The following is a 576,716-nucleotide window of genomic DNA, read 5'->3' on the forward strand; positions in this document are numbered from 1 at the left end:
TGAACAGGTGATTAAAATATCTGTGATGGAGGAGGTTCAGGGTGCTGCTGGGTCAAGAGAAAGTTACCTGGTCCACAGATGTGGCTCTGGAAGAATTCCCGAATGAGGAAATGTTTAAGCTAAGATCTGAAAGATGAGTCCAACAAGAGAATTTGGGATTGGGGCCGGAAGAGTGAGGTAGACAAAGGAAACAGCCTGTGCAAAGACAGAAAAGCACCTTTGAGGATCAGTACTAACAACTAACATTTACTGGGAACTCTCTGTGTGCCAGGTACCCTGCGTCAGCGCACTTAACGCCAACAGCCACCTTATCGGGCAAGCCCCTTTATTATCCCCCATGTTACAGATGGGAGTCCCTGGGTGGTGCAAACGGCTAACACACTCATCTGCTAACCGAAAGGTTGGAGGTTCGAGTTCACCCCGATGTGCCTCAGTAGAAAGGCCTGAAGATCTACTTCCAAAAAAATCAGCCATTGAAAACTCTATAGAGCACAGTTCTACTCTGATGCACATGGAGTCACCACGAGTCAGAATCAACTCAATGGCAACTGGATATTGCAGGTGTGGCTACGGTGGCACAGAGAGGTCAAGCAACTTGTCCAAGGTCACACAGCTGAGAAGTGGCTCCCAGAATCCATAATCTTGACCACCACCATGCTACATGCAGATCATAGTTCTCTATAGCACAAGCATGGAGGAAAGGAGTTGTTGGGGGTAGGGGAAGATGAGGCCAGAGAGGCAGGCTGGCAGGCAAGCTGTACATGCCCTTACAAGCTACCCCAATTGCTTAGGCATTTCTGAAAAGCAGTGGGGAGTCATTGACGGGTTTTAGCCAGAGAAGGGATATCTTTAGATAGCCAAGCAATAGCATAGATCAAGGAAGAGCCCAGTGTCAATGAATCAAAGTAGAGAAGCCTGTGAAATTCATGATCCCAGAGGAGACGCTGGTTCCCTTTGTAACCCAGGGAAAGGTGTGCACTCTGGGCATACGCTAGGAAATCTTACCAGACACCCTCTGATCTCTTCCCACCTGGGTCAATGGGTCACCCCAGAGCCTGTGATAAATATAGTACAAAATAGGAAAAAAGGGGCTTGGATACTGCATTTCAGAGGCATGTTCCCCACGGCCAGCCCCTGAGTATCACTTAGCTCACGCACTAACTAGAAGCTTTAAAATCACAGAATTGTTTAGTAGGAGAAAAATACAGTTATTAGCTGTGATTACAGGGGATTCCGATGGAGCAGTTACTGTGATCTGCCTGTCTTCTTCTAACTGGTAATTTTGAGCTGCCTCTTTTCCCCAAATTTCAGGAAAGGAGGAGCCTAAACCTTCCAAGTGGCTCCACATTGTGTGCTTGTTATTTCTAAACAAATCAAATGGAAATTGATCTGCCTTCTTGGGAACACAGTTGCTGCCAAATGGCCTGGCTGTCCTACAGGTTCTTGTGGCAAACACCATCCGTTAGCCATGATCACTTCAATTGTGAGTAATCAGGGAACTAATGACGGGGCTCACAGCATCACCCTTCCCAGCAGGTAACATAATTCACTACTAAATGGGGCAAAATGAACATCCCGTACAATGGAGGTAGCAGCCATTTACCTGTAGCATTATGACGCCTGTCCCCTCCGGAGAGAAAAGCTGGGAGCTGGCGAGCTCCAGCTTCAAGGACAGACCTGGTCACCTACCCACCTGTCCATCCCTTCTCAACAAATATCTGTTGAGAACCTATGTTTCAGACATGAGGCAGTGGTGGTTTTAGCGGCAGGATACTTGCCTTCCATGCGAGAGTCCTGAGTTCAACTCCTGACCAATGCGCCTCACGCACGGCCTGTCAGTGGAGGCTTGCATGTTGATAAGATGCTCAACGGGTTTCAGTGGAGCTTCCAGACTAAGAAAGACTAGGAAGAAAGGACTGGCAATCTTAATCCAAAAATCACCCTATGGATTGTAACAGTCTGATCTGCAATGGATCATGGGGATAGCACAATGTTTTGTTCCATTGTGCATGGGGTCACCAGGAGTAGGGGGCTGACTTGACCGCAGCTAACAACAACATCTTAGATGCTGTCTAATGGATAGTAAGTAAGAAACTAAAGAAGATTATCTTCAAATAGCGATAAGAGTTGTGAAGAAAAGCACACCTCATGTCACTTTGGAAGGGGTCCAGCCAGGCTTCTCTGAGGAGGCAGACAGAGACACAGCTCTGCAAAGACCTAGGGGCAGAAGATAACCAGTTGCCATTGAGTCGATTCCAACTCACGGTGACCCCATGTGTGTTGGAGTAAAACTGTGTCCCATGGGGTTTACGATGGTCAATTTTTTGGATGTAGAACACCAGGCCTTTCTTCTGAGGTACCTCTGGGTGGATTTGAACCTCCAAACTTTCAGTTAGCGGCTGTGCACATTGATTATTTCCACTACTCAGGGACTCCCTAGGAGCAGACAATTCTGCCAGATGCAAAGGTCTGAGGAAGGAGCAAGCTCAGCGTGTTCAAGGGCAGGAGCTCATGTGGCTAGAGTGGAGAGAGGGAGCAGTAGAGGGTAGAAGACAAAGATAGCTCCTGTAGGCTCTGCAGCTGTAACCATGAGCTTTACTTTATTCTTCCTTTAACAAAGCGGGGAACCTTGGTGGTAAAGTGGTTAAGAGCTTGGCTGCTAACCAAAAGGTCAGCAGTTTGAATCCACCAGTTACTTCTTGGAAACCCTATGGGACAGTTCTAATCTGTCCTATAGGGTTGCTATGAGTTGGAATCTACAGCAACGGTTCTTCTTTTTCTTTTTTTTAACAAAGCAGAGACACAACTGGATATCATTTTGGCCACTAGGAGACCAAGGAAGAGAAGGGACCAAAAGTGCAAACAGGGAGACAGTTAGGCCACTTCTTTGCAGACCACACTTGGCTGTTGGTGGCTTGCACCCAGGTGCTGACAGCAGAGATGGGGGAAGTGGAGGGGCCCCGGGTGTATTCTGGAGCCAGAACCCATGGCACTGGGTGACAGTGTTTGGATGATGAATGTCCCAGGGCTCTGGGCACATCAGTGCCTTTCCTCCTCAGACCCATGGACAAGTCCCTCTCTACAAAGCATCCTCTCCCCCATCCAGTGTGTCTTAAGCACGTGCTTATGCCTGGCTCAGAGCTGTCCATTGTGATACTCAAAGGCAATCAACTTCTCTCCACATAAGTAAGAAGTGATGCTCGGTTCCCAGGACCTCAGGGATCCTCATGAGAAGTGACATTGGCTAACTCCTGGAGAAATGCATGTGCTGATAAAACTGTTCATAAGTATATCCCCTACAGACCATGAACAGACCATAAGCCCCGGTAAAAGTCCCTCCTATCAAGTGGCTGTAGCCATGACCGAGAGGTGCACTGTGACTCTGCACTCGCCCCCTTGACCTGTCAGCTTTTTAAATAATATCCCTTCCTCAACTTTTTAAATAACGTCCCGTCCTCAGCATGGATGCCGCTAGCATGCCCCATCACCAAAAGCCCTTGTCTGTCACAAACAACAGAGCGAGGGAGGTGCTCCCAAGGTTGTACGTTAGCCTGTTCATCTTCAAGTGGAGGTAAAACCACCACTGTGGGACCATCTGAGGCTGTGGGGGGAAAGAGTGAGAAGTCAGTGAGGGAGTCAGACACCCTCTCACCCTCCGAAGGATAGTTCAGTGGTTACAACGAGGTGTGGGGAGCCAAGTGGCCTGGGTTCAAGACCCAGCTCTGCACTCACGAACTGTGCAAGGTTGGATTGTTGTTGTTGTTGTTGTCGTCAGGTGTCATCAGGTCCATTCCAACTCACAGCGACCCTATGTACAACATAAAGAAACGCTGCATGGTCCTGCACCATCCTCACAATTGTTTGAGCCCATTGTTGTAGCCAATGTGTCAGTCCATCTCGTTGAGGCTTTTCCTCTTTTTTGATGACCCTGTACTTTACCATGATGTCCTTCTCCCTCCTGATAACCTGTTCAAAGTAAGCTGGACAAAGTCTCACCACCCTTGCTCCCAAGGAGCATTCTGTCTGTATTTCTTCCAAGACAGATTTGTTTTTCTGGTAATACCAGGTTGGGTAAGATAGCATATTCCTCAGGTTTGGTGTGTTCATCTCTAAAATGGGAAGGATAGTTGCACTTTCCTCACATGTTTTGGGGGAGGGTTAATAAGACTGTGTATGTAGTACTGGGTACCCCATTTGTTGCGATAGTGGTTATAAGCTGAGCGGCTTTGGGCAAGTCATGATACTCCTGAGCCTGACTTACCAAGAGCCTTGCCCTACCTGGCTTGGATAATCAAATGAGAGAATGTATATGAAAACATATTTGTTGTTGTTAGCTACCATCCAAGGAGCCCTGATGGTACAAAAATTAAGCACTGGCTGTTAATCGAAAGGCTGACAGTTCGAACCCACCCAGCAGCTCAGTGGGAGAAAGATCTGGCAATTGACTTCTGTAAAGATAAAGTCTAGAAAACCCTACTGGGCAGTACTACTCTGTCACATGGGGTTGCTATCTGTCAAAAATTAACCCAACAGCACTGAACAATAACAACAGTCGCCATCAACTTGGCACTGACCTTATGTATAACAGAATGAAATATCACCCAGTTCTGTGCCATCTTCACAATTATTGGTAATGTGTGAGTCCATCATTGCAGCCACTGTATATTCTGAGTGCCTTCCAACCTAGCGGGCTCATCTTCCAGCACTATATCAGGTAATATTCTGTTGTGGTCCATGAGGTTTTCATTGGCTGATTTTTGGAAGTAGATCACCAACCCTTTCTTCCCAGTCTGTCTTAGTCTGGAAGTTCCACTGAAACCTGTCCACCATGGGTGACCCTGCTGGTATGTGAAATATTGGTGGCGTAGTTTCCAACATCATAGCACATCTAAGCCACTAGGGTATGACAGACTGACAGATGGATGGTGGTTTATAACCATAACAGGCACAGAAAGTATTTTTGCTCTAAGTGTTAGTCAAGGTGTACTTCTGAAACTCCCCTGCCCAGAAAAGGAAGGTTCTATGATTTAAAACTAACTAAAATTTCCTTTTTTTCTGTTGGAACATCCTTTGAAATAATTGGTGACCTCTTAAACTGGGGTTGGAAATTTTTCCCCTGTACCCATCAAGCAGGTTGAATAAAACCATTGTTGGATTCAGCAGAATGGCTGAGGAATAACCTGCTTGTAATTGGTTGCTTTTTGGGTTCCAAAATGTGGTCAAATCTGGGTTAACTGGAACTATGTTGTCGTTGTGAGCTGCTGTCAAGTCGGCCCCCGACTCATGGCGACCCCATGTGCAATGGAACAAAACTCTGCTCAGTCCTGCACTGTCCCCACAATGGTTTGCTGATTGAACTGTTGTGATCCATAGGGTTTTCATTGACTGATTTTCCAAAGTAGATCACCAGGCCTTTCTTCCTAGTCTGTCTTAGTCTGGAAGCTCCAGTGAAACCTGTTGAGCATCACACTAACAGACAAGCTCCACTGACAGATGGGTGGTGGCTGGGCATGAGGTGTACAGGCCAGGAATCCAACCCAGGTCTCCCTCATGGAAGGTAAGAATTCTACCACTGAGATACCGTTGCCTCTTACCTGGAACTATACAGGGGGAAATTCTGGCTCTTTACATTTCTGGTCATGTGAGATATCCCTTTTTGTATCTAAAAGTGTTTTCGAAGAACCAGAGTTCCTTGTCCTTCTCCATCAGTAGGAACTAGTGGACATGGACGCTTTGATGATTTTAGGTCATGCTCAGGTTCACGGTCGTCAGGCTGACAGCCAGCTGCCGTTGCACAGGACTAGACAAGGACAAGGAGCAGGTTGTGTGTTCAGGATGAAAGGGTTGATCCTGGACATCTGTAAGTCCATAAAATGGGATATTTTGTAGCCATTAAAAACTATATTGTAAAACAATATTTAATGGCAGGAGAAGATGTTCCAGCTATATCGCCAAGTGAAAAAAAAGCAACTAATAAAGCAGTGTGTAAACTATGGTCCCATTTATATAAAATCGTTATTAAACAAACAAGAAAACCCAAGCCCGCTGTCATCGAGTCAATTCCAACTCATAGCGACCCTATAGGACAGAACTGCCCCATAGGGTTTCCAAGGAGCGGTGGATTCCAACTGCCAATCTTTTGGTTAGCAGCCAAACTCTTAACCACTATGCCATCAGGGTTTCCAAAATCATTATTATGTAATTTTAAATGACGGGAAAGATAGACCCTAAAATACTAACAGAGTTATCACCAAGGCACAGAACCCCAGGCTTCAAGTTTTGTTCATTTTTCGTGTCCATGTTTTCATGTCCAAATGTTTTCTAAATTTTCAACACAAATAGATTATTAGTGATGAGGGAAAAAAAGAATTTTTTTTTTTACAAGAGAGATAATCGTCCCTGGAAATAGGTCCCTGATGCATACACTTTACCCCAACAAACAGCACATTGATTTTGCTTCCTATGGTCTCAGCCTTAAAACGTTCCCTCTCTAGCCTGAATGTGCTCAGGCTGTGGCTCTATACTCAGAGAGGAACAAAGGAGGGGGGAATCATACCCTCTCTCTTTTACAATCAGTGGCTCCCCAGTTCCCTCAGGGTGTAATCCATTTAAGGTCTGTCATAACCTAGCCTCTGCTAACATCTCCTGCACATAGCCACCCCCACCAACACTCATCAGCTTGTATTCATTCCTCGAGACCTTGCTGCTCAACACACAACATTTGTAGGAGTTAGGTGCCATCAAGTGGGTTCCAACTCATAGCAACCCCATGTACAACAGAACGAAATACTGCCCAGTCCTGTGTCATCCTCACAATTGTTATGCTCGAGCCCATTGTTGCAGCCACTGTCAATTCATCTTGTTGATCATCTTCCTCTTTTACAATGACTCTCTACCAAGCATGATGTCCTTCTCCAGGGGTTGGTCCCTCCTAATAACACATCCAAAGTATGTGAGACAAAGTCTTACCATCCTTGCTTCTAAGAAGCACTCTAGCTATACTTCTGCCAAGACAGATTTGTTCATTATTCTGGCAGTTCATGATATATTCAGTACTCTTCGCCAAGACCACAATCACCTACAGATACCTACATGTTAATATTTTGCCTAATTTCTAAGGGAATCTCATATGGCTTCCCACATAAAACTACTTTTTGTGTCATGCTGGGTTGTTTTTTGTTTTTTGCCAGGAATGTCTTTCCCAGCAATGTCCTAGTCATCCTTACACCCTCATCCTAAACACCAATTCCTCCAAGAAGCTCTCCTTGATGCCTCTGCCAACACTGGGCTTTATCAGCCCTGCCCACCTGCCCCGTGCAGTCGCAGCCTCTGTGCGTCCTGCTGTCCTGTCCCTAGTCACAGCTGTTGGTCTCCTTCTCTGCCTCTCTCACTGCAGCGTCAGCCACAGGAGGACAGGAAACACTCCATGTCCATCTCTGTACCCAGAGTGCCTGGGCCTGGCACATAGTAGCTGCTTGGTAGGTGCTTGCTGAACTGCAGGAAGCCCAGGGAACTGAAGGCAATGCGGTTGTTAGCCCCCGTTACTTAGAAAGTTTGCCCCCTCTAGTCCATCATCTACACATCAAAGTAATCATTTTAACTTAAATAAGATTAGGTCATCCTCAGCCTAAAACCCTTACAAAGATCCCCATTACTCTAAGAATAAGACTCAAGTTCCTTGTTGTGGCCTTTAAGGCCCTGCAAGATCTGCATCTTGATACTCCCGGACCTCATCTTATGTAGTAAATGCGCTATAAGTATCTGTTGAGTGATGAAATGGGTGGATGGGTGCGTGGGTGGGTCGGTGGGTGGATGGGTGGATGGGTGGATGGGTGGGTGGACGGATGGATGGATGGATGGATGGATGGATGGATGGATGGGTGGGTGGATGAGTGGGTAGATGAGTGGGTGGATGGATGATGTATAGGAAGGAAGGAAAGGAGAAAGGAAGGAAGGAAGGAAGGAAGGCACAGACAGATAATGGACAGATGGATGGGCAGAAGGAAGGAAGGAAGGATGGACGGATGGACTGACGGATGGATGGATGGATGGACGGACGGATGAGTGGATGGATGGGCGGGTGGGCAGATGGACAGACATATGGATAAATGGATGTCATCTCTTCCTTTTATGTGAATGTAAATTTACAGGGAGTGCAACTTGGTTATTTGCTTCTCTTCAAAGAAACCCTCTGAAAACATTCCATAGCAGGAGAAAATTGAAAAAGGCCTTGATTTTTGTTTTGTCTCCTATCTTTGGGCCTTTTTGTAATTGTTTTTCTTCTCTGGAACTCAGTGTCCTCATCTCTTGACACAGGCTTTAAGTCGGATGATTCAACAATGTTCACCAGAGATTATTCACCGGCCTGTGATCTTTAGGCAGCCAGATTGCATCACCTCACTGACACCTCTCTCTTCTTCTCTTCTTCTCTCTCATCTCTTCTCTGTCTCCTCCAGCCTTACACTAGGGGAAATTTCCAGAACATTAAACCCTGTTTTCCATTTACTTAGCTTTCACTGACTGATGGCTTCAGGGTCTCTCTTTTCTTCCCAGCTGTCCATCAGTTGTCTTCTTAAATAAAGACAGTTTTGACCCCAAGAGGGGTTCTCAAGCCAGCTGGTCAGTTGATGGAAATTGCTCCACTCTACAAAAACATGCTCGATAGCCACTAAGCAGAGACCTTCCCATCCCCAGGACTCAAATCCTCCCACCACCTTAACTTCAAAGCCAGGCCCAAGCTGCCTTTGTACCATTTTCCCTAAGGGCCAGAATTTCACGTGAACTTTCCAGTTAAGTTGGGAGATTTCCTAAACAATCTTGAAGCATCTACATTTCTCCACTTCTACTTCAGCTAATCAGCCATTGTCACCTCCTCCCGGGACAATGGTAGCAGGGTCTGAGCTGGTCCCCCTGCCTCCTCCAGCCCTGTCCGGCCTTCTCCACACAGCAGCCAATGGGTTCTTTATTAAAAATGTAAATCAAGTTGGAGGATAAGGCAATTGACACCAATATAGTTGAAGAAAAATCAGATAAAATAATTTAAAAAAATGAAGAAACCCTAAGAATCATGTGGGACTCTATCAAGAAGAATAACTTGCGTGTGATTGCAGTTCCAGAACAGGAAGGGATAACAGAAAATACAGAGAGAATAGTTGAAGATCTGTTAGCAGAAAACTTCCCTGACATCATGAAAGACAAAAGGGTATCTATCCAAGATGCTCACTGAACCCCATATAAGATTGATCCAAAAAGAAAATCACCAAGACATTATCATCAAACTTGCCAAAACCAAAGATAAAGAGAAAATTTTAAAAGCAGCCAGGGATAAAAGAAAGGTCTCCTACAAAGGAGAATCAATAAGTTCGGACTACCCAGCAGAAACCATGCAGTCAAGAAGGCAATGGGATGACATATATAGAGCACTGAAGGAGAAAAATTGCCAGCCAAGGATCATATACCCAGCAAAACTCTCTCTCAAATTTGAAGGTGAAATTAAAACATTTACAGATAAACACAAGCTTAGAGAATTTGCAAAAACCTAACCAAAGTTACAAGAAATACTAAAGAAAATTGGTCAGAAAATCAATAATATCAGATACCAACACAACACAAGGTCACAGAACAGAACATCCTGATATCATCTCAAATAGGGAAATCACAAAAACAAATTAAGATTAATTTTAAAAAGAAAAAAATGCTCAAAACAGGGAATCATTGAAGTCATCATGCAAAAGATCACAATAGTCAAAAAGAGGGACTGAATATAGGAGGCATAGAACTGCCATATGGAGAGGAAAACAAGGCAATATAGGATGATACAAGTTAGGTTTTTACTTAGAAAAATAGGGGTAAATATTAAGGTAACCATAAAGAGGTCTAACAATTCCATAACTCAAAATAAAAACCAAGAAAAACAGAACAACTCAGCAAACATAAATCCAATTACTATCAAAATGAGGAACACACAATTTTCAAAGAAAAAGTCTCAGCAAAAAAAAAGTAAGAGGAAAAATGAAATTGTCAACAACAAACACAAAAGACATCAAAAGGACAACACTAAACACATACTTATCTATAATTACGCTGAATTTAATGGACTAAATGCACCAATAAAGAGACAGAGAGTCTCAGACTGGACAAAGAAACATGATCCATCTGTATGCTGCCTACAAGAGACACACCTTAGACTTAGAGACACAAACTAAAACTCAAAGGATGAAAAAAAATATATCAAGCAAACAAGCAAAAAAGAGTAGGAGTAGCAATATTAACTTCTGACAAAATAGACTTTAAAGCTAAATCCACCACAAAGGATAAAGAAGGACACTACATAATGATTAAAGGGACAATTGGCCAGGAAGATATAACCATATTAAATATTTATGCACCCAATGACAGGGCTGCAAGATACATAAAACAAACTTTAACAGAACTGAAAAGTGAGATAGACACCTCCACAATTATGGTAGGAGACTTCAACACACCGCTTTTGCAGAAGGATAGGACTTCCAGTAAGAAGCTCAATACAGACACAGAAGACCTAATTGCTACAATCAACCAACTTGACCTCATAGACTTATACAGAACACTCCACCCAACAGCTGCAAAATATACTTTTTTTTCTAGAGCACATGGAACATTCTCTAGAATAGATCACATATTAGGTCATAAAACAAACCTTTGCAGAATCCAAAACATCGAAATATTACAAAGCATCTTCTCAGACCACAAGGCCATAAAAGTGGAAATCAATAACATAAAAATCAGGGAAAAGAAATCAAATACTTGGAAATTGAACAATGCCCTGCTCAGAAAAGACTGGGTTATACAAGACATTACGGAGGGAATAAAGAAATTCATAGCATGCAACGAGAATGAAAACACTTCCTATCAAAACCTCTGCGACACAGCAAAAGCAGTGCTCGGAGAGGCCAATTTTTATTGATAAATGCACACATACGCAAAGAAGAAAGCGCCAAAAGCAGAGAACTGCCCCTAGAACTTGACCAAATAAAAACCAAGCAACAAAAGAATCCATCAGGCACCAGAAGAAAACAAATAATAAAAATTAGAGCTGAACTAAATGAATTAGAGAACAGAAAAACAACTGAAAGAATTAACAAAGCCAAAAGCTGGTTCTTTGAAAAAATTAACAAAATTGATAAACCATTGGCCAGGCTGACTAAAGAAATACAGGAAAGGAAACAAATAACCCAAATAAGAAACGAGATGGCCCATATCACAACAGACCCAACTGAAATTAAAAGAATCATATCAGATTATTATGAAAAATTGTACTCTAACAAATTTGCAAACTTAGAAGAAATGGATGAATTCCTAGAAAAACACTACCTACCTAAACTAACACAATCAGAAGTAGAACAACTAAATAGACCCATAACACAAAAAAAGATTGAAAAGGTAATCAAAAAACTCCCCCCCCAAAAAAAGCCCTTGCCCAGACGGTTTCACTGCAGAGTTCTACCAAACTTTCAGAGAAGAGTTAACACCACTACTGCTAAAGGTATTTCAAAGCATAGAAAATGATAGAATACTACCTAACTCATTCTATGAAGCCACCATATCCCTGATATCAAAACCAGGTAAAGACACCACAAAAAAAGAAAATTACAGACCTATATCCCTCATGAACATAGATGCAAAAATCCTCAACAAAATTCTAGCCAATAGAATTCAACAACATATCAAAAATATAATCCACCCAGACCAAGTGGGATTTATACCAGGTATGCAAGGCTGGTTTAATATTAGAAAAACCATTAATGTAAACCACCATATAAATAAAACAAAAGACAAAAACCACATGATCTTATCAATTGACGCAGAAAAGGCATTTGACAAAGTCTAACACCCATTCATGATAAAAACTCTCAGCAAAATAGGAATTGAAGGAATATTCCTCAACATAATAAAGGGCATCTATACAAAGCCAACAGCCAACATGATTCTAAATGGAGAGAGCCTGAAAGCATTTCCCTTGAGAACGGGAACCAGACAAGGATGCCCTTTATCACCACTCTTATTCAACATTGTGCTAGAGGTCCTGGCCAAAGCAATTAGGCTAGACAAAGAAATAAAGGGCATTTGGATTGGCAAGGAAGAAGTAAAATTATCTCTATTTGCAGATGACATGATCTTATACACAGAAAACCCTAAGGAACCCTCCAGAAAACTACTGAAACTGATAGAAGAGTTTGACAGAGTCTCAGGTTACAAGATAAACACACAAAAATCACTTGGATTCCTCTACATCAACAAAAAGAACATCGAAGAGGAAATGACCAAATCAATACCATTCACAGTAGCCCCCAAGAAGATAAAATACTTAGGAATAAATCTTACCAAAGATGTAAAAGACCTATACTACAAAGTACTAGTGCAAGAAACTAAAAAGGACCTACATAAGTGGAAAAACATACCTTGCTCATGGATAGGAAGACTTAACATAGTAAAAATGTCTATTCTACCAAAAGCCATCTATACATACAATGCACTTCCGATCCAAATTCCAATGACATTTTTTAATGTGTTGGAGAAACCCAAATCCCGAACTTCATATGGAAGGGGAAGAAGCCCCGGATCAGTAAAACATTACTGAAAAAGAAGAAAGTGGGAGGCCTCACTCTACCTGATTTTAGAACATATTATACAGCCACAGTAGTCAAAACAGCCTGGTACTGGTACAACAACAGGCACGTAGACCAATGGAACAGAATTGAGAACCCAGATATAAATCCATCCACATATGAGCAGCTGATATTTGACAAAGCCCCAGTGTCAGTTAATTGGGGAAAAGATAGTCTTTTTAACAAATGGTGCTGGCATAACTGGATATCCATTTGCAAAAAAATGAAACAGGACCCATACCTCACACCATGCACAAAAACTAACTCCAAGTGGATCAAAGACCTAAACATAAAGACTAAAACGATAAAGATCATGGCAGAAAAAATAGGGACAACCTTAGGAGCCCTAATACAAGGCATAAACAGAATACAAAACATTACTGAAAATGACGAAGAGAAACCAGATAACTGGGAGCTGCTAAAAATCAAACACCTATGCTCATCGAAAGACTTCACCAAAAGAGTAAAAAGACCACCTACAGATTGGGAAAAAAGCTATGACATCTCCGACCAGTGCCTGATCTCTAAAATCTATATGATTCTGTTAAAACTCAACCACAAAAAGACAAACAACCCAATCAAAAAGTGGGCAAAGGATATGAACACACACTTCACTAAAGAAGATATTCAGGCAGCTAACAGATACATGAGAAAATGCTCTCAATCATTAGCCATCAGAGAAATGCAAATTAAAACTACGATGAGATTCCATCTCACTCCAACAAGGCTGGCATTAATCCAAAAAACAGAAAATAATAAATGTTGGAGAGGCTGCGGAGAGATTGGAACTCTTATACACTGCTGGTGGGAATGTAAAATGGTACGACCACTTTGGAAATCTATCTGGCGTTTTCTTAAAAAGTTAGAAATAGAACTACCATACAACCCAGAAATCCCACTCCTCGGAATATACCCTAGAGAAATAAGAGCCTTTACACGAACAGATATATGCACACCCATGTTTATCGCAGCACTGTTTACAATAGCAAAAAGCTGGATGCAACCAAGGTGTCCATCAATGTATGAATGGTTAAATAAATTATGGTATATTCACACAACGGAATACTCCTCATTGATAAAGAACAGTGACGAATCTGTGAAACATTTCATAACATGGAGGAACCTGGAAGGCATTATGCTGAGTGAAATTACCCATTGCCATCGAGTCGATTACTCAGATGCAAAACGACAAATATTGTATAAGACCTCTATTATAAGATTTTGAGAAATAGTATAAACGGAGAACACATTCTTTTGTGGTTATGAGGAGGGGAGGGAGGGAGGGTGGAAGAGGGTTATTTACTGATTAGTTAGTAGGTAAGAACTACTTCAGGTGAAGGGAAGGACAATACTCAATACAGGGAAGGTCAGCTCAACTGGACTGGACCAAAAGCAAAGAAGTTTCCGGGATAAACTGAATGCTTTGAAGGTCAGCGGAGCAAGGGCAGGGGTTTGGGGACTACGGCTTAAGGGGACTTCTAAGTCAATTGGCAAAATAAATTCTATTAAGAAAACATTCTGCATCCCACTTTGAAGTGTGGCGTCTGGGGTCTTAAATGCTAACAAGCGGCCATCTAAGATGCATCAATCGGTCTCAACCCACCTGGATCAAAGGAGAATGAAGAACACCAAGGTCACACAATAACTATGAGCCCAAGAAACAGAAAGGGCCCCATGAACCAGAGACTTACGTCATCCTGAGACCAGAAGAACTAGATGGTGCCCGGCCACAACTGATGACTTCCCTGACAGGGAGCACAACAGAGAACCCCTGAGGGAGCAGGAGAACAGTAGGATGCAGATCCCAAATTCCCATAAAAAGACCAGACTTAATAGCCTGACTGAGACTAGAAGAATCCCGGTGGTCATGGTCCCCAAACCTTCTGTTGGCCCAGGACAGGAAACATTCCCAAAGACAACTCATCAGACATGGAAGGGACTGGACAATGGGTTGGAGAGAGATACCGATGAAGAGTGAGCTACTTGTATCAGGTGGACACTTGAGACTGTGTTGGCATCTCCTGTCTGGAGGGGAGATGGGAGGGTAGAGAGGGTTAGAAACTGGCAAAACAGTCACGGAAGGAGAGACTGGAAAGAGGGAGCGGGCTGACTCATTAGTGGGAGAGTAGATGGGAGTATGGAGTAAGGTGTATATAAGCTTATATGTGACAGACTGACTTGATTTGTAAACGTTCACTTAAAGCACAATAAAAATTATTTTAAAAAAATGTAAATCAATCCATGTCACCCACTTGTTGTTGTTGCTGTCAGGTGCTGTTGAGTAGGTCCCAACTCATAGCGACCCCATGTACAACAGAACAAAACGCTGCTGGGCCCTGTGCCATCCTCACAGTCCTCACTATGCTTGAATCCATTGTTGCAGCCACTGTGTCAATCCATCTTGTTGAGGGTGTTTCTCATTTTCACTGTCCCTCTACTTTACCAAGCATGATATCCTTCTCCAGGGACTGATCCCTCCTGATAATATGTTGAAAGTATGTGAGACGTGGTCTCACCATCCTTGCTTCTACGGAGCATTCTGGCTGTGCTTCTTTCAAGACACATTTGTTCATTGTTTTGGCAGTCCATGGCACATTCGATATTCTTTGCCAACACCACAATTCAAAGACATCAATGCTTTGGTGGTTGAAGAATTGTGGTTACCTGCTTACAACCTTCCAATGGCTTACGATGAGAATCTGAGTCAAACATTAGCTGCTTACCTGTCCGATGGAAGTTTCCAGGACCTAGCTCCTTCCTACCTCTCACCCTCAACCCTAGCCGCGCCACCTGTACCCACCACCTCCAGCCACACAGAGGTCCCTTGGGGTGGCACAAACTGTTTGCACTAGTCTACTAACTTAAAGGTTGGCAGCTGAAGCCTAACCAATGGCACCGTGGAAGAAAGGCCTGGCGATCTGCTTCTGTAAAGATTACAGCCAAGAAAACCCTACAGAGCAGTTCTACTCCGTAACACATGGGGTCACATGAGTCGGAATCAACTCCATGGCGGTGGGTTCCAGTCACACCAGCATCCTTTCTCGTGCTCAGATAGGCCTGGCTTGCTCCTGCCTCAGCATTTCCGTGCTGGCTGTTCTCCTGCCTGTAAAGTTCGTCCACCATCTTTGCAAAGTTTTCTCCCCCTACTCAGCCAGAGGTCCCTCCAGATGTCACCTCTGCATGGAGGCCTCTTTGACCACCTCCCCTAACATTGCCTTACATTTCATCCCTGCTGGCTCTTCACCCCATTACCCTGCCTTATTCTCCGCTCAGCTCTTCTCATTGTATGAAATGATTTTATTAACCTGCATGTCTTTGTGGAGGTGAAATTCACCTTAGAGAAAATTAACCATTTTAAAGTGTACAATTCAGTGGCATTTGATACATTGGCAATGTTGGGCAACCACCATCTCTACTTAGTTCCAAAGCATTTTCATCACACCCCCAAAAAACCCATACCAATTGGCAGTCACTCGCCATCCGCCCTTGCCCCAGCCCTGGCAACCACCAATCTGTTTCTGTCTCTATGGACTGGCCTATTCTGGACATCTCATATAAATAGATTCATACAATATGTGACCTGTTGTGTCTGGTTTCTTTCACTCAACACAATGTTTCCAAGGTTCATTCATGTGGCATATCTCAATACTTCATTCCTTTTTATGGCTGAATAATATTCCATTGTATGGATAACCAATTCTGACTCACAGTGACCCCATAGGGTTTCTAAGCCTGTAAATCTCTACAGAAGCAGACTGCCACATCTTTCTCCTACAGAGCCTCTGGTGGTTTTGAACCACTGACCTTTCTGTTAGCAGTCGATCACTTTACCCACTGTGCCACTAGGTTTATCTATTCATCTATTGAAGGACAGGCCGTTTCTACCTTCGGGGCTATTGTGAATTATGCTGCTATGAACATTCATTTATTGATTTTTTTTTTTGAGTACATGTTTTCCATTCTTTTCAGTGTATACCTAGGAGTGGAATTGCTGGGGGCCATTGACTGCCAAACGAATAATCCGCTTGGCTGCTAACTGAAGGTTTGGAGGTTTGAGTCCACTCAAAGCCACCTCAGAAGAAAGGCTGGCGATCTACTTCTGAAAAACTCGCCACTGAAAACCCTGTGGAACACAGTTTTACCCTGACATACTTGGGGTCACCATGAGTTGGAATAGACTTGATGATAACTGTTTTTTTTTTTTTTCCTTTGGTTTTGGAATTTCTGGGTTATATGGTAACTCTATGTTGAACTTTTTGAGCAACTACCAAACCGTTTTCCACAGCAGTTTTTATGTTTAACTGCGTTTTTAATATCTCACCCTCTAGAATCCAAGCTTTGTTCACTGTTGTAATCTCAGCACCCAGAGGATTGACCAGCACGTAGTAGGTCCTCAGTACAAACTTCTTAAATGAGTAAAAATAGTAGACCAGGGGCTCCCAGACTTATATACCAAAAAGCCTGTTGTCATCGAGTTGGTTCCAACTCATAGCAAGCCAGTAAGGGAGAGTAGAAATGCCCATAGGGTTTCCAAGGCTGCAATCTTTACAGAAGCAGACTGCCCCATCTTTCTTCCGCAGAGCAGCTGGTAGATTCGAACTGCTGACCTTTCCATTAGTAGCCAAGTGCTTAACCACTGAACCAACAGGGCTTAGGTACCAAAAGTAGCCATACCCAACGCCATCGAGCCGATTCAGACTCATAGCGACCTTATAGGACAGAGTAGAATGGATACTCATAGGGTTCCCAAAGAGCAGCTGGTGGCTTCGAACTGCTGACCTTTTGGTTAGTAGCCAAGCTCTTAACCACTGCACCACGAGGACTCCAAGGCTCATATAAAAACAAAACAAAAAAAAGCCAAACCCATTGCCATCAAGCCGATTCCAACTCAGTGACCCTATAGGTCAGGCTACGAATTGCCCCATAGAGTTTCCAAGGAGCGCCTGGTGGATTTGAACTGCTGACCTTTTGGTTAGCAGCCATAGCACTTAACCACTATGCCACCAGGGTAGCTAGGTAAAAACGGCAGTCTTTAGTTCAAAGCAACAACCCTTCACCTGCATCAACATCTGCCCTGCTCTGCTCCAGTTTAGGCAAAGTTCACTCGTAGGACTTTAAAAACAATTCACTTCTCTGTAGCAAGTCAGGTTTATAGGAAGGTGTTTTGAGAAAACTGCACGTCACAAAAAGACTCAGGAGATAAGCTTGGCAGAATGTAGCTCTATCCCACGATAAACGGGCCGTGATGACCCCTGCCCAGCTCCACTGAGCCCCACCCCACTGTGTCCCCACTTAACCCTGATTTAGGGTTAAAGCCTTGGCCATCATATCCACTCCTGGGAACCTAATCTCCTGGTGGATGAGAACAGACTTGACGACTCCAGAACCAGAATTACAGCCGGAGATAATAAGTGCTTTGTGACTCTGGTAAGAGAACAGACCACTTAGTCCATTCTGCTAAAATATGTAGTTAAATTGTATCCGTTGGTAATAGATCCAGCATGTCAACTTGAACAAAAGGGAAGAGACAGACAGAGGTTTTACAACTGGATGTTTATTCTGTCTCCCTCTCTGTCTATGCTGTCCCTACTTCTCTGCCTGCACACCCATACTTATCTGTGTGTATACACACACACACACACACACACACACCCCTTACTTAACTGGAGCCCCAAGATGGTTTATTCTTCAGGGACACAGTAGAAAGAATATCGATTTTTTTTTTTTTTAAGTCAAGCAGAGCTGTGTCAGCATCCCAGCTCTGCTATTTATTAGCTGCGTGACCCCATGCAGGTGAAAAACAGTTTTTAATTCTGGAATCCAGATTTCTGGGATCCACGGAGTCGGGATGACCTCTCCAGGCCATTTGCCTTTAGATGCCCTTTTGAACCTTGAGCCTTGGAGAAACTGGTTCCTGGGGGGTCACCTTTGAGTCAAACAATGGTCTAGATAAAATAGTAAGACCATATTGACTGGGCATTGTGCTCTTTAGAAGAATTTGGTCAGTTTTGGGAAACAGGCTCCAAAGGTCAGAGCTATGTTTTAGGGTAAATCAGTAATTATTTTAATTGTTCTTCTAGACAAGGCTGTGTGAAATCCTTCCTGACCACAAACTGTTTATCAGTTCTGTTCCGGCCCTTTTTCCATGGCAGCGCCCCTAAGATTTAGTATAACATTGTCTCGAGGTTCTTGCATCTTCATAACATTTTTGGTGAGGTGGTGAAGAGCTTCACTGCTAACGAAAAGGTCTGCAGTTCAAATCGCCCAGCTGCTCTTTGCAAACCCTATGGGTCAGCTCTACTCTGTCTTACAGGGTTGCGATGAGTCAGAATCGACTTGACCGCCATGAGTTTTTTTTTTTTTTTTTTTTTGGTTTAGTCAAAATGTTACCACAATTTGCAAATCGTATATTAAATAAACCTTAATCAATTTCGATTATTAGCTTACTGTAATTTTTGTCTTCACACAGGTTACCTTACCTTTCTGAGCCTCCGTTTCTTTACCTATATAATGGGAATCTCAATCATTTTTATGCCAGTCCCCAAGATAGACGTAACACAGACTGAGGGCCCACCTACAGTGTCTGGAGTAAGTGAGCCTCCTTTTTCACCCCAAAGGGCCTAGATGTGAGTGAGGGGAGAGGCCCAAAAGGGTAGCACGCTTGAACATTTTTAGAGAGATGTGGCAGCTATGCCCTGGGAGAATTATCTCAAAAATAGGGCCAATCGGATATGTTTGGCAATAATTAAAAATCACAGGGAAAGACATGTAACACAGTAGTCTTTGAAATACCCATTAGCACAGTCCGTCAAAGGAAAAAGCAAAGAAAGCCATAGCATAATTCAGCACTCGATTTCAGGCTGACACACTTTAATCTAGCTTTTAAATTTTTAATTATGTCCATCTAATTTTAGACATTAATGAGATTGTGGCACACAGTATTTTATTTCTGTTTCAAGTCGTTTTCTTTCCTTCTCAGTCACCCTCTTGCCCACAGAGTGCTGGGCACTGAAGCCAGTCGGCTCCTGGGGATCAAGGGGAATTGCTTGCCAAGGTGTATCTATCTGCCTGGCTACTCAGAGTGTGGTCCATGGATCAGCAGCATCGTCATCCCTGGGAGCTTGCTAAAAATGCAGAATCTCAGGCCTCACCCTAGACCTGCTGAATCAGAATCTCCATCCTAATGAGATCCCCAAGAGACCCTTGAGCACATTAAATTGTGTGCGGCACTGGGTTTGAGGACCGTCAAGGCCCCAAATGATGGCTCTGTGAACGTAGCGCGCCCATGTTTCTATGGGCGCCATGAGCTGCAAACCTAGGCAAACCCAACCAGGCATCCTTGTTTCAACTTGGCTTGGCAGCATGAGGGAACACACCGTCCTGAAAAATCCAAAACTCAGAGGGGAACATCAGCCCTTTGACATCAGTCCTTTTCACTTTTATCAGCAGCATCAGCTGAAGGAGCACAGTTCACATTTATTCAGTGTTTACAGCGTGCCATCCTCGTGATTGGTTGCGGATTAGAACACTGTGATCCATAGGGTTTTCACTGGCTGATTTTTAGAGGCAGATCACCGTATTCTTTTTTCCTGGCCTGTCTTAGTCTGGAAGTTCTGCTAAAACTTGTTTGGCATGAAAACAAGCTTCCACTGCCAGAGGGGTGGTGGCTGTGCGTGAGGTATCTTGGCTGGGGATTACACCTGGATCTCCCGCGTGGAAGGTGAGAATTCTACCACCAACCACCAATGCCTCATTTGCATACAATAACTCATCTGATCCTTATACCAGCCCTGTGAACTGGGTGCCACTATCATACCCCTTTTACAGATGCGGAAACTAAGACTAGCAAATGTAAGTGACTTTCCCAAGATCACACAGCTAGTGAGGCTTGGAACCCAGTGGTATGACCTTGGAGAGTAAGCTCATCCCTGTGGGATATCGATCCAAGTGAGACCCTGATTCCTTCATTCAACAGATATTTACTGAACATGTACAAAGTGCCAGGCATGTGTGAACACTGGGGAGAGGATGGTAAATGGAGACAGACTTGGGCCTCACCCTCAGGGAGCCTTCCCATCTAGTGGAAAGAGGGACATTAACCCAGCCGTCATACACATGCACATGTGTGTCCTTAAAAATGGGGTGAGTGCTAAGGAGTAAAGACACACAGTGCTCTGATAGAAACCAGCGGGGGGATCTGGCCTGGTAGGGGTGTCAGAGAAGGCTTCCTAGGGGAAGACCTTTGACTGAGGGCTCACAGATAGACCACTAGCTAAGAATGGTGCATGAACATTCCAGAAATGAAGAACAGCATGTGACAATGTCCTGAGGAGGGGAAAAATAGGATGTGTTAGAGGATTTGAAAGGCAGTCCAAGGGCAAGGTTACAGGATGAGAGGAAAATGGTATCCAATGAGAAGAAAGATAGGCAAGGCCAGACCAGGAGGGCCCTGGGTGACATGGTAACAGTGTCTTTATGCTCGGTCCCCTTGTCATCACTCAGTACCTCTCAGGGCCCGAGGATACTTCCCCCCTTCCCTCTTGCCATGCCTTTCCCCCCTTTCCTTCTGCTCAGAGCTTTGTCATACCCCTCTGTCCCATATTTCAGGCCCTATCCCTGCTCAGTGGCAGCAGAGGTTTACAGGATGGTGTTGGTTGCATATGACAGCAGCCAGCTCAAACGGTCTTAAACATAAACTGTCTAGCTTCAGACCCAATGGATCCAAGTGCTCTACAATGTCATTGGGAATTTCCTCTCTCCATATGTTATGGATTAAATTGTGCTCCCAGCCCAATACATGTGTTGGAATCCTAACCCCTATACCTGTAGGTGTGATCTTGTTTGGAAAAGGGTGTTCTTTGTTATTTATGGAAACCTTGGTGGCGTAGTGGTTAAGTGGTATGGCTGCTAACCAAAAGGTCGGCAGTTCGAATCCACCAGGTGCTCCTTGGAATCTCTATGGGGGCAGTTCTACTCTGTCCTATAGGGTTGCTATAAGTCAGAATCGACCCAACAGCAATGGGTTATGGATTGTTATGCTCTAATATCTAATCTAAGAAGCCCTGATGGCACAGTGGTTAAGCACTCGGCTGCTAACCGAAAGGTTGGTGGTTCAAACCCACCAATTCTCCAAGGGAGAAAGATGTAGCAGTCTGCTTTTGTAAAGACTATAGCCTTGGAAACCTTATGGGCAGCTCTACTCTGTCCTGTAGGGTCTCTATGAGTTGGAATCAACTCAACAGCAATGAGTAATACCTAATCTAAATCACTCATTCTAAATCTAATAACTTCTGAGTTATAAAAAAAGCAGATTAGACATAGGAATATGTACGCGTGGGTAAGACAGATGCCATGTGAGGATCACCAAGGAGCCAAGGAACATCCAGGGCTACCGAAAAGGAAGGAATTGACCTGGCCAAGACCCTGATTTAGAGTTATAGCCTCCAGACCTCTGAGAAAACAAAGTTCTGTTCTTAAATAGTCATTTGTAGTATTTCAGTTACAGCAGCACTGGGAAACTAAGACACCATTTCTGGGCTTTGCTTTCCTGTCTTGGTTTCATCTTGGATGGGTTCTTTCTGCACAAAGGCAAAGAAGCCCCCTTTCAGCTCTGGACTTACAACCTTATTATCAGCCAAGAGAGCCTCTTCCCTAATGGTTCTGGTGACTTTCCCAAGGTAGATTCTCAGTGGCCCAGCTCGGATGGTATGCCTGTCCCTGGACCAATCACTGCAGCCCCCTTTGCCATCAAGTAGATTCTGACTCATAGCAACCCTATAGAACTGCAGCCAGGGGGAGCTAATACTTTGGTTGGCCAAGCCTTGGGACCAACCCAGGAGCCAAGGTTTCTTAGGGGTTGTAATGGATTGAATTGCGTCACCAAAAAAACACGTGTCCACTTGGCCAGGCCATGATTCCCAGTTTGGAGTGGCTGTCCTCCACTTTGTGATCTGATGTAATTTTCCTATGTGTTGTAAATCCTAACCTCTGTGATGTTAGGAGCCCTGGTGGCACAGTGGTTAAAGCAATTGGCTGCTAACCAAAAGGTCAGTGGTTCAAAACCACCAGCAGCTCTGTGGGAGAAAGATGTGACAGTCTGCTTCCATAGAGATTTACAGCCTTGGAAGCCCTATGGGGTCACTATAAGTCGGAATCAACTTTACAGCAATGGGGTTTTTGGGGGGTTATGATATTAATGAGGCAGGATTAAGGGCAGTTATATATTAATGAGGCAGGACACAATATACAGGATTAGGTTTTATCTTGAGCCAATCTCTTTGGAGGTATAAAAGAGAGAAGCAAGCAGAGAGGAAAAAAAAAAAAAAAAAGCAGAGAGGAGAGGAACCTAATTGCCACCAAGCAAGAACAGCCAAGAGCAGAGCATTTCCTTTGGACCTGGGGTCCCTACGCTGAGAAGCTGCTAGACCAGGGGCAGATTGATGACAAGGACCTTCCCCAGAGCCAACAGAGAAACCCTTCCCCTGGAGCTGGTGCCCTGAATTTGGACTTCTAGCCTCCTAAACCGTGAGAGAATAATTTGGCAAAGTCAACCACTTGTGGTATTTCTGTTGTAGTAGCACTAGATGACTAAGACAGGGCTCCTAAGGAAGAGTGTGAATGGTGCATATTTCAGGAATGAAGCGCTTGGGGACAGGGGCTCAGACGTAAGAGAAGTATTGATGGCTTACTGGTGTCTTAAACTTTTTAAAAAATTTTTTATTGTGCTTTGGGTGAAATTTTACAGACCAAATTAGTTTCCCACTCAGTAGTTTCCACATAAAGTGTTCCATGACATTAGTTGCATTCTCCATAATGTGTAAACACTCTTTGCATTTCTCCCCTGGGTTCCCTGTTTCTTTTCGTTTAGATCTACTCCTTCCTGCCTTCTCATCTTTGCTTTTGGGCAAATGTTGCCCTTTTGATCTCATATAATTGATTGTTCTAAGAAGCACATTCCTCTCAGGTGTTATTATTTATATTATGAGATTGTCTACTGTTTGGCTAAAAGGTGGTCTCCAGGAATGGCTTCAGCTCCAGGTCAGAAGAGTGTCTTAGAGCCATAGTCTTGGGGCAGGGGAGGGGGTACCTTAAACTTTTGTAGTAGCCTTTATGCTGTTCCTAATAGTAGGTGCAACGAAATCAACCTCAGTTACAGGAACTTTCTCCTGTTATAAAATGGCACTTGTTGTTTTTAAAATACTGTATTGAATGTGATATAAACTGGCTTTAGAATTTTTTTTTTTTTTTTTGAATTGTCAAAATGGCAAGAGAGGTATTTTAGAATCAACGAGATGGTACTGAGTGCTTTGCCGGGCCTAAGTGATGAATTCTCAGCTCATCAGTTTACCATGAGATGTGTGTCTTCTGACACCAACTCCACATGTCATCTCTAATGCCAGCTGCAAATACAGTTCTTTTCCTGACCCTGACCACCTGGAGTTAGGTCAGATATCATGTATTAAGGGGCACGGTCCTCCAGCCTGCCAAGTCTGCCTGAGACTTCAGATACCACCTACAAGTTTGGGGGGCCCCAGGACAACAACCAGCTAAAAATTTGGGGGTCCCCACTACCCCTCAGGACACAAGCTACAAGCTCAGGGGTCCCTAGGAGATCCTCACTTCTCACCTGCTGGCTACAAATTTGAGAGTTCCCACTACCCCCTCCGGTTTGATACTTCACTAGAATGACTCATAGAACTCAGGAGAGCTCTACACAGTCATGAGCCACAGAATGTCCGTTCAGCAACATTCAACCGTATGTATGTCCGTGGTCTCATAAGGTTATGATAGGGTTCAGAAATCCCATTCCCTGTAATATTATGTTAAAGATGTCTTAGTGTATCTGAAAGTGTTTCTTTAATGTTTTTTATGCATAGAAAGGTGCACTATATACTATATACCATATACTAATAACGTTTTGATGTGTGTCGCAAAGTAGTGCCCATTTGTTACTACAAACCACTGTATGTACTCCAAATTTTTAATATAATAGGCTTTCCAGGGGTCGGTTCATAACCATGGGTTGTACTTAAGTTGAACTAGAAACATTTGACTAACTGACATTAGGTAAGAACCGTAGCTACCTGTTCCGGCTTACATACAAATTCAACTTAAAGACAGACTTAGGAACGGAACTTGTTCGCAATCTGGGGACTGCCTGTATATAATATGGTGTTTATACAACGTCCAAATCATGCAATGTTTTATTTCATAGAATGTATCATGGATGTGTAGCATGACTGTACTTAAGATTGCAATTTGGTTATATAGAATACCAATGAGGACCAGCATAAAGAAGAGATGCGTAGGGCGGGGTCAGGAGAGTCCCCAACATGGAGCTTCAGTGTCCTCAGGGACATGTTACACTTCTAGCACATCAATGTCTGTTACCAACCAGGAAGCTCACCTAAGCTTCAATGTCCAGAGTTTTTATTGGGGTTTTATTATGCAGGCATGATTGATTAAATCACTACCCGTGGGGTTCACCTTAATCTCTAGCCTCCTTCCCCTCCTAGGAGGTCAAGCTGGTACTACATGATAGGTCTTTCTGGCCTGCCCAGTGCCCACCCAGCATGAGTCAATCATTAGCATAAACTGTCAGGTGTGTTCTGGAACCCTCTCATCACTCTGGAAATTCCAGGGGTTTAGAGGTTGCCTTGCAGAAACCAAGGACAAAGGCCAAATTCTTTGGGTAAAGTAATTCTTTAAACCCCATGGTTGATATGTTCCACTCCCTCAACCCTAACAATGTTAATAAGAATATTAATCATCAGCCCAGTGCAGCGGTTAAGTGCTCAACTGCTAAACAGAAACTCACCAGTTCAAAGCCACCATCTGCTCCATGGGAGAAAGATGTGGCAGTCAGCTTCCATAAAGATTTACAGCCTTTGAAACCCTATGGGGCACTTCCACTCTGTCGTATACAGTCACTACAGGTTGGGATCGACTTGATGGCAATGAGACAAGTTTGTCGGCCTTTTTTTTTTTTGGAGGAGGGTTTTTCTTGCTCTATTTCTGTCTCTGTCTTTTTTCTTCTTCTTTCTCCACCCCAAGATACAGAATTCCATCATCTGTAAGTAATCAATAAACCTGTTGCCATTGAGTCGATTCCAAGGCTGTAATCTTCCGCGGAGTGCCTGGTGAGCTCAAACTGCCGATCTTTCAATTAGCAGCCGAGTCCTTAACCACTGTACTACCAGAGCTTCTTGCTTACAAACTAGTTTCGGGAAATGCCCCAGACACAAATATAAAATTAATCAAGATTTCACTCCTAACTGGATACACAATGAATCATCTGATTGGATTTAGTTCTTGGGACAAAGGACAGGAAACCTTTTGACCTAGACTCTTTTTAGGAACCATGGGCCATGCTTCCTGGTAGGGGAGAGAAGGAAACCGGATTATGAGTGGGGAAAGGTCTCCTCCCGTCAGAGACTGCAGACTGGCAGTGTCGGCCTCTGGAGGAATCTTCAGGACCCATGCACTGGCATCTGCAACCAACTCACACCCGCTCACCCCCTGTTGCTATTGCTGATAAGACGTTTACAAATTCAGTGAGAGAAAAATGTGGTCATTTATACTGCTGCGTTGTAAAGCTTGACATTAGTAGAGCTATTGGAGCCCATGAATCACAGAAGGAGGTAAAAATCCAAATGGATATAAATGTCCATTAATAGTGGAAAAGTTAAATAAATTACACTTTATCCACATCACAGAATAATATGCAGCCATTATAAAAATGAGATAGACCGCTACGGAGCATCACAGAAAGATCTCCAAGAAATGCAAAGTGAAATAAAAAAAGCAAATTACAGAACAATACATGTAGTATGATTCCATTTATTTCCACTAGAAAAAATGTATCTGTGCGTGTAAATGTGCAGATAAAGAATCTGTGCCAAACAATGCCAGTGATTATCTCCTGGGAAGAATTGCAGGGAGCAGAATTGAGCTTTCCATATTTGCTTGACGTATTTATATTCTTTGTATATTTTCCACCGTTGGACTCTTTTTCAATGAAAACACACACACGCACACACACATAAATGCATGTGAGAAATAACAATGAAAGTTAGTGATTTTGGGGAACAGAACAAACTTACTTAATTCACTTTCAGTCTCATTACTCACGACCCCACCAACAGCAGCAGCACTGACACCTAACCTGGCCACCCTTGCCTCTGTATGGCTCTCCTGCCTCCCGGCCTTTGCCCAGGTTGTAATACTCTCCTTCCCATCAATCTCCACCATCCTGCTCCAACTAGAATTGTTTTCATGAGCATGCCTTTTGTTTAAAAATACGCAGAGAGGCGGGGACAAGATGGCTGACTAGGTAGAAGCTACCTCGGATCCCTCTTGCAACAAAGATTGGGAAAAACAAGTGAGTTGATCACCTACATGACAATCTACGAACCCTGACCATCAAACACAGATCTAAAGAGTTGACCTGAGTGACAGAGACTGAGAACGAGCAACCACGGGGAAGCAACAACTGCTTTCAGAGCCTGGAGCCAGCCTCCCAGTCAGAAAACCTTGGCGCTGGGCTTTGGACTGGGTGCAGGGGAGCTGAGCACGGCATCCTGAGACGGTGCAAACATGGGACGCAGCCCTAGCCCCCAGAAGTGACCTTGGGGGAAGCCCAGCCAATGCACGCAGGCAGCGCCAGCGACACGGCTGACAGGAGAGGTCACCAGGAGGCAGCAACTGGTTTTGGAGCCTGGAGTGCGGCGTCCCAGCCGGAGAACCTTGGCACTGGGCTTTGGACTGGGAGTGGAGGAACTAACCACAGCTTCTGAGACAGCACAAGCACAGGACGCAGGCCTGACCCTCGGGGGCAATCTTGACCCAGCCAGCACACACAGGCTACACACCCCTCAGGAATCTCAGATAAAGCTGTCATCTCCAAGCAAGATAAGTAACTTTATCTATATCCTGGGGTGCTACTCTCTCCTATCTATCTGACCCCTCCGCTCCCCTTCCCAGGCAGCTTCATTAACATTGGAATTTCCTGAGCCAGACAGTGAAGTGCTCTGCGGTTTTTTGTTTTTTTTTTTTTTTTGGTCTTTTCCTAACCCATTCTCCAGGCCAGAGAGAAGCAGCTACAAAAAACCCAGGGACCAAAAATCCTTCCCTGACTTCCCGAAATTGGACTGAAAATACAGAACCAGCTCCAGCCAAGCATATGAGATCCACAGTCTTGGGCTTTCATCCCTACAGGGAACAAGGTGGCTATTATAATGCAAAGGCAATTCTGATAGGGACCTGACTGTAATTGTTTTAGCGGATTACTGGAAAGACAAGTTTCCCAGGTCTGATATCTCTGCATATTAAACAGAGACTTCGCTGACCCACAACGGGGAACTGAGGGCTGAAGCTCCCCCCAGACCACCTAGCCTCCTGCCTTAGGGGTCTGAGGATGGTGACACCTACCAATCTGTAGAGGTGCATGCATTGGGTGCCTAAGGTACAGCTCCAGAGCCCACCCACCAAAGTGCTTTAGGAATAGGGACACACCTACCTTACTGGCACTTGGGGGAACCCTGTCAGCATCCTGCCCCCCTGAAGCGTGACCCCCTGCTGCTACCAGAATCTGGTGCACACAACTATCACCACTACTCCTCTAGGTGGATAAGTGACAGTCTGCACCACACACTTGATGACCCAAAATCAGATTCTATTCAAGAATAGTGAAAGGACTCTTAGGCTTATATATCTGGTAACAGCCCAAACCAGCTGGTAATAGGACATAAGTGATTCAAGGGCTACAATAATCAAGACAGCGCAATCTAGTAGCCCATCTATGTATATTGAAAGAAAACAAAATAAGATAAGACTCAGTGAGAAAATATAAAATAAATCATTACAATATCTTATAGATGGCTTGGGGACAGCAGTCGATATCAAACCACATAAAGAAGCAGACCAGGATTGCTTCTACAACTCCCCAAATTAAAGAATCAAAATCTTTCCCAAATGAAGATACAGTCCTGGAATTGCTAGATGCAGAATATAAAAAACTAATTTACAGAATGCTTCAAGACATCAGGGATGACCTCATAAATGAAATAAGACAATCTACAGAAAGAGCCAAGGAACACACTGATAAAGCAGTTGAAGAAATCAAAAAGATTATTCAAGAACATAGTGGAAAAATTAATAAGCTGCAAGAATCCATAGAGAGACAGCATTTAGAAATCCAAAAGATTAACAGTAAAATTACAGAATTAGACAACAGGAAGTCAGAGGAGCAGAATCGAGCAATTGGAATGCAGAGTGGGGAACCTGGAGAATAAAGGAATTGACACCAATAACAAAAAATATACCTGAAAAAAAATCAGACAAAAGAATTAAAAAAAAAAATGAAGAAACCCTAAGAATCATGTGGGACTCTATCAAGAAGAATAACTTAGGTGTGATTGGAGTTCCAGAACAGGGAGGGATAACAGAAAATACACAGAGAATAGGTGAAGATCTGTTGGCAGAAAACTTCCCTGACATCATGAAAGACGAAAGGATATCTATCCAAGATGTTCACTGAACCCCATATAAGATTGATCCAAAAAGAAAATCACTAAGACATATTATCATCAAACTTGCCAAAACCAAAGATAAAGAGAAAATTTTAAAAGCAGCCAGGGATAAAAGAAAGGTCTCTTACAAAGGAGAATCAATAAAAATAAGTTTGGACTACTCAGTAGAAGCCATGCAGTCAAGAAGGCAATAGGATGACATATATAGAGCACTGAAGGAGAAAAACTGCCAGCCAAGGATCATATATCCAGCAAAACTCTCTCTCAAATATGAAGGTGAAATTAAAACATTTACAGATAAACACAAGCTTAGAGAATTTGCAAAAACCAAACCAAAGCTACAAAAAATACTAAAGGAAATTGTTTGGTTAGAAAATCAATAATATCAGATACCTACACAACACAAGGTCAGAGAACAGAACATCCTGATATCAACTTAAATAGGGAAATCACAAAAACAAATTAAGATTAATTTTAAAAAGAAAAAAAATGCTCAAAACAGGGAATCATTGAAGTCATTATGTAAAAGATCACAATTATCAGAAAGAGGGACTGAACAGAGGAGGCATAGAACTGCAATATGGAGAGGAAAACAAGGCAACATAGGACGATACAAGTTAGGATTTTACTTACAAAAATAGGGGTAAATATTAAGGTAACCACAAAGAGGTCTAAAAATTCCATAAATCAAAATAAAAACCAAGAAAAACAGAACAACTCAGCAAACATAAATTCGACTACTATGAAAATGAGGAACACACAATTTACAAAGAAAAACGTCTCAGCACAAAAAAGTAAGTGAAAAAATGAAACGGTTAACAACACACATAAAAAGGCATCAAAATGACAGCACTAAACACATACTTATCTGTAATTACTCTGAACGTAAATATACTAAATGCACCAATAAAGAGAAAGAGTCTCGGACTGGATAAAGAAACACGATCTGTCTATATGCTGCCTACAAGAGACACATCTTAGACTTAGAGACACAAACAAACTAAAACTCAAAGGATGGAAAAAAAAATATCAAGCAAACAACAAGCAAAAAAGAGCAGGAGTAGCAATATTAATTTCTGAAAAAATAGACTTTAAAGTTAAATCCACCACAAAGGATAAAGAAGGACACTACATAATGATTAAAGGGACAATTGGCCAGGAAGATATAACCATATTAAATATTTATGCACCCAATGACAGGGCTGCAAGATACATAAAACAAACTTTAACGGAACTGAAAAGTGAGATAGACACCTCCACAATTATGGTAGGAGACTTCAACACACCGCTTTTGGAGAAGGATAGGACTTCCAGTAAGAAGCTCAATAGAGACACGGAAGACCTAATTGCTACAATCAACCAACTTGACCTCATAGACTTATACAGAACACTCCACCCAACAGCTGCAAAATATACTTTTTCTTCTAGAGCACATGGAACATTCTCTAGAATAGATCACATATTAGGTCATAAAACAAACCTTTGCGGAATCCAAAACATCAAATATTACAAAGCATCTTCTCAGACCACAAGGCCATAAAAGTGGAAATCAATAACAGAAAAATCAGGGAAAAGAAACCAAATACTTAGAAACTGAACAATAACCTGCTCAAAAAAGACTGGGTTATACAAGACATTACGGAGGGAACAAAGAAATTCATAGCATGCAATGAGAATGAAAACACTTCCTATCAAAACCTCTGGGACACAGCAAAAGCAGTGCTCAGAGGTCAATTTATATCGTAAATGCACACATACAAAAAGAAGAAAGCGCCAAAAGCAGAGAACTGCCCCTAGAACTTGACCAAATAAAAAGCAAGCAACAAAAGAATCCATCAGGCACCAGAAGAAAACAAATAATAAAAATTAGAGCTGAACTAAATGAATTAGAGAACAGAAAAACAGTAGAAAGAATTAACAAAGCCAAAAGCTGGTTCTTTGAAAAAATTAACAAAATCGATAAACCATTGGCCAGGCTGACTAAAGAAATACAGGAGCGGAAACAACCCGAATAAGAAACGAGATGGGCCACATCACAACAGACCCAACTGAAACTAAAAGAATCATATCAGATTATTATGAAAAATTGTACTCTAACACATTTGCAAACCTAGAAGAAATGGATGAATTCCTAGAAAAACACTACCTACCTAAACTAACACAATCAGAAGTAGAAAAACTAAATAGACTCATAACAAAAAAAGAGATTGAAAAGGCGATCAAAAAACTGCCAACACAAAAAAGCCCTGGCCCGGACGGCTTTACTGCAGAGTTCTACCAAACTTTCAGAGAAGAGTTAACACCACTACTAATAAAGGTATTTCAAAGCATAGAAAATGATGGAATACTACCTAACTCATTCTATGAAGCCACCATATTCCTGATATGATATGATCAAAACCAGGTAAAATAAATAAATAAAGACACCACAAAAAAAGAAAATTACAGACCTATATCCCTCATGAACATAGATGCAAAAATCCTCAACAAAATTCTAGCCAATAGAATTCAACAACATATCAAAAATATAATCCACCCAGACCAAGTGGGATTTATACCAGGTATGCAAGGCTGGTTTAATATTAGAAAAACCATTAATGTAATCCACCATATAAATAAAACAAAAGACAAAAACCACATGATCTTATCAATTGACGCAGAAAAGGCATTTGACAAAGTCCAACACCCATTCATGATAAAAACTCTCAGCAAAATAGGAATTGAAGGAAAATTCCTCAACATAATAAAGGGCATCACAAAGCCAACAGCCAACATCACTCTAAATGGAGAGAGCCTGAAAGCATTTCCCTTGAGAACGGGAACCAGACAAGGATGCCCTTTATCACCGCTCTTATTCAACATTGTGCTAGAAGTCCTAGCCAGAGCAATTAGGCTACACAAAGAAATAAAGGACATCTAGATTAGCAAGGAAGAAGTAAAATTATCTCTATTTGCAGATGACATGATCTTATACACAGAAAACCCTAAGGAACCCTCCAGAAAACTACTGAAACTAATAGAAGAGTTTGGCAGAGTCTCAGGTTATAAGATAAACACACAAAAACCACTTGGATTCCTCTACATCAACAAAAAGAACATCGAAGAGGAAATGACCAAATCAATACCATTCACAGTAGCCCCCAAGAAGATAAAATACTTAGGAATAAATCTTACCAAAGATGTAAAAGACCTATACAAAGAAAACTACAAGGCACTAGTGCAAGAAACTAAAAAGGACCTACATAAGTGGAAAAACATACCTTGCTCATAGATAGGAAGACTTAACATAGTAAAAATGTCTATTCTACCAAAAGCCATCTATACATACAATGCACTTCCGATCCAAATTCCAATGACATTTTTTAATGTGATGGAGAAACAAATCACCAACTTCATGTGGAAGGGGAAGAAGCCCCGGATCAGTAAAACATTACTGAAAAAGAAGAAAGTGGGAGGCCTCACTCTACCTGATTTTAGAACATATTATACAGCCACAGTAGTCAAAACAGCCTGGTACTGGTACAACAACAGGCACATAGACCAGTGGAACAGAATTGAGAACCCAGATATAAATCCATCCACATATGAGCAGCTGATATTTGACAAAGACCCAGTGTCAGTTAATTGGGGAAAAGAGTCTTTTTAACAAATGGTACTGGCATAACTGGGTATCCATTTGCAAAAAAATGAAACAGGACCCATACCTCACACCATGCACAAAAACTAACTCCAAGTGGATCAAAGACCTAAACATAAAGACTAAAACGATAAAGATCATGGAAGAAAAAATAGTGACAACCTTAGGAGCCCTAATACAAGGCATAAACAGAATACAAAACATTACCGAAAATGACGAAGAGAAACCAGATAACCGGGAGCTCCTAAAAATCAAACACCTGTGCTCGTCTAAAGACTTCACCAAAAGAGTAAAAAGACCACCTACAGATTGGGAAAAAATTTTCTGCTATGACATCTCCGACCAGCGCCTGATCTCTAAAATCTATATGATTCTGTTAAAACTCAATCGCAAAAAGACAAACAACCCAATCAAAAAGTGGGCAAAGGATATGAACACACACTTCACTAAAGAAAATATTCAAACAGCTAACAGATACATGAGAAAATGCTCTCGATCATTAGCCATTAAAGAAATGCAAATTAAAACTACGATAAGATTCCATCTCACTCCAACAAGGCTGGCATTAATCCAAAAAACACAAAATAATAAATGTTGGAGAGGCTGCGGAGAGATTGGAACTCTTATACACTGCTGGTGGGAATGTAATATGGTACAACCACTTTGGAAATCTGTCTGGCGTTTTCTTAAGAAGTTAGAAATAGAACTACCATAAACAACGCAGAAATCCCACTCCTCAGAATATACCCTAGAGAAATAAGAGCCTTTACACGGACAGATATATGCACACCCATGTTTATTGCAGCACTGTTTACAATTGCAAAAAGCTGGAAGCAACCAAAGTGTCCGTCAATGCATGAATGGGTAAATAAATTATGGTATATTCACACAATGGAATACTACTCATCGATAAAGAACAGTGATGAATCTGTGAAACATTTCATAACATGGAGGAACCTGGAAGGCATTATGCTGAGTGAAATTAGTCAGATGCAAAAGGATAAATATTGTATAAGACCGCTATTATAAGATCTTGAGAAATAGTATAAACTGAGAAGAACACAAACTTTTGTGGTTAAGAGGCGGGGAGGGAGGGAGGGTGGGAGAGGGTTATTTACTGATTAGTTAGTAGATAAGAACTACTTCAGGTGAAGGGAAGGACAATACTCAATACAGGGAAGGTCAGCTCAACTAGCCTGGACCAAAAGCAAAGAAGTTTCCGGGATAAACTGAATGCTTTGAAGGTCAGCGGAGCAAGGGCAGGGGTTTGGGGACTACGGCTTAAGGGAACTTCTAAGTCAATTGGCAAAATAATTCTATTATGAAAACATTCTGCATCCCACTTTGAAGTGTGGCGTCTGGGGTCTTAAATGTTAACCAGCGGCTATCTAAGGTGCATCAATTGGTCTCAACCCACCTGGATCAAAGGAGAATGAAGAACACCAAGGTCACACGATAACTATGACCCCAAGAGACAGAAAGGGCCCCATGAACCAGAGACTTACATCATCCTGAGACCAGAGGAACTAGATGGTGCCTGGCCACAACTGATGACTGCCCTGACAGGGAGCACAACAGAGAACCCCTGAGGGAGCAGGAGAACAGTAGGATGCAGATCCCAAATTCTCATAAAAAGACCAGACTTAATGGTCTGACTGAGACTAGAAGAATCCCGGTGGTCATGGTCCCCAAACCTTCTGTTGGCCCAGGACAGGAACCATTCCCGAAGACAACTCATCAGACATGGAAGGGACTGAACAATGGGTTGGAGAGAGATGCTGATGAAGAGCGAGCTACTTGTATCAGGTGGATACTTGAGACTGTGTTGGCATCTCCTGTCTGGAGGGGAGATGGGAGGGTAGAGAGGGTTAGAAACTGGCAAAACGGTCACGGAAGGAGAGACTGGAAGGAGGGAGCGGGCTGACTTATTAGGGGGAGAGTAAGTGGGAGTATGGAGTAAGGTGTATATAAGCTTATATGTGACAGACTGACTTGACTTGTAAACTTTCACTTAAAGCACAATAAAAATTATTTAAAAAAAATATGCAGCATCCAGAGATGATACTTTCAAGGTGTGGAATCACTTTACCAAAAGCAATTTGGCCTTTTGTTCTCAGTTCTTTTAAGCTAAACCAACACCTGAGACTATTAAGCAGGGACTGACCAGACCAAGAAAGACCATCTGGGGGCCCGATGCTGACTAAGCCTCACGAGGCATGGTGTAATCTATCATGGCCACATGGGGGCGATAATGAGAACCCTGAACCAAGCCTCCAGACTGGTGACTCTGCAGGGGACAGGATGGTGCATCCCTCCCCAGTACATGGAAATTCCATGCTGTGACCCCTCCCAGGCCTCACCCTTTGTGTCTTTTCATTTGTATCCTTTTTAGTTATGATAAATCTGTATCTATAAGGATGGTGGACTCTGCAAATTCTGTGAGTTGTTCCAGCAAATTAATGAACCCACGGGGCAATGACAGCCAGCAGGGACTGGCACTTTCCTATGTGGCAGTCTGAGAAAGGGGTCCTTCTAACGTGTGAGCTCCGACTCAGCTCCAGGTGGCTACGGTCAAAGAGAGAGTGTGCCACATGGGCAGCTGATGATGAGGATGGAGATGTGGGAAGGTGAGGACCGGATCCATTTCCACACTCTGGGAATTACATTCATGCTGATCCTTACCATAGTTAGCAATGAAGGTGGGATGTACCCACTTTGCCCCTTGACTTAGTGCAATGCTGTTACCACAATCACATAACGAGTGCATCGGTCAGGATAAGCATGCATATGGTGCAGTAACAAATGACCCACAAATCACAGTGCCTCCAAACAACAGATGCTTATTTCTTCCTCACACTCTGTGTCCATCACCAGTCATCTACAGCTCTTCTTCAGATTTTCTTCATCTCTGGAATCGAATCCTGGGTGACTTTCTGGAACAGCCTCTGTCTGGGATGTTGCTGGTATGTCAAAAGCAAAGAGAGTTCAAAATGAACCACACAATGGCTCAGAAAGCATCTTCCTGGAAGAGAAGGGGTCCACATCCGTTTTGCTCATATGTCACTGACGAAAGCAAGTCACATGGCCAAGCCGGATGCCAATGGGCCAGGGAAGAAAGATCCTTTTCTGGGGAGTGAACAGTAATACAGTCCTTTATGCATGCGTTTCAAAGGCTTGAACCACGACAAGTGTTTCTAGAGTGCTTACTCTGTGCTAGGTACTGCCCCCATGTAGTAGAGATAGGAAGACAGCTAATAATAACAATAGCTACCATTTTGGGCCTTATTACACCAGATATCCCCCACGTTTCTGTCAGTTTGTCATACTGTGGGGGCTCTTATGTTGCTGTGATGCTGGAAGCTATGCCACCGGTATTCAGATACCGAGCAGGGTCACCCATGGAGGACAGGTTTCAGCTGAGCTTCCAGACTAAGACAGACTAGGAAGAAGGACCTGGCAGTCTACTTCTGAAAAGCATTAGCCAGTGAAAAACTTATGAATAAAAGTGGAACATTGTCTGATATAGTGCTGGAAGATGAGCCCCCCAGCTTGGAAGGCACTCAAAAGATGACTGGGGAAGAGCTGCCTCCTCAAAGTAGAGTCGACCTTAATGACGTGGATGGAGTGAAGCTTTCAGGACCTTCATTTGCTGATGTGGCACGATTCAAAATGAGAAGAAACAGCTGCAAACATCCAGTAATAATCGTAACCTGGAATGTACGAAGTATAAACCTAGGAAAATTGGAAATCATCAAAAATGGAATGGAATGCATAAACATCGATATCCTAGGCATTAGTGAGCGGAAATGGACTGGTATTGGCCATTTTGAATTGGACAATCATACAGTCTACTCTGCTGGGAATGACAACTCAAAGAGGAATGGTGTTGCATTCGTCGTCAAAAAGAACATTTCAAGATCTATCCTGAAGTACAATGCTGTCAGTGATAGGATAATATCCATACGCCTACAAGGAAGACCAGTCAATATGACTATTATTCAAATTTACGCACCAACCACTAGGGCCCAAGATGAAGAAATAGAAGATTTTTATCAGCTGCTACAGTCTGAAATTGATCCAACATGCGATCAAGATGCATTGATAATTACTGGCGATTGGAATGCAAAAGTTCGAAACAAAGGAGGATCAGTAGTTGGAAAATATGGCCTCAGTGATAGAAACCATGCCAGAGATCGAATGATAGAATTTTGCAAGACCAACAAATTCTTCATTGCAAATGCCTTCTTTCACCAACATAAACGGCGACTATACACATGGATCTCACCAGATGGAACACGCAGAAATCAAATTGACTACATCTGTGGGGAAAAAAAAAAAATTTTTTTTTTTTTTTTAATGGAAAGAAACAATGGAAAAGCTCAATATCATCAGTCAGAACAAGGTCAGGGGCTGACTGTGGAACAGACCATCAATTGCTCATATGCAAGTTCAAGCTGAAACTGAAGAAAATCAGAGCAAGTCCACAAGAGCCAAAATATGACCTTGAGTATATCCCACCTGAATTTAGAGACCATCTCAAGGATAGATTTGACGCATTGAACACTAGTGACCGAAGACTAGATGAGTTGTGGAATGACATCAAGGATATCATCCATGAAGAAAGCAAGAGGTCACTAAAAAAGACAGGAAAGAAAGAAAAGACCAAGATGCATGCAGAGGAGACTCTGAAAGTTGCTCTTGAGCGTCCAGCAGCTAAAGCAAAAGGAAGAATTGATGAAGTAAAAGAACTGAACGGAAGATTTCAAAGGGCCTCTCGAGAAGACAAAAAAAAGTATAATAATGACATGTGCAAAGAGCTGGTGATGGAAAACCAAAAGGGAAGAACACGCTCGGCATTTCTCAAGCTGAAAGAACTGAAGAAAACATTCAAGCCTCGAGTTGCAATAGTGAAGGATTCCATGGGGAAAATATTAAACGATGCAGGAAGCACCAAAAGAAGATGGAAGGAATACACAGGGTCATTATACCAAAAAGAATTAGTCGATATTCAACCATTTCAAGAGGTGGCATACGATCAGGAACCGATGGTATTGAAGGAAGAAGTCCAAGCTGCTCTGAAGGCATTGGCGAAAAACAAGGCTCCAGGAATTGATGGAATATCAATTGAGATGTTTCAACAAACAGATGCAATGCTGGAGGTGCTCACTCCTCTATGCCAAGAAATATGGAAGACAGCTTCCTGGCCAACTGACTGGAAGAGATCCATATTTATGCCTATCCCCAAGAAAGTGATCCAACCGAATGTGGAAATTATAGAACAATATCATTAATATCACACACAAGCAAAATTCTGCTAAAGATCATTGAAAAACGGCTGCGGCAGTATATTGACAGGGGACTGCCAGAAATTCAGGCCTGTTTCAGAAGAGGACATGGAACCAGGGATATCATTGCTGATGTCAGATGGATCCTGGCTGAAAGCAGAGAATACCAGAAGGATGTTTACCTGTGTTTTATTGACTATGCAAAGGCATTTGACTGTGTGAATTATAACAAACTATGGATAACACTGCGAAGAATGGGAATTCCAGAACAACTAATTGTGCTCATGAGGAACCTTTACATACATCAAGAGGCAGTTGTTCGGACAGAACAAGGGGATACTGATTGGTTTAAAGTCAGGAAAGGTGTGCGTCAGGGTTGTATTCTTTCACCATACCTGTTTAATCTGTGTGCTGAACAAATAATACGAGAAGATGGACTGTATGAAGAAGAATGGGGCATCAAGATTGAAGGAAGACTCATTAACAACCTGTGTTATGCAGATGACACAACCTTGCTTGCTGAAAGTGAAGAGGACTTGAAGCACTTACTAATGAAGATCAAAGACCACAGCCTTCAGTATGGATTGCACCTCAACATAAAGAAAACAAAAATCCTCACAACTGGACCAATGAGCAACATCATGATAAACAGAGAAAAGATTGAAGTTGTCAAGGATTTCATTTGATTTGGATCCACAATCAACAGCCATGGAAGGAGCAGTCAAGAAATCAAAAGACGCATTGCATTGGGCAAATCTGCTGCAAAGGACCTCTTCAAAGTGTTGAAGAGCAAAGATGTCACCCTGAAGACTAAGGTGTACCTGACCCAAGCCATGGTATTTTCAATTGCATCATATGCATGTGAAAACTGGACAATGAATAAGGAAGACCAAAGAAGAGTTGATGCCTTTGAATTGTGGTGTTGGCGAAGAACATTGAATATACCATGGACTGCCAAAAGAACGAACAAATGTGTCTTAGAAGAAGTACAACCAGAATGCTCCTTAGAAGCAAGGATGGCAAGACTACATCTTACATACTTTGGACATGTTGTCAGGAGGGATCAGTCCCTGGAGAAGGACATCATGCTTGGCAGAGTACAGGGTCAGCGGAAAGAGGAAGACCCTCAACGAGGTGGATTGACCCAGTGGCTGCAACGATGAGCTCAAGCATAACAATGATTGTAAGGATGGCGCAGGACCGGGCAGTGTTTCATTCTGTTTTGCATAGGGTTGCTATGAGTTGGAACCGACTCGACGGCGCCTAACAAGAACAACAACACACCAGATATTATGCGAAGCATGGTACGTGCATCAACTCATACAATGATTATTAGAAATGAGTAATCTAGAGCTCAGAAAGTTAAAGTCACTTGTCCAGGTTCACCGTCCTCCAAGAGTTTAGAGTTTGCAGGAATCTTAGGATGTGTCCTAGACTTTAACTGTGATGATTGCTCAAGACTTGATGCTTTTCAAGAGTTTATTTATCAGTCTATCAATCACCCACTGCATGCAAGAACTGGTCTGGGTTCATTCTTAAACCCAGCTTTAAGGGATAGACAATAAGGCAGTGCTTAAGGGCACCACCATGCCTGGGTTCAAGTTCTTCCTCTACTCCCTCTTAACTATGTGACCCAGGGAATTTCCCTAACCTCTCTGAGTCTCAAGATCCTCATCTAAAAGTGAGGATGGCTTTTTAAAGCCTATCCTTTCGACTGTTTATTCATCAGAATTAAGTGAGCGCCTTCTCTGTGCCAGACACTGTTCCAGGCAGAGCATTTCACCAAAGGATGAATCACCTTCTGCTGTTATGTTCTATCAGGAGACGAAAGATAGGAAACCAATGTCTAATTATATAATATACTGCTAATTACTGCTATGGAAGAAAATCTACTCTCTGTCTGTTTATCATACTTTGGTGGCTTGTATATTGCTGCGATGCTGCAAGCTATGGCACCAGTATTTAAAATACCAGCAGGGTCACCTATGGTGGACAGGTTTCAGCAGAGCTTCCAGACTAAGACAGACTAGGAAGAAAAGCCTGGCAATCTACTTCCAAAAATTAACCAGTGAAAACCCTGTGGATCGCAACAGAATATTATCCAATATAGTGCTGGAAGATGAGCCCCTAGGTTGGAAGACACTCAAAATACACAGCAGCGGCAACAATGGGCTCAAGCATACCAATGATCATGAAAATGGAACAGGACTGGGCAACGTTTTGTTGTGCACGGGTCGCCATGAGCCAGAGCTGACTTGACAGCAACTAACCACAACTATTCTGTGCTAGGCATTGTCCTGGGTGCTTGGACATCATGATCAAGCCCAGCACACAAAGATCCCTGTCCTCGTAGGTTAATACGAGCCTGAGCGCAAGACAATCAAATAAACACAGAAAATAAATACATAAATTATAGAGCATGGTGGAAAGTGATAAGTACTATGGAGAACAGACTGGAAAGGGGGGTCAGGAGTGGGGCAAGGGGGCATGGTATGTGGCCCTGCTAAATAAGGTGATTAGGTCTCACTGAGAACTAAGGCTTGAAGGAGGGGAGGTGTTTGGGGAAGCAGGCTTCTACAGGGAAAGCCTCGCAGGCAGAGGGAACTGGTAGGGCAAAGGCACGGAAGTGGGGGTGACTGGTGTGTTTGATGAGCATCCAGGACACCAGGGAGCTGAGCGGAGGTGGTGTGGGGGGCAAGAGCAGGGGATGAGGTCAGAGGGGGATGGGCCTCGCAGGCCACTCTAGGGACTTGGACTTTTACTCTGAGTGCCATGGTTGATGCTGGAGGGTTCTGAGCAGAGAAGGGACATGACCCGAGTTGGGTTTTACCAGGGTCACTCTAAAGACTGGGTTGAGACGATCCTGGAGCGAGGGGCATAGATGGAAGCAGGAGACCCATTCCCAGGCCACTACAGTAATCCAGGTGAGCGTGGGGAGGCTGGAACCAGGTGATAGAGATGGAGGTATGAGAAGGGGTAGGATTCTGGGTATATTTGGAGGTAGATTCCCCTTCCCCAGCCCCCTGCCCATTTCTTCTACCCCCAACCTTTGAGTTATTCCTGCTACAAACAATCTGGGGAAGGGGGAGCTCCAGCACCCCCCCAGGCCTGAGCTGGGATGTTTCCCGTGACTCTGCCCACTGCGTTCTTGGACAGTTCCCTGTTTATGGATGCCAGCCTCTCCCACCTCCGGTGGCAGGAAAGCAGCTCTGTTAAGCTCAGCTTGACAACCAGAGGCTGGGACTAGAAGAGTACAGGGCAGAGACCCCCGCAGCAGCAGCAGCAGCAAAAAGGGGCTATTAAGAGAGCAGACTCTTCTCTCAGTCCTCTCCTGGTTCTATTTTTGGAAGGGCTCCCCATCTCTCAACCCACACGCACCCTCAAAGTCCTGAAAGAGATCTCTTACTCGGCTCGCTATTATCACACAGACGTGCATCTTGTGTCTTTCTTTGGAAGAGGAATTAATGCACTTTTATTTTCACATGTTCATTCATTTATTCAATTAACTATTTTCTGAGCGCCAGGCATTCGGAGAGGTGATGAAGACACACAGGGGCACAATCAATACAGTCCCTGGCTCCACAGGGCCTGTCATCCAGCGAGGAGACAGACATCAAAGAAGTCATCAAACCCATGAACAGCGGGACAGCTTGGTCCACAGGCAGCGGGGGCTAAGTGTGCAGGCTTTGGAGCTAGACTCCTTGCTGGGTGAACCTGAGCAAATTACCCAACCTTCTCTGCATCGGCTTCTTCATTTGTGAAAGGGGAGGCGGGGAGTTATAAGACTGCCTACTTCATAGATTCATTGGCGGGTTAAATAAGCTCATATGTACAAGGCTCTTGTGACATTATCAGGCACACAGAAAACAGCTACTATTATTGTAATCATTTAATTCAGATTATATAAAAGGAACATATTGGGTGTGTATAAAGGTGAGGTGCAGATGGCCAAACACTTGACTACTAGCCAACAGGTTAGTGGTTCAAACCCACCCCAAGGTGCCTTGGAAGACTGGCCTGGCAATCTGCTTCTGAAAGGCCACAGCCTTGAAAACCCTATGGAGCAATTCTACTCTGTACACGTGGTGTCGCCACGAATTGGAATCGAGTCAACGGCAACCGACAACAAAAGCACCAACATAAAGGTGAGGAAGGTTACAAATAGAGGGTGTGGAGGCGACCTTTGAGGGGAAACCTGAGAGATGTTGAGGAACTAGCCTTGCAAAAGTGAGAGGGATGCAGGGATGCAGGGCACAGTGTTTAAGGCAGAGGGAAGGGCATGGCAAAGACTTAGACATAGGGAAAGAGGTTGGCCTTCTGGAGGAACCCAGAGAAGACATAGTGAGCCACCAAAGTTGCCTGGTCCTTTCCTGGTCTTTCACACCAGGTCCCTGAAGACTGTTTACTGAACTGAACTAGCCAATAACACACTTAATTCCCTGGAAGATTCTGACCTGGATCCATGTGAACTGGTGCTTCCAAAGCCTAAGTCATTGTCAGTCACTGCACGTAACTGGCCTTTCTTTTAGGGGTCTCTGTGGTTTGATACCTACCCCACTGCCACAGGGTCAGTCCTTGTGACCTTAACCTCACCTTGGGCACAAGTGATTGGACTAGAGATGCACAAAGTGAGCCAGTCAGATTCTCCCCTGGGAATTTCAAGTTGACTGTGGGTGCTCTTGCCAGTTAATTGTGAACACTTGAACAGAGAGGATATGAAGAGAAATGGAGTGACCACACTTGGGCCAGAGAGAGAGAGAGAGAAGGCTGCTCAGCAGAGGAAGGAACAGATTAACTGGGAGCAGCAGGGAGGAGTGAACATGCAGCCCCTGAATGAGGAGAGAGAACAGAGTTCTCTTAAGCCCTGATGTGTCCAGTGTTTGGTTCTATATTCTCTGAGTCCAGGTGTGCTTCCTGCCCCGGTGTTCTAGGTTGTTGTTGTTAGCTGCCATCAAGTTGGCTCTGATTTGTGGTGACCTCATGCATAACAAAAGGCAACGTTGTCCATCCGGCACCATCTTCATGATCTTTGGTATATCTGAGTCCATTGGTGCAGCCACTGTGTATTTTGAGTGCATTCCAACCTAGGGGGCTCACTTTTCAGCATTATATTGGACAATATTCTGTTGTGATCCATAAAGTTTTCATTGGCTAATTTTTGGAAGTAGATCACCAGGCCTTTGTTCTAGTCTGTCTTAGTCTAGAAGCTCCATTGAAACCTGTCTACCATGGGTGACCTTGCTGATGTTCGAAATATTGGTAGCATAGCGTCCAGGGTCATAGCAACACACAAGCCACTACAGAATGACAAACTGACAGACGGGTGGTGGTGTGTTCTAGGAGTTATTCTTACCTACTTCCCATAAAGCCCTTATTTGTGCTTAGATTGATGTGAGTGAGTTTCTTTGGCTCTGGCAACCTCTTCCACCTCCTTCGCCTTTCCATGCAATGCCAAGCAGGCACCATTAGATCCTAAGTCTGAGTAGTGGGATGATATGAGTTCATGGACTGTCTTCAGGAGCTTATGCCTCCACGAGCCCTTTGAAGTAGAAAATTCTCAGCAACTAACAAGTGTGGATTCCAAGAATTAACACTCAGCTCAGCATGTAAGCCCTTTGTACATGGGTTTCTACAAATAGCAGTAGGTTTAGCTGATTTATCCTTGGATATCTGTGTGCCTGGCGTCTAGATGAAAAAAAAAAATTTTTTTTTTTTTTTTTTTGGTGTCTAGATGAACTGTGACTAAACTCTTAGAAAGGGCATCCATTGCTTCGACACTGTAGAGGCAGATGTCTCCACAAAGTAGCGCTCTGGGTTTCCTGTTTAAAAGTTTTATCTTGATTAATTAGTTGCAAAACTAATAATAATAGTTAATATTTGCTGAAGAATTCCTACGTGCCAGATGCAGCTTTGAGAGCTTGACATGAATTCACTTCTGTCATTCTCACGACGACCCTATGAAATAGGTATTGTCATCCCAAATACAGTTGAAGAAACTGAGGCACAGAGACATTAAGGAGCCTGCCCAAGGGCATCTGCTAGTAAGTACCAAAACTCGAGTTAAAACTCAGCGAATGAGCACTAGATCTCAGGCTTTTAACAATTATACTACATCTGCTCTTATGTGTAAAATTTCACAATCCATATAGCTGATCCTATAGCTGATTTTTATAGTATGGCCATTTTTCAGACACATACTATTTTATGCCTCTGGGATGTTGGAAGGGTGACTCTTCCCCCCTTCCCATCTTCACTGCCACCTCCTCACACATTCTCTTTGCAAGTAGGACCATAGAACCATTACAGAAATAAGTCACCTAAGGAAATAAAAATGATAGCATTTATTTAGTGCTTAATGTATGCCAGGCTATGGCATACATTATTTCATTTAATCCCTAAATATAAGATGGCTGTGGACCACAGTGCCACTCCAAAATCCCCTTCAAACCATAGGGTATCAAATATTGCTAAGCCCAGTAATGACCGTTGGTGGACTAGTGTCTCCAGAAATTTCACAAAAACAAACTTTTTGGGTTGACCCCCTCTTTTACGGTAGCCTGCACTTCTTAGCATTCACATATGAGTCCCTAGGGCCAGGATAGAGGAAAATATAAATTTATGAGGAAGATATCATTTTCTCCCCATTTTGCAGATGATAAAACTGAGACTTAAAGAGATTGTGAGATTTAGTTGAGGCCACAGAACTAGGATATGATGGAGCCAACATTTAAAACCCTACTGCATGATCCCCATCAGCTTGGCTTCTAGCCACCATGATGTTAGGGACCAGCACTAGAAGGCCAAGACAATGTAGAACCCAGTATGGGTCTTGTAATTCAAATCAGCCTTTACCTTGGCCCTAGGGACTCATGCATGAATGCTAAGAAGCATAGGCTATGGCAAAAGAGGAGGGTCAAAACCCAAAGGGTTATTTCATTGAAATTTCTGGGGACATTGAGTCCACCAGTGGTCACCAGTGGGCTCAGCAATATTCGTTGCCCTATGTTTTAATCGACTCGACAGCACTGGGTTCTGGGTATGTTTTGACAGAGACTTTGGGGTAGTATTGTGGTCCCACAGCCATCTCATCACCCTTAGCACTAATGGTGTTCTCATCCATAGAGGAAAGTGCAGAGAGGAAAGAAAATGGCAGGTCCACATGATGGCCAAGTCAACTGGGCTTTCAGGAACAGGTGGGACATTCCCCCAGGCATTCTATAGGCATGACTGGGAAGCTGGTATTGGTGAGCTTTAGGTAGAGGCTGGAATTGCTGCCATCGTAGGTAGGAAGAAGTCAGAGAAATACTGTTTCATGTCTATGATGATCAATCTGGTTTTGTCCCCATATGTTCCATTAAACACAGATTACATATTCATCAAGACAATGTAGCATCATTCCCCCAAAATTCACAGAGCACCTATCATGTGCCAGACACTATGGGATACATGACACACAACAGAAGAGGCAATACAGCAATGCATTCCACAGACAATGGAATTCAAGATGAAGCCATTACAATGACCAGACCAAACCTGTTGCCATCAAGTTGATTCTGACTCACAGCAACCCTATAGGACAGAGAAGAACTGCCCCACAGGGTTTCCAAGGCTGTAGTCTCTACAGAAGCAGACTGCCACAGCTTTCTTCCACAGAGCAGCTGGGGGGTTGAATGGATTCCAACTCACAGTGACCCTATAGGACAGTGTAGAACTGCCCCACAGGGCTTCCAAGGCTGTAGTCTCTACAGAAGCAGACAGCCACAGCTTTCTTCCACAGAGCAGCTGGGGGGTTGAATGGATTCCAACTCATAGTGACCCTATAGGACAGTGTAGAACTGCCCTATAGGGTTTCCAAGGAGCAGCTGGTGAATTCGAACTGACGACCTTTTGGTTAGCAGCAAAGCACTTAACCACTGTGCTACCAGGGCTGGGTTAGCAGTGCTTCAACCACTGTGCCACCAGGGCCCCTTATTACAATGATGGGGTGACAATAGAGGCAAAGGAATTTAAGATGTCTTTTTTCATACGTGCCAACATGGAGCTAAAAACTTTATACCAAAAAAAAGAAAACCAGACCCACTGCCGTCGAGTCGATTTCGACTCATAAAAAAATAGCGACCCTATATTCAATCTATTTAATTCTAAAACACACACACACACACACACACAAGATAGGAATTACTATCTTTCTGGAATAAGAAACCAGAGGCTCAGAAATATGAATAATGTCCTTAAGGTCATCCAGCCAGTAAACAGGGGGCCAGGTTTGTACCCAAGTCTCTGTGACCCCTGAGCCCAAGTTTGCAAAATGGGCTCCAAGTATTAATGGAAAGTTTCCCTTGGGGAGACTCTACTGTCAGCTGAAGAGCTGGTGAGCCTCCGAGCTTGTAAGAAGACAGAGCCCAAGTACACAGAAAGGTTAGGAGACTCTGCTGTCTCTCCCAGCAGTACTCTGGGGCTTGTTCTGTAGGTTTCTGCGGGTGAGTTTGATCTTGTTATTTTTTTAACAAAGCCATAAATAGTTGATGTGGTCAGGCTGACCACCTAGCCAGCGTTCTTACTTATACTCTCTGTGGTGGGGGTCTGCATCCCAACCTCTTAGGGCCTGGAGACCTGTTTTAGCCTAAAAGAAAATGTCTCAACCACAGAGCTGCTGACAGGAGGGTTTTGTTCCTCTGCACAAAGGCAGGAGTCAAGGTGAGCACATGGGAAGGTAGGTTGTTGCTCGTGCCTGCTGAACCCCACAGTCTCAGGCTTGGGACCCCAAATGGGGCTGCATTCCAGGCACCTTGTCATATCTGAAGACACAGATTAGAGGTACAGATAGGGTGGTATCTTAGTCATCTAGTGCTGCTATAACAGAAATACTACAAGTGGATGGCTTTAACAAAAAAAAATTCATTTCTTCACAGTAAGGTAGGCTAAAATCCAAATTCAGGGCGTCAGCTCCAGAGTAACCCTTTCTCTCTCTGTCAGCTCTGGAGGAAGGTCCTTATCCTCAATCTTCCCCTGGTCAAGGAACGTCTCAGGCGCAGGGAACCTGGGTCCAAAGGACACGCTCTGCTCCTGGTGCTACTTTCTTGGTAGTATGAGGTCCCCCCTCTCTCCCAGCTTCCCTTTCCTTTTCTCTCTTGAGAGGTAAAAGGTGGTGCAGGCCAAACCCCAGGGAAACTCGCTTTACATTGGATCAGGGAGGTGACCTGGTAAGGGTGCTACAATCCCAACCTAATCCTCTTTAACATAATTACAACCACAAAATAGAGGACAACCACAGAATACTGAGAATCATGGCCTAACTAAGTTGATACACACATTTTTGGGGGGACATAATTCAATCCATGACAGGCACTGTCTATGTCAGGTTTCTGGTTTATGAACAACAGGGTCCAATTCAGGCCGCTATAAGCTGAAAAACCAAACCACATCAAACTCGTTGACATCGAGTTGACTCTGACTCATGGCGACCCCATGCTTTACAGAGCAGAACTGCTCCATAGGGTTTTCTTGGCTGGGGTCTTTATGGAAGAAGATCACCAGGTTTTTCTTCTGCAGAGCAACGGAGTGTGTTTGAATTTCCAACCTTTAGGTTAGTTGTTGTTGTTGTTGGTTGTTATTGAGTTGATTACAGAGTAGAACTGCTCCATAGGGTTTTCTTAACTATAATCTAAATGGAAGCAGTTTGCCAGGCCTTTTCTTCTGCGATACCATTGGATGGATTAAATTGCCAACCTTTGGGTTAAGATGATGGACTCCTGTTATTTAGTTGATACTGACAACATTTATTTTCAAACATAATACAGTGTATGTCAGTCTCTAAAATCTGGAGGCTTTTTTTCCAACAGTGGTTTTGAAACATTGTTATTTTTAGCAGGAGAGTTCCCTTTTCCACCAAATGAGAACTCATGCTGAACCGCAATTTCTAAAACTGATAAACAGGGATGGCGCTGGCTGAGGCTCCAGGTCCTTGTCCACGTGGCCTCCCCTGTGAGCATCACGGCTGGAGAGCCAGATATCTCTAGCAGCTTTGAGAACACCTGCATTGGTTAAAATAACGAGCGTCCATGTCTTCTTAAGATTACACACAGATACCCCTTAGTCTTCTTTCCTGCTTCTGTTTCCAGTGATGACTCTACTAGGGCTGTATCTGGGACCTGGACAACTTTGTGGGAGCTCGCAAGCCCAGGCAGAAAAGTGTGAGTAGAACAATCAAGACCTCCTAGACAGAAATTGCTGTCCTCATCATCTAATTCCATGTATTTCCTCTTGGCTCAGTCTTAGGCCATATGGAAAGGGTCTTCATTTTTTAAAAAATGTACATTAACTGGGTACTATGCACTGTTAGGACATCATGTGCCTTCCCATGTTTACACTGGGTGATAGGGAGTATTATCATCACACCCATTTCACAGACGCAAAAACTGAGGTGCTCCTATCTATCTAGGGGGACAAGGAGACAGAGACCTAGAAACCAGGTGTGATTTTCAACCTCTATTTTTTTTATCTACAGCGAAAGGGAGGAGGAGGGATGCCTTCTTTTAAAATCCATTGGTGTCTTTCGCGGCTTGCTTTTCAGAGCTCCGAGATCAACGGCTGCAGGCCTGTCAGCATGGCTGGGGTCCCAGGTGGATTCTGGCAGGTCCCTGGGAAATGGCGCCCCGGCTTCCTGATTTATTGAGATTGCAGCCTGGCTGATGGCTGGCCAGTGTGAGCTGCATGCTGAAAAGGAGGCGCTCGCTGCCTGCTGTGTGGGCCCAGAGTGGGGGGGCGCTCTGCCCGGGAGGCAGCTTTTCCTTCATTTCTCAATGATGGACAGTGCCGGGGCTTAGCCAGTCGTTCAGCCAATCCGCACTCTCTGGGGGCTGCTCTGTGCCAGGCTCATGGCATCTAGGGTCCAGCAGGCCACCAAAGGGAGGGCTGGGGTTCACTCCCCACCCACCCTTGACTAGATGCCTCTGTGCTGTGCACATTCTGGTCGTATGCTCAGCCTAGCTGTTACCGAGGGCCCCTACCTCGGTTGAACCCAACTGGATTTGCGCCGCCCGATAAGACTATTGAGGCAGCCTGGAGTCACACAGGCAAATTAATTTTGCCAGCAGCTAGCAAAAGGAGACAGTAAGGGCTACAACCTTTAGAGAGACTGTCTCTCTCATTTGCTGAAGAGCCAAGAATTTAAGGGTTTCAGCAAAGAGGGCTCTTGATGTTTATTCATGAGGTTCTCGGGGAAGGGTGGAGATTTCTGAGAAGGGGTTGGGTTATGCAAATCCAGGTGCACACGCAGGATTTCTTCAAGATCGAAGTCCTCTGCTTCCTTTTGATGTAACTCCTTATGGGATGTGACGCAGGCGCACTGGTTCCCTTTGTCTCATCGCCCTCTTCCTTGGGCAGGGGAAGGTCAAACAGTGGTCGCTCTTCTTTTGCGCAAGCTCTGCACCTGTGGCATCCTGCAAGCTCTACCTCAACAGTTTACTTGCAACATCTTAGGATATTTCAGTTCGTTTCACCCCACAGCCAGAACATTTTGCCCGGTAGGGCCTGTGTGTTCTGTTCTAATCTCCAGGAGGTGAGTTATGGTTGCATCGGTGCCAACAAACAGGTCAGGTTGTTTATTCCACTCTCTGTCCTGTTTGACTTCATTCCAGCATATGTGCGGGGTTGGGGTGGGGGTCTCCACCAGCCCTGCTCCAGCCTAATCCTGTCTCACAGCCCCTACCCTCATGGAGCTGGGGATTGAAAAGTGGAGTACTGATTAAATGGTTTGAGCACCTGGCTTCTGCCATCTCCGATGCTCATACCTGGATTCTTGAATTCATGTGAGATTTTACATCTCCATTTTGTGCGTGTGCGTGGATAGGTTTTTCTTTTGGTCTCTTGCAATCAAAAGGGCTGTAAATAAAACTGATTCCTAGTCATGGAGAGGGATGTACCAGTCGTTACACGATGTACTGTGGACGATGTTAAATGGAAGAAAGTTCAGTCTCACCCATGACCTCCCCAGTGACTAACCCACGGCCTGTGGGCCACGTGTGACCTGCCTAAACTTTGGGATACAGTCTATGATCTAATTTTGGACTGAATGATTTCCAAGCCAACTCTGTGGGGCTACTTCCCAAATAGGCTCAAATATTTGCATGGTAGTGGCCAAAAAGCAATGCCAAGTCTTTTTCAATAACCTTCTATTCAAACAAGTTAGTAACCTCATTTCTTACAATGTTCTTCCTCTCCCCACAAGGATTCAATAACACTATTGTCACTTTGAATGAACCAAAAGAATGTGACCAATAACCATGTTATTTTTCCCAAAGCAGCCCTTGGATATAAAAGGCTGCTGAACATTGTTCTTGATAGATGATATTCCCCAAGGGTCCTTCCGGCTTTAAAACTTGGTGATTGGGAAAAAAGATTGATAGTTCCTCAACAAGTGAAACAGAGACTTACCATAAACCAAAAACCAAACCAAACCTGTTGCCATATATGACCCAGCAATTCCACTCCTAGGTATATACCCAAAAGAATTGAAAACAGGTCGTCAGACAAAATCTTGTTCACAAATATTCATAGCAGCACTATTCACAATAGCCACGAGGTGCAAACAACCCAAATGGCCACCAATGGATACATGAATGAACCCTGTATGCCTTATAACATACCAAAAACCAAAACCAAACCCACTGCCATTGAGTCGATTCCAACTTATAGCGACCCTATAGGACAGAGTAGAACTGCCCGATAGAGTTTCCAAGGAATGCCCTGGCGGATTCGAACTGCCAACCTCTTGGTTAGCAGCTATAGCGCTTAACCACTACGCCACCAGGGTTTCCTTATAACATACAATGGACTATTATTCAGCCGTAAAAAGGAATATGATGCTGGTATATGCTACAATGTGGATGAACCTTGAAAACATTGTGTTCAGTGAAAACCAGATGCAAAAGCCAAGATAATAAGATAGTATATGATCCCATTCATATACCATATCTAAAAATGGCCAACCTACAGTGACAGAAAGGAGCCCTGGTGGTGCAGTGGTAAGTGCTCAGCAGCTAACTGAAATTTTGGCGGTTCAAAGCCACCCAGCAGTGGCTCCACGGGAGAAAAGACCTGGTGATCTGCTCCAACGTAGGTTACACCCTAGAAAACCCGATGGGGCAGTTCTACTCTGTCCTCTAGGGTTGATACTGAGAAAATGGTGAATGGCTGCTAAACAGGAAGGGTTTCTGTTTGGGGTGATGAAAAAGTTCTGGAACTGTACACTGGTGATGGTTGTACAGCACTAGGAAATTGTACACTTTGAAATGGCTACAGTGGTAAATTTTATATTACGTGTATTTTGTATTTTGTTTGAAGCCCTGGTGGCGCAGTGTTTAAGAGCTATGGCTGCTAACCAAAAGGTCAGCAGTTTGAATCCACCAGCTAGCTGTTCCTTGGAAACCCTATGGGGCAGTTCTACTCTGTCCTATAGGGTCGCTATGAGTTGGAATTGACTAGACCGCAAAAGGTTTGGAGTTTTTTGTTGATGTTGTTGTTATATTATTGTTAGGTGTGACCCTATGTACAACAAAACGAAATACCAGTCCTGCGCCATCCTCACAGTCGTTGCTGTGTTTGAGCCCATTGTTGCAGCCACTGTGTGAAGCCATCTTGTTGAGGGTTTTCCTCTTTTTCACTCACCTTCTACCTTACTAAGCATGATGTCCTTCTCCAGGTACTGATCCGTCCTGGTAACATGATCAAAGTACATGAGACAAAGCCTCACCATCCTCGTTTTCATGGGGCATTCTGGCTGCATTTCTTCCAAGACAGACTTGTTCATTCTTCTGACAGTCCATGGTATCTTCAGTATTCTTTGCCAACGTCATAGTTCAAAGGCATCAATTCTTCTTCAGTCTTCCTTTTTCACTGTCCAATTTCACATGCATATGCGGTGATTGAAAATACCATGGCTTGGGTCAGGTGCACACTAGTCCTCGAAGTGACATTTTTGCTTTCAACACTTTAAAGAGGTCTTTTGCAGCAAATTTGCCTAATTGTAGTTTGATTTCTTGACTGCTGCTTCCATTGTGGATTAAAGTAAAATGAAACCCTTGACAACTTCAATATTTTCTTTGTTTATCATAATGTTGCTTATTGGTCCAATTGTGAGGATTTTTGTTTTCTTTTTGTTAAAGCGTAATCCATACCGAAGGCTGTGATCTTTGATCTTTATCAGCAAGTCCTCAAGTCTCCTTCACTTTCAGCAAGCAAGTAAAAACAAACTCTGTGACTGCAAGAAGATCAGTGAGAAACTTCTCTTTGAATCACATAATATCCCCCGAGCTCAGCACAGTGCCTGGTACAGAGGAGGTCCTCCCTAAATATTTGGTGAATAATTAGTGATTAATTTTAGCTTATCTGTAGGAACACCCCAGTAGAGAATGGCCTTATGAGGAAATTAGATTCTAAAGTCAGCACATAAAGAAACCCTTACATAGAGTCAATATTTCCCTGGGAAGTCGCCGTAAGTCACCCACACTGTGAATGAAGAACTGAACAGTTTCCCAGCATGTCCGTACAGTCCCTTTGCCGCCATCTTGGAACAGACCATGGAGTCTTGGGTTGAGCATGCAATATAGTTGACTTGCATGTAAGGGATCATGCTGAATAAACACAGCAACCTGGCGCTTAGCATGAGTTGATGCTCAGGTTGTGAGAGTCCAAAGGGCAAACGGAGGAGTCTGAAGAATTTTTCATCTCTGCTCTTTCAGTGAGTAGGATGGAGGCTGAAATAATCTATACAATTAAAAAGTTTCTCCCTCTCCTTCCCCTACTCCTTCCTCATTCCCTTCTCTCTTCGCTCTCTCCCTCTCTCTCCCTCCTGTTTATTTAGATAAATAAAATAAGGTTCTGATGCAATGTCATTGTATTCCTAACTCTTCGTGGGCTAATGAATGCCCCTCCTTAAAAGGCACGGAAAGGGGACTTCCCACCATCTCTGAGGCCCATCCCAACACAAAATGGCTTGATTGATAGTTAGTATTCATCACATCCTGCCTAGCTTCCTTCTCCATCTTCAGATGATCTTGAAAGACTAGAAAGATCTGAAGCAAATGCTTCAAGCAAGCTCCACATTAGATTCTAAAACCACTATGATTCATTCTTTTTCCATCCAAATAAAATCCTTGTCTTTACAGTAAAAGTGATGAATGGAAATGGCATCCTCTGAGATTTATGTACACCTTTCAGGCTTTTCTCACTCTCTTTCTCTCTCTCTTCTTCTTCTCCACCTTCTTTTCATTTTTGCAGTGCAACGAAGTTTCACAAGGAAGGATTTTATAGAAAATCTGTGTCTGGGGATTTATCCAGGCCTTTTGTCATAAATTATGGCAACATAGAGCCACTCTTTTGCTATACAATTCCGAGTATTTCAACAAGGTGATTACAATAAAGTGGACGGCTCTCTTCAGCTGGAGGAGGCCTTGTATGCTCGCAGCTGCTCTCCCAGATACGAGTGAGACAAGCCTGGGGACAAAGGCTTCCTTTGATGAGAAGCTGAAGCTGAGTTTTGGAAGGGAAGGCGGTCCTTTTCCCCCAAAGAATACTATGTTGAAATAGAATTGTCTTTTTAAAACCCAGATCAGCATCTACGCAGCGTGGAAATGACAGAGCATAAGACCTAAGAGTTTCCACTGAATGAAAAATGACCTCATCCCTCAATTTATCTTTGCAGTTAATATAATGACCTTTAAAATTGAGTTGCTGTGAATTGGACAAAGTTAAAAAAAAAAAAAAATCAAGCAAGAAAGCCCTGAAAAGATGATAAGGGATTGTTTAAACACCTACTAATCGAGCGCCGTGGCATTTGATGACCCACAACATAAACCAAGGGACTAGACAAGCCACTTCCTCGCCATTTCTGGATAAAGATCTCATGTGAGAATTAAGACTCACTTAGATTATGAGGCTGTTATGGGCCTAATCTCTATGGCCCATCCAATCCTAGAATCAGTCTCTGGGGGCCACCAAGTGATGTTTAGTGGCCTAACTAGGATGTCCTCCTTATGATGGCCTTAGAAAGGCACATTGGTCCAAACATCTTTCTTTCATCTTAACAACCTGCCACACAGCTGATGACTCTGCTGCCTTTGGCTGAATGTGGTTTCATGCCCCTTTCTTTCAGTAATAAAGCCTCCATTTTTCTCTCTGAGAAAAGACCCCTCTGAAGTTGAATGTAGGAACGCTGATGGCACAGTGGTTGAACACTTGGCTGCTAACTGAAAGGTCAGCAGTTTGAACCCACCAGCCGCCCTGTGGGAGAAAGATGTGGCAGTCTGCTACCGTAAACATTTACAGCCTTGGAAACCCTATGAACCCATTGCCTTCAGGTCGATTCTGATTCACACTGATCCCATAGGACAGAATAGAACTGCCTAGTAGGGTTTCTAAGGAGCGGCTGGTAAATTCGAACTGCCGATCTTTTGATTAGCAGCCAACCTCTCTATGGGGCAGTTCTAGTCTGTCCTATAGGGTCACTGTGAGTCAGAATCGACCCACAGGCAAGACTTTTTTTGGTTTTTACACTGAATGTGGGAGTCCCTGGGTAGTGCAAATGGTTTACGGGCTCAGCTGCAAACCAAAAGGTTGATGGTTCAAGTCTACCCAGAGGCATCTCGGAAGAAAGTCCTGGCTATATACTTCTGAAAAATCATCCATTAAAAACCCTATGGAGCACAGTTCGGTTCTGACACACATAGGGTCACCGTGAGTCGGAATCAACTGGAGGGCAACTGTTTACTGGTACATTAAATGTAGGCTTGGTAGGAGTGTCAATCAAGATGGTCCACCAGAGCCAATCAGATAGTCTGCCCAAGAACGTGAATCTGGAATGGAGTGACTTGAGAGCACAGCATAATTGGAGCTGATGTCTCATGACAGTGGGGCCCCCAGCCAGGGACCCCACTCTCTGTGTCCCGAGTGCTGTGAATTTCCATTCTTTCTGGAGCCTGGTTCTGTAGCTCTTCCTTGGACTTTGGGTGCTTCCTCTTGTCCTTCTAATACATTCCTTTTTAGACTTTAGTGAGCTGGTGTTGGTTTCTGTTGTTTGCAGGCACAGCACCATCTGACACAAGGAGCGTAATGCCTGGCTACTCTCGAACTGTGATCTGAGGTCTGGGTGGCACTCGGGAGCTCGTTAGAAATGCAGGATCTTGGCTCTTGCCCATGCTTACTGAATTAGAATCTGGATTTTAACAGGGTTCTCAAGTGATTCATGGTCACAGTTAAGTATGAGAAGCACTGGTTTGAAGGAGATTCCCTTGAAATCTGAATTGGGAAAATATGCAACTTTATCCTAGCTAGGACCCTTAATGAGCCATGTGACCTTGGAGAAATCTCATCCTCTCTCTGGGTCCTAGTTTCTCTCACTAGGAGTTATTTCTGCTCTTTTAATTTATTTATTCATTCACTCACTCATCAAATATTCATTGGCCCAAAGACATTATGCTAATTACTGGGGATATAGAAATAGAATGTGGGCCCTGCCCTCAAAGAGGTCACAGCCCAGTAGAAAAGATGTAAACAAATATTTGCAATACTGGGTACCCTGGTTTTCTCATCTATAGCATGGCAGATAACAAAGCGGTCTTATAAGAAATACAACCAGAATGCGCCACAGAAGTGAGGGTGATGGGGCTTTGGCTCACTTACTTTGGACATGTCATCAGGAAAGACCGATTGCTAGAAAAGCACATTTTGTTTGGTAAAGTCAGTGAAAACAAGAGAAACCCTCAATGAGATACATTGACACAATAGCCTCAACAATGAACTCAAACATACCAACAATCATAAAGATGATGGAAAACCAGGCATTGTTTTGTTCTGTTATATAAGGTCACCATGAGTTGGAACCATTCGACGGCAACTCACAACAACAACAACAACAGTATCTTTTCATTGGGTTCTTATAAGGATTGTTGTTGTTAGGTGCTGTCAAGTCAGTTCCAACTCATAGTGACCCTATGTACAACGGAACAAAACACTGCCCAGTCCTGTGCCATCCTCACGATCGTTGCCATGCTTAAGCCCATTGTTGCAGCCACTGTGTCAGTCCATCTTGTCAAGGGTCTTCCTCTTAAAAGGATTACATTTTTACAAATGCATGTTTAAGGCACAGTGCCTGTATATAATACCTGATCAATAAGTGGTAGATGTTATTGCTAATTATTTCAAACACTGCCACGGAGGTGATTAATTCTACTGGCTAACGTTTATCATATGCTTGTGATTGGCTAGTCCTGGGTCTAAGTTCTTGATACGTACTACTTGATTTAACTCTCAGACCAACCTTGTGAAGTGAGTGCTATCATCATGCTCATTTGACAGATGGAGAAACAGAGGCACATAGAGGTGCGGGCCACAGTGTACGCAGAGAGGTGAGAGCGATAGACTCTCTTTGGGGTTGGTGTACAGAAAAGGGGAGTATGAAAGATGAAAAGCACACCAGGCAAGCAGAGTATGGGTAGAAAGGCACAACAGGGAGGGAATAGCAGGGGCAAAGGATGGAGGCATGAGGACTGTTCACGGGCGAGATATGGGTGGATAAAAGACGTCAAATACTCAGATGCCTTGTGTCTGAATTCCCAGGTACCAGCTCCTGGGGTCTGTTGAGTATCCTCAGCACAGCCTGAGAACCTGAGTCCTTAGCAACACCACTGACTCCCAGCGGGTAACTCATATAAGACGTTTTTGCCCCATACCTGGAAAAGGGAGAAATTTTGAGAACACAGAGAAAATACTCAATGCTCCATCCTCTGCCCTCTAGGGGCACACGGATGTAAGTGATCTCATCCAGGCAGAGAGGTCTGAACTCTAGGCTCTAGGCTCTGCCCTGGCTTCACTAGGCTGTGAGCTCTCCAAGCTCTAGGACTGTTCCATACTCCCCTCTGCTTCCGCAGCCACACTCAGTGCCTGGCACACAGTAGGTACTCCAAACATGTTTGAACAAGTCACCTCCATCCGTTAGATGATGCTGTCAGTTAAATTCAACTTGGAGTGGGAGTTCGTGGGTCCTTTTGAATCCAACAAATAAAGATTTATCTGCATAAGCCTGGGTCCTCTTTGTCCTTCAAGCCTCAGTGTGACTGGCCCCTCCTCCAAGGTTCATCCCTGACCACTTGATCAAAAGTTATCTTCCCATACCCCAGCCTCCCACTACCATCCCCCATTCTATTTTCTTCATGCCAGTTTTAATTAGTATAGTGGCTAAGTGGTTAAGAGCTACAGCTGCTAACCAAAAGGTCAGCAGTTCGAATCCACCAGGCACTCCTTGGAAACGGTATGGGGCAGTTCTACTCTGTCCTATAGGATTGCTATGACTTGGAATCGACTCAATGACAATGGGTTCAGTTTTCGGTTTCTTTCTCATTAATGTGTTTATTTGCTTCTATATTGTCTATCTCCTCCCATAGAGCCTAAGCTCTGAGAATCCTTGTCTGTCTTGTTCACTGATGTATTCACAGTACCTACAACAGTGCCTGAGACATTGTAATTATGCAAAAAGAAATTGTGAATAAAGAAATGGCCGCCCATTCTAACAATAATTTTTATACACATACACACCCCTCATTTTGAGCAAGCCAAAAAAATGAAAATCCAGAATTATATTCTTAAATGATCTAGCAGGTCCTTCCACTTGAAATTCCACAGGAGAATCCCACAGTCATCTCCATGAGGGCATGAAGGGACAACTTAGCCCCCGCTCTTTCAGGAGAAGGGAACAGATACAACAGAAGCACATGCCAACTTGGGAAACACAGTCAAGGCACCTACGGCAAGTTGGGTCCTCCAGAAGCAGTTCCTGAGTTGGAGTTTGGGGTTGTGGTTGTTGTTAGTTGCCGCCAAGTTGATTCCAACTCATGGTGATCCATGTGTGTAGAGCAGAATTGCTCCGTAGGGTTTTCAAAGCTATGACCTTCCGGAAGCAGATTATCAGGCCTGTCTTCCAAGGTGACTCTGGGGGGGGTTTAAACCATCAAACTTTCAGCTAGTAGTCAAACATTTAACCGTTTCTGCCACCCAGGGACTCCCAAGTTTGGAGTATGAGGTGTTTATTAGGGATCAACACCTGTGAAAGGAAGGGTGAGGGGAGCAGGCTTGAGGTAGGAGAGGGAACTGCGATGCGTCAGCGAAGTCTTGGATAACCGAGTAGGGAGCTCTGGAGTGGGCCTTGTGAGTCAGAGCGGGACACTCGTTTATACCCCTGCTTCACTAACTCACGGATCATGGGCTGCCCCAGGAAGGGTGTGGCGTTGGGCCAGGTTGCTTTCGGAAACTGAGGCCAACCCTGAAGGAACCAACAGCCTGAAGGAGACCGTCAGCTGACCAGTCTCCTGAGCTGGGCAGCAAGTCCTTTCTACAAGGGGCACCTGAGTGGCACATCCACTTGGCGCCTCAGCTTTGCACACTGCAAGCTCCACCCAGGCCTCTCAGAAGTCTGGCTACCTGGTGTCCACTAGTTGCTAGTGTCTTCTAAGATGAGCCACAAATAGTCCAGGTCCTAAATTAGAAGTCACATCCTGTAAGTGCTTGCTGACTTGGCAGCAGCAACGCTGACATAATTTCACAAATAATGATGTTATCTGAGGCAAAAGTTGCATTAGATCAATTACCACTCTATTTCAGTGCCATCTGAGTAGCGCTCCGTGTTTATTTCAGTTCCCCTATTTTTAAACCCAAGCTCTCAGGCTTCTGAACCACAACCATGAGCACTTCTTCCTTTTGCAGCCCTTGATATCATCTGCCTCACGTTTGAGACTGAAAAGAATGATCTGATTTCCCCCCTCCCCCCTACCATTTCCTTTCTCAAGTCTTTGTGTCCTTTAACTGGGGGAGGGGTGATTGTTTCATCACCAAGAATGTCAAAAACTTAAGGCTCAAAAAAAAAAAAGAAAAGGAGAGCATGTTGTTATTTTAGGAAAACAACGGAAGGAGATGAACTTAAATTGAGATGGGAGGAGGTTTGGGTGAGAGTGGGGAGTATTTTCCTATTGGAGAACCATGTGGATCCTGGAGTTGGACTGTAAGACAAACTGTTGAGCACCTGGCTGGGTTCCTTCAGGAGAAAACTAGGTGGTCCCTGTGAACCGCCCTTGCTCCAGGGGTGAGGATGAACTGACTCTCAGAAAACATAGATATTTGGAGGATATAGTCCTTGGAAACCCTGTGGGAATTGATTCCACCACAGTGGGTATTGCCCTGCTGGAAGGAATTTTTACCGAGGAAGTAAGAAAAATGCCTCCCTCTCTGTTTCCCTTTCTTGCTAACGTTTCCTCAACTTTCTATCCCCCACTTTCTGATCTCTCACAGAGACCATTACACAGAAGACATACTGGCTGTGAAGTGGGGCAAAGCCCATACAATCCCTAAGATTCAGTGTTCTTTTACATAAAAAATGAGTGTAATCAAATCATCGAAGCACTTACCAAAGAAGGTCAAAGACTATAGCCTTCGGTATGGATTACACCTGAAGGTGAAGAAAATGAAAATCCCCACAACTGGACCATTAAACAAAATCTTGATAAATGAAGAAGAAATTGAAGTTGTCAAAGATTTCATTCTACTTGGATCAACAACCAACACCCATGGAAGCAGCAGTCAAAAACTCATATGACATACTGAATTGAGCAAATCTGCTACAAAAAAAGCCCTTTAAAGTGCTAAAAAGCAAAGATATTACTTTGAGGACTAAGAAGCACCTAACCCAAAGCCATGGTATTTTCAGTCACCTCATATGCGTGAAAAAGCTGGACAATGAAAAACAAAAACTGAAGAAGAATTGATGCTTTGGGATTACGGGGCTGGTGAGGAATATTGGATGTACCATGGACTGCCAAAAGAACAAACGAATCAGCCTTAGAAGAAATACCACCAAAATACTCTTAAAGTGAGGATGGCAGGACTTTGCCTCGCTCACCTTGGACAAGTCATCAAGAAAAATCAACCGCTAGAAAAGGACACTGTGTTTCGTAAAGTAGAGGGTCAGCGAAAATGAGGGAAGCTTTCAATGAGAGGGATTGACACAACAGCCACAGCATGGACACAAACATACCAGCGACCATGAAGACGGGACTGGACTGGGCAACCTTTTGTTCTGTCATACATAAGGCTGCCATGTATTAGGGCCAACTTGGCAGCAACTAATAACAACAATCAAAAAATTGCTGTTGAAGGGTTTTTGACAGGAACCTGTGGGATGGTGCATGGAACACTGGCCTACAGCGACTGCTCAGTAAACAGGAGCCATAAGCATCATTACTCTGGTAAGGAAGAACTTTACATTGTAATTAATCCTTATAATCAATCACTATCATTATTACAAATTATAATTTACAGTGAGTAATTATTATTATTGGCAAATGAAAGTTCTCTTCTAATCTCTCTGTCAGTTCTGAGATGTACAGTGCGTCACACAAACCTGGGTTGAAGGCCCAGCTCTAGAATGTACGAGCATCCATGGGGCCTTGGGTAGGAGGCTAAGGGAGATGGCTAGGTAAGGAGGGCCAGAAAGACACTGAAGTCTTGGAGGCAGAGGACCAGGCCTGGTGACAAGAGGAGTTAAGTGGGGGAAAGAGGGTGCGGAAGGCAGGAACTCTGTGGTTTTAAAACGTCCTGGTAACTTTGGGGGAGAGGCAAGAGGAGTGATTATTTTGTTTCCTACCCCTCCCCACCAGTTGGTTAGTATCGATAATGGAGCCCTTAGTCTCTAGCCTAGAAGCCCTGGTGGTGCCGTGGTTAAAGCACGTGGCTGTTAACCAAAAGTTCAGTGGTTTGAGCCCCCTAGCCACTCCTCCGGAGAAAGATGTGGCAATTTGCTTCTGGAAAGATTACAGCCTTGGAAACCTTATAGGGGCAATTCTACTCTGTCCCTATATGGTCGCTGTGTGTCAGAATGGATTTGATGGCGATGGGCTTAGTCCTTAGCACCAAGCTCTTTACTCTCTGATTATGTTGTTGGAGAGAAAGATAACAAACATCTTCAAATCCGCCAGGGACCAGGAGGCATTTCAATTATTGGGATAATAATAGTATTTTTTGAGCTGCACTCTAAACCACCTTGGATGTATTATCTTGTTCTGTAATAATTACAATTCCATAAGGTAGACTGTATTGGGACCCCATCTAAAAAAATCTAGGCTTCCAGAGGTAGAGGAACTTGCTCAGGGTCTCACTGCTAGCAAGTGACAAAGCCAAGATTTCAATCAGGCAGAGGATACTTGGCGCCCGTTTTCCTGGGACACTAATTGTCCTTGATAGTAATTTAAAGCGTTACCTTTATATTAAAACAAATGTGGACATATTACAGAGTAGAATCCCAAACTTAAACCTCCGAGGGGTTTTCATGTCTGAAAACCACTTGGCAGGTACACATTTACATTTCTCTGCCTCAGGCGGAGCCAGTGATAGCCACCGTTTATTGAGTGCTTACTATGTGCCAGGAACTTCATTTTTATTATTTTTGTGTGTGTGTTTCTCATTATCCAGGCTACCTTCTATGACTCCTTCGGGGGTGCTTTGCTGTACAGCTCCTCCTAACCCAACATAGGAAAATATTTGTGCCTGGTGGTAGATTCCTAGTTATCGATTCAATATGTAAATTCCAACGACCCTCTGCCCTACCCTCTACTCCCTCTAGGGCAATGAGGTGATCAACCACTAAGTGGGACCTCTAGTGTGATTGGGTCACAAATAATCTCCACTGCTCAATACCTCTTCTGACAACACTTTTTCTCTGCCAAGAGCTTTATGATCAAACATTTCCATTTTGATCCTCACGGCTGTCTATTGTTAGTGCCATTTTGCAGATAAGGACACTGAGGCCCAGGAGGTCAGATAACCTGCTCAAGGACCCATTGCCAAATGATGAAGCTATCTTCTCAATATTTAAGACAACATTTGCCAATTCAACATTTTTCAAGTATACAATTTAGTGATATCAATTACATCAATCATAGAAATAGAATATATTTCTAATGCCGGACTTCGAGACACCTCTTCAGGCAGTAAGAAAGAGACTTGGGGGCTGCTAATCCTCATTGATGACCTCACAGGAAGTATCCACTTTTCCTACTAAGGCTGGTGCAGGATGTGAGCAGGCCAGAGGTCCCTGCCCACGTAGCCATTCCACACCATAGGCGCAAGCTGCTGACCACAGGCTGAACGGACTTGGCAGGTGCATTTTATTTACCCGAACAATTTTTTAAAAAATTGAGCTGGCTTTTTAAAATCTAGGATTTTGCACACAAAAATTGACACTGATCTCTTCCTTGCCTTGAAACACTGGCGAATTTGGGAACCATGGGCCCTCACTGCCACACGATGGCCACTGGCTAGAACTGGGCACCTGCGGTCTCCAGGTCACTGCGGTTTCCACCATGCCCCCTTGTCTACACCTGACCCCTCTCACTCACTTTTGTTACCTGCCTGGCCCCTGTATTTGTGTTTGCAAATCCTACGCTACATATTTGTTGGAAACACCCGCAGGGGAGGGAAGTGGGTTTTTCTAAAGAGCAGAATCTGCAAATGAGGCATTCTTTCCTAAGATTTCTTTAAAATCTTTCTTACTAAAATAGGGTTCCTGCCGATTCTGGAAGCCCTTGGGTAGAGCAAACGGTTAACATACTCAGTTGCTAACTCTAAGGTTGGAGGTTCGAGTCTACTCAGAGCCACCTCAGAGAAAGACCTGGCAATCTAGTTCTGAAAACCCAGCCATTGAAAATCCTGTGGAGCACGGTTCTGCTCTAACACACACAGGGTTGCCACGGGTCAGAATCGACTAGATGGCAGCTGGTAACTGGTATAGATTGTGAAGTCACGGTAAAGTGCGAATAAAGCAGTACCTTGCTTTATATTTCGGGAAACCAAGATTTAGAGAAACTAATTGTCTCATTCAGAGGACTAGAATCCAAGTTCTTCAACTCCTGGTCTGTGTGCGTGTGTGTGTGTATGTGTGTATGGAGAGGGTGGCAGGTGGAGAGAGATTAGAGAAAAAATTATATTGACAGACACTTTTGTTGGGGGGCCCTGATGGTGCACTGGTTAAGATTGTGGCTGCTAACCAAAAAGTTGGCAGTTCAAATCCACCAGCTGCTCCTTGGAAACCCTGTGGGGCAGTTCTACTCTGTCCAATCGGGTCACTATGAGTCAGAATTGACTCAACACCAACAGGTTTTAGTTTGTTTTTTTGTTAGTCCAAAAACTAGAAATTTCCACCTCCCTGTGAATAATTAGAAATGATGCTTCTATTCTTCCCTTTTCTGAGTCCTCTTCCTCCCCAAGAACGGAAAAAAAAAATGCATCTGACTGGCAAGGTTGCCATTTGAGATTTGAGGGTGGTTTATCTCAGCCCTCTGGGCTTTCTTTAGGGGCACTGACCTTTTCCCTGATGGACGGCATCTTACACAGAACCAGCATGCCTGGGTCAGGGCCTGGGGTGGGGAGGCCTAGTGGACACAGGAGGGGTGGCGCACTTCTCTATGTCTCCCTTCTCGGGGCCCAGCACAGTTCCCCTTGCAGCTGTTCTTGCCTGCTGCTCCTCTTTAGTGGACCCAGGCTCCTGGGCAGATCTCAGGCAGCCACTTTGTGCTCACAGGTCTAAGAGTTCCCTTCCAGCCCAGCATTACCAACAACAAAGCTGAGATTTTGGACAGCTATTTTTTCCTGTGCCTATCTCCCAACTTAGTCATAATACGAAGGAGGAAAGGGGTGTTTCTAAAGGGCACATGGCTAGGATTCTAAGAGGGACAACAATGAACCTTCTACTCTGTGGGTTGGTCCAGAAGTCAAACAGCGGGAAGAGCCTGGGAGATATCAACCTTCAGCAGAAAGGCCAGAGTCTGCTTTGGGTGAGGCGGTGTGGACCATATCCCACACCCTTACCCATTTGTGTTTATCAGACAGTTAGTCACAGGATACTCAGGCACCTGTGAGTGAGGAATTGTTACCACTTTACCCAGCAGACACAGGGTATGTTTAGGAGGCTTCAGGCCCTGAGCTGGCAGCTCTGTGTGTGGATGTTTGTATGCAGGTGAGCGTGGGTGCACATCCTGTGGTTGACCAGTTGGCCAGTTGTTCTGATCTTGTTCTCCATCACTGTTTCCAAAGGAAAGAGGTTTCTTCCATTTTACTAATTTCTCCAAAGACAAGGTGAAAACTAGGAAGGCATTGGCAGGCCAGATAAAAACACAAAATCTCTCTGTAGGGCTATCCTTTCCAAAGACTCACCTGCTAGGCAACATAGAGTGGGAGTTGTCTTCAGCTCCCAAGGCCATCAGAAACCATTTGACCTGTTTAACAGCACACAGATCCCTGAATCAGTTCCATTTGTTTCAATGCTGAGGTTAATGGGGCAATGGGCTTCAGGGTCCCTTAACCAAAGGCTTGCTCCCTGCCAGTCCTTTGTGTCGAAAAGATAACTTTAAAATAGAAGGACACATAGCAGGGCCACAATAGATCGACCCACAATAGAATCGGAGAAAAACGTAGAGCGAAACTGAGTTAAGAAAAAAAAAAAATCCAGATTACTGGACCAGTTGAGACTAGAGGACTCCCTGAGACTATTGTCCTGATATACTCTTTAAATCTTGAACCGAAACTATCCCCTGGGGTCACCTTTGAGTCAAACAACAGATTGGTACACAAAATAAAGGATATTATCCATGTACATGGTGCTCCATTAAGAAACCATCTACATGAGTTTTGCTGTGTATATAATAACAACAATAGAATACAAAAATAATAATAATAATAAAACAAAAAATTCCATCTATATAATACCAAAAGGTCAACAATTACTCTAAAGCAAAGGTGAGAAGATGAGGAGGCAGGGAAACTCAACCAAAAAACTAGAGCACTGGAAATGGAACAACCAGAATGCTATTAAAGACAACGTTGATGCATTGTGGAAAATGTAATTAATATCACCGAACAATTTGTAGAGAAATTGTCAGATGGGAACCTAATTTGCTGTGTAAATTTTCACCGAAAACACAATAAAATATTATTTTAAAAGATAAATGGACACAAAGCTCATATGAGCAAATGTACTCTGGGGAAGATGGAACTTCTGGCTAAGTGTGGGGGTCTATTAACTTACCAATTGTCCTGCATCCTTTCATGGCTTCATTTAGAATATCACCATTCCCATCCAGAGCAGTTACTTGCTAAGCACAAGCCCATCTTTTTTTTTATTTCCTTTCTGCAACATGAGCTGTTCAAAGTGGGACTCTTTCACGTACACAGAAGACTACATGTTGTATGATCCCAGTTACATGAAATGTCCAGAACAAAGCAAATCTATAGAGACAGAAAGTAGATGAGTGGTTGCCTGAGGCCAGGGATGGGAATGGGGGTTACGTGTAAATGGACATGGGAGATCTAACTGGGGCAAAAATATTTTTTAAAAATGAGTATGGTGATGGTCACACAACTCAGTAAATTTACTAAAAATCATGGAATTACACTTTTAAGATGAGTGAATTTTATGGTATGTAATTTGTACCTCCAATAAAGTTGTTTCTTAAAAAAAACAAAAAAGGAAGAAAGTGAAGGCAGACACTATGACAGTTTTTTTTTTTCAGTTTTTGTTGTGCTTTAATTGAAACTTTGCAAATCAAGTCAGCCTCTCATTCAAAAATTTATATACACCTTGCTATATACTGCTAGTTGCTCTCCGCCTAATGAGACAGCACACTCCTTCCCTCCATTCTCTCTTTTTGTGTCCATTCGGCCAGCTTCTGACCCCATCTGCCCTTTCATCTCTCCTCCAGACAGGAGCTGCCCACATAGTGTCATGTATCTACTTGATCCAAGAAGCTCACTCCTCACCAGTATCATCTTCTATCCCATAGTCCAGTCCAATCCCTGTCTGAAGCGTTGGCTTGGGGAATGGTTCCTGTCTTGGGCTAACAGAAGGTCTGGGGACCATGACCTCTGGGGTCCCTTTAGTCTCAGTTGGACCATTAAGTCTAGTCTTTGTACAAGAATTTGGGGTCTGCATCCCACTGCTCTCCTGCTCCCTCCGGGATTCTCTGTTGGTTCCCTGTCAGGACAGTCATCTGTTGTAACCAGGCACTGTCTAGTTCTTCTGGTCTCAGGCTGATGTAGTCTATGGTTTATGTGGCCCTTTCTGTCCCTGGGCTCATACTTACCTTGTGTCTTTGGTGTTCTTCATTCTCCTTTGCTCCAGGTGGGTTGAGACCAGTTTATGCATCTTAAATGGCCACTTACTAACGTTTAAGATCTTAGATGTGTGGCAGTTGTTTTTGATGCTCTACCCATATTCCCACCTCCCCCCCCAACACCCTTACCATTTCTTTACACACTGACCTGGTTTCTACCTGCCAGTCCTAGATGTCTTTTCCTAAGGGCTATCTCTGGCCATCAGAGCCCACTCGGCACACATGTATGGCAAACTGGAAGTGTCAGGCAATTAATGTCCCTTGTGAACAACCCTGGGTCAATAACTGCTTGGAATTGGTATATATATATACCCATATTCCCTTGTGTTTTGAGTGCGTTGAACACAGTGTTTCCAAGGATTCTCCAAGAAAGATTGAATTCTAGTTTTCTGTGGTGGTAACTTGCTTCATGAAATACACTTTATAGACTTCCTTTCCTTCCCTGTCTCACTCTATCCCTCCTCTTCTGGTGTTTTCTAGGATCCCCTCCCAAGTGTACTGCACTCAAATCTGTGTCTCAGAATCTACTTTGCGGATAACCCACTAGTGAAGAGACATTGGAAACTGATAAGAACTAAAAGTTGGTTAAATCTACAGTTTACATAAACATTATTGTAGTTGTGGGTACCTGTGAGTCAGTTTCAACTCATAGCGACCCTATGTACAACAGAAAGAAACTGTCCTGTGTTGTGCCATCCTCACAATTGCTGTGTTTCAGCCCATTGTTGCAGCCACTGGGTCAATCCATCTCCTTCAGGGTTTTCCTCTTTTTCGATGACCTTCTAGTTTACCAAACATGATGTCCTCCTCCAGGGACGGGTACCTCCTGACAACATGTCCAAAGTACGTGAGACAAAGTCTCGCCATCCTCACTTCTAAGAAGCATTCTGGCTGTACTTGTTCCAAGGCAGATTTGTTCATTCTTTTGGTAGTCCATGGTGTAGTCAATATTCTTCATCAACACCATAATTCAAAGGCATCAATTCTTCTTCTGTCTTCCTTACTCATTTTCCAGCTTTCACATGCATATGAGTCAATTGAAAATACTATGGCTTGGTGGAAAGGAGTGTGCTGTCTCATTGGGGGAGAGCAACTAGGAGTGCATAGCAAAATGTATATAAATTTTTGTATGAGAAGACTGACTTTCACTTAAAACACACTTTAAAAAAAAGAAAATACCTTGGCTTGGGTCAGGCGCACCTTAGTCCTCAAAGTAACATCTTTCCTTTTAACACTTTAAAGAGGTATTTTGGAGCAGATTTGCCCAACACCATATGTCATTTGATTTCTTGACTGGTGCTTCCATTGGCGTAGATTGTGGATCTAAGTAAAAGGAAATCCTTGACGACTTCAATCTTTTCTCTGTTTATGATGATGTTGCTTATTGGTCCAGTTGTGAGGATTTTTGCTTTCTTTATGTTGAAGTGTAATCCATACTGAAGGCTGTGGTCTTGATCTTCATTAGTAAGTGCTTCAAGTCTCTTCACTTTCAGCAAGCAAGGTTGTGTCATCTGTATATAGCAGGTTGTTAATGAGTCTTCCTCCGATCCTGATGCCCCGTTCTTCTTCATATAGTCTAGCTTCTCGTATTATTTGCTCAGCATACAGATTGAATAAGTATGGTGAAAGAATACAGCCCTGATGCATACCCTTCGTGTTTTTAAACCACACAGTATCCCCTTGTTTGGTTCAAATGACTGCCTCTATGTACACGTTCCAAATGAGCACAATTAAATGTTCTGGAATTCCCATTCTTTGCAATGTTATCCATAATTTGTTATGATCCACACAGTCAAATGTTTTTGCATAGTCATTGAAACACAGATAAACATTTTTCTGGTATTCTCTGCTTTTAGCCAGGAACCATGGGCATCAGCAATATCTCTCATTCCATGTCCTCTTCTGAATCCAGCTTGAATTTCTAGCTGCTCCCCGACGATGTTCTGCTGCAACCATTTTTGAAATATATTCAGCGAAATTTTACTTGTGTGGGATATTAATGGTATTGTTCAATAACTTCCACATTCTGTTGTATCACCTTTCTTTGGATTGGGCACAAATATGGATCTCTTCCAACTGTTTGGTCAGGTAGCTGTATTCCAAATTTCTTGGTGTAGATAAGTGAGCACTTCCGGCATTGCATCCATTTGTTGAAACATCTCAATTGGTATTCCGTCAATTCCTGGAGCCTTGTATTTTTTGCCAATGCCTTCAGTGCAGCTTGAACTTCTTCCTTCAGTACCATTGGTTCTTGATCATATGCTACCTCCTGAAATGGTTGAATGTCTAGCAATTCTTTTTGGTATAGTGACTCTGTGTATTCCTTCCATTTTCTTCTTTTTTTTTTTTTAATTTTTATTGTTTTAAGTGAAAGTTTACAAACCAAGTCAGTCTCTCATACAAAGACTTACATACCCAAAAACTCAGTGCCGTCAAGCTGATTCCAACTCATAGTGACCCAACGGGACAGAATAGAACTGCCCCATAGAGTTTCCAAGGACCGCCTGGCAGATTCGAACTGCTGACCCATTGGTTAGCAGCTGTAGCACTTAACCACTACGTCACCAGGGTTTCCAAAGACTTATATACACCTTGCTATATATTCCTAGTTGCTTTCCCTCTAATGAGACAGCACATTCCTTCCCTCCACTCTCTATTTTCATGTCCATTCGACCAGCTTCTGACCTCCTCTGCCTTCTCATCTCTTCTCCAGACAGGAGCTGTCCACATAGTATCATGTGTCTTCTTGATCCAAGGAGCTCACTCTTCACCAGTAGCATTTTCTATCATATAGTTCAGTCCAATCCCTGTCTGAAGAGTTGATTTTGGGAATGATTCCAGTCTTGGACTAACAGAAGGTCTGGGGACCATGACCTCTGGGGTCCTTCTAGTCTCAGTCAGACCATTAAGTCTGGTGTTTTTGCAAGAATTTGGGGTCTGCATCCCACTGAGCTCCTGCTCCTTCAGGGGTTCTCTGTTGTGTTCCCTGTCAGGGTAGTCATTGGTTGTAGCTGGGCACCATCTAGTTCTTCTGGTCTCAGGCCGATGTAGTCTCTGGTTTATGTGGCCCTTTCTGTCTCTTGGGCTCATAATTACCTTGTGTCTTTGGTGTTCTTCATTCTCCTTTGCTGCAGGTGGGTTGAGACCAATTGATGCGTCTTAGATGGCTGCTTGCTAGCATTTAAGACCACAGATGCCACTCTCCAAAGTGGGATGCAGAATGTTTTCTTAATAGATTTTATCCTTTCATCTTCTTTTGATGCTTCTAATGTTGTTCAATACTTTGCCTCTAGAATCCTTCAGTATTGCAACTCAAGGCTTGAGTTCTTCATCTCTTTCAGCTTGAGACATGCCTAGTGTGTTCTTCCCTTTAGTTTTCCAACTCTGGTATTTGCACATTTCATTATAATACTTTACTTTGATCTCTTGAGCCACCCTTCAAAATATTCTGTTCAGCTCTTTTATTTCATCATTTCTTCCATTTGTGGTCAGCTACCCTACGTTCAAGAGCAAGTTTCAGGGTCTCTTCTGACACCCATTTTAATCTTTTGTTTCTTTCTTGTCTGTTTAGTGACCTTTTGCTTTCTTCATGTATGATGCCCTTGATGTGCATCCCACAACTCATCTGGTTTTCAGATATTAGTGCTCAATATGTCAAATCTATTCTTGAGATCCCTCTAAATTCAGGTGGGATATACTCAAGACCATACTTTGGCTCTCATGGACTTATTTTAATTTTCTTCAGTTTAAACTTGAACTTCCATATGGCCAATTGATGGTCTGTTCCACAGTGAGCCCCTGGCCCTGTTCTGACTGATGACATTGAGCTTCTCCACTGTCTCTTTCCACATAAAAGTTAAGCCGTAGATTTTGCAGTCAGATAGCACGGGTTGGAAGCTCAGCTCTACCTTACTAGCTATGTGACTTTGGCTAAGTTACTTGATGTTAGAATCTCATATTTTTCATTTGTCTAATTGGGATAACTATGTTGTTGTTGTTGTGTGCTGTTGAGTCAATTCCGACTCCTAGCAACCCTGTAGGACAGAGTAGAACTGCCCCATGGGGTTTTCAAGGCTGTAAATCTTTACGAAAACAGACTGTCACATCTTTCTCCAGCGGAATGGCTGCTGGGTTCAAACTGCCAAAATACAAGTTAGCGGCAGAGTTCTTCACCCCTGCGCCACCAGGTCTCCTTGGGATAGCCGTAGTACCTATGTTATAAGGATCATTTGAAAATGCAGTGCCATAGTGCAGCTGGAGCCCTCAGCGCAGGAACTGGCACACAGTAAATATTTAAGCAATTGTAATTACGTGCAATTGTATAGGGTGCTGACTGGTCCACCAAATAATCACAGACGTTTGGGCCAGACAGGAAAGAGGACCAGTTGGATTGGCTGGGGCTCATCCATACAGTGTATATTTGTAGTCAGAGTCACAAAGCTCTGGGCTTGTTGTGTGGGTGACATGAGTACCACCCTCACCAAATGATACCATCCACTCTGTCTTCATGGGAGTAGACAAAACGTGGAACAGTGTATGCCTCATGAACAAACTGGATCAAATACTTCTCCGAAGAGATTTATTTAACCAAAGAAATTCTCAAAAATTAGTAGACTTCATTTTATGGCTGCTAACCAAAAGGCTGGTGGTTCGAGTTCATCCAGAGGTACCTGGCAAGAGAGGCCTGGCAATCTACTTCTGAAAAGTCAGCCATTGAAAACCCTATGCAGCAGAGTTCTACTCTGAGACACATATGGTTTTCAATGAGTTGGAATTGACTTGACTGGCAACTGGTTTTTGCTCACTGGAAGGAAAGATAATTCTGTTGTGACTGTGTAACTTTGAAAAATGATTTCACATCTCTTAGCCTAGGTTCTCATCTGTAAAAAGGAGATAATAATGCTCTTTTCAAAGGGTTATCCTAAGGATTACATGATTCAATATATGTAAGGAGAACCGTCCAAGTCTAGGATGCAGCCAGTGACCAACAAACATTTACACTCTTTTAATGACCTTCTGTTAATGCTTCTCCAGTGATGTCAACTTGGATAGAAAATTTAGTTTCTTCAAGCTGTAGGAGGCAGAGCATATGCCAAGGCTTAAGGGACCATCATGACGCTGGCAGGAGTAAAGCGGCTGGTATGGTACCTGCATGGCACATAAACCATCACGCCTCTGTTCATAATGATAGCAGACGTTACTAATCGATCCTTGCTCTTTTTATTTGAGTTCGGATACAGTACCAGAATCTTTTCCAGCAGGGCACTCTAGGCTACCCCTACCAACTGATCAAATTTGGCAAGCAAGATAAAAGTTACTTGCTAACCCCCAGTCTAAGCTTAAAAATAATGGCATTTAACACAAGGTCTGGTACTTAATAAATATTTTATTAATAAATATTTTATTAAGTGGATCACTAAAGGATAAAGGCAATGAAGTTATTTCATGCTACCATAATATGTCTTTACTAAACCATCTTGTCCAAAGACTGAGCCCAAATTTTGTCAAGCTCCTCCTTCCAAAATGTGGTTGAAGGTTTTGGAGGATACCTGCAATGCTCATAACTTAGATACAATGGAGCCTCCTCTGAAAATATGTGCCTTGATATAAGCTTATCTTGGGAGATCCAACATCCTTTAGTTTCTTAGCGCCGCTATTCGAGAAATACCACAAGTGGGTGGTTTTAAAGAACAAAAATTGTCTCCTTATAGTTCAGGAGGCTAGAAGTCTGAATTGATGGCACCAGCTTTAGGGAAAAGCTTTCTCTTTCTGTTTGCTCTGGAGGATGGTCCTTGTCTCAGCTTCTCTAGCATTCTTCTCGGTCCCTTGGTGACTTCCACTTCGCATCTATCTTTCCTCCATTTGTGCTTGCTTACTTATGCGCCTAATCTGCTCTTTTTAGATCTGAAATGTGATTGGGTTTAAGAGACACTGTACATTGATATGGCCTCACGAACATAACAAAGAAAACTCCGCCCCAAGTGGGAGTGCATTCACAGGTACAGGGGGTAGGATTTCCAGCACATATGTTTGAGGGACACAGTTGAATCTATTACATTTAGTTAGAGCATTTTTATCCAGAGCTAGCTGCACAGAAACTTCCAGGAAGAACAAATTATTTGAAGAGCTTATGCTGGCAGTGAATGGGAAATCCTTAATTGGTAGAACATAGCCGACTATTTTCTGACCAGGAGGCATATCTCAAAACTGTATGTCAGGAGGCTGCAACTGAGCTGTAATGCCAAGGCTGATGGTGAGCTCCCTAGGAAATTGGTTTTAGCTGTAGGAATGACTGCCCTTTGAAAGCAGAAAGACCAGAAGCTAGCATCATCAAGTTTGCAATTCCAAACATCCATGCTATTAATCACTGCAAGATTGATTCCCAGCCCAATGTTTGCTTTCTGCTGTTTTAAATTTAAAAGTATTAATTGTTTTCATGCAATTATGAAAGTTATACATATTTATTAAAAGAGGCTTGGAAAATGCAGAAAATTTGTAAGAAGAAAAACAAAATCCTTCATAGATTCATTACCCCCCCCCCAAAAAAAACCCCAAGACAGTATTAAAGTCCGGACTCTTTTCCTCGATGCACATTTTAGCACGGTCGTGTTTGCACGTTATATGTAAAGATCTTACCTCCTGACTTTTTCATTTATAAACATGTTTGCAAACTCTCCATAAACATTTTACTTGTTATGTAAAAATTCCATCAAGTGGATAGGCAGTAAATTACTGGAAACTCTGTTGGCCTAGTGGTTAAGCACTACTACAGCTGCTAACCAAAAAGTCAGCAGTTTGAATCCACCAAGCACTCCTTGGAAACCCTGTGGGGCAGTTCTACTCTGTCCTATAAGGTCGCTATGAGTAGGAATCGACTCGACGGCAACAGTTTTTCTTTTTTCTTAATTAGACAATATTGTTCAAAGTTAGATTATTTCTGATGTTTTGCAACTGTAAAGATTTTCTAACGGCTATAAAATTTTTTTTTTTTTTTTATCTTTGCATATATGGGAGCCCTGGTAATGCAGTGATTAAGCATTTGGCTGCTAACCAAAAAGTCAGCAGTTCAAATCCACCAGCCACTGCTCCTCGGAAACCCTACAGGGCAGTTCTACTGTGTCCTATAGGGTCACTCTATGAGCTGGAATCAACTCAACAGCAACAGGTTTTGGTTTGGATCTTGGCATATAAGGAGCCTTGGTGGAGCAGTCGTTAAGTGCTGCTAAAAGAAAGGTCAGCGCGCCAGCTGTGGCAGTCTGCTTCCGTAAAGTTTACAGACTTCCGTAAAGATTACAGCCCTGTGGGGCAATTCTACTCTGTCCTACCCTGTCGCTATCAGTTGGAGTCGACATGATAGCAAGGGGGTTTTTATCTTTGCATATAAACTGGGATTTGTGTGTGTGTGTGTGTGTGTGTGTGTGTGTGTGTGTGTGGTAGCAGTGGTGTTTTTGGTATATAGAGGTGTTTCCTTACGTTAGACTCCCTTCTCTCTCTCATAGAGGTATAAAATGCAGTGTGTGAAGTCCACACATCTTAAGTGTAGTGCTCAATTAATTTTTACACATGTATACGCTGGTGCACCACCGCCCTGATCAAGACAGAGTACGTTCCCGGCAGTTTGAAGATGCCTGACCGCCCACCCGCCCCTTATTTGGCATGGTTTTTAAACAGAAATTCTGCAGCCTACAAAGAAACACTTGTCTTTCTTTGCCCCACAAAATCAGCGATTTCCTTTCTGGCCCATAACACTATCACTGTGTTAGATCATAGCAGTATCTTCCCTGAATACCACCAGAGCACCTCAGCATATGGGAGGTCTTTCCCAAGGCCGGCTTCTCAGAGGTGTTTCCTTTGTCTTTGCAAGGAACTCAGGGAGTGTTGTTCAAACCCTACAGAGGGCATTTAGTCTTCTTCCATCCATCCTTGGTGCACTGGTTGGAAAGTTCAACAATACTACACATTTTCTCACCAGTTTAATAAATTACTTTTGGAGGAATTAGCAATAGTTTCTCAGCAATTGTGGAACTTTACATGATTTATTTGTCAAGTGGTAACTCACCATGGATAACAGTGTGAATTTTAAAATAAAATGTCTATATTTAGATATACCAATATAGGCATATAAATAAAAGACCTAATGAGCGTAATAAATAAAAATAAATCTCTGTCTTAAGACTCAGTTCTGATTCTGCTATCACCTACTTGTCATTGCCACCACCATCATCATCACCATCGCATTTATTGAGGGCCTACTACGTGCCAGGGGTTACCTAATTTATTAGGTGAGACAACAGCTCATTTAATTCCCACAAAGACCCTCTTCCCATTTTACAGATAAGGACACTGAAGTCAGGTGCCACATAGAGATTAGCTCTGGGGAGCAGGATTTGAACCCAGCGTGGTCTGCCTCCAGTGCTGGCACGTTTAATCAAGATGTAAAGGTAGCCACAGGCACATGTGATGGGTGGTGGCAGTTTACTGATCTCCCTTTTAGATGAGTGACTGATTTGAAACTGCGTGCGCCAATACCAGAACAAAGAAGCCTTCACTTGACATCCTTGGTGGACTAGGACACCCTGTTTTTAATTATGCTGTACAGTAAATAAAGAAATGTTGTGGGTTTAGTGGCATTAGTATTTTTAACAGCTTTATTGAGAAATACTTTGTGTATCGTAAGGAGCCCTTGTGGCACAGAGGTAAAAGCCCTCCGCTGCGAACCAAAAGACCTATGGTTCAAACCCACCAGATGCTTCGGTGGAGAAAGATGTGGCAATCTGCTTCTGTTAAAAGATTTACAGCCTTGGAAACCCTATGGGGCAGTTCCACTCTGCCCTATAGGGTCCCTATGAGTCAGAATCCGCCCCATGGCAAGGAATTTAATCTTAATGGAAGCAATTCCACAAGCCTTTCTTCCACAGCGCCACTGGATGGATTCGAACTGCCAACCTTTAGATTCACAAAAGACAAACTGACCACAAACTCCCTGGCAACCACCAATCTACCTCTTCTCTCTGTGGACTTGCCTGTTCTGGACTGTTCATATCAATGAAATCATAGTGTATGTAGCCTTTATCTGGCTTCTTTTCCTTAGCTTGATGTTTTTGAGGTTCGTTCACATGGTAACATGTATCAGCACTTCATTTCCTTATGTGATCAAATACTAGTCCAGCGCGCCATTAATATTTCACCGTGTGAGAGACCTTCTCACTCTTTCTGGGTTTATAGCACTCAATTTGTTCAAAATCATCTCCTTTCTCCAGCCTCCTCTTTCACATCCTTCTGTGGTGGTTTATTCTTAAGAAGCTGCTTTCTCCTTTATATTTTCTTTTGTCTCTTCTAAAATTTTCATTGTTTTGTTGTGTTTTATTTTATTCACATTTCAGACTTTAATGCATTTGGAATTTTTATGTACGTGATATAAGATAGGAGCCCGATCATTATTTTCTATCAATGGAAAATCAATCAGTCCAGCAACATGCTTTAAAGAAACCGTGTTTCCCTTTTGGGTTCAAATTTGTTATACTTTGGGTTCTCTTACAGTGGCTTGTTTTATTTCCATTACTAAACCAACACCGTGTTTATTTGTTTGTATTTGGCTTTATGGTATATTCTGACTAAATAAAAGCAAGCATATTGCTGCCTTTAATTCTTCCTCCCCCAACCCCCTTGGCTATTCCAGGACATCTCTTCTTCCATTTTTTAAAATCTAATCTCCTTCCTCTCCCACTGCGAAGGAAACTTTTGGTATTCTAATTGATTTTGAATTTTAAAGTTAATTTCATTCATTTTTATAAAATTGGCATTTTATGTCACTCTTCCCACTCAAGAAAATAGTATTTGTTTCCATTTATTTAGATCTTGTTTTCTGAAAGTTAGCAAGATTGTGAAGTTTATTTTATTTTGTTTGTGATAAATATATAGGTAACAAAACATTTGCCATTTCTGCGATCTTCACACGTACGGTTCAGTGATATTTATTACATTCATCCTGTTGTTCAGCCATCCCCATTAACAGTTCTGAAATTTTCCCATCACCCATAACAGAAGCTTAGCATTACTTTTAAAACAGTTTTCTTCATACAACTTCTGAGCCTTTCTTAAGTGGTTTCCTACCTTATTTTATAGTTGGTGGTCTTGTGACTGGAATATTTTCTCCATCTAATTTTTCTGCATCTCCACTGGGATGGTTAAGATTGTGTGTCAACTTGGCTGGGCCGTGATTCTCAGTGTTTTGGCAGTCACGTGATGTTATGGTCACTTTCCTGTTGAGATCTGATATGTGATCACCCTCACGATGGGATCTGCTATGAGTAGCCAATTTTGGTTGAAGGGGAGTTTCCTTGGACGTGTGGCCTGCACGGAGTGTGGGCAAATGTTCTGGCAGGGCTTGGGGGCTTTTGCTTGTTCTGGATCCTGCAGCTGGCTCCTGTTCGTCTAACCTCTGGTTCTTGGGACTTGAGCTAGCAGTTTACCTGCGGTCTTGCCTGTAATCTTGGGGTTCACCGATCTTCATACCCTGTGAGCAAGAGCCCCTGTTCCTGGATCTGCTGATCTTGGGTTTGCCAGCCCTTTTGGCTACATGAATTAGGAGAAGCCTCTATCCTGACCCTGGACATGGGATGTTACAGCCTCTACAACCTCGTGAGCCATTTCCTTGATATAAACCTCTCTCTATATATATATTTATACACTTTACTCGTTTTGCTTCTCTAGAGAACTCAGCCTAAGACATCCATTTCAAGGTTGTTGCTGCTAATACAGAGAAAAACTATCAACATTTGTATATTTTTATTGTTTCCAGTTACCTTGTAAGTACTCTTACTGATTCTAGTAGGGTTATTTTACTTTTTTTACTAGTGTCTATTAGGTTTTCTTAGTCTATAATCAAACCACCAGTAAAAGAGAGTTTCAGTGTTTCATTTTTAATGCTTAGACTGATTATTCTACTTTATTGTTTTAATGCATTTGTAAGAACTTCTATGGAAGTACTGAAATGTAATGATTTGAACGGTTTTAATTTTTGCTGTTTTGAATAATTTTTTTGCCCAGTAGCTTTCATTATAATTAGGTGATTTCCTTCTTTTAATGTCTACTTGGTGATTTATTAGGAATGACTACCAAATTTAATCAAAGTCTTTCTCAGCTTCTCCTTTAATATACTGATGTCATTAATGGATTATGTCGATACTGTCCCTAATTCAAACTAGCCTTGCATTCCTGGAATAAACTCTACTTGGTCATAACACATTATTGCTTTCAAATGATTATGTGTTTTATACACTAATCATTTTGTTTAAAAGATAATTTCTTTGTTCGTAAGTAAACTTTATTTACATTTTTCTCTTTTGGTGCTATCGTGATGAGAATTGGGTTATAAAGTTATTGGGAAGCTCCCTGTGACTTTCTGTGGCATCGATTATCAACCCTGGGTGCACATTATAAGCACCTGGAGTGCTTTCTCAGGATACTGATACCTGAAGCCCCCCAGATCAAGTGTACCAAAATTTCTGAGTTAGTATAAAAAGCTCACCAGGTGATCTATCATGCAGTCAAGAGTGGGAGCCACTGTTTATGATTTGGAATAGTTTAAATAGCATTGGAGTAATCTGTTTTTTACAAAAATGTTAGATAGAACTCAGCTTTCAACTATGTAATCTGGGGGCTCTTTTTAATGGTAAATCTTTAATTTCTTTTGGTAATTGGTTTCTTCAAGTCATTTTTCTTGGGTCATTTTATATTCTTTTCGAGAAATTAGCCATTTCATACAGGTTATCAAATATATTGCCATAGAATTGCATGTGATATTCCCTTCCATTTTTCTTTTTCTTCTTTAATTGTGGTTGTCTTCTTTTTTGCGTAACTATATTTTCTTTTCCCTTAATCAGACTTGTAGGGGGTTTAATCTGGTATATTAAAAAATGAGATTTTGAATTTATTTTTCCTTTCTGCTGCTGTCTGTACTTTCTATTCCATTATATCCAGCATTACCATTATTACTTTTCTATTCAGAAATATATTGCTCTTATTCTAACATCCTGGAGTTCATAATAAGTCCTCTTATTGCTTTATTAGTCATTCTTTATAATGAAGGCATAAACCCACTCACTGCTGTCGAGCCGTTTCCGACTCATAGCAATCCTATAGGACAGAGTAGAACTTCGTCGTAGGGTTTCCAAGGCTGTAAGCATTACGGAAGCGGACTGCCACAACCTTCTCCTGCGAAGCAGCTGGCGGAATCGAACTGCCAACATTTCCATTAGCAGCTGAACACTTTAGCCACCACACCAATCTTCCTCTGGCTACATCTTTTGTTGGATTCCATAAATTCTGGTATAAAGTGTTCTTATTTCTTTCTTTCTAAAAAGAGACAGAATTCTATTTTGTATTTTATTTTTCCAACCAAGATGCTTCTAGGATTGTGTTTCTCATTTTTTAAGTTGTTCAAAAAGTATTTCTAGTATTATTGGATTATGATCAGAGAGAATGTAGCTTGAGAGAAAGATCTTTTCTTTTGTTTGTTGATGCTTTCTTTATGTCCAAGTATGATAGATTTCATGGATATAAGAAAATGGATATTTATTTTCTGTTAAAGTAAGTACACTTCTCTACATATCTATTACATTGAGTTTGTGGATTGCACTATGCAATTTCTCCATGTCCTTATTTATTTGTATTTCTATTTTTTTGTCTAATATGGGAAAAAGGTATATTGATATTTTCAAATACATGTACATTTATTTTTATCAAGTTCTTTTTGTTTTTCTAATAGATTTTGTTTTGTATGCTTTGTGCTTGGCACTGCTTTTTGACATTAACTCATTTATTTAAGCCTCATAGAAATTCTATAGGAGTCTCTGAGTGATGCAAACAATTAACATGCTCAGATGCTAACCAAAAGGCTGACAGTTCAAATCCATCTAGAAGTGCCTTGGAAGTAAGGCATGGCAATCAATTTCTGAAAACTCAGCCATTGAAAACTCTGTGGAGCACGGTCCTACTCTGACACACATTGGGTCACCATAAGGAGGGTACAATTCTTCTCCTAGTTTTGCAGATGGAGAATAAGCAGGGTGCAGAAGAATGTTAAACAATTTACCCCAGGTCCCAGAGTTAGTAAGGTCCCAGGTGGTTTGGATCCAGAGTCTTGCTCTTAACCACTGGCCTCTTCCTCTTGCAAATGGCCCCCATCATTCACATCACTATCCTGGGCTCTCTGTCTTTTTACATAAGCCTTCTGTAACTACAGTTGAAGGGTCCTGGGTAGGCACCAGATTCGAGCCAGGATAATAAATACTCTTCACTGAGAAGCTTTTGGTCTGTGACTGAGAAAGAGATTCATCAATTAATCAAGTAAGATTAATTGAACATCTACCATGTGCCAAGCACTTACTGCTATGAGTAGAGCAGTGAACAAAACAGACAAAACCCTGCCTCATGGAGCTTATAATCTAGGGGGAAGGCACACATAAAACAATAAATAATGTATACAGGTTGTCGCTGATTTACGACGGGGTTCCGTTCTGACAACTCTGTCATAAGTCAGTTCTCTGACACAAGTCAAATACCTCTTTTTTTTTTTAGTTTTCATTATTATTGCCTTTTATTATCAATATCCCTATAAATCCAATCTTTATTTTACTTTGCAAGTTGGAAACATTACATATAAACTTACAAATATATTTTAATATATACATACATAAAAAAATACACAAATCATAAAAATTTACTCTGGCAACAAAGAAGAGTTGGACAACTTTGGCATTTTGTCAGTTGTGGAAGGTTCTGGATCGTCAGGATTCTTTGGGAATGGGGATGGTGTTTCTAACCAGAAAATTAGTGAGGGTTGTCTGTATGGTCTTTTTCTATTTTTCTTCATGTATTTCACAGTAACATCTCACTGCTTCCTGTATCTGCCTATAGACTTCAGCAAGGTGGTCAGCATTTGGGTCCATGTTCTCAAGCAACTGAAGCCCCTGGTTTACTTTAGAAAAAGCTTCAGCTAATCCTTTCATTGTAAAATTTTTTGACATACATCTGCAAGTGGACATCTGAGAATAATAACATCAGCAAATTACGCACTGCGACATTGTATGTAGTACATATTATTAACGATAAGATGTACAAAAACAAAAAAACAGATGATCATAAGGGTGGTTCGTAGTAAGCTGGGAACTACCTATATATATAAAAGCTGGTAAGTGCTACGGAAAGCAACTGGACAAAGTAAAGGTGGTTGGGAGTATTGGCTGGGGACACTGCCCTTTGAGTGAGATAATCAGGAAATGCTTAAACGAAAGGTGACAGTTGTGTAAAAGCTTAAATGAGGTGAAGGAGGGAACCAGGCACGTATCTGGGTGGAGAACATTCCAGGCAGAGGGAACAACCAGTGAAAATGCCTTTAAGAGGGCATCTTCCGGGCGAGTTCATGAGACATCAAGAAAGAAAGTCACAAGATATCACGAGACTGACATCAGAGTGAGTGAAGGGGAGGGGCGTAGCCTGGAGAGAGAGAGAGATAATGGGGGCCAGGTGATGTGGGGCCTTTACAGGCTCTTAGATGGACGTTGGCTTTATTTCTGAGAGAAATGGGGACTCCTTTAAGGATTTTGAGTAGAGAAATGACAGAATCTCATGTAGGTTATAACGTGTTCTCTCTGGCTGCTGTGTAGAAAATAGAGCAAGGTTAGAAGCAGGGAGACCAGTTAGGAGGGTACTGCAGACATCAGGGGAGAGATGATAGGGGCTGGGACCTAGGGGATTGCAGTGGGGTGGTGGGAGGGGTGGGGAGTCATGGCCAGATTCTGGAAATGTTTTGAAAGTAGAGTCCACAGGATTTGCCAATGTACTAGATGCGAGCTACGAGAGAGAAAAAAAGAGAGGAGTTGTGATAACTCAAGAAACTGTGGGTGGAGCAAGTTTAGGGAGGAAGATCAAAAATCTGGTTTTGGACAAGTTAAGTTTGATATTGTTAGGGGACAGTCCTCCATGGGTCTCTCATGTTTCTGCCTTCCGGCTTTCTTGCCTGGACTACCTTTTCATGAAAGAGCGAGTCTCCCACCAGGGAAGCAGGCAGGTCTGTTTGCTGTCCAGGATAATAATATCTCCCTCTGGGGCAAAGGGTGGGCAGGTTTGCTTGCAGCCTGTGATGAAATATTGGGGTTTTCTAGCTTAGGGTTTTTTAGCCGTGTGCACGGCACCCACCTTGATCTCCTCTGTGTTCCCCCCTGGGGCCTGGGGGGCAAGGGGAACTGGTGCAAACATGAAGTGGATGCTGCCTGCTATGCCGTGAGTAATAAAGTCCTTTGTCTCAACTCAGGAGTCTCGTGTCTTCTGCCAACTTCATGGAACTGAGTGTCTTAGTTTCTTAGTGCTGCTGTAACATAACTACCACAAGTGGGTAGTTTTAAAGAACAGAAATATATTTTCTCAAAGTTCTGGAAGCTAAAAGTTGAAATTAGGGTCTCAACCTTGTTGATCCTTTCCTGTTTGGTAGACTCTGGCATTCCTTGTCTCCTTGGCGTTCCTTAGCTTGTAGATGATCTTCATGTGGTGTCTGCCTTCTCCTGTGTGTGTCTCTGTGTCTATTACAGTCTTTTTACAACTCAGAGGTAATTAGGTTTAGGATCCACCCTACACTGGTATGACCTCATTAACATACCAAAAGAAAAATCTCTTTCCAAGCACGACCACATCCACAGGTTCAAGGGCCAGGAATTCAACAAGTGTATTTGGGGGACACAATTTAATCCATAAAACTGTGGAAGGCTAACTCATTAGCTTGTACAACAACACGTAGGATAAAATCTCCGGTCCCTTCACAGTTTTGACAGAGATGTCTGTTAGACATCCAAGTGGAGAAGTTGAGTAAACAATAGGATGTATGAGTTTGGAGCTCAGGGGAGCAGTACAGGCTGAAGATATAAATGTGAGCTTTCAGCATTTTTTATTGTTGTTAGTTGCTGTTGAGTCAATTCCAACTCTCGGTAACCATGTGTGTGCAGAGCACTGCTCCTTAGTGTTTTCAAGGCTGTGACTTTTCAGCAGATCGCCAGACATGTCTTCCAAGATGCCTCTGAGTGGATTTGAACTGCCAGCCTTTAGGCTAGCCGTCAAATGCTTAACCATTTGTGCCACTGAGGGTTCCTTTTCAGCAGATAGATGATTTAAAAAAAAAATTTTTTTTTTATTTTTATTAAGTGAAAGTTTATAAACCAAGTCAGTCTCTCATACAAAAACTTGCTATATACTCCTAGTTGCTCTTCCTCTAATGAGACAGCACACTCCTTCCCTCCATTCTCTATTTTCGTGTCCACTCGACCAGCTTCTGACCCCCTCTGCTCTCTCATCTCCTCTCCAGACAAGAGCTGCCCAGATAGTCTCATGTGTCTACTTGATCCAAGAAGCTCACTCCTCACCAGTATCATATTCTATCCCACAGTCCAGTCCAATCCCTACCTGAAGAGTTGGCTTTGGGAATGGTTCCTGTCTTGGGCTAACAGAAGGTCTGGGGACCTTGACCTCTGGGGTCCCTCTAGTCTCAGTCAGACCATTAAGTCTGGTCTTTATATAAGAACTTGGGGTCTGCATCTTACTGCTTTCCTGCTCCCTCAGGGGTTCTCTGTTGTGTTCGCTGTCAGAGCAGTCATTGGTTGTAGCCGGGCACCATCTAGTTCTTCTGGTCTCAGGCTGGTTTATGTGGCCCTTTCTATCTCCTGGGCTCATAATTACCTTGTGTTTTTGGTGTTCTTTATTCTCCTTTGCTCCAGGTGGGTTGAGACCAATCGATGCACCTTAGATGGCCACTTGCTAGCATTTAAGACCCCAAACACCACTCACCAAAGTGGGATGCAGAATGTTTTCTTAACACATTTTGTTACGCCAATTGACTTAGATGTTCCCTGAAGCCATGGTCTCCAAGCCCCCGCCCCTGCTACGCTGGCCTTCAAAGCATTCAGTTTATTCAGGAAACTGCTTTTGGTTTAGTCCAGTTGTGCTGACCTCTCCCGTATTGTGTGTTGTTTTCCCTTCACCTAAAATAGTTCTACTGTCTAATTATTGAAAACCCCTCTCCCTCCCTTTCTCCCTCCCTGTCCATTCTCGTAACCATCAAAGAATATTTTCCTCTCTGTTTAATCTATTTCTCAAGTTCTTATAACAGTGGTCTCACACAATATTTGTCCTTTTGCAACTGACTAATTTCACTCAGCATAATGCCTTCCAGGTTCCTCCATGTTACGAAATGTTTCATGATTCCTCATTGTTCTTCATTGATGCATGGTATTCCATTGTGTGAATATACCATAATTTATTTATCCATTCATCCATCGATGGGCACCTTGGTTGCTTCCATCTTTTGGCTATTGTAAACAGTGCTGCAATGAACATGGGTGTGCATATATCTGTTCATGTAAAGGCTCTTATTTCTCTAGGATATATTCCAAGGAGTGGGATTCCTAGATCGTATGGTAGTTCTATTTCTAGCTTTTTAAGGAGACGCCAAATTGATTTCCAAAGTGGTTGTACCATTTTACATCTCCACCAGCAGTGTATAAATGTTCCAGTCTCTCCACAACCTCAACATTTATTTATTTATTTGTTTTGTTCTGTTTTGGGGATTAATGCCAGCCTTGTTGGAGTGAGATGGGATCTCACTGTAGTTTTGATTTGCATTTCAGATACATGATTTTTAAAGCCATGCATCTGGATGGATCAGTCAGTGAGTGAGTAGTCAACAGAGAAGAGAAGTCATAGGAATGAGCCTTGGACAACGTCACCATTGAAAATTAGGGAGAGATGGGAGAAAAGGCAGGGGGAAGAGGAGGAATTCACCCAAGAAGTTGAGAAGGAATGGCTGAGAGGGAAGAGGGAACCCAAGAGGGTGGTATCCTGGAAGCCAAGGAAAGAAAGTATGTCCAGGAGAAAGGAGTGAGCCACTGTGTCAAATGCTGCAGTCAGTCAAGTCACTATTGGATTTGGCAATGAGGAGGCCACTGATGATCTTAGGAGTAGTTTTGGAGTATGTATGGAGGGTGTCAAAAGCCTGACTTAAGAGAAAATGGGAAGGGACGAATTGGAGACAGTGAGTTAGACAACTCTTTTGAGGACTTCTGCTGTGAAGGGAACAGAAACATGGGGTAGAAGCTGAAGAGGGAAGTGGTGCCAAGAGAGGACTTTTTATACAAATCAGAGAAATAGCAGTAAGATTGAATATTGGTGGGAATGATGCTTTAGAGAAGAAAAATGATGACAAAGGAAAGCGAGGAGGGAAGTGTGGGAGTGATGTCTGCAAGAAGGTGAGAGAGGATGGGATCTAGTGGACAAATATAGGCGGAGCTCAAGGAAACGCTCTTCTGCTTGTGTAACCTTCCACAGTGACCTAGGAAGCAACTTCGGAAGGTGAGAGCGAGGAAAGGGAAGAATGTCAGGGGCTGGAGGAGATGAGGACTGGTACCCAAGGGCATGGGAGAGTGACTGGACTGGCAAATGCAGCACAATGGGCAGGCAGCATCCTTACGGACACTCAAGATCTGTGGCTGCCATGTTTCTTACCATGTGGAGGGCTTTGTTCTGCCATGAGATAGAATTAATCCAGCATGCAGAGAAAAGCAGAGGCAAGGGATGGAGAGACTGACTTGTGCGCTTAGGTCCCTGGTTCCAACTTTTCCCAAGGCCTAACTTCATCCCTGACCTTCTTCTGGTTAGGTATTAAATTCAATTGACATCTCAGTGTACCAGCTAGAGAGACAGAAATCCAGCTTGAATGGCTCGAACTAATGTAGGGTTCATCCTCAGGTTTTAAGTACAAAGTCCAGAGTTGGCATTATATACCCAGAAATCAAACCAAACCCATTGCCATCGATTCACAGTGACCTTATAGCCTTATATAGCAGGTCACAAAGGTGTCAGGGACCTAGGATGCTTCTATCGTTCTGGTGTGTCATCTCTTAACACTGGCTTTTATTCTCATGGGTGCAAGGTGGTTGCTGGAGTTCCAGCTATCCTTTCCACATTCCAGGCAGAAAGAATGGGGATTACAAGGGGCAAACGGGCACTCTTCCCAAATTACTTAGGCTCCACCCCAAGGAATTTGTTGGAGGTTCCACCAATGATACCCTGTATCCTGCCTTTGGCTATCCTTAGCTTCAAGGAGGAAACCCTGGTGGTGTAGTGGTTAAAAGCTCTGGCTGCTAACCAAGAGGTCAGCAGTTCGAATCCACTAGGTGTTCCTTGGAAACTCTATGGGGCAGTTCTACTCTACTTTTCAAGGAAGGAGTCCCTGGATGGCACAAACAGTTAATCACTGGACTACTAAACAAAATGTTGGCAGTTCAAACCCAAGTTGGGAACCACTGCTTTCTGCTTGGGCATATCATTGTCCCAGCTAAAATCAGGGTTCTTTACCAAGCAAGAAGGAGGAAGAATGGGTATTTGGTGGGTAGCTAGCAGACTGTCACACCCAATAGCCTTCCAATAAACTTCTCTTTTCCTTAAGCCTTTTTTTGGGATGGGTTTCTGGGTTGTGCAAGCAAAAGACACTTGTTAATATCGACACTGAGGGGATCAGCCGTAGGTGTGTGATGGGCTGAGACAGGGGCAAAGAGGCCACAAACAAGATGGGGGAAGGTGAGCTTTCAGGTATTGGGCTGAGCCTGCCAACTGAAAGATACAGGAGCTAGAGAGAAGCATCTGTAACATAGACAACTTTTCCGAGGGGTGAGAGTGAAGTTAATGAAATGAAAGGTGATTTGGACAAAAACTATTTCAGATTTAATACATCAGTGGCTCGCACCCGTTTTCTCATAAGACAGAATTCTTTCATATTTTTTTCTTTTTTTGGTGAACTTTTTCCTAACCCACTCCCTCCCAAGTTGTTATTTTTATTAAACATTGTTTAAATAAATCCAAAATGACAAAAGAACTACCACGCATTAAGCATCCATTTTCATTTCTCCATCACAACAGCACAACAGCTTAAAAAATAGGTCCACAGTTATTTGTTGAGCTGACAGATGATGCTTGATGTATGAAAAGGTTCAGACTCCTTCAACAGTTTTATTTCGTGAGGCAGTTCATGGGACATGCCAATATCATTGCCTCAGTGAGCTCTCCCCAACCCGCCTGTTTAAGCCTACCCTATGCTACTCACTCTAGCAGACGGATCCCTCTTGACCTTCTTCACAGCACTCACTACTCGCCAATGTTATTGATTCACATCCTTATTTACTTGTCTTGGCCCATCTGCCCGGCTAGAATGCAAACTCCTTGAATTCCCCTGCAATGAGCACCATCCTGGGCATAAAGTTTTTGCCGTTGTTGTCGTTACTTGCCATCGAGTCGGCCCCTGACTCACGGCAAGCTATTCAAAACCAAATGAAGTACTGCCCGGTCCTATGTCATTCCCATGATTGGTTGCAAACTGGACCATTTTGATCCATAGGATTTTCTTTGGCTGATTTTTGGAAGCAGATTGCCAGGCCTTTCTTCCTGGTCTGCCTTAGTCTGGAAGCTCCACTGGAAACTCTTCAGCATCATAGCAACACACAAGTCCCCACTGACAGACAGGTGATGGCTGCGTATCAGGTGCATTGGCCAGGAATCAAACCTGAGTCTCCAACACAGATGGCAAGAATTCTACCACTGAACCACCAATGCCCCCGGGCATACAGTAGGTTCTCAATAAATATTTGATGAATATTATTTGTTTAAGTTCTCAGTACAGTGCTTGGCACATAGTAAGCACTCAATAAATGTTAGCTATCACCGTCATTGAAGCCCTGGTGGTTAAGAGCTTGACTGCTAACCAGAAGGCCGGCAGTTTGAATCCACTAGGTGCTCCCTGGAAACCCTATGGGGCAGTTCTACTCTGTCCTGTACGGTCACTGTGAGTCGGAATCAACTTAACAGCAACAGAAATTTTTTTTTTTAATCACTGTCATCATCACCACTGCACCATCACCGTCATTGTCATCAGCATATAGTCATAAGTCTACATAAAGCCCCAGGGTCCAGATTGGGCACCACTCACACACACACACACACACACACACACACACACACACACACACAATTTCATCTTGAGGAAAAAGATGCCTACTGATACAGTTGGACCTTAAGTGTGTCTCCTGTCCAGACATCAGAGGGTCGGTCGCAAGTTTTGTAAAGGGTGTGAGAACAGTGGGGTCAGCATGCTGATACATAACAGGGCCGGATTAACCAATAAGCAAAGTACTCACAGGCTTCCTTGTGCATATCCACTAATCTGTAGTGAACAAATTTCACCTGTTTTTCACCACATCAGCGATGTGAAATCCATGTAAAATGGTTCACTACAGATTAGTAAGTAAACACAAGTAAGCCCCTGCGTATCATGCTTACTGGTTAATCCGCCCCTGAATGACAAAGTCAGATAATCCCTTCAACAATGTGAATGGTTTCTGAGTTTCACGTCTTTTATTTATTTGGTGTCTCCCCTTCACTTCTCCACCCCCCCCATCCTCCGGGCCTCCGCCATCTGTCCCCCAAACACCCTACCTTTGCAAACTGCTGAGGTTTCCTTCTGTGTGCGATGGGCGCCAGTTCCACATAAAAAACCCCTGCTTTTCCTTGCTATCTCCCGATGTTTTCCACAAGAAAGTGTGAGGTTAGAGGGAAGTTATTTGCTACCTAGAGCTCCCTCTGCTGATAGACCACGTGGAGGATTTACTGGAAAACCCCAGGGTTTCAGAAGCACAGCTGGCGCCCAGGCCCGTGGCCTCATCAGAGGATGTTTCTTCCTGTTGGGTGGGGTGGGATGGGGGTGGGGGTGGCACAGGTGTGCCTTTCTGTGGCCCCCTCTGATTGGGGGGCTTGGGGCATGCGGTCTCCTGTCTTCTCCGACCCTCACAGGCCCAGGAATCCTGGGGCTTGCAGGGACTTGTTGGAAAGTCAGAGATTCCTAGGGGTGGGATTCTGTCCTGTGCACGACCCACCCACTGCCACTCAGAAACAGGTGGCCTACCTCTGTGACTTCTGCTTTGACAGAGAGTGAAACCTAGGCTGACTTTTTTTTTTAAGAGCAATTCTGCTGCTGTCGAGTCAATTCTGACTCACAGCAACCCTATAGCACAGAGTAGAGCTGCCCCATAGGGTTTCCAAGGCTGTAAATCTTTAACAAAGCAGAACGGCTGATGGGTTCAAACTGCCGACCTTTCAGTTAGCACCCTGGTATACACAATATCCAATTCCCCTGCCCCTCAACAGTCTTAGGGCAGGGGCATCATTTTTCTCCAGTGTTTGCAGGTGAGAACAGTGAGGATCAGTGATAGTAAACAACAACTTGCATGAAATCATGCAAGTAAGAAAGGAGCCGAGGTGTGGCTTGAACCCAGGTCTGAGAACGTGTAAGCACCAGGCTCCAATCCACCAGGTGTTTCACTGCCAGAGAAATACCCCAGGCTCATTCCTGCCTGCCTGTTCATGATCAAGGAAAGATTGTTCAAGAGACCACCAGAGAAGTGTACTCTGTGTCTTGCACTGGGCAAGATGCCCTGAAGTAGAGAGAACAATGAGACTAGGTCTGGCCCTGGGGACTGCTTGTGGTTGTCTATCAAAAACGAGAACTAGCTTTAGTGTCACTTTCTCCAGGCAGCCTTCCGTGACTACCATTTTTCCGCTCTCAAATCTTTGGACACTCATAATTGACAGTTGTTGTTAGGTGCCATCCAGTTGATTCCCACTCATAGTGACCCCATGTGACAGAGTAGAACTGCCCCCTAGGGTTTTCAAGGCCATGATCTTTACAGGAGCAGATTACCCAATCTTTCTCCTGTGGAACTGCTGGGTGGGTTCAAACCGCCAACCTTTCAGTTAGCATAATGGACACTACTGTTATTAATAAAAGTATTAATACCTAACATTTACTGAGCACTTAGTACGTATCACTCACTATGAAAAAAATCTTTACAGGGGTTATCTCATCACAAAAAAACCTGTGAGAAAGGTCCTCTAATTATCTCCAGTTTACAGATGAGAAAACCGAGGCACAGAGATGGTAAGCTATTGGCTCGAGAAGTCTCAGCTAAAAACTGGCAGAACTGGGACTCAAGCCTGGGCAGTCTGGCTCTTAACCACTCTACACACTGCCGCTGCTGTTGCTGTCTATGTACCTGTTTCATCCACCTGGCCGGTTTATAGTTCCTTGAAGACTCCTCTTTCCCTGATAACCCCTACCTCAGTGACAGGCACCCCCGGGAGCTCAAAACTACTTGTCGACTGGTTAACTTCCTTGGGGAATCTTAGGTTGTTGCCATTGTTGTTGCTACTGTTAATTGCCTTCAAGTGGATTCTGACCCATGGTGACCCTATGTGTGCAGAGTAGAGCTGCTCCACAGGGTTTTCAAGGCTGTGACCTTTCGGAAGCAGTTCACCAGACTTGTCTTTTCAGGAGCCTCCTGGAGGGTTCGAACTGCCAACCTTCTGGCCAGTAGTCGAGGCTTAACCATGTGTGCCACTTGTCAGCCGCCATCAAGTCAGCCCGGACTCATGACGGCCCCATGCACAAAAAACTACACGCTGCTCCTTCCCGCACCATCCCCATGATCGGTTTCGGGTTCGACCACGGTGGTCCAGGGTTTTCATTGGATGATTTTCGGAAGCAATTCTCTAGTCCTTTCTTCCTAGTACTTCTTAGTATGGACGATTCACTGAAACCTGTCCAGCATCATAGCAACATGCAAGCCACCACTGATGGACATGGCTATCCACGAGGTGCATTGGCCGGGAACTGAGCCTAGATCTCCCACGTGGAAGGCGAGAATTCTACCACTGAACCAGCAATGCCTTGCGGGAATCTTATACATACCTGCGTTTCCCTTGCCCAGCATGATGCCTGGTATATAATAGGGTCTAATACATCTTTGTTGAATGAGCTTTAAACGTTCTGAGGAGACTTGCTGAAGTCACTAGGGCTGTGCCAAGTCTAAGGCAGTACCTTCGGCTTGGTCTTATGCTTCAGGCTTTGTCCCCTTTTGTACCACAAACAAAAGCTAATACAAACTGGCTGCTCTTGCTTGGTTTGGTTTGGAGGACTTCCAATGCCCTCTCCCTACCCACAGAGGTCCTGGTACTGCCTAGACCATGGCCCCTTCTACTGAGGTGGGCATTTCAAATACTCTGAAATTCAGCCCCTCCCCCTGCCCCAATAATCACTCTTCCGTCTCCTGGTGTCCCTGCTTCACCTTTGTCTCACTTCCTCACTGACAGATGCTGGAGGTGCTGTCTGCCTTGGGCAGGAAGGTGGTCCTGGTGATCCTAGGAGCTTGCCTTCCCTGCTCTTCTATCTCAGGCGATTTTTCATCCTAAAAACATCACATAAGCTGTTTACGACGTCTATAACCTGCCTGGAGCTTTTAAACCTCTTTCTTACGTGGCTTTTTATGAGTCAAGACAAACAGCTCTCTCTCTCCAGGGACTCAGGGGCCTGGATCCTTAACCTCACTCCTTGAGCCTGTGGCCCGAGGGAGCTGAGCTAGAGCAAGGGCCCCAAAGGACTGTGGCTAAATGTGTCACGTGAAGGAAGCAGATCACATCGTTGTTGCTTGGGGAAAACTACAGCAGAGACCTTGAAGCAAAGATGGGTCAAAGGGCAGGGGGTGCCAGGGGCCCCCTGGGCATCCTCTGATATGATTAGGAAACTCCATGGAGGGAGAGTTCTGGGGACATGACAACCCCACATTTGGCACTAAGGAAACTGAGGTTCTGTGAGAGGAGGGGGCTTGCCCAAGATCACGTAGCCTCATGTGGCTGCATGGAGTAGATGATGGGGCCTGCTTCCTCTGCACCCATCCCTCCTTCCCAGCATAGCCCGATTCCCTATAAAGATCCAGGTGGTTGCAGAGAAGCCGGCTTGACTCCAGTCCAAAGGTGAAGTATGGGACCTTGGCCCAGCCAATTGGCACATTCTATCTTCCTGGCCACAGGGATTGGTTTAGGGATGGCCTATGACCTAAAGCAAGCCCAATCAGAGGGAATTTCTGCACCTTTGAGGAGAATGCTGAGAAATGCCTCCCCACCCCCATCTCAGAACAAGATCAAAAGCAATCCCAGCAGCTGATGCCAGGCATCTCGTGACCATGAAGAGGGAGCCTCAGGATGAAGGAGACCCCATGAAAGTCAGAAAGGAGTGATAGAAAGAAAAGGAATCCTACATGATAGTTCTGAGCTGCTAGATCAAACCTTACCTGACGTCTTCACTCAGAAATGTTAAGTTACATGATCCAGTAAACTTAGTTTTTAAGACAAAATGGATGTTTTCTGTAACAAAATATTCCTAACTGATAAACAGATGCCCCCATTGCTGTCAGTTCTCACCCATAGCGACCCTATAGGACAGAGTAGAACTGCCCCATAGGATTTCCAAAGCTGTAAATCTTCACAGGAGCAGACTGCTACATCTTTCTCCTGTGGAGCGGCTGGTGGCTTTTAACCACCGACCTTTTGCTTAGCAGCCAAGCACTTAACCACTGCACTACCAGGGCTCCTGATAAAGAGATGACAAAAGCCTAACTCCTGCTTAGTTTTGCTGGTTTGTGGATTGTGAATACTTTTAAGTCTGACTTTGGTCTGGAGTATAGATTCCCTGCCAGCTGGCATGTTACATCCCCAGCTCAGGGAAGCGGATTCTCTTATTAAATGGGTTCCTTTTTGGTGGTCTTTTATTTTTAGCTTTATTAAAAGCCTTTTCTCAGTGGTCACTTCCAGCCCACCCTCATGAGCCCATAGTGCTTTATGCACATCTTCATAGTGGCCCATAGCCTACCCCACTGTATTTTAATGACTGCCCCCATCTACTTCTCAACCTCAGTGCAGGTGAGCCCACACCACATTGACCTTTAGATCCCTGTACTTGGCTTATTGTCTGACACAAGGCTGGGGCTCAGGGACGCTTGTTGAGTGGATGAAACAATGCTCCCACTCCCTGCCGTCTTCTCTGATGGATCTTCTTATCCCCCACTTTCTTCCCTTTGGAGCCCTGGTTGCTCAGTGGTTAGTGCTCGGCTGCTAACCAAAGGTTGGCAGTTGGATCCCACCAGAGAAAGATGTAGCAGTTTTGCTTCTGTAAATATTACAGCCTTGGAAACCCTTCCGGGCAGTTCTACTCTGTCCTATAGTGTCACTATGAGACTTCGCAGCAATGGGTTTGGGTTTTTTTCATTTCCTTTAAAAACTGGGATGAGATGCAAAGCTTTCAGTCCCGAATCCTCAATTCACTAGCTGAGGATGTGATCTGTTGTTGTAGCACACAGGACCAACTCCTGCACGGGACACCTACCCCATCCATTGCTCACCATTTGTTCAGTGCTGCGGTGTAGAAAGCCCTGGTGAGATGACAGGGAGGGAAACATTGAGTCAGAGAGGGCTGAGGATGAAACTTGAGTCTGTTGGGATCACTGAGTCCAAACTCTGGTTGATGGAGCAGAAAGCTCAGGCCCGGGGAGGAGTCCTGGAGGGCTCAGGGTTACCAGGACAGTCCAAAGGAGATGGAAGAAACCCCACTTTACAATGATGGGGAGAAGGACTGGCAGAAGGCTCAGGGGCCAGAAATTTGGAGCTTGCAGACTGAGATTGTAGAGAAACTCCACTGGCCTCCCTTTCGCCATTAAAGCACTTGCTTGCCAACCGGGTTTTCAGTCTCTTGGTTTGTGAGTCCTTAGGGACCAGAGAAGTGACTCAGTGGAACACACTTAGTACATCGTTGGCACTTGTGGGGTTGTGATTCAGGAGTCACTCATAGTGTATGTGCTCATTAACTCTAAACAGACCACAGACTCATTAGAGGCCTCCTCCCACCTCTTCCAGCCAGGGATCCGGAATGGAGCTGGGGGAGCTGGGACCCTTCCGTGGCCTAAAACGTTCCTCAAGTCCTCACATGCCAGGCGGTATCTGTGCCAACTGATCCTTGGGCCGCGAAATCCGGGTCGGGAGCCTCCTTAATTCGGCCGCCTTGTGCTCTTTTCCCACATGGAGGACAGGGTCTCCGGACCCTCTGTCTTCTTGACCTCCCCTTGACTGTGAGCAGTCCTCCTTTCCGAAAGCTTCCAGCTTCTCTGCCGGGTCTCGTTTTGCGCTGCCGCGGGAACTGTCCCCTTCCCCCCACTCCACTCCTACTCTTCTCCTGGAGGTGTCTGTCCTTTCTGATCGTCCCCACCCCCTTCCTTTCCCTCCTCCTCTTTCCTCCCTGGGCTCCGCCCTCAGGCCCCGCCCCTCTGCCCCCAGCCCCTGGCCCCTCGGCCCCTTCCCCATCACCTAACCCCCTCCGCCCGGGAGAGGGTGGGGGAGCGGGGAGTGGGCCCGGGCCCCCACCGCTCCCCGCGCGCCTCTTCCCCGAGCTCGCCCAGCGCCCCCTCCGCGGCCTCCCCGCTCCCCGCCTCTCCGCCTTCCCCTCCTCCTGGTGACGTCCGGGTCCCTGCCCGTCTGAAAACTCCGCGCCGCGGCGGTGGAGGCGGCGGCAGCGGCGGCGGCGGCGGCGGCGGAGGAGGAGCAGCGGCGAGCCGAGGCGGCGGCGGCGGCCGAGCGGAGTCCGAGCGGCAGCGGCGGCCGCGGGAGCCGCGGGAGCGCGGGGGCGGCCCGGAGCGCGCCGGGGTCCCCGCGCCCCGCTTGCCTGCCGCGCTCCGAAGATGGTGGCGGCGCCGTGCGCCCGGAGGCTGGCCAGGCGCTCGCACTCGGCGCTGCTCGCGGCGCTCACCGTGCTGCTGCTGCAGACGCTGGTCGTGTGGAATTTCAGCAGCCTTGACTCCGGGGCGGGCGAGCGCCGTGGGGGCGCAGCGGCCGGCGGCGCAGAGCAGCCGCCCCCAGCCCCGGCCCCGCGCCGCGAGCGCCGGGACCTGCCCGCCCAGCCGGCTGCAGCCGGAGGAGGAGGCGGCGGCGGCGGAGGACGGGGGCCACCGGCACGGGCGCGGGCAGGCGGCCCCGGAGAACCGCCGGCGCAGCCGCGGGCCAGCCGGGGCGCACAAGCCACCCGGGCGCTGGTAAGATACCGTTTCGACTCGCGCCCTAGCGGGAGGGAAGGAGGCAGCCCCAGCCCTACACCCCCCAGGGCTTGAACCTCGGTCCTCTAGACCGGGACTCCCTACACCTACTGGCTTTAAGTCTCCTGTTTCCCCTGGAAGCCGGGGATGGAGGTGTCTGCCAAGCCTCAGGGGCTGTGGGCTGGCTGCCCCATCCGAAGTCTGAGGAGTGCCCCCTTGGGGTCTGGGGAAGTTATCTCCGGAGGAGGCACTTTGGGGTTACCGGAGCCTGGCCGGGTTCCTGTCCCCCGCCACTCTTGCAGGGTGCCCTGACTTGCTCTGCACGTGTGGGTGCTGGTGCCTCGCTCCCGCCTAAGTGCGTGGATCGCGCCCGGGATCCGCAGCCGCTGCTCAGGGATGGTTCTCTCAGCACCTTTGTCGAGCTGGGTGTAGACAACTCAGCCTTGTCTCCCTGTTTCCTCGTCACCTTGTCGTCTTTGCTGTACCTCAAAGGGGTTCTGGGGGCGGTATCCCAAGTCCCCAGACATGTCCGTTAGTAAGACTCACTCGTGGGTGCTCTGTCGTGCTTTGGGTCTCTGGGCTGCTCCCGTCTCTGGGTGTCTCTAACCTTGCGGTCTAGCGTCCCCCCTCAGACTTCACGGAGCCCTGCCCTCTAATCTCAGAGCGCGGACCTTTTTCGGATCTGGTTGTCTGTGTCTCTGTCTGTGTGTGGCCAGTTCTGGTCATTAGCCGTGTGTCTGACCACACTGCCAGGGCTTCTCTGTGGGTTTTCTATGCTCTTCTGCGTTGTGAACAATCAAGGCTCTGAAACTGTTCCTTCTGCACATCTTGGGCTATCTGGGTGACTTGGTGGGAACTGACATGGCTTTATTCCTGGCCCCCAACGTCAAGGATGCATTCTACCGCTGCTTCTCCAGGCTGCTTTGCTAGGGAGGTGAGAGCCCTGCTCTGGGCCAGGGTCTCAGCTCCCCATGGGTGTGAGGGTCTGTCTTCAGCCATAGTGCTGTGTTTGTGTCTGCGACTTCCTCATGCTGCTTGCCTGCAGAGATTTGGCTAGTCCTGGGGGAGAGTAGACACTAGGGGGTCGTTTCAGAATCTTTGTGGACTGGATGCATGTTGCTATTATTGGTCACTTTGGGAGCCGTCACTGCAGACTGCCTTCGAGCTTTCTGATCTGCTAAACTTCTTCGGCATCACCCGCGGTCCTCTTCGTACCTGTGGGCTTAGGCAGCCCCGAGACGTGACGTGATGGCGTTTCACGCTGCTTCCTGCTCTGTGTGGGTAGCAGGGAGAAGCCTTTCCCTCCTTGTGGAGACGAGGGTGGAGTGAGAGTCCTCATGGAGAACCAGAACATGCCCAGCGTCCTTCTTTACAGCCAAGGGCTCTCTGAGATGCTGCCTCTGAACTCCTGGAGTTGCTAGTGATGTATTCTGGCAGAAATGCGATTCAGAGTTCTTTCTGAATTTGGAGCCGACTGGGAGGTGGGGTGGAAGGGCTTTGGGAGTGTGTACTGCTGGTCCAGGGTGGGAACATGCAGGGTAGGTGAAGAGAGGGTGGGGTTTACTGTATTCTTTGCATCTGGGGTTCACATGGGTGGCACAAGATGCCTTTGGGTGAAAATCCCACCTGTTGAAAGAAGAGGAGAGAAAGAAGGTGGCTGGGCTGCCTGATTTCTTCATAGGGCCATGTGCTCTCTGTCCACACGCCCTCTTTGTGGGCTCACTTCAGCATCCTTTCCTCTCACCTCACAGCTCAACCAAAGAGGCTTGCAGTTGGGAAGTGGGTGGGGAGCAGGGGATTTTCCTTTCTGGTGCCTTTTGGAATTCTGGTTTCAGCAGCAAAGTTGCTTTGCTTTTCAGAAACTCTCTTTCTTCTCCAGGTTCAGTTACCAGCCCCCCACTCACATAATGTTTCAATTTCTTTACCTTCTGATAGAGACATGTACATAAAAAATATATATACATAATTTTTCCTCATTGTCTCATAGTTGTCGACCGTGCGGTTCCTGCTGTCTCTCCTGGATCTATATTTTATTTTATTTGCTGACCTCTGCTTTCTTTCTCCTCCACCTGCTGCTTTATATCTTCCCACCCCCCTGCCCTCCCTAACAGCTACCCCTATAGATACTGAAATCACAGCGCAGACATGCTGGGTGGAGCTGGGCTCTACACTTGCTGTGCCCACCAGCCTCTGCCCTTCTATGGAGCTCAAGGAGACCAGAAGGGGGCAGGCTGTTCCCAAAGTCTGGTAGACCTGGAGCTTGGGTTGCAGACAAGGAAAGGACCGGATAGTTTCGCAAGCCACAGAGGCCCTTTAACGTATGGTTTGTTTTCTAGACACAGAGCTGCTAGCGTGAAGCTTTGGAAGCAGATTTGGGAGTGGGACGTTAAAAAAAATCCCGTGATTTTCCAGATGGCTCTTGTAGAGAGCTGGGGAGACAGGCACACGCTTGGGAGTGATGCTTCATCTCCCGGCTCGGTTGCCAGTGGCGGTGGTGGTGGGGGTCGTTGTACTTGCATACGGAGGGCATCCACACCAGCCTGCTGGTGGGTGTGCCTCAGAGTGTCAGACAGAACTCAGAAACCGAAACACAGTCCACACACAGACATTGTTATAAAGCATTTTCAAAATGCTTCCTTCTATAAGCCCAGTTGCCCAGAGCTTCTGTACACCCCGTTTTATGTTTGGGGAGCTGCATCTTTAGTAGATGGACCTGATTATATTTATGGTGCATTTAAGAAGCCAAGAAGAAGTGCCCAGCTTCCCAAGCAGACCAAGTCTGGGAGGGTGGTGGCAAGATGGGCATATCCGTCAAAGATGCGCAAAGTCCCCTCTGCCTCTTTCCTGAGCAGCTTGCAAGCTGTTAAATATGAGCACTGTTGGGTGGATTGCAGCTGAATTTGATGGACATGACGCTGATTCCTCCACTGGGTCTGCAATAAGCTGTGGGTTTTCCTGCCGTCTCAATTTAAGAAACAGACGGGCTCACTTATAAAGGCAGGGAAAGCCTTTGGGGGTGGCAGTGAAAAAGATCACACTGTGGGCCTGAGTGGTTTCTAGAGAAAGAATGAACGGGAGCAGTGTGAGTTAATGTAAAGAATGTTTATTTTCTTACCCTTTATCTTGCTCTTGAAGTTGTTGGATTTAATGCTTGTGCCCTTTGATTAATTGTTCCTCAGTAAGTTTCATTTAAGAAACTTAATTTTTTATTGCATTTCATCCCCCTCCCCCTTAAAGTAGAATGGGGTTTCTGTATTGTCTGACCCCTTTGAAATGTTGATTTTCCGGCAGAAATTCCTCATACTTCACATTACTCAGATAACTCAGGACTTTCCCAGACATTGGCAGTAACTGAGAAATCAGCTCACTGCATCCAGATTGACTCTGGTTCTAACAGCCTCGGAGGCGTAGCTTTTCTTTCTACCCAAATGTTTTGAGACCAGAGAGAACAGAGGGTATTTTATTGATGGTTCATTTTTTTTTTTTCCTCACTCTCAGTGGAGTTTTATTTTGTTTGAGCAATACATTGCACTTTGTATATGGAAATATGCATCATTGAACAATATTTATCTTAACACAAATGTTGCCATCTGGTTAATCCTATACGGGAAAATGCTAAATAAAATAAATAAATGTAGAAGATACAGAGATATATATGTATATACAAATATAAATATAAGCATAATTATATGTATACGTATACATATATATGGAGCCTTGGTGGCACAGTGGTTAAGTGCTCGGCTGCTAACCAAAAGGTTGGCAGTTCAAATCCACCAGCTGCTCTTTGGAAACCTGATGGGGCAGTTTTACTCTGTCCTATAGGGTAGCTATGAGTCAGAATCGACTTGGCTACCATAGGTTTGGTTCTGTTTTTGTATATATATATAGGTATATATGTATAAAAACGAAAACCAAACCCACTGCCATTGAGTCGATTCTGACTCATAGCGACCCTATAGGACAGAGTAGAACTGCACCATAGAGTTTCCAAGGAGCACCTGGCGGATTCGAACTGCCGACCTCCTGGTTAGCAGCCGTAGCACTTAACCACCATGCCACCAGGGTTTCCAGGTATATATGTATATGTGAGTATAAATACAAGCATAATTACATATATAGATAGGGAGATATAGATAGAGACAGATAATTACTTTCCTTCCGGTCTCATCACACTTTGTACATTAACTCTAGTATATCAGTTTTCCTTTTTTTATTTACTTTAAGTGAAAGTTTACAAATCAAGTCAGCCTCTCATACAAAAAGTTATACACACTTTGCTATGTACTCCTAGTTGTTCTCCCCCTAATGTGACAGCATACTCCTTCTCTCCATCCTGTATTCCCCCTGGCCATTCAGCCAGCTTCTGTCCCCCTCTGCCTTCTCATCTCCCCTCCAGACAGAAGCTGGCCGCATACGCTCATGTGTCTACTTGAGCCAAGAGGCTAACTCCTTACCAGTATCATTTTCTATCTTACAGTCCAGTCCAATCCCTGTCTGAAGAGTTGGCTTTGGGAATGGTTCCAGTCTTGGGCTGACTGAAGGTCTGGGGACCATGACCTCTGGGGTCCTTCTAGTCTCAGTCAGACCATTAAGTCTGGTCTTTTTATGAGAATTTGAGGTCTGCATCCCACTGCTCTCCTGCTCCTTCAGGGCAGTCATCAGTTGTAGCTGGGCACCATCTAGTTCTTCTGGTCTCAGGCTGATGTAGTCCCTGATTTATATGGCCCTTTCTGTCTCTTGTGTCTTTCGTGTTCTTCATTCTCTTTTGCTCCAGGTGGGTTGAGGCCAATTGATGCATCTTAGATGGCTGCTTGCTAGCATTTAAGACCCTAGATGCCACTCACCAAAGTGGGATGCAGAATGTTTTCTTAATACATTTTGTTATGCCAATTGTTGGTTCTCCTTTTTATCTTCCAGACGCTTGGGTGGCAAAATGCTACTATTTTGCACATAGGAAGCTAAAGCCAAAGTTATTGATCCCTGGTTTTAATTGAAGAGGAAATTCGGTGTCTTGGGCTAGAGCAGACGTGACATCTCTGTGTGTGTGTGTGTATGTGTGTATTCCCAGAAAACAAAAGTGTCCTTAAGGGCATCTCTGTAGTAAGGGCCCACCCACTTACCCAGAGCTACTTATGATCAATGGGGATGTAAATGAACATACAGAAAGACTGAAATACACAGCTGTTGGACTGCAAGGGGTGAGGGCTGAATGGGGCTGTGTCTTGTGCTTAATGTTACCCTAAGAGTTGCCATTTCTGTTCTGTCTTCTTTCCCTTTGCAGCTCTGCATTTATATCGACCGAAGTCCGTGTCTCCCAGAAACAAAGAGAAAATTCTTTGGGGAAGATAAAAACCCAGCTCAAAGGAGGGGGTGTGGGAATAGGAGAAAAAGTCACAGGAAATGTAGGCCAGACCCCGGCACAAAAAGGGACCTCCCTTAAGTATTCTTGGGTCTGATGTACCTGGGTTCGAATCCAGCTTTGCTCCTGACTGTCTCCATAATCTTGGGCAGGTCCCTTTAACTTTCTGCATTTGTAAATTGGGCCACCTTACAGTGTTGTGTGAGCGTGAAATGTGATAATACATGTGAACCGATTTTGGGTCTGGCATATAATAAGCTCTCAAATGTGAGCTTTTGTTCCTAAAAAGAAGTTCTTGGTCTGTTTGAAAATAACCAATTTTTCGCAATTATTCATTTTCCCACACAAAGTAGGGTTTGAGTGCAATCCAAGGCAGTCCAACGCATCCAGCTCCTTCTGTGTGCGCCTTAGAGCCGGATGGAATGTGGTAGAGGGAGAAGCATCCACATGTATTGAGCACCAGCTGTATGCCAAGCATCATTTAGGTGTCTTATATGCATTATATATGCTAACTGGAAAAAAAAAAATCCAGGAAGGAGATGACGTTACCTAGCTCATACGAAATTGAAACTAAGGGCCCCCAGCAAGAAATTGGGGATGTTATGGGTGCGGGTTATGTGTCAAGAATAATAGCGGCTTTGCAGACCTTCCTTCTCTTTGTCATTCAATCCTGCCAACTCTGTGGGTTAGGATTGTGGCTGTCCCCATTTCACAGATGAGGAAACTGAGGCTCGGGGTGGTGAAGCCACTTGCTAATTATGATCATGAAGCTGGGAAATAGCAGAACTTGGATTCAAACCCAGGTCTGCCCCATTTCCAATGAAGTACAAATTTCTGAACTCCATGTCCATGTGGTCCTTTGAAAAACCTGAAATGCAGCCATATGACTCTTGAAAAATCTTTGTGCCACTTTTCTTATTTCTTATTGCAGATTCCTAGAAATCTGTCAACCCCAGAGAAAAAGCAGATACGCAGTTTCTGTTGAATCAGACCTCTAAATAATGAGACTGATAGATGGGTACTACTGCTGTCCCAAAAAACCTGTTGCTGTTGAGTCAGTTCCGATTCATAGCCACCCTATAGGACACAGTGGAACTAGCCCATTGGGTTTCCAAGGAGTGGCTCATGGATTTGAACAGCCAGCCTTTTGGTTAGCAGAAATAAGCTCTGAATCACCGCACCACTGGGTATCCCAACTGTTGCTACTAATGTCTACATGGCAGTAAATGAGTGCCAGGCACTGTTTAAAACCCCTTGCATGTATCAACTCATTTGACCCTCCAAGGTAAGTACTGTTATAATTGAAACAGCTAACGCTGATGGTGCTTAATATAACCGGACTCCTTTCTAGGTGTCTCACTACTGTTAATTCATTTAACCCTTGTGTTACAGTAAGGAAAACTGAGGCATAGGGAGCTTAAGCAACTTTTCCAAGGTCCAGCCAGTTACAAATGGCAGAGCTGGGATTTGAACCCACACAGCCTGTACTCTTAAACATTTACTCTACCACCACCTCAGCCACTTGCCATTGAGTCAATTCTGACCCATGGCAACCCCACGTGTTTCAGAGTAGAACTGCCCTGTAGTGTTTTCAATAGCTGTGATCTTTCAGAAGTAGATGGCCAGGCATTTCTTCCGAGACACCTCTGGGTGGATTTGAACTGCCAACCTTTTGTTCAATATTGAGCGCTTAACCATTTGTGCCACCCTGGGACTCCTACTCTGCAACCCTCCTGTGATAAGGGTCTTGTGAAGGTCCCAAATCTGGAATCACAGAATTCTCTTAAGGAGACTTACAGGTAGTTGAATGAAAATGCCCAGCACCAAGCACGGGATTGAACAGTCATGGGAAAAGAAAGTAGTGCACTGAAGTGAAATGTGCAGTGAGCATAAGCAGGAATAATTGAACATGAACTGTGGAGGTGGCAGGAGAAGGAGTTTTGAATTCAGCTCTCCTGCCAGGGCAGGAGGGGAAGAGGGTGCTGTGCTGGGAAGGGCCTTTCATTTGTTCTTATCGGGTTTCCTGCCCTTCCACTCATTCAGTTAAACTGCTCTGCAAGAGCTGGGGTGACGTGGGCCGTTGTAGGAGCTATCTACCCAAACATGCAGACCAGATTGTCTTGTGGGCACTTCCTTCCTTCTGCAGCAGAAACTACCCATTGGCCCACGGATACTCTTCGGGTTGTCCCCGGATCCTTGTGGTTAAGGCTGCCCCCCTTCCTGCATCGGAAGCCAGAGATGCTGCAAAGAAGGTGGCACGGGAGTCATCTTAGTCCCTCAGACACTGCAAGGAGCAGGGGCGGAGGGAGTCCCTGTTAGCGTCCAGGACTGGGAGCCCAGACACCAGGCCACATGGGGGCAGACTTGGACCCAAGGGTATTCTTGGATCTTTTTTCAGAGGATCTCCCCCTTCAGAGCACTCTGAATGCAAGAAAATGAATTTCTTCTGTCTTAGACCTGGCTTGTCCCAGCCAGGTGACTGCTGGCTTATCTGGACATCTAATCCCAGCTAATGTGGCAGTGAGTGCTAATGAGGTAATCAGGTAACAGGAGTCTCTGCTGCCAGGGAATCCTTTGCTGTAATCTTCGGCCAGGAGGTTCATTGCTTAAGGCCAGAGGACTTGAGTTTATGGGGCAGAGAGATTGATGCAAAGTCCCCGTATTCTAAAGGTACAAATGTGGTAACTATAATGATGATGATCGTGGTGGTGATGATGATAATTTCTGTTTATTAAATGTTTCCCTTTTGCTAGGTACTATGACAAGTACTGTAAAGACATGATCTTATGAATCCTTACAACATCCTGTAAGTTAAAGGCTATTCTTTTCATCTGTTTTACGGATTAAAACAGTAAAAACTAAGACAATAAGTTGGATGCAAGTCAAACAGCTGAGAAGTGACCAAGCTAGGAATTGAACCTGGAGGGTGACTCTAAAGGCTAGGTTCTTGGTCTCTACCCAGTTTGGAGTCAGGGAGTCCCTTGTCTCTCACCCCTCCTGTGTTCTCTACTTGCTACTCTTCCTCTCTCTTTCTCTCATTATGTCTATCCATCCGTCTGTCCGTCCATCCATCCATGCATCCATCCATGTTTTCGTGCATGCATATATGCATCCATCCTTCCATCCTTATGCATCCATCCTTCCATCCATCCTTCCATCCGTGCATCCATCCTTCTGTCCATGCATCCATCCTTCCATCCATGCATCCATCCTTCTTCCATCCATCCATGTTTACATACATACGTGCCTCTGTTCATCCATCGTTCCAACCATCTATCCATCCATCTTTTCATCCATCCGTCCAACCAACCATCCATCCATCTATCCATGAAATATGCATGTGTGCATCTATTCATCCATTTATTATTCCATTCTTCCTTCCTTCCATTCATCTATCCTTTCCCTCCATCATTCCATCCTTCCATCCATTCTTCCGTCCATCTTGCCAACCATCCACTAATCCAGTAGTTAGAGTGTGCCAGGAGCTGTGTCTAGCACTGGGATACCTTGGTGAACAGGACCACTGTGCTTCAGCCCCCTTGGAGGAGCCAATCTAGAGGCTGAGTGTTACGGCCCCTGCTGATAAATGACGTATCAACAGAGATGCTCCTCTCACTCCCTAGCTCGGCTCCCTGCTGTTGCCCTGTCCCTGTGGTGGCCTCTTGGACACAGGGGTTTGTCCTCGCTTCCCTTCCTGCCCATAATTGTTGTACATCAGAGCTAGACCACTGCACTCATGTAGTCCAAGTTCTTCATATTAGAGCTGAAGGAGGAGCCCAGAGATGAGCATTGAGCTGCTAGGGGTATGCAAGGGAAGCAAGTGGTTGGATGCTGTGGGGCCGGGAGGCGTGTGTGTCATGTTTAGGTTGCTCTGACATCAGGCCACCTGGGTTCACAGCCTGGCTCTGTCACTTATATCTGCGTGACCTGGGCCCCTTACGTCACCTCCCAGAGGCTCAGTTTGCCCTCTGACACATGGGCATGAAGGGCTGGATGAGGAGGCAGAGCTCTGGCCCATGGTCAGCGTTCCTCCCTTCCTTCCTGATGCAGCCATACCACGGGAGACGTTTCCGCGAGAGGCTGTCAAGTCCATGGTCCATGGGTGGGTTTGGGTGACCCACACAGTGTGTTAAAAAGGGATCAAAATTCAAAGATAAGGCTATGTCACAAGACAGTGTGAATTTTTGCAATTCCTGTTAAAAACCACAAGATCTGGCAACAAGCATTGGGCCCACATTCCTGGTTGAGCTGAGGAGCGGCTGCCCTTCCCCCCAAACGGGTCACGAGGGTTCCCAAGAGCCCGCCAGGGTCGTTCCCTCCTCCCGTGATACCTGGCGATACCGGCCCCTTCAGGCTGTTGTGCTTGCACCCCTGTTTAGAAGATCCCTGTGCTCGCTGTGAAAAGCTACAAATAGATTTCCGTGGTCACCTTTCAGTTAGTCCCATGGGGCTTATTCACAGCACTTATTTATTTACCTGGACTACCTTTGGCTTCCCCTGGGCCTGATGGAGGTTCCCTTCCCTCCCTTGCTGTTGGTTCGTACCCCAAACCATGCAAATTCTTACAAAGATTAGGCCTTCCTTTGCAAAGGAGTAGGTCCTCAGCAAAAATGGAATCATGCCGTCTACAACTTGACAGACTGGTTTCCTCTTGGGTGGGGTGGTTATACATGAATTTTGGATAATCTGCTGTTTCTTCCCCCCCCGCCCCGCCTTGCCCCATGACCTTGTACATCAATAACATGAGTTGGGAAGTTGGGAGCTGTCAGAGATGGCAGACAAGGGGAAGACTGGAAAATTCCGGAGCACCTGGGCTCAGGTCCTGACGTGGTCACGGTTGGACATCTCTGTGAATCCTTGGTGCTTTTGTCAGGCGATGCGTAATAGTAAGTCCACCACCCTCCCTGGGTTGTGAAGATCAAACATGGTAAACATATGAGAAAGCACTTTGAAAATCAGAAGGTCCCAAATGAACATCAGACAACCTTCCTGTCTTAGAGCAGATGAATGTGGGAGTGTTCCAGCCAGTCACTGCACCCCTTTTCACGTCAGCTCCGTCATCCTTGGGGAACAAGGAGTAAAATCCGCTAAGGGTTCCCATGGGTTCGTGTATCTGCATATTGGTTCAACAGATATTGATTGTCGGCCTGTGTGGGCCGGACACTTTACAAAGTACTGGGGAAAGAGGGCCCAGTAAGACAGATACGTTCCTGGCCTCATGGAGTTTATGGCTGGGACAGGACAATTGCTAAGCAATAGCAAACTATGAAATTGGAAAAAAAAAAGTCATTGCTACAAGGGCGGTGAAGGAAGTAATGGGGGATGGAGAGAAAATAAAAGGCCACGGGTGAGGATTTATTTTGGATGGGGGGGTCCCTATGCGCCATCTGCCAGGGTAGCTTCAACTCCAGGATTTCTTTTCTTTTTAAAAAAATTTATCTTGTTGAGACTGTACATAGCAAAAACATTACACCAATTCAACAGTTTCTCCATGTACAATTCAGTGACATGGGTTACATTCTTCGAGTTGTGCAACCATTCTTACTTTCCTTTTCTGAGTTGTTCCTCCCCTATTAACGTAAACTCACTGCCCCCCAAGCTTCCTGTCTGATCTTTCGAGTTGCTGTTGTCAATTTGATCCCATATAGATAGTTCTTCAAAGGGCATAATGCCCAAGGCAGACATTTCCTAAGTGTGGCACACATACCAATCGTGATCCAGCTATTGGAGGTGCTACATGGGTGAGCAGTCTTCACTGTGACAGATTTTTAAAGAGTTTCTATGCACATCTGTACAAACATCTTAAATTCTGCATATTTTCCTTTAACTACTGGGGTTTTTTTTTACACCAAAGCGTTCTGTGCACTTTTCCATTGAGTTAACTCTGACTCATGACGACCCCATGTGTGTCAGAATAGAGCTACGCTCCATAGGGTTTTCAATGGCTGATTTTTCAAAGTAGATTGCCAGGCCTTTCTTCTGAGGCACCAGTGGGTGGACTCGAACCTAGCCTTTCGGTTAGCATGTTAACCATTTGCACCACCCAGGGACTCTATTATACATAGAAAAGTACCTTATCCTAAATGTGCGGCATGATGAATTTTCACAAACTGAACACATCCGTGTAACCCACACCAAGATCAAGAAATGGCATCACTAACACCCTAGACCTCCACCCAACCCTGCTCCTTGAGTGAACTTTTTTTATTGTGATAGCTATTTCTTTAAATGTATATTTATATACATTTTTAATATATAAACATATATAAGTATATAAAGTGTATAAATATATGAGTATAACCAGCCAATCAAAATGATGACTTCAAGGCTCTTACTGCTTAAACCAGTGGCTGTCGAGTTGATTCTGACTCATGGCAACCCCGTGTGTATCAGAGTAGAACTGTGCTCCGTAGAGTTTTCAAGGCTGTGATCTTTCAGAAATAGATCAGCAGGCCTTTCTTCCAAGGTACCTGTTGGCTGGACTTGAACCTCCAACCTTCCGGTTTTCAGCAGACCACGTTAATTGTTTGTACCACATGCGGGTAGAGTGGCATCTAAATAAATAGAAGTTAGTTAACGTGATGAAAACACGTAAATAATAGTGTCAAACCCTAATCCTAATCCTGACCCTGATTTGGGTGACAAATATGACCATCAGGAAGATGCTGGAATGACCAAGGTTTGGTAGATGCTGGTATAACCAGTTTGAAGATCCCTTACCCCTGAGTGAATAGCTGTGCTGTTTGTTCTGAAGTTAAAGTGGAAAGGATTTATATTAGACATCAGGAGGAGCTGGCATCGAATGCCCCCAGTACTGTGCTCTGTGTCCATTTAAGTCAGAGTTCCTATTGTAGGCCCTTTCTGTTGTTGGGGTGTTTTTACAGCTATGGAAAGTCCCCCAGAGGACTTTCCGAGCCAGCCTTCTCTGCTTTGGGTCTGGGCCCTTCATGTCTGGATTCAGACTGTAAGTTCTGCTCACGCCGAGTGTGTAGTCTTGTCCCCCCACGTGTTGGACATGAAATTAGCCACGATGAATGTGTCCCCAAATGGGCCCATAATGACTCCATTAACTTAACCCTGAACCAAGACTCTCCTCTTCAGAACCAGGATAACAGAGCCACGCCACGGCTTTCCCAGCAATTCAGGAGGGCAATGGAGACCACTAATCATTTTATAATGAGCAAGGGGAGAAGCAATAAAAACAGGGTCCAAGGACGGCATGCTAATTTCGCAAAGTCTTAGCACTCCAGCAGACTCACGTTAATAAAATAAACAAATGTTTTTGGTAATGGAGAGCTAAAGTATACATTACTTAAGGATAGTATTAAAACCAGATTAGATGGATCAGATAATATAGGGTTTCCCTCATTAAGCATCCTTACTTTGGGGACCAGGGAAACTTGTTCTTTTTCTATCTCCTTTCCTTGTGAAATGGAGCTTTATTAATTAGAGATGGAATGGGAAATCTTTTTTTTTTTTTTTTTGTAGTTATTGTTCTCCAGGCTAGTGGCTGTTTTCTGTTGATTTTTTAATGTAGGACCATGCTTTGCAGATGTTCTCTTTGAAATAAAAGCCTCTTCATTGTCTCTTTTTCTGTCTCTCCTTTATCCCAAGCTTGGAGGGGGCAGCTGTTATAAAAGACACAGAGAATCCCATTTGCTTATCATCAAGCAGATAATTCCATTTCCAGGGTAAAAGGCCCTCATTACCTGCTTTGCCTTGTCATCCTGTCGAGGGATAGTTTTTGCATTGTGACATCTGACTCCTGCTTGTTTTGAAGGTGAGGGGATGACAAAGAGAACAGGGTGGAAATAACCTAATGGAGAGCTTTCGGAAAAAAAAAAAAAAACTGGGTGGTTTGCAAGTGGGCATGAGTTTGATTAGTACCTCGTGAGGTGGAGAGGCTGACGGCTGTTTTGACTTTCCTTTGGGGTAAAAAAAAAAAAAGGTTGGGGGCGGAGGAACCAACACTGTACTGACGTGAAAAGTGGGTATGACCTCCCACAAAAGCGGCCTCTGGGATGTACTGGAGGGAATATGTAAGCCTGGCTTTCGTGAGCTAGGTCTGGGCACACCAACCAGTCGGCGTTGAGTCAGTTCCGACTCATGGTAACCCGGTCTGTTTCAGAGTAGAACTGCCCTCCGTAGAGTTTTCAAGGCTGTAACCTTTCAGAAGTAGATTGCCAGGCCTTTCTTCCAAGGCACCTCTGGGTGGATTCAAACCACCAATTTTTTGGTTAGTAGCCGAGTGCATAATCATTTGTGCTACCCAAGGACTCTTGGTCTGGGCTGCAGGTGGAATAATGGCCAGCGCGGAGTTTCCCTTTTGCTTTCTTCTTTTTTATTTTAATCGGTGGCCAGAGTTTTAAAATCACTGATTTAAAATAAAGAGTTAATTTGGTATTAAAATAGTTGAAATCTTGGCTTTTATTCCCGAAGAGTAACAATGGGCTACCCCTCTACCTAGGATTTCTGATCTCCAGTTTGCCCTTTGTGTTACCTGAAAGACCACTGTTGGAATTTGAGTTGACAACTATCAAGATAGTAATCATAATAACCATCAGTATTTGCCGTTGTGTTGACTCCCACTCATGGTGACCCCTTGAGTGTCAGAGTAGAGCCATGCTCTATGGGGCTTTCAGTGGCTGATTTTTCGGAAGTCGATCACCAGGGCTTTGTTTCAAGGCACCTCTGGGTGGATTCAAACCTCCAGCCTTTCACTTAGCAGCGGAGCACATTAACTGTTTGTAACACCCAGGGACATGCATCATCATAATAGCTGGTGTTTATTGAATGCTTATTCTATTGCAGGTGTTGTGCTAAGCCACTTTTTATGGATTATCTAATTTAATCATTACAACAACTGTATAAGGTGGCTACTGGATATCATTCCCTTTTTACAAATGAGGACATTGAGGCAAAGCGAGAGTAAGGAATTGCCCAAAGTCAGATTCGTAATTTGGACTCCAGTGGTGGAACTCTGGAGCCTGTGTGTGGAATACCATGCTGCACAGAATGTTACCACAGGGTGATCCTGGTTTGGCCTTCCTCACAATGGCTTATCCAGAAAGTTGGCACTGTGTGCCCATTACATGGATGGAGTGACTTGCCCAAGGTCAAGCAATGATTTATAATGCAGAACAGGCTTGTCTCGAAAGAGAGGATGGGCATGACAGTTACTGGGAACTGTGGGACATGATAAGGAGCCCTGGTGACGCAGTGGTTAAGTACTCAGCTGTTAACGAAAAGGTGAGCAGTTGAAACCCACCAAGTTGCTGCACAGGAGAAAGACGTGGCAGTCTGTTTCCATAAAAGTTACAGCCTTGGAAACCCCATAGGGCAGTTCTGCTCTTTCCTGTAGGGTCGCTGTGAGTCAGAATGGACTCAGTGGGAGTGGGTTTTTGGGTTTTGGCCCATGGTGAAGTTAGCAATCTGGCTGTGGTGGAAATATCCTCACTGAGGATTCCACCATTAGCAACGCAGAGCAGAGGAGGGCGGCCTGCACTCTCCATCCATATAGTCTTGTAGCCCAGGTAGCATCTAGAGGGTAATATTTTGATAAGTTGCTGATTTGTATTAAAATAATAATTACAGTGATAATTACAAGCACAGATTTCCGTGAGACTCAGCTGCTGACTGTGAGAAAAAATAATTAACTGGGTATTCTCTCAAAATCAGATGGAAGGCTGGCCTGCCCTTCTTCCTTTGTGTGGGTCTAGCACAGGTTTCTCTGCAGGTTGAAGGCCACATGTTTTGCCAGCTGCTGTTTATCTGAACAGTATTGATGGCAGATTTCCATGTGAGGAGGAGCTGGTGATCAGGTGAACGTCATGTTTTCCCATAGACACCGAGGAAAATAGCATGACCAGAATCTAACGGTAGCACCATCCCTTATCCCATGAAATGCACCTTGCCATAGAAACAAAAGTCAATAACTGCGCAAGTAAAAGCAATTTCAGTCTGCCTTTATTAGGTCTGCGTAAATGCTCTAACATCAGCTAATACCTGGCAATACTGAAGGAGTCCTAGCTACTTTAATTTGATGGCTGTGATTATTGTTACGCTGCTACTTTTGAAGCTGATCCAGTGGCCCTACCTTGACTGTGACAACTTGCTAAGGGAACTTGCAGTAGAACATTGTCTTAGTGTTAGTAGTGCTGCTATAACAACAACAAGAACAACAACAAAAATCCCACAGTGAGTGTCTTTAAGGAACAGATACGCATTTTCTGGAGGCTAAATGTCCAAATCAAGATCTTGGCCATGTTGATTTTTATGGGCCTCTCCCTTGTAGTTTCTGGTGTCTACCAGCAATCTTTGGTGTTCCTTTGCTTCTAGAGGGGTCCTCACGTGGCATCAGTCTTCCCCCGTGTGTGTCTGTGTGTCTTTCCTGCTCTTTTTATAAGACACAACTTAGAAGTGATTAGATTTAGGATCCACCCTACTCTGGCATGGCCTCGTTGACATAACAAAAGAAATAACCCTTTTTCCAAACAGGACCATATTTACAGGTACAGTGGCTAGAACTTCACATATTATCGGGGGACACACTTCGGTTCATCACAATCATACGTATAGAACTGTAGAACATGCACAAATCAAAATCAAAAGTGTACAGAGAGTTTGCCAGAGTGACCACACCCATGTAGCTGGCACCCAGCTCTAGAACACAGAGATTACTGGTCCCGGGAGCCCCTCTCATGCCACTTCCAGGCCCCTGCTTCCCAAGATAACTGCTATCATGACTTCTGACCCCATACATTACTTTTGCTTGGTTTCAGAAATGGAATCATGTGGTATGTATTCTTCTGTGCCTGGTTTGTTTTGATTAACATTGTGGAATTCATCTATACCAGGGGTTGGCAAACTGTGTGGTTTAAAGTCAGGAAAGATGTTCGTCAGGGTTGTATTCATCATACCTATTCAATCTGTATGCTGAGCAAATAATCTGAGAAGCTGGACTGTATGAAGAAAAGTGGGGCATCAGGATTGGAGGAAGACTCATTAACAGCTCATGTTGTGCAGATAACACAACCTTCCTTACTGAAAGTGAAGAGGACTTGAAGCGCTTACTAATGAAGATCAAAGACCACAGCCTTCAGTATGGATTACACCTGAACATAAAGCAAAAATCCCCACAACTGGACCAATAAGCAACATCATGATAAATGGAGAAAAGATTGAAGTTGTCAAGGATTTCATTTTACTTGGCTCTACAATCTACAGCCATGGAAGCAACAGTCCAGAAAACAAAAGACGCATTGCATTGGGCAGATCTGCTGCAAAGGACCTCTTTCAAGTCACCTTGAAGACTAAGGCGTGCCTGACCCAAGCCATGGTATTTTCGGTCACATCATATGCATGTGAAAGCTGGACAATGAGTAACGAAGACTGAAGAAGAATTGCCGCCTTTGAATTGTGGTGTTGGCAAAGAATACTGAATACACCATGGACTGCCAAAAGAATGAACAAATCTGTCTTGGAAGAAGTACAACCAGAATGCTCCTTAGAAGCAAGGGTGGCGAGACTGCATCTTACATAATTTGGACATGTTGTCAGGAGGGATCCATCTCTGGAGAAGGGCATCATGCTTGGCAGAGTACAGGGTCAGCAAAAAGAGGAAGACCCTCAAGGAGATGGATTGACACAGTGGCTGCAACAGTGGGCTTAAGCATAACAATTAAGCATGGTGCAGGACTGGGCAGTGTTTCATTCTGTGGTGTATAGGGTTGATATGAGTGGGAACTGACTTGACAGCATCTAACAACAACAACAAGGGGTTGGGAAACTATGGCCCACGGGTCAAATTCCATCTAATTCCTTATTTTCGTACAAAGAGTCCCTGGGTAGCACAAATGGTTAATGTGCTTGAATACTAACTGAAAGGTTGGAGGTTCAAGACCATCCAGGGGTACCTCGGAAGAAAGGCCTGGCAATCTACTTCCAAAAAATCAACCATTGAAAACCTTATGGAGCACAGTTCTACTCTGACACACATGGAGTTGCCATGAGTTGGAATCAACTTGTCGACAACTGTCTTATGAGCTAAGAATTTTTTTTTTTACATTTTTAAATAGTATTATTTTGTGAAGTGAAAATTATATGAAATTCAAATATAGGTGTCCATAAATAAAGTGTTATTGGAACACAGCCATGCCATCATTTACATATTGTCTACAACTGCTTTTGTGCTACAGCAGCTGAGTTGAGTAGTTGTGACAAAGACCATATGGCCCGCGGAGTCTAAAATATTTACTATCTGGTCCTTTGCAGAAAAAGTTTACTGACCTTGTATTTATATTGTAGCATGTATTTGTAGTTGTTCATTCCCATTGCTGTGTTGTAATTCATTCTGAACTATACAACAATTTGTATATCTGTTCTGTTGATGGGCTTTTGGGGAGTTCCCAGTTTTTAGCCATTACAAATAGTGCTGCAGTGAACTTTCATGGGTGTGTCTTTTAACGAATGTAACACATTTCTGTTGGTTATATGCTCGAAGGGGAGGGTATTGATTTAACTACTTTGATCTTTTTTTTTTTAAATGGTTTTGATTTGACAAATATATTTGAACTTTAGAAAGCTTACCTTTCAGACTAGGGAATTAAAACTTGATGGTTCCTTAATATGTTGAAACTCGAGGATAAGGCTTTCAGAAAAGTAATGCATCTTGCACGGAGGTGGGCCAGTGGGACCACAGTCCATTAATGGACTACTGTCCTCCCTCTTGGTACCTTCAAGAATGTTGGGAGCATGCTGACATTAACTGCTTTAGTTGCTTTTGGGGATGGTGCCATCATTTAACTTATTATGCTGAAGCCATATTGTCCGAAGAACTCTTGTCTTTACGCAGCACAGCAGGTCTGGCAGAATTAGGCATGTTTGCCATGTCACTTTCTGCTTTGATTGACTTCTGTTTTTCTTGCTGGGAAGCAGATGAATACAGCTGTCCATCCCCAATAAGATTGCTAGCCTACAGTAGCCTACGTCATTTTGCATTGAAACCCTGCACTGAAATGTCCCCTCGGGGACTGCCTACACATGGCTGCAGCATCTGAGCGTGGAGACGTCCCCCTTCTGGAGCTGTCTTCTTGTGCACTGTCAGTATTTTTTAGCAGCTCTGGCTCATGCGTCAGTTCCTGCACGCTGGTCCTTTTCCCCTTGCTGTCCCACTTTTGCAGGCAGAGGCACAGACGGGGTTGGGAGAAGAACGTCAGGATTCCCTAGGATCCGCCCGTCTTTCAGGTTTGCTTGGTACTGGTAGAAAAATGACTTAATATTCTTTCTGGGATTTGTTGAAGAGTTGTGTCAGCTTCTTTTTCTGTCCAGACCACATTATCCGCAGTAAAGTCCTGGTTGTTTCAGAACTTGTCTTCTGGTGCTGCCTTGTGACATTACAGACTTAAGGAACGCTATCAAAGTAGACTTCTAGCCGCTGTTTTTAGTGTTTTATTTTTGGGAGGAAGGAAGAAAGTGGGACTTAGTCTTGAAGGGTTAGTGGAGTTGAAACGTGGTCTCAGCTAAAACCTAAGGTATTTCTGACTTAATCTCTGGCAGCCTCAGTTTTAATCTTTAAAATGGGGCTGCAGAGCTACAAATGCCATTGTGGTTATAATTCCTGGGTGTAGAATTCCTAGATCCGAGAAATTTAACTCTTCAATTCTAGTTTTGTTGCTCCATTTTCTCTTAGCTTAATTTTTTTTTTTTTTTTTTACTTTGGATGTTAGCTTTTGAAAAACTAACACTTTAGGATTCTAAATACTGATCGGAACGTTTTACAAAGATGTTTGTGTGTGTGTTTATTCTAAAGGACACCCCCCTTTTTTAAAGAATGTTTTCTAAATGTTCTGAGATGCCTTAATTAAACTTGATAATTAACTTTCTGTCAAAAGAAACCTAATAGATTTCAAAAGAAGAAAGCTTCCAGGCCTGCTTGGAAAAAAAAAAAAAAAAATTAGCCTAGAAAAGGCAAGCACTTAGAAATTGAACAAACAAGCAAACTTCCATAGATGACTTAGATCAAGGAAGAAATCAAATTTGGAATTTTAGGTAATATATCAATAATGAAAAGGAAAATACCTCATATCAAAACCTATAGGATGAAGCTAAACTCATGCCCAGAGGAAAATTAATAGCCCATTTAAAAAGCACCTTAGCTTTTAACATTAAACATGAATGATTAAAATGAGTCAACTTTTTTGTTCAGGAGAAGAAACCAAAAGAAAATAGGAAAGGGGCATTAATAGAAATAAAGCAGAAATCATGCAACCCGGAACACATGAACGCAGTTGACCCAGCAGTACGAAATGTTAATATAGTGCCTCTGAGGGCTAGAATCTGTGAATAGTCTGCACGTTTCCTAACTCCCAATGGTTGCCCAGTGCTTCTGTGACAGGTAATGAGAACAGGAACCATTGGGTAGCAGGAGTCACTAAAGTCTCATATCATTTGAACAGGATGAGTTAAGGGAAGTTATCACTTAGCTTGCCCACATCAAGGCAGAGCAAACCGGATGCACTTATTTTTTTGTACTGACCCACTTCCTCTTGCCTCCAAGAATAATATGGGTTGCTGGGCATCTTGTTGTTTTGTAGACTATGATGGCTACCCTACAGGTTCCCAGTGAACTTTTCCCCCATGTTTGGTACCATCCTGGGTCTTGTAAAGACAAGATTCTCCTTGTCATTGGATGACTGTTGGGGTTAGGTTGGGGCTGGTGAGAGGGTCCCTGGGATGATGTTGCTAAGCACAGGGCTACCCTTTGGCAGAATCCAGACACTGACCATGTTGCTTTGGGATTCACTTTAATGTACCCCGGGCAGCATCGATGAATCATCTACCGTGTCTGTTCATAGGTTTCTAGCCTGCATGGTGTGTTTATGTGAGGTACTTTTACATGAATATATTGCTTTACAGATTTCCCAAGGACATGCACAGGTATTCATTCATTCATTCATTCAGCAGATATTTCCAAGGGCCTACTATGTGCCAGACATTGAGCTAGCAGCTGGGGATGGACAGTGAACAGAATGGGGGCTCTGACCTCCTGTAGCTTATGTTCTGGGGAGGGAACAGTGAGTAAGGGAGGAGACAGCGGTCATCAGGGCAGATACCATTTGGTGGCACATTAAGTGCTAGGCAGCTAGTGGAAATGCTGGTGGTTTGAACCTACCAGCTGCTCTGTGGGAGAAAGATCTAGCATTCAGCTTCCATAAAGATTACAGCCTTGGACACCCTATGGAGCAGTTCAACTTTGTCCTATAGGGTTGCTATGAGTCGAAATCGACTCTTAAGGCAATGGGTTTGGTTTTGGTTTTTGGTGATGGGCCAAGCATTTTGCATTGAATCCTTCTGGCACTGTGTGGTGTGAGCATTGTTGAAGTCACCGTTTTATGGATAGAAGTACTGAGGCACAGAGAGGGCAAGTTACTTCCCCAAAGTTGCACAGCTGGTAAAGAACACCTCTGCCTTCTAACCTAGGCAGGTAGCATAGGCCATTCTCTTAACCACCATGTTACCTGATGCGAAGATCTCTTGATGTGATTGAGGACTGGCTGGACCAAGGTGACCAGGGAGGGCCCCTCACCCAGCTCTGGGCCTGCTTCTTCCCTTCTGCATGTGGGGAGGCCTCTCCAGTGTGGGCCTGGCTGTGTCTAGGCTGCTTCTGGCCTCTTCAGTGTCTCCCACTCTCCTTGCCTACAGAGTAGCAGTTACTAAGCTTCCATGCATGGGGCAGTGAGAGGCTGGGCACTGTGGTCTGAAGCCTTTGCACAGCATGGAGCTGCCGACTTGGGCTCACCGTCTACTTGGCGAGCTCAGTCAGAGCTCGATGCTGCCAGCCTCACCCCAGGGAGGAGAGGCTATGCTCCCCGGGTTCATGGGAGCTGTTCCTGGAGGGGTGTGTGTGTGTGTGTGTGTGTGTGTGTGTGCGCGTGCGCATGTGCACGCGGGGCATGGTGTAACGTTTTCACGCCCCTCCCAGATGTCCTTGCTTGTCCCAGTTGGGGGGTATAGTGCAATGTAATTGTTAAACTGGTGAACTCTCGTGCTGGAGTGCCTGCCTGAGTTCAAATCCTGACTCTGTCTGTCACAGCTGTGGGGCCTTAGGCAAGTTACATAAGATCTCTGTTCCTGGGTTTCTTCCTCTGTAAAAAGGGGAAGATAATGGTGGAGTTGTTGGGAGAAAAAAATGAGTTAAGATATGTAGAACATGTAGCCCAGTTCTTGGCACGTATTAAACACCATGAAGTGCCTATTATTTCTGTCACTGTTGATTGTTGGAGGAGGAAGAGGAGTGATGTAGAAACTAGATCCTATTCCCAGCTCAACTGTTGACTGGGTCTGTGGCCTTCAGCTAGTCATGTGACCTCTTTGTAACTGTTTTCTCATCTAAAAATAATATGCCCCACAGAGTTTCCAAGGAGCGGCCGGTGGATTCGAACTGCCAACCTTCTGGTTAGCAGCCATAGTGTTTAACCACTGGTCCACCAGGGCTCCAAAAATGATATAGTAATTACAATAACGATAATAATAGTAACAATAATAATGGTTGACTTCCTTTAAAAATGCACTTTTTTTTTGTATTTTAATACTTCTGAAATTTGGGATGAATTTCCCAGTTGACGTGTACGTTTCCTTAATGTTTCCTAACATACCCTTTCACCCCAAAGCTGTTATTAAACCAGTGATGGCAGCCTACCTGGGGGACCCTCACAAGTCGTGCTTTTGAGAACATACTGTTTTCCCAGCCTAAAACATTTGATAAAAGAACGCGGGATTTGTCCCAGGGCCTGGCAGAGGGTCTGGAACGCTTGAGCCCTATTTTCCAGTTGGATTACACTGAGGTCAGACGTTCTGCCCTGGGGCTGGGGTGAGTCACGCAGGCTGGAGGCAGCGCCTGGCTGTCAGGCCTCTCCGGGCACCCAGGGCATCCCCGCCCACCTCTCTCCTCATGTCAACGTGGATGATCACAGGCGGGCTCTCTGGGGTCTTTGGGGAAGGGCGGGCATGAACGGCGGGCTGCCTGTCAGCTTTGAGCAGGGCTGTTGGGCAGAGTCCAGAAATTGTCTTGCTAACAGTGACAGTCTGTGAGTTTATGGGGAAGCGAGGTTGTGAATAATTGATTTCTGCTAACTGAGTCGTGAAAACCATTTTTGGAGATTCCAATCTGCAGATCCTGGAGGGAGGGAGGGGAGCTGGAGGTTGGACGGGTGGACAGGGATAAGGATGCCCCATCATCCTGGAGCCCAGGGACCCTCAGGCTTATCCTTGTCTAGTCCGGCGAGCTTGGTCCTGACCCCTGGATTGGAGATGGCTCTGGATGCTCTTAGTCCCCTGAAGGCTTTAAGGGTGGGTGGGGAGGGGTGGGGAGGGATGGGCAGCTGTGCTTGGGTTGGGCTGTTCCCCCGCTAAGGCCAGTTGAGTCTCTGTGCTGAGTGCGAGTGCCTGAGTGCAGTATAGGATGGAGGGCCTTCCCCTGCCTACCTCCTGCCTGACCAGGTGCAGGACTGAGGGGAGGCATGGACATTTCTGAAAATAGGCCTGACCCTCCAAATGAGAGGAGGGCTGAGTTTTCTGAGCAGGACACTGTGGGACTTTTTTTAGCCACTTGGTTTCTGGGAGAAGCGTTAGGAACAGAGGGCCTGGACTCAAATCCTAGATCCACCCCTTACTAATTGTATGGGTTTGAGCCAGTTACATAACCTGTCTTTGCCTCAATAATTTGTCTGTTAAATGGAATGATAATGGTTCCTGCTTCAAAAGGTGATTGTCTGGAGTCCCTGGGTGGCACAAACAGTTAAATGCTCAACTGCTAGCTGGAATATTGGCGGTTTAATGCCATCTAGGGGTGCCTGGGAAGAAAAGCCTGGCTATCTACTTCCAAAAGTTCACAGCCTTGAAAACCCCATAGTGCAGTTCTACTCTGAACCAAAAAAAAGAAAGATCATTGTCAGGATTAAATAACTTCATGTTTAAGAGTAAAAAAATAAATAAATCCATAAATAAATGAAGTGAACCATTCTCTCATTTGGTCCTCTTAACAGCCCTGTGAGGAAGGTAAGGTGGGACAGGTGGACAGAGGAGACAGCCAAGGCACACAGCTAGTGTGAAGAGGGGGAAGAATGCAGTACAACATGAGTTCAAATCCTGATACCACTGTAGACCAACTGGGAAACCCTGAGGCACACTGCTGGGCCCTGTGGAGACTGACTTCCTCACGTCCGAAAAATGGGAATAATGATAACACCTCCCACGTCAGAAAGCGTGAAGCAGTGACGGTCATTTATTCGTGCACTCAGTAAATATTTGCAGAGTGCCTAGTGCCTGCTGGGTACTGTTCTAAGAGCTTGAAATATATCCATGAACAAAACAGAGGCCTCTGCCCTTGTGGAGCTGACATTCTGAGGGAAGGGGGGAGTTGGCAAGGCAGATGATAAATAATAAACACTTTAAATAGGTATGTAAATAAATACTAGACCAGAGGTCAGCAAACTTTCTCTGTAAAGGGCTAAATAGTAAATATTTGAGGCTTCGCAGGCCGTATGGTCTCTGTTGCAACTATTCAACTTTGCTGCTGTAGCGAGAAAGCACCATAGACAATTCATAACTGAATGAGTGTGTCTGTGTTCCAATAAAACTTTATTTACAAAAGCAGGCAGTGGTCCACATTCAGCCCCTGGGTCATAGTTTGCTGACCCTTGATCTATATTAGAGTCTTAGAAGGTGTTTAAGTGCCCTAAAAAAGAAAGAAATACGGCCAAAGGATGACTTAGATGTGCACTTCTACAGGATGATGTACAAAGAGGGTGTGCAGGCTGCAGGCACTGGAATAGGCTGTAGCTGACTGTCATATCTTAGTAAGGGCACAGGCAGCCTGTGTCCATTCCTCGATGCAAAGCACTCTTCACGAGCAGAGAACTGGGTAGAATTTGCCAATGCAGTCTGGACAGCGCTGTGTCTCTGGGCCCATCTAGTCCGGTTTTTGCCTTTACCTTTGAGCTCTTGCCGGACGCAGAGGGAGACTGATGGGAAGTGAGGTCCCTGACCTTGTCGTCAGCATCCAGACACAGATGCTTCTGGAATGGTGCCTGCTTGTCCTGCAGGACGCATGATGGGATTGAAGGTCCCCTCACCAGAACCTTCAGGGCACTGTGTCCTCTCTCTGGAGCAGAGAGATGTTTTTCTTGGACCTTCAGAGGCCAGAGGGGAAGGCCACTTTCTGGGGTGTGTTTGAGCTCGGGGCTGAGAGCTGATGTTGGGCCAGAACTTCTCTGTCTCCTGTGTCTTCTTAAACCTCCTTTCTTCTTTCTCCTCTTGATTTATCCCAACCTGCCCCATGGCCCTTGGTGTCCCTGACCCCACATTTCTTAGCAGAATGTAGACTTCTTCCCCATGTTCTATCCCTGAGGAGATCAGCAGCCCATACCCCACAGTCAGATACCCAAAGACCCAGCAGAAGTTTTCTGGAACAATCGCTTCCGTCTCAGACTTGTGGTAGGGCCTTGATTGACTCTACAGTGAAGCTAAACCTTGTGGGGAAACTCGAGTAGGTGGCGAGGTTGTGCTCTTTAGTATTCCTGTGAGCAAGGTGATGGTGGGTGAACCTGATGAGGACAGAAGAGGGAGAAGGACAGAAGTGGGAAGACTAGGAGCAGCCCTGTGTGGGGACAATAGTGAGGCCTCCCTTCTTGTGGCTTTTCAGCCTGGGCTGGTGGAGCTTGTCTGCTTCTAGCCTACATGATGCCTTTATGTGAGTTACAGAAAGATGCCCACTATGGGTGAGGGCATGCCTTGGTCAGCAAACAATGCTTGTGCAGAAAAAAAGGCACCCTTTCCTCCGAATAGTGCAGCCCTGGACTGTGGAGCATGGCTTGGTGAGCAGATCACTGGCTGGATTTTTCCTCGGCTGGGCACTTTTATGCAGTGCCCAACCTGCACAACTGTGCATGGCGGCTCTGTATAGGACGTCACCTGTAGTTAATGGCAGGTGCTCTCTTCCCCCTGAGTACCTTGCTCTCTTACTTCTGTGGGTGCTCACCTGAGCCCTCTGTTTGGCTGGCACTGTGGCCCAAGCCCATTTTCCAGCTGGGTGTTGGAATAGACTCTTACTCATTCCTTGAAAGGCTGACATTGTGCAAGACATTGCCACGAGGCCTTGCACCTCCCAGAGCACCATCTTCCTGCAAGTGTCCAAACTCTGTAAGAGTCCCCCCTCTTTATCCTGTTAAAAATAAACACCGTTTTCTCTGCTCCCTTCAGCTGCTGAATTGTGCCCTTGAGAACAAGCGTTTGTGTTTCCACGCAAAGGCTCCAAAGGGAGATAGATAAACAAACTGTAAACAGCTGTTTCTCCACTGGTGACAGGATGCAGACAATAGACCCTCCGAAGGTATTAATCAGCTGCCTGTTCTGAGGCAACTTTGCCTCACTGGCCGCTGAGGAGCCCCCATGCTGGGGTGGCGGTTGCTGGGACTTCCGGAAGAAGCAGCAGGAGCTGCTCACTGAGCCTGGTGCAGCCCTGGTGGCAGCCGCCTCAGCACAGCCTGAGTGAGTGTGGTGCTCTTTCCACACAGATGTCCAGGCAGCTGTCAGGAAGGGGCTCCCAGCTTCCTCACTGGCAGCTTCCTTAGCGACAGCCTTGGTTAGAACAGTGGCCTCCAGGCCACACACTTTTTGTGGTTACCTCTTTCACTGAAGATGGATGGCATTCACACAAATGCTATTCATCCAAAAAAACCAAACTCATTGCCGTCGAGCCGATTCCGACTCATAGTGACTCTTCAGGACAGAGTAGAACTGCCCCACAGAGTTTCCAAGGAGTGCCTGATGGATTCGAAATGCCAACCTTTTGGTTAGCAGCTTAACCACTATGCCACCAGAGTTTCCTCTATTCATCTGGGCAGTACTTATTGAGCACCCACTGTGTGCCAGGCACTGTGCTAGGATCTTGGGACACATCAGCGAACATTTCCTGAGGGGAGACTTTATCTTAATTTAGATTTCCTGACCCCAAGGGTCTGTTATAATCCTGATCTCAGAGCCACAAGTAAAAAAGCCTTCCCGTCCCAGGGATTCCCAGACAAAATACTAAGAACAGATGTCTATTGAATATCTGCTGCATGTTGGGTGTTTCTGTAAGTGATTGATACTGACTAGTTTGATCATTATCACAATCTTATCCAGGAAGTACTAGTACTATATCCATTTTACATAAGAGGAAACTGAGGCACAAAGAGCCTGAGGAACTTACTCAAGGTCACCCAGCTAGGAAGTGGCAGAGCTGGTATTCAAACAAAGCAGCCTAGCTGGGCATCTGCTGTCTTCACAACCACACAGTACTGTGCAGCTTCACCACCTGGTTTTCTGAAAGGTTGAGTCTCGAGATTGCAAACCGTACGCCCTTTGTCATATGTCACTTAATAGACCCAGCTGTGGGAGTGGGAGATTGCCCCTCAAGTGATGAAATGGGAGAAGCTGTATGTTCACTGCTGGAGAAGAAGGGAATTGTATCAAGAAGCTTGCTTTTTTGGATAACATTGGAAGATGAGTAGTGGCTGACCTTCCCTTCCACGAGTGATTTGGGCGCAGTTCTGTGACTTTTGCTTCTTTGTTTTGAAGAAAGCAAACAGCAGGGTATCTGAAAGACCCAGGACTCCCCTACCTGTCAGGGATACTGAGAAGGGCTTGGAGCCTCATGTGTGTCTCCTTAGGAGGCTTTTCCTGACCAAACTATGAAAATTAGTCCCCCCATCCAGTGGCCAGTGTCCCTCTTATTTACCCCCGATTCGTTCCATTTGTGACACTTATCACCATCACCTTTTGTAATGACTTGGTGTGTGTGTGTTTATGTAATGCCTTTCTCTCTACAAGACAGGGTAAGACCCATGAGGACGTGGAGTTAATTTTGTTTATTAAAATAACTACAAAATTATTACATAATTTGAAACCACACAGTATCCCTTGTTCTGGTCGAAAGACTGCCTCTTGATCCATGTACAGGTTTTTCATGAGCACAATTTTAAGTTTTCTGGAATTCCCATTCTTCGTGATGTTATCCATAGTTTGTTATTTATGATCCATACAGTCGAATACCTTCGCATAGTTAATAAAATGCAAGTAAATGTCTTTTAAATATCCTCAGTGAGATGGATTGATACCATAGCCACCCCAGTGGACTCCTGTGAAGGTGGTGGGGGACCAGGCAGTGTTCTGTTTTGTTATACGCGAGGTTGCCATGAGTCAGAGCTGACTGGACGGCCACCAACGACAACAGCATTTCTAGTGCCTGGCATGTAGCAGGAACTGAATAAATAGTATAAAACAACAATAACAACAGCAACACTAATAGCAGCAGCAAGCACTTATTGAGCATTTGCTATTTGTCAGGCCTCATTTGAATTAACTATTTTAATCCTTGCGATGCTATTTTCACACCCATTTTACACCCTACCCTCCCATGCTTAAACACTGAGCTACGCTGCCTCCCGGTAGAATGAATCCACATGAATTGATAACTTGTATTTTCTTTTCTAATTAAGGTAACACATGTTCACTGAGAAAAATTTATAAAACAAAGACAAACGTGTGAAGAAGAAAATTCAGATCCATCATATGCCACTCTCAGTTACTTCAGGGAAAGACTTAACCCATGAAGTCTCTAATTTTAGTAGGAATGAGATAGTATCATTGCTTTCTTCTCTCTCTGAGAGATGGAGAATGCAGAGAGCTGGGCTCCCCTGGAGAAGGGGAAAAGCTGGAAGAGAGCAGCAAAGGGTTATGGGAGAATGTTCTGCAGTCCTTCCCAGCATTCCCTGGAATGGCCTCTGCTTCTCCACTGAGGGCTGGAGAATCCACCAAGCTTACAGAGAGTCCAAGCTAAGGGTTCCCCAGGATCTAAAAGTGACCCTCCAGTCAGCCTGTAGCAGCTGATGAACCTCCAGGTATTTGGGCCGCTTCAGTTTAAAGGGCGATTCACAGGAAGAGATGACACAATACGTGGTTCTACGATTCCAATCTGCTGTCATTTTACGATGTACCCCATCAATTAGATAACAGCTTTTGTGTTTCGGGCAAAGGACAAAATAACGTTAAAACTTTCATTCTTAAAGCTTCTGGCAGCTCATTTTTGGGTCACGTGTGGAGAGCTAGTGCAGAGAGCTGGATCTTTATCTTCCTCTTGATCTGACCCTATTTTTATCATCAGCCATTATCTGGCACTTACTGTTGCTTTGGATTTCCTGAGGGGAGACTTAATCTTACTTGTTATCTGTTCTTGCCATTGCTGTTTAGACTTCTTGATATGAAAAACAAAACAAAACACTGGGTCCAAGAATTTCAAGTGGAGGCAGGTCTTTAAAGAATTAAAGCAAGGGTCAGAAACCTAAATGTCTTTGAGGCCAGGCAAGTAGGTAAGTATGGGCATCGGGACAGGGGTAGGGCAATAGGGAGTGGTGAGGACTGTGGTGAACCAAAGAGCAAATACTCTGCCTGAAATGGGCAGTGGCATGTCTGCTTCAGCTGCCTGCGGCCACCAGAGAACCAGCTTCTGTTTATGACATGCGCTAACTGATTTCACATTTAGGGCAGTCATGATATTTCCATTTTTAAAAAGTCTGTGCAAGTAAATGTTTGGTTAGCAGTTGAGCGCTTTAATTGCCATGCCACCAGGGCTCCCTGAGTAAACAGTAGAATAAGAGATACATGGGTATTCCAAAAAATACAAAGGTGTTGGAGGAATGACTGTAATTTAGAAAACACTATTTCTCTGGAACAACTGGTTTTGTCTGGCATCTGATGAGGTTCTAAATCCAAACCAGACCTGTTGCTGTCGGGTCGATTCCAAGTCATAGCAGACCAAAAAAAAGCTTTCTTCCATCCATCTGCCAACTCTGATTGATTATGGTTGACTTCTTGAAACTCTGTGTTGAGAATTCTGAGGCTACATCTGGATTTGAAGGCAAGTTCTGAAATCTGTTAATGATGTCTGCCATGAATGTAGGAGTAAGAAAGGGTGCTATGTACGCTGTGTACTTGGCCAGACCTGATCTATTCAGTGCTCAGTATGTACCAGATACTTGCTAAACAAGATATGTACTGCACTTCATTTAACCTTACCACAACTCTTTGAGCTAGGCCCAGTTATAATCTACATTTTGTAAATGAGAGAACAGGAATTTAGAGGTTTAGCCATTCAAGGTCCCTTAGCATATGAGCGACTGAACTGGATATGAACCCAAGAAGTCTGATTCCAGAGCCCACACTATCAGTGTCTGTGTTATGGAAATAGTTGTTACTTGCAACAGTCTCTGATGTCTACTTAGAAACAAACAAACAAAAACCCAAAACCAAACCTGTTGATGTTGGGTCTTTTCCAACTCATAGCAATCCCGTATGTTACAGAGTAGAACTGCCCTATGGTATTTTCTTGGCTAGACCTTTCTTCCACAGCGTTACTGGGCGGGTTCGAACTGCCAACCTTTTGATTCGTAGCCAAATGCATACTGTTTTCGCCACCTAGGGACTTCTGGGACACATCTGTTTAGCTTGTGTTTAATCTGGTCTCCATTTTGCAGTTACTTTGGTCATAGCTGTTCTTAACAACCTGTGCAACAAGAGTATCAGTGTCCTGGAGGGCATAAATTGGTGAAATAAAGGATTAAGTGGTCATTCTAGCTGTCTGTTATCATTCTTACCATATTGATGTGATAAAAGTATGAAAATACTTTGTTACATGTCAACCACCAAACCAGTGTTAGATAGTAGCACTATCTAACATCATTGTCTCAGCCCTCTTGTCCTTCTGTTATCAGATTCCTCTTAGAGCCATCTGATCTCATCTCTGGGGAAAGCCTAGAAAAGCAGACCTGTTTAAATATTTGACCTCACTGACCGTTGTTGTTAACACCATCAAATCGGCCCCTGATTCATGGCGACCACGTGCGCGATGGAACGGAATGCCGCTTGGTCCTGTGCCATCCCTAGGTTTTTTTGTTTAAGTTTAACCTACGTTCTTTTTTATTTTTAAATAATGTTTTGTTGTGTTTTTGATAAAGGTTCACACAACAGTTTAGGTTCTCATTCAACAATTTCTACACAGGTTGTTCAGTGACATTGGTTACATTCTCCACAATGCACGACCATTCTCAGCATTTTTGTTCTGGTTGTTCTGTTGCCATTAATCTAGCCTACCTGCCCTCTTACATTCTCATCTTTGTTTTAAAGTAGTTGTTGACTGTTCGGCATCCCTAGGGTTTTACTGGCTGATTTTCAGAAATAGATCACCAGGCCTTTCTTCCCAGTCTGTCTTAGTCTGGAAGCTCCTCTGAAACGTGTTTGGCATCATAGCAGCACTCAGGCCTTCACTGATGGACGGGTGGTGGTTGCTCATGAGGTGCACTGGCTGGGAATTGAACCTGGGTCTCCTGTATGGAAGGCGAGAACTCTACCACTGAGCCACCACTGCTACCTCTTTGAGCATTGTTGTTGTTAGGTGCCTTCCAGTCGATTCTGACTCATGGTGACCCCATGTGACAAAGTAGAGCTGCCTCATAGGATTTTGTTGGCTATACTCTTTATGGAAGCAGACTGCCAGGCCTTTTTTCTGAGGAGCTGATGGATGGGTTCGAACTGCCAGCCTTTTGGTTAGCAATTGAGCACTTAACCATTGCCTAGCCAGAGCTCCTTCTTGGACCATTAGGGGCCCCAAATCATTTTAAAAAGCTGCTTAGTTCCCTTTCTTCCTACTCAGTGGAAAGGTTCTCCATCGTTTCCATTTGTTTAATCCCTTCTCTCCTCCTAACTGTTCCATTGGTATGTGGCGTCAGAGTTTTTTCTCCTCCGCCAATTTGTGATTTTGGTTCCTCTGCAAACCTTGAGGATTCTGTTGTTAAGTGGGTAGGGTCACAGTCCAAATGGCTGGCTGCACGGAGAAGCACCCAGTATTCAGCCCCTTTGCTGTGAATATGTGGCCTTCAGGAAACTATGGTTGGAGTCCGTGAAGGAGAATTTCACTGTAGTTTTAAAACCATCCAGATTTCTATTCCTGCATGCTTCTGGAAGGTCCCTCTCCCTGCCCCAAGCACAGTTTTCTCTAACTGGAGCATGGAGAGAGAGTGTGGAAGGGCGATCTGATTTCTTTAGCTAAGTGCTCCATGAGAAGAAGGTTGTTAGTCTTGTTGGACCTGGCGAGATTGGTCCAGGGAGACGCTCCAAGGCAGATATAATTCCGAGTGTTGCAATATGGACAGTCAGTACCTGCCAGGCAGATGTGTAGGTGACATCGTACACACGGACTTAACGTGGGACCTTTTCCCGGAGGGGCTCCAACAGACATTTGGTACAGATAAAGATTGCTTGTCCCCAAATGCCTCCTTGGTTTCCGTGGAGCCAAATAGGATCAGAGGCAGAAGATACAGGGTTTGGAAAGTTTGTCCTGTGGCCACGTGTGGGAGTCTAGCCCAGAGGAATGTCATTAAAGTGGGAAGCCAGCAGCTTGTACCTCACAAGGGCCCAGATGGCGCCGGACTTCTTGCCTTCAAGCCTGAGATGTCACGATTTTAACAAGCATTTTTTTTTTTTTTCCTTGACATAATCTTCAGTGTTCTTTGCACCAAAGTGTTATACATGTGACCTAAGGACTGAAAGTTCTCAGTCAAGATGGCCTGAATTCAGAGCCGGGCCTCACCAATCCAGGAAGCTGGCCTCCCCTCTCTGAGCCTCCATTTTTCTGTCTGTAAAATGGAACCCATAATATTTGCCTACCACAAAAGTTGGTTGTGAGGATTAAATGAGATCATGCAGGTCAACCATTTAGCCCAAGTCTGCCTCCCAGGAAGCACACAAGATGGTTAGCTATTATTATTGCGGTTATCATTATCAGCCATTTCATGTGGGGCCTTCTGGGCTGTTCTCTCTGGGAAGCACATAGCTTACAAAGTAATGGAATAAATCTTCATTTCTCTCTCCCCTGTGTGACCCAAGCATTTATCTAAAACCCTGCTCTTCTGTATTGTGAGCTTACCAGAAACACTAATTTTACAAAAAGGAAAGTGGCCAATGGAGATTGCAGTCGTTTGTCTGAGAGCTGTTTATGTAATTCCGCAGTGCATCTCATTTAATCATAATTTATTAAGGCCTCATCTTAGCTCCATGGTCATACGAAGTAGGTTCTTTTCTAGGCACCTCCTCCTAACTCCAGGAAATGCCTAAGGGTGCATTTCTGTTTTCCATTTTTATGGAATGACCTCGTTCCCAACCCAAAGCTTAAAAGCTGGGTATTCTTGCACTCGCTTTAAATAAGATGGTCCAATTCAATTTAGCAAACATTGGCTGAGTCCCTCTTATGTGCCAGCCTTAGAGACTGGTGTACCAGAGCCACAGAAACTTCCCTGAAGGGCATGGCAACATAGTGGTTACAGGCAGGGACTCCGGATCCAAGATAGCCTTGGTTCCAATCCCAGCTCCACCTCTTCCTGTCCGTGTGACCTTGGACAAGTCAGTTTGCCTCTCTGAGCCTCAGTTTTCTCATCTGTATGGTGGGGACGTTAATACTAGCCATGTTTAGTTGGAAGGCTAAATGAAGTCATGCTTGTTTCACGCCTCGTGGTACATCAAAATCATTCAGTAACTGCGTACAACCTCCATCTCCAGCGGTTCGCAGCACATGGGATGGGAAGAAGATAAAGTAGATGAGAGATTCTTTAGAAGAATAAGCCCTAGGAAGCAGTTGCTGAGTTTTTAGTAAACTGGATTCCCTTTGGCCCCAGTCACATTCCTCTGGAATGGTTGGTTTAGCTTAGACTGGAACAAAATCACTTACTGGTCTTGTCTGGAGGGGCCGCGACTGTCTTGATTGATGTCAGAGGATCACCATGGCACTGGGGCACCCTCCCTGCCCCCAGACCTGGCCCCCTTTTGCTTTTTGTGTATCCATCGGCAGACTGTAACCTCCCTGAGGGCAGGGCCTGGCTTGCATTGCTCACTTTTATATCCTCAGCAACTAGCATAGTACCTGCCACATTCAAATCCACAAACCCGTTGCCAGCCCTGACAGGGAACACAACAGAGTCCCTGACGGAGCAGGAGAAAAGTACAGAGCAGAACTCAAATTCACATAAAAAGACCAGACTTAATGGTCTGGCAGAGACTGGAGGAACCCCCAAAACTGTGGCCCCTGGACACTCTGTTAACCCAGAACTAAAACCATTTCCGAGGCCCACTCTTCAGACAAATATTAGACAAGACAATGAGGAATGTGTTTCTTACGTCAATCAGATACACGAGACCAAATGGGCAGCTCCTGTCTGGAGGCAGGATGAGAAGGCAGGAGGGGACAGGAACTGGCTGAATGGACCCAGGAAACCTGGGGTGGAAAAGGGGAGTGTGCTGTCACGTTGTGAGGATTGCATTTAATGTCACAAAACTATATGTGTTTAATTTTTGTATGAGAAATTGAGCCATAAACTTTCACCGGAAGCACATTTAAAAAAAAAAAAAAACAGCTGACATTGAGTTGACTCTAACTCATGGCGACCCCGTGTGTGTCAAGAGTAGAACTGTGCTTCGTAGGGTTTTCAGTGGCTGGTTTTTCAGAAGTAGATTGGCAGGCCTTTCTTCTTAGGAGCCTCTGGGTAGACTTGAGCCTCCAAACTTTCTGTTAATAGCCCAGGGTGTTAACCATTTGCACCACCCAGGGGCTCCCACCCGGCATATTTAAAACTCATTGCCCTTGATCGATTCCGAATCATATCGACCCTATAAGGACAGAGTAGAACTCTCCCAGAGGGTTTCCAAGGCAGTAAATCTTTACAGAAGCAGACTGCCACATCTTTCTCCCGTGGAGCAGCTGGTGGGTTCGAACTGCCGACCTTTTGGTTAGCAGCTGAGTGCTTTAACCACCGTGCCACCAGGGCTCCTTCCTGGTTTGTTAGGAACTTGTGAATCTTGATTGGATAAATCATTGAGAACACTATGAGGTATTTTTCTCAAGAAGTGTTTACTTCCACAAGCTTTGAGGCAAAACTTAGATGTAACCAAACCCACAGTCGCCTTCAGACTGTGACGGAGCCTGAAATAGCCCACAGGGCCCCTAGTCACGAACACTTCTTCATTTGCAGCAGCTGCTATTGCCTGTTTTTAAAACTGCTTCTGTGGTAGAAGAAAATGAGTAGACACTGGATGGCCAGGTTCTGGGGACTCGCCCTTGGAAAGAGAGGGTTTCAGAAGGCACAGTGGCACTCCTTTAACCTTACCTGGGTCTCCAGGGTTGACCCCTGCCAACCACTTTGTTTGCATTTCTCTGACAAGGCAGTGATTGAAGAGCTCTGGGTGTATTTCTAGGACAGATGCCGGGAGGATGGACCCTGTGGGTAATCTGCTGACACTTCAGTTTGCTGTGACCGCAGCCTCGAGGTGTGAGGTACGCCTCACTGGCCTGGGGGCATCCAGGACCTCTGAGCTGCTTGCTCAGAAGGCATCTTAGAGGTACCCGTGCCTTGTATCTCTAAAGTAAATGACTTGCCTAGAATGTACTCAGCTCTGCCACGAGAGCAAGAATAACAGGTATGCACAGTGAATGACAGGGCCAAGCGGCATTGAGCGCCTACTGTATGCTCGGCATGTCCCTTCATTTCATGGTCGTTACCACATTTCAGTGACCACAGTTGGCGCATTCCACTGTTTTTCCCAGCAGTCAGCCTGAGGGTTAAAGAGAAGGGGTGACTTAGGGTCGCTAATCCAGATCTTTGATTTCATCAGTTTTTTCCTATAGCTAACCTTTTTATTCCCCAATATTTTTAGTATTTATTGTTTTTTTTTTTTTTTACCTTTAGGTCTTTATCTATTTATTTATATTGTACTTTAGATGAAGGTTTACAGAACAAACTAGTTTCTCATCAAACAGTACACACATTGTTCTATAACATTGGTTAACAACCCCATGACGTGTCAACACTCTCCCTTCTCAACCCTGGGTTCCCTGTTACCAGCTTTCCTGTTCCCTCCTGCCTTCCAGTCCCTGCCTCAGGGCTAGTGTGCCCCTTTAGTCTTGTTTTGTTCCATGGGCATGTTTGTTCTTTGGCTGAAGGGTGAACCTCAGGAGTGACCTCATTACTGAGCTGAAAGGGTGTCCGGGGGCCATACTCTCAGGGTTTCTCCAGTCTCTGTCAGGCCAGCAATCCTGGTCTTTCTTTTTGAGTTAGAATTTTGTTCTACATTTTTCTTCAGCTCTGTCTGGGACCCTCTATTGTGATCACTGTCAGAGCAGTCAGTGGTGGAAGCCAGGCACCACCTAGTTGTACTGGGTAAAGTCTGGTGGAGGCTGTGGCAGAGGTGGTCCATTAGTCCTTTGGACTAATCTTTCCCTTGTATCTTTAGTTTTCTCCATTCTTCCTTGCTCCCAAGAGGGTGAGACTATATAGCTAACTTTAAAAAAAAGAAAAATTTGTTTTCAGAAATTACAAATCATATACCTTTATTGGAAACCCTGGTGGCGTAGTGGTTAAGTGCTATGGCTGCTAACCAAAGGGTCGGCAGTTCGAATCCGCCAGGCGCTCCTTGGAAACTCAATGGGGCAGTTCTACTCTGTCCTATAGGGTCGGAATCGACTCGAGGGCACTGGGTTTTTTTTTTTTTTTTTTTTTAATATACCTTTATTGGAAACCGTGGTGGCATAGTGGTTAAGTGCTACAGCTGCTACCCAAGAGGTCGGCAGTTCGAATCCGCCAGGCACTCCTTGGAAACTCAATGGGGCGGTTTTACTCTGTCCTGTAGGGTCGCTGTGAGTCGGAAACGACTTGACAGCAGTGGGTTTGGTTGGGTTATACCATAAAGGAAAGGGCATGGCGTGGAGTGAGGTGGCCTCTGGAACGAAATCACTTAGCTCCCAGGAGTGTGATGACGTGCTGTCAGCGTCCCTGGCTCTGGGGTGTGCCTGGTTCAGGCTTTACACAGAAGAACTTTCCCTCAAACATCGTTTGACATTGACGATAATGGAGACAATCTACACAGGTTGGTTCCATGGGGAGAGGAGGGCGTTTTTGAGCCAGAGAGGGTCATTCTGGGGCTGTCCACTTAGATAAAGCTCTGGCTTAGAAAACCCCAAGCACGCTAAAGTGGATACCATAATGGGATTTATGCAATACTCTGTTAAGGGCAAACCCAGCCCCGTAAATACACGTCCAAACTTCAATCTGCCCAATGAAATGTTAAAGGCGCCAAATGGATTTCTTAAAAGGATCAGAGCTAAGATGTAGTTTGCCTGCACTTGATAAGCTTATCCAGCCTTGCCACTAGGAAAAAAAAGAAAAAAAATGGTGTAAAGGGTTTTACAGTATTCTCCAGTATCTGAGATTTTTTTTTTTTTTTTAATGAAAAGAAAGAAAGAGATTATCAGACCTCTGGCTGTGAAGCTGGTGTTCTTGATCCAAATACCTTCTGGGCTACAAAGGGGATGCTATCAAGTAACTAGCTGGAGCCCCAGTTCCATCCTCTCGGCCCCGAAGCCTCCTCGTAGGGTTCTGTCTGTACCTGATCAACTCAGCTACCTGGGCCTGACCCCCAGGTGACAAAGATCGTGGGCTCGTCTTGCGTGGCACCAGTTCAATTCCCAATTCCCAGCCCCAAGTTCCGCCCTCGGACTCTAAGCTGACTGCCTCAGTCAAGGTGGTTGTGTGTGATGAAGTGGGTTAGGGGGACAAGAACGGCCGTAAACAATGTGGATCGTTCTAGGCAACCCCTCCCCCACCCCACCTTCTTACTTTTTATAATTTTCCATCAACTGGAAGTATATCATCTCCTGTGAGTGATTTAGATTTTCCTGTTTTTCCAAAGGAGGGATGTTGTAATAGCTCAGAAATTCTTCAGATTTTCTTGTACCATCTGGAGGTGAGGTGAAGCCATAGCTCCAGTTAGATCTTCCATTTTCTTCCAAGTCACATGGGAGTTGCTTCTGGCACTGGAGTGTGCCCCTCAAAGAGTCATTTTCAGGGTGATAGCATGCTTCAAAGAAGACGTCTTGGGTAGGTCTGTGACTGTGTGTGTGTGTCTTTGGGGAAAGGGGGAATTTGGCTTTCAATATGGATGCTGTATGGTTTAAAGTCAGGCAAGGTTTGTGTCAGGGTTGCATCCTTTCACCTTATTTAGTTTGTATGCTGAGCAGATACTCCAAGAAGCCGAACTGTATGGAAAAAAACATGGCGTCAGGACTGGAGGAAGACTCATTAATAACCTTCAGTATGTAGATGATACAACCTTGGCTTGCTAAAAGTGAAGAAGACTTGAAGCACTTACTGGTGAAGATCAAAGACTACAGCGTTCGGTATGGATTACACCTCAACATAAAGCAAAAATCCTCACAACTGGACCAATGAGAAACATAATCTCAAATGGAGAAAATATTGAGATTGTCAAGGATTTCATTTTACCTGGATCCACAGTCAACGCCAATGGAAGCAGCAGTGAAGAAATCAAATGACGTATTGTATTGGGCAAATCTGTTGCAAAAGACTTCTTTAAAGTGTTTAAAAGCAGAAATGCCCCTTTGAGAACTAAGGTGTGCCTGACCTAAACTATGGCATTTTCAGTTGCCTCGTATGCATGTGAAAGGTGGACAGTGAATAAGGAAGACCAAAGAAGAATTGATGCCTTTGAATTATGCTGTTGCTGAAGAAACCGAGTATACCATGAACTGCCAGAAGAATGAACAAATGAGTCTTGGAAGAAGTACAGCCAGAGTGCTCCTTAGAAGCGAGGATGGCAAGACTTCGTCTCACTTACTTTGGACATGTTATCAGGAGGGACCAGACCCTGGAGAAGGACATCATGCTTGGTAAAGTAGAGGGTCAGTGAAAAAGAGGAAGACCCTCAATGAAATGAATTGACACAGTGGCTGCAACAATGGGCTCCAACATAGCGCAGGACCAGGCAGTGTTTCATTTTCTTGTACCTGGTGTTGCTATGAATTGGAACCAACTTGATGCCACCTAACAACAACATGGCAAGCTTTGTTTTTGTTTTCTTCAGTGCAGCTGATGGAATGCACCTTTGCCATAATTCCCCTTAGGGCTGAGTCCTTTGCAAGCTGAGTTGGGTTGGAGAGGTCACAGCTGTTGAATCTTGAAGGCATCTTCATGGGCATTGCCTGGCTCTGCCCACAGATGAAGCTGGGCTTTCTGTGAAAATTGAGCACTGAGTCTCTGCAGGTTTTCTTCCTTTGGCAAGACGTTAGCGTGCTGTCTCCAGAGCATTTGCCTAGGCCAGAGGCCTTGCATTAGGCTCACCTAGAATAAACAACTTGTCTTTGGGTCTGTTGCAGTTTTTAGGATTCCTAGGTGGGTTTTTGGGTTAGGGTATTTAAGAACTGTAGAGGTGAAACAGGAAAAGACATATGGGGACCTTTAATATTTTTAAACAACTTTATTGAGGTATGATTTACATACCATAAAATTTGTATATTGTAACCAAATTTATTGAGTTGTGCAAACATCCCCATAATCTAGATTGAGAACATTGCATCACCCCAGATTCCTCATGCCCGTTTGTAGTCACTCCCTAGGCAACCACTAATCTACTTTCTGTCTCTATAGATTTGCCTTGTCTAGACATTTCATATAAATGGATGCATACATTTTATGGTCTTTCACGTCTGGCTTCTTTCACCAAGCATAATGTTTTTGAGGCTCACCTGTGTTGTATCATTTGTCAGTTCTTCATTCCTTTTTATTGCTGAATAGTATTCCATTGTCTGAATATATCACATCTTTACCCATTTCATTGGTCAGTGAACTTTTGGGTTGTTTCCACTGATTAATGCTGCTGTAAACCCTCATGTACACGTCTTTGTGTGAACAAATGTTTTCATTCCTCTTGGGTAGATTCCTAGGAGTGGAATTGCTGGGTCATATGGTAAATTTATATTTAACATTTTGAGATATTGCCAACCTATTTTCCCAAGTCGCTGCACCATTGTACAGTCCCACCAGCAGTGTGTGAGTGGAACCGCTGGTTTTTGATGTTACTATGAATTAGATGGTGATGATGTTTATTAGAGACCCTGCAAGTGAAATTTGGGAACTGCCACGTGCCTGTGGAGACAGACCTTCACTAGTGACAACACGCTGTAAGACCTTCATCCCCGGTTTCCATGTAAGCATCCTTAGTGTCTGTGGGTGCTTCCAGACCCCAAAGGGTTCCATGGCTCCTACAGCTACTTCCCTTCCCCTCAGCCCTGCTGGCCACGCTCCCCTGCAGCCCATCTCATTCCAAAAAGGATTTGCTTTTATAAAAAATGTTCTGCGTTGCACTGTTGCTAATTTAGTGGCTTTATTGGAAAATGTGATTTACCATCCGTGGCCTGCCTTCGAATGGATTCATTTACCTGCATTGATTGGTATATGTCACTGTTAACTGCTGTCAGAAAATGCACAGTGGTGCTTAAAAACTGGGTAGCATTTTGCTTTCTGGTAATGATAGTTAGCTCCATCCTTGATCACCAATGATATGGAAGATGGACTTAAATTGCGTAACTCTGATCTTTGGTGATGAGAAAATAAATTACTTTTCTATCCCATGTTCTGCTAAGCACTGCTTATATTTGGATTCTTTGGTAGGTTTTCCTCCTTCTTTTCTTTTTTGGGCAGACTCTTCTTGTGACTCAAAGCATGGTCCTAAGACCAGCAGCATGGGCATCATTTGGGAGCTTGTTAGAAACGCAGAATCTCAGAACCCCTCCCCCTCGCTCCCAGGATCTAAAGAATCAGAATCTGCGCCTTTAACCAGATCCCCAGGTGATGTATTTGCACATTAACGTTTGAGAAGCACTGCTCTAGATGAGGAGTTCGTAGGTGGTGCAAAAGGCTAACGTTTTCTGCTGTTAACTGGAAGGTTGGAGGTTTGAGTCCACCCAGAGGCACCTCAGAAGAAAGGCCTGGTGATGTACTTCCTAAAAATCAGCCGTAGAAAACCCAGCGGAGCACAGTTCTACTCTGACACACATGAGATCACCATGGGTTGGAACTGACCTGATGACAGCTGGGTTTTTTACTGCTGGCTCTAAGTCAGAGGTCAGCAAAATGAGGTCTCCTGGCTAAATCTCATCAACTGCCAATTTTTATAAATAAAATTTTATTGAAACTCAGCCACATCCTTTTGTTTTTGTATTATCTGTGGCTACTTGGGAAACCCTTGGTGGCATAGTGGCAAAGAGCTACCTATGGCTGCTAACCAAAAGGTTGGCAGTTCGAATCCACCACGTGCTTCTTGGAAACCCTGTGCGGTAGTTCTGCTCTGTCCTTTAAGGTCGCTATGAGTCGGAATCAACTCGACAGCAGTGGGGTTGGTGGCTACTTGGCACACGATCTGCAGAGTTGAGTAGCTGGGACAGAAACAGACCTTATGACCTGCAAAGCCGAAACTGCTTACTTCCTGGACCTTTATAAAAAGTTTGCCTCAGTTCTGGAGATGAGTGTTTTGTTTGTTTAACCTGCTAGCTTTTTCTTTTCTTATTTTAGTTTCCCATTTTATATCCATTGTAAACATTGGGTCATCCCACTTTTTTCTTTTCTTTTTTTTCTTAGCTAACTAACAGTCAGCTCCTGGGTTTTCTTTGGATCTATGTTTATGTCTAGACTTAAGTGACAGAAATTATATAAATCTTAGGGTGTCAGGTTCTTTATCCACAAAATGAAAAGCTTCGAAATCCCCAGGTTGCTGAGATTCTGTCCTGCTTTGCGTAAGCATGTTCTGGTGGGTTCTTTTTCCTCTCTCCCACCTTGTCCGTCTTTTCTGTTGTGATACGTGTGTGTGCGTGCGTGCACGGACGAACATGCATAACAAAACATTTACTATTTCAACATTTTTTCACAGGTACAGTTCAGACATTAATCATATTCATCTTGTTGATAACCATCGCCACTATTCATTTCCAGATTTTCCATCACCCTTAAGAGAAGCTCAGTGTTCCCTAAGTGATAACTTCCCCTTTCTTCTTCCTCTCTCCTGCTCCTGGTAACACTAATAAACTTCAGTTGCTGCACATTTGCCTCTTCTAGCTATTTCATATATGTAGATTATACCATATGTACTATTTGGGGACTGACTGACTTCATTCAGCACTTTGTTTTCCAGATTCACCCATGTTGTAGCAGGTATCAGGACTTCATTTCTCTTTATGGCTGAGTAATATTCCATTGTGTGTCGGTACCACATTTTGTTTATCCTTTATCTGTTGATGGATATTTAGCCTGTTTCCAGTTTTTGGCTATTATGATAGTACTGCAGTGAACATTGGTGTACAATTATCTGTTTGTGCTCCAGCTTTCAATTCTTTTGGGAATATACCTAGGAGTGGAATTGCTGGGACATGTGGTAATTCTGGAAACCCTGGTAGCGTAGTGGTTAAGTGCTACAGCTGCTAACCAAAAGCTCAGCAGTTCGAATCCTCCAGGTGCACCTTGGAAACTCTACGGAGCTGTTCTACTCTGTCCTTTAGAGTCTCTGTGAGTTGGAATTGACTCGACAGCAGTGGGTTAGTGGGTGGGTGGTAATTCTATGTTTAACTTTTTAAGGAACCACCAAACTGTTTTCCACAGCCACAATCTACCATTTTACAGTCCTACCAGCCATGGGTGAGGGTTCCAATTTCTTCACATCCTAACCAACACCTATTGTATTTTGTTTTTTAGTCATAGCCATCTTAGTGGGTGTTGATTTGCATTTCCTTTTTTTTTTTTTTTGTAATGATGAATGGGAGCCCTGGTGGCACAGTGGTTAAGAGCTCGGCTGCTAACCAAAAGGGAGGCAGTTGGAATCCACCAGCCACTCCTTGGAAACTGTATGGGGCAGTTCTACTCTGTGCTATTGGGCCACTATGAGTCTGAATCAATTAATGGCAATTGCTTTGGTTTTTTGGTTTTTAATGTTGGTCGACCTTGAGCAATTTTTCATGTGTTTGCTGGCCATTTGTATTTTTTCTTTGGTGAAATATCTATTGAAATCCTTCTTCCATTTTTTTTTTTTTTTAAATTTTTATTAAGCTTCAATTCTTCCATTTTTTGATTGGTGGGTGAGTTCTGTTTTTGTGTCATTTTATTCTTTGTAAGGAGCCCTCGTGGTGCAGTGGTTAGATGCTTGGCTGTTAACTGAAAGGTCAACAGTTCAAGTCTACCAGTGGCTCCTCGGGAGAAAGATGTGGCAATGTGCTTCCATAAAGATGACAGTCCTGGAACCCTATGGGGCAGTTCTGCTCTGTCCTGTAGGGTTGCTGTGAGTCTGAATTGACTCCACGGCAGTGGGTTTGATTTTAGTCTTTTTAAGAAAGGAGATTCATTAATTGTGAAGCTAAAAGGCAACACTGTATTTGTTATTGCTTTGTAAGGCTTTAAATATATACACAAACAAATTAGGGGGAAAAAGAAGGAATTCCTTTGTTAGAGCCGCAGTCTCTGATTAGTTTTGGAAAATCTAGTGAAAGGAATTATTGATGGCGACCCAAAAAGGGGATCAGGTGTGGCGTCATTCATGGGTGTGTGGTCTGTGTGTTCTGGCTTTCAGTACTTTTGGCAACCTGTGCGTTCTGGCTTTCAGTTGTTTTGCGCCTATACCCAGGGGCGGAATTGCTAGATCATAGGGTAATTCTGTGTTGAACTTTCTGAGGGACTACCCAGCTGCCCTGCACAGTGGCTGCACCATTTTACAACTCTACCAGCAACGAATGAGGGTTCTAATTCTTCCACATCGTGCTCAGAAGGGCCTCATGCCCAGTTTAATGCTCTGCGGTCGCCATTTTGGAATTCTTCATCTTTTAACAAGGTGCCCCACATTTTCATTTTGCACTGAGCCCTGCAACTTATGTAGCCTGTTCTGAAAGATGGTGATAGGAACAGAAGACCCAGCCAATGCCCCACTTCCTTAAAGAGGGGAGACAAGTGCAAGCCATCGGGTTAGCCAGCAGCCCAGTTATCCTCAGCCAGTGATTTATCACTGCCGGACTTCTTATTGCCAGCCTAACGTGTTTCCTCACTGCCTTTCTCTCACCTGGCTTTGTTGGTACAGAGGAAAGACGGACAACTGTTAGTGATTTTTCCAGTTTAGCAGTTAGAGACATAAGTCTGCTCATGCAAAGAGGGTTTCAAAGTGAATTTGGATGATCTGCAGTTAAGGATGGTGTTTGATGTTCCCAACTTGAATGTAATTGTTTTCAGAGCATGTATGTTACATTTCACGCTCACCTCCACAAGTCATAGTAAGGGATATATTTTCTAGAAGAGGGGGACTCCTCAAAGACACTGTGCTTCCAGCCTGGTTAAGTTTAAGGTCCCCAGGACTTCCAAGAGGTTGGGATTTTTAGGCCACAGGTCACTCATGGAAGCTTTACAATGGTGCTGCTTCCTCCTGATACCTGTGGGGAGTACTTCCATCCAGTGACCCTGCGGGTAGCTGATTGAGTCTGAAATAGCAGCCTCCAAACCCAGCAGGGACCAGAGTAAGGAACATTTGCTGTAATTTCTTTCCTCCTCCCCTCGGAAAGATGGTTAATCAGGAGCCTTTTGGAAACAAAAAAATAAAAAGAAAGGAAAAGGAGACCTAGTTTGACTAAGCCAATGGAAAAGTACCTCGCTACCAAGAGGCTCCAAAGCCCTTGGGTGGGGAGGGGGTGTAGGTTGGTGAGTCAACCAGGGCCTGTGGATGTCTCAGGGACATTGGTAACAAGAAGTACTTTTAGCACCTTTTTGAGACACCAAAGAACATTTTGGGATTATAGTTATAACCATAAATAAGTACGCATTTGTAACTCTGTTGTTGTTAGTTGGTGTCCAGTTGGCATTACGACCCCATGTACAACAGAATGAAACATTGCCCAGTCCTATACCATCTTCGTGATCATTGGAAAGACAAGTCCACTGTTGTAGCCACTGTGTATTTCTGAGCACCTTCTAACCTAGGGGCGCTCATCTTTTGGCACTTTATCAGAGTATTCTGTTGTGATCCGTAGGGTTTTCATTGGCAAACTTTCAGAAGTAGATCACCAGGCCTTTGTTCCTACTCTGTCTTAGTCTGGAAGTACCGTTGAAACCTGTCCACCATGGATGACTTTGCTGCTGGTGTTTGAAATACTGGTGGCCTAGCTTCCAACATCATAGCAATGTGCAAGCCACCGTAGTGCAACCAACTGACAGACGGGTGGTGGATTTGTAGTCATGGTTGTGGCTTTTTCTTGAGCATCTAGCATACGTCAGATCCTGGGCTAGGTCATGTGCAGTCTCTTTAATTCTCACCACAACTCTGCAACCTGGCTTCATTTTCCAGATGAGGAGACAGAGACTCTGAGGGCTTACCTTGGCCAAGATCACACAGCTAGCAAGGGACAGGGTCAGGTGTGAACCAGCCCTTCACTCACCCCCATTGACGCTGCAGCATCCTCCTCCTCGGTATTATAATGCTGCCAGGGCTTGGCTGTGGATTGATATTAATGAAGCTCCAACAGACTTACACCCTCAGAAGTTGTTTCCCAAAGTGTAAAAAAGATAGTGGACAAGCAACATTAAAAAAATATTCATTGTATTTAAAGGCAATATATTTCCTTATCAAACTAGTGTATTAAACCTGTGACTTCAGAGTGAGCTAAAGTTTCTTTTCAAGCCAGGAATGTAAGAAAAAGAAACCAAGAGTCTATTAAATAAAAATAATAGTGTGGGTGTGATACACCCATGGGCCACTGGTTGAGCTGTTCTGGAAGCATCTTGCCCGAGCCATTGGAACAGTCTGAATGCCGTGTTTAGGGTGGGATGTGCCTTTGAAAAGCAGAACTCAGTACCATGACAAGGAGAATTTCTTGTTGGTGGTTAAGAAGTCTTGAGCAAAGTGTCACATTTTAGACTTAGTCATTCGTGTTGGTGGTGCCATTATCCCCTTCCCATCTGCAGAGATGATCTCACTACTCATTGCCATAAAGCCCAGACACCGTCACTGACTTTCAGAATTACTCACAAGTATTAGCAAGAAACCTTCACTGTGGTCTGCAAGACTCATCACCCGCACTCGGCCTACCGTGGCGCCTTGTCTTAGTCTCCATTCTCCACAGTTTGGTCCCAGCCACATGACTTCTCTGCCTCTAGAGTATGTGAAGCTTAATCTTACCCCAGGGCCTTTGCACTTGCTGTTCCTTCTGCCTGGGACCACTTTTATCCAGATATTTGCATGGCTGACACTGTCTTATCATTCTGATCTTCACTCAAATGTCACCTTCTCAGGGAAGATGGCCCTCCCTGTTCACCCTACTTAAAAGTCCCCCACCCACCCCCTCCAGGCACTCTGTATGCCAGAAGTCTGTAAGCTTTTTCTGCAAAGGGCCGGATAGTAAATGTTTAGGCTTATGGGGCACAAGGTCTCTGTCATTACTACTCAGCTCTGCCATTGTTATGCAAAAGCTGCCATGAACAGCATGTTACTGAATGGATGTGACTGTGTTCTAGTAAAACTTTATTTTTAAAGACAAGTGGTGGGCCGGGTTTGAACCAGGGACCATTGTTTTGCCACCCCCTGCTTTATGCAGTCACCTGGTTTCATGGCCATTATAACATTTATCATTATCTGAAATCACCTGATTTATTCTCATATAACTTCATTGTTATCTCCTTCTATCTAGAATGTATACCCCATAAGGGCAGTGAGTTGTCCTTCCTTATTGTTCAGTGTGGTATCCTTAGTGTCTAGCATATATAGTCTGTGCTTGATCAATATGCGTTAAGTCAGTGAATACTATTCGTTCGTTCATTTTCTAGACACGTATTGCTCACCTAGGTTTTTTGTGGCCTCTCCTTGAACTTTGGAAACAGAGCTCACGGCCAAATACACATAGAGACAAGGAAACAGGTTATGCCCAACAAGATTCAGAAGTAGCACAGAATACAAAAAAAAAGAAAAGAAAACCCCAGTTGCCAAGGAATCAGTTCTAACTCCTGGCAACTCCATGTGTTGCAGAATAGAACTGCCCTCCGGGGTGGGGGGTTTATGGCTGTGATCTTTTGGACGTAGATCCTCAGGACTTTGTTCCAAGGTGCCTCTGAGTGAATTCCAGCTGCTAGCCTTTCGTTAGTAGCCCACCACTCACCCATTTGCACCACCCAGGGTCTCCCTCATGTAATTATTAGCACACACACACAAAAAAGCACAGTATAGCAGGGGGCTAATTCTTAAGAAGTCAGATGGCTGCTTAGAGGGAGGCAGCGACATTGGAGGTGGGTTTGAAGATTGTGTCTCAGAGGTTGGGGTGGGAAGGGCATTTGAGACACACGAAACAGCCTGAGCAAGGGCCTGGAGGTGTGAACCAGTCCTGGTGTGTGTTGGGGGAAGGAAAAGCAGTCCAGGGTGGATGAAGTAAATATAGTCCAGGTGTAGGGACAGGTTGAATGACCAGCAGCAGGTGAAAGTTGGGTCCCCGTGGATTAGTTTCCCATGAACAGTTAATAAAGGGCCTTGTCTAAAATATGGGCTTGGGTGGTACACATTTATATGTGGGCTTTGGTTTCTGGGAACTGAAATGTTACATGCCCACCTAAGAGCTTAAGAATTCTTTGTCCATGGACTGACTAAAGCGAATACTCCTTCTCAGTTGATTTAGCCTCAACTCTCCAGAGTTTTTGGCAGGCATTTGGAGGGGAGCTAGCCAGCATCCTATATAATTGGTAGGTCTAAGGAAAAGAGTTTCCTGACTCTTAAAATATATTGACTACGCTAATGAGAGCCTTCTATGGCTACCACCCTGCCCTTACCCATGCATCTAAATCTCATCACCTGTCAGCGGGGAGTTAAACTCACAGAGAAAAGGCAACATATGGCTGTGGAACTGTGGGGAATTGCAAGACCTGAGTAAAACTTTATTGAAGTGGGCCAGCCCTGCTGCCTGCGAGGCGCTTAAAGGGAAGTCATGACTTGCAAGCCTGGAAACTTCTTCCTCATCACCTGGGCGAGGGGAAGAATCCCTGAGACTGTGGGTCGTCAGTCTCCTACTTCTACCCTTGGCCAGACCCTGGTGAGGCAGGAGCCAAGCTCAAGGGTGGGGCCTGCTGCCATCACATGACTGGGGGCTGCTCCCACAGGAAAACCCCAGGAGAGGGAAATGGGCATTTATCTAGCACTTGCTACGCAGGGGTGGGAGGGAGGTGTCACATCTTATTTTCTCCCTGAGTTTCTGGAGCATCCGTCCGCGTAACACTTTTCCACAGCAATTGTTGTCGTTGTTGATGGTTGCCGTTGAGTTGATTCAATTCAGTGCGACCCCACATGTGTAGAGTAGGACTGCTCCGTAGGGTTTTCATGGCTGTGACCTTTCAGAAGGAGATCACCACGCCTGTCTTCTGAGGTGTCTCTGGTTGGGTTCGAACTGCCAGCCTTTTGGCTAGTAGTTCAAACACTTCAGCAATAGCTACTTAGTATTTTTCTTTAAATCAACTTGCTTTTTACTTAGTCTCAAGCTATAATATCCAAAAAATCCTGGTTTTAATGCAGCCTGATGTTTTCCCCCAATACATATCAGCATGAATATATAACTATTGAAATTAAAAAAAAAAAAAGTATATTCATGAACCACATAGAATAGCTTGTGTGCAGCCAGTGATAGCACTTTCGATCTTATTTTCTTCAGTCCCCACAGGTTTGCTAGGAAGTGTTATTACGCCCATTGTATAGGTGAGGAAGCAGAGACCCAGAGAAGCTGAGCAACTTGCTCAAAGTCACACAGCTAGGAAGTGGCAAAGCCTGATTTTGAACCCAGATCTTTCTGGCTCTAAAGTCCAAGTTACATGCACCAGCTTCTCAAAGAAAGAAAAGGAAGAAGAGTATCCCAGAGCACCCCTGGGTTGGATGGACAGGTTTGAAGCTCATTAGGACAGGCACAGATGGTAAGACTGAGGCCCAGCAGAGCTCTTTTGCCTTCTTGGGGGGACAGTAACACCTTCAGCCACCCGTGGTCTAGGTTCCCATGGATTTTGCATAGAAGAGTGGCTTACATTGTAAGAATTGTTCCTGGGTCACCTCGGCCATGGCACAGTGAACCGTTAGTCATCCCGTAAAATAACAGTAATCAATATTGGCTCCTGCACAAAAGCCCAGGAGAGCAAGGTGGGGGTGGGACAGCACACGGGATTGTCCCCACAGTGCCGTTGCCCCGTGCTGAGGGACGGCAGGAGGCCCCCTTCTTTGTACTGGAGGCTTATTAGTATTCAGCCCTCTCAGACGCTCCTTGGAGGAAAAACATCATCGTAATGGGTTCTGAAGGAGTCCAACTGCCAGCCATTGTTGGGAGGTGACAGGGAGCAGATCCAGCTGCCCTTGAGGTATGGCAGTGACTGCCAGCGCCGAGCCGGATCCTGGGTTGGGCTGTCTCATGTGGCATCAATCAACAGGCACCGCTGTCTGAGGAGGCCTGCTGAGATGTGCAGCCCTGCTGGACAGGGAGAGCACCAGCCCCCATTTGGGGTTGCAACTTGGGGACAAGGAGGAGGGACAGAGCAAGTTTGCAAGCCCAGCTAGGTCACTAGTTGAGCAACAGGGAAGAATATCTGCAGTTGGCCATGGTAATCACATTTTCCCTGAAATTTGTAGGTTCCCAGAATGAAGGCTCCAAATCCAGACTACTGAGCTTGGGGCCAATGGTGCTGTATATGGTGTCTTTATGGGGATAGGAAAAGGCTCCCCCTTAGCAGAGCACTAGAAAAAGGGCCCTACTGGGTGAGTGCAGTCTCAAGGACGCATGAGCATGAGGTGGTGAGTAGAGCCCTGGCTGGATCTCAGCTCTCTCTAGCCATGTTGCAGTACACATGTTGCTACTTAACTGTGGCCTTGAATGAGACTACCTTACCTTGCAGTCAACAAATATGTGTATCAGTTCTCTGTTATTGTGTAACAAACTATCTGAAAACCTGTTGTCATTGTCATTGTTAGGTGCCATCAAATCTGTTCTATCTCATAGCGACTCTGTGTACAACAGAATGAAACACTGCCCAGTCCTGTGCCATCTTCACAGTCATTGTTATACTTGAGTCCATTGTAGCCACTGCATCAATCCATCTCATTGAGGGTCTTCCTCTTTTTTGCTGAATGGATGTTTACAGATGTTTCTTCTCATTTTGAGTCATGCCACATCAGTAAATGAAGGTCCCAAAAGCTTGACTCCATCCACATCACTAAGGTCAACTCTACTTTGAGGAGGCAGCTCTTCCCCAGTGGTATTTTGAGTGCCTTCCAATCTGAGGGGCTCATCTTCTGGCACTATATCAGACAGTGTTCCACTGCTTTCGCAAGGTTTTCACTGGCTAGTATTTTCAGAAGTAGACTGCTAGGCCCTTCTTCCTAGTCTGTCTTGGTCTGGAAGCTCAGCTGAAACCTGTCCACCATGGGTGACCCTTCTGGTATTTGAAATACCGGTGGCATAGCTTCCAGCATCACAGCAACACACAAGCCACCGCAGTATGACCAACTGAAAGACACGTGGGATCTGAAAACCTAGATACATTTAATGGCTTAAAACAAACATTTTGTTTAGTTCTTGATTTTGTGGGTCAGGAATTTGGGAAGAGCTCTGCTGGGCGGTTTGTGTCTGACCCACGTGTGGTGTCAGCAAGGGTGGGTGGGGCTGGAGGATCCATTTCTAAGATGGCTTCTTCATTCATATGCCTGGTGACTTGTTCCTCCTTGACCTCTCCTCCTCCTCCCTGTGTGGCATCTTATCTTCCAGGGCCTCTTCCCTTCACCATTACTTGAGGTTCTCCCAGCATGGTGGTCTCAGTGTAGTGATACTTTGTGTGTGGTATGACAGCTGGCTTCCAAGGGGCAGGAAGAGGAATCTTCCAGAAAGTCAAGGGTGATGCTCAGAACTGGCAGAGCATCACTTCTGCCATCTTCTATTGCACAAAGCAGTCACACGTCCACCCCAATTCTAGGGGGTGGAAACATAGATCCCACCTCTACATGGGAGGGCAGTGGCAACTTCACATTGCAGAAAAACATGAGATGGGAGATATTATTGGGTCATCTTTAGAAAATATAGTCCCAGCCACTCCTTAATTGGCAGAGATTCTTTTAGGAGTCTCACAGTGTTTCTCCCATCTTGGACACCTCTTAGCCTCTCTTAACAAGAATAATGAGAGACAAAACGCAGGCATATTCTCTTCGTATCAAAGTAGGCACCTACTTCTTGATTGTCCGTGGATTCTCCATGAAAGGTCACTCCAATAAGGTATATCAACGTGTGAAGTGAAAATAATCCCAGTGTGAGTCACAGCTGGGTGGGGAGGGAAGATGTGTGCATATCTGCTGTGGTCCAGCAGCGTTTTAGCAAGAGCAGCTGACTGGTGTTTGGTGTGGACACAAAGACGGGGCTGTCTAGCTTGGACCCGCTCACCTCCCACCCCCATATTAAAATCTGAAGTGTGTTCTATTGAATCAATCAAGAAAGATTGTGGTTATGGAAATGGAGGTAAATTTAGACCGTGAATTGATGTGTTTTGGTTGAAATTTGCTTCTAAGCCAAGTCCTTGGGTCATTATTGGACATTAGCCTCCTCTTAAAAGTGTTGTGCAACAAATAACATGTACATTCTTCAGTTGAACATTTGGACTCTTAGCTAAGCAAATGAATACTTAGCCAAGCTTTTTGGGGGGGCGGGGTCGAGGGGGGGAATGTGCTGAACTTTGCAGAGAACAGTAGAAAGAGATGTTGCATATTAATTATATCTGGAGATGAGTTACCCTGTTTCCTTCAAGTGTTCCGGATGCAAGTGATCTGGATGGAGCTGGGAGGCCTGCTTCGCAGTGTAGTCTCTGCTTCTTATTAGCTGTGACTCTGGGCAGGTCACTGGGACCCACTGTTAGCGTCACGTTCTTCACCTGTCAAATGGAAGCTACTACATTATTATGGCGCCTTGGTGGTGTAATGGTTAAGAGCTCTTCTGCTAACCAAAAGGTCAGCAGTTTGAATCCACCTGCCGCTCCTTGGAAACCCTGTGGGGCAGTTCTCTGTCCTATAGGGTTGCTATTGACTCCACGGCAATGGGCTTGATTTTGGTTTTTATATCTGTTTTACCTGATCCTGAGATTGTCCTGAGACTAAAATTATACAATACTGTCTTTTTAAATTGCTCTGTTGAGTTCACAAATTCTTTGTGTATTGAGACATTACTGCTAATAGTAATTAACATAGCAGTTTCCTATTGCTTAAGAGTTAACCTTTAGGTCCCCTTGTGGTGTGGACAGTTAATGCACTGAACTGCTGACCCAAAGGTTAGAGGTTTGAGTCCACCTAGAGGCACTGTGGAAGAAAAGCCTGGTGATCTACTTCTCAAAAATCAGCCATTGAAAACCTTATAGAGTTCAGTTCTACTCTGACACACATGGGGTCGCCAGGAGTTGGAATCGACTCTACGGCAGCTGGTTTGGTTTAAAAATTAACAACAGCCAAACTTTCCTGGCTAATTTAAAAATTAAGTGTACAGAGTGTATAATTACTACAAAATGAAATAAAAAAGTAGCTGTCTAACCCTGACATTAGCTAGATTTGGGGTACAAGCTGTATTTATGAACTTAACGTCTTACATGCACATGAGTTCAGCTATTTTGCTGAGTTTGACTTATCCACTTTAGAAAATTAAGGACTAAATCCTACAAAGACAAAAGAGTAAGCTATTAGACGATATTTCACAGCTTTGAATAAACTTCAACCAGTAATTGGGCTCTCTTGTTAAATAGGCTAATAGTCACGAGTGGATTACTGTCATTCTGATTGACAATAAATTCGGTTATTTATCAACAAATACTTTGGTGAGGGTCTGTGAGGGGAAATTCTCTTTGCTATGAGCCACCTCAGTGGTTTCCAAACTCTGCGCCTAGGGAACGTTGCTCTCACAAGTCGGCCAAGGATATTGCATACTCACATCAAAGGGAGTAGGCACCCCCTCCCCGCAATTCACGCAAAACAAAAGGTAAATGGATTGGATTTTTTTCCTATATTCAGATTTTCTTATTGTAACTCTTTCTTACATCTTTGGCACCTGGACCCAAGTAACCATGCTGTAACCATGCTGTGACAGCGAAAGATGCTGTCTGCGCTGTAACGTGAAGTACTGAGGGTCATTTCAGCATTTCCTGTTTCACTGGGTCCACAAACAGCATGATCACTCTTAAATTTAAGGACCGCTCTACTATGCTCTGGAGTCCCTGAGTGATGCAAATGGTTCAGCACTCTGCTTCTAACTGAAAGGTTGGTGGTTCGAATCTACCTAGAGGCGCCTCAGAAGAAGGGTCTGGTGATGTACTTTGAAAGATCACAACCATTGAAAATCCTGTGGAACACAGTTCTGCCCTGATGCTCGTGGAGTCACCAGGAGTTGAAATAGAGTCTGTGGCAACTGGCTACTGTGCTGTGTACCAGGGATGGGCAAACCACGGCTCTTGGGCCATTGGGCACACTTACTGTTTTTGCAAATAAAGGTTTATTAGAACGCAGCCATGGTGATTGATTTATATATTGTCTGTGGCAGCTTTTCTGCTACAACGGCAGAGTTGAGTAGTTGTGACCAAGACCACGTAGCCTGCAAAGTCAAAAATAATTGATTTTATGGCCGGTTACAGAAAAGTTTGCTGGCTTCTGCTCTGTGCCATGGTGAAAGCTTAACACAAGAGCAAGCTGGCTGTTAAAGTCTGAACTTCCTGGCATCAAAAGAAGCTGAGGCTACCATTCTATTGTGACAAGGCTCAGTTTGAGCATTTCATTTTTCTTACCAAACTTGTAGCAAATATGGACAGGCAGAAAATAAAGTTATCTTCTTTTTTAAGGGAGCATTGTTGTTATTGGTTGCTGTCGACTCAGTTCTCATTCATAGTGACCCCATGCGACAGAGCAGAACTGCCCCATAGCGTTTTCTAGGCTGTGATCTTTATGGAAGCAGATTGCCAGGTCTTTCACCCACAGAACCACTGGGTGGGCTCAGATAGCTAACCTTTCGATCAGTAGCTGAGCGCTTAACCATTGCACCAAGGGGACATTGAAAAAACTCAAACCCATTGCTGTCAAGTCGATTCTGACTCATAGCGACCCTGTAGGACCGCGTAGAACTGCCCCATAGGGTTTCCAAGGCTGTGATCTTTATGGGAGCAGACTGCCACATCTTTCTCCCATGGAGCAGCTAGTGGGTTTGAACCACCAGCCTTTTGGTTAGCAGCTGAGCACTTAATCACTGCACCACCAGGGCTCCTTCAGAGTTGTATAACCTGGTTCAAATATAGTCTCTACTGTTAAGTAACTAATCCACACATTCCATTCTTCATTTAAACAACAATTTATTAAGAAGCTGGTCGTAGCCACTCCTCAGGTGTGTACAAGCTGAAGAACTGCCTGTTATCCTGGATTCTCAGGGTTCTGATTATCTGGTGCTGTGTAACAAATCGCTCCAAAGCTCAGTGGCTTAAACAGCTATTATTACCGCTCAAGGTTTTGTGGGTTGAGTGGGCTTAGTTGGATGGTTCTCCCTTGGTTTTTGCATGCGATTACAGTCACATATTGGCTGGGACTGCGGCCATCTGAAGGTTCGACTGGGCTGGATATTTATGTGGCTCACTGACGTGGCTGGCCATGGGCACTGGCCGTTTGCTGGGAGCTCAGCTGGACTGTTGACCAGCACATACATGATTCTCACGGTATGGTGGCTGGGTTCCAAGAAGGAGCTTCCCAAGAATGAATGTTCAAAGAGACCCAGGTAGGAGCTGCAAGGCCTCTGTGACATGGACTCAGAACTCCCAAAAAGTCACTTCTACCACACTCAGGTGGCCAGTCAAGTCACTAAGGCCAGCCCAGTTTCAAGGGGAATGGAATAAGACCCACCTCTTGCCAAGGGGCATATCAAAGAATTTGTGGCCATCTTTAATTCAAAATAAATCTGTCCATCCATCTGTCCGTCCGTCCATCCGTCCATCCATCCATCCAACCATCTATCCATCATTCGCATATGATAATAAGGCAGCATGCACTTAGCTTGTATATTCAGTTGCAACTTAAGGAGACTCTGGGTGATGCACATGGTTAAGGATTTGGCTACTAAACCAAAGTTTGGCAGTTCAAATCCATACAGAGGTGACTTGGAAGAAAGACCTAGTGATCTACTTCCGAAAGATCACAGCCATTGAAAACCCCATGGAGTGAGTTCTACTCTGAAACACATGGGGTTGCCATGAGTCAGAATCAACTTGATGACAACTGGTTTAGTTTTTTTTTTTTTTTTTGGTTTTATGAAGAAGCCAAAATACTAAACCAAAAAATAAAAAACAAAACCAAACTCGTTTCTGTCGAGTTTATTCAGAGTCATAGTGACTCTATAAGATAGAGTAGAACTTGCCCATAGGGTTTCCAAGGGGCTGCTGGTGAATCCTAACTGCCTACCTTTTTGGTTAGTAGCCGTAGCTTTTAATTACTGTGCCACCAGGGCTTCACCAAGATACTAGGAGATCTTTTAATAGAGTGGTTTGGACTGGTCAGAAAGACCAGAGAAGGCTTCCCAAAAGATGAAAAGCTGAGATGCTAAGGTTGAGTTAACCAGCTAAAAAGGGAGGGCGGAGTAACTCAGGCACAGGAAACAGCTTGTGCAAATGTCCTGAGGCAGGACTGTGAGAATGCTGGTGTAGCTAGAGCTGAGGGAGTGAGGAGCATGTAGTAGGAGTTACAGCTTATTAGCTGGGTGATGAAAGTCAAATTTCCTAATCTCCCGAAACTTCACTTTTCTCACTTATAAAATAGGATAATAAAATTTATCACATGGGACTGTTGTGAAGTTAAATAAAGAGAAAGTCAGTGAAGCTTCGCCCAGTGATGTTTTTGTTTTTCTTGGAAATGGCTATTAGCTAATGAAAGAAGCATACTCTCAGCCCCTCATGGATAGATAGCACCTTCTCATTCGTTACTTCCTGGGTCAAAACTCCAACTCATGGCTTTACAGCTGCAAGCTCTCCAGGAAGTCTTACCTAAACTGTTAAGTACAGCCCTGGGGATTGTGAAAGACCCAAAACAGACCTCAACCATTGCCTGGTTATTTATTTATTTAATTTTTAAAGGAGAAATAGTCCACCCCCCACCACCTCAGTAACAAATACTGGCAATGCACAAGGTTGAGATTTCTTTGCTTGCCATCAATGCTAATTTGCATGGCTCTCTACGTGCACCTCCCCCAGACCAAACACCTTCCTTGGCTGCGCTTAACACAAATCTCCGCTCCCACTCTGTGTTGAAGAGGCGTTTCACGACCGTGCAGATGTGTGCTACGTGACTCCACCGCTGGCAGATACTGTAGTTGAGAGCTCTGTGAATCTGCCCTGCTCTCCTGCACAAGCTCAATCCCAGGAGGTGAGGGCTTTTGACCTGTCAGCAGGGACTGCAGCCCCTACAGGGCTGAATATTCCCAAGGCCATCATTCGCTGATCTGTATCAGGCCTTCAGCTGCGGAAGCTGCCGGTGACAGTCTTTCTCCAAGCACCCCTGGAAGCCTTCTGTGCTTCTGTGTCTCAGGCCCTGTACCAGGCACCAGGGAAGTGCTGGGGAAATGCTGCAGGGACGCGTCACCCCCTCTCAGGGAGCTCACCGTCTGCCAGGATTTGCTTTCTCCCAAACTGACGATTGAATCCTCTCCGCTAACCAGGCTGTGAACAAGCCAGTTCTGCACACACGAGCATGGGTAGAAACCCTGGCTTCTGTTTGCCCAGAAATATCATAGTAATGGAGAACTCCATTCTCTACCCCAGCAGCTCTCAGTGGGGAGGCATTGACATGACACTGCCTGGCAACACTTTGGTTGTCACAACTGGGGAGGGACTGCTACTGACATTTAGCAAGTAGAGGCCAGGGATGCTGCTAAACATCCCATGATGTACAGGACAGCCCCCACAGTACAGAATGATCAGGCCCACAATGCCAAAGGTGCCAAAGTTGAGAAGCCACACCCAACTCTCATTCTGTACCCTTTTCCTCTTGACATGAAGGCCCCAGCACTCCCATATACCAAATCTTGTCCTGGTCCAAGGCCTTCACCCAGGGATGGATTACCCAGTAAGCAAGGGAAGCTTGGGCTTATTGGTGCTTGCTTACTAATCTGTAGTGAACAATTTCACATGGGTTCCCCCCTCATGTGAAATTGTTCACTACAGATTAGTAAATAAACACAAGTAAGCCTGGGTTTACCTTGGTTACTGGGTAATCTGTCCCTGTCAGAGACTGTAAATTTGAAAAGAGGCTTTGATTCTGTAGGAAGGTGCTGTGGAGTTGGGAGAGAGACAGGTGCCAGCCATACCTAGAAAGAAAGTCTTTGATTCGGTGAAAAATGTGAAATTGTTCACTACACATGATCTGGTAAGCATGGTAAGCACCGTGCTTACCTTGCCTATTGGATTATCAGCCCCTGCCTTCACCCCTGCCTGGAAGGCTTTTCCCTGTTTGATGTGACTGAATCATAATCATCCTTTAAGTCTGAGCTGAGAATGTTACTTCCTTGAAGGTGTCTTCCTTGCTCCCCAGGTTTAAATCAGGCCTCACAGTTCTCCGTCCCCCGTATTCTCTTTCACTGTACCACCTATACTTTTCCGTCATAGTTCTTAACCCAGGATACAGCTTCCTATTTACTTCTGAGACTGTCCCTCAATGACTGTCTCTCCCACTAGCCTGTAGGGTTCATGAAGACTCAGACCAGAGCTCTTGGACCATAATTGTGTTGCTTACTGGTGTACCCCAACCATTAGTCCCATGCCTGGAATGCAGTACATGCTCAGTATATATTTGTTGAAGCAGAGAGGGGGCTGGGAAATGGGGGAGGATGGTAGAGGGACAGGAGAGGAGAGTTTATGAATTAGAAATCCTGGCTGCACACGCCAATTCCTAGCTTTGTGATTTGCATAAACTTAACCTCTCTGAGCCTCAGTTTCCTCATCTGTAAAATGGGGATCACTGTGCAAGGACAGTCTTTGATGTTTACCGTATACAAGGTGGTATGTGTGTGGTAAGGCACATAGCGAGTGCTGGACAGGAGCCCCGGTGACGCAGTGGTTAAGCACTCAGCTGCTAACCAAAGGGTCAGCAGTTCAAACTCACCAGCCGCTCCTCAGGAGAAAGACCTGGCAGTCAGCTTCCGTAGAGATTTACAGCCTTGGAAACCCTATGGGGCAGTTCTGCTCTGTCTGATAGGGTTGCTGTGAGTCGGGATCAACTGGAGGGCAACAGGTTTGGTTTTTTGGTTTGGCATCGGGATAATTCTCCTCCTCAGGGGTCGGTAGTGGGTCCCTTGTGCACCTGATTTGTACTGGAGAAAGTGGTGTAAGGAATGGTAATAGTTAACACCCATACAGCCCTTAGTATGTACTGGGCACATTAACACACTGACAGGTCTTAATCCTCACTCGGCCTTATGCATGTGTGAACAGTTGTCATGATCCCCATTCTGCAGGGCCGTTCAGGGAGGTGACCCAGCTTGGACTAGGGCTCACGGTGAGGAAGGGGCACAGCTGGGATTCAAACCCAGGCCATCTGGTTCAAAAATCTTAATGGGGACACTAAACTACCTCTCCAAGATCTGGCTTTCATCCCACTTTGCAGAAATTTTCCTTTCTCTTTACCTGTTCTTGAGACTTGCTGTGAATGCAGTGGATACAAGCCGATTAGTCAAGTGGAGTATGTCAGGGTGGGGAAGACAGGCGCTTATAAGGAGACCCACCCACATGTCTGTTTGCTTCTTTGTTCACAGTGTGCACTGGGCGTAAGTGCCAAGGAGTTCTGGAAAGCTGTGGAACTGGCCCGGGACCCCCACAGCTCGGTGCAGAGGTGGACGGGTTGGTGGTGCACGTATCTCAGCAGAAATACCCCTCAGAAATGGTGTTGCTGTTTGTATTCCCTCCAGCCACACTTGGGCCCTCCCAATCCCTGGTCTGCCACTGAACAGACAGGAACACAGTGAGCATCAGTGTTGGGTCTGACCAGGTATAACCTGCTCCCTCCCCACTTCCCCACACAAAGTAGGGGCACCAGGAAAACATCTTGAACTACGTTGTACTGCATTGTGGTTATTGATATACTGCTGGTGAGGTATTCGTTACCTGGGAGAGAAAAATCCACCAGGCCTTCCTTGGGACTCCACTCAATTGGGCTACCTTCCAAAATGGTGGGTGGTGAATCACTGGGAGAACCAGAGTCTGAGTCCACGCTATTGCTACCAGACTCAGACAGGAACTTTGTTGTCTTAGAATCTTGAGAGCCTCACAGCAGCCTCCCTTCCCCCCACCCATGCTAATCTGTAAGAGAGACTTCTCCCCCTAATCCTTGGTGTTTGGTTGGAATTTGGTTGCCATGGTGTTTAATCTGTTTACGTAGGTTTTATTCTGATCTCTAACTACCGAATGGGGAATGTAGTAGAGTCTAGGGGTTGAGCGTCGGGTTCTGGAATCCTTTTTGTGTGTGTGTTGGGGGGGGTGGTGTCCCAGGACAACCACACATGGACAAGAGTTTGTGCCTTGCATGCCTCCGGGGTGCTAGTCCCTTAGTTTCTGATGTTGTTATGGATTGAATTGTGTCCCCTCAAAATATGTACTGAAATCCTGGCCCTATGCTGTTATGATTCAGTCATGAGATCACCTCACTTGACTGTGGGTAGAGCAGGTTACCTTCCATAATGCAATTCTAGTATAATGTAATTAGTCAGTTGATGTCATAACAGTGTAGAGTGGATCCTAAACCTAATTACTTTTGAGTTATAAAAAGAGCTGAACAAACACAAATGTACAAGGTGGGGAAGACAAACACCACGTGAGGATCATTTATAAAGCCAAGGAACCCAGGAATGCCTGGGGCTCCCGGCAAGGAAGGAATCAACACAGTGGAGACCCTGAACTGTAAGGAAATGAATTTTCTGTTCTTGAAGGCCACCCACTTGTGGTATTTCTGTTACAGCAGCACTAGGGAACTAAGACAAATGTGAATGATGACTTCGGACTTGGGCTACATGGCGGCCTTGGAGAATGCAAACTTCATTAACAACAACTGGCAATGACCCCTCAACTCCAGGAGGAGGGCATTTGGGGACTCAGAGATGCAGTCTGGGATGTACTTCTCACACAGACCCTTGAAGCCAGATTGGCTTGTGAGATAAGCAGACGCCAGTTAAAAATGTGATCTATCTAGATGGGGTCAAATGGATAACAGCAACTTGAAAGTTTGGATAGGAGCCTTAGGGGGCAGTGAGTTTATGTTAATGGGGGAGGAACAACTCAGAAAAGGAGGGTGAGAATGGTTGCACAACTCCAAGAATATAATCCATGACACTGATGGTACGCGTAGAAACTGTTGAATTGGTATATGTTTTGCTATGTATATTCTCAACAACAACAACAAAAGTAAAAACAAAAAACAAAAACGTGACTGTTGTGATGGGGGAGATGTTGATCGTCCTCCATGTCTCCACCCCGCACCCCAGAAGTTTGAACAGGCTTTCTAAAAATAACGTGCCAGTGGAAAGAAAACATGCTTTTCACCTCTGGCCTCCTCGCCAGCTGTGACTGAGAACAGCAGAGAGTTTTGTGTACGACAGCTGAATTAACTGTGTCCATCAAAATAAGCAAGATGGGCTCCTGCTCCTGGAAGGGAGGCCTCCAAGGCACTTGGGTTTTCTTGGACGGATTTGCGAGTCCCTGATGAAGTTTGAAAGCCAGGCAGGCATTTGGACATTCTCTCAGGATGAAGCTGAAGCAGATCAGACCACATGGCCCTCACTGGTCCAGAGCTGCTAGAGAGCAGAGGTCTTGGGAAATTGCTCCCCTCAGCAGAGATCCCCAAACCCAGAACCAGCCAAGGGGGTGTTTTCATCTGCTGTTCTGAAATGATTTTCTTCACTTCGGTGTCATGAGGCCTCATGGCCAGAAGACTTTTTCATAAAATAATAAGCTTCACTTTCATCACGAGTGAAATGACAGGGACGCCTTTTGAGCAGTTTTTTGGTGGCTGAGCATTTTAGCAGCTCAAGGTGATAATGCCACATTCCCTGGAAAGTGGGACAATATGATTTGATTTGATACAATATAATTAATTAATTCGGGAGAAGGTTGGGTTTAAGAAGTAGCTCTTGGCTTTAATGGTTTCCTATCAAGAGACTAAGGAACCCTGGTGGCACAATGATTAAGCTCTCAGCTGTTAAACGAAAGGTCAGTGATTTGAACCCACCAGCTGCTGCATAGGAGAAAAGATCTAGTGATCTTCTCCTGTAAAGATTTAAAAAAACAAAACAAAACCTGTTGCCATTGAGTGGATTCTGACTCGTAGCAACCCTATAGGACAGAGTAGAACTTCCCCCATATGGTTTCCAAGGAGCAGCTGGTAGACTCAAACTGCTGACCTTTTGATTAGCAGCCAAGCTCTTCCCAACTGTGCCACCAGGGCTCCCAATAAAGATTACAGCCCAGGAAACCCTATGGGGCAGTTCTCCATTGTTGTATGGGGTCAGTATGAGCTGGAATCGACTCAACAGCGCACAACCACAGCATTGAGAAAATAGCGCTGCGAAGATGGGTATAATACATTATGTTAATTTTCATTATCAACATCAACAATAGCAACTACAACTAATATTTTTGCACAAATTTATGGTACAATTAACTGTGGTAAGTGCTTGGCTTAAATGATCTTGTCTAGGTAATTAGACTGTGATATACTTTTATTATTCACATTCTAGAGATAGGAGTTGAGCGAATTGCCCAAGGTCTTCCACTGAGTTAGGACTAGATGGCAGGATTCAGACCTAGGCAGTTAGATTCCAGGGCCCAGGTTCTTACTCTGAGCAAACAACACACTCTATTAGAACATTTACAGCAATCAGTAAGAATACATAAGAAGCCTTGCGCCAGTGACAGTGATGGTCAAGACAAGCAATGGAGAACCAACAGCACCAAGTGGCTAGTTATGCTCAGGACTGTGTACCTTTTCTCCCCGTGCACTTAAGGCTCTAATACACCTTTCATATTAGCGTTTCAGGATTTCATGAAGTGTGTGGAAGCACCTGGTACAGAATCTCACCAGAATGACAAGAGGGGCGGTGGTAGAGGGATTGGCTTTGGAGCAGCTGGCAGCAGTCAAGGTTCTGGTCTCTGGGCAGTGTGGAGTCAGCATAGTTGTAGCAGCATCAGTATCAGGGTCTCTGCTGGCCAGTCTTATTGTGGTTAGGTCAGTGACCTCTACTGTAGAACTTCCAAACTTGACTTTGGTCATCCCAGAGATCCTGTGAGTTCTGCTGTCTGTCGGTACGTTCTTCCTGTGCTTCAACTGGGAAGAGTGGAGCCTGTTGTTTGCAACTAAAGCCCTGACTTATACCAGCCCTGTAATACTTCAAAGCAATTGAGCCATTTTGATCAAAGAGTCTATAGAAGAAACCTGATCAAAAGGGGGAAAATGCAGAACAGAATTTCACATTCTCATGGACTCCAGACTTTCTGGAGCCACAGAGGCTTGATGAACCCCCAAAACTATTGCCCTGAGATAATCTTTAACCCGTAAACCTTAAATCAAAAATATCCCCTGAAGTCTTCTTAAAACCAGACAATAGTTTAACTAGGAAAAAATATCTGCCTTGAGCATTTTGCTCTTTTAAGAGCTGTCTATACGGGATCAAATGGATAACAGCAACTTGAAAGATTAGACAGGAACCTTAGGAGGCAGTGAGTTTATGTTAACGGGGGAGGAGAACTCAGAAAAGGAGGGTGAGAGCGGTTGCACAGCTTGAAGAGTGTAATCAATGTTACTGAGTTGTACATGTAGAAACTGTAGAATTGGTGTACATTTTGGTGTGTATATTCTCAACAACAACAAAATAAATAAAATCTTAAAAAAAAAAAAAGCAATTAAGCAATTTTAGTGAAGGATTCTTTCTCAAATATGTGGCCCCCATCTGTGTCCTTAAAGAAGGAGCTAGGAGGATAACTGCAGTTCAAGGTCATTATCACCCACATTGCTGCTAGCTCTCTTATGCGTGATAGGGCCTTACTGTGGAGATATGTCAGACCCAAGCTGCTAGGTGTTAATTCTTTTTTCTAATGTGTATATTTCCATTTCCTCCTTGTCAAGAAACTGCTGTCTGTGTGCTGGCCTCTCTCAAATCTCGTTCTTATTTTCTGCTTTCCAGTAAACTTCAAAATAGAATTAAATTGCAAGTTGGAAGTTGACCTGTTACTCCTTCTAGCTCCCAGGAAGGAGATTTTGGCACACATTGGCGGCTTCCGGCTCTTTCTGTTCACTTTTAGAAGGTGGCTCTGAAGAAGGTCTTTGTAATTTGCATCTTTTTTTCTCCTGACTAAGGCTTTCTCCAGTTGTGATATTGTCATTATGGGCAGTCTTTGGCACCGTTTCTAGAGCCCAATTTGGGTTCTTGGTGCTGACTAAATCTGGTGTCTGAACTCAGAACAGGGCTTGGCATGTCACATGAAGGCCTCCCGATGCCCCGTAACATCTGACGTTTTGTATTCTTCTAAAACCCACTGCCATCGAGTCAATTCTGACTCATAGCGACCCTATAGGACAGAGTAGAACTGCCCCATAGAGTTTCCAAGGAGCGCCTGGTGGATTCGAACTGCTGACTTCTTGTTTAGCAGCCGTAGCACTTAACCACTACGCCACCAGGGTTTCTAGCAGCCAAAAATACATCAACCGCGGATATCCCAGTCCCATCCAATGAGTCTTGCTTATAAACTAGAGGAATATTTTAATTTGATACTGGAAATTGGGTAACCCGTTGGGAAATTTAAGCGTAAGGGGTACTGTGAGCACCCAAGTACGAAACTCAGGCATGTATCTTAACAGTGAGGAAGCTGAGGTTGGCTCTGGAGAAGCTGTGCTGTGACGTCCATGAGGCTTTGGTTGCTGGGGCCTTCGCGAGAGCCTGTAATGTATTTCTGTTTACCATTTAGTGAGTTGTTCCTTGTGCACTGTACAAAGCAAGTAATCTCATTTATCTCTTAAAAAGAAATTGGTGTTACTTCCATTTTACAGGCAGGTAACTGAGGCTTGGAGTCCCTGGGTGGTGCAAACAGTTAACGTGCTCTGCCACTAACTGAAAGACTGGAGGTTTGAGTTTACCCAGAGGTGCCTCAGAAGAAAGGCCTGGCAATCTGCTTCTAAAAAATCAGCCATTGAAAACCCTATGGAGCACATTTCTACTGTAACACACGTGGGGTCGCCATGACTCAAAATCGACTCAGCAGCACCTGGCTTTTAACTGAGGTGCAGAGAGACTAATTACTTGCGCAGGGTCATGCAGTGTGAAGGATTGAATTGTGTCCCCCCAAAATAATTGTCAACTTGGTTAGGCCATGATTCCCAGTATTGTGTGATTGTCCACCATTTTGTCATCTGGTATGATTTTCCTATGTGTTATAAATCCTACCTCTGTGATGTTAATGAGGCGGGATTAAAGGCAGTTATGTTAACGAGGTAGGACTCAATCTACAAGATTTGGTTTTGTTTTAAGTCAGCCTCTTTTGAGATATAAAAGAGAAGAGAGCAGAGAGACAGGGGGACCTCATATCACCAAGAAAGCAGCACTGGGAGCAGAGCACATCCTTGGACCTGGGGTTCCTGTGCGGACAAGCTCCTAGACCAGGGGAAGACTGATGACAAGGACCTTCCCCCAGTGCCCACAGAGAGAGAAAGCCTTTCCCTGGAGCTGGCACCCTGAGTTCGGACTTCTAGCCTCCCAGACCGTGAGAAAATAATTTTCTCTTTGTTAAAACCATTCACCTGTGATACTTCTGTTACAGCAGCAGTAAATGACTAAGACACATAGCCAGAGCTGCCCGATTCCCACATCAGTACTCCTTACCGACCCTCACAAGGTTTTAATTTCAGCAGGAGTCCCACAGGTCATAGGCAAAGGAAAAAAATAGTGGCAAAGGAGTGAAAAAAAAAAAAAAAAGCGATGACTTTTGAGAGACTGAAAGACCATTGAGGGAAGAGACATGTCTGTCTTCTTTTGTTTCTTTTCCCGTTGCACCCCCGACACCCAGCCCAGTGCCCAGTTTATTCTAATCACACAAAATTATTTTTTGAACCAATAAAGAGAAGAAATGGCCATTTCTTCTCTTCCTCTTTTAAATGAACCCCTTAGCTGTTCACCATCTTCCTCCCTGTCCTAACCGAGCTTGTGGTCCCTTTTGACCCCCAGCTTCGAAGACCTGGTTGGAGAAAGTTGGTGTGAGTACAGGATGTTTTCCTCAGGGCCCCTTTCCTCCAAGTGCCTCCCCATCTGCTTTCCAGATGAGTGCACGACTCGTCAGCTCCCAGCAGTCTTCTCAAACTTGCTTTTTGTCTTTCCTACTCTCCTAGGCAGAATTCTGTTCTGCAAGTGATGGAAATCCAACTTAATCTAGTTTAGATCCCAAGGGGGAGTTCGATGGCTCTGAGAATCCAGGGACAGGTTGTTACGTTTATAAACCTTGTCTCCTTTGACCTTCACAGGAACTCTCAGAGAGATCTCGTCAGTATTCCCATTTCACAGATCAGGAAACTGAGGCACAGAGCAGGGAGGTGGTGGGTCATGCGACTGTTAATTGTGGGGAGGGCTGGAGAGAGCTTGAGAATTTGGAGAATAAGTGGCATGAGTGTGGAGACTGTTTGTCATACTGTCGTGGTTTGTGTGTTGCTGGGATACTGGAAGCTATACCACCAGTATTTCAAATACCAGCAGGGTCGCCCATGGTGGACAGGTTTCAGTGGAGCTTCTAGACAAAGACAAACTAGGAAGAAAGGCCTGGCAATCTACTTCCAAATATTAGCCAATGAAAACACTGTGGATCACAACAGAACACTGTCCAATATAATGCTGGAAGATGAGCCGCGTAGGTTGGAAAGCTCTCAAAATACAAAGTGGCTGTGACAATAGACTTGAGCATACGATTGTGAGGATGGCGCAGGACCGGGCAGCATTTCATTCTGTTGTACTTGGGGTCACCGTGAGTTGGAGCTGGCTCCATAGCAACTAACGACGAAGTCTCAGTGCCTTAAACAGCACTTGGCACATAGTAGATGCTCAATAAATAGCGGTTGAAAGAGTGAATGGACGAATGAATGCATGAATAGGTAAGGTCTTAAAGTCTTCATCCCTCTGTCCCCAGGGAGAGAGCAGTTTCCATCGCTTCCCTGCCAACCTTGTCATTCTCATCGCCCTTCAGGAGCCCCATGCCTTGGTCTCCTGGTTAAGGTCTCTCTCCCCTCAGTCTGTCTCAGCCACTGCAGGTGACAGGACGGCTGCCTTGTTTAGTTTCCACCCGGCCATCTCCCTGCTCCTGACGGCCCCACAGAGAACGGGCGTCATTCATTCCCTGCATCAGGCTGGCTCGACTGCCCACAGCAAGCCGCGGCCCCCAGGGAAGATGCCAGAAGTGAGGATTTGTGCCAAGGACGCTCCAATGTCATCCCTGTGAATTCCAACTCCCCGGGGCTCCCAGCAGGCACAGAACAAGGGTGGACTGTGGCAGGGCTCCCCATCTTTGGGCGGAGTGTGTGGTGGATGGAAAGTTGGCCGCTCGGGCCTCGTGGCTTGGCTTCGACGAGCAGGAGCGCTTTATAAAGTGACCTCAAGGCCTCTCCCTCCAGTGAGCCTTGGCAGCCACACCAACTCTCCAGAACTGAGCGGGCCTTGTGTCTGTTGAGAAGACAGACATGAAAATGAGGGCTAGAGCGGACGCAGGGCTCTGATTCCAGGAGAAACAGAGCATCATGTTGTGCTGCTGCCTGGGCAGAGCTGACAAGTGTCACATTCACTCCGCAGCGGGAGCTGGCTCTGTGATCTCCAGCCCTTCTGCACAGCCCTGGAGATAATGGGTAATGGCAGCTGTCTAGAAAGGTGGCTCGGGGTAGTGAGGCCATTTGTTTAGCCAGGGGGCTCTAAATACCATTGTTCCAATCCGAGTTATCTCACCAGAATGCTGTGTGCATGTGTATATGGTATTCTGTGTGAACAGAACCCCCCGGAGTTGTACAAAGGGGCCGCCCCTGAATGGAGAGAGATGGGGCACAAATGGACATTCTTGCAGCTCTCAGTGTATGTGTTTACGCCTGTCCTTATGCCTCTGTCGTGTTGGTGTGTCTGTGTGTGTGCAGGTCTGCCTTTTGTGTGTTTATGTTACAATGGGCACAGTGTACGCCTAAGTGTATTCCCACGAGTATGTAAAAAGAGTCCCTGGGTGGCACAAATAGTTAAGTGCTGGACTTCTAGCTGAAAGGTTGGCAGTTCAACCCCCCCCAAAGGTGCCTTGGAAGATAGGCCTGGCGATCTGTTTCTGAAAGGTCAGAGCCTTGAGAACCGTATGGAGCAGTTCTGCTCTGCACACACGGATGGCCACAAGTCAGAACTGACTTCGCAGCAACTTACGACAACAACATGCGTAGGTAGGAGGACAGACTGCCAAACATAAGGTGTATGAGAGAGACAGGCTGTCTTGCTACCTATTCACCTTGTAACCATAGCAGAGCAACTTAACGCAAGTAAGCCTCGATTTTCTAACCTGTACAGTGGGGATAATAACCATCCTCACTGCACAGGGTAGTTGTTAGTAGCCGCCGAGTGGATTCCGAGTCCTGGTGAAGGTTAAATGAGGCAACACCCAGGCCCAGGCAGGTGGTGGCTAAATGCCAGCTCCTGTTGCTGTCACTGTTTGACTGTGCCCGGGTGCATCTGTGCGTGAGCTTCTCCGTGCCCCACGTCACATCTTCAGCTTTGACAGGAACCTGCCGGCTTTTCCTCTTGCTTTCCAGCAAAAAGTCCACCATTTTGATTTTGGAGGTAGAAATGTGGCCATGTCAGAGACTCTTTAGGTTTCTTCAGGGGCTGCCCAGCTGCTCTCCCCCACCTGTGAGGGGGGAGGCAGGCTGTCCCTTCCTGCACCCTGTGTTCCCCTCACCTGGCTCACACATGCCTGCCACCCTCTCCCTGTTCTCTCCTCCACACTAGGATCTTTCTGACATCACTGCGGTGTCCTGTGTGGGCCTTAAATAATTCTCCAAGGCTGTGGTCTGAGCTGCATAGAGAGAACCTCTTTGTTCCTCACCTGACTAGTGGACAGCTCCTCAGCGGCCAGCCTTGGCCTCCTGAAGGCATGTCTGGTGTTTCAGGCTGCCCCATGGGGTGTGACGTCTGGGAGGCTGCTCTCAATAGAGAGCTTGTGTCTAAAATAAAGACAAGGGCGATCTATTCCCGGGTGGGCATCTGGACAACGGGCCTTTCACCTCCTCCTGCTGTGAGCAGCTTTCACGGCCTCCCATCAGAGGTGGAGTGGTAAGAGTACAGGCTCTGGAGGAGCATTCTCAGGTTCAGATCCTGGGCCTGCCACTTACTGGGTGTGTAGCCTTGGGCAAGTCACTCACCCTTTCTGAGCATCAGTTTCATCATCTGTCAAATAGTTGTAGCTGCCTCAGTGGTTGGATGTGAGGATGAAGGGGGGTTATCCATATAAAAAGAGTCCCTGGGGAGTACAAATGGTTAATGCACTCAGTTGTTAACTGAAAGTTTGGAGTTTTGAGTCTACCTGGAGGCACCTCGGAAGAAAGGCCTGGTGATCTTCGTCTGAAAAGTCAGCCATTGAAAACCAAGTGGAGCACAGTTTACTCTGACACATACGGGGTCGCCATGAGTTGGAATCGACTTGATGGCAACTGGTAATCCATATGAAGCCTTAAGAACAATGTCTGGCACATAGGAAGCATTAATAAATGTGAGCTGTTGTTGTTCTGCTATTATCATCATTCACTTGTTCATCTTTGTGTATTTTGTTCTTTATTGGTGACTCTTGGGGCTGTGGTCATGGCCATTCCGCACAAATCTGTCACGTAGAAGGTACTCAATAACGATTTCGTGATTTATTCAATTATGCAGTCATTAGAAAATAAGAGACAGTGAAAAAGACACCCAGGTACCTACAGTGAGACCAGCCCAATATCGAGAGAGTATTATGATGGGCAGGTTACCTCCCACGCAGGTGTTTGCCGTCCCAGGCACGAGACAGCTTCTGTTTCTTGGCCTCTTTACAGAGCAATTGCATGTTTCAGGTCCCCCAAATAAGGCTCAATGAGCTTGAATCACATTCCTTCCACAGACAATTTAATTTGACTTTCCATGTGTTAAACCATCCTTTAAAAACTGTACCCATGACCCGTTCCAGCGCAACTACTATGTTCATGATTTTTATAGTCTCTTCCCTTCTTTACCTACACCCATTGCCTTTACAGAATGTATACTTTATCTTTCTCATATTCACTTAATACCATTTTGTAAACACTTTTAAAGCACTTCTGTAGTCCCCTTATTAGATGCTGTAACGAGTGCATAACTTTCCATTGAATTGATGTACCTTAGTTAATGCCGCCCTTCCTCTATTGAACATTTAGATGATGTTGTTGATTCTAAATAGTGTTGTAAATATCTTTGAACATATAGCATTTATTTTATTTTTCTTTTCAGTTACTTCCATAATAAATTTTCAAGTATGAGATAACTAGCCAATAATCAAAAACCAGACCCATTGCCGTGGAGTGGATTCCGACTCATAGTGACCCAGTAAGACAGAGTAGAACTGCCTCGTACGGCTTCTAAGGCTGTAATCTCTGTGAAAGCAGATTGCCACATCTTTCTTCCACAGATCGGCTGATGGGTTCGAACTGCTGCCCTTTTAGTTAGCAGCCGAGTGCTTAACCACTGTGCCACCAGGGCTTCTAAACATCCAATGAATGCCCAGTGTTCCTTATGTTATGGAGGTGGGTGCAATAATAAGGCCACAGCCACTAACCCCTCATTGAACAGTTACGAAGCATTATGTGAGTGGATTCTCTTACTCCTCTGTCTCCTTGAGATGGGGTATCATTACCCCTATTTTGCAGATTTGAGCATTGAGGCAAAGAGAGGTTAAATTACGTGCCCAGGAACATTGAGAAGAATGTTGAAAGAAGACAGTGGTTGTTGTTAGCTGCAGTCAAGTCAGCCCCTGACTCATGGTGATCCAATGCACAACAGAATGCAACCGGTTGCAAATCAGACCATAGTGATCCACAGGGTTTTCATTGGCTGATTTTTGGAATTAGATCACCAGATCTTTCTTGCAGTCCTCCTTAGTCTGGAAACCTGTTCAGCATCACAGTACTCAGCAAGCCTCCACTGATAGGTGGTGGCAGCACATGAGGTGCATTGGCCAAGAGTGGAACTGGAGTCTCCCTCATGGAAGGCGAGAATTCTGTTACTGAGCCACCAGTGATGAGAGGAGTCAGCCCCCCCTTGGGACTCAGTTGTGGAGCCTTGCAAGTAGTTACATCACTAAACTCAGAGTCATCCTGGCAAGGTTCTTGGAAAATCATAACTTTTCCCACCACTTATGCTTAAAAATGCTAAATATGTACCCATAAGTATATCTGCCTGTAGAAATTTAGGCAGTAATTGAACTTGCAGGAAGTTCCTCCCGAGTTTTCGTGCAGACTGCGCCTCCCTATAAGGTACCCTGGTTGTGCAGTGGTTAAAGCACACAGCTGCTAACCGAAAGGTTGGCAGTTCAAACCTACCAGCTGCTCTGGGAGAGAAAGATGTGGCAGTCTGCTTCCATAAAGATTACAGCCTTGGAAGCCCTACGGGGGTAGTTCTGCCTTTTCCTATAGGGTTGCTCTGAGTTGGAATCTACTCAGTGGCCGTGGGTGGCTCCTCTCCATGTTGCATGGTTCCGGAAGCCTCAAGGCAAATGGTGGGAGTTTGGGAAGTTGCTCCGAAGCCCCTGCCCTTGCTTCCTCTTGCCTTTCCCTCTGCAGCATCCCCCCCACTCCCAAAGGCCAGTGTCCTAATGCATGGTCTCCCTCACAGCTTTTCCAGCCACCAGCTAGAAGGACTCATGCACACTGAGGTGGAGTTGAATATGAATTCCATTCCATCGCGAGTTGCATGTAGTTAAGGAGGCATTGGTGGTTCAGTGGTAGGATTCTCACCTTCCACGCAGGAGACCAGAGTTCAATTCCTGGCCACTGCACCTCATGTGTAGCCACCACCCATCGTCAGTGAAGGCTTACGTGTTGCTGAACAGGTTTCGGTGGAGCGTCCAGACTAAGACTAGAAAGAAAGGCCTGGCAATCTACTTCTGAAAATCATCCAGTGAAAACCCTATCAATCACAACAGTCCGATCCACAGCCCACCATGGGGATGGCATGGGACTGGGCAGTGTTTCGTTCTGTTGTGCACGGGGTCGCCATAGTCAGGGGCCAACTTGACGGCAACTAATTACAACAAAGGGCTGTGGTGGTGCAGTGGTTAAGCATTTGGCTGCTAACCAAAAGGTCGGCAGTTCGAATCCACCAGCTGTTCCTTGGAAACCCTGTGGGGCAGTTCTGCTCTGTCCTGTAGAGTTGCCATGAGTCAGAATCAACTCAACGGCAGTGGGTTAATTATAACAGCAACGACATTGTCAAATCAACTCTGAAGAATGCATTTTAGATGAGAACACGCGTGTGTGCAGGTGAGAGAGAGAGAACTGGATTATAGCATTCCCCTGATTGAAATTTTGCAGCGGCTTCTCACTGCATTCACGATAAAATCCCAACTCCTGACCTGGCACCTTCCTCCTTGCCCCATATTTCACCTTCATCTACTCCTCCTCCTTACTGTCTCTGGTCAAGCCAGACTAGTTTTCTTTCTGTTCTGCAGACAGAGTTCTATCTCTGGGCACAAGAGGGCTATTATCTCTACTTGACCCCTCTTCTTTCTTCTTCTACAGGGGGCTCCTTCTCATCCTTCAAGCCTCAGGTCAAGTGTCACCTCCTCGGTCCCCTCTTTCTCTAACTCTGCACTTTTTTTCTTTCATTGGTAGCTGGCTGGCTTGCTTGCTTGTGTGTCTTCCCTGCTAGACTGTAACCTCTGCGAAAGGGGTAGGCACTGTATCTGTTATTCGCCGTAGTACCTAGCTCAGTGCTGGGCACGCAGTAAGCTGCACCTACTGCTGATTGATGGTGGCTCCCAGGATTCCTTTTGCCTGCTGGCTCTTGTCCTTACCGCCAAGATGGCACTAGACTGCAAAGGCTGTGGGTGCCAAGAAAGAGTTTGAGGCTGTGCTTCGTCTGCTGCCTCAATAAATGCAAACCCCAGTGAGGACCAGTTAACTCCGATGGCCGCCATTAGGGAAGTTTCTTGGCTCTTGTCCCTAGCCCTTGTTTAAACTCAGTGGTTCTGCTTCTTCCTTCCCCGGGGAAATATTTGCTTTATCTCTGGCAATGTGTATTTTATTTGAACAGAGCAGGAGGATGTTGACCTGAGATGTGAAAACATAGTTTCCAAAGAGTCTCTGTCAATGGCTTAAAATTAATAAAGGCACAGTCGTGGGTGGCGGGGTGGTGGGGGAGAGGGATGGGGACCTGGTGATCAAGCTGCTGCCCTTTGCTGTGGGGACGATGCTGTTTTTCTTTTAGGGGTAGGTTAAGGGGATGGAAATGTGAATTGGCGTATCTATAAACAAGTTATTACTTCAGCTATGAAATAATTTGTGGAGAAAATGCCATTATTTTGCCAATATAGATCCCTGGGAGTATGTGGTCGGGGAGCGATGTGGCTGCCGCTCTTGCATGTAGATGCTGGGGAGTATGGACTTGAGGTTAAAGCCTGTTTGTTCTTAAATAAACTGAGTGTTCTGTTTTCCACAGTGTAATGAAAAGGAGATGGGCTTCTCTTCCTTGTTTCAGTCTTGGGTGTCTGCAGTTGTCCGTGTTCCTCCTTCCACCCTCAACAGTCTGTTTAGCAGAATCAGAACTTTCTGGGGGTTCTTGTTGTACTCATAAAGGCCAGGGAGAACCCAGGCACTTGTTCTTGCCCCGGCCTGGCCTCATCGGGTAGAGACTCAAGAGGGCCTTGAGATCTCAGCTCCCTGTTGCCTTGAGTAAATTATCCAAGGGCCTCTGTTGACCCACCGTCCCACCTGAAAGAAATGGCTCATATCCACTCACATCCATCCACATATCCACCAGTGCCCTGAGTGGGCCCTCAGATCAACCACTTGCCCCGCCAAGATTTCAGCCTTGGCTGCCCTTCAGTCTTGCCAGAAACACAAATGACCTGTGCTGTTGTGCAGGTAACGCCCTCCCGGTGAGATCATGAGTCCTGGAAGGGGAACGAGGCTTCCTTCTGTGTCCTGCCTCCAGCGCCAAGCACACCGGTAAACCAGTTGTCATTGCGTCGACCCCGACTCATGGCGACCCCATGTGTGTCAGAGTAGAACTGTGCTCCACCAGGTTTTCAATGGCTGACTTTTCAGAAGTAGATTGCCAGGCCTTTCTTCCAAGTCACATCTGGGGACTCAAACTCTCAACTTTTCAGTTAGTAGGTAAGCACATTAACCGTTTGCACAACTTAAGGACCAAGTACACACAGTAGGTGCCTAATCAGTACTTGTTGGATCCAAAAGATTTATCAGCTCTGACCTCTGAGACCTACTCCTTATTTTCCAAAATCTTCATGTCTTGCCTCATTAATTCTTTGGTGACCCTAGGCTCCTTAATATTTACTCAGTGTGTGTGGTTCCAAGATCTTCTGCGTTCTCCAGTGATGTCTTCTGCATTCTCTGGCAACCCTCTAATACACCTATAGGTGCTGTAGTTGAAAGAACTCTGCAAACTGTGATATGCTCCAGAAAAATCATAGCAACTGCTAATTCTTTTGTCTGTTTATATGTAAGAAGGCCTGGCTCCTGTCCAGCTTCATCATTTCTTAGCTGGGTACCTTTATGGAAGTCACTTGACTTCTCTGAACCTCGATTTTCCCATGTGTAAAGTGGTGATAAGGAGCCCTGGTGGCACAGTGGTTAAGCGGCTCGAATCCACCAGCTGTTCCGCAGCAGAAGGATGTGTGTCTATAAAGATTACAGCCTTGAAAACCCTGGGAGGCAGTTCTCCTCTGTCCTGTAGGGTCGCTGTGATTTGGAGTCGACTCCACAGCGATGGGCTTTATGCGTTTCAAGTGGTGATAATCACCCTTGCCTTGCCTACCTCATGGGTTGGTAGGGGGCCAAAGAAAATGTGTGAAAAACCCTTAAAAGCGATGGAGCGAAGGCTGTGGACGCAGAGCCGTACAGAGACCAGGCAGGCGATGCCAGTGAACAAAGCAGGTCTGGTGTGGATCCTGGTGAACTGAGAGCAGGAGTCCCGTCAAAAAGGCAGCCACGACCCAGCCAATTGTCACTCGGTAGGAAGTGTTGCCAGATCTTCAGAATTTTTAATAGAAGCCAGAAAGGCAGATTGCCATGAGCTGTGTCCCAGTCGTTCACTGTTGGCTCGAGTGTTTTTAAACACCAGGAGAGCCATACAGAACAGGTTTGTGGACTATTTTTGACCCTGTGAACCACCGATTTGTGGCTTCTGCTGTAGAATTTGATACAGATGTTGGTGGCATCGCTTGCTTCCTTTCTGTTACTCAGACCTGCTAATCTAAGCATCCACCTTGAGAACTCGATGAAAAGCAGGAATTAATATTGACCAAGAAAAATTTAGATTGTCATTTCCTTCAGGAAGCCTTCCCTGATCTCATCCCCACAAATTTGAACTAGATCTGGGGCTAGCAAGCTTTTTCTTAAAGGGCCAGATAATAAATATTTTAGGCATTCCGGGATATTCCGTCTCTTCAGAAACTACTCAGCTCTGCCGTTGCAGTGTGAAAGCTGCCAGAGAGAGTATGTAAATGAATGGATACAGCTGTGTTCCAATAAAACTTTATTTACAAAAACAGAACACTACCAGCTGGATTTGAGTTAGACCTCTGAGTTAGATGCCTCTCATGTGTTACCCTAACACCCTGACTTAGCCCCTTACTAGCAGTCTGCTACTGCAACTGAGAGTCAAAACATTCATTGAGCACTTTAGCATGTACAGAAAGCCATTATTCACTCAGTTCTCACAACCAGCCTATGTGGAAGGTACTGCTACTATCCCCATTTCACAGATAAGGAGATTGAGGCCCAGAGAGATTAAGCAGCTTGCCCACGGTCACCCTGATACAGCTCATCACGGGCAGAGCTGAACTTGTATTAAAGCAAACTATTTGCTTATGTGGCATTCACAGCAGGCTGCTTCTCTCCTTCTCCTGTCTCCTTGGTGCCCATCCCGGGAACTGGCTTACAGGATGTGCTCAGCAGTCCATGAGTGAATGACAAGGCTTTGTTTCTGGTTTGCAAACCTTTACGGGGTGGATATGTAAGGAGTTTTGGTGGCTCAATGGTTAAGTGCTTGGCTGCTAACTGAAAAACTGGCGGTTTGAACCTACCCAGTGACTGTGAGGGAGAAGGACCTGGTGATCTGCTTCCGTAAATATTACAGCCAAGAAAACCCCACATGGGATGGGTGTAAGAAGCATCATTTCCAAACCAACCGTGATAGCCGGCCTGCAGCAGGGATATGCCAGCCGACTTCTCTGGGCAAATCGTTTGTCTCCCTGCACCCACAGTTTGGCAGGCGACGCCTGGAGGTGGGAAGCTTTGATCTGGGCTTGCAGTGGGTTGGTTTTGAACATCTGGTTCTCATGGTGGTCCTAAAATCTGGCAGACCCATCACAACTTTGATCTCTCTGCTGTGGCTCCCTGTGAGTCGTCACAGCCTCTGAGGCCGACAGGAACAACTCGTGAGAGGAGTCTCTGCAGATGAGAATGACAAAGAGGACATACTCAGTCTGGGTCCTTCCCTAAGCATCCCTGAAGAATTCCATGTTAGTATGGTGGTAAATTGATTCCTATTTTAAAAGCCTTTCCTGGGATTTATCTATATTTGAAGGAGCTCTGATGGGAAGCCTCTGTAATGTAAATGATCTTCCAGTAATTCCTCTACCTTAGAAGTTAGGCCTCTGTTTAACTGGGGCACCTGGTGCTGTCCTGCACCTTGTCAGCAGAGCTCAAAGTGAATTACAGAGTACTATTATGATTGTGATAATTTATTCAGACCTTGCTGTGTGCCAGGCGCTGTGCCAAATGTGCTCTCCATGCTGCTTCATCTCACCCTTTCAGTCCCTCTACAGGTGAGCCTTTTACCTGTGGGAAACTGAGGCACAGGGCGGTTATGTACCCAAGGGCAGACAGCTAGTGAGTGGCACTGCTGGGATTCGAACCCAGGCAGTCTGGCTCCGGGGCTAGAGCTCTTTACCACCATGCCACGCTGGCCTCATGCAGGGCCTCAGTTCCTTCCAGAAATGGCCGTCCTCCTTGGGGGAGGGCGGGCGTGGAGGCTCGAGAGCGTCATGCATGTTGTCCAGGAGTTATTGGGGAGAGTAGTGAGAGATGAGCTTGAGAGATGAGGAGAGCAGAGTCCTGTAGGGCTTTGCAATCCAGAGTGAGAAGTAATAGTTTTTTTTTCCCCCAGTGAGATATGACGCCCCTGGATGGTATATTTGATTTACGATTTGTTATTGTGCGTATTAGGTGGTGCAGATGGTTTGCACTTGACTACTAATTGAAAGGTTGTTGTTTCAAAGCTGCAAAAGAATAGCCTGGCAACCTTCTTCTGTAAAGATTGTTGTTGTTGTTAGTTGCCTTGGATTCCGACTCACGATGACCCCATGTGTGTCAGAGTAGAACAGTGCTTCATAAGGTTTTCAATGGCTATGACCTTTCGGAAGCAGGTCGCCGGGCTCGTCTTTCAAGGTGCCTCTGGGTGTGTTTGAACCACCAACCTTTCGGCTTGTTGTCAAGTGCCTAAATGTTTGTGCCACCCAGAGATCTCCTCCGTAAAGATGATAGCCAAGAAAACCCGGTGGGGCAGTTCTACTCCATAACATCTGGGGTCGCCATGAGTCAGAATCCACTTGATAGCAATGGGTTTATTCTGTTTTGTTTTGCTTTGTTTTATTTGTGTATATTATGTGGTTTTAGGAGCCCTGGTGGCGCAGTGGTTAAGTAGTTCATACCTACCAGTTGCTCCATAGGAGAAAGATGGGGCAGTCTGCTTCTGTAAAGATTGCAGCCTGGGAGACCCGAATGAGGCAGTTCTATTCTGTCATATGGGGTCAGTAGGAGTCGGAATTGACTTGGCGGCAATGGGTTTGGTTTGGTTTTGGATTATGTAGTTTATGATTTTATAAAGATCCCTCCAGCTGCTGGGCGAAGGCACATGGGGAGTGAACCGGTGTTGCGGTCTGAGATGACCATGGCTTGGACTAGCTTACTAGCGGTCAAGATCAGAAATGGACAGATTCTGGATGTGACTTAATGGTAGACCTGTTGGACTTGCCAGTGGGTTGGAGATGGATTAGAGATGGATTGGCTCTTGGGGTGTGAAAGAAGGAGCGGAATGCTAGGTGACACGTGAAGTTTTGGCTTGAGTACTAGGGTGGGTGGTTAGTCCACTGACTTGAGTACCCTCTAGTTGCTTTGAGCCCGGCAGTGTTAATTCCCTTCCTCCTTTGTCTCCCTCGCTCTTTCTGGCAGCTTAGACATGCATGTTACCACAGCCTTACTGGATACGTCTGTTTTGAATGGGAAAGCAGAACTTCTTTTTTCGTTTGGTTCAAGGGCCTATTTTTCCGGCAACCTCCTCCCCTACCAAGTCCTTTCCTGCTGGTGGAAATGGTGTTCGGATTAAGAACAGATCTCTTAAATCTAGAGTTGACTTCCCTGGTGTTTTTGGCTCTGTGGGGAGAAGCTAAAGATGCTGAAGGAGTGTGAGGTGAAGTGATTATTTAATTGTGTGCAAATGAGAGGGAGTGAGCCCACAGACAAAGGGCACGACTGGATCCTATAAGAGCGGCACCTGATGTGCCTCCGTTTCCTGACTTAAGGTTCTAAATGAATTTCTGCTCGACTAAAAATACCTTGAGTGCTGGGTGGCAGCTTAAAAAGCTGTCAGTAAATTTAAAACAGGGTTGCGTGCCACTGATTATAGCAGAGGATAAAAAGTTAGTGGGGAATTTTAAGCAGCACACTTTATTTAACTCCTGTCTCCCCATCTTGTGTTGTAGTCCATCCCCTTTGATTTTTGGTGGGAGCTGAGTAGGAAGGTAAGTGGTTCTTTCATAGACTTTGGTACCTTCACGTTTCTTTGAGCCTGGCAGGTTGTGTGTTTCACTTTTTTAAAAAAAAAAACTTAAAGGCCAGAGAATGGGTTGAATGTTTGGCTTTTAGGCTTAAGACCCCAGTTGCTTAAGAGAAGTTGATGTGAAAATGTCCTGGGGAGAGTAGACACCAAGTTCAGTGAGTCGGTGGAATCTTGTGCCTGAGCTGGCTAAGTGTAAACCCACAACCAAGCTACTATTTGTCTGCAAGATGGCTCCAGAATGTCTCTAGCCCATTCTTTACCTCATTTTCTACCTTCTGGTTCTAATAGTTATCCTTCTGTATTACACTGAAAGTGAATGGTAATTAACCAAAAATAAAAGGAGCTAGTGTTTATTACCACCACTGTCTGTCCTACTGCAGTGGCTTGCATGTTGCTGTAATGCTAGAAGCTATGCCACCAGTATTTCAGATACACCCACTCCTCACTTATGGACACGCTTAGGTTCCAAAGACCAGGCTGTTATGTGAAAATCGGTGTTATGTGAAAATGGAGGATGACCACATCAGATCACAAAATGGAAGATGACTACATCATTACATAACTGCCAAATTACATCGTTACGTAACTGCCAAGCCACTGAGAATCATAGCCCATCCAAGTTGACATATAACTTTAACCATCACAGGCAGTGTTTTTCTTGCCTCACACCTTGGCATTTGTTACTGCCAGACATGTGTCATTAATGTGCAAAATAGCCGGATAGTAGATTTTTTGCTGTTGTCATAAATGCGAAATGTTGAGTAATGAGGTAGCCGATAAGTGAGGAGTAGGTGTATCAACAGTGTCATCCATGGTAGACGGGTTTCACCAGAGCTTCCAGACTAAGACAGACTAGGAAGAAAGGCTTGATGATCTGCTGCTGAAAATTAGCCAGTAAAAACCCCGTGGATCACAACAGAATATTGTCTGATATAGTGCTGGAAGATGAGCCCTAGGTTGGAAGGCACTCAGAATACACAGTGGCTGCAGCAATGGACTGGAGCATACCAGTGATCGTGGAGATGGCCCAGGACTGGGTAATGTTTTGTTCTGTTGTATGTGGTGTTGCCATGAGTTGGAGCCGACTTGAAGGCAACGAACAAGAGCAGTGTTTATTGAGTTTTTCTACTTCCTGTGCATCATCCCATTGAATCTGCACTGCGACCCTCTTGGTATGTATTATAATGAATATAATGCTCCATGTTCTGCAGAGAGGGAGTCGAGACTCAGGGACATGGTAAGAGGCAGAATGGAGACTGGGGTTCAGGTCTGTCCAGCCCAGCATCCGTGCTTGTGTTGTTGGAGTTCCGGATGTTATCTGACCTCCATCTGCTCCTCGACATGCTTATTGTCTGGTTGGAAATGTAAGGTATCGAATCATGGACTGTGTGTTTGAGTTGGAAGCCAGTGGAGAGTTTACATAGCATCTTCCTTTCATACCCTGAGAAAAGAGACAATGATGAAGACCACTGCTGTGCGTGCTCCCACATATCATACTAATAGAAACTTCATGGGGAGAAAAATAAAGGGGTCAGCAATGGAAACTGTCACAGTGGGGGTTCAGCTTCCAGCTTGGATGTTGGGGAAGGTGTTTGGATCAGGCAGGACTGGGAGCTGCTCCCTCAGAATGGGTCAGATGGGGAAGGAAGGGAGGGCTCGCTGCATGGGGCATTGTCTGGTATAGATGTGTAGAGATGAGAAAGGGAGAGGGCGGAAGGGCAGCCCCGTGGCCTTGGCTGCCAGGGTGCTAACTGATCGGCCATCTCTGGGCAGTGGGGAGCCACTGCAGGTCTTTAAGCAAGAGTGTATCGTGATGAAAACAGTAGTGATGATCGCCCTGATAATAGCCTGCCTCTCCATGTTCTTATAGCTCTTCTCCCAAGGTGCCCTTTTCCAGAAAGCAGGGAGTGCCTCACAGATGTTATCTAATTAATCACCAGTGCCTCCCTGCCGAGGAAGGTGGGGGGTAGCTAATATCCCCATTTTTCAAGAAAGGGAAATGAGGCAGTGTGGAGCGCTCAGGTAGCCTGGTAAGTCAGCGTCAGCGCTGGGAGACCCCACCACAGAGTTCGTCTTTGTCTCGTCACCTGCAGGCCCGCAGCTCACCTTTTGGAGGTGGAGTCCCCGAGGACAGACTGGTTTGTGTTCAGGAGGGAAATTATGATCAGTGTCTCCCATGGGAGTACTGCCTAGCACTAAGTTTGAAGGAGAGGCATCTGGGCATTGGATGTTTAGAGAAGCTTGTGTGTGGGCTAACGTCGGGGGTTCACGCGAGGTTACACCTGGGTTTGGGCATTCCTGGACCCTAGGTACCCTCTTCCTCTACTCCCACGAGCCTCTCTTGCAGTATCTATCATCCTTCCTTATATCTGCTGACCTCCCCGGCTGATCTTCTGTGTCCTCCTTGAGACACGGACCCTGCCTTTTAGAATCTAATCTCAGGGCTTGGTTCATGAAGAGTCCCTGGGTGGTGCAAACAGTTCAACTGTCAATGACTAACTGAAAGATTGGGGGTTCCAGCCCACCCAGGGGTGCCTCAGAAGAAAGGCCTGGTGATCTGCTTCTGAAAGGTCACAGCCTTGAAAAACCCTATGGAGCACAGGTCTACTTTGACACACGTGGGGTTGCCAGGAGTTGGAATTGACTCCCGGGTACTTTGACTTGAATGATAACTCCACCATCTACTTGCTGTGAGTGAATCGTGTCACCTCTCAGCCTCAGTTTCCTCATCTATAAGGTGATGGTAACAATTATACTCGCCTCATTGGGTTGCTGTGAGGATTAGATATAACATGCTTAACAGTGCCTGGTCCATTACGACTACTTAATTTAATAAATTATCGGTGTTTTTATACCAGTACCAGTTGCCATCGAGTTGACTCAAACACATGGTGACCCTATGTGTATCAGAGCAGAACTGTGCTCCATAGGGTTTTCAATGGCTGATTTTTGGGTAAGTAGATTGCCAGGTCCTTCTTCCAAGGTCCCTCTGGGTGAACTTGAACCTTCAGCCTTTCAGTTAACAGCCAAATGTTTAACTGTTTGTACCACCCACCCAGGAACAAAGTTGTCCTAAAAACAAAAAATCCATTGCCGTCGAATCGATTCCCTTTAGGACAGACTGGAACGTAGAGTTTCCAGGGAGCGCCTGGTGGATTCAAACTGCCAACCTTTTAGTTAGCAGCCATAGCGCTTAACCAGTATGCCACCAGGCTTTCCAGCATTTTCATAGTAGGGGCTTAAATACGTATATATATACATGTGTGCTCATGGCCGCTCTGTACTGGCTCATAGGTCCAGGTGCACCTTCTTTAATGCGATTTGCGGAGGAATTGGGCCCTTTGAAAGGGAATTGTTTGTCCTGTTGATAGCTGTTGTAATTCAGTAGAAAACATACATACCTTTTCATTTCTGCTTGGGCCTAAGCTTGCTTTTGCTCCAAGTGCCTGGGCCCCTCAGCCTCTCCATCAAGTATTTAGTAATCCATAAACAAGGCTTAAGCTACTATTTAAAGTAACTCTGCTGTTAATCCCGTTGTAAAAACAAACCCTTTCAGAATGTGAGTAACCCCCCTACCTCACCCCACCCAGCTCCTCCCTTTTGCTCCCCAATAGTGTAAATTTGGGCTTTCCCATTTTATTTCTTTTAAGAGGTAGGGTCATCAATGAATTGAAAATCAGAGGATCAGAGCCGGAAGATGGATGGCATCTCAGGATGTCCAGCCCGGCATCCTCATTTGAAAGCTGAGGAAACGGGGGCCTGGGCCAGAGGCTCTTTTCACATCTGGTTTGTAGCAAAGCAGGGACTCAGCCTGTGTCTCCAACAATGTTTTTTACTTGTTGCGTAAATGAAATTCTTGTTTAATGTTTATTATGGTAAGTGATACTATTTTTTCATAAATAAGACAAACACTAATATGAATAGTAATCATATTAAAATTACACTGTGCCAAGCACTTGCCATGAATTAGCTTTACATGTTTTAACTCAATTTACCCTTAATGACATCTGTTTGTGTTTGGTGTTATTATGAGTCCTGTTTTGCAGATGAGGAAACTGAGGCTCAAAGAAGTCAACCACCTTGTCCAGGGTCACACTGCTGATACGTGATGGTCAGCTCCAAAGCTTGTCTCATACAGGTGTTTCTCCACTGCACAAGTGTACTGCTGTGAAGCTTTGTTTTTGAATAGACGTAGTTCAATAAAAAAAAAAAGGAGAGTTGGTTGAAGAAAATAGTAAGTCGCTGCAAGGTGATAGAGAAATATGGCAACAATCAGGAAAATAGTGTGTAAGCTTTAGAAGATTGGAAATGTTACAGGACACTGTGTCTGCTGTCAAAGATGGATTTGGTAAATTTTCAGCCAGGGCCTGTTTGGTGCCAAATGCTGGGTGAGCCATCGAGCTTCAAAGCTGAACAAATCAGACAAGGCCCCGGTGTTCCTGGAGCTTCTTTTCTAGTTGAAGAGAGACAGTGCCCAAGAGAAGAAATAAATGAGATGGTGCAGCTTGTGAGAGGAAAGCGGACAGTGGCGTCTGTGTATGTGTGTGTGTATATGTGTATGTGTGTGTAGGCCTGTGTACACGTGTGTACATATGTGTATGCGTGCATGTGTGTATGTATATGTGTGTATGTGTGTATGAGTATGCATGTATATGTCGACGAGCGTATGTGTGTACGTGTGTATATGTTTGTGTGTGTGATATGTGTGCATGTATATGCATTGTGCATACTCATGCACATGTGTGTCTTTGTGTGTTACTAGGACAGGGATGGGGCATGGGGGCTTCCTTTTAATAGGTCAATGTCAACGTCACCTCTATGAAAAGATGATGCTTCAGATGAGACGCGAAGGTGACATGAACAGGCTTGTCATCTCATCTGGCTGTATCTCTCTGCCCCACCCTGTCCTCTTTGGGCGGTAGGCGGTGAATGAATTCAGAGAACTTTCAGGCCAGATATCCTGGCAGCTCCTGCTTCCCACAAGGACACCGCGTTAACCTGACATCAGGAATTCTTCCTGGCCTAATGCTAGGAAAACGCCAGCACCACCTGACATGCCTCTGTCAGGCGAGGATTGATCTGCTCTGCCACGAGTGATTTATTTTTAGCCTTCTCCGTGAGAGAGGCAGCAGAGACACGGTTAGTTTATTATTATACAGGGTGCGTTATTCATCCATGCCTTTACATATTGGTGATGTCAGAGGCAAGTCAGGTGGGTCTGGAGTACAGGTTCTTACTAAGACTCAGCTGCTTCCTGCCTCTAGCTGACCACTTGGCTAAATGAAACAGCGGGAGGGTGCACATTTCTGGCCAAATGCCTTCCTTTTCTGGGGGTAGGAGTTGTGGAGTTGGATGTTTTCAGTGGGCAGGGCAGGCAGTGAGAAAGAGTGGGTGGGTGTGCAGGCCGCGTGGGGACTGGGGCACCCACACTCCCTCTAAAGTGGGCAGTTGCTTCTCAGCTCTGGAAATGTGGACCCAACGTGGCCAGGTCTTCTGATTTCTCAAGGAAAGTTGGACACACAGGATTTGAACAGGTCATCTCCTGAGGTTTAAATGTTGGTGACTAATTGAAAAATTTAAAAATGCTTTGCAGGCCCATACGAAATATATCTGAGAGCCAGATGCAGCTAGCCAGTTGTCTTAAAAAAATAAAAATATTATTTATTTACTTATTTATTTTAAATTACAGCCCCCTAAGATACGGCCTGGCTAGCTGAGGAACAGGAGGGCCCAGGGTCTTTTAGAACACGGTAGAAAGTAAAGGGGGAAAGATGGACAAGTTCACCTGTTTATCTGAGGTTTATTGTACAATCCTGCTTCCTTCACTTAGGTCAACTTTGTTTTGAAAAGAAGGTCCCTGGGTGACAAACAGTTTGTGCTTGTCTACTAACTGAAAGGTTGGTGGCTTAAATCCATCTAGCGGTACTGCAGAAGAAAGGCCTGGTGATCTAGCTCTGTAAGATTACAGCCATTGAAAACCCGATATAGCACAGTTCTACTCTGAAACACACGGGGTCACCACGAGTCAGAATCGTCTGCACACAAAGGGTATTTTGATACATTGGGCCCAGAGCTGACCAGTCTCCGACGAGCTCTGATGTGTGCACTGACCATCCTTCTAGGTGGCTTGCTGGTGATCATGAATGTTTCCGAAATACTATCTCTGAGCCGGGCTCCATGCCAAGTGCTTTACGTATGTGATTTGCTCATGTGATCTTCACAACAACCCCCTGAGGTGGTTCTAGTATCGTTATCCCCCTTAAGGATGAGAGTGTTAGGGTTCAAAGAGGTGAAGACCCTTGCTTAAGGTCACACAGCTAGAAAGTTGCTGAGTTGGAAAACATACCCTGGCCTGTCTCCAGAGCCTGTGATGTTAAAAGATTCTCACTACTACTTGACAGAAGCCACTTCTTAATTCAACTCTTAGCATTTAAATGCTCTTTTTGTTTAAACTATTCATCTTATGATCATTACCATTCAAAGTCAACATTTGCAGTGCGTGGACCATATGTTAGGGCCCCTCTCTGGCAGAGGGAGAACAAGATGGGCAAGATACAGCCCCTGCCATTATGAACTCGAAGGGGAGTGAGAAAGATCAGAGATAAGAAAGACCTAATTGTCAGTCTGTCTCACTGGGGAGCCTTGCATGTTGCTGTGATGCTAGAAGCTATGCCGCTAGGATTTTAAATACCAACAGGTTCACCAATGGTGGACAGATTTCAGTGGCACTTCCAGAGTAAGACTGGGAAGAAAGGCCTGGTAATCATCTTCCAAAATGAGCCAAGGAAATTCCTGTGGGTCATCGCAGAATGTTGTCCAATATAGAGCTGGAAGATGAGCCCCCTAGATTGGAAGGCATTCAAGATACACAGTGGCCGCAACAATGGACTCAAGCATACCAACGATTATGAAGATGGTGTAGGACTGGGCAATGTTTTGTTCTGTTGTATGTGGAGTCACCATGAGTTGGAGCCGACTGTATGGCAGCTAACAACTGCAAGATATAGTGGTGGTGGTAGTGGTGACAGCAGGGAACAGAGGAGGAGGGAGTGGTCCCTCATAACTTTGAGAGGTCAGTATAGGGTTCTAGGAGAAGGTATGAGCTGAGTTGAGAAGGATAAATTAGCATTGTCCAGGTGGGCAAGGAGAAGGTGTTCTGGGAAGGAGGAATGGCCTGTGCAAAAAGCAAGGCAGTCTGAGAAGCTGGAGGCTTTTGGAGCCCCGCCCAGCTGCACTGCATGTCCTCTGTGCTTCTCCTGGTAACTGTGAGAGAAGGAACTCTTCGTCTGCTTTAGATCTGCCTGTGTCTTTCTCAACACCTCACATGGTAAACCTGGTTCTTCCCCTTCAACCAAGGATAGACACCTCTGACCCCAGCTTGTTAGAATGAGCAAATGGATATCAAGTCAGACAGGAAGGCAGGCCTTTGTGTTGTGAGACAGGATTGCATAGTGTTTTAGAACTTGTCCTCTGGAATTAGTCTGCTAGGTCCAAATCCTGGCTCTGCCATTTACTGTGGCCTGGTCCCTGTATGGTACAAATGGTTTGCACTTGGCTACTAATAAAAGGTTGGCAGTTAGAATCCACCCAGTGGTGCCATGGAAGAAAGGGCTGGCAATCTAATTCTGTGAGATTATAGCCATTGAAAATCCTTCGGAGCACTGTTCAACTCTGATGCACATGGGACGGCCATGAATCAGAATGGACTCCACAGCAATGGGTTTTAGTGAGTAAGTTGCTTCACCCCTCTGAGCCTCAGTTTCCTTACCTGGAAAATGGTGATGAGTTATAGCCCCTTGGAGTCTCTGGAAGGATTAAGTGAGGGAATGCACTAAAGCCTCACACAGGGCCTCACGTATAGTATGTGCCCAGAGTGGGGGCTGTTATTATGGGGGGCACATGCGTGGGTATCCACATGCCCCTCAATACCTGAAGTGCGTGAGAGATTGTGAGATCCCTCAGACCCATGCTATCCAGTAAGGTAGTAACTAAAACTAAATAGAAGAAAAATGCAGTCCCTCAGTCGTACTAGCCACATTTCAAGAGCTCAGTAGCTCAGTGTGGCTACTGGCTGCCATATTGGACAGTGAAGGTATAGAACATTTCTATCATTTCAGGAACTTCTATCGGGGTAGCACTGCCTTAGATAATACCCAGGTCCTTAAAATACCTCTTGGCTGAAATCAGCCCTTGGAGGTGCTCTCTGTGTGCCTGCCCACCCAGAGAGATGAAAACATTCCAAGACTAACGTTGGTACTTGTCCCTTCTTGTAGCTTTTGGGTTCAAAGTGGCTTCTGTCATTATGAATCCGGCCTTAGAGAAGTGTCTTGGTGCACAGGAGACGCTCAGTAATAATTGATGAAGGAGCATGACACGGTGGGTAAGAGCATGGATCCTGGAACCACTTGGCCATGGTTCTATATAGATTAGTTTCCATTTTCTGAAGTTTCATGTGAATGAAATTACACGGTGTGGACCCTTTCATCTAGCTTCTTTTACTCAACATACTTATCTCGAGGTTCATCCAGAGCGAAGCTTGCCTCAGTGGTTCCTTCTTTTTTATTTTTGAGTAGTAAACCCTGGTGGTGTAGTGGTTATGAGCTACAGCTGCTAACCAAAAGGTCGGCAGTTCAAATCCACCAGGCGCTCCTTGGAAACTCTGTGGGGCAGTTCTACTCTGTCCTATAAGGTCGCTATGAGTCGGAATCGACTCGACGGCAACGGGTATGTATTTGTATGTAGTATTCCACCACACGAGTATACCGCAATTTATCTTCTTTCATATTTGGAAATTTGACCTGTTAATTATGCAGAAAGTTTATGAAAGAAAAGAACTGCCCTATTCCTCTTGCCTCAATAAGCCTAATGCATTTGCTTTTTTGTTTGTTTGTTTGTTTTGTCATCAGGTAAAACCTTTACATGGTTTTAAAGTCAAATCCACAAAACAAGATGCATTCAGAGAATTCTCCCTTCTGCTCCTGTCGCCTCCATCCTGTTCCCTCCCTTTATCCCCACGTACTCATTTTTATTGGTTCCTGGCTTAACTTTCCGTTTTTAAGTGGCCCTTGCTTTTTCGATAAAAGTTGTACGTGCACATGACAGGAAACCTTACATTTCAGAGAAAGATATAAAATAAGTAGAATTCTCTCTCCCACTTCTTCTAATCTCATAAAAGGAATCATTGCCAAAAATTTCCTGTATACCCTTCCAGCGGGGAGAATACCAACATTTTCAAGTGTGTCTTGAGAATGGGTATCCGAATGTGTGTGTGTGTGTGTGTGTGTGTAACTGAGTCACTTCCCTCATTTCACAGGTGGGGAAACCGAGAACCTGCAGTCTGGTTACCTACCACTCCCCAGAATGCTGTTAAGCCTCAGACCCCAGAGTTCAGGGATCATCACGACCCTGGTGTGCACAGGTGCCCTGCTGTCTGCCACCCAGCCCCCCACCCACTGCACCGCACCCTGTCTGCTTCCTCGGCAGCGCACTCCCTGGGACCAGCTCGCCTGCAGTAACCTTTTGCTGGAGAGCCCTGGGCATTGCTGCTTAGACAGCCTGTGCTGAGTTAAAGCTGCCTGTCAGATTGCACAGATTACATTAAAAATTAGCCGTTTGGGGCTATGTTTTGAAGAAGTTGCTGCCAGATGGGAACTCTGGAGTATTTTCTTCTATATATAGTCTTTATGGTGAGCCAACTGAAGTTAGCACAATTTATTTTCAGAGGTGACTCCTTAGAGCAAGGCCTGGTGGGTTGGGCTGCTTGCCCGGGGAGCATTTGAAGGATTGTTGAAGCTGACATCCCAGAAGAAGATCTGCTGGCCTCTGACATTTCTGGGAGAAGAAAGTGCACTTCTGCCTGTACGCTGCTTTGCTTTTGGCAGCAATCCTGAGAGGTAGTTGGGAGTTATTCCCATTTAGTAGATGAAGCAATTGAGCCTAGTAACCTTGCGATGTGCCTAAGATACAGCTGATAAAGCTGAGGTGAGGTTTTCTGGTTCCCGATTTTGCATCCCTTGTGTCAAAAATTAAGTTCCTTGGAGCGTTCTGTGCATGAAAACAACAGTGACAAGAATGTGGGCATTGGGCTTTAATCTGAGAGACAACAGGTTGTTGTGTAAGGAACTTGAACTTTTTCTCTTTTGCTCTTTCAATAGGTTACAGTAGGTTGAACACGTCTACTCAAATGTGAGGCTTTCCCTCCCCTAGGCCTGGCATAGAGCTGGTGCTCGTTAACTCTCTAGTGAATGAGTGAACATTAGCAAATCTTTAGGAGGCAACTTTGGAGAGGACTCCAGGGTGGGTGGGAGTTACAAATCTCAGCTCAGCTTCTTACTAGTTATGTGACACTGGACCAGTCATTTTAGCCTCAGTTTTCTCAGCTGCAAACTGGGAATATCTGCTTTACTAACATCGTCATGAGGGTGAAAAAGAGAAGTAAAAAGTGTTAATGCCAATAAAGTACCTGGCACCTAATAGATGGTTAATAAATGGCAGCTTTATTTGCAAGAAAGAAAGCCTTTAGCAATATCTTCTAGACATAACGTCAATTAGGAGACAATTGCTAGAATACTAGCTAGGATTTTAGGTTAAATAATGAAGGTGTGTATTGAAAGGGCCACCTTTTGGAAAATGGCCGTTTACTGGTGACCTGGACCTCGAGCATGTTTCCGTAGCCTCTTTGAGCAAATCCAGTAGACATGAGATTATGCACTAGCTTAGCTCCCTAGTGTTGCTGTAACACAGATAGCACAAGTTTGTGGCTTTAAGGAACAGAAACTTATTTTCTCACAGTTCTAGAGGCTAAGAATCCAAATCGGGGTCTCAGCTCTGTCGATTGCTTCCTTTTGGGTAGCCTAGGAGTTCTTTGGTCCTTCTCAATCCTCATGTGGCATCTGTCTTCTCCTGTGGGTGTGTGTCCATGTCTCTGTGTATGCACTGCCCTTTATGAAACTCTGAATAGGTTTAGGATCTATTCTACACTGGTATGACTTCAGCTGATTAATGGATCACATTAGATTGCATTATGGAAGATGATTGCATTACATTCATTGCATTAGATCACAGCCACAGGTATAGGGGTTAGGGTTTCTGCACCTATTTTGGGGGGGACACAATCCAATTCATAGCATGTATTATATTGCTTAGGTTAAAATATGGTTATATTAAACTAATTCTTTTTTTAGTAGAACAAGCATCTTGGAATACGTGCAAACCTGTTTGGTATGGAAACCACAAACTCTCTCTCCCACCCTGTTTTGCCTCCTCCAGTGGTGTTGCCTTTGGTTGTTTTTAATTTTAGAGGAGGTGGATTTCTCTCCAAAGTTGCCTCCTAAAGACTTGCCAATGTTCACTCGTTCACTAGACAGTTATTGAGCGCCAACTCTGTGGCAGGCCCAGGGGAAAGAAAGCCTAACATTTGAGAAGACATGTTTAACCTTTTCTAACTCAACTCTGTGGAAAGAGCAAAAGAGGAACAATGCAAATAGCCTGCCTGTCATCTTTGTTCCCTGTCTGTTAAATACGTACAGCTGCATTTGATGGGCTCTAAGTTCTTTGTAATCCACCAGCTGCTCCTTGGAAACCCTGTGGGGCAGTTCTACTCTGTCCCATAGGGTAGCTATGAGTTGGAATCAACTCGATGGCAATGGGTTTGGTTTGGTTTAAGTTCTTTGTGGAGTCCCTGAGTGGTGCAAATGGTTAACGTGCTCAGCTGCTAATCGGAAGGTTGAAGGTTGGGGTTCACCCAGAGGTACCTCAGACGATCTGCTTCCAAAACATCAGCCATGGAAAACCCTATGGAACACAGTTCTGCTGTGATACACATGGGGTCACCATGAGTTAGAATCAACTCCACAGCAACTGGCTTACGTTCATTGTAGATCTTCAATTCTAGATCTCTGTGGAGGTAAAGAATTCCATTTCCTTGTCCTGAACCCCAGCAGGCTAACTTAGAACTGTGTGTTCAGCCTCGCCCTTCTAGATGAGATGGTTCCAGCATGAATTAGAATAATGAAATGGTCAAAACTCTCAGGCATCGCTTGGTTGAAGCCAGAGCCAGGAAATAAGCCATGTCTGGGTTTGGGGGATGCCCTGAGCATTCTGGCTATCTTTGAAACAGAGCTTCTTGCCGAGGGTGGGTTGATGGTATGGGGTCACAGATTCCATTCCACCAAGGCAAGCCAGTCAGCCTTGACGATGGGGATGCGTGTGTGTGTTGGGGGGTACAAGTGTTGAATGAGGGCTGATGAGCCAACCAAGTGGTTCTTGAAGTGCTGCCTGGACTTCTTATATTCTCCTGTGATGGAAGATTTTACGGTCTTTCACAGTCAATGGGAATACTATTATTATGTCCAGCTGACGACAGCTGGCTTCACGAGGTCCCAACAGTCAGGGATTCCCTCATCGGCATTCTCACTGAAGGCTGCAGGAACCCCCTCTCCCCACAGTTAAACCTGAGCGCAGTGCAATTAAAATACTCATTCTTTCCTGGGAATCAGAAGACAAAAAGATGCGTACCTTTCCCCTCATCTCCCACTGTACCCTCTAGGTATTTCCATTATAGCAATTATTTTAGATGGTTCAAATAGAAGTAATTAGGAGGCAGTTGGAGGGAAGGAAGAGGATACCATTTATTTGGCACTTACTGTGTACTCAAGCCCTGGTGGTGCAGTGGTTAAAGTGCTCAACTGCTAACTGGAAGGTCGGCAGTTCGAAACCACCAGCGGCTCCTTGGGAGAAAGACGTGATAGTCTGCTTCTGTAGGGATTTACAGCCTTGGAAACTCTGTGGGGTTGCTATGAGTCGGGACCTACTGGATGGCAGTGGGTTTTTTTGGACTGTGTTCTTGACACCCATTGTCCCACTAATTCCTTGTGGTGACTACACCATGTACGTGCTATTATTGTATTAGTATCCTTTTTTATAAATGAGGAAGCTGGATTACAGAGATTAAATAACTTGCCTGAGAGCCCACAGGTAGTAGTTGCCAAAGCTCTGGCTCTTTAATCCCTAATTAAACTCCTTCAGTGGTAACTATTCCCATGTCAGACCCCGGCAAGCTGTGAACTCCCTAGGTAAGGCTCTTCCTCGTTCGTTATTTTATCCCTGTTGTTTAAAAGAAAAATAAGTAAATAAAAAGGCACCAAGTCCCTCTTTTAGGCCCTGGGATGCAGCCGTGAGCAAGAAGGGGATAGTCCCTGCCCTCTTGAATACTCATCACCAGTATGGGTGGCCTGGCATCTGGGAAGGGATCTGGGAGGTGAGTGGGCTGACTGTATGTATATGGCTGCAAGCTTGGCAGCAGTGATTGGCACCTTTTTCCTGATTATGACCCCTAGGCCAGGGTTTCTCAGCCTTGGCACTTTGGCATTAGACACCTGATAATCCTCTGTTGTGGGGTCCTGCCCTATGCATTGTAGGATGTTTAGCAGCATCCTTGACCTCCACCCACTAGATGCTGGTAGCACGCCCCACCCCAGTTGTGACAACCAAACATGTCTCCAGACACTGTCAAATATCGCCTGAGAGGTGATATTGCCCCTGGTTGAGAACCACCGCCCTAGATTGGAAAGAGCAGCAGCATGGGGCCTTCCAGTTCCAGGCCAGTGCTGACAAGAGTCCTGAGCCTCCGTTCCACCCTCTATAAATGGGTTTGTTTTCCAGGTCGGGGTTTTGGGTAGAGGGTGGCACAGAAGAATGCTGAAGGTAAAGGTGGCCATGCAGCAGTGACCCAGTCAGCCTCAAGGTTGCCAATCCCCCACCCCTTCATCATGGGGACACGTGTGGCCCCAGCTATTCATATCTGGGCCTTCAGGTGTGACCGACTGCCCCAGAGAGTCACATCTGCAAGGTGAGGTTCACGAAGGCTTCTTTTTCCACAAAGCTGTGCCAGCGGCAGCCACGTCCAGCGGGCAGTGGTGATGAATTGATGGATGTGAGACCCTAAGAGCATGTTCCAGGCCACTCCAGAGCCTGGGCTGGCATTGAACACTGAGCTCGACCAGCCTCAGCAGATCTCACTGTCTTTCCGGTATTGTAATTGGCTGAAGTGTCTGGTAAATCAGCAACCACTAGCAAAATTGTTGGCCGTGAGACTCAGAACAATTTGTTTTTGCAGAGCTCTAGTATAATCTCTCCTCTGTTTCACGGGGAAGAAATGTTACCTTGAGCAAGCAAACAGCAAGAATAAAAAAATGTTAAAATCCCCTGCATGGTGGAGGCATATTTTCCTGTGGTTTGGTGGGCTGAGTAAGATCAGGTTCACGGCACAGCCACTATGGCCAGACCTCCCACTTCCTGGCTGGGCTGAGCCTTTAGCTAATCTGAGCCTCAGATTTCCCATCTGAAAAACAGGACTGAAAATAGTACCCACTGCATAGAGACACTGTGAGAATGTAATGAGTTAATGATTATAATAGCTTAGAAGAGTATCAAGGACATAGTAAGCACTCAAGAAATGTTAGCTATTATTAGAAAAGGATTTGAAGTCATACAGATCAGGACTTGAACCTTGGTCCCCACACATTACTTGCTGTGTGACATTAGCAAGTGTCTTTCCCTCTCTGAGCCCATGTCTTCCTGATGGTAATACCTATGGTTGTTGTAGGTAGCGTGACAACTTGTCCTAGTGTGCCTGGGACTTCCCTGGGGTTAGCATGGAAAGTCCTGTGTCCTTAGTCCCAGGTGAATCGAGTTGGTTGGTCACGCTATTTATGGGGTTGAAATAAACCAGAGCACTTTACCACATAGTAACCAAAAACCAAACCCATTGCCATTAAATCAGTTTCGACTTGGGTTCAAACATGGGTGTGAACTGCCAACCTTTAGGCTTGTAGTTGACTGCGAACCGTTTGTACCACCCAGGGATCTTCAACACATACAACCTGTTGCTGTCGAGTCGATTCCAACTCATAGCGACCCTATAGGACAGAGTAGAACTGCCCCATAGGGTTCCCAAGGAGCGGCTGGTGGATTGGAAGTGCTGAGCTTTTGGTTAGCAGCTAAGCTCCTAACCACTGTGCCACCAGGGCTCTAGCACACAGTAGGTGTCAGTAAATAGTGTGCAAGAAGTAGTCTGTTCTGTACAGTTTGTGTGTCTATCTGTGTCTGTGGGTGTTTTAGCTATTTATCTTACAAATGCTCATGGCATTTTCCTAAACCACAGAACTTTAGAGTTGCAAATTGGTGTTTGCCTAACCTAGATCAATGTTGTAAAAAAAAAGTCTGTTTTAGTCAGAAGAAAGGTATTTTACCAGACTTTAATGTGCTACAACATACCTGTTCTTGATTTTCTTGCTGTCTATAACAATAACAAGGACTGAATGATTTGTAAAGCCTGGTAGGTAGTAGCAACCTTATGGCTTAGACATGTGGGCTGTGGTATGATCCCTAATAATGGAAAATAGAAAGTACTTGAAACTCATATTGAAAATCTTCAGTGTGCCATTTCACAGAATTGGATTTCTGGGGTATCTTTTGGCTCCGATTATGTGAAACCATGCAAATATAACCTAGGTGGTAGTACTGAAAGCTAGCTTCTAACAGAGATTCACACTACTCCCCTCATTAACCTTGTCAGTGATTCCTTGTTGCTTTTGGGATAAAATCCAAACTCTTTTTTTGAACCGATAGGGGCTCCCTGACCCAAATTCTACATCAAATTCTCCCACCTCCTCTCATTCCCTCAGCCCCCTCAACATTCTGGGTTTAGGCTTCTCATCTTTGCTTCTTAAAAATCATATGTGCCTTCCCGCCTTGGAGCCTTCGTCAGTGCTGTTCCCTCTGTCTAAAATGCTTGTCCTTGCCCCAACCTTGGACGAGTTAATTCTGGGTCTTTCTTTGAAGCCCAGTTTAGTTCTTACTTCCTGAAATAATCTTTCTGATCCCTCATTCTCCTTGAAGTTCCTGTTTTCTGCCCTCCCTACAGCCTCTTCTTGGTGGCATGTATCACGAATGTACCTAAGTGACTAATTGTTTAATCAGGTGTTTAATATGTGGTGATCGAATCAGCCAGTCAGTCAATGCCTGTTTTGTCTCTCCAGTTCCACTTAATGTGGTCACCGAAAAGATGACAATTCTATAGTTTTATAGACATTACTAGAGGCTTTAGAGCAGGGTGTTCAAGAAAACTGGATCCAGTAGCCAGATTTCTTGGATTTAGTCAAATCCTGGCTCCAGCACTTTGTGGCTGTGTGACCTCGGGCAAATTGCGGAACCTCTCTGATCCCAGTTCCCTCATGTGTAAAATGGGTACAATAATAGTTTCTCTAACTTATAGTGAATGCTTATATAAAATGCTCCTTAGAAGCAATGATGGTGAGACTTTGCCTCTTTTACTTTGGACACATTATCAGAAGGGGCCAGTCCCTGGAGGACATCATGGTTGGTAAAGTAGAAAACAAACAAACAAAAAAAAAACCAAACCCAGTGCCTTCAAGTCGATTCCGACTCATAGTCCCTATAGGACAGAGCAGAACTGCCCCATAGAGTTTCCAAGGAGCGCCTGGCAGATTCGAACTGCTGACCCTTTGGTTAGCAGCCGTGGCACTTAACCACTATGCCACCAGGGTTTCCTGGTAAAGTAGAGGGTTAGCAAAAAAAAGGAACACCCACAATGAGAAGGATTGACGCAGTGGTTGCAGCAATGGGCTCAAATATAGCAATGATTCTGAGGATGGTGCAGGACCGGGCAGTGTTTCGTTCTGTTGTACGTAGGGTTGCTATGAGTCAGAACCAACTCAGTGGCACCTAACAATAACAAAACAACTTACAGGGAGGTTATAGGGTTAAATGAGTTAATGCGTGTCAGTGGCTTAGAATAGTGCCTGGCACATGGTGTATGTTGGTGGTGGTTGTTACTACCGTTAGTTCTATACTAGTACTAGTATTCCTATTACTAGTAGTAGCAATTCTCTTGAGAAATATAGTCAGCTGGCTTAAAAAAAAATGTTGTAGAAGAGAATGGCGGTGGTTTATGCCACATTGTGACTTTGCTTTGTTAGCAAGCTGTGTGATGATAGAAAAGTTGTTTAAAGCCTCGGTTTCCTCATCTGAAAATTGGGTCAGCATTACCTAGCCCATGGGTTGAGTGTGAAAGTTCAAGAAGATGGGGGTCCAGACTGTTGGGAATAGGTTGAGGCAAGCAGTGGATGTTGGGTAAAAAATAGTGGCCCAGCACTGTGGCAGACTCCTCAGATGTCAAAACTTGGGATACCAGAGCTTTGCTTAGGCTGTAAGAAGCTGACCTCTAAATCCCGGCTCCCAAAACAGCCTGTCAGGGAGCAGCCTGCTTTTCTGTGATTTAAAACAAAAAATAATAACGGACGATCCAAGTTGCTGGTTTATATGGCAGCTAACGAGATAGCAGGACAAATAATTGGAGAATGTATTGCGGTAGCTGCGGTGGGTTCTGCTAACAGACACAATAAATGGAGCTATGATTGTATATTAGCAGTTCTCAAATGAGTCATAATACAGGGAGTGTGTGTGAGGTCAAGAACGTGCTAGAAAACAGGTGTTGTTTAGATGAGTTTCAGGTCTGCCGTTGTGTGTCCTTTTAGCCCACACTTTTTTAAAACAGATATTTAATGATTATTATGAACCTGACACTATTTAATTCAATCAATCCTGATAATAGACCTGGGGGTTAGATACCTGTTACCCTTTGTTGTCAGATCGATTCTGACTCAGAGCAACCCTGTAGGACAGAGTAGAACTGCCCCATAGGATTTCCAAAGAGCGGATGGTGGATTTGAACTGCTGACCTTTTGGTTAGCCACCGTGGCTCTCAACCACTGCACCACCAGGCTCCGGGAGGTGGTTAGGCGTTATTATTATCCCTGTTTCACATATAAGGAAACTGAGGTGCCAAGGTGCCAAGGTCAAACGGAGTCATTGGTCAAGCCAGCAGTTGAACTCAGATACTCTGGTGCAAGGGTTCATGCTCTCAACTGTTACTCTATGTTGAAGTCATGTGGCATATAGAATAAATGGCAGTGGATAACTGAATACAAAATACCCACTTTCTCCTTGGAGTGACCACACCTGCTGTCCTTGGTCCTGAATTCTATGGGTCTCTTCTTTGTAATGACTGTGTAGACTACCTCCACTAATGGAACTTGTCTACTGGATTCTAGAATACTGATATTGGGAGGGTTTTAAAGGCCCTCAAATGATGGATGCTGTGTAATCTCTTTGCTATATACCTTTGACACTGTGCCCCCCTTCACACTCTCCCCAAACTGATTTTTTTTAACCTCTCTTAAAATGTGCAAGTAGTTTACCATACCTGCTGAAAGCCGGGTCTTAATTAGCCTTAATTTTTAAAGTCTGCAGCTGTAAACTGTGTTGAAAAGATTGAAAAGATTAGTGCACTAGTAATAAGATAATTGTCCCTGAGAAATGCTGTTAGCATGTAAACACAGTTAGCGTGTGAAATCAGAACAACTGTAATATTTCCCCCTTTTGGTGTTTAAAGATGCTCTTGCATGAATAATTATAACTAAATGCAAAGTGCAGTAATGGAATACTGCATGCTTTTCCTTTTTTTCTTTCTCCTATCACAGCTCAGAAATAATAGTCTGCTCAGTGGCATCTTTTCTGAAGCTGGTCTCCACTTCCCCAGCAGCCATTTGCAATTAGTACCAGGAGTGGGATGACTCACGGGGAATTCCCCAAAATTAGAAATGCAAGGCAAACAAAATCTACAGATTCCACTGCAGCCTTTTAGGATGGCTTTGGATTAGAGGAAAGTCTCTGGGTGGCACAAACAATTTGCACTGAGCTAATAACCGAAAAGTTGGTGGTTTGAACCCATTCAGTGGTGCCATGGAAGAAAGACCTGACGATCTGCTTCCATAAAGATTACAGCTATGAAAACCCTGTGGAGCCCAGTTCTTACTCTGAAAGCCGACGGGGTTGCCATGAGAGGGAATCGACTTGATGGCCATGTTTGGATTAGATGAGAGAAATGACACATACAAATTGCACAAGCATGATAATTCTCAAAAATGTGTGTGTGTGTGCATGCACATACACACACACACACTCATTACAGAGCTGAAGAAAAATGGCCATGGCTACATAGAGCAGAGGCAGATGCAGTAAATCTGAGTTTACCTTCTTAGACCTAGAAAAACTGCACTAAAATATGCTGAACCTTCCACCACCCTGTGGGGCTGGCCTCGCTTCTGTTGAGCTGTTGTATCCTTTGATAAATTTGGAACTTACTCTAATTTTATGTCTGTACTATCTTCTCAGTAGACCATAGCTCATCGGATATGCAACATATCCTATAAAGGCTAAACTCTTTACTTCTTCATCTCAAATATCTACCAATCAGTAGGTTGAGCTAAGTCAAAAGGAGCCCCGGTGGTGCAGTGGTTAAGCGCTTGACTGCGAACCAAAAGGTGGTGGTTTGAACCCATCAGTTGCTCCTTGGGAGAAAGATGTGGCAGTCTGCCTCTGTAAAGATTACAGCCCTGGGAACCCTATGGGGCAGTTCTGTTCTGTCCTATAGGGTCACTATGACTCAGAATCAATTCAAAGGCAATAGGTTTGGTTTTGGTTTTTTTGGGTTGAGCTAGTCTATGGTTTTAGTCTATGGTCTCTTAGTCTTTTATTCCCAGGGCTGGTCTGCACAGTGAGGGCTTTGCTCTTAACTTTCAGTCAGGAAGGAACCCCACAGCTCATGCATTGGCTGGGTTCTGAGCACTCTTCTGTTAGATTCCAGCCTACCAGGACTTGTCATATAGGGTCCAAGGTTCAGTGGATTTTGATTCAGTGTGAATTTACCAAGTGTTTTCTCTATGGCAGTCACAGAGATAGTCCCTGGCCTTGAGAAAGTGGGGTAAGCTGTCCAAACAGCATCTAGCAGGGAGTGATGACAGCATGGAACTCGTCCCCTACCAGTGGGGGTAGACTCTACCTCTGACCCGGTATTCCTGGGTGTGTTCATATATTCTTCTTGAGTCAAATCAGCCATGAACTTGTTACCAAGCTTGTTTTACAGTGTATGGTCCAGATCCCATGCTTCTTTGTGACTCTAGGGCCTCCGGGCAAGAGTGTTGGACCTCAGCTGGGATCCCATAAACCAGACATTGCAAATGCTATTGCCCATAGCAGCCACATACCATCCATCTTGTCATTTTGTGGTAGCTTGCATGTTGCTGTGATGCTGGAAGCTATGCTACTGGTATTTCAAATACCAACAGGGTCATCTATGGTGGATAGGTTTCAATGGTGCTTCCAGAGTAAGACAGACTAGGGAGAAAGACCTGTCAGTCTACTTCCAAAAGTTAGCTAATGAAAAACCCTATGGATCACAACAGAATATTGGCTTCCTTTCTTACTTTGGACACATCATCAGGAGGGATCAGTCACTGGAGGAGGACATCATGTATGGTGTAGTAGAGGGCCAGCGAGGGCGTGAGAGGCCCTTGGTGAGATGAATTGGCACAATGGAAGTAACAGTAGACTTGAACATGCTGATGACTGTGAGGATGACTCAAGACCAGGCAATGTTTTGTTCTGTTCTACATAAGGTCGCCATGAGTTGGAGTTGATGTGATGGCAGCTAACAACACAGCAGCCATAGCCTTAGTGAGGGAAGCATTTCTAGGCAACTGTCAGGAGCCAGAGGGTGCCTGCCCCTTCTCAAAGTGACAGCTGCTCCTCAGCTCCAGGTGCCTGTTGCTTTATGAAAGTGATGAATTCGTGTTGCCAGCTCCCCTGATTTTCCAAGAAATGTCAGAACTTTGCGGTTTTATGTGAAATCTCCCAAATTTTAAAATGTTGGCAACATATTTAGCTTTTCTTTTCTTTTTTTAAGCATCACAGAGGCTGAACAAAATTTGTCTGCACTAAATACTGCCCTAGGCCCCTGGTTTGCTACCTCGGCAATAAACCCTTAAAGATAATGTTCTGAAAGTGCCTGCTAAACAGAGGCTATTGCTGTGTCAGCCCAGATTCCCAACGCATCGTGGCTTTGTTCAATTCTAGGCTGCAAACTTGAACTAGCATCTTGTTCCCCCGGCTCTTTCTCCTCTTTCCCTGCCCTTTTCCCCACAGATGTCTCAATGAAGAGCCTGGGAAGGGAGCACTTCCTGTGCTGAATAGACCCACAGTTAGGCAGAGCGTGTCACAGGTGAGGGCGAGGGTCTCCCCACTCCCACCCGGATGCAGAAAAGCTCAGCAATACAGAGAGGCTCATTGTAGGCTTTGGGTCGGCCGACAGCACTGAGAAAGAACAGTGGTTGTCTCCTGGGTGTTGATTATCGGCTTGCTTAGGGATCTCAGGCTCCTGCCTGACCTTGGCACAGGAGCTGGCAAATGTGCCTTTCTGGGTGTAGAATTGGTTGTTTCAGAACCCAAGCCATTGAGACCGAGTAAGGCTGTCTCTATTCACTAATGAAAGGCGCTCATTGTCCAGAGTCCCTGTGCCAGACCCCTTTTTCTTGCCTCCTCCTCTCCCCTTCCCCCAGCTGGGGCTTTGTGAGTCCTCGACCGCAGGATGCACTCTTGGGGCTGCGCTTTCTTCCCATCTTCCTGTCTCACAGCCTTGGGGCCGCCTCCAGACAGAAGGCAAGCTGGGCTGGGAGCGCGCGCACACGTTTCTGGGCTCTGTGAGCCAACTCTGTTGTCGTGGGTGATGAGAGAACTTCCTTCCGTGAAGGCTAGGTACAGGCAGCCAACCTGTTCTGAGGCAGCTGTGCTGGTCGGCCCTCCCTGCAGGAAGCAAGAACACGGTGGGCCCTGAGCACCTCTTCCTGTTCTGCTCTCTGTACCCACCCCGCCCCCCTCCCCCATCCTGCAGCCCCGAAAGGTCAAGGCTGTTGAACTTGAGGTAGAGGCTCACACATCCACATACTGCACTGCTGAGCTTACTCGGAATTAGTAGGGCTTATCTGAAACTTTTCTTTCTTGGGGCTGGGAGTGAGGGTGGGGCCAGCTTCAAGAAGCTGTGAAGTGGATAAAGTGGTGTCTTCCTTTAGGGGGGTGATTGAGAAGGGTGGTGTCCCAAACTCAGATCCCTTTAGGCCCGTCCTAAGCGGGCCAGCCTAGATGCCGCTGTGAAGGAGGTACAGCCAGGCCGCCACGCATGCGCAGTTGGCCAGATCTTCGGATGTATTAAGTGATAAATTGAGATATTTTAAAATCACTGAATTTTTAAATATTGGTCCCTAGTTTTATTTATATATGTATGTATGTGTATATATATATATATCAAACCAAACCCATAGCTGTCACATCGATTCCCATTCTGACTCATATATATGTGGAGTATATATATATTCCCTCTGCATCAAGTTGATTCTGACTCATGGCGACCCCATGTGTTATAGAGTAGAACTTCTCCATAAGGTTTTCTTGGCTGTAACAACCTAGGAAACCCTACGGGGCAGTTCTGCCCTGTCATATAGGGTCACTTTGAGTCACTATGAGTCAGAATCAACTCGATGGCACACAATAACAACCGTCACAGAAACAGTTCACAGGCCTTTCTTCTCTGGAGCTGCTAAGTGGGTTTGAAATACCAACCTTTAGTTTAGCAGCCCTTTGCAAACCACTTGTGCCACCCAGGCTTCGTGTGTGTGTGTGTGTGTGTGTGCGTGTGTGTGTGTGTAAACTGCATACGACATAGATCCACCCAAACAACATCCAAGAGTTTTGGCTACTTCTCTTTGTTACTTCAGTGAAGATATTAGGGTTAAACAGCTCTGTGACTTTTGGGTGAGTCTTATAAACCCTCTGATCTGCTTAGTTTCCTGCTGTGTCAGTTAAGAATGATAATGCAGAGTACCCATAGTATGGAAGCATAGACAAATGCATAATGCCATCAAGGGCATCTTCTACAGGTGGATAACCCCAGTGCCGTCGAGTCGATTCCGACTCATAGCGACCCTATAGGACAGAGTAGAACTGCCCCATAGAGTTTCCAAGGAGTGCCTGGCGGATTCGAACTGCCAGCCCTTCAGTTAGCAGCCATAGCACTTAACCACTACGCCACCAGGGTTTCCCCAAAGGTAGATAGATAATGTCAAATCATCCATGGCTGTAGACTTTATGGACATCCTGTTGTAGCCACCCCATAAGGATGGAATGAGGATTAATTGAAATAATGCACCTAAAGTGCTAATGACAGTGCCGTGTAAGGACGCAATAAGTGACAGCTGTGATCATGGCCATCGTCATCGATGGTGCCATCATCATCATCAAGAAATACAGGAGAAGCCACTAATTTTGTGAATGTATTTAAATCTTTATGAATCTGTCATGATTGACTATTTAAACCTCACACTGTTAGCACCTGTATGTTCTGAATATTTATAACATTTGTTTTATTATAAGCAGTTATTATAATAAGAGAGAAAATGTACAAAAAGATTTAAAAAGAAATACAGAAGAAGACTGGGGAGTCAGGGAGAAGACACTGAATCTCTCTCCCCCTCCTGACTTGTACCGTGACTCTAATGGTCTGGCCCCTATCCGTCTGTCCCCTGCAGCCCTCTTGTACACCAGCTGGACTCAGCCTCGCTTTTCTAGCCCAGGAAGGAGGCTCTCCATTCCAAGGCACAGCCTGCAGCCTGGGCATGTGCTGTCTAGCCTCATCCCAGTATCCCGGGATTGTTCTTTTTCCATCCCCGCCCCCCCCCCCGCCCCCCCCAGGGCTTGAGTCAGCAGTTCTGTGTGTGGCCTCTTGGAAACCGTCCAGGCATGAAGCACTGCTGAATACAGTTTTCCCAGAGCTGGGATACGGCACATCTCTGCACAAACGATGCCCTGGTTAGAGGCTATTGTGAGGGAGCTGAAGGGGAGGAAATGAAGAAAAAAGGGGGGAGGGACGTGCCTAGAAATTTATTTTGGCAAAAAGGGATGGACCCAGGACTTGGTATACAGAAACTTGGATTTTAGACTGAATTTTGATACAGAATGTGTATGGCTCTTAGGAAATTCACTTCCCATGTTTGGACTTCATGTGCCTCACCAGGGAATGATGGGTTTGGTCTTGGACAAGGATGGAAATAAGTTTCATCTCACAGGGAGACTGGAATCTGTCGGCAGTGTCTGCTCATAAGGCTGTGTTGAGGATTCGAGGCCAAGCAATTGTTTAGTAATGTCTGCCTTGGACACCAGATGAGGAGGCAGCTACACTCCTAGCCTAGGTCTCTGTGAGTTCCTTTCTTGTACTCATAAGCTTGGATTCCGGGGCTCAAATCTGACATATTTCCCTGTAGGATGGAAAACCGGCTCCGCAGTGCCAGGTGCCATAGAGCAGAACCTTGTGTCTTGAGAACTCTGGCACTGTCTGCAGGACAGTCGGCAGCATTGGATCCAGCTGGGATGCCTGCCATCTTGGCAACCACAGCCAGTGGGTGCAAAATTGATAGGTGCCGTGGCCTGTGCCTGGAAAAGCTAATTGTTGAGCTTAGCTGTGGATGTGGCTTTGTCTCCAGTGCCTGGTCCAAACTGAGCCTGGGTGGCCGCATTCAGAAGGACCTGGGACCCTGGCAAGACCTAGCCAGCACCTCTCGTCTGGCACTGTTGGGTGGAAGCTGCATTTCTCAGTTCTTTCTCGGCACATGGCATGTCTTATTTATGGTCTGAAACTGCCTTTGAGCTGTGAAAAGTAGAACATCGTAAAGTGATAGTGCTTGTCCTGTACAAGGAACTAGCCTTCGTGACTCACCCATTCTGCGCCAAGACCAACCAAGGCTCTGATACATTCTCTCAGCCGGTCCTCACAATGACCATGTGAGATAGTTGTTATTAGTAGCATTATTATCAATAACTTTAAAAGCTAAGTGATTAACCTGAGGACCCACAGCAAAGGAATGGGGTGATCTGGACTTAGGAGCCTCTGATCCTATTCCCTGTTCCTTGTGGCTTCCTAGTGCCAGCTGCTCATAGAACCATGAACTGATTCTGATTCAAGTAGCTGATACCATTAGGAAGCAGAGGTGATCCAAAGAAGAAGTCCAAAAGTGCAGTCACAGGAGATGGGCTGCTCTGAGCCAATCCTGCCTCTGCCACTTACTGGTGAATGACTTTGAGCAAATTATTTCTCCTCTGAGGCTCAGTTGCCCAATCTGTACAAAGGGACCATTAATGCCTACCTCCTAGAGTTGTTGTGATGTTTAACTGAGATAATGCTTACCAAGCATTTATAATAATGCCTCGCATATGGTATGAGTTCAATGTTAGCTAGTATTTTGATAATTGACGGTACTGACAAGGCGTATGATCTTGGTTATGTTGTCTTCATGCGGAGGAGACCAATTCAGTTGCCTGCAATGGCCAAGGCAGGAGCTTTGTTATCTTGTAGGAATGCATGTCCAGTGTTGGCAAATCTTCTATTGTTAAAAGAGAAGTGAGAAATCTAATCTTTAAAATAGATGTATTGAAAGCATCTCTTTCCAAGAATTATAATTATGGGTGCCTTTAAAACAATTAAAAAACCTCTTATGGCAGAACAAAGCGTGATATACGTGATGTACATTTTCGGCATACACCCCAAGCTGGGGGATCATTAAAATAATTCCTGAGATTCCGTGTGTCTGTGGCTTCTCGTGCCTTCCAAGACTGTGGGTTGTTAACTACCAACTCCAAGGGCCAGAGCTTCTGGGGCCTGGGCTGAAAATGTGGAAGGAATAGCAAAGAGACCTGTAAACTTCTGAAACTTTTAACATAAAAAAGAGAAATCGAAAGAGCGAGAAAGACAGAGAGAGACAAAGAGAGAGAGAAATCCACCCAGTTTTAAGGGCGCAAGCCTAACTGCCACCATCTTTCTAAGGCAGTGATAGCCCCCTGCCCTCTCTGTGAGTTTCTGTTTTCTCCCCTGAGCCCTATTTGAAGGTGACCTAGCATTTTCCAACAAGGTGAGTGCTGTGTGGTGCTAGCCTGCGTCTGCATTCCAAACACTGCCTTTCTTGGAGAACAAGGAGAGAACTGTGTGGTGGTCACCCCCCCCTCGCCCAGTGCTGCCTGCCCGCACGTGCCCTGCCCACCCCTCAGGAGCCACTGGCATGTGAGAGAAGCTCCCTCTACAAACCTGCAGGGACGTCCGAAGAGAAAGGCCCGTTACGTGAACTTCTCACTTGCTCCATTAGACTTCAGGAAGGAGCCACATCACTGGGGAGGAGGAAGGTGATGGCAAGGTTTCTGGGGCAGGAGGGACCCCTTTATCATGTAAGTAGGGATAAGGGAAGGGGCAGCAAACACCTTGCACCTATCATGGACATTCCCTGAGGATGCAGAGCGTGAACACTTGGGTTTTGAGTGTTTGCTTGTGCATCAGACATAAGGTAGCTGCTGGGTACCAGAAGTAGGGTCCTGTTCTTGGTTTCTCACAGGCAGGCTTTGTCATCTGGATGCTTTTCAGTCTTGGATTACCCGCGATGTTGTGCAGGGGTTCTCATGCTTCAATATATATAAGAACCCCCCAAGGATGTTTAATAAAAATGCAGATTTTTTGGATCCTTGCCCAGAGGTCCTGAGTCAGTAAGTTCATACTCTAAGAAACACTGGCATAGTGGTTAAGGGACTAGTTTCTGACCACTTACACACCTGAACACAGTCCTGCCTCTAGCCTTTATTAGTCCTGTGTTTTTTAAGCAAATTGTGCTCCCCGAGTATCAGTTACCTGATCTGTAAAATGGGGAGAATGACTCTTCCCCTGACAGGGTTGCCAGTGTTTCATGTGCTTAGCACAGAGTATTCATTCAAAACAAGTTAGCCAAGTTTACCCATTTCGCTGCTGTGCTGTGAGATAGGTTTAGTTAGTGGCCAGGATGACTTACAGTGCAGAAATATCGCGATACAGGAAACTTGGTGGTGGACTGATATGTCTTAGCCTTTATGAATGTGGAAGAAGAAAACAAGGGGAAGATTATTTTTAAGCTTCTAACAATGTAGCAAGGAGCCTTGGTAGCACAGTGGTTAAGTGCTTGGCCGCTAACCAAAAGGTCAGCAGTTCGAGCCCACCAGCTGTTCCTTGGGAGAAAGATGTGGCAATCTGTTTCTGTAAAGATCACAGCCTTGGAAATCCTATGGAGCAGCTCTGCTCTGGCCTGTAGGGTCACTGTGAGTCAGAATCTACTTGACAGCAGTAGGTTTGAAGCCACGTACTTGGCGTTTTCATTACCTGGTCTCATTTAATGTTCGTGGCAACCCTTCATGTCTGTGGATTCCCATTTTTAAGATGAGGAGGTGACCGTATGTTTGGGTTTTCCTGGGACAATCCAGGTTTACACCTGTTGTCATTGTTAGGTGCCATGGAGTCAGTCCCCAACTCTAGTGATCCCCATGCACAATAGAATGAAACGCTGCCTCGTCCTGCGCCATCCCGATGATTGGCTGCAGATCAGACCATTGCGATCCGTAGTGTTTCCATTGGCTGATTTTTGGAAGTAGACCACCAGGCGTTTCTTCCTAGTCTGTCAGTCTGAAAGCTCTGCTGAAACCTGTCTAGCATCGTAGCAACATGCAAGCCTCGGCTGACCTGTGGGTGGTGGCTGCACACGAGGTGCACTGGCTGGGAATCAAACCCAGGTCTCCCACATGGAAGGCAAGAAGTCTACTGCTGAATCCTGGTGTAATTATTAATAGCACCCGTTTTTACTTCCAAAAAGATCTCAGACAGTAAATTCTATGGCCATCCTATAAATGTGACAACAGAAGCTAAGGACTCTGCTCAAGGTCACAGATCTCCTCAGAGGTCATGCATGACTTGAATCCGTGTTCAAACCCCAAAGCCTGCGCTCTTTTCCACTGACCATTCTGCTTTGCCCCATGCCAGGCGCTTCGTACAAAGGAAGGAGTCCATTGAGGTCTGTGGCTTGGCATTCAAACTCTGGTCTCTGTGAGCTCAGCTTTCCAGGAGTGTGCTGGGGGGTTTTTGTTTCTTTCAATCTGCAGTTCCACAAAGAGCGCATTTCGTTTCCTGAAGTGCCTGGTGTTTGCTGGTGACTAAGAGTTAGATCCAGTCTACTGATGGTGGGAGCTTCCTAGTTCCGTCACCCATCAGAGGCTTGCACACAGGGAGAGGGCCAAGCCAGCCTTCTGAAGTGTCTCTCTGAGTGTCTCTGGCGAGAGGCTGTATTATAGGGGCACATTGTTTGTCCTGCTGATTTGACGGGCTTCATGGGGAAATCTGGTTCTGAAGTCTTGTGTCCTAGTATTGTCACTCGCACACCAAAGCCACTGCTTCACACCCAAGAGCAAACACCGTCTTATGATGTCTTCACAGCAAAGGAAGAGAATCCTTCCTGCCTACAGCCAAGGCTCACGCTGGGCAGCTCAGCCCCAACAGGAGAGCCAGAAATGGTGGAGGCAGTCATGGACTCCTAATGAACACATTCCTCCTCCTCTCTCTACTGTCTTTATTGGAGCTTGATCGCTTGTTAAAACGAGGCCTTTGGCCTTGGTGAGGAAGGATTGTTACTTGAGAATATCAGAGCCTGGCTTCCTGGTCTCAGAAGCAAGACTTGTGAGATGTAAACACGTTTGATTTCTCTCAGGCGTGTAATCAGGCTCCTGCCTCTTATTTAAACAGTTCACTTTGGGAATAGAAGTGTACCCGGAGTCACTTTAAACTCACTCCGGGCTCCCTTACGGTGCTCGCCAGGCATAGTGCTAGCTCCTGAGTGGGAACTCAGTAAACACCGTGGCTTGATTTGGCTGAGTCCACATGGTGCCCTGCCGGTGGAGGGGCTGCATTTTGTTTCTGGTCATGGCACACGTGCTCATTTCTATCAACCGTGTCCACTTCAGGTGCTAAAAACAAATTCCGGCATTTAGTAAAGTGTTACTGTTTATCTGCTATAAGTGTTGTTCTCTTTGATAGAGAGTATCCACACTGCAAGATTCCTTTGTCTGAGGTGAGGCTGTTTTCTCCGGTAGGGAAACAAACAGTTTGCCGTTGAGTCAATTCTGATTCATGGTGACCCCATGTGTATCGGAGTAGAACTGTGCAACCAACATAGGGTTTTCAACGGCTGAATTTTTTTGTGAGTAGATTGCCAGGCCTTTTTTCCAAGGTATATCTGGATGGACTTGAACCTCTAACCTTTCAGTTAGCAGCCAAATGTGTTAACTCTTTGTACCACCGAGGGACTCTAAACCAGGTGCCATCAAGTTGATTCCAATTCATGGTGACCCCATGTGTAGTTGTTAGGTGCCGTCGAGTCAGTTCTGATTCATAGTGACCCTGTGTACAACAGAACACCATGAGTAACTACTGTAAAATAGTGGAACATAAGTTTTTCAAGTGCAAGGCTCTGAGTTCGAATCCAAACTTTAACACTTCCTGTCTGAGTGACCAAGGACAGGTTACTAATGTTTCTGATATCAGTTTCCCCATCTCTATAATGGGAGTAAAGGTGGGTATTGGTGGTTTAGTGGTGGAATTCTCACCTTGCATGTGGGTGACCTGGGTTTGATTCCTGGCCAGTGCACCTCCCACACAGCCACCACCCATCTGTCAGTGGAGACTTGCGTGTTGTTATGGTGCTGAACAGATTTCACTGGAGCTTCCAGACTAAGAGAGACGAGAAAGAAAGGCCTGTCTGCTTCAGAAGATCAGCCAGTGCAAGCTCTCTGGGTCACAACACCCCGATCTATAATGGATTGTGGGGATGGCACAGAACCAGGCAGCATTTTTTTCCACTGTACAGGGGTCACCATGAGTGGGGGCTGATGCAACAGCAGCTAACAACATAATGGAAATAATGATAGTATCTGCCTCATATGGCTGTTGTAAGGGGTAAATGAAATTACATATGCAGAGAGGTTCTCCCAGTCCCTGGAGCCTAGTAAGTACTCAACAAATGTCAGTTATGACTAGTATTCATGACCGTTCTAAACCTCGGTCAAGTACTGTGCCCGTGGGATAAAGTTTAGAATAAACCAGAAGAATGAAAACTGTATCTCAGGGCAAGAGGATCCTGAGTGATCATTTCCTTTAATGTTGTTTTAACGACCTGAAATAATAAATTTTATAAGAAAGAGGAAGAACAAAGCTCCGATGCTTTAGCTTGACAACTTAGCTTGTCTTTGGGCCACTGTCATTATGAAGGGACCTCATTTTTGTTCACACAGGTAAGTAGGGTGGCTGTGATACTTTGTGAGCAGAAGGCATTTGGAAGAACTGGTGCAAGGTCCTACTGGTGGTATGTTTTCCCTCTTGGTGTAATGCGACAGCTACTGCAGAACCTGGTACAGAGTAGGCCCTCAATAAAGGATAGCTGTTAGTTGTATTTTCAGGTTCATGGAATGTATTCATAGACTTAGGGAAAAGAGTCTGGTATCATTTAGGTTCCAAGTCTATGAGTGTTCGTGCCAAATGCTTTTTAAGTCTATCAAGATCAGTGTTTGGAAAGTATATGTTAATTATTGCCATAATAATGCTGTATAACAAACCATCCCAAAACTCAATGGCTTGAAACAAAGTATTTGAGATATATACAAACATGTATATATATATACATATATATACACACACACATATATTTATAGATGTACACACACACACACATATATATATATGACAAAAACAACCCAAACCAGTTGCTACTGAGTCAGTTTCCTGCTTATGTTGACCCCATGTGTGTTAGAGTAGAACTGTGCTCTTTAGGGCTTTCAGTGGATTTGATCTTCAGAAGTAGATTGCCAGGCCTGTCTTCCGAGGTGCTTCTGGGTAGACCAGAACTGCCAACCTTTAGGTTAGTAGCTGAGCACTGAACTATTTGTGCCATCCAGGGCATATATATATGTCTGAGGGTCGGCTATGGGTAGGCTAATCTAGGCCATACTTGGCTCTGAGCTGCAGGCTGGGTCCACGTCTGCTCCATGTGTCCCTCATCCTCCTTGGACCTCCAGGCTATCTGGGGGTGTGTTCTCATGGCGATGGCAAAAGCACGAGAGGTTATGCTCAATCATGCAAGCATACTGCAAGCCTCTGCTTAGGTCACCTCTGCTACCCTCCCATTGGACAAAGCAAGTCATATGGTCAAGGTCAAGGGATGGGGAAGTACACTTTGCCGCTAATAGGAAGAACTGCAAAGTCACATGACCAGAGGGCGTGGATCTAGGGAGTGGTGAAGAATGAAGGCCACAAATTCAGTCAACCTCGTTCCCCATTTGACTTCCCCAATTTGGTCATTGCCATAGACGACATGAAAGGCTGGGCTGTGGTTCCTGGTATCCACATTACGATTCTAAAAGCACTCCACTGTAGCATCCTAGCACGTTACGAATTCGCCTTTGGTCTCCGGGAGACTTTCCTCTGACAGACAAGAATTTACTCTACTGTATTTTTTTTTTAAACCGAAGAGTCCCAATTTAGACAGACACGATGGATTAAGCAGACAGCATCATTGACCCGGTTCCACTTCGTTAGCCGTTCCAATTAAGGAGGATGTTGCTGAGAGTGAGACCTCACCGATAGGCAGCCATACCTTGAATCCACTGGACTGGGCCTCTGTGTGGAGAGGCTTGCATTTGGAATGTGCACGGAGGGAAAGCAGAACACAATTTTGTTGGCGAGTGAATCCCAAGTGTTAATGATGTGGCCACTTGAGAGTACTTTATCCTCTTCCTGGCCAGTTAATTAACATGCTAAGTAGATCTCTTGTGCTTTTGCCTTCCAGAAGCCTTTTAATGAATCTTGGACCCCTGACCATGTGCTGATATGGGTTTCAATTTTTGAACACCAGATAAAGATGCAGTGCTTCCCCAGTGTCCAGAGATCAGCCTCTTGGTTTTGTTGGCACGGTTGACAGGGGTTTCCAGTGGCTTCCCAAGAAAGGTTTTATCCAGTGAAGTTGTTCTGAGGGGTTCAGGATGGCACTCTCCTCCTGTACCCCCTCTGGATTCTGGGAAATGAAGACTAAGCCCCAAACAATAGCCCAATGGGCTGTGAAGTATGGCTTAATTAATCTGGGTGGGCACCCAAGAGCCCAGCACAAGGCTTGGCGAGGAAGTGGCCTTGAGAATGAGACTAATGTTTGAGGCTAAAAAGCGGCTTCTTATCTTCCAGTCAGAATCAAGATGGTGGATCTGCATGAAGAAGACAGACAGATAGCCACTGACCGGCTCTGACCTAAGAGCAGGCTTTGCTTGCTCTCACTCCTAGGTGGCATGTACAAGGTCTGACTCATATACCAGGTCATAGACTGGGGCGGGGCGGGGCGGGGGTGATCAGGCTTCTAGAAGACAAAAACGGGCCCTGCCTAATGTGCTTACTGGGCACGTGGCAGCAGCAGGTATGGAGTCCACTCTTCCTGGGGCAAATGGTAGATTTGCTGGCTGGAGGGACTCCATGAAAGATGGCTACAGCAGTGTCTCTGCTCGCTGGGAAAAAGTGGCGTGGTGAACGTCGGGTTCTCAGGAGTTACAGCCACGTCTCCATCCTTGGGAAGGAGCTAGTAAGGGCTTGAAGAGGGAAGCCGGAAGTATTTTCTTCCAGATGTTCCCATGTTCCTTTACGGGTCAAACATGAAATGTGGGGAGAGGGAGAGAAACATTCCCTCCATATTTTCCTGGGAGAATGTGGAAATTAGACGGAGACCGTCTTGGCAACTTAACTGTGAGCTGCCCCATTGGGGAAGTGCTGGGAATGGGATTCATAACTGGAATTGGGGAAAATGAGTCAGTCACTTATCTGGAGAGGAAGATCAGCACTGACCAGAGCCCAAAACGGTCCTGAGATCGTGCCTCTTATGTTCGTAAGCAATAGGCATTATTATGAAGATCACAGGACAGTGATCAAAAAGGGGAATGACAATTCACCTAGGGTGGTGGTTGGTGTTGCCGTTGGATCCACTCCAACTCATGGTCACCTCACGTATAACAGAATAAAACATTACCTGGTCTTTTGCCATCTTCATGATCATTGGTGTGTTTAAGTTCATTGTCGCAGCTATTGTGTCAATCCATCTCATTGAGGGTTTCCTTCGTTTTCACTGACCAAACATGATGTCCTTTTCTCGGATTGGTCTTTCCTGATCATGCGTCCAATGTGAGTGAGTTGAAGTCTTGCCATCCTTGCTTAAAAGGAACATTCTGGTTGTATTTCTTCAAAGACTGATTTGTTCCTTCTTCTGGCAGTCCACAGTATATTCAGTATTCTTTGCCAGAACTACAGTTCAGATGCATCAGTTCTGTCTTTCTTTTATATTGTTCAACTTTCTCATGCATACGAGGCGATTAAGGGTTTAGAATATTCCAGTTTCCTTACACTTACTTTTGGTTCCCAGTATAGGCCACCAGCAGACTGGTGCTAATTTGCATGGCTTCCTAGAAGATCGTGTATGAATATCTGCTAGGATAAACCAAAGTGACAAGCTGGGTGGGTACTTCAGGGCCCTAAAATCAGACCCATTTTCTGTCAGAGGCAGCTTAAGGTTCTTTTCCCAGAGTCATGAGTCTAAGATGGTTAACGTTCAGAGTGGACATGGTGCAGACAAAAATAGTCTTTACATACTAAGTTTCCTGTTTTCCTTGGAAACCACTTGCTGAAAACCACTACCCCCCTCCCCATCAGTTTCTTCCCTTTCTGTACCCATCCTGCTCTCCCCGCAACCCCCACAAAGAGTTCATGTTTAATGACCCGAAACCTTACCACCAAGCATTTCTAGTCAATTGGCTTTTGTAGAGAGTGAATGAATAGGACGTTACTCTCACCTTCTCTATCCTGAAAAGAATCTTCCCCAGCCCATTGGAATGTGCTACTGAAAACAGGAATTGAGCCCCTCTGTTCCTCTGTCTCAGTCTCATTCCTTCCCTCATTTTTTCCAAGGTCAGACACAAATTGATGGCCTAGCTCCCCTGCCAAAACACACACACACACACAGAAAGCATTGCCATCAAGTTGATTTGAACTCAGGGCAACCCATGTGTTACAGAGTAAAACTGCTGCATAGGGTTTTAAAAAAATATATTACATTTCAGGTGGAAGTTTACATAGCAAATTAGGTTCCCATTTAACAGTTTTTATACAAATTGTTCCATGACATTGGTTACAGTTTTCACAATCTGTCAGCATTCTCGTTATTTCCATTCTGTTCTGTTTCCATTGATCTAGCTTCTAGTCCCCTCCTTGCCTTCTCATCTTTGGTTTTGGGTAAATGTTGACCATTCTATCTCATAGAGTAGATTGTCCATAGGGTTGTCTTGGTATTACTCTTTACGGGAACAGGTTGCCAGGCCTTTACGGGAACAGGTTGCCAGGCCTTTCTTCTGTGGCACCGAGTAGGTTTGAACGGCCAACCTTTAGGTTAGCGGTCCAGCACAAACCATTTGCACTACTCAGGGACCTTTCATCCCTCATAAGGGCTTTATATTCTTTCTATCCTCTGTGGGTCCAGTCTCTCTTCCATATAGGAACGTGTTTTGAGATATTTGGCTGGGGTGCTTTGTTTCTTATACCTTTCTACCTCATCATTTTGCATGATCTTCATGCTGGTGCCCTTTAATGAAAACCTTGAGTCCCCCTAATCGTTTGGGTATGGGAGGAAGTTGGGGGCAGCAGATTGGGCCAAGCTGTTCTAATGTTTCCACGGAATGGAGGAGAAATAGTTGGGCTGCCCTCCCCGTGGGTTGCCTGAGCACTGAAGATAACGAACTTTGTTTTTGCATGATGCTGGAGCAGTACATTAATTTTTTCCCACCACCAATATGTGTGTTTTCTCCTTCTCCCCCACAGGACCCACACCCGAGTCCACTCATCACCCTGGAGACCCAGGTCAGTACCTTCCTGTGGCCTTTGTCACTTGTCTTTGCATTTGTGTTCCTGGACCTCTTCTCCAGGGAGTGTTTGTGTATCCTCTTGGCCCCATGGCTCTGCAAGGCTAGGCAGCCACGTCAGGCTGTCCTCCTGTCATTTTTGGATGTGTATGTCCATGCATATGTGTATAGTACCCCCACCAGCTGGGGGTGTATGTGTGTGTGATCATTTGTGCGTGTGCACATCCAGGCATACCTTCTCCTCCTGGCAGGAGCCATGGCCATTTCTTTTGAGTTCTCCTCTGCCCTTTGCTCCTGCTCAGCAATGATGAGGAAGCGAATGCAAAGGGAGAGACGAAACAGAGGGGAGCCACCGAGGGGGAAGGTGTTGTCCTTCCGTGTCTTTGGTTTTGGGGCCCAGCTGCCAAAGGAGGAAGTTGGTCTGTCCGTCTCTGCCTGCACCTGGGCCATATTGGGGAATCTGGGTTGCAGTGGTGTCTCTGTGTGGGGCAGGTGACCAGTGGGCCTGGCAGGGGAGGGCATGGCCCTTAGTGTCCACTTTCTGCTCTCTTGAGAGGGCAGCAGAGCAGCGATGAGTGTGCATTCTGACAGACTCAGTTGGGATTGCAGCTCTGTGTCTTCTAACCCCGTGATGTAGGTGGGGTCACTTCACCTCCCTAAGCTTCTGTTTTCTCAACTGGAATGTTCCCCCAATCATAGTGCCCACCTTGCAGGGGTTTTGTGAGAATGACAAGAAACGGTGTATATGAAGTCTTGGCACACAATGACTGCTTATGAGTCCTAGTTTTTTGAACCACTGAAACTATTGTTACTTTTCCTACTGAATTCGCGGGGGTGGATCTTGAGATTAATCAGTTCCTTAGCTCTGTAGGTGGGTTAGAGAGGAGAAAGAGAGGATGGATCCTATTCAAAGCCCACAAAAAAAACCAAACCAAACCCAGTGCCGTGGAGTCGGTTCCGACTCCTAGCGACCCTATAGGAGAACTGCCCCATAGTTTCCAAGGAGCACCTGGCAGATTCAAACTGCTGACCCTTTGGTTAGCAGCCGTAGCACTTAACCGCTATGCCACCAGGGTTTCCTTCAAAGCCCATAGCTAACATTTTTTAAGAGTTAGTGACAGTCAAACCTACTTGACCATAGAAAGACTGAGTAACAGTCAGCTCCTCAGTGATTCCTGGATCTAACTGGCAAGGATCAGCTGTCCTGTCCCACCTTCTCCTGGCATCCTTGCTCTCTCTCTGGCATCTCTGCCTGGGTCTTTCCAAGGGGGATGATAAGAGGGCTGAGCCCACCATGTTTCTCCTTCCTTGGTCAGGAAGGCCAGAGTGGTAGGGGAAGTGGGCCCTTGGGGTTTCTCTGTGCCCTTCTATCCTCTCACTTCCCTGGGTGCTCATTAAGTTATATCTGCCTCAGGGAAGACCAGGCAACAGGGCTGGCAGGCGAGAGGCGTGGGTGTGACTTTGAAAGAGATGTTGTTGTCTATGTTATTTGTTGCCCTTGAGTCGGCTCTGACTCATGGCACCATTATGTATAACAGAACAGAACGTTTCCCAGCTCTGTGCCCTCTTATTCTGAGTGCCTTCCAAGCTGGGACAATGTTCTGTAGTGATCCATAGGATTTCTACTGCCTGGTTTTCAGAAGTAGATCACCAGGCCTTTCCTTCTAGTCTCTCTAAGTTTAGATAAGAATCCAATTTTTTCTTTCTGTTTGGCCATCTTCCAATGGGTTTTTTCCCCCAAACTTCCACTATTCACATATTACCCTAACCATGTTTGCCACATGTGAATCGCACTTGTACTGTTGAGTCACCTAAATATACATTTTTAACTTTTATTAACTCACTTTTCTTTTGGAAGTAGACTTATTCTAACCTAATGGTTCTCAGTTAAAGGTGATTTTAACCTCCCCACCCCCACCCCGCCCCACTGAGGGGCTTTTGGCTGTTAACCAAAAGGTCAATAGTTTGAATCCACTAGCTGCTCCTTGGAAACCCTATGGGGCAATTCTACTCTGTCCTGTAGGGTCGCTATGAGTCAGAATCAACTCTATGGCAGTGGGTTTAACGGGAGACATCTTTGGTTGTCACAACTGGGTGGAGTGTTCCTGGCATCTCATAGGTATCAGGAAGCCAGAGTTGCTGCTAAACATCCGACAATGCACAAGACAGTCCCCCACCACAAAGAACAATTGGCCTCAAATGTCAGTAGTGCCAAGGTTGAGAAACCCACCCTGCCTCAGTCAGTAGTGTGGTGAAATCTCAAGTCTGATGTTCAAGTGATATTTTTCCAAAATATTAAAGTAAACATAAAACTGCTGAATTAAATCAAAATGTCCCTTTGGATGCCCTCTAAAACCATGCAGATATACTCTTGGAGGTGCACAAGCCACTTTGGGAAACATGTCATCTTCACTCAATCCAACCAGTATGAGAGAACTTCCAGAGTGTGGTTTTAACAGGATTCCTCTTCTCTTTTACCATTTCTTCCCCAGAAGGAAAACTTAGTAGAGTCAGGAAAACCCTTGGGCAAATAGCCTGTGTCCAGAACTTTGGAAGCAAAGCCTTTATGTTCTGGGGGTGGAGCATCTGCGTTCTAGATGGTTCTATTCTTGGCCCTCCCATATCCTTCACTGCGGACATCACCCAGTCAGTCCTTCAAGGCCTCCATGGGAAAGAGAAGTCATGTGCTCTGTGGCTTTGGCCAGCATATTGTGTGGGGGTGACAGCTCACCCTGGGCAGTGACCGTTCTCAGGATCATGCCCGTTGGCCCCAAGAAGCTGAGTCCCCAGGCACAGCCAGCCACGGCATGGGACCAACTTTGTGCGTCTGTGGACACCATTGGGGAAGTGACTCAATTTGTCTCCAAACAACACTTATCAGTCTCATATGGTTCTAGGTCCTTGGGGAGCCATGGGATCTTTTTGTCTTTCTCTGTGTTCTGATCTCCCGTGTTAAAGAGTCATTGAAACCAAACCAAAGTGCAAATGTTTTTCTGTAACTGTTGGCAAAAGCCTGCAGCCAGATCTTACTCCGTGCTGGGCTTCAACCCCACACGGGACTCAGGACAGGATCCTGTACAGCTGCCTGCAGGCAGGTCAGACAGGAGGGGCAAGGAAGCAGTTTTGGCAGAAAATGGTGCCCCAAATGGTACCCAGATGCCACGAGCAAGAAAACAGATGTTGCAGAGCTTGGAAGAGCCAGCCATGCAGAGGTAACGTGGCAGATGTGCTTGGAGCTCTAGGTCAGTTCCCACTTCTTCCTCCTGGTGCTGTGTATTCCTAGAGAAGGGATTGCCCATTCTGTCTTAGGGCACAGGTACCACAGGTGGGCCCGCCTCTTAGCTTTCACTGCTAGGCTTGCCCAGGCGCAGCCTGCATTGGAACATTAGGCTACCCAGAAGCCCTTTCCTCCATGCGTCCCCCTTTCCCCAGTATTAATTGCATCAGTCCTCACCCATTGCTTGGCTAATCTGTCCCAGGGCAGTTGTTGTGAGTTGGGGGAGATGGATTGATGGGCTGCAAGGGCTCCTCTAATGCTCTCTGCCGTTAGCACAGCAGAGCTTTGCATCTGGCAGCATCAGCAGGACTCTTCTGCTTAACAGCCGGATTAATACAACAAGGAAGCCCAGTATGGTTGAAATCCCTGGTGTCAGCTTTCCCCTCAGCAGGCTGCCCCTGGGGTTGTATCAAGGAAGCCCTGACTGTCGGTAGTGAATGCTTCCCTGGTCTCCAGATGGTGGTTACCCAGGAGCCAGGTGACCTAGAAATGAAAAAAACGGGAAAAAATTTGAATGTCGTTAGCATCTTGGTGGAATTATCATTATCCCCACCCTCACTAACATTTACCATTTGCCAGGAACTGGCATCTCCCATTGAATTCTTAAATACCACTGTCCCATAGGTGTTCTTATTATACTCAATTTCCAAAGATATCTAATGGTCAGAGAAGTTAAGGAAGTTGCCCAAGGTCACACAAGAAGTGCATTGCACAGGTGGGTGTGAGACTCAAGGCTGTATGACATCAGACTCAATCCCTCAATCTCAATTGTATTTTTCCAGAAAATAAAGTTGCCTCAACTGGTAAAAAAAAAAAAAAAAAAAAAAGCTTTCCTAATGCTCAGGCAAAGCTAGAGGAATGGGCTTGAATTATGCAACCCAAGATCGATAGACAGACAGATAGGTAGATAGATAGAAAATGCTTTACACAAGTATTTGCAGATGTACTTAGATAAATACACAGAGTGATGGATGGATGGGTGAGTGAGTAGATGGATGGTTGGATGGATGGATGGACGGATGGACGGATGAACGGACGGGATGGACGGGATGGATGGGATGGACGGGATGGATGGATAGATAGAATGCTTTGCACAGTGAATAATTCCTTGACAGATTGGCACAAGGCTTGTGGGTAAGATGGTGTAGGCAAAGGACCCAATAGAAAATTTATTTTGGAACAACAAAAACAAAATGTCTTCCTGTACATCAGTAGTATTTTGATAAATTCAAATGCTCATTATTTGATTCTCTCTTTCTCATTGATCCACCAAGATGGTTTATCATTTCTGAATCCACTCCAATTGGCAAAGCCTCTTGTCATTTAATTTTAGCTTCTCTACATGCCTGCCCCCAAACAGCTTCTCTGTCAATTAGTTAATGGCCTCTCCTCAAACACTGAGGTGCCAGGGGAGTTGAAGTAAAGGCGCTCTTTTGTAAAGATTTGTCAGTCTGGGTATTTGTGAAGTTGGCTCTGCTAAGAGGGGAGCAGGCCTTGATTTACATTGAGATCTCTCAGGACCTGAAGATCAAAAATATCAGGAGGGAAATGCCTGACTGTTCAGTTTTCAAAAACCAACCAGGTATTTGAATTTCTTTGATCAACTAACTGGGAGTATCAGGGTAGGGAATTACATTCACATTATTTAAAGATGATGCTGGGGCCCTGAAGATTGTGGAGAAGGCTCATGAATAAAATGAGGAGTGGATATGAAGGGAAATGAATACTTTAAAAGTCGTACCTATGCAAATTCACTCATCCATTTGCTTATTCAATAAATAGTTAATGGGCCACAGGGAATGCCAAAATTTGTGCTAAGGAAACAGTGATGAACAAGACAGAAGGTTCCTGGCCTGTGGAGCATCCATTCTGGTGGAAGGGGTCAGACAGTAAACAGACTGATAATTTCAAGTAGTAATATGCGAATGGGGAAAAAAGACAAGCGCGTTTATAAGCAAGAGCGGCTGGTTGGGAGGGGAGAGAGGTTGTTCAGGGAAGTCTCTTACAGGAGATGGGGTATGAGCTGAGGAGGTGAGATTTGAACTCAGAAGGTGAGTTTTGAGCTCAGGAAGTGAAATTTGAGCTAAGAGCTTCCAAATGAGAAATCGTTAACCGTGCAAAGGGGCCACAGTAGTAGTGTTCTGAAATTTTTGCATATTATGTCTGGGTTCCTATCAGAAAGATGCCAGTTTTCCTTAGAATCAATTAAAGCATTAGCTCCTTCAAGCTAGAGGCTGCCTTTGTGTCATTATAATGTCAAGATGAATAAGGAATTACCTTATCAGGCAGGATGAAGGTAAAAGGTTGAGTAGGCGCAGGGAAGAAAAGAGGCTTAAGTTCAGGGCCATCCAGACAAACTAACGTCTAGCGTGAGCACGTGGACCTGGCCAAGGGAATGTCAGTCCCTAGCAGTGCTGGCCTGATTTGGCAGCTAATGCCAGAAGTCTGGTTAAGAGTTGTCATTAGCCAATTAACTGGCTCCAGTGTAAACCAGTAGTTCTCACCAGGGGTGATTTTGACCCCCAGGAGATGCTTGGCAATGTCTGGAGACATTTTTGTCACAACTGGGGTGAGGGGTATGCTACTGGCATCTAGTGGGTAGAGGCCAGGGATGCTTCTAAACACCCTTTAATGCACAGGGCAACACCCTTTGCCCCCAACAAAGAATTATTTGACTAATTCTTCAGATAATGTTGAGGTCGAGAAACCCTGGTTTAAGCCCGCTGTCTGCATGGACAGCTTACTCTATGAGACAGTCCCAACCATGCAGCTGTGTGGTGTAGAAATGTGCAGTGAGTCTCCTTCTTCGTGTCCTCTTATGTCCAAATGTCACAGAGAGACCGGTGTCAGATTTGAGCCAGCCTTAGGCCGGAGCCACGACACATTGACCACCCTGCGCTCTGGGTCGGGATTGAAAGTGACTGACTCACAGCACGGAGAGTAGTGACCCACAGCATATATGGGCATGTGCACCGCGTATGTAAAACGCGGGTCTTATGGGAACTTTATGGGGAAAAACCTCATCAGAGATGGTTTCCGGAGAGGCATATGGCCCAAGAGTACAGCAAATGTGCAGTGTTTCCAAGGCAAAAACAAAGCCCCAGCTACTTGGCTGGGTTCTGGACGGGGACTGGCCTAAGGCTCTGGCTTCTGCACTGATGGAGCGAATAACTCGATTTTTAGGCCTGGGTGCAACCTGCTTCCTCTTTCAGAGACAGGCCCTAGCCTCCTTTGTGCAAGCTTCTTTCTCCTGGAGCGCCTCCCCTGCTCTCGGATTAAAGCAATTGCTGTCTCCTCGCTTCTCTTCCAGCTCTGGGCTTCGATTAACCTTTTCCTCCATAGGGAGTGGTTTGGGGAGTAATCAGGGAGCTTCTGAATGGCTCTTACCTGAGTCTCCAGCCCATTAATTCTTATGGTGCCCAGCATCTGCTGAGAGGACGCTGGGACCAAATTGCTTCCAGCCCATCTGCTTTCCTTCCTGCCACCTCTTTGGGTGAGGGGAGCCTCGGTGGAGCAGCCAAGGCTGGCTTTGCAATAGCCAAATCTCTTTGCCATGATTCCATCCTCTGGCTGGAATTTGGCTGGGTCTTTCATTACCCCTTGCTGGCAGGCAAAGACCAGGGCTGGGAGGCTGGGCTTGGGCAGTGGAAACTTTCACAGGGCCGGTTTGCGGTCCCATGGCCACGGGCTCCTTTCTGATCCGTATGACTCAGGGTGAGCAATGTGACGCGATGTTCCAAAAATAGCCAGCGAGTTCCCCAAAGCACAGCCACATGCATCATTTTGAAAAAGAGACGGCGTTGAGATCACTATTCCTCTATTCTTAATGGGTGCCGACTTCATCTGAGAAGCTGAGGGTTCGAATTTAGCCCTTGGCTCAGAACACCGCGGTTGTAAGTAATCACAAGCATGCATTGGACACGTATGGCGAGCCTGGGACTGTACGTTTGATGTGTGTTAGTAGATTTAGTGTCTTTAGCTGACACTCATTGAGCACTTTTTGCCAGGCACTCCTCTAAGCTCTTTACAGGGACTCACTCATTCAAATTCCACAAGGATGCCATAGTGCCATCCCATTTTACAGATGACAAGCTGAAGTGTGAAGAAGTTACTTGCTCAACAGTTAACCATTGGAACAGCCAGGGTTTGAATGCTGGCAGTCTACCTTTCATTTATCAGGGTATATAACCCCATGAAGCAGGTATTAATTTTAGGCCCATTTTACAGATGAGCCAGCTGTGGCCCAGTGGGATCAAGTTTTTTTTTTTTTAAAGTTACACAGTCAGTAAGTGGTAGAGCCTAGATGAGAGCCAGGTTACATGTGAAACACTCTTCACAGCTATGTTGCTAAGATACATGTGTATATTTTATATCTGGTTAAGATACCTTATAATTTATCTATATAGAGAGATGTGTATATCTCTCTTGTAACTAAATTCTATATCACGTATATCTTATATCATATCCCGTATGTTATATAGATCTTACATCATATATATATTATATGTCTTAAACCGTATATGTCATATTATTTTTATATGTAATACAGACTATACATAGATACGTATGTACATATGTGCACACATGTTGTAGTGAGCTGCTGTTGAGTTAGCCCCAGACTCATGGCAACCCCATGCACAACAGGATTCAACCATTGTGGTCCATAGAGTGTTCATTGGTTGGCTTATTTTTTTAAAGTAAATTGCCAGGCCTTTCTTCCTAGTCTGTCTTAATCTGGAAGCTGAGCTGAAACCCGTTCAGCATTACAGCAACACACAAGCCTGTACTGACAGATGGGTCATGGCTGTGCTTGAGGTGCACTGGATGGTGGGAATTCTACCACTGAACCACCACATATAAAACCAAAGCAAACCCACTGCTGTCAAGTCGCTCCTGACTCATAGTGACCCTGTAGGACAGAGTAGAGCTGCCCCATAGGGTTTCCAAGGCTGTGATCTTTATGGGAGCAGACTGCCATATCTCTCTCCTGGAGCGATTGGTAGGTTCAAACCACTGACCTTCCGGTTAGCAGCCAAGTGCTTAACCACTGTGCCACCAGGGCTCCTTATCCACAGGTATAGGAGTTAGGATTTACAGTGCTTTTTTTTTTTTTTTTTTTTGAGGGGCATAATTCAATCCGTAACAGATGGTGTATTCTGGGGCTTTGTGATCACTCACACCCGCCCGTCTGTCAAGGTTCCCAAAGGCAGTGAATTCCTGAGCGGCAAGGGCTTCTCCAGGGAACTGAGGTCCGGGGTGGCAAGGGGGCAGGCCTCCAGCTCCTCCCTGGCAGCCCCAGAGCAGACAGCGACCTTTTCTCCTCTTCTGCTCTCTGCCACACCTCTAGGAAATGTCACCATACTGGCAGTTGAATCTGGCCTGAGCGTTGATCAGCAGAGTTCACAGAAGTACCAGCGCCTCCTCTCAAGCCCCTGGGAGCCAGCAGGGAAGGCCAGCTCACCACTGTTTCCCCAGCCCAGGGCGTCCTGGTGGGGGACTCAGGATGCCCTCCCCGTGAAGGACAGCGAGGTGGGGCTGGACCGCTGGGCCAATCTCAGTGAACCCTCCCTGCTGGATTTAATTGCTTTTCTGAAAAGGAACATCTTCTTAATAATAGTAACCCCTTCTTGTTTTCTTCTGGAAACTGTGGTACTTATTTTTCCACTGAAAGAAAGAGAGCTAGATGGAAAACTGAAGTTAGCTCTGGTGTAGGGTGCCAGATGGGTGGGGTTGAGGACAGAAATGCGATTTTATTGTCCTGAGAAGAAAAATCCCAGCCAACTCGATGCTAGAAGAAAGAACTGCCATCTATAAAGGGGGGTTAAGGAGACTTTTGTGTGCTGGATGACCAGCCTCCATTATCACTGCCCCAATAGTAACTGGTCACCAGTTATGGGGGTCAGGAGGTCGCTTCATCATTATATGGCCCTAGACACAAAGTGGTACATGGGCCTCCTGGTGGCCATTTCTGACCTGCACGTGGATTCTATTTGGCCTAAACTTGTTGGTGTCAAGTTGATTCCAACTCATGGCAACCCCATGTGTCACAGAGCAGAACTGCTCCACAGGGGTTGGTGACGCAGTGGTCAAGAGCTGGGCTGCTAACCAAAGCTCAGCAGTTCGAATCCATCAGTCGCTCCTTGGAAACCATATGGGGCAGTTCTACTCTGTCCTGTAGGGTTGCTATGAGTCGGAATTGAGTTGACGGCAACAGATTTGGTTTTTTGGTTTAATTTTTATGGAGGAGCCCTGGCGGTTCAAAGGTTAACTGCTTGGCTGCTAACCTACAGGTTGGCAGCTTGAACCCACCCAGCGGCTCCATGGGAGAAAGGCCTGGCAGTTTACTTCTCTCCTGATTACAGCCTAGGGAACCCCGTGGGGCAGTTCTACTCTGTCATATGGGGTCCCTGTGAGTCGAAATCTACGTGAGGGCAGATAACAACAACAACAGTCTTTACAGAAACAGGTCACCGGGGTTTCTTCTGCAGCGTCACTGGTTGGGTTTGAACTGCGAACCTTTAGGTTAGTATTTGAGTACAAACCATTGGCACCATCCAAGGACCTTCCTGTTTGAGAGAAGTTTTGTTTTTTATTTATTTTATTTTTTAGCAGGAAGGATTCTTGAAAAATTAAAAGGTAACATCAAACAGGGTCTCTACTAGGCATTAGTCAGCTAGCGGCCATACCAGCAACCCTTTTTGAGTGGGGCCAAGGCTCACTTATTCATAAAAATCCCGCGCTGGCTTACATTCACTCGTTTTCCTTACCTTTCAGGCCCTGGGGAAACCCTGGTGGCGTACTGGTTAAGAGCTATGGCTGCTGACCAAAGGTCTGCAGTTTGAATCCACCAGGCATTCCTTGGAAACTCTAAGGGGCAGTTCTACTCTGAACTATAGGGTCGCTACAAGTCAGAATCTACACTGCGGCACTGGGTTTGGTTTTGGTTTTTGGTCAGGCCCTAGGGCATGTGTCTGTAGCACCCCCTGGAGAGACAAGAGTGAACCCTCCTCAGCTGTCATCTATGAAGTAGAAAATAGGCTGATACCTGGTGAGTCGGAATCTACTCCATGGCAATGGGTTTTTTCATTTGTTTGGCTGCCCACACAGCCTCTGGGAGGGGCTCAGAGGAGCCCCACCGAGGCAGATCTGGGACTCTGAAGCCAGACAGCTTGGCTAGCCACTTCCTGGCTGCGAGGATTTCTGCAATCCGTGGATCTCTCTGTGCCTCCATCTCTTTAAAGAAAGATGGGCATAATAGCTGTGGCTACCACAGAGGACTGTTGGGATGATGGAGTGGGCTAATATGCATTAAACAATAGAACAGTGCTTGGTACACTGTACACCTTTATTATTATTTTTATGGTCCTGGGTTCGAATCCTGGCTGATTCACTTCCTGAATATGTCGCCTTTGAGGAGGCATTCACCTCCCGAGCCTCAGTTCCCCACTAGTGAAAGCAGCCCTGCCAGCACCTTCTTCCTTAGGGCTGTTTTGAGGATGTGATGGAGATACCCGGCTGTCACTTGTTAGCATTGGTCCCCTCTCTCTCTCGGGTGAGGAGCAGGCTTGGGAGAACGTAGCCTCTCTTGGCTCCCTGCACTGTCTCTGCAGCCTTGAGCCACGAGAGGGTGAAGACTGTTGGTCCTCCCTTCCTGCAGCGTCTCGCTCTGTGCTCTATCTGGAACATTCTTCTTCCTCTGTTTGGGTGGCTGGCTCCCTTTTTGCAGAGAGGGCAGAAGCATTCTTTAAAAATAGCCAAGCCCAGAGGGTGCTTGCGTCTTGTCAGTGGGTTGTGCCATTCTGTCTGCATGCAGGGATGGGGGTGGTCTGTGTTGTCATCACATGAAGAAAGCCAAGGCCTGTCTGGACCCCAGAGTGGTCAGCAGAGCAGCAGAAACAGGATGGTTCATCTAAGCAGAAAATACTTCAGCAGCTGGTCCCTCCCACATCACCTCTCCATGTGCTGAAGCAGCTTCTTTCTGGCCTGAGGTGTACTTGGAGATGGCTGGGCAGCAGAACTGGCCGTGATTCAAAGTCCCCAAACAGCTTTCTTAGACAGCTGGGGGCCAAGACCCATCTCAGGAGCCCCAAGTTGGAGGGGGGCATGGTCTCATCATTCCTGTCCTTTAGCTTCCAGCTTCAGTTCTTCACTTAATGCCCTCCCCTCTCCAGGGCACCACATTCATTCCGTTGATTTAACTAACCCAGGGTGTCTCAACCTCAGCACAACTAGTGTCTGAGGCCTGATAATTCTGTGTTGTGAGGGGCTTGTCTTGTACATTACAGGGTGTTTAGCAGCATTCCTGGCCTCTACCTACCAGATGCCAATGCCAGTAGCATACCACTGTCAGTGGTCACACCCAAAGTGAAAGTGTCCCCAGGCATTGTCAAGTGGCCCCTGGGGGCAAAAGCACCAGAATGAAGAACCGTTGTCTTAACCAAATATAGTTTGCAGAGACTGCAAAAGTCAAGGCCAGCCGACTGTAATAAAATGATGTTGGTGAGGTTTAGGTGAAGCTCATTGATTGGACAAAAAAAAAAAAAAAAAACCCAAACCAAGCCCGTTGCTGTCAAGTGGTTCTAACTCATAGCGACCCTATAGGACAGAGTAGAACTGCCCCATACAGTTTCCAAGAAGCAGCTGGTAGATTTGAACTGCCAACCTTTTGGTCAGCAGCCTGTCTCTTAACCACTGCGCTACCAGGGCTCCCACCTCCCTCTAAATGTCTTTGAGTTTTAAGTGACCTCATATTGGGTGGGGTTGTAAGTAAATTAGCACGTGTTTCAGTGACAGGTGAGATGAGATGAGACACAAAGAAAGCTCTAATTTCAGAAGGCAGTAAACCCTCAGCCACAGCGAAGGGGCTCCTGTGTCACCCAGCTCACTCCTGGAGGGATCCAGACCCCAGGCTGGGGCGCTGAGTCACAGCTGAGTCACAGCTGCAGCTCTGAGCACCCTGTGGTGGGCGTGGCTGAGCACAAGGTGTGGTCTCCAAGCCCACGTCCTCTGGAAGACTTCAAGGATGGGTGTTCACATCTGTGGCTGCTGGGCTGTCTCTGGAGGGTGTGGCCTTGCTTGACACCCGGAACTAGTCTGTGGCTTTTGGGCTGGGCGTCATGCTGTAACATGTTCAAACCAGACTGGCATTTACTTCCTGGGCTTGGACTCACTGCACTGCAGTCAGACGCCCTGGACCCTGTGAAAGAGCCTCAGAGGCTTGTGTGCTGAGTGTCTGCTTAGTGCAGCAGCCAGCAGTGCACCCACCCCGGTCTCTGAGCTTGGCTGTGACTGAAAACAGTGTTTTTTTTTTTCGTTTGCGACTTGAAGTCCTTTTCTGGATTTGTTTTTAATTGCTGCTATTATCAATAGAAAAGGTCCTTAGCTGGTACAAACGGTTTGCTCTTGGCTACTAACCTAAATGTTGCAGTTCGAATCCACCCAGGAATACTGTGAAAGAAAGATCTGGCAGGCTGCTTCTGTACAGATTACAGCCAAGAAAACCCTATGGAGGAGTTCTACTCTGTAACACACAGGATCGCCAAGAGTTGGAGTCGCCTCAACAGCAATGGTTTTTAAAAAATTTTTATCAATTGTATGTCATATGATCGTGCTGTTATTACAGGAAGCCTGTGAGAGCCGGAACTCAGAGGGACTACCTTGTTTTTCTGGGTGTGGAAAGTTTTCTGCCTTTGACAGGGTGCAGTTACCACTTTTCTGTCTCTCTCTATCTATAGGGTCGCTATGAGTTGGAATCGACTGGACAGCAACGGGTTTTTATTTAGTGGAAGATATTTGAGTTTCCTTTGTCCGACAGGTTTCCGCCTTACACATGTTCTGGCTTTTGCAGGTATTGCTGTATATTGTTGATTGATTCATTTACTGGCTAGTTATTGAGTGCCTCCTATGGTCAGGGGCTATTTTAGGGACTGGAGATGAACATGAGCCCCTGCCCACCTAAGCCCACATTCTAAAGAAAGAGGCAGAGGGTAAATGAGAAAATGTGTTTTTACTTATTCCATCAGATGGTGACAGGTGCTAAGGAGAAGTCAGTTGGGGACGGGGTCAACCAGGTCAGTCAGGGAGGGCCACGTGGAAATGAGGCAGCATTTGCGCAGAGCAGGTGAGCCGCGTGGAGATCTGAGGACAGAGCGTCGCAGGCACAGAAGGCAGCCAGTGCAAAGGCCCTGCAGTGGGATGGGCTTGGCAAGTCTGTTGGACAGTCATAAAGTCAGTGTGACCTAGAGCGTAGTGAGCAAGGGAGAGAGGGGCATGGGACTAGATCATTAGGGCCTTGTCGACCCTACAAAGGACATTGCTTTCACTCCGCCATGGGAAGTCTTTGGAAGATTCCAAGCAAAGGAGTGACATGGCTGCTGTGCTGAAAATGCACTGTAGGTCAAGGGCAGGAACAGGGAGACGGGCAAGGGAGGACGCTATTGCAATATTCAGGGGGAAGCAGCAGTGGTTTGGACAGTGGGGCCAAGAGAAGTGGTTTGAATCTGGGTACTTGCTGAGGGCCAAGCCGAGTGGACTAACTGTGCACAGGCATCGTTTAGTAAGGGTAATAAGCAATTCAGACTCACGGAAAAAAAAAAATTCAAGCAATCCAAAAGATTATCAGATGAAAAGTAAAACCCTTCATACCCCCTTTTCTAGTCTTCAGAGGTATTAACGGTTTTCTTATTTCTCCTGCCAGGGTTTTCCTTTGCATATTAACATACATGTATGCATGTATGGAAACCCTGGTGGCATAGTGGTTAAGTTCTATGGCTGCTAACCAAAAGGTGGCAGTTTGAATCCATCAGGCACTCCTTGGAAATCCTATGGGGCAGTTCTACTCTGTCCTATAGGGTCTCTACGAGTTGGAATTGACAACAGTGGGTTTGGGTTTGGTTTGGGCGCATATTTAAGGAGTCCTTGGGTAGCACAGATGGTTAAGTGCTTGCCTGCTAACCGAAAGGTTGGCGGTTTAAACCCACCCATTTGCACTTTGGCAATACTTCCGAAAGATCACAGCCTTTGAAAACCCTATGGAGCATAGTTGCACTCTGACACACAGTTTTACTCTATTCCTGGCACCTAGCATGGTGTCTGGTATGTAGTAACTGTTTAATAAATATGAATTGAACGAGTTAAATTTTCCCTCATCTATTTAACTTATTTTCTATTGGTGGACATTTAGATTTTTTTCCCTCTATTTAAATCAACGCTGCTCTTAACCATCGCTATACATACATATAGCTTTTCACAGCTAAGCATGTATATCTGTGGGGTTAATGACTAGGTTTGGGATTGCTGGCTCAAAGGGCATGTCAGCAGAGGTGTAACTAGGATATGGCAGGTAAGGCAGGTATTGTACAGGCCCTGGGCTTGTGGAGCTACTGAGCAGTTTTAATTAACCCCATATTGCCAGCGGCTTTTTTTTTTTTTTTTTTAATCTGTAGAAAGTGGCACCTATGGCAAGCACTGAAATGGCGCCCCTGTGCAAACACCTGACACCCCTCTTTTAGATAACTTTACTGTAGTATCAGCTCAAAAATACAAGTCAAGCTCGTTAATCTTTTAATTAACACATTACCACTTAAGGAAGGACACTGGGCTGTACTGGGTTAATAGAAACTGCTCAGTGGCGCCACGCACCTGGGGCCTGTGCAGTACCCTCGATATACTGGAGATTATTTTACATTTTACATTTTGATAGGTATAGCTGAACTGTCCTATTTGGGGTTGCCCCAGATTATCACCCATCAAACTATATTTGATTTCCAGTTTCCCATCTCAGAAGCACTGGCAATTATCAATTGTTATCATTTTTTGGCATACTGGTGGGTGAAAATAGTATCTCACCGTTATGATTTGCATTTTAGGTATGAGCGGGTTGGAAATGTTTAACAAGTGGTCTCTGTTGAATCAGTCCTTGGGTTCATTTTCCAGGGTGCTGGGTAGCAGGGCTCTGTGTCTCTGCCCACTTGGAGGAAAGCCTTATTTAGCACAGACACTGTGCTCTGTATTTCATGTGTGTGAGGCAGGTTTGGTGATTATCCTCATTTTCAGGTAATGAAATTGAAGCATGGACCTGAAACCTGTGACCATCTAGTCGATTCAAACTCTTGGCAACCCCTGTGTGTTACAGAGTAGAACCACTCCATAGGGTTTTCCTGACTGTAATCTTAATGGAAGCAGATCACCAGGCCTGTCTTCGGCAGTATTGCTGGGTGGGTTCAAACTGGCAACCTTAAGGTTAGTAAGCAAACTGTTTGCCCCACCCAGGGTCCTGAGGCACAGGGAGGAGGGAGTTTAATGTCACCCAAGGTCATGTAGGTGGTAAGTGAAGGTATTTGAACCTGGGCAGTCCTCTCAACCACTGTGCACTTCAGACGGGTGGGTCTGAGTAATACTACAACTCTTTTTTAAGGCTCCACCACTCTGTGTTATTTTGGAAACCATAAGGAAAACATCCCTAGGCTTTGGGGTGTAAACAGTCTGGACACAAGCAAGTGGCTGTTTCTGGGACTGGGATCCCCGCCTGCGGTGTGAGAGCTGGAGACGGAGCTCTGGGCAGGGTGCCTGGGAGACACTGCCATCAGTGTCTCGGGTGAATTCAGACGCCTGGTTCAATACCCTTATTTTGGAGATCAAACAGCCTAGCCCCAGATGTGTTTGGTGACACACCCAGGACTGCACAGGAGAACAATGTCACCTCTTTTCACACTGAATAATTCACTTTTCCTTCTGACCAAGTCCCCAGTTGAGCTGCAGGGCTAGACCTGGGGGCATTGACCACAGAGGTGTCCATAGGTAGAACTGTAACTTGGATCGAGTGGGTGGATGGATGGACAAATGGACAGACAGATGGATGGAAGGAAGGAAAGAAAGGGCTGAAGGATAGATTCATAGGTAGATACAATATCTCAGTTCATTAACAGAAATTCCTACCAGACACTGGCCACTGCTTCAGGTGCTGGGATTGGAAGATGAACAGCCCGGTGCCTGGCCCTCAGTGAGCCGGCCATCTAGAACAGGGCCATTTAACCTTGACTGTGTCAGGGAGTAATCATATTTTTAAATGCAAAAAATAAATGCTTAGGATTACAAAGGAAACCAGTTATTTCAAAGTTCAGTTGTCAGAATGTATCTAAAAATAATGGATTTGTGAAATGATAATACATTTGTTTCTTTATTAATATGTTCAATAACTAGCTCTAGGTGGCAGGTCTGATAACACCATCCTTTTGAAGTAGTGACAAGGGTAAATAATGTTTTTGCGACATCTGCAACCAAAGCAATGTGCCGTGAAAATATCTGTAATTTGTGTCAGTGTCAAAACCTCAGGTATCGCCGATACCGCTACCATCTCTCGCCAACGCATCTGATGGAAGGCCATGCTAGATTTCAGTCGAAATCAGTGGAAATAATTAAGGAAGTAAATAAGTACAAGTTCACGGACTCCTGGAATTCTGTCCATGAACCCCCAGGTCCGTGAACCCCAGGACAAGGACCCCTAGGCTAGAGCTCAGAACAGACCATGCCAGGCTATTGGTGACAGGGCATATGTTCACTGGATGAGATGGTGAGCGGGGTTACCCACATTATTTAAGTGACTTGTCTCACTGTCTCTCTCTGTGCCTTTCTTTTTCTCTTGACCATGTATAGTTGAATTATTATAAGAGAAATGGACTTTTAATATTTCTCGCCTGTAGAATTTATCAATTCTACAGTAACATGTAGGAGCACAAGGGAAGAGCTCCTTCCTTGAACAACCCAGAACAGTCCAGGAAGCCTTCCTGGAGGAGCTGTTGCCCACACTGCATCTTAAAGGGCAAGTGAGAAGGGCTGGGAGAAGCAGTGATGAGGGGAACGGGCAGGGCCATTCCCAAAAGAGAGAGCAGAGATGAAATCATGGATGTTCAGAAAATCACAAGAAATATGGCATTAATGAAGCACCGTGAGAGGAACAGAGAGTAGCAGTGACTGATGAGGTAGGCACCGGCCCAGGTAATGTAGACTACACCAGGGAGCTTGAGTTTTATCCTATAGGCAATGGGGAGCCACTGAACATGCTTGAGCCAGAGAGCGGCATGGTCCAAGATCACTTTGAGAAAATGACTCTGGCTGCTGCATGGGGAATGGATTACAGAGTTGAGCCTGGAGGCAGGGGGACGAAAAAAGGGATATCTAATCCTGAAGAGTTATGGCGAAGGCCTGGACAGGGGTTGGGCAGTGACGCTGGGAAAAAAGAAAAGAGGATAGATTTGAGGGTTATTAGGTGTAGAAGGCAGTCCCTGGGTGGTGTAAATGGTTAACATACTTAGCTGCTATCCAAAAGTTTAGCACTTTGAGTCCACCCAGAGGCACCTTGGAAGAAAGGTCTGGCGATCTACGTCTGAATAAGTCCCTTGAAAACCCTATGGGGCACAGTTCTATCCTGACACTTGTGAGGTCTCCATGAATCAAAGTCAACTGGACCATAGCTAGTTACTGGCTTGGTAAGATGTGAAACTGGATGGGGCGGAATTTTGGCAGGAACACGGAGAGGTTGCAGGCAACAGTAATAAAGGGAATGTGCTGAGCTTGTGCCCACAGTGTCCTGGGAGGTTGTCAAGGAGGCAGGTGCATCAGGAGGGATCTTGCAGAGACCCAGCCTGAGGGGGGCTTCCCTGGACTTAGCAGTATGGACTCTTGTACCCTGGAGCTTGGGCCGACTTGCTGTGCTGTGAGTTCAGTTAAAGGCCCTCAGGAAAATCAACATTATGGGGACACTTGCAGGCCACTGTCTTCAGGAATGAGCCGCGGCAAAAGACAGTAAGACTTAAACCACTTTTTAAAAGAAAAACCTGTACTTTGCAGCAATTTATACGCCTTTCTGAGGCTGAATAATAAATTCCTTTACAGCTACAGCTGGTGTTATATATGATCTTATAAAATGCCATGATAGCATCTAACGAATATCGTATTGTGGAATATATGACTTTCTTTTCCAAGGGGTTTTAAAATCATCTCTGGCTTGTGCAGGCAGGAAAACCTCACCACACCTCTCAGAGGAAGCAGGGAGCATCTTCCCGGACTGCTTGTCACTGTAAAAGTCTCCGGGCTTTGGGGAGGCAGCCATGGGTGAGAGGGCGGCAGATCTGACACCCAGGGAAATCTCTGAATTTGGGAATATCAGCTCAGCTGGGGCAAAGTTCATATTGGCCCTCTCCGGTGACATTCTCCTGGCTAAGCTTGTCCTGACCAATTTAGAAGCTGACCTTTTATGAGGTATACATGTCTCTTTGATGGCCTGGGGTGGCCCTGGGAGGAATTCTCATCCTCATTCCCAAATGAGAGATGAGGTCCCAACCCCCTGATTGGTTATTGACTGCCCACCTCTTTTTTCTTCTTTCCCCAGCATTAAGAATTCACCATCATCCAGCAGATGGGATTTTATCCTGCCGCAAAGTGGAATCAGAGGGCACTATTGGGAAGCACTGGGGAGTGGCAGGGTCCCTGGGTGTCGTAAACGGTTTGTGCTCAGATACAAACCCAAAGGTTGGCAGTTCCAGCCCACTCAGTGGTACTGTGGAAGAAAGGCCTGGTGATTGGCTTCCACAAAGATTACAGCCAAGAAAACCTGATGGAGCTCAGTTCTACTCTGAGGTCATCATGAATCAGAATTGACTCAGAGGCGATGGGTTTGGCTTGGTTTTTTCTGGGGAGTCGCAGTGGGGTTTGGGTTCATTGCTTCCTGGTTAACAGGGAGTCACAAGAATATTGTTTCAGTCCTTACTTTAAAAATATTTTGGAAGTATGTTAGTCCGTATCCTTGGCATGTTTAATCCAGTACACGTAGCTGAATCTGTCTGGGCATTTTGATCAGGCAGGCGTGCTCTGTGCTCAGTCTTCCTCTGCCCCTCTCTCCATTCTGTGCTCCCACTGGGTGCCTCCCCTCCTTCTCCTCCTAGGCAAATTCTCCCAAGCCTTCCAGGCAAAGGTCAAGTCTCACCTTCTCCCTGCAGCTTTTTCCAGAGTATGGAATGCGTCCCACCGGTGGTTTACAAGATGATTTTGAGTAATGCATGAGCAAACGTTAAAAGAAATCACTGTTGTTGTTGTTAGCTGCCATCAGGTTGGACCCCGTGCACAACAGAACAAAATGCTGCCTAGTCCTGAGCCATCCACATGATGGGTTATGAGTCGACCCTTGTGATCCATGAGATTTTCATCGACTGATTTTTTTGTAGATTGCCAGGCCTTTCTTCCTAGTCTGTCTTAGTCTGTGAGCTTCACTGAAACCTATTCAGCATCACAACATGCAAGACCCCACTGACAGGTCGTGGCTGCACATGAGGTGCGTTGGCTGGGAACCAAACCTGGTTCTGCTGCGTGGAGGCTGAGAATTCTGCCACTGCCGCAATAAAGAAATCAATGGCTGTTTATTTCTCTAGTTACATTCTAAAAAAAAAATGCATGGCAAATTTTACTATACCCCAGCCCGCACAATTTATGGGTAATGCTTCCTTTTTAAATTAATTCGTTGAAGTAAAAAATAGATGAGCTGATTTAAAGAGCACTGGTAAATAAATAAAAATACAGACGTTACACGGCTAGGGCAAAAATGGAAAAGTTAGAAGAAGAATGATGAAAATTGGGGAAAGGTGACTTTGTTCCTCTCCTCCTCCTGGAATGCCTGCCATAACAGATGGGCAATTTATTCCCCTTTCTAATCTGTTTTCTTGTCAATAAAATGGGCTTGATGGTGTCTGGCTGTGTGTTGGTTAGTCCTACCCAGGCAGCCAGTGGCCCATTTTATTGGGCCCATAATGGTCTTGATTCTTTTGAGGTGTGCTGATCACCTCCCCTGCTAGGCCCCAAGCTCTATTGGAGGAAGGTCTGTGTAGACACCATGAAACCCTGAAACCCTACATTCTCCTAAGCTTGTTAGGCAGTTAGTAGAAAAAAGGCCTTTTTAGAGAAGTTTTTTTTTTTTACTTTTTTTGTTCTGCAGTGTGAAGTGTGAGTTCCCTTGAGTGAAGGATGAGGCGAATCCTCTCAGACTGCGAGCTAGGTGAGGTGCCAGGAAAGGCTCGGCTAGAGAGAGAGGCCAGAAGGAGCCCTGGTGACACAACGGTGAAGCACTCAGCAGCTAACCAAAAGATTGGCAGTTTGAACCCACCCAGCAGCTCCATGGGAGAAAGACCTGGAGATCTGCTTCCATAAAGATTCCAGGCTTGAAAACCCTATGGAGCAGTTCTACTCTGCACACTTGAGGTCACCATGAGTAGGAATGGCCTTGAAGGCAACTAACAACAAGAACAACCAGAAAATTTACTGTGACACACCTAGCTTGCATCATGATGAGGGAAATTAGGCTGGATCAGAGCTGAACCCAAGAAAAGCCCAGAAAAACACTTTTTCTTTCTAACTTATGCTTTCCTGAATTCCTGATCTCAGAATCTCCTGAGAGGAAACAAAAAGAGATTTCAGTTGATTGGTAGTTCTGGTTAGTTGAGCCCAGTTACTCAGGGTTTTGCCTCTAATTGTCTTGCTGTCACCGCTCGCCAGGTGCAGGAAGATCTGCTTTTGTCTCTAACTGTTCATGTTCTCTCCAGGACTCCCGTCCAGCTGCATGCAGAAAGGCGGAGGGTCCCAGTTTCACAGTGCCGGCCCCCACAACGGTTTGCGCTCAACTTCTAGTAGAAAGTTTGGGCGTTGGAATCCACCCAGCAGTGCTGTGAAAGAAAGGCCTGGCAATCTACTTCTAGAAGTTTACAGCCATTGAAAACCCCATGGGGTGCCATTCTACTCTGAAACACACGGGGTCGCTGTGAGTCGGAATTGATTCCATGGCAACTGGTTTGGGTTTTGGCTCACAGATGACAATGGAATGATGAGAGAAGAGTGGTTACTGGGCAGCTGTGAGTGGCCATTCTGAGAATGTGGTTGAGGTTCAGTGAAGTGTTTCACCTAATGGCAGGTGCTTTGTGAGATGACCTCTTGAGGGGGACTTTGCCATAATACATTCTCTGGGTGTCTTAATAGTCATGACTTTCTCATAGGCAGTGTGGTGTGGTAGGGGAAAGTAGACATTGGGATCATCATATCTAGGTCTGAATCTCAGCTGTGTTGCTTATGAGCAGTTCACTTCTTGGATCCTTAGTTTGCCCTTTAACATCTAACATAAGGTCCCTGGTGGTGTACTCAACTACCAGTGGTGGGACGATGGTTAAACGCTTGGCTGCTAACCAAAAAGTTGGCGGTTCAAACCTACCCAGTAGCTCTTCGGGAGAAAGACCTGGAGATCTGCTTCCATGAAGATTACAGCCTAGAAACCCTTGTGGGGTAGTTCTACTCTGTAACACAGTGGGTCACTCTGAGTCAAAAATCAACTTGACAACACCCAACGACAACAACAACTACCCTAAAGGTCGGTGGTTCAAACCCACCCAGCAGCACCATTCAAGAAAGGCCTGGCCGTCTGCTTCTGTAAAAGGTTACAGCCTGCAAAACTCCATGGAGCACATGGAATCGCTATGTGTCAGAATTGACTCAATGGCAACAGGTTTTAACTTGTAACATTTTGCGTGTGTGTGTGCGTGCACATCTGTCCATCTATTCATTCATCTCCACACGCACAAATACACAGACTCGCATATATATATATAAAATCACTTTAAGAACAAAAGTGAGCCTGACCCAAGCCATGGTGTTTTCAATCGGCTGACATGCATGTGAAAGCTGGGCAATGAATAAGGGAGTTCAAAGAAGAATTGACGCCTTTGAATTAGGGTGTTGGCAAAGAATATTGAGTGTACCACGGACTGCCTGAAGAACAAACATCTGTCTTGAAAGAAGTACAGCCAGAGGGCTCCTTCATCTCACATACTTTGAACATGTTGTCAGGGGGACTAGTCCCTGGAGAATGTCATCATGCTTGGTAAAGTGGAGGGCCAGTGAAAAAGAAGAAGACCCTCAACGAAATGGATTGACACAGTGGCTGCAAGAGTGGCTCAAACATAGCAACTATTGTGAGGATGGCGCAAGACCAGGCAACATTTTATTCTGTTGTACGTAGGGTCGCTATGAGTTGGAACTGACTTGACGGCACCTAAAAACAACAACGTATTTATAGATATAGTTCCCCTTTCCAGAAAGGTGGTTCAGATCCCCTCCCCACTTTTAAAACAACAAAAACCACAACCAAATCAAAAACAGCATTTAATGGAAAACAGATGTGGCAGTTGAGCGAACCATGTACTTCAAGCCAAGGGCTACATCTGGCCCTCCTTGTACTATTTCCACTAAATAAGGACTTGGTTTTGCATGGCCCGAGGCAGACATTGGCTCATTGTGTTTCTGGGCCAAGGAGCCAGGCTGTTAGTTTATGTAATGCTAAGGGGACACAGCCTCCACCCCTGTTCAGACACTGGTGTTCAAATTCCAAGGACTTTACCTTGCATAATGAGGGTGATTGCCTGGAAGCCTGGAGCGGCAGGGGGCACGACAGCCTTGGAGGGCCATTGTCTGCTGCAGCTAGAATACGTTGCCTCTCCCTTTGGCTTCAGACTCAGCCTCGCCTGCACATGGGGCCAAGAGACTGATGGGACACAGAGGGGATCTCAGGAAGGGCTCCAGAGCACAGCTGCCGCCTGCTTCGTCCAGGGGCTGGCGTGACATAGCGCCCCTTCTGTGCAGGGCAGTGGAGCTCAGCTGGCTCTCTCCTTCCAGATGAGTGCACCATCTCTGTTCAGAGGCAGGACTTCAGCCTAGAAGTCCAAAGGAAATCGTGCTTGAGGCTCCTCGGGTGATCCCAAGCCACCTGATAAGTGTGTTGGGGATTTCACTGCTCCTTGCCCTTCCGCACTTTGGTAGGGATGTTCTCCGTGGAAACCCCTGCCTTGGTCACCGTGCGGAATTCTGGGGTTACAGCTGGGCTTAACAGCCAGGAGAGTGAGCTGGTGTGGTGCTTTGAGCGGTGTGGGGTAGTGTTGTTTTGGAATCTGGCAAACAGCCAGCAAAATTTCATAATCCCAGCCTGGGTCAGCCCATTCCTTAGCTCCTCAGGGATCGGATGAGAGTGGAAGTGGACGGAGAACTAACTGCGAGGACCCTGGGTGGCCCGGCCCAGCTATCAGCTGTTTGCAAGTATCTGTTGATGTGTGTGTTTATAAGGTTTGCAAATGAGCAAACAGCTCTTTGATGATACGGCATCCCTGCATGCGTGTAGCTCCCAGTTGTGTTTGTGTATAAGAGTGTCTGCATATTTGTGTGTGTAGATGTGTCACTAACAGAGCCATGACCGTTTATTGAGCACCTAATGCATGTCAGGCATGGGGGCCAAGACTATTGTCCTCATTTAAAACTTACTGTCCTCACAACCACATTGGCCCATTCAACAGATGTTGGTGGAACACCTACTGTGCACTAGGCACTAGTCTACATGCTCAACATTTCGAGGCAGAACATACTAGAACCTATCCAAGTATTATTCCATTTTACAAATGAGGAAACTGAGTCTGAGGGGTCAAGTGCCTTACCTGGGGTAACACAGCCAGTAAGTCACCAAGCTGGGACCATGAGCCTGTAGTCCTAATCACAAAGGCCAACTGTCTTTTGCATATCTATGGGTTAATTTCTAAGTGAGCGCAGTATACAAACACATGTGTGTTCCCGTTTGTACAAGCAACAGAGCCAAAGCCAGGTTGCTGGGTTTGAGGGAGGACATTCCACCTCTGACTACGCTATAGATCTCCATGATACTTTGTTTCCTTATAGGTAAAGTTCAGTTAACAGCGTATGTCTACCAGCCTTGCCGGTAGGAGAAGGCAGAGGGAGTGGGGCAAGGAGATAATGTTCCAGCAAGGGCATTGTCGACTGAAGAGAGTAATTCTCAGGGGAAGGAGGTTAGCTTGTAATGTGTTTTTCATTTTTAATGCTCACAATAACCCAGCACTCAGAAAACCCAAAACCAAAACAATTGCTGTCAAGTTGATTCTGACTCATAGTGCCCCTATAGGACTAAATAGAAATGCCCAATAGGGTTTCCAAGGAGTGGCTGGTGGATTTGAACTGCCGACGTTTTGGTTAGCAGCCATAGCTCTTAACCACTGCACCACTATTATTATACCCCATCTTATAAAAGAGGGAAATTGAGTCTAGAGTGACAAAGTGAGGGACTTGTGATTTGAATTCAGGCGTGGCCCTGTCCAGAGTCTGTATTCTTTGTTTTAGACTGTTGTTGAGTGCCGTGAGTCGATTCCGACTCATAGCTACCATGGTGGGCACACTTTGTAGCCAAGCCCATGGGCCAAGTCCAGCCCGCTGCCTGTTTTTTTGTAAATAGAGTTTTATTGGAACACAGCCGCGCCCATTCGTTTACATGTTGCCTGGCTGCTTTGAGCAACAAGGGCAGAGTTGAGTAGTGACAGAGACCATATGGCCTGCAGAGCTGAAAAGCTTTAACAGCTGGCCTTTCACCAAAAAAGTTTGCCAACCCTGATCTAGACTATAACATAAGACCTGTAATGAAGATGATTTTTTAAAATAGGTAAGTAGAAACGCTACAAATCATGAGCACGCACGTATGCATACCCAGAGCAAAGTATCAGCCATCTGGAACCCTCGGGAGCTAAGACAATTCTAATTTTCTAGAGTTAAGCTTTTACCCCTAAGGAATCTTCCTAAATTATATTACCCTTTTCCTTGCCTTCTTAAACAGAGTGTGCTGGGCATGTGTGAAACTGTCCTTAAAGAACCTAGCCATCATTTCCAGCACGATCTTTTGGATTCTGCTGAAAGCGCTGATGAGCCTTCACGGCGTCAAGAATACCTAGCTCTGCCCGCAAAGGCCCAGAGTCGGGATTTTTTTTTTCTTTTGTCTGCTTTTTTAATGATTTTTCCTGCTCCTTCGTTTCTCGTCTACTGTTTTTTCTTACCACTTGCAGTGTGGCTGATGGTGGCTATCAGCTGGTCCTGCTTCTCAGCTCCGGAAATAATCAAACTCATTAGAAATGCATATAGAGTAAGTAGGCTCTGATAGGGAACCTGACACTCTCTCTCTCTGTCTCCCTCTCTCTCTCTGTACGTAGGTAGGTGGGTTGTCATTGTGTGCCATCAAGTCAATTCCGATTCACCGCGACCCTATAGGACAGAGTAGAACTGCCCCATAGGGTATCCTAGGCTATAATCTTTATGGAGAAACCCTAGTGGCGTGGTTAAGTGTTACCACTGCTAGACAAAAGGTCAACAGTTCAAATCCACCAAGCGCTCCTTGGAAACTCTATGAGGTGGTTCTACTCTGTCCTATAGGGTTGCTATAAGTTGTCATCGACTCGAAGGCAACGGGTTTGGGTTTTTTTTTTTGTCTGTTTGTTTTGTTTTTTGAATCTTCATGCGAGCGGATCACCAGGTCTTCTCCCCCACATTTTGGGGTCGAACCGCCCACCTTTCAGTTAGCAGTCAAGTGCTTTAACCACTGTACTACCAGGGCTCCTTGCTCCTTCTCTACTATAAATCTACGTCTCTATATTGATTCTGTACTATTTATATACTGTGCAATATCTACCTACTTATATGTCAATTCTCTGCTATGTATGTATAGTGAATGTGGACGTATATTTCGGGTGCTTGGCTTTTTTTTATGCTTCCTTCTCCTTCCTTGGCTGTTCTGTGTTGGTGAGCCCTTGTAAGCCAGGATTTTTATATGTGCCTGTTTGCGCCTGCGATGGAAAGACAGGAAGGTGGACCTTGTCTTCCTCTCCAGGATGTCCCCATTGTCCCAGTTTCAGATTCACGATAGCCGTGGAAACAGCAAGTCCTTGAAGTAGATGAGTGTGGCTGGATCCTCCCACTTTGTGAATACCAGATCTTACCCTCTGGTTTATGCTTCGGTAGCCAAAGCTGAGTCTCAGTGCCTTTAATCTTGATCACAGATGTTAGCACAGAAAAGGTTGGCTGAGTTCGGCTCACCGCGGTGGAATTCAAGACTTAATTGTGGAATCTAAACCCGATTTCGTATTCAGAGATGTATTTTTAAAATAGAAACTGATTGTAATCAGGTATTAACAGGCAGTGGTTACTCGTTTTTAATCACTCAACCTGGGTATAGTTAATTATTTTGGTTGACAGGTGTTTTATCTACTTAGTGAGTAAATCTTATTTAAATTTATGCACACAGTCTGCCAAAGAGCTTTTTTTTCTTTTAATGATATTTTATTGTATTTTTGGTGAGTGTATGTGCAGCAAACGAGGTTCCCATTCAACAATTTCTACACATAACGTTCAGTGACACTGGTTATATTCTTTAGTTTGTGTCAACGTTCTCATTATTTCTGCTTCACCCCCACTAATTTGGTCTCGCACCCCCCAAAACTTCTCATCTGTACTTTAGCATAACTTGTCAGTTAGGCCTCGTATGGATAATTTTTAAAAGAGCACAGTTCTCAAAGGTAAAATTCTTTGCTTTTTGAGCTAACCGGTGATTTTGTTTAAAAAAAGTGCTTTCAGGGAATAGTTTCACTTTAGGGTTTAAAGAGTATCTCAGGGCAATAGCCTCGGGGATTCCTTCAGTTTCAGTGGGTCCAGTATGTCTGAATTCTTTAAGAATTTGAAGCTCTTTTTCACTTTTTTCTCGCTTTCTTTGAGGATTCATCTATTGTGTCCCGGATCAGAACATTCAGTAGTGGTAGCTGGACACCATCTAGCTCTTCTGGTCTCAAGGTAGAGGAGGAGGCCGTGGTTCATGGAGATAATTAGTTCTGTATTCTGGTTCCTTCTCTGATTTTTGGATTTTTTTCCATTCTCTTTTTCTCCAGACAAATAAAGCCCAGTAGTTTTATCTTAGTGCCAAAGGGCTTTTAAATCCACTTCTTGTTTTGGTGGTTGCAGTATTTTACCTTCTACCACCAGCAGGGTCAGCTTCACAGGTGGGTGACCTGTGCATTCACAGGGGTCTCCTTGCTCCTACACTTGGCTTAATGCTCTGCTGTCTGAATTCTTTATATTTTTTAATAAGAGCGTCTCCTTTTTCATTTCGTACTGGACCCCACCATTTAGGTAGCCGGTCCTGGGCATCATAGAATTAGGATCACAGAATACTAAAGTTGGAAGGAGCTTTGAGGACACTTTTTCAAACCCTTTCATTTAAGGTGGAGGAACTGAAGCAAAACAAAAAAAATGGAAGTGACTTGCCCAAGGTCACATGACAGTAAATGGCAGATTCAAACAAGTGAGCCACTTGGACCTTCACGTCCCTTCTGATCACTGGCTCTTTTTCCTACCTAGATATACTGCTTCCTGCTCAGCTCATGCTCAGGGGTGATGAGTGAATTTCATAATAACTTAAGCAGTTAATACTTAATGAATTTACTTTTGCCATGTGTCCACCTTTCCTCCCCCACATACACACAGAGTAAGTAACCAGTTTTATCTAAAATAGTCGAGAGTGACTATTTCCTATAAAGAAGTCCCCAGGTGATGCAAATAGTTAAGCACTCAGCTGCTAACTGAAAGGTTGGAGGTTTGAGTCCCCTGAGAGGTGGCCTTGTGATCTGCCTCAAAAATTCAGCTGTTGAGAACCCTATGGGCGCAGTTCTACTCAGACACACATGGGGTCGCCGTGAGTCAGAATCAACTGGATGGCAACAGATTTTTTTTTATTTACTATAATAGAATTTTCCTTATTAATGGTTTTAAAGATAAGAGAATTCTTTCAAAAATATTCAATTTCCTTGAATTAAAAATTTGGGTGGCATTTTTTCCTGCTTACAAAAGCGCTACATTCTCCTGGTTGGAAATTTGGAAAAGGACCAAGAAGGGGGAAAAAAAATCACCACGGTACAGTGTCTTACATCTTCCCATCTTCTTTTCCATACATTTGCATTTTTTACATAGTTGATCTCAAACTCTATTTATGTGAACCCTTTACGTTCCATTTAACGTTATATTGGAGTAAGCCATATGAAATAGCTTGTTTTCATTGGTCACAAGAGGTCAACTCTTGGCAATTTCAGCCAAACTGCAAAAGCGTTTCATGACATCATTGGGTTGTCTTTGTAAACATGTCTCCTGGCTGTATAAAAGCCCATCATGTGGCTGCATGCAGTTATATAACTTTTGTTAAACCACATGATTGTTGTTGTTAGACACCCTTGAGCTGGCCCCCGACTCATGGGGAACCCATGCACAACAGAACGAAAACCTGTCTGGCCTTGTGCCATTACCATGATCAGTTGCAAATCAGACAGTATTCCATTGTGATCCATAGGGTTTTCATTGATTTTTGGAAGTGGATTGCTGGGCCTTTCTTCCTAGAACCATATGATAAGCCCATTGCTGTTGAGTTGACTCTGATTCATAGCAACCCTATAGGACAAAGCAGAACTACCCCATAAGGTTTCCAAGGCTGTCATCTTTACAAAAGCAGACTGCCACGTCTTTCTCCTGAGGGATGGCTGGTGAGTTCGAACCGCCCACCTTTCAGTTAGCAGCTGAGCACTTAACCACTGCACTGCCAGGGGTCCTTGAACTACGTGATAGACAACTATAAATAAATAATTGTAATATATAAGTATATATGAATAATTATAGTGATATGATAGAGCATTATTTCTTTGCCTTTATGAGATGGAATATTCTTTTAAAAAAATAACTTGCATTGTTTTTTATGTTAAAAGTTAGTGTTTTATTAAAAAAAAAAAGTTTGAAAAAATAGAAGAAAGGGTGAAATAGAAGTGAAGAGATAAGTAAAACCGTCATCCTAAAATACAATCCTTGATATATTTCTTTCTGGTCTTTGTTTTCGACATTTATATGCATTTGAATGCTGACTCCCCCCACCACCACCGAACAACATGTGGTGAACATTAAATAGAATATTATGAATCTGACTAAGTTTATTCCCAAATGACTATGCGGCATCCTTTAGAAAATGGCTACTCAAAGCATGCCCCACAGGCCAGTGCCAGTTACAAAGTGTTTGTCACTCTCTGTGCTGAGATGGACTCCAGGGCAAGGTTTTAGAAGCTTTCATAGTAACTTGATATTGCATGGCACCCAAGCATGTCAACCTTGTTGTTTTCCTTTGATATTTCATTTTTGTTTTATTTTATAGAAGCATCAATCTGCAGTGAGGGCGATGGTGGTTTAGTGGTAGAATTTTTGCCTTTCATGTGGGAGACCTGGGTTCAATTCCTGGCTAGTGCACTTCGTGGGCAGCCATCACTGGTCTGTTAGTGGAGGCTTGTGTTTAGCTGTGATGCTGAACAGGTGTCAATACAGCTTCCAGACTAAGATGGACTAAGAGAGAGGCCTGATGATCTACTTCTGAAAATCAGCTAGTAAAGAAACCGTTTGGATCATAGTGCTTTGATCTGTAGGTGATCACGGGGATGGCGGAGAACCAGGCAGCATTTAGTTCCGTTGTGCATGGGGTCGCCATGAGTTGGGGACCAACTGGACGCAGATAACAACAATCACAAACATTCTTTGGAACTTCCTTTATCCCTGCCATCTACCCCAGATGTACAGTCCAGAGCTGACTCTAGGTAAACCTGGGCATTTTGGGGGACATGGGCAGTACCTGCTCTTTTTGTCATTCAGATGAAAAGCCCAGAGAAAGCCGCTGTGTGTTGGTGACGTTCTGTAGCTGGTGAGCACAAGCCTGTGGCGTCAGTGTTTGGAATGTCTCTTTGGCTCCATCAGCCTGATATCCCCTGGGCTATATGCACAAGTCAGTGCTGGGAATAAAGCGAACAGTGATGACGAAATAACTGGCTTCAGTTAAATAATTTGCTGTTTACGGCTTCTCTGTTTATGAATCAGTGCAAAGCCCTTTTAAGTGAAATTGGATAGACTACAAAGTGTTGGTTTTGTGTGTTTTATTTGCAGTTTAATCAGCGTGATCCAGCTGCCGGAGTGGGGAGCGCCGAGCTGGGGTTTTAATTATCCCTTCTTTGCCCGAGTTAGGAATTCCCAGTGGTGCCGTCTGCGCGAAGATGCCAAAAACCGCATTGTTCTTTAATTAGCTGTTGTAATTGTTTTAGTCTAATCTCCGTGATTAGCAGCAGCATTAAATACAGCAGGAAGAAAAGGCCTGTCCTCTATGCGCTGCCCCAGTAAACAGAGCCCTTCTCCCTTCTGGAGAGGGGTATCAGAGAAAATCAATTAGAACTCAACCAGTGTTGATTGGAAAATGATAAAGACCAGCCATCATGAAGCAGAGATGGCTTCTGGGAGTTGGTTGATGGCCCCACTGCTGGCTCGCCTGGTGACCTCTGCAGCCCTGACCTGTCACAGAGGCCATTTGGATGGGACCTGTCAGGACAGCTCTATTCCTCTCTGGGGATGGTGAAATGGACCGGATTGGCACCAGCTGTTGTTTTAATTCCAGGTCCTCTGCTTCATGCATTCAGCCACAAGCTTTTATTGAGCATCTCCTTTGTGCCAGGCATCATGCTAGGTGCATGGGGATACAGTGCAAACAAGGCAGACATGGGCTCTGTCCACACAGAGTTTACAGTCTAGAGGAGGAGATCGATGGTAATGGAATAACTGACCAAGCGAAGAAAAAAAAAGGAGTTACTTGTAAAATGCTATGAAAGGGAATGAGGAGAGAGTTTAACACCGGTTACATACCTGGTCTGGGCAGGGCGTGGGGAAGACAGGAAGGGTGTCCCAGAGAAGGGAGGTATAAGGTGATGGATGAATGAAAAAGAGTTAGCAAGATTAAGAGTCCAGAGGAAGGATGGTTGAGTCAAAGGGAATAGCGTGTGCAAAGGTCCTGAGGCAGGGAGAAAATTGATCTTTCCTGCCCTTCATTCGTGGAGTCCATGGGGGATGCACATGGTTAACGTACTCAGCTGCTGACTGAAAGACTGGAAGTTCAAGTCCACTCAGGTGTCTCAGAAGAAAGCTCCTGGCAATCTGCTTCCAAAAAATCAACCATTGAAAACCTTATGGAGCACAGTTCTACTCTGACACACACGGGGACGCCATGATACAGAATTGACTCAATGGCAAGTGATTGGTTGATTGATTGCTCATCATTCCAGTCTGTTCTGTTAGAGGCAATATAGCGTGGTAAGAATGAGCCAAACGCTAGATGTAAGTCCCCTGGGTTCCAACCCCATCTCTGCTGTAATTTGCTGTGTGAAATTTTTCAAGTGACTTCAGTCCACTCTGCCTCAGTGTTCTCATGCTGTAAAATATGGATGATGATGATAATACCAGTGGGATCTCATTCATACGGTTGTTGTGAAGATTAACTTTACACATGTTAAGCATTCAGAACATTGCCTGATACGTAGTGAGGCTCAGGAAGTATAAGCTGGCATCATTACCCTCTTGGGGCATCCTTGACTTAGGAGTCAAATACAATGAACTAAAATCTAGATCTGCTGTGTTCAAGCTTTGTGACTTTGACTTGGTTGCCTAACCTTGCTGTGCCTGCTTCCTTATGCACAAACTAGGGGCCATTGAGTTGACTCTGAAATGTTTCCCAGTCCTTCCTCATGTTCACCATCTCCAGCATGTTGAAGTCCATCGTTGAGGCTGTTGTGCCAGTCCATCTCACCGAGGGCCTCTATCAACCTTGCTGGCCCTGTACTTCACCAAACATGATGTCCTTCTCTAGTGATTGATCCCTTCTGATGACATGTCCAAAGCAAGCAAAGCAGACAGTTGTGATCTATAAGGTTTTGACCAACTTATTTCGGGGAGTAGGTTGCCAGACCTTTCTTCCGTGCCTTTAACATAGCAGGCATTTAACAAATGCTTCGCGACCACTGTAGTAGATAATGTTTTGTCTGTTTCTTGACTTGGCCCTTATGGTAGGTGTGCGGTCATTGTCTCCATTTATCCTTTGTGGAAACCGAGGCCTAGGAAGTGGTGACAACTTATTCAAGTCCACGCAGCAAGGAATAGGCAGTGCTCAGACTGCAATCTTAGGATGCCCAACTCCAACGCCCATGGTTTTTTTCACTCCGCTTTTCTGGTTTGTCACTGCATCTCCCGAGGTGCCCGACAGTTCATTATATATATTTGTAGAATCACTTAATGAATTCATTGAGCCAGGCTTCAAATTACAATAGTAGCTCTTTGGACCTACCTCATTGACATCAGCCAATTCAAATATGTGTGAGCGCACGTGAAGGCATTGCGGGACATTGCCTTTGTGGAGACACACATTTGATCTTAGCCTGCAGGAAAGAAACCTTTATCTGGTTGGAGAATCAAGCCAGGGACACCCCCACCTGCGCCCGCCATGACCACATCTCAGGGAAGCGTTGGTGTAGGAGCCATGGTCATTCTTAGGACGTGATTCAAAAAACAAAATAAAATCTTGGCCTTGGCGCTAATGGAAACCCTGCTGGCGTAGTGGTTAAGAGCTCGGCTGCTAACCAAAAGGTCAGCAGTTTGAATCCATCAGGTGGAATCGATTCAATGGCAGTAGGTTTGGCTTTTTTGGTTTTGACGCTGATATTTACCCCTCCTCCTTAAAGCCATGTGCTGGAGTCCCTGGGTGGCACAAACAGTTAAGCACTCGTCTACTAGCCAAAAGATTGGCAGTTCAAACCCATCCAGAGGTACCTTGGAAGAAAGACCTGGTGATCAGCTTTCAAAAGGTCACAGCCATTGAAAGCCGAATCGAGCACGGTTCTTCTCTGACACACATGGGGTCTCCAGGAGTCACAGTCAACTGGATGGCAACTAACAGCAGCAACCCTAAAGCCAGGTACTAATGTTGACTTTGGAACTCCAGCTGTTCCAGCAAGGACCTGCCGCTCAGGAAAAAAAAAAAAAAAAGACTATAAACACATAAGCAAAATATAAATAAGAAAACTTCAAGGGAGTGAAAAGGTGCTATGAAAAAGATTAAACAGGGGATGAGCTGGATAATGGCTGGTGTGGGATAGGTGATAGTTGAGCCCAGTTTTGAACGAGGAGAATAAACCGGACAGGCCTTCAAGGACACAAGGGAAAGTGCTCTAGGCAGAAGAAGCAGCATGTGCAAATGTACTGGGGCAGGAATGAGCTGGGTGTGTGTGCTGACCAGGAAGGAAGCCTGTGTGGTTGAAATGTAGTGATGAGGAGAGAAGATCTTATAGATGTGGGCAGTAGCTAGATCCTATAGGGTGTCATAGCTCATAATTAGTCCATTCTAATAGCAAAAGGGCATGTGATATTAATGAGATACTCACTGTCATACATACAGTGCCTGGCGCATGTAATGTGTGCCATCAGTACTCGCTGCTGACATCATTATTGTGGTGGCTTTTTATTGGGCCACTCACCAGCCCTGGTGACACAATGGTTAAGAGCTTGGCAGCTAACCAAAAGGTTGGCAGTTCGAATCCACCACCCTCTCCTTGGAAACCCTATGGGGCAGTTCTGTTACCGATCGCCAATCTGACACAAAGGGTCCTTGTCTTTTCCCGAGTAAGAATACACGTGAAAGACAAACTTTATCTTCAGCAAGCTTTATTTTGCTTAAGTCAAGCAAAAGGAGTCAGCAGGGGACTAAGCCTCTCCAAAAGGCTGACTTGAAAAGGGAAGCAAGGCTAGAGCTTATATGGGTTCCCTGGAGACAATAGAGTAATGAATGTTTAGTGGGCTTCTTTGAGGGCCGGGTACTTCTCAGAATGACGGTGCATGTTAATTAGGTTGTGGGCACATCTGGAATCCAAGATGGAATCCTCAGATATTCAAGATGGGGTCCTCTCGGCAGCCCTTAGGATCACTCATTATGGGACATAGCGCAAGAGCACCATCTTCAGAGGGCTAAGGAAGGTTAACCAGCAGTCACACTGTTCTACTGTGATTGCAGGAGCCTGTAAAAGGGGAAGGGACTAGAAAAACACTAAGGAGATAGTAATTCAGGAGTCCTTTCAGCCTTATCTCATGTTGACAGGGTGTGGTTCCTGTTACCCAATTTCTAGATGGTAATCTTTTAACAGCTTTTTTGTTCCACCAGTACAGTTAACCCTATCTGTCTCAGTTCTACTCTGATCTTAGGGTCACTATGAGTTGGAATCAACTCACTGGCACCGGGTTTGGTTTTTTGGTTTCACCAGGTCTCTAGTGGGTCTGTCGTGAATCTCCAAGTTTGCTTCTCCTCTGTTGTCGTAAATGACCCAAGGAGAAGTTACAGCTCAAAGGACCGTGAAGAAATGGCACAAAGCAGACACCAAGAAATGGAATCATATCCCAGTTCATCGCTGCCAACAATGACAGCCCATTAAGTCTGACTTGGGTTTAAAAGTCAGTTCTTCCAGGTAACAGTTTCTCTGTAAAATTAGCTTTACCTGAAATCTTTCTGCTACCCAAACCAGCCAAGCAGAAGCAAAACAGCCTTGGGAGGAAAGACCCTGACTCTGGTGTCCTCTCCCTAACTCGGAAATCGGAATGGAGAGGCTGGCTCTCTGCCCCCTTACTGTCAGGTAGGCTCAGCCCCTGCCTCGCTGAAGCTTGTAAACACGTACTGCTGATAACCGACACTCCCTGGGGCCCAGGATGACGTGTGTAAATCTCTCTTCTCCATGTGGTATCAAAAGATTGAGTCAATAAGCTTAATTTCCTGTGGATTCCACTGTTGGATTGCCACAGCCCAGGAAAATTGATCAGATAAAGGGTGTGTACTGGGCAGGAGAGCTTGTGCTGCGAGCGGTGGAAAATGGCTGCAGTATGGCAGGTTGGGGGGTGTCTTGCTCAATCCCCTTTGCTCACCCACTCTGCTGGAGCCTGACCCAGCTTCAGCTGAGATTCCTAACCCTCTTTTGGTGTCTTCTATGAACTTTGCAGATGATCACCACATTATCTTTGGCCTCCTGTCAAGGCACAAGGCCTTGGTTTAATCCAGTGGTGGGAACCTCCTCCATGGAACCTGCAGAGGCAGGATCAGACCAAAATCTTCTGATCTGAGTCCAGAGAAGTTGGGTATAAAGGTCAAGGGCCCCAGCCTTGAAGTCAGACCTAGGACCCACCACTGGTGACTTTAGGCAAGTTGCCTAGCCTCACTGAGCTTCAGTTTTCTAACTTGGGGATAATTCTGTGTCTACCACTCAATGGCAGTGAGTAGTGGGTGGACCTCATGTTGTGAGTTCTGTTGAATCAGCTCTGGCTCATGGCGACCTTATGAATGAAATATTGCCCTGTCCTGTGCTATCTTCGTGATCTTTGATATGTTCAACCCCATTGTTGTGGCTATGGTGTCCATCCACCTCATGGAGGGTTTCCCTTGTTTTCACTGACCCTCTACATTACCAGCCATGATATCCTTTTCTAGGGATTAGTCTTTCCTGATGACATGTCCAAAGTAAGAGAGCAATAAGTAAGTCTTAGCCATCCTCGCTTCTGAGGAGCGTTCCGGTTGTATTTCTTCTGAGACTTGTTTGTTTGCTCTTCTGCCAGTCTGGTATATTCTGGTATATTCAGTATTCTTCTGTCTCCCATTTTGGTTATCCAGCTTTCACATGCATATGAGAAGATTGAAAAGACCATGGCTTGGATCAGGAACACCTTAGTCATCAAAGTACCAACCTCATAGAGTTAATTTACTCACCAGAATTTACTAAGCACCTGTTAGGTGGCAGACCCTATGCTTTGGTGCTGGAGATAAATGGAGAATAGGCATATCTTTGACCTCATAGAATAATAGACTTCCTGGAGGAGAGACAGGCCCAAACCACCCAACCAACCAATAAACAAACAAGTTAACCAACTCTTAAAATAACGATCCATTCTGATTAGTGCTAATAAGCATGTGATATTAATGATATTGTTTGATAATTTCCACATTCAGTTGGATCACCTTTCTTGGGAATAGGCATAAATATGGATCTTTTCCAGTCGGTTGGCCAGGTAGCTGTCTTCCATATTTCTTGGCATGGACGAGTGAGCACTTCCAGTGCTGCATCCATTTGTTGAAACATCTCAATTGGCATTCTGTCAGTTATTGAACAATATCATTAGTATGACACGCAAGTAAAATTTTGCTAAAGATCATTCAAAAGCAGCTGCGACAGTATATCAACAGGCAACTGCCAGAAATTCAAGCCAGATTCAGAAGAGGACCTGGAACGAGGGATATCATTGCTGATGTCAGATGGATCTTGGCTGAAAGCAGAGAATATCGGAAAGGTATTTACGTGTGTTTTACTGACTATGCGAAGACATTCTATTGTGTGGATCCTAACAAATTATGGATAACATTGTGGAGATTGGAAATTCCAGAACACTTACTTGTGCTCACGAGGGCCCTGTACATAGATCAAGAGACAGTCATTTGAACAGAACAAGGGGATACTGAGTGGTTTAAAGTCAGGAAAGGTGTGTGTCAGGGTTGTATCCTTTCATCATATCTATTCAGTCTATATGCTGAGCAAATAATCTGAGAAGCTGGACTGTATGAAGAAGAAGGGGCATCAGGATTGGTGCAAGACCATTAACAACCTGCGATATGCAGATGACACAACCTTGCTTCCTGAAAGCGAAGAGGACTTGAAGCACTTACTGATGAAGATCAAAGATCACAGCCTTCAGTATGGATTATACCTCAACATAAAGAAACACCCTCGGAACTGGACGAATAAGCAATATCATGATAAACGGAGAAAAGATCAAAGTTGTTGTGAATTTCATTTTACTTGTATCCACAATCAACACTCATGGAAGCAGCAGTTAAGAAATCAAAAGACGCATTGCGTTGGGCAAATCTACAAAAGACCTCTTTAAAGCGTTGAAAAGCAAAGATGTCACCTTGAAGACCAAGGTGCGCCTGACCCAAGACATGGTGTTTTCAGTCATCTCACATGCATGTGAAAGCTGGACGTTGAATAAGGTAGACCAAAGAAAAATTGACTGAATTGTGGTGTTCGTAAAGAGTATTGAGTATACCGTGGACCTCCAAAGAACAGACAAATCTGTCTTGGAAGAAGTACGGCCAGAAGCAAGGATGGTGAGACTACTTTTCACATACTCTGGCTGTGTTACCAGGAGGGATCAGTCTCTGGAGAAGGATATTATGCTTGGTAAAGTAGAAGGTCAGTGAGATGGATTGATGCAGTGGCTGCAAATTGGGCTCAAGCATAAGAACAATTGTGAGCATGGCGCAGGACCATGCAGAGTTTCGTTCTGTTGTACACAGGGTCTCTATGAGTCAGAACCAACTCGAGGCAACTAACAACAATAACGAAGCAGAAGAGCCTGGGGTAGAGGAGGTCCTACTTATGATGGGGGCAGAGAAGGACTCTTGGGGGAGGGTGACATTTAAGCTGAGATGCAAGGGATGCGGGTGGGAGGAAGAGCATGCCAAGAAGAGGGAACAGCATGTGGGAATGCCCCAGGTGAGGAAGAGCTTGCTGGGGAGGAAATGGAAGAGATAAGGTAGCTAGCTGGAGGGAGGGGATGGAGGGAAAGCTGCCTGAGTTGGCAGTGAATGGGGAAGCAGGTCAGAGCATACCCAGCCTAGTGGGTCCAGTCCTGGAAAGTAGACTAGGCCATGTCCTAAGGGTTCATACCCTCTCTTGTCTGGATTTTTGCCGTTGCTTTTGAGTCTGCTTCCCTCCTTCTGCCTTTGCCCCCAGCAGGCTATCCTCAGAGCTACTAGAGCTGTACTTCTAAATCACGAGGAAATGGTGCCACGTATCTACACAAAGCTCATCACTGATTCCTCATGACACTCAGAGTTTAAACCAAAGGCCCAACCTTGGCCCAGCAGTCCCTGCGTGACACCTCTTTGACCTCATCACCTGCTACTCTCTTCTTCACTTGCTCAGCTCCAGCCGTCCCATGTTCTCCACACCTGCCAGGCACACCCACATCGGGGATGAGCTTCAGTTGTCAAATCATATATGACAATGCATCCCTTTTTGCTTTGGCCACCAGGAAGCTCAGAGGCTCATTGAATGCTCCATCATAACCGTTCCATTAACTTCAGTTTGCAGTGTTTCCCCTCACTCACCGTGGTTTTTGATCTCTAGTGTTGTGGTTCTCTGGCTTCTGTGCCTGTCATTGAACGCCGTCCTTCCTTGTATGAAAGGGGAGGGCATAAACGGCCATTTAGTTTCACGTGCTGCTCTCTGTGGGTTTTAAGTCCATTTTCTCCCTAGAGTGGGTTCTTTTGGACAGCAGAGGTATTGGGGGCCTAGAATCTAGTAATTTTTAGAGGGCTCTGGAAGTGACTTTGACTCAGCAACTTGCAGCTGGGATTGGCTGATGAAGCACTTTCCCTCCTCTACATCACCCAAGAGTGTGCTCTGTGTGGCTGATGGATGGGCCTGGGGAAGCTCCTGGAGTCAGAGCCCCCGCAGGTGCTTTGCCAGAGAGTCAGGAGCTGTGGCAACACCCATGGAGCACAAGTCATGACCTCAGGGCCTGGCGCTTTGGGACTTTCCCCAGGCTGTCCTGATCTGAAGATTTCAGAGCTTCTGAAATGATTTCTGGTCACTGGTTTACTTCAGACGTCAAAATTGGTAACTAGGGAGTCGACACGTTTGGTTCAACCTATGCAGTGTTTTCATGCTTTTACGACTGGGCAAGCCCTGTCCCATGCTCCCAACCCTACCAGAGCCATTTGGCTTATAATTGATGACCTTAGCATGCTGATGCAACCTGTCTGAAGGCAGCTGTGCTTTGAATCGCTGAACAGGCTAGAAAGTAAAGAACAAAAACAAAAAACCCAACCCATTGCCATTGAGTGGATTCTGACTCAGAGTGACCCCATGTGTGTCAGAGTAGAACTGCACTCTATAGGATTTTCAACGCTGTGATTTTTCAGAAACAGGTTGCCAGACCTTTCTTCCAAGGCACCTCTGGGTGGACTCAAACCTCCAGCCTTCTGGTTAGTAACCAAGTGCTTAACCATTTGTACTACCCAGGGAGTCCTCTAGAAAGTAAAAGACACCCTTAACTCTGCCCCCCCAGTCTAATCCCCCACTGGTCCCCATACATAGCCTTGTGGGTTAACAGTTGGGGATAGATCCTTCCAGCCTAACCCACATTTTTCAGCTGAGAAAATGGAGGCTTGGAGAGGCTAAAGGATGAGATCATTTATCAGCCTTAACAACAGTTGCTACATGTCTAGGCAAGGCATTCTCAATGCCTTACTGGATTTTTTGAACTTTCTTAAAAAAAATGGTTTTAACTTTTTCCTCCCTCATGAAAGGAAAGAAGGTTCCTGGGTAGTGCAACTTAAAAGTTGGTGGTTCAAACCCATGCAGTGGCACCACAGAAGGAAGGCCTGGCCACCTGCTTCTGTAAAGATTACAGTCAGGAAAACCCTGTGGAGCAGTTGTACTCTGTAACACATGGGGTCACCATGAGTCGGAATCAACCCAAGAGCAACTTTTTAAAAATTTTTTTAATAAAAAGAAACCTTTTCTGCCTAAATCGCACAAACAGCATTACCTGAAAAAACCTGTTATAGCAACATTAATGGAATTCCACTTTAAAGAAAGAAACAATTCACCCTCAGGCCCGCTGGTCCAGCCCCAAATCCAGCTGTTTGTATATGTCTGAGCAGTCCCTGTCCACACACATAGATCATCTTTACATATTTGTAAGCACAGGAAAGTTCTCTTCCGAGGAGCCAGCATGCCATAAAAGTCGGCAGCAAGGAGAACCTTGTCTGGCCAGTGGCTGGCCGCTCAGACTTCTCAGGTTCCTGGATTCATGAGGGAGGCCTTGTTTGGTGTGTCCCTGGACTCGCTACTCTTCCCCAGCCCCTACAGCCTGGGGCCCAGAGAGGTCAGCTGAGGGCCTAGAAGCCAAGCTCCTGCTCCCTGGCCTCACAAGCATATCTCTGTGGGGTTGCCAGGGCACCAGGGTAGGAGGTGGGGCGCAGAACAGCCGATTTTTGTCTGGTCCTGATGCTGGCAGGCGGCCCAGGCCAGCCGTGCGAACATCCCGGGCTGGGTACCTGGGGTAGACTGGGCAGACAGGCATGCCTTTGAGCTGGCAGTGAGACTGCCTGGGAGCCACTGGGACTGAGCCATCTGTGGTCCCAGCCCTGGGGGAGTGTGCTGACTCCCCAAACTTCCTTGTCCGCTCAGTCCCTGCCAGAGGAGGCTTTTTCCCAGAGGACCTCCAGTTGGCATCCAGCAGCCCATCTGAACTGGGCACCCTCAGAAACGTTCCGGCAGTTTGCACAAAACACCACTACTCGCCAGAGAAGCAATATTGCCTTTGAGCCAGACTTCCTGAATTCGATTGCTGCCTCCCCTCTTACTAGTCATGTGGCCTTTGGATAAATCACTCCATTCTCTCTGTGTCTCAGTTTCCTCATTTGCAAAATGGGAATAATACTGGGGTTGTTTTGAGGATTAAATATTAAATACACATGTACACATCAAAATGAGTGCTTAGAAAAACTGCTGAAAACCAAACAAAGTCTGTTACTTTGGGGGAGCCTGGATGAAAGGACACAGGACTCTGTGCTATCTTTGCAACTTCCTGGGAGCCTATTAAAAAAAAACCCCTTTGCCATTGAATCGATTCTGACTCAGACTCATAGCGGAGCACCTAGAGGATTGGAACTGCTGACCTTTTGGTTAGCAGACGTGGCTCTTAAGCACTATGGCACGAGTGTTTCCTAGGCGTCTATAGTTATTTGAAAAACAAAGTTATTTTAGAAACAAAGAAAAATATGTCAACCTGTGTAAGGCCTTAGGATAGGGGCTGACACATGTGTGAGCTGTGATGAGGAGGACGAGGAGGATGTCTTATTTGGTCATTTACAGTGCTGTGGAAGGAGGCCTCTTGAAGGTCAAGAGAAAACAGGACTTCTGTGACCTCCAGTCTCCCTCCCCTCCCTTCGCTCCTTCTGGGCACAGACAGGGAATCCACTGTGCACACCTTGCTTCATGCTGACTTAGTTGCTCCTGCAGTGCCTTTGTCTAGTATGCCCCTTTTCTCCTTGTCTGTCTGGCAACCTCCTATCCATCCTTCCAGCTCAGACCTCATCTCCTCCAGGAAGCTTTCCAGGGCCTCTCCAACCTCCGCCTGGATTCCCTCAAGACTGTAGCATGGTGATTCTCAAAGCTGGGTCTCCAGACCAGCAGCAGCAGCATGACATGAGAACTTGAGAGAAAGGCAAATTCTCCCGATATATCCCAGACCTCCTGAGTCAGAAACTGGGGTGGGGATGGGTCCAGCAATCTAAAGTTTGATAAACCCACCAGGGGATTCTGATGAATACTCAAGCTTGAAACCACCTGCTCTAGCCCAGCGCTTTTCAAACTTCAATGAGCACACAAGCCAGGGGAGGATCTTGTTGAAAAGCAGATTCTGACCCAGTGGATCAGGAGTGGGCCTGAGCTGTGCATTTCCAGCAAGTTCTCAGGTGATGCTGATGCTGCTAGGCGCCTTGCAGCCAGGGTCTGTGTCTCCTACGTTGTAACCTCTCCCTCTGCCTGGGTGGTGGTTATTGTTGGTTGCTGTCAAGAACGATTCCAACTCAGGGCAACCCCCTGTGTACAGAGTAGAACTGCTCCATAGGGCTTATAAGGCTGTGACTTTTTAAAAGCAGATCGCCAGGCCTATCTTCTGAGGTGCCTCTGAGTGGCTTTGAACCGCCATCCTTTCAGTTAGTTGTTCAGCACTTAATCATTTGTGCCACCTGGGGCAGTAGGAGCTCCGTAATTCGTTGTTGTTGCTAAAACAGTGGCTGGAGTCCTTTCTTCATCTCTCTCGGGATTGGAAAAGGGAAGCATGGAAGACGGAGAGAGAGAGAAGGCAGGGCACCCAGCCAGCCCTTCCAGGCGGGCAGACACCATCTCTGCTCAGCTCTCAGCTTCCCTTTTTATTCTAATGGTGTCTGGGAGTGGAGCCATAGTTCACGACCCCTGAAAGGGACACTCTTTGTCTACACTCGGAAGAAAACCTCTCTCTTAGTCTCCCCATTCATGCATTCACTTATTCTGCAAATGTTTACTGAACCCAAGGAGGAGCCAAGATACATTGTGGGCAGAACAGTCAGGGTCAGCGGCCCTCAGGCAGCGTGTCGTCTGGGGGAGACAGGTGTTGTCACTGAGAGGGACTGCCTGCCAGTTGGCGATGGATGAAATGCACAGAAGTCCAATGTTCTGAGGCTGTTTGCTCTAGGGCCGGATCTCAGAGTCAGTCCGGAGAGTTTCCCTGGGGAAGTGACACTTAAACTGAGACGAAGATGTGCAAACTAGGTAAACTGACTGTAGGAGGCAGAGCCGGCATGTGCAAAGGCCCTGGTCTGAGTGGACAGGTAATGACTAGGGAGAAAGAAGCAAGAGGAAGAGAGGAGAAGGCGGAGTGGAGAGGTGGGCAGGGGCCAGGCCTTGCAAGGCTGTCTTAGTTATCTAGTGCTGCTATAACAGAAATACCACAAGTGGATGGCTTTAACAAAGAGAAATTTATTTCCTCACGGTAAGGTAGGCTAGAAGTCCAAATTCAGGGCATTGGCTTCAGGGGAAGCCTTTCTCTCTCTCTCTCTCTCTTTCTCTGTTGGCTCTGGAGAAAGGTCCTTGTCCTCAGTCTTCCCCTGGTCAAGGAGCTTCTCAGGCCCAGGGACCCCAGGTGCTCCTGGTGCTGCCTTCTTGGTGGTATGAGGTCCCCTTATCTCTCTGCTCACTACTCTTTTATATCTCAAGAGATTGCCTTAAGACACAATCCAATCTTGTAGATTGAGTCCTGCCTCACTAACACAACTGCTGCCCCCTTCCCTCACTAACATCATAGAGGCAGGATTTACAACATACAGAAAAATCACACAATACCAGGAATCATGGCCCAGCCCAATTGATACACACATTTGGGGGCGGGGGGGGCATAATTCAATCCATGACAAGGGCCTTGCAGGCAGCAAAAGAACTTGGTCTTTGCCCTGAGAGAAATAGTAAGAAATGGAGGGATTTTAAGCCAAGGAAGTAGCATCCGACTTGCCATTTCAAAGGATCACCCTGGCTGCTGGGTGGAAAAGGGTCGGGCCGGGGCAAAGGAGACACAGAGGACCAGTTAGGACACTATGCACTGATCCAGGTGTCATGTGACGGTGGAGCTGGGAGAAGGGGGTAGACCCCGGGAGACTTGGGGGAAGAATTGGAACTGGGACGTGAGGAAGAGGAAGCTGTCAAGGAAGTCTCTAGTAATCCAGTTCAGTTGCAGCTCATTCCTGAAGGCAGGTTCTAGAAGTTTGAGACTTCATCTTCACAGGAGGGATGTGGTCCTACCCTTGGCCTGCAAGCCCAGCTGCCTTTGAACTCATGTGGCCCTGATACCCCTCTTTCCGTGGTCCCCTCCACCTGGTTGAAGAACTATGATGTATGTAATTTTATTTTCCCCCTACAAAGCCTTCCTTAGCATTTGCCAAATGCTGTGTTCGGATGCTCGAAAGAGACATAGGTTTCTACCTCTAAGCTCAGAACCCCAAACACACGTCTCAACCCATGCCTCTTATTCTCCTTGACTGCCGTGGCTCGTCCACAAAGTAGGAACATTAAGCCATTTGGGACGAGAAGTCCTTCCATAGAATCCCTTTGAAGGGAGAAAAATGAGAGGCAGGCTGAGTGGTGTGGAGGTTTACTGCAGTATCCACATGAAGTCTTCAGGGCTGGAGAAGGAGGTTCTCAGAAAATCTCCCCTCTTAACAAGGCACGACACAAACAGTACACTCTGTTAACCGCCTTCTGTTTCTGAGAAACTGAGCGGGTGTTCACTGGGGAGGGCCTCCCTTGCTCAGTATGAGCCAGCGCCTGGTAGAAGCAGCCAAGGCAAGCCACAGGGAATTGGCAGGCCTGTGCCCCTCGGCATGGGTTCCTGGCTCGCTCTTCTCATTCCGCCTTCCTCCAACAAGTGTTTGTGAGGGCCCACTGTATGTCAGCCACCATTTTAGACCAGGGGTTCTCAACCAGAGCAGTTGTGCCCTGGTGGCACAGTGGTTAAAGTGATGGACTGCTAACTGAAAGGTAGGTGGTTCAAAACCACCAGCAGCTCTGGGGAAGAAAGATGTGGCAGTCTGCTTCTATAGAAATTTGCAGCCTTGGAAACCCTATAGGATCGCTATGAGTCAGAATCTGCTCAACAGCAGTGGGTTGGGTTTTAGGGGACATTTTGCAACATCGGGAGACATTTTTGGTTGTCACGTCACTATGAGGGGCAAAGGGAGGGCACTACTGGCATCTAGTGGGTAGGGGCGAGGGGTACTGCTAAAGATCCTGAGACACACAGGACTGTCCCCACCCCCACCCCCACCAGAGAATTAGCTGGCCCAGAATGTCAATAGTGCTGAGGTTAGAAAACCTTGTAGACTGTTAGGAACTGAATTGTTTCCTGAAAGAAGGATACACTGAAGACCTAAGCCCCAATATCTGTGGACATGACCTTGTTTGGAAATGTTATTGTTAGTTGCATCACATCGGCTGTGACTCATGGTGACTTTATGTACAACAGAATGAAATGTTGCCCAGTCCTGCACCATCTTCCCCATTGTTGGTGTACTCAAGCCCATTGTTGCAACCACTGTGTATTTTGAGCACCCTCCAGCCTCGGGGGCTCATCTTCCAGCACTATATCGGATGGTATTCTGTTGTGTTCCATACTCAGGGTTGGCACTAGTGAATTTTTGGAAGTAGATCACCACGCCCTTCTTAGTAATCCTTTTCAATCTGGAAATAAACCAAACCAAACTCTTTGCTGTTGAGTTGATTCCGACTCATAGCGACCCTATAGGACAAAGTAGAATTGCCCCATAGGGTTTCCAAGGAGTGGCTGGCAGATTCGAACTGCCGACCTTTTGGTCAACAGCCAAACTCTTAACCACTGTGCCACCGGGGCTCTGGTCTGGAAATGGGGTCTTTGAAAATGTTATCAGTTAAATTAGCATGATGTCGTACTGGAATAGGGTGGACCCTAATCCACATTGGTGTCCTTCTAAAAAAGAGGAAAAGAGATACAGAGACAGAGGGGAGACACATGAAGGTGGAGGCAGAGATTGGGGTGATGCCTCCAGAAGCCAAGAAACGCCAAGTGTTGCCAAGAACCACCAGAAGGTAGGAAGAGACAAGGAAGTATCTTCCGCGAGAGCCCTCAGTGAGCACACAGCTCTGCTGACACCTTGATTTCAGGTTTCTGGCCTCTAGAACTGTGAGAGAATACATTTCTGTTGTTTTAATCCATTCAGTTTGTGGTACTTTGGTACAGCAGCCCTCAGCTCATGAATAAACACTTGCGCTTTTCTCAACCTCCTTCTCTCCTACTCTCCGTTCGATAGTTATCTTCTGAGCTCTCCTTGTATGCTGAGCTCCATGCTAGATACTGCTAGAACCTTCATTTCTTTCATTCATATTTGCATTCATCTGGTAATCTTTTGCCTCGTTCAGTCAAGATCAACTGAGTATCTGATAAATACTAGACATGGCGCTCGACACTCTTCCTATGTCACTTCTGATCCTCGCAATAGAAGAGGCAGACATTATTTTTCCCATAGAAAATACCAAATCTCATTTATTGAGCATCTACTATGTGCCGGGTCCCTGGGCAGCACAGATGGTTTATATTTGGCTACTAACGAAAGGTTGGCAGTTTGAAGCCACCCAGCAGTGCCCCAGAAGAAAGGCCTGGTAACTTGATTACATAAAGATGATAGCCAAGAAAACCCTATGGAGCTCCGTTCTACTCTGAAAAACACAGGGGATCACCATGAGTCGGAATCGACTCAACAGCAGCTAACAACAGCAGCAAGTGCCAAGTACTGGGAAAAATACTGATTTCTAGCCGTCATGGCGACTCTGACTCAAGTTAGGTTTTATTTCCATGTCAAAACTGGGATGTGGAGAAGAGAAGGGCCTTGCCCAGGTCCACATGGCTAGGGAGAAGAAGCTAGGGATCGAGATGATATTCAGGTGGGTGAGCAGGAGTGTGGATGGGTGTATTAGGACTGAAACCAACTGCAGGGAGGCACATAGAGTTTCATTTTTCTCTGCAGCCAAACCACCTTTGAGGAGAGAAGTGAGAAGTGGTTGTTCTAGGTAGAACCTTACCCTCACCCTATAAGGGCGTGGGTGGAGAGTGGAACGGTTAGGAGGAAGACTTCCGCAGAGGAGAAGGAAAGAAACTGATTTCACTCTGGGCCGGCCATGTGCCGGGCTCTGGCCTGTGCTCACATATTCATAGTCTCAGGTACTTCTCAAAACAACGTTTACAGCACAGTCCTCAGCCTTGGCACTGTTGACGTCATGGGCTGACCATTCTTTGTTAAGGGGGTGGGCGTGGACGGCTCTCCTGTGCGTGGTAGGATATTCAGCAGCATCCTTAGTCTGTACCTACTAGAGCACAGTAACACCCCTTATCTGGTTGTAACAACCAAAAATAACAGCAATCCTTGCCCGTGGCACAATCCCCCTCCCCGTCACTGAGAAGCACTGTTCTAAGGAATACGGCTTCACCCCGTTTTATAGAAGAGGAAAGCGAAGCCCAGAGGGTGAAGTCAGTTGCCCAGAAGCTGATAGCTAGCAAGCAGCAGAGTCTAACACTTGGCTCAGGCCTCCTAGTCACCAGCAGACACACACTGAACTTCAGCCGCTGTTTTGGGAGACTGGGGTTGTGGGATGTGTCTGGAGGAATGGACTCTTCTTTTCACCTCCCCGTATGGCTTTTCCCTGCTATGGAGACTTTGAGCTGTCCTACTGTACCTGCCCATCGTAGTTCTTAAGAAGCGTCGACTGACTGGCTGATGGACCAGCTGAAGCTGTAGTACACCAGCCGTGCCCTGCACATCACGAAGAGGGGGCTTCCATATGCATTTCCAGGAACACCCAGTGTTAAGTCCTCCCTGTGACTTCTTTTGAGTCTCTTTATTTTAGGGACTTCCAGGCATCAGTCCCTCTGCAGACCCCAGCAGAGGAAGACTGGGCATGTTTAACCTTTCCCTTCCCCCTCTTCAGAGACCACACTTGCCCTTACTGGGCTCTTTCTCCGTGAGCAATTGCCCAGTTGAATTCTGTTTGTAGACTCTGCCTCCTGGAGTGCAGGAAGGGCCCTGGGTATGGAAGCTTTCCAAGCCCTGATCAATCCCTCCTTTTATTAAGGGCAAAGTTACAAATGGGCCACAGTCATTGGAAAGATTTTCCACCTCACTGTGCAGAGAAACCCTTATGAAAGATGTATTGATGGATCCTCTTGTACCGGGATGTTACAGGCCTTGGAAAGGCAGGAAATAAGTATCTGTTGGCTCTCTTTCTGCTACAAAAACCCTTTTTTAGGTCAATTTTCCTCTACGCCCAAGCACATTTAAATCATTTCGCTGCAAAATATAAATAAAATAGAGATGACTCCTGTAATGAAAAAGAGAAACACCCTGGTGATTTAGTTCTGACTTCCAGAAAATAGGGCATTAAAACCACAGGCTCATATAACCACCGGATTCCCAGGCACCAGGTACTGGCCCACTTACTTCAGGCGACATAAGAGAGCAACTGCCACAACACATGCCCACGAGACAAGATGCCCAGTTTCAAGGCTCGGTTCTGACTCACTCCCACTGGGTGACCTTGGGTGAGCCATTTTGCCTCTCTGGGCCTCAAGATCCTTCCTCTGTATAACGAAGGGACTAGAGTAGATGCCTCCAATGTCCTTCTGGAGTCCCTGGGTTAAGCACGGGGCTACTAAACAAAAGATTGGCAGTTTGAACCCACCCAGAAGTGCCTCAGAAGAAAGGCCTCGTGATCTACTACCAAAAGGTCACAACCATGAAGACCCTGTGGAGCAGCTCTACTCGAACACACGTGTGGTCTCCATGAGTTGGAGTTGAGTCAACGGCAACTGGTCAACTGGTTTAATGCCCTTCTAGCTTCGTGAACATAAGAACATTGAAGACCTGGAAACTCAAACTTATAAAGAATACATTTATAGGGGTTGGGACCTATGTTCCATCTTACCAAAGGGCTCTTGTCCTTGTGAATGGATTTGGAGACAGGCACCTTCCAGTTGTGAGCTTTCAGTGACATATATAGGAAGGATTTTTTAAAAATCCAGTTAGTGACCAGTTTTTTAGAAGTTTGTCTGCTGCGTAAAGTGAAACACAGGTGTACAGAGAAATTGCATCTTACTTAAGTCAGCATGTAGAGCAAAGATCATGGGTAGCCCAAATTTTTGCTTTCTCTTATATATTATTCCTCTCGCATTGTTTCTCTAATTCCGTCACTCTCTTTTTCCCTCCTCAAGCGCTTATACTTGAATATACTTAATTCGAATACACATATGATGGTCCCTGGGTGGAGCAGACTCTGCTATCAGCCTGTAAGGTGGATGATTTGAACCCATCCAGTGGCACCTGGGAAGAAAGCTCGACGGATCTGCTTCGTAAAGATTACAGTCAAGAAAGTCCTATGGAGCAGTTTTACTCTGTAACACATGGGGTCCCCATGAGTTGGAATCAGCTACCCTTCACCCTCAGCGCATCTCAGCGGTTGACTTTTTAGCCATTTCCCCAGGTCAGGTATACTCTCCTCTACGTGCATCGGGGAAGGAACTCAATACAACAGTCTTCCTCCCCTTGAGAGGGCATCCCATCCTTCAAGGCTAGTTTTGCCCCAGACCCGAGAAGGGTTGGGTGAATCACAGCCAGGATAGAAGTGAATAAACACACCCACCCGGGTTGCCTGTGGCTGCCACAGTGTCTGGGTGACGGGGAGCTGGAACACAGGGCTGACTGTTTCTGACCTGTGTGGGTGGAAGACCTGGGTCTTTTCATCTGGAAATAAAAATTCTTCCGGAAGCCAAAGTCTGAATACTTAGCAGAGTAACACTTCATCTCTTCAGCACTGTTAAGAAAAAAGGCATTCTTTTTAAAAAGCAAATTTTCCAGAAAGCTAAAGCTCACCCCTGTAAGTGCTACACATGCACAAGCGCACACACACATGCACACACTCAATGCACACCCACACACATGTACATGCACGCACACACATGCACACATGCACAAGCGCACACACACATGCACACACTCAATGCACACGCACACACACGTACATGCACGCACACACATGCACACATGCACAAGCGCACACACACACGCACGTATTTTTCGTTAGATTGTTTTCATGGAAATCTTTCTCAATTGCGTCCCACCTTCCTTGCCTTGTAAAACGGGGTCTGAAGAACAAAATGCAAAATGTTTTCATGGGCCCCATCATTATTATTATCATCGAGTATTGCATTGTGCTGCACTTTCGTGATACCTGAGGAGGATGGGAAGGTGGGATAGAGCTGTTTGCCCCAGCTTTACTCTTTACTGACTGCTGCCTCCTCCCTGTCTGTCGGCATCCTTCTCTGTACATCTGTTCTAAAAAGCCTTATTAATCCGCCGCCTTCCCTCTCCCACCCGCTCTACCCTGCTGTCTGCTATAATCCCGGACACCTTGGGGGAAATCCGTAAGGGAAGGTTGTCAGATCAGTAACCATACATTTATACCCACCTTAAACCAAAAACCAAGCCCATCGCCGTCGAATCGATTCCGACTCATGGCGACCCCTGTGTGTTACAGAGTGGAACTGAGCTCCATAGGGTTTTCTCGGCTGTCATCTTTATGGAAGCAGATTGCCAGGGCTTTCTTCCATGGCGTTGCTGGGTAGGTTTGAACCACCAACCTTTCAGTTAATATCTGAGCACAAACTGCCATCCGGGGACGTAGACTCATACTGGATATATGAACTTGAATTTAAGTCGGAGAATGACTCTTCTCCTGCCCCAGGGAGTCATAGAGGAACTGCGGTGAGCTTTGGAGTTAGTGCCTCTCTGAGCCTGGGCCCACTCCTTTCCACAGTGGGGTCTATGTGCAGTGGAGGGTATAGCGATATAAGGAGAAATTCATGCAGCAAAGTGTGGCTGCTGGCCTGCCTTAAAAAACAAAAAGAAACAAAGAAAAACTTATTGCTGTGGAGTCGATTCTGACTCGTAACGACTGTATAAGACAGAGTAGAACTATCCCATAGGGTTTCCAAGGCTGTAATCTTTAGGGAAACAGGCAGTGGAGTGGCCGGTGGGTTCCAATGGCAGACCTTTTAGTTAGCAGCCGAGTGCTTTAACACTGCGCCACGAGGGCTCCTTTGGCCTGCGTAAGCCACTCAGAATTGGGCGTGAGTATAGCTATAAACGGGCCTGGCCTTTAGGATCGGCCTCTTCCTTGCCATCCAGAGGCTGCTGCCTCTGGTTTCAGGGTATGTGGCTGTGTTCTTGGTGACCGAGTTTGCCACTAAGCTTAGCGGGATAATGTCAGAGGGTAGAATGTGAATTTTGTAGCCAAACCCAGGGCCGCATCACCTGGTAGGCTCCTCTGTCTGTGCAAAGTTGGGGGAAATATAAACAATTAAGCAATCTATCAATGTATTTTTGGATCTTAAATCCTTTAAGAACGTTTCGTGAAAACATACACTTCCATTTAGCTCTGTTCTCAAGTGCAAAGAAGTAACTGGTACTGGCTTAACTCGTCGAACAACTTCAATTACAGCATACCATTTGGTTCCCATGATTTTTTGGGCCAAAAAAAAAAAAAAAATTAGACCTTTGGATTTAGTGAGTTGTTGACAGGTGAAGCTTTGGACAGAGGCTTACGAAAGGTTGAGGTCCAAGAACACATGTCAGGTCTTTCAAAGGAGCCGAGCTTGAGGTTCAGGCTGAAATGAAACGTGTTACTATGGCTTTGCCTCTCTCCCCTTCCCAGTCCAAATCCCGACACCGTTTTTTCTCACTACGGGCACACCATACTGTTACAGATTGTATTGTGTCTCCTAAAAATAAGAATACGTGTTGTAAATCCTAACCCTTACTTCTGTAGATAAAAGGATCCCTGGTGGCATGGTGGTTAAAGTGCTCGACTGCCGACTGAAAGATCAGCAACTGAAACCCACCAGTTGCTCCTCAGAAGAATGGCGTGACAGCCTCCTTCCATAAAGATTACAACTTTGGAAATCCTATGGGGCAGTTTTACTGTGTCCTATAGGGTTGCTGTGAGTTGAAATTGCAATGACCGCAACAGGTTTCGGTAATTCTATTTCGGAATAGGGTTTTTGTTATGTTAATGAGGCCATGTCAGTGTAGGGTATGTCTTAAACCTAACCACTATAGGGTTGCTATGAGTGGGAATCGACTTGAAGGCAGTGGGTTTGGTTTTTTTTGGAACCACTTTGGAGATATAAAAAGAGCAGATTAGGCACAGAAACAAGGAAGCACCAATGGGGGGGAGATAGAAGCCACATGGAGATGGCCGGGGGAACGGAGAAGAACACTAGAGAAGCTGAGACAAGGATTTTTCTCCCAGAGTCAAACAGAGAGAGCCTTGCCCTAGAGCCGGTGCGCTGGATGTGGACTTCTAGCCTCCTAAACTGAGAGGAAATAAATGTCTGTCTGTTAAAACCACCCATTTGTGGTATTTTTGGTTACAGCAGCACTAGCAAACTAAGACATATACAAATATGGCATTTCTAGGATTTGAGGACAGCATCACGTTAGTAACAGCTTTGTGGGGAAGAAACTAAAAGACACACTGACAAAGAGCTGCACCTTTGCACCTGATCGTGCACCTTTGCACCTGATCGCGCACCTTTGCCTGGAGCCTCCGCTTGTGTGGCCCTGCTTGCTGGTGCCCTCCCCTGCCATAGGTCTTTGTTCCAGGGTCATCTTCTGGAAGGACCTCCCAACCACCCTTAACATTACAAACCCCCACCATCTTCTAAGTATCTGCTCTGTTTTTCTTCAGAGTCATTATTACCAGCTGACAGACTATATTCCATTAACTGTCTGCCTCCCCCTGTTTCAGGGTAAGCGCCAAGAAAGTGGAACTTGAAGTCTTCTGGACAATATATATTTATTGTTCATGTTAATATTTTGTTCATATCTCCAAGTGCTTGGCCCCATTTGGTTCTCAAAAATATTTATTGTACTTAGGAACTAAATGTACATATTGATTGTAAGATAAGCCTCAATTTAAAAAATTTTAAAACTATAAAAAAAAATGGGGGGAAAAAAACCCTATCCATCTTAAAATCAAGAGAATACAGTAAAATGGCCTTTAAAATACCTGGATTGTTTAGATCAAAGTACCATTGATCAACTTAGACCGATTCCTAGAAACAAAGTAAAAAAACGCACTGTGCTTTAAAGATGTGTTGGGGTGAAGTTGGGGTAAAATTATTCCTCCCCTAGCCAGGCAGTGTGTCATTCTGTTGTACATAGGTGCCATGAGCCACAACCAACTTGACGGCACCTAACTACAACACAACCCTAAACTCATTGCTGTTGAACCAACTCCGACTCATAGCGACTCTATAGGACTGAGTAGAACTAGCCCATAGAGTTTGCAAGGCTGTAATCCTTGTGGAAGCAGACTGCCACATCTTTCTCCAGAGGAGCGGCTAGTGGGTTCGAACTGCCGACCTTTCGGTTTGTATCTGAGTGCTTTAACCACTGCACCACCAGGGCTCCTTCCTCTAATTCTGGCCAGTGTAATATCCATAATAAGAGGAATAAAAAAAGTATGAAGAGTATCCTTGTTCTAGACTTGTCCCTGGCCCAGTGGTTAAGCACTCAACTGCTAATCAAAAGGTTGGCGGTTTGAGTTCACCCAGAGGTGCCTTGGAATAAAGTCCCAGCCATCTACTTCCAAAAAATCAGCCATGGAAAACCCCATGGAGCACAGTTCTACTCTGATACACGTAGGGTCACCATGAGTCAGAATCAATTCAACAGCAAATGGTTTGGTTTTGCTTATGTTCTAGGCTTATCTCTAAGCATTTTCTCGTTTAGTCCTCACAGTACCACTGTTATGTCAATATTATGGATGGGAAAACTGAGGCCTCAAGGCAGCATCAAAATTTTTTTTTTTTAATTTTATCATATGCAGCGGCAACAATGATACCAACTAAAGCAAGGGTCTGCAAACACTGTAAAGGGCCAAATAGTAAACATTTTGGGCTTTGCAGGCTATATGGTTTCTGTTGCAACTACTGAACTCTGCCTTTGTAGCAAGAAAATGAGTTAAGTGGACTGTGTGCCGGTAAAACTTTATTCACAAAAAGACGCAGCTGACCAGATTTGGCTCACGGGCTGTAGTTTATTTACTCTTTAAATATGGTTTCCATGAGGGTAGGGACCATGTCATTTTTTTGGTTGTTCATTGTATCCCATCCAGGGAGCACTGTGCTTTGTATGTGGTAGGTCCAGAATGAATGAATGAATGAACCAAGGAATCAGTTGGGGACCTGCGTTTTGAGACCACCATGCTTATGGACTGTCCCTTCCCCAGTCATCCTTTGTCACAGCCATCACCCACCCCCATTACTCACTTACTTCCCTCCTTACTTCTCCTTATTCTCCCAGCCACCTTTCCAGGCCAAAGGGCCAGCTTCCCTCCTCCCCAGCCTTCCTCAAAAAGCTCTGGGGAATGGGGCAATGTGGCCCAACCAGTTCTTCTAGCGTTGGCTTTCTTGGAACCTCATGGAGTGCTGTGTGTTTGTCGGTTGATTTATCTCATTACACCTCTCCCTAGTCTAGGAAGGGTTTATGACATCTACAAGGGTATACAAAACAAAACAAGACTGCATAAATTAAGAGTGAGGCCCAGGAAGGAATCAGAAGGGTGGGTCTGTAAGTTGGAGCAGGATTGATGCTAAGCACCCCATGAAGACCTAAGTTTTGGGGGGTGGAGATTTGGCTCAGCGCTTTCTGGCAGTCAGTGGAAAACCAAACTTGTTCCCTCCCACCTGCCTGTGTCCAAATAATTGACAGAGACCATCGCTCATGGCAGGCAAACAGCTCTTAGTGCTCAGGTCCGATGGAAGGTTATCTAGAGGCCTCACAGGAGGCCACACTGAGGGTGAAGGACCAGCAGGCTCTGCAGCTTCCTCGCTGTAGACACGATAACGAGGTCATGGCTGTCAGCCACAGCATTCCTCGGGCCATGTCGGCCATTTTGTACTGGTGCTCGGTAGGGTGAGGGCATGTCCAAGGGTCCAGACCTGGGGTGACCTGGCATGATTAGAGTGAATTTCAGCAGCTTCATGAATAACTGGGCTGTGTGGGCTTCCAGCGCCATTAAGAGGATAAGGCCGAAGCTCTTCAGTCAGGCAGAAAACCAGTAAAACCTGTTGCTGTTGAGTTGACTCTGACTCATGGCACCCCTGTGTATCTCAGAGTAGAGCTGTGCTCCCCAGGGTTTCATCGGCTGCTTTTTCTGAAGTAGATCCCCAGGCCTTTCCAAGGCACCTCTGAGTAGACTCAAACCTCCAGCCTTTTGATTAACAACCACGAAGCTCTTAACCATTTACACCACCCAGAGACTCCTTCAGCCAGGCAGACCAGGTAGAAATTCTGGCTCTACTCCTGACTTTTGGCCGAGTCCCCCCACTTCTCTAGACCTCAGGCTCCACAGCTGAAACATGGGGGTTGGTATTACTGCTGTGTGTTGGGGGGGACACTAAAGGAAGGAGATGGAGAGGGTACAGCATTGTAGCCCTCACATCTAGCATCTCCTTTAAGCCTCACAGCAACACCAAAGGTAAGTGTCATCTCATTTGTGTCCCCCTGTTCTGAGTACTTTAAATCAGTGTTTCTCAACCTTCTTTTCATTATCGCCCCCCTAAGGAGAAAAATTGAATTTAAGTACATAAAAAAAAAAAAAAAGGGAGAAAAATTGAATTTAAGTACTAAGAAATTAAGTGCTAAGGGATAAGATTTTATCAGGTAGATAGGGCTTGGCGGGCCACAGACTACTGTAATATATAAGATTTTTTTGCTCCCCACCCTCAAGAACCAATTTTTGCCCACATCAGGGGTGATAACTCACCCCCATTGAGAATGCACGGTAGATTGAATTGTGTTCCCCCAAAATATGTGTTGTAAATCCTAACCTCTGGGTCGCCATGAGTAGGAGGAATAGACTTGACAGCACTGGGTTTGGTTTTTGGTCATGCTTTTGGTTATAGTCCCATTTGGGAATGCATTGTCTCTGTTATGTTAATGAGGCAGGATCAGTGTAGGGTGTGTCTTGATCCAATCTCTTAGAAGATATAAAAGGAGCAGATTAAGCAAGCAGAGGTGGGGGAAGATAGATGCCAAGCCATGTGGAGATCTCCAAGAAACCATGAAGCAGAAGCCGAAGAGACAAGGACCTTCCTCCAGAACTGAAAGAGAAAGAAGGCCTTCCCCTAGAGCCAGTGCCCTAAATTCGTACTCCTAGCCTCCTAAACTGTGAGAAATTAAGTTTCTGTTTGTTAAAGCCATCCACTTGTGGCATTTCTATTATAGCAGCACTAGATAACTAAGACACATGCTTTTTAGCTATATTAACTACTCTTAATGGTCCATTTGATGGATGAAGAAACTGAGGCCCGGAGAGCCACCCAGAACCCGAGAGAGAGAGAGAGTAATTTGCCCAAAGTTACACAGCAGTGAGAGGGAATCAGAATTCAAACTCAGGCAGTCTAGCTCCAGAGCATGCTTTTAACCACTCCTTTGAACCATGCCAGCAAACTGCTCCTTGCTTTTGTCATTTATCTCTATATCTAGTCAGTCTTTTCAGTACATTCTTTTTACTAGCTGCATTGTTTGCCCTTTGTATCAGCATAGCAAAATTTATTTACCCAGGCCACACCGAGAGAGGCTGGGCTGCTTTGCAGTCTTTTGCAACTAGAAGTTCTGCCCATGTGCCATCTCACTTCAAGGCAAGAAAATCTGAAGGTTCAGTTCCTAGTGATGGAATCACCGCACACTTCCTAAAAAGGCGGCATTTCGTTGGGGACGTGGAAATATCTCCACAGAGTCACTGTTCTTACAAGGTCAGTTCTCTCCACTCTCCCGACAACTGAGGTTCTGCTTGGACCCCCAGGTAACTCACAACCAGGTTACTGATTTAGACAGGGGCTCCCACACCTGCCACCTTTTATGTGTGTGGTCACTGAATTTTCTTTCTTATCATCTGCTCTTTCCCTGTGAGGCTTCCCACGGTTCATTTTGGGACTTCAGTTCTTACTCATTCAAAGAAAACCCTAGGAGTCGGATTTCACTCCTGGTGCCTGGGTACATGCTTTGAAAACGGGTTAGAATAAAGCAGCCTGGTGGTTTTGCCCAGGTCCTTGATGCTCACCAGGTTACGGGAAGAAACAAAATTCTTCCCATGTCGCTAGTTCTTTTGGAAAGTTTCTGCCAGAACTTTCTGTAAGAACTACCCCTGGGTGGCAGAAATAGTTAAGGCTTGGCTACCAGCCCAAAGGTTGGTGTTTTGAACCCACCCAGAGATGCCTTGGAAGAAAGACCTGGTGACCTGCTTCTAAAATGTCACTGCCTTGAAAACCCTGTGAAACACTTCTACTCTGTAGCACATGGGGTCGCCATGAGCTGGAACCGACTTGATGACAACTGATGGCGCTGAAAGTGTTACAGGATATGGACTGTAAAAACCTGAACAGGTCCTCACTCTGCCCTGGGGGTAAAATTGCACCTTTAAAAAGGGATGCGGTTGTCTCTCAGCAGACAGAGAAAGCTAGTGTGAGCGGTCCTGGCTCAATATCTGCAGGAAACAAACCGAAATTGCTCTTCCCAGATCTCAGTGGTAAAGTCTGTGGCTGAGTCAAGGCCAAATCCAGCCCTCAGGGACCATGACCTCAGCTAGAGAATCATGAGGTGGGAAGGGTGCTGGGAACTCAGGGAAGGAACCAATGGCCCCGATCTCCAGCAGCCTTGCCTGTGATTAAAGCCTGCTGCCCTGTTAAAATCATCTGAGTCATTAAATGCAATGATGTTTGGTGACAGTTTGTCCCTATGAGTTCTTTGAGGACGAGCAGGTTAACAGGACGGAGAGGCCTGAATGGTATTGTGTATAAATTCAATCTGCCAGTCTACTCTGTCTGGTGAGGAAGCGTGGCTGTGGCTTACGGCACCCCACCGCATTCTACAGGCCATTTCCACCAACTCAGATTTGCTGGTGAAACATGGCAGCCAAGTTGGTAATTGCGAATAGCTGGGCTCCAGGGTGGTGGTGGGGTTAACCGTACCTTCCCACTCTGCCTGGAGCACAGTAGGGGTGAGAAAATGGATTTAACGCATTCAGGCAGCTACACAACAAATACCCAGTCCGTGTCACATGCCATATAAGATTTATAGAGACATAGGGGGCGTAACAGAGCAGCCTACATCCCAGTTGGAGGATTCATACAATAAGCAAAAAAAAAATCATGGCCGTTGAGTTGATGCCCACTCATAGTGACCCCATAGGACATAGTAGAACTGCCCTATAGGGTTTCCAAGGGTGTAATCTTTTCGGAAGCAGACTGCCACATCTTACTCCTGCTAAGTGAATGATGGGTACGAACCACTGACCTTTAGGTTGACAGCCACGCGCTTGACTACTGCATGTATATCATCTTCGTGATGGTGATAAGGGGTGTGGGGGAGAACATAGTAAGGAGGAAAGGGACTGCCTGTGGGGCCTCTCGGAGGAGCTGTTCCCTGAGCAGGTGCATGGGGAGTAAGCCATCATGATATCTGTTGTTGCTGTCCAGTCCGCTCTGACTCATGGTGAACTTATGCATAACAGAACAAAACGTCTGCAGGCCCTGCACCATCTTCATGATCATGGGTATGTTTGGGTCCGTTGTTGTGGCTGTTGTGTCGATCAGACAATGTTTTGTCATGATCCTTGGGTTTTCATTGGCCAGTTTTTGGAAGTACATCTCCAGGCCTTTCTTCCTAGTCTGCCTGAGTCTGGAAGCTCCACAGTACAGCAAACTGAAAGACAGATGGTGGTCAGGTTATCTAGGGAGCGATTTTTCCAAGCCGAGGGACCAGCAAGTGCAAAGGCCCTGCGATGGAATTCTACCATTTACACTGGGAAACACCTAAAGGTCATTGAACACCACAGCACAGAGGTCAGAACTGAAGAGACTTCATCTGAGCCCTTTCCTGTCAGATGAGGACTGGAAAGCCAGAGCGGTGGGGGACTTTCTACCCTAAGGTCACACAGCCACTGGTAGAAGGATTCCTTGAGACTCGCTATTCCCATCCTTGAGGCTCCACAGAGGGGCCTCAGAGCAGCTGAGGGTGGATCAGACAACTTGGTTCCTCCCTCAGCTCCTGAATTCACTACCTGTGTGGCTTAAGGGACTTCATCTCTCTGAGCCTCAGCTTCTGCATCTGTAAAATGGGAATAACGAGAGCCATTCCCTTTAGGCTGGCAGCGAGGAGCAAATGAGATCAGTGTGGGACACGGGGCGTGACAGAACGGCCCACATTCCAGTTGGAGGATTTATTAGTTATGAGCCCTTGGTCCACACAGTGTGTCCGGAGCCACCCCCTCTCCTTCAGATGCCACACCCCTCCCTCCCCACGTGTCTGTCACCTGATCCAAACCACATTTGGGGGTATCTGGTGTCCTGGTGGAGACTTTAGGCATGTGGGCCTTTAAGGGACATGCTTCAGTTTCCCAGTCTGGAGCCCTGGTGGCACAGTTGTTAAGAGCTACGGCTGCTAAACAAAAGGTCGGCAGTTCAAATCCCCCAGCCAGTCCTTGGAAACTCTGGGAGGTGGTTCTACTCTGTCCTGGAGGGTCGCTATGAGGCAGATTCAACTCAATGGCAGCAAGTTTGGTTGTTGTTGTTGTTTGTAAACTCTGGATCCTCATGTTTGGGACTGGCTGTCACCGAAACTTCGTAAGGACCCAGCATGGCTATCTATACACGTGAGAATTTAAAAGTGCTCTGTGTAAGGTGGGGTTACTAATAACACATGGGGTTGTAGGCAGCCAAACAGAAAGGGGATACCTCTTCCTGGCTGTGTCACCTCAAAAAAGTGGTTTCATCTCTCTAAACCTCAGCACTGTCATATTAAAATGGGAGATCCAGTACCTACTGAGTTGTTAAGAAGGTTCAATAAGCTAATAAATCTAAAGAATCCCTGGGTGTTGTGAAAGGTTAACATGTTCGGCTGCTAACCAAAAGGTTGGAGGTTTGAGTCACCCAGACTAGCCTCAGAAGAAAGGCCTAGCAATCCCGAAAAATCAGCCATTGAAAACCCTATGGATCCCACCTATACACACGGGGTTGCCATGAGTCAGAATTGACTCGACGGCCACTGGTAAATGAGTCTAAAGCATTTAACACATTGTCTAGCGCATAATAATCAGTAAATATCACTTCTGCTTTCTCATGTCCGTGACGTCTCCTCCACCAAAAAAAAAAAAGTCCTGAAGGTAGTTTCTGATTATGTGAATTTAATGCCATTTTACCGATGAGGAAACTGAGACTGAAAGAGGTTTAACTATTTAATGTAGCCAGTAAGTGAAGGAGCTAGGATTCGAACCCTGGTGGTTTGACTCCAGCCCTCACTGGAAAGTGCTCCTTTGGCCCTTACAAATCTTGGAGCTCACTCTGGACTCTTAATGCTTTGATTTGATCGATCCATGAGCTGATGAAGAAAAGGCCGGATCCCCAGTGAGGCATCTTTCTCCGTTACAACATACCGTGTCAGAGAGGCAGCCTGAGGCGGAGAAATCCATCCCCATTTGCACCCTGGCCCCAAGCCCCAGCTGACCTTGGCCCCAGCAATCCCTGCTGGCATTTATGTCAGATCCACCTCAGAGGTTTATTCTCAGAGCCTCTTATAAGTCTTACACGTCTAATTCCTAGTCCCACGGGGCTGTGGCTAATTAGCCTTTGATTATTCACAAACACAGAGGCAGGAACAGGAACCAGGCCTCCCTGTTTAATCACCCATGTGAAAAGCATGCCAGCCTATAGGCTTCTGGAAGGAGCACAGCCAGGATTTGGAGGTCGGAGGTGAAAGCACTAAAAAAAGTAACTGAGGGAACCACTGCCTGACCCTTCAAGTCTTCAAATTAGGAGAAACACACGTAGAACTGGCATCTTAGGCTGTCCCCACTACACCCCTAAAAAGCCCTTACCATCGAGTTGACTTCAACTCATGGCGACCCCATGTGTGTCAGAGTAGAACTGTTACCGCAAATTGCAGATTCGTGCCGCCTACCACAAAGCCAATACTGAGACAGGCTTTGTTGAATACCGGTATTCAAGAGGTCAGGGTTTAGAGGTTGGTTCTCAGGAATGTTGGTTTTTCTTTGAGGTAGACACGATGATAATGTGATCTATTATTGAAGTCCTGCGAGTCTCTTCATGCCATCCTGGAGTCCTGCAAGTCTCTTCATGCCATCCTGGTTTCTGTCACAAGATGGATCTAAGCTTTATTCAGCCACCTCAGTTTTGTGAATTTTTTTCCTTGGGAAAGGAACATAGTTTAATCAGCAGCTAGAAATTGATTACCTTATTTTTCTTTAAAGGAACAATCATGGGACAGATTCCAGAGTAAGTAATTACATTCCAAAGACTAGTTTATACAGTTATACTAAAACATTAGAAAATATATTCTCTCTACGTCAGTACTAAAACACTAAAGAAAATATGTTTTCTCTACTTCAGAACTGTGCTCCATAGGGTTTTCAGTGGCTCATTTTTTGGAAGTAGATCACCAGCCCTTTCTTCTGAAGTGCCTCTAGGTGGACTCGAACCACCATCTTTTTGGTTAGCAGCTGAGCGCTTTAACCGTCTGCAACCCCCAGGGACTCCACCACACCTGTAGGCCCTGATATACGTGTATTTTTTTCCCTTAGACAGATCCTGGCCACTTTTGTGTTACCACAGTCAGCTTTCCAAGAAGTTACTTCTGTTGTCATGAGGCCAGAAAAGAGTTGGCATCCTTTTAGGTTGCACGTAAAGTAGGACATTTCAAAACCAGGGGTTTCCACTGTGTGTTTTTGGCAGAAATAAAGGCCTCTTCTTCTCTCTCCCCAACTTCATTAGTAGGAGAAAGGATTCTAAAGAAGATGAAACACCTCCTGATTTAGGATTTGTGTGGTTCATTCGTTAGACAAATAATCCCCAGTGACTCAAAGAAAAAGCCAAAGTCCTGCCAATGGCCTAGAGCAGGGTTTTTCAACCTCAGCACTACTGACAATTAGGATGGGACAGTTCTCTGTGGTGGAGGCTGTCCTGTGCACTATAGAATATTCAGTAGCATCCCTGTCCTCTCTTCACTAGATGCCAGTAGTATCTCCTACAGTTGTGACAGCCAGTGCCTGCAGACATGGCCAGATGTGCCCTGGGGGTAAAATTGCCCCTGTTGAGAATCACCGCTCTAGAAGACTTTGCATGGGCCCCCCCCCCACCCCCAATTCCCTGCCTGACGTCACCTCCTGCTTTCTTTTCTCCCTTTTACTGCCTCCCCTGCAGCCACGTTGGGCTTCTTGCTTTTCCTCAAACACACCAGGTAGGCTCCCACCTCAGGGCCTTTGCACTGCAGTTTCCTCTGGCTGAAATGTTCTTCCCCTAGATACCCACACAGCTTGCTCCAAGTCTTTGCTTACATCCCATTTTCTCAGTTCAAGGAAAGCCCAAGGAGCCCAGGTGGTGCTAGCGGTTTGCGCTCAGCTGCTAACCTAAAGGTTGGCAGTTGGAACCCAGCCAGCAGCTTCTCAGAAGAAAGGCCTGGCGATCAGCTTCCGTAAAGATTACCGCCAAGAAAAAACCTTTTGGGACAGTTCTACTCCATAACACATGGGGTCGCCGTGAGTTGGGGACCGACTCAGTGGTGGCTAACAACACCAGTTCAAAGCCTACCTTGACCCCCCCCCAACTTAACCCCTCTCTCCCCAGTATCCTAAAAAAATGAAACAAAATAGTTTCTGTCAGGTTAATTCCGACTTATGGCGACCTCCTTTATCCTGCTTTCTTCTACCGTACCATGTGCCTTATCTGTTATATTTATCATCCATCTGCCCCCACATCCATGCAAGAGTGAAAGTTCCATGAGGTTTCATTGATGCATCTCAAGCCCTTGAATAATGCCTGTGTTATGCAGTATTTACTCAGTGCCTGCTATAGACACATTGTAGGCACTGTCCAGGCACTGGGAGTACCATGGTTCCCACCATCGAGGAGCTCAGAACTGGTCAGAGTTCCGATCATCCTTGCCCAAGCTGGAGGGTAAGTTTTGTCCCCTGGTGCTCAGGGGAGGATGAAGCCTGAGGTTTCTGGGCAGGGCAGAGAGAGAAGCCAGGACCCTCCCCCTCAGGCAGCAGCGTGTGGGCTAAATTTGGGAGAGGGCTTTTCTGTCCCCCACGGCAGCCCAGGCCAGCCCTGCTCCCCGTCCACATGGGCTCTGTCCTCTGGAAGGGACGGCACTGCAGCCTCCCTCTGGCCCCATTGGTATTCAGGCCGCCCCGTGCTCTGAATCAACATTTCTCTCCGACCTCTCTTACACAGCAGCTTTTGCCTATGGCATGAGAGTGGCGGAAGGGCGATAAAAATAGTGTTTAGTTCCCAGTACTCTGCTTATTTTGTACTTTCAAGGCAGTAACGCGTCTCCCGACGTGTCACGAAGCCATCATACTGTCCCTCGTGTGGAGTGGCCTTTTAGCAGCCTCAGCGGTGCCCTGTCTTCACACAGGTGTCCAGCTGTCGGTGGAGCCCACAAGCTAGGTTCAGCCCCGGCCACTGGGTTTTCCAGAAACCTCCCCCTCCTCAGTCGTCTTTGTCGGAAACCCCAAATTCTGAGGCTGCTCTGAGCTAGGGATGATCCCTTACAGGGGAACGGTGGTGGATCTCCCTTAGGTTGATCTCTTTTAAGATTCTCTGTGGGGTAGGAGGTAAGAAACCCCGGTGGCATAGTAGTTAAGAGCTATGTCTGCTAACCAAAAGGTTGGCAGTTCGAATCTACCGGGTGCTCCTTGGATACTCTATGGGGCAGCTCTACTCTGTCCTGTAGGGTCACTATGAGTCGGAATTGACTCAATGGCAACGAGTTTGCTTTAGTGAAATACTAGGTATCTGTCTTAGTTCCTGTGTGCTGCTGTAACAGAAATACCACAAGTGGGTGGCTTTAACAAAGACATTTATTTTCTCACTGTTTAGGAGGCTAGAAGTCTGAATTCAGGGCACCAGCTCTAGGGGAAGGCTCTCTGTCTGTGAGCTCTGGGGGAAGGTCCTTGTCTCTTGTCAGGTTCTGTTCCTTGGTTCCTGTCTTCCTCACTTGTGCTTGCTTGCTTCTGTGCCTGCTCTAATCTTATTCAGTAAAACCTGTGAAAGCCATTACCTGCGTAAGGCAGAAACCTGTCAGAGAAGGAAAACTCAAATATTTTCCACTAAAATGAGCAATAAACTGGTAAGACTGCACCCTGTCAAAGGTGAAAACTGTCCGGACCTGGAAAAACAAGGCAAGCCCCTGGGCTCTGACAGCTTTCATTGTCTGTCTAAAAGCTGATTGTCTTAAAACACACCTACCCTGTTATGACCTCATTAACATAACAAAGAAACCCATATTCCCAAAGGAGCTTACAGCCACAAGTATAAAAAACCAAACCAAACCAGTTGCTGTCAAGTGGATACTGACTCATAGCAACCCTATAGGACAGAGTAGAGCTGCCCCATAGGGTTTCCAAGGATCAGCTGGTGGATTTGAACTGCCAGTCTTTTGGTTAGCAGCCATAGCTCACCGTAGCTCTTAACTGTTTCACCACCAGGGCACCTCTACAAGTAGAGGGGTTTAGAATTTACAACACATATTTTCCCTCTTGTTTTTAGGGAACAGAATTCAATCCATAACCGTATTCTTGCACCCACTGACAGATGAGAATACCAAGGCATAAGCGATTACACCCCTAACCCAAGTGGGCAGTACGAAGTGAGCCAGGATCCAAACCCCTTCCTCTCTGACTCCAGAGCCCATGCTCAGAGCATGGCCCCATTCTGCCTTTCTCCTTCTAATATTTTGAGTGGGTCCCTCCGCAGTGTCTTTGGTGTCGCTGGCCTGAAAGGGCTTTGGATGATCTTGCTGGAGACTGGACAATGGATGCTAATGGTGACTCTCAAGACAGAGATGCTTTTTCCACTTAAAATCTTTAAGTAAAAACCCTCAAGCCTATGGTTTGGGAGTAAGTACATAGCTTTGCACTTCTAAAGTGTCACATTATTTAATTGGTACGGCTATCCTAAGGGAACTATGGTGGCTACGCTAAGTGGTGGTAGTGTCAGGGAGATGCTCGAAGGTCAGCAGAGGAAAGATTAAACACCAGTTTCTTGGTGTTAACAAGAGGTTTCTGGTGCTGTTTCATAGCATGCCACCTGGAGATGCCAGGACAGCTGGTCCTGCCAACCATCTCTCTCCCTCTCTGAGTTCCTAGGATTTTGGACATAAGCTGGAGTACTAGATAGAAAATCAGACTCCCAGTGTCCCAGTGCAGAGTTCTGGGAATAGGTGCCTTGGAGCACTGGCTTGGAGAAGCTGAAATCAGATCTACTCTCTCCTTTGCTTGCTTGACCTGAATTTTGGCCTTGGAGGGAGCCTGACTCGGTTTATAATTGCACAGCATAGAGTGGTCCAACAGGTGCTAAAGTCGTGGTTCTTCCTTCCTTCATGCAGTGGCCCCACTCACAGGTCCCATGGCCACTCAGTGCTTGAGCTGACCTGGGTGGGATGAGCTGTTTGCCTGGGCAATGGGGCTGGGTGGGTGTGGAGAGAATTGGGTGCTGCACTGGGTGGTGGTGGTTATTAGCTGCCTTCGAGTTGATTCCAACTCATGGCAACCCCATATGTGCAGAGGAGAACTGTGTTGCACAGGTTTTCAAGGCTGTGTGACCTTTTGGAAGCAGATGACCGGGACTGTCTTCCAGGGCGCCTCTGTCTGGGTCGAACCTCTAATCTTTCAACTAGTAGTTGAGTGCTTCACTATGTGCACTACCCAGGGACTCCTGTGGCGGGGGGGGGGGGAATCTGCTTGTTCCCACGTGCCTCATTTTGTGCAGGAAAGTGTTGCAGAAAAACTACCAATGGAAATACTGTCAACCCAAATGTGTGTTTTCTCTCCCACTTCTATTTCAAAGTCAGGGGTTTCTCTGCTTCATTTTCAATTGTTATTCAGGTGGCACAGTCTCCCACCTATGTGGTTTTAAACTTCTCCTTCATTGCCTGTCTGTTCAGGGGGTGCTCAGTAAATAAACACTTGAGTGTACCGGAGAAGCAGAGATGCAGATGGGCCAGCTTGGCTGACTCCAGAGGTTCTTCTGCAGAGTGCCTCACAGGTCAGTTCAGATAAACTTAGCAGAGACACAGACAGAACCAATACATGGGAAATGGAACACTGTCAGAACCAAGGACATCGAAATTTAGGGACGCCAAAGAGTCATTTTGCAAAACGAGGAATTCTAAGTGTGACATAGAACTGAATAACTAATCTTGTTTCTCTCTTTGCATTGTCTGCTAGGAGGCTCAGAGACAGAGTTCTTATCTTTCACAAGTGTCAAGACCGTATGTCATTTGTTTTAGATGCTTCCCATGCTTCTAGTGGCCAAATAAATTTCCCGTTGTGGTCTTTCCTCTTGATTCCCTTCCTTTCTTCTTCTTCCCTATATTTTGTCTGGTTAATTTTTGGTCAACGGGACTGAGTGCTTTATTTAAGCCTTTTTGTAATAAGGAAGAGCAGGGGGTAAATAGTGAGATGAAAATACCATTTCCAGCTGTATCTATTTTCGTGTATGTCTTTTACTTCAGCACCTTCTGCCCTTGCACCCTGTTCAGCACACTCTGAGTGTGAAGCACTCAGCAGCCTTTGAAGCTTTATGAAAACACAGCTAAAAGAGCTCTCAGGATTCCTGACCTCGGAGTATGTAAAGTCTGTGAAAAATCACAAGTGGGTGTGCTCTCATCCAGACAAATCTATACTCCTATATTGACCCTGGGCAGGAAGCATTGGACCTGCAGCCCATTCTCATTTTTGCCACTGATAGACTGGTGACTGTGGACAGGCCGTTTCCCTTTCCTGGACCTCAGTTTCCACATCTGTATAATGAGAAATAACCTCTCCTCGCCTCATAGGTCACCCAACTGCTTAGCAAATGAAAGTTCTTTTAAGGACAAGACAACTGTCAGGTGGCCTGAGGATGACTGGGATTTGGTGGTAGAGCCTGAGGACATTTTCCCCGTCTGCACCTGGTGACTACACAGATGCAATCATTCATCAAGTCAATTATTTCATCCTGATTAAGAGGATAGCCTCTGGAAGTCAGACAAGCTGACTCTGAATCTCAGCTCCACCTTTTACCAGCTGTAGACTTTGAACCTTGGACTTGGTCTTGGGTTCTTCACCTGCAACATGGGGATAATTCTCTTCGAAGTGGCCAGCAATTCATCTAACATGCAAGCACACATTTGCAAGTGCGTGCTCTGTGGCAGGCTGAGGGCTCCTTGTTGGGATAAAGCTGGGTTAGACGATATAGGGAGCTCAGAGTACAGCAAGGGATTCTGGCTGTGGGATCCGTTGGTGTCAGCACACGGTCAAGGTCAAGGGCCTCTGAACTGCAAGGCATCTCCTTCCTTCTGTTCTGTGCCCCCAGTGGTAATGACAGTTTCCAGAAAGCTCCATCAATGCCTGGTCCATCCTGGAAATGGAATTTACTCATAGTGAAAAATGAGATGGGCCTTCTTATGCCTCCTAGCTTTAGGGTTTTAAACATTAAAGCCAGTCCAGACAGACATCTTTATTTTTACTTAGAAGGCTGTTAAAAATTATGGCACATTTAGACACTAACTCTGACTTCCCTTGGATGAAAATTTCAAGACGTGGCTCTCAGCCTCTAAACTGGATGAGTTCCTTTGCTAAACTCTCCAGTCTTTTTTTTTTTTTCTCAATCGAGGGGAAAAATAGCCAAGCTCAGAGTCCACTTTAATTGCCAAGAAGGTTCGATATTCTAAGTAGGACAACCAAGAAGCAGGAAGGATAAGAAAGAGTGAGATACACATCCTTAAAACTGAAAGTCACTGGGATTTCACTCTCTGCAACTCACATTTTTATTTTCTCCAAGAAGTCATCAAGAAACTCCTTCTCTGCTTCTTGGAGAGAGGTTGCCCCACGGACCAGGTGTGCGGGGCAATGAAACAGCTCCCAGGTTCTCTTCTGCATCACTCTTTTTCTGTCTTCTATTTTTGTAAACTTTTTTTGGAACTTGTCAAATTTCTGTAGTTACAGAGCTGAAACTTTTTTTAACGTTCTGCACAGGAGTAATTTGCATTCCCAGCTGTCATAGTGATGATGTTGGGTCCTGGGTTTAGAATACAATCATAACTTCTTAAAATTCTCATACCTGGGGAATCCAGAGAGCTATCAGTTTAACATTGGGAAAACATATCAGTCAAATTGATTTCTGAAAATGACAGATTTGTGGGATTAAGGAGCCAGGTCGCACACACACTGGGAAAACAAAGCTGCAGAGTTCAGAGTTAGTTGTCATGTATTGAGGTTTTACATGGAAACCCTAGAGAAAGGACAAAGTGAGGCAAAAGGAAGGGAGATGGAAAAAGGGCTGCACAAACAGTGATGGTGATGTGGGGAGGTGGTCGGGACAGGGGTTGTCGAAATATGCTCGAGGGCCAAATCTAGCCTGCCACATATTTTTGTAAATAAAGTTTTTTGGAATACAGCCATGCTCATTTGGTAACATAGGTTTTATAACTGCTCTTGTTCTTTAACAGCAGAGTTGAGTAGTTGCAACAAAGACCATATGGCCTTCCCGTTACCAGTTGCCATTGAGTTGACTCCATTAGGCAACCCATATGTGTCAGATACAACTGTGCTCCATACGGTTTAAAGTAGCTGATTTTGGGGAAGTAGATGGCCAAGCATTTCTTCTGAGGCACCACTAGGTGGGCTCGAGGTGGTGTAAATGGTTGGTGGTTTGAGTCCACCCAGAGGTGCCCTCATTTGGCCAAGGCAAGTCACTTGGCCAGCCCATATTCAAGGTGTGGGAACACAGACTGTATCTCCTGATGGGAATGGCTGCCAAGTTGCGTTGCAAAGAGTGTGGATACAGGAGGCCATTGCTTGGGGCCGTTGGCAGTGTCAGTCTATAATACTCCTAACAATACCTCCCTAAGAGGAACAAAAGAAACCATGCATGTCCTCTGCCATGTGAGAAATCCTAGCTACCACTGCAATTTTTTTGAGTGGAGCTGCATACCTCGGGTTGCATGCCAAGGGTCGTGCTGGTGATTGGTTTATCTTGTGGCCTCCCTGTTTAGGCAGTACATCATCATTCTTGTATTGGGAAAGGACAGGTTTACAGGTTCCCAATGGAGAAAGTATGCTCAGTACGGTGCCTGGCACACGTTAAACGCCCACTCAGTGCTCGTCTTTGCTACTAAGTGGTTGATAAATGTCAACGCTCACCATTGTTATCTCCGCTACCAGTTGGAAGTACCAGTCTCTCCATTCCAGCAGGACTTGGGACTAGTGTCTCTGTTTTCCTTCTTCAGAGTCTTTTTCATTCTCTCCTTATCTCCCTCCCTTTCTCCTTTCTCACTGGACTTCTCTCTTGGGGACATTCAGCAGAGATTTGTCATCCTGCCTTGTCAGGAGCCCAGCACTGTGGACCCTTAATGCGAAGCGACATCTGAGTAGAGTCCGGTGCCCTGGGAGCGCTGCCCGGCAGCAAACTCTTGGCAGGAGAAGCCTTGAGCCGAGTCCTCGGAATGGCTAAATTGCAGCCTGACGGTGCAGATCAAGAAAGGTCACTGTGCAAAGTGCTGCCTGATTGGGGTGGGGAGATAGGGCCACACACAGTCCCTGGACTGCCTGCAAAGACTTGACAATTGCCGCACCGTGGAAAGTTGCCTTCTGCAAGCCCCGGGTCTTTTTGAGGCTGAGGTGAAGCGGTCACAGCCCCTGGGGATGGAAAGATCCCATCTGAAAGACCTGTCCTGGTCAGCACATTTTTCTGGGCTTTTGCCCACATGAGGATACAAGACTGAGCATTACCTGAGCAGCCTTGGATTGGGTTTAATCTAGAAATGAGTTAAAATGAACAGAGTGATGTCTGAGATGGGCGATGGAACATCTATTGTGATTAAAAACAAGATTCCAACCCATTGGCATTAAGTCGATTTTGACTCAAAGCGACCCTGTAAGACAGAGTAGAACTGCCCCGTAGGATTTCCAAGAAGCTGCTGATGGATTCAAACTGACCTTTTGGTTAGCAGCCTGCGTGCTTAACCACTGCGCCACTGAGCTCCTTGAATGTTGAGAGTGGTGCTACACCCATGTTAACAAATAACTGGAAAGTTCCGCAGTAGAGGTGAGGACTGAGTTCTGCAGGAATGGAGGAGAAGGGGCAAGTCTGGTGGGGGCAGGGCTGTGAACAGGGAGACAGAAGGCAGGATGGTGTGAAGGCTAGCTCTGAGAGGAGTGGGGTTCCCAGCCCAGGCAACATCAGAGAACAGGGGTTGCAGGCATTAGGGTGAAATCTGCAGTCGGGCCTGAATGCTGATTCTTGGTTCTGGGCATGAACACTGCCCCAGCAGGCGGGCACCTCCTCTCTGTCAGGGGGCCGCTGCCCCGCGTCAGGAGGGATCAGAGCCCTAGATCTGGGAGAAAACACAAAAGTCATTTACTCTGCCACTGAGCCTCTCCAGAAGATGCCAGAGACTTGCAGAGAGCAGATGGAGAGGCGAGACCCCCCATGCGGGTACCAGGGCCTCTGGGACGCTTTGACTCAATAAGCTCTACCCTGGTACTTGAGACTCATCAGAATTCTGATTTAGACCCATTTGCTCACCACGGGTTCCGGGTGATTATGGTCACCCAAGCTTGCAGCCAGGGTCTGTTAACTAAATTCCAGTCACTCCCCCTTTTCACTTGTGCCTTTCCCAAGCCCTCCTGACAATGTCCAGGAGTGTGGGAGAGGCTGGAGCAGCACCCAGGAAATGTATGCTCATCTCAGTGTGGATGAATGAGGGCTGTGTTCTCTCCCTGCATCTGTGAGTAATGAGTGGGTGGGCCCTTCCTTGATCTGTTCTGCACATGCCTGCCAGAGGGACCTCTCCTGAAACATAAATCAGATCCCGGCATGCTCTCTTGCATCCCGGGCACTGAGCATCTTATCCAGACTCCCATTGTTCTCGGGACAACCAGGCCTTGTACTGTCTGACTTCCTTCCTCCTTGCCTGTTACACCTTTGGCCACGTGGTCTCTATACCCAGCCCTACTAGCCTCTTCTTGCGTCCTTCTAACATCCTTAAGCCTCAGTTTCCATATCTGTAAATGGGGGGGCGAGGGATAGGACCTAGCTCAGTAGGCTTGTTGTGAGGATCCAATGAGAAAATGGAGGTAAAGTGCTTAGCAGAATCACAAGGACATAGCAGTGGCTCAAAGAGCAAGGGCGGTTATTTGTATTAGCACCTGTCTTAACTGTCTTTTTTTTTCTCTGACAGAAATACCACAAGTGGGTGGCTTCAACAAACAGAAATTTATTTTCTCACAGTTGAGGAGGCTAGAAGTCCAAATTCAGAGCACCAGCTTTGGGGGAAGGCTGTCTCTCTCTGTCGGCTCTGGGGGAAGGTCCTTGTCTCTTCGGTTTCCGTTCCTTGGTTCCTTGGCGATCTCCATGTGGTCTGGCATCTATCGTCCCCCATCTGTGCTTGCTTGCTCCTGTGTCTGATCTGCTCTTTTTATATCTCAAAAATGATTGGTTTATATAAGACACACCCTACACTGTTATGGCCTCATTAAGATAACAAAGAAATCCCTATTCCCAAATGGAATTACATCCACAGGCCTAAGGGTTAGGATTTACAGCACATATTTCGGGGGAACAAAATTCAATCCACAGAGCACTACTTCTTCTTAATTCATCCATCTCACCAATATTTGAGCACCTTCTAGAGAACGTACGCTATTCTAGGCACTGAGCCATGGAACAAAATAGATCCGGCCCTTGCCCTCATGGAGTTTACATTCTACGGGGGAGAGACAATAGATCAACAGACGGGTGTAAAATATGATGTGCTGTGGGGCTGAGAGCTTTAAAGAAAGACAAATCAGAGGACAGGCAGGGTGACGTTTCAGATAGAGGCCAGGGAAGACCTCTCTAACAGGTAGCATTTGGGCCGTGGCCTGATGACCAGAAGGACATACAGGCCTGAGCCATGCTGCGCTTGGCATCTTTCTTGACACTCTCTGCCCTTGCTATGTCCTTTAAGCATTTTACCTTGTTTTTCATTTGATCCTCATAACAAGCCTATTAAGGTAGGTGCTGCTCTCTCCCATTTTACAGATACAAACATCGAGGCTTAGAGATGCTACAAGCAACTTGCCCAGGGTTTTAAAGGTTAATGCTGAGATTCAGTGTAGGTCTTTAACCTCACAGTCGGTGTTGCTGTTGAACTGGACTGGGGGGTGGGGGGTGGCACACGATGGTCTTATTGCTGTCAACAGAATTGCTGCTGAATTCTTAAAGAGAATCTGGAGTTGGTGAGACTCTGTCTGAGAGTCCTAGTTAAACCAAACGAACCCATTGCCATTGAGTCGATTCTGACTCTTAGCAACCCTATAGGACAGGGTAGAACTGCCCCATGGGGTTTCCAAGGCTGTCATCTTCATGGAAACAGATTACTGCATCTTTCTTCCGAAGAATGGCTGATGGGTTCAAGCCGCAAACGTTTCGATTAGCAGCCGAGCGCTTAACCACTGCACCCCCGGGCTCCTCTGAGTCCTCGTTAGTGGTTATCAAATGAAAATATCGATGAAAATGTGCTGTAGACAGACTCAACCCTTAAACTCCACCCCTATATGATGACGGTGATGGGGATGAGTGTCCAGCCCGGGAAACATCAAGTATCCAGAGATAAGATGGGGTTCCAGAGTCTCCTCGCTGCTCTTGGTTAAGGAGATGAGCCGCAGTTTGCAAGTCCCAAGTAGCAAAGCATGTTGAGCCATTTATACATTTTCAAATTGGAACTCCTCCCTCACCAAAGGCAAAATCTGAAACTCTACTAAATTCTTATTGCTGAGTAGGAGGGGCACTGACATGGGCTTTCAAAGTCTCCAGAATGTCAAGTGAGAGTCTGGCTGCTGTCAAGGCAAGAAGGGCACGTGTGCGTGTGTGTGCACACAGACCACACAAGCCTGGGCCGCACTGTCCTTGATATCTTTCTTGACACTCTGGCCCTTCTTCTGGGATGTGATGAGACAGCCCAGCCAACTTCTTTGTGTCTTTATGAGTGACTGTGACTGCCTCCGGCCTTCAGAGTTTAAGCTCCTGACAGATATTAAAGAACAATTCACTTATTACAGCTAAACAGAAAAGCATATGGAAAAAGCAAACCGCGTTAACATCTGCTGCCGGGGCCCCATCTGCTCCCGTTGGCTTGGCTTCGCCTCCAGGCGTGCCAGCCTGCGAGTTTTCCAGGGCCAACTACTTCTTCCTTCCAAGCGAGGACAAGATGTACCCACTCACTGCCATCCACTCAGCAGAACCGGGTGCTTCTCAAGGTTTCTGGAAATATGGGGAAAAGTGGGGCAAGTGTGAAGATTGGAGGTAGTGGGTCTGGACTTCACACTCTGGATCAGCTACTTGCTAGCTGTGTGGACTGGGGTGGGCGACTTAGCTTATCTGTGCCTCAGTTTCCTTGTCTGTAAAATGGGGTTAACAGTAGTGGTGGCTACATCCAAGGAGGGTTGTAAGGATGGAATGAGGTGGTGCCTGTGAAAAACTCAGGACAGTGGCCTATATTCGAACTGCCAACCTTTAGGTTAGCAGCTGAGTGCTTAACCACTGCGCCACTAGGGCTCCAATAGTAAAAAAAGTAAAGGTATAATAAATATTGTTCTTGCTCTTGATAAGAATATTTACCCCCTGGTCTGGCCCCTGCATGGCACAAACAGTTTGTACTCAACTACTGACCTAAAGGTTGAAGGTTCAAACCCACCCAGTGGCACTGCAGAGGAAAGGCCTGGTGATCTGCTTACATAAAGATTACAGCCAAGAAAACCCTGTGGAACAGCTCTACTTTGTAACACACGGGGGGTCACCATGAGTCAGAATCAACTTGGCAGCAACAGGTTTGTTGATGGGGGATTTGGCCCGCACTGTTGATGTTGCTAGTTGCCTTCAAGCAGTTTTTAACCCATGGCATCCCCATGTGTGTGTCAGAGTAGAACTGTACGCCACAGAGTTTTCAAAGCTGTGACCTTTCAGAAGCAGATCACCAGGCCTGTCTTCCAAGGCACCTCTGAGTGGATTCGAACCGCCAGCCTTTCTGCTAGTAGTCAGGTGCTTAACCATTTGTGCCCCATGGGGACTCCTTGGGCTCCATTACACTTTCTGTATTCTAAGATCTTACACTGAAATGGTTCATTGGATTGCATACTCAGCATGATCTTCCAACTCCCCCAAGCTCCCATTTCCACGTTTAAAGGCCTTTGAGATCCTTCTCCCACACTGTCCTTATCAACCACCAAGCCCGGAGTCTCTGGGCATCACTCAACAGCAGAATTTCAGGCACTGTGCTGGTACCCTCATAGAACTGGGCCAGCACAGGCTAACCAGCCTTTTTTGCATCTATCTACCCTGCAGCCTTGTCCTCCCACGTGAGCTGATTTTTGCTTCCAGCTAGCAAGACAAACCAAATGTTGTTATTTTAGTATCTGGTGGCCTGTCGGAAATCATTTCTAAAATTGCTGTCCCTATTTCTCCTCCCTTGCTCCCCGAAGCAGCCCTGTCTCTGTAGGGATTAGGACAGGATCACTGTCAGCCCCTGCAGTTGAAGCAGGGGTATAGTGCACTGGTCAGGTACATGGCTTCTGAATTTGAAGCCTCACTCTGCAACTTAATGGGCCAAACCAAACTGTTGGCTGTGTGTTGGAGTAAAGCATATAAATATATATAAAGCGAGATTTATATCAAGGAAATGGCTTACATGATTGTAAAGGCTGGAACGTCCCAAGTCCGTGGGTCCCAACAGAGGCCTCTCCTGATTCACATAACTGCAGGGGCTGGGGAACCCAAGATCAACAGGTCAGAGAGCAGGGCTCTGGATTCCAACTCATAGCAACCCTATAGGACAGGGCAGAACTGCCCCAGCGGGTTTCCAAGGCTGTAATCCTTAAGGGAGCAGACCTTGGGTGAGTCACATAACCTCTCTGAGTCTCAGCCTACTCTTATGGCAAGTGAGAATGATAGTCTTCCCTACTCCGAAGATGAACACGAGTGTGAAATACGAGCATTTTCCAAAGTGTTGGGTAAACGGTAGGTGCTTTAACATGTCACTTGTGGCAGATGGGATGGGATGAAGCAGGCATATGGAATTATACGTGCTGGAATGGATCAGGAAACTGGAAATGTCATCAGGGGCTGCATGACTGGGGATTCTGCAATGACGGGGGCTTTTGCAATGACTGGGACTTTGGCCTGCATTCACTAGACAGCATGGGAGACCCAGTCTTGCTGACTCAGACTCTTCTTAAATGAAAAATCCTAGTGGGAATTCAGCCTTAAGAAAAAAAGTGACCTGTCCTGGGGCAATGAAGGCAGGCAGGAGACCTGAGGAGACCTGGAGGGCCCCGCAGAAACTATGACTCAGAGAAGAGCTTCTTGAGATATGCCTGTCTGGTCCAGAGAGAAGACACCCTGTCCTCAGTACTGCAGGGCAGGCTGTGGGGCTTGCACGTGCTAATGTTCCCAGAAAGAGCCATCTAGTGGCCCATTGGGTCTCCTAGAACCACCCTCTGCTGGGTGTGTTTCATGAAGTACATACAACCTGCTGCCTTCCAGTCGATTTAGACTCATAGCGACCCTATAGGACAGAGTAGAACTGCCCCATAGAGTTTCCAAGGAGCGCCTAGTGGATTTGAGCTGCCGACCTTTTGGCTAGCATCCAAATGCTTAACCACAACGCCACCAGGGTTTTCCTGGAGAACAAGGGGAGCTTGAATCCAGTCAGACTTGGGAAGTCAGGGCAGAGCTGGTCGGGCCAGAAAAGGTGCCACTGCTCAGCCCCTCCAGTAAGGAACGTTTCCAATAACAAGTCCTCTACCCAGCCTGGAGAGCACATGGCATGGGGAGGGGTCTCACCTTCCAGAACCTGGGAAGGAAAGTGGCAGAAGTCACCCTTCCCCTGCCACCCAGGCACCCAGCCCTCTCCTGTTCCTCTTCTTGCTTTCGGACTCTCTCGGGCGAGACACTCCTGGCTCCTCACCCTGCTTAAGCCTTAGTTCCTTCATCTTTAAAATGGGTGGATAAAATAGATAAGAGATACTCAGCTTTGCATTCATAACACAGTTTACAGTCTGTTTTTATCTTGTTATTTAGTGTCGCTAGGTTGGTTGCCTGCCTGTGCCATTCAGCTCAAATGCAAGCTGCAGGAGAGCTGACCTCTGTCTATTTTATTCAGATCCATTGTGCCTGGTGCCTAGGACAGTGGGTAGCACATGCTTGGTGCTCAGTAAATATTTGTGAATGAATTCATGAAGGGCTACTGTAGAGTTTGAATGAAACTATGTTGGTAACAGCTACCTTATATTGACTACTCACTACGTGCACGGAACTGTGCTTTTCACCCTGGCTAAGGCAGCCTATCTTCTTATTGACCCTGAGGTTTAGATATTATGGTGGCGCAGTTGTTAAGAGCTCGGCTGCTAACCAAAATGTCAAAAGCTTGAATCCACCAGCCTTTCCTTGGAAATCCTGTGGAGCAGTTCTACTCTGTCCTATAGGGTCGCTATGAGTTGGAATTGACTCGACAGCGATGAGTTTGATTTTCTTTCATACCTATTTTAAAGAAAAGAAACCAAGGCTCAGAGATGCTAACTGCTTTTCCCAATGTCATACAGCTTGTAAATGGCAGAGCCAGGCTTCAAACCCAATCAGAGCAACTCCTCAGCATGCACTTGTGACCACTTGTGACCACCGCATTGGACAGTGCCCCGCATGTCCTGGTAGCTGTGATTTCCATTGACTTCTTCCGGCATAGAGCAGTTTGAGAAATGGACATCAGACATGCCCTGTGTAGAGGGAGCGACCACAGCTTTCCTTCCGGTGGGCGACAGTGCACACAAAAATTGGTTTTGACAAGATCTTGCGCCTCCATCCTGCCACTCGATAGAGAATTTCAGAGTCAAGTTGAGGTTTGAGCCCAAGAAGGTCAAATTCCATCTGGGGAACAACACAGCACTCGGTCCAGGGTACAGAGGCACATTTCCTATAGCTTGGGCATGGGCATTGCTGTTACCTTGGTCCCCAAGGCTCCCCAGTGGAGATGGACTTCCTCCATGTCGTGCTGGGCTCAGGTGGAAACAGGAAGTGTCCATGGGAAGCCTCTAGTTTGCAGGGAGGTCTTCAATGGCAGATTTCTTCGGGAATTGGGCCAATGCAGACATGCTTGGAAGGCTGTCCTTGGTAGGGTGGGCCAAGGCAAACACATGCTCATAAAGGAGATACAGGGGACGACGATGGCATATTCATTGTACCTCTGCGTAATAAAAATAATTTATTGGCAGCTGCTGGGGAACTTCAGTTCCAAAATCACATGGACAACGGTATTTGGTGCCTTTTTCTTTCTCCCTCTCCCCACCCTAAATGGGCCGGGCTTTCAGATGATCTAAATTAATTGGGTCTGTGTGTGTGTGCATGCGTATGTATTTGTTTACAAACGTCTCTGTTTATATTGCGGGCCCTGTGAGTATTAACATTTCTTTAGAGCCTGTGCCATAATGAGCTTCTAAGTGTGCTATTCGTTACCCACTGGGGGCAGAGTTTGGGGGCACACAGATGAGGCAAAGGATGAGTTTGAAAGCTGCAGGTCTTCCATCAACAGGAGGCCCATTTGTCACCCTTGCCCCTTCCTGGAGAACCTGGATAGGAGGGGGTGGTCTGGGTGAGGCGGGCTTTCTGGAGAGGTTAGGCAGGTGAGGTAAAGGTGTGTAGGGAAGTAGAACTGCAGGACAGTGAGCACGCTGGGGTCTGAGGAGGTGCAGACCTGGGGGTTAACTGCAAGTAACAGAGACGGAGAACGAGTCAGAGGCAGAGATGCAAGGGAGCTGTATATCAAGGACCCACGTTCTTCAAGTATCCTTCTACCTGCTGGCCTCTCTCTGCTTAGAGAGCTCAGCACACTTAGTGACTCCCTTACTCTGAGAATGGACCCTGGGTGGTGCAAATGGTTAAACGCTTCACTGATACCCAGAAGGCTGGCTGCTCGAATCTGCGCAGAGACATATCAGAAGGAAGGCTTGGTGATCTGCTTCCGAAAGATCACAGCCCTTGAAAGACCTACGGAGCACAGTTCTTCTCTGACAGGCGTGGGGTCCCCATGAGTTGGAGTTGACTTGAGGGCAGCTGGGTGGTTTGGTTATTCCAGGAGGTGGTATTGCCTCCAAGGGGGTGTTTTGGAACCACGTGGGAGCACTCAGCAGAGGCTATTTATTAACAGCCCATGGAGTAGAGCTGGTTTTATAGCCATGCTGTGTGACTTGAGGCATGTTACTACCCTCTCTGTGCCTCCACGCTCTCACCTGTAAATGTGAATAATAATAGCACCTACCAAGTAGAGTTCTTTTGGGACATTTTGAGATTAAAAAAAAAAAAAAAAAAAATTTTTTTTTTTTTATGTGAAGTACTTAGCACAGTCTTTAGGATAAAGGTGCAATAAGTGTTAGCTTACTGTAGTTGTTCGTTGGAGGTTTGCTGTTCTCCCAAACTTTTGCACAAATCATGTCCTCTCTTTGTTCCTTTGTTTGCCTTGCAAACATGAGTTTTCTTCTCAAGATGGGGCTGGGGAACTGCTTTCACTGTGAAGCCCTCCTGTACTGTCCTTGGACCCCAGGTCATGCTAGGCACACATCCTGGATGAAACTCGAACCCTGGCATGTGTGTGTGTGTGTGTGTTTCTCTCTCTCTCTGTCCTTTCCGTCCTTTACTGAAATAAGTTATAGACACACCCGCTTCTCCCTCTTCCTCTGAGCTCCATCACCAGCAGGCAAGGTGTCTTTATTCACCTTACCATCCATTACCCCAGCCATGTCTGGCAGGAGTGGGCAACCAATTAGAGTTTCTAGAATGAATAAACCAGTGATTCTCAACCCTATCAGAACCAGCCACTCTTGGTGTAACAAATCTTTGAGAACATTCCTTTTAGCTATCTGGAAATGAAGTTCATACCATTATAATCTATTTACACCTACAACTCTAAAAAGGAAAATCAATATACTGCCCTAGGAATAGTGATACAGAAGAAATATATCAAAGTAATTTATAATAAAAATAATATATATTTCAATCTGTAAATGCAAAGGCACAGTTCCACTAGATTAAAAAAACCAGTTGCCATGGAGTCGGTTCTGACTCATAGTGACCCTGTAGGACAGAGCAGAACTGCCCATTGGGTTTCCGAGGAGCAGCTTGCTGGATTCAAACTGTCGACCTTTTGGTTAGCAGCCGAGCTCTTAACCACTGTGCCACCAGGGCCGCCACCACTAGATTACGAGAACCCATTGCCATCGAGTCGATTCCAACTCATAGTGACTCTATAGGACAGAGTAGAGCTGCCCCATAGAGTTTCCAAGGATCGCCTGGTGGATTTGAAGTGCTGACCTTTTGGTTAGCAGGCGGAGCATTTAACCACTACACCATAGATTTAAAAAAAAGTGCCTCTGAAATATTAACATGCAGACAACTCAGCTGGAGATCTTGTTAAAATGAAGATTCTGACTCAGTTGGTCTAGGGAAGGGTCCGTGGTGGGGCCCGAGGTTCTGCATTTCTAACTGGCTCCCAGGTGATGCTAATGCTGCAGGTCCATGGACCACACTTGGAGTGGCAAGGAGCTGGCAGACACCTGAAAAGGTCAGATCCTATATGTTGAGTCACAGAGAATTGGTACTTACAAATGCAGACAGGCAACAAGTCCTGGGTCCCTGCTGCCTCTCCCCAGGTAAAAACACTCTTACCAGGCCCCAGCTACATTCAACTCAGATTTCTCTCTGTGCTTGTGTGTGTTGTGTGTGTGCCTAACATATAAATCCAAAAGCTTGGCATAGAACAAAGCACCCAGCATCAAAAGGTCCTAAACTTTTTATTTCATTAATGAGAAGATATTTAGGATTACAAGTATATATTATGTCAGCAGTTCTCAAACTTTTTGGTCTCAAAACCCAGGAGAGCCAAACCATTAGCCACCAAGTCAAGCCCAACTCATGGTGACTCCCTGTGCATCACAGTAGAACTGTGCTCCATAGAGTTTTCAAACGCTGATTTTTCAGAAGCAGATGACTTTCTTCCAAGGTGCCTCTGGGTGGACTCGAACCTCCAACCTTTCTGTTAGCAGCTGAGCACATTAACTGCACCACTCAGGAACTCCTTTTGGACTCAGGACCCACTTATACACTTGAATGCTTTTGAAGATCCTAGAGAGCTTTTGTTTATGTGGGTTATATCTATCAATTATTCACTATTTATTGAGACTTAATCTAACGCATTGTTCAAATGTTTATGTATTCATTCACTTAAAAATAGCAGTAATAATCTAATATACCAAAACCAAACCCATCGCCGTTGAGTTGATTCTGACTCATAGCAACAGAGTGGAACTGCCCTATAGGTTTTCTAAGGCTGTAATCTTTACGGAAGCAGGTTGCCACATCTTTCTCCCGAGGAGCAGCTGGTGGATTCGAACCTCCAGCCTTTCAGTTAGCAGCTGAGTGCTTAACCACTGCGCCACTAGAGCTCTTTTAATCCCATATGTATCTATATAGGAAACCCTGGTGATGTAGTGGTTACGAGCTACTGCTGCTCACCAAAAGGTCGGCAGTTCGAATCCACCAGGCGTTCCTTGGAAACCCTATAGGGCAGTTCTACTCTGTCTCTGTAGGGTCTCTTGAGTCAGAATCAACTGGACAGCAAAGGGTATGTCTATATAAATAATAATCTTTATGAAAAATACATATATTTTCCAAAACAAAAGCAAATTTAGCAAGAAGAGAGGTATTGTTTTACCTTTTGGCAAGTCTTTGTAATGTCTGGCTTAATAAAAGACAGCCGGATTCTCCCATTTGCATCTGCGTGCAGTCTGTGGCAATATCACACGTCATATAGCCTCTGGAAAACTCCACTGTATGCTTGTGAGAAAATCAGTGGAGAAGGCCAATAATGTTTCTGTATTATTAAGAAAATAGTCGTGACCTCGAGGATACCTCGTCTCAGCTACCCCCAGGACCACCCAGAACACACTTTGAGAACCCCTGCATTGGGTCATTATTGCAATCTTTAATTATGTTTTAAAAATTTATACCTAATATTTATTGAGTTCAAGTGCTTTGCTTGATTTCACTCCTTTAATTTCATTAAAGCCTGGTAAGATAAAAAAAAAAAATTTTTTTTTTTTTTTTAAGATAGTTACCACTTATCCCCATTTTACAGATAAGGAAACTTAAGTACACGAGGTGAGGGTAGGTATCATGCCGGGACTATGCAGCGAGCAAAATGGCAAACCTGGATTTGAACCCGCTACCCCTCGCCGCTTTGCCTTTCCAAGTGGTGAGGTGCCAGTTAAAAATATCATCACGCTACCACTATTGCCACCACCCGCCTATCAGTTTGTTGTACTGTGGTGACTCGCATGTTGCTGTGATGCTGGAAGCCCTGCCAACAGTATTTCAAAAACCAGCAGGGTCACCCATGGTGGATAGGTTTCAGCGGAGCTTCCAGACTAAGATAGACAAGGAAGAAAGGCCTGGCAATCTCCTTCTGGAAATTAGCCAATGAAAATCCTATCGTTCACAACAAAATGTTGTCTGCTATAGTGCTGGACCATGAACCCCCTAGGTTGGAGGTCACTCACCACACACAGTGGCTGTAACAATGGACTCAAACATAGCAATGATCATGAAGATGGCGCAGGACCAGGCAGCGTTTCATTCTGTTGTACATGAGTTGCCATGAGTCAGAGCTAGCTCAACAGCAGCTAACAGCAACAGCCACTTACAGAGTGCTTAAATAGATACTAAAAAAAGGTTAAATTTTCTTTTGTTAGATAAAATAAAATGTGCCATATTATTTAATCCCTGCCTCACTTTTGCAAAGTAGGTCTTCTCATCCCCGTTTTGTAGATGAGAAAACTGAGATCCTGAGAGGTAAATTTCTGCCTTCAATCTCAGGGTTAAGCAGTGGAGGCTGGATTCCAACCCAGCTCTCTCGATCCAGCTCCCTCCCTCCTCACCCTATGCTGTGTGCCTCATTAACATAAGGCTAAATTGTAAAAAAAAAAAAAAAAAAATTGTAAAGGGCTTTATTATTTAGGGTTCTACTAAAACAGGGCCTGCCTATGCCCATTAGAGCCCTGGTTTTTTAAGTGCCTGCCAGCACAGCCATGCTTCCTGCATGCGAATGAGCCAGGCCAGGGGCCCTGTTAGGTCTATTTGCATTGGCAGCCAGGGTAATTGCATGTCCTAATTGGGTGCAGCCGTGCACACAACGCCTCCACCATTCGTCTACCCTGGCACCGAGATCCTTTTGGAAGCAGGTGTAGATTTCATCCCCTGTGTCTCTCCCAATGGCCTTAGTAACCTTGGTGATTGGAATGAAGCCTCAGACACCGAGTTCAACAGCAAACAGCTACCCAGCTGGCTGTGTGTCACATGACACAAAAGAAAGCCATAAACAGGTCGTGATGAGCAGGTAGGATGGGGCACCCTCATATCTGAGCAACTCACCTGGCCAGGGCTTCCCTTTGGCACCTTCCCTACTGAAAGGCAGGGTGGTGATGGTGCGCATGACCTCTGGAACCAGACTGCTGGGTTCACGTAATGGCTCCATTACTTCCTCAGTGTGAGGACTGAAGTCACTTACTTCCCTGAACCCTCAGTATGCCCATCCAAAAGATGGGGAGAATAGTACAGCATTTTCTTCATAGACTTGTCATGAGGATTACACGAGCTAATCTGTGCAAGAGTCCCTTCCCTGGATGGTGCAAACGGTTAAGTAGTTCACCACTAGCCAAAAAGTTGGCGGTTCAAACCCACCCAGAGGCGCCTCGGAAGACAGCCCTGGTAAAGTGCTTCCGGAAGGTCATAGCCTTGAAAACCCCACGGAGCACAGTTCTACTCTGCACACATGGGGCTACCATGAGTCGGAATCAACTCGAAGGACGACAACAACAGCACTATATCCAGACTATCCATGCAAAGGGCTTGGGACAGAGCCCGGGGCGGAGTCAACGCTGCTGCATGCTTCCTAATACAGTAGTAAAACCTGTGAAAGCCGGAACCTGTGTAAGGCAGAAACCCGTCAGAGAAGGGAAACTCAAATATTTCCCACTAAAATGAGCAATAGAAGAGTGGTTACAACTGCACTCCGTCAAAAGCAGAAAACTTGTGAGACCTGGAAAAACAAGGCAGTCCCGCCAAGTTCCAGCTCTCACAGTTTTCACTGTACCAGTGATGTTTCTTAAGCACTTCCCATGTGCCAAGCACTGTGCTCTGTCCTAACCAATTCTCTCAGTGCCTGTGACGTGGGTGCCATTCTTGCCGTTCTTAGCCACCTAGAATTGATGAGAAAAGAAGTCCTGGTGGCACAGTGGTTAAAGCGATTGGCTGCTAACCAAGAGGTCAGTGGTTCAAACCTACCAGCCATTCTGTGGGAGAAAGATGTGGCAGCCTGCTTACATAAAGATTTACAGCCTTGGAAGCCCTATGGGGAAGTTCTTTTCTGTCCTGTACGGTTGCTATGAGTCAGAATCGACTTGATGGCAGTGGGCTTGGGTTTTTGGTTTTATGGATGAGAAAACTGAGGCACAGAAAGATGAAGTGATTTGTCTCAGCTCTGAGAGCTGGTGATTGGAGGAGGGAGGAACTGAACCCGCTTCTGCCAGACTCCAGAGCACTTCATCTTCACACCCTGCTAGAGACGATGGTCACAGGATGAGGCTGAGAGGGGACAAGATGCACTTTGGAGCTTCTCTGTGTTTTTTAGCCCCTGGGCTCTCAAAGTCGATCAAATTGTTTTTCAGTGAGCTGAAATGGCAGAGCTTTGTTAGTGGATCATATTGATGAATGTCTAATTCAGGCACTGTTTAGTAACAGACATTCTGGACCAGTCATTTTACAGAGGAGAAAAGTGGTCAGTAGCTAACTTAAGACAGGCGCCTGGGTCTTCTCCGCTGTACGTTCTACATCAACAGTGAGAGCACAGGACCAAGGGGCTCAGATTCGATCAACTGAATGAGTAGAGGTGGATCCAGAATCTGAACACGGGAGAACCGGGGAAGGACAGAAGACAACCCAGGTGTCTCTGAAGCAACAGCACGGGTCACGTAAACTGCTTCTCAGAGCCACATTGTGTTTAGCGTATTTCTACCTGATTGAAACTGGCTGTAAACATGCCCGAGGTTGAAATGGGGATGGAGGACATTATTGCATATAATTATTTCTCTGGAATAAAAATGGATTCAAGCAGCAGCTTAGAGGTAAGGCAACTGTGCAGCAATTAGAGTTTCAGAGCTGGCATGCAAACATTTGAATGTGCAATCATTGTAATAAGTACATTAAGATAAAATAAGTCAAAGGGTTGCATTTGCATAAATAACCCAAGGTGACTGGCTAAGAATAAAGGGGTTGATCACGGTGGAGAAATAGAAATAATAACCAATCTGTCTTCCGGGCAGAGACCATCAGGGCTGAGATGGTTGAACCCGTCGCTGTTGAGTTGATTCTGACTCATCGGGACCGTATGAGACAGAGTAGAACTGCCCCATAGGGTTTCCAAGGCTGTAATCTTTACGGAAGCAGACTGCCACATCTTTCTCCCACAGACTAGCTGGTGAGTTGAAACCATCAACCTTTTGATTAGCAGCTGAGCCCTTAACCACTGCACCTCCAGGCCTCCTTGAGATGGTTATAGTGTTAATTGGTCAAGTTACCTCGTCCGGGTCTCCTACTCATTATTCTTGCTTTAAGTGGCAGGAACAGTTCCAGGAGCTTTATGTGTATTCATCCTTCCCCCCAAAAAAATGATGAGGTCACTATTACTATCATCCCCATTTTCCAAATGAGAAAACTGAGGCAAAGAGAGTTTGAGTCACTTCATTACTAGCAGTATGACCTTGGTCGGTTTTCTTTTCATGTATCTGAGCCTTTGTGTCCTTCTTTTAATTAGAACTAGTACAGTCAGGGAGCCCTGATGGCACAGTCCTTAAGTGCTCAGCTGCTAACTGAAAGGTCAGCAGTTCACCTCTACCAGGTGCTCCTTGGAAACCCTATGGGGCAGTTCTACTCTGCCCTACGGGGTCGCTATGAGTCGGAGCCAACTTGATGGCACCAAACAGCAGTACTGCCTTCTACCTGGTTTGTTGAGAGATTAGGGGTGCAAGGCATGTGGAGGGCACAATTATGGCGAACACAGAGAGAGGCTAGTCAAGTGATAGTCATCTGGTAGGTTTCTGCTTGAAAGCCTCCCAAGGACAGTTTTATAGGGCAGGGAACTTGGGCTTTGGCTTTTGGGACTTCAGGTCTCTTGAAGAAGGAGAAATGACTGAGACCTTTTTGCTTCTTGGTGGTCAGGTGAAGGGTGAGGGTAAGGTAAGGGAGAACTCACTGGCCACTATAGAAACCACTGACTAGTCACAGATGCAGCGCCGGAGGTGCTCACTCGTCTATGCCAAGAAATATGGAAGACAGCTTCCCGGCCAACTGATCGGAGGAGATCCATATTTATGCCAATTCCCAAGAAAGGTGATACAACCAAATGTGGAAATTATAGAACAATATCATTAATATAACACGCAAGCAAAATTCTGCTGAAGATCATTCAAAAACAGCTGCAGCAGTATATCGACAGGGAACCGCCAGAAATTCAGGCTGGTTTCAGAAGAGGACGTGGAACCAGGGATATCATTGCGGATGTCAGATGGATCCTGGCTGAAAGCAGAGAATAGCGGAAGGATGTTTACCTGTGTTTTATTGATTATGCAAAGGCATTTGATTGTGTGGATCATAACAAACTATGGATAACACTGCGAAGAATGGGAATTCCAAAACACTTAATTGTGCTCATGAGGAACCTTTACATAGATCAAGAGGCAGTTGTTCGGACAGAACAAGGGGATAGTGATTGGTTTAAAGTCAGGAAAGGTGTGCGTCAGGGTTGTATTCTTTCACCATACCTGTTTAATCTGTATGCTGAACAAATAATACGAGAAGCTGGACTGTATGAAGAAGAACGGGGCATCAAGATTGGAGGAAGACTCATTAACAACCTGCGTTATGCAGATGACACAACCTTGCTTGCTGAAAGTGAAGAGGACTTGAAGATCAAAGACCACAGCCTTCAGTATGGATTACACCTCAACATAAAGAAAACAAAAATCCTCACAGCTGGACCAATGAGCAACATCATGATAAATGGAGAAAAGATTGAAGTTGTCAAGGATTTCATTTTACTTGGATCCACAATCAACAGCCATGGAAGCAGCAGTCAAGAAATCAAAAGACACATTGCATTGGGCAAATCTGCTGCAAAGGACCTCTTCAAAGTGTTGAAGAGCAAAGATGTCACCCTGAAGACTAAGGTGTGCCTGACCCAAGCCATGGTATTTTCAATCGCATCATATGCATGTGAAAGCTGGACAATGAATAAGGAAGACCAAAGAAGAGTTGACGCCTTTGAATTGTGGTGTTGGGGAAGAATATTGAATATACCATGGACTGCCAAAAGAAGGAACAAATCTGTCTTAGAAGAAGTACAACCAGAATGCTCCTTAGAAGCAAGGATGGCGAGACTGCGTCTTACATACTTTGGACATGTTGTCAGGAGGGATCAGTCCCTGGAGAAGGACATGATGCTTGGCAGACTACAGGGTCAGCGTAAAAGAGGAAGACCCTCAACGAGGTGGATTGACACAGTGGCTGCAACAATGAGCTCAAGCATAACAACGATTGTAGAGATGGCGCAGCACTGGGCAGTGTTTCGTTCTGTTGTGCATGGGGGTCCCTATGAGTCGGAACCGACTCGATGGCACCTAACAACAACAACACAACAGTCACAGTAGCCAAAAGGTGGAAACAACCTAAATGTCCATCAATGAATGAATGGGTAAACACAACTTAGTACATCCATGCAGTGGAAAACTACTCAGCCATAAAGAGAAATAAAGTCCTGATACATGCTACAACATGGATGGAGCTTCTGGACATTATGCTGAGCAAAATAAGTCAGCCACAAAAGGACACATATTGTATGATCTCTCTTATATGAAATAACAACAAGCAAATGTGTAGAGACCAAAGTGGTTACCAGGCCTCTTAGTCATCTAGCGCTGCTATAACAGAAATACCACAAGTGGATGGCTTTAACAAAGAGAAATTTCTTTCCTCACATCTGGTAGGCTAGAAGTCCAAATTCAGGGTGTCAGCTCCAGGAGAAGGTGTTCTCTCTCTGTTGGCTCTGGAGGAAGGTCCTTCTCATCAATCTTCGCCTGGACTAGGAGCTTCTTTGTGCAGGAACCCCAAGCCTAAAGGATGTGCTCTGCTCCTGGTGGTTCTTTCTTGGTGGTATGAGGTCCCCAACTTTGCTTTCTTCCCTTAGAATCATCTCTTGTAAGATAAAAGGTGGTGCAGGCCACGCCCCAGGGAACTCCCTTTACATTGGATCAGGGATGTGACCATAGTAAGGGTGTTATAATCCCATCCTAACGCTCTTTAACATAAAATTACAATCACAAAATGGAGGACAGTAGGAGAGAACAGGAAAGCTGGTAATAAGGGAGGCCAGGGTTGAGAAGGGAGAGTGTTGGCATGTCGTGGGGTTGTTAACCAATGTCATACAACAATGTGTGTACTAACTGATGAAAAACTAGTTTGTTCTGTAAACCTTCATCTAAAGTTCAGTGAAAAGAAAAACAAAATGGAGGACAACCACACAATACTGGGAATCGTGGCCTAGCCAAATTGATACACACATTTTTGGGGGAACATAATTCAATCCATGACACCAGGGTTGAGAGGAAGGGAGAAAGGGGGAGTCATTGTTTCGGAAGCACTGAGTTGCTGTTTATGGTGATGGGAAATTTGGCAACGCTATGGGTGGGGAAAAAAAATTTTTTTTTTTTTTTGAAGGTGTCACTAAATTGTACACCTGAAAAATGTTAAATTGGCAAGTGTTGTATGTATTTTTACAAAAACAAAACGAACAACCACCATTGAATTTGTAGGATAATGGTATTCAGTCTGAATGTTTCCCTGATTTCTTGCTGTGTGTCTCATTGACTTACTGGTTTTTCTGGAAGCGATCTGATATCTGTGAGCTCTTCATCCCAGGAGACAAAATATTTTCCTTCCCTCTTACGCTCGAGTCTTTTGATTCCCCATGGCAACCGGGTGTCATCTGGGCCAGGCAGAAGGCCACGGGGCCACACCAAGCTAATCATCCCCATTGTGATGGCCTCCCTTGAGTAGATGGTGCTTGTTAATCAAGATTTGTGATAGAACTGATGGCGGCCTCTGTGCCTGATACCACAGATCAGCCAGAGAAATCCACCAGCGGATCGTCAGGTTAGCTTTACCGGCTGCCTGGGGGAAGGCGATGAAAGGGTTTCCTTGTGTCTGGTTTTGCTTGGTGAAGGTCTGCCGAAAACGGTAGGGAATGTGAGCTTTTGAAATGGGTGGTTTGTGGAGGTTCTCTGCTTGGGGGCCAAACGTGTGATCGTCTGTTAATGAGGACAGAAAAGAGCCCAAGAGCAATACTCAGAATGCATCTGATGAGAGAGGAGACAGATATCTGTGAGGGCAGACGGCGCTTCTGCTAACGTCCTGCCCTCTCCTTAACATCCAGAAACCGGGCTTAGGGACAGAATTTAGATCCGAGAGTAGGAAACATCAGACTGATTTTCTGTGAGGAAAAAAAAGAAAAATTAAGAAACAATCTGGCTCCTGTACCTGGGAACAGCAAGGAGGAACAAAGTAGATCAGGTTAGCTCCTCTACTCATCAGGATGGTCTAGACCACGCTGCAGTGACAAAGATCCCCATCCACTTGGTGACTTAAAGCAACAAAGGTTTATTTCTGCCCACTGAGGATTGGCTGGGTCTCTGGCCCCCCTGGCCTCACTCAGGGCTACAGGCTGTTCTCCCATCAGAAGCATAACTGGGCGCTGTGGGGGAGGGAAGGGGGCAGATTGTGCCCTGGCTCGGAAATGGCTCCAATCACTTGTGTTGGCTACCGCAAGTTGTCTGGCTGTGCCTAACTCGCAGGGGAATTGCAATCCTACTGTGTACCTGAAGGAGGGTGTCTTAGTTTCTTAGTGCTGCTATGAATAGAAATACCACAAGTGGGTGGCTTTAACAAACAAATTTTATTTTCTCACAGTTTAGGAGGCTAGAAGTCTGAATTCAGAGCACCAGCTCTAGGGGAAGCCTTTCTCTCTGGGTCAACTCTGGAGGAAGGTCCTTGTCCCTTTTCTTCTTCTGTTCCTCTTTCCCTGGTGTTCTTCATATGGGGTAGCATCTATCTTCCCTGTCTGTGTTTGCTTGCTTCTGTACCTAATCTGCTCTTTTTATGTCCTAGAAGCGATTGGCTTAAGACACACCCTACACTGATACGGCTTCATTAAGATAATAAAGAAAACCTTATTCCTGAATGGGATTATATCCACGGGTATGAGGGGTAGGCTGTACAACACATATTTTGAGGGGCCACAATTCAGTCCATTACAGAAGGAAACAGAAATATTCGCCAAGAGCCTTGCTGGAAACCACCCTCGTTCCAGTGCCATTCCACCTTAGGAGAATGTGGGTGAAGGTCTTTTTTCCTTCCATACAGGAGAAGGGGAGCTAAGTTGCTCTTCGATTTACCTCTCAGCAAAAGAGCAGAGGCACTATAGCAAGCTCTAGCACCAGACCACTGCCTCCCCAGATGACCTTGGGCAAGTTTCTGGACATTCTCATGACTCTTCTTCTCCTTCTGTAAGAGGGGAGAACAATAGGACCTGCTGTGGAAGTTACTCCTGAAGGTTAAGTGAGCCATCACGTGGTAGGGCTTAGCACCTTGCCTGGCATGTAGTACTCACGGAAAGTTAGGAGCCACCAACCTCGGCTTCTTCTTTCTGTGCAAGGGCAATTGCTGAGAATATCTCCTATATTGTAGGGCGACTGTCTGCATCTAGTAAGTAATGCCTGTAAGTTGCTTAGTATGGTACACTGGTAAGTGTTCAGAAAATGCCTCTGAGACACCGGTTGGGATTCTTCAAGGGCCTGCAGACAGAAAGAAGGGAAAGAGGAGAATCAGTGGGTTTGTTTAGGTTACAAGATCAGAGTCATGCTCAAGGCCCCCCTGAGGGGGATTTATTCCAAGCCTCTATGGGAGGGTAAGAAAGGCCAGAACCAGTGTCACTTAAAATGGAAGGCTCCTCCCCACAGACCTGGAGGTCATAGTGGCCCCTGTGCATGGCCAGCAGCAGCTCTGCTGGGACCCACTACGGACACAGCTTGCCCGTCTCGGGTCCTCTCTGTTTCTTCCTTCCTACTCTGTTTTCCAGGATTCCCTGGGTGGTACAAATGATTAAGCACTTGGCTACACACTGAAAGGTTGGCAATTCAAGTCCACCCAGAGGTGCTTCAGAAGAAAGGCCTGGCAATCTATTTCTGAAAAAATCAGCCATTGAAAACCCTGTGGAGCACATTCTACTTTGACACACATAGGGTCACCACGAGTTGGAATCAACTCAATGGCATTTTTTAAAACTCTGCTTTCCAGTTTTTTACTTTCTCCCCATCACCCCCCAACTCCTGCCACCTCAGACTGTCAGTGCTTGCTAGCCCCCGCTTCCTGTCCCATCTCCCTCTGTGACTCCCTGCCACCCAGCAGGAAACTGACCAGCCTAGGGATGGCAGTTGGGAAGCTACATGCCTACACTCGCACCATCTACAGGGTGGGATGTGTGGGAAGGGGACCAGATTGTGTGGTACAAACCCAGGCTGCAGCTTACCAGGAGGGACGTAGATGTTAGAAGAGCTTTGCAGCTTCTCAGGAGACAGCAGTATAACTGGCAGCCCAGAACGTGGCATCTTTGGTCTGTAGAACTGGTTTGAATCCCAGCATCGCCACTGACTGGCTGTGTTACCTTGAGCAAGTCATGTCTTCCCTGATGCTCAGTTTCCCCACCTGTAAAATGGGAATAATAACAGTACTCAATGTACAGAGTTGCCCTGAGGCATCTTAGTGTCAGCTGTTATTCTTACAACCACCACCAAATAGGATTGGTGCTTAACGCTAGATGGCAGTCGACAAAGGGTCAGCTTGTGGGAACCCCACGTATGATGGGATGGACTGTTGTGATTCATAGGATTTTTTTTCAGTGGCTGGTTTTGCAGAAGTAGAGCTCCAGGCCTTTCTTCCTAGTCTCTCTTGGTCTGGAAGCTCTGCTGAAACCTGTTCAGCATCATAGCCACGCACAAGACTCCACTGACAGATGGGTGGTGGCCATACATGAGGTACATTGGCTGGGAATTGAACCAGAGTCTCCCGCATGGAAGACAAGAGCTCCACCACTGAACCACCACTGCCTCCTAAGGCTAGAAGGGGGCACCCATATATATGGCTTCTTCTCCAGACCACTGCTGAATCAAATAGGAATGGTGGGTTAGGGGCAACTAAGCGGAGCCCAAGAGAAGAGGGCCTTTTAAACTTCACACTTTCCCCAGATCAGGGCTTGGTACATTTTTCCATAAAGCACCAGATAGAAATACTTTAGGCTCTGCAGGCCAGATGGTCTCTGTCACGACACTCAGCTCTGTCATTGCAGCACAGAAGCAGCCAGCCGTACCTACTGCCGTCTAGTCGATTCCGACCCAGAGCGACCCTATAGGACAGAGTAGAACTGCCCCCACTGAGTTTCCAAGGCTGTAATCTTCACATCTTTCTCCCTTGGAGTGGCTGGTGGGTTCAAACTGCGGACTTTTTACTTAGCAGCCAAGCTTAACTACTGCACCACCAGAGCTCCTTAAAGCAGCGGTAAACAATACATAAACAAACAGGTGTGGCTGTGTTCCAATAAAAAGTTATTTACAAAAACAGATGGTGGGCCGTTGTTTGCCGACCACCAACAGAGCAGGAGCCATGCTGAGCGTCAGCTGCCTGCGTGGCCACCACTGCCCGGTCCTCACCATGCCTCTCCTTGGGAACTGTTAAGAGGCACATTTCAGCTCTCCTTAAAAAGCAAAACTAGCTGGGAAATTGTCCCCCGGAATCGCTGCCTATGGACAATGTGTTTCTCTAGGAACGAGGTAGATGTACGGAGCAGTCAGCATTCTCTGTGGCTTTGGAGGTCCCCTCAGGTGGCAAGCTTTGGGGCAGCAGCTACTCTTTCAGGTTGAGGGCTTGCAAAGGGGTGCGAAGCAGGAGCACCATGTTTCAGGAACTTTGCGGCATCCCTTGAATGGTGCATTTGGTCAGAGCGGTCGGAAGGGCCAGGCCCCATCTCCTGATGCAGGCACTGAGGTGGGGCACCTCCCTGGAAAGTCCCACACCATGCACTTTGTCCAGAATGACCCTGGCCATTCCCTTGACCACAGGGGACTAAATCAGCCCTGCCCTAGGTACAGACATTAGAAGCCACAACTCAAGTACAAGGATGTCCGATTGTGTCTCCTCCCTGGGACCCATCTTAAGGTTCTTTCTGCAAAGGCTGCATTAAAAAAAAAAAAAAGGCTGCATACCCTTCCAAAAAAGGCAAGGATGTCTCTCCTTCAGAGTTAACACTAGCTGGGGTTGATTGCTTTTCTGGGCATAGATATATGAGCATATACTAAAGGCAATGGAATGTATATAATACCCTACCAATATTTTCTCCCTTTGTAACTTTATTATGGCATTTCCATCCCTTAAATAAACCATCATAGCACTTTCTGCTAGAATTTCAACAAGAAACTTAAACAAAATGCTTCAGTCCAATGACCCAGGTGGCCAAGGAAAGAAACTTACTATCCAAAACCAAAAATCAAACCTGTGTCCATTGAGTCGATTGCAACTCATGGTGACCCCATGTGTTACAGAGTAGAACTGCTCCTTGGGGTTTTCTTGGCAGTAATCTTACGGAAGCAGATTAAGGTCTTTATTCCGTAGTGCCACTGGGTAGGTTAGAACCGCCAATCTTTTGGTTAGTAGTCAAGTGCAAACCACTTAGGACACCTAGGAACCTTCCACACTCCCCACGGCCCACCTAATTAGTGTGATCGCTCATAAAAATTCTCTCCTGTGTTTCTCTCCCAAATTCTCCAGGATGGCTACTTCTCACACCGGCCAAAAGAGAAAGTGCGAACAGACAGCAACAATGAGAACTCGGTCCCCAAAGACTTTGAGAATGTTGACAACAGCAACTTCGCCCCCAGGACTCAAAAGCAGAAGCACCAGCCTGAGTTGACGAAGAAGCCCCTGAGCAAACCAAAGGAGCTGTTGAAAAAGAAGCTGGAGCAGGAGGAGAAAGGAAGGGGACACCCTTTCCTGGGGAAGGGTGCCAACGAGGTGCTGCCTCCTGGTGAGAGAGCCACAGTCAACAGCAGCCGTGGGAAGGATGCCCTCCAGCAGGCCCATGCCAAGAAGAGCAGGGACAGCTCCCCCGAGATCAAGTATGACCAGCACCCCAAGTGTGACATCTCGGGCAAGGAGGCCATCTCGGCCCTCTCCCGCTCCAAGTCCAAGCACTGTCGCCAGGAGATCGCAGAAACCTACTGCCGCCACAAGCTGGGACTCCTGATGCCTGAGAAGGTGGCTCGGTTCTGCCCCCTGGAGGGTAAGTCCCAGCCCCCTGGCCAGAGGAGACCCGTTCTGCCCACATCCTCAGACTCCCTGAGAGCAGCCACCCTGTTCGTCAAACCCGAGATCAGGGCACGAGATCTGATGCGTTTAGGGACTCCCTGATTTGTGAAGTCTCCTATAAGAAAAGTTTTACAAAAGTATAAAAGCGAAATTGCTTTTTGTTACAGCTTTAATCGATTGTCTTTAAGACAAGGGATAAAATTACGATGAGATCAGGGCGACAGTGAAAATTTCAGGATAGAAGGTGACTGTATTGACATGGTATGGTTTCTCAGCAGAATGTCAGGATTGGAATTGACAGGATTATTATTGTAACTGAATGTGATTTGAAAGATTTCTAACTGGCTGCATTGATTTCGGAGCCTCTTTGAAAGACAGCTTTCACATTTTTCTCCGTCTAAAATTTTTCCCTCTCTTCCTCCATCCTGCCTTCCTTTCTTCCCTCCCTCCTTTCCTCCCTCCCTTCTTTCTTCCTTCCTTTCTTCCTAATTCTTTCCTTCCTTTCCTCCCTCTCTACTTCCCTTCCTCCCTCCTTCCCTCCTCCATCTCTCCCTCCCTTCTTCCTGCCTCCTTCCTTCCCTCCTTCTTCTCTCCCTCCCTCCCTCCTTCCCTCCTCCCTCTCTCCCTCTCTTCCTCCCCCCTTCACTCCTCCTTACCTCCCTTCCTTTTCCTTCCTTCCTCCCTTCCTCCTTGCCTCCCTCCCTTCTTCCCTCTTCCCTCCCTCCTCCTGTGTATTCATTCACTAGTGTCCTGGGCCAGGGGCACTCTTCTCTTTGGTGATAATCCCTTAATAAGTCAGGCCTCTCACTGTAATAGAGGATTCCTGGGCAGAGTGCAGGGGGCCCTTGGAAGATGGAGGGAACGGTTTAGCACAGGTGGGTATCACATGTGTCTATGCGTCTAAATTTTTGCCACTGATACGTATTTCTTGCTGGTGAGTCTCACCTTCTGCGGGCTGTGGAAGGGGAATAATGCCTGCAGCAGGTCTCAGTGGGGCACTCCGTGTGCGCAGGGCCCTGGGCTAGGCAAGTGGCATTCATTATCTCATCACACCATCTACTCTGTAGGGTTGCCACTGTTGTTATGCACCTAATTTTTCAGATGAGAGAGAGGTGACATAATTTCCCCAAGGTCCCCCAGCTTGTGGGTGGCCTTGCCAGGGTTTGAACACCCAGATGACCGGCCTGTCCCGTTTATTGCCCATTTAACTCAAGGCTAATGATGGACAAATGAGGAAGAGTGCAGCCACACCAGCTTCCAGCTGGCTGGTCCCGTAAGTGCTTGTGGAGTGCTGCTATCAGTTGTAAGCTCCCGACAGGAGCCAGGAGGGGGTGTGGGTGTGTGTGTGTCTGGTGGAAGGTATAGGACAACTAACATCTTTGAGCACCTACTGCATGCTAAGATTGTGCCGGGTACATTCTGTACAAATCTGTACAAATCTCATTTATCTTCAGTGTAACTGTGGTGATACTTGACGGATGGGGAAGCTGAGACTCAGAAAGGGTATGTCGTAGCCTCCAGGTTGTAAGCTAAGGGGTAGAACTGGAATTTGACCTCACACAGGTCTGTGTGACTCCAGAGGTAGCGACCTTCCCACTAAACTCCATTGGCTCACCTTGAGCAAGGAACTGAACATAATCACACCTCTCAGGGCCTGTGAAGGCTGAATACTTGGAAGCAGTCAGCTGCCGTCGAGTCGACTCCACCTCGGGGCAACCCCGTGTGTGTCAGAGTAGAACTGTGCTCCACAGAGTTTTCAATGGGCGATCTTTCAGAAATACATTGTCGGGCCTTTTTTCCGAGGTGCCTCTGGGTGGACCTGAACCCCCAGCCATTCAGTTAGCAGCCAAGGATGTAACTGTTGGCACCACCTAGGGACTCCATCCTAAGAACAGTACCTTAGTTTGCTAGTGGTGCTGTAACAGAAATTTATTTTCTCACAGTTTAGGAGGCTAGAAGCCCAAATTCAGGGCACCGGCTGTAGGGGAAGGCCCCTCTGTCCGCTGTGCAGGAAAATCTTTGTCCCTTTCAGCTTCTCTTCCTCCATTCCTTGACAATCTCCGCGTGGCATCTGTCTTTCCCTGTTTGTACTTCCTTACTTCTGTACCGAATCTGCTTTTGTATCTCAAAAGAGACTGGATGAAAGCACACCCTACATCAATATGGCCTCATTAACTTAACAAGAAAACCCTATTCCCAAATGAAATTACATCCCCAGGTATAGGGGTTAGGATTTACAACACGTATTTTTGGGGAACACAACTCAATCCATAATAAAACCAAACCTGTTGTCGTCGAGTCAATTCCAACTCATAGCGACCCTATAGGACAGAGTAGAACTGCCCCCGATGGTTTCCAAGGCTGTAATCTTTAAGGAAACAAACTGCCACATCTTTCTCCCAAGAATCAGCTGGTGGGTTCAAACCACCGACCTTTTGGTTAGCAGCAGAGCGCTGAACCACTGTGCCACCAGAGCACCAGTCAATCCATAGTAGTATCTGATAATCAGTATCACATATATGTTTATTGTCATTTATTCCACAACTGTGCAAAAAAAATTTTTTGTTTTTTAAATTTCAGCCTTAGACCAGGAGTTCCCAAGCTTCTGCCATCTAAGCTGAGACACCCCCAGTTGTGGTTTTGCTGTGTCATGTGCTGGGGGTTGCTCGGAAGCTTTTGTTCTATTGGCCAAGGTGGCACAGCCCCGCCGGGACCTCTGAGCTGGTTAATAAGATTGGCATTTAAGAGCCCTCGCACACCCAGCCCCGGCAATGCTTTAATTTGCTGTGCCACAGCCTCCCCCTTTTGCAATAAATTTACTGTGAATAGACTAATTGCAAAATAACCCTAATTGGGTAGTTATCAATGAACAACTTCCCGTGGAACAAAACGGCTTACAATTAATAGCATTTAAGCCATAAACTATTCTTCTGCAGAAAGCTAAGATGTAATTACACCCCATACGGAGATTGTGTTCCCTTTCTGGAAACCGTGACACCCGGATTTCCCTCTGCTTAGGAGGTATCTCTGCTCCAGCTCAGTGGTCCCTTTATTTCTGTGGAATGAAGAATTGGAGGCAGGGAGGGGAGGGAAACCCAGTGTATGTGTAAAGGCATGTATACCTATGTGCACGCAGTGTACGTGCACAGATGTACGCACTCCGTTTATCATTTTGTTTAACTCAGTACCACCCAAACTTCACCCAATATTGTGCCAGAAGTTGAATATAATTAAGGAATACTTATGGCTAAAAGTCTGAAAAATTCAGAGGAAAGGAAATAGATGTTCAATGTTGACTTTTCTAAAGGATCCCTGCCCTCCATCCTTGCTATCACCATTCAGGGAAAAGGTAGGGGATTGGTGGTTCAGTGGTAGAATTCTTGCCTTCCACGCGGGAGACCTGTGTTCGATTCCCAGGCAATGCACCTCATGCGCACCCATCACCCATCTGTCAGTGGAGGCTTGCAGGATGCTGTGATGATGAACAGGTTTCAGTGGAGCTTCCAGACTGAGATGAACTAGGAAGAAAGTCCTGGCAATCTGCTTCTGCAAGTCAACCAGTGACAACCCTATGGATCGAAACAGCCTGATCGGCAGCTGTTGGGGGGGCGGGGGGGGATGGTAAAGGACCAGGGACAGTGACTTGTTGTGTTGCGCATGGGATTGCTGTGAGTTGGGGCTGACTCGGTGACAGCTGACAAGAGAAGCCAGGAGACGGTTTACTTTGTACAGAGACGAGTGCACATTCCTTGCCGTCCCAAATTGTCTACTTCACTCTGCCTGCTGGAAAAAGCAGTTTGTGAAGGGTTGACAGGAAGCCACACCTCCACCTGTTCCCAGAGATCTGTTCTTGCCATGACAGGTAGAATCTGCAGGTAGTGCACTAACAACCATGAAGAGCCAGGAGTGAGAGACAAAGAGGCTTGAGGGCTGGGTGGAGCTCACTTGTCAGCCCCCCGGGAGTGGCTACAGAAAGGTTTATTTCTAACCCCAGAGTCCCTGACCTCACTGCAGCAGCAGCCCAGCTGCCACCTCCCCTCCCCCCAAACAGCTCTCTGCCCACTCCCAGTGACAGGGCCTCTGTCCCACCCTTAGTTTCCAGAACCACCTAAGAGCCTCTGCTGACACCATGGGAATGAAATCACGTTGGAGTGCAGGTGAGGGACAGCCTTGACTATAAAAAGGAGATTTCCACCCAAAGATCTTGGGCTGTTCAGGTTTGAATCCTGGCTCTGCCTTTACTAGCTGTGTGACCCTAGCCTCGCAGTGCCTCAGTTTCCTCAACAGGAAAATAGAGAAAAATACCCGTACCCCGTTCTCACAGGATTGTTGGCTGAAATGAGATCATGCATATAAAATGCTTAGTGCAGTGTCTAACAAATAGCAAAGCTGGTGTGTTTGGACTGTTAGTAGTAGTAACTGTAGTAGATTCTGGTCCCTGTCCAGTAGACTCTGACTGATGGCGACCCCATGTGTGTCACAGTAGAACCATGCTCCATAGGGTTTTCCATGGCTGATTTTTCTGAAGTAGATCTCCAGGCCTTTCTTCCGAGGTGCTTCCAGGTGGACTCGAACCTCTAGCCTTTCGGTTGGTAGCCAAGCATGCTAACAGTTTGTACCACCCCGGGACTCCTGGTAGTAGTGGGAGGAGTAGAAATAAAGGAGCACTGAGGAGATGAGAGGAGAAGAAAGAGGCTGCTGGATGGTGACTCCCCATTGCCCAGCCCCTTTCCATCCCTCTGGTTATCAGCCGTGGCCTCACCTGCTCACCCTGGAGATTCTCTCATGTCCCTATCCCCCTTACATGCCTTCCCCACCCCCGCCTCTTCCAGAGCTCAGCCTAAATGCCGCTTCCTCAGGGAAGCCTTCCCGGACCCTCTTCCCTAGAAGCCCAGACCACAGGTGAGGACCTGGGTGAGGAGCTCACCTTTCCCCCTTCCATTGTCAAAATGCCTTTCCCAGTAAGGACCGTGTAACTGCCAAAAGGAATTCCGGTGCTGGCTGCTGGGCAGATGCAACTTTTTCTGTCTCATTACATTTGGAACAATTAATTGTCAGAAATTTCTCTCCCACGGCCCCAACAACCACCACCCACCCTCAGTCTCAAGGTAAAATGTCCCCCAGAAAGGCCCTACCATTTGTCCTGGTCCTTCCTGCACTTCTCACCCCTTCGCTATATCAGGAAAAGCTGGGGAACAATGCTTCAGTGGCCTGTGGTCTGCACCCAGACGTTTAGGTGAGGAATCAAGAGATGAGAAGCAAGAGAAGTTCCCCGGAAATGATGGGCTGGGCTGTGCTGCTGAGTGAAGGCGGCTCCGCTTGCAGGATGAGGAAGAGCTGTTTTCAAGTGTCAGCTGACTGACTGACAGCATCCACATAGGACGGGGACCTGCCCAAGGATTAGGGGTGAGGGCGGGGAGGCGTTTCTGATAAAAGGGCAGCTGTCCATGACACACAGACCGCATTTACCTATCAGCCTTTGCAGGGCCGGAAGTGCTGGATAATGGATTTTGGAGGGGGTGGTTGAGGGAAGCCCGCTGCCGTTGCCGCTGCAGAGAGAGACTGGCAGATGGCACCACTAGCTGTGGCAGGGCCATACCATGCACACCCCACACCCAGGTACAGTGCGGTGACTGCACAGCGCGAGTGGCAGATTCTAGAAAGGATGGCAGCCTGGCCCAGAGGGCAAATAGAGAGACATGGATGCCAACTGGGCTACCCCGAGTGCCCCCAGGGCACATACCTCAGTTTCCCCATCTGTCAGCTGAATACACTGCTTCTTCCTAGGTCTTTTGCTGTATCGCCAATGATAGAAAATGGGGGAACAGCTGTGAAAAAGTTAAAAGGCGCCACACTAATGGGGTGGTGTGATGAAGCCAAATGGATCCTCCCACAGCTTGGCTGATGGGATGGGGCTGACGTGTTGTTCTGGACCCTTTTGTTGTCATCCACTGGAAGAGGAGGAGTCCAGTGAAGGCTCATTGGGGTTGGACAAAATCAGTCCCAAAGGTCTTCCTTGGGCTTCTGAGGAACAGGAAGGGGGATGATTGTGGCAAGTCCAGAAAAAATAAGCAGACCCCACTTATTGGTCACCTATTGTGTACCAGGCAATGCTCAAGGCCACAATCAGTCAGGATATAGGCAGGGAAACGCTGTTGGGATTGGTCAGTGGATTAGATGGGGTGACCATCAGTTGGTTATCTTTGCTCATGAGTTTTCCTTGGACACAGAGACCAGTGCAGCCTGATCTCTCAGCAAACATTCACTGAGCCCCTTCTATGTGGCAAGCTAGCAGTGGCCAACAGTCCTCCCATGACCCCCCATTGGGAGGTGAGCCCCCAAAGACCAGCTCATCTTTGCCTTTTCCTTCTAAAGTGCTGTGTTTCCCCCCTTCCAGTCTTGGAATCGTGAAGAAAGCCAGCTACCACCCACAGGCTTTTTAGAACACTAAATACGTAGTTATGGGAAATATCATAAATGCCCCTTTCACCTCTTTCCACCTTCTCCTCCACCCCCTTCGTTTCCCCCAGGAAAGTTCTACCAGCTGAGCAATTCTGCCATTCATTTTCCAACTTGTCATTAGGGTGTGTTTGTTCTCGTACGGCCGTGCCTGAAAGCAAAGCTGAAAGGTTTAGGCACAGAGGGAGGACGAAAACACAGCCCCTGAGGGAGCTGGATGCATGCCCCTCCCGGTCCTCACCGGTACCCCTTCTGGAAAGTTAATGCATAATGAAGCACTTCCCAGCCAGAGTGTGTTTTAGACAGGAGGATCATGCTAGAAGGATTTCTCTCCCCTTCTCACACGCTCACAATGACATCCATAGACCAGGGGATTGGAGCGGGTTACCGCCCTGCATTTGTGGACACTGCTTGGAGTAGCTCAGCTGAGAGCCCGACTGATGGGCTTCCCTTTTGTTTGAGGCTAGAAGGAGGGTTTTGGAAAAGGGGCGACTCTCCTGAGATTCTGGGTGGCGAGGAGGGGTGAGAAGCCTGGATGGGTGCCCAGCCCTGGAGTTCCTAGGTGCCTGTATTCCCTCTCCCTCTCCTCTTGCCACCCCTCCCCGGCAGGGTGACACTGGTGGGCCAGGCTTGGTGGCTAGGAACGTTGCAGGTAATTTGGGATTACTAAGAATTCAGGAAAAAGGAGCCCTGGTCGTGCAGTGGTTAAAGCACTGGACTCCTAACTAAAAGGTCGGTGGTTTGAACCCACTAGCCGCTCCGTGGGAGAAAGCTGTGGCACCCTGCTTCTGTAAAGATTATAGCCTTGGAAACCTTATGGGGAAGTTTTGCTCTGTCTTATAGGGTCACCATAGGGTTGCAATGAGTCAGAATCGACTCAATGGCAACAGGTTTGGTTTTTTGTTTTTTTTCCTTTTTTAAAATAAATTGAAGCAGAATCGGAGATTATTTAGCACACGACACCACATATATAATAAATATCGGATGCTTGATGACTGAACAAAACTGTGATATTACATCCCTCTCACTTTTTCGCCCCTCAGTGAGAATTTAGGAGAGCCCTGGGGGTGCCGGTGGAAACTGGCCTTGAATGTGAACATCATTCTTTCCTTTAGTGTATTTAAATGCATTAATTTGTCTCATTCCTTCAGTGGAAATGTGGTGAACAGCTAGCCCATCCCCAGCAAAGTGCTCAGGACTGGGATACAGTGACCAAGAGAGGCAAAGTTAGACCTCATGGAGCTCACAGTGCATTGGGGGACACAGGAAGCAAACAGCCAGGGAAAACCAAACCAAACCAGCTGTTGTCGAGTGAGTTCCGACGCATGGTGACCCCATGTGTGTTACAGTAGAACTGTGCTCCACAGGGTTTTCAGTGGCTGTGGTGTTTTGGAAGTAGATCACCAGGCCTTTCTTCCAAGGCACCTCTGAGTGGATTCGAACTGTCAACCTTTTGGTTAGTAGCCAAGCACTTAACTACTTGCGTCACCCATGGAGATTGACAGGCTGCCATACACTTGGTGAAGGGAAAGAGAAACACAGAGGGACCAACCAAAGGTCAGACTATCTTTGAATGACCCAAAGGGAGCAAAGGATAAAAGGTACTTGGAGATAGATTTGGTCTCATTGTGGAATAACTTGCTAAGAATTTGAGCTGTTAGTGAGTTCATTCATTCATTCAAGTAACATTTACTGAGTGCCTACTGTGTGCCAGGCACTGTTACAGGTGCTGGGTAAACAGAAGTGAACAAAACAAAGATGACTGTCTTCTGGGAGTTTCCCTTCTAGACAGGGAAGACAGATGTTTGACACAGAAATAAGTAAAATATACCCTATGTCAGATGATGCTAAATGCTGTAAAGAAAAACAAAGCAAGGAGAGGGCTGGGAAGGGCCAAGAGGAGGGGGTTGCAGGGTGGTGGTGGGTGTCATGGGGAACAAGAAGACCATGTGGCTGGGGCAGGAAATGGTGGGTGGGATTGTGCTGGGCCTTGTAGGTCAGTAGGGGTCTGGCTGTTACCCTGAGCAAAGCAGGGAGCCACCAGAGGGTTCCGAGCAGAGAAGGGATCCAATCTGACTTATGTGTAAACAGGATCCTTCTGGCTGCTGTGCTGACAATAGACTGAGGGGCAAGGGCAGAAGCAGGGAGAACGATTAGGAGGCTCTTGGTATAATACAGGTGGCTCAGCTAGGGTGTGGTGGAGCAGTTGCATTGTTTTTTTTCATAGAGCAAATGCTGCTATTCCATCCATTCAGCCAGCAGGTATTTCCCAAACACCTGTTACAAATGAGCAGTAGGCCACCTCTCGGTTGGCAAATTGCTGTGGTTTTGGAAGCCTCCAGGGTGGGCTGGTGGACCTGCTTCTTCTAGGGCAGGGCAGAATTAACGATGCTTTTAAAACTCGGCCTCTGCGAGTGCTTTCCCGGAAGCTGGCTCAGGTGTTTGAAGCCAGGGAGTGGCAACTCTGCTTTCCCTGGGTGCAGGTGGTTGTGTGTCAGCCACCTGGGCTCTGAAGATACAGCCCTCTTGCAGGAAGCAGGGCCCAGACATGGCCCCGTTGGAGACCTGCTGATGGAGTTTGTATCTAAGAGCTTGCGTGAGAGCGACTGAAACTAGTGGTCACTTCCTTTTACACAAACCAACAAAACCAGCTGGTTTTTTCTCCTCTCAAATTATTTGTCAGTCAAAATTCATTGCCATGTTCTACATCCTACTTTGGTCTGGGGTCCAAAAACTTGTGAGCAGTCATCCAAGATACTCCACTGGCCTCACCCCGCCTGGGGCAAGGGAGAATGAAGAAAACCAAAGACACAAGAGAAAGATTAGTCCAAAGGACTAGTGGACCACAGCTACCACAGCCTCCACCAGACTGAGTCCAGCACAACTAGATGGTGCCTGGCTACCACCACCAACTGCTCTGATAGAGATCACAGTAGAGAGTCCTGAACAGAGCTGGAGAAAAATGTAGGACAAAAGGCTAACTCACCAAAAAGGAAAAAAAAAAAAAAACACCAGACTTAGTGGTCTGACACAGACTGGAGAAACCCTGAGGATTTCGCCCCCTGACTTTTAACTCAGTACTGAAGTCACTTCTGAGGTTCACTGTTCAGCCAAAGATTAGACAGGCCCATAAAACAAAAGGAGACTAAATGAGCACACCAGTCCAGGGGCAAGGACTAAAAGTCGGGGGGGACAGGAAAGCTGGTAATGGCGAACCTAAGGTCAAGAAGGAAACCCTGGTGGCATAGTGGTTAAGAGCTACAGCTGCTAACCAAAAGTTAGGCAGTTCGAATCCACTAAACACTCCTTGGAAACCCTATGGGGCAGTTCTGCTCTGTCCTTCAGGGACGCTTTGAGTCAGAATCGACTCAACGGCAATGGGTTTGGTTTTTTGGTTTAAGGTTGAGAAGGGGAGAGTGTTGATACGTTGTGGGGTTGGCAATCAGTGTCACAAAACGATATGTATATTAATTGTTTAATGAGAAATTAATTTGTCCCGTATACCTTCATCTAAAGTACAATAAAAAAGAAGAAAAGTTAAGAATAAAAACTTCCAATAATAATTATTAAATTCCAAAAAAAACTGTTGCCGTCGAATCAGTTCCGACTCATGCCAACCCCGTAGGACAGAGTAGAACTTCCCCATAGAGTTTCCCAGGCTGTAAATCTTTAAGGAAGCAGACTGCCACATCTTTCTCTCGAGGAGCAGCTGCTGGGTTTAAACTGATCTTTTGGTTAGCAACCAAGCACTTAACTGCCGTGCCACCAGGGCTCCTATTTGGCAGTCAAGGATTAGGAATTTATCTCAAGGTCACTTCCTTCTGGAAGCCTCCTGAGATTTCCTCTCTACACATGCTGCCTTCCAAGTCTCTGAGATGCCCTGACATTATGTCCCAGTCATCACCTGACTTGTTCCCCACCAAGCGCACATCACAGTGTTATTACACAGGCACTCACTGGAAACCCAACACAGCCATGTAAGCCGAGTCTTTTTCTGGGTTCGCTATTGTAACTTCAGCACTTACACAGAGCCTGGGGCATGGGAGCCCCTAATTATTAGGCACTTCCTGAGTGCCAGGCACAGAATGGAGCCCTTTCCACGCACCATCTCATTGAGCTTTCCTGTATCTCAGCAGAAAAGTGAGTTTTCTAACCCTATTTTACAGATGAAGAAAGTGAGGCTTAGAGAGGTCAGGTAGCTTGCCCAGAGTCATACAGTTTGCAAGTGGCAGACCTGGGGGCTCCAGAACCTTCCCCGCTGAAGTTCTGCCTGACTTCAAAGCCCATGTCTTAGGCTTTCTGCTATGTGAAGCCTTTAGTAAATGCCTAACTATAATCTGTTGAATGACGAATCCAATTTCTCCGAAGATAAAAGGAAATGCATAGGAATGACAGTGCCTCGATCTTTGAACAAGAACTGGTTCTTAAACAGTGATGCTTAACCCTTGCATAAAACCAGTTGCCAACAAACCAATTTCAAATCATGGCGACCGCGTGTGTATCAGGTTAGAACGGGCTTCATAGGGTTTTCAGTGGCTGTGATCTTTTGGAAACGTATCACCAGGCCTTTCTTCCAAGATGCTTCTGGGTGGACTTCAAACTCCAACCTTTCAGTCAGTAGCCAAGCACGTGAACCATTTGCACCACCCAGGGACTCCAGCCCTTACACAGAGACTGCTGAATTCCAGGGACTATTCTAAGCACGTTAGCCATATTGATTCATTTGTTCCTTTGAACCACTCTACTTTATGTTCAGGGAAATTGAGGCACAGAGAGGGAGAAAACCTGCCTGAAATCACACAGTCCGTCAGTGGCAGAGCCAAGCTCTGAGCCCAGAGAGCTGGGTGCCACACACAGGGGCCTAACTACTGCACCATGCTGTCTCTAGCGGCAGGCATATTTTGGCTAAAGGAAGCCTTGGTCAGCTTAGCTTGGTCCTCATGATATAGCGGTCTGTTTTAAAGAGATGCAAGCAGTCAGCTAACCCACCTGGTTTCCTCAGGGACTGATCCTAACCAAGCCCTTCAGGACAAGTCTGTGAAGTCAACGCCTCACCTGGGATAAAAAATAGCCAGCTGTGGTTGTATCCCATCTCTCTGTGGGTTTCTAGTTGCTGTGGTCTATTTGTGTTAGTGTAAAAATGAATGACAAAGCAATAATTTTTCATTGTATCCTTCAGTCACCCATGAGAGATTGGATTTAGGTCACAATTTATTACCCCGTGGAATTGAATCCAATTTTTAACACCATGTCAGCCATTCTGGTATTAGAGCCTTTTAATGGCTGTGAAATTTATACAATGATAAAGTAATCTAAAACATATGTAGGGAGAGCATCAGGCAAATTGATGTGTATAGAAGCCTGTGGTAAAAATTGAATAGGAGATAAACATGGAAAATGGTGATTGATTAGGGGATGGTTGAAATAGTGCTCGCTTTGATAAACTCTTAATGGAGAAATTAGTAAACTAATTTATTCTTCATAATTTTGAGGAGGGTTTATGTTGCCCTGAATCAGAATCAAGGCTGAACCACAAAGCCCAAATTAATAGCTCACCTCAGAGCGTGGCACGATTAGAGTGAGAAACCTGGCTGAGTAACTGGGAGGCTGCCAAGAGCTGTCCCTGATGATGTTCCCAGCGACCAAAGTGAAAAGACAACGAGAAGACACGGCAGCAATGGGGAGGAAAAGCAGACTTTCCGTGAAGTTTTTTTTTTTTTTTTAATTTTATTGTGGCGAAAATATAAAACAAAACATATGCCATCTCAACAATTTATACATGTACAATTCGGCGACATTGACTACATTCGTCATGTTGTACGACCTTTCTCGTTATCCTTTTCCAGATTGTTCCACCACCATTAACGCAAACTCAGTGCCCCCTAAACAGGAACTCCCATGTCCCCCTCCCTCCCACCTCTGGTAACCACTAATAATCTTTGGTTTCTATATTTTTGCTTTCTTCATATAAGCCAGATCATACAATATTTGTCCTTTTGCAGCTGACTGATTTCGCTTGTTGAAGTCATACAGGACTTCATTTCTCCGTATGACTGAGTAGTATTCCAGGGTGTATATGTACCACATTTTGTTTATTCTGTCGTCTATTCCAGAGCATTTCCATAGTTATGTTAATTTTAAAAATTTGCTCAAATAACACATAATACATGCTTGTTATAATTTCTTCAGTTACTCAAGTAATACCCTATACATTCTCCTTATTTTATAAATTTGAAACTCTCCAGATGAAGAGGAAATTCAGCCTGGCCCGTCCCCTCTCTGAGGTAACCGCTACAAATGGGTTTTGGTTTATGTTTAGGCGTTTAAAGCCAACACATGCAGAAATGGAGAATTTGGTTTTGTGATGCAGGGGCGTTGGGGCGTTCATAAATTACATGAGACTGATGGATCATTCTGGAACATGCAAAAATATAGAATCTGGTTTTGTGATGGGGAAGTTCATTAATTACATGAAATTGACATATACTTCTGGCACTGGCTTTTTTCCTTTGAGCGTGTGGCTAGGTCAGAGACCTGTGCCCCTGTTGGGAGACAGAGACCTTTGTAAATCTTTTTGATGGCTGCCTGTCATTCTGTAGCAAGGATGGGCCACTGTTTTAACTAGCCATTCCCCTATCGATGGACATTTAGGTTGTTTCCATTGTTTGTTCGTTAGTTTGTTTTTGCACAATGGAGGGTCTCTGGCAGCCTTTCTCAACCCAGGTTCTGGGAGCCATCATAGCAGGGAGCCACTGACAAGTTTTAAGCAGGAAAAGCGGCCTGATCTGTTTAGGGTTAAAATCAGGGGTTGACAAGCTTTCTGTAAAAGGCCAGGCAATAAATACTTCTAGGCATTGCAAGGCATGAAGTCTCTGGCATAACCACTCAACTCGATATGTAGAAAATACGTAAATGAGTGGGCTCTAAAAAGTCAAGTGGTTTCTGACTCACAGCAACCCTATGGGACAAGATAGAACTGCTCCATAGGGTTTCCAAGGAGCGACTGGTGGATTCGAACGGCCGACCTTTTGGTTAGGATCTGAGTTCTTAACTACTACGCCACCAGGGCTCCACAAAATAAAATAGTGGGCTGAATTTGCTCCCTGGGTGGTACAAACAGTTAAGCTCTTGACTACTAGCTGAAACGGAAGTTCCTACCCATCGAGAGGTACCTCAGAAGACAGGCCTGGCCATCTGCTTCTGAAAGGTCATAGCATTGAAAACCCTATAGAACACAGTTCTACTCTGACACACATAGGGTTGCCCTGAGTCAGAATCGCCTCGATGACCACTGACAACAACAGCTCTCTGGCTGCTCTGCCCTTTCAGCTGTGGTAGATTGGGAAGAGAATTACAAAAGGCAGGATACTTACCTGCCTCTCGCCTCACTACTCTTCCAAAAGTCAACCACATCATGACCTGGAAGTTGGTTAGAGCCTCCCATGGAAGTAACAAGCCCCCACCAGTGCTCCACAGACTCCGACATAAATGCAGCCATTGCTCCCCCTTCTCACACTGGACGATCCCAGGAGGGAGGGCCCCGGCAAGGTGACGAGGAGACCCAGCACAGCCACGGCAACCAGACCAGGCGTGAAGGAGTTGCTGTCTCTGCTCCTGATGCCAGCTCCACAGTATTGTTTCTTTCAAGATTTTATTAGCATTGCAGCCGGGGACCCAGAGAATTTAGAGGCGCGGCTGCCTTTGCTTTCTCAGCCTAGACCTCACAGGGCAATTAACCTGGTTATCCAGGCCTCCCTCCCTCCCCTTGTTTATTGCTCTGAACACAGGAAATGCACTGTTGCTGTGCACGGAATGCTATCAGGGAATTTAACTGTAATTTAAAAGACTATGGGGAGGGCCCCAGTGGCTGATTAATAATGCATTTGTAGAGCAATAAAAGACTCCAGCGGATCAGTGGTGCTCAGCCTCCAGTCTTTATTTATGCATCTGTGATCCTGTGAGGTTCCTCTCCAGGGGGGTGTCTACCCTGGGATTCCGTGCTTGCAGACATGGGGCAGGATGCTTATGAAATTGGAAATTGCAGAAATAGGACTGCCTATTTGGGTTTTTTTTTTTTTTTTTTTTATTTGGGTAGGAGCCCTGGTGCCACAGTGGTTAAGCATTTGGCTGCTAACCAAAAGGTTGGCAGTTGGAATCCACCAGCTGCTCCTTGGAAACCCTATGGGTCAGTTCTACTCTGTCCTATAGGGTCGCTATGAGTCAAAATCTACTTGGTGGCCAGCCTGAGACCAGAAGAGCTAGATGGTGCCTGACTACCACCAGTGACTGCACTGACAGGGAACACAACAGAGAATCCCCGATGGAGCAGGAGAACAGTGGGGTGCAGACCTCAAATTCTAGTACAAAGACAGACTTAATGGTCTGACAGAGAATAGAGGGACCCCGGAGGTCATGGTCCCTGGACCCTCTGTTAGCCCAAGACTAGAACCATTCCTGAAGGCTAACTCTTCAGACAGGGATCGGACTGGACTATAAGACAGAAAATGATACTGGTGAGGAGTGAGCTTCTTGGTTCAAGTAGACACATGAGACTATGCGGACAGCTCCTGTCTGGAGGAGAGATGAGAAGGCAGAGAGGGACGGGAGCTGGCTGAATGGACACGGGGAATACAGAGTGGGAGGAGGAGTGTGCTGTCTCATTAAGGGGAGAGCAGCTAGGAGTAAGGTGTATATTTGTTTTTTGTGTGAAAGATTGACTTGATTTGTAAACTTTCATTTAAAGCACAATTTAAAAAAAAAATTGACTCGATGGCAATGGGTTTGTATGGTAATTAAGGACATTCATCCAGAGTTGAATCGTGGTTCTACAGGGTACTACCTAGAGAGCCGTGGGCATGCTACTTAAACCTCTTTGGGCCTCATTTTTCCCATCTGTAAAATGGTAGTATCTACCTTATGTCATTGTTGTTAACTGCCAGCGAGTTGCTTCCCCCACGCCGACTCATGGCAGCTCCCTGCACAGCAGGGCAATATTGTGACCCATAAGGTTTTCATTGGTTGATTTTCGGAAGTACGTTTATCTATCTTAACCTGAAAGTTCCGCTGAAACTTGTTCAACATCATAGCAACACTTGAGCCTCCACTGACCGATGGGCGGTGGCTATGCTTGAGGTACATTGGCCGGAAATCAAACCCAGTCTCCATATGGAAGGTGAGAATCCTACCACTGAGCCACCACTGTCCCCTTATCTACTTCATGCTGCTGCTGTTAGGTGCTGTCAAGTCATTTCTGAGTCATAGCGAGCCATGTGCAACCAAACAAAATGGTGCCTGGTCCTGCACCATCCTTAGAATCACTGCTGTGTTTGAGCCCATCGTTGTAGCCACTGTCTCACAGTCCATCTCATTGAGGGTCTTCCTCTTTTTTGCTAACGCTCTAACAAGTATGAGAGGCAATTGAAAATACTATGGCTTGGGTCAGGCGCACCTTAGTCCTCAAAGTGACGTGATTGTTTTTTAACCCTTTAAAGGGGTCTTTTGCAGCAGATTTGCCCAATGCAATACGTCGTTTGATTTCTTGGCCGCTGTTTCCATGGGCATTAATTGTGGATCCAAGTAAAATGAAATCCTTGACAACTTCGGTCTTTTCTCTGTTTATCATAATGTTGTTTATTGGTCCAGTTGTGAGGATTTTTGTTTTGTTTATGTTGAGATGTAATCCATACTGATCTTCATCAGTTAGTGCTTCAGGTCCTCATAGGTTCTGCTTCATGGGTACCTCAAAGTACCCGGCGCATACATAGTGGGTGCTCATTCAGTGTTAATTATCTTATTGCTATCACTATCATCATTAGTATTAATATTAGTGCCTTTCTGAGGCACTCAGGTGATGGCGGTGGCTAAGGCTTGTTACTGAAAAGATTGAGGAGTCAGTTCTCATTCTCACATCTCACCCAGCATTGAGGTATTGAGACCTTTCAGTTCTACCTCCTGAATATCACACACTGGTTTCTTTCTTTCTTTGCCTCTGCAGTCTCCCTGGTCCAGTTGCGCATATTGTGGCAATACATTCTTAATTCATCTTCTCGCATCTACTCCAGCATTTTCTCCATTCGACAGGCAGGGTGCTCTTAAGATGTACTTGAACTGTGCTGCTGTTCTGTTGAAACCCCACCAGAGACACCCATTGTACCTCGGTTAAGCCAACACCCTTATAATGGCCTTCAGGCGCCCACTTGGTCTGCCGTCTTTCCTCTCCAGCCTCATTTGTCATTCCCCACACCACAGCTCCTCACTGCCAGGGACTCCCAGCCTCCTGCAGCCCCTCGTGAAACCAGGATTCAGCCTCGGGTATTCCCACGTGCTGCCCTCCCTGACTGTTCTCTCACTTCTACTGGCAGCCCTGTGTTGTTCCTTGGATCTGAGGTGATTTCAAGGCAACCTTTATTTTTTTTTTCTACGGTATTTATTCCTGTTTGTAATATGCATGTATTTGTGTGGTCATTTGTTTAAGGTCGGTTTCCACCATTAGACTAAAAAACATCTAAGAGGGCAGGGTCTATATATTTTTCATTTACCCCACCTACCACATAGTAGATTCTATGGATGGATGGATAGATGGATGAATTGGGTAGATGGAAAAATGAATGGATTGTTGGATGGTTGGATGGACAGATGGAAAGATGAATGGATTGTTGGATGGATGGGTGGATGGATAGGTAGATTAGAAGGGTGGAAGTCTGCAGGCAGAGAGTCTAACAAGCATGCTTTTGGAATAGTCCAGGTAAGTAATGACAAATTGGTTCAAACAAGAAAGAAAAGAGGTTGGATTTGAGAACAATTCAGAAGGCATATTTGGCATAACTTGTCAATTAGTTGGCTGTAGAGGATGAAGGATGGGGAGAAGTCAAGATTCATTATTAGAGGGATTATTTGTTAGCGGGACTGACTAGTGTTGGCACCATGAACTAAAATGGAGAATTCAGAAAAAGGGCTGGATATGTTTGGGAGGAGATAGTTGAAAAGCTCATGTGGGTTTGAAGTGCCAGTGGGACATCAGAGTGGTGACATCCACCTAGCAATTAAGTGTAGGGTTCTGAAACTCTGGGAAGAGGCCTGTCTTGGGGATCACAAGGCTTTAGGTGGCTGTTCAGTCCAGAAAGTGAGTTAAGATGAAGAAAAACTTTTAGGTGGATCTCATTGGGGGATTTAAAAGATTAATGATTTAAATATGTGAAATAATGTTTGATAACAAATTTGTTGTTGTTGACAGTCTTTGTCTGGTGAGTTCCAAATCATGGCAACCCTATATGTGCAGAGTAGACCTGCTCCGTAAGGCTTTCAAGGCAGTAACTTTTTAGAAGCAATTCTCCAAGACTTTCTTCCAAGAAAGAAAGATTGGATATGTTCAAATCACCACCTTTTGGCTAGTAGTTGAACGCTTAAACCATTTGGTATTTCTTAAACTAAATGGTGCTACCATTACTGAATATTTTGATCAAAGATTCTATAGAAGAATCCTGATCAAATGGGGGAAAATGTAGAACAGAACTTTAAATCCTCATAGAATTCAGACTTTTCTGGAGCCGAGGAGATTGAACAAACTCCCGAAACTATTGCCCTGAAATAATCTTTAAACCTTAAACCAAAAATATCCCCTCAAGTTTTTGTAAAACCGAACAGTAGGCTTAACTTGTAAAGAATGCCAACTTTGAGCATTATGTTCTTTTAAGATCTAGCTACATGGGATCAAATTGACAACAGCCACTCGAAAGATTAGATAGGAACCTTAGGGGGCAGTGAGTTTATGTTAGTGGGCAAGAAACAACTCAGAAAACGAGGGTGAGAATGGTTGCACAACTCAAAGAGCGTAATCAACATACCTGAATTGTACATGTAGAAATTGTTGAATTGGTGTATGTTTTGCTGTGCATATTCTCAACAACTAATAAATTATTTTTTAAAAAACCTTTAATGTCTATAAAATGGAAATAATGCTCAGCTAACAATACCTACTATTATTATTTTGGGGCCTACAGAGTCAGATCTGTGTTTTTCAATATTTTTTCCCATTCTCAGGCCAAAAAGGAGTGCAAAGATATGTTAGAGAAGCCGTTCGTTTTATTTCCAAATGGAATTTTCTCACCCCATGAGTTGGCCTGCTTTGCAGCACCTCATCCCCCTACCCTTCTCACTCATAGCCATGTGTCTTGGCTGGAGACATCAACAGAGTTAGAGTTTGAGGTTTGAGATCAGTGCCCTTTGTCCTGACAGGCAGTGAATTAGTTTTCCAGGACCTTTCTCACGGCTTCAGGAAGTGCACATGTAATTAAACAGAGCCTGCGTTGGATTTCAGATTAGCTGTGAAGTGTGCCTGTGGCAAAAGGTCTCTTCCTTCCTGAGAGACAGGGTGATGTAATTAGAATCCGGAGAAGGTAATCGTCAGCATTTCTTCCCAGCATTTTTAAATGATGACCCAATATTCACTCAGGTCCAATGTCACTCCCTCTGCGAACACCGTAGTGTCCATGCTGGGTGCCATCTGTTGGCCAAACTCAGGGGCTCCCCTGGAGTCACTTGTATGACACTGTGGATTTAGAGCATCCCAGCTTTCGCCAGCTGAAAGCCCAGGTAGAAGGCAGCAGTGATCTGATAAGTCTTGGTCCTATTGCCAAGTCAGTAATAAAACACTCAGGGGACAGTGGTGGTTCAGTGGTAGAATTCTTACCTTCCATGAAGGAGACCTGGGTTCGATTCCCGGCCAATGCACCTCGTATGCAGCCATCACTCTTCTGTTGGTGGAGATGGGTGTGTTGCTGTGGTGCGGAACAGGTTTCAGCCGAGCTTCCAGACTAACGTGGACTGGGAAGAATGGCCTGACTATGTACTTTTGAAAGATCAGCTGATGAGAACCCCTTGGATCGTGACGGTCCATTGTCATTGTGCATGGGGTCTCTGTGAGTCCGGGGCCAACTCAAGGACAGCCCACCACAGCAACGATGAAACGCTTTAGGTGGGAGGTCAGCTGTAGACCCCTCTGAAGGTCATCGTTCATGCCGCAGCCATTCAGCAATGTTTATTGAGCATCTGGTATGTGTCACGTGTCCCACCTTCACGACACATCCTTCCTGGGAATGTGGGTATATGTGAGGCATAAGATGGGGGGCTTTTATAAAGAGCCGAAGTCAGAGCCCTTTTGCCTGACCCTTCCATCCACTGTATCCCCAAAAGTCAACTGCAGCCCTGCAGAAACAAGTCTTAGTTGTTCCTTGTTAAATTTGTCATTTATTTCTATTAACTCCATTTTGAAGGCAGTGGCAAGTGTGTAAAATGCCAGATATACACTGTACACAGCAAGTTCTCAGCTTTTGTCTTGGAACAGTAAACTTTTTCTGTAAAGGGATGGATAGGAAATATCTTAGGCTTTGCAGGCCATACAGTCTCTTGCAGCTACTCCCCTCTGCCATAGACAACCAATAGGCATGGCTGTGCTTTTACAAAAGCAGGTGCCAGCATATTTGGCCCGAGAGTCTCAGTTTGTGGACCCCCATCTTCAAGAAACCACGCGTAGATTTTGCGATGCTGTTGGACCCCACTAAGGACAATTTCCAAATTCTTTTCCATGGCCTCTGAGGCCTATAGGTCTAGGCCCCACCCTTCACTTTATTGTCATCCCCCACTGGGCTCCCGATTGCCTGCTAAGCTCCAGCCATCTTTTCTGTTTCTTAGTCATGCCAAGTGCTTGGCTGCTTCAGGAATTTTGCACAGCCAACTGCCTGTCTCAGAAGCTGTGCCAGAACTGGACTTCTCCCCAGTTTCTCCCACTTCCATTGGCCTCTGCAAGACAGCCACTGAGTTAACATCACCTTATCTACCTTCACAACAGTAAGCTGGATGCTGTCATCATCCCCATTTTCCAGACAAGATGACTGAGGCACACAACTAGTAAATGGAAGAGGGCATTTAGACCCTACACACTGCAGCTCTGACTCTTAGGCTTAAAGCCAGAGGAGGCAAATTGGCAGACCCAGCCAAGCTAGATGCTTCAATTTTCTGAATCAGCTGCTAATAAGTAACACTTGGAGGACTTCATTTAAATGTCCAGATTTCCAGCTTCCCTGGAAATAAATGGAAAGGTCTGGCAACCCTAAGCCTGCAGTGCCACACTAGCAGCACCCGTCTGGAGCTGAGAGGGAGTCACTCCCTTTGGTGGGTACAAATTCAATAGTTGATATCCCACCACCCACTCTGGCTCCACACCACCAGGCCCCCTCTACTGAGCAGTGAACGACCTGGCCCCGTAGACTTTGTGTTCCCTGCCCTTAAGTACGGCAGTTGGCAGGGTGGGAGGAAACCAGTTTCACTGGGTAAGTGAGGACAAGCTTCCAGAATCCCCAAGAGGAGGAGAAATTAAATTCTCCCATTAACCAGTGTGTCCCCTAGTTTCCTCTCATAATGTTCACACCCCTTTGTTACTTGGACCCTCCTTCTTCTCCCGTAAATACAGCTTCCGATAAAATAAGAGAGAGTGATGTGTGTGGTTAAAAATAGGGATGTGTCCATCTAGTAGCTGGGTTTGAATAGAAACTGTTACTTGGGGGCACTGAAGGTACAAATTTGCCAACCCATCGTAATTTCTGTAAACGGATGCTGTTGTAGCTATTGTATTCCAAAAACCAAGCCCACTGCCGTCAAGTCAATTCTAACTCATAGCGACCCTATAGGACAGAGTAGAACTGCCCCCATAGAGTTTCCAAGGAGCGCCTGGCAGATTCGAACTGCTGACCCTTCTAGTTAGCAGCCGTAGCACTTAGCCACTACACCACCAGTGTTTCCTGTTGTATGGTGCCTTCCAATCTGAGGGGCCTATCTTCCAGCACTATAGTAAACAATGTTCTGGTGTGATCCATAAGGTTTTCATTGACTGATTTTCGGAAGTAGATCTCCAGGTCTTTCTTCCTAGTTTAGAAGTGTTGCTGAAACTTGTCTACCATGGGGACCCTACTAGTATTTGAAATACTGGTGGCAGAGCTTCCAGCATCATAGCAACAGACAAGCTGCCACAGTATGACCAATGGACAGACAGGTGGTAGGAGCACCTAGTAGGTCCTCAAAAACAAGAGCAATGATAGTAGTGATTTTTTTCTGTAACTTCCAGGCCACCTTCAACACACTTTCTCTTGTGTAGGACTTGAATAGCTTTCTCGGACCTACCTGGAGTAAGAGAGTTTTACTTTCTGAACTCCAGAGCTACATTTAATTAGGCTTCTGGAACCTCCATTCCCAAACTGCATGGAAATAAGCTATTTTCCACAGTAAAACAAAGCAATGAAAAAAATGAAGCAAGATGACTTTACCTTTTTTTTTTTTTTTTTTATAGGGAGTTTCTTCATTTTCTCATAATGAGAGATCATTAAAATAACCAGAAGACAAATGGCATAAAATTAATAAAAATGTAGATCAAATGATCCTTTGTTACCTATTTTTGCTCAATTGTAATTGAGGAATGCATGGATTAAACTGCCAGCAAACCATTATGGCCACATTCATTACTATAGCACCGTCTATTTTATTATGGTAGGATAATAACTAACACAGTCTTGCAGACAGACGTTTCTCTGTGGGCTAAGCAATCATTTACTGTGGATCTGCACCAAAGAACACTGGGTTCATTTTGCTCGTGGTAGACTGGGGCCTCAGGGTTGGGAAAGGGGGAAGATGGTTTATTTTCTTTTTATTTATCACATGGCTTAGCTTGCTGGGTTCCCACATGCGGGGTCCTTTGAGAGTGGCTGTGAAATCTCTACCAATCCGAGAGATGATTTACCAAAACAAAAAACCCACTGCCATCAAGTTGATTCCAACTCATAGCAACCCTATAGGACAGAGTAGAACTGCCCCATAGGGTTTCCAAGGCGCACCTGCTGGATTCGAACTGCCGACGTTTTGGTTATTAGCCAAACTCTCAACCACTATGCCACGGGGGTTTCTGAGAGAGGATTCAGAAAGATCCAAAAAGGTAGTCAATGAGCTGATTTTATTGATTGCTGTTGTTTTTACCTACTCAGTACCAGTAGCTGATTTGATTGATTTTGCGCGTACTTATTTATTCACAGGGCTCGTACAGAGATCAGTATCACAAGACCCCAAGTTACACCCAGCCTAGTGGGAGAGGCAAGAACATAAGTGAACAGTTAAGATATGTGGGGATAGGGGAATCCACAAAGTTTATAACAATGCAATTGGAGGGATGGTTTTGCCACTGGGTGTAACTGTCATGGGAGAGAAGCACCTGGAGTGAGTCGTGGTGATAGACTTAGGTGCAGGAGGCAGACTGTCTGCATTGGAATCCAGGCTCTGCCTCTCACTAACTAGGAGTTCTTGTGTAGGTCACTTCATCCCTCCAATTCCAAGTTTCTTATCTATAACATGGGGGTGATGACAGTCCCCAGCACCTTGTTGAGACAGGAACCAGTTTGGTGGTCACTGCTATGTTTCTGTGTATGCATGTATGTATGCATGTATATATTTCCTGAGTCTTTCAGTATGGAAGATCTGCTATCATTAGCATCTTTGTCTGACCCATGAGGGAACTAGGATTTAGGGAGAGTAGTGCCTTGCCTGTGGTCAGTCAGCTAGTCAGCAGCAGAGCCAGGATTTGAAGCCAGATCTGCCACCCTCCCAAGCTCGTGCTCTTAACCATTACAAAGTTGGCATTTCATAGATTAGTGTGGTTTAAATTTAAAAAAAGAAAAAAAAAAAAACACTAGTTGCCATCGAGCCAGTTCTGACTCATGGTGACCCCATGTGTGTCAGAGTGGAACTGTGCTCCATCAGGTGTCAGTGGCTGATTTTTCAGAAGTAGATCACCAAGCCTTTCTTCCAAGGCACCTCTGGGTAAAGCGAGGGTCACAAATTCCCTCGATGGGTCAGGCAGGACTTGGAGGCTTGCAGTAGGCAGGTGGAGCCCCGTCTAAGGTGCCAGACTGTCTTGCCCTGTAGACTACAGGCCCAAGCTTGCTTGCTCCTCTGGTTTTTTGTTTTGTTTTGTTTTGTTTTGTTTTTTATGTATGAAATCTGAACTTTCATGTGAAATTTCTTGATTTAACTGGCAACTATTTCAGTTTAAAATGAGTAAGCAAAACAGAGTATGAGTCCAACAAAATGTGCTTGCAGGCTGACCAGACCCCGAGCTACCAGCTTGTACGCAGTGGCATCACTGGGGGTCGTCGGGGGTGTGGACTTCACCAGGTAGTACTGACAGGTGGTGACACCAAAATGACTCTGTATAAAAATATCCCTGTAGTTAAACAACAAAAACATTTTTCATAAGCCCAGCTTACATATATCAATATACCTACAAGGCTAAAACTCTGTACTGATGTCCTTTTTGAGCCTTCTTATGCACACCAGTCAGAGCTGCCAGTATTACGGAGTTACAGTGATGCTTCGAATCACGTGGTTTCATCTGCACACACTGTGATAAACATGCGATGTAGTTTTCTTCGCTGCCAGTGTTTTTATGGTAGCTGATTTTTGTTAGGTTTTCTGGTGTTTAGCTACAATATTGTGGTAATTAGTATTTGTGAACCTATATCAATAAATTTTGGGGGAATAAAGTAGTAGCTAAAGGAAAAGAAGGAGTGATATACGGAAATTACTATTTACAAGTAACACAGGGTTTTTGGGGGGGATTAGTACAAAAAACACTACTAAGGATTCTGTATGGTCTTATACTGGAGGAGGTTTGTGGGGCAGGGTGACACCATGAGTTACCACACTGAGTGACACCTATCCTAGTGGCGTCACTGCTTGTAAGCTGTGTTTTGAAGCACAGCATCCCTGCTGGCTGCTTGGTATGCCAAGCCTCTTGCGCCACACCTTTCTGGTGAAACATCTGCCTGGCTGACTCTTGCTTGTCTTGGCAGTCAGAAGTCTCTGTCATCGCTCGCAGCAGGGAGCTGGGCCACTTCTCCGCCAGGCACTCCTTTTGCTGTGCTCAGCACCGGCATCTGTTACTCACCGGCTTTTAGCAGGATGGCCAGGGCGCATCTTGTCGTGAAGTTTGCCTCCTGATCCCGCCCCACGTTTTATGAGTGATCTGAAGCTGGCCATGGGTTTGCCTTGAGATCTCCTTGAAGCAAGGAGGAATGCAAGATCCCCATGGAGCTGCTTCTGTCCTCACCCTTTTTTTAGGGTGGGGAAGGGGATATATTGGAAAGTTCTGGTGCCTTAGTGACCCACCCATTGGATATCAGCACATATTTATGAAATGACTGCTCTGTGCACGTGCCAGGTGAGGGAAAGGTTCCCCTGTAGAGCAGCAAGGCAAGTTGTTGCAGCAATCCCGAGAATCCTGATAGGCTATGACAGATGGTGGTATGGTAGAGGCATTAGCAAAATGCTACAGAACATACATGAGGGAGAATTATGCCCAAAGGAAGCAATCAATGGAAGTGTCAGTCTGCACTAAATCAGTAGGTGTGGATATAATTTTATCAGATGAAGAGAGAAGAGGAAGGAAAGCCCAGATACAGAGCACACTACCACCATCTTCACCACTTCCACCACCTCCACCACCGTCATCACCACCACCACCATCCTCACCACCACCATCACCATCACCACCTCCATCACCTCCACCACCACCATCACCACCACCACCATCCTCACCGCCTCCATCACCATCACCACCTCCACCACCATCATCACCACCGCCACCACCATCCTCACCACCTCCATCACCATCCCCACCTCCATCACCTCCACCACCACCATCACCACCACCACTATCCTCACCACCTCCATCACCATCACCACCTCCATCACCTCCACCACCTCCATCACCTCCACCACCTCCATCACCTCCACCACCTCCATCACCTCCACCACCTCCATCACCTCCACCACCTCCATCACCTCCACCACTACCATCCTCACTGCCTCCATCACCACTTCCATCACCGCTACCACCACCACCATCTCCTGTGTAACTTCTTCCATCACCACCATGTCCATCACCTCCACCACTACCAACATCACCACCGTCACCACCACCACCATTGTCACCATCACCACTGCCACCACCACCATCACTGCCTCCATCACCATCATGACCACTTCCATCACCATCACCACCGCCACCATCATCACCAGTTGCTCCATTAACACCATGTCCATCATCACCGCCACCAGCAGCACCACATCCATCATCACCACCATCACCACCACCAGCAGCACCACGTCCGTCATCACCACCATCATCATCACCACTAGCAGCACCACCTCCGTCACCACACAATCACCACCACCATCATCATCAATCCATCGATGGCCAACGTTATTGAGTACTTACCACAAATCCTGTTACATTTTTTATTTAATTGGAGCCCCACAACCCTTTGTCTTCTCATTTCAAGGTGAGGAAATTGGGGCTTAGAGAAACAAAGGGACTTAGCTGGGTCACACAGCTCATTAGTGTAGTCCTAAATTCAAAGCCAGCTGCTTGACTCCAAAGCCTGCAGTCTTAATCACTGCACCGCACTGCCTGCTGTCCACCAAGGCCTGAAGGGAAGAAAGGCCTCTAGTGCATGAGTAGTCCATAGGGTGCTGCTGGCACATAGAAGGTGCTGTATAAAGTTAGATATTGTAGATTATTTCAGAAGAACGTTAGTAGCAGTTGCCTAAGAAAGGGTTTATGTAGTCAAATTCACTTATGACATGGTGGACCAAACAAAGTGAAGCAGGTTTTTGGTCGACTGCAGAACTTGTCAGAACCGTTCAACTGTGAACATATATTGGGAATCTCCAAGAAACAATCCAGGAACCCTTTTCTTCCTAACCAGGTTGCAAGACTAGGGTTCCTTAGGAAAAGCACATCATGAGATAAATGGTGAAGAGCATCAAAGCAATAATTAGAGCCATGAAGTTAGGTTAGCTTAGGGTTTCTAAACCATGGCACTATTGATATTTTGAGCCAGATGATCCTTTACTGAGGGTAGGAGCTGTCCTGGTCATTATACATTGTTTGGCAGCATCCCTGGCCTTCACCCACTAGATGCCAGTAGCAACACTCTCACAGTTGTGACCATAAAAAATGTCTCCAATTGCTAAATGCCCCTGGCATTTGATTGAGGACCACTGGGTCAGAGTATTTAGAATGCATAAGAGAGATCAGACCAGAAATGCCTACATTTAAGGGTCTGGAGGTAAAGGAAAGGCCACTCAGCCAAGAGAAGTGGTCAGAAGAGCCAGGATGACCTAGAAAAGGTGGAATCAGGGGCCAGTGGAGCACTGGGCTTCAAGAAAAGGAAGTTGCGCCCTGTGCTGTCAGAAGTTAGGGAGAAGTTGTGAAGAAGGAGAGCTGGAGGAATGAAGCCCCGAGTTTTCTTCCTGGGGTCCCTCCGTGGCAGTTCCAGTCTAGTGGCAGGCAGCAGACAGATTCCAGGGCAGCACTGGCAGCATTGCTCCGCCAGCCATCCACGGAAGGACCCTGCACAGCCAGGAGCAGGGGCAAGAGACAGTGTCATTAAGAATGGGGAAGTCTAGACTGGTCCAGAGAACAAAGGAAGACATGGTGGAGAGGGAGCAACTAATGGAAGAAAATGAGCTGATCACAACCCAGAAGAGGAGGTGGCCTTGTGAGGATCAAGAACTGATCTCCTCAAAGATTCTCTGGAACAATCCTGATCAAAAGCAGGACAATACAGAACAGAATTTCAGATTCTCATGGAATCCAGTCTTTCAGGAACCATGGAGGCTGGATGAATCCCCGAAACTATTGCCCTGAGATAATCTTTAAACCTTAAACGAAAAATATCCCCTGAAGTCTTCTTAAAATTAAGCAATAGTTCACCTTAACTAGTAAGGAATGTCTGCCTTGAGCATTGTGTTATTTCAGGATTATCTGTATGGGATCAAATGGACAACAGCAACTCGAAAGATTGGATGGGAACCTTCGGGGGCAGTGAGTTTATGTTAATGGAAGAGGAATAACTCTCACAGCTTAAAGAATGTAATCAGTGTTACTCATTTGTACACGTAGAAACTGTTGAACTGGTGTATAAAACATGCACAACTGTGTATATTCTCAACAACAGCAACAAAAACCTGATCCAATGAAGGGCAATTGGGCGCATTTCTCTCACAGACGTGTTTGGCTTGGCTCACATGCAGATTTTTGAAAACTGGAATCAGTATCCATTTTAAAAATTGGGATATTGCACATCGAAATCCATATTTCTGAAATCTTTTGGAAAACCCAAAGCTCTGGCCTTTCTGAACTACACCCACCACCCGTGGCAAAATGGTTGACGCTAAGAATGATGGCTCCTGTTAGACGAGGTGCGTGGGGCGATTCTCTCTGCCACAGCCCCCACCTAGCCTGCTTCTCGTGTTGGCCTTACAAGTCTGGCCTCCGTGCAGATTGAAGTTTGAGATGCCTGGCATAAGCCCTTCCTTCCCAGGCATATCTGAGTGCTGGGAGCAGAGTGCACACTAAGTTCTTGATCATCAAGTGGGCATCAGAGACATCCTTCCTCCTGGGTGTTCTTCCTGACCTATGCTTAACCACGGTCATGTCCATCCATGCCAGGTCAAAGCACGCAGCTGGGATTACGCAAGCGGGCCCCCAAACCAGCCCACACGTCCACATGTAGGAATGGCTGAATCTGATGTTTTTTCCCAGGTTAGAGTTCAGGAGGTTTGCCATTGGTGGTTCAGTGGGGGAATTCCCACCTCCAGGTGGGACACCTGGATTCGATTTCTGGTCAGTGCACCTCATGCACAGCTGCCACCCATCTGTCAGTGGAGGCTTGCAGGGTGCTATTATGCTATTATGCTGAGCAGGTTTCAGACTAAGACAGACTAGGGAGAAAGGCCTGGCAATCAACTTCTGAAAATCAGCCAATGAAAACCCTATGGATCACAATGGTCTGATCTACAACTGATCATGGGAATGGCGCGGGACTGGGCTGCGCTTTATTGCATGGTGCATGAGGTCACCCTGAATCGGGCTGACTTGATGGCAAATAGCCACAAGAGAGTTCAGGAGGCTGTTTGTCGATTATTTGCATGTTAGCTCTGGAATCCCACCTTGGATGGTCCTGGTGCCAGAGGTAAATGACTCCAGCTTTAGAAGTCAGAAAGATGTATGTTTGAATCAAAGCTCTGATCCTAACCAGCTGTGTGACCTTAGACATATCCCTTAACCTCTCTGAGCCATAACTTTCTCATCCTTAGAATGGGGATATGGTCTGCTGGGCCCAAGGTTTTCATGAGGCTGAGAACTAATGGTGTAAATGCTTCAGACTGTGCCAGGCATGAAGTGGGCACTCAATAAATAGCTGTAAAAATTATTATCATCATTCCTTTTGTTAGATTCCATTACCCATCTATCAGTTTGTTGTGCTGTGGTGGCTTGTGTGTTGCTATGATGCTAGAAGCTATGCCACCAGTATTTCAAATACCAGCAGGGTCATCCATAGTGGACAGGTTGCAGCACCACTTCCAGACTAGGAAGAAAGACCTGGAGATCCACTTCTGAAAATCAGCCAGCAAAAACAGTGATCACAACAGGATAGGGTTCAACTCACTTGCTTTGGACAGGTCATCTGGAGGGATCAATTGCTGGAAGAGAACATCAGATGTGGTGAAGTAGAAGGCCAGCCAGGGTGAGGGAGACCCTTGGTGAGATGGATTAGCACAATAGCCACAACGATGGACTTGAACATGCTGGCGATTGTGAGGATGACACAGGGCCGGGCAATGTCTTATTCTGTTGTCATAAGGTCGCCACGAGACAGTGTTGACTCGATAGTAGCTATCTATCTATTGTTAGATTTGGAGCCCTGGTGGCACAATGGTTCAGAGCTCGGCTGCTAACCAAAAGGTTGGCATTTCAAACCCAGCAGCCGCTCAGCAGGAAAAAGCCCTGGTGATCTGCTCCTGTAAAGATGACAGCCTAGGAAACTCTATAAGCTGCTCCACACTGTCACATGGGATCACTATGAGTGGGAATTGACTCGACGGCACCTAAGAACAACAACATTGTTAGATTACTCATAGTCACAAGATATGGTGGCACATAGTATCCACGGGGCAGGGAGGAGCAAAGTGAATGATGAGGAAGAGAGATGAAATCCCCCTCAGCAGTGAGGATGCTGAGCTCTAAGTCACTCATTAGCTACCTGAGACAGGAAGTCTTCTAAGCAGCAGTCGCCTCACCCCCTCCCTCTGCCCATGCTATTCGCTTATTTTGTATGTGCCACCCAATGTTTAGGTGACACCTTATTAAACAAGGTTTGCCTTCGACCCCAGCAAGTCACAGTGAAGTCAGGAATTAAGATATAGCTTCTACTGCGCCTAATTGGATTACAAAGATCATATGCACACGGTGTTGACTATATGTGTAGGGGATTATTCAGTAATGACTTTCTTCGGTCGTCCTTCACTAATCCTGTCAGTTGGGAATAGCTTGAGATCAGGAGTGAATCCCATAGGAAGGAGCTGTCGCTCATTTACAGGGAAGCCTCCCTGAGGGTGAGGGGGCAGGGTATTGTTAGCTGCCATCAACTCCTCAGCTCTGACTCATGGCGACCCTACACACGATGAAACAAAACGCTACCCAGTCCCACGCCATCCTCACGATGAGTTGCAGATCTGACTGCTGTGATCCATAGGGTTTTCACTGGCTGATTTTTGGAAGTAGATGAGACTTTTGGTGAAGCCTTTCTTCCTAGTCTGTCTTAGTCTGGAAGCTCCACCGACGCCTGCTCAGCATCATAGCAACACACAAGCCTCTACTGACAGACAGTTGGTGGCTGCACGTAAGGTGCATTGGCCAGGAATTGAACCTGGGTCTCCTGCGTGGGAGTCAAGAATTTTACTACTGAACCACCACAGTCCCAGAGGACACAGGATAGTTGTCGAGAATTCATTGACTGGTAATGACAGCTGCCATGTCTATGCCAGTGATTCTAGTCCTGATTATGGGTCTGGGTTCCAGACTCAAATACCCAACAGTCAAATGGGCATGTCTACCTTGGTGTCCCACAGGCCAGTTTTGTCTTCTGCCCCCAAATTGTCCTGGCCTTTCTTCCTTGGTGAGTAACACCACCATCTTCTAAGTTGCCCAAGCCAGGAACTCAGGAGTCTCTAGGTTGTTTCCACTCCCTTAAATCTATGAGGTCACTAACTCCTAAGCATCTCATTATCATCTCCTCCTCCGCAACCACCCTGCTTTCCCCATCATCTACTTCTTAAAGCATTGCAGTCACTTCTCAACTCTTTATCCTGCCTCTGTTTCTACCTCCAGTCATTATCTATGTGTCTGTCTGTCTGTCTGTCTTTTTCTATCTTTCTACCTTTCTATCTTCATATCTGTCTAAATCTGTCTATATCTTTATCTATAGATATATAGATAGGTATAACACTGGTGGTGCAGTGGTTAAGAGCTTGTCTGCTAACCAAAAAGGTCAGCCATTCATGTCCACCAGCCGCTCCTTGGAAACCCTATGGGGCAGTTCTACTCTGTCCTGTAGGGTCACTATGAGTTGTAATCAACTCAATGGCAATGTTTTTTGTTTGTTTGTTTGTTTTGTGGTATTAAAAAAAACAGCCTCCAGAATGAGCTTAAAAAAAATTTCCTTTGTGCTTGTATCACTCGCCTGATGGAAATCTTTCCATCACGAAACCAGTAAATGCATTGCACACTTGGGGCTCTTCTGTCTTCTTGAGCTTCAGCAGACATTGCTAATCAATCACGGAACTGTTTCCTGCTGAGCCAAGGTTTGAGCCAAGCTTCGCTATAAGTTTATTGGTGTTGACAAGAGAGATGAGAACTAGGTAACATTTCAGAGTCTTTTGTCATCCTCTTTCTGCCTCTGTGTCTTGTCTCTTGCTGCACCTTCTCTTTCCCTGTGTCTATTGTAGAATTTATATACCAGCAGTCCTGAGCTCTGGGTAGTTATGAGCCACTTATACCACTCTACCTTTGCACATGCTGTTCCCTCTGACTGGAGTACCCTTCCTCACGTGTGTCTGCCTGGAAAACTGTTTCTTCACCCAAGTGTCAGCTTCTCTATGAAGCTCCAGGATGTCGGCTTTTTCCTCAAAGCTCCTGTTGCCATCTCAGCAAGTGCTGCATTCCACTGAAGTCTTTGGTTTGCTTGTCTGGCTGCCCACTAATTTTTCTGCCTCCTTTAGGGGGGGCTGGGGCAATGGTTTATTCATCTTTGTATACCCGGCACTGATTACAGCTTAGCTGTGCTCAGTAGCTGTTTATCAAGTACATGGTTGAATACATAACATTGAACTCTTACTGAGCACTTCCTTTATGCCAGGCACTGGGCTAAGCGCTTTCCTTATATCACCATATCTCACTCTCACACAACATCTCTGTAAGGTGGGAATGACTTTTCCCATTTTATACGTGAGAAAACCAAGGCTCAGCGAGATGAAGTCATTTGCTCTAGGGTACACAGTGGGGAAACCAAGTATGTCTAAAATAACGCCCCTCCCCACCCCGCCGTGGACATTTGGAAATGTCTGGAGATACTTTTTTTTATTGTTGTGTAAATACGTATAACACAATATTTGCCAACTCAACATTTTTCACGTGTTCAATTTAGTGATACCAATTACATTAATCGTGTTGTGCAGTCATCACCAGTAATCTTTGCCAGATTGTCCATCACCAGAACAGCAGCTCACTGCTTCCCAAATAATTATCTAGAGATATTTGTGGTTGTTGCAGCTGAGCAGAGGTGCTCCTGGCATCTAGTGGGTAAAGCTTGGGGACACTGCTGAACATCCTCCAATGCACAGGACAGCCCCCCACAACAAAAAAGTGACCTGGTCCACAATGCCAGTAGTGCTGAGGGTGAGAACCCCTGCCCCTGAGCCTTTGCAGATAACCACAGCCTCTAATACCTCCCCGTAGCATATGTGCCTTGTAAACACTGTTGGTGTTTCCATTGGTTTTGACATGGGGAGACCACAGCCTGCACAAATACAGCCAGAAAGAGCCGCCATTCCTTCAGTTACATGAAGACTGTCTGAGGGGACAGGGACACAGGTCCAGGTATATGTTTGTGTGCATCTTGGCACATCAGCAATGACGACATCAAACCACAAAAACTCCTAAAGATGGGAATTCTCAGGGTAAGCTGTCCCCCAGTCTGCCCATCCCCAAGGGATCACCTCCAAGTCCACGGCCCTTCTGAAGATTTCCAGCAATTGAAATGGATACATGCAGATTTTTTTGGCAGATGTTTTTAGGAACAAAGTAAGTAAGTGATGTAGATAAATCCAGAGAACCCATGATCAGAATCTGCTTCAGCCTCATGAAGCCGAAAGAGGGTTAACAGCACCCAATCCATTTTCATCAGGAAACATGAACTTCGGTCCTAGTACGGAACTGAGCGGGGATTCAACATTATTTATTATTCATGGGGCATTGTAACTTACCACAGCCTCTGAGTAATCTTTTTAAGCCTGCCAAAAGAACTGGTGTTAATTGCTTACACTGGAACATATTTGCTGTTGGAAATGTCACACCATAATTATATCCCATTTCGCTGTCTGACAAGTAATATACTAAAAGAAAATTGAGTCTCTTTTTTTTTTTTTCCTCTTCTTCTTCTTGTGATGTGTAAAGCCATTCCCAGAACCCTTCAGGCAGCATGCAGGTGACAAGCTTCTGGGCTTGTCAAGAAGTTAGAAAACTTCCTGAAGCTAATGCAGGAAAGCAGGGCTGCCTCTGTGGCGGGTGATCTGTGCTTGCTACACATTGCCCGGAGCTCAGAAGGTCTACGCCTGGTTTAATGCTCTGCTGTCGCCATCTTGAAACTGTTGATAATTTTTAAACAAGGTACTCTGCATTTTCATTTCTATGACTCATTGCTGCTACTTGTTGCTGTCCGGTCGATTCTGACTCATAGCAACCCCATAGGACAAAGTAGAACTGTCCCATAGAGTTTCCAAGGCTCTAATCTTTACAGAAGCAGACTGCCACATCTTTCTCCTGAGGAATGCAGCTGGTGGATTCAAACCTCTGACCTTTAGGTTAGCGCCCAAGCGCTTAACCACTGTGCCACCTGGGCTCCTTTCATTGGTACTGGGACTCAAAAATTATGTAGCCAGTTTTGCAAAAGAGGAAGGAACTGGGGAGCATGACACAGAGACTGTGGTTAAATGACAGGGAAGAGCTGACGTGAAGGGAAATGTTGAGAATTTCAGGGACACAAAATCAGTAACAAACCATATAACAGATGTGTTATAATTGGTGTCTTGTGAGGCCGTGCAGGGCAGAATGTCTAATCAGGTGGCTCTTTCTAGAAGGCTAGTGGTCATATACCTGGCAGGCTGAGCTTCTTTACAAACCAAAAAATCAAACCAAACCAGTTGCCATCGAGTCGATTGCAACTCATGGCAGCCCGTGTGTGTAGAGTACAGTTGCACTTCATAGGGTTTTCAAGGCTGTGACCTTTTGGAAGCGGTTTGACAGGCCTTTCTTGCGAGGCACTTCTGGGTAGGTTTGGGTTAGTAGTTGAACGCTTAACCCATCATTCCACCCAGAGACTCCTCTCTACAAACAGGGCTTGGCAAACTGTAGCCAGCTGGCCAAATCCACCCCCACCCCAACCTACTTTTGTAAGTAAAATTTTATTGTAACACGGCTATGCCCATTTGTTTAGGTACTGTCTGTGGCTGCTTCCTTGCTACAAAGGCAGAGTTGAGTACAAGTATGCATTGCTTAACATCCACAATGCGTCCTGTGAAATAGGACGTTATGTGATTTGGACGTTGTGTGAACACCATGTTATATATAATATATACATGTTGGTATATATTTGATACACATCTATCAAAGTAACCCCCCCCCCCAGGTGCTCTGGCGCTCCCTTAGTGCCATGAGCCTCGTGATTTGCAAACTTACACCTGCAATTGGCTGCTTCTGGGTGCATGGTACTCTCTGAGCAGCCTTGGGGAACTTGGTCGGAATCAGAAGCCCTGAGGGACAGAGCGGAGCTGCCTCAGCCCAGCGACCACTCTGCAGGGGGCTAGGTAGGGTACGTGCCAGCAGCATCCTTGGCTGCAGCCAGGCCCTGCAGCCTACACCAGGGGTGCAGCCTAGCTGGCACCACACTAGCTGCCAGCCCTGCCTCCTGGAATCCTTCCAAACAAGCCCCTCCTCCCCACCCCACAGACAAATATGCAGTTGGACTTTGCCTGAAAGGATGTTGTGTGGTACATACCTATAGTTGCTACAGAGACCATATGGCCCTCACAGCCCAAAACTGTTTACTCTTTGGCCCCTTAAGAAAGTTTGTCTTAAACTATGGGAAAAATCATTTGCCTGGTTGCAAGAGAGGCTGAGAAATGCTATCCCAGCAGGGCAGCCACTCCCTCTCCTATAACTGTATAGAATGAAAAAGGAGGCTGGATCTTAGTACAGGTAGCCCCCCACTTAAGACGTTTTCCGGTTACGACAAACTAAACTTAACAGTCTTCTTTTTTTTTTTTTTTGGTACTAACATCTTATCATTAGTGATATGTACTACATACAGTGTTGCAGTGTGTAATTTGCAGATGTTATCGTTCTCACGTTAATTCGCAGATGTTCAAAGATGAGATTTATAAAGATACTGACAATGAAAGCAATAATAATGAAAATTAATTAAAAAAAAAGAGGTACTGGACTCACCTAAGAACTGACTTTTGGAGTCGTTGGAATGGAACCCCATCCTAAATCAGGTACTACCCGTATTGGTTAGCAGTTTCTGCCACACCCATTTTACAGATTTGCAACCCAAGGAGCCTTCAAAAGGTTAAATCATTAGCCTAAGGCCACAGAACAAGTTAAGTGGCAGAGCCAGGACATAAACAGAGGCTTGCCTGATGTGAAAGTATGAAGTAAATGCTTTCTAAATTGCAGCAGCTTACCTGCATCAGGTAACCAGCAAATTCTTGATGGGTAATCTTTCTGCACAGGGTACTCTGCTAAGACTGGACAAGAAGAAAAGCTGAGTCACAAACGGATTTTGCCCTTGCGGGGAGATGAGGCATGCGCGTGCAAGATTCTCATAGAAGGCAGATGCTGCTAGTGTGTTAGTTCATTCAAGAAATATTTATTACACGTTTACTCTGCACTTGGCACGGTGTAACTCTGTGCTGAACGGTTTCATCTTTGCCCTTCTCAATGCCTCACTTTCCTTCATGTCCCTGACTGGTGGCTGACAGAACATGGCCAAGCATGAGGGCATATGGAAAAGCTAACAGTTACTACATGCCACGCCCTTTAATTAAAATACGTAGGTAAATCCTCCTTTTCAGGTTAACCCTCCCTAGGTATTATTGCCATTTTACGCAGGAGGAAATTGAGGCTCAGAGATTCTTATGATGTCGCTAGATCACACAGCTGGAGATGCTGGCAGTAGAATTTGAATTCAGTCCTTTCTGCCTTCAGAGCCTAAATGCATAATCACTATATTAGTCAGGGCAACATTAGCTTCTATTACAAAAAAAAAAAAAGCAAACAAACCAAACCAGTTGTCATTGAGTCGATTTTGACTCATGACAACCCCATGTGTGCAGAGTAGGACTGCCCTCCATAGGGTTTTCAAGGCTGTGACTTTTCAGAAGCAGATTGCCAGGCCTTTGTTCCAGTGTGCCTATGTAGATTTGAACTGCCAACATTTCAGTTAGTAGTCCAGCACTTAACCGACTGTGCCACCCAAGTACTCCTCTGTAACAACAGCAACAACAAAAACAGTAACATATAAGGCTTCAAACATGAAGGAGGCCTATTTCTCAATCACATACCATCCAAAATGGATGTACATGATTGGCTCCCCTCCAGGTAGTGATTCAGGGTTCCAGGCCCCTTCCATCTTGTGCTCCACCAATTTGAACACATAGCACCCAAGGCTGCCATGTTCTTCCATACCCAGAGGTCCCATTACCTGTTGCCATCTAATTGATTTTGACTCATAACAACCCTGTAGGACAGATTAGACTTGCCTCAGAGGGTTTTCAAGGCTGTAAATCTTTATGGAAGCAAACGGCCACATCTTTCTCCCATGGAGTGGCTGGTGGGTTCAGACCTTTCAGTTATCAGTCGAACCCTATAACCATTGCACCACCACGGCTCCTCACCTAGGTGGTAGATGACGAAAAAGCATGGAGGAGTGTGTGTAGGAGGTTTCCGTGAGTCAACCCAAGAAGTTGTGCTGGTCACGCTTACATTCCATGGGGTAAAGCACAGCCATATGGCCAGACGTAAGAGCAGAGGATGCTGGGAAATAGATTCTAACGGGTGCCCAAGAAGAAGCAGGAACGGAGCCTCAGCCTCTCTGCTTGCTCTGCTGCTCTGGTCAGATTGGATTCGCTCCCTTTCGGGTTATTTGCAGGCAAGCCCCAGTCCCCTGGCCCCTTTGCCGTACATGTGCTCACGTGGCTCTGTTCCAGCAAAAGGGTCACCTTCCCCATGCTGGGAACCCAGCTCCAGGAAGCTTTCTTCTGTTAATGTGGCTGCATAGCTGACAGGGATATGGGGCACAGGGGAAGGCGAGGTTAGTAATTTAGTTGTCACTGGCTGACAGGTTAGTCTTAGAATATGTTCCCTGCAATTTGAGGTTTGCGAGAGAGACGGAGAGAGGCACTTAACAAACGTCAGCTTTTTTGTTCTGGCTCATCTGCCTCTCGCTGACCCTGACACATGGCGGGGGGTGTCTGCAAGCTTCCAGCAGCTACTCACCCCACCCATCCTGGGTGTTCTTGCCTGGCGTTCCCAGAAAGGGTTCCCTGGGTGTGGCTCACAAATAGTGGGCAGGAGTCGCCAGGAAGCCCAGTGGAAACTGCTAAAATAGGGATCTCTAGGGTCAGGGCCCAGGAATCTGCCTTTTAATAAGCTCCCCAGTGAATCTCTTTGAGATGCACTGGTTGCAAGCAGGGTCTCTGAACCTCAGCACTTGACCTTATGAACCGGATTATTCTTTGTTGGGGGGCTGTCCTGTGCATTGTGGGATGTTCAGCAGCATCTCTGGCCTCTACCCGCTACATGCCAATAACACCCCAAATTCCCTCCCTGTCTCTCACAAGCTGTGGCAACCAAAACCCACGCCAGTGCCTCTGGGTGGGGTCATGTGACTGGGTCTCCCTAACAGGGATGTGTGAGTGGAAGTGACAGTTCACTTCCTGGCCAAGGCAGTTCAGACCTTTTGCCACTGACTCGATCCCAACTCATGGCGACCTCACGTGTTACAGAATAGAACTGCTCCGTAGAGGTTTTCTTGGTTGTAATCTTTATAGAAGGAGCCCTGGTGGCACAGTGGTTAAGTGCTTGGCTGTTAACCAAAAGGTCGGTGGTTCAGACCCACCAGCTGCGCTCTGTGGGAGAGAGATGTGGCTGTTTGCTCCTATAAAGATTAAAAACCCTACGGGGCAATTCTGCTCAGTCCTGTAGGGTTGCTGTGAGTCAGAATCAACTCATGGGTAATCTTTACAGAAGCAGATCTCCAGGCCTTTCTTCTGCAGAGCCTCTGGGTGGGTTCCAACTACTTACCTTTGTTAGTTGTTGTTGTTCCTTGCTGTTCAGATGGTTCTGGCTCGTGCTGACCTGATGTGTGTCAGAGTAGAACCGCGCCATAGGTTTTCAAGGCTGTGACCTTTTGGAAGCAGATTGCCAGGCCTGTCTTTCAAGGTATCTCTGCTTGGGTTCAAGTCAACCTTTCGAATGTCGAATGCAAACCATTTGTACTCCCTCGGCAGTGAAGAGTGGGTATGAGTTCTTCACACTGATCCCTCTCTGCTCTGTGGGGCTGCAGGAGAACTCTGAGTTGGTGGAGTTGAAGTGGAAATCACTTGGGCCCTCGGATCACCCCTTGGAGGACAGCCATGTGGAGAAACACCAGGGCAGCAGTGGAGTGAGAAAGAACCCTTTGTTGTGCTGAGCCTCTGAGACCTGGGTGATTGTGTATTACTGCAGCAGAGTGCAACATTGCCCTGACTAAAATAGGCTTCAATGCTCCGAGGCTTCCACTGAGAAATAGTCACCTGTCTTTCCTTACCTGCCATTGGAAGCATGTTAGTAATCAGTTTAAGGCAGAATAGGGTAATGGTTTGGGAATGAGATTTACCTTGGTTCCAATCCCAGCTCTGCCACCAGTTGTATGATTTTCTTTTTAATCGTAGTGATAATATGCATACCAAAACATTCATCAACACAGCTTCCACGCTTGCACTTCAATAACACTGATAACATTTTTCATGTCGTGCCGCCATTATCACTGTCCTTTTCCAAAATATTCCACCACCATTAACATAAACGTGATGCCTCCCAAACAAAAGCCACCCCCTCCCACCCGTGAACCATTAATAATCTTTGGTTTCTATGTATTTGCTTATTTCTTATGTATGAGATCATACAGTATTTGCCCTTTTGTGACTGACTTATTTTGCTCAGCATGAGGTTTTCAAGGTTCATCCATGTTCTGGTATTAGCTGTGTGATCTTGTTCATGTTACTTACCCTCTCAGACTCAACCTTTTTCTCCCCATAAAATTAGGATAACAGTGGTGCCTGCCTTACAGTGTTTTTGTGAGGATTAGATTTTAAAAATGCAAAAAACAAAACAAAAAACACCTGGTACCAAGCCTGGCATATATTAAGTACTCAACAAAAATTTTTTGTCAATATTATATTCCTGGCAAGACTTCATCTCATGTACTTTGGACACGTTATCAGGAGGGACCAGTCCTTGGAGAAGGACATCATGCTTGGTTAAGTAGAAGGTCAGCGAAAGAGGAAGACCCTCAGTGACATGGGTTGCCACAGTGGCTGCAACAATGGGCTAAAGCATAACAACGATTGTGAGGCTGGCGCAGGACTGGGCGGTGTTTCGTTCTGTTGTACATAAGGTGGCTGTGAATCACAACCCACTAATGGCACCTAACTACAACAACATATTTCTGGTAGGCTCCTTGTACACATTGTTTCTCAGGTCAGCATCTGTCTTAGGTTGCGTTCTCTATAGAAGCAAACCCAGTGGTGTGTGTGTGTGTGTGCGTGTGTGCATGCATGTATATATACAAAAGATTTATTTCAAGGAATTGGCTCATGCAGTTCTGGAGGCTAGCATGTTTCAAGTCCATGGATCAGGGGTCAGGCTGACTCACATGGTTGCAGGGGCCGATGAACCCAAAACCGGCAGGTCAGATGGCGGGCTGCTGGCTCACAGGGCTGTGGGAGGTGGTGAATCCCAAAGTCTTCAGACAGCAGGCTGCTGGCTCATGTCCAAAGAACCAGAAGTCAGAGGATGACGAGTCAGATGCAGGATCGAGAGAGAGTGAGCTTTGCCAGAACATCCATGTATATTGGATGCAGGCCACAACCCCAAGGAGACTCCCTTTTCAGTTGATGGCTTCTCACAACAGATCACATCATAGACGGTGATTACATCACATCTGCCAAACCACTGAGAATCATGGCCTAGCCAAGTTGACACATAATCTTAACCATCACAGCATCTTCAGCAGAGTTATATTTTTTTCCTATGATCAATTTCTCATAGCTTTACTGACCAAGGGAGCCCAGGTGGTACAGTGGTTAACTGTTTGGCTGCTAACCAAAAGGTCGGCAGTTCGAGTCCACCAGTCACTCCTTGAAAAGCCTATGAGGCAATTCTGCTCTGTCCTGTAGGGTCACTATGAGTCAGAATCGACTTGATGGCAATGGGTTTATTGGCCAAAGGGCTAGGTTCTGTTAATGTTGAAAAGGGGCTATGGCAAGTGGACAGGGACAAAGGATCCCCAAGCCAGTATGTCAGGGGTGTCATGTGGATTGGTGTGATGAATACAAGCACCATGGCTAAGTAATGGTGAGCTCCCACCATGGCACATGAAAGGCGGAAGGGGAGGCAGAAGAGTGTCCACATCATTTTTGCATCCAACATTTATTGTCTGAGTGCCTACTACATGCCCGGATGCAGAGATGACAAGGAAAGCCAGTCTTTTTACATCTCAAATGCCTTAAATATTGTGCAATCTGCTACTATTTTTGTTGCTGTTATTATTTTGTTGCAGGTGTTGAGAATATACACAACAAAACGTACACCTGTTCAGTTGCTTCCACACGCACAATCCAGTGACATTGATTATGTTCTTCAAATTGTGCAACTGTTCTCACTCTCCTTTTCTGAGTTGTTCCTCCCCCATTCACATAAACATGCCATCCCCTAAGGTTCCTACCTAATCACTGGAGTTGCTGTTGTCACTTTGATCCCACGTATATACCAAAACCAAACCCACTGCCGTCGAGTCAATTCCAACTCATAGCCACCGTATAAGATAGACTAGAACTGCCCACTAGGATTTCCGACACTGCATATCTTACGGAAGCAGACTGTCACATCTTTCTCCCGTGGCTGTTGGGTTCGAACCGCCGACCTTTCAGTTAGCAGCTGAGTGCTTTAACCACTGCACCACCAAGGCTTCTCCCATGTGGATACAGTAGTTCTTAAAAGAGCATACTGCTCAAGGCAGACATTTTTTAATAGTTAAGCTAAACTATTGTTTGGTTTGAAAGAGAATGACTTCAGGGGGTGTTTTCCATTTAAGGTTTGAAGATGATCTCAGGGCAATAGCTTCAGGGGTTCATCTGCTACTTTTAAGAAAAGGAAATAAAGCGACAAAGGCATATTTCCTGCCCACGGTGATGCTTCAGTGGTAGTTGGAGAGAGGAACAGATGACGGTGTGTGCCCACCAAACAGGCACTGGGAAAGTATCAAAAGTCAACACAGACATTGGACCAAAAAACCAGACCCATTGCCATCAAGTGGATCTGACTCATAGCAACCCTCTAGGACAGAGTAGAACTGCCCCATAGGGTTTCCAAGGAGCAGCTGGTGGATTTGGACTGCCGATCTTTTGGTTAGCAGCTGAGCTCTTAACCACTGTACCACCAGGGCTCCAGGACATTGGCCCAGGTCCCTTAAATTCATCTGGATTCCCCCATCCCATGCTGCCCACCACCGCTCTCAGCCACATTGTATTGAGAGCGCTAGGATGGCCTGACTGGCGTGACAGCTCACTCAACTTTGAATTGTGCTCACATTTTTTTTAATGACAGTTTCAACAAATTCTACCCACTGATGCATTATTTAACCAAATGTCATTTCTCTGCCTTTCTCATTTAAGTATCATCTGTTAGGTTTACACATTGGTACACGCATGAAATTAGCATTACATGTGTTTCCTTTTGGAGCTGACTAAATTTAATTTAATTTAAATTGTTCTCCCTGTCAGTGGCCTTCGGAAGCTGCAGTGGTGCAGGTCCTGTCTCCCTGAAGCTCATCTTAACCCCAGCCTGTCTGAAGAGCTAGGACTTCCCTTCCCCCCTGGGGTTTTCTAGTCCAGCGTCTAGCTCTTGTTTAAAATCAGCTTCCTTTGCCAGTTCATTTATACCAACCAAAAATCAAACCCATTGCCATCAGGTCACTTTCGACTCGTGGCGACTCCGTGTGTTACAGAGTAGAACTGCCCCATAGGCTTTTCTTGGCTGTAACCTTTATGGAGGAGCCTTGGTAGCTCCAAGGTTAAGAGCTCAGCTACTAACCAAAAGACTGGCAGTTCAAATCCACCAGCCACTCCTTAGAAACCCTGTGGGAAAGTTCTACTCTGTTCTGTAGGGCCACTATTGAGTCGGAATCAACTCAAGGGCAACAGATTTGGTTTGGTTTTTAAGATTGTTTACATAAGCAGATCACCAGGCCTTTCTTTCATGGCACCATTGGGTGAATTCAGACCATCAACCTGAAAGTTGGTAGTCCAGCGCAAGCCATTCGTGCCACCTGTAGTTTATTTATAAGATTCTTATTTAGAAAAGGGTTATTCTTCGAAGCCCCCTCACCAAGCTGAAATGAAACTTCCAAACCACAGTTGAGAAATCAACGTCTCTTTGGTCTTCCAGGTTAATTAAGGAGTGGTGGCGGGTGAACTGGGACAAAACCCCAAAACCAGTATGTTAGCGAATATGATTAATACAAACACCATGGCAGAGTGACAGCCCCATTATGATGCTCTAATGGTGGAAGGCAAGGCATGGCAGCCTTCATTGCACAGTCATTTAGACACCCTTTGGAGTGGGGCTACGGCCACTGGTCCAGTGCTCTGCCCCCTCCATGTGTTGCCCAGTAGCAGGCCTGTGATAATTATTTATCCAGTAAGTGACACGTCCATCCTGCTCAGCACCGTATCCCCTAGTGTGCCACACTAACAGGCATTTATAATTAGTTATCAAATGAATGAATGAGTTGTACTGTCACATGCTCAGGAGGCTAAAGATGTCATAGAGTCAGAATTGACTCAACTAGCAACAACAGGTTTAATCTTAGTCTGTGCTAGTGCAAGGTCTTAATGGAGAGAGATGCAGCCCTAGGCCAATGACTTCTGGTCACACTCTAGAAGGGCCTTGACCAAAGGACTAGGTACCCCAAATGTGGGAAGAGCAAACTTGAACGAGCTGGAGTACTCTCGTGACCTGGGCTGGGCGGTAGATGAGGGAGGGTGAGGTGGAGTCATTGCAGAATAAACAGTTTTCACGTATTTGTGAGGCTGGCCCACAGCAGAGACAGTGGTCCTGTCTTTGAAGGCAGAACTAGGACCTGTGGATGAGCCCTTCTGCAGGTGTGTTTTGAAAGAAATATCTCACAATCAGCGCTGTCCACAAGTGTGACCGGTTGTTGTGCAAGGCACTGAGGTTCCCATCTTTGGAAGCATTCAAGCAAGAGCTGAATGACCCTTAATTATTTATTCAATATGTTTGAATACAGAAATTTCAGAAATACAGAAAAGCACACGGAAAATAAAATATCCCACAGAAGTCCTCCCTCCCTTTAGTTTTCTCTTTTTTTAGATTACTCAGAGTAAAAACTTTATCTTCTCCAGACCTTGACACATGGCATTCCTTCTGCCCGAAATGACACCCCTTTGCCTAGCTCCCCTTTCCTCCTGCTTCAGACTTCAGCTTCACTGTCGCTTCTTCGGGAAAGTCTAAAGATCTGGAGTTTGCTGTACTGAGGTGACTTGCATGTTGCTATGATGCTGGAAGTTATGCCACCCGTATTTCAAATACCAGCAGGGTCACCCGTGGTGGACAGGCTCCAGCAGAGCTTCCAGACTAAGACAGACTAGCATGTAAGTCCTGGTGATCTGCTTCTGAAAACTAGCCAATCAAAATCTTATGAATAAGAACAGAACATCGTCCAATATAGTGCTATAGAAGATGAGCCCCCGAGGTAGAAAGGCACTGAAAATACACAACGGCTGCAACAATGGACTCAAACGTACTAATCATCTTGAGGATGATGCAGGACCAGGCAGTATTTCTTCCTGTTGCTTCTCTGTGAGTCAGAGCCAACCCTATGACAACCGACCCCAGTGACATAAGGTAACTCCAGCCCTGTCATGCCATCCTAGTACCCTCTACATGCCTTCACCATACCCAATGCCTTCTGTAAAATACGTCTGTCCACTTCCCCCAGCCCCCACTGGCCTATAAGCTCTTAGAAGACAGAGTCAACACCTTTTGTTCATTGGTGCCTCCCCCACCAGCAACGTGACTTCCCATGTTCAGTGTTCGGTGAATATTTGCTGAGGGAAAGGAGGAAGGAAGGAAAGAAAGAATACCTGTATTCATTGACATGGAAAAGATGTCAAGGGTATACTGTTGAAAGTAGAACATGCATGACAAAGCACAATGTATTTTTATACACACAGACATTATATATATTATATATATAAAATATTGGGAAAACGTTCACTAAAATGTGAACAGCGGTGATCTCTGCATGCTTTAATATCTGTTTTCTCTTTCTTTTTAACTTTCTTCTTACTGTTCCACATGCTTGAATTTTCTCCAGTGCGTATGTATTAGCTATAGAGACAGAATAATCAGAGAAACTACCAAAAGCACCCAAGGATTGAAGCTTGCTATGTCGCTAGTTGCCACCGAGTCAGCTCTGACTCATGGCCACCTTATGTACAGGGCTGGATTAAGGCATGTGAGGGCCCTAAACATTGACAATCTGTGGTGCCTTCTCCTCTGCCTACTCACTCATTTGAACACGATATGTGAGTTATATATGAGTCAGAATCGACTTGATGGCAGTGAGTTTGTTTTTCTGTTTTGAGTATGTATGCGTGTGTGTGTCTTAGCTATCCATGATGTAACTTCTTTTTAAGTGCTACTATAATATTTGCAATTGCACACAAAAGTGGCATATACCATTTTAGCAGAATGAAATGAACTGGATTGTAAACTTTTTAGTGGATGCGGGGTACTAAGATTTTTACTGTATATGACATTTTCTGGAGCCCTGGTGACATAGTGGCTAAGAGCTCCGCTGCTAACCAAAAGGTCAGCATTTCAAATCTACCATCCACTACTTGGAAACCTTATGGGGGCAGTTGTGCTCTGTCCTATAGGATCGCTATGATTGGAGCCAACTCGACAGCACCTAGCAACAACAACCCCATTTTCTACAAAAATGAACTTAGTTGTTTCAACAATCAATGTAAAATTCTGTTGATCTCTCACAACAAAAATCTGTAGCAAGAGTTAGATTGACAGCCCATCACCACCTCTTGTTAATTAGAAAGAAATAGTATACGCCCAAGAGACTCGCCGAGGTATAAGGAGTTTCGGTTACACGGGAGGGAATTGTAGGAGACAGATATCAACAAAGTAGTTGAAGTGGCAGTGGCCTCATAGCTTAAACAATGTTCCATGTGGGTGACCTCATGATCCTGTGTGAAATTTATTTATGACCAGCACATTCTTAACACCCTGGAGCTGATATGAATGTCGTTTAGTGCCCTGCTAGTTCCCTTCCACTGCGGCCCTCACTTTTCCTTGTGTTCTGTCTGATTGGCATCTGTGGGTCTTTGCTTTGGACAACTGGTGCCCCTATGTGATGGTTAAGGTTGTGTATCAGCTTGACTGGGCCACGATTCTCAGTGACTTGACAGTTATGTAATGCTGTAGCTTGGCAGTCATGTAATGATGTAGTTGTCTTCCTTTTTGTGATATAATGTAATTACCTCCATAACGTGATCTGATGTGATCAGCCAGTCAGTTGTAAGGAGAGTTTCCTCAGGGGTGTGGCCTGTATCCAATATATCTAGATGTTCTGGCAAAGCTTGCTGGCTTTTTCTCAATCTGGATCCTACATCCAGCTCATTATCATCTGACCTCCAGTTCTTGGGACTTGAGCCAGCAGCTTGCTGTATTGCTTGCCGATCTTGGGATTCATCGAGCCAGCAGCCTGCTTTCTGACCTGCTGATCTGGAGTTCATCAGCCCCTGCAACTACTGAGTTAGGAGAAGCCTCCAGCCTGACACCTGACCCCTGGACTTGGGACCTGCCAGCCTCTACAAACACTTGAGCCATTTTCTTGAGATAAATCTCTCTGTGTGTACATACATGTATATATATGCTTCACTGGTTTTGCTTCTCTAGAGATCTCAGCCTAAGCTTATGGGGTAATCAGTCTCATTATGTATGACAGAATGAAATTTTGCCTGGTCCTGGATCATCTTCATGATCGTTGATATGTTTGACCCCATCGTGACTATTGTGTCAATCCATCTCATGGAGGGTTTTCCTGATTTTCGTTAATCCTCTACTTTACCAAACATGACGTCCTTTTCTAGCAATTGGCCTTTCCTGATGACGTGTCCATAGTAAGCAAGCCAAAAATCTCTCCATCCTCATTGCTAAGGAGACTTTTGCATCTGTTTCTTCTAAGACTGATTTGTTACTTTTTCTGGCAGTCCACAGTATATTCAGTATTCTTTGCCAACACCACAATTCAAATGTATCAGTTCTTCTTCTATCTTCCTTTATCAGTGTCCAGCTCTCGCATGCATATGAGGCAATTGAAAAGACCATGGCTTGGGTTAGGCACACTAGGAGTGAAGCTAAAAAAAACCTGTTGCCGTCTAGTCGATTCCAACTCATAGTGACCCTATAGGACAGAGTAGAAGTGCCTCATATGGTTTCCAAGGAGCACTTGGTGGATTTGAACTGCCAACCTTTTGGTTAGCACCCATAGCTCTTCACTATGTCACCAGGATTCTAGACAGGGCTAAAACGAGCCTCTCCTTGGCTTTATCCCAGGGTGTGTGGTTTAGTGCGTGTGCACGGAGGCCCTGCCCAATGCAGAGCCCCCATCACACCACTGATGGAAATGGATCTGTCGAGAGTCCACATGCACAGCAATGCTCTCTGTTACCCACTGCCATGACCCCTCTGCACATGTGTTCCAATATCCGTTCCTTCCTCCCATGGGAGTTTATTCCATGGGAACCAGGTCCTCCTGGCATTGTCTGAAAACATTGGCTCAGCCCTGGGGTGGCAGAAGTGAAGGAGTCATAATTCCTGCCCTCTAGGAGCACAACGAACTTCAGGATAGATCTTGAAATGTTCTTTTTGACGATGAATGCAACACCATTCCTCTTCGAGTTGTCATTCTCAGCATAGTAGCCTATATGATTGTCCAATTCAAAATGGCCAATACCAGTCCATTTCAGCTCACTAATGCCTAGGATATCGATGTTTATGCGTTCCATACGCCTACAAGGAAGACCAATTAATACAAATGTTATTCAAATTTACGCACCAACCACTAGGGCCAAAGATGAAGAAATAGAAGATTTTTATCAGCTGCGACAGTCTGAAATTGATCCAACATGCAATCAAGATGCATTGATAATTACTGGCGATGGAATGCAAAAGTTGGAAACAAAGAAGAAGGATCAGTAGTTGGAAAATATGGCCTTGGTGATAGAAACAATGCTGGAGATCAAATGATAGAAGGACTTCTTTGCAAATACGTTCTTTCACCAACATAAACAGCGACTATACACATGGACCTCGGCAGATGGAACACACAGAAATCAAATTGACTACATCTGTGGAAAGATACCCTGGAAAAGCTCAATATCATCAGTCAGAACAAGGTCAGGGGCCAACTGTGGAACAGACCATCAACTGCTCATATGCAAGTTCAAGGTGAAACTGAAGAAAATCAGAGCAAGTCCATGAGAGCCAAAATAGGACCTTGAGTATATCCCACCTGAATTTAGAGACCATGTCAAGAATAGATTGGACGCATTGAACACTAGTGACCGAAGACCAGACGAGTTGTGGAATGACATCAAGGACATCATCCATGAAGAAAGCAAGAGGTCGCTGAAAAGACAGGAAAGAAAGAAAAGACCAAGGTGGATGTCAGAGGAGACTCTGAAAGTTGCTTTTCAGTGTCGAGCAGCTAAAGCAAAAGGAAGAATTGATGAAGTAAAAGAACTGAACAGAAGATTTCAAAGGGCCTCTCGAGAAGACAAAGAAAAGTATTATAATGACATGTGAAAAGAGCTGGAGATGGAAAACCAAAAGGGAAGAACACGCTCGGCGTTTCTCAAGCTGAAAGAACTGAAGAAAACATTCAAGACTCGAGTTGCAATAGTGAAGGATTCCATGGGGAAAATATTAAACGATGCAGGAAGCATCAAAAGAAGATGGAAAGAATACACAGAGTCATTATACCAAAAAGAATTAGTAGGTATTCAACCATTTCAAGAGGTGTCATGTGATCAGGAACCGATGGTACTGAAGGAAGAAGTCCAAGCTGCTCTGAAGGCATTGGCAAAAAACAAGGCTCCAGGAATTGATGGAATATCAATTGAGATGTTTGAACAAACAGATGCAGCGCTGGAGGTGCTCATTCGTCTATGCCAAGAAATATGAAAGGACAGCTTCCTGGCTAACTGACTGGAAGAGATCCATATTTATGCCTATTTCCAAGAAAAGTGATCCAACCGAATGTGGAAATTATAGAACGATATCATTAATATCACACGCAAGCAAAATTCTGCTGAAGATCATTCAAAAATGGCTGCAGCAGTATATCGACAGGGAACTGCCAGAAATTCAGGCTGGTTTCAGAAGAGGACGTGGAACCAGGGATATCATTGCTGATGTCAGATGGATCCTGGCTGAAAGCAGGGGTTACCAGAAGGATGTTTACCTGTGTTTTATTGACTATGCAAAGGCATTTGACTGTGTGGATCATAACAAACTATGGATAACACTGCAAAGAATGGGAATTCCAGAACACTTAATTGTACTCATGAGGAACCTTTACATAAATCAAAAGGCAGTTTTTCGGACAGAACAAGGGGATACTGATTGGTTTAAAGTCAGGAAAGGTGTGCGTCAGGGTTGTATTCTTTCACCATACCTGTTTAATCTGTATGCTGAACAAATAATACAAGAAGCTGGACTATATGAAGAAGAACGGGGCATCAGGATTGGAGGAAGACTCATTAACAACCTGCTTTACGCAGATGACACAACCTTGCTTGCTGAAAGTGAAGAGGACTTGAAGCACTTACTAATGAAGATCAAAGACCACAGCCTTCAGTATGGGTTACACCTCAACATAAAGAAAACAAAAATCCTCACAACTGGACCAATGAGCAACATCATGATAAACAGAGAAAAGATTGAAGTTGTCAAGGATTCATTTTACTTGGATCCACAATCAACAGCCATGGAAGCGGCGGTCAAGAAATCAAAAGACGCATTGCATTGGGTAAATCTGCTGCAAAGGACCTCTTCAAAGTGTTGAAGAGCAAAGATGTCACCCTGAAGACTAAGGTGCACCTGACCCAAGCCATGGTATTTTCAATCGCATCACATGCATGTGAAAGCTGGACAATGAATAAGGAAGACCGAAGAAGAGTTGACGCCTTTGAATTGTGGTGTTGGTGAGGAGTATTGAATATACCATGGACTGCCAAAAGAACGAACAAATCTGTCTTGGAAGAAGTGCAGCCAGAATGCTCCTTAGAGGCAAGGATGGCGAGACTGTGTCTTACATACTTTGGACATGTTGTCAGGAGGGATCAGTCCCTGGAGAAGGACATCATGCTTGGCAGAGTACAGGGTCAGTGGAAAAGAGGAAGACCCTCAAGAAGGTAGATTGACACAGTGGCTGCAACGATGAGCTCAAGCATAACAACGATTGTAAGGATGGCACAGGACCAGGCAGTGTTTCTTTCTGTTGTGCATAGGGTCGCTATGAGTCGGAACCAACTCGACGGCACCTAACAACAACAACAACAGGAGCACAACCTAATGTTGCACTGGGTTGACCAAGCTGTCATTGGGGAGCCTCTTAGCAATGAGGTTGGCAAGAGGACCCCTGAGCTAAGGTATTCACCCTGCTACTTTTGTCTCAGGAGGCAGAGGGCAAAGTATTCTGGAATCAGGTTGTCTGGACTCAAATCCAGGCTCCATGGCTTCCCAGCTGTTTGACCGGGCAAAACACCACTCCCTTCGTGCCTCAGTTTCCCCATCTGTGAAACAGGAGGGTAGGGACACCTGCCTCATAGGTTTGCAGCAAGGACTGAATGAGATTATGTGTGGAGGGGGCTTGGTCAAGTGACTTGCATGGAGTAAACCCAGCGTGAATATGAGCCTTTATAATTACTCCTGTCTGCATGTGTGAAATGACAGCATTAACATGATGAATGGGGGACCAGTTGGGAAAATGTCCCTTTTTGAAAAGGAAGGCACCTGCAGAATATGTTTACGGTTTATGACGAGGAGGCAGCGTTAATGGCCCATAATGTGATTACTATACAGATTTTTATGAGGAAGATTCCAACCAATTCGGCATTAATTAATGTACTGTTACTTGAGAGTGTTACTCGCTTAGTCCTTGGAGAGTCGGGGAAAATAAACCTGTTGTCAAAGACCTTACCCCGAGAAGTAAATAAGAGTGGTTCCCTCCTCGAGTGGCTCCATTTGTAATAAAAATAGATGCATCACTGTGCTTTTCCGTGGCAGTATTTATTGAGCCTTTGAGTACCTTCAAGCGGGGAGAAAGGAGGACGGAGAAGAAAATGTCATGCAACAGAAGGATTAGCGGGAAACTTGCGAACGGCACCATCTGGGTCAAAGAGGCAGGTGTGTGGGTCGAGGAGATGGTTTCAACACACCCAGCCACCGACTGTAGGAACAAAGGAGGCTGTTTGTGTCCACTCCGTACCGCAAAGTAGGGTGTCTCAGAAGTTCAGTCTGGGAATTTCACAATATGCCCTGCCTGCGTCCACTGCTCAACCATTGATTAACAAGCTTGTTGTGAGGGCTTGTCACTCTCTCCAGTTGCAACCCTGATGGAATCTGTGGTCCTTCCAGTTGGGTGCTGTCAAGTCAATTTTGACTCACAACGACCCCATGTGACAGAGTAGAAGTGCTCCATAGGGTTTTCTCGACTGTAATCTTTAGGGAAGCAAGTCACTAGGTCTTTCTCCCATGGAGCTTCTGGGTGGGTTCAAATGCCAACGTTTTGGTTAGCAGCCGAGCATTTAACTGTTGTAGCACTAGAGCTCCTTAGGTATATAATTATTGACCAATTAATTCACTGAGCACTTGCTTATTCTGGAGTCCCTGGGTGGCGCAAATGGTTAAGCACTTAACTACTAACCAGAATGTTGGTGGTTCAAACTCACCTAGAGGTGCCTCAGAAGAAAGACCGACAGTCTGCTTCCAAAAGATCACAGCCTGGAAAACCCTACGGGCTGCGGTTTTACGCTGCATACGTGGGATCCCCATGTGTCAGAACGGACTGGATGGCAACAGGTTTGGGTTTTTTACTTTGGTTTGCTCTATTCCAGGGCTTCTCAGCTTTGGCAGTATAGACATCTTAGTCCAGATTTCTCTATAGTGGGTGGCTGTCCTGTGCATGGTAGAATGTTTGGTAATATCCTTGGCCTCTACCAAAAAGATATAAGTAATCATCCTCCCCAGTTGTGACAACAAAAAATGTCTCCACACATTGCCAGATGTCACTGGGAAGGGGGGGCTCAAAATCACCCCAGGTTCAGAACCATTGCTCTGTACTAGGCACCTTTCAGATTTTTTGTACCTGATTCATGGGATTCCTCCCTATGAGGCAGATGGGAATACTTACCCTTATGAAAGAGAACTTGCTCAGCCTCCTAGAGTGGTGAGTGAATGGCTCACGGTTTGACCCCAGAGCAATGACTTCAAAGCCAAACTCTTTCCCTCTCTGTGGTGTTGCCTTTCCAGAGTAGCTGCCCACATTGCCAAAAATGCAGTAGGCCATCTTGGCAGGAAACCTCCTGCCTCCTAGTAAGATGAGTGGTTCTCCAGCAATAACCATGCTAGCCCCCTAGGGGGTGTATAGAAATATAAGGGAGAGGGGTTGTTTTGGGGATTGTTATTGTTAGCTGACTCATGGCGACCTTATGTATAACAGAATAAAATGCTGACCAATCTTAGACCATCTCCATGATCTTTGGTATGTTTGGCCCCTTGTTGAAGCTATTGTGTCAATATATCATTGAGGGTTCTGCTCGTTTTCGGTGAGCCTCTACTTTACCAAACATAATGCTCTTTTTTAGCAATTAGTCCTTCCTAATGACATGTCCAAAGTAAGCAAGGCTAAGCCTGACCATCCTCACTCTAAGAAGCATTCTGGTTGTCCTATCATGCATGGGACAGCCCCACACAACAAAGGAATTTTCTGTCACCAAATGCCAGTGGTCCCTATTGAGAAACACTGCTTGAGAAGGGGGAAAATGTGTGAAATACTAATTTGGGCTGAAACCCATCTGAAAGGTTGCTCAAATACAGGAGAAGCTATTCTTTCCTTACATGGTTTATTTAGTTTAGGATTTAAAAGCCCTCAGTCAAGTGGCCGACAAGTGCAGATTTGAATCCCAGTTCCACATCTCACTAGCTAGCTAGGTGGAGTAACCACTCTAAGTCTTAATTTTCTTACCTGTAAAATGGGAATAATCAAAGAACCTCCCCTAAAGGTCTGCTGTGAGAAGTAAGATGATGTCTATTAAATACCACTCAGCACAGGGCCAGGCACCCAGGCAGTAATGTTGCTTTTGTCATGACAGCACTTTGATTCCTTGATGCTCAGAAGAGGTGCCATCTGCAGACGGGCCAGAGATGGCGGGCCACAGTGTATCGTTTTCACAGATGATATGAAACAGGCAAAGTGACTGGGACCCAGGGAATTGCGGCAAAGTGTACCATACGCCATCAATATCTATCCCACCAGCTTCCATTTATTGAGCAGTACATCATTAGAATATCCCAGGGCTCTTGACAATAAAATCAATAAGACGGTTCAGCCATGGGCTGTGGTTTAATAACTCCAGACTTGAATGGGGGGAAAAACTCAGTGAGCAGGAAAATTTCCTGAGTGCTTGGCCGGGGGTGGAGGGAGACATTTTCTCAGAGTGGGAGAATAATAGCAAGTGAGCAAGCCTTCTGTCTCTAGGGAAGCAGGGGGTCCTGAGTCTTCGAGACGGCACCCGGAGATGTGTTTGGGTAAAACCTTTTACACCATAAGAGATGGGGTTTTTTTCAATGTGGTTGAATAGAAAGAAGGTATCCGAAATGGGATTGTTGACCCTGGCTGCTCATTGATTCCATGCTCGTTGGCTCCCACTTGGGGAGTTTAAAAAAAAATTATGACACTGGCACCCACCAAACTAAATTAGAATCTCTGGGGGTGGGGCCTGCACATTGTTTTATTTTTATTTTTTTTTGTTTTTAAGTTGCTCAGTGATTTTAGTATGCAGCCAGGGTTAAGGATCACTAATCTAGGCCAGAGGGGGCAGTGGTGGTTTAGTGGTAGAATTCTCACCTTTTGTACAGGAGCCCTGGGTTTGAGTCCCAGTGAATGCACCTTGTGCACAGACACAACCCACTCCTCAGTGGAGGCTGGCGTGTTGCTGTGATGCTGAACAGGTTTCAGCAGAGCTTCCAGACTCAGGCAGACTAGGAAGAAAGGCCTGGTGATCTATTTCTGAAAATCAGCCAATGAAAACCCTGTGGATCCCCAGCCGATCATGGGAATGGCGCAGGACCAAGCAGAATTTTGTTCCATCGTGCATGGGGTCACCATGAGTCGGGGCAACTTGAAGGCAGCTAACAACAACGACAGTAAGGCCTAGCCCCACCAACCAACAGATCAACCCCCCTGCAGCCAAGTCGATTCCGACTCATGGCAGCCCCAACCGTGGAGCCCCTGGTGGTTTTGAACCGGTGACCTTTTGTTTAGCAGTCAAACGCTTTCACCACTGTGCCGCCAAGGGTCCTTAAGTCTAGCCCAGGAGTTTTCACCTGTAAACATGCATCAGAATCACCTGGAGGGCTTGTTCAACCAGATTGCTGGTTCCCAGCCCCACAGTTTCTGATTCAGTATGTCTGGGGAGGGGCTGAAATGTGCATATCTGACAAGTCCTCAGGTGTTGCTGATGTTGCTGACCAGAGACCATATTTTGAGAACCACTCCTCTGCAGCGCAGTTAAGCACTCAAGTACTAACTGACAGGCTGAGCGGTTTGAACCCACCCAGAGGCACCTCGGAAGACAGGCTTGGCAATCTGCTTCCGAAAGGTCACAGCCTTGAAAACCCTATGGAGCACAGTTCTCTGCACACATGGGGTCACCACGAGTCAGAATCAGCTCGACAGCAAGTGGAACTCTACAGCAGTGGTTCTCAGTGGGGAGGGGAGTGATTTTGTTCCCCCCAATTCGTGAATGAATGGAGGAAACATTCTTGGTTTTGTCACAATGGAGGATATGCTACCCCTGTCTAGTGGGTAGAGGCCGGGGATGCTGAGAATCACCCTAAAATGCACCGGAGAACCCTCTCTCCCGCCCCCACCCCCCCAGCGAAGAACCATGCAGCCCAAAAAGCCCAGACTGCCGTGGTGGAGAAGCCCTGCCCTGGAGTAGACAGTAGTTCTTTGGTTCCAGGTGAGCTTGGAAGAGGCAGCCTGATTGGAGACAGAGGATGCCCGGAGCCTTGCTAGACGAAGTGTGGAGCATGGAATATGAAGTCAGACCAATTTGTCCCCTAATCTCTTCTTCTGGCTCTGTGACCTTGGGCGACTTCCTTAACCTCTCTGAGCCTTGAAAATTTTCTGTAAATGGGGATAATTTCCACAGGTAGCATTGTTGGGAGAGGTGAAAGCTTGTGGAAAGAACCTCATGCATATTAAGTGAATATTCATGAATATTAACAAATTGAAGTGAAAATTAAACGGAGAGTGTTCTTAGCAGACCCCAGACTCTCTCTAGCAGGAACATGACCTCCCCCCTCCCGCCAAAAAAAAAACCCTCCTAGCCCCATGAAGTGGGAGAGAAGGAAAGAGAATCTTCTCTGGGGCTACGAGTTGTTCTGTCACTTCTTGGGCTGCATGGGTGTCACTCTGCACCTGACCTTCACCTTCATCATTCTTTTAACACACTCGGCACGTCCCAGTTTCGGGGCAAGCTTGTGCAGCCTCATTAGTATTCCCAAACTTCCTTCACAATCCTCCCGCCTTCCCGAGTTTGTTATATCCACATTCCCCATGCCCTATGGTTCCCACTGTATTTTTTATTTCAGTAGACTCACTTTTAGTTTTACTTAAGTAAATTTTATTTTAAAAGTCTTTTTGCAGCACTGCTGAAAACGGGAATCTTGTTCTTACTTGTCATAAAGAGATAGCATCCATGCCAATGAGTCAGTGAAATCAAAACAGCTGAGCCAGAGATGCCGGTATCAAGGTCAGATCTCCTCGTATTGGAAAAGGAAGACCAGGAAATGAGTGCCGTTAAGGACAAGTTAGCATTGGCCTGAGACGTCCTTGGTGGGCTAATCCAAAGGGCTGGGTGAGAACTGAATTCACTGTGTAATTCTGATCTGGTGCCATTGAATGTCCTGTCTAGGGGCCACACAAGATTCTCTCTCCGTAGCCCTGACACCGTGTTTAAGAATATGAGCTCTGAAGTCCTCGAGTTCAGGTCCTGGTCTACCACTCCCAGCTGTGTGATCAGTGAATGGCATATTAGGGTGCGTGGACTAGGGCTCCAGAGGCAGCCTGCACAGGCTCGAAACCTGGCTCCCCCCTGTCGAGATGCATGGCCCTAGTGTACCCGAATTACAGCTCTTAGCCTGTACAGCATCCCTCAGAGGTGGGTACACTTTGCAGATGGGGAAGCTGAGGCACAGAGAAGCAAAGTGATCTGCTCGTAAATGGTGGGGCCAGAATGCAGATTCCAAGCAGAATCCCTGTGTGGAGTGGCTGCAGCAAGAAGTACAGGATGGCCTGAGGCCTGTGGCAGGATGAGGAAGGGGGTGAGCACGAGCCAGGAATTCACTGGAGCCTGCTACTTGCAAGTAAGCCTCCACGACTGGAGACCCGGGGTCATTTCGCCTATGATCTGAGGGGTGCTAGTGGCTAACTTCATCCTTGGAACTCCGACTCATGGCAACCGCATGTATCACAGAGTAGAACTGCTCCATAGGGTTGCACACAAAGGTACCCTGGTGGTGCAACAGTTAAGTGCTCCATTCCTAACTGTAGGTTGGCAGTTCCAACCCACCCAGTGAGTCCGAGGGAGAAAGACTTGACGATCTGCTTCCATAAGGATTAAAACCAAACCCTTGCCATCAAGTCAATTCCAACTCATAGCAACCCTATAAGACTGAGTAGAACTGCCCCATAGGGTTTCCATGGAGTGGCTGGTGGATTCCAACTGCCAACTTTTTGGTTAGCAGCCGAGCTCTTAACTACTGCGCCACCAGGGCTCCCCATAAAAGATTAAAAAAAAAAAAAAAAAAAAGCCTGGAAAACCCTATGGGGCAGTTCTTTTCTGTCACACGGGGTCTCTATGAGTTGAAAATCGACTCAGCGACACCCAACAACACTTGAACGCAGTTTGTGTCATCCAGGGGTTTGGACCCAAGACTCCACCATGCTCCCCATTTAATATCGTCTCCCCTCTCACATCTCATGAACTAGGGCTGGAGGGGACACCATGGCAGTGAGTTAGCAGTAAACCACGATGTTGGAGGGCAGACTGGGCACCTGACAGCTCCTCCCAGGTTGGCTTGGTGCTCCTGGGCAAGGGTCCTTGGGCTGCCTCAAAGCCTCAAAGGCAATGGGGATCCAGGATCGCCTCTTCCCTCTTGAGCTGTGCCACCCCCAGCAGCTCAGGCTGAGACCCCCACCTAGGCCCTGAGGCCCATCCGTGAACCAGGTTGCCTGGCTTAATCAGCAGTAAGAAATCATTCACCGCTCCCTCTGCCATGAGCTCAGCTCTGTGCCAAGCCCAGGGGGCTAGGGCAGCGTCCTGGGGGAGTTAAGCTCATGGTCTTGGCCAGGAGGGAACCCACAGCTGTCTAGAAGCACACTGGACTCTGAAGTGAGTACCACATTCTATGCACAGTGGTACCAACTCCAGGAGTCCCTGGGTGTTGGAGGCTGTTAACGTGCTGGGCTGACAACCAAAACGTTGGAGGTTTGAGTCTACTCAGAGCACCTCGGAAGAAAGGCCTGGTGATCCATTTCTGGAAAAAAGCAGCCATCAAAATCCCTATGGAGCATGGTTCTACTCTCACATGCACGGGTCGCCATGACTCAGAATTGACTTGAAGGCAACTGCTAACTGGCCTAACCTGGTATGACCTCATTAACGTAAAAGAAACCCTTCTTTCAAAACAGTCATAAGCACAGGTACAGAGGCCAGGACTTCTACACTTCTTTTAGGGGAAACAATTCAATCCGTAATTGCATCCAGTTCCCTTCCTGGCACTCTGCGCTGCGCCAGGCAACTCCCAAGTTCTAATCACCAAAAACCTGCATTGAAATTCTCAGTGGGAAGAAGGCACCCCTTCCTGAGCCTGATAAAGAACCTAGAATTTCTATGGCTTTCTCCTTCTAATGATACGAATCTTGCTGCCCTGCAATACACCTTCTGCTTGTGTGAGACTTTCTCCTCTATGATCATGATTCACTCCCCAGCCCACCCGGCTTAGGGAGACATTGCTCACCCCATTTTATAGATGAAGAACAGGGGATCAGAGAAGGGCAGTATTTCCAAAGGACTGAGACTGTGCTCCTCCATCCTAGCAGCCTGCACCTCCGCAGGCAACTTCTTAGCGGCTCACGTGCCAGCTCCAGCCTCCCGACCCACACCACATTTGCACACAACCTCCTTTCCCCTTCCCTCAGTTCCCAAGACCTAACCAACCCTCTTCTTTGGAGCCAACTCAGATGGCTCCCCTGCAGCAGCTGGAAGAGGCCCTTTCAGTGTATAAATAGAAGCAAGGGCTTTGTTGGTAGAATAAGTATTCCAGTCAAGCAGCTCCTTCGCATTTGTTATTAATTGTGGTCTGAGCGAACGCTGAGGAGGGGCGTTCCAGTTGTGAATGTTACTTGCAGGCAGCGGGTTCCTGCGTGCATACAGCCCTGGGAGCCAGTACAGGCTTGGGTGGAAGCCTAGGGTTGGGTCCGGGGGTGAAATTAAGCTGGATCTTGATCACTGTGGATAAACAGCTAAATAGAAATGATGATGCTGACGATAAGGACAATGGTGATGATTGTTGTTGTTAGTTTCCGTCAAGTGGGCTCCCACTCATGGCGACCTTATGGACAACAGAAAAGACATTGCTCTGCCCTGGGCCATCTTTGTGATCATCCAAATGTTTGAGCCTGTTGTTGAGGCTAACATGTCAGTTCGTCTCATCGAAGGTTTTTTTCATTTTTGCTGACCCTCTACTTTACCAAACACGATGTCCTTGTGTGTCTTTTTAAACTTACACTTTCATCGTCATGAACCAAAAAGACATCGTGTTTCGCAATGATGGTGGCTATAGTTTATTAAGCACTTACTACATGCCAGACATTGTTCCCCCTACTGGACACGAGCATCCATGTGAGGCAGGGTCTGTGATTATACCCATTTTACAGGTGAGAAAACTAAGTCTCGGAGTGTTGGAGCCTAGATTTACACTCAACCTCCATACCTCACTTTCATCTCCTGGGTCATATATTCCCACAAAGCACTATAGCTGCGGTCATTGGCAAATTCACAGCATTTGTACAAGTTCACCCTTGCAAAGCACCTTTGTCTGCACCATCTCTTAGGCACCCAAGGATAACATAGTCCGTATGTAATAACCTGTGACACTGCTGAGAAATACCAAGTTTGGGTAACTCTCCCTTCTTACTGGTGGAACTCTCCAAGACTCCCCGTCCACGGCCTCCGCAGCTGTACCGCAGAAATGTCCTTGATATTCTGCCCCCACAAGCCTGGCTTTTTTAACGTTCATCTGAAGTCAGCTTCTCTCTCTGCCCCTAATATCTCTGATTTGCTGCTTGTTTTCTGTTTTGCACCAAGAGAATCGGATTACATTGTGAAATTCATAGTTTTATCAGGAGCTGGGCAGTGTTTGGGTTTCAGTCTTTCACAGAGCCCCTTGTCTGTATAGACACACGTAGCTTTCACCACACATCGTTGCGCTGTGTCCTGCAGCCAAAAATCAACTGACCTGCCCTTTCTAGGAGCAAATCTGCCTCTTTGTGAAATAGGGGCAGTTGGATCCAGCACAGGGTGACTAGATAGGGCCCTGGGAACAGATGGATTCCTCTCATTCTCAGCTCAGCCACTTGAGCAACTGACGTAACCTCTCTGAGCCTCAGCTTCCTCGCCTGTAAAATGGGAAGATAATAGCTCCCTTCTGACAGAAGTAAATCGAATCGTGTGTAGAAAGTGCTTAACACATAGTAAACCTACCGCTGTCGAGTCGATTCCAACTCATAGAGATCCTATAGGACAGACTAGAACTGCCTCGTCACCAAGTAGGTGGCCAGTGGATTCAAACTGGTAGATTCAATTTGGTTAGCTGCCCAAGCCCTTAACCACTGCACTACCAGAGCTCCAACAGATAGTAGGCACTCAAGAAATAGTTATTAGAGTTAACAATGAGCATCCTTTATTGTTATGTTTTGTGATACAGTTTTAATTTTTAAAGTAATACTTTTTAAAAATATTTTATTGTGTTTTTGGCAAAAGTTTACACAAAGAATTGGGTTCCCGTTTAACAGTTTTGACCAGATGGCAGTGAGTTTGGTGTTTTGGTTTTATACATACTGTTCGAAGTGTTCAGTGACATCGGTTACATTTTTCACATTGTATCCACATTCCAAATATTTCCATTCTGGTTGTTCTGCTTCATTTAATCCAGTTCCCTGCCCCGCCCCCCGAACCTTCTCATCTTTGCTTTATGGTAAATATAGATTTTTTTTTTTTTTTTTAAGGATCACTATTTCTTTTATACCCACTAGTGATATTGATTATTTTAAGAGCTAATTTGTTATTTAGCTGAAAGGTGACTTCCAGGTGTAGGTTCAGTTCAAAGTTTAAATGGTATCTCAGGCGATATTCTCGGGGTTACCTCTAGTCTCTACCGATCCAGTAAGTCTGGGCATTTGTTGTTGTTGTTGTTTGTTTGTTTGTTTAAGAATTAGAGTTTTGTTGTACAATTTCCTCCTATTCTCTCTGGGACCATCTATTGTATCCCTGATTAGAACGGTCGGTAGTGGTAGCCAGGCACCATTTAGTACTTCTCTGGTCTCTGGATAGATGAGGCCATGGTTCATGTAGGCAATTAGTCCTGAGTAGTACATTTTTTTAAAAATTCAGATTATGCAGAAAAATATAAAGAAGAACTGTATGCAACTGTCATGCCCCCGTATGAACCTCTGTTAATGTTTGGGAGCACATCTTTTAATTTGTTACAGATTGAATATCATACTTTTAAGACTTCTTTTTGCTTAACAATATAGACAAATTTCTATATCATTATGTAGGGTCGCTATGAGTTGGAATCGACTCGACGGCAGTGGGTTGTGACCCTATAGGATAGAGTAGAACTGCCCCATAGAGTTTCCAAGGAGCGCCTGGTGGATTTGAACTGCCGACCTCTTGGTTAGCAGTCGTAGCACTTAACCACTACGCCACCAGGGTTTCCTTGGTTTGGGTAGGTATTAATAAGTAACTGTTTTTAACAGCTGCGTGTAAATCTAGTATGTGTATACTCCTCGTGTTCTTCATCCATCCACCACTGAGAGATCCTTGCGCCACCTCCTATTTTGGACCATTATTAACATTGTTGAGGTAGAGGCCCCAGGACCTTTGCACTTACTGTGGCATCTGCCCAGAATCCTCCCCTGACCCCAGTAATCCCATGGCTCACTCCCTCATATCATTCAGAGCTTGAGTGCCACTGCTTCAAATTGACCACCAGAAGGCTTTTCTGAAAATAAACCCTATCACATCACTCCCCATCCCTTAACCCACTTTTTTTTTCTTTGTAGACTTTTTTTACTATCTTCAATTATATTCTCTATTTGCTTTCTTTTTTGAGTATATGTATGACAAAACGTGCCATTTTAGCGTACTCTACACGTACAATGTACAGCTCAGTGACACTCATCACGCTTACCATGTTACACAACCATCACCATTGTCTGTTTGTAAATGTTTTTATTGGCTTTCTAGCCCAGGAGACTACAGGCACCATGTGGGAAAAGACTGTTGTGTTTCACAGATACGGCTGGAAAAGTGCCTGGCACACTGAAGACATCGAATGAATGAATGAACAAACCAAGGAACAAACAAATGAACAAAGAACATTCTCTACGTGCAGCTTTACACATGCAGGCTATTTCCGGGGTAGATTCATAGGCGTGGAATTACTGGGTCAAGGGGCAAGCGTATTTAAAATTGTGATACCTGTTGCCACTTCGCCTCTGGCAAAGTTGTACTAGCTTGCACCCCCACAGGAAAGGAGACAGTCTGTGTCCCCAGCCCCTGCTGGAAATCTCACCGTAACCCACTGCAGATCAGCTCTGAATGTGAAAGGCCATGTGCTTTTCAGGACCGAAGCCCCCAAAATGGTGGTCCCGCTGCCAGGGAGTGTTGCAGAGGCACTGGGGCATAGAGAAGGCCCATCATGACGGCCGTCTCTGCGCACACCCCTCCATGTGGTTATTGTCGTCTGCAACTCCCCCCATCAGAGGCACTTGCCAGAAATAGTTGCTATTTTTAAATGTCCTCCCTGTTTTGGGGTAAAGAGTCACTAATTAAGGCCAAGAGAGATTACAGCCAGTGTGATGAAGGCCAGGGCTGTGGTCATGGGAGAATGTAAGCTTTTCTCATCTGTTATAATCTTTTTATTTTGGATTCTCACATTCCTTAATCCATTCATAATCCTTTTGTCAGAGCAGGCTCATATCCTATGTGCCGTTGTACCCAGGGCTGACATGTTACAGGTTTTAAGGATGATGGGTGGTTGGATAAATGAATGGCCGGCTGGACGGATGGTTTGTTGTGTGGGTGTTTAAAGGGACGTGATCCCTCCAGGCATACCTATCTTGTAGGGTCACTAGGAAAGCTCAGTTTGTGATTAGTGTAGAGAAGATTAGAGAGTGGCTAGGATGACCCTCTGGTTGCTGCCAAGTCTGTCATCAACCAGAGCCAGGATGATAATTAGTTCCAAGGTTGCAGCTATTGATTTAACAGCCAAGGAGCCGTAGAACTCATCAGGAAAGCTTGAAGAAACGGGCCTCAGAAGCCATGGGCTAAACTCTCTGAATTCTCTTCTTTCCCTCTCTGTCCAGTAACAACCTGAACATACTTCTGTCATAAAAGAATTGAGCATTATCTTGGACTTTCCCCCAATTGACTGAGTGCTCCTCAAAGGCAAGGGCTCTTTTAATATATTTTTTATTTCCTTGATTCCTCCCATAGTACCTGACATGTAGTATGGGCTAAGTTAATATTGCATGAATCAATGGGTTGATAGTTAGATGGTTGAATGGATGTAGAATGGATGGTTGGTTTTAAGGATGATGAGTGACTGGATGGATGGGTGAGTGAATGATGGGTCTTGTGGATGATAAGCTTTTGGATGCTTTGCTAGATGGGTAGTTGGGTATTTGCTAGATGCTTGGAGGGCTAGGTAGTTGGAATTGAATGGGTGGGTGGATAGATTTATAGATGGATGATGGATGAAAATGTATGACCTTATTGGTCACCTAGTGTCAGCTTCCCAGAGTCCTTAAATGCATGCCGGCCTACCTGCAATGACTAATTTATAAGGTATACCGTTAACTTTTGGACCACTAACTATCAAGCAGAACTGTTATAAAACTTTCCCCAGGTCCAGGTGTGGTCATGTAGTGTGTATAAGTGGTTCAGGGCATGAGCTCTAGAATCAGATAGGCCTGGATTTGAATCTTGGCTTAGCTATTTAGAGTATGTGACCCTGAGTGAAGCCCTTGACCCTCTAATCTTGGTTTCCTCATTTGGAAAATGGGGATAAGAGTACTACTTTGCAGGGTTGTTATGAGGATTAAATGAGATAATGAAAGTCAAGGTCTGGTCAGTACTCAATAAAATGTGTCGTTAGCAGGTACTGTTATTGCTATTGTACCGAGCCAAAATGTACACTCCTGTAACTTCTTTTCCCCCAAAACCAAAATTGTAGCAGATATTGTTCCAGTGTTGCATATTCATTGGTGCACGAGACTGAAATATTCCTCTTCTCGTGGGACTTATGTTCTAGAGGGGTATTTAGACATTAATTAAACAGGTAAATAGAAAAACAATTTCAGGCAGTATGCAATGCTGTGCAGAAATGGGAAATAAGATGATGTCAAAGAGACTGGCTTGATAGGTTGGGGGGATGGCCCTTTTTTAAGCTGTGAGCTAATGACAAGAAGATGCAGCCAGACAAAGATCTGAGGAGAGAGTGTTCCAGGTAGCCAGAATAGCCAGTGCAAAGGTCCTGGGGCAGACAGGCATTTGCTCGTAGAGTAGAAAGAAAACCAGGAAGCTGGAGGTTAGGGGGGGCTAGACTAAAATCAGGCTCTTAGACTCAAGAAGGCTCTTAGAATCTTCCAGTTTCACGTACAGTAGAAAGAGACCCTCTCTTACCTAGTAAAAAAAAAAACTAGTAGTTCCAACAAAAGTCTGGAATTGTGTCTTATTAGCTAATTAGCTTGTTTGAGTTATACATTCATTGGGTTATGATCAGGGTGGAGAGGTCTGTGGAAGCCAGATCACACAGGTCATGGTGACTGAGCAGTGTGTTTTGAATGTTGTCCACATTAGTATCATCCTGTCCTTTGGAGCAACATAGATGAAACCTTGCTTGTTTGGCAGCCATTCAGATTTCTGACGACAGCTGACAGACTACTGATCTCTTAATCCCCAGGCTAAACAGTCCCAATTCTCAGCTTTCCCTTGGAGCACCCGAACTTACCTCATTGCTGTTTTGAGTCAATTCTGACTCATAGTGACCCTATTGAACAGAGTACAACTGCCCAATAGGGTTTCCAAGGCTGTAAATCTTTATGGAAGCAGACTACCACATCTTCCTCCCACACAGTGACTGGTGGGTTTGAACCACTGACCTTTAGGTTAGCAGCTGAGTGTTTAATCACTGTGCCGCTGTTCTGGGTTCCCCAATTTAGAACTCATAATCTAGAACGCATAAGAAGTCAAATTAGACCCAAAGGAAATCAGGCTAAGTAAAGCCAGGAGATTTTTAGTTGGAATCAGAATGGGTATTGATGGTTCAGTGGCAGCAGGAGACCACACAGGGTCCTTCAGGCCTGGGCCCTCTCCATTACTCAACACTGCTCTCCTTGGTGTTAGCTTTCCTCTTAGGCAGCCTCTCTCCATGTGGGGCCAAGAAGACTCTTAGACTCTCCCAGTTTCATGTACAACAGGAGGAGACCCTCTCTTACCCAGTAGTTCCAACAAAAGTATGCAATCGTGTCTTACTGGCTAATTAGCTTGTTTGGGTTACATATTCATCTCTGAACAAGTAGCTGTGGTCTGTCAGATGCAGTGTTCTGATTGGCCTAAGCGATAGGACCACCCCTGGAATTGGTAATGGAATCAGATCCTCGTCATCCATATAGACTGAGAATGGAGGAGAGGGTGGTCGCCTCCAAAATATTGAATGCTCTTAGGAAGAAAAGGCAGAATGGATTCTGGGCAGGCCAAAACAATGTGTGTACCTTACCTTTCCCAACTCAGAAGTAACTCTTCCTTTCCTGGATGATGCATAAAGTTAATGTGCTCCGTTGCGAACCAAAAAGTGACAGTTTGAGTAGACTCAGGTACCTCAGAAGAAAGGCCTGGCAATCTACATCCAAAAAAATCGGCCACTATGAAGCTTAGTTCCACTCTGGCACACATGGCATCGCCATGAGTCGGAGTCAACTTGACAGCAGCTGGCTAACTGCTCCTTCTGTGGTTCAGAGACATATTTTTATATCTCTTTGATATGTTTACATGTGTCTCCAGAAGCTTATTGAAGCCCCTTGAGGGTGGAAACCATGTCTTAAGCACCTCAGTGTCCCCCACTCCTGTTGTGCCAGGGCAATGTCAGGGTCAAGGTAGTGCTTATTAAAGTCGAATCAAGTTTCAGAGCCCAGTATGACTACCATGGCCCTCAAATGGTCCCAAAAAAAGAATTATCAGAGAAACTCCCCGATCCACAAAGGAGCACCGAGCCTCACCATCATATCTGCGATCTCTTGGGTTTTCCTCAGGCAAAGCCAACAAGAACGTTCAGTGGGATGAGGACTCGGTGGAGTACATGCCAGCCAACCCGGTCAGAATTGCCTTCGTCCTGGTGGTCCATGGCCGTGCCTCTCGGCAGCTGCAGCGCATGTTCAAGGCCATCTACCACAAAGACCACTTCTACTACATCCACGTGGACAAGGTGAGGAGCCTTCTCCAATCACCCCATGCCGGCCTGTCTCTGCAGGACTGTCTGTCCCTCCCCGAGACCCTCCTTCCATGTCATTAGCACAGTCCCTAGTGCCTCCCTCTAAGGGAAAACTCATCAGCTGAGCAGCTGTCTCTCTTAGGAGCATGTGTGTGAGAGAGAGAAAGTACGTGAAAGAGAGAGAAAGAGGCTGTGTTTGTATGAGAGAGAATGTGTGTGTGAAAGAGAGAATGTGAGAGTGTGTATGTGTGTGAGAGAGAGAATATGAAAGAGAGAGTATATGTGTGGGAGAGAGAATGTGTGTGTGAGAGAGTGTGAAAGAGAATTTATGTGTGAGAGAGCAAAAGAGAGAATCTGTGTATATGTGTATGAGAGAAAATGTGAAAGTGAGTGTGTGTGTGAGAGAGAGACTGTGTCTGTGAGAAAGAATGTGAGAGAGTGTGTGAAAGAGAGAGGTGTGTGTGTGAGAGACTGTGTGTGTGTGAGAAAGAATGTGAGAGTGTGTGTGAGAGAGGTGTGTGAGAGAGAGACTGTGAGAGAATGTGTGTGAGAGAATGTGAGACCGTGTGTGAAAGAGAGAGATGTGTGTGAGAGAGAAGGTATGTATGAGAGGGAAAAAAAGTATGTTTATGAGAGAGGGTATGTGAAAGGGAGAGAGGGTATGTGTGTGTGAGAGAAAGTGTGTATGCATGTGTGAGAGAAAGCACGCAAAAATGTGCGTGTGTGTAAAGAGAGGGTGGGTGTGTGAGAAAAAGTGTGTGTATGTGAGAGTGTGTGTGTGTGAGAGGGGGTGTGTGTGTGTGTGTGAGGGAGAGTGTGTGAAAGAGAGGGTTTGTATATGAGAGAAAAAGTGTGTTTGTGTGAGAAAGTGAGTGAGTGTAAAAAAGTGTGTATGTGTTTATGTGTGTGTGGAAGAGAAAGGGTGTGTGTGTGTGTGTGTATGAGAAAGGGTGTGTATTTACATGCATGCGTGTGTGAGAGAGAGAAAGTATGTGTTGGGGCTTCAACGTTTCTGGCTGTGACTTCATGCTTTCTCCATAAATACTGTTTATCTTACCTCTTTTCACCTGACTGGTTCTGGCCCATTGCCCTCTACCTGCCAGTCCCATACATTGCGGGCATGGCAATCCCAGGGTTGGCAAACCTTTTCTGTAAAGTGCCTGACAGTTAATACTTTAAGCTTTGTGGACCATGTGAATTCTGTCATAACTACTCAGTTCTGCTTTTATAGTGTGAAAGCAGCCACAATCTGTAAACAAATGGTGTGGCCATGTTCCAATAAAACTTTATTAACAGAAACCTGTGGTAGATTTGCTGTCCCAGAGATTTCGGTTGATCTACCGACATAATGTGATTGTGTCTTTAGTCAAGAAGGCAAAGGGGATGCATGTTAGGTTCAAATCAGCCCACATCTCAGATCCAAAAGGTTGCTTCTAGCTGGCAAGTGAGGGGGTGGTGGAGGGGCAATGGAGGGGAGGAGAAAACAGGAATTCCACCACCCAATATCCTTACCGGCTTCAGATACAGCAGTATTTCTTAGTTTGTTATCATCAGACCACCCGCAGAGTCCTCAGCACCAGCCCAAGCCTAGTGGACCATTGGCTCAGAGGTGGGGCCAGGAAATCTGTATTTCAAACAGCTAAAGTAACATTTTACAAATATTCAGGATTTGAGTAGCAGTGTTCCAACCAGCAGAGGGACACCCCAGGCCTGAATCAGCTTGTTGAGGCAGTAGCCCCATCAACTAAGGGGAAAGGGCAGAGAGGGGAGGCAGGGCGAGAAGCAAGTCTTTATTTTCCATGCTGCCGACTGTCTCCCTTTCTCTCCTGGAAAAGCGCTCTAATTACCTGCACCGGCAAGTGCTCCAGTTCGCCAGGCAGTATGCCAACGTCCGTGTCACCCCCTGGAGAATGGCCACCATCTGGGGGGGTGCCAGCCTCCTGTCCACCTATCTGCAGAGCATGAGGGACCTGCTGGAGATGACCGATTGGCCCTGGGACTTCTTCATCAACCTCAGCGCAGCCGACTACCCCATCAGGTAAGGTGCCAGGTACCTCCTGCCAGCCTGGTCTGCGATCCTGCATCCCTCACCCTCTCAGCTCTTAGCTGGACAACTGGAACTCAGAGGCAGGGTGCTTCCTGTCTGGATAGGTGTCTCTGTCCCAGCAAAATGCCAGGGAGGAACCTAGGCACACCCTCCTTAAAATCTCTCAAGAGAGGATTCAGGTTGGGCCAGAGAATCACTTATGCACACATTCATTTATTCATTCATTTGTCCAACAGATGTTTTCTCAAGTACAGCTTTCCAACTCTGTTCTAGGATATGTTGTTGTTTTTGTTGTTGTTAGCTGCCATCACCTCAGCCCTCGATTCATGGTGACCTCATGCACAGTGGAACGAAATGCTGTCCAGTAGTGCACCATCTCCATGACTGGTTGCAGATCAAACCATTGTGATACACTGGGTTTTCAATGACTGATTTTCAGAAGTAGATCTCCAGGCCTTTCTTCCTAGTCTGTCTTAGTCTAGAGTCTCTGCTGAAACCTGTTCAGCATCATAGCAACACACAAGCCTCCACTAACAGATGGGTGGTGGCTGTACATGGGGTACATTGGCCAGGAATTCAACCCAGGTCTCCCACACGGAAGGCGAGAATTCTACCGCTGAACCACTGGTGACCCCCTTGTTCTTGGATATACCACTGTACAAAAGAGACCCAAATCCCTACTCTCATGGAGCTGCCATTCAAGCAGGGGAGACAAAGAGGAAACACAGCAAGTAAAACAGTATGTCAGAAAAATGAAGCAGGCAGGGGGCTAAGGTAGGCAAGGGCAGAAGTGGAGGAGGGTTGGAGTTTTAACAAGGTGGCCAGAAGGGTCCTCACTGAGAACCTGGCATTCAAGCAGAGAACGGAAGAAGTGAAGGAGCAAGTCAGGGCCACGGGGAAGTGGTCCAGGCCAAGGGGCTGTGAGTTCTGAGCGCTGAGGTGGGGGCAGGCCTGCTGCATTAAGGGAGGAACAGGGGATCATTGTGGCTGGAACAGAGGAAGTGAGGGCTAGAGCAGTAAGAGGCAAAATATCAGAGATCTCATTGGGGTTCATCATAGAGATTCTAGAATCTGGCTTTTACTCTAGCAAGATGGGATCCACTGGCATGTTTTGAGCAGAGGACAGGTAAAATATGACTTAGGTGTTCAACTGAAAGGCCATAAGAGTGAAAAAGAGAGACCGGGTTGGTTTTGGTCATTCTTTAAGGCAGGCCTCTTGTAACTTGTTTAATATGTTGTTCTTATTAGTTGGCATCGAGTTGATTCTGACTCCTGGTGACCTAATGTGTGCAGAGTAGAACTGCTCCATAGGTTTTTCAAGGCCATGACCTTTCAGAAGCAGATAGCTAGGCCTTTCTTCCGAGGTACTCCTAAGTGGATTCAAACTGCCAGCCTTTCAGGTAATAGTAGCGTGCCTAACCATTTGTGCCACCCAGGGGCTCTGGGAGGTTGAGTTGCAACAGTCCAGGCAGGATCACAAACAGACATCCATTAGAGGCCCTGGGTGTGTCTGCTTGGCCGTTATCGAGTGTTAACAGATGAATCACTTGTCTACAAGTAAAATTGGGAGATTTCACATAAAACTACAGATCTGTAGCTTCTCTTGAAGCCCAGCCCACTCTGGGCCTACATTCCTGCTTGGTCACATGGCCTGGGGCTGGTGAACCAGCCAGCAGCCCAAGGTGGGAGAAAGAGAAACAGTAGCATTCCCAGGTGCCCCCAGGAAGGTCTGTCCATTTGCACAAACATGGATTTGTGTTTTAAAAATAGACCATAAGCAAAGGAAACCCCTCTGGAGATCTTGTAAGGAAAATGAAAACAAACAAGAGAATATAATACATTGCGCATCAACAAGGTGGCTATCTGCTTTGGCTGGGGCTTCCATCCAATTTGTTGACAAAGGTGGGGATGAAGAGGAGGGGCTTCCTTCCTCTGATGGTCTGATGGCGTGAGGGCCCTGGGTGCGGAATCTCCAGGAGAGCTAGATGAAGGCACTGTGAAAAACAAACAAACAACAGCAAAAACTTTTATTAGGGCAATTTTCAAACATACGCAAGAGGACCAAGAATAATATAATGGACCCCACACGTCTGTCACCCAGTTTCAGCAATGATGGACTCATGGCTGACCTTGTTTTTTCCGTATTCCCACTCTCTTCCCCCTAACCTGGTTTATTTTGAAGCAAATACCGGAGTGGAAACAGCAAAGTTAGACAGTGAGGACTGAATGTTTCAAGAGTAATAGGAGAGAACCAATTCATCTGCATGTTCTGTGGACTCATAACGACTTTGTGTATAACAGAATGAAATATTACCTGGTCCTGTGCCACCCTCATAATTGTTGGTATGCTTGAGCCCATTGTTGCAGCCACTGTGTCAATCTGTCTCATTGAGGGCCTTCCTCTTTTTTGCTGACCCTTTACCAAGCATGATGTCCTTCTCCAGTGATTGATCCTCCTGATGACGTGTCCAAAGTAAGTGAGAGGAAGTCTCACCATCTTCATTTCTAAGGAGCATTTTGGCTGTACTTCCTCCAGGAGTGATTTCTTTGTTCTTCTGACCGTTCGTGGTATACTCAGTAGTCTTTGCCAGTACCACAGTTTGAAGGCGTCAGTTCTTCTTTGGTCTTCCTTTTTCACTGTCCGCTTTAACAGCCATTCTTAATGTCCAGTTTAACAATCATTCTTAATGTTATCAAATATCCAGGTCACATCTTCCCAAGAGTTAATGAGTTTTGAATCAGGATGCAAATAAGGCGCAGGCATGGGAGGCTTCTTTTAAAAGCTGGAAGTGTGCTCTGTCTCCTTCACAAGTGATCCCTGGTGTCCTTCATTTCTGGGCTTGGTGGCATCTTTTCGTCTTCTCGGAGACCCTGGGGCCTGGAGAGGCTGTGGATGAGGCACACATTCTGGTCAGTTTGGATATGATGCTCCGGACACCCTTGAGCCTGAGAAAAATGAAGGGGGCTAGAAAGATACCTGCTTTCTTTTGTTCACAGGGAATCACTGAGGGCAGATATTTACTTACAGTGGATTATATGTTCATTCAGACATTCATTCAACAAACTTTTTTTTTTTTTGGGTATTTAAAAACAGAAATTTATTTTCTTTCAGTTCAGGAGGCTAAAAGTCTGAATTCAAGGCATCAGCTCTGGGGAAGAGCCTCAGTTCTGGAAGCTAAATGTCAAAATCAGTCACAACTGTGTTGATTCCTTCCTTCTCGGTAGCCCCCTGGGAGTGCCTTGGTTTTTGGCAATCCTCATGTGACATCTGTCTTCCCTAGTATTCATTCGGCAAACTTTTATCGAGCAACTAATATGCTAGGCACTATGTAGGCGGTTTAGTGAGCAAAACCAACTCAGACCCTCCGTATGGAGCACATAGTCCAGTGGGGAATCACTCAAGAGAGACAACATGCAAGGCGTGTAAAGAGCTGAAAAGAAAGGAAGATGCTATGAGTGTGGAAAACAGAAGGGGCATAATCAAGAGCTCAGAAAGGCCTCTGACTGTGCAGCCTGGAGCTGAGACCTGAAGGACAAGGAGAGATTGGCAGGGAAAGGAGAGTGAGAAGATTGTTCCAGCCCAGGGTTTCTCAACCTCAGCACTGCTGACACTGGGGACAGGATCATTCCTTGTGATGGGCAGCTGCCCTGTGCGTTGCAGGATGTTCAGCAGCTTCCCTGGCCTCCACTCACTAGATACCAGTAGCATCCCACCCCCACCATCATGATAATCAAAAATGTCTCCAGACATTGCTGAGTGTCTCCTTGGGGGGCCAGAATCACCCCCAGTTGGGAAGCAATGTTCCAGACAAAGTAAACAGCCTGGACAAGGCTTGGGTCAGAGAAGGGCTTGTTACATTTGAGGAATTTAAAAATGGGCAGAGTAAAAGAAACAAGAGAATGAGAAGAGGTGCATTTAGAGAAGAATAGAGCAAGGCTGAGTTCTAAGATCCTCCCGCCATCTTTCATGAAAGGGCTAGAGTTCACGAATGCCCCAGAATGCTGAGTGGTATCTAATCATAGCAGCTAACATGGCAGGTTCTTCTTCAGCCCTCACAGCAGACCTGTTTTATAGATAGGCAGACTAAAGTTCAAAGAGTGACTTGCCTGAGGTCATGAGACTAATACATGGCAGAGCCAGGATTAGAACCAGGTATATCTGGTCCAGTGTTGGTGTTACTTTTTCTTGAAGTTGGCCCCTGGAGAAGTCAGAGGGCTCAAACTGGCAAGAGGCCACAGCAGGAAACAGTCCCATCTGTTGAGCTGGTGCCTGGGCAGTATCGTGGCTGTACCACCTCACAGCCAAGAACTTCTTGAGGGATGGTATACTTGTTGGAGGTAGAAAGGTCATGTGTCATCTGCGAGTCTGAGGAGCCCTGGCCACAGCTCCCCTACTCTTCCCCTCCCAACCTCCAGTGGAGTCCCCAGAGGTCATCTGACATAGGTCAAGAAGCAGCACTAAGCAGAAACCTCTTGAGGGCAGGTAGGTATATCCGGTGTCCTACCTGTGAGAATCACGGCAGGTCGGTAGGTTGCACCCTAGAGGCCCCCATGCTGACTTGCAAGTTGAAGCCATAACCAAAAATCAAACCCATTGCGATCAAGTTGATTCCGACTCATAGTGACCCTATAGGACAGAGTACAACTGCCCCACAGGGTTTCCAAAGAATGGCTGGTGGATTCAAACCGCTGGTTAGCAGCCAAGCTCTTAACCTCTGTACCACCAGTGCTAGTTGAAGCAATAGCCGAGTCTTTCAGCTTCCAAGAGGACTAGTGCTCAGACACTCATTAGACTGCTGAGGGTTCGAACCTGAATTTTGCCACTGAACTAGCAGTGTGACCATCAGCAAGTACATTCAGTCTTTGTGAAGTCAGGATATGATAACAGAAGCTAGCATAGTGTGGGGTCCATGGAAAGCACTTGATAAACGTAAACTGAGCTACATCCAAGCTGCATCTCCTATCTCTGAGAGGCCCAGAAGTCCTTCCTCAGACCGTGCATCTGTGCTGTTTTGGGGTTCAGAAGAGAGAGTCATCATATTGACAGCTGTGTTAGGTTTAATGACCCAGTTCTGTGTCTGCCGGTCTGTCTCCTCTCCTGCTAGCTCTCACCTCTCTCATTTCCACAGTGCCCCCAGCTCAGCTGCCCACTCCACATTGCCAGCCTCATGGCCAGAGGCACTTGATGCATCAAGCACTGCTGGTTCCTTTTGCTGTTGTTTTTGTGAAGTCGCCCCACACAAAAACATATGAATTTTACAGATGAATGGTTTTATCCTGGGCAACTCTGATAGACTTTCACTTCCCCATCTGCTGCTCCATCTGTGGCATCCAAAACTACCACTTCTCCCATCCCAGAAAGATGAGCAAACTTAGAGCTTCTCAAAGGGGTGGGAGTACCCAAGTCAGAAGCTTCTAAGAGGCTCTGAGAACCTGGGGGATAGCCAAGGGTGGAGCCCACCCAAGGTGGCTGCTCTGTCTACTCTGAGCTCTTCTGAGATTTGACGTTGTCGCCCTGTGTTCTATGCCCACCTCTAACTGGAACCGTTCCCGGAGCCAACCCTTCAGACAGGAATTGGACTGGACTATAAGATAGAAAATGATACTGGTGAGGAGTGAGCTTCTGGGCTCAAGTAGACACATGAGACTATGTGGGTAGCTCCTGTCTGGAGGGGAGATGAGAAGGCAGAGGGGGACAGGAGCTGGCTGAATGGACATGGGGAATATAGGCTGGAGAGAAGGCCTGTGCTGTCTTATTGGGGTAGAGCAACTAGGAGTATATAGCAAGGAGTACATAAATTTTTGTATGAGAGACTGATTTGATTTGTAAACTTTCACTTAAAAGCACAATAAAAAAGCAAAAGAGAAGAATATTCCTGTCCATGAAACATGCAAGCCAGGTGTGTTTAAAGAATCCAGGCCTTCTTGCTGTGCTATTGGCGTTACCTCCTGGTCCACATAGACTCTGGTTAGAGCTGTGTTAGGTACATCCAGTATGATGAAAATGGATGCCACCAAATGCTTTATCATCAAAGGACATGGTGGTTTTATATTCAATAGAATCTATTTACTAAAGCAGGGAACTATACTACTATGCTTTAGTTAGATTGGCTGCCAGAAGGGAGGAAGCCAAAAGGGCTCTACTGTCGTGGCTTGGTTTGGTTTCACAGTGAAGAACACAGGGCTAGTACTAAGAGACCCCCACGCTTTCTGTTTTTCCCTAGGCCCTGTGTCCTGGGGCAAATCAGATGTGAAGGAAGGAGGGCTGAGTACGTCCCCAGCCCCTCCCTGTTCTTACATTCTGTGTGTTGTGTGTGCATGTGTGGCTACCGGACAGGGAAAGTGGTGTTGCAATGTTTCAAGCTAAACCCAATGTCTACTACTTCTCTGGGGACCTTGGCAAGAGTCCAGCCCAGCAGTGCTGAACCTTGGGACTGTTTTATCCTGACTGCAGAACCATAGCTCTGCCTTGAGATCCACCTCCATGGCTCCCCAACAGGAAACGCCAGCTGGTGAAGACAGGAAGCAGGTGGTGGGGCTTCTCCTCAGTGTCCCACGGGTGAATGCTGGCATGGGGCTGATGGTGCACTGCTCGACGTACAGCAAGATCCTCCAAACATTTCCTGCACACCTACTGTGTGTCTGCTGGGGGCTTGACACATATGTGGTCTTAATCCTTACCCCCACAAACACAAGTTCCGCTTTGTGTAAGAAGGTTTAAAGAGGTTTAGTATTGAAAGGGACTGGGGGTATTCGTGGTTCAGTGGCAGAATTCTCACCTTCCATGTGGGTCTGATTCCCAGCCAAAAGGATAAATGCTCCCAGAGGGGTTGGTTGTTGCTTTGCCATCTGGCCTGGGAGAAGTGCTAGCTCATCTGAAGGGCCAGCCTCAGCCTATGTCCTCCTGGGGCCCAACAGAAGCTGTCCTAGTCACCCAGGTGTGAGGCAAAGAGGGGCTGACCTGGGCCGGGATGGAGGGGCTCACAGGTGGGAATGTACGTGGGAAAGAGGGCGGCATTGGAACCTACAGGGCCCAATGGGAGCAGCCAGGTAGAGGACACAAGGGTTTTAACCCCTGGTGAGCTGGAGGATGGTGGCACTTTTCAGAGAATGGGAGAAGTGAGAAGAGGAGAGTGATCTGGGTTGGGAAGAAGTTTCCAAAAAATCGTTTGAAAGCTGTGCTCCTGTATGGAGATGACCTCCTGTAGCTAAAGTCATGGCCTTTGAAGCTCCCAAGGGTTCTAGAACCTTGTACTTCATGTGTTCGTGCTCTTTAAAAAGAACAAGAAACCATAAGGATCACCTTGTGACATGGATCTCCACAACGGCAAGCCAAGGATCTGTGTGAGACCTGATGCTTGGAAATGTTCTTTGAAATACCAGCATCAGGGCTCCACCCCAGACATGTTGAATGAATATAAATTCCTTGAGGGAGGCAGGAATCTATATATTTTTTATATCTCCCCAGGTGATTCTAATACATAATACGCTGACTCATAGCGACACCATGTGTGCCGGAGTAGAACAGCGCACCACGGTTTTCAGTGGCTGAGTTTTTGGAAATAGATCACCAGGCCTTTCTTCCAAGGTGCCTCTGGGTAGACTTGAACCTCCAGCTTTTCAGTTAGCATCCAAGGGCATTAACTGTTTGCACCACCCAGGGACTCCTTCTAATAATAATAGTGAGAATTAAAGACAGTCCGGTGAGAGAGAGAAAGAGTCATCATCTAATTACAGAAATAAGTAATAATCAGGTAAATACCATGATGAGAAAATATGTTAGCCTTAAAGCTTCATGGAATGTTGTATTTGGGGGCCCAACACACTAGATCTTCGGGTGTGATGATCCCCTGTGCCGGCCACCTTCTCACCATCCAAACCATGTTTGCCCTTTGGATGTTCGAGGCACCCTCTTTCCAGAGACCTAAGAGTCCTGGGATGAAACCACCCCGGAAAACCACACCCACATAATACTGGAGTCTGGAAGGCTGAGCTTGCTCAGGCTGGTATTCTTAGGGGACTGGAAAAACACGCCGGTAATTATACCGTTAACAGTCTTGTTTGCATCCAGTAGCAAAATAAATATTTCCTCAGCCCTGTTATTTTTCAGGCTGACAGAGCACAGTCATACCTTTGCTGAAATTCAGTTTGCTCTGCTCTCGCCTCTGTTGCAGGCTCCCGGGCTACGATGAAGGGCGAACAGCTCTTCACGCTTGCTTTCTTTTCTTTTTTTAAGTAATATTGTGTTTTTGGTGAAGGTTTACACAACAGTTTAGGTTTCCAGTCAACAATTTCTACACAAGTTGTTCAGTAATATTGATTACATTCTTCACAATGCCTGAACATTCTCATTATTTCCATTCTGGTTGTTCCCTTCCCATGAATCTAGTTTCCCTGTCCCCTTACATTCTCATCTTTGTTTTAAAGTAATCTTTGATTATTTGGTCTCAGATAGGTGATTTTTTAAAGGAGCACAGTACTTACGGGTGACATTATTTTTTGAGCCAGTTTGTTATTTAGCTACGAGGTGACCTTAGGTTAGTTTCAGTTCAAGGTTTAAAGAATATCTCAAGGCAGTAGTTTCAGGGAGCTCTCCAGTCTTAACCAGTCCAGTAAATCTGCTTTTTTGTTGCTGTTTTTGAGGTTTTTAGGAATTTGAGGTTCTGTTCTACATTTTTATCCCATTCTATCAGGGTCTGTCTATTGTGGCCCTGATGAGAATGGTCAGTAGTGGTAGCCAGGCACCATCTAGTTCTTCTGGTCTCAAGGCAGATGCGGTTTGTGTAGACTATTAGTCCTGAAAAATAGTTTTTTCTCTGAGTCTTTGGTTTCCTTTTCCCTTTTGCTATAGATGAGTAGAGACCAATAGTTGTATCTTACATGGCCACTTTCAAGCCTTTAAGACCCCAGACACTACTCACCAAACTAGGGTGTAGAACACAACTTTATGAACTACATGATGCCAATCTTCAGGCTTTCTTGAGTTGAGGATGGGTCCAGGGCATCCTGCTGGACCAACTGAGAGCCTGGAGTTCTGGGAGCTCTCCTGGGACTCGATTGAAAAGCACTGAAGCTCCTGGTCATATCAACTTAGGGAACTGTCCTGGCTGACATAGATAAGGAAGGACGTTTACAGAAGGATGTGAGGAGGCTACAACATCGATGTAAAGTCTGGAGTAAAGACTGCAGAACAAAAGGCAAGAATGACTGGACTGTTTGACCAGGCGATGCCACCATTTGGCAAAAATACACTCCAACTATTTTGTCTGTTTGCTTGCTCTTTTGTTTCTTTTTCCCATTCATCCGTTACTGAAAAAAAGATTCAAAGTCCTGAGGAAATGAGTTTAATGGTTTTATCTTGAATCACATGCGTACTCTTTAGCCAGCAGAAAGTTGAGCTTGTTGGTCAATCATTCATTCATTCATTTATTAAAGAAATATTTTTGGGGATTCAAATATACACCAGGGTTCTATTCTAGATTAGCCCTGGGCAATAGAACTTTCTGTGGAGATAAAAATGTTCTAGAGCTGTGCCATCCAGCACAGTAGCCACATGTGGCTATTGAGTGCTTGAAATGTGGCTCATCTGGTTTTAATTTAAATGTAAAATTAAATTGCATATTAAACAGCACACTTCTAGATGTTAAAGATACAGTAACGAACAAAACCAGTGAAAGACCCTTGTCATCACAGACCTTACGCTTTTGTGTTGTTAGCTGCTGTCAAGTCGGCCCCGACTCATGGCGACCTCCTGTGTGTCAGAGTGGAACTGTGCTTCATAGGGTTTTCAGTGGCTAATATTTTGGAAGTGGATTGCTAGGCCTTTCTTCTGAGGTGCCTCTGGGTGCACTTGAACCGCCGACCTTTTGGTTAGTACCCAGACACGTTAACCATTTGCGCCACCCAGGGATAGAAATGCTTCCATAAGAGGGAGTTATGCCAGTGCACCCAAAATAAGAGAAGATAGATGCTGAACAGCTCAGAAGCAACCATGGTTTCCATCCTTTGCCAATTGGATGGCCTTAGGAGATCCCAGAGTGACCATGCGTTGCATTTTTTTAAGGCATTTTCTTGTTTGCTGCCCCTTTTCCGATCTCAGAGTTCTCCTTCCCCTTGGAAACAGCTCTCTAGGTGTGGAGAGATGGTCTGTTTCCAACGCTGGGCATCTTCCTGCCCAGTGCATTGGGCATTTTTGCATCTTGGCAAAGCAAAACCTTCTTTTATGTGGCTTTCCCTCCAGTGGTCAAGAGTTGGGGTACTGTGCGTGCTGGGGTGCTCAAAGTGCCTCCAAGTACATCCTGGGCATCTGGGTATGAGCCCAGGTGCTCCACATGGTAGGGTCTGTTTCTCTTCCCCTGTCTGCTCCTCCTGCCCCCTCCCCCACATTTAACTGCAGGTGAAGACTGTGTTCAAGGGCCATCTGATGGAACAGCAAGTCTTAAAATGTTATGTGGGAGAAGGGAGGCATGGTCCTACCCCTTTTTACTGATGCTAGCAGAGACCTGAATGAGCACAGGAGACCCAAGGTACAGGGCTAAGATTCAGTCTTTATGTGTATAGATGGAAACTCGATGTTGTTTGTTTGTTTTGTTTTGTTTTTTAAATCGTTTCCTTCCTCTCCCTTGTGACCACCCTGAGTCATGGCCCCACATGGAGAGTGGCCAGAAGTGGCCTCTTGAAGTAGATGCCTGGGGAAGCCCTTCAAAATCTGTTATAAAATCTGCTACAGTCCAGTAGCTAATAATATTGTTGTTGTTGTTAGCTGCCATCAAGTTGACTGTAACTCATGATGACCTCATGAACAACACAGCAAAACTTTGCCTGGCCCCACGTCACCAGAATGATTGAGTCCATCATGGCAGCTACTGTGCTAATCCGTGTCACTGAGGGTCTCCCCCGCCATTGCTGGCCCTCTACTTCACCAAACATGATGTCCTCCTCCAGCAATTGGTCCCTCCTGAGGACATGTCCAAAGCAAGTGAGTTGGACACTGTTCTATTGTGATCCATAAGGTTTTCATTGGCTAATTCTCAGAAGTAGATCCCAAGCCTTTCTTCCTTGTCTCTTAGTCTGGAAGCTCCACTGAAACCTGTCTACCATGGATGACCCTACTGGTATTTGAAATACCAGTGACATAGCTTCCAGCATCGTAGCATTCCAGGCAGGTAGTGTATAGAAGGACAGTGAGACTCAGAGGGTTCAAGTGACTGTCCCAAGGTCACACGTCTCAGAAGTGGCCAAGTCAGAATTTGCTTGCAGGTTCGTCCAACTCCCAAGTTCAGGGTGCTGTACACTCTACCCAGTGCCTTACCTGTTATCAGATCTCCATGCTGGATGAGCAGTTAAGGGCGGGGGGGAGGTGCTAGTCACACAAAAGTGCAGAAGCCTTGTCACGTGACAGCCACCAGTGTTCCCTCCTCCAGATGGGCTTCCTTTCCTCTCTAGCTGATGGGAATGCAAGGTCGCGTCGATGGTGGTTTGCTGTAAGCATAGACAGAGGAACCAGCTGTCCTGCATTAACTGGGACAGCCTCAGCTTTCAAATTCCTTTGTAATCCTGCTCCCCTTGGATCTCAGGCTCTCCAGACCCTTCCCCTTACTGCCCAATGCATGGTGCCTGATAGAAATCTCACTCATTTAAATATTAGCCTAAAGCAAGCATAATTAGGAAGAGATGTCTGCTTCCCCCAAAAATATGCATAGCCATTCCAAAGCAAAACTGAAATAATGCTGGCAATTTCTGCACCATTGCTCACTTCTCTAGGGCACTAGGGCAAAGTGGTGTCCACCTAGCCCAGGCTTGACCTCAAGCCAAGCGAATCCAATCTTTCTGAATCTCAGTTTTCTAACCTGTGAAACGGGGATGATAGTGTTACCTGGCAGGGATTCTAGGTCAAGTTTTGATAGGATTTTGGTGGCGTTGCCACCAGAGACACAGAGGTGCTCAAACTCTACTTGGCCATCACACCTGCCTCTCCACGTCGTTCCCAGGGGAGTAGTGCAAGGGACAGTAGCCACATGGGAATCCAAGTACTGCTGTCTTTCCAGCTCTGCAAGCTCTCTGATAAACAACTGGGTTCCATCCCAATGGTACCATATTGCTGCCTCCTACTCATACCTCGCTCCAGTGCTTCGTAAGGTTGCAGAGTAGATCTGCTTCATAAGGCCAGAGTGCTCAGCCATGCCTGTGGGAAAGACGAGAGAGAGAGAGAGATGGCAAGTCTGCTAGGCAGTCTACCAGCTGCATGAATGAAGAGGGAGAAAAGTGTAACTGGTCCTGGCATCACGGGGTCAGGTGCAGCCCAGGTCTGAGGCAAGAAACATGGGAAAAATTAGTAGACACCACATGGACTACCCAGCCCACTAGTCACCATGTCCCAAGCATGGGAAGGAGATGGGCAGTGGAAGGTCTGATACCGGAAGCAAGGCTGGACCCCCACCCCAGTGCTTTCCTCAGGGAGTCGTTATGAAGATTAGAGATACTGAAGTCCAAGGGATAATTCCAAGTTGGGCATTTATTACAACTGCTCAGGAAATGAGTATCTGCTGTTGTCACCATTATACCTAAAAATCCCATTGTTGTCATTGTTAGCTGCCATCAAGTCAGCCCCCTGAATCATGGTGACTCCATGTACAATGGGATCCGACTGTTATGATCCACAGGGTTTTCACTGGCTGACTTTCAGAAGTAGATCACCAGGTCTGTCTTCCTAATCCATCTTAGTCTGGTAGCTTTGCTGAAACCTCTTCAGCATCATAGCAACACGCAAGCCTCCACTGACAGATGGGTGGTAGCAGCACGTGAGATGCGTTGGCAGGGAATCAAACCTGGGTCTCCTGCATAGAAGATGAGATATCTACCACTGAACCACCACTACCCCCCAAAAAACCTGTACAGTTATTAATTCTGAACAAAAATGTGGTTTGGCCTTTGGGGTGGTCCCTTTTTTTCATTCTCTCGTCCTTCTCTCCTATATTGTATACTTGTATCCCCTTGCACGGAGCCCTGGTAGAAATTTGATCATTACGGGAGTCACAAAGGCAGTGGCCTGGGTGGTGGCCTGAGCTGTGTCTTATCTGGAGGCATCTGTAGTTGACCCTCCCAGACCCCCTGTCCTCTCCCTGTTGCAAGGCCATTGGAAGAGGCTTTAGTGTTCATCAGCCCCTTTATCACAGCAGGGCAAAGCAACACTATTCTTCAGTCCATTTTACCCCATACTCTTGAATCCATTCATCTGCAATCTTCCTGAAGTTTCAAGGTGGCTGTAAGTGACAAAGCTGACTCCAAAGTTCCTAATCTCAGACATCCTTACTCCTCCCCGGCCCTAACCCCACCCCTGAATTCAGGTAGTCTCCCTCTCACAAACCCAGTGGACACACTCTAAGGCCCCCAGGCAGACCGAAAGTGGCTCAGATGTTAGACAGCAGCCTGGTGAATGGTCATGGAATAGAAGTCAAGGCAGAGAGCTAAGTCCCCGTCACCCATCAGTCTCACCCTCAGCTTCTCCTATCCTGGCCATCTTAAAGGGAACAGACAGACCCATCTGGTCCTTAGTGAGTATTTGGAAATGGAATCATTGCATTGGCCCATTGCCCATAAGAAGTAACCAACCAGTTGCAGCTAAGTTGATTCTGACTCATGGCAACCCCATAAGGTCTTCTTGGCTGAATCTTTATAGAAAGAGATCACCAGGCGTGTCTCCCAAGGCACCTCTAGGTGGGATGGAACCACCAACCTTTCAGTTAGTAAAGTGCTTAACCATTGGCACCACCCAGGGACTCCCCACTGCACCTAAAACCTGAACCAAACCCGTTGCCGTCGAGCCGATTCCGACTCACAGGGACCCTGTAGGGCAGAGTAGAACTGCCCCGCAGGGTTTCCAGGGACCAGCAGGTGGATTCGAATTGCTGACCTTTTGGTTAGCAGCCGAGCTCTTAATCACTGCTCACTGCCCATAATACTGGTTAATTGGAAAGTTGAGAATGAGAAGGAGGAGGCCTTTTGGCAGTGCTGGCCAGTCTGCTTGGAGAAGCCAGAAGCTTTCCTATGGAGGTGAGGACACAGTGGGGACCCACATCAACATTTTGTTCCCTTGTGGAGAAGAAATGGGAATTGTGCCCCAAAGAGCCGCCGCCTGTCTCCTGTGTCCTTTCCTCCTCCAGAGAAGGATTCTCCTCGGTGCAATGTAATTGTGTTCATCAGTCAACATTACTTGGCAAACCAAACCAGAGGCACAGACATTGCCACCCTTTTCTCAACATAATTGCAGTCCTTAGGATGCTGGAATCTGGTTTAAGGCCAAGCAATTTTTGATTACAGAGTCAATCTTAGTTTAAAAGTTTGCCGCCCTGGTGAAGTTTCTAACAAGTTCTTTTAAACAATGCATTCTCTGGACACCTATAACTAAGTAGTCCCATTAATTCAAATTGCTTTGCTGGGATGCGGTGACACCGTTAAACACTGGGGCAGTGTCCACACGGGCTTCATTGAGAGCGATGGCTGCAGTGCCCAGCAGCACTGTTTTCTCCGTGAATCGAGCTACAAGGAGACAGCCCTGTCCCCGACTGTCCCCACTACCCCTCATCCAGCCATGACCTCCAATGTACGAGGTGCTGTGCTAGGTGCTCACAAGGTCCCGTTTAGTCTCTCAACCACCTTTATTTTCTCCATTTGAGAGAGAGGGACTCAAGGACCTCACCCAAGGTCGCTCACTGCTGAGTGGTAGCGCTCAGACTTGACCCTATCGGGTCCTTAAACCACCGAGCCAGGGTCCCCTACTTTTGGAATGTGGACCACTCGTGGTATGCAGGGTGATTTGCAGTGGTTCAGAAGCGAGTTTTTTTTTTTTAATTGAACTTTAGATGAAGGTTTACAAAACCAACTAGCCTCTCATTAAGCAGTTAGTTACTCATGTTGTTTTATGACATTGGTTAACAACCCCACGACTTGTCAACACTCTCCCTTCTCGACCTTGGGTTCGCTATTACCAGCTTTCCCGTCACCTTCTGCCTTCTAGTCCTTGCCCCTGGGCTGGTGCACCCCTTTAGTCCTATTTTATTTTATGGGGCTATCTAATCTTTGGCTGAAGGGTGAATCTCAGGAGTGACTTCATTACTGAGCTAAAAGGGTATCTGGGGGCCATACTTTTGGGGTTTCTCCAGTCTCTCTCAGGCCAGTAAATCTGGTCTTTTTTTGTGAATTAGAATTTTGTTTTACATTTTTCCCCAGCTCTGTCCGGGACCCTCTATTGTGATCCCTGTCAGAGCAGTCAGTGGTGGTAGCCAGGCACCATCTAGTTGTGCCGGACTCAGTCTGGCGGAGGCCATGGTAGATGTGGTCCATTAGTCCTTTGGACTAATCTTTCCCTTGTGTCTTTAGTTTTCTTCATTCTTCCTTGCTCCTGAAGGGGTGAGACCAGTAGAGTATCCCAGATGGCTGCTCACAGGCTTTTAAGACCCCAGACACTACTCACCAAAGTAGAGTGTAGAACATTTTCTTTATAAACTATGTTATGCCAGTTGAGCTAGATGTTCCCCGAGACCATGGTCCCCACAGTCCTTAGCCCAGTAATTCAGTCCCTCAGGGAGTTTGAATGTGTCTGTGGAGCTTCCATGACCTACAGAGGCAAGTTTTTTTTGAATGTTAATATTAATTTATGTTAACACTTGTTATGAAATAACTGACATATCCAACCCCAGATTTCTGATTGTTTTTGCTCAAACTGAGTCTGAAGTTTTTTTTTTTCCTTCATTAGATTTAAATATAAAATATTAACAAATCAATAGTACAAGGGGTAAGTGGCTATTTAATCCTTCAACAAATATTTATTGAGTGCCCACTGTATGAACAACACTTTTTTGGGCACTAAGGATACAACAGAAAAGAAAGCATTTTTGCTCTTGGGGGAGAGAGGTGATAAAAAGTGACTGGGTAACATGTCAGGTGGAATTATATAAGAGGAAAAATACGTCGTGAAAGGAAGTTAGGATGGGCCAGGAAAGCGCTCTGATAAGGTGGATTTGACGAATGTTATGTTTTTTTTACAAGTAAGGTATATGAATGACCTAAAAGAGAAAAATATACTGGATCAGAGGTTGGCGAACTGATTCTGTAAAGGGCTAGATGATAAATATTTTAGGCTTTGCAGGCCTGTGGTCTGTGTCACAATGACTCAATTCTGCTGTTGTAGTGCAAAAGTAGCCATAGATAATATGTAAACGAGTGGGAGTGGCTGTATGTCAATAAAACTTTATTTACAGAAACAGATGGTGAGCCCATAATTGCCAACCCTTCCTTTCTGCCAGATCTATCCCGTTTCAGATAATGGCCTTGCTCAGAACACACATGCCTTCTTGCTGTTGTTAGGTACCATCGAGTCAATTCTGACTCATAGCGACCCTGTGCAGAACAGAACGAAACACTGCCCGGTCCTGCACCATCCTCACAATTGTTGTTATGCTTGAGCTCATTGTTGCAGCCACTGTGTCAGTCTACCTCGTTGAGGATCTTCCTCTTTTCCACTGACCCTGTACTCTGCCAAGCATGATGTCCTTCTCCAGGGACTCATCCCTCCTGACAGCATGTCCAAAGTATGTAAGACATAGTCTCACCATCCTTGCCTCTAAGGAGCATTCTGGCTGCACATCGTCCAAGACAGATTTGTTGGTTCTTTTGGCAGTCCATGGTATATTCAGTATTCTTCACCAGCACCACAATCCAAAGGCGTCAGCTCTTCTTCGGTCTTCCTTATTCCTTGCAAATGTAGTCCCCAGGCTACCCACCCGTCCTCCCAGGTATGGCCTTTCAGTATCTCAGATGATTCTGTGTAGGCTTGTCCAGTCTGTCGTCACAGCCTCGACACTTCACATTTCAGGACCCTGGATAGAGAAAAGCCCTGGAGATTACCCAGGCCTCTGGTCTTCCCAAGGAGCCCTGGTTGGCACAGTGTTTGAGCACTCGGCTGGTGACCAAAAGGTTGCTGGTTCCAAACCCCCATTCACTTAGCGGGAGAAAGATGTGGCAGTCCTCTTCCATAAAGATTACAGCTTTGGAAACCCTTTGGGGCAGTTCTGCTCTCTCCTCTAGGGTCACTATGAGTCAGAATTGACTCTATGGCGATAGATATGGTGTTCTGGTTTTTTCTGGTCTTCCTCCCCTGGACTTTTGCCCAGATTCCCACCCAGCCCTGGCTGATGAATTTGACATAAGACATCAGCCTCCTTTTTCTTTATTTTCCCCAAACCTGCATGGCTTCCTGGTTGTGACCTTGAGCTAGAAAACAGCACCTGAGACATAGCTCACTTGTCCTTGTGCCCTGAATAGGGCCAGCCAGGAGGAGATGAAACAGGCTGTGATTCACAGAGACTCCTCCGTGGTTGTGGGCCTCCTAGGACCTTGGTTTATGTGTCAGCCTGAACACACCCTGTCCTCTTGGTCTTACCACCCAGCCTCCTCTGCATGAACCCCTCGGAAGTACCTGATGCCCATTAGCACTGTAATTCACCTTGCCCCACCTTCCTCAGTCTGAATCAAAATGGTTAATGACGTTGAGTCCCGACTCACTGATTTCAGCTCTCACCCCAGCTACCTGCTCCCCGCTGAAAGCACAGGCTCGTTTTTCATTCCCTGGGTGACCAGGCAAGGTGCTGACAAATGTCTTCAGACCAGCTCATCCTTACAGATTTCCCAGAGTGACCAGACATGAGTTCCTGTTGTGCTGTCTGTAAATCAGGTTGATCTCATGTGCCTGGTGGCCTCCGTCTTTCTGCCTTGATTTGCCTGGGCTCCTCCCCCCGTTGTCTATGAGTCTACCACAGGTTGCAGTGCCAGTTTGGGGAGAGAATTTTAAGCCAAGACGATGACTTCCATTAAAATCTGTTGTCATCTAGTCGCTGCCAACTCATAGTGACCCTATAAGACAGAGTAGAACTGCCCCACAGGGTTTCCAAGACTGTGAATCTTTATGGAAGCAGACTGCCACATCTTTCTCCTGGGTTTGAACGTCAGCTTCTTGGTTGGCAGCTGAGCCCTTAACCACTGCACCACCAGGGCTCGGATGATGATTACTGCATGCATTTTTAGGATCTCATCCATTCATATAGTCAGTCAGGCATTCAACACATGCTTATTGGAAACCTATGCACCAGACACTTTGCCGGGATCTGGGGTTTCAGCCACCAATAGGCTAGTTAACATTTCTGCCTTCACAGAATATATAGATTAGGCCATTAAAGAATTTCATCTTTCTGGCATTTTTAGGAAGGAAACTTACATGTCTGTAATACAGGAAACCTACGTGCATATAAGCTGTTTTCTACTACGGGCTTACGGAAAGCTTCCCTGGAGAAGTGACCTTTGAGCTGAGAGTGGAAAGAACAGAAGAAATTTACTGGGTGAAAACATGGGGGATCAGTATTCCAGGGAGAGGGGGCTGCATGTGCAAAGGCCCTGAGGCAGGAGGGAGCATGGCTCAAGCAGCAAGTGAACGGAGGCCCATGCGTCTGGGCACAGCAAGGGGATAAGCCAGTAGAATGAGACTGGAGAGGTAGCTGGAACAGATTGTGTAGGACCCTGGCTACCACGTCAGGGTGATCAAGTTTATCCTAAAAGCAGCAGGAAGCCTTTGAGAAGTTTTCTATTGGAAAGTGCTGTGATCAGAGAAAGAGGGATGGATCTGTTCTTAATCAACTGTTTGGCAATGGGAAAAAAAGGAAGCGGGGGGGGAGTAAAGAACTGTACCAGGCTGCTTGGAGGAAGGAAAGAGCTATAGCTAATATTTTCTGCTAGTATGTACATTATAGCTCAGGTAATTACTTTCCACCAGGCTAAGTTCCCCCTGCTGTTTCATTGCTATTATTTTCTCTCCATGTTACACCTTTCTGTAGCATTCAGCATTCTTAGTCTCCGTGTCCCTGGCTTTCTGGTGGGGATGCTGAAAGCTGAAGGTAGACCCAGAAACCCGCCTTCTGGTCTCTGTTTGGCTGAAGTCTTTCAGGCCTCAGGCAATTGGAGAAGTGTAGCAATTTTTTTTTTTTTTTTAGCAAAAGGGTTAGAAGTGTGCATCTGGGGAGCCGGTGGAGCTGAAGTTCAGGTTTTGGTTGTCCCACTTACTGACTGTGCAACCTTGGGCAAGCTGCCCATCGTCTCTGTGCCTCTGTTTTCTCATCTGTAAAAGGGGAACCATCACAGTTACCTACCTCATCATTTCCTGTGAGGAGTAAGCTGGGAAATGCAAATCATGGTGCCTGGCACAGAGAAAGTGCTTAACAAATGATGACAGCAGTGGTGACCCAAAGTGACAAATCCACTAGGTTGACGGTTCCACAAGGGCAGAGACAATGTCTGTTTTGCTTGGTGTTGTATCTTTAGTGTCGGGTAGAGCGTGTGGTACATAGTAAGAGGACCTTGACAGATACAGAGGGGAGGAAGGCAGTAAGGGAGGAAGGAAGGAGGGACAAATTGTCAGTGGCTCTGCCATCTAACCCACTGGGCCTGCAGTGACTCCTGTCATTCATTCCTAAGTGGCAGAAGAGTCACTGATACTTGACTGTATCTTTTTTAGCTCCACAATGATTAAAAGCATCTCTGGACTTTACTCCTGGATTGAGGACCAGTGAGGGGTTTTGTCTTCAGTTATTTCTTTCAGCTAGAGGCATTTTCAGATTTCAGCGCCATGAAAATGGAAAAGATTCCAAAGAGCTGGAGAGTCGATTTCAAAAAACAATGAGCCGTGGTGGGTTCTCATAAATCCTAAAGTGGGCTCAGCTACTTCCCCATTTAACTGGAGGTGCCTCCACAGATACCGAGAGCGTGTCTGGTGACCTGGCAGGCTGGAGGAACGTTTGCAAGTCACAACTCTCCAGCTGCACGCTGGCTTCCACACAGCAAGGGGACAGGGAGGCGGGGGATGACAGGTTTCCACATTTCCTTCCACTTCCATAACCTAGTCTCCTCTGGGCCTCCACGGTGAAGTGCAGGAGCTCAGAAATCAGAGAACCTGGGTGCAAATGCTTGCTCCTGTCCTGTGTTGTCTGTCTGACCCAGGGCAAGTTATGTAACCTCCCTGCGTTTCTTCCTCTGTAAAGTGGGACAGTGGTAATAGTACCTACCTCATGAGCTTGTTGGAAGGCTGGGCGAGTCGTTGTATGTTGTGGTTGTTAACTACTGTCAATTTGGCTCCCAACTCCTGGTAACCTCACGCACAACAGAACAAAACTGCCTGGTCCTGCGTCATCCCCAGGATCAATTGTGTGTCAGATTGTTGTGATCTCTAGGGTTTTCATTGGCTCATTTTTGGAAGTACATCATCAGGCCTTTCTTCTTAGTTCACCTTAGTCTGGAAGCTTCACTGAGAACCATTCAGCATCACAGAAACACACAAGCGTCCGCTGTCAGATGGGTGGTGGCTGCGTGTGAGGTGTGTTTGGCAGCTATTGAAACTGGGTCTTCCACATGAAAGGCGAGAACTCTGCCACTGAACCACCAACGTCCCCAGTGAGTCAATGTATATCACGGGCTTAGCATAGGGCCTGGCACAGACAAGTTTTATACTTGGTATTTATTATTCTCATTATCATCCTCACCATTATTAGACAAGTTATCCAAGCTTTGAGCAGCTCAGTTGGCTTCGTTGTAAATGGAGCTAATACTGCTTACCTTCTGAGCCTATCCCAGAGGGGTGGTTGTACAGATTAAATGACTATTGTATGTAAAATATTTAGGGCTACCACATGTGACTATTGTTGTAGCCCTGTCATGATGACTTTGTAAAGCGCGTGGTTCAGCTACTTAAGAGCTAAAGAGAAGAAATAGTAAGAAGATAAAGTAGAAGAAAAGGATTCCAGCTTCTTGTATGTGTATTTTCTTTTTCTGACAACCTCAGCCCTTCAGGGGCCAGAAGGGCAATGACAGACAGGTTGGTCTCTGTAGTGTTCTCAGTCTCTTGGGCCCTGCCATCATCCCAAGGATCACAGCTTGCCCCTGGGAAGCCGCTGAAGTCTGTGTGTTGAGGTGGGATTCATGTGCAAAGGCCCTGAGGCAGGAGGGAACAGCCAGCCATTCTCCCTTCTGCAGAGATGGATAAGCAAGAACAGCCATTGGATAAGGGGTACTCACTATGTGGCTAAGGCTAAGTCTTAGGCTAAGCCCTCCACTCATATATCTCATCAAATCTTTGCCTGACTCAGACAAGGAAACTGAGGCTCAGAGAGGTAAAATAACTTGCAAGCTTGCACAACAAGGCAGCAATAGAGCCAGGCTTCGAACCCAGGTCACTGATGCAGAGTGATGTTCCACTGGAGGCCAATTAGGCTGTAGCTAAGTGGAGGTTGTCTCAGCTGGTCCTGCCCATGTATCTGCCTCAGCATGAAAGAAAGGCATTCTTTCCAAGTTTGGAAATTCCCTTTCAGGGCCTGATGCAGCCTTGGGCATGTCGCTTAATATTCCCCCCACATGTATGGCGCACCTGTCACGTGCCAGACACGCTGTTCGCCAAGCCTTTCTCAACTGGGGTTCCTCATCTGAACTTCAGGACACAGAAAATAATTGGATTCCCAAAGCCAACTCTTCAGACAGGGATTGGACTGGAATATGGATGGAAAGTGATACTGGTGAAGAACGAGCTTCTTGGATCAAGTAGACAAAAGAGACTATGTTGGCAACCTCCCGTCTGGAGGGGAGATGAGAGGGCAGAGGGGGGCCAGAAGCTGCCCGAATGGACAGGAGGAGAGAGAGTGGAGGGAAGGACTGTGCTATCTCATTAGGGGGAGAGCAGTTAGGAGTGTATAGCAAGGTATATCACAACAACCTGTGTTATGCAGATGACACAACCTTGCTTGCTGAAAGTGAAGAGGACTTGAAGCACTTACTAATGAAAATCAAAGACCACAGCCTTCAGTATGGACTGCACCTCAACATAAAGAAAACAAAAATCCTCACAACTGGACCAATGAGCAACATCATGATAAACGGAGAAAAGATTGAAGTTGTCAAGGATTTCATTTTACTTGGATTCACAATCAACAGTCATGGAAGCAATAGTCAAGAAATCAAAAGATGCATTGCATTGGGCAAATCTGCTGCAAGGGACCTCTTCAAAGTATTGAAGAGCAAAGAAGTCACCCTGAAGACTAAGGTGTGCCTGACCCAAAAAAAAAAAATTTTTTTTTTTTTTTTACAAAGGCATGGTATTTTCAATCACATCATATGCATGTGAAAGCTGGACAATGAATAAGGAAGACCGAAGAAGAGTTGACACCTTTGAATTGTGGTGTTGGTGAAGAAATACCATGGACTGCCAAAAGAACAAACAAATCTGTCTTGGAAGAAGAGCAGCCAGAAAGGTCCTTAGAGGCAAGGGTGGTGAGACTGCGTCTTACATACTTTGGACATGTCAGGAGGGATCAGTCCCTGGAGAAGGACATGATGCTTGGCAGAGTACAGGGTCAGCGGAAAAGAGGAAGACCCTCAATGAGGTGGGTTGACACAGTGGCTGCAACAATGAGCTCAAGCATAACAACGATTGTAAGGATGGCGCAGGACTGGGCGGTGTTTCGTTCTGTTGTGCATAGGGTCACTATGAGTCGGAACCAACTCGATGGCACCTAACAACAACAACAGCAAGGTGTATGTCAATTTTTGTATGAGAGACTGACCTGATTTGTAAACTTTCACTTAAGGCACAATAAAAATTAATTAAAAGAAGAAAATAACTGGAGTGCCCATTTCCTTGATTCTCCCAAGGATGGCGCATAACTAGTACCATTCTTGATATGTAGGAAAGAAACTAGCCCGTGGCATGCAGTGGATGTTTTGAGATCAGGGCTTCATTTTTAAGACTTAATTTTTCATTCTCAGTGCTTAGACTTGTTCACCATTGTTGCTGTAGCATCTCAAACAGTGCCTGGCACATAGTAGGCGCAACCTAAATGTCTGGTAAATGAATGAATGGGGTATAGTGGTGTGAACAAGATGGAGCGATCCCGGCTCTCCTCTAGCATGCATCCTCTCACAGCTCAAGCCATTTAATTATTTAGGGACCTGGCATTGCAAATACAACCCGTCAGTGATAGATGAACTCGTACAGCATCTCCCAGGCACATGAGCAGGGCCTCAGTACATTCTTAGATGACATTTGTTAAATAAGAGTTTGTTGGTTGTTTTAGGGTTTTTTTGGTTGGTTGGTTGGTTGGTTGGTTGGATTTTGTTTTTGAATAACACTGTATCAATACAGAGACACAAGGGGAGTGAGACTAAGGTGTCGCCTATGGGTAAATATCTGTCTGGGAGGGCAGAGAAAATCCTGTAACTGAATAGGCTATAGGAGCCCAGGTGGCGCAGTGCTTAAGGGCTACTTCAGACTACTGGCAGTTCGAATCCACCAGACGCTCCTTGGAAACCCCATGGGGCAGTTCTACTCTGTCCTATAGGGTCGCTATGAGTCAGAATCGACTCAATGGCAACAAGTTTGGTTTTTAAAGAGCCGTAGAAGCCCTGGTAGCACAGTGGTTAAGAGCCTGGCTGCTAACCAAAAGGTTGGCTGTTCAAATCCACTAGCCACTGCTTGGAAACCCTGTAGAGCAGTTCTGCTCTGTCCTGTTGGGGTCACTATGAGTCGGAATCTATTCAACAGCAATGGGTTTGGTTTTGTTGATAAAGCAGAATTCACATCTAAAGTCTTAGAACTCAGCACAGTTTTTGGCACACAGGAAATGCTCACTCAGTAAATGTTTGAAGAAGGAAAAGAAAGGAGGAAGGGCAGAAGGAAAAAAGACAAGGAGAGAAGGAAAGGAAGAAGGGAGGAAGTAGAAAAAGGAAGGGGAGAAGAGGGGAGGGAGGGAGGGGAAGGTGGAGGTAGGGAAGGAGGGAAGCAGGGAAGAAGGGAAATTTAATTCACATTCGCAAAGGTAACAACAGCAAATACCAAGCACACTGAGCCCTTAACCTAAATGCGTTTTTATCCTCACTACAACTCTATAGGGTCGTTAGGAGTTGGAATCAACTCGATGGCAACGAGGTTTTTTTAACAACTCTATAAGATGTGTCAGATTCTGAGCCCCGCTTTTCAGAAGGCAAGGGTGCTGCTCAAAAAAAACCTCTCCTGTGCCCACAGCTAGACAGCTAGCGAGTGCAGAGCTCAGCCAGCCTGACTGCAGAGGTCCAGCCACATGCAGCCCTCTGCCCTCCCAAGAGAAAGGACTGGAGCCTGAATTGACCATCTTCTTTAGCGATTCTTGAGTTTTATTTTTAAGTTATAAGTCTTTTTTTATTCCATTGAAATTTTCCCCCAAGACCTCAATATAGAAAATAGGTGAGAGTGGACCCTCTCTGAAGAACTTGGAAGTGAGCTGTCCTGAGCCGCCACCTGCCCAGCAGAACCTCAGGCTCCCCCAGACACAGTTTGAAAACCACTGATCTATAGGATACATTCTCTTTTAAACCATTCTAGAAGTTTTCTGCCCTGAGGAGCTGCCACATCACTGCCTCAGAGCCTGCCTTCTCTGTTTAAACTGATTTTCTTTGTTGTTGTTCTTTAGTTTCTCATCACTCCTGTGAGACAAGCAGCTTTGGAGATCTGTGGGCAAAGAATATAGTGGATGTAGCATGTCGTGGTCCTCCAGAAGCTGTCTCTGGAGCCGAGGATCTGTGTCTGCTTGAGGTTTGCAGAGGTGGCCACCGCACTGGTTTGGCCACGCGGGAGTGTGTGGCTGCCCATCTGTCATGCAACTTGACCTTGTTCCAGGACTGACGGGCTGTGAGCCTGGCAGGCTGCCCAGGGAGGATGCGGTGTTCAGTGACAGAGTCAGCTGTCCTCCGAGCTCCATCCCACCCTGGACTGGAATCTGAGCTGACCTGGTCCGGGAGTTCTGGGAGTCAGGAATCCTTGCTGTATCCTACTCCCAGCAAAATGCAGACCTAATCCTGGAGAAGGAAAAATAGTAGTTAACACCCAAACATTCTATGGTCTAGGCTACCCAACCTGTAGTTGACCTCTGCTACTTTGCCCTGCTGTTACAGATTGAATTGTGTTCCCCCAAAATGTGTGTCAACTTTGCTAGGCCGTGATCCCCAGTAATGTGTGGTTGTCTTCCATTTTGTGATCTGATATAATTATCCTATGTGTTATAAATCCTAACTTCTGTGATGTTAATGAGGCAGGATTAGAGGCAGTTATGCTTTGAGGCAGGACACAATCTATAGGATTAGGTTGTATCTTGAGTCAGTCCTTTTTGAGATTAAATAAAAGAGAGAAGCAAGTAGAGAAGAGAGGGACCTCATACCACCAGAAAAGAAGAGCCAGGAGCAGAGTGCATTCTTTAGACCTGGAGTCCCTGCGCTGAGAAGCTCCTGGACCCAGGGGAGGATTAGCGACAAGGACCTTCCCCTAGAGCTGACAGAGAGAGAAAGCCTTTGCCTGGAACCGACACCCTGAATTAGAACTTCTAGCCTCCTAGACTGTGAGAGAACAAATTTCTGTTTGTTAAAGCACTAGATAACTAAGACAGCTGCCTACCAGCCAGGGGAGAATTAACCAGTAAGCATGGTATGTGTGGGTTTAATTGTGTTTACTTACTAACCCGTAGTGCACAATTTCACATGGGTTTCACATCCAAGATGTGGTGAAATTGTGCATTACAGATTAATAAGTAAGCACAAGTAAGCCTGTGTGTACCTTGCTTATTGGGTAATCCATCCCTGCCACCATCCCTTACCCCACCTCTCATTTTAAATTTCTGTGTCAGCTAGGATTTTTGTGGTTGCAAGCAACAGAGAATGCTGTCTTGTTTCATTTAATCCTTAAAATACCCCTACGAAGCAGATATTGTTATGGTCCCTGGTTTTCTAGATGAGGGTGTTGATCTTCCAAGATCGAAAATGACCTGTCCAAGGCCACACAGCTGGGACGTTGTGGAACCAGGACTCAAACCTATATCCAACTGACTTCAGCTCTGCATTTTTTAACCACTCCAACCTCTGATACATTGGTGATTAATGCATTAAGGATCCCTGTCCTGTGAAACTGAAATGGATAAATTATCACTACAGGTAATTGCCATCATTTGAACAAACCCAGGAGAGTGTAGAATGGTAGGGGAAAAAAAATGATCTGTTCTCAGCCATAGACGCAAAGAGAAAATAGAGCTTATCAGCATAGTTGAATTCCGTTTAATAGTCATTTATACGCCTGCCCTTCCCAGTTGAGCTGACAATTGAGCCAGTTCTTGCAAGGACAAGAAAGAATTGACCAGGGAAAGATGTAGGGAGGGTGTTCTCAGCACAGAGGATGGTGTGGACAAAGGCCCTCGTTCTGGAATTCAGCACATGTGCTGAACAATCTCTATGGGCCACTCACCAAAACGGGCATGGGGGAGCCATGGGAAATAGGCACAAGACTGGCCTCAAGAGAGTACCTGCCATGTTCTGGGCCCTTGTAGACCCTGGGGGAACATGAATGAATCAGTCAAGGCCCCTGTCCTTGAACATACACAGTTTATATTCGTACTCAAAACCCAGATGTGTGCAATTGAAAATGTCACGGCTTGGAAGGGTAGTGGCAGGGGATGGGCACATCTTACCTTCTGCCTTTCTGAGCAGAGAATACAGGAACTCCTTTCCGGCGGCTTTCATTTACTGAGCACCTAGTGTGTGGTGGGCGGTGTGTGAGGTATACCCACAACACGCAGGTGTGGCAGAGACCATTGTTACCCCCATTTTGCAGATTGAAAGACTAAAGGTCAGGAGCCTGAGGAACTTGCTCAAAATCAAACAGTAAGAAAGTGGCAAAGATCAGGGGGAAATTTCCGCGAACAGCTCCCTGGAACCAGCCTTCATTGTAGCCAAGTTTTGACTTTCCCACTGCAATCACATTTGCTTTTAATATTCAATCTTTTGGTGTCCTCCAAAATGGGCCTCCCATTGTCCCCCAAGGACCAAATCAAATAACTGGCTGTAATCAGTCATTGTAAGGGGATGCAGAATTTGGTTAACCAAATGTTCTGCTCATTTGAGATGGCTCGTGGCATACAAGGATAATTAGATTTCAGAGAATTAAAATACAACCAAATAGGCTTCATACACACACACACACACACACACAGACAGCAGGCAGAATGGCAATGTAGTTCTTCATTCACGATTCAAGAGACGTCCTAGGATCCGGCATGGCCTCCGGGTGCTGATTCTTGTCAGTTACCTTTCCGTTACAGCCGTCTGGAGGAAGGACTGACGTGAAAGAGTTCTCATTGATGGAACGTCAGATAAACTGCCTCTTAGAGTGGCCTATGTATGTTTAAAGTGAAAAACGTGTGTCTTACAAATGTTCTCTGAGAGTGTTGAGGCTTTGAGAAATGACTTGCCAGTCTCTTCCAATGCAGTGAACATGTTTTAATTCTGCACTGTTTTCACCAGCAACTAAAAGGTAGATCCAATTAAAAGTGAGCATACTAAATGGGTTTTATTATCCAGGCGGGTCTGGAGTGAGGGGCTGCTCCCTGCTGTCCCCAGCTTGCTTTGTGTGTATGTTCTCTTAATGCCTGTGTTTTCATTCACCTGGTGCATCACCCCATAGCACCCATGTCGCTCCATAGTACCTGTATCACTCCATGTCACATCTGTCACTCCACGTCACATATGCCACTTCATGCCACATGTCATTTCATGTCACCCTGTGTCACATGCATCACTCAATATCACTGCCCGAGGTGCCGTCCCATCCATCTGGATGGAAATCTTAGTGCTGTTTGCAGATAGATGGGCACTAGCTGGAGGGGGCCACCCCAGTCATGGGGAGAGAGTACTTCTGGCCCCAGGACCCCAATGATTATTGGAGGAACCCACCCTGAGGGCCAGGAGCCTCCAGCCTCTTCACGGCAGCCCCCACCTCATCACCTTTGCAATTTCCGTCTCCCTCCCCATACCTCTGACAGCCAGCAGCTTGGTTTGTATGCAATGGCATGAGTCCTCAGCTGCACCCTTGACCCTTGGGACAACCTCATTCAATGTAATGTGACTTTCTGAAAGCAAAGAGAGACTACAAAATGCCCTTTGAGTGAGCAATTCCACATCTAGGAATATATCCTATAGGAATCTATCATACCCGCAGATGGAAAGATGTATGTACACGTTGTTCATTGGAGCAATGTCTGTACCAGAGGGAAAAAGGAAACAACCTAAATACCTATCACTAAGGGATTGGCTATCCCCATCCAGTCAGGCTCTATGCAGCCATTAAGAGGATGAAGTTGACCTGTAGGTGCGATATAGACGGAGCAGCAAGACACATCATTACGTTAGAAAGGCACGTACATACATGTTCTCCTTAATGTAATAAAATGATGGATATAATATCACAGCATCTACCTCTTAGATTTTCATGACAATTACATGAGTTAATAGATGCAAACACTTGGAATCCTGTCTGACACCACATAGTAGACACTCAGTAAGTGTTAGACGATGATGGTGGTGTTGATGCTATGATTTAACTCCCTACCTTGCTATGAAATGTTTTCACTGTAATTTGAAAAGCACAGGAAAGAAAGTACACAGTGGTTTTCTGTGCATTTGGGGTCATCATGGAAGGAAAAGGCTCCCACTCCTGTGGAATGTGGCATTTCCCATGACCATGCATCCTTTGCCGGGAGTGGGCAGGGCAGCACTCCCAGGTGAGGTCCTTGTGCCTGGGGCGGCCAGGTTGCCTCCATGTGTCCAGGACTCTCTGATTTTAAAACCAACAGCTCTGAGAGTCCCTTCAGTCCCAGGCAAACCAGGGCCGTTGGCCACCCTGCTTGTGTCCCTGGTGGCCCAGATGGTTTCGGAGGTATGCAGGCAAGTGGCCGTTACTGCTTTTCACATGTAACAGGAAAAACAAAAATGGCACATCAGACCTGTGGTATTGTTGCTGAGGATAAAGCTAATGTGGTGTTTGGAGCCCTGGTGGCGTAGCAATTAAGTGATAACCAAAAGGTTGGCAGTTTGAATACACCAGCTGCTCCTTGGAAACTCTATGAGGCAGTTCTGCTCTGTCCTATAAGGTCACTATGAGTCAGAATCAACTCAACGGGTTTTAATCTGGTATTTAAACTAAACATAAATATGAAGTAACCATACAGATGATGAATTAGTGAAAGGAGTTGGGGAGATAATGGCATAGTATATTCAGAGCTCAGAGTAAAGGGGCTTCAGCCCTCACCACGCTCAACTGGCTGCATGCCAGTGCTCCACCCACCACCCCATCCAAATTCCTTTTCCACGGTGGTCCATCCATTCCAGTCCAGGTGGGCTGTGGCCAGTATCCTGGGGTCTCTGCACCTGGCCGAGACCTTCCCTGCAACATCAGGGGCTTGAAACCGTGCATCCTGACATTTCACAAAACACTGAGTGACTTAGAACTGTCAGCCTTACCATTAGGCTGGGAGCACCTTGGGCAGGGTCTCCTTGGCATCCTGCAAATGGGAAGGGGTTCTGGGGCACAAGAGTGGTGAGCAGGAGGGGTCTCAAAGAAGCACAGTTGGCTATTGTGTTTGGCTTATCCGCTCCTCACCCTGTCACACACTAACTCTCCTGTGACTAGAGTATCTTCCCACACCACCTGGGCACCTGGACACCTGGGCAGCATGGGAACCTGAGAGCTGAGTCCTTCTTCCTGTGTATCTGCTTGCCCTGAGCTGCTAGACAAGATGGTGCGGTGGCCATCTGGGAGCCACATCCTGTTACCAGTTGGTGGACCCTGGACATGTCCTTTCTATGGGGTGTTTCCCACACCATTCTCTGCAGAACATAAGTTCAGATGAGAGCGGGTCTTTATATTGCCTTCCTCCATCCCACATTTCTTAAGCTTCTGATGTTCAAAATGGCAATACCAGTACTACTAAATTAGTAGCTAGCATTTACCAAGTGCTTACTATATGCCAGGCACTACTGCGTAAGTCTTAACATGCATTATTTTATTTTATACTCACAACCAAAAAAAAAAAAAAACAACTCATGGCGACCCTATGTGTGTCAGAGTAGAAATGTGCTCCATAGGGTTTTCACTGGCTGATTTTTAGGAAGTAGATGGCCAGATCTTTCTCCCGAGGCTCCTCTGGGCAGACTCCAACCATGAACCTTTCAATTAGCAGCCAAGCCTGTTAACCGTTTGCGCCACCCAGGGACTCCGTGCAATGCCTGAGGCTTGTTGAGATGAAAGTAACTTGTTTAAAGTCTGGGCTTTTACACAGAAGCCATGGGGAGAAGATGAAGAATGAAAGAGGAAGTGAAGCAACTGCTCATATCCATACCTGACTGAGAGCCATGCTTCTGAAACTTTAAAGGGCACACGGATCACCTGTTAAAAGGCACACTATAATGCATCTAGGGAAACCCTGGTGGCACAGTGGTTACGTGCTACGGCTGCTAACCAAAGGGCCAGCGGTTCGAATCCTCCAGACGCTCCTTGGAAACTCTATGGGGCAGTTCTACCCTGTCCTATAGGGTCGCTATGAGTCGGAATCGACTCGATGGCACTGGGTTAATGCTTCTAGAGAACGGCATTTCTTTTTTTTTTTTATTGTACTGTAGACAAAGGTTTACAGAACAAACCAGTTTCTCATCAAACAGTTAGTACACACATTGTTCTATGACATTGGTTAACAACCCCACGACATGTCAACACTGTCTTCTCAACCCTGGGTTCCCTATTACCAGCTTTCCTGTTCCCTCCTGCCTTCCAGTCCCTGCCCCAGGGCTGGTGTGCCCCTTTAGTCTTGTTTTGTTCCATGGGCCTGTTCAGTCTTTGGCTGAAGGGTGAACCTCGGGAGTGACCTCATTACTGAGCTGAAAGGTTGTCCAGGGGCCATACTTTCAGAGTTTCTCCGGTCCCTGTCAGACCAGCAAGTCTGGTCTTTCTTTTTCAGGTAGAATTTTGTAGAGAACGGCATTTCTAAGAGCAATGAAGCCGATGCTGCCGGTCTGCGGACCACATCGTGAGTAGCAAGGCGTTAGAGCACCCATATCTTTTCTTCTATACCTGGAATTCATTCATTCATTCATTCTCTGTCATTTGTAGACACATTCTAGTAGTGAAGGGCACACACTTTGACAGCATTTGGAACCAGGTTCCAGTCCAGGTTCTGCTCTTTACTAGGTGTCTTCTCTGAGTCTCAGCTGCCCCATCTGTAAAATGGGCATGAAAATTGCCTGTTTCATAGGGTCTTTGTGTATTTTAAGGAGCCCTGGTGGTGCCGTGGTTAAGCGCTTGGCTGCTAACCAAAAGGTCAGCAGTTTAAACCCACCAGCTGCTCTATGGAAGAAGGATGCGGCAGTTTGCGTCTGTAAAGATTACAGCCTCAGAAACCCTGCGGGGCATTCTGCTGTCCTATAGGGTCGTAGCGAGTCAGAATCAACTCAACAGCAACAGGTTTGGTTTTTAACGGGTTTTGTATATATTAGGAGTCCTTGAGTGGTACAAATGGTTAGTGCACTTGGCTGCTAACCAAAAGGTTAAAGATTTGAGTCCACCTAGAGGCATCTCAGAAGAAAAGCCTGGTGATCTACTTCCAAAAACATCAGCCACTGAAAATTATATGGGGCACAGTTTTTTTTGAGTGGTACAAATGGTTAGTGCACTTGGCTGCTAACCAAAAGGTTAAAGATTTGAGTCCACCTAGAGGCATCTCAGAAGAAAAGCCTGGTGATCTACTTGCAAAAACATCAGCCACTGAAAACTATATGGGGCACAGTTCCACCCTGACACACATGGAGTCGCCATGAGTCAGAAGTGACTTAGAAGCAACTGGTTTGGTTTTCTGTTGGTTTGGGTGTATTAAATGCAATAAAATATGGAAGAGATCTGCCCCAGAGCCTGGGGCATGGCCCACCATCAGTAAAGGGTTGTGGTTTGGGAGCTTATTTTATTATTCATTTATTTATTCATCTCCACAGAGATTTCCGTACGGTTCCAATGAGTTCATTTTAATACATATTTACTACTTCCTTCAACAAAGAGTTCCCCCTGGCTCAGTGGTTATAGTGATGGGCCCCAGAGTCACCATCATGAATCAGATGCAAGGAGCTGGCCTTCACCAAGAGGCATGTCTTCAAATAATTTCAGCAAAAGGTAGAATGCAATTGTTGAAGAGACACCGAGAGAGAGAAGAGATGAGTTGTGGGAGAGACTTGGCAAAGGACCCCACCAGAAAGAGGAGGGAAAAGTGTGTATGAAGGGGGAAGAGAAAGAGAGACTGGAACGGGGTAAAATGTCAACAGATCTCAAGCTGTTAATTATCCGGAGAGAACTAAATATTATGTAGGCAATTATCGACAGGCGTCTGAAAGCAACAATGGGAAAACTTGGTCCCCAGCCAAATCCCATCTCCCTTTGGAGGACTGGGAAGACAGGCTTTAGCATTCCGAGTAGGCGTTTTACCCAGAAGGAGAGCGAGGGGGCCAGGGCCCCCTGGGAGGGGGAAGGCAGGGGTCCCCTCGCCCATCCCACCCAGCCAATGCCAGCTCGAGCCCTTGCCCAGCACATAACACTGGGCTTTGAAAAGCGGCTTTACCCACAAGCTCCGGGCCTGGAAACTGGGCCCCCTCCCGGCCCACCCTCCCTCCCCCAAGATGTCATCTTTTGAGACGATTTCATGTGGAAGCATCGCTAAGTAAATTCGCTAAATGCCTATTCATCCCCGTCAGATGGGGACTCGCCGAAGCGGTAAATGTGAAAATGGCCCCAGCTCCCGGCCGTGAAAGGCGCTTTCTGGGGTTGCCAAGTGGAGCTGCCACCGCTGACCCTGGGAGGCCTGCCGCTTTATGAGAGGGGGCCCGGGAGCCCAGAAGGCCCCTCCAACCCTCCCACTTAGGAGAGGCCCCCATTTATTATTCCTGCTGCCGGCACCCATTCAGAGGTTAGCTTGTCCTGTATTCATCAGGACGACAATAATGAACTGTAGCAGAGAGGGGGCTGGTAAATAAGAGCCGCTAAGACACCGAGATGGAACGGGCCCCTTTATGGTTTGGGAAGGATTGCTTTCTTTTCTTTCTTTTTTTTTTATTTAATATATAGGCAGATTTTGTTTCCGCCTCACCTAGCAACTTAGCAAGGCCCTCTTCCACACGGGCTCTGTGCAGCTCGGTGTCAGGCACATGTGGGTTTTACCTCGGCGTTGACACACAGGAAGCGCCCTTGCCTGGACACGTGGGGTCCCCTCTGTGTCTGTCCTTGGGACATAGCTCTGTGTGCATGCGTGCCATGTGCGTGTGTGTCCGATGCACTGCAGCCGCTTCAACGGCTGGTTTTGAATTGGTGTTTATTTCTGTAACAGGCCAAATAAATCGGCAGCGCTCATTTTCACTGCAGCATCTCTCTACTGCTTGGTGCCCCCTCCGCTGGAGTTACGAGTTGGTCAACATGAGTCATCCAATCAGAGAGCAGGGGATTGGAGTGGTGCAATGGAGTTGCAGGGAATGAAGGAGGGGGCCAGGGGTCGGAGCGGCTTGGAACCAACAGTCGGGAGGCAGAAAGAGCCTAGCAGCTGGCATTTACCACGCATCGACTATGTGCCTTTAAATCCACCCACTTGTCCGTTCAGGAGCCCTAGTGGTGCAGTGGTTAAGCGCTCAGCTGCTAATCGAAAGATGGGGGGTTGGAACCCACCAGCTGTTCCGCAGGAGAAAGATGTGGCAGCCTACTTCCATAAAGATTATAGCCTTGGAAACCCTATGGGGCAGTTCTACTTTGTCCTATAGGGTCACTGTGAGTTGGAGTCAACTCGATGGTGATGGGTTTGGTTTTGGTTTTTTTTTTTTTTTTTTTGTCCATTCAGTATATCTGCATGGAGGGCCTCCTATGTGCTGCTGTTGTTGCTGTTGGGTGCCATCGAGCTGATTCCCACTCATAGCAACTCATAGCATGTGACAGAGTAGAACTGCCCCATAGGGCTTTCTAGGCAGTAATCTTTACTGGAGCAGATTGCCTGGTCTTCCTCCCTTGGAGCCGCTAGGTAGGTTTGAACAGCCAACGTTTTGGCTAGCAGTGAGCACTTAACCATTGTACCACCGGGGCTCAGAGTCCACTCCATTGCAACTGTAAAGGAACTGTGCAGTGATCTCTACTGTGTGCTGAGCATGCTTGCTTCTCACCGCCACGTGACTTCAGGGAAGACCTCCATCCAGAGAGGTTAAGTGACGTCTCCTTGGACACAGCTAGGAGTCCCTGGGTGGCACAATTAAGTACTTGACAACTAACCGAAAGATTGGTAATTTAAATCCACCCAGAGGCGCCTCCAAAGAAAGAGCTGGAAATCTGCTTCCAAAAGGTTAACCAAAACCCCTTGCAGTTGAGTTGAGTCCAAGGAGCAGCTGGTGGACTCGAACTGCTGACCTTTTGTTGAGCAGCTGAGCTCTTAACCACTGTACCACCAGGGCTCCTCTGAACGATTACAGCCTTGAAAACCCTGTGGGGCACAGCGCACCTCTGACACTCATGAGGTCGCCATGAGTCTGGTTCAACTCAACGGCAACTGGTTTGGTTTTTTTTGGGGGGGGGGGACACAGCTGGGTTAAAAGTGGAGCTGGGATCTGTCCCCACACCATTCTGCCAGTAGAGCCCAGGCAACCCTTTCTAAGGCACCGTCCTGCCTCCCAAATGCCTAGATACATTTATCTTCCGAGAAAGGCGTTCTTCCTTTCCGCTGCCTTTACCGCTTCTCTCAATTTGGACAATGCTTAACCGTTTCCCTCTGAAGTAGAAATCCCTGAGCAGAGAAGCCTGGTGATAAAGAAGCTGTCGCATCAGCCCTGCTTACCTGTTTGGGTTTATTCAGCAGAAGAGGCAACTGTGTTGCTGGCAGATGGAGACCCGTGTGACTGCCTTTTAAAATACTGTCACAGCTGTATGCTCAAGCTGATTAGCTGTGACTACACTGCTAGTGCCGAGATTGATGGCGATAAATTTCGGATAACAATGTTGGGAGCCATGTCATCCATTTGTATTGCACTTCATCTTTTTTAAAGCTCTCTCATTCAGTAGCCCAGTGGTTACCGAGTACTTGGTATACATTCATTTATTGCTTTGTTCCTTCCTCAAAATGGATTTGAAGGAATACATTCAAACTCACTTTGATTCATTCGTTGATTCATCCAGCAACATTCAGCTCATTCTCGTGTAGCTGCTGCTATGCCAGTGATGAAAAAGTCCCCCTGGGTTCCTGTCCTCGCGGAGCTTACTTTCTAATGTGGGCAAGTTCAAATAAGATAATGAGGTAAATGATGATGGGATAAAGATGGGGAGATGCTACATTAAGTTGGGTGGACAGAAAAGATCTCTCTGAGAAAGTGATATCTTAAAGGAGGCCTGCATGACCAGAGCAGGCCGGCATTGGGAAAATATGCCACATGATAACCCAGGCACAGCACGTGCAAAGGCCCTGAGGTTGCATATATTGGGCATCGGTCTACACACTGATTACTTAGTGTTTGCCAAGCCCAGTGCTGGGCACTGGATATTCCAAAACAAATAAGACACTGTTTGTCCTAGTACAGTTCATAGGAGACAGACAGACAAACAACCCATTTTAATGTAGTGTGGTAGACCCAGTGATGGTGACCATGCAAAAGGACACCTTACCCAGCCTGTGGGGTGGTGATCAGGGAAGGAGACTCAAGCAGAGTTGCAGGCCTCCCTCTTTGTGAAGGAAGGGAGGGGCCTGATGTCTGTGACGAGGAAGGGAGCCAAGACTCAAAGCTCCCCATGGTCTCTAGAGGACCCTGACTTTGCTCTCCATTTGTTTCCATAGGACAAATGATCAGCTGGTGGCATTTCTCTCCAGATACCGAGATATGAATTTCCTGAAGTCACATGGCCGGGACAATGCAAGGTACCACATGGTCTCCCTCCCCCTGTGCTAAGTGGAAATGAATATCGGAGTGATAATCTAGAGCTTCTTTCTAGGCTGGTTTGGTGCAGCCAGAGAAGTGTTGAGGGTGGAGAAAGGCATGGCTTGGGTGGTCCTCGTCCATTTTCATGTAGGTTCTGAAGCGGTCCTTCCCGTCAGCCAAAGAAGGAGATAAGAGTAAATGGTTTACATAGTGTCATAGCACTTGATTCTTTCTTTCCAAGCGCTTTCATTCCCATTATCTCATCGTGAAAACCCTTCGAGGTCAATCGGGCAGGCATTGTTAAAATCCATTTTATTAATGGGAAACCCAGTGTCCCCAGATCATTCATTCAGTCAGCAACTATTTACCAAGTGCTGACTATATGCCTGGCACCATTCTGGTGGTGAACAAGTCAAAGATCTTACTCTAATGGAAGTTGCTTTCTGGTGGAAGAGGGATTTCATACCAGCATGGACCTAAACCCAGGTACCTTGACTCCCAGCCCAGTCCCTCTCCACTGTCACATGCTTCTGCCCAATGTCAGCAGAGATTTGGAGGCACCCAGAACCCCACTGAGCCTCTCCCACCTAAGATGAGCAATGTCAAGTAGCATCATGATGGCCCAGCTTAGAGCTGAGCCCAAATCTCACGGCCACAGTTGGGCTGGGAGGGATATAGTCTTGAGTGCCACCTGTAGGAGAGACAACACAATTGCTTTGTCATCTGACAACCTGTTGCCATGGAGTTGATTCCAACTCATAGAGACATTTAGGACAGAGTAGAACTGCCCTGTAGGATATCAGAGGATGTAATCTTTATGGGAGAAGATTGCCAAATCTTTCTCCTTCAGAGTGACTGGAGGGCTCGAACCACTGACCTTTCACAGTTAGCAGCAGAGCACTTAATCACTGAGCACCAGGGCTCCTTATTGCCAACCAACCAAAAAAGAAAAAAAACATTGCCCTCGAATTGATTCCAACTCATGGCAACCTCATGTGCCCCTGAGTGAAACTGTGCTCCACAGGGTTTTCTTGGGTCTTGTCTTACAGAAATAGACGCCAAGCCTTTCTTCCATGGGGCCGTCAACCTTTTGGTTAGTAGCCAAGAGCAAACTGTTGGTGCCACCCAGGGACCTCGTCAGACATAAACACCATTAAAACCAGTCCAGGATCCCTCTGATGTCCTGGGGCCTCCTCCTTTCTGAGGGCACAGAGCATACATAACCTGCCAGCTCATGGAATAATATTATCTTAACATGTTTTATTTGGCTCTCATATTTTTGGATTTTTTTTTTTTTTAATTCAGGTGCTTCATTCGAAAATGAATAGCTCCTGGCTCTCATATTTTTGGATTTTTTTTTTTTTAATTCAGGTGCTTCATTCGAAAATGAATAGCTCCACTTAAAAATAGCAGTATTCCCCATGAAAACCCCAGTTTCCAGCTATTCTTGAAAAATCAAAAGGTCCATGGACTCCATGCCTGGGTTTTTTCATGGCAGCTGTCATCTGGATCTTAGGCCAAGCTGGTGTTCTGCCTGACCCCTGTCAGTGTTCAGTTTGCAGTCTCTGCTTTCCACCCTCTTTTATCACTGCTGGTGGAGATGTCATTTTGGCTGGCTCTGTGACTTAGTTTACCCAGCTGTCCACAGCAGGCAAGGGACAAAAGCAAGCAGTTAGCTTAATTTCCCGAGCTCTCAAGAAGTAACCCCCAAATCATTCTGTTGTATCACTTTCCTAAATTTTAATTCTGATTTGCATTCAGTGGACTATTTATGGATTTTTTTCTGTCCCACCCGCAGCCTAAATTCTTTACATTTAAAAAGAGCCCCAGACTTGAAGCAGCTCTGTAGATTAGCAGAGATTAGAATAGGGTGTTTAGACCACCAAGGGCAGAAGGGCCAGGGTGGATAAATAAGAAGAATTTTAGCGACTGGGCGTCGTGTCCCTGCTCTGCTGGGCAATTTTCCTACAGGTTCCAATCCCACCCTCACAGCTGGTCGATGGCAAAAGTAAGAATGATCATCCCATTTGTCAGAAGATGTCTTAGTCATCTAGCGCTGCTGTAACAGAAATACCACAAGTGGATGGCTTTAACAAAGAGAAATGTATTCTTTCACAGTCTAGTAGGCTACAAGTCCAAATTCAAAGTGTGAGCTCCAGGGGAAGGCTTTCTCTCTCTGTCGACTCTGGAGGAAGGTCCTTGTCATCAGTCTTCCCTTGGTCAAGGAGCTTCTTAGCTCAGGGACCCTGGGTCCAAAGGCTTCACACTCCTGCTCTTCATTCTTGGTGGTATGAGGTCCCCAAATTTCCCTGCTCGCTTCTGTCTTTTAATCTCAGAAGAGATTGGCTTAAGACACTATCTAATCTTGTAGATCTCATCAATATAACTGCCACTAATCCATCTCATTAAATCAGAGTGATAAGATTTACAACACACAGGGAAATCACATCAGATGACAAAATGGTAGACACTCATACAATAGTGGGAATCATGACCTAACCAAACTGACAGATATTTTGGGGGGACACAATTCAATCCATGACAGAAGATGAAAAGGGGCTTTTGGGAGCTTAAATGATTTTCCTGGGGTCACACAGCTGGTAAGTGCTTGAACTTGAATGCAGGCCTTTCTGGCCCAAAGCCCAAGGGAGTGAGGTGGAGTTGGGCAGGATTCCATAGAAGTGGCTAGTTACCTGAACGGGCCCAGATGCTGGTGTTGACCACTTGAAGGTTGAAAATAAAGACCTCTCTTCCTCTCTAGGTAACCTTGTAATACATGTTTGTTACAAACAAAGTTGCATCCCTAGAGAGGAGCTGATTTTAAGTGAATAGACTTGTGTCTGAATTCCTGGCATTATTGGTATTATTGTTTCAGCCTAGTCAGTGTTTACTCACTGCCCACCTCTTGCCAGGCACTGTGCTAGCAACTGGAGCCCTGGTGGCACAGTGGTTACGTGGTCGGCTGCTAACCCAAAGGTTACCCTTTGGGTTGGAAACCCTGTGGAACAGTTCTACTCTGTCCTTTGGGGTTGCTATGAGTCAGAATTAACTCAAGGGCAACGGGTTTTTTTGTGTGCGTGTGTGTGCGTGCTAGCAACCGGGAATAGCACAGAGCACAAAAGCATGGGCTTTGAGGTTACACTATTGGGTTAGAATTCTGATCGACCATGTCCTGGCTGTGTTGCATTTCACAAGTTACTTGACCTCTCCAAGCCTCTCACCTTACTTGTACAATGGACGTATTAATGGACCTACACTTACAGGGTCGTTACGAGGATTATGTAAAATACTGTTGTCTTAGTCATTGAGTGCTGCTATAACAGAAATACCACAAATGGATGGCTTTAACAATGAGAAATTTATTTCCTTGCAGTAAAGTAGGCTAAAAGTCCAAATTCAAGGCATCAGCTCCAAGGGAAAGGCTTTCTGTCTCTGTTGGCCCTTTCATCAGTGTTCTCCCTGGACTAGGAGCTTCCCTGTGCAGGAACCCTGGGTCCAAAGGACGCACTCTGCTCCCGGTGCTGCTTTCTTGGTGGTATGAGGTCCCCCCATCTTTCTGCTCGCTTCTGTCTTTTGTATCTGAAGACATTGCCTCAAGACACAATCTAATCTTATAGATTGAGTCCTGCCTCACTAACACAACTGCTGCCCATCCTCCCTCATTAACATCATAGGGGCAGGATTTACAGCATATGGGAAAATCACACAATACCAGGAATTATGGCCCAGCCAAACTGATGCACACTTTTTTTTCTGTGGGGGGGGGACATAATTCAATCCATGACAACCACATAGAAAACATTTGGCATATAGTAAATGCTTAATGATGGCGATGATGTCGTCAACAATGATGTCATTGTCATGATAAGCTTAAGACTAAAATATTGCCGATGAGAGAAAGAAATAGATGGTGAATGAGCCAGAGCCTTGCCTCCAGGTGTTGAGTATATCCTGTCTCATTAATGTGTATCAGTAGTTGACAGGTAGTACCCAAATGGCGTGGGACAGGATAAAGGCGAGATTCCATGGGTATTGCTGCACCTCCCTCTAAAACCCTAAAACCCATGGTTCTGTGGACAGATTAGCTCACAAGTTCCAACACACACGCGTGAGTCCTCAGCTGGGATTCTCTCATTTAGATCAATTAAGGGCAGTAATTTAGTAGTAAAATGCACCAACGTGCCATTCTCTGCTCTTTGTTAGAGGAGGCCATTCCTGCCACATGAACAATCCTAGCCACAGCCCATTTTCCATCATCTCCTCCGGTTGTGCCGAGGTGGGCAGAGCTCAGCTCTGGTTACCACACTGCTGGTATGTTAGAAAAGATTCTGTTGATGGAAGATGACAGTCAAACTAGCTTAAGAGGTAAAGGAATTATTGTATCATGTAATAAAACATTGATATTCCGACTTCAGGTATGGCTGAATCAAGGAGCTCAAATGACACTATCAAGCCCAGACTCTGATTTAAAAGTCTATCGGTCCTTTGTTTGGGTGTAATTTTCTGGCTCTAGTTAGTGACCCTTGGCTACTGATTAGCTTCATTTTGTAAGGAAACAGACTCAGAGAGGTGAAGTAACTTGCCTAAGCTCACACAGGTAGGGCAGGGCGAGGACTCAAACCCAGGTGAGCCCAAGCATATAATCGCTGCACAATGAAGCCTTCCTGTGTTCTAGTTATGCTTCCTTCCAATGTGCTGGGCAGCTTTGAGGCAGCCACTCTGCTTCTCTGGGCTTTGTTTTCTCCCTTTGGTAAAAAAGGGGGTTGAACAAGTTGGTTTCCAAAGACCCTTCCAATTCTTATGCTTCATGCTTCTGGACCAACGGTGCAAAAGAGGGGGTGACAGAGGCAGAGAGCTTGAAAGATGGAGAAACAGGAAGAGGCAAAAGCAAGCAGTGAGATAAAAATAGGCCACGGGGCGCCTCTGTGTTTAATTCCATGTGGCTCCTAATGGCAGTGTTGACCTTCTGTCCCCACCTCCTGCCTTCAGCAGCCAATATGGGCTTCCAGCTCCCACTGCGAAGAGATGGCATAAAGGCAAAGTCGTATTTTAATAGCTGCCAAATTGGTCCTGACTGTTCCTGTAATTAAATGAAGGGGAGTGTTGTGTTCACTGTTTCTCCTTGCTTCCGGAAAAGTAAAGTAACTCAATGTAGTGAAAGACGTGTAGCCCACTTACTGGTTTCCCAGATAGCCGTAACAGGGCTATCAGAGCCAGGTGCCTTCATGTTACTTCCAGGGAGCCTGAACTAGCAGGTCGTCAGAAGCATCCCTAGTAGCTCCTGCCTCTGCTCCAGAAGCATCAGAGAAGTTTTCCACGTCCCTGCCGCCTGCACAAATCCCAGTGTGTTCCTGAGGACAGGCCCCTTACAGGGCGTTGGAAAGGAAAAATCCATTCCCTCCACCAGAATATGGTTTCCTCTGAGACTGTTCCTGTCCTGGTTGACCTCATTTCTCCAGAGAGGTCAGGGTTCCTGGTGCTTAGCCCTGGCACACAGTGGGGTACAGTGGCAAGAGCGCGAGCACTGGGCTCCTGCTGCCATGTTGAAATGCCAACTCTGTCCCATGCTAGTTATGGGACCTTAGGCAAATAGCTTCACTCTCCATGCCTCCTTTTCCTCATCTTTGTAAAATTTAGAAAGTGGTAATGGGGTTGCAAGAGATTGGATGTTCTCAGTTACCACAGCAGGTGCCGAGCCAAGCACTTCCAAGTCTTACTTGATAGGTATTATCCCATTTTATAAAACAAAAAAAACCAAGCCCGTTGCTGTCAAGTCAATTCTGACTCAGAGCAACCCTATAGGACAGAGTAGAGCTGCCCCATAGAGTTTCCAAGGAGCAGCTGGTGGATTCGAGCTGCTGACCGTTTGGTTAGCAACTTAAGCTCTTAACTACCTGAGACTTGGAAAGCTGCTTCAGCTTGCTAGGAGCACTTGGCTGGTGATCGGCAGAGCTGGGATGGGACCTGGTTCAGTCTGACCTTGAGGCCTGCGTTCATTTATCATCCCCTGATTAGTGACTGCGTCTGAAAGAACCTATAGTTTTAAGTGTTGGAGGTGCATAGATGAAAGAGCAAAATTCTGCTGACTTTAAGCAGAATTGTTTTCTAAATAAGTGCGGGAGAGAAATCAGATCCCTGTCCTTCTTCCTAGAGCCAGCGTTTCCCAAAGTGCGTTCCTGATCCACGAGTGATGTGTGAGGTTTTTTAAATAGGTCATAAATGGACATATTGTGAAAAATTAGGTATTGATCTTATCCTTTATGGATAAAAATTTAGCCCATCTAACCCATGATTTTATGATATTATGCTTAGAACAGACTAAATTTAAAAATTAATAGAGAAAAGTATTAAGGAAACTTGTGTAGATGCCACATGAGATATATAGCATAGCAGTTGAGAAACCAGGCTCTGGAGCCAGGCTGCTCTAACCACTAACGAGCTGTGTGACCTTGGGTAAGTTACATCAATTACCTGTGTCTCAGTTTCCTCATCTTTAAGATGGGAATGATGATAATAATACCAACCTCATAGAGTCGTTGTAAGGATTAATGAGTTAATACATAATAAACTGTTGGAAGAGTTAGTGGTATATATTAAATGCTCAATAAATGTTATGGTAAGGATGATGATGGTGATGGTAATGGTTATGATGATGATGGTGATGTGATAGTGATAATGGTGATGATGGTGATGATGGTGGTGATGATAATGGTGATGGCAGTGATGGTGATGATGGTGATAATGGTGATGATGATGGTGGTGATGGTGATGATAATGGTGATGGCAGTGATGGTGATGATGGTGATAATGGTGATGGCAGTGATGGTGATAATGGTGATGATGATGGTGGTGATGGTGATAATGGTGATGGCAGTGATGGTGATGATGGTGATAATGGTGATGATGATGGTGGTGATGGTGATAATGGTGATGGCAGTGATGGTGATGATGGTGATAATGGTGATGATGATGGTGGTGATGGTGATAATGGTGATGGCAGTGATGGTGATGATGGTGATAATGGTGATGATGATGGTGGTGATGGTGATAATGGTGATGGCAGTGATGGTGGTGATGGTGATAATGGTGATGATGATGGTGGTGATGGTGATAATGGTGATGGCAGTGATGGTGATGATGGTGATAATGGTGATGATGATGGTGGTGATGGTGATAATGGTGATGGCAGTGATGGTGATGATGGTGATAATGGTGATGATGGTGCTGATAATGGTGATGATGATGGTGGTGATGATAATGGTGACCGCAGTGATGGTGATGATGATGGTGATAATGGTGATGGCAGTGATGGTGATGATGGTGATGATGGTGATAATGGTGATGATGATGGTGGTGATGGTGATAATGGTGATGATGATGGTGGTGATGGTGATAATGGTGATGGCAGTGATGGTGATGATGGTGATAATGGTGATGATGGTGCTGATAATGGTGATGATGATGGTGGTGATGATAATGGTGACCGCAGTGATGGTGATGATGGTGATAATGGTGATGGCAGTGATGGTGATGATGGTGATAATGGTGATGATGATGGTGGTGATGGTGATAATGGTGATGGCAGTGATGGTGATAATGGTGATGATGATGGTGGTGATGGTGATAATGGTGATGGCAGTGATGGTGATGATGGTGATAATGGTGATGATGATGGTGGTGATGGTGATAATGGTGATGGCAGTGATGGTGATGATGGTGATAATGGTGATGATGGTGCTGATAATGGTGATGATGATGGTGGTGATGATAATGGTGACCGCAGTGATGGTGATGATGATGGTGATAATGGTGATGATAATGGTGACAGCAATGATGGTGATAAGGTGATGATGATGGTGATAATGGTGATGATAATGGTGATGGCAATGATGGTGATGATGATGGAGAAAAAATGAGAAAAAAATCTTGAAAAATGGTATACACTTGATTAACATTTTGGAAACAACTCTTAGAGAATCAAGTAGCATTTCAAATGTAAGAAGGTTAGACAGGTAGGAGGCCAGGAGGGGCTCCATCCTCCAGGTGAGAAGCAGCATAAGCTAGCTTCTTCCTGTTCCCAGATCTGAACCTCTCCTGAGAGAGGCAGCACCCCCCATCAGGGGTCAGAATGGCAGCTGAGTAGCTGCAGTAGCCCCTCCCCGCCCATGACATTGAACTAATCTTCAGACCCAAATCTCCCTTGATGTATAAGCAGGCAACCGTTTAACCAGAAGTTGGCAACTGTGCTGAGAGCCTGGCCAGAAAACTCCTCCAGGCAAATCTGCTTTCAGGAGGCCCTTTGGTGCCAAATAGCTTATCGAGAGAAGGGCTCTCTCCCCGGCTGTCTTGTGGCACCATGATTGATGTGAGGAGATAATTAATATCTCATCTCCAATGGGGAAAGCAGATTGCATTTCCCTTTAAGCCCAACCAGTGAGTTTATCACTGTTTGCATGTTCACTTTATTTAATCCAATTATGGCAGCCCCATCAAAATAAAGCTTAGCATTGTGCAGGCACCCACACAGACTCATGTGCGCACCCTCCCTTGGCCTTAGCATGTGTTTGGAGGTCAACTTGGCAACTTCTCTTTTTTAAAAACAACACACATACAAGTTAGACAAAAAAAAAAACTAGAAGGAAAACATGTTCACAGTGTCACCTCTGAGTGGTAGAGGTATGATTTTTATTTTCGTCTTTATATTGTTTTGTGTATTTATGTTCCAACCGTCTTATGAAGGATATGCATTATTTTTATAATTAGAACAAAGGGTGATAAACATTGTTTTTTTAAAAATATATGAAATGTGGAAGCCAATTAGCCTTCAGCAGACCTTCAGCAAGTTCTCAGAGGTACAAGATGATTTGGGGGCCATGAGTCATGATTTAGGGTCTCACATAAAGTGATGAACATAGGCCACCAAGCCCAGGGACTCCAAGTCCCAGGATTAGGGCCCCTGACTCTGCATTTCTTCGCGGGTTTCTTTTCCTTGCCTCCTTGAATGTCAAACCCAAGTCAACTTTCTCCACATGGGGGCAGTAATAATAGTTATCCATGGAGGATCTGGAGTCCCTAGGTGATGCAAATGGCTAACATGGTTGGGTGGTAACCAAAAGGTTGGCAGTGCAAGTCCACCCAGAGGTACCTAGGAAGAAAGGCCTGGCGATCTACTTCCAAAAAGGCAGCCATTGAAAACCCCATGGAGCACAATACTCTCTGACACACATGGTGTCACCATGAATTAGAGTTGACTCAATGACAACTAGTAACAATAAAAAAAAAAAAAAGGAGGGTTTACTGTGTGCCAGGGCCTGTTCTAAATACCTTATAAATAGTAACTCTTTTCTATACTTTTAGTATACATTTTCTCAATCTTCATCATACCCTGTGAGGGTTCATTTTACAAATGAAGCAGCAGAAACATAGAGAGGTTAAGTAGTTTTCCCAAGGCCACACAGCTGGTTAGTGGCAAAGATGGGATTCAGACCTTGGCACAATAACTCCGTGATGTAAGTATACTTATTATCACACCCATTTTCCAGGTGGAGAAACTGAGGGCTAGAAAGATTAAACAGCATATAGCTTGTAAGTGGGGTAATAGACTTGAGCCCAGACAGTCTGGTTCTGGAGTCTGGGCTCTTAACCATTGTGCCAAAGGGGTCATTGTGGACCTTCCTACCTTGTCCCTTCCACTAGCCAGGGCAGAGCCTACCTGTCCTGCAGGTGGGTTGCTCTGAAGTGAGGTAGTGAAGCTGAACATTCCCATCTAGCTCGCTCATTCCAGCCTCTTTACCTCTTTCCCTGTACCCAGGCCCATGCACCTGCTGCTGCTTTCACTTCTAAAGCTCTTCCCCCGAATCTTCAAATGACCGGTTCCTTCTCTTTGAGCTTACATGCCACCTCCTCAGCGAAGCCTTCCCCGGCAATCTTCCCTAAGTCCCTGTCTCTTCTTTTGTGCCATCGTTTTTTCCTTCGTGGAACTTATCATATTGTGTAATTATATATTTAAGTGTTTTGTGTTTATTCCCGTCCACTTATTTATTCAAGAGAGTGGTATTATAGCCTTGTATCTGAGAGTGCAGACTCTAGAGCCCAACTGCTGAGGTTTGAATCCCATCCTTTCCACTAACCACCTGTGTGGCTTGGGAAAATTACTTAACCTCTCTGTGTCTTTGTTCTTTCATTTGTAGAATGAACCCTCCTGGGATGTGATGAATAGTAAATGAGGAAATGTATACTAAGTGTGTGGAACATGGTCTAAAGCATAGCCTATCCTTATTATGCTTATTCCAAAGCATAAATCAAAACCGCATTGCTCTCGGGTCAGTTCTGACTCGTGGCAGCCCCATGTGTTACACAGTAGAACTGCTCCATAGGATTTTCTTGGCTAATTTTCATAGAAGCACATAGCCAGGCCTTTCTTCCACAGAGCAGCTGGGTGGGTTCAAACTGCCAACCTTCAGGTTAGTGTAAACCATTTGCACCACTTAGGGACCTAAAGCATAGTAAGTGTTTATAGCAAGTGGTCAATAAATGGTAGTTATTATTACTTCCAGGAGCCCTGGTGGCACGTTGGTTTAAGTGCTCAGTTGATAAAGGAAAGGTTGGCAGTTGGAACCTACCAGTGGCTCTGTGGGAGAAAAGACCTGCCAGTCTGCCCCCATAAAGATTAAAGCCTAGGAAACCCTGTAGGGCAGTTCTACTCTGTGTTATAAGGCCACTCTCAGTCAGAATTGACCCTATAGCACACAACAACATTATTATTTCTGGCTTATTCCCTCTCCCTAGGAGGGGAGAAAGGCAGGGATTATGTCCATCTTATTCACAGTCAATTCTCAGCACATAATAAACCAGGGCCTGGATTATAGAAGGTGCTCTCTGGAGCTACTGAATGAGTGAATGACACCAGCCAAGGTCAGGGAGAGGCACACCCCACCCTAGGCCTGAGAAACGGCCAGCAAGGCTCCCCTGGAGCTGCCAAACTCTGAACTCAGTGAGCTGAGTCCTCTCTGTTCTCATAGTTTGTAAAGATGGGAGGGTTTTCTGTCCATGATGTTTGACCACTGTTAGAAGAATGACCATGACACTTGTCATCACCACTGCCATAGCCATATAGGTCCTATTTGACCAAAATAGTTGCAGTAGACGGGGTTCAGTGATGGCTTTGGGCTTCTGTCCTTGGTGCTGAAATATCATTGCCTTACAGGACATGGGGGTTTCTCCTTAGTCCTGCACATGTCCTTCATCCAGATCTTATGGGAGAGAATCCATTGTGTTTCTAGCTTGATGAAGGAAAAATGCTAAGAATCCTCGTGGACATTTATGGAGCATTTACTATGTGCTAGGTGATGTCCAAGGAACCCTAGTGGCAGAGTGGTTAAATGCTTGGCTGCTAACCAAAAGTTCAGCAGTTCGAATCGACTAGCCACTTCAGAGGAGAAAGATGTGGCAGCCTGTTCCTGTAAAGATTACAACCTTGGAAACCTTATGGGGCAGCTCTCCTCTGCCCTGTAAGGTTGTTGTGAGTTGGAATCGACTCGACAGCAATGGGTTTGGTTTTTTGCTTAAACACTGTGCTAAGCTCTTTAAATATATAATCTCATTTAAACTCTGGCACCAACTCTGTGAGGCTGGTATTATTTTCCATTTGAGAAACTGAGGCATTGTGTGATTAGGTTGCTCAAGGTTAATAGCAGACCCAGGATTTGGACCAAGTAGCATGGCTCCAGAGCCCTCAGCTTAGCACTGCCCCACATTACTGTAACACATAGGCTGCTCACACAGGTGGCTGACTTCATGCATTGTGGGTTTCAGGCTTTATTTCCCACCTGTGCTTTTGCCTAAAACATTTATGCAAAGGAGCAATTTGGGTGGAGGGGACAGGTCACTGGACAGGACACCAGGAGAAGGAGAGAATTTTTTTCTCCGGGCTCTGTGACTTTTTCTCTGTGTTGAACTTGGTTTTTGTTGTTGTTTTTAATTTGTAGAATGAGTTCTAGTCTAGTTGATCACTAAGATTTCTTCCTGCTCAAGCATCCTGTAAAATCTGAGAGGCAGAGGTCTTCCATTTAGAAATTGTAGGACAAGACAGTGCAGGAGTGATTGCACACTCAATGAACATGCCATGATTGTGTTGTTTTTGTTGGGTGCCATAGAGTCTATTCCAATCCATAGTGACCCCATGTGACAGAGTAGAACTGCCACATAGGGGTTTTGGGGATATAATCTTTATGGGAGCAGATCAACAGGTCTTTCTCTCATGGAGCTGCTGGGTGGGTTCAGACCATCAGCCTTTCAAGTGCTTAACCATTGCACCACCAGGATTCCTGCCAAAATTGTAGCCATGGAATTAACTGAATTGAGAAGTTTCTTTATTGTATCCCTTTTCTGAGATATTTCCAGAGACTACAGATGATTTTTAATGAACCTCTTCTCCCACAGGGGAGAATCAGGACCCCTCCCCACTCTCCATCTGATTTACTCTGACACTGAGCTGAGTAGATGTGGTCCCTGTGATGTCCCAATAGAATTAGAGTCAAATACCATTATGTATTTTCAATTGCCTCATATGCATGCAAAAGTTGGACAATGAATAAGGAAGACCAAAAAAGAACTGATGCCCTTGAATCATGATGCTGGTGAAGAATATTGACTATACCATAGACTGCCAGAAGAACGAACAAATCTGCCTTGGAAGAAGTACAGCCAGAATGCTACTTAGAGGCAAGGATGGCCAGACTTTGGCTCGCTTACTTTGGACATGTTATCAGGAGAGACCAGTCCCTGGAGAAGGACCTCATGCTTGGTAAAGTAGAGGGTCAGTGAGAAAGAGGATAACCCTCAACAAGATGGATTGACACAGTGGCTACAACAATGGACTCAAACATAGCAGTGATTGTGAGAATGGCACAGGACCAGGTAGTGTTTTATCTTGTTGTACATGGGGTCGCTATGAGTCAGAACTTAGTCAATGGCACCTCACAACAACACTATTTTGTCACATATTTTGCCACCAAAGAAAAATCTCAGAAAGGCAACCGCCCGTGCCTCAGAGGCCAGGAAGTAAGACTGGATGCAAATAATTCCATGTGGGACCGTATATAGCCTGTTCAGAAGACAGAAGTCCTTGTGAGGTCTGAAAAAAAGCCTCTTCCAAGATCAACAATGAAACCTTTACCCTTGGTTCTCCCTCACTTCTGAGAAATGTCTTTTTGAGGCAATAGAAGACTCGGGTGCTAATCAAAAAGGTTGGCAGTTGGAATCCACCAGCCGCTCCTTGGAAGCCCTAAGGGGGAGTTGGAATAGACTCAATGGCCATGGGTTTAGACTTCTTAGAGCTTTTATTCAGAGGGACAGACTAAGAGCGGCAGAGTAGTTAGGAGCTTGCATTGGATTCAGTCATACCTAGATTGAAGCCCACGACTTCCAGCTCTGTGACTTTGGGGACACTACTAAACCTTTCTGAGATTCAGTTCCTACATCTGTCAAGAATCCGATGCCTGATTAACTAATGGTTATTACTTCCTGTTCTTCTGGCAGTCCATGGTACTTTCGGTATTCTTTGCCGACACCACAATTCAGAGGCATCAATTCTTCGGTCTTCCATACTCATTTTCCAGCTTTCTCATGCATATGAGGTGATTGAAAATACTATGGCTTGGGTCAGGCACACCTTAGTTCTCAAAGTGACATCTTTGCCTTTTAAGACTTTATAGAGGTCTTTGAACATGTTGGAAGCCCTGGTCACATGGTAGTCAAGAGCTAATGGCTGCTAACCAAAAGGTCAGCAGTTTGAATCCACCAGGTGCACCTTGGAAACTCTATGGAACAGTTGTACTCTGTCCTGTAAGGTTGCTATGAGTTGGAATTGACTGAACAGCAATGGGTTTGGGGTTTGTTTTTTTTTTTTTTTTTTTTGGACATAGTATCGGGAGGGACCAGTACCTGGAGAAGGACATCATGCTTGGTAAAGTACAGGGTCACTGAAAAAGAGGAAGACCATCAACAACATAGATTGACACAGTGGCTGCAACAATGGGCTCAAGCATAACAACGATTGTGAGGATGGTGCAGGACTGGGCAGTGTTTAGCTCTGTTATACATAGGGTGTTATGAGTCAGAACCAACTCAACAGCACCTAACAACAGCAACATTACTTCCTGACTGCCAGACTTTGTTCATTAACTCAGTAAATATTTATTGAGCACCAGCTGTTTGCTAGGCACTGTTCTTTAGGCATTAGGCATACAGCAGTGAACGAAATAGGTTTAAAAAATCTCTGCCCCCTTGGAGCTTAAATTTAGTAAGAATAACAGACAATAAGCAAAATAAATACCTAGTATATTAAATTGTTGTTATTGCTAGTTGCATTGAGCTGATTCTGACTGATGGCAACCCATGTGTGCAGAGTAGAACTGCTTCATAGGGTTTTCAAGGCTGTGACCTTTTAAAAGTAGATTGCTAGGCCTTTTTTCCGAGATGTGTCTGGGTGGGTTCAAACTGACAGCCTTTCAGCTAGTAGTTCTATGCCTAACCATTTGCACCACCCATGGACTCCGTATATTAAATTAGGAAGTGGAACACGCTATGGAGAAAAATAAGTCAAGAAAGGAGGACCAGCAATGCCAGGGATGAAGGAGGGACGTCATCACTGTGTAAGAAGGAGTCGACCGTTGGCTGGTACAGTGCTTACTAAACACTTTGCAAGGCCTTTTGATAAGCATCATCCATCATACTCTAGCTGATTTGGCAGGTTGTCAGGACAGGAGTCACGGGGTTCATCTTACACTGGCATTCAGAGGTTAGGACAGCCCACATCTCCCAACCAGTGAACACAGAGACAACTCTAGAACCCAGATCCGCTCAGTTCTGCTCTGGTGACACCTGTCAACTCAGTTGCCTCAGGTAACCAAGCCGACAGGTAAAGAAATTGCAGGAAGGAGACTGTCATGGGTCACCTTCTGGGTGGTGGGCCCATTGTTCGCCCTCAGGTGAGAAAGCCCTGCACCCTTTATTGGTGAGCCAGCATTTATGAAAAGACACACCCAAGTGTTTACTGATTCACCTTGGTTTCCAACCTTTACCTCCTTAAGGTAAAGTGCACCAAAACCAAGCAAGACCCCTTTGCTGTTGAATCGATTCTGATTCATAACAACCCTATAGGACAGAGTAGAAGTGCCCCGTAGGGTTTCCAAGGCTGTCATCTTTATGGAAGATTCTTCTACGGAGCGACTGGTGGGTTTGAACCACCAAGTTTTTGGTTAGTGCACAGGGCTGGAAAAACCAAGCCCTTGCCCAAACAGTGATTCCTTTCCCCTGGCGGACACCCCTGACAAGCCCAGACCCTGGGTCTCTGCCACCTTCTCCCAGCCTAGACCTAAGTTCCCTGTAACCCATCTTACCTCAAAAGCATTCCTAAGACCTGGGGAATTGGTTGTCTCTATTTACCCATAATTAACCCAAGACTGTGTTTGCAGCTCATCGGTTTTTGAATGCAGTAAATACAGCAGCCAATCTCCCAACCCCATGAATATTTCATTTCAGAGATTACTGCATAAATATTGTATTTGGATATTATGGTCTGGGACACCGCATTAAAATTGCAAGACGATGCTATTATCCCATATAATGGAACATGAAATTAAAAAGCTGGTCCATGGAAAGAAAAAATCTTGCAAATTCTCTCACTTGTATTTATCTTCTCTCTCTGGTTAGTCTGGCTAGCATGTAAGTTTTGAGACACATTATTTAAAATTCCAGGTTTTAAGCATGGGTTAAGTGCACCCACTGGACATGATTCTGTAGTTAGCACCTGTCAGAGTCAAGTTAGGATTTTGTTTCCCTAAGCTCAGGGGCTTTCTTTAATGGGCCAGTTAGGGCCAGTTTCATTTCAGCAGGGTAGAAGTGTGAGTATAATGAAAAGCCTTCCCTAAGTCACTCCCCAGAGAGAACATGGCTTTGCTAATGAACTTCTTCTGGGTTTTTACATGGAAAGAACAAGCCCGGGGATATGGGACACCTGGGTCTTCTGATTGGCTTCTGACCTTGACTCCTGTGTCTGGGCTTCCGTATACTCATACATAATGCCCACCCCACACCCTCTTGTTGGGTATAACAGTTGCTTATAGTACGTGACAGCTGAAAAGTATCTCAGAGAGGACCTAGGAAGAAAGGCCTGGTGATCTAATTCTGAAAATCAGCCAGTGAAAATCCTATAGATCCCAACGGTCTGATCCACAACCATTCATGGGAACGGCGCAGGACCAGGCAGTGTTTTGTTCTGTTGTCCATGGGCTTGCCTGAGTCGAGGGCCACCTCGATGGCAGCTAACGACAACAATTCAGAGATATGATTGGTGGTCTGTGGGCTGGGTTGAGTCTAGAGATAAATTTGATTTAGCCAGAAGTGTTACAGAATTTGAGTGCCTTTCCGAACGTGCATTCTCCACGTGTCTGCTGACTCCATTACCATGCTTTACACAAGTAGAATATCTGTTCGAGCTGTAGAAGTGTTTTACAATGCAGACCTAGTCCAACTCTGTCATTTTACCAAGCAGGAAGCTGAGACTCAGGGAGGACTGATCACTAATGGAAGCCGTATGGCTGATTCACGGGAGAACCCACTGCAATGCAGGTGGAAAACACATTGAGTAGAATTAAGATGCTGCCAGCATTGGCATCACCATTTTTTATCACACCATCATCAATTTTGTGAAGGGTTAAGCTTACTGCATCATTATCTTCCTCAATGAGTGGCCAATAGGGAGGGGCAGGTCTTCTGCTCAGGCAGAACAAAGTGCTAAAGATATGGGTTTATTAGTGAGCTTTCACCCAGTCCCCGCCAGCAGATGCCCATGGATTCCGAGCACTGGGAGTTCTTTCTGGAATTCAGCACGACCAGCAGGGTGGGACCGTTGCCACCCTCTACACCCTGAAGCCTGGTCATTACAATAGACCTTTGCTGAGTAGCTGCTTGCACGGCTCTAGGGACTGTAAGAGGAGGCGGAAGGGAGAAGGCAGAGTCCATTCCAGTGAGAAGAGGGTCTACCTGGGAGGGTCTATCTGGGAGGAGACCAGTTAACTCTAATCTGGAGAAGAGTGATGAATCTACCATGGAGGTACAAAGAACTCCAAATCCCCAGTGGAGAGGGGAGGTGGCATTTATATGCCACAGTCGTGGCTACCTGCTCATGGCTGGCACCTAAGAACAGTCCCACCCGCCATGGTAGTGGTGAAGTTGAAATTATTCTGGCATGTATTAGTGAGGACTGTTTGGATTGCAAGTGACAGAATCCCACCTCAAAATGTCCTAAGCCAGTAACTGACAAGTCTAGGGGTAGGTCAGGCACAGCACAATCCGGTATCTCAAGCAAAGTCATCAAGACAGTCTGGCACTATCACTTTCTCTTTTCTTTCTTTTCTGTGTTATCATCTTTATCAGACAACTCCACACTCATGGTGACAAGATGGTGAGCAACAGCTCTAGGCTTACATTCTCCCAGCCAGAAATCCCACAGGAAAGACCTCCTTCACAGTAGTTCCATAAAAACAAGACCATTATCAATCTCAGCTTGACTTGCTCACCCATCCCTAAACCAATCATGGCGGCCAGGCAGATGGAGTACTCTCATGGACTCGGCCTAAGTTTTGTTCCCACTCCCGGTACTGGGGATGAGGTGCAAACCTCAGCGATGTGAAGGTTGGAGAAGACTGACTGTCCCAAGTAAACCCCGAGTGTGTTTCCAAGAAAAGTGAGGAATGGGTGCTAGGTAGCCAAAACAACATATGACCACCACAAACTGTGTCTACAGCCCAGAGTGACCTCCTGCTTAAGTCATGCTGGTCTGCTCTCCTGGCTTCACACCTTTGGTTAGGCTATTCCTGGGTCTAGAATCTCCACGTCCTCTTCTTCATTCAGCTTTCACCACCAACTCAGGTCCTGTCTCTTCTATCATCTCCTTCCTCACCCTGACCACCAAACCCATGGTGTCCCCAGCTTCTTTGACCTTGCTCTATTATATATCTTTCTGGAAGTTCCTTGAAACTCCTTTAAACCATGATTCTTTGTGCCTATATGATGTTTCCCGAGTTCCTGTAAGGAGGGGCTGTGGTTCATACCGCTTCCTGCCCTGTTCGTGACGAGGATCAGGATGGTAATGATGATGATGGCAACGATGACAACAATGATGATGAAGATGGTGATATTGATGATGTTGGTCATAATGGTGACAAGAGGTTGGAAGAAACCATAGTGGTATATGACTTACATCGGGACTGAGGAAGTAACTTTTGAACTGCAATCTAATGGATAAATTGGAGTTAATTAGCGGAGTTAGGGTATGGACAAGGGAAGAGCATTCTAGGCATGTACACAAGCCTTGACCAGAAGGCTTGGTACATGGCACATGGCAAGTGCTCAGTAAGTGATATGATTGCCATGACAGTGGCGGGCCCTTCTCTCAGGGCACCTTTGGGCAAAGGGCTACTTTGTCTCTCCCAGGTTTATCCGAAAACAAGGCCTGGACCGGCTCTTCCTGGAGTGTGATGCCCATATGTGGCGCCTGGGGGACCGACGGATCCCAGAGGGCATTGCCGTGGATGGCGGCTCCGATTGGTTCCTGCTGAACAGGAAGTTTGTAGAATACGTGACATTTTCCACAGACGATCTGGTGACCAAGATGAAGCAGTTCTACTCCTACACTCTACTTCCTGCCGAGGTGAGTGTCCTGAGAAAGGTAGGGGTGGGCTGCAGCCTTTGGAATGAAGTGGCTGCTGAAGCCTTGGCAGAGTGCTCCTGTGCCCACATGCACAGTCCCCTGGACATCCCGCTACAGAGGGGAGCTACGACGGCATTGCATGGCCTCCTGTGGTCTGCACAGAGGTGGCATGGGGCAGACCCACAGTGTTGCTAGCAGCAATCCACACAGCACCTGTGTACAAGGTAGAAAAGGCAGTCCTTCCTAAAGATCCTAACACCTGTTAGTCATGAAATCATCACGACATACTGACTTTGTTAGAATAAGACAGTTTACAGCCATTTGCCTAAAAACTATCACAAAAAAAAGTCAGACATCTACAATGATGATAGGACTCCCTAGATTGTGTAGTGCATGACCTGCACAACTGTACAGGCCAGCCCTGTCAGGACACACCCACATCAGCTTCAGTCACCAATCATGTAATAACCACCTTTCAACACCAGGAACCCTCTCCCCATTTTGAATATGGTTTTTTGATTCCTTGACAGGAGACAGTGTCAGCTTCAGAAGTCACACCCTAGAAATCCTGGTGATCCCAGGACTTCCACTGGGCCAGCCCTAGCTCCATGTGGCCAGGTGCACAGGGACTCAGCCCTTCCCCTTTGGCTCCCAGAAGCATTTGAAAAGCTCAGGGGAGCCCGTTACCACTTCTCAGATCCCAGGGTGGGAAGCCCTGTTGTGTAAGATGGCAAACTCTCCTAAAACACCCACCGTCGTCGAGAAATGGGGAGGGGTCCCATTCTGAAGTGTTGGGTTGGACACACCAGCTGCCTCGTCAAACCTGGGCTGAGGGATTCTCAGTTCACCTTCCCGACACCCAGCTTCCTTTCATCCCAGTTTCCAACTCTACAGCACTGGAGAGCTGGTTCCGTTTCTTTTGAGCCTGTGACGCCACCCATGAGTGGTCCACTGTCCCTTCCTGGTCGTGCCCCCAGCACTGGACTCCCCCAGCCGCAGTCCAGAGATGACACTGCATCTCACCCAGCAGTGTCTGGGGCAGCACCCAGCTCTGGGACCTGACTGCCTGTGTCACCCCCATCTGCTGATGGGCTTGTCCTCACCGGGCCAGGTTTCCTGTTCTGCGCACATGCTAAGTAATCAGCTTTTAATCTCACTGCAGTGAAAATCGCCCTTTCTCTCAGTTCTGCTCACCTCCTCATCTACTATCTTACAGGGAATTTCTGTGCCATTAGGAAAGGACACAGGGCAATCAGTAATTGATATTTGTCCCCATGCTTGATGGAGAATATGTGCCTCTGTGGGCTTGTAAACAATTCAAGCTTAAAATCCTGATTCCTCAGCGTCACAGGAAGGTCATTGGGAGATGGTGGGTGGAGCCTTATGGGACCCACCCACCCATTTAGGAGAAGTTGTTTGGGAGTTTGTTTTTTTTAATGAAGATGCCCCCACCTCTGATGGTCAGTACTGGACAATGCTCCATGTCACTCCCTGCCACAACACACACAAGCGTACTGTATTTTTTACGCAAATAATGCACGTGTTATACATTCTTTTGCCAGCTGTACTCTCTCTCCCCTCGTATTTTCATAAGCATGCTATGCTAATTTTTTTGCATGTTGCTATAAAAAATTAGCATAGTGTGCTTATGAAAATACTTGGGGGCTCCATTGGCAAGAAAATGTATAACACGTGTTATTTGTGTAAAAATATGATATGCACTCAATATCTCTGGCAGGTCCCACCTCTTCCATTCCAGCATCTCTGTCTTGTCTTCCTGTCTCCCAAACCCTCTCCCCCTCAGGCACTAGTTAGAAGAAACCTGAAGGCTGTGCCCATGAATTTATGACAGGCAGACCGGTCTCCCACACTATTTCCCCAGGGGGAGGGAACCGTTGTCTGAGATTGTTACAATGTTGTTGTTAGTTGCCTTTAGTCTGCTTTCACTCACAGGCAACCTTACGTATAACAGAATCAGATGGTGCCTGGTCATATGCCATCATCAGGATCTTTGGGATGTTTGAGCCCATTGTTGTGGCCATTATGTCAGTCCATCTCATTAAGGGTCTTCCTTGCCTTCAGTGGCCTTCCACTTTCCCAAACATGATGTCCTTCTCCAGTGATCAGTCCCTCCTGATAACGCATACGAAGTCAGCGAGTCAAAGTCTTGGATGACATTCTGTGGTGATCTGTAGGGTTTTCATAGGCTCATTTTCAGAAGTAGATTGCCAGGCCTTTCTTTCTGGTCTGGAACCTCTGCTGACAACTGCTCACCATGAGTGACCCTGCTGGTATTTGAAATACTGGCGGCATAGCATCTAACATTGTAGCAACAAGCAAGCCACCACAGTATGACAGCTGACAGTCCGGTGGTGGAGATTGTTATAAAACAGTAACCAGTTAGAAGCGTGTCTCTCTCTCGTTCTCTCAGCAGCTCCAACCATGGCCTTTCATTTCACTCCCAACATCGCTTCATTCTCAGATTCCTAGGAGAGGTTAGCCAAGAGTCCTAGGATTGGGAAAACAATGGTGCCTGACCAGTACCGTGGACAACAAGCCCCGTCTGCCAGATGTGGTCACGCTCCATGAGTGGCTAATGCAAGAAGGTGCCTGAGTTGCCCTCCAGCCCCAGGCCAGATGCATCCATACATCTGGTCTCCCTTGCCACAGGGTGAGAGTCCAGAACATCTCTTTGTCATCAGGATGGGTTATCCTGAATCTCTTTGTTTCATATCTGGCCCTTTGCAAAACAAGAGTTCTTTTGGCCCAAAGTTTTCTGGAAAATTGTCCCCATGTTTCCCTCCGGTCCGCCTGTGTTGACATACCCTGAGGGAATTTTCCTGTCGGTTGAGCAGACAGAAGATGTCCTGGGTGAAGAGGGATGTCTTGAAACCAGATTGTAGACTGTAGGGGGAAGGACAACTTAGAGAAACACTCAGAGGAGTGGACTTGGAAGTAGCACGAAGCCACTCCGGATGAAACATTCGGCCGTACCCTGCGGTGGATTCCCAGGGAATGACCTGCCGCAGCCCACCAGGGAGGGTGGGGCAAGGTCTCAGGCCGGCCCCCTCTCTCCCCTACAGTCCTTCTTCCACACGGTCCTGGAGAACAGCCCCCACTGCGACACCATGGTGGACAACAACCTGCGCATCACAAACTGGAACCGCAAGCTGGGCTGCAAGTGCCAGTACAAGCACATTGTGGACTGGTGCGGCTGCTCCCCCAATGACTTCAAGCCGCAGGACTTCCACCGCTTCCAGGTGAGTGCAGCTGACCCTGCAAGCTTCTGCAGGCACCCAAGGCCAGGCCTGCGGGTCATCGTATCCCACGGTTCTCAACCCTAGCTGTGGATAACAGTAATATCTTCATCAACATAAACCAAAAACCAAACCCATTGCTATCGAGTCGATTCACGGTGACCCCAGAGTAGAATTGTGCCCCATAGGGTGTTCTTGGCTGTAATCTTCACAAAAGCAGTTCTCCAGGTCTTTCTTCCGTGGAGCCACTAAGTGGGTTTGAACCGCCAACCTTGAGATGGCTTGTCCAGTGTTAGTGAGCACACCAAGCCTATTCTAACCACTCCACCTGTATTGACTCGTCAACCCCAACAACAGCCTTACAAGGTAGGTATTATTATCATTATTGTTATTATTCCATCTTAGAGATGGGAAAACTGAGGCTCAGAAAGAGAAGTCAAACAACTTGTCCAAGGTGACACAGCAAGTAATGGCAACACCTTCTTTTCCACCCAACGTGTCTCTTTCCAGAGGCTGCGTTCAATCAGCACAAACTTGAGTAGATCTGGGGCGCTACTGACATCTGGGGCAGGATAATTCTTCATTAAGGAACCCTGGTGGTACAGTGGTTAACTGCTCGGCTGCTAACCGAAAGGTCAGCAGTTGGAACCCACCAGCCACTCCTTGGGACAAAGATGTGGCAGTGTGCTCCCTTGGAAACCCTGTGGGGCAGTTATCCCCTGTCCTATAGGATCTCTATGAGTCGGAATCCACTCAGTGGCAACAGATTTGATTCTGGTTAATTCCTTGCTGTTGTGGCTGCCCTGGGCATTGTAGGATGTTTAGCAGCATCCCTGGCCATCGCACTAGTTGCCAAGTTGTCATAGCACTTCCACCCCAGTAGTGAAACCAAAAGTATCTTCAGACATCAGCCAATATCCCCAAGGAGCAAACTCCTCACTGGCTGAGAACCCTTATCACCAGGGAGGTTCAGGCATTTGTATTTTTAATATATTACACTTGGAAGAATTCTGACGAGCAGCCCGGTTTGCACATCACAGCTCTCGGTGAACTTAGAGGATAACAAAGGGGAGAAATGTTCTTACCGGCCCCACTGTTTTTGCCAAGCCCAGCCATTCACAGTCCTGGGAGGAGCACTGGCGGGAGGGTGATACATGCTTGTCTGTTTCCATGGTTCCCGTGAGAGCCTCAGCCCCCAGGTCCTACCCAAGAGAGCAAACTCCCCACTCTGCGTGAGCACCATCCCCCACCAGCCAGGGCTGTGGATGGGAGGGCAGGAGGCTCTCTGAGCCTCTTCCTTTTCCCCGCTCCATGCCCAGGCCCCAGAGCACAAACAGAAGGCCAAAAAAAAAAAAAGGTTAAACAAATCACTCTGAGGTCAACAGAGCTGGCCCGTGGAGACGGCCTGCTGCTTCCCAAACGACTAGCACAGGGGGAAGGCAGGGAAAACAGTGCCAGGCTGGTAACTGGTCCCGGGGCACCCCTGTTGCTCACTCTGGCACATCCAGAGGAGGGCATGGCTGCCTGCACCAAGCTTTGGATCTCTTAGTCTGGCTACTCAAAGTATGGTCCACGAACCAGCAGCATCAGCACCACCAGGGAGACTGTGAGAAACGCAGACTCTCTGCCTGCTCCAGGTCACCCTGATCAAAATCTGCATATTAACAAGATCCTGGGTGATTTGGATGCTATTTACACTTCAGAAGCTCTGGACCAGTCTAGGTGCCAGGCCCTCCATGGGCATTGTCTTCACCACAGTAAATATCATCTCCATTGCATAGGTCGGGAAACTGAGGTACAGAGAGGTGAACTTCTTTGCCCATGGCCATGCAGCTGGTAAATAGGGCAGGGTCCAGCCCAGGAGTCTCTAGCTCCAGTTCTTGTAGTTATTGTTATTAGTTGCAGTCCAGTCACTTCCAACTCGTGGCGACCCCGAGTATGCAGAGTAGAACTGTTCCATAGGGTTTTTAAGGCTGTAAATTTTCAGAAGCAGATCACCAGGTCTGTCTTCTGAGGCACGTCTGGGTGGGTTTGAACCGCCAACCTTTTGAGTGCTAAACCATTTGCCGCATGCAGGGACTCCTCTAGTCTAGAGCCCAGGCTGTTTCCCCCAGACCCTGCTGTCACCCTGGAGCAGTGGTCTTTATTGTAGCCACTTGTGTTGGCTACAATAAGCCTTTTTTTAGGCCTGTTTTTGATGGCAGATCGCGAGCTACCCAGAGACCTCCTCAAACGCATGTTAATTGGAGCATGAACTTGGGTGACACCTTAGCCCTTCCTTGTCCATACAGAAAGGATCTGCTGAGTAGAATAGGATTGCAGGGGAAATGTTTGGCCTATTCGAAAGAAAAAAAAAGAATTCCCACTTTTGTCGAAGACCAGTCATTGCACCCATTGCAAAGAAGGCACAGTACCCCAGAGCCTCCATGTGGCAGTTCCTGGGGGCTCCTTCCACCTGCTTCTGGGCACCAGCATTTGTATTCAAGCCCAGCATTCTGGGGCATTGTGGTCTTTGATCAAGTCCGGCCAACCCACAGAGTGGAGTCACGTGCTCACACATCCTCCATTCCCAGTAAACAAAGATCAAGACTGTCCCCCAACGCCTCAAATTAAGAAGCTGCTGCTGGTAAGAAACTCGGAGTTCTCGTTCAAAGAATTCCAAGGAAGAGAATGATAAATATAGAAACATGCCCTTTTAAGAAATCCGGCTGCCATCAGAGAATTGCAGATGGAGGAAAGAAGCTGCCCTGCCGCTGCATCCAGTTCTCTGCCTCCAGAAAGTGAGGGTAACGTGCCAGACACTATGCTCACTACCCACTGAATTGTCACCATGTGGCATTATTATACCCATTTTAAGGATGAGGAAGCTGAGGCCCTGAAAGGTTGAGTGACTTGCCCAAAGACGTAAATCAAAAACCAGATCAAACCCACTGCTGTGGAGTGGATTCCGACTCAAAGCGACCCTATAGGACAGAGTAGAACTGCTCCATAGGGTTTCCAAGGCTGGAAATCTTTACGGAAGCAGATGGCCACATCTTTTCCCACAGATGGGTTCGAACTGCCAGCCTTTGATTAGCAGCTGAGTGTCTAACCACTGTGCTGCCAGAGCTCGCTTAAAGACCTACACAGCTAGCAAGTAGCAGAGTGAGGATTTGAACCCAGGTGGTCTCTTTTCAGGGCTACAGTAAGGGAACTGAACTGGCACCTCCAACCCCAACAGTGGATTCTGAGGGCTCATGAAGCAGAGAGGTGGTGGGACATTTAGAATAATCCCAAGAGGTTTCCAGTTTACTCAATTAGCAGCTTGATCCTAGGGTGACTCATTAAAAAGAGCACGGGTTTTGGAGTCATCAGATCTGGGTTCGAATGTTACCTTTGCCACTGCAGACTGTGAGTTTATTGTACATGTCACTTCCCTTCTTGGAGCCTCAGTTTCCTAATCTGTAAAACGGGAATAGTAATACCTGCCTTGCAGTTTTGGGCAGGATGAGAGGGGATGACATAAACATAATGCCTGGCATATAGTATGTGCTCAGTAGTTATCATCTTTGTTATTGGTGCAATCGATCCACTGCACTGGAAAGAGTACTAGACCCAAATTTAAGTCAGTAAGCCTAGACCATAGCTCCTCAAGGGAAGGGTCTGTATTTTATTTGTTTGTTTTAGCCCTTCACTGGGGATTAGCAGATTACAGCCTGCAAGGCAAGTCCAGCCCTTGGCCTGCTTTTGTAAATAAAGTTTTATTGGAACACAACCATACCCATTCATTTCCTAGTCATCTACAGCTGTTTTTGTGCTACAGTATCAGAGTTCAGTACCTGCAAAGCTGAAAATATTTACTCTCTGGCCCTTTATTGACAAAGCTTATTGATGTCTGCCCTTCCTAGACCATAGCATAAGACCTGGTAGATAGCAGATATTTTATTTCTTTAATCTTCAACCCACAAGCTGAATTCCAGCTCTACTGCTAACTTGTTGTGTGACCTTGGATAAGTCCCTTCCCCTTTCTGGGCCTCAGTTTCCTGAACCTCACCCTCAGAGATTTTGATTTAGTAAGTCTGGGAGGGGGTCCTAGAATCTGTTTTTTTTTTTTTTTTTAATGTCCCAAGTAATTGATCTGCAGCCAGCTGTGGTGTCACCTGCATTGTCCTCAAATACTAGGGAGTAAGTGAATCCCCTGCAGAGCCCATTAAAAATACACACTCCTGGGACCCATTCCTGGACAATCTGATTCAGTAAATTTGGGGTGTCACTTGCAAGCCTACAAATCAGAGGCAATGCCAGGGAGGCAATAGGGAGTGGTGGGGACTGTGGTGAGCTGAAGAGCCCATGCCCTGACTAAAGGGGCAGCCACTGTTCAGCTTTAACTAGTTGTTACCACGTAGAAATGTTGTCCTGGGGTTGCCAGATCTATTTCTTTTTAAAGGGCTGCCAGAAATCCTTTCTGTGAACTCTGCCACTTTTTAAATGTTGCCTGCTTCTTGAAATTTAAAATATTCTGCTGACCTGAATTCTTAGTCTGTAACCGACGGCTAAATAATTTATGAGATCCCTCCCAGCTGTACACACCTAGGATTTCAATTATTTAACAAACACTTAAATGATGCTTACAAATATTAACAAATACTGTTAATGCTTTACAAATATTAGCTCATTCAACCCTCCTGAGGCCCTTACTACTATCTCCATCTCGCAGATGAGCAAACTGAGAACAGAGACGTTAGTAAGCATCAGAGCTGGAATCTGAATCCAGGCAGGAGTCCCCGGGTGGCACACACGGTTAAGTGCTGGACTACTTGCTGAAAGGCTGGCAGTTTGAAATCACCCAGAGGCACCTTGGAAGACAGGCCTGGCGATCTGCTTCCAAAAGGTCACAGCCTTGAAAACCCTATGGAGCAGTTCTACTCTGCACACATGGGGTCGAATCAACTCAACAGCACTATAACAATAAGAAGGCTGTCCCCAGAGGCTTGCTGCTACCCCTCCTCTTGCTAATATTATTCTTTTTCTATCCCACGAGCACAGCAGACAGCCCGGCCCACCTTCTTTGCCCGTAAGTTTGAAGCCGTGGTGAATCAGGAAGTCATCGGGCAACTGGACTATTACCTCTATGGGAACTACCCTGCGGGCACCCCGGGCCTCCGCTCCTACTGGGAGAATGTCTATGATGAGCCTGATGGCATCCACAGCCTGAGCGACGTGGCTCTCACCCTGTACCACTCCTTCTCCCGCCTGGGCCTCCGCCGGGCCGAGATGTCCCTGCACACGGATGGGGAGAACAGCTGCCGGTGAGTCCTGGGAAGCTGGGTGGGACACAGGGAGGGGGCCAGAGCCCAGGGACTAGGAAGGAGACTCCAGGTGCAAAGAAGGAACCTTCCTCCTTTGCTGTTGTTAGCTGCCGTTGAGTCAACTCCAACTCATGACGACCTTATATACAACAGAAGGAAATGTGGCCTGGTCCTGTACCATCCTCACGATTGCTGGCCTGTTTGAGTCCATCAGTGCAGCTATTATGCCAGTCCATCTCACTAAGGGTCTCCATTGCCCTCACTGGCTGTCTGCTTCACCAAACATGATGTCTTCCTCTAGCAATTGATCCTGCTGATGATGTGTCCAGTGCAAGCAAGTCAGACTATGTTCTCTTGTGATCCATAGGAATTTCACTGGCCAGTTTTCAGAAGCAGATTGCCAGGCCTTTCTTCCTAGTTTGTCTTAATCTGAAAGCTCTGAGGAAACCTGGCCACCATAGGTGACTCTGCTGGTTTTTGACTTCCAGCATCACAGCTACATGCAAGCCACCACAGATGGGTGGTGGTCCTCCTTTTTAGGGGCAGCAATTTCACTCCATATTCTTTTTTCTAAAAAAAGTCTATGTACTTATCCCAGAAGTCATCATTTTCTAGTCTAAACCATCGTTTTTCAGAGTTCCAGGTCTAATATTTACCTAGATGTTTCTTTCAGTTGACTCATTCTTTGTGCTAAATAGATGTACATATATTTAGACGGGAGCCTTGCATCACTGTGGTCCATGGTAGTGTCTGTCTTAAATGGAAGGTCACCGTGAAGCTACAGTACTATTTAAAAAAAAAGAAATTTTTTTTTAATTTGGTGTAAAATGTTAAAGATATACAAAACAGAATAACATAACCCCCTGTTCCTGTCACCCAGCTCCAGCATTTACCAACTCCTGTCCAATCTTGTTTCATCTTCAGCTTTTCCCATTCCCCCTGCTCCCAGATCAGTTTGAAACAAATCCCAGACATCGTCTCATTTCAACTGTAAATATTTTTTTCATCCGTAGCTCTGAAAAAATGAGTGCTTTTTAAAGCATAACCCTAACACCGTTATCACACCTAAAAATACAAATTAAAAGAAAAAAAAAATCTTTAAAGTGTGAAACTATTACTTAAAATGTTCAGCCACCACCTAGAATCATCCCACCTATGACTAGCGGGTACCAGTTGACACTGGAAAAGAACGTTCTAGAATATATGGAAAGAAGAGGGGCAGGCAGGGAAATAATTTGTCAGAATCCTTCCCTCACCCCTCCCTTTCTCCCAGCCAAGCAACCCTTTTTATTCTTTTCTCCCTTTCCTAGCAATGTGCGTTGCAGACATTTACATAATTACAACAAGAACTTGGTATCCTGTTTTTTTCATGGCATTATACTATTAGCCCCTTTTCCCCGTGTTGCTCTGCAGTCTCTGTAATGGTAATGATCCTTTTTAAAGCCCGCTAGTATTCCATTGAGTAGAAATTCCAGAGTTTGCTTAATCCAGTCCTTCACTGTGGCTATTGTCAGTAATGCGCTCTTCTAAATAATGTCCTGATGAATATCTTTCTGCAGGACGCCTTCTCCCCCTCCCATCTCTTTTCTGATTATTTCCTTAGGATAGATTCCCAGAAGTGCCTCTAATCACTCTCCTTCTCTTTCTTCTTCTCCCCTTCCCTCTCCAACTTCTCTTTTAACAGCGAAGCAAACCTTTTGTTTGTTTGTTTGGTTTGTGTTTTTGAGCCCAGCCTCTCTCCACTGCCTCTGTATCCCTCCTTGCCTTCTTCTGCCCTCTTCTCAGGAAGGGGAGAAGGAAGGAATTATTTTGTTCCCTAAAACTCTGAGAACACAGGCAGATTTCTGTCTGGTGCCTGGGACTAACCAGCTGGGTTCCTGCAGGGACGACGGTGTGTTTTCATGGTCTCCCCACTTCCCCAGGCTTCTCTCTCGATACAGGTTCTGCTTTAGTTTCAAAGGAGCCTAGTGCGGGTTAGGAACCTTAGGAACCCAGGACTTGCAGTTTGAACTCACCTTGGGCAAGTCACTTAACCCCTCTGAGCCTCAGTTTCCAAATCTGTAAAATGAGAGTAATAACAAACTGTAAAAGAATAGTAATACCACATAAGGTGTGGTGAGGTTTAAAAGAGAGACTACCAAAACTACCTTCTCAGTTACGTATTATCATTATCCCCGTTTTAACAGTGTTTTACATACTACGTGCTCAATAAATGTTCATGGCAGTGTTGGTGCCTTGTTGCTGTTAGTTATGTTCCCGACGGTGTTTTGACTCACGGGACCTTACGTATAAAAGAACAAAATGTTGCCCCGTCTTGCATCATCTTTGGGGTCATTGGTGTGTTTGAGCCCCCAGTTGTGGGGGCTCAAACACACCAATGTGTGTCATTCCATCTCATGGAAGATTTCGTTAGTGTTCTTTGGCCCTCTACTTTACCAAACACAATGCCTTTTGTAGCAATTGATCTTTCCTGATGATTTGTCCACAATAAGGATTTTGAGTGCCTTCCAACCTGAAGGCTCATCTTCCCACACTACAGTAAACAATATTCTGTTGCAATCCATAGGGTTTTCATTGGCTGATTTTTTTTTAAGTAGATTGCCAGGCCTTTCTTCCTAGTCTGTCTTAGTCTGGAAGCTCCACTGAAACTTGTCCTCCATGGATGACCCTGCTGGTAGTTGAAATACTGGTGGTGTAGCCGTCAGCATCATAGCAACACGCAACCAGCACAGTATGACAAACTGGCCGAACAGGTAGTGGGTTGGCACATTAGTTGTCATTATTATTAAGCCCCTAGAAGCTGTCAGCAGTGAACCTGTTGTGAGACACTCACCCCTGAGCTGACTTTAGGAACTACTCATTGCTCTCTCGCTGTGCTGTTCTTTGCTCATTGTCTCCCTTTTCCCTCACTGCCAGCCCTTTCCCAATTTTCCAGGGCCATCTCAAGTACCACCTCCTCTGTGAAGCTTTTTAATACCTTTTCCTAAACAGCCTTTCTCCCACCCTCACCCAAACTGAAAGGAACTCCGGGACTTGACCTCCAACCCCCCAGCTGCATGTAGCAAAGGTTCCTTGGGTCAAGGTCATGGGCAATGTCTTTTCTCCCTCCTAGCCCGGGGCAGTATCCACACCTGCAGAACCACAGCACGTACCCCAGGTGTCTTAGTTATCTCGTGCTGCTATAACAAAAATACCGCAAGTGGATGGCTTTAACAAACAGAATTTATTCTCTAATAGTCTAGGAGGAGGCTAGAAGTCCAAATTCAGGGCACCAGCTCCAGGGGACAGCTCTCTCTCTCTGTCTCTCTCTCCCTCTCTCTCTCTCTCGGCTCTGGGGGAAGGTCCTTGTCATCGATCTTCCCTTTATGTATGAGAAACATGGTCTAGCCAAGTTGACACATGTTTTTGGGGGACACAGTTCAATCCGTAACACCAGGCATTGGGAAGTAAATGTCATTCAAAAACAGTTTTAATCACAGACGTCATAGAATTTATAAGGTAACTGATCTCATAGGAAGTTTCCAAAGACACCCCCAATTTATTTAGTGTTGTTGAAATTTCCTCCTGGGGCTTGTTCTAGAATCAAGCAAGCCAGCTTTGCCTCAGGCCTGGGGTCCTTTGATGACATCTACCTCATTTTTTATTGTAATGGAACCGTTGTGCCCTGCTTTGGGCAAAGCCAATATATTTAGGAATATGAACTTACAAATAGATCAGGCCAAAGGGCCTTGTATTCATTTCCTAAAGCTGTCATAACAAATTACCACAAAGTGGGCAGCTTAACACAACACAGATATATTGTCTCACCATTCTCTAGGCCAGCGTCCAAAATCAAGGTGTCGGCAGAACCACGCTCTCTGAAGGCTCTGAGGAGGTACCTTCTTTGCCTCTTCCTAACTTCTGTTGGTCGCCAGCATTCCTTGGCTTATAGACTCATCTCTGCAATCTGTGATGCCATCGTTTCATGGCATTCTCCCTGTGTGCCTGTCTCCATGTGATTTTCTCCTCTCTGTGTCTATGTCCAAACATCCCACATCTTATAAGGACATCAGTCATTGTATTAGGGCCACCCTAATATTTTTTAGTCCAGTCTGGCCTCAGCACAGCTAATTACATCTGCAAAGACCCTATTTCCAAATAAGTTCACATGGTGAGGTTCCATGTGAACATCAATTTTGGGGGGACACTGTTCAACTCAGTAAGACCCTTAGTCCAAAAGGCAAAAGATAGTGAATTTCTACCCCCGACGTATCTGCAGAGACAGTGGGTGAAAACTTTACTTCAAGAGCCTCGTTTTATTTAGACAGTTCATACAAATCATGCCTTCTGGTGTATGGTGTAGCCTTTTATAAAAAATAATGTTATTGTTTTTCTTCTCATTACGAAGTAGCACATGTTTACTGTTGACATTTTTGAAATGGGACATGAGAGAAGAAGAAACCAAAGTTCCCTTCTAATCCACCCACCAGAGATAAGAACTGTCGGTATTCTATTGTTGTTGTTGTTAGCTGGCCTGGAATTGGCTCCCAACACATGGCAACCTCATGCACAATGGAAGGGAATGCTGTCCGGTCCTGTGCCATCCCCATGGTCAGTTGCAGATCAGACTGCTGTGATCCATCAGAAGCAGATTGCCAGGCCTTTCTTCCTAGTCTGTCTTCGTCCAGAAGCTCTGCTGAAACGTGTTCAGCATCATAGCAACATGCAGGCTTCCACTGACAGACAGGTGGTGGCTATGCATGAGGTACATTGGGCAGGAATCGAACCCCGGCCCCTTACATAGAAGGCTAGAATTCTACCGCTGAACCACAGCTGCCCCGTCAGTATTTTATTATGGGTCTTCAAATACAAACGCCCTCCAAGGCCAGGCAGGTGCTTTGATCAATCAGTGCTGGTCTCGCAGGGTGGGTGGGGCATGCCAAGCTGAGCACCTATTCATTGGCTCATCAGTACTGGGCTCCAGTGCGTTCTTGCCCTGTGGGAATGCAGACTCCAAGTTGCCAAATCTCAGTTGTCTTCAGAATAAATTAGAAATTCAGATTTTTATATGCATCTTCTAATTTTTCAATCCCGAACTTAAATTAAAAAAAACAGAAACCCTTTGGGCCAGGCAAATGCATCAGGGCACCCTGCAGGTTGTACTGTTTTGCATCTTGATTTTTTTTTCCCTCTTCTTACAGATGCAACAGTTTTAATTACTTAAGTTCCAAATACACTCCAGATGAGGCACCAGAGAGCTTTGTGCTCAACCCCAGCTTACAGGTACCCTAGATGTGCCTTAGAAGCACAGGATACAAGAGCAAGTCTTTCTAGGAAGGGTCTTTACAAAGAGTGGCTTTCATTCATTCACTCATTCAGCAAGTATTTGTTGAGCCTCTACCTCGTGTCAAGCTTTCTGCTAGTCACCCTGGTGACCCAGATAGACAAGGCCCCTGAGCTCGAGGCCCTTGCCTTCTAGTATGCAGACCAAGAGGGCCTGAGCACAAGCAAACAGGAACGATAGATCAACAGGGATAAATGCTCTGCAGAAAATGAAAGTCATGACATAGTGACTAGATGGGGTCTTTGATTCAGCAGTCAAGGAAGAACTCACTGACAGACAGCATTTAAGCAAAATGGTAAGACGGAGCCAGCATGCAATCGCAAGGGAGAGGAACACTCCCAGCAGAGAGAGTATCCTGTGCAAAGGTCCTGAGGCAGAAATGAGCTAAGCATGTTCAAGAATCCAAAAGAAGGCTGGAAGGTAGTAGGCCAGGGCCAGGAGGAAGCAGGATGGAGACAGAGAGGGAGGTAGAGCTTTGTGAACTAGGCAGGGAGTTTGGACTTTACTGCAAGCATTAAGCAAAGCGATTTGTGGTATTTAAGCACATTTATTTCCATAAGGCTCATTCTGACTACTATGAGAATGGGTTGTGGGGGGCAAAAGTAGGAAAGGGACAAGTAATGACAGTGGCTTGGACTAGGACGCTGGCAACGGATAAGGACAGTAGAGAACGGATTCAGGGTATGTATTGAAGGTGGAGACAGCACAATTTGTTGATAGAAGGTGAAGGAAAACAAACAATCTGAGATTCCCTCCTGGATCTCTGCAGTGCTTGACCATCGCTCATTTAACGAACCCCCCCCCCGGCGACATAGTGGTTAAAAGCCGCAGCTACTGACCAAGAGGTCGGCAGTTCAGATCTACCAGGCACTACTTGGAGACTCTATGGGGCAGTGCTACTCTGTCCTATAGGTTCACCATGAGTTGGAACCAACTTGATGGCAACAAGTTTGGTTTTTTTGGCAGTGTTCAGCTCCCTCCTTGAAACACTTTTCTCTTTTGATTCCCGTGATAAAAAGCTCTCTAGCTTTGCTTCCACCCTGTCTGCCCCTCCCCCCTTTTCAGAACAAACATTAACCTTGTACTATAAAACCTGTGAAAGCCAGAAACTGTGTAAGGTGGAAACCTGCCAGAGAAGGAAAACGCAAATATTTTCCGCTAATAGAGAGCGAGCCTATAGAACAGAGCGGAACTGCCCCTTAGGGTTGCCAGGGAGCTGCTGGTGGATTCGAACTGCCAAAATCTGGTTAGCAGCTGCATCCTTAACCGCTGCACCACCAAGGTTCTGACAATAGAGAGTGACAGAAAAGTGGTTAGACTGTACCCTGTCAAAGGTGGAAAACTTTCGAGACCTGGAGAAACAAGGCAGTCCCGTCAAGTCCCAGTTCCACAGGTTTCACTGGATTGCTTTAACCATCAGGTCCCTGGATGGCACATATGCTTTGTGTTCAACTCCTAAAGGTTCATGGCTTACACCCATCCAGTGGCACCACGGGAGAATGGCCTGACCATCTGCTTCTTTAAGGATTGTTGTTGTGTGCCGTCCAGTCAATTCCCACTCATAGCGACCCTATAGGACAGAGCAGAACTGTCCCATAGGGTTTCCTAGGCTACAGGAGTAGACTGCCAGGTCTTTTTTCTTGCACAGCCGCTGAGTAGGTTCGAATCCCCAAACTTCCACTTAACAGCTGAGCACTTAACCATTGCACACCAGGGCTCCCTCAGCCTTGAAAAGTCTATGGAGCAGTTCCACTCTGTAACACATGGGGTCACCAGAGTCAGAACTGACTCAGCGGCAATGGGTTTGACTTTACTGCCTTAATAATACTGTGTAACAACCCCAAAGTCTGTATTTTGAAAAACTAAGCATTTACTTAGTGCCCAACTTTCAGGTCAGCTGAGCAGTTGTCCTGGCTCTTGCTCACTCCTGTATCTGCAGTCAGCTCTGGGTCAGGAGGGTGGCTCTGTTGACTTTGACTGGGAGTTGGCTGGCTGTTGGCTGATCTAGAATGGCTTCAGCTACAACAAGCAAGAGGGCTCTGCTCTGCTCTGCTCCAGTGTCTCCTCTTCCAGCAGGCTGGCTCAGGCATGTTCTCATGGTGCTCACCAAAGAGCAAGAGAGGTGTCTTAGTTATCTAGTGCTGCTATAACAGAAATACCACATGGATGGCTTTAACAAACATAAATTTATTCCCTCACAGTCTAGTAGGCTGGAAGTCCAAATTCAGGGTGCCAGCTCCAGGGGAAAGCTTTCTCTCTCTGTCAGCTCTGGGAGAGGGTCGTTGTCATCAATCTTCCCTTGGTCTAGGAGCTTCTCCACATAGGGACCCCAGGCCCAAAGGATGTGCTCTGCTCCTGGCACTGCTTTCTTGGTGATATGAGGTCTCCCTGACTCTCTACTTGATTCTTTATTTTGTATCTCAGAAAGAGATTGGCTCAAGACAGAATACAATCTTGTAAATTGAGTCCTGCCTCATTAATGTCATAGAGGTAGGATTTATAACACAGGAAAATCACATCAGATGACAAAATGGTAGACAATCACACAGTACTGGGAATCATGGCCTAGCCAGATTGATACACATATTTTTGGGGGACACAGTTCAATCCATGAGAAGAGGTCAGTGGAAATGTGCAAGACATCTTAAGGCCTAGGCTCAGAACTGGCACACCATCCCTTCCTCCACATTCTCTTGGGTGAAGCAAGTTGAAAGGCCAGCCCGGAGGTGGGGAAGTAGACTCTGCCTCGTTGGTGCAAGGAACTGGGGAGTCTACATGGAGAAGACTATGGACACAGGAGGAGTGAAGAGGTGGGGACATGATTGCAGGTGACCATAGTTACTCTTCCATGTCTCTGCCTGTTTCTTCCAATACAGTAGCCACTAGCCACAAATGGCTCTTTAAGTTAACCAAATTGAACGAAATTAAAATTTTAGTTCTTCAGTCACACTGGCCACATTTCAGATACTGTACTCAGTACCCCACGTGGCTACCACCACCACCACCACACCAGTTGTGGTGGTCAGTTCCAACTCATGGCGACTCCATGTATGTCAGAGTACAACTGTGCTTCTTAGGATTTTCAAGGGCTGATTTTTCAGAAGCAGATCGCCAGACCTTTCTTTTGAGGTGCCTCTAACCTTTCAGTTAGCAGCCAAGGGCATTAACCGTTTTCCCCACCCAGGGATTCCCCATGGTTCCAGTGGCTACCATACTGGACAGCGCAGATATAGAACCTTTCCATTGCAGAAAGTTCTGTTGCCCAGCGCTGCCTAGACTTGGCTGCTCAGGCGTCGTTGTAGGGGCAGGGCTTTCCTCTCCAGAACCGCAGACCCAAAGCAGGTTTGCAGGAGCGGTGAATACCCAGGGAGCAATCTGAAAACAGTGCAGGCTTCTTTCTTAGAGGCCCCGAGACCTCCCAGTAACAAGGCAGTGATTTCAGGGGATGTGTAAGCACAGGAAGGAGGTTTTCCTAACCATTATAATTGGACATAAAGACTTAGACACCGGATAGGGACCAGAGGGAAGGCTGCGTTTAGCGGAGCCAGGACAGTGATTTGTGGAATGCTGTTATTAAGGAACTATAAGCACCCTCTAAGTGCTGTACAATTTACACGTTGCCGAGGTGGCAGCCTTTTATTTTTACATCTGGAAAGGACATGGAGCGGGGCTTCCCCGTGGCCCCCTCTCCTCCGCTCTCTGCCCCCTCCTCTCCTCTGGGCTTCTCTGCTTAGTGTCTTGCCCCTTTCCTGCCAGCAAGCCTTGGCGGATCAAAGACGTGTGTTTTAAAACAGCGAGCTTCCCCAACTCTTCAAAGATTAGACTGGACTATAAAACATAAAATAATACTCGTGAAGAGTGTACTTCTTAGTTCAAGTAGAAGATACACGAGACTAAATGGGGAGCTTGTGTCCAGAGGTGGGATGAAAAGACAGGGAGGGACAGGAGCTGGTTGGAAGGACCGGGGAAGCCCGGGGTGGAAAGGGGGAGTGTGCTGTCACATTATAAGGGTGGCAACTAGGGTCACATACCAATATGTGTATAAGTTTTTGTATGAGAAATTAACTTGAGCTGTAAATTTTCACCTAAAGCACAATTTAAAAAAAAGGAAAAATAAATAAAATGGTGAGCTTCCTTTTTATTTACTTATTTATTTTTTGCCGGTCAGATGGGCAGTCGCTTTGAAAGAGTACTCGGTGTTGACTTTGAGAAGGGCAGTGAGAGAATAAAACAGTACAACCTTTCTAATAAAGTCGGGCCACAGGCATGAAGAGCCCCTCAGAGACTAAAAAAAAAAGAGATAGGCCCCCCAAAAACATTTTTGCTCAGGGATGGCTAATGCAGCATTGTTTATAATGGCCAAAAATGAGAAACCAATAAATGATGGTATTCACACAGTGGTGTACTGTGTGTTCACACTTTCCAAAAAAAAAAAAAAAATCATTTTCAGAGACTTTTCAAAGACGTGATAAAGCTCAGGAAAGGCTATTAAGCAAGAGCAGCATATAAGCTAGTGTATGTATATACTTATATATATTTAAATCAAACCTTTTTGTATTGACTCATAGCAACCCTATAGGACGGAGTAGAACTGCCCCATAGGGTTTCCAAGGAGCACCTGGTAGATTCAAACTGCCAACCTCTTGGTTAGCAGCCAAACTCTTAACCACTGCGCTACCAAGTTCCTATATGTATGGAACTCTGGTGGCACAGTGGCCTAAGAGCTCGGCTGCCAATCAAAAGGTCAGCAGTTCAAATTCACCAGCCACTCCTTGGAAACCCTATGCAGCAATTCTACTCTGTCCTGTAGGGTCAGTATGAGTCAGAATCAAATTGATGGCATGGGGGTGTAATATTTATGCGTACATGTGTGTAGAAGAAAGGGCTAGAAGGAAATATGGCACTCTGACAGAGTTTGCTTGCCACTGTCACTCCCCAGTACTTACCACCAGTGGGACTTAATAAATCATCCACTGATGTTTTCTAAGGGAAGAGGGGTCAAAAGTAATTTTTATGTTCTTTACTCTTTCTTCCTACACTCAGCATGTTTTACATTTATAATCAATAAAATAATTATTAATAGTTATTAACATTACTTGAGCAAGAGAGGGAAGAAGGAGAATCAGAAATAGGAGGAAGAAATGGTTGTGTGGCTGATTGCCTCCATGAACAACTGCCTTCTCCGCCATGAGACCAGAAGAATGGGATGGTGCCCAGCTGCAGCTGCTACCATTATTAAACATTTTGATCAAAGGTTCCATAGAAGAATCCTGATCGAAAGGGAGAAAATGCAGAACAGAATTTCAAATTCTTGTGGACTCCAGACTTTCTGGAGCCATGGAGACTGGATGAACTCCTGAAACTATTTATTGCCCTGAGATATCTTTAAATTGGAAACCTTAAATCAAAAATACCCCCTGAAGCATTCTTAAAACCAAACAGTTGTTTAGCTTAGCTAGTGAAGAATGTCTGCCTTGAGCATTGTGTGGATCAAATTGACAACTGCAGCTTGAAAGATCAGATAAGAAACTTAGGAGTCAGCGAGCTATGTTAATGGTAGAGGAACAATTTGGAAAAGGAGGGTGAGGATGGTTGCACTACTTGAAGAATGGAATCGCTGTCACTGAATTGTACTTGTAGAAATTGTTGGTGTATGATCTGCTGTGTATATTCTCAACAACAAAAAATAAAATAAATTATATATAAAAAAAGAAAGTGACATTTGTCATCAAGTATTTAAAAAAAACAGTTGTTAAGATTATAGATTCGTAAGGAGCAGTTTTCAGACTGATGCAAAGGAATGCATCAGCATTGCAGAAAAGGAAGAGTTACGATGGGACCAATTTCAGGAACAGGACTGGCAAGGCAAGTGGGGAGCCCCACTGTGATCCCACCCATGTTCAGGCCCTAACCCCTGAGCAGGTGTAAGACTGTGCCTCTTTTTTTAGGTATTATCCAATGGGCCACCCAGTATCTGTCCACCTCTACTTCCTTGCTGACCGCTTCCAGGGCTTTGTCATCAAGCATCATGCCACCAATCTGGCCGTGAGCAAACTCGAGACCCTGGAGACATGGGTGATGCCCAAGAAAGTCTTCAAGATCGCCAGCCCACCCAGTGACTTCGGGAGGCTCCAGTTTTCCGAGGTAAGAGGCCAGGCGCAGTCACATGCCCACTTCCTTTGAAGTCCCCCTGCTGGGTCCTGCTCCACAATCTGACACTTGTAGTGGAGGTGGAGGAGAAGGGGATTCAGAGAACCCCGGAGACAGATCTCAAAGTTGTGCCCACCCCATGCCTAGAGAAGGTTCTCCAGCCCTGACCACTGGGACCAAAAACGTACACCAATTCATCCATTTCTACGTATACAATTCAGGGACGTTGATTACATTTTTCAAGTTGTGCAGCCATTCTCCCCTTCCTTTTCTGAGTTGTTCCTCCCCCATCAACATAAAATCACTGCACCCTAAGGGTACCTATATGATCTTTCCAGTTGCTGTTATCACTTTGATCCCATATAGATAGCTCTTAAAAGAACATAATGCTCAAGGCTGACATTTTTTCTTAGCTAAGCTAAACTATTGTTTGGTTTTAAGAAGACTTCTGAGGATATTTTTGGTTTAAGTTTTCAAGATGATCTCAGGGCAATAGTTTAAGGGTTCATCCAGCCTCCATGGCTCCAGAAAGTCTGGAGTCCATGAGAATTTGAAATTCTATTCTGCGTTTAACCCCCTTTGGATCAGGATTCTTCTCTGGAATTGCTGAGTCATGTTTTTGAACGAATGAATGAAATCACTTGGGTAGTGATGCTAGAAAGAAGGGTGACATGATCAAGCTTGGTGGGGGTGCTCACACAGACCTCCAGCACCTGATGTCTGCCTTTGTCTCGTCAGCACACAGCTAAGGAGCTGATTCATTCCTGGAGCTAAACATTCCCAAAAAGCTGGGCTGCTGGCTTAGAAAGGAAGAGTATGATTGTAGAAGACGGAGAATCTTGAGGGGTTGGCAGTGCAGAGTCCCACCTGCTTATATTTTCCTTGCCAATCCTTGAACTTCATGCTTCCATGAAAAACTGCCTTCTCTGCCATGAGACCAGAAGAACTGAATGGTGCCCCTGTGGCCTTGCCTGGCTGGCCTATGCTCCCACTGAATGGGTTTCCGTGTCCAACAGGGCCTGGGTGGGAATTTTCTTGTTAATTCACCATGTTCAATTAAGGCTCCAAATAGGTTAGCTGGATGTGAGCCACCACGAGAAGTCACTCCATAAATTACTGGCATCAGGGGACTATTAGACACTGCCCCAGCTGAATTCTGTGTTAGGGGTCCAGGCGGCCAATCGAAGACATTAATGTCCCATTAAAGAGATGGATGCCTGGTGACTGGGCTGTCCCTGTTTATGCCTGCTGTAGGGTGACAAGGTGCCCCTGACAGTGACAAATATGGTGCCCATACCATGGCTCATGATTTGCGATGGTTCCTACCATAGAACTGGTACTCTTGGTGTCAGAACCAACGCCACTGGCTGAGTGATGGCCAAGAGCCCTGGGTCTTGTGTTTTGAATTTTTTTCTAGAGTCTTGATTATTTTTAATGGCAAAGGGTGTAAAATTAAACAAGAAGGAAGGGGGAAATTGTGGGGCCACTTCATGGGCTGTTGAGAATCACCTTTGTGCTAGCACCAGCCCCGCGGTCTTGCATAGTGTCTGGATCATGGTTGATGGCCAGTTTTGTTGAACAGCTCAGATAGATTTCTCCCTCCTGTGGGAGTCCCAGCGGTAGGCTGGAGAAAAGATGCTCATTCCTTCAGCAGTCAGTCACCAAGTGCCTACGATATGCTCGGTTCAGAAGGTGCAGTGGTGAACCAGGCAAACCAGGTCCTTGTTGTCATGGAATTGCAGTCTAGTGGGAGCAGCCAGAAGGAGCCCTAGTGGTGCAGTGGTTAAACTCTTTGCTGCTAACCAAAAGTTTGGCAGTTTGAACCCACCAGCTGCTCAGCAGGAGAAAGATGTGGCAGTCTGCTTCCATAAAGATTACAACCTTTGGAAGCCCTATGGAACAGTTCTACTCTGTCCTATAGTGTTGCTATAAGTCAGAATTAACTCGACAGCAATGGGTTTTTGCCTTTTAGGGGACAGCCCAGACAATGAACAAAGTAAATAAATGCACGAAAATGACAAGTATTGTAAAGAAAATAAAACCCGGTCATTTGATTGCTGGGGACCGGGGGGCGTGGGATGTTGGGGACTTTTTTTAAATAATTTATTTTATTTTTGTAGTTGTTGAGAATATACACAGCAGAACATACACACAAATTCAACATTTCTGCCTCTGCAGTTTAGTGACATTGATTACATTCTTCAAGTTGTACAACCATTCTCACCCTCCTTTTCCGAATTGTTCCTCCGCCATTAACATAAACTCATTTCCCTTTTCACAACCAGGAAACTCAGATAAGTTTCATATCTGATCTTTCTAGTTACTGTTGTCGATTTGATCCATATAGATAGTCAATCTGATAGAGCACAAGGCTCAAGGCAGACATTCTTTACTAGATAGGCTAAACGGTTGTTTGGTTTTAAGAAGACTTCAGGAGATGTTTTTGATTTGAGGTTTAGGGTTTAAAGATTATTTCCGGGTAATAGATTCGGGACTTCATCTAGCCTTATGACTCCAGAAAGTCTGGATTCCATGAGAATTTGAAATTCTGTTCTTCTTTTTCTTCCTTTGGATCAGGATTCTTCTATAGGGTCTTTGATCAAAATGTTCAGTAATGGTGGCTGGGCATCATCCGGTCTGTCTGGCCTTATGGCAGAGGAGGCAGTTGTTCATGCAGGCAATTAGCCACACATCCATTTCTGGCTCCTATTTCCGACTTTCTTTCTTTCTCTGTTGCTCCAGGCAAAGAGAGACCCATTGTTGGACCTTAGATGGCTGCTTGCAAGTTTTTAAGGCGCTAAGAACTACGCAGTGAACTAGGAGGTAGAACAGAAGCACTAAACATGCTATTAGGCCAATTAACTCGAATGTCCCATAAAGCTGTGACCCTAAATCTCCAAAACAAGGAACCAAATCCCATGAGGTATTTGGTCGTACATAAGCAGCCTCAGCAGCTGTTTTCTCTCCTTTTATTTCTTTTAGTTGTTGTTGTTGTTGTTGTAAATATATGTATCACACAACTTTTGCCAATTCAACTTTTTACAGGTATACAACTTGTTAACACCAATTAAATTACATTAATCACCTGTGAAACCCTACACTTAATCAATGCGATTTTTCCACCACCATAAACCGAAACTCGGTGCTCCATAAGCAATAACCTCCCCTTTTTTTTTCGATGGGGACTGAGGAGCTTTGGTGGCGCAGTGGTTAAGAGCTTGACTGCTAACCAAAAGGTCAGCTGTTCAAACCCACCAGCCACTTTGCAGGAGAGAAATGTGACAGTTTTCTCCTGTAAAGATTACAGCCTTAGAAACCCTATGGGGCAGTTCTACTCTGTCCTATAGGGTCACTATGAGTCAGAATCAACTCGATGGCAGTGGGTTTGGGTTTTGGGTTTTCTATGGGGACTACTTTTGATAAAATGATCTGGGAAGACTTTTCTAAGGAGATGATAACCTTAAAGCTGAAACCTGTCAGAGAGCTAGCCATGAGGAGATATGGAGGAAGAGCATTCTGGGTAGACAGAAAAGTGTGTGCAAAGGCCCTGAGGCTCCATGAAGAACTTGGCATTCTCAAGGAGCGGCAAGGCCACCGTGGCCAGAGCACAGTGAGCAAGAGGGAGAGTGATAGGAGGCCAGGTCTGAGACGGGCAGTGGTCCAGATTGAGAGGTCTCGCAGACCCCAGAAGGAAGTTGGGGTTGTATTTTAAGAGTAGTGGGAAGCCTTTGGTGGGCTTTCAGCTGGGGAGGAGCATGTTAAGCATGAACTTGAGCAAGTGTTTACGTTTGGGTAAGTGGCCGTTTTGCAGTGAGTGGTCATAGACTTCCGCGATGAAGCCCAGTAACAAGTCCTTGAAAGCCACAGAGGATGTGACAGCAGCCAGCCCTCAGTCTCAGCCAGCACTACCTCCCTTTCAGGGAAGCAGTTGACTCTCTCCTCACTCTCCTGGGTTTAGAAACAAGATCCAGGTCTCCCACAGTCAGCTATCCACAACTCCTCTGCCAGGGTTGTTGTAGTTTTAGAACTCAGCCTTAAGAGAATTGTTCACCCTTGTTTCTTTGGGGGACCCAAGGATGATGTTCTGGAGTGTCCCCGCACCCTCTAACTGGTATGACCCCAAAGTGGTTTGTGATCCACCATCCATTGTGTTAGTATCTCTTGGGAAGCCAGAGTGTGGAGACCTGGGTGCATAGGGTGGCCAGTGTCCTCGGCCCCAGGTCATTCATGACACAGGTGTATAGACTGAATACCTGCTGTGCGCCCGCCACTGATTGCTCCACTAGAGATACATTGGTGAGCAAGCCAGACACAGTCCCTGGCCTCATGGAGTTGACAGTCTAGAGCTGGGGAGAGAGGCATGTGAGGGAAAAATTTTGGTGCTATGATGGACAAACACAGAGGACCACATCAAGGGTGCCTCTAAGCAGGCTGTGGGAAGGTGGTGGGCACCAGGGAGGGCTTCTGGGAAGAGGGGCTGCCTGGGCTCAGTCTGGGTAGTGAGGAGGAGCTGGCCAGGGGGAGGCTGAGAGAGGTGGAAGACTGTTCAACAGAGGGCTGGGCGTGGACAAAGTAGCAGAGACACAAGAGAGCCCTTCACCCGAGGTGCCAAGAGTAAGACCAGGTGGCCTGGAGCAGAGAGGGTGGGCAGAGCAGAGGGAGAGGGACAGAGCCAGAGCCAAACCAAAAAAAAATCTCAGAGGACACGGTGAAGAAACTGGACTTCAGAACAATGAGGAGCTGGAAAGCATTGTCAGTAGGGAAGTGACAAGAGAAGATGTCTTTAGAAAACTCTCCCAAGCTTCGAGGCCTGCCTTGACTCCTGCTCATTCATTCACTGATTTCTTCAATCAGTAATATTGTTTGAATTCCCACCGTGTGCCAGGCACTGTGCCGGGCCGCAGAGGTTCTCAGGAGGAGCCCCTGCTGCCCCCAGAGTGACAGGAAATGCCCAGATCTCATAAGCCTGCTGCTCCTTGAGCGCACCAAGCTCCTTCCTGGAGCCCCAAGGCCTTTGCGCTTGCTCTTCTCGCTGCCCAGCGTGCCCCTGCAGAAATGTCAGAACAGTAACTGCCTTCACCACCCTCAGGACAACACCTCAGTCCTGTTCTCTAGGTGCTGGTCTGACTGGAACTTGAAGGAAATGTGTGCACGTCCATGTCCACTGCCCGACAGGGAGTAGGTGCTCAGTATATATGTGTGGGGTGAGTGAGTGAGTGAGTGAGTGAGGGAGTGAGGGAGTGAGTGAGTGAATGAATGAATGGGAGGCAATATATAAGAATGCAGCCTCTGAGATCGGACTTCCTGGGTTCCTAGCTCTGCCCTTTATTGACTGTGGCACCTGGGGTAAGCTCTCTAACTGCTCTGAGCCTCAGTTTCCTTGTCTGTACAGTGAGAATGGTAACAAGGGTCTCCCCTCATGGGGCTGGGACTATTAAGTCAATTGATGCATCCAAGCGTTTAGCATTACGCTTGGAATACAGTAAGCTCTTGGTAAATATTAGCCATGTCGCTCTGTGTCCTGGGTAAAGAATGAACATAGCAACTCGTGGCAAGAACGAGAAAGTAAATAATCTCCTGTTTGCAGTGCACGTATGAGATCTTCTCGGGGCGTAGGTATATATACCCACAGCTGTGCCCTGGCCCACATGCACACATTAGAGCTGCTGGCTCTGGAAAGCCCACAGTCACCAGGCAAGCTTTATCTGTACCCATTATCTTCCTTCAACATACCCACATGCTGTGTCCCCAGAAACACGAAATTAATCCCCTGAGGGAGCCTATGACCTCTCATTTAATTTGATTTGAACTAGCAACAGGGTTCAGGATCGGGAATCTACATAGTTAATTCATTTTCTGTGAAGTCATGGAAACCCTGGTGGTGTAGTGGTTAAGTGCTATGGCTGCTAACCGAAGGGTCGGCAGTTCAAATCCGCCAGGTGCTCCTTGGAAACTCTATGGGGCAGTTCTACTCTGTCCTGTAGGGTCACTATAAGTCAGAATCGACTTGATGGCACTGGGTCTCTGGGTGTGAAGTCATGCGCTCATCCATTCCACAGATGTTGAGTGAGTACCTCCTGTGTGCTGAGCATCAATAGAGAGTGGTGGACTCAGCCGGCCATGCCCACATTCACGTAGGAAGAGAGAAAAAAACAAATCCGTCACCAAGCAGCTTTCAGGCAGTGCTTATCGGCCCTGGCGCAAAGGAAATAAAGCAGCCAGGTGTGACAGAGTGACTGAGGGGGCATTTCAGATTGGGGGGTCAGGGAAGGACTGTGGGGAGACCTTAGAGATAAGGGGCTTGCTGTGCAAAAATGTGAGGAAAGAGTATACCAGGCAGAGCCAATGGTGCAGAAACCCCGAGGTGGAAGCAAGCCTGATAGGTTTGAAGGGCTGAAATAAAGCAAACATGGCTACCACGTCGTGAGCAAGATATGGTTGTAGAGGGAGGCAGGGCCTGGCTCAGGTAGGGAGATGCTGAGTACACTAGGAAGCCACACAGAGTTTGAGCAGTCTAGCTACTGGGTGGAGAATAAACTGCAGAGGGTTTACGAGGAAGGAGGCAAGCCAAGAGGAGATTCCCTGTAGGTCAAAGCCACATATGCTTAGCTGGCTGGCAGGAAGCCTGCAGCATACGTACAGCCACCTCCTTGTGCCTAGGATCCAGCACACTGTTACTGGGGAGCCAGACCTGCATCTTCCTTGAAAAGCCATATTAACTGGGTTTCCAGTGGTGGACGGTGCTGAGGGGCTCTCCTTGTTTATAAGAGAACAGTCTGGGAAGCCAAGGGGCCAAAGTGAAAACATCTATACGTGGGTGAAGGGTGTATGTTTCCTTGTAATGGCACACAAGTCATTCATTCATGCACATTTCATTTGTGCACATTTTTTTTTTCAAAGCACACACTGTGTTCCAAGCCCAGGAGGCCCACAGTGGTTTAGAGAAAGGACCAAAAAAAAAAGTTTCCGTGGAATCAGTTCCTACTCATGTCAGCCCCATGTGTGTCAGAGTAGAACTGTGTTCTCTAGGGTTTTCAGTGGTTGTAATCTTTGGGAAGTAGATTGCCGAGCCTTTCTTCCGAGGTGCCTCTGGGTGGATTTGAACCTCCAAACCTTTCAGTTAGTAGCCAAGCACTTAATCATTTTTGCCACCCAGGGACTCCTCGTGAACAGGCCTAGGCCTTGTGATCAGCCAGATGAGGTCCAAATCCTAGTTCTTCTGCTTACTAGCTGTGCAACTTTGGGCCGGTGACTTAACTGGAGCCTCGGTTTCCTCGTCTGTAACGTGGGAGTATGGAACCTAACAAGAAGGAACTTAGGCCTGTCTGGGACCCAGGACCCGAGTATATTCACAAGGGTTTCAGATCTTGCTCTCCTGTTGCAGGTCGGCACTGACTGGGATGCCAAGGAACGCCTGTTCCGCAACTTTGGGGGTCTCCTGGGACCCATGGACGAGCCAGTGGGCATGCAGAGATGGGGGAAGGGGCCCAATGTGACAGTGACCGTCATCTGGGTGGACCCCGTCAACATCATCGCAGCCACCTATGACATCCTGATTGAGTCCACTGCCGAATTCACCCACTACAAGCCTCCTTTGAACCTGCCTCTGAGGCCTGGGGTCTGGACCATAAAAATTCTTCACCACTGGGTGCCGGTTGCAGAGACCAAATTCCTCGTTGCACCTCTGACTTTCTCAAACAGGCAGCCCATCAAATCGGGTGAGTATTCCCAGTGACTGGGGGGAGCTGGGGGATGGGGAAAGATGTCCCATCCCAGGAGACACTGCAGTTCCTTGGCCACCACAGGCAGTACTTCTCAGATGCAGGCATACAGGCTGCCTAGGAGAACATGCTGCCTGCTCTCAGCACTTTTTTCCCTCCTCGTATGCCATTAAGAACCATCTAATTTTCTACCTGCACATGGAGGTAATTTCACCTGTCTATTTTTATTTACCTGGAAGAACTCTCCCATTGGACTTCCAGAAGTCCTTGATCATTTAGGCAAGAAATTAAATTTTGTTCCCTGTTTAAAAGAACACTCATTAAAATTAGGAAATTCTGTTAATCAAAAACATGATGCACTAGTTGAAAACACAAACCACATACTAGTGAAAGATATTGGCTACACATAAAATACAGTACTCATATTCAGAATATGTAAAGAAATTCCATAAATCGTTTTATTGGAACACAATCACATCCATTTGTTTACATATTTTCTAGGACTCCTTTTAGCCCACAGAGCCAAAAATATTTACTATCTGGCCCTTTATAGAAAATGTTTACAAACCCTTACTATAAGCCAATAAGGAAAAAAAAAGAATAAAAAGAACATCAGCCTTATTAATAATAAGAGAAGTGCAAATTAAAAAAAAAAAAGTTACATTTGACACATCCCCCATGATGTGAAATGTTAGACAATGTCACAGTTTAGTGAGGCTGGTGAATGACGGGCACTCACTCACTGCTGGTGGGTGGGTCAACTGATACAACTAGTTTGGAAAACAGTTTAGCATTTTCTAATAAAGTTGGACATTCACATACCCTACCACACATGGGTATGCACCCTAGGGGCTTCATAGCAGAATCATTCCGCATAGCACAAAACTGGACACAACCTAGATGGTCCACACTGGGATGGATGAACCATTTGTGATCTACTTACACAATGGAATATTAGGCAGCAGTGAACATGAATACAGCGTAGCTGCATGTGTTGATTTAAATGAGTCTGTAAAACATAATCTTGAGGGGAGAGAAATCATATATTCTGGTGCCTTTATTTAAAGTTCAAAAGCAGGGAAGGCCAACGATGTATTGTTTCCGAACTCATGTATCAGGAGAATTGGTAAGGAAATGAAAGGAACGATTAGCAGGAAGTTCAGGACACTGGTTTCCATTGAGCATGGAAGGCAGGGGAAAGGAGGCAGGACTCCTGAGGTGCCTGCCTTTTCTTTTTTTTTTTTAATAATTTATTTGGTTGTTGTGGAGAATATACACAGCAAAACAGGCACCAATTCAACAGTTTCTTCATGTACCATTTAGAGACATTGATTACATTCTTCAAATTGTGCAACCATTCGCATCCTCCTTTTCTTGAGTTCTTTCTCCCCCGTTAACATAAACTCACTGCCCCCTAAGCTTCCTATCCAGTCTTTGGAGTTGCTGTTGTTGATTTGATCCCATATAGATAGATCTTAAAAGAGCACAATGCTCAAGGCAGACATTCTTTAGCAGCTAAGCTAAACTATTGTTTGTTTTTAAGAAGACTTCGGGGGTATTTTGGTTTAAGGTTTAAAGACGATCAAAGGGCAATAGATTCAGGGGTTCATCCAGCCTCAATGACTCCAAAAAGCCTGGATTCCACTGCCTTTCCTTTTTTCGTTTTTTTCATCCACAGAGGTTACTTTTCTATTTGTATCTCCCCCCTCGTCTTTCTTTAATCAAAGGGAACGTCTTCCTTTGCACTCAGATCCTTCCTCCAGGGTAACTATCAGTAGTTTAGTGTACATCCTTTTGGGAGTTTCCAGTGCTCTGAAAGTGTAAACCTAAACACCCATCGTAAATCACAGCAACATTGCTTTTCAAAGAATAATACATTTTGTGCTGAAACTTGCTTTTTTCACTTTCCAAGGCAATATATAAAAGCTACCAACTGTGTAGTGTTCCACTGGGTTCAAGAACCACAATCTATCTCTTCCCCCATTGGTGGGCACACAAACTTCCTTTATTGTAGTTGTTGTCCTTGTTACAGATAAGGCTGCCTGGAATATTTTTGACCATAAAATTGTATGTGCCCGGCGGGTACCTCCATAAGGGTAGATTCCTAGAAACTGGATGCCCGGGCCCCTAGTATTTGAAGTTCTTCATCTCTGTGTAACAGATGACAAACCCAAAAGCTACAAACTCATCACACATTCTGTTAGCTGCAAAGCGTTCTGGGCTGGGTGTCATTTAGCCAGTGATGCAAGGAGAGGGGTGCATGTATGTAGCGGAGCCTACAGTCCTCAAAAGGGAGGCTTGATGAGAATGGGTAGCTTTCTGTGAAATTTGTGTGTTGAGCAAGCATGAAGATACAGACTTCATATTTTCTTGAGCTGTGGGTCTGCTCTTAATTGCTCCCTGATAGTTGGATGAATAGTTGGGTGGATGGATGGACAGACAGACAGATAGCTGCCATCGAGTTGACTCTGACTTATGGTGACCTTATGTATAACAAAACAGCGACTGGTCCTGCATCAGCCTCATGATCACTGGCTTGTTAGAGTCCGCTCTTGGCGACCGTTGTGCCAATCCATCCTCCTAATGATGTGTCCAAATCAAGTGAGTTGGATAACGTTCTATTGTGATCCGTTAAGGTCGGCACTGGCTGACTTTTGAAAGTAGATCACCAGGCCTTTCTTGCTAGTCTGTCTTAGTCTGGAAGCTCTACTGAAACCACCATGAGTGACCCTGCTGGTATTTGAAATACTGGTGGCATGGCTTCCAGCATCATAACAACACCCAAACCACCACCGTACAACACACAGACAGGTGGGGATGGTGCTCCCCTCTGGACTAGGCAAAAGATGGGCCCTCCAAAACTAGCCAGGCCAGAGCCCACCCACTCAGGGTCCTCAAGTCCCCTACCTCACCGTTTAGGTTCACATCCCTTAGTATTCCTAAGGATTTCCAAAGCCAGATGTGGACATGGTTGTTATTAGTTGCTGTCAAGTAGATTCCAACTCATGGCAACCCCATGTGTGCAGGGTAGAAATGCTTCATGGGGTTTTCAAGGCTGTGACCTTTCAGAAGCAGATCGCCAGGCCGTCTTCCAAGGTGCCTGTGAGTGGGTTCAAAACGCGAAACTTTGGGTTAGTAGTCGAGCCCTTGACTATTTGTGCCACCCAGGGCCTTTTAATGTAGATGTGGAGGCAAAAGGTAGAAATGGCAGCTTTCTCTTTAGATACCTTGGATGGATGGGTGGGTGGGTGGGTGGATGAATGGGTGAGTGGGTGGAAGGAAGGAAGGAAGAAAGATAGGAGTGGTCCTGAGTCTACCCTCCCCACTCGCACCAGTAAATAGCTGGGCCATTTGCTGGGCCCTGAGTTTCCCAGCTTTTCTTCTAGTGTTTCTGAGGAAGGCAGAGCTCTTCCCACCCAAGCCTGGACGAGCCAGGGGTCACTCTCTCCCACTCAGAGCAACCCCCCTTTGTCAGTAACTGTATTTGTTAACGATGTTCCAGTGACAGGGAACACGATGGAGCAATGCAATTTGTAAAGTGATTCATCAAGAGTAATTTGCTATTGATGCATCCCTGGTAATCTCAAGAAATCTGATGAGGTGGAATTGAGGCAAATTTAATTATAGAAACGAGCATCGCACGCTGGTGCTGTAATAGCATTTCCCACGTTAACCTCATTTTTCATGAGGTTTTTTTTTTTTTTTTTGCATCCACCACAATATTTGGTTCCCAGTGTTCAAATGCTTGTTAGCTGCTCCTTTCACTTTGAATTCCCTGCCTTTTGTCAGTCTGCAGCTTCTTCATTGCTTCAGCATCTCCCCACTCCCCAGCTTCCCATCCCTGCACATGGAGGCATGGAGAGGCAGTGGGATAGATACTAGGATCTGCCCCAAAGAGAGCAGGCTGTGATTTCCTGCAGGTGGTGCTGGAGCTGTCTAGCCTGTCTGCTGGTCCAGGGAGGGCTGGGCTCGGGCCTGATTGATACACAGTGGCTCCTGATTGCCTTGAAAGAGAAGTTTTGCTAAATTATAGCAAGACACAGCACGTGCTCAGAACATGGGTCTCCTGTCTCTGACCTGTTCCCTCTTCCCCAAACCATAGATCCCAGCCCCTCAGCTTCCTGGAGCATTGGGAATTGAGGAAATTACTTTCTTAACTGTTTTAGTCAAGGCAGAGTTTGAGTTCAGATAGTATTCTCTTTGCTCTTAGAAGGGCATTCATATGGTCCTTCTTCCACCCTCTTCCCCATTCAGGCCCAAACATATTATAAAAAAAAATAACCTTCTAATTTTCTAGGGGAGTGGGGTAATCCATTTCTCCTGCCTGCCACTGATGGTGATAGCTGCTGGCAAGCAAACAGGAAGCATTTTCTTCTGAATACTACATTGTCTTGGAAGGAGGTTTCTTCTAATCCTAGCTATTTTGGCTATTTTCCAGCTCACCGCAATCATTGACCAGCCCTTTTTAAAAAATATATTTCTGTATTTAGTAACGAAATAAGCCATTAGTGGCAACTTCTTCAAAATAGAAACTTCTAGCTTCTTTCCTTCATCCCATACTCCTACAGTTTGTTTCCCCCTCTTCAGCCCTGGGAAGTATTAGCAGTCCATCTTATTTTAACATCACTTTACCATTTACAAAGCACATGAACTTCTGTTCTATTTGTGTCTCTTGCCAGCCCTATATGTTTAATTGGTGCAAGGATGGGTATCCCCATTTTACAGATGGGGAACGAAATCTTCAAATGGCTGTCTCCCAGATCCCAAAAAATCATTAGTTTGGCTTCCAGCTGGTGAATGAGCCTTCAGTAGAGTGTCAATATGATAAACACTGGCTTTGGAGTCAGCCAGGCGTGGCCTGGACCCCAGATCTGCCTCTAACTATAGCTGCCTCAGTTTCTTAATTTGTAAAATGGAGATGATAAAACGAGCCCTATAGTTTTTGTTTTGTCGTGTATTTGTGTGTGCGTGTGTTTTGTTGTTGTTAGGTTCCGTCGAGTTGGCTCCAATTCATAGTGACTCCATGTACAACAGAACAAAATACTGCCCAGTCCTGCACCATCTTCACAATCGTTGTTACGCTTAAGCCCATTTATTGCAGCCACTGTGTCAGTCCATCTCATTGAGGGTCGTCGTCTTATTCACTGACCCTCTACCAAGCGTGCGTGTATTATGGACCAATAATGGCAGCCATCATAGTCTCGGCTAAACTTTTCTGAGCACTTAGCATATGCTAGGTACCTTTTTAGGCAGTTTATATGAATGAATATATTTAGTATTCATAAACAAATCTATGAAGAAGGTACTCTGTCCATTTTATTGACGAGGAAACTGAGGCATAGAGAGTTTCAGTTTCAGTCAGAATTCATACCCCTGGTAAATGGGGCATAGAAACTCGAGCCCAGACAGCCTGACTGCAGTGCGTCCGCTCTCTCATGAAGTGTTTGCGGGGCAGCTGGTACAGAGTAGATGCCCAAGGGAGGGCTGTTAGGAAGGCTGGTCTCCCACCCCACCCTGGCCCAAGCTTCATGCTTTCCAGGATCCCTTTGCTGCTGTCAGCTCTTGCACATGCCTCGGGCACGCTGCCATGAAGGAAAAGTCCACGGCTTACCGAGTTCACGGTGAGCACTCAGCAGGCCCTTCACCAGGCTTTGAGGTCAACATACCCAAGTTCAAATCCTGGCATGCATTGTCATTGTGATTCCCCTCTGCCTGGAGTTCTCACCCTTAGGATCTTGGCACGGCTCCTTCACATTAATCGGCACTCAGCTAGGATGTCACCACCTTGGAGAGGTCTTCTCTTCCACCCCCTCTAGGATAAACACCCATATCCCTCTGTAAGCCAGGGGCCTGCAGACTTTTTCTGTAAATGGCCAGATAGTGCGTATTTTCTGCTTTGTGGACCACATACGGTCTCTGTTGTGACTACGCACTTCTGCTGTGGTGTCACAAAAGCAGCCGTGGACAATATGTAAATGAACGGGCATAGCTGTGTTCCCATAAAACGCTGTTTACAGAAACAGGCAATGGGCCAGATTGGGCTCAAGGGCCATAGTTTGCCAACCCCTGCTGTGACCCAAAACTAAAACCAAACTCTCATGGCGACCCTGTAGGACAGTGTGGAACTGCCCCATAGGTTTTCCAAGGCTGTAATCTTTATGGAAGCAGACTGCCACATTTTTCTCCAGCACAATGGTTGGTGAGTTCAGACTACCAACATTTTGGTTAGCAGCCGAGTGCTTTAACCACTGTGCCACCAGGACTCCTTTTGCTGTGACCCCATGCCCTATTTATTATCTTCATGTCACATATCACTGCCTGGAATTACCGTCTTTATTTACTTGTTTATTTCTGTATTATCTTTTCTCTCACAACTACATTGTAATCTCTTCGACCATCTGGTTCACTCTCCCACAGAGAATGGAGCCTGGCACTTAATACAAAAAAAACCTGATGCCATCCAGTTGATTCTGACTCATAGCAACCCTATAGGACAGAGCAGAACTGCCCCATAGGGTTTCCAAGGCTGTAATCTTTACGGGAACAGATCACCAGGTCTTTTCTCCCAAGGATTAGCTGGTGGGTTTGAACTGCTGACCTTTTGGTTAACAACCAAACGCTTAACCACTGCGCCACCAGGGCTCCTTCCTGACAGCAGACTTCTAATAAGTAGTTAGGAGCCTGAGTGGGTCAAGCAGTTTGAGATCAGCTACTAGCCTAAAATTGGTAGTTCAGAGCCACCCGGTGGCTCTGCAGAAGAAAGACCTGGCAAACTGCTTCCCTAAAGATTACAACCGTAAACCCTATGGAGCAGTTCTACTCTGTAACACATGGAGTCGCCGTTAGTTGGCGGGCCTGACAATGGCAGCTAACAAGAACAGTAAATAACTGTCAAATAAATAAATGAATAAACGCCTTGCAGATAGTACATATTTACTAAGTTTGTGTGGAATGAATGCCCAGCGCAAAGTGCTTAAAAATATTTATCGAATGAACGTCTTGAATATTGACGGTGCTCTGTGATATGTGTCGAACAAATAAATGAATGAGGCACGCCCTGCACAAAGTGGGCTCATAACCTTGTTGAAGGAATGTTCTTGCAGGCTCAGTTTTTCCACCTGTAAAATGGGTCTGCTAAAAGAGCTTCCCCTTAAGATGAATTAAATGAGATGATGCGCAGTGCCCAGTGTGGCGCCAGGCACACCGTAGGCCCGTAGACCATGGCTTTCCTGATTACATCCTTGTTCCTTCACTTTAGAGGAGGCACTGAAGCTGCACAACGGGCCCCTCCACGGCGCCTACATGGAGCAGAATTTCCAGAGCCTGAACCCTGTTCTCAGCCTGCCCATCAACCCCGCGCAGGTGGAGCAGGCACGGCGACATGCAGCCTCCACGGGCGCGGTGCTGGAAGGCTGGCTGGACTCGCTGGTGGGCAGCATGTGGACCGCCATGGACATCTGCAGCACCGGCCCCACCGCCTGCCCCGTCATGCAGGCCTGCAGCCAGACGGCCTGGAGCTCCTTCAGCCCCGACCCCAAATCGGAGCTGGGGGCCGTCAAACCAGATGGCCGCCTCAGGTAGCACCGGGCACAGCGGGTCACCATGGGGTCCCAAAGGGAAAGCAGCCAGAGGGCCAGCAGGGCTTGCACCTGGGCCCCCACCCCAGGGGGTGCCTTTAGTGTGAGGGGCGCTCCTGGCCATAGAATGACGGAGAAGGCAGGTTTGGAGGCCAAAGCAGGGTCTGCCGACGACCTGCGTTTAGAGGGCTGGCTTCTGGGAGTGAGACTGCTCATTCCCAGCACCATGGTGGTCTCAGCTCTTCTGGTCAATCCTCAAGTCCTACAGGTTCCTTTCCTCCCTCCTCCAGTGACCTAGCCCCCAGACAAGCAATTTTCAGACGTTTATTTTGAGCAGCTGAACTCTGGGTACCAAGCTCAGTCTTGGGTGGAAGTTCAAGGTGCAGATGGACCCCAGGCTGCTCTTGTTGAAGGAACAGTGTGAGGTTCTTCTCAAAGCTCAGCACACTGGGTGGTCCCTTTGCCAAGGGCGTCTCCTAAGGTACCTCGTCGGAACCCAAGGGCTCTGCAAAACCCAGTTTGAAACGCACTGCCCAGACCATGGGTTTGACCTCCAGCTTGGCCCTTGGGCTCACCTCCCTGTTCCTCATGGCCGGGAAAACCTTGTGCCAGCCACTGAAAGTCACAGTCACGTGCCCTCCTTCCGTGAGGTGGCAGGCTGGGGAGGGCTCTGAACCTCCCCTCACCCCTCCTCGGGTTGAGCCACCCACATTTGTAACTAGATGGGTCAGACAGCCCTTTGGAGTGGCATGGCCAAGTTCACCCAAAAGTGTGGCTGCCATCTGTCCAGTGTTCCAGGCGACATATCTGGGGCCACCCTCCCTCAAGGCTGCCCCACTGGGGAGCAGTGAGGTGATGGTACATGTGGGCCTGAACATCAAGTCCCCTACCCATTCAGGGGCCAGGAGACAGAGACCGTGACCCCTTTGTTCCTTGAAAATGGGGACCTCGGGGACCCATGGCCATGAAGCTCACAAGAGAAACTTGGAAGCAAACCTCCTGAGCTGGACAACACAGCAATACCAGTCACCCTCCCGAACCCTTCCGTCTGAAGTCAGACCTTCAAACATTCGTGAGTCGCACACACGGTGCTGCTGGGAGTGACCAAAACGCATGGACCAAACTCTTCACATCCAGGAAAAAGCATTTCAGATTTGGTTTTCGATTTCACATCCTTCCTTATCCGAAGTGCGAACAGGCCCATCTGGCAGACAATAAAAGTGGGAAGGTTGAGTGTCTGGTGGCTTAAAAACTAGTATTATTCAAACTGCTTAGGTTACCAGAAATCCAAAGGGTGTCCTTGCCACATGCCCCTATGAGGCCCCCCGCTAAGACTAGAGAGCCCCCCTGTGAAGGTCCACCTTTCTCCTCTAATCCCCTCCTCCCCTAAAGGACAGAATCCCCTTGGAAAAGCCACACCCCGGGTTGCAAAATGCCCTTACCATGAAGAGCCAGTCCTTGTATTTTTCTCCAGTGTTAGTTTGAAGATACTGCTGTTTGCTCTGGATGTGAGGGACACCTGTCAGCTGTGTTGTCCCTCCACCCCCACCCCTACCCCCAGCAAGGTAGGACGTCCTGTGAGCAAGAGAGGATACAGAGAAGGGACACTTTAGATATTTATTATTTATGTGTTTTAGTCCATGACTAATTAGTAGGTGCTGTTTTTGCAGCTTGTCAATTACGTTATCTTACTAACTAAAGCTGCCTTTATTCACAAAAGGCCCCCCTTCCCCAACCTTTTACCTTCCTCTTCCCCTCTTAACCTACCCCCTAGTGTCTCTCTCTCTCTCTCTCTCTCTCTCTCTCGGTTTCTGTCTTTCTGAGTCTGCCCTACATTCTCCTTGTCCTCAAAGTAAAGCAGGGGAGTTGGACACCATGAGGGAAAGCCTCACCAGTACCATCCACTGTCTTCAAGTGGGTCTGCCTTTGGAAACATCTGAGCCTTGCTTTTCCTTATCCAGATGTTAGCCTCATCTGTCCCTCCAATTCTGGAGGTGCTGGGTTTCCTGAGCCACCCCCTAGCCCCACCCCAGGAAGAGGGATGTGGCACAACAGGTGAAGACTTGCGGGTGGAGAGTGTGCTGCCTGCAGAGGGCTGGGGCCATCCCTGCTACCTCCAGTGCTAACTTTCTATAGCCGGTCAAACCATGGATATGACATGGCAAGATGGCAGAGAGAAACAGGCTCTTCCCAAGAAGAAAAAGGAGGTCCAGCTTAGGAAGAGGGTCATCAGACAGACTGGAAGAGCCTAGAAGATAGCCATCAACAACAGTGGTACTAGGGAACTCAAAACTGGCTTTCTCAGAAAGTCCATGTGATCTGCAGATGGTTTTATAAACTCTGGGAGCCCAGAGCCCTGTGCCACATCCTTTCTGTGCCCCAGCCCTCTGCTTCCAGCCAGGTTTCCCTAGCATCCAGGCTCCTGAGGCCCAGAGGAGCCTCCTTCCCACCCTCTGCCTGGCCTCTGGGTGTCTGTTTCCCCCAGTGTTCTCCGTAGTGCTTTGAACGCTCCACCCCAGCACGTGGCTGTGCAGTGTGAACCTGCAGACTCCTAGACATGCTCCCTCTTCACACACTGCCATTCTGACTGTGCTCCATCCTGGAACAAGCAGACAAGTGGTGGACCTGGCATTCTCTGGGGACCATCCCCCACTTCCTCCAGGCTTCGTTCCCATCCACCCCAAACTAATTCGGGGCACTGAGCCATCACACAGGGTCTTCTTTTGTCCCCTCTGATTTTGGACCAGAGAATAACCTTGCTGAGGTTACATTTGATGGAAAAGGAGAATTCCAAACAAAGGCCAGGATGATTTGTGGAAAGGTGATGTTTTCCCAGGAAAAGTTGTTAAACTCATTTTTTCCCCTGCCTGAGAATGATTTATGTATTAGTCAGGTAGCTGTGAACTATGGCTGCGTGAGGATTTCAGAAACGTGGGAACATGGTTCATGGAAATCCCAAGCAGTCTACGAGGGCATAGAGGTTGTGGGCTAAGTCACTGGTCAAGGCCCTGGGGACTTAGGAAGGCTCAAAAGTGGGACTTGGGTTTAGGGGTAGAAGGAAGCATTCAATGGCTGTGGTACTCTGTACAGCTCCCCACCCACCCTAGTCACGTTCAGGCAGAAGGTAAGCTCGGGGCAGACAGCTCTCCAAAATCCCACTTCCCACTGCCATGGGTAAAGCCGCATGTCTCCAAGGAAGAAGTAAGCAATTCCCAGGGTCCCCATGTATTAGAAAGTGTACCAGTTCCTCCCTTTGGAAAAAGGCCTTTCTGATCAGAGTTACTTTATCCCCCATTGTTGGTTTAACTTCTAAAATGCAACCGGCATTTAGAGAGAATGAGTAAGACCACGAGCCCCAGGAAAAAGGTAGATTCCAGCTCCTCGCAGCCCAGGCTTCCTTCTGGTTCTCTAGTTTGCAGATGCAAGTAGGATACTGGCTGGAACCTTGATGTCGCCACCAAGAAGATGCAGAGTAGAGGAAAGCAGTAGTCGCTGGGTGTGGGACGTGAGCAAAGACCGTCTTCACAACCAAGTTCACTGAGACTTCAGGACACAGGCTCCCCAGCAGCATGAAGGAGGGGATGGTAAAAGACACTCTCAGCTCTAAAGACAGCAAGGATGCCCCCCAGATCAAAGCCACACTCTTTGGTAGGGGTCCCAGATGCCTATAGGGTCCAGAAAGCTAATATAGATGAGTGAAGCTGATTGGCGTAAGACAAAAGGGAGTGATGGAGACTGCGGCATGCTGACATACACGGGACCTATCCAAAAACAGCTGCTACTCAACTCCAGCCTGTCGATTCATGTGAGAATGCAGACACAGCGTAGCAGAATCTTCCAGATTCTTAAGAGAAGCCAGAAATCCAGATTCTTATAGGACATCTCCTGATTTTTTAAGTGTTAGCTTTTTTTTTTTAATGGGGGGAGTGGGGGAACATTCCACAGTTCAGCCTGTGCACTACCAGCAACCTTTGCTTTCTGGGAGATGATTTAAGATGAAGTTAGCCTGATGGAGGAGGGAAAAAGGCAGCGGTAGGAAAGGGTAAAAACAATAGCTCACGTTGAACTCTGAAGAATGGGCATCTCTTCCTCTTCCCCCACCACCACCACCACCCCCCACCAAAGAGATGAACCCACAGGGGAGAAGTATCCTTCGAGGACTGGCCTGTTCAGTTCTCCTGGTCCCAAGACAGTTAAGCACAATTGGAAGAAAAAATGGTATTTGGAGACCTGGGCTGCTGCCCTTTAGGTAAGGAACCACATCTGTCTTGGTCCACAATTTTTGGAGTTCTTTCCGTATCCAGAGGAGAGGGCAAGGACAGGGTCCAGGAGGAGGGAGATGATGGGTAAAGCAGGCCGGCTCTCTCCACATCCCATGTTTGGGTGGCCATCTTGCCAGACACCTCCGGAAGCTTCTCTGGAAGCCGCACTGGAGCTCTGCTTGCCCACGGGATGCATTAAGCCAGTTCTGTCCTCTTTGCTTCTGCCTCAGTTACCTTATTTTGCCCATGGGTCTACCACAGGCGCTACCTCATTGTGTCTGCTGAGAAGTTTACCTGGGGGAGAAATAGAGGTGTCCAAAATCTCCTTGAGCTGAATGTGCAATCTATGCAAATCCTCTCTCTGTCTCTGTCTCTATCTTAGAAGTATTTTTTTTTTCTGTTACCTTGCAAACAAGATACTGTATAGGACCCTCTTAAGACTGAGGAGGGCTTTCACACGCCACCTGTGTCTACCCCTCACGTTGTTTCTGGTTCTGTTCTTTCCAAGCCCCATGCCGGGAGAAAAGAGGCTCTGTCTCCCCTCTCCACTTTAGCTGGGAATTCTCCAGCTGCCTCTGCCCACAGACTCCGCAGGAAAGCAGGCTCTATACCTTGCTCCCCTCATCCCTAACACTGTCTTCTCCATTCCTCATCTTCCTCCTCCTTGCTTCCCTTGCCCCCCAAAAAAGCCTTAGGTTTCTCCTTTGTGAAATGTGGCCTTAACATTATTTTTGGAAAGCTGACCGTCTTCTCCCTCAGATTCCCACCAACATCCCAGAAGAAAACGCCATCTTGAAGCTTGTGCGGCCTGTCCTAAGCCAAGGGCTGCCAGTCTGCAGTTGGCAGATACAAAAGCAATCGCTTACAAGTGTCATCTTTCAGGAAAAAAAAAAAATGTTTTTCCTATGGGTAAAATGAAGGCTTGGGTGCTCGTCGAAACCTTAGCCAAGTCCTGAAGCACTCGGGAGAGCGTGTTGCAGCCATAATGGGCTGGCTTAATTACCAGCAGAGTGCTCGCATCGGCTCCCAACCCTCCCCCAGCCCCCAAAGCCTTGGTGACTTTCTGTACTTCAATCAAGGGTAAATCAGGAGAGTTTCTCAATTTATCTCTTTGTCCTTCCTGGCTGGAAAGGGATCGTGTTAAATATTCCCAGCAGATGGGTAGTGTTCTCAAAGGTATTACCCTTCCCTACCATTCTTTCTCCTTCCATCACGCCCCTGCGGATGGAAGCCAAAGACAACCCCAGGGTTTTCATAGGAAATTCACTGGAATTGAGCGCAATCGTCTTTATAGTCCTCGTTGTCTTTTTGTTTTTTTTTTTAATTAATATGATGTTGTCACTATTGTTTGTTTGGGCTCTCGAGGCCTCACAGTAAGTTATTACCGTTCCCTTCATTTTTTCTTTTCAAAGACATGTGGTGATATAGTTTTTAAAAATAACTATTTTGTTATAGATCATAATATGCATAAAACTGTACAGAAATATTTTGTAATGTATTGATTTTTTTAAAAAAAGAGAATCTGTAAATAGAGTTTTAAAGAGAGAGAGAGAGAATTCAAACAGCACACACTGAAAGATGTAGATATTTTGCTATTTATTTAAAGGCGTATTTTAAGAGAGATTGAACTATCTGAGATTGACAGTAATCAAAGTTCCAATCATCCAAATGCTTTTCTTCGCGGTCGAGTGTGGTTCTCGGAATCGATTGCACTACCTGCCCATTTTTGCACCTTTTCTGTCCTTTCATTTAGCGGAAAAACCACCACCACAACAGAATTGTGCCTTAGCTGTATTTTTTTGTCTAGGGGAGTTTATTTCTGTCTGACAAAGCAAAATTTTTTGCAGAAAACAGTGGATGTATTAAATACTGTACCATACCAAAAACACTGCAGGTGTATATATAGATGCTTTCTGTCATACTGTGTTTTCAGATGCAGAATTTTAAAAATAATAAAAAATACTGTCTTTACGGAACAGTGGCTGTATGGCTTCTTTTCGGCAATATGGTACATCCTCGGTTTGCGATTGGCAACTAACCTCAAGGTTGGTAGTTCAAACCCAGCCATCAGCTCCACAGAAGGGCCTGGCAATCTGCTTCTGTAAAGATTACAGCCAAGAAAACCCTATGGAGCAGTTCCACTCTAACACCTGGGGTTACCATGAGTTGGCATTGACTCGATGGCAACAAGTTTAAATGCAACCTGGTATTCTCTTCCCTCATCTGCACAGCCAGTCTCCTAGTACTAGGGCAACTAGATAATTTATCATCCAAACTGGGAAACTGCTGTCTCTTGGGCAAACCTGGATGCATGGACACTCTCCCTGGTAAAGGCTGCTGTCATCTCTCAACTGGATTATTGCGACACCCTACTGTAAAAGAGGAGCCCTGGCTGGTGCACACAGTTACTGTGCTCAGCTGCTGACTAAAAGGTTGGAGGTTCAAGTCCACCCAGAGCCACCTTGGAAGAAAGACCTGGCAATTTGCTTCCAAAATATCAGCCATCGAAAACCCTATGGACCACAGTTCTACTCTGACACGCATGGGTCAAAGTGAGTTGGAGTCAACTTGACAGTAACTGGTACTGTAAATGATGCCCCTGGTTGAGGCAGAAGTAGAGGATTTTAAACTATTGTTGAATAGAGGATGGTGAGGGGCGACTGCCCTAAAGTTGTTAACAATGTTATATACCCAGCTGGCTGGTTGTTCAGCAAACCTGTTTCCCTTGCCTCTTCATCACATAGCTAAACTACATTTCCCAGACTCCCTTGTTCTCAAGTGAGGTCATGTGATCAACTTCTGGCCAGTGGGATGTGGGTTGACTGGACACGTGGTACCTCTTGACCTGGCCAATGGAAACCTCCCACAATAGCCTCCTCTCAAATGCTTTGCATCATTTTGATTTGGTGCATTTACTTAGTTGGAGCCCTAATGGTTAAGAGCTCAGCAGCCAACCAAAAGGTCAGCAGTTCTAATCCTCCAGCGGCTCCTTGGAAACCCTATGGGTCACTCCTACTCTGACCTATAGGGTCGCTATGAGTCAGAATCGTGCAATGGATTTGGTTTACTGCTCTTCTTGGAAACATCACACAGCCCCCAACCTAAAGGAGGGCAGAGCTACAAAAAGGGAGGAGCCTGGTCTCCCTGAATGACATGGAAAACACCTAACTGAGTCACCCCGTTTGACTATGACATGGAAAAAAAAGAAACATTTATTATGTCATGCCACTGAGAACTATTTGTTACAGCAGCTAGCCTTACCTTAACTAATTCATCCAGAAATGGAAATTCAGATGTTCCTTTGGGAAAGTTAAAATTTCAGCCCCTTCAGTCCATAGGTAATGGAGCTGTGGAAGACAACAAAAGCAAAATTCACAGTGCAAGATCTAGGGCTGCTCTGGGGACTGGAAAACTGGAACTGGAGCCTTGACACTCACAACCCCTTTCTCCATTTCTGCTAGCCCCAGTTAGAATTTATTCTCTCCTACAGACAGCTTACGCTACATGGTAGAGAAAGAGTGGCCCCAGCACCTCCTGTTTCTTGTCCCACAAACTCCTTAACAAAAAAAGCAATACCCTTATCTTCATTGACAAAGGGGGTGGCTCTAACTAGCCATCCGAGGGCACAGACTCAGCCCTGGACCTATTACTGGAACCAGGCAAACGATGTACTATGACTGGCTGGGCTGGATCATATGCCCACCCCTGTGGCCAGGGAATTGGGTAAGAAGCCGTGATTGGCAGCCCCCAACCCAATCACATGATTGGAATGGAAGAGGAGTATTTCCCCAAAGGGGAACCTGGTACTGAACAGACACAAACAACAGATGTCTGTCAACTCCCGCTAACTCCAAGCCCAGGTGGCTGCTCAGCTTGCTAGTCCAATTCGTTTCTGCTCCTCAAGTACCCAAATTGTCTCCACCCAGCTCCTAGACACCTCTCTAAAGAGAAGGGCTCTGGGTCTGTCTTGAGCAAATCATTTTAAATAAATCTTACATGGATGGCACGGATGATTTCACCCTCACTTAATTAGTGTGGCGTGTTTATGCTTAGGGAACAACACGATGGATTTCTCCTTTTGTTCTTGCAGCCTGGGCACAGGACTCATTAAAGCAGCCCATAAAACTGCCCTTTGCTAATTAGAGTGGCTATTCTGACCTGCGAGGAGCCCAGGTGGTACAGTGGTTAAGCCTCAGCTGCTCATCAAAAAGTCGGAGGTTCGAACCCACCAGCCCGCTTGGCGAAAAAGACCTGGAGATATGCTCATGTGAAGATTGCATCCATTGCCGTCAAGTCAATTTTGACTAACAGTGACCCTATAGTGCAGAGTAGAACTGCCCCACAGGGTTTCAAGGCTATAATCTTTATGGAAGCAACCAGTGGGGTCGCTGGTGGGTTCTAACCATCGACCTTTGGCTTAGCAGCCAACCTGCTTAACCACTGGGCCACCAGGGCTCCTTTGGTAAAGGTTACAGCCTAAGAAACCCTATGGAACAGTTCTACTTTGCCTTCTAGGGTCACCACAAGTTGGAATCACCTAGATGGCACAGAACAATGCAACATTCTAACCTAAAGCAGAAAACAGAGCCTCAGTACCTGCCATGAAGAATGGCCTCTCAAATCTGTGGCATCGTCATATCTGGGATCCTGGTCTCCCCTCTCCAAGCTGTCTACCAGTCTGTCCCTCACTGGTCACCCCATCACGCTAGCAAACTCATCCATGGTGAGGTGGCCATGCCTTGCTGAGTTGGTGGGTTAAGCTCCTAACCGTGGAATTGATGAGACCACAGATTTCACAGACCTTGTTAAACGCTCCAGCTTGTTAAAATCAGAGCTACAAGGATAAAGATGAGATCCAAGGTATTAGCAGGAGACATCCTAGTGTTTTGGGGTAATCCAGTTTTCCTTAAGTCTTACAGTCACCTATCCAAAGGGCTGGGAAAGACAGGACAGATCTATCACTTGGTTCATCCTCCTGCCTCCAGCCTAAGTTGTGCTTCAACCATGCCAGACAGACTGGGCTTCATGGGCTCTCTGGGATGGGAGTGGGAGTGGGGGCTCAGCTCCTTTACCTGCCACTGCCCAATCCAACCCGTCTTTCCTCCCAGGCAGCTCACCCAGTTTCCCTCCAGCTCTTCCTTATGCTGCATACCCCCTTTGCCCATACATGAGTGATCTTCTCTCCTACAACACCAACCAGCTCTACATTGCAAAGCCAACAGAGAACACACTTCCTGCTCGGATGGCTTCTTATATTACACAGTCCCTGCTTTGGCTGCCCTTTTACTGATACCACCACAGTCATCCTGGGCCAGTGAAGGTAGAGTAGACCCAGCGTGCAGCAGGTATCCCCATGACTAACCTGAGACTGCTTGAGGCTAGCCTCAGGCTGTCCTGCTGGATCAAGAGTCCTTTTCCTAGCAAGGGCATCAAGCTTCTTTGGGGATGGGATCATGTCTTCCAGATCCTCGCTCTTCAAAGTGCAGCCCTCGGAGCACAACATCAGCATCACCTGGGAGCTCGCTAGGAAAACAGAATCCCAGGCCCCACCCCAGGCCTACAGAACCAGAATCTGCATTTTGACAAGACCCCAAGGGGATCTGCATGCACATATAAGTTAGAGAAGCACTGATCTATACTGTTTATGTTCCCAGAACAGGTCATCTAGTCATTCAAACAAATAAATGGTTACCAAGCACGGTACGAGGAACTGTGGTAGAATCTAGCAATATACTTGTAAGTGGAAATCAGTAGATGTCCTTGTAGAGTTCATGATGGGGGAACTAGACTAAGACAACACAACGTACGCTAAGTGCTGTTTTAGGGGTAGGTACAGGATGTGTTTTTTTTTTTACAGGATGATGTAAAAGCATGGACAAGGGCTCTCTGTGGGTTTTAAAATCTGTCTACAAATCCTTTGATACTCCTCCTTCAAGAGCTGGAGCTTAATTCCCTTCCCCTCAAGTGTGGGCTGTATTTAATGACTCCCTTCTAATAATCAAATTAAAAAAAATAAAATAATGACAGCGTGACTCCAGAGACTAGAACATAAAAGGCATTGTGGCTTCCTCCTTGCTCTCCCTCGGGTCATTCATTCTGCAGGAAGCCAGCTACTGTGTTGTAAGGACATTCATCCTCCTATATGCAAAGAGTGAAAAACTGAGGCCTTCCACCAACAGCTTATGGAGGCATCATCTTGGAAAGAAATCATCTAACCCCAGTCCAGCCTTCAGATGGCTGCAGCCCCAGCCACCATCATGACTGCAACAACCTCACGAGAGATGCTGAGCCAGAACCATTCAACTAAGCCATTCCCAAATTCCTGACCTACAGAAACTGTGAGATATTAAATCTGTGGGTTTTTTTTTTTAAGCCACTAAGTTTTAGGGCAATTGATTGTGCAGCAATAGATAACTAATACAAGCACCTAACCTAGGCCTGAAGAAAAAGGAAAGGCCTCCCAAATGAAGTAATAACTCTACTAAGATCTGAAGGATTATTGGGAGTTAGCCAGGCAATATAGGCAGGAAAGAGTGTTTCAGAGAGGGTGTTATGGGTTGAATTGTGTCACCCCAAATATGTGTTGTAAATCCTAACCTCTATGCCTGTGGTTATAATCCCATTTGGGAATGCATTGTCTTTGTTATGTTAATGAGGTGGGATTAGTGTAGGGTGTGTCTCGAGTCAATCTCTTATAAAATATAAAAGGAGCAGATTAGGCAAGCAGAGATGCGAAAGATTGATGCCAAGCCATATGGAGATCTCCAGGGGACCAGCAAGCAGAAGCTGAAGAAACAAGGATCTTCCCCCAGAGCCAACAGAGAAAGAAAGACTTCTCCTAGAGCTAGTGCCCTGATTTTGGACTTCTAGCCTCCTAAACTGTGAGAGAATTAATTTCTGTTTGTTAAAGCCACCCACTTTCCTCCCAGGCACTTGTGGTATTTCCGTTTTAGCAACACTAGATGACTAAGACAGAGGGCAACCGTATGTGCAAAGGGAGGCCTGCTGGGGGGCATGTAATACTTTGCAGGATCTTCAAGACATTCAGAGAGGGAAGGGGACAGTGAAAGAAGACACTGGAGAGGCTGGCAGGGGCCAGGTTATGCAGGATGCTGTAGGCCACGAAGAGGAGCTTTGACTATCTTGAGGACCATGTAGGATTTTTGGCAGCACAAAAGTGGCATGGTCAGATTTGTGCTTTATAACGTTTATCTTGGTATCCTGGAAAGAACACAGACCAGAAGGGAGGTAAGATGGGAGACAAGGTGACAAGAGAGGAGGCTACTGCAGCAGTCTAGGTGGAAAACCATGGGCACTTGGACTAAGGTGGGGGTTCTGTAAACATGTGGTGTTTATTTACTGCTGGGTGATGAGACTGCACAGCTGGCTAAGGTCTCTTCTGCCACCACATATGCATGTTTGCTTTCAGTGTTTGCTGGCTGGCTTGGAGTATGTCACCTCAGGCAGGGTTCAGAGGTGGGAGGTAAGCTCCTTAAAGGGTGATTAGGTACCAAGACAATGGCCAAGCACCCCCCATCACTTCCAGAAGCCAAACCTGTGAAGCAATGTAAACCTGGACCTTGGAGGCAGTTCCAAGGGAAACTGAGTCCAAGTGTCCTCATTTGGGAGGCCAGACAGTAGAGCCTCCCTCCATGTCCCCTCACTGTCAACAGGTGACCTTCTCTCCTACTTAATGGAGAAAGTAGAAGCCATTAGATAGAAATGCTGCTTGACATTATATCATATATTATTTGTTATTGTCTGCCTAGGAGGTGTGGTTAAGAGCGCGGCAGCTAACCAAAAAGTCAGCAGTTTGAATCCACTGGCCATTCCTTGGAAATCCTATGGGGCAGCTCTATTATGTCCTATAGGGTCGCTATGAGTCAGAATTGACTCAATGGCAATAAGTAGGAGCCCTGGTGGCTTCGTGGTTAAGCAGTGCTCAGCTGCTAACCAAAAGGTCAGTGGTTCAAACCTACCAGCTGCTTTGTAGGAGAAAGATGTGGCAGTCTGCGTCAGTAAAGATTACAGCCTTGGAAATCCTATGGGGCAGTTCTACTCTGTCCTATAGGGTCGATATGAGTTGAAACGGTCTTGACGGCAATAGGTTTTCTGCTTAGCTCAGCTAGAATATAAGCTTCATGAAGACAGAAACTTGGTCTGTTTTATTCACCACTGTTTTCTCTAAGAGCCCAAAACAGAGCCCGACATATAGTAGGTACTCAAAAAAGATTTGTTTAGTGAATGAGTGAATGAATATCTTGACCAACCCCTCAAGCCATCAGTCTCTGAAGGAAATTATCTCTTTGTTCTGGTGGAAGAAGTGTGCCTCTTCTTTTCAAAGGTCTACAGGTGATATTGTCTTCCATAGGGGTAGCTTGGAAGAAGCTTCCACGAAGAACCTATGATACTGGCATCCATACAAAAATCTGAGCAGCCTCTGAATCCAACCATCACACCGGTGGCCTCCTCCTCTATTTGACACTATCCCTTCTAAACCAGATGAGTCAGCACCAATTAACACTCATTAATGCAATTTTCATGAAATTGGACAAGCAGACACAGGAGTTCACAGGGCAGAACAAATTACTGGAAACCAGAGTGAGATACCTCTTCTGGCTTCTTAGCCTTCTAAGGTGTAAGGGGCCCTTCCAGTGGGAATTGGAAAGCAGATAGCAGTTCAGGGTCACCTTGCATGTAGACTCTCGTCTTACCATCAGAGGCTTGAGAAATGGGAGATCATGTAATAACAGGCCCACTCAGGGTTGTGCTCAGCCAGAGCTCAATGAATGAATCATGGCGCCCTTTCTGGCTGGATGAGGCCTGTCCACACACATCCTCTCATTCAGCCTTTAGATCTGAATAGAAAAGGATCTTCATTCAAGGCCACAAATTTTAAATTAGAACCTAAGCTTGAATCCCAACTTCACCACTTACCCTCTGACCTTAGGCTGATTAGTTTGTGTCTCCAAGCCTTAGTTTCCTCACCTACAAATTAACCCCTGGTGTTAAACAAGATAATGCATGTAACAATTTATTTCAACCCCTGGCTCCCACCGACCTCCCTCCTCAGTGCATGACTCCAGGGCACTATGCCTGGGCCTACATTCCAGGTTACTGAAGATTTCTCTGTCATTGCTATTTTTTGGTAAACCTTGGGTATTTTTTGAATGAGCCACGATTCTCAGAGATGATGAAAGAGTAAGATTCTATTTCTAATTTCAAAAAGTCCTCAAGACCTTCCTGTTTTCCAGCACAAGAAAATATATTTAGGAAAAATATAAAATATCGAAAAATGCTGCTATTGCTGTTGAAGTTAAAGTCCTAGATTAATTTCCTTTCTTCAAGAAAGTATTCCAATAAACTAGAGTTTCTCAACCGAGGGCACTTTCATCCCTAAGGGGCCTGTCAAAAGAAACTGAGTCAATAATGAAATGAATGTTATTAGATGTGGTTTATTCAGGCAGAAGATCTCAAATCGGGTAGCACCAAGCCACACGTGGAAAGGTATTCAGCAGTGATTGGCTTATATCACAAAATGGTATTGAAATGTCAGTATTTCATTGGTCAACGGGAGTGGACGCGCTGTGAGAATCTCGTTGGTCAAGGAGGATGGCCCGGTTTATAGGAAAACGAGGCTTAAGTTTCGGTAAAGACAAGTCTGAGGGACATTGTCCACTGGAAATGCCAAAGCCATTTCGTCAACCATGTGTCTCCATTTTTATTTCATTTAACAGGACATTTGGCAATGTCTGGAGACATTTTTGGTTGTCACAACTCACATAGCGAGGTGCTATATGAATATACAGGATAGAGACCAGCAATGCTGCTAAACATCCTACGATGCAAAAAACAGCCCCCACAACATCATATAGCCCAAAACGGCAGTAGTGCTGAGGCTGAGAAATCCTGCCATAAACCTTCTCTATATTTGCATTTAGGAACCCTGGTGAGGCAGTGGTTAAGAGCTTGACTGCTAACCAGAAGGTCGGCAGTTTGAATCCACCAGCCACTCCTCAGAAACCCTGTGGGGCAGTTTTACTCAGTCCCAGAGGGTTGCTATAAGACTCGACAGCAACCTTTTTTTGTTTGGGTTTTTTGCCCTTATTGTGGCACTTGTTGTATTGAACATAGGGACCATGTCAGTCTTGTCCTCCTTCAAAAAATGACAGGTGGAAGGATACACGGCTGGCTGGATGGATAGATGGATGGATGGACGGATGGATGGATAAGTGAATGAGAATTACTGATTGAATTACTAAATCAGTGATTAGATGAATGGCTGACAACACTGAATTAATGAATAAAAGATAGCTAACATGTACTTGGCATTTACAACCTCTGAGCACCATATAAAGATCTTTACTTGGATTGTGTTTCAGACCTTTTTCAAGGGTCACTTTCCCAATGAGGTCTTCCATGATGCCTTCACTAATACCACCAGCCTTTCTATATCCTCCATAGCATTTATCAATTTATTATCATCCAGGTGTGTGTGTGTGTGTGTGTGTGTAGAATCTAATCACCATGAGAGCAGGGACTTTTGTCTTTCCTTCAGTGTCTTTAGAACCAATGACAGTGCCCAATACAGAGGAGACCCTTGATAAATATTTGTTGAATTAATAATGTGCCCTAATAGTATCCAAAACCCTGGTGGCATAGTGGTTAAGTGCTACAGCTGCTAAGCGAAAGGTTAGAAGTGTGAATCCACAAGGCGCTCCTTGGGAACTCTACGGGACAGTTCTACTCTGTCCTATAGGGTCGCTATGAGTCTGTATGGAATCCACAGCAACGGGTTTGGTTTTTTGGTTTTCTAATAGTCTCAGCAAGCCAATGAGAAAGGTACAATTTTTGTTGCTGTATGGCAGATGAAAAAACTGAAGCCCAGAGGTATAATGTAAATTGTTCAAGGAGGCATAGCTACTAAAAGGTAGATCCAGGATTCCTACCCAGGCTGACTGGCCCTAAAGGACGTTCTTGACCACCAGGTAGTTAGTTTTGCCTTTTTTTTTTTTTAGAATGAATGAACATGAGGCAACTCCTTTGAAGATTTTCCCTGGCTTCAGTTGAAGTTCTAAAGACATAACACAGCTGGTCCCTAACCTATCTGCCCGCTCCTTTTCCTTCCCAGATGAAACAAGGGTTGAGCAAGGCCTGTTGGGCTTTGGCAAAGAAAAAAAAGTGTGCACCCCTCAGCCAGGCGCTCTTAGAGGCAGGCCAGACTCAGAGGAATGTGCTGAGGAGTGATGGACTTGAGTCTCTTTGTTTCAGCTTACGAATTTCAATCGGTTGCTAAGAGACTATACAAAGGGAGGCCCATTAGAAGCCCTCAGAACCCACACGCAGTTACATAATACCAGGTCCCTCCTTTATAGAAATGCAAATACTGCTTGTGCAATCCCTGCGTGCAATCTGTGCTGCCTGTGATAAGGGGATTTCTGTTTGGGCGCCCTCAAGAAATCCTGTCTCGTGGGGAGGAACCAAAGAGTGTCAGCCAAGGGTTCTTCCTTCAGTACCCTGTCCAAAGGACTTAAATATTAATTAACATGCAATCCAATCCCCACTTCACAATAACTGGATTTTACACAATCACTGATCCTGTTGTGTTGTATCCATCATTGCTTTTCTGGCATTTCCAGTTGATAAGCAGGGAGAGCGTTTATCTTATGGCCTCAAATGTTGCAAAACGAGGATATTTTCTAATCAGGTTGAGTTAGTACCACTCACTCCAGGAACTATGTCCTGCTCTGTGCTTGTCAAACCTAATTCAAACAATGGGGTCACTAAGGTGAACTCAATAACCTCTGGGTTGCCCTGTATATTCCCAAGCTAGCTTAGGTTGGAATCTCCTAATTTGGAAAAGAACACTATGCCTGATAGCACTGAAAGGCAGGTTTTATGATTCACAGCTCAAAACAACAAGGGAAGTCTAGCCAGGATAACTAATCCATGGCTTTCTAATTCAACTGCAATCGCAGTGCCTGGCACTCAACACGTTTTATTCCACACGCTTTCCTAGAGTATCTACTATGTGTGCTAAGGGGCCCTGGCTGCAAACTGGCCACTAGATGAGAGAAAGACCTGATGTCCGTTCCCATGTAGATTAAGGCCTAGGAAACCCTATGTAGAACTCTAAGGAATTGACTCTACCGCACACAAAAACAACAACAATGGGATAGAGGATCTCCGGGTTTCACAGTTTGCACTAGACTACTAGCCTGAAGCTTGGTGTTGAAAACCATTCCGCGGTACCGTTGAAGGAAGGCCTGGTGATTTGCTTCCATAAAGATCACAGCCAAGAAAATCCTATGGGGCATGAGTCAGAATCAGCTCCACGGAGGTGGGCTGGGTTTTTTTTTTTAACTATGTTCGAAACACTGTTCACAATGAAGAGGAGGCAATAGTGAACCAGAGAGGCAGCATCCCTGCCCTCTGGGAGTTTACCTTCCTCTAATTTTTTTTTTTATTTATTAAAAAAAATAGAAGATGATAAATATGTAAACAACCAAAAAAAATCAGTTCATGACAAAGGCTATGAAGATTATAAAGCACAGTGATATGATAGAGAGGGTATAGATAGTAGGAAGGGTGAACATACATCTTGGTTTATCCAGGAATAGCCTATTCAAACTGTGTGCTGAGCGAATAATCCAAGAAGCTGGACTATGTGAAGAAGAGAGCAGCAACAGGACTGGAAGAAGGCTCATTAAACTTTAATGTGCAAGTGGCACAGCCTTGCTTGCTGAAAACAAAGAGGACTTGCAGCACTTACTGATGAAGATCAAAGACTACACCCTTCAGTATGGATTACACCTCAACATAAAGAAAACAAAATCCTCACAACTGGACCAATGAGCAACATCATGATAAATGGAAAAAAGTTTGAAGTCGTCAAGGACTTCATTTTACTTGGAGCCACAATCAACATCCATGGAAGCAGCAGTCAAGAAATCAAAACATGCATTGCATTGGGCAAATCTGCTGCAAAAGATATTAGTGTTAAAAAAAAAAAAAAGACATCACTTTAAGGACAAAGGTGCTACTGACCTAAGCCATGGTGCTTTCGATCACCTCATATGCATGCATAAGCTGGACAATGAATAAGGAAAACCAAAGGAGAATTTATGCCTTTGAATTATGGCATTGGTGAAGAAGGTCGAACATACCATGAACTGCCAAAAGAATGAACAAATCTGTCTTGGAAGAAGTACAGCCAGTATGCTCCTTAGAAGCAAGGATAGCGAGACTTTGTCTGGAATACTTTGGACATGTTATCAGGAGGGATCAGTCCCTGGAGAAGGAGATCACGGTTGGTAAAGTAGATGGTCATCAAAAAAGAGGAAGACCCTCAAGGAGATGGATTGGCACAGTGGCTGCAACGACAGGCTCAGGTGTAACGACGATCATGAGGTAGTGTTTCATTCCGTTGTACATAGGGTCATTATGAATTGGAACCCACTTGATGGCAGCTAACATTCTGGTTCAAAAAGGAGCCCTGGTGACACAGTGGTTAAGTGCTCGGCTGCTAACCAAAAGGTTAGCAGTTCAAACCCACCAGCTACTCTGAGGGAGAACAATGTGGCAGTCTGCTTCTGTAAAGATTTACAGCCTCGGAAACCCTATGGGACAGTTCTGCTCTGTCCTGTAGGGTCTCTATGAGCCGGAATCAACTGGAGGCAATGGCTATGGGTTTTTATCCTAGTTCAGTGAGGGCAGTGGTTGGTCCACGGTGGAATTCTCACCTTCTATGCAGGGACCCGAGTTCAGTTTTTTTTTTTTTATGCAGGGACCCGAGTTCAGTTCTCAGACAATGTACCTCCTGTGCAGCCACCACCCACCACTCATCTGTCAGCTGAGGCTGTGTGTTGCTGTGATGCTGAACAGGTTTCAGCAAAGCTTCCAGACTAAGACAGACTAGTAAGAAAGGCCTTGTGATCTTCGGAAAATTCGCCTGTGAAAACCCACTGGATCCCAATGGTTCAATCTGTTGTGCAGCAGCTAACAACAATTGCAAGACAGTATTTTGGAGGGGGCTGAGGAGAGGAGACTGTCCCAGGATATCCCCTCTTATAGGACCCCAAAGAACAGGAAACTTGATCCAAAGTCTTCAGGGAGGAATTGGAAGAACCTCAGAAGATAATATGACCAGGAAAATGGTTTAGAATGAGAGAGTCAGCCTCCAGGAAGAAGACTAATAAATAACTTTTTTCCAAGAAACTTAAATCCTTAACTCAAGCCCAACATTTTCACTTTGAAATCCCGAAACCAGCTGAAATTTTCCCAGCATTGAAGCAGACAGAACATTGGTGTCAAAAAAGACTTCTACCAGCCCAGGGGCGATTCTGACTCATAGTGACCCTATAGGACAGAGTAGAACTGCCCCCTAGGGTTTTCACGGAACAACTGGCAGATACGAACCTCCGACATTTTGGTTAGCAGCCAAGCTCTTAATCACTGTGCTATCAGGGCTTCCATGGATGGAACAGAGCCTGTTTATCCCTGGAAAGTTTCAATGTCCCGGAATATCCATTTTGCCCAAGTGGGACTGCCTGTCGCAAACCCAACTGCCGAGACAGCCCAGCCTTTGGTGGCAGGGCCATTATTCCTCCAGGAGCTATGATTTCCCCCACTATCTGTCAGGGAATTATTTTATTAACTGAAATCACAACGAAGACTGGGCTCAGGGAGGAGATGAGAATATCCACTGTAGTCTCAGCGAGCAAGGGGAGGCTTCGCCTGAGACAAATCCTATTAGCAATAACAGGGATCTGTGGAAAGATTCTGTTCCATGACTCGAACAGACAGAAATGTGACAGGAAAGACATGGCGAACCTGTCAGGTTAGATGATAAAAAATTGGCTCACTTTCAATTTTCTAGATGTGGGATCAGTGCGCCACTGTTCTCGCTAACTTTCAGCCCCAGTGAGGCAGAGTCCTGTCAGTCTAGAGTGTCAAAGTCCTCCAGAAGCACTGGGCAGCTTTTCCTTTGTTTTTATTTTTTAATTAAAATGTAGCTGTAGTCTCAGCTAGGGAGGTTCGGCCTCCTAGGAGGCAGTCTGGAAATGCGTGGGCTGCTTTTGGTTGCCACAGTGGTGATGGGGAGACACCAGGGACATTTAGAAGGCCATGGCCAGTGACGCCTGAGACCAGCAACAGAATTGCCCTACGTCCTGGGTGACTTTCTTTCTTTCCTTTTTTTTTTTTGAAATCGTGGTGGAAATACACACACCCAAAGATTCGCCAATACAACGTCCAATTCCATGATGTTGAGCACATTTTTCATGCTGTGCCACCGTTATCACCATCCTTTTCCAAAATATTCCACCAACATTAACATGGACTCAATGCCTCACAAACAAAACTTCCCCTTTCCCCCTCCTTCCCACCCCTACCCATTGCCATCTAATAGATGCCGACTCATAACAACCCTAAAGGACAGAGTAGAACTGCCCCATAGGGTTTCCAAGGCTGTAAATCTTTATAGAAGCAGATCACATCTTTCTCTCCACAGAGTGTCTGGTGGGTTTGAACCGCTGACCTTTCAGTTACCAGCCCCCAGCACTTAACCACTGCACCACCAGGTCTCCTTACTCTCCCACCCCTGGCAACCATTAATAATCTTTGGTTTCTATATATTGCTTATTTCACATAAGTGAGATCATACAGTATTCGTCCTCTTGTGGCTGACTTCCTTCACTCGGCACGCAAATATTTTCAAGGTTCATCCATGTTGTGGCACGCATCAGGACTTCCTTTCCAGGTTGACTTTCTAATGTCCCTCTGGATACTCACGTAGATGAACAATCTACTTATAAACTCTATTCTTCTCATAAACACAAAGTTATGCTTCCACGGTTGGAATTTACATGGACACATCCAGGTCTGGAAAGAAATCGTAAATTTCACTTTGCTTTATTCAGACCTTTACCAACAGTTGTAGCACCGTCTCGGAAAACCCCATCACTGGTGGCAAGGCAGCTCACGGTATCAAAGCCACCGATCGAACACACCTGTATGGATCTGCTTTTGTAGGCGTCTCCTTCATTTGCAGTGACCCCATACTGAAGAGCAAGCCTCTGCCGGCTCCACCATGCCCTCTATATTCATGGCCAAGCACTTGCATATGGAAATACATATTATTTTCTGTAAGTTACTTTCCTTTCATTCTTCTTTATAGCACAGAGCATTATATTACTTGTTTACGAAATTGTGTATGTGAAGTTATATAACCCATGAATTTCATTTCAGGATAGTAAAGGCGATGTCACAAAATATTAGTTATAAAAAGGGGGCATGGGGTCTGACAGGGTTGAGAGCCACAGAAATATAATGAAACAACATTATTAAAAAGATTTCAAAGAAGAAAAATGTCACCCTAATAAACTATTCTGTTTTTTCCTATTCCTTCTGTTATGGATTGAATTGTGTCCCCCAAATATGTGTTTTAAATCGTAACCTGGTGAGGAGCTCCAGTGGTGCAGTGGTTAAGCGTTTGGCTGCTAACCAAAAGTTTGGCTGTTCAAATCCATCAGCTGCTCCTGGGAAACTCTGTGGGGCACTTCTACTGTGTCCTAGAGTGAGGTAGCTACGAGTTGGAATCGACTAGCTACATGGGGATCTCTAAGAAACCAGGAAATGGAAACCGAAGAGACAAGGACCTTCCCCAGAGCCGACAGAGACAGAAAACCTTCCGCTAGAGCTGGTGCCTTGAATTTGGACTTGCAGCCTCCTAAACTGTGAGAAAATAAATTTGTTAAAGCCACCCATTTGTGACATTTCTATTATAGCAGCACTAGATAACTATGACACCTTCCCAGTCCTCCTGCCCACAGATACCCACTTTGGTAGAGCTGCTATAATAGTTCCCGTTATTTGTTATCCACAGCCATCCTTTGAGGAAACCCATTTTATGGATGGGGAAACTGAGGCTTGGAGAAGCTATGCATCTTCCTTGAATTTGCAAGTAGCCGAGCCAAGTTTTCACTCTAAAATGGGCTTTTCCCTAACCAAAGTCTATCTTCATATTGTTTGCTTTTCCTGCTGTGAATGGACCTTGGATAAGAATAACAAGGACCAAGCGTTTTGGAGAAGGAAAAGATGGAGGAGGAGATGCAGAAGAAAGAGATGATGGAGGGGTAGAAAATGGAGGAGGCTAATGGGGACGGTAGAAGAGAGGACACGAATGAGGAAGTGGGGAGAAAGTGCATTACCTGAGATGGAGAAGGGGAAAGGGAAGGGGTGGAGATGGGAAAGGACAGGGAGAGAGGGTAAAGATGGAAGACAAGAAGGAAGAGAGTGGATGGAGGGGAAGCGGTGATAAAGGGGAGTTAGATGAGATGGAGGGAGAGGAGACTGAGGGAAACAAGGTGGCCAGGGAGGAAGGGGAGGAAGAAAAGATGGAGAGCCAGGAGTCGGGAGAGGTGGGATGTGTGTGGACAGATGGAGGGGGAATACCCAGCTCTGCTGTTTCTGTGATCTTAGGCAAGCCACGTCCCCTCTGTGCGTCTGCTTTTCCATTTGAGTGATTGAAGAGAGCGTCTGCCCAACCCATCACACAAGGTGTAAGAAGTTCCAACGGCACAATAGAAGGCAGAGACAGTTGGAAATTTAAAAGGCCTGTTATAAGTGGAAAGGGGCATGATCCAGATCCCTTGTGGAACAATGCTAGCTGGACACTCCGGGTGCTCTGAGCACGGGTGTGTGTGCGTGCGTGCGTGCATGCGTGCGTGCATGCGTGCGTGCATGCGTCTGTGTTGTATGCGTGCCTTCCCTCACATCCCCACCCTCACAGAGGTAATTTTGGAGGAAGACAACTGGAATTCCCCCATCACCAAGCAACCCACATGCTCTGATTTCTCCCCAGTTGACTTTCGTTCCAATGCTAGAAGATAGCTCTGGCCAGCCCAGGGATATGTAGGAAGCATTTGTCATTGAGGCCCGTTGGATTTTATTAGCAATTTTCTTCTTTGTTAGCAATTTCACATTGCATATTAGCATTTGTTTTCATATCATATTAGTATTCATCACAAAAGGCTAATCCCATTAGCACTTTTCACATTGTATTTGAGAAAACAAATAATCGCATGGTGCCAATGTGTCAGGGCAACAAGGATGGCCCTTTCATCTGCAGCTTGGCTGTTTCCTCCCATTGGCCCCACCCTCTCTCTGCCAACAGGGACAACGCATGGATTCAGATTCATAAAATCATAACTGGCGCTACTCTGGGGCTGAGATTTACCCTTTGTTACGGACTGAATTGTGCCCCCCTAAAATAAAATATGTATTGGAATCCTAACCACTATACCACTATACCTGTGGATATAATCCCATCTGGGATTACTAGGGCATTCTTTGTTAACATTAGTGAGGCCATTATCAGAGTAGGGTGTGTCCTAAGTCTATCTCTTTTGAGGTATGAAAGGAACACTTTAGGCACAGCAGCAAGCCACCAGGGCTCCTTTTCAGGAAAGATTACAACCTAGAAAGCCCTATGCAGCACACTTCTACCCTGTAACAAATGGGATCACCAAGAGTGGGAATCCTGTCGGCAGCAACAGGTTTGGTTTTTTGGTTTTAATGGTGTGACATTAATGCTATTTCAAAATATCTGACCCAACTGTAAAGACATATATATATACTTTATCTTAGCTGTTGATAACAAAGTCATAGGCAAGTGCTAATACTACCTGAGTTTGTTGCCTATACTCATAACTTCAGGAAATGCTAAATTTTAAGTAAAGTAAAAAAAAAAAAAAAAAACCCGTTGCCATAGAGTAGATTCTGACTCAGAGAGACCCTATAGGACAGAGTAGAACTGCCCCACAGAGTTTCCAAGGAGCGGCTGGTGAATTTGGTTAGCAGCTGAGCTCTTAACTAATGCACCACCAGGACTCCAGGTCAAGGTTAGTCAAAACAAAAAATATAATTTTCCCATGCAAGTTTATGAATGTCTTGAATTTTATCCATGTACCACAGGTAAAGAACAACTAGTAGAGGGTAACAAACAGTAGTAATTACTGCTGTTTATTGAGCACTAACTATGTGCTAAGCCACTTTGCATATATTTAACCCTGGAAACTATTGATGATTAAGTACTATGATCCACATTTTAAAGGTGAGGAAACTGGTGTGCAAAGAAGTTAAGTAATATGCCCAGGGGGTCTAGCTCACGGGGCAGCAGGACTAGGATAGGAACCTAGGAAAGAATTAAAAACACCTGGACTCCAACTTTGGCTCAGCCTTTTACCCAGCTGTGTGACCACTGGTGAGATTCTTAACCTCTATTCTCTGTATTTTCAACTGCCAGCATAGGATTCGTATTACCTCCTTCCAGGACTGTGATGAGTATAATCCTAATGCTCACTAAAAAAAAAATCCAGTTGCCATCGAGTAGATTCCAACTCATGGCGACCCCCTGTATGTCTGAGTAGAACTGTGCTCCATAGGGTTTTCAATGGCTGTGATTTCAGAAGTAGATCACCAGGCCTTTCTTTCGTGGTGCATCTGGGTGCATTCAAATCTGCCAACCTTTCCACTGGTAGCCAAGTGCTTAACTGTTTGCACTACCCAGTGTCTCCTGATGCTTACTAAGGAACCTGATAATAATTTCAGATTCAGCAGAAATTGGCTGCAACCCAAACCCAAAATAAGGCTGGAGCCGCACCGTATTAGTTGTCTAGTGCTGCTATAACAAAAATACCACAAGTGGATGGCTTTAACAAAGAGAAATTTATCCTCTCACAGTCTAATAGGCTAGAAGTCCAAATTCAGGGTGCCAACTCCAGGGAAAGGCTTTCTAGCTCTGCTAGCTCTGGAGTAAGGTCCTTGTCATCAATGTTCCCCTGGCCTAGGAGCCTCTCAGCACAGGGACCCTAGGCCCAAAGGACATGCTCTGCTCCTGGCACTGCTTTCTTGGTGGTATGGGATCCCCTGTCTCTCTACTCACTTCTCTCCTTTATATCTCAAAAGAGATTGGTTTAAAACACAATCTAATCTTGTAGGTTGAATCCTACCTCCTTAACATAACTGCCACTAATTCCATCTCATTAACATCACATAGGTAGCATTGACAACACATAGCAAAATCACATCAGATGACAAAATGGTGGACAATCACACAATACTGGGAATCGTGGCCTAGCCAAGTTGACAGATATTTTGGGGGGACACAACTCAATCCATGACACTCATATTCCTCTAATCCTCTCTAGAGAGGCATGAAGAGAGCGAATTTGTCTATATGACATGTGTCTCCAGGTTCCTGGCTTCAATGGCACACTCAGAGATAGGGGCTGGGAGCTGGCAGAAGGATATTGGAGGCCTTAACCAAGGCCTATTGTCCAAAGAAGGAACCCTGGTAGTACAGTGGTTAAGTGCTCAGCTGCTAACCAAAAGCTGGCGGTTCAAATTCACCAGCTGCTCCATGGCAGTCTGCTCCTGCAAAGATTACAGCCTTGGAAACCCTGTGCAGCAGTTCTATTCCATCCTATAGCGTCGCTCTGAGTCAGAATTGACTCCATGGCAATGGGTTTGGATTATCCAAGGAGTAGTCAACATAGAGGGTATATGGGAAGCTGGAGCTGTTTTGCCAAAACTTTCTTTTTTTTTTTTTTTTCGTTTTTTATTGTGTTTTAGGTGAGAGTTTACAGTGTGAATTCGTTTCTCATTCAAAAATTCCTATGTAAATTGTTTTGCCATATTGTTTGCAATCCTGGCAATGCGTCAGCACTCCCCCACTTCCTTTTTACACCCAGGGTTCCCCATGTCCATTTGTCCAGGTTTCCTGTCCCTTCCTGCCTTCTCGCCTCTGATTTTTGGCAGGTGTTGCCATAACTTTCTCTTTCGACGTGTCAGCTGCAGCTATTGGCAAGGTTTTCAGTGGAGTTGAGAGTCTGGTCTCCTGAGAGTCAGATAACAACTTCAGATTCCTGGGCCCCACCCAGACCTACAAAACAGATTCCATGGTGGTGGGATCTGAAATTCTGCATTTTTAACAAGTGCCTCGAAGTGATTCTGACACACACTGGTATTTGAGCACCACTCCTCCATGAGTTGTTTAGAATGATTTTGGCATTTCTTAGAATTTCTCACTCCCTCTCAATGCCTAGCACAGGCCTCATGGTTCCCAATCAATTATTTAGACACTTTATTCACTGATGTAGCCCCAGTTCAATGCCTGATACATAGCACGTGCTCGGCAACAAAAGTAATGATAGTAGTTATTATTACTATTTTGTTTCATTTGAATGACTCACTGTCTCCCTTGCTTGAAGAATGTTGTAAAGAGATTTTTATTGTTAGTCATTGCTCATTGCCACCGAGTCGATTCGGACTCTTGGTGACCCCATGTGTGCGTAGTAGAACAGCTCCATAGGGTTTTCAAGGCTGTGACCTTTTGGAAGCAGATTGCCAGGCCTGTCTTCTGAGGCACCTCTGGGTGGGTTTGAACTGATAACCTTTTGGCTAGTAGCCGAACACTTAACTACTTGAGCTACCCAAAAAAAACCATTGCTGTCGAGTCAAATCCAACTCATAGCGACCCTATAGGACAGAGTAGAACTGCCCCATAGGGTTTCCAAGGAGCACCTGGTGGATTTGAACTTGGTTTGTAGCCGTAGCTCTTAACCACTATGCCACCAGCATTTCCAAGCCACCCAGAGACTCCTGTAAAGAGATTACGTGTTAGTTAAACAAAGGCCAAGCTAAGAAAAGCTCAGTCCTAGAAGCGATAAGATTGTTGATGATGACAATGATGATGATGACAGTAACTAAACAGAATGACTTTTGGGGTCCCAATTCTTTGCCCATCTCTGCATCTACATCCTTATAAAATTTTGTGATTCCTGCTAGAAAAAGGAGAATATACTTTCTTGCTCCTTGACTTTGGGCTCGCCCATGTTACTTGCTTTGGCCAGTGGGATGTTAGCAGATATGACACAGGGACGGATTTGAAATGTGTTTGTATGGTTGGGCACACCCTCTTATGGCCCTGCCATCACCATGAGGAGGGCTCCCCTAGTGGCCGTTCCGCTTTCAACCTGGCTCCCAGAATAAACACATTAGGGGCAGAGTCACTCTATCCTGGAGTGAAATAGATGCTTTGTGTTGCACACCGTTGAGATTTTGTGGACGTTCATTACACAGCAAAAGCTGACCAATACATGATGGTGATGGCAACAATGATGACAATAAATATCTTCCTTCTATTTATCCAGAGAAGGTTTTAGTAGTACAGAGGGGACACGAAGCATAGGGGCTCTAGGTTGTGAGACATGACTTTGGTTCAAATCCAGGCCTTGCAGCATACTAGCTGACTAGAAAATTCAACCTGTCTGCATCTCAGCATCCTCTCCTGTGAAACAAGAATGATAGTACTTACCTTACACTATAGTCAGGGAGAGTAAATGTGATGATGCCTATTAAGTGCCTGGTACAGAGTAAGCAATCATCAAAACAAGGAGGGATGGAAGGAAAGAAAGAAGGAGAGAAGGAAGGAAGACAGGAAGGAAGGAAGGGACAGAGGGAGTAGGAAGGAAGGAAAGAAGGAAGGCAGGGAGGGAAGTGGGAAGGAAAGAAGGAATGCAGGGAGGTAGGAAGGAAGAAAGGAAAGGATGAAGAAAGAAAATAAGGAAGGAAGTGAGGGAGAGAGGAAGGAAGGTGGGAAAGAAGGAAGAAAGGGAGGGAAAGAGGAAGGAAGGTGGGAAGGAAGGGAGGAAGCTATGAAGAAAGGAAAATACGAAGGAAGGAAGGATTTTCACGAAAACAGAGTTCACCTGGAATTGAGGGCAAAGGTCTCCAGCTCACACCACCTGCCTCTGAGTTGTGTTCACTTCACCTGCTGTTAGTTGCCATCAAGTCGGCTCTGACTCATGGCGATCCCATGCGTGCAGAGAAGTATGGCTCCGTAGGGTTTTGAAGGCTGTGACCTTTCAGAAGCAAATTGCCAGGTCTATCTTCTGAGGCATCTCTGGGTAGGTTCGAACTGCCAATCTTTCGGCTAGTAGTCAAGCACTTAACCGTTTGCACTACCCGGGGACTGCTCACCCAGCCTAGACTAAACAAAATGCAGAGCCATCCTCTCTGGGCCTCCCAGGGCACCCAGCCTTTGCAGGGGTGCCACGCCAGGTGTCTGACGCTTCCACAAGTCTTCTCTTCCTGTTAAACCTGTTGCCACAGGAATAGAGCTCCCATACTGGCAAAAGAGTGGCAACAAGAATGAGAAGGGGGAAAAATCCACCCTCCTGTAGTCTCGCTGGGAAATTATCCTTAGCCTTTGATATATTAAAATTGCAGAGCTGTAAATGTCGGTTGTCATGGTGACGTGTTGCATGCCGTTTCGCGATTGGTGGTGTAAGTTCACTTTCCTCTGGGTGTTGCAGTCTAATTAACTGTTATTTTTGTCAGTGTGGAGGAAGAGCCCATACTTGGGGAGGGGGTTGGCTGTGATTGCAGCCCCTGCGGACAGAGTTAATTTTCATATACTACAAAGAGAGTACTGGCTGGGCCCCAATTGTATTTATAGTCTCAGAAAAGTTGCCAGTGTTTAAGTAAGTCAGAGAAAATATTAGAGAGAGCACTCCCAGCTTCTTTTTGGAAATTTCCGTTTTGCTAGCAATCACAAAACTTATTTGGCCTGGAGAGGGGATAATAGGCAGTAGTTAACCCAAACCAAGAATCAGTTCTTTTTTCTGGTTCCACACATATGCTAACCCAAACCCAGTGCCGCTGAGTCGATTCCGACCCATAGCGACCCTATAGGACAGAGTAGAACTGCCCCATAGAGTTTCCAAGGAGCGCCTGGCAGATTTGAACTGCTGACCCTTTGGTTAGCAGCCGTAGCACTTAACCACTACTCCACCAGGGTTTCCACTTCTGCTAAATAAACCAGAATATTTAGCTTTGCACTGCCGAACCCATATAGATTGGTGTTGCATGTGAACAGTATTTGAGCAAGGCTAGCTGGGGCACGTGAAAGTCGTTTGATCTGTTTCTCCATCTCCACACCCAACTATGTCATAATTATGCCAGATAACCTGGTGGATCCAGCCAATTCCCCCAAGGACCTCGGGGAAAGGAATCCCATGTCACCACAAGCCTGGAGCGGGCAAGCTGGCTTGTCGCAATTTAAACCAATTTGTTTTCAATTCTGATTCTTAGATGAGCTGAAGTTAATCTTGTATTATGATACGAATTGTTGAACTCATATCCTTTCTATTTCTCTCTCCTTTTTTTTTTTTTGCTTCCTGCCATGTGTTTTTAAAGACCAAAGGCTCATACAGCCACCGTAGAAAATGATTTGGCAGTTCCTCAAGAAGGTGAACATAGAACTACCATGTGACCCAAAAGACCTGAAAGCAGTGCCAGGAACAGACACACATACATCAGTGTTCGCTGCAGCGCTGTTCAAAATAGCCACAAGATGGAAACAACCTTCAAGAGATGAATGCATAAACCCAACGGAATATTACTCAGCCGTAAAGAGGAATGAAGTCCTGATGCATGTCACATGGATGAGGCTAGAAAACATCATGCTGAGCCAAAATAAGTCAGCCACAAAAGGACAAATACTGTATGATCTCGCTTACATGATATAAGCAAGTATGTAACCCATTGACATTGAGTTGATTCTGACTCATAGTGACCCTATAGGACAGAGTAGAACTGCCCCATAGGGTTTCCAAGGCTGTAATCTTTATGGAAGCTGACTGCCAAGCCTTTCTCCTGCTGAGTGGCTGGTGAGTTCAAACCAATGACTTTTCGGTTAGCAGCCAAGCACTTAATTAACCACTGTGCCACCAGGAATCCAGGCAAGTACAAAAAAACGAAAACCCACTGCTCTCAAGTCGATTCTGACTCAAAGTGAACCTATAGGACAGAATAGAACTGCCCCATGTGGTTTCCAAGGAGTGCCTGGTGGATTTGAACTGCCAACCTTTGTTTAGCAGCTGTAGCTCTTTACCACTACACTACCAGGGTTTCCAAGTAAGTATATAGAAACCAAAGTTTATTAATGGCTGGAGACAGAGAGAAAGAGGGAGTTTTTGCTTAGGGTGAATTGAACTTATGTTCCTGGTGGTAGGATCATTTTGGAGAAAGATAGCAAGAACAATTATACAACTTGAAGAATGTAACCAGTGTCACTAAGTGGTACGGGTAGAAATTGTTGAATTGCTGTATGTTGCACTGTGTGTATTTCCACCACAATTAAAAAGAAACAAAAAGCTGAAGTCTCCCCACTCTGGAGGAAAGAAGAAAACAAGTTTTGCATGGCAATTAATTTGGGTTCCATTCTTTGGAGAAACAAAGCTGTTCCCGAAGGTCTGGTGGGGGAGAGGTGTGTTAATACTATGACTTGCCTGTCAACAGCTAAAGAAAGCAGAGGATATGAGTAGAAACTTGAAGTACATCTGAGATGGGATGCATAGAAGAAACACGGGGTGGAGCCCTAGATGCCTTGAACCTAATTCCAAAAAGCTGTCTTAGGAGGTATAGTGGGCATTTTAAGACACCTTTATATTTTTATATTGAGATTTCTGCACATTCTGAGACCATACCTCCACAAGGCAGAAGCTTAGCGCTTTCTTTCCCAGCAGACTTTGCAGCGAGAGCACAGGCATGAGACAGAGGCTCCTCCAATCAGTGGCACCCATGTGAGACTGAAGAGGAAGCTAGTTGCCACAAGGAATCCACTCTGCAGAAAGAGGTAGTGGGAATGCTCAGCTTCCGGAGACCACAGAGGCAGAGAGAGGTCCTTGGAATAGCATCCCATGCCCAGTGCCAACAGTAGGGCCATAGTGTCTGGCCTAGGTGGCCACCATGGAATCTCCATCAGTACAGGGCTGTAGCGTAACTTCAGCGATGCTCCTGAATTCATGGGCAAAGGAGCCTGGGTGGTGCAGGTGGTTTGAGATCAGCTGCTAACCTAGAGGTTGACTGTTCAAACCCACTCAGCAGCTCCAAAGGAAAAAGGCCAGGCCAACTGCTTCTGAAAGGCCACAGCCAAGAAAACTTTATGGAGCAGTTCTACTCTAACACGTGAGATAGCCATGAGTTGGAATCAATTAGTGTGTGTGTGTGTGTGTATGGGATGTAGGTGGGTATAACTAGAATGAATGTAGCCCAAAGAGGGCAATATGTCAATTCCTTTATGAGAGCAGGGTGGTGTGAATGGTTAACGCTCGACTGCTAATCAAAAGGTTAGAGGTTCAAGTCCACTCAGAGGCCACTTGAAAGAAAGACCTGTACATCTATTGCCAAAAAATCGGCTACCGAAAACACTATGAAGCACAGTTCTATTCTGACACAGATGAGGTCACCACGAGTCGGAGTCAACCTGATGGCAACTGGTTTAGTTGTTGGTTTTTATGAGAGCAGGTCCTACCTTGTCCAAGAGACACATTTGGGGGATATTTTTGACCCCACCACCAACAGGCCACCATGATCTGAAGCCGATAATTAAATTTGATAAAGCCTCACTTGTTGGTGATAAGCATTTTCTGGCACCCACAGAACTTGAATTGGCCCTAAGTAGAGATCAATCTTATGCTCCTGTTCTAGGCTTGATGACTTGGCTAGTTGGATCCAGGTCACCCCAAGGTACTTTGTATATCTGTCTGGAGTCTACCTATTCTAGCACAGCACAAACCTTATTGATGTGGGTAGTGTAGAAGGATAGGAGCTCACTCAGGTGTGTAAACCACTTTGCCAGCAACCTTTACCACGTGCGTGTCAGCACATATGTGAACATCCTCAAGGCTTCAGGAGCGAACTGCTCATGAGCCTCAGGCACCACGTGGGCACAGATGTGGAACTCACCCCTTTTTGCTTTCTGCCAACTGATATCAAAGATGCAGGTTGAGTATCAGGGATGACTTGGCAGAAACAAGATTCTGACTATGGCTTGTTCTTAAATCATTGGTAACACTGGGTGTGGCAATGGCCCATGACAGTAATAGACTCCATGGTGGCTTGCCAAAGGGAAGAGCTAATATATTCCTTTTCTCATTAAGCTAGCCAGGGATTTGTGTTGCTGGTAGCTAAGAGCCCTGATGGGTGCAGGAGGGCTTGGCTGCCTGTGTTTGTTAATAAAGTTTTATTGGAACACAATCATGCTAATTTATTTACATATTGTCTATGGCTGCTTTTGGAACCCTGGTGGTGTAATGGTTAAAAGCTTAGCTGCTAACCAAAAGGCTGGCATTTGGAATCCACCAGGGGCTCCTTGGGAACCCTATGGGGCAGTTCTACTGTGTCCTACAGGGTCGCTATGGGTCAGAAGCAATAGGATGGCAATGGGTTTGGTTTTTTGGTTTTATGGCTGCTTTTGTGCTATAAAGGCAGAGTGGCCCACAAAGCCTAAAGTATTTACTATCTGGCCCTTTACAGAAAAACTTTAATGATCCCTGCTGTAGCACATTGCTACTCAGAGTGTGGCCTTCTCAGAATAGCAGCATCAACAGCATCTAGGAAGTTACTAGAAATGCAAATGGTCAGCCCCCACCCAGACCTACTGAACCACAATCTCTGGGGGTAGGACCCAGAATCTGTGTTTTAACAAACTCTTCAGGTGGTTCTTGTTGTTGTTAGTTGCCATGGAATCGATTCTGGCTTATGGCGACCCCATGTATTACTGAGTAGAACTGTTCCATAGAGTTTTCTTGGCTGTAATATTTATGGAAGCAGATCGCTGGGTCTTTTCTTCTGTCGTACCGCTGGGTGGGCTCAAACTGCCAACCTTTATGTTACCAGTTGAACACAAACTATTTGTGCCACCTAAGGACCTAGAAGATTCTGACACACACTTAAATTTGGAGCCCTGGTGGCGTATTGGTTAAGAGCTTGGCTGCTAATTGAAAGGTCGGCGGTTCAAATCTACCAACTGCTCCTTGGAAACCCTACGGGGCAGTTCTACTCTGTCCTACCGGGCTGCTGTGAATCGGAATCGATTCAACGACAATGGGTTTTTTTGGGTTTTAAATTTGAGAAGTGCTGTTCTAGAAAGCTTGTCCTTTACATTGAACTGAAATCTGTCAACGTGGAGAAGATATGATGTTTCTAGTTCCATCCCTAAAACTACTGGAAACAAACCTAGTCCCTCCTTCCCTCACTGGCCTTCAAGAAACTTGAAGGGAATTCTCCTGCCCCAAGTGACTTTTTATTCTCCTTGATAAAGAAATTCACTTCCTCCAAAGGTTCTTACGGGGCGTCCATTCTTCCATCACTTTCATACAAGCCATCTAAGATGTGTCAGTTAATTGATGCCCCCTCTCTGAAGGGGCCTTGGTGTGCAACAGTTAAGCTCCCGACTGCTAACTGAAAGGTCGGTGGTTCAAACCCATCCAGCCACTCCAAGGGATAAAGACCTAGCCCTCTGCTTCTGTGAAGATTACAGCTAAGAAAACCCTATGGGGGCAGTTCTACTCTGTCACATATGGGATTGCCATGAGTCAGAATCAACTCAATGGCACCCAAAAACAACAACGATGGTATTGCCTGAACTATAAGCCAGAAGATATTTCTGCAGGACCAGCATAAAGGCACTTCTACCTGGTAAACAAATAGCAGAGTGCTTAAGCACAGGAACTTTGGAATCAGATAGGTGGATATATACCCTGGCCCTACCTCATTATAGGCATGTGACCTTGGTCAAGTTAACTAATCTCTCCTCGCCTATGAAGCGAGGATACTAACATTAGCATCCATCCCGTGGGGTCATTCTGAGAGTTAAAGGCTATAACGCACAGATTATCTGGCTCTCGATAAATGTTCCAAAAAAATCATATTATTAGCCAGTCCCATAACAAAGCTTCTACCTATTTAGCTAGAGCTGCCTCTAAGCCACCAAGAAAGCAGTCAAGGTTCGCTGTCTTTGTACACAAGACTTTGTTTATGGTCTTACCATCACGAAGGGAATCATGTGTCCCGAAAGCCATTGGCTGCCTTTCCATGATTTAAGATTTTCCAGTGACCATTGTATTCTATTGCCTCACACTGATTGTCCTTGGGCACTTGCAGTTCTATTTGGCAGTTTAACAGTTAAGAAGTGCCTACTGTGTCCCAAGAACTGCACTAAATACCTGAGAGGTGGAGGTAATAACAAGGGACCTTTATCCTCAAGAATATCTTGGTGTAGAGTAGTATGTAGCAGAAGAAACCTGGTTTGTTTGTTTTTTGTTTAAACAAGGCTGTTATGGATTGAATTCCTGTCCCCATAAAGATATGCTGAAGTCCTAACCCCTGTATTGGTGAATGTGACCTTTTTGGGGGAAAGAGCATTTTTCTTAGCAGATGTTGTCAGTTAAATTCGTGGTGAAGTCATGTGCCCTTTGAGTGGCATTTTATGAAAGAGAGGACAGAACAGGAAACAGTTACACGCTGGAGAAGACGACAAGTGAGGGTCCGTCTACAAGCCAAGGAATGCCAGGAAACACTCAGGCCACCGAAAGTTGAGAGACAAGGGAGGATCTTCTCCTAGAGCCGACAAAGAGAGCATAGCCCTGCCCAACCCTGCCCTGATTTCAGACTCCCATCCTCCAGAATTGGGAGACAATAAATTTCTATTCTAAGAAGACAACCCCTTTGTGGTATTTTGTTACGTGGCCCTGGGAGACTAAGGCAAAGATTTTAGGTAGAAGAAATGCATTGAGTTGAAAGTGGGGCTTCTCTGGTTGAAGCCATAAGGAGGTCTGAGCTTCTCCACCAAGCATCCTCCTGAACCCCATGCCTCACTCCCTGCAAAAGATTCTGGGATATCCTCAAGGAGCCCTAAGAAAACCACTGGCCTACAGGATATGAGAATCAGATGGGGGTGGGCTTTCAAAACATTTCTTCCAACATATTCTGTCTTGAGGGGGCAACAGTGGTCCAGTTGTAGTATTCTTGCCTTCCACGCAAGAGACCTGGGTTTGACTCCTAGCCGATGCACCTCGTGCACAGCCACCACCCTTCTGATAGTGTGGAGCCTTGCGTGTTGCTCTGATGCTGAACAGGTTTCAGTGGAGCTTACAGACTAAGTCAGACTAGGAAGAGAGGTCTGGCGATCTACTTCTGAAAATCAGGCAACGGAAACCCTGTGAATCACAATGGTTAGATCCCATTGTGCATGGGGTCATCATGAGTCAGGGGCCAACTCTACAGTAGCTGACAAAAACAACAGTAGTGAAGAGGGTGACTTCTGAAGTCATGCAGACCTGGTCTCCACCCCAGGCCTTTGCCAGCCACAGGCTATGTGAACTTGCCAAGTCATTTAACCTCTCAGAGCCTCAGGTTCCTCATCAGCAAATTAGGGATGCTAGCACTGTCGTCATTGGGAGTTATAAGGATTTAATGAAGTCAGGAAGGTAATGTGCTTCAGTTCGTCACGGTACCTGGTACCTAGTCAACATTCTCCAATATCATCGTTAGTACAAAAAATAAGGAGCTTTGGTGGTCCAATGGTTAAGTGCTCAGCTGCTAACCGAAAGGTTGGCAGTTCAAACCCATTCAGTGGCTCCATGGGAGAAAGACCTGGCAATCTGCTTCTGTAAAGATTATAGCCTAGAATATCCTGTGGGGCAGTTCTACTCTGTGACATGGGTCTCTATGAGTTGGAATCGACTGAACAGCACCCAGCAACATCAACAGTACAAAAAATTAACGCCAAGAGTAGGTATTTAGGTTCTGTAAGAGCATGAGGTTTCCAGGGGCTTTGGATGATGATATAAATACTGTTGTAGGTGGGATAATGGGGAGTCAGTTTATTCCAGCACTTACAAAGAAAGGGATGGAGGACAGTGGTGACAGGAATACAGAACTTAAAGAGATGGCTTAAGAGAGTCTTACAATAGCAGCCACTCCTTGCCAGTGGCCATTTTATGTTTGACTGTGAGCTTTGACAAGCTGGAAGGGGCCAATCTTTACAGACAGGTGGATAGTCTAGCTATCACATTATCATGCTATACATTAACATTTCAACACGGAACTGGTATTGAAATGCAGCTGAAATCAACTCCACCACTGCCCACTCAGCCTCGCCGGGCAGTTACCACTCTCTGATTCTTACTGAGCAACCCATGAACCCAACTGGCTTCCACTCCATTTTTTGTTGTCAGCAGGGAAAAAAAAAAAAAAAAGGATTCTGTTCATCCCCAAGTAATAACTCAAAACAATGGTGCTGCTTGTGCCAGTGGCTGGCTCTTTGTTGTTGCCTTTGCTGTTTTATTCTTGGTCATTATTATTGGCTTCTCTTGTAGACTCCAGCAGGGTTTGAAATCTCATCCCCTTTCATTTCTCCTCTGCTTTGAAGAGAACCAGAAAACACAACCCACCAGTGAAAGACCTCCTCCTTCCTCTCTCATTTTAAGTGACATTACAACCAGAAGTTGCACGACTCCAAAGGATGCTTTTGACTTTAAAGTTCTTGTGATCTATTTGTGCAATACACATGTTAAATTAGAATTTCATTTGTCACTCCCAGATAATAATGTTCAGAATGGCGCTTCCTGCATGAATCATTATCTTCAGTCTGGTGGTGTTCTACTTATGAATATGCATGAAACAAAAGAGGAGGAAGAGAAATTTGTACAACCTGTTTCCTGAAGGAGCCTCAGATGGTTCTGCTCAACTTTTGGAATCTGAGCTCCCAGAGTCAAGCCCGACATCTGCGGTGCCACTCGCAGGGCGTCCAGCCTTCTCAGAACACCTGCTGTCTGTTGCTGGTGAGTGCCGGTGACAGCATGGTACCCACACCGCCAGGGCAAAGCCGCTGCTTGTCCACTCATGAAATGTGGCTGGACCCTGAACTCAGCAGAGGGTTTGAAGGCCGAGGAAATGGAAGTGGCCTCAGAGTGTCCTTCAGAAGTTCCAGCTGGAGAAATGAGAAACCATGTGGAGATGCCTGCTGGCTTGGCCTCCAGGAAGCAGGAATTAAAAACAGGAGCCTGAAGCAGGATTCATTTCAAAGAAAGCAAATGCCTTGTGCTGGCTGCAGTTGAGGCGAGGGAAGGACGCTATTCCCCGATGAGCAACTGAATGACTCAGAGAGGAAAAGCCGGACGTGTCGCTGGAACCCGAGCCGCCCTGGAGGCCCATAAGCAGCATGCACACATCTGGAGGAGGCCCTGGTCTTAGGGCTCTTTCTCAAGATCTGCACTTCGGTCTCCATGGCTGAACTGGATTCCTGCCACCGAAGGCAGCCCTTTAGAATAGCCTGTTTCATTTGGGTGGGTTTTATATGCTGAAGCCCTCTCCCAGTCCTCTGCAGTGAACAAAAGACAGCACATTTATTGATCAGCTGGGTGGCTGGTTTGCGCTCAACTACCAACCTAATGGTTGGCGGTTTGAACCCACCCTACGGTTCCATGGAAGAAAGACCTGGTGATCTGCTTCCATAAAAATTATAGCCAAGAAAACCCTATGGAGTTCAGTTCTGTTCTGTAACACATGGGCTCACCCTGAGTTGGAATCAACTCGACGAGGCAACGGATTTGGCTTTGGTCACTGTTCTAGGCACAGCACCAGGAAAAACTACAATAGACTAAGGGGATGGTGCTTTGAAAAATATTAATACCCACCTCCCCCCCCATCCCCTTTCAGCCTGAGCAGCCATTGCCTCAGGAAGGATTAGGATAGTTATAGCAGAAACACAAATAGAAGGGATCGACTTTTACTTGAGCTTGATGCCCACAGTGCAATAATAGTCTCATAATGCAGGCTTTGCTGGGACAGAGACAGTTCTAAATCCTAAACTTACTTTTATACATCTAGAGCAGTGTTTGGCGGTCTGGGCACAGAATTTTACTGCAAACTGTGGTGTAGAGAAGATGCAAGCGGTATGGAAGAAATTCCTACCTCTGAGGAAGAAGAGAAGTACTTCGAATCCTAGGGAGGGGGTAGGAGACTAGAGGGAGGAACCATAGAGAAGAGAGAAATGTTTGAGGGGAAGAATGTTAGGTGAACACACGTCTGGGTCCCTCCACTTGTGAGAAAAACCCCAGATAGTTTTGAGAGAAAAGCTGAAAGTCAAGGAGGTTTTACCTTCATTTTCTTTTGAAAATCTTAGACCACCTTCCAGGGTATTCCCAGCTGGTGTCTTCGTTTCCTAGTGCTGCTATAACATAAATGCCACGAGAGGGAGGCTTTAAAGAAACGCATTTTCTCACAGTTTAGGAGGCTGGAAGTCTGAATTCAGGGTGTTGGCTCTAGGGCAAGACTCTGTTACTCTGTTGGGGTCCATGCCCTGGAGCAGTTGAGCCAAAGAAATGTATTCCAAGTCAGAAAGTGTATTCAGGAGATGTATACATCACTGGGGACCTGACAGCAACACAGACTGCCTCTATGGAGTCCCAAAGAGCAATTTTTACATCAGAGCTTTATATATCATTTTGGCAGCAAGGATTACCTAATGTTTTTAAGCATGTAGCCCATAGACGGTCCTATATATCACAAAACAGCTACAAGAAACTCTTTTTTAAACTAAAGGTAACACATGTTGGAATCTAATCTGTATGTTTTTTACAGGCTAGAAAAACTTACATGAGAATCTCTCGGCTAGTGGAACTGGCCTGCCTAGTCCACTCTGACTGAGATAAGGAGCAAGAAAGAAAGTTGCAGCCCAAAAGCGCCATGCAGCCTTCCTAGCTCCCGTCTTGCAGGCTGAAGCTCATTTCTCAAGAGAACAAAGAAGAGGAGAGAGGCCAAGGCCACAGGAGCCGAGAGGGCTCTGAACCCCTTTGGAAGAGACCACTGCAGCTGGTGCAATAAAAAAAATGCTTATAGATGACTTAGAACATCATTATGGCATTAGTTATGTCAAGCTCTCTCAATCACCCGTTGTGAATAGGAGAAAACATGTTGCAAGGTATTAGTGTCATACCTCTTCTGTTTGCTCTGTGGGAAAATCCTTGTCTCAGCTTCTGTCACATTCTTCTAGGTTCCTTGGAGATCTGCACATGGCATCTATCTTTACCCATTGGTGCTTGCTTCCTTCTGTGCCTAAACAGCTTCTTTTACATCTCAAAAAGACACACCCTACACTGACATGGCCTTATTAACATAACAAAGAAACCCTTATTCCCAAATGGGATTACACCCACAAATAGAGGGGCTAGGATTTACAATACATACTTTTGGGGAACACAATTCAATCTGTAACAGCTAGTATGGAATGACCCTGGTCAAGTAGCTATTACTGAGGGAGGGAGGTCTCTAAAGGACCCTCCCTAAGGCCCACCTACTGTAACCTGTGTGGACAAATAGGGCTGACTCCTATAGCCACACAGGCGTTCCCGCCCCAGCCTCTATCACAAAGACCAGGGCAGCAAACTTTTTTTTTTTTTAAAGCACCAAGTAGTAAATATCTTAGCATTGCAAGCAGTTGTACTACTCAACTCTGCCTTTGTAGCATAAAAGCTGCTATAGACAATATGTAACCAAGTATATGTACCTCTGTTTCAATAAAACTTTATTTACAAATATAGGCAAGGGCCCAATTTGGCTGCAAGCTGCAATTTGCTGACTCCTCACATAAACTATGATGTATGTAGTGTCCCTGGAGTTGTGCACACAGCAGTCCTGCTGAAAAAGCAGGCAAGATTTCCTGCCCCCCTCCTTCCAGAGGGACCCAGAGATTATGACAGAATGGATATGCCACAGGAGACTGGTTCAGGGTGAGGAAATCACAGGGTCAGGTACCTCAGGGCCCAAGCTGGGGCAGAAATGGATGATTTCCGCAATGATGACCATCATCACGCCCAGAAATACACCAGGAAGGACTGGTCACTGCAGTGGGCACCAGCACAGGGCAACCAGGGTCTAGGCAAGGCCCAGAATCCTGCAGGGGAGGCTGGGGGAAGCCAGAAAGCACAATGGACAGTCACGGACAGAGAGGACACCTCCTGCTTTGAAGGCATCTGAGCTGCTATGACTGGCACCCTGTATAAGGTAAAGAGCCTGCAGACTCATAGGCCCCTAAAGCCCTCCATGATCCAACAGGAAGCAGCCAAAAGCGCATTGCCTCCTCCCCCAGGGCTCCTAGTGCCTGAATTCTGTCAGCCTTTCCAGGACAGAATCAAACCGAGTCCCCTGAGGGACCAATGCACAAACCATGGAAATCAGATTTTCCTCTAAATCAAGCCTTACAAAGTGTTTACAATAGATTTAGAAATGCAGGGGACCTCACCTGCTAAGGAAAAATGATGCACTACCCAGCCTGAGAGAAACTTGTCAAAGGGAGAAAGAGATCCGATACAGATACACCCAAGACCAAAAGACAGACAGTAAGAGGGGGATGTGGGAGGGAGAGGCAGACAGGGAGGGAAGACCAGAGAGAGGTAAGGGAACAGAGAGAGAGAGAGAGAGATTGGGGATGTGGGGAGAAGAAAATGGGAGAAGGAGAAGAATGGGGAAAAAGATGGGGGGATAAATGAAGGAAGGAGATATGGGGAAAAATGGATGGGGGAGAGGGAAAAAGAGAGATGGAAGAAGAGAGAAAGAGAGAGATGAGGGGAAAGAAGGAGATGGAGAACTGGATAAGATTAACAGAGAGTAGGGAAGAGAGACATGAGGGAAAGAGAGATGAGAGAGAGAGGAAGAGATGAAGTGAGAGAGATGGTAGGAGGAAGAAAAAGAAGAAAAGAGACATAAGAGGAGGAAAAACAGAGAGAGAAAGAGGGAGAGTCAGAGAAGGTTAGAGTCAGAATGGAAAAGACAGAGGAGAGATGGAGGAATCACCTATTGGTGAGTATACTATTGTTACTTGTTCATGAGTATACTATTGCTATTTGTTCATGAGTACACCTTCTCCTCACTCATCAACTATCTCGTTATCTGACAGTTCGCGTTTATAACAACAGTAAAAAAATTTTGTGCATTAACGACATATGTCTGGCAAGAGTAATGCTGGCTTTGATGATTAAGGTTATGTGTCAGCCTGGCTAGACCATGATTCTCGGTGGCTTGGCAATTATGTAATGATGTAATTTGGCAGTTCTGTAATGATGTAGTCATTCTCCATTTTATGATCTGATATGGTCATCTTCCATTCTCATACAACACCGATTTTGCATAATGGCCTGGTCTTTGGAACCTAACCACATCGATAAGTGAAGAGAGGGTGTATACTATTACTCCTTGTTCCTGAGTGCACCGTTACTACTATTACCGCTTGTTTATGAGTATGCTATTACTACTATTACTACTTGTTTGATCTGTTCTACTCTCTGGCATTGCCTGGAGCACAGAGGACCAATCAGACAAGGTCATGAGAAGAATCATCCCTGGTCCAGAAACCAAGGCCCTTTCTAAGGGCCTTAACTCACTGTCTCAGAGGCCTTCACCCTATTTCCAGCCACAACCAACACCCCAGCCCAGAAGGCCTCTTTGGCACTTCCCAAATGCACCTTGCCCTCTCATGCTTCGGGCCCTTCTGCATACTGGCCCTCTGCCTGGCAGGCCCTTTCTGCCTTGTCCCAGGGCAATTCCCACTCTTGTTTTACACCCCAATTACAACATCAACCATTGCTGTCCTGACTAGCTATAGGCAGAATTATCTGCCCTCTCCTTCATGCATCATAATCAATTTCTGTGATCAATTCCTCCACCTCCCCAGCATAGGGTCTTATTTACCTGATGTCTCCTCCACCAGACTGTGAACTCCTTGAGGACAAGGGGTGGCGTCTTATTCAATTCTATGTTTCCAAACCAGTTGTAGTCAGGTCAACTTTGACTCATGGCAACTCCTGTGTGTCAGAGTAGAACTGTACTCCATAGTGTTTCAATGGCTGATTTTTTGGAAGTAGATTGCCAGGCTTTTCTTCCAAGGCACCTCTGGGTGGACTTAAACTTCCAGTCTTTCAATTAGCAGCAAATGCTTTAACCCTTTGCACGACTCAGGGACTCCTTTATACCTCTAGCACCAAGTACATGTTTTGGCACAGAGTTAAACTCAATAAATGCTTGTAGAGTAGATTTTATTCCTTTTGAGAGATATACTGGAACAAAATAGCATCACAGGCTCAAAGTTCGTGCAATTTTCCTTTAATGCAAATGAGTAAAAGACTACAATCTCAATTCCATAGGACCAATATTCATAAAAGCTTTGCCACTCTCCATTCCCCTGCCACTGGCAGACATTACTAATCAATCAAGGCACTCTTTCCCACTGAGCCCGAATATGACCGTGGAGTCTTTCTCAGCACCATTGTAATCCAGACAGACAATGCCAGTCAATTGGAGTTAGTAAAATGAAGCTCAGTTACTCCCATCACCCAGATGTTCAAAACAATGAGTAAAAACAATATTTGTACACAATACAAGTATTCATGAAGACTTGATCAAAGAGTTTTAATAATTTTGCTCTATTAGATAAAAATCTCCTGTAGGAAAAAGCTAGTAAATTCCACAGCCTCTTGTTTAAATGTATCATTGATACTGTTGTTAATCGTTTCTTCATTTGTCATCAGCGTTTTAAAGTCCACATCACAGCATCAACCCTTCTGTGTGTATACACCTGTGAAGCTAGGTACAGGATTGCACCCGTTTTATAAATGTGTAACAGTCATCCCTGATTGAGAGCTTGCCAGGTGCCACTACTGTGCTGAGTGTCTGTGGACCACCTCATTTAACCTACAGTATCAACCTATGGTAAAGGCTGACCATCCACTTTATAGATGTGGAAACTGAGGCTTAGAGAGGTGTCATAACCTGGTTCAAGTTGCACAGATGGGAAGAGCCACGATTTGAACTCAAGCCATCTGACTCGAGATCTACATCCCTAACTCCTTGCCTAGTGCCTCTCTTTGGTTTCTGGTGTAGCTCTCACTCTAACAGAGCCATAAACATTCAAAAGAAAAGACATAACACATTGCATAATACATATAAACTAGAGTTTATATTTACTTCCTAGTCAAATTGTTCCCCAGGACTGACTTATGTAGCAAAATGTTGGGCTTTTTTAATGCCATCTTTTTGCTTTAGCTAAACTAATTTCCATTCTTTGCCTATAATTTTTGAATTCCCATTTTCCACTTCAAATCCAACGTGTAAGTCTACATTGACAAGGAGAAAAGATCTCAGTACGTGCTGTAAGTACACTTCCTCCATCTGCTGTTCTCTCTCTGCCTGACTGGGGCAGAATCCCTCGCAACCTGGTAAGTTCAGCTCCATGGTTCCATGTCATTTGGTTGCTATAAAACTACCCTCTTCTCCCCAACAGGAATATCATAGTTCTGTCTTTTCCAGGGAGCTTCATCTGGCAGGGAAAAGGAGCTGGAGGTCAGAGTGCCTGAGCAGAGTCTTGGCACTTGGGTGAAGGATGGCAACCTAGACTTGGTAGGAAGGCCACCTGTAAAGAAGAGAAGATGGGGGCTTCTGAAGCCCCTCGCTTCTTTACACTGAGTGGGTCATTTATTAGGTTCCCAGATAAGGACATTGTGATGTCTCTTTTCCTTTGGTCAGTCTGGATGGCCACCAATTGCGTCTCAGGCTCTGCTGATCTCGTGCAAAGAGGCAACATAGCAGAGAGTATACAAGCAAGATTCCAAAGCCAGACCAGCTGAGTCCAAATCCAGCTTTGCTCTTTCCAAGCTGTGTGACCTTGGAAAGGTTATGCAACCTTTCTGAGCTTTACATTCCTCATCCGTGAAATAAGAATAAACGGCTAACGACAGTGTAAAGAACTTAAAGCCATTTCTGCTACACTGAAAGCCCCATGTAAGCGCTAGTTGTAAATACTCCAGGTGGGTGGAATACGTCAGAGGGTGTGAGCTGGAGGATTGATGAGAACCACAGTCCCCGGGAATGAAGAAGGGGCCTCCTTTCTGCCATGGCAGCTTAGGAACAGGAGGAGTCAGGGGACCCTCACGCCCTTCCTCCGGGACATATCTCCTTCCTGCCCTTTCATCATCCTCATCTTTGCTGTGAATGACACACATGAGTAATAAGAATATGTTTAGACACACCATAATATTAGCTTCTATTTTTCAAATAGCCTATTATGTTCCAGACACGGGGATAGGCAGTTGCATGCATTACTTCCTCCACTGAACAGCTGGGCCAGGTACATACTAATATCTCCACTTGCTGGGGGAGGAGCAGGAAGTGAAGCCATACACCCAGGGTCACAGCAGCAACTGGTGGAAGCAGGATTCGAACCCGGCTCTGCCTGATTTCAATTCCTGAGCTCCCCTTTGTGGGCACTGTTTTAGTTTGGGTTTCCCTGAAAAGAGAGCCTGGACTTGGATGTGGAGAACAGTTAATGCGCTTGGCTGCCAACTGAAAGCTTAGAGGTTCCAGTCTACCCAGAGGTGACTTGGAAGAAAGGCCTGGCGATCTCTGAAAACTCAGCCATTGAAAACTCTATGGAGCATCATTCTGACACACATGAGTCAGAGCTGACTCAACAGCAGCTCGTGGTTGCAGAGTATATTTGGAAGGTGATTTTAGGAGCCGGAGTGCAGGAGAGATGAGAGTGAGAAGGAGGAACAGGGAAGGCCAGCGAGCGTGAGCCACTGAGGAAAAGAACCTCAACTTCCTTCAGAAAAGAAACCAGACTTACTAGGCTGGTTGAGACTGGGGGACTCCCCAAGACTATTGCCCTGAGATACTCTTCAAAACGTCAACCGAAACTAACCCCTGAGGTCACCTTGTAGCTAAATAACAAATTGACTCAAAAAAATAATGAACATCACCTGTCAGTACTGTGGTCCTTTAACAAAACCACCAAACAGTCAACATTTACTTTAAAACAAAGGTAAGAATGTAAGGGGGCAGGGGAACTAGATGAATGGAAACGCAACAACCAGAATGGAAATGTTGAGAATGCCCACACGTTGTGAAGAATGTAACCATCACTGAACAGCTTGTCTAGAAATTGTTGAATGGGAGCCTAATCTGCTGTGTAAACCTTCACCAAAAACAAAATTAAATATTATTAAAAAAAAATTTTTTTTTTTGAGCCACTGAGCTCATTACCAAGGTGAACAGCTGGGGCACAAACCTGTGGAGACCCTCAGAATCATCCCGCGAAGGGATGGGACCTTGGGGCCTTTATGCACCGACTCCCATAGGTTGAGGGGGAGTGCCCTGGGAACACTACCTCCTACACACATCCGGGTTGCTTTTACACAGAGGTTGAGCCCCTTGTTGAGAAAAAGCCAGGGGTAAGAGAGCTGAGAGGCGCCTGTAGTATGTACTCCAAGTGAGACTCTCAGAGTGTGCACGGAGCTGCCCTCCCTAGTTGAGCTGAAGAAATGTGGCACCTGGCACAAAAGTATCTGCTAACAGCAGCTTTTATGCTCCCTCATTTGATCCCTGGACACATTTGTACCCAGTTTGTGCTTTCTGAGGGGAAGGTGCACACATTTCTTTTGCTTCTCACAACGACCTGTGAGGAAAACAGGAAAGACATTATCACCTTCAATTTTCTACTGAGAAAATGGAGGAGTTTGGACACTAATGCCATCTCCCCTCATGTGATCTGTGAGCAGGGGCTGAGGTCAGACAGGCGAGGAGTGTGGCCCCGTGGGGACTCTGGATTTCTCCCGGAGCAGGATGGGAAGTGACAAAATGTGACTTAGGTTTCTGTAACATCACCCTAGCTGTTGTGTTAAGAACAGACTGAGGGGGGAAGGATGAAAACAGGAGAGCAGTTAGGAGGCTCTCACAATAATGGAGGTGGGTACGGGGGTGATTTGGACTGAGGTAGTATTTTTTTTTAGTATCAGTGGAACTGGTGAGAAGTGATGGGTTTTGTAAAATGTACATCACACCTACCAGACCTTAGATGGTTATCTAGTCCAGTTTTCCCAAAGATTCCCATGAAGTGGGGATTACCATCTCCTATTTCTTCAAATGAAAAACAGAAGTAACTGCCCAAGACCACACAGCTGACAGGTGGCAGCCCAAGTCTGGGCTGCTGATCCGGGGAATGCCAATCCAGCAATCCTTCCACTGCATTTCAGCTGACAGAGTCCATCACTTGTGAAGACACAACTTCCAGAAAACAAATAAACAAAAAAAACTTTTGCAGTTAAGCTGATTCTGACTCATAGTGACCCTATAGGATAGTGTAGAACTGCCCCATGGGGTTTCCAAGCCTGTAATTTTTATGGAAGCACACTGCCACATCTTTCTCTCAGGATGCTGCTGGTAGGTTTGAACTGCCGACCTTTCAGTTAGCAGCCAAGCGACTAACTACTGCACCACCAAGGCTCCTTTTGACTTCCTGAGGACCCAAAAAACCAAACCTATTGCCATCGAGTCAATTCTGACTCATAGAGACCCCATAGGACAGAGCAGAACCTCCCCACAGGGTTTCCAAGGAGTGGCTGATGGATTCGAACTGTCCACCTTTCAGTTAGCAGCTAAGCTTTTAACCACTGGGCCACCAGGGCTCCTTCCTAAGGATAGTGCTTCCTAAATGTTGTTTACCGTAAAGTTCCCATTGCCAAAGCCTCTCAGGACCTGAAGATGAGAACACCCCTGAGAAAGTAAGAGAGATGCAGAGGGCATTGTTGTTATCTGCCATCAACTCAATTCCAACTCATGGGAACCCCATGTGTGCAGAGTAGAGCTGTGCTCCATCAGGTTTTCAAGGCTATGACCTTCCAGAAACAGATCACCTGGACTGTCTTCCAAGGCACCTCTGGGTGGGTTCGAACCACCAGCCTTTTGACTAGTAGTCAAATGCTTAACCATTTTTTTTCTCTTTTTTTAAGTGTGCTTTAATTCTTGTCTACTATCTAATTAGTGAATACCCCTCTCCCACCCTCGTAACCACCAAACAATGTTTTCTTCTGTGTTTAAACCTTTTCTTGAGTTCTTATAACAGTGGTCTCATACAACATTTGTCCTTTTGCAACTGACTAATTAACTCACAAATTCTTAACCATCTCTGCCACTCGTAAACGGTTAATGTGCTCAGCCACTGCTGAAAGTTTGGCGGTTCGAGTCCACCCAGAGGGGCCTCAGAAGAAAGGCCTGGCAATCTACTTCCCCCAAAATCAGCCATTGAAAACCTTACGGAGCACAGTTCTACTCTGACACATATGAGGTCACCAAGAGTAGGAATCAACACAATGGCAACTGGCAGAGAGGTTAGCCACAGAAAATTCCAGTGCTTTGCAGGCAGGATCAATTTTTTTCTGGAAGTTGTAAGTGGAAACTTAATTAAGAGTGTGACTCAATTCAAAGAGGGCTAAGGAGGATGTGACACTTTAAAGATAGCACAGCGTTGGGCTTGGCAATGACTCTGAGAAGACGCTTCCCTTTGACTTCAAACATCCTCATGGGTGCAGATATGCAGGGAAACTTCAGCAAGAAGGAATTATAGGGTAATATATATATATATATATTTTTATATGGTATATGTATAATCTACCACGGGTCTGTCAGTGTGTTGTGCTGCGGTGGACTGCGTGTTGCTGTGATGTTGGAAGCTATGCCTCCGGTATTGCAAATACCAGCAGGGTCGTCCTTGGTGGACAGGTTTCAGCAAAGCTTCCAGACTAAGACAGACAAAGAAGAAAGGCCTGGCGATCTCTTTCTTAAAATTAGCCAGTGTAAACCCTATGGCTCAAAGAATATTGTCCAATGTAGTCCTGGATAATGCTCCTCTCAGGCTGGAAGGAACTTAAAATACACAGTGGCCACAGAAATGGGCTCGAGCATACCAACAATCATGAAGATGGCGGGCAATGTTTCATTCTATTGTACATGGGTTACCGCGAGTCGGAGCTGACTCTATGTCCACTAACAACAAATAACATTAATAAAACATACTTATCCAGTCCTGATCTTCCCTTGTAGCTACAGGCAAGTACATCTAGCTGCCTACCTAGCATCTTCACTTGGATAGTGAATAAGCATCTCAGATTTGGTAGGACCAAAATAACTCCCCAATTTGTACCACTAAGCCTGCTCCTTCCAAGGTTTTCCCAACTCAGTAACCACCACCACCACCCACCTGGTGCCTCAACCAAAAAACCTCAGAGTCATCCTTGGTTCCACACTCTCCCTCACCCCTAAGATCCAGTGTCTCCAAGTCCTAGTTGCTGTACCTCCAAACCATATATCTAATCTGTTCATTTCTCTCCATCTCCACAGATAACACCCTAGTCCACATGCCACTGTCTTTGCATGAGTTAATGCTACAGCTTCCTGGCTTCCCCTCCCCACCTCCAATCCAGGTAGACATTAGCGTGAGCTTCTTACAATGTGAAATGCAAACCTGCACTGGTTCTTCCCTTGTTTCGATGTGTTCAGTGACCTTCAAGTATTCTTAGAATAAAAGCCCAGCTCTTTACATGGCTTGTAAGATCTTGCGTGATCTGGCTGCCAATTTCTCTAATCTCTGCTTATCCCATCTCCCCTCCTCACAGCTTTCTAGCCACTTGGCCTTTCTTCTGATCCCTGAATTCATGAAGCCCTTTCTCTCCTCTGCGCTTTGTAGTTTCTGTTCCCTCCACCGGAAGTGCTCTCTGGCCAGCCCCTCTCAGAATTGGTTCTTTCTCATCCTTGAGTGCTCAGTCAGCTCAAATGCCCCTCCTGGGAAAGCCTTTCTCTTTTTTTTTTTTTTTTGGTGAAAATTGAACATAAGTGAGTTTTGTTTTCATTTCCATTTAGATTTTTTTTTTTAATAATTAAATTTTATTGAGTTTTTGGTGAAAGCTTACACAGCAAGTTAGGTTCCCATTTGACAGTTTCCACATTTTCTTTAATTGTATTCTGTCTGTTCCCTTTCTAGTCCTCTAGTTTCCCTGCCCCCTTATCTTCTCATCTTTGCGTTAGAGTAAATGTTGACCTTTTGGTCTCATACTGGCGGTTTTTAAGTAGGGCAGTGATTTTATGGGTAATATCATTTATTTTGTGTGCCATTCTGCTATTTCATTAAAAGGTAATCCCAGGGGATAGGCTTGGTTCTAGGTTTAAAGAGTGTCTCAGGGTGAAAGTCTCAGAAGGTCCTCTGTTCCCTACTGTTCCAGTTTGTTTGGCTTTTATATATCTATATGACCTATATCTCTATATACGATTTGAGTTCTGCTTCATATTTCTCTCCCATTATATCCAGGAGCACCTATTGTGACCCCGGTCAGAACAGTCAGTGGTGGTAGCTGGGCACCATCTAGTTCTTCTGGTCTCAGGGTAGATAAGTTTGTGGCACATGTAGACTTGTGTCTGTTCTGAGCTTTTGGTTACCTTCTTACTGCTCTGCTCCTGGTGAGTAGAACCTGTATTTGTGTCTTCAATGGCCACTTGCAAGTTTACAAGACCCCAGATGCTACCACTTCACTAGGAGGCAGATCATGATTTTTGTGTACTATGTTATGCCAATTGACTGAGACTACGGTCCTAAGCCAGAAAGGCCTTCTTTTCAACATCATCTCAATTCACCTCCTCTCACCTGCTACACTTCAATTATGCTGAATTCTTTTAGGCTTTCTTTCAATTCCCAGCCTCTGCCCCTGCTGTCCTCACTGCCTCCCTTGTTCTGGCCCTCTTTGCTAGCCTAACCTTTCAGGACTCAACATAAATATTTCTTCCTTTGGGAAGCCTTCCTTGGCCATGCCCACTATTTCAGCATTTATCCCACTGTTGCTCTTACTAATCTAATGCCCTCAACTCTCCATTGTGATAATTAATTAATTAGCTATTAATTAATGTAGGGAAGAAGACGCATTTTCTTATTGTAGAATGCTAACTAATAAAAGAACAACGGATAATGGAATTAGAAAATTACCATTTTGCAATCATCACCGTAAGCATTGATTCAGTCAAGAATCATCAATAGATACTAAAACTACTGGGTGAAAGTTTGAGGAGGTACAGGATATTTTCACAGCCTCAGAGTATATCCCTAAAATTATTTGTTAATTACAAGGAATAAAAAGTACTTTTATCATGGAGAAATCTGGCATACATTGCTTTGATCAAGTGATCAAAGTTAATATAACCGAAAATGGAACAAACCCACATCACATACCTACTGAATGACACCCTGAGAACACAATGTCACCCATCTAAGAACCCAGCAAAATGTACATCAGAAAACATCAGATAGACCAAAGTTTAGGGAAACTCTTATACTCTTCAAAAAATGCCAATATCCTGAAAAACAAAGACTGAGGAAACATTCCAGATTAACGGAGACTACAGAGACATGAAATCTCTGATCCTGGAATCAATGCTGGTCCAGAAAATAAAATGTTATTAAGAACAGTATAGGACTGTCTAGCAACATTTGAGTAAGGTGTGTAGATAAGATAATTGCATTGTATGAGTGTTGAATTTTTCCAGTTTTGATAACTGTACTGTGGTTACTTAAGAGAACGTTCTAATTCTTTAGAAAATACATTCTGAGGTAGTTACCAGTAAATAGGGCATGATATCTAAAAGTTATCTCATATCATTAAGGAAAAAAAACTTACGCATATACATGTAGAGGAAAAAAGCTAACAGAAATGGAAAACTGTTAACAATTGGTGAATATGGATAAAGAGTATATAACATTGCACTAGTCTTGCAACTTCTCTATATGTTTGAAATTATTTCAAAATGAAAAGCTGAAACAATAAAATAAAATAGCTGCTATTTGGGGGCAGGAGGCACAATGCAATACAACTACACACCCACCAGGTTGACTAAAATGAAAGAAGCTGATAATACTAAGTGTTGATGAAGATGTGGAGCAACTGGAACTCACACTACTGGAAGGAGTATAAGTTGTTACAACCTCCTTGGAAAATCGTTTGGCAGTGTCTACTAATGTTGAATAGATGCATATACTATGACTCAGCAATTTCATGCCTAAAAAAATACCTAAAAACTGCATATATGTAAATTCTCTAAGAGATATGCCTCAGAATGGTCTATCATTGCTGTCTTAGTTATCTAGTCCCACTGTAACAGAAATACCACAAGTGGATGGCTTTAACAAACAGAAATTTATTTTCTCACAGTTTAGGAGGTTAGAAGTCCAAATTCAGGGTGCTGGCACTAGGGGAAGTCTTGCTCTCTCTCTCTTTCTGTTCGCTCTGCAGGAAGGTCCTTATGTCTTTTCAGCTTTATTCCTCAGTTCACTGGCAATCTTCACGTGGTATGGCATCTATCTTCTCCCATCTCTCCTTGCTTCTTCTGTGCCTGATCAGCTCTTTTTGTCCCAAAAATCATTTGGTGTAAGACACACACAACCCTACACTAAGACTGCCTCATTAACATAATAAAGAAAACCTATTCCCAAAGGGGTTATAACCACAGGTATAAGGGTTTGGATTTACAGCACATATTTTTGGTGGGACACCATTTAACCTATGACACCACTGAAATGCCCATCAAAAGTAGAATGAATAAATTGTGGCACATTCCCAAAATGGAGCACTGTACAGCAGTGAAAATGAATGGTTTCTACTGACTAAGACAGAGAATGAATCTCACAAAAATAATATGAAGCAAAAGAAGTCAGACAAAAAGAGTGCATCCCATATGATTCCATTTGTAGAATGTTCAAAAGCTGGCAAACATAGTCTGTGGTTATTAACCCATAGATCCAAACCCATTGCCATCGAGTCAGTTCTGACTCATAGCAACCCTATAGGACAGAGTAGAGCTGCCCCATAGAGCACCTGGTGGATTTGAACTGCTGACCTCTTGGTTAGCAGCTGTAGCACTTAACCACTACGCCACCAGGGTTTCCTGCAGTTGCTAGAGGTCAGGATAATGTCACCCCTTGGGAGGAACAGGTTAATGACTTGGAAGGGACACGTAAGGGCTCATCTGCTCATCTGGATGCCGGCTACTCAGATGTGCTCATTTTGTGAAAATTCACTGACCTTATGATTCAGGCACTTTTTTGTATCTATGTTATTCTTTCATAAAAATTTTACATTAAATAAAGAGAAAAAAAAAAAACCCAAACCTGTTTCCATCGAGTCAATTCCAACTCATAGAGACCCTATAGGACAGAGCAGAACTGCCCCATAGGGTTTCCTAGGAGTGGCTGGTAGATTCTAACTGCCAACTTTTTGGTTAGCAGTCATAGCTCTTAACCACTGCTCCACCAGAACTCCAAATAAAGAGAAAAAGATAATAACAATCATGCCCAGAAGTATGAACCAGGCACTGTTGTAAACACTTTCCATGAATTAGCTCAGATTGACAGGGCATGAGATAGGCGCTGTCAGGTAGCTGCTATTATCACACCTCTCCCCATTTTTACGGATGGAGAAACCGAGGTCCAGAGAGGTTAAGTAACTTTCTGAGAGTCACACAGCCAGGAAGTGGCTAAGCAGAATTCAAATCCAAGCTATCCTGCTGTCTGCAGAGTCTACACTCTTAGATGTTATGGTCCACTGAGTCCTAATGAAGACCTCTTCGGTGTAGAGAGAACCTTCTTAGTTTGTTCATCAAAGGGCCTCCTGAATAAACCCAGGATGCTGGGAATTATGCAAATGAGCTTGAAAAATCAGAAACTCTGCTAATAAAGATGGGGAGAGGAAGACAGTGCCAAACTGAAACGTGGTAATGAGTCTGATCTTAACACCACTTCTCAGCCCTTATTTACAAAATTAAGATCTAAGAGGGGGAGAGAAAAACCACCCTGAGCATAAAAGGCAGGGTGGACACCCATGAGATAAGATGGTTGAAGAAGTGCTAATGATCCAATTAAAAAATGGAATGTGGCTCTTGTGATCCTTGTTCCAATTACTGTAGAATCCAAGCCCTGTAGTATATTCAGTGCTGCAGGAGAAAGTGTAGGGGGAAAATTAATGGCGTGATTTTACTTCTTCCTACCTGTGGCAGATAACTTTCTGAATTATTAATTTGTGTGTGTGTGGTTTTTTTTTTTTTTTGCTGTATATTTGGTTTTCCATCCCAAAGAGATATCAGGGGTTTTACAGAGAGCAGACTGTAAATCAGAGGCTCCTCTGTATTCTGTTAAGGTTTCACATGGAGAAAGATCAGCTGGATTTGCCAGACTCAGGAGACTAGCCAGGAGAGGCAGGGGTCCCCCAGAATGTATCAAGCCAGGGGTTGATAACCAGGTGTATCAAGCCAGAAGCTGAAGATGCGGAGTGAGGCTCCGAAGAAGAGTGGGAAGACTGACCCTGTGTAGGAACCAAACTAACCAAACCAAACCCGTTGCCGTCGAGTTTATTCCAACTCATAGCCACCCTATAGGACCCTATACAGTTTCCAAAGAGCACCTGGTGGATTCGAACTGTCAACCTTTTGGTTAGTTAACTTAGATCTTAACCACTATGCCACCACAGTTTCCTGTGTAGGAACAGCACCCAGGAAAAGTAAATCTCAGAAGGACAGGCTCTAAGGTAACCCTCCAGAAGGCGGACCCCAAGTTCAGGGACCCCCAGAGCAACCAAAGGGTCTTGTGTTCCAAATTTGACATAGAAACAGAAGTTCTGCATATACTTAGACCCTGTGCATCTCAACAGTCTCATTTAAAAAACAAAAAACAAACAGTTGGCATTGAGATTCCAACTCATTGCAACCTACCCAGAGACGCCTCTGAAGACAGGTCTGGCGACCTGCTTCTGAAAAGCTCACAGCCTTGAAAACCCTATGGAGCACAGTTCTACTCTGCAGACATGGGGGTCACCATGAGTTGCAATCGACTTGACAGCAAATAACAATAAGAGCGTCTGTTTGAGGGTTTGGGGGTGCAGCTGAGTTAAAATAAGGAAAATAAAGAGCAAGGTTTCCTTTACACCTGGGTCTGAGAACTTCAAGTCCTATCTCCTACAGACAAAATGGGTGGAAACTCCCCTGTATGGATTCCAAAAAGCATCTTGCATTGAGAAAAATCACTGGGATGGAAAGGACACCATCTCCTTTGCTTTTCCTGGTGCCTGCTTAACAATTCCCAAAGCCCCACTCTGCCACGCAAGCAAGGCTGGGTTCGACGACACATTCCCCTTTTTTTGACCTTGGGGTCCAATTGCTCATGAATTCCTGATGTTAGTATTTCTGTCAGGTAGAGCTGCTTTAAAGTGACTTCAAGTTTTAACAAAACTGGATTAAGTATCCAACCGCTGGTATCTCCCTCCTGTGAGTAAAGACATGATTGAAACTTAAGTGGTGGTTGCTATTATCATCACATGTTATAAACCAGGTGTATTAAGCCAGGATATTTAAATTTGTCTAGAAGCCAACTGTTACTGCTGCCAGGGCCTGCAAGGAACTCTTCAAGTACAGAATTGGGTAAAATATGAGCATCATCATGGAAGCTAGAGCCATTAGCCCAGATGTGTTAGAAGCCTTGCAGCGATGATAATTACCCATCATTAGTGCTCCTGCAGAATGAGATTCCTCCTTCCAGCAGGAGAGGAAAAAGCCACCCAGTGTAGGTGAACAAACAGCATCATGGTGGCAATCCATCACCATCTGGGCTCTGAGAAAAGGGCATCCTTTCCTAGCAACTTTTTCTGCAGGATACCAGAACCTTCCATGGAATGAAAATTGGTTGGCAGAGAAAATGGCTGTTGTCTGGACATGAGGGAGGGTTGTGTAAGCTGAGTGCCAAGGCTGGGTAGCAGAAGAGGAAACCTCGATTAAAAATGAGGAGTGTCAGCTGGTGACGGGAACATCATCTGCAAATCCCCTCTCACGGGGAGCCCTTGTGCTGGGTGAGAGAAATCAAGGGAATTGCAGCTGCCAGGCAGGGTTCTCTGGCATTTTCAGCTGGATTTATTTGTATGAATGACCTAAGCAGCCTCATGTACATAGTTACCACACTGGAATATTTAAGTTACAGCATTGACCACGTAAAGGTGCGATTCATTTAACGGGTCTGGTTGGTGAAAAGTTGAGGGCTTTGGGGACCGTGGGACTCTGTTCATAATGGGGTGGTCAAGCTTGGGTGCTCTAGGCAGCCAAGATTTGAGTCCCAGGTCCCTCATTTATTGGCTGTGAGACCTTGGGCAAATAACTTTACTCTCCCCTCTCTCGTCCCCCGCATCCATTTCTTCATCTAAACAATGAGAAACTCCTTCAAAGGATAATTGCAAGCATTCAGTGATGTATTCGTGTGGAAGCACTTGGCATTGTGCCTGACACACAGTCGTTGGCAGCTGCTGTAGAGTTGGCTCTGACTCACGGCAGCCTTACTTATAACAGAACTAAACGTTGCCCGTCTTGTACCATCTTTGGTACGTTTGAATCCATTGATGTGGCTATCGCGTCAGTCCGTCTCATTGAGGGTATCTTTTGTTTTCACTGATCCTCTATTTTACAAAACATGAAAAACACAATGTCCTTTTCTAGCAATTGGTCTTTCCTGATGACATTTCCAGAGTAAGCAAGCCAAAATCTCACCGTCTTTGCTTCTTGGGAGCCTTCTGGTTGTATTTCTTTAAAGATTGATTTGTTCGTTCTTCTGGCAGTCCGTGCCATAGCCAATATTCTTCAGCAACATCGCAATCTGAACGCATCTTTCATTGCCCATGCATGTGAGGCAATTACATTTGCCCAATGTAATACATCATTTGACATATAGTACATGCTCACAAATGTGAGCTATTATTCTTAATGAAGAGTAGGCAGGGCTACCTTCCTGCCCGTGTATGGTTCTGTCAATATGAAGAATACCAAGACAAAAGGAAAGCTATGGAGATGCAGAAGCAAATATCAGTGTTCCCCTAAGCCTTATCAACCTGTAGGCAAGTGAGATCAAATGAACAATTATAATTCATGATTCCCAGGGTCTTGGCTTCAACGTAAAATCCAGAACTTCTGGGTCTACTGTAACATCTCACGCGGTCTCTTGTGAAAATGGCATTTTTGTCTTTCCATAGCCCTGCTTGATGGAAGCTTCAGAAACGAGTCCATGGGGCCAGAGAAGGGACAGACATTACAACAGGAGCTAAGCTTTATTGGACGCTTATTCTGTGCTGGGCAGTTAAGCTAAGCCCCTTTATATGCATTACTTCATTCAACCCTCAACATGACCATAGGAGGTTGGTACTAACTGTTGTCATTTTACAGACAGGCAAGTGAGGCCCCAAAAAGGTTAAGTAACTTACCCAAGATCATAGAGATAGGAAGTGGGACTAAGGATGTCTGTCCCCTAAGTCAGCAGTCTTTAACTCTGCAGTTCTCCCCTAGGTGGCCAAAGCATAAAACCGTCTTCTCAATTGCCCCTGACAAATCTATCCCCATAGTGAGAATCAACTCATTCGAATAGATGCTTGATGGACCCAGTAATTTTCCAGATGTGCTCAGATGCTCTGAATCTGAGCAGCCAAATTAGGCTCAAAATGAGCCCCTGCCTTCCCTATGACATAAATCACAGCATTCATAAACAATGAAGAAATTGCAAATGAGCTAGAAGCCCAATGGATTGCCCCAAATGGGAAAGATGCCATTAAAAAATAAAAGTTAATAGACTTAGAGTAGTCCACTGGGTAGCCTGGCCACTAATACAAGAGAAATAATAGTAGTGAGATGGGTGAAAACAAGTTCATAAATTTTCACTTGTTTATTGAAAAGAACTTCAAATTCTCATGGACTCTAGGCTTTCTGGAGCCATGGAGGGTGGAAGAACCCCTGAAACTATGGCCCTGAGATGATCGTTAAACCTTAAACCAGAAATATCCCCTGTAAGTCCTCTTAAAATGGAATAATAGTTTAGCTTACCAGTAAAAAAGAGCATTATGCTCTTACAAGAACTATCTATAATGAGGTCAGATTGACAACAGCAGAGAGATTAGATGGGAACCCTAGGGGGTAGTGAGTTTATGTTAATAAGGGAAGGAATAACTCAGAAAAGGAGGGTGAGGATAGGTGCACAACTCGAAGAATGTAATCGACGTCACTGAATTGTACATGTAGAAACTGTTGAACTGGTGTATGTTTTCCTGTGTATATTGTCAATAACAACAACAAAAGAAAACTTAGGAAAAAAAATTTTCACTTGCTTATTAAGGTAGGTATTTTTTGGATTCACATTCATAATGTATATGACTGCATATAAATGAATTATAAATGTATGATTTCCTTGAATACCAAACGTTGGCTGCTATTCCTCCCTGATGCAGAAAAATGAAGTCATAAAGGGATGAATTAAGATTCTGTTTACCTTCCTATTATCAAAGAGAATACTTTATAGCTAGAATGAACTTAGAGGTTACAACTCCCTCATTTTGCATATGAGAAGATTTCCAGTTTAGGCCACACCAGGATTTCAGATGATTTAATTCAAACACACTAGTGGAGCACAAATACATTTTAATTTACTTCTTGCCACTGACGGTTTTAATCAAGGCATGCTCCCTTTTGTTCAAAGCCAACACCTGATTAGCCTTAATGATGAATGGACACGAAATCCTAATTCATATTGATTCTAGCTTCAGGCCTTTGCTGGTATTTCAGTCCTGAATGTACACACTTATCGTCCATATTACAAAACATTATTGATTGTTTCCCTCTGTGGCTGGAACACCAATTGGCCTATCTTTTGAGGAGAGATGTTTCTGAAGGTCATTTGAAACCAGTAGGGTTGTACATGCTGACCTTAGATAAACAAATAAATGTGGCCTAAGATGATGAAAGAAACCACAGGTAAATTTGGGGCAATCCTAGTGGAGAAGAGCTGCTGCTTCATTTCCCGGGAGTCTACAAGGTTTATAGAGAAGATCCTTGGCCAACATGGCACCCAAGCCATAGATAAGAGTGGTTAAGGGATTGTCTGGGTGGACAGGATTGAGAGCAGCCTTGTAGATCTTGACCATATTAGTGTAGTGCTGGGAAAACATTGGGGGTTTGCAATCTCCTGAGAAGGACACAGAACTAGGAGACCAAAAAAGTCCTACAATTAGGGGTTGGGGTGCATATGCATTGGCCTGGACACCAAAGGCCACTGTAGAACCATGGCCAGCAACAGTGGAAGCTACAGTAGGTGGGGACGGGGGACAACAGAGAATGACACTTCTCGCCACAATCTGGCATCTCCCAATACCAAGCCTCTACCTCACACCAGGAACTTGAAGCATGCCCAGTGAGAAGGATAGACGAAAATGCAAGGGACAGAGAAACATGGGTCAACTGAGTGATTATCCAAAAGAAACTATATCTAAACCAGAAGTGACTGCATTTCCTCTAATTCAATTTTTCCAGTGCATAGTGGAAGTAGGGGCTTGAGAGTGAAACCAAATTCAGTTATAGAAAAATAAAGTTCCGTTTTCCCCCATCTGAGTCTGCTGACTGAGAAAATAACTGTTGCATAAAATAAGCTTTTGATGCAGTGCCTGGTTCCTGCTGCTGCTGCTGTTGCTACTGTTGTTGTTATTGTTGCTGCTATTGTTTTTGTCACTATTATTACACTGTGAGCTCCTTGAAGCTAGTATAGTATCTTTTGTTTCCGTATCTAAGTGTCTCCAACATGTACTGCAGAATAGGTTACTCAGCATATATTTGTGGAATAAATGAATCAAATCTGAGTTTCTGCCACGTAGTGCTCAATGCTATCATTTCTGGAAGCAGGCGTCAAGGCAGAGCCTCCCTCAGCCCTGGTTCCTGAGTGACCAATAAGAGGGTCCCAACAAGCAGTGTAGACGTACAGCATGAGTGAGAAATACATTTCTGTTGTGTTAAACCACTGAGATTTGGGGGTTACTTGTTATCACAACACAACCCAGCCTATCCTGATTGATACAAACTAAATTTAGAATGTATTTAAAAAGAAGTTCCTGGGTGGTACAAATGGTTTGTGCTTGACTGCTAACTTAAAGGTTGGTGGTTCAAAGCCACCCAGCAGTGCTGCGGAAGAAAGGCCTGGTGGCCTGCTTCCATAAAGATTCAACAAAAAGAAAGAAAGAAAAAAACCATTGCTGTTGAGTCAATTCCGACTCATACAACTCATAGTGACCTTGCAGGACAGAGTAGAACTGCCCCGTAGGGTTTCCAAGGAGCCTCTGGTGAATTCAAAATGCCAACTTTTTGGTTAGCAGCCATAGCTCTTACCCACTGTGCCACCAGGGATTCCTATAACTATTATAGCCAAGAAAACCATACAGAGCTGTTCTACTCTAACACATGGGGTCACCATGAGTCAGAATGGACTCAACAGTCACAGGTAACATTATATATGTGTCGGCAATGGATTTGGTTAATTAGTCTGTGACATACCCTTTAACATCTTTTGTGTTATTTAATTCTTACTGTCTGTATTTTATAGTCAATGAACCTGAAACTCAATGTTGTTAAATGATTTGTCCAAGGTCACACAGCCAACAAAGGACAGGTTCATCTGAGTCCAGAATCCCAGAATTTTCCATGACACCAGACTGCCCCAAATTGTTGAGTGCCATCAAGTCGATACTGACTCACAGTGACCCCATGTGACAGAGTAGAACTGACCCATAGCGTTTCCTAGGCTGTCATCTATACAGATGCAGATCGCCAGGTCTTTCTCCTGTGGTGCCACTGTGTGGGTTCAAAGCACCAACCTTTCATTTAGCACCCGAGCTCTTAACTGTTTGTGCCACCAGGGTTCCTTGCCCCCAAATTAAGCTCTTCTTTTACCTACTTCTCAACTACACATTTTATTATGACTGTTATAGGAGATAGATACTTGACTTATATTCCTTTCCACTTCTCCATGCAGTATTAAAGTAAGTAAGGTTTGGGGTAAGGTACCGGAAGAGATAGATGGTAGTTGGGAGAAATCCAGAATGGAGATGAAGTATCATCACCTTACAATGTTGAGTGTATGTCACCAGTAGAAGCGGTCAGTGTAGGGTGGTAGCAAATTCTGATGAAGAAATTAACAGTGTTCTGTTCTGTAGGTTGAAACAGGATAAAAAAGAATAGTAGAAGTGTTGGAAAGGATGTGGAGTAACTGGAACTCCTACACATTGCTAGAGGGAGTATAAAATACTTCAGTTACTCTGGAAAACAATTTGGCAGTCTCTTATAAAATTAAAAATACTCCTATCCTATGATCCAGCAGTTTCATTCCAGGATTACACTCAATCAAATCTGAGCACACATGACCACAAAAAAAAATGTGTACAAGAATTTCCACAGAAGCTTCATTCAAAATAGCCCGCTGAAACAGGAAAATAGAGAAACACATTGTGATATATTCATATGATGGAATGCTAATCATCAATTTAAAAATTAAATACAGATACATGTAATAGCATGGATGATTTTTTTTTAGGTTGTATTTTTTTTTTTAATTGTACTTGATGAAGGTTTACAGAACAAACTAGCTTTCTCATTAAACAGTACACATATTGTCTTATGACATTGGTTAACAACCCCATGACATGTCAACATTCTCCATTCTCAACCTTGGGTTACCCATTACCAGCTTTCCTGTCCCCTCCTGCCTTCTAGTCCTTACCCCTGGGCTGGTGTGCTCCTTTAGTCTCATTTTGTTTTATGGGCCTGCCTAATCTTTGGCTGAAGGGTGACTCTCAGGAGTGGCTTCATTACTGAGCTAAAAGGGTATCCGGGGGCCATATTCTTCGGATTTCTCCAGTCTCTATCAGGCCAGTAAGTCTGGTCTTTTTTTGTGATTTAGAATTCTGCCATACATTTTTCTCCAGTTCTCTCCGGGACCCTGTAATGTGATTTCTGTCAGAACGGTCAGTGGTGGTATCCGGCCACCATCTAGCTGTACTGGACTCACTCTGGTGGAGGCCATGGTAGATGTGGTCCATTAGTCCTTTGGAATAATCTTTCCCTTGCGTCTTTAGTTTTCTTTATTCTCCCTTGAGAATGCAGTATCTCAGATGGGCACTCAGAGGCTTTTGAGATCCCAGACGCTACTCACCAAAGTAGAATGTAGAACATTTTCTTTATAAACCATGTTATGCCAATTGAGCTAGATATTCCCCAAGACCATAACATGGATGATTTTTCAAAACACTGCAATGAGCGAAAGAAGCTGGACAGAAAAGAATTCCCACTCTATGATTCAATTTATATGAAGAGCAAAGATAATGATTCAATTTATATGAAGAGCAAAGATAGATGGTGCTAATTTATAGGGACTGAGGCCAGAAGACTGGTTACCTCCAAGGGTGGCGGTACTGACTGGAAAAGTCATGAGGGGTTTTTCTGAGGTGATAAAAATATTCTATAACTATACCCAGATGATGGCTACATAAAGCATATACCAGTTGCCATAGAGTTGATTCTGACCCATAGAGACTCCATGTGTGTCAGAGTAGAACTGTGTCTCCATAGGGTTTTCAATGGCTAATTTTTTGGAAGTAGATCACCAGGCTTTTCTTCTGAGGTGCCTCTGGGTGTCACCTTCCCTGAGACGCAGAAAGAGAGCAAGAAGGGGATGAGGAGGTAAAGGCGCTTGTCAGCTATCTCTTAAGGAAGGCTCCTGGAAGCTGCCAAATAATACTGCTCATAACCTGCTGAACATAATTTAAACATGGCCACACCTAGCAGCAAGGGAATCTTTAAGCTGGATTTCCATGGGCCCAGCTAAAATTTTTATTATAATGCGGAAACAAAAAAAAGGAAGAATAGTGGTTTTTAAAAATTACATAAATGGCATCAACTGTAGTTATCCTTTCACAACTTTTTTTTACTCATTTGATTACTCAAGATATACCCAAGTTGAGACATGTAGTTCTCATTAGCTATGTTTAATAGCTATAGCCTATTTTGCCATGTATGTTTACTACCACTCACCTTCTGAATGATGGTTACATTTTTTCATTACTTTTTCTCTTATAATAAATGTTGTACAATCTCCATTAGCACGTATGGGAGAGTTTCTCCAAGGCATGCACCTAAAGGTGGAACTTCTAAGTGATGGCATATATGAATTTTTAATTTTACTAGATATTTCCAAATTGTTCTCCCAAGTGGTTGTGCCAATGTATAGCCTCTCCTGCAACATACATGGGTTCTTGTTTTACTGCACCCTAGCCAACACTCGATACTATCAGACTTTTAAAGTTTTGCCAAATTATAGACAAAAAAAAAATGGTATTGCTGTATTTTTTTATTCACCTTTACTGAGGCGTAATTTATAAGTAATAAAATGTGCCCATTTTATGTGTGAAATCAAATAAGTCTTGACAAGTATATACCCCCATGTAAATATGACTGCAATCAAGACATAGAATATTTCTGTGACACAAAGTAATTCCTTTATGCATTTTAGAACAACCTTAAGCCAACAGATTTGAGAATTTAGCTGAAATGGAAACTCTTCTCTAAAAACAACTTACCAAAACTGACACAGGAAACATCAGAAAATCTGAATATTCCTATATCTAATAAAGAAATCAAATCTGTAATTAAAATCCAACCCCTACACACACACACACACACACACACACACACACAACCCTAGACCCAAATGGCTTTCCAAGTGAATTCTTCTTCACATTTAGGGGAGAAATAACACCAATCTTTAACAAAATCCTCATATTAATCTATCGATTTAATGGCAGTCTCAATCAAAATCTCAGCAGGTTTTTTTTGTGGTGGAAAGTGACTGGTTCCAAAATATACATGGAAATGCATAGGGCCAATAGAAGAAAGATAATCTTGAAGACCAAAGTTGGGGGGAGGCTTTCAGGGGTGCTAATAATGTCCTGCGTCTTCTTGATGATGAGAACATCTATATCTTGATGAGGTGGTTGCATGGGAGTAATCACTTAGTAAAAGTACACTGAGCTATTCATATCTGATATCTATCTATTTCTCTGTATGTGTACTACACTGTAGAAAAAGGTTTACAAAACAAAGCAAACGCCACACAAAAAAAGCCTATCTACTTGCCAGGAGCAAATTTCCCTGGAAAGTCTCTATTATTTACACCTGGTACTTTGGCAGGGCCGACTACAGTAGTAAAGAATATTAGACCTGGATAAATGTAGAACAAAATTCTAACTCAAAAAGAAAGACCAGACTTGCTGGCCTGACATAGAATGGAGAAACCCTGAGAGTTATGGCCCACAGACACCCTTTCAACTCAATAATGAAGTCACTCCTGAGGTTCACCCTTCAGCCAAAAATTGGACAGGCCCACAAAACAAAATGAGACTAAAGGAGCACACCAGCCCAGGGGCAAGGACTAGAAAGCAGGAGGTGACAGGAAAGCTGGTAATAGGGAACCCATGTTCGAGAAAGGAGAGTATTGACATGTGGTGGGTTTGTTAACCAATGTCACAAAACAATATGTGTACTAACTCTTTGGTGAGAAACTAGCTTGTTCTGTACATCTTCATCTAAAGTACAAAAAAAAAAAACATTAGACCTGGAATCAGCCAGACCTGGCTTCAGATTTGGCCTTGCCACTTGGAATAAATTTATATAAATAAATTGGCTGAAATTGATATAATGACTTTGGAGAATGGGTTGGCAATATCTAGCAGCTGAACAATTCCACTGCTAGGCATTTACTCAATAGAAACCCACAAAGTATGTAGCTATAGATAGGGATAGAGATACAGATATATAGATAGATATATAATAGTAGACAGAGTATATAGATAGGTATATAATTAGTCAAAAACTGGAAACAACCCGAATCCTAAGGATTGACCACCTTTGGGCAAGACATTTTTTACCTTTTTGAACTTTAATTTCCACATCTGTAAAATGGGCACAATAATGCCTCAGCTTCCTCATAAAATTGTTTTGGTCACTCAAGGAAAGCAGAGCCAGTAAATATATAGCAGAACCAGTAAAAAACCCAGTTGCCTTCAAGACAACCTTGACTCATGTTGATAGGACTCATAGCAACACAACTCTTGGCGACCCCACGTTTGCCAGAGTAGAACTGTACTCAAGGGGTTTTCAAAGATTTTTAGTAGATTGCCAGGCTTTTTTCCCAAGGCATCTTTGAGTGGACTTGAACCTCCAACCTTTTGGTTAGCACCTGAGTAGGTTAACCATTGTTCCGCCCACATATAGCTAATATCTTTGTCTGATTTTTAAGTAAAGATGTCAGCATTCACACCTTAATAAAATATAAAATGCTCTCCCCCCACTCCCATAGTATTGGACTTCCTCCTGACATCAATATTCACATCATGTTTACTAGTTGAGCCAGCTAGGGTGGGAACTATTATTTCATTTGAGAAATCTGAACACCATTTTTTTTTCCCATTCCAACTGCTGTCAAGTTGATTCTGACTCATGGTGGCCCCACGTGTCTCAGAGTAGGACTGTGCTCCATAGGGTTTTCAGTGGCTGTGATCTTTCAAAAGGAGATTGCCAGGCATTTCTTCCTAGTCACCTCTGGGTGGATTTGAACTGCCTACCTTTCAGTTAATTGCCAAGTGCTTAACCATTTGCGTCACCCAGGGACTCCTGCACAAAGGGTTCTGGTGGACTGAACAGGGAGATATGGACATTGCAAGGCCCCTCTTTCACAGCCGTCCCTAGGGCGAGAGCTCCCTCCCCTGTCCCTGAGTCTGAGATCACGGTACCTCTGCCAATTCAGTGAGGACTTGGAGTCGCGCCTCATACTCAGCTCCTCCCCAGGATCATCAGCCACAGAAGAACTCTCTCTACTGAGTTCACTCAACCTGGAATCCCCTGGGAAAAGAGAAATGGGTTGTGTGCTCCTCAGAATTAGCCTTTCTTTTTCATTGTGCGTCTATTGAGTCTGCGGTGAACCAGATGTGGTTTTCGGCAGACATGACTTCAAAAGCTGTAAACACACTTATCAGTAAACTGCAGAACATGAGGCAGCCGGCAACAGTCAAGGTCACTGACAGATGACATGGCAAATAAAGGGAGATTAAAAGCCATGCCTTGTCTGACATGGGCCCATTTAATACTTACCAACGGCAGGTTATGGAACATTGCCTACTCATGATGGGAAGTCATTGAACATAGTGTAATTTCTTGGAAAGTGAGTCCCTATCCTTTTTTTTCTAGGCAAGGAAAAAAAAAAAAAAGGAAAGAAATAAAACAAAATTTAGGCAGCTTTCTGCTGATGGTCTAGATGTTTTTTTTTTTTTTAAGCTAGCTTTTATTAAGAGTTTACCATTGGCTGGATTTTTTTGCTAAGCATTTTATATGTGTTCTCTTATTCAATTCTCAGGTCCCTGGGTGGGGCAAATGGTTTGGGCTTGACTACTAACCTAAAGCCTGGCAGTTAAATCTCACCCACTGGTGCCTCAAAAGAAAGGCCTGGCAATCTGCTTCTGTTCAAATTACAGTTAAGAAAACCCTATGGAGCAGTTCTAGTCTGTAACATTTGGGGTCACTATGAGGCGGAATCAACTCCATGGCAATGGGTTTGGTATTCAATCCTCAGTACAACCATATCTATCCTCATTTTAGTAATGATCCTCCTTTTACAATAGGGGAAACTGAGGCTCAGAGGAACTACAGGAACTTGTCCAAGCTAGTCAGTGTGCTGGCAAGACCAGAGTTCAGAGATTATGCTATAATGCTTAAGGTTGTGACAGAGACTTACTCTCACACATTGGGGTGACATCCAGATGGCCCAGCCTTCTGGTAGGATGGACAACTGGATGCAAAGTGAATCCACCTATCTTTTGGACACCATTCTCTTTGCATCTCGGAGAAAGTGCACTTTAAAGAAATCATTGGAAATGGTCACTGGCATGCCAGGGGTGGTAGCACTAAATCCCTTGATTCTGCAACTCAGTGGCAAGAGGAAGGTTTTCATAAATCAACCTTTCTCCTACCCCAAATAACGTTTTCTGTATACCAAGGCAACTCACTGTTTGAAAAAGCTTATTTATGAGGCCCCCTTTGGCTTTTCAGCCACCAAGTTATCTACTATTAAGTTTGTATTTTAAAAATCGGTTTTGGTACAACGGCAAATCTGTTTGATGCCTGACTATAACTGTTTCAGCTGTGCAGTGGAGAGGCAGGTTTGGAAGTTTGATACTGCTCTGCCTATTAAACAGGGCCTTCACCTACCCACAGCAGGGGCCCAAAGACTGGAGGCTCCATCCACACCACCCAGCCACCCATGAAGGGGTCCGAAGATAATGGTGCCTTCTAGTCCTTACAGGTATAACCATTGGGTGCCTAAGGTACAGCTGCAGAGCCTAACCACCAGAGTGCTGTAGAGAACAGGGACACTCCTTCCTCACTGACACATGGGGGAAGGCTGTCAGACCCTGCCTTCCTTAGAGTGTGACTACCTGCTGCTACCAGAAACCTATGCATACAGCCATCGCCACTGCTCCTCTAAGACAGTAGGTGAGAGCCTACACCTCACACTAGGTGACTATCAGAACACCTGAGCTGAATCTATACAAGAACAGTGAATGGGCTCCTAGGCTCATATACCTTGTAAGAGCTCTAGCCATCTGACAACAGGACATTAGTGCTTCAAAGCCTCCAGTAATCAACTTAGCTCACTCTAGTAGCTTATTTGGATATATCAAAACAAAACAAAGCAAGAAACTAGGATACAGTGAGCAAACATAAAATAAATTAATACAAGAAGGCTCAGAGACAACAGTTGATATCAAATCACATAAAGAAGTAGACCATGATTGCTTCAACAAACTCCCAAAACAAAGAATGAAGGACCCTTCTGGATGAAGATGTATTCCTGGAGTTGCCAGATGTAGAAGACAGAAGATTAATATACAGAACTCTTCAAGACATCAGGAATGAGATCAGGCAAAATGCAGAAAAAGCCAAGGAACACCTAGATAAAGCAGTTGGAGAAATTAAAAAGACTATTCAAGAACATAATGAAAAATCTAATAAACTGCAAGAATCCATAGAGAGACAGCAATCAGAAATTCAGAAGATTAACAATAAAATTACAGAATTAGACAACTCAATAGAAAGTCAGAAGTGCAGAATTGAGGAAGAGGAAGGCAGAATTAGTGAGATTGAAGATAAAACACTTGGCAACCATATATTCAAAGAAAAATCAGATAAAAGAATTTTAAACACTGAAGAAACCCTAAAAATCATGTGGGACTCTATCAGGAAGAATAACCAGAACAGGGAGCGATAACAGAAAATACAGAGAGAATTGTCGAAGATTTGTTGGCAGAAAACTTCCCTGACATCATGCAAGATGAAAGGATATCTACCCAAGATGCTCGTCGAACCCCATACAAGATAGATCCCAAAAGAAAGTCATCAAGACATATCATAATCAAACTTGCCAAAACCAAAGATAAACAGAAAATTTTAAGAGCAGCCAGGGATAAGCGAAAAGTCACCTACAAATGAGAATCAATAAGAATAATTTCGGACTGCTCGGCAGAAACCATGCAGGCAAGAAGGCAATGAGATGACAAATATAAAGCACTGAAGGAGAAAAATTGCCAGCCAAGAATCATATATCCAGAAAACTCTTTCTCAAATATGAAGGTGAAATTAAGACATTTACAGATAAACAGAAGCTTAGGGAATTTGCAAAAACAAAACCAAAACTACAGGAAATACTAAAGGGAATTCTCTGGATAGAAAAGCAATAATATCAGATATCGACACAACACTAGAACACAGGACAGAGCAATCAGATATCAACTCAGATAGGGAAATCAGAAAAATAACTCAAGATTAAAAAAATGCTCAAAACAGGGAATCAGTGATGTCATTATGTAAAAGATGACAACATTAAATCAATAAAAGAGGGACTAAATAAAGTAGGCATAGATTTTCCATATGGAGAGGAAATCAAGGTGATATAGGGAGATACATGTTAGGTTTAAACTTAGAAAAATTGGGGTAAATATTAAGGTAACCACAAAGAAGACTAACGACGTTATACTTCAAAATAAAAAAACAAGAAAAATAGACTTAGTGAAAACAAATTCAACTACAACGAAAAAAAGGAACACACAATTTACAAAGAAAAACTTCTCAGCACAAAAAAGTAAGTGGAAAAATGAAACTGCCAGCAACACACAAAAAAAGGCATCAAAATGACAGCAATAAACTCATACCTATCTATAATCACTCTGAGTGTAAATGGACTAAATGCACCAATAAAGACACAGAGAGTGGCAGAATGGATAAAAAAAGATGACCCGTCTACATGCTGCCTACAAGAGACACACCTTAGACTTAGAGACACAAACCAACTAAAATTCAAAGGATGGAAAAAAATATATCAAGCAAACAACAATCAAAAAAGAGCAGGAGTGGCTATACTACTTTCTGACACAACAGAATTCAAACTTAAATCTATCACAAAGGGTAAGGAAGGACACTATATAATGATTAAAGGGACATTATACCAGGAGGATACTACCATATTAAATATTTATGCACCCAATGACAGTGCTTCAAGATACATAAAACAAACTCTAACAGCATTGAAAAGTGAGACAGACAGCTCCACAATAATAGTAGGAGACTTCAACACACCACTTTCAGTGAAGGACAGAACATCCAGAAAGAAGCTCAATAAAGACAGGGAGGAGCTAAATGCCACAATTAACCAACTTGACCTCATAGACATATACAGAACACTCCACCCAACAGCACCCAAGTATACCTTCTTTTGCAATGCACGTGGAACATTCTCTAGAATAGACCACATATTAGGCCATAAAGCAAGCCTTAGCAGAATCCAAAACATTGAAATATTACAAAGCATCTTCTCAGGCCACAAAGCCATAAAGCTAGAAGTCAATAACAGAAAAATTGGGGAAAAGAAATTAAACACATGGAAACTGAACAACACTTTGCTCAAAAACAATCAGATTATAGAACAAATTAAGAATGGAATAAAGAAATTCATAGAATCCAATGAAAGTGAAAACACTTCCTATCAGAACCTTTGGGACACAGCAAAAGCAGTGCTCAGAGGTCAATTTATGTCAATAAATGCACACATACAAAACGAAGAAAGGGCCAAAATCGAAGAATTGTCCCTACAACTTGAACAAATAGAAAGAGAGAAACAAAAGAAACCTTCAGGCACCAGAAGAAAGCAAATAATAAAAATTAGAGCAGAATTAAATGAAACAGAAAACAGAAAAAAAAAAAATTGAAAGAGTTAACAAGACCAAAAGCTGGTTCTTTGAAAAGATTAACAAAATGGATAAACCACTGGCCAGGCTGACAAAAGAAAAACAAGAGAAGAAGCAAATAACCAGAATGAGAAATGAGATGGGCGATATCACAACAGACGCAACTGAAATTAAAAGAATCATAACGGAGTACTATGAAAAGTTGTACTCTAACAAATTTGAAAACCTAGAGGAAATGGACAAATTTCTAGAAACACACTACCTACCTAAACTTACATAAACAGAGGCAGAACAACTAAATAAACCTATAACAAAAGAAGAAAAAGTAATAAAAAAACTCCCAACAAAGAAAAGCCCTGGCCCTGACAGCTTCACTGGAGACTTCTGCAAAACTTTCAGAGAAGAGTTAACACCACTATTACTAAAGGTATTTCAAGAGCATAGAAAAAGATAGAATACTCCCAAACTTGTTCTACGAAGCTAGCACAACCCTGATACCAAAACCAGGTAAAGACTACAAAAAAAGAAAATTACAGACCAATATCCTTCATGAACTTAGACGCAAAAATCCTCAGCAAAATTCTAGCCAACAGAACTCAACAACATATCAAAAAAATAATTTACCACAACCAAGTGGGATTCATACCAGGTTTGCAGGGATGGTTCAACATCAGAAAAACAATCAATGTGTAACCATCACATAAAGTCTAATACCCATTCATCATAAAAACTCTCAGCAAAATGGAAACAGAAGGAAAATTCCTAAACATTTATAAAGGGCATTTATACAAAACCAACAGTCAACACCGCCCTAAATGGAGAGAGACTGAAAGCATTCCCCTTGAGAGCAGGAACCAGACAAGGATGCAATTTATCACCACTCTTATTCAACATTGTGCTGGAGGTCCTAGCCAGAGCTATTAGGCTAGATAAAGAAACAAAGGGCATCCAAATTGTCAAAGAAGAAGTAAAAGTACCCCTGTTTGCAGATGACATGATCTTATACACAGGAAGACCTAAAGAATCCTCAAGAAAACTACTGAAACTAATAGAGCTTAGCAGAGTATCAGGATACGAGATAAACATACATAAATCAGTTGGATTCCTCGACACAAACAAAAACAGTGATGAAGAGGAAATCACCAAATCAATACCATTTACCATAGCCCCTAAGAAGGTAAAATACTTAGGAATAAATCTAACTAGAGATGGTAAAAGACCTATACAAAGAAAACTATTAGACACTACTGCAAGAAACCAAAAGAGACCTACATAAGTGGGAAAACATACCTTGCTCATGGATAAGAAGACTCAACATTGTAAAAATGTCTATTCTGCCCAGAGTGATCTACAGATACAACGCAATCCCTATCCAAATACCAGTGACATTTTTTGAGATGGAGAAACAAATCACCAACTTCATTTGGAAGGGAAAGAGACCCTGGATAAGTAAAGCATTACTGAAAAAGAAGAACAAAGTGAAAGGCCTCACACTACCTGATTTTAGAACATATTTTACCACCCCAGTAGTCAAAACCGTCTGGTTCTAGTACAACAACAGAAACATAGACCAATGGAACAGAATTGAGAATCCAGGCATAAATCCATCCATATTCAAGCAGCTGATATTTGACAAAGACCCAAAGTCTGTTAAATGGGGAAAAGACAGTCTCTTCAACAAATGGTGCTGGCATAACTGGATATCCATCTGCAAAAAAATGAAACAAGATCCATACCTCACACCGTGCACAAAAACCAACTCAAAATGAGTTCTGGTTGTACTTCTTCTAAGACAGATTGTTCGTTCTTTTGGCAGTCCACGGTACAGTCAATACTCTTCGCCAACACCACAATTCAAAGGCATCAATTCTTCTTTGGTCTTCCTTACCCATTGTCCAGCTTTCACATGCATATGACGTGACTGAAAATACCATGGCTTGCGTCAGGCACACCTTAGTCTTCAGGGTGACATCTTTGCTCTTCAACACTTTAAAGAGGTCCTCTGCAGCAGATTTGCCCAATGCAATGTGTCTTTTGATTCTTGACTGCTGCTTTCCATGGCTGTTGATTGTGGATCCAAGTAAAATGAAATCCTTGAGAACTTCAATCTTTTCTCCGTTTATCATGATGTTGCTCATTGGTCCAGTTGTGAGGATTTTTGTTTTCTTTATGTTGACGTGCAATCCATACTGAAGGCTGTGGTCTTCGATCTTCACTAGTAAGTGCTTCAAGTCCTCTTCACTTTCAGCAAGCAAGGTTGTGTCATCTGCATAATGCAGGTTGTTAATGAGTCTTCCTCCAATCTTGATGCCCTGTTCTTCTTCATATAGTCCAACTTCTTGGATTATTTGCTCCGCATACAGATTGAATAGGTATGGTGAAAGAATACAACCCTGATGCACACCTTTCCTGACTTTAAACCAATCAGTATCCCCTTGTTCTGTGGGAACAACTGCCTCTTGATCTATGTACAAGTTCCTCATGAGCACAATTAAGTGTTCTGGAATTCCCATTCTTCTCAGCGTTACCCACAGTTTGTTACGATCCACACAGTCAAATGCCTTTGCATAGTCAATTAAACACAGGTAAACATCCTTCTGGTATTCTCTGCTTTCAGCCAGGATCCATCTGACATCAGCAATGATATCCCTGGTTCCACGTCCTCTTCTGAAACCGGCCTGAATTTCTGGCAGTTCCCTGTCAATATACTGCTGCAGCCGTTTTTGAATGATCTTCAGCAAAATTTTGCTTGCATGTGATACTAATGATATTGTTCTATAATTTCCACATTCGGTTGGATCACCTTTCTTGGGAATAGGCATAAATATTGATCTCTTCCAGTCAGCTGGGCAGGAAGCTGTCTTCCATATTTCTTGGCATAGATGAGTGAGTACCTCCAGCGCTGCATCTGTTTGTTGAAACATCTCAATTAATATCCCTTGTTTTTCACCAGTGCCTTCAGAGCAGCTTTGACTTCTTCTTTCGGTACCATCGGTTCCTGATCATATGCCACCTCTTGAAATGGTTGAACATCGACTTCTGAAAAGCATTAGCCAGTGAAAACCTTATGAATAGTAGCAGAACACTGTCTGATATAGTGCTGGAAGATGAGCCCCCCCAGGTTGGAAGGCACTCAAAAGATGACTGGGGAAGGGCTGCCTCTTCAAAATTGAGTCAACCTTAATGACGTGGATGGAGTAAAGCTTTCGGGACCTTCATTTGCTAATGTGGCGTGACTCAAAATGAGAAGAAACAGCTTCAAACATCCATTAATAATCAGAGCCTGGAATGTACAAAGTATGAATCTAGGAAAATTGGAAATCGTCAAAAATGAAATAGAACGCATAAACATCGATATCCTAGGCATTAGTGAGCTGAAATGGACTGGTATTGGCCATTTTGAACCAGACAATCATTAGCCATTAGAGAAATGCAAATCAAAACTACAATGAGATTCCATCTCACTCCAACAAGGGTGACATTAATCCAGAAAACACAAAATAATACACGTTGGAGAGGTTGTGGAGAGACTGGAACACTTACACACTGCTGATGGGAATGTAAAATGGTACAACCACTTTGGAAATCAATTTGGTGCTCCCTTAAAAAGCTAGAAATAGAACTACCATACGATCCAGCAATCCCACTGCTTGGAATATATTCTAGAGGAGTAAGAGCTGTCACACAAACAGGTATATGCACACCCATGTTCTTTGGACCGCTGTTTACAATAGCAAAAAGATGGAAGCAACCAAGGTGCCCATCAACAGATGAATGGATAAATAAATTATGGTGTATTCACACAATGGAATACTATGCATTGATAAAGAACAATGATGAATCCATGAAATATTTCATAACATGGAGGAATCTGGAAGACATTATGCTGAGTGAAATTAGTCAGTTGCAAAAGGACAAATATCGTATGAGACCACTATTATAAGAACTCAAGAAATAGTGTAAACAGAGAAGAAAATATACTTTGATGGTTCGAGACGGGGGAGGGAGGCAGGGAGGGAGAGGGGTATTCACTAATTAAATAGTATTAATTAGTGAATTAATTTAGGTGAAGAACTAATTTAGGTGAAGTTTAGGACAACACACAATACAGGAGAGGTCAGCACAACTGGAACGAACCAAAAGCAAAGAAGTTTCCTGAATAAATTGAACTCTTCGGAGGCCACTGCAGCAGGGGTGGGGGTTTGGGGACCATGATTTTCAGGGGACATCTAGGTCAAGTGGCATAATAAAATCTGTTAAGAACACATCCTGCATCCCATTTTGGAGAGTTGTGCCTGGGGTCTTAAACGTTAGGAAGCGGCCATCTAAGATGCATCAATTGGTCTCAACCTTCATGGAGCAAAGGAGAATGACGAACACCAAAGACACAAGGTAAGTATGAGCCCAAGAGTCAGAATGGGCCACATAAATCAGAGACTACATCAACCTGAGACCAGAAGAACTAGATGGTGCCCAGTTACAACTGATGACTGCCATGACAAGGAACAGAACAGAGAATCCCTGAAGGAGCAGGAGAGCAGTGGGATGCAGACCTCGAATTCTGGTAAAAAGACCAGGCTTAATGGTCTGACTGAGACTGGAAGGACCCCGGAGGTCATGGTCCCCAGACCTTCTGTTAGCCCAAGATGGGAACCATTCCCATAGCCAACTCTCAGACAGGGATTGGACAGGATTACAAGTCAGAAAATGATACTGGTGAGGAGTGCGCTTCTTGGATCAAGTGGACACATGAGACTATGTGTGCAGCTCCTGTCTGGAGGGGAGATGTCAAGGCCGAGGGAGACAGAAGCTGGTTGAATCGACAGGGAAATACAGGATGGAGAGAGGGAGTATGCTGTTTCATTAGGGGGAGAGCAACTAGGAGCATATAAAAAAAAAAAAAAAAAACCCGGTGCTGTCGAGTCGATTCTGACTCATAGCGACCCTATAGGACAGAGTAGAACTGCCCCACAGAGTTTCCAAGGAGCGCCTGGCGGATCCGGACTGCAGACCCTCTGGTTAGCAGCCATTGCCCTTAACCACTACGTCACCAGGGTTTCCCAAGGAGTATATAGCAAGGTATATATAAGGTTTTGTATGAGAGACTGACTTGATTTGTAAACTTTCACTTAAAGCACAATAAAATTTTTTTAAAAAGGCAGAATAAAAGCAATGAATCAATAAATACGTACTGATGACACGGGAGAAAAATCCATTCTGAAAATTAGGTCTAAGCCACTGGGCACATCTACAAAGAATAAGCCACATAAAAAAAAAAAAAAAAGGTGATATAATTCTCCCAATGTTTGGTCCCCTCAACAAGTTTGACCCAGATGTAAGTGTCACGGATTGAACTGTGCCCCCCAAAAATGTGTGTCAATTTGGCTAGGCCTTGATTCCCAGTATTGTGTGATCATCCACCATTTTGTCACCCAATGTGATTTTCCTGTTTTGTAAATCCTGCCTCTATAATGTTAATGAGGATTATGGGCAATTATGCTAATGCGGCAGGACTCAATCTACAAGATTAGGTTGTGCCTTAAATCAATCTTTTTTGAGGTATAAAAGAGAGAAGCCAGCAGAATGGCAGTGGGACCTCATACCACCAAGAAAGCAGTGGTAGGACCAGAGCACATCCTTCCAACCTGGGGTTCCTGCATGAAGAAGCTCCTAGACCAAGGGAAGATTGATGACAAGGACCTTCCTCCAGAGCTGACAGAGAGAGAAAGCCTTTCCCTGGAGATGGTGCCCTGAATTTGGACTTCTAGCCTACTAGACTGTGAGAGAATAAATTTATTTTTGTTAAAGTCATCCATTTGTTTTATTTCTGTTATAGAAGTACAAGATGACCAAGACACATAAGCTAGAGTTCACGCTATCCTTTGAGCTTTAAATAAACTTGCCCTGAGCCTTCTATCCTATGTCTTATGGGAAGTCTAAGATCCTCCCCAAGGTTTTGTGAATTTCTCAGATTTTATGTTCCTCTTACATCATCTTCACAATCGCGGGCATGTTCACATCCATCATTCTGGCTCCTGTGACAATCCATCTTACTGAGGGTCTCCTTCACCTTCCCTGGCCTCTATTTCACCAAATATGATGTCTTCCTCCAGTGATTGATCCAAACTGATGACACATCTAAAGCAAGAGAGTCGGACGATGTTTTGTTGTGTTCCGTAGAGTTTTTACCCACTAATTTTTGGAAGTAGATCACCAGTCCTTTTTTCCTACTCTTAGTCTGGAAGCTCCTGCAAAATCTGTCTACCACGTGCTACCCTCCTGGTATTTGAAATACTGGTGATATAGGTTCCAGCATCGCTGCAATGCACAAGCCACCACAGTATGCCAAACTGACAGACAAGTAGTAGTGGCAGGTAGTTTAGATGGTGGCAAAGAGCTTGACCTTCAGAACTAGATTGCAGGGTTTGAGTTCCATTCCACAAATCTTTGCTGTATGCTGTATGAGTTTGGGCAAGTTATTTATCTAATCCAGAGATACACTCCCTCTGCCCTTGGAAATAGCTTTGTTGCTTTTCTGATGACTGCTTTGTTTTTAAAATATCAGAAACTTCAGAAAAAAAAAAAAGGAAAAATACCTCATAGTCATACCACCCAAAGATCAACTGCTTATGTATAAGTAACAATTTGTGTGTATCTTTCTAGACCTTCCCTGTGCTATATGATAGCCACTATCCACACATGAAGGAGGCCTGGTGGCACAATGGTTAAGAGCTTGGCTGCTAACAGAAAGGTTGGCAGTTCAAACCCACCGGGCACTGCTTGGGAGAAAAGACATGGCGATCTTCTCCCATAAAGATTACAGGCTTGGAAACCCTATGTGGTAGTTCTACTGTGCCCTATAGGGTCGCTATGAGCTGAAATTGACTCTACAGCGACGGGTTTTATCCACAGGTGGTGACTGAGCACTGGAAATGTGACTGGTGTGAATTGAGATGTAAGTCAAGTTAAAATACACACTGGATTCCAGATTCCAAAGACTCAGTGCCAAAAAAAAAAAAATAATAAGATACCTCATTAATCATTTTTATATTAGTTACATGTTGCAATGATGATATTTTGGATACTTTTAAATAAAAGATATTATGAAAATTAATTTCACCTGTGTCTTTTTACTTTTTTTTAATGTGGTTATAGAAAATTTTAAATTACTATGTGACTCGCATTATATTTCTATTGGACAACACTATTCTAGAGTCACACACACACACATACACCCACAAACACATCACAATACACATTTTTTTTTAACACACTGTATTTCTTTAAAGCAGTTTTAGGTATAAAAACAAAGTATGCAGAAAGTGCGAAGAGTATCCCTACACTTGCTCTGCCTCCTGCAGGCTGGTTTTCCTGTTATTAGCATCCTGCATTCCTGTTACAGTTGATGAATCAATATTGATACACTACTATTGACTAAAGTGCATAGTTTACATTAGGGTTCACTGTTTGTCTCGTACAGCTCTACTGGTTCTGACAAATGCATGATGTTTATAATTTATTTGAGTCAGAATCCCAATAAGGTCCACATACAGCAATTACTTTATATATTTTAAGTCTCTTTTAATCTATAGGTCCCCCTCCATATCTTTTTTTTCTCCTTGCTGTTTGTCGGAAAAACTGGATCCTTTGTCTTGTGTGTATAAATCTGCTATTTGATGTAACAATTTACCTACCACAAATGTTTTTGCATGTCAGTAAACTAAGATTCTCATCATCATTTTTAATGGCTTCACAGTATTATACTGAATAAATGAATGCATCAGGATTTATGTAACCCAGGACTGAACTTTTGAAGGCTATTTTCTTTTTGTTTTTCTTTTTCCTTTTTTCTTCTCTCTTTTCTTTTTCCTTTTTTTAACTAGTATATACAACTCTGTGCCAAGTATTGTTACAAGAAACCAAGCTTACTTGTTTTATTATTTCCTTAGGATAAATTCCTAAAATATATTAAGGACTCATGAAAACCAAATAGGTCACAGATCCTTGGACCAGTACCTTTACGAACTGGTGACCTGGCAATACCATCACGTGGAGCATCAAAATGATTTCAACAGCTTTTGACAAATTCTTCAAGGTTCAGACACTCAAAGCTCTAGAACACAGGAGGCTGTACTAGCTGGTTGACACTGGTTTCTGGAGGCAGGAAACCAGGTTCCAATCCCAGTTCTCTGTCATTTCTAACTGTGTGACTTTGGGAAGTTTTGTAACCTCTCTAAGCCTCAGTCTCCATATCTAAGAAATGGGCATGCTAACTGTACTCCCTCATAGGGTTACTGGTAGGATTGAATGAAAAGATATTTTCTACTTGATTAAATGTAATTAATATGTAATGTCCCAACACAGTGCCTGGTGCTTGGTAAATACTCAGTAAATGTAGTTATCAACACTTGTGAGATCTTGAGATCTTGTTTAGGTATGCTAGTCAACACACACACATGCACACAGAATTCGGCATTTTTGCCATACTCTCCTCTCTCTCTCTCAACTACTTTTTTCATGTAGAGATCTATTTGCTAAAATAAATTGAAAATGGGTAAAGAATATGAGGCACAATTTATACCAGATATATCTGCAATTACTAACTCTGAATTAAACATATCCCTTCATGAATAATGAAGCAGAAACAGGCCAAAGGAAAAATGAGATAAGATCTTAAATCCATGTATTTTTAATTGCTTCATTATCTAAAATTTGCTATGAATAGCAGTGGATACAGTTTGCTGTTTAAGGCACAAAAAGAAATAAGAATTTTCAACCAAATCACAAAAGGATATCAAAAATTAATTTTGTGTGCTGTGATCACTGAAAATGTAAGTGATTTTGAGGCAGAGTGACATTAAAAAATGTCATTTATATGCTAATAATAAATGAGTCGCATTTTTTGTCATTTTGATGCAAAATAAATTTTATTTTCATTTTAATGAACTATAATGAATTATAAGCATTTTCTTTTTATCTTTAGGTAAAAGTTCGGGACAGATTGCAGAGGGTTGGCAGATCATAAGCAAGGGGTCCGAGAAGGGAGTGAAAACGGTTTGGGTCTTCTCAAACGGATGGCGTCGTTAGCTACCTTGAAGTCAGCCCCAAAAACGCCCAGTCCTGCACCACCTCCACGATCCGTTGTGGATCAGACTGCTGTGACCCACAGGGTTTTCACTGGCTGATTTTCGGAAGCAGATCTCCAGGTCTTTCTTCCTAGTCCATCTTAGTCCAGAGGCTCCACTGAAACCTGTTCAGCATCACAGCACTCAAGCTCTCACTGACAGACGGGTGGTGGCCGTGCGTGCGGTACATTAGCCGGGAATCAAACCCAGGTCTCCCGCACAGAAGGCAAGAATTCTACCACTGAACCACCACTGCCCCCCTCATGCTAGTACTGACTTCCTAATCTGGGTGGAAACCTTTGAAGTTGAGGTGGTTCTCTCTGGGTTTCTAGAAATTCACCAAAATTGGGTTTACCCCAGAGGTGGAAAACTATCCCATTAGTGCCATATTAGAAAAAGGTAAGGTGCCCTGGCAGCTCAGTGGTTAAGCTCTTGGTTTGAACCCACCAGCATCACCACTGGAGAAAGATGTAGCCATCTGCTTCTGTGAAGACTACAGCTTTGGAAACCCTGTAGGGCAGTTCTACTCTGTCCTGTACGGTTGCTCTGAGTCGGAATCGACTCAATAGCAACAAGAAAAGGGTAACTATGAACCATATTGAATTAATTCTTCTAATCCTTCTCTGTTACATGGCGTGTTATTCATATCCTAGGCTCTAAAAGAACATAGTTACACAATTCTTGGCGTGCACACCACTCTTTGAAGGATATTTTTCAAGAATAATGTTGATTTTTTATTAAAGTCTTACTGTATGTCAGACATCTGACTGGATTTTATATACATCCTCTTATTTAATCCCCATGACAGCCCCAAATATTGGTATTATAATCCCCATTTTATGAATCGGAAACTTGAAACCTAGAGAGGGTAAGCAATTTTCCCAAGACTACAGAAGCTCTAAGTTTCGTCGTTGAGATTTGAACTCATCTGTCTATGAGTTAAGTGCCATGACATTACCTTATGTCCAGTGTCAACTCCTGTTTTAAAAAAGGAAATGCTGTTGTTACCGTGTGCCATCGAGTCATTTCCAACTCATAGCTACTCTATGGGACAGAGTAAAACTGCCCCATAGGGTTTTCTAGGCTATAATATTTATGGATGTAGATCACCAGGTCTTTTTTCCCAAGGAGCAGCTTAACCACTGTGCCACCAGAGCTCCTTAAAAAGAGGAAATAGAGGGTGTTAATGCTTAGTCCAAAGGAACCTGGATGGGGCAAGTGGTTTGCAACCAGTTGCTAATGTAAAGGTTGGCAGCTGGAACTCACCCAGCAGCTCTGCCGAAGGTCCTGACAAACTACTCCCATAAAGATTACAACCAAAAAAAAACCCATGGAGCAGTTCCACTCTGTAACAGGTGAGGTCATCATGCATCAAGAATCGGCTCAATGGCAGCCAAAACCACCACCACCAACAACAATGCTTAATCCAAGTAAATAAATTGCTAATGGTGAAACTTTAGGCATCAGTGGAAAAAAAAAAAAAAAAAAAACTGCAAGGAGGACAGAAAGCAGAAAGAAAGACATTAGAGTGCCCCTGGATATCGCTGCCCATTCTGCCTCCAGGATGCTAAGTACATGTGGAACCCCTCACCTGTGTCCTGGCTGGGTTTAAAGCCCAGTTATTTTATCAGAACTGCAAAGATGGAAGACACACAACCTCTGCGCACGCGTGTTAAGGCTTTGATGAAAAACACTTAGAGCCCCGTCAGGGTGAAAGGCCATCCATTTTTACTGAGGTTAGACATTATTCTCTGATGTCTGACTCATTTGAAGCCAGGAGCCAAGTTTCCAAATCCATCTCTGTGCCCCCTTGCCATTTACTCTCAGATCTTGGGTTGCCTTTGCCTAACTTGGTTGTTGATGCTAATTTTCTTTACCCAAGGTCTCTTTCCAAGAGAGTTGGTGAGTTATGCAGCAATAACTTACCCCTTCAGATCTACTGGGCCCAAGGCCACAGGCCAGCTCCTATTAAACGGAAAGGCCTGACTTATTACCCTATAATTCACCCCCTGGAAGTATCTTAATTCAATTACATGATGTGCCTGAATGACTATTAAAAGACAGAGAGAAAGGGTCCCAGATCTTTTTTGTTACGATCCAAAGTAATTTTCAGAGCCAAAGAGTTCTCTCTTTAAAGTCATTAGAAAGCAAATTAAACAGAAAGATGAAAGAAAAGGGCCCCTTATCGCTGGTAATGCTGCTCTATAGACAATCAATTGTATTTAACCAATGGGTACGTGGTCGGGATCCCAGTAATACAAGTATTTTCTCTTTGACAAAGTCGTTTTGATTTATATCTCTCCCCTTCCCATTTTTAAAATGTTCTACTAGTAAATTTGAGGTAAAACTAGTGTGAAATTCTGTTTTAATATGCCATATGGTAGTATACGGTTGTCAGTGGGTGGTACAAATGGTTAAGTGTGCACTACCCTAAAGGTTAGTAGTTTGAATCCACCGAGAGGCACTTTGGAAGAAAGCCCAGGAAATCTACTTCCAAAAGGTCACAGCCATTGAAAACGTTATGGAACTCAGTTCTACTCTGACATACATGGGGTTGCCATGAACCAGAACCAGAACCAGAACTCAGTGGCAACTGGTTTGGTTTTGGTTTGGGGTATGACAGCATAACACTTTGTGTAATAAACACAGATGGCTGAAGCTTGCTGATATGACTAGCCTAGACCTCTTTAAAGTTTTAAAAAGCAAAGTTATCACTGTGATGACTAAGGCATTCCTGTCCCCAGTCATGGTCTTTTCAATCACCTCGTATGCATGCAAAAACTGGACAATGAAAAAGGAAGATCAAAGAAGAATTGACACATTGGAATTGTGGTGCTGTGAAGAATACTGAATACACCATGGACTGCGGGAAAAACGAACAGATCTGTCTTGGAGGAAATACAACCAGCATATTCCTTAGAAGTGAGGATGGGGAGATTTCATCTTGCTTACTTTGGACATGTCATCAAGAAAGACCAATCACTAGAAAAGGACATCATGTTTGGTTGTTGTTGTTATTGTTAGGTGCCGTCGAGTCGGTTCCGACTCATAGCAACCCTATGCACAACAGAATGAAACACTGCCCGGTCCTGCGCCATCCTTACAATCGTTGTTATGCTTGAGCCCATTGTTGCAGCCACTGTGTCAATCCACCTCATCGAGGGTCTTCCTCTTTTCCGCTGACCCTGTACTCTGCCAAGCATCATGTCCTTCTCCAGGGACTGATCCCTCCTGATAACGTGTCCAAAGTATGTAAGACAGTCTCGCCATCCTTGCTTCTAAGGAGCATTCTGGTTGTATTTCTAAGACAGATTTGTTCGTTCTTTTGGCAGTCCATGGTATATTCAATATTCTTCACCAACACCACAATTCAAAGGCGTCAATTCTTCTTCGGTCTTCCTTACTCATTGTCCAGCTTTCACACGCATATGATGTGATTGAAAATACCATGGCTTGGGTCAGGCGCACCTTAGTCTTTAAGGTGATATCTTTGCTCTTCAACACTTTAAAGAGGTCCTTTGCTGTAGATCTGCCCAATGCAATGCGTCTTTTGATTTCTTGACTGCTGCTTCCATGGCTGTTGATTGTGGATCCAAGTAAAATGAAATCCTTGACGACTTCAATCTTTTCTCCATTTATCATGATGTTGCTTATTGGTCCAGTTGTGAGGATTTTTGTTTTCTTTATGAAAATCCATACTGAAGGCTGTGGTCTTTGATCTTCATTAGTAAGTGCTTCAAGTCCTCTTCATTTTCAGCAAGCAAGATTGTGTCATCTGCATAACGCAGGTTGTTAATGAGTGTTCCTCCAATCTTGATGCCCTGTTCTTCTTCATATAGTCCAACTTCTTGGATTATTTGCTCAGCATACAGATCAAATAGGTATGGTGAAAGAATACAACCCTGACGCACACCTTTCCTGACTTTAAACCAATCAGTATCCCCTTGTTCTGTGCGAACAACTGCCTCTTGATCTATGTACAAGTTCCTCATGAGCACAATTAAGTGTTCTGGAATTCCCATGTTTGGTGGTGCAAAACACCACCAAACAGTTTGGTAGGGTCAGCAAAAACAAGAGGAGATGGATTGACACAGTGGCTACAACGATGGGCTCAAGCATACCAAAGATTGTGAGGATGGCACAGGACCAGGCTATGTTTCATTCTGTTACACATCAGGTCACATGAGTTGGATCTGACTGGACTGCAACTAACAACCATAAAGGCAAATATCCAAAATGACTTTTCCAAAACCTAAGGCTATTGTCTTTCTCTCAACTCATTGGAATAAAGAAAGTATTATTGAAATGTGATTCATATAAGCAGCTATGAATATCGTAGTCAAGAAGGTAGATGCTGCTGCTTAGAACATGGACGGAAATACTCAGGTTTTGAATAGGAAATTGTGCTCAGCTGAGAAGAATGAGAGGACCAGGCTGGGCAGTCACTGGACTAAAGAATTGATAAGGCACAAACCTACCAAGGAAGTGTGCAGCCTGGGAGAGGTGATAAGGAAGTCACCGCATTTCAGCCAAATAGGCTTGTAATTGGTTGATCTCCATCTGCCTTTTTGAACAGGGCACCTTTTATACCAAGACATGGGTGGTGATTATTTAATAAGGAGTGTTAAATATGTGGTGTAAAGGAAATGTGTGGGCACTTGGGGAGGTGTGGGAGAAGAGGGCCATTTGCTCCTATCTAGAAATTGCTGACCTCATCGACTGATTTGATTCATGGGCATATTCTAGACATTTAGCTCAGGGATTCTCAACCTTGGCTCTATTAACATTTTGGATCGGGTACTTATTTCTTGTGAGGGACTGTCCTATGCTTAGTAGCATCCCTGGCCTCTACCCACTAGACACCAGTAGCAAACACCCCCTACCCAGATATGACAACAAAAATGTCTCCAGACGTTGTCAAATGTCCCCTGGGGGGCAAACCCCTGAGGTTTTAGCCTTGCATCTTTTAAAGCTTTACCAAAAAACAAAAACAAAACAAACCCGTTGCCATCCAGTCGATTCCAACTCGTAGCAACCCGATAGGACACAGTAGAACTGATCTCATAGGGTTTCCAAGGAGTGGCTGGTGGATTTGAACCGTCGACCTTTTGGTTAGCAGTTAAGCTCTTAGTTGTTGTTGTTAGGTGCTGTCGAGTTGGTTCCGACTCATAGTTTGGTCCTGTGCCATCCTCACAATGTTTGCTATGTGTGAGCCCACTGTTGCAGCCACTGTGTCAGTCCATCTTGTTGAGGGTCTGCCTCTCTTTCACAGACCCTCTACTTTACCAAGCATGATGGCTTTCTCTAGGGACTGGTCTCTCCTGATAACACGTCCAACGTATGTGAGACAAAGTCTCGCTATCTCGCTGCTAAGGAGCATTCTTGCTGTACTTCTCCAGCCAGATTTGTTTGTTCATTTGGCAGTCCTTGGTATATTTAATATCCTTTGCCGGCACCATAATTCAAAGTCATCAATTCTTCTTCAGTCTTTCTTATTCATTCTCCATAGGAGCCCTGGCGGTGCAATGGTTAAGTGCTCAGCTGCCAACTGAAAGGCTGGCGGTTCAAACCCACCCAACAGCTCCAAGGGAAAAAGATGTGGTGATGTGCTTCTGCGAAGAATACAGCCTTGGAAACCCTATAGGATAATTCTACTTTGCCACATATGGTCATGATGAGTTGGAATCAACTTGACAGCAACCAATAACAACTCAAGTCACATAGTATCACTTCTGCCATACTAGTCACCTTTTAAACCAAAAACAAAGCCCATTGCCATTGAGTCGATTCTGACTCACAGAGACCCTATAGGATGGGGTAGAACTGCCCTATAGGGTTTCCAAGGATCAGCTGGTGGATTTGAACTACCAACCTTTTGGTTAGCAGCCAAGCTCTTAACCACTGCACCACCAGGACTCCAGTCACCTTTAGTCACTTTAAAATCCTAATTTCCAGATTCTCTGAGAGAAGTTCAGGTGAGTTAGCAACACCAGGCTCATCTCATTCCCTATATGGCTTGGTTTCCTGCAACCCCTCCAATCTCTGTACTCTCTCCCTCCAACTCATTTCTACTCACACTTCTCCAGTCACACTGTTTCTCTGCAAATATGCTTCTGCCTCAGGGCCTTTGTACTTGCTGTTCCCAAAGCTCTTTCCCAGATAGTTGCATGGATTGGTCCTCACTTCCTTCAAGAATCACCAAAGTATTACTTTCTTTTTTTTTTTATTAACTTTTATTGAGGTTCAAGTGAACGTTTACAAATCAAGTCAGACTGTCACATATAAGTTTATATACACCTTACTCCATACTCCCACTTGCTCTCCCCCTAATGAGTCAGCCCTTCCAGTCTCTCCTTTCGTGACAATTATGCCAGCTTCCAACTCTCTCTATCCTCCCATCCCCCTCCAGACAGGAGATGCCAACACAGTCTCAAGTGTCCACCTGATATAATTAGCTCACTCTTCATCAGCATCTCTCTCCTACCCACTGTCCAGTCCCTTTCATGTCTGATGAGTTGTCTTCGAGAATGGTTCCTGTCCTGGGCCAACAGAAGGTCTGGGGACCGTGACCGCCGGGATTCCTCTAGTCTCAGTCAGACCACTAAGTACGGTCTTTTTATGAGAATTTGGGGTCTGCATCCCACTGATCTCCTGCTCCCTCAGGGGTTCTCTGTTGTGCTCCCTGTCAGGGCAGTCATTGATTGTGGCCGGGCACCAACTAGTTCTTCTGGTCTCAGGATGATGTAGGTCTCTGGTTCATGTGGCCCTTTCTGTCTCTTGGGCTCTTAGTTATCGTGTGACCTTGGTGTTCTTCATTCTCCTTTGCTCCAGGTGGGTTGAGACCAATTGATGCATCTTAGATGGCCGCTTGTTAGCATTTAAGACCCCAGACGCCACATTTCAAAGTGGGATGCAGAATGTTTTCATAATAGAATTATTTTGCCGATTGACTTAGAAGTCCCCTTAAACCATGGTCCCCAAACCTCTGCCCTTGCTCCACTGACCTTTGAAGCATTCAGTTTATCCCGGAAACTTCTTTAAGTATTACCTTCTTGATGAGGCCTTCTCTGGCCACCTTATATAAAATTTCAACATTCCTCTCCAAAAAATTTCATATATATATATATATATAGGAATTCTTGGGTTTTTTTTTTTTTTTTTTTTTTTCTCCTTACCACTTAACAGGCTGTGTAACGAATCCGGTTTTATTTTAAAATTTTACAGCTTTCCGTCATGGATTTTCTTCACGTTAATTTTTATTTAAAAAAAATATTGCATTAAAATACTAATTATTTCAGTTACTGAGTTTTTTTTTTTTTTTTTTTTTGGTGTACCTAAAATTTAAATTCTGTACCCAAGGTCAGTGCCTCATTTTCCTCACACTACGTCTGGCCCCTTTCTGCATGTTTATTTATTTGTCTTGTATGCTGTCTGTCAACCTCCAGGAGAATTTAAGTCCTGTGAGGACAAGGATTTTTACCTACATTGTGTACTGCCTTCTTTCTAGAACCTTAATAATGTGATGCCTACCTTATACACGGCATTAACAGGATACAAACCACAACCAACAACACACGAACTCCAGAAGATAAGCTAGATAACTGGGATCTTCTAAAAATTAAAAACTTATGCTCATCAAAAGAGTTCTCCAAAAGAGTAAAAAGAAAACCTACAGACTGGGGAAAAAAATTTGACTATTACAAATCAGACAAACGTCTAATCTCCAAAAGCTATAAGAAAATCCAACACTTCTACAATAAAAAGACAAATAATCCAATTAAAAAATGGGCAAAAGAAATGAACAGACACTGTACCAAAGAAGACATTCAAGCGGCCAACAGACACATGAGGAAATGCTTGCAATCACTAGCCTTTAGAGAAATGCAAATCAAAACAAAAACAATCTTTGATCGTTATGAGGGAGGGGAGGGGTGGGGATGGAAAAACACTAAATAGACTATCGATAAGTAGTAACTTTGGTGAAGGGTAAGACAGTACACAATACTGGGAAAGCCAGCACAACTTGTCCAAGGCAAGGTCATGCAAGCTCCGTAGATACTTCCAAACTCACTGAGGGACCCAATTACTGGGCTGAGGGATGTGGGGATCATGACCCTGAGGAGCACCTAGCTCAATTGGCATAACATATTTTATGAAGAAAATGTTCTATATCCTACTTTCGTGAGTAGTGTCTGGGGTCTTAAAAGTTTGTGAATGGCCTTCTAAGATATGTCTACTGGTCCTATCCTGTCTAGAGCAAGGGAGAATGAAGAAAACCAAAGGCACAAGAGAAAGATTAGTCCAAATCACTCACAGACTACACTTACCACAGCTTCTACCAGACTGAGTCCAGTATAACTAGATGGTGCCGGGCTACCACCACTGACTGCTCTGACAGGAATCACAATACAGGGTACTGGACAAGGCTGGAGAAAGATGTAGAGCAAAATTCTAAGTCAAAAAGAAAAGTCTAGACTTGCTGGCCTGACAGAGACTGGAGTAACCCTGAGAGTATGGCCTCTGGACACCCTTTCAGCTCAGTAATGAAGTCACTTTTGAGGTTTACCCTTCAGCCAAAGATAGACAGGCCCATGAAACAAAATGAGACTAAAGGGGCACACCAGCCCAGGGACAAGGACTAGGAGGCAGGAGGGGACAGGAAAGCTAATAATAGGGAACCCATGGTTGACAAGGGAAAGTGTTGACATGTCGCGGGGTTGTTAACCGATGTCATAAACAATATGTGTACTGTTTAACGAGAAACTAGTCTGTCCCGTAAGCCTTCATTTAAAGTACAATAAAAAAAATCTCAAAAAAAAATAATAATGTGATGCCTGTTGTATTGTAATTAATATTTAATAAATGAATGAATAAAGTCCTGCCTGGCAATACTTGACTAGAGATGAACTTCACTTAGCATCTAAATTTATTCCCAAAGTCATTCTGTCATTGATTTTACAAACACGTATATGGTACCTACTACATTCCAGGTGCTGTGTGAGCCCCCGCAAAACCAAACCAAAACTGTTGCTGTCAAGTCGATTCTGACTCATAGCGACCCTAAAAGACAGAGTAGAACTGTCCCATAGGATTTCCAAGGAGCGGATGGTGGATTTGAACAGTTGACCTTTTGGTTAGCAGCCACAGCTCTTAACAACTACGCCACCAGGGCTTCTGTGTGAGGCCCCAGGGAGGTAGATATCAGTGAGTTCCATCTGTCCTGAAGCTTGGAGTTGGATTTTGGCCAATTACAATACAGAGAAATAAGTGCTATACGAGGGACGGCCCAGTGGAGGCACTCCTGAGCCAGCCTAAGGCTTCCAAAAGCAACATACATACTCAATCTTAAGGGACCAAAACTTTTCCCACAAATCACAGGAGATACATTCCATATTCACAAACAGTCATTTATTCCACAAATATGTACTGTGTACCCACTAGCTAAGGAAGTTTGGTGGCACAGTGGTTAAAGAGGCTCGGCTGGTAAATGAAAGTTCAGTGGTTCGAAACCACCAGCTGCTCCACAGGAGAAAAACGTGGCAGTCTCCTTCTGTAAAAATTATAATCTCGGAAGCCCTTTGGGGCAGTTCTACTCTGTCCTTATAGGGTCACTACAAGTCAGAATCAGCTGGACTGCAACAAGGTTTTTTTTTTTTTTTTTTTCCTGGCTGGGCCATTAGCTATAAATCCCTTTCGTAAGCCCTTTGCATACAGCAATGAACAAGACAGAGGCAGGCATAAAATATAAAAAGGAGGTGACTAGGCGAATAGTAGAAGGAAGAGAGGGCATTCCAGGCAGAGAGGACAGATGTGCAAAGGCCCTGGGATAGGATGGTGCAATGAACAAAAAGCAGGCCAATCACCCGGATCACAGAGTGAGAGCCGAGAGTGAGACGCGGTGGAGACAGAAAGGCGGGCAGAAGGCAGGCCACACAGGACCTTCTGGGGGGCCATGTTAAGGACCCTGAACTTTATCCACGGGGTGTGCGGACAGACAGCATCAACATCCCCCTCGCCCTGCCTCATTCAGTAGGTACTGAGAACCAAGGCCACACTTTACTCTCAACATTAACACGTTTTCGTGCTATTCCTCTGATTTCATTACCACGGCTCTGCTATTCCTCTGTCTTCGTTGGTATGACTTTATTTTCCCAGGTGTCTCCTTGCCCTGGCAAATGGTTTGATTGTCCATTACAGGAGCTTCTCTCTAAATCCATCAGTTCTTCAATGGAAAACGTCAACAGATAGTTGATACTGTAAAATTTTTGAATCCCTTGCCTCAAAATCCTCACCTTACCAATTTCGCCAGTCCTGGACTGTTGTGTCATGATTCCTCACTAACTAGCCAGATGCTGTTGAGTAGATTTTAACTTATGGCAACCCCACGTGTGTCAGAAAAGAACTGTGCTCCACAGGGTTTTCAGTGGCTGATCTTTCAAAAGTAGATCACAGGCCTGTCTTTCAAGGCACTTCTAGGTGGACTCGAACTGCCGACCTTTTAGTTAGCAGATGGGAGCGTGTTATCAAGCTTCCCCTCCTCCTCACTTTGAAAGATCTCTCTTAGAATGAAGAAAACCGAAGACACAAGAAAAATATCAGCCCAAGAGACTAAAGGTCCAGATAAACCAGAGACTCCAGCCAGCCTGAGACCAGAACTAGATGGTGCCCGGCTACCACCAATGACCGCCCTGATAGGGAACACAACAGAGAGTCCCAGCTGAAGTCGGAGAAAAGTGTGGAGCAGAACTCAAATTCATGTAAAAAGACCAGACTTAATGGTCTAAGACTGGAGGAACCCCTAAAACTATGGCCCCGGGATTGACCCAGAACTGAAACCATTCCCAAAGCCCACTCTTCAGACAAAGGTTAAACAAGACTATAAAAAAAATAATAACACACGTGAGGAACATGCTTCTTAGTTCAATCAGATACATGAGACCAAATGGGCTGCTTCTGTCCGGAGGCAGGATGAGAAGATAGGAAGGGACAAGAGCTGGTTGTATGGACACAGGGAACCCGAGATGGAAAGGGAGAGTGTGCTGTCACATTGTGGGGATTGCAGCAATTGTCACAAAACAATATGTGTATAAGTTTTGGCATGAGAAATTAACTTGAGCTGTAAACTTTCCCCTAAAGCACAGTAAAAAAGAAAGGTCTCTCTTAAATCAAACTGCCAATTCTCAATAAATTCTGACCTTACTTTCCCCCCTGAGACACTGCCAAAACTTTGCAAGGTGGTATTCGCCTTTACCTTGGTAAGCAATAAACTCAGCTTTGTCCTATCAACAGGTTGTGTTGGCGATGTTAGGGATCCAGTTTTGGACTGGAGCCTGGAAGGAATCTAAGCAGGTGTGCGACAAACGTGTGACAAGTCTGGTACAGAAGGGCAACTGGAAATGGAACACTGCTTGCAAATACAAGCTCCCACTCTGCAATCCAGCTCACTGGCCTGCTTTTAGCTCCTTGTTTCTTCTGACCTCAGGGCCTTTGCACATACTGCCCTCAGTGCCTGGAATCCCCTTTATCCCTTCTACTATTTGCCTAGTCAACTCCTTTTTACAGGGCTCAAATGCCACCTCCTTGGGGAAGCACCATTTGATACCTAGCCTAAGTTGGGTTCTCCCTTACTTTTTCTTGGTGGTCTTCTTCAAGCTAGTGAGATAATTTGAAAGAGGCAGCCAAAGCCCGTGGCCAGTGGAGAAGGGCTGGAGAGGGGCGGTGAGAGGAGACAAAAACCACTCAGGAGGCCATGTTAAGAGGGAGCAAACCTATGAACAATGCCACCTCACCCATTGTCAGGCTTCTCTCCAGCTCCAAATTCTCTTCTGATTTTTTTTAAAGTCATTATCTTAACTTACACCCTAGAAATTGCCCAGGTTTTAGTTTTGTCTTTAATCAAGTGAAATTGCCCCATAATTTTGTTTAGTCATTAAAATGTTCTATAGCAAATCTTGTTCACGAGAGCCATTTAAAGAGCTTTAATCAGTCTAGTCAGTCTTGAACAAGGTGGAGTTACAATATTTGCCATAAGACAAATGGGATGTGAGATGCCAGAGACAGACAGCCTCAGCATCCTACGTCTGTTGCTTTGTGAGCTGTTTCCACTCCACTGGCTTGTTCAGACTTGCCAGTTTTCACATCCATCACCAAGTCCAACTCAGCTTACACATGGCACAGTCATTCCAGAGGGTCTAAGGCATATGTGTTTGAGTGGGAATATGAGGGCAAGATCCCATGAATGGGCGGTGTCACCCACACAGCAGGATGGCACTTCCTTTGAATTTATTTTTTAATTGTAAAAATATATATAACACAACATTTGCTAATTCAACATTTTTCAGGTGTACAACTTTAGTATGTCGATTCCACTAATCATATTGTATAACCATCACCCTTAATCATTGCCAAATTCCCCATCACCATAAACAGAAACTTATTGCCTCCCACGCAATGGCTCCCACTCTCTCCCCTCCCACTGGTAACCACTAATAAACGTAGGTTTCTATACATTTGCCTATTCTTGTCATTTCATCTAAGTGGGATCATACAATATTTGTCCTTTTGACTTATTTCACCCAGGATAATGTTTTCAAGGTTCATCCATGTTGTAGCATATATCAGGACTTCATTTCTCTTTTTGGAAATTATAGTCTATGAAAATCCTGTAAGGATTAGAGGCTCCTAAGAGAAGGGGACACCCCAAAAGCATTTCGGGAAGTAGAAGACTAAGATGTCGTCCACGTTAAATGTCCAGCCCAGCCCTTTCTCCTGAATTGTACAATCCCAGGCATCCCTTTACATTTACATTTGTATCCATTTGAATGTTTTTGCCAGTACATAACAGAAGTCCCAACTCAAACTGGCTTAAATGATAAGGGAATTATTTACTCGCCATTGTCACTTAGATGTACTACTAGAATCTTCAGGTGACCATGTCTCAACATGGCCTCAGAAGAGGTCTGCATCATGGAAAAAGCATGGATTTGGGGGCCAGAATGCCTAGATTTGAACTGGCTCTGCTACTTACTAGTTGTGTAACCTTGGTAAAGTCACCCTCTATGCCTTGGTTCCTCCATCGGTAAAATGCAGGTAATGATGGTCGTTCCATCATGGTGTACTGTGAGGATTAAATGAGTGGATGATTAGGAACTGCCCAAAACGATGAGCCTCCTAAGTGCTTGCAATTCGTATTTACCCTCAAGCCTCTCCATAACTAAACCTGGTCTTCTTCCTGGGTTTCCCATCTCAGAAAATGGAAACACTACTCATACAGGTGCTCAGGCCAGACTGGACTACATGGCTTATTGCCCTGTATTTTCTTCTTATAATATGCACAACACATTCAATTTAGCATAATTATTGGGATACATTTAAAATAATTATTTGGTTATCAGTTTAATGTCTGTCTCCCTTTCCCACTCAATTCTGAGCCTTAAGACAGCTGGGATTTTGTGTGTCTCATTCATCAGTGACTGGCACGCACTATTGAATGAATGAATTAATGAATAAAAAAGTTGGAGGTTCCATCAACTGTTAGAAATTAGAAATTTTTAAGAAGTAAATTACTTTAGAAAGAACATTTTACTATATACCGGACAATTAAGTAACGGCTGTAATTGAAGCAAGGAGACTATTAGATTTGGAAAATAAAATAGTCCCAAACAATTTATATTGGTAGGCTGAATATTCTCTGATAACCAGAAAAAGAGGTGAGAGAAAATATCAGAATTTAGGGAAAAAAAAAAAAAAAACCTATAGAAATTGAAATCAGTGATGATACAGGGAGAGAAACATTTATTGCTTTGCTTGAAGACATAGTAGGGGAGGATGGAAAAGTATTGTGTGGGTGCAGCTAGGGCTACCTTTGTCCAGTCTGCCTGACTTTCTCTTCAAAGAGGTGAGGAAACAATGCCCAAAAATGTCACTTGGAGCTATCTGACTAGTGGTTAGCTTTCTGTTGGTGGAGAAGAGAAAAGGGCATGGTTTCAAAAAGAAGAAGCCTTCCTAGAACGTGTTGCTTCAACATTTCTGAGTCTTTAAGTATTCAGCTTTCTCAAGCTCAGGACTGTATTTCCAACTACTTTCTGGGTGTCCAACTGGATGTCCTTCAGACAATAAAACCAAACAAGTCAGAAATTGAACTCATCAATCTCTCTTCCCACCCAATCACCCAGTCCTAAACAAGTAAATCACCCTCAAGTCCACCCTCTCTCTCAGCCTCCTCTTGCCACAACTCCAATATCTAATTGGTATTAGATTGGAAGCATGATCAAGAGTTCTTCAGGAAATGGCTAGATGGGAACTAGAGAGGGCTGCCCAAAGAGTGGGCCACATTTACGGGATTTCTTTCTTTGCTAGACCAAACACCCCGGGCTCTTGGGCAAGGATCCAGTCAGCAGATTCTAGGCACAGCAGTGAAAATGTCCTGGCCCAATTAAGTTCCTTTCCATTTTCTTATGAAAATTAAGACATTCCAATTTTAGGCTGCATTTCCTTCCTTTCTCTCAGGGCAGCTAACAGACAGAAGACATCATTCAGTTTTCTCAGTTGGTCATGCCTTTCTTGGCATCACAAAGAGATTCTCTCACTTGTGAAAACAATGATTCACATCCATTTCACTAGTGCAGCTCATCTGTGCAGGGGACCAAACTCTCCATCTTTCAGGAGCCTGCAGATAGTCAGTGAGCTCCTTACCTGTGCCGAGCCTATGATCATGGGATAAGAACCACGGTCCACAAGTTCAAGCCCCTGCCTACTCCTTCAGCCCCATTTCTCTCTCTCTCTTTGGCCCTAACCTACTTTGTTCTGATCACACTGAATTTTTTGTCCCTTTTCCCCCAATGTACTGTTCTTCCCCCACCCTGGGCCTTTGTATACCCTTTGCTTTGCCCAGAATGTTCACCCCTTCACCTGGTTGCTTAACACTCTCCCTGAGGACCTCAACTCTGCATCACTTCCCCTAGAATCTTCACTGAGTTTCTCAAGGAGGTCAGATTCCCCTACTGCATACTCTCAAATGTCCATGTACTGAAAGCGTTAGCTCAGATTTGTGTGGCTATTTCACTGATGTCTGTCCCCTCCACTAGACCATACATTTCTTAGGGCAGGGATCTTGTCAACGTAACCCCAGAATCTAATACAACATTTGGCACATACGAGGCACTTATATGAAATATCTAGGATAGGCAAGTGTATAGAGACCGAAGTTTATTAGTGGTTACCAGGAGCAGACAGGAGGCAGTGGCGTCACTAGGGTTGGTGTCACCCAGTGCGGTAACTCATGGTCCCCCGCCATGGATCTCTTCCCATACCAGACTATACAGAATTCTTAGTAATGTTTTTTGTAGCAGTGTTACTCATAAATTGTAATTCCCGTATCTCACTCCTTTTTTCCCCTTTAATTACTTCATACTCAAAAAGATTATTGATATAGGTTCACAAATACTAATTATCACAATATTGTAGCTAAAACACCAGCAAATTTGACAAAACTGGCAACGAAAACAACAGCCAGTGCTTGTAGTACATGCAGAAGAAACCATGTGGTTTGAAGTGTCATTGTAACTGGGTAATAGTGACAGCTTTGACTGGAGCACTTTATTTGTTGCTGTCTAGTTTATTCCAACTCACAGTGAACCGTATAGGACAGAGCAGAATTACCCCATATGGTTTCCAAGGAGCACCGGGTGAATTCGACCTGCCGACATTTTGGTTAGCAGCTGTGACTCTTAACCACTCTTAATGCCACCAGGGTTTCCAAGAGCCAGTTAGAAGATTCAAAAAGTAAATAAGCATAGAGTTTTAGCCTTGTAGGTATATCGGTATGTGTAAGCTGGGCTTATAAAAAATGTTTTTGTTGTTATAATTAACTACAGGAACGTTTTTATAAAAAATAATAAATTTCTGCTGAAACACTACACAAAAATTTTACAAACAGTCATTTTGGTGTCGCTCCTTCTGGCAGTGTCACCAGGTGTGGTCTGCACCCACCTAGTGACTCCACTGGTGGGAAGGAGGGTATAAGGGGGACTTGTTAAATAGCGGACACTGAGCTTCTGTTAAGGCTGATGGAAGAATTTAGAAATGGGTAATGGCCATGGATAAATAACACAACAAATATAATTAATGTCACTAAATTGCATTTGTGGAGAATGATGAAATGGCAAATGACTTGTTTCATGTATATGGAAAAAAAAAAAAAAACTAAACCCATTGCCATTGAGTTGATTCCGACTCTTAGCAACTCTATAGGGCAGAGTAGAACTGCCCCATAGGGTTTCCAAGGAGCCCTGGTGATCTTTTTGGTTACCAGTCGTACTCTCAACCGCTATGCCACTAGGTTTCCTTTATATACATATAACCACAATTAAATAAATAAATAAAGCTCAGGACAAGTGAAATTTGAAACAGCTCAATGGGCCTCTATAGATTTGTCTTTCCCAAAGACTGCCTCTTCCCAGGGCTGGGGTAGGACAAAGATCTATTTTGCCCGAAACTTCTCCTTTGCATGTGGGGCACCAGAAATCTCTCTTCAGGTGGAAGGAAAACACCTCCCAGGGCCAGAAATGGAGACGGCCCCTTTAAAATCCTGCCTGCAGCAGCCAGATTCCACCCCTGTCCCTGCCTGTTCCTGCCCTCAGATCCAATTCAGCCTGGCAGCCAGGAATTAAATGTGGCCTCTCAGGACTGTAGAAATCCCTGGGTGGCGCGAACAGTTAAGTGCTGAGTGACTAACTGAAAGGTTGGCAGTTTGAACCCACCCAGAGGCACCTTGGAAGGCCTGGCAATCCGCTTCCAAAAAGGCTGCACACATGGGGTCGCCATGAGTCACAATGGACTCCATGGCAACTGGTTTGGTTGGTTTTGGTCTCAAGACTGTAACCCAGTCCTCAAGTTTAGCTCTAGAAGCTGCTCAGTTTCAGATTCAGCCCAGACTCAAACCTTTTTCTTACTTCCACCTACTCTGAGCTGGCCTTTACTCTTTGCTTCACCTTTTGTTCACTTGTTTGCCTATGTTTATCCATGACCAGCTTTTAGGCATCTTTGAGGTGAGGAGTTGAGTCTTAGTTATCTGTGTATCCTCTCCAATACCCACACAAAACTATTACCATCAAAGTATTATTATTTTGTACAATATAGCAAAGTCCTAATTCTACTGTATAAAGGTGAGTGACCTTGGGCAAGTTACTTAATCTGAGCTTTCTCTAAGGGAGGATAATAAAGGGACCTGGCTGTTGTGAGGATGAAATGACGTGCGTGCAAAGGGCGTTGTTCACAGATTACAGTAAGTATTAGCTGTTATGAGGCCTCTGGTCAGTGTGTCTACCAAATGAAATAATTAACAGACAGTTACAGATTGAATTGTGCCCCCTGCCCCAAATGTGTGGTAAATCCTAACCCCTGTCTGTACCTGTGGTTATAATCCCATTTGGGAATGGATTTTCTTTGTTATGTTAATGAGATAGTATTTGTGTAGAGTGTGTCTTAAATCAATCTCTTCTGAAATATGAAAGAGATTAAACAAGCAAGCAAAGATGGGGGAAGAGAGATGCCAGGCTGCATGAAGACCATCCAGAAGCAGAAGAGACAAGGACCTTCCCCCAAAGCTGAAAGAGAGAAAGAAAGCCTTCCCCTAGAGCTGGCACCCTGAATTCAGACTTCTAGTCTCCTAACGTGTGAGAAAATAAATTTCTGTTTGTTAAAGTCACCCAATTGTGATATTTTTGTTATAGCAGCACTAGAGAACTGGAGCCTTGGTGGCACACTGGGTTAAGAGCTCGGCTACTAACCAGAAGGTCAGCAGTTCGAATCCACCATTCTATTCTTGGAAACCCTATGAGGGAAACCCTGCTCTGTCCTACAGGGTGCTTATGAGTTGGAATCGACTCAATGGCAGTGGGTTTGGTTTGGTTTGGTAGATAACTAAGACACAGACTTCCCTTTTATGAGCTCCACTTGGCAGTAAATGAATGATGTATAAATGTTGAGACTAGACTGGGGAAGGCAGATGAAAGTCCCTGGGTTTCCTTTACCCAAGTCTATTAAGAAGAAGAATTGTCAACTTGAGTTTTGGGTTTAGTATAAGAACAGTGAGCAGGAGGGTAAACGGGGATGTGTACCTCTTCCCTGAAATCTAGGGCATAAGCTCATCTCCCCTTGAAAATAAAATAGGCCATCTGAGTGGAATCGTGTGCCCAATCACAGATCCCCTATGTGTAGTTCTGAGTGTGTGAGAGAGAGAAAGAGCAAGAGAAAGAGCGGAATCCAGCTGGGGAGCCTTGAAGGAGAGAGTTTCCTGTACTGGTGTCTACATAACAAGAGCTTCTTTGTCTGAGTTCATACTGGTTGCGTCTTCTCATGCGGTATGACGGTCATGAGCAGACATGACCAGATGAACCTTCTGCTATTGTTTTGATGTTTTGGGGCTTTGTTTCCCCCAACAGAGCATCTGGTTAAGAAATAGAGTCAAAGAGATCTGGCTTTATACATACCTCAGTTCTGCCAAGCACCTGGATGATCTTGGACATGTTACCTTAATCTCTTCGAGTCTCAAATTCTTCATCTGTAAAATGGGGTCAATATTCCCTACATGGGTACGTTTTATGAGTAAAAGTAACATCGCATACACAAAGTGGTATACATACCCTTCGCCGTCAAATCGATTCCAGCTCCTAGTGACTCTGTAGGACAGAGTAAAGCTGCCCATAGGGTTTCCGAGGCTATCATCCTAAGAGAAGCCTTTCTTTCTCCCGCGGAGGAGCTGGTGAGTTTGAACTGTCGACCTTTCAGTTAGGAACTGAGTGCTTAACTACTGTGCCACCAGGCTCTTTGGTATGCATCTAGAAAGTGCTAATGAGTTTTTTTTACAAAATTTAAAAAAGCACCACTAGTTGTAGTAGTAACAGCAGTAGTGGCAGCTGCAACAGTAGTAGTAATAGTAGTGGTAGTAGTAGCAAATAGTAGTGGTAGCAGTAGCAGTAGTAATAAAAGCAATAATAGTAGTAGTATTAATAATAGTGATATTAGTAGTGGTAATAGTAATATTTTCTCATCTATTCCTCTAGCATTATACTTTCACTCGTAAGTTTCTAGCATCTGAGACCATCTTAAGAATCCTTGATAACCTTCTAAATGATTTGGCATGTAATAGTGTCTCAATTTGATTAAAATGAACATCATTTTAATGATTTAATGATTACGATTGAGCATCACATTAAGTAAATAATAAAGAAGGCTGCTTCACTGGACTTTGTTATTTTGGGTTTACGATAAAAGGAGGTTGGGCTGGTTACAAAAAAAAAATTGCTCTGTGGGCTGGTAGCTTATTTACAAGTCTGCCTTGAGCACTGAATCAGTTCATCATCTTCTAAAGGATGGCCGTGACCTTGGCAACAATCTGTGTGTTAGACAAGATCAAGCCCTGGAAAGACAGAAGTGCTGAGTTCAGGAGTCTGCAATCCTGACCAGGCAGACAGCTAATTCTATTCAAGCATAACTCCTCTTGCAAGACAGTAAAATGCTTTGAGGAAAGGTTCCCCATGCAACAGTAATCCCAAATCATTTCCTTTTTCCACTGATTCCTTGTTCAAATTTCTGGGGAAACTAATTTGAAAGAAGGTCAGTGTTTTAAAAGAGGAGCTTGAGTTTCCTGAAGGTTCCAGTTTAGGCTGTTTGAAGACAGTAAAGAGCACCAGGAGGTTGTAAGCTGTTGTCTTTCCACGAAAAACATTTTCAGTGTGAAAACCACATGACCTCACACCTGAGCCTATTTGTAAGTCTGTTCTCTGTGTCACGGGGAGAAAAAGACCAGCTGGAAGGTTCCGTGTGGCATAGCTGTTTCCGTGGAGATCACAGTGGTGATTTCGGGGTGTATATAACCTTTGCCAACAGGCAACCCTGCCAAGCCGACTTTTTCTACCTCTCCCCACCCTGGCGCCATACACTGGTGGGAGAGTATGAGCTGATCCCCAGGCTGCAGGGAACCTTCTGTTCAAAGCCAGTGGTTTTTTTCACCAACTAGAATTCAAGGTAAGGCTGCTGGAAACAGCGAGGGTGTGGAGTGCTTCTGTAATGCCTTAACCAGGTTCTAGGCCTGTTCTTGGCTCCCAGGAGCTCCACCTATCAGTCTTGCGCAGAAGTTGTTTCACCTACAGGCTTCTGACTTCCTTCTGGAAGCAGTCAGCACAGGATAAACCCATGTCCAGCAAAGAGTATACACCTGAGTTGAGAGTGTCTCCTCGGATCAGAGCTCACCTCCACTGTCCTGCTTTCTGGAACTTTCCACTTCTCTGACCCTAAAGTCTGAACCCAGCGTGCAAGAACAATGGGGCATGCCTGAGGGGACTTCTCAGAGCTCCATTTCTTGCCTGCTTCACAGTAGTCCCTGCCTGATTATTTCATCTTTGACAATCGATTGGAATTTGAACTCTGTGTTTACCTGACATTTTAATGTTTCTCTGTACCTATTCATGTTCTTCCTTCCTGTTGAACTATTGATCCAGGCTCCTTTCATTATCCCTACTCTATTCAGCCTACATCCTGATGGTGCAGGACCCATGGCTTTTAACTTCTGAACAGCAAAAGTGGGTGCTAGGAGATGTACAGAAAGTTTTTGAAATTTCTGAAGAAAAACTCCATACTTAGCCAAACCATTAATCAAATGGGAGTCTACAATAAAGACATTTTTAGACACTCAGAGATCCAAAATATCTATCTCCCCTAGACTCTTTCTTTGGAAACTACTGGATGGATCTACTCCACCAAAAGAGTGTAAATAAAGAGCAAGAAACAATCTGAAGAACCCAAGATGGTAGACCAGAGATGGTAAGTTCCAGGACAATATTGAGCTACAGGCTTAGAGAGCAAACAAGAGAGCAAACAATCCAATAAGAGGGGTAAGGGAAGTGTCATCTGGAACTTATGAATATTTGGCACTGTGTCTGTATATTTGGAAAATTCTTGATAGGTATTTTTTTGTTTTTTTTTGTTTTTTTTTATTGGATAGAGTGGTTGGGGAATTTAGAAAATACACAAAGAAAATTAAGCAAATAAAAAAGACAAGATAATTATTAACTCTAGAAAAAGAAACTTAAGCCATGAACAATATTTACATAGCCATAAAAATGGCTATTAATAATAAAGCATTATTATTGAGTTAACCAATTTTTTTTAATATAATTATATTGAGAGAAAGGCTATGTGAAAAAGCAAACTTGAGTTCCTGTTACAATTAAAGCAAAGAGTTTCATTGAAGCAATAGAGTGATCTGGATCAGGCAGCACTTTGTGAGGACTCACAAAAGCACCCCAGAGAAAGGAATTTTTCTTAAGAGTTTAAGTACAGAAAATTCAGGAACTTACAAAGAAAAAATTCCGATTGGTTGACATTTACAAAATCATGCTTTGACAGACACAAGACAATTGTGAGATCCCTTAAACACTGTTTTGTTAACCATAAAGTTTGAGTCAGTTAGCAGCTTAATCTATGGATATTTTGGGGGCTATCCAATTTTTTTCATCCTGAGTAAATGTTCTTCCTGGGAGCATGCTATGAGAGGAAGGGAGAGGACGGGAGCCTGTAGGCTTTCTCAAACATTCTGACTTAGCTGGCTTTTGAGAGTCAGCTCAGACTGAGCAGTAAATAACAAAATGGAGTCTGGCCTATATCTTGGGCAGAAGTCTCTCCTTATGCCAAGCAACCAAATTTTTGAGGCCCCTTTACAGGTAGGAAGAGAAATTGAGGTGGTTAACTAAAAAGAGCCACATCATCAACTGTCACAACCAGAAGCCAAAAAGTAATTTCTAAAACTCATGATTCAGATAACGGGGGTATAAGCATATTTTGTAGACATATGGAAGTAAATACTCAAAGAAACAGCTGAAAAAGTAGAAGACAGTCATTTCTGGGGAGCTAGACTTGGGTGGATGGAGAAAGCTGGGGCTGGGAGATGATCTGTTTCAACCCAAGCGTTTTAAGACTTTAATTATTAATTATGCGCATGTATTACTTTGATAAAAAAGGAAAAAATGGAATCTGTTATCAAAAACATAGAAAATACAAAGAAGGAAATACAAGGCCCTTACACTTTCACAATCTGGAGATAGCTACTATTCACATTTTTTCCTGAATTTCCTTAAGATCCTTATTATGTGAACTTTTGAAGAACTGATGGCTGTTAAATATTACAGCTTTCTCATTTTACATATTTCATCTAATATTATGTCATGAGAATGTTCTCAAGCCATTAAAACTGTTAAAAACATTATTTCAACATCTGCATAATAGTTCATTAAATAGATTTACAATAATTTACCCAAGCGGTCCCTTATTATTGGACATTTAAGTTCTGTCCAATTTTTCACTTTTATTTTTTAAAAGTGCCACGATGAACATTTTGGAACATAAACCCCTTTCCTCATCTCTGATTATTTCCTTAAAAGTGAAATTACTGGATCAACAATGAGGAAAACCAAAATATTTAATGAGCAAAAATGTTATATGATCCTCCACATAATTGTTATAGATTTTTTAAACACTACATTTAAAACATCTTCCTTAAGATGTTCTTCACCCTGGGGCAAGTCACATCTGCCAACTTTTAGGGAAAATGGCTTGGCTGCAGTTGGAAAGGAATGCTTATTTAGACAATGACTTCTGCACTGAGAGATTACTGAAAACAGTTAGCATCACTAAGTGGTTTGCCCTGGAGCTTTCCTGGCTTCCTTTCTTCTAGATTTTCCCCAGAGAGGGTCAGAGACTTGGCCAAATTTAGGCGCAGAGGCCCTGGACTTCTTCCTGACTCCCATTCTCATGCAGGCCATAGTATCACTTGATTGGATAGATGAGTAAACACTTAATTCTTTTATTACCTTGACTGGTCATTGACATTTAAAAATGAATCAATAAAATAAACATTTCACAGTCAGTGAAAGGGTTCCCAGAGACCTTGAATAATAAGTACCTGGGTGTCTGAAAGGAAAAAAAATAAGTCATTGATGGCATAATAAAAACTATTAAGAAAACATTCTGCATCCCATTTTGGAGAGTGGCATCTGGGGTCTTAAACTCTACCCAAAACCCATTAAAAATAGCAAGCAACAATTGTTCTCAATCCACCTGGAGCAAAGGAGAATGAAGAACACTAAAGACACAAGGTAAGTATGAGCCCAAGAGTCAGAATGGGCCACATAAATCAAAGACTACATCAGCCTGAGACCAGAAGAACTAGATGGTGCCTGGCTACAACCGATGACTGCCCTGAAGGAGCAGGAGAGCAGTGAGATGCAGACCCCAACTTCTAGTAAAAAGACCAAACTTAACGGTCTGACTGAGACCAGAGGGACCCCAGAGGTCATGATCCCCAGACCTTCTGTTGGCCCAAGACAGGAACCATTCTTGAAGCCAGCTCTCCAGACAGAGACTGGACTGGACTACAAGACAGAAAATGATACTGGTGAGGAGTGGGCTTCTTGGATCAAGTAGACACATGAGACTATGTAAGCAGCTCTTGTCTGGAGGGGAGATGGGAGGGCAGAGGGGGACAGAAGCTGGCTGAATGGACACAGAAACACAGGGTAGAGAGAAGGAATGTGCTGTCTCATTAGGGGGAGAGCAACTAGGAGGTGTATATAGCAAGGTGTATTTAAGGTTTTATATGAGAGACCGACTTGATTTGTAAACTTTCACTTAAAGCAAAAAAAAAAAAGTTGTTGATGAAACTCAAATCTATGATTTCGTCAAGCACAAGGTGAATGAAGGACTTGACCCTTATTTGGACTATAGATTCAGATTAGTTAAGTTTTGAGTATAAAAGTGAGAAAAACACATGTTCCTTAGGTACCTCTTGTTTATCTAATGGCCTCAAATTCTTTACTTCTTTCAACCTCTGTAAATATTGTAAGGCTCTGGTTTGTCGTTAGCTGCTGTTGAGTTGACTCATGGTGGCCCCAGGCACAATGGGATCAGACCGTTGTGATTTACAGGGTTTTTACTGGCTGATTAAGGAAGTAAATCGCCAGGCCTTTCTTCCTAGTTCATCTTAGTCTGGAAACTCCACTGAAACCTGTTCAGCATCGCACGAACACACAAGTCCCTACTGGCAGACATGTGGTGGCTGCACATGAGATGTATTGCCCAGGAATCAAACCCAGGTCTCCAGCATGGGAGGCAAGAGTTCTACCACTGAACCACCAATGCTCCCCTTATTTATGATAAATGATATTATTTGTCCCCAAGTCTCCCTTCTCTCTTGGTGTGGGTCACCATCAATGGGGTATACTTTTCAGCCCCATTGAAGGGCTTGGTAATGTGACTTGCTTTGGCCGATAGAATGTGGGCAAATGTGACAGTGTGGGAGATCAGGGCCTAGGACCTAGAGGCGTTCGGGTTTCTGATCACCCTCTTGTACTTTTGTCGTCTCTCATGAACAAGCATACCCAGATAGTGCACACAGAGTAGACCTAAAACCAGCAGAGCTACCCCAGCCAACTCACAGACCCATGAGCCCAAAATAAATTGATATAGTAAAAAGAAACCCAAAACCAAATGATTAAATACTGTTGTAAACCACTGCAATTCTGAGGCTGTTTGTCGATCATCACTGATGAACAATAGCTGACGAATATGTATCAAATGAGTTTGGGGACCTGCTCACCTTCCATGTATGAACGCCATCCTCCGAACATGCTTGTTATTGCTACGCTAAGGAGTAATAATGACTTCTTAAATGATTAGCCACATAATTGGCAGAGTGTGTCATAACACGCTGCTTCATTTAATTCTCACAGCAGAAAATAAAGTTCAGAATGGTAATATGAGTTGTACAAAGGCCATATATTGACTAAGAGGTAGGGCTGGGTTTCAACACGAGTGGAGTCAATAAGACAGCCCTCACACACACAGAACTTCAGTGAACGATGATACAAATGCTGCCAGGAAATTAAGCTGCTAAGATGTTGACAGTAAATACCCTCAGGAGGTTATTGCCAGTTGAAATGGAAAACAAGGAGAATGGCATCCGTGTGGTTAGAGAATTGGATTTTCATTGGTAGCCATTTCTTACATTCCTCTGTCTTCAGGGAGAAATCTGACACGTCAATGTTATTTGAAAAGCAAACGGTGAATTTCCTAGGGAAATTCTTCCCCCGTGACATCCTGGGTGCAGCTCTGTGGCCACATAAAATGTCGCAGTCAACAACTCAATATATATTTCAAACGTTAATTGCCTTCCCAGACCTTGGAATTTCTCACTGCGCTCACTCACAAGTTTTATTGAGGGCATAAAATTTATTGTGTTGACATACCCTTTAAAGTACTGAATTCATCAAGGCCAAACCAAGCCGGGATGACATTATGGAGAGTGAGTCAAGTTTTTCCTTTTTTTTTTATTGGAAAGTTTTGTTCCGTGTTTCTCTTTTTACATCACCACCCAAATTAAGCCACTGGGGGAAAAAATGCCCACACTTTTTCAAGAAATATAATTATCCTTTACCAGGCACATTCACACAGAACTGTAATGAAGCCACATAATCTATTCCGGAGAAGTCTAGGCTTCAGCAACCAGACAAAGTGATGAGAGCCTGTGTTTGAAATGTCTCTGTGTGGCAACCCAGAGCAGGAGAGGCCCCCGGAGATTCTCAGAGAAAATGAGGAGCTTCAAGACTTTGCTCTGGGACTTTCTGATTTGTTTAAAGAGAAGTGTATTGTTCCATGAGTCCCTGAACTGATAACTGTTCAAAATTTTGAACACCCACGAGTTGATGTGCCTGGTGAGTGAAGAGAGTTTCTTAAAATATACAAGACCCCCAAAAGATAGAAGAAAGCCCAGCCTGCTGTAAAGGGCTTAGCACAGTGGATAGAGACGGGAAAGGGAATAAGGAGCTTACACAGAACTTACACAAATGGTCTAACAAAATGAGACTGTAAGATGTTGACAACAAACACTCCTCAAGGAGTTATAAAAACACCAATGAAAAGATAAAGAGTGAAAGGAACGGCTGTTGGATTTGAACTGCCAACCTTTTGGTTACCAGCCAAGTTCTTAACCACTGTGCCACCAGACCTCCCAGTAATCAGGAGTCACAAATCAGTTTCACTTCCTCATGTAAATACAAATATTTAAGAACTCTGGAGCCAGACTGCCTGGGTTCAAATCCTGACCCCTCCACTTAACCTGTGGTTTCATTTTGAGCAATTTCCTTAAATTTTCTCCTTCTGTTTTGCATCTATGAAACGTTGTTGTGCGCCCTCAGTTGATTCTCATTCATAGCAACCCTATAGGACAGAGTAGAACTGCCCCAGAGGGTTTCCTAGGCTGAAATCTTTACCAGAGTAGATCACTGTGGAGCTGATGGTGGGCTCAAACCACTGACCTTATGGTTGTCAGCTGAGCACTTAATCATTGCACCACCAGGGTTCCTTTCTACAAAATGGCAATATAATAATGTTTTTTCTCATAGAGTTGTTACAAAAGAAGTTAGTGAATGTGTGACATTTACTATGTGTTTAAAAAAAAATGCCTTTGAGTAGGCACTGACTCATGGCAACCCCATATGCGTCAGTAGAACTGTGCTAGATTTTATTTATTTATTTTGTTGTTGTTGCGGAGAATATTTACAGCAAAACACACACCAATTCAACAGTTTCTACATGTACAATTTAGTGACATTGATTACGTTCTCTGAATTGTGCAACCATTCTCACCCTCCTTTTCCAAGGTGTTCCTCCCCCATTAACATAAGCTCACTTCTCCCTATGGTTCCTATCTTTTGAGTTGCTGTTATCAGTTTGATCCCATATAGATAGTTCTTAAAAGAGTATAATGCTCAAGGTAGACCTTTTTTACTAGTTAAGCTAAATTATTGTTTGGTTTTAAGATGACTTCAGGGGATATTTTGGGCTTACGGTTTAAAGATTTTCTCAGGGCAACAGTTTCAGGGGTTCATCTACCCTCTGTGGCTCCAGAAAGTCTAGGGTCCATGAGAATTTGAAATTCTGGTCTGCATTTTCTTCTTTTTGATCAGGATTCTTCTATGGAATCTTTGATCAAAATATTCAGTAATGGTAGCCAGGCACCATCCAGTTCTGGACTCATGGCAAAGGAGGCAGTTGTTCACAGAGGCAATTGGCCACACATTCCATATACTCCTCCTATTCCTGACTTTCCTTCCTCTGTTGCTCCAGGTGAATACAGACCAATTGTGCCTTGGATGGCCATTTGCAAGCTTTTAAGATCCCAGGCACTACACAACGAACTAGGAGGTAGAACAGAAGCACTAAACATGGTATTAGGCCAATTAACTGGGATGTCCCATGAAACCATGACTTTAAACCTCCAAACCAAGGAACCAAATCCCATGAGGCGTTTGGTTGTACACCAGCAGCCTTAGTAACTACCTTTTTTTTTTTGGCTCACCGTTGTGAATATATCACACAACTTTTGTCAATTATACTTTTTACAAGTGTACAACTTATTGACAGCTATTTCAATAATCAGCTGTGCAGCCCTACCTTTAATGTGATTTTTCCATCACTGTTAACCCGCTTTCCCCCCCTTCCTCCCAACCCTGGTAACCACTAATAAACTTCAGTCTCTATACATTTGCCTTTTCTTGTCCCCTTTTTTTTTATATAAGTGAGGTCATATAATACTTGTCCTTCTGTGAGTAGCTTATTTAGCTCAGCATAATGTCTTCAAGCTCCATCCATACTGCAGCATGTATCAAGACTTCGTTCCTCCTACTGGCTGAGTGGTATTCCATTATATGTATGTACCACATTTTGTTTATCCATTCATCTGTTGATGGGCATGCAGGTTGTTTCCACCTTTTGGCTTGCGTGAATAGTGCCACAACGAACATTGGCGTGCAAGTCTCTTTTTCAGTCTCTGCTTTCAAGTCTTTTGGGTATACACCTAGGAGTGGAATTCCTGGTTTATACGTATGGTAGTTCTATTTTTAGTTTTTTTGAGGAACTGCCCCACTGTTTTCCCAATGGCTGTACCATTTTACATTCCCACCAGCAATGGGTAATGGTTCCAATTTCCCCACATCCTTGTCAACATTTGTTATTTTCTGTTTTGTTTTGTTTTTTAAATCTTAGCCATCCCAGTGGGAGTGAAATGGTATCTCATTGTGGTTTTGATTTGTAGCTCTCTGATGCATAATGACACTGAGCATCTTTTCATGTGTCTGGTGGCCATTTGAATGTCCCCTTTGGTGAAATGTCTTTTCAAGTCCTTTGCCCATTTTATGATTGGGTTATTCGTCTTTTTGTTGTTAAGTTGTCAAAGTTTTATATATATCTTGGTTATTAGATTCTTGTTGGATATATGGTTTCTGAAGATATTCTCCCAGTCAGTAGGCTGTCTTTTCACTTTTTTGGTGAAAAGACAAAAGTTTTTCATTTTTATGAGGTCACATTTATCTATTTTGTCTTTTGCTATTTGTGCTTTTGTTATTACATAAGATAATGTACTGTTGAAAGCTAGGACTGACAGCGTGGTCCCTACTTCATGGAAGCAGGCTGCCACATCTTTCTCCTGCAGGGTGGCTGATGGGTTTGAACTAGTGACTTTCAGTTAGTAGCCGAATGCTTAATCACTGCTCCACCAGGGATCCTTGGCTTAAAACAACTAACATTATCTCACAGTATCTGTTGGCCAAGAACCTGGGTGCAGCTTGGCTGGGTGCTTCTGGCTCAAGGTCTCTCACGCAGTTACAGTTCAGCTGTCTGGGCTGTGACTTCATCTGAAGACAATGTGGAGGATCCACGTCCAAGGTCACTCATGTGGATTTTGGCAGGCCACAGGCCTCGATCTTCACCATGTGGGCCTCTACAAAGAGCTGTCTCATGAGATGGTAGCTGGCTTCCCCTGGAACAAGTGATCTAAGAGAAATCAGTGAAGAAAACTCAAGATAGAAGCCACAGTCTTTTTATAACCTAATCTCAAGAGTGACATTCCATCATTTCTGCCATATTCACTTAAAAAACCCCCATCCATTGCTGTTGGGAATGTAAAATGATGCAGCTACAGTGCAGAACAGTTTAGAAGATCCTCAAATAGTTGAGCATAGAATTACCATATGACCAAGCAATCCCAATCCTAGGTATATAGTAAGAAGAAGTGAAGGCAAGAACTCAAACCAGAACCTATATACCAACGTTCACTGCAGCACATTTCAAAATAGCCAGAAAGTGGAAACAACAGAAATGTCCATCATCAGGCAAATGGCTAAATAAAATGTGGTATATACACACAATGGAATACTACTCAGCCATAAAGAGAAATGAAATCCTGATGCAGGCCACAGCAACGAGGATCCCTGAAAACATCATGCTGAGTGAAACAAGTCAGTCACCAAAGGAGACAAATACTATATGATCTCATTTCTATGAAATAAACAAATATATAGAAACTGAAGATTATTAGTGGTTACCAGGGGTGAAAGGGCGGTGAAAATGGGTAGTTTTTGTTAGGAGGCATTGAGTTTATGTTGATAGTGGCAGAATGATTTGAAAAAAGATAGCGAGAATGGTGGGACAACACGAAAAATGTAATAAATGTCACTGAATTGTACATGTAGAAATTGTTGAGATGGCATAATTTTGTTATGTATATTTTCACCACAATAAAAATAAACCAACAATAGTGAGTCAGTAGGTGCAACCCACACTCATGGTATGGGGACACCACATGGAGAGGAATATTAGGATGCAGGGACCATTGGGGGCCCTCTTAGAGGCTGCTTACCACACTCTGCTGGGTCATTTCTGGCTGCTTGGAAGGAATTTGGCAGAAACACAGGAAGGAAGAAAGTTAGAAATTCTTCTGGCCATTGTCCCTACCACAAGCCCCCAAGCTAAGGCCAGACAGAGGGTGAGAAGTCTACTAATCCATTAGTCACACTTCCACTCAAGTGCCACCTCCCCAAAGAGGCACCGTTTGGTCACCATATTAGTGCTGCCCCTTCCCCCACTGTTCATCATCTCATTATTTTGCTTTGTTTTCATCCTTATATTACATATTCTTATTTATTGGCTTGTTTATTATCTTTTCCCACCCACTATATTGCAACTTCTGTAAAGACAGGACCTTCACGGAAGACCAATCTCAAATCTGCAGCACACAGTAAATATTTATGAAATGATTGTCAGGCTCTCTGTATGAACAAGAGGCACATCTGACCTCAAACATCCTGAAATGTGGTTAGAAAGACCAAGGTGCAGTATGAAATCAGTCATCACCATAATAGTTGTCTTTAACTGCAGTCTGGCTAGGAGACAAAAGAAGCCACTGGAGATGGAGAAGCCAGAAAGCTCTTAGAGGACACAGCTGAGCAGGATCTTGAAGGGTGGTTTGCATTTGGTAAGGCAGAGAGATGGACTCTCTTTAAGGGGTATAAGGAGGACAGTGAGATTTCGACTTACTTTGGACATATTCTCAGGAAAGCCAATCGCTAGAAAAGGACATCATGTTTGGTAAAGTGGAGGGTCAACAAAAACGTGGGAAACCCTCAACAAGGACTCAAACGTCCAACAGTCCTGAAAATGGCATGGAACTGGACAACATTTTGTTCTGTTGTACACAAGGTCACCATGAATCAGAGCCGACTTGACAGCAACTAACGACAACAAGGGATGGTGAGTAGTAGCTGGTAAAGTAGGATCAGATTCGGAGAGCTTAAAGAGCTAACCAGGGGACTGCAGAGAGCTGAAGCTGATCTTAATTTATTGCCACTCTCCTGGCCATATGGAGTCCCTGTGTGGCACAAACAGTAAAGCACTCAACTACTAATCTAAAGGATGGTAGTTGGAACCCACTCAAGGTGCCTCAAAAGAAAGCCCTGCCCATCTGCTTCCAAGTCACAGCCTTGAAAACTCTATGGAGTGCAGTTCTACTCTGCACACATGGGGTTGCCATGAGTCGCAATCAACTCAAAGGCAACTGGTTAACTGGTCTGGTCCTGGCCAACTGACACATTGAGGCTGGTGTATCTCTGCACTGATCTAACGGATGAACAAAGGCACCGATATTGTCAGACTTTTCCCAAGGGTCTCCAAAAATGTCCCCATATGAGAAACACTGCACTTCTAGCAAACCTATATACCCCTGTCCCTTGAGAAGAATTCTTGGCTAACTTGGTCAGTGTCCCCCCGCATAAGTTAAACACCCCTGAAGATAACCTAATTCCCTTTATCTGATTCTATATTCACCAAGCAACTAATTGGTAAGTGATTTGATTGCCTAGGGATTTCCACAATGGCTGAGCTTGGGCCAAGTACCCAACCTGAATCAATCCCTGTGGCCAGGGGAATGGAGTTATCTGATTAGCTGAGCCTGAGACACATAGCTACCCTGTTGCCATGGAGTGAGGTTAGCCACAACCACAACAAAACCTCCTAATCTAGAAAGTGAAGGAGGGTGGCACCCCAGATGAAAATGGGGTGCCTTCACCCAGAGAAACTGAGGATCTTGGGAAGACAAAACCAGATGTTCACTATACATACTATCCCAAACTGCCCTGAGCATACCACACTGGGTTTCTGAGTGCTGTTCTCAATATGGCACATGTTTTAGGCTGGGTTCTCTAGAGAAGCCAAAACCAGTAAAGCATATAAATATCTACACAGAGAGATTTACATAAAGGAAATGGCTCACGCAGTTGTAGAGGCTGTAGCACCCCAAATCAGTGGGTCAGGCTGGAGGCTTCTCCTGATTCATGTAGCCACGGGCCTGGTGAACCCAATATCAGTACGTCAGAGAGCAGGTCGGCAGGTCTTGCTCACAGGCTGTGAAGATTGACGAATCCCAAGACTGGCAGGCAAGATCACAAGTAAGCTGCTAGTTCAAGCCCCAAGATCTGGAGGTCAGATGAACAGGGGCCAGCTGCAGGATCCAGAGCAAGCAAAAGCCCATGAGCCTTCCCAGAATGTCCACCTATATTCAATACAGGCCACACACCCAAGGAAACTCCCTGTTAACTGATTGGCTACTCACAGCAGATCCCATCATTGAGGTGATCACATTATATCAAATCTTATCATGGAAGTGGTCACATCATCACACAACTGCCAAACCACTGAGAATTATGGCCCAGCCAAGTTGACACACAACCCTAATGATCACAGCACTTTATAAGGGACTTGCACACACTCGAACGAGGACCATATGGAAGAACAGAGCTTGTTTAAACTAGAAGCCAGTGAGAGAGCTCCACAATATCTGAGCACCTGTCAAGTAACTTTATAGAAAGGTAGATAGTATTATTTACCATTTACCTCCAAAGAGTAGGAGGCACTCAACAGATGCTTGTTGAAATGGCAGAAATCAGAGAGAGAGGAGGAACTCTTACAGACTAAAAGAGACAAAAGAACATTGTGTATAACCTGAAAATATTGAATTGGCAAATATCATGTTATATATTTTTCCTTGCAGTAAAAAAACAAAATAAGAAAAACATTGTGTACAAGCCCCGTATGGACATACACTTTCTTTTCTCTTGGATAAATACCTAGAAATGGAATATATTTTTTTTTTTTTTTTTTTTTATGGTAAGTGTACCTTTAACTTTTTAAGTAACTACCCAACTGTTTTCCAAAGTGGTAGTACCATTTTACATTCCCACCAGCAGTGGAAGAGAATATTAGTTCCTCCTCAACCTCACCATCACTTGGTATGGGCGGTCTTCTAAGTGCCATATTAGCCATTCTCATAGGTGTGCAATGGTCTCTCATTTGTGGCTTTAATTTGCATCTCCCCTAATGAGTAAGGACGTTCAGTATCTTTTCATGTGCTTCTTTGCCATCTGCATCTTTGCTGAGGTTGCTCTTTATACTTTTGTCTACTTTTTAGTTGGGTTGTTTGTTTTCTTTTTAATAAACTTGGGGAATTTTTTACATACTTTGGACACAAGTCCTTTATCAGATACATGCTTTGTAAATATTTTCTCCCAACCATGTCTTGTCTTTTCATTCTTTTAACAGCCTTATTTGCAATAGCCAAAACCTGAAAACCACAGGTGAATGGAAAAACAAATTGTGTTACATCCATCCAATCGAATACTAAAAAACCAAACCAAACCCATTGCTGTCTAGATTCCAACTCATAGCAGCCCTATAGGACAGAGCAGAACTGCCCCATAGGGCAAGTAACCTTTATGGAAGATTTATCCAAGAGAAAAGAAAGTATGTGTCCATACAAAGGCCTGTACACAATTATTCTATTTTTTTCGTTGTAGAAATATACATAACATGATACTTGCCAAATCAATATTTTCAGGTTGTACACATTGTTCTTAAGTCTCTTTTAATCTGCAAGAGTTTCCTCCTCTCTCTTTGATTTCTGCCATTTCAACAAACATCTGTTTCCAAGGCTGTCATCTTTATGGAAACAGCCTGCCACACCTTTCTCCTGCAGAGAGGCTGGTGGGTTCAAATGGCCCACCTGTCAGTCAGCAGCTGAGCACTTAACCACTGTGCCACCAGGGCTCTTTTTAATGGAATACTAGTCAACTATAAAAAAAGGAATACACTATTGATATACCCAACAACATGGACAAATCGCAAAATTATGTGCGCAAGAAGCCAGACCCCTCCCCGCCAAAAAAAAGAGTAGTTACTGTGTGATTCCATTTAAATAAAACTCTAGTAAATGTAAAAGAATCTATCATGCCAGGAAGCAGATGAGCAGTTGCACAGGAATGGGGGTAGGGTAAGATGAGGTGGGGAGGGGTAGGAGAGAGGGACTCCAAAGGGCCACAAAGAAATGTTCAGGGACAATGTATATGTTCAGCATCTTGACTGTGGTGATGGTTTCACACCTATGTCAAAAAATAAATAAATAAATTTGTAAAGCTTATCAAATTGTCCACTTTAAATATGTGCAGTTTATTATATGCCAATTACACTTCAATAAACCTGTTATTAAAAAAAAGAGAGATTTAAGATGCTTCCTAACTAAATGAAACATATGGACCTATTATGATCTGGCTTTCAGTGAATCAGTTATTTTAAAAATGAGCCAGAGAAAATGACTAGCTATTAAATAATATCAAGGAATTGTGTTAATTTTTGAGGTGCTGTCATGGCACCTTGGTTAAATGTTTTAAGCCTTTAACTCTCAGAGATGGGCACTGAAGTATTAGCCAATGGAATGATACGGTATCTGGCATTTGCTTTAAAAGAATCCATGCAGGATGCGGGTGGGCCGAGTGGAGGGTAGAGATGAAGCAAAATTGGCCACATGTAGATAACTGTCAGAGCTGAGTGATGGACACATTCAAACCAAACGAAACCCATGGTGTCAATTCCGACTTATGGTGACCTCACGTGTGCAGAATAGAACTGCAGCAGCTCACCAGGCCTTTCGTCCAAGATGCCACTGGGTGGGTTTGAACCTTTCCGTTAGCAGTCGAGCACCTTTTGCACCACCCTGATGGACACATAAAAACCAAAACCCATTGCCATCAAGCGACCCTACAGGACAGAGTAGAACTGCCCTTCAGGGTTTCCAAGGAGTGGCTGGTGGATTCGAACTGTTGACCTTTTGGTTAGCAGGGGAGCTCTTAACCACTGTGCCACCAGGGCTCCATAGGAGTTCATTACATCATTCTCTCTACCTTTGTATATGTTCCAAAGCATCCATTATAAAAATTTAAAATGTTTAACTTTTCAAGATGTAAGTTGAAAGAATGATACGAGAAGGCACACCTGACTCAATGTAAGACTGAAGTTTTCTAAAATAGCACCTTTGTCCAGACGGAATAATCTGCCTCAGGACATAGTGAGTTGGCTGAGTAGAACAGGAGGAGTTCAGAAGCCAGAGGACCATTTCTGAGGGTCAAAAACCTATTGCCCACAGGCCCAATCCAGCCCCCCACCCATGAGCAAATCATTTTTAAATGGTTGAGAAAAGTTTTGTAAATAATAATATCTTCTGGCACATAAAACATACATGAAATTCAAATTTCAGTGCCCATAAATAAAGTTTTATTGGAACACAGCCATGCTCGCTTGTTGACATATTGTCTGTGGCTGCTTGCACACAACAATGGCAGAGTTGAGTAGTGGTAACAGAGACCATGTGGCCAGCAAAGACTACACTTCTTACTATCTGGTCTTGGTGGCACAGTGGTTAAGAGCTCAGGTTGCTAACCAAAAAGTCGGCAGTTCGAATACACCAACCGCTTCTTGGAAACTCTATGGGGCAGTTCTACTCTGTCCTATAGGGTCACTATGAGTCAGAAAACGACTTAACAGGGACAAACAGGAATCTGGCCCTTTAGAAAAAAAGTCTGCAGCTCCTGATATAGAAGTTAACCTTAGAGCCCTGCCCTTGTGTTTCCCTAAAGAGACCAGAAAAGAAGTGGGTGTAGAAAGAGCTGCAGAATGCAAACGAATCCAGCTTTAGCATCTGTCTATCTCCCCCCAAAGGGGATCCCAAGAATAATGGGAAGATGTGGTGCTCAATACATTGCAATAAATTCATTGTCACTTCTGTGAACACAGCTGAGACTGGAGTAGGGTGAGGGTGGGGTTTGCCCTCCAGCCTCAGGGCTCAGAATCTTCTTCTGTGGATGTCTTAGAATCAATACCCAAACCAAAAGCTAATCTGTTGCTGTTGAGTCAGTTCTGACTCATGGCTACACCACGTGTTACAGGGTAGAACTGAGCTCCATACGGGTTTCTGTTGTAATCTTTACGGAAGCAGATCGCCAGGCCTTTTGCCTGCAGCACCAATGGGTGGGTTCAAACTGCCAACCTTCAGATTAGTAGTCAAGTGCAAACTGTTTGCACCACACAGGAAACTTTTACAATCAACAGGTGTGTTAATGAACAAAGTGCCCCTCTTAGCCCTTATCACTGTCTGGGACGCTCGTGTGTTTGTTCACTTGCTCGTTATCTGTCTCTCCCACGGGGCAAGAGCCTGGCCTGTCTTGTTCACTGCTGTGTCTCGTGCCTGGAGCAGTGCCTGGTACACAGTAGATCTCAGCTGATGTACACTGAGGCAATGAATAAATTGTAAAGGAAGCCTCGTCAAATAGATAATGAGGAATATCATGGCAATGAATCTTAGGGATGAAAAATAGTTTTCTGCCTGCATAATAAAAATGATCTCTACTCCCATTTCAGGTGTCTTCATATTCCTAAATACAGTACCTGGAAATAATACAATATGAGTTTTAAGGGAATTTTGCCTACCACGATATCCATGAAAATCAGAATTCGGTTCATCTCCCTCTCCAGAATACAGCAACTGCTCAGAGTCCTGCTGAATCATATACATACACCTTTCTTATTCATGACAAGGAATGTTGTGCCTTGATTAGCTATGTGACCCTGTGAAGGTGACTCAACCTCTCTGTTTGCACACGTAAAAATAGCAGGGCTTCATTACTGAAAAAGAACAAAGTTGGAGGCCTCACACTACCTGATTTTAGAACCTATTATACTGCCACGGTAGTCAAAATGGCCTGGTACTGGTATAACAACAGACACATAGACCAGTGCAAAAAGAATTGAGAATCCAGACATAAATCCACCCATATATGAGCAGTTGATATTTGACAAAGACCCACAGTCAGTTAAATGGAGGAAAGACAGTGTTTTTAACAAATGGTGCTGGCATAACTGGATAACCATCTGCAAAAAAATGAAACAAGACCCATACCTCACACCATGCACAAAAACTAACTCAAAATGGATCAAAGACCTAAATATAAAATCAAAAAAGATAAAGATCATGGAAGAAAAAACAGAGACAATGCTAGGAGCCCGAATACATGGCATAAACAGTATACAAAACATTACTAACAATGCACAAACGCCAGAAGAGAAACCAGATAACTGGGAGCTCCTAAAAATCAAACAGCTATGCTCATCCAAAGACTTCACCAAAAGAGTAAAAAGATTACCTACAGACTGGAAAAAGTTTTTAGCTACGACATTTTTGATCAGCGTCTGATCTCTAAAATCTACATGATACTGCAAAAACTCAACTACAAAGAGACAAATAACCCAATTAAAAAATGGGCAAAGGATATGAACAGACACTTCACTAAAGAAGACATGCAGGTAGCTAACAGATACATGAGGAAATGCTCATGATCATTAGCCATTAGGGAAATGCAAATTGAAACTACAATGAGATTCCATCTCACTCCAACAAGGCTGGCACTAATCCAAAAAACACAAAATAATACATGTTGGAGAGGTTGTAGAGAGACTAGAACACTTATACACTGCTGGTGGGAATGTAAAATGGTACAAACACTTTGGCAATCAATTTGGCGCTTCCTTAAAAAGCTAGAACTAGAACTACCATACGATTCAGCAATCCCACTCCTTGGAATATATCCTAGAGAAATAAGAGCCTTTATAAGAACGGATATATGCACACCCATGTTCATCGCAGCACTCTTTACCAATAGCAAAAACATGCAAGCAACCAAGGTGCCCATCAATGGATGAATGGATAAATTATGGTATATTCACACAACGGAATACTATGCATCGATACAGAACAATGATGAATCCAAGAAACATTTCATAACATGGAGGAATTTGGAAAACATTATGCTGAGTGAAATTAGTCAGTTGCAAAAGGACAAATATTGTATGAGACCACTATTATAAGAACTCGAGAAATAGTTTATACAGAGAAGAAAATATTCTTTGATGGTTATGAGGGTGGGGAGGGAGGGAAGGAGAGGGGTATTCACTAATTAGAGAGTAGACAAGAACTATTTTAGGTGAAGGGAAAGACAACACACAATACAGGAGAGGTCAGCACAACTGGACTGAACCAAAACCAAAGAAGTTTCCTGAATAAACCAAACACTTTGAAGGCCAGGGTAGCAGGGGCAGGGGTTTGGGGACCATGGTTTCAGGGGACATCTAGGTCAATTGCCATAATAAAATCTATTAAGAAAACATTCTGCATCCCACTTTGGAGAGTGGTATCTGGAGTCTTAAACACTAGAAAGCGGCCGTCTAAGATGCATCAATTTGTCTCAACCCACCTGGAGCAAAGGAGAATGAAGAACACCAAAGACACAAGGTAATTATGAGCCCAAGAGACACAAAAGGGCCACATGAACCAGAGACTACATCATCCTGAGACCAGAAAAACTAGATGGTGCCCGGCTACAACGGATGACAGCCCTGACAGGGAACACAACAGAGAACCCCTGAGGGAGCAGGAGAGCAGTGGGATGCAGACCCCAAATTCTCATAAAAAGACCAGACTTAATGGTCTGACTGAGACTAGAAGGACCCCGGAGGTCATGGTCCCCAGACCTTCTGTTAGCCCAACACAAGAACCATTCCCAAAGCCAACTCTTCAGACAGGGATTGGGCTGGACTATAGAACAGAAAATGATACTGGTGAGGCGTGAGCTTCTTGGATCAAGTAGACACAAGAGACTATGTGGGCAGCTCCTGCCTGGAGGGAAGACGAGAAGGAAGAGGGGGGCAGAGTAAAGCTGTGCTCCATGTGGTTTATAATGGCTGAGTTTTTAGAAGTAGACCAGCAGGCCTTTCTTCGGAGGCACTTTTGGGTGGACTCCAACATTTTGGTAAGCAGCTAGGTGCGTCAACCATTTTCACCACCCAAGGACTCCCAATAAACGCTAGCTTGTAGTAATGAGGTTATTACTACGTACACACATAACCTTACAACACAGTTTCTCAGCCTTGGCACTGCTGACATTCTGGACCAGATAATTCTTTGTGGTGGGGGCTGTCCTGTGCATTGTAGGTTGTTTAGCAGCATCCCTGGCTTCTACCCACTACATGCCAGTAACACTCCCTAACCCCCAGTCGTAACAATCCAAAATGTCTGCAGACATTGCCCAAATGTCCCCCAGGTAGGCACAGTTGCCCCCAGTTGAAAACCATTGTAATAGGGTCACCAAATTTCAAAGTTGGAACGGATCTTAGTTATCTACTCTTGTGGTTTCCAAATTCTTTGCATCATGTCCCATGGTGCCTTACACAGTAAATGTGTGTATATATGTGTGTGTGTGTATCTAAAGTTTCCTGAAACAAAGCCCTTATAGTGCAATGCACTCTGATATTTTCGGTTCTGTTCTGTTCTCTTCTATTCTAATATTATATTATAATTATATGGAAACCCTAGTGGCATAGTGGCTAAGTGCTAGGGGTACTAACCAAAGGGTTGGCAGTGCTCCTTGGAAACTCTATGGGGCAGTTCTACTCTGTCCTATAGGATTGCTATGAGTCGTAATGGACTTGACGGCACGGGGTTTGGTTTTTTTGGTTTATTGCATTATATTCTATTTCTTTTCCGAAACAAAACAAAACAAAAATACTGGTCATGACCTTTTAAACTGATTTCATGACCCACTTATAGGTTGTAACCTACAGGTTGAAAAATACTGATCTAGCTAACTTCAGTTTACCAAGGACCAAAGAAATTTCCAGACCTTTCAGTCCTATGCTGGTACACAGAACTACTCAGCCGGATAATGAGAAGTTCAGAAAGGTCTTCACCAACTTCCAAGTTGGGCCATGCAAACAACGCAGCTGAAGGCAGGATCTCAAATTCCAGGAAGACATGAGTTTGGAATAATTGATGGGAAAAGTTTAATTCCAAGGAATTAAATAACTTACAAATTGATTCTACATTAAAGCCATTCTTTTTTATTTGGAGTGCCTGGCACAAACGGTTAATCACTAACTGAAAGGTTGGAGGTTCGAAACCACCCAGAGGCACCTACGAAGACAGGCCTGGGAATCTGCTTCCAAAAGATCACAGCCATGAAAACCCCATGGAGCAGTTATACTCTGCACACATGGATGTATGGAATCAACCAGGGCATCTGGTTCAACTACTCAGATATGACCTCATTAACATAACAAAAGAAAACCCCTTATCTCTAAACAGGGTCACATTCACAGGTACAGGGCTTCAGATGTCAACATATGTTTTTGGGGAATGCAAAACCAAACTAAAAACTCATTGTTGTTGAGTCAATTCCAATTCACAGTGACCGTATGGGACAGAGCAGAAATGCCCCAGAGGGTTTCCAAGTTGCTGCTTGTGGCTTAAGCTACTGACCTTTTGGTTAGCAGTTGGGCTCTTAACCACTGTGCCATCAGGGCTTCTGGGGGACACAAATCAATCTATCAGTTTAACTCCCAGGCAAACCAGAGAGAGGACAGCCAAACTTTGCCCTGGGCCAGGGTAGGGGTTGTCACAAGGGAGAGTTTTTCAAGCGCAATCAGTCAATCTTTTTTATAACCTACTATTAAAGCAATTCTGTCTTGGAAGAAATGCAGCCAGAATGCTCCCTAGAAGCAAGGATGGCAAGACTACATCTCATGTACTTTGGACATACTATCAGGAGGGACCCAGTCCCTAGAGAAGGACATCATGCTTGGTAAAACAGAGGGTCAGTGAAAAAGAGGAAGACTCTCAATGAGATGGATTGACACAGTGGCTGCATAGCGACAATTGTGAGGATGGCACAGGACCGGGCAGTGTTTCGTTCTGTTGTGCATAGGGTCACTATGAGTTGGAGCCAACTTAATGGCACCTAACAACAACATTAAAGCAATGGAGCCCTGGTGGCATAGTGGTTAAGAGCTCAGCTGGTAACCAAAAGGTCCACGGTTTGAATCCACCAACAGCTCCTTGGATACCCTATGGGGGGATTACTCTGTCCTATAGGGTCTCTGTGAGCCAGAATAGGCTTGACAGCAATGGGTTTTGTTAAAGAAATGGGGGCAGGGGTGAAAATGACCTTCTCTAAGAAGAAAAATAGTTCCTAGTTGAAAATTAAAAAGACTGAATCATAAACTCCCTTCACGTAGCACTTTGCATAATGTGTTTGCTCTCCAAAAAGTTACTCACCTGAGGTTAATGGTGAATAATAACAGCTGACATTTATTGAGTGCTTGCTACAGGCAAGGCTCCAGGCTAAGTCCTTTGTATGGTAATTTCATCTCGTCATCAGCACTTCAGGAAACAGGTGGATTTACTACCATCCCATCTTGTAGAAGCAACCAAACCCATTGCTGTAGAGTCAATTCTGACTCATAGCAACCCTATAGGACTCAGTAGCACTGCCCATAGGGTTTCCAATGCTGTAATTTTTATGGAAGCAGACTGCTACATCTTTCTCTAACAGAGCTGCTGGTGAGTTTGAACCGCTAACCTTTTGGTTAGCAGCTCAGTGCTTAACCACTGCACCACCAGGGCTCCTTCATGGGTAAGAACCCAGACCCAGTGCCGTCGAGTCGATTCCGACTCATAGCGACCCTATTGGAAGGTTATTCAGGTTTCACAGCCGGGCCTCATCAGCTTCTCTTCCTGTCACTTAGAACAACTTTCTTCCTACACATTGAACAAGGACTTGGCTGGTTAAGAGATATAATTGAAGGTGGCATTTTTACAGCTGCAAGACACACACATACACATACACACACACAAAATGTCTTTAGTCTTGTGGTTTTCCAAGGGCCAATCTGAAACCCCTTGTGATGTGATGGATCACTTTTATATGACCTTTCTCACCATGGCCTTATAACTCCTGCCAAATGATTAGATGGGACTATGCAAATAAGGTGCTTGTGGACCACCCAGGGGGATTGGACAGCTTGCTAATAATGCAGAGAAGGTGCATGGCACCTGTATGGCAGTGAGACCACGCAAATACAGTGTATGGAACCCTAATAAAAGGATTGTTCAGTTTTGCCATCCCACTAGGCTTAAAATGCCTGAGCAAGGCAGAGGTTGGGCTGTGGGGCCAAGAAGCTGAGGGCTAGAGAGAGGTGGGCCTGCGGGCACAGCTGAAAGAGGCTGTCCTGACTGAAGAACTGTATCCTGAGTTGTAACCTGTTAACTTTCCTAATAATTCCCATAATCGTGAGTATTGTGTATGAATTCTGTGTGGCATTGCAACGAATTATCAAACCTAGCAGAGATGTAGAGAATGCTGGCAGAGGGATGGCTGGTGTCAGAATTGGTAAAAAGGTTGGAGAGAGGAGGGGTGTCTGACCTCAGGTGACAGGAATCGACCTTGGCTGATGCTGCTGGTGATTCTCTCTCCCCCTTGTGAAGTTAGAGGAGGTCAGATGCCCCCACCACGCCATTTTTAACACCCCTGGTCAGGAAAAAGATTCATTCTAGAAAACAAGGTCTTCGAAATCCCTCTTACAGAGAAAACACACTTACAGAGAAAACACACATGCATGTGAGGGCTCAGAGCAGTCAGACAGAGGATAAGCCCAGGATAGGAGGTGTCGGCAGGCAGCCCTGATCTTTGACTGTAGGGACAGGCCTGAGGAAGAACTATACTGTGAAAATGACCTCCAGTCTAGAACATTCCTTGTGTCCTACCCCTTCACTGCCCTGACTCCTACCCAGCCTTGAGATGTCAGTTTAAATGCTGCTGCCTCAAACCAGGTTAGATCCCATCCTTAGCCCCAGCCATCTCCTTTGTAAGTGATTACAGTCAGAGCTAAGTCAATGTTGTATGATCAGTTGTTTAATGCCTGCCTCCTCGACTAGCGTGTAAGCACCATTAGGGCAGGGAGCCTGTCCTATGGGTTCCTCATGGTGACTCCCGCCTCTAGTGTAGCGTGTGACCCGCAGCATGTAACCCAGAGTCAGTATTCAATAAAAAAAATTCTCAAAAGAAACAAATGAATAAATCCCAGCTCAGCCACCCAATCAACGTGTAACATGGAGCCAGTTACATAATTTCTGTCTTTAAGCCTCGGTTTCTTTATCTACATGATAGGGATAAAAAAAAGCACCTGCCTCTTGGGGTGGCTATTTAATAGAGTGAGCTGTGTATGTAAAAGATAAGCACAGTGCCTTGGCGTACAGCAGGGACTCAGTCAAGGTCAGCTGTTGTTACTATTAGCTATACCTGTCAGTCAAGGGCAAAATGAGAGGTTATGTAGCACCTAGAACATTAAAAACCAGCTGCCATGGAGTCTCATGGTGATACCATGTGTGTCAGAGTAGAACTGTGCTCCCTGTGG

At 45.3% G+C, this 576,716-nt stretch overlaps 1 protein-coding gene and 1 long non-coding RNA gene across 2 annotated transcripts; one reads left to right on the forward strand and one right to left on the reverse strand.

Annotated features, from left to right (window-relative positions):
- Nucleotides 1–93,931: 93,931 nt before the first annotated feature.
- On the forward strand, nucleotides 93,932–464,977 carry XYLT1 (xylosyltransferase 1). The gene is made up of 12 exons (XM_064295636.1): nucleotides 93,932–94,307; nucleotides 206,442–206,480; nucleotides 298,839–299,349; nucleotides 364,310–364,482; nucleotides 366,324–366,526; nucleotides 402,307–402,387; nucleotides 420,887–421,103; nucleotides 424,187–424,363; nucleotides 429,386–429,648; nucleotides 440,920–441,115; nucleotides 448,506–448,839; nucleotides 456,101–464,977. The coding sequence occupies exons 1-12, from the start codon at nucleotides 93,957–93,959 to the stop codon at nucleotides 456,421–456,423; spliced, it is 2,868 nt and encodes a 955-aa protein (XP_064151706.1). The 5' UTR covers nucleotides 93,932–93,956; the 3' UTR covers nucleotides 456,424–464,977.
- Nucleotides 294,610–304,755, reverse strand: LOC135232972 (uncharacterized). Its single transcript, XR_010323644.1, has 3 exons — nucleotides 304,511–304,755; nucleotides 296,548–296,723; nucleotides 294,610–295,813 (listed from the first exon to the last, which is right to left on the reverse strand). It is a non-coding gene; the product is annotated as an uncharacterized LOC135232972 (long non-coding RNA).
- Nucleotides 464,978–576,716: the final 111,739 nt, after the last annotated feature.

This window comes from Loxodonta africana, chromosome 12, assembly GCF_030014295.1.
Source record: "Loxodonta africana isolate mLoxAfr1 chromosome 12, mLoxAfr1.hap2, whole genome shotgun sequence".
NCBI lineage: Eukaryota > Metazoa > Chordata > Mammalia > Proboscidea > Elephantidae > Loxodonta > Loxodonta africana.

Bases quoted from the DNA above. Each gene is read 5' to 3' on its own strand.
- XYLT1 (XM_064295636.1), top strand. From the start codon at position 93,957: ATGGTGGCGGCGCCGTGCGCCCGGAGGCTGGCCAGGCGCTCGCACTCG. The intron at 94,308-206,441 runs GTAAGATACCGT...TCTCCCCCACAG, and splicing joins CACAAGCCACCCGGGCGCTG to GACCCACACCCGAGTCCACT. The intron at 424,364-429,385 runs GTGAGTGCAGCT...CCACGAGCACAG, and splicing joins AGGACTTCCACCGCTTCCAG to CAGACAGCCCGGCCCACCTT.